Here is a 563,189-nt window from a genome sequence, read left to right on the forward strand (position 1 = left end):
CTGGGGTTGGGCCTGGGGCTGGGGCTAGGGCTGGGGCTCTGGCTGGGGCTGGGGCTAGGGCTGGGGCTGGGGCTGGAGCTAGGGCTGAGGGTAAGGCTAGGGCTGGGTGTGGGTCTGGGGCTAGGGCTGGGGCTCGGGCTGGGGCTAGGTTTAGGGCTAGGCCCTTAGTTAGGAATTGGGTCAAGGCCTTACTTAAGGACAGTGTCAGGGCAAGGCCTAGGAGGAGCATAAAGGCCTCTATAGGATCAGCATCAGGGGCTGGGGCTGCGGCTGGGGCTGGACCTGGGGCCTTAGTTAGAAATAGTGTCAAGGCCTTACTTACCACAATGTCAGGGGAAGGCCTAGGAGGATCATAAGGGCCTCATTAGGATCAGCATCAGGGGCGAGGGCTGGGACTGGGACTGGGGCTGGGGTTGGGGCTAGGGCTGGGACTGCGGCTACGGTGAGGCTAGGGCTGGGGCTGCGGCTGGGGCTGGGGCTTGGGCTTGCGCTAGGGCTGGGGCTGGGGCCTGGGCTTGGGCTGGGGCTGGGGCTGGGGCTGGGGCTTGGGCTAGGGCTAGGGCTCGGCCCTTAGTTAGGAATAGTGTCAAGGCCTTAGTTAAGGTCACTGTCAGGGCCATAGTTAGGGTTAGCATCAGAGCCTTCGTTAGGTATAATGTGGCCCTGAGTTAGAAGTAGTGTCAGGGCCTTAGTGAGGGACAGTGTCAGGCCCTCGATTAGGACGAGCGTCAGAGTCTTCTTTATGTATAATGGCAGGGCCAGAGTTAGGAGGAGAGTCAGACCCTTAGTTAGGCACACTGTCAGGGCCTTAGTTAGGGACAGTACCACGGCCTGAGTTAGTAGTATTGTCAAGGCCTTACTTAAGAACAGTGTCAGGGCAAGGCCTAGGAGTAGCATAAGGGCCTTTCTAGGATAAGCATCAGAGGCTGGGGCTCAGGCTGGGGCTGGGGCTGGGGCTGGGGCTGGGGCTGGGGCTGGGTGTAGACCTGGGGCTGAGGCTGGGGCTACGCCTGGGGCTAGGGCTGGGGCTGGGCCTGGGCCTGGGGCTGCGCCGGGCCTGGGGCCTTAGTTAGAAATAGTGTCAAGGCCTTAGTTAAGGACAGTGTCAGGGAAAGGCCTAGGAGGACCATAAGGGCCTCTGTAGGATCAGGGGTGGGGGCTGGGGCTGGGGCTGGGGCTGTGGCTGGGTCTAGGCCTGGGGCTGCGGCTAGGGCTACACCCTTAGTTAGGAATAGTGTGAAGGCCTTAGTTAGGGTCACCGTCAGGGCCTTAGTTAGGGTTAGCATCAGAGCCTACGTTAGGTATAATGACAGGGCTGAGTTAGAAGTAGTGTCAGGGTCTTAGTGAGGGACAGTGTCAAGCCCTCGATTAGGACTAGTGTCACAGCCTTGTTTATGTATAATGGCAGGGCCAGAGTTAGGAGGAGAGTCAGACCCTTAGTTAGGGACACTGTCAGGGCCTTAGTTAGGGACAGTACCACGGCCTGAGTTAGTAGTATTGTCAAGGCCTTACTTAACGACAGTGTCAGGGCAAGGCCTAGGAGTAGCATAAGGGCCTTTGTAGGATAAGCATCAGAGGCTGGGGCTTGGGCTGGGGCTGGGGCTGGGGATGGGGCTGGGGCTGGGGCTGGGGCTGGGGCTTGGGCTAGGCCTGGGGCTAGGTTTAGGGCTAGGCCCTTAGTTAGGAATAGGGTCAAGGCCTTACTTAAGGACAGTGTCAGGGCCATAGTTAGGGTTAGCATCAGAGCCTTCGTTAGGTATAATGTGGCCCTGAGTTAGAAGTAGTGTCAGGGCCTTAGTGAGGGACAGTGTCAGAGCCTTGTTTATGTATAATGGCAGGGCCAGAGTTAGGAGGAGAGTCAGACCCTTAGTTACAGACAGTGTCAGGGCCTTAGTTAGGGACAGTACCACGGCCTGAGTTAGTAGTATTGTCAAGGCCTTATTTAAGGACAGTGTCAGGGCAAGGCCTAGGAGTAGCATAAAGGCCTTTGTAGGATAAGCATCAGAGGCTGGGCCTCGGGCTGGGGTTGTGGCTGGGGCTCTGGCTGGGGCTAGGGCTAGGGCTGTTGCTGGGGCTGGGGCTAGGGCTGGATCTGGGGCTGGAGCTAGGGCTGAGGGTAAGCCTAGGGCTGGGTCTGGGTCTGGGTCTGGGGCTGGGGCTGGGATGGGACTGTGAATGGGTCAAGGGCTGGGGCTGGGGCTAGGTTTAGGGCCAGGCCCTTAGTTAGGAATAGGGTCAAGGCCTTACTTAAGGACAGTGTCAGGGCAAGGCTTAGGAGGAGCATAAAGGCCTCTATAGGATCAGCATCAGGGGCTGGGGCTGCGGCTGGGGCTGGACCTGGGGCCTTAGTTAGAAATAGTGTCAAGGCCTTAGTTACCACATTGTCAGGGAAGGCCTAGGAGGATCATAAGGACCTCTATAGGATCAGCATCAGGGGCGACGGCTGGGACTGGGGCTGGGGCTGGGGTTGGGGCTAGGGCTCGGACTGCGGCTACGGTGCGGCTAGGGCTTGGGCTGCGGCTGGGGCTGGGGCTTGGGCTTGGGCTAGGGCTGGGGCTGGGGCTTGGGCTGGGGCTGGGACTTGGGCTAGGGCTAGGGCTCGGCCCTTAGTTAGGAATAGTGTCAAGGCCTTAGTTAAGGTCACTGTCAGGGCCATAGTTAGGGTTAGCATCAAAGCCTTCGTTAGGTATAATGTGGCCCTGAGTTAGAAGTAGTGTCAGGGCCTTAGTGAGGGACAGTGTCAGGCCCTCGATTAGGACGAGCGTCAAGAGTCTTCTTTATGTATAATGGCAAGGCCAGAGTTAGGAGGAGAGTCAGACCCTTAGTTAGGGACACTGTCAGGGCCTTAGTTAGGGACAGTACCACGGCCTGAGTTAGTAGTATTGTCAAGGCCTTATTTAAGGACAGTGTCAGGGCAAGGCCTTGGAGTAGCATAAGGGCCTTTGTAGGATAAGCATCAGAGGCTGGGGCTCGGGCTGGGGTTGGGGCTGGGACTGGGGCTGGGGCTGGGGCTAGGGCTAGGCCCTTAGTTAGGAATAGTGTCAAGGCCTTAGTTAGGGTCACTGTCAGGGCCTTAGTTAGGGTTAACATCAGAGCTTTCGTTAGGTATAATGACAGGGCCTGAGTTAGAAGTAGTGTCAGGGCCTTAGTGACGGACAGGGTCGGGGACTCGGTGAGGACGAGTGTCAAGTTTTTTTATGTATAATGGCAGGGCCAGAGTTAGGAGGACATTCAGTCCCTTAGGCAGGGACACTGTCAGGGCCTTAGTTAGGGACAGTATCACGGCCTGAGTTACTAGTAGTGTCAAGGCCTGAGTTAAGGACAGTGTCAGGGCAAGGCCTAGGAGCAGCATAAGGGTCTCTGTAGGATCAGCATCAGTGGCTGGGGTTGGGCCTGGGGCTGGGGCTTGGGTTGGGGCTCTGGCTGGGGCTAGGGCTAGGGCTGGGGCTGGGGCTGGGGATAGGGCTGGGGCTGGGGCTGGAGATAGGACTGAGGGTAAGGCTAGGGCTGGGTGTGGGTCTGGGGCTAGGGCTGGGGCTAGGGCTGGGGCTCGGGCTTGGGCTAGGTTTAGGGCTAGGCCCTTAGTTAGGAATAGGGTCAAGGCCTTACTTAAGGACAGTGTCAGGGCAAGGCCTAGGAGGAGCATAAAGGCCTCTATAGGATCAGCATCAGGGGCTGGGGCTGCGGCTGGGGCTGGACCTGGGGCCTTAGTTAGAAATAGTGTCAAGGCCTTACTTACCACAATGTCAGGGGAAGGCCTAGGAGGATCATAAGGGCCTCATTAGGATCAGCATCAGGGGCGAGGGCTGGGACTGGGACTGGGGCTGGGGTTGGGGCTAGGGCTGGGACTGCGGCTACGGTGAGGCTAGGGCTGGGGCTGCGGCTGGGGCTGGGGCTTGGGCTTGCGCTAGGGCTGGGGCTGGGGCCTGGGCTTGGGCTGGGGCTGGGGCTGGGGCTGGGGCTTGGGCTAGGGCTAGGGCTCGGCCCTTAGTTAGGAATAGTGTCAAGGCCTTAGTTAAGGTCACTGTCAGGGCCATAGTTAGGGTTAGCATCAGAGCCTTCGTTAGGTATAATGTGGCCCTGAGTTAGAAGTAGTGTCAGGGCCTTAGTGAGGGACAGTGTCAGGCCCTCGATTAGGACGAGCGTCAGAGTCTTCTTTATGTATAATGGCAGGGCCAGAGTTAGGAGGAGAGTCAGACCCTTAGTTAGGCACACTGTCAGGGCCTTAGTTAGGGACAGTACCACGGCCTGAGTTAGTAGTATTGTCAAGGCCTTACTTAAGAACAGTGTCAGGGCAAGTCCTAGGAGTAGCATAAGGGCCTTTCTAGGATAAGCATCAGAGGCTGCGGCTCAGGCTGGGGCTGGGGCTGGGGCTGGGGCTGGGGCTGGGGCTGGGTGTAGACCTGGGGCTGAGGCTGGGGCTACGCCTGGGGCTAGGGCTGGGGCTGGGCCTGGGCCTGGGGCTGCGCCGGGCCTGGGGCCTTAGTTAGAAATAGTGTCAAGGCCTTAGTTAAGGACAGTGTCAGGGAAAGGCCTAGGAGGACCATAAGGGCCTCTGTAGGATCAGGGGTGGGGGCTGGGGCTGGGGCTGGGGCTGTGGCTGGGTCTAGGCCTGGGGCTGCGGCTAGGGCTACACCCTTAGTTAGGAATAGTGTGAAGGCCTTAGTTAGGGTCACCGTCAGGGCCTTAGTTAGGGTTAGCATCAGAGCCTACGTTAGGTATAATGACAGGGCTGAGTTAGAAGTAGTGTCAGGGTCTTAGTGAGGGACAGTGTCAAGCCCTCGATTAGGACTAGTGTCACAGCCTTGTTTATGTATAATGGCAGGGCCAGAGTTAGGAGGAGAGTCAGACCCTTAGTTAGGGACACTGTCAGGGCCTTAGTTAGGGACAGTACCACGGCCTGAGTTAGTAGTATTGTCAAGGCCTTACTTAACGACAGTGTCAGGGCAAGGCCTAGGAGTAGCATAAGGGCCTTTGTAGGATAAGCATCAGAGGCTGGGGCTTGGGCTGGGGCTGGGGCTGGGGATGGGGCTGGGGCTGGGGCTGGGGCTGGGGCTTGGGCTAGGCCTGGGGCTAGGTTTAGGGCTAGGCCCTTAGTTAGGAATAGGGTCAAGGCCTTACTTAAGGACAGTGTCAGGGCCATAGTTAGGGTTAGCATCAGAGCCTTCGTTAGGTATAATGTGGCCCTGAGTTAGAAGTAGTGTCAGGGCCTTAGTGAGGGACAGTGTCAGGCCCTCGATTAGGACGAGCGTCAGAGTCTTCTTTATGTATAATGGCAGGGCCAGAGTTAGGAGGAGAGTCAGACCCTTAGTTAGGGACACTGTCAGGGCCTTAGTTAGGGACAGTACCATGGCCTGAGTTAGTAGTATTGTCGATGCCTTATTTAAGGACAGTGTCAGGGCAAGGCCAAGGAGTAGCATAAAGGCCTTTGTAGGATAAGCATCAGAGGCTGGGCCTCGGGCTGGGGTTGTGGCTGGGGCTCTGGCTGGGGCTAGGGCAAGGGCTGTTGCTGGGGCTGGGGCTAGGGCTGGATCTGGGGCTGGAGCTAGGGCTGAGGGTAAGCCTAGGGGTGGGTCTGGGGCTGGGGCTGGTGCTGGGGCTGGGGCTAGGTTTAGGGCCAGGCCCTTACTTAGGAATAGGGTCAAGGCCTTACTTAAGGACAGTGTCACGGCAAGGCTTAGGAGGAGCATAAAGGCCTCTATAGGATCAGCATCAGGGGCTGGGGCTGCGGCTAGGGCTGGACCTGGTGCCTTAGTTAGAAATAGTGTCAACGCCTTAGTTACCACATTGTCCAGGGAAGGTCTAGGAGGTCATAAGTTCCTCTATAAGATCAGCATCAGGGGCTGGGGCTAGGGCTGGGACTGGGACTGGGGCTGGGCCTGGGGTTTGGGCTAGGGCTTGGACTGCGGCTACGGTGCGGCTAGGGCTGGGGCTGCGGCTGGGGCTGGGGCTTGGGCTAGGGCTAGGGCTGGGGCTGGGGCCTGGGCTTGGGCTAGGGCTGGGGCTGGGTCTTGGGCTAGGGCTAGGGCTACGCCCTTAGTTAGGAATAGTGTCAAGGCCTAAGTTAAGGTCACTGTCAGGGCCATAGTTAGGGTTAGCATCAGAGCCTTTGTTAGGTATAATGTGGCCCTGAGTTAGAAGTAGTGTCAGGGCCTTAGTGAGGGACAGTGGCAGGCCCTCGATTAGGACGAGCGTCAGAGTCTTCTTTATGTATAATGGCAGGGCCAGAGATAGGAGGAGAGTCAGACCCTTAGTTAGGCACACTGTCAGGGCCTTAGTTAGGGACAGTACCACGGCCTGAGTTAGTAGTATTGTCAAGGCCTTACTTAAGGACAGTGTCAGGGCAAGGCCTAGGAGTAGCATAAGGGCCTTTCTAGGATAAGCATCAGAGGCTGGGGCTCAGGGTGGTGTTGGGGCTGGGGCTGGGGCTGGGGCTAGGCCTGGGGCTAGAGCTGGGGCTGGGCCTGGGCCTGGGGCTGTGCTGGGGCTCGGGCCTTAGTTAGAAATAGTGTCAAGGCCTTAGTTAAGGACAGTGTCAGGGAAAGGCCTAGGAGGACCATAAGGGCCTCTGTAGGATCAGGGGTGGGGGCTGGGGCTGGGGCGGCGGCTAGGGCTAGGGCTAGGGCTCGGCCCTTAGTTAGGAATAGTGTGAAGGCCTTAGTTAGGGTCACCGTCAGGGCCTTTTTTAGGGTTAGCATCAGAGCCTTCGTTAGGTATAATGTGGCCCTGAGTTAGAAGTAGTGTCAGGGCCTTAGTGAGGGACAGTGTCGGGGCCTCGGTTAGGACGAGCGTCAGAGCTTTTTTTATGTATAATGGCAGGGCCAGAGTTAGGAGGACATTCAGTCCCTTAGACAGGGACACTGTCAGGGCCTTAGTTAGGGACAGTATCACGGCCTGAGTTACTAGTAGTGTCAAGGCCTGAGTTAAGGACAGTGTCAGGGCAAGGCCTAGGAGTAGCATAAAGGCCTTTGTAGGGTAAGCATCACAGGCTGGGGCTCGGGCTGGGGTTGGGTCTGGGGCTCTGGCTGGGACTGGGGCTGGAGCTAGGGCTGAGGGTAAGCCTAGGGCTGGGGCTCGGGCTGGAGCTGGGGCTGGGGCTGGGATGGGACTGGGAATGGGTCTAGGCCTGGGGCTGGGGCTGGGGCTAGATTTAGGGATAGGCCCTTATTTAGGAATAGGGTCAAGGCCTTACTTAAGGACAGTGTCAGGGCAAGGCCTAGGAGGAGCAGAAAGGCCTCTATAGGATCAGCATCAGGGGCTGGGGCTGCAGCTGGGGCTGGACCTGGTGCTTTAGTTAGAAATAGTGTCAACGCCTTAGTTACCATATTGTCCAGGGAAGGCCTAGGAGGATCATAAGGGCCTCTATAAGGTCAGCATCAGGGGCTAGGGCTGGGACTGAGGCTGGGGCTGGGGTTAGGGCTAGGGCTGGGACTGCGGCTGCTGCTGGGGCTAGGGCTGGGGCTGCGGCTGGGGCTAGCGCTGGGGCTTGGGCTTGGGCTGGGCCTGGGGCTAGGACTAGGGCTCGGCCCTTAGTTAGGAATAGTGTCAAGGCCTTAGTTAGGGTCACCGTCAGGGCCTTAGTTAGGATTAGCATCAGAGCTTTCGTTAGGTATAATGACAGGGCCTGAGTTAGAAGTAGTGTCACGGCCTTAGTGAGGGACAGGGTCGGGGCCTCGGTTAGGACGAGCGTCAAGCTTTTTTTATGTATAATGGCAGGGCCAGAGTTAGGAGGACATTCAGTCCCTTAGGCAGGGACACTGTCAGGGCCTTAGTTAGGGACAGTATCACGGCCTGAGTTACTAGTAGTGTCAAGGCCTGAGTTAAGGACAGTGTCAGGGCAAGGCCTAGGAGCAGCATAAGGGCCTCTGTAGGATCAGCATCAGTGGCTGGGGTTGGGCCTGGGGCTGGGGCTAGGGCTGGGGCTCTGGCTGGGGCTGGGGCTAGGGCTGGGGCTGGGGCTGGAGCTAGGGCTGAGGGTAAGGCTAGGGCTGGGTGTGGGTCTGGGGCTAGGGCTGGGGCTCGGGCTGGGGCTAGGTTTAGGGCTAGGCCCTTAGTTAGGAATTGGGTCAAGGCCTTACTTAAGGACAGTGTCAGGGCAAGGCCTAGGAGGAGCATAAAGGCCTCTATAGGATCAGCATCAGGGGCTGGGGCTGCGGCTGGGGCTGGACCTGGGGCCTTAGTTAGAAATAGTGTCAAGGCCTTAGTTACCACATTGTCAGGGGAAGGCCTAGGAGGATCATAAGGGCCTCTATAGGATCAACATCAGGGGCGAGGGCTGGGACTGGGGCTGGGGCTGGGGTTCGGGCTAGGGCTGGGACAGCGGCTACGGTGAGGCTAGGGCTGGGGCTGCGGCTGGGGCTGGGGCTTTGGCTAGGGCTAGGGCTGGGGCTGGGGCCTGGGCTTGGGCTAGGGCTGGGGCTGGGGCTTGGGCTAGGGCTAGGGCTCCGCCCTTAGTTAGGAATAGTGTCAAGTCCTTAGTTAAGGTCACTGTCAGGGCCATAGTTAGGGTTAGCATCAGAGCCTTCGTTAAGTATAATGTGGCCCTGAGTTAGAAGTAGTTTCAGGGCCTTAGTGAGGGACAGTGGCAGGCCCTCGATTAGGACGAGCGTCAGAGTCTTCTTTATGTATAATGGCAGGGCCAGAGTTAGGAGGAGAGTCAGACCCTTAGTTAGGCACACTGTCAGGGCCTTAGTTAGGGACAGTACCACGGCCTGAGTTAGTAGTATTGTCAAGGCCTTACTTAAGGACAGTGTCAGGGCAAGGCCTAGGAGTAGCATAAGGGCATTGTAGGATAAGCATCAGAGGGTGGGGCTGGGGCTGGGGCTGGGGCTGGGGCTGGGGCTGGGGCTAGGCCTGGGGCTAGGGCTGGGGCTGGGCCTGGGCCTGGGGCTGTGCTGGGGCTGGGGCCTTAGTTAGAAATAGTGTCAAGGCCTTAGTTAAGGACAGTGTCAGGAAAAGGCCTAGGAGGACCATAAGAGCCTCTGTAGGATCAGGGGTGGGGGCTGGGGCTGGGGCTGGGGCTGGGGCTGCGGCTAGGGCTAGGGCTAGGGCTAGGGCTACGCCCTTAGTTAGGAATAGTGTGAAGGCCTTAGTTAAGGTCACTGTCAGGGCCATAGTTAGGGTTAGCATCAGAGCCTTCGTTAGGTATAACGTGGCCCTGAGTTAGAAGTACTGTCAGGGCCTTACTGAGGGACAGTGTCAGTCCCTCGATTAGGACGAGCGTCAGAGTCTTCTTTATGTATAATGGCAGGGCCAGAGTTAGGAGGAGAGTCAGACCCTTAGTTAGGGACAGTACCACGGCCTGAGTTAGTAGTATTGTCAAGACCTTACTTAAGGACAGTGTCAGGGCAAGGCCTAGGAGTAGCATAAGGGCCTTTGTAGGATAAGCATCAGAGGCTGGGGCTCGGGATGGGGCTGGGGATGGGGCTGGGGATGGGGCTGGGGCTAGGCCTGGGGATAGGTTTAGGGCTAGGCCCTTAGTTAGGAATAGGGTCAAGGCCTTACTTAAGGACAGTGTCAGGGCAAGGCCTAGGAGGAGCATAAAGGCCTCTATAGGATCAGCATCAGGGGCTGGGGCTGCGGCTGGGGCTGGACCTGGGGCCTTAAGTTAGAAATAGTGTCAAGGCCTTAGTTACCACATTATCAGGGGAAGGCCTAGGAGGACCATAAGGGCCTCTATAGGATCAGCATCAGGGGCGGGGGCGAGGGCGAGGGCTGGGACTGGGGCTGGGGCTGGGGTTGGGGCTAGGGCTGGGACTGCGGCTACGGTGCGGCTAGGGCTGGGGCTGCGGCTGGGGCTGGGGCTTGGGCTTGGGCTTGGGCTAGGGCTGGGGCTGGGGCTGGGGCCTGGGCTTGGGCTGGGGCTGGGGCTGGAGCTTGGGCTAGGGCTAGGGCTCGGCCGTTAGTTAGGAATAGTGTCAAGGCCTTAGTTAAGGTCACTGTCAGGGCCATAGTTAGGGTTAGCATCAGAGCCTTCGTTAGGTATAATGTGGCCCTGAGTTAGAAGTAGTGTCAGGGCCTTAGTGAGGGACAGTGTCAGGCCCTCGATTAGGACGAGCGTCAGAATCTTCTTTATGTATAATGGCAGGGCCAGAGTTAGGAGGAGAGTCAGACCCTTAGTTAGGCACACTGTCAGGGCCTTAGTTAGGGACAGTACCACGGCCTGAGTTAGTAGTATTGTCAAGGCCTTACTTAAGGACAGTGTCAGGGCAAGGCCTAGGAATAGCATAAAGGCCTTTGTAGGGTAAGCATCAGAGGCTGGGGCTCGGGCTGGGGTTGGGGCTGGGGCTCTGGCTGGGGCTGGGGCTCTGGCTGGGGCTAGGGCTAGGGCTGTTGCTGGGGCTGGGGCTAGGGCTGGGACTGGGGCTGGAGCTAGGGCTGAGGGTAAGCCTAGGGCTGGGGCTGGGGCTGGGGCTGGGGCTGGGATGGGACTGGGAATGGGTCTAGGCCTGGGGCGGGGGCTAGATTTAGGGCTAGGCCGTTAGTTAGGAATAGGGTCAAGGCCTTACTTAAGGACAGTGTCAGGGCAAGGCCTAGGAGGAGCAGAAAGGCCTCTATAGGATCAGCATCAGGGGCTGGGGCTGCGGCTGGGGCTGGACCTGGGGCCTTAGTGAGAAATAGTGTCAACGCCTTAGTTACCATATTGTCCAGGGAAGGCCTAGGAGGATCATAAGGCCCTCTATAAGATCAGCATCAGGGGCTAGGGCTGGGACTGAGGCTGGGGCTGGGGTTAGGGCTAGGGCTGGGACTGCGGCTGCTGCTGGGGCAAGGGCTGGGGCTGCGGCTGGGGCTAGGGCTGGGGCTGCGGCTAGGGCTGGGGCTTGGGCTTGGGCCGGGCCTGGGGCTAGGACTAGGGCTCGGCCCTTAGTTAGGAATAGTGTCAAGGCCTTAGTTAGGGTCACCGTCAGGGCCTTACTTAGGGTTAGCATCAGAGCCTTCGTTAGGTATAACGACAGGGCCTGAGTTAGAAGTAGTGTCAGGGCCTTAGTGAGGGACAGGGTCGGGGCCTCGGTTAGGACGAGCGTCAAGCTTTTTTTATGTATAATGGCAGGGCCAGAGTTAGGAGGACATTCAGTCCCTTAGGCAGGGACACTGTCAGGGCCTTAGTTAGGGACAGTATCACGGCCTGAGTTACTAGTAGTGTCAAGGCCTGAGTTAAGGACAGTGTCAGGGCAAGGCCTAGGAGCAGCATAAGGGCCTCTGTAGGATCAGCATCAGTGGCTGGGGTTGGGCCTGGGGCTGGGGCTACGGCTGGGGCTCTGGCTGGGGCTTGGGCTAGGGCGGGGGCTGGGGCTGGAGCTAGGGCTGAGGGTAAGGCTAGGGCTGGGTGTGGGTCTGGGGCTAGGGCTGGGGCTTGGGCTGGGGCTAGGTTTAGGGCTAGGCCCTTAGTTAGGAATAGGGTCAAGGCCTTACTTAAGGACAGTGTCAGGGCAAGGCCTTGGAGTAGCATAAGGGCCTTTGTAGGATAAGCATCAGAGGCTGGGGCTGGGGCTGGGGCTGGGGCTAGGCCTGGGGCTAGAGCTGGGCCTGGCCTGGGCCTGGGGCTGCGCTGGGGCTGGGGCCTTAGTTAGAAATAGTGTCAAGGCCTTAGTTAAGGACAGTGTCAGGGAAAAGCCTAGGAGGACCATAAGGGCCTCTGTAGGATCAGGGGTGGGGGCTGGGGCTGGGGCTGCGGCTAGGGCTAGGGCTAGGGCTACGCCCTTAGTTAGGAATAGTGTGAAGGCCTTAGTTAGGGTCACCGTCAGGGCCTTTGTTAGGGTTAGCACCAGAGCCTTCTTTCGGTATAATGTGGCCCTGAGTTAGAAGTAGTGTCAGGGCCTTAGTGAGGGACAGTGTTGGGGCCTCGGTTAGGACGAGCATCAGAGCTTTTTTTATGTATAATGGCAGGGCCAGAGTTAGGAGGACATTCAGTCCCTTAGACAGGGACACTGTCAGGGCCTTAGTTAGGGACAGTATCACGGCCTGAGTTACTAGTAGTGTCAAGGCCTGAGTTAAGGACAGTGTCAGGGCAAGGCCTAGGAGTAGCATAAAGGCCTTTGTAGGGTAAGCATCAGAGGCTGGGGCTCGGGCTGGGGTTGGGGCTGGGGCTCTGGCTGGGGCTCTGGCTGGGGCTAGGGCTAGGGCTGTTGCTGGGGCTGGGGCTAGGGCTGGGACTGGGGCTGGAGCTAGGGCTGAGGGTAAGCCTAGGGCTGGGTCTGGGTCTGGGGCTGGGGCTGGGATGGGACTGGGAATGGGTCTAGGCCTGGGGCTGGGGCTGGGGCTAGATTTTGGGCTAGGCCGTTAGTTAGGAATAGGGTCAAGGCCTTACTTAAGGACAGTGTCAGGGCAAGGCCTAGGAGGAGCAGAAAGGCCTCTATAGGATCAGCATCAGGGGCTGGGGCTGCAGCTGGGGCTGGACCTGGTGCCTTATTTAGAAATAGTGTCAACGCCTTAGTTACCATATTGTCCAGGGAAGGCCTAGGAGGATCATAAGGGCCTCTATAAGACCAGCAACAGGGGCTAGGGCTGGGACTGAGGCTGGGGCTGGGGTTAGGGCTAGGGCTGGGACTGCGGCTGCTGCTGGAGCTAGGGCTGGGGCTGCGGCTGGGGCTAGGGCTGGGGCTGCGGCTGGGGCTAGGGCTGGGGCTTGGGCTTGGGCTGGGCCTGGGGCTCGGACTAGGGCTCGACCCTTAGTTAGGAATAGTGTCAAGGCCTTAGTTAGGGTCACCGTCAGGGCCTTAGTTAGGATTAGCATCAGAGCTTTCGTTAGGTATAATGACAGGGCCTGAGTTAGAAGTAGTGTCAGGGCCTTAGTGAGGGACAGGGTCGGGGCCTCGGTTAGGACGAGCGTCAAGCTTTTTTTATGTATAATGGCAGGGCCAGAGTTAGGAGGACATTCAGTCCCTTAGGCAGGGACACTGTCAGGGCCTTAGTTAGGGACAGTATCACGGCCTGAGTTACTAGTAATGTCAAGGCCTGAGTTAAGGACAGTGTCAGGGCAAGGCCTAAGAGTAGCATAAAGGCCTTTGTAGGATAAGCATCAGAGGCTGGGCCTCGGGCTGGGCTTGGGGCTGGGGCTCTGGCTGGGGCTAGGGCTAGGGCTGTTGCTGGGGCTGGGGCTAGGGCTGGATCTGGGGTTGGAGCTAGGGCTGAGGGTAAGCCTAGGGCTGGGGCTGGGTCTGGTTCTGGGGCTGGGGCTGGGATGGGACTGGGAATGGGTCTAGGGCTGGTGCTGGGGCTGGGGCTAGGTTTAGGGCCAGGCCCTTAGTTAGGAATAGGGTCAAGGCCTTACTTAAGGACAGTGTCAGGGCAAGGCCTAGGAGTAGCATAAGGGCCTTTCTAGGATAAGCATCAGAGGCTGGGGCTCAGGCTGGGGTTGGGGCTGGGACTGGGACTGGGGCTGGGGCTGGGGCTAGGGCTGGGGCTGGGGCTGGGGCTAGGGCTGGGGCTGGGGCTGGGGCTAGGCCTGGGGCTAGGGCTGGGGCTGGGCCTGGGCCTGGGGCTGTGCTGGGGCTGGGGCCTTAGTTAGAAATAGTGTCAAGCCTTAGTTAAGGACAGTGTCAGGGAAAGGCCTAGGAGGACCATAAAGGCCTCTGTAGGATCAGGGGTGGGGGCTGGGACTGGGGCTGCGGCTAGGGCTAGGGCTACGCCCTTTGTTAGGAATAGTGTGAAGGCCTTAGTTAGGGTCACCGTCAGGGCCTTAGTTAGGGTTAGCATCAGAGCCTACGTTAGGTATAATGACAGGGCCTGAGTTAGAAGTAGTGTCAGGGTCTTAGTGAGGGACAGTGTCAGAGCCTTGTTTATGTATAATGGCAGGGCCAGAGTTAGGAGGAGAGTCAGACCCTTAGTTACAGACAGTGTCAGGGCCTTAGTTAGGGACAGTACCACGGCCTGAGTTAGTAGTATTGTCAAGGCCTTATTTAAGGACAGTGTCAGGGCAAGGCCTAGGAGTAGCATAAAGGCCTTTGTAGGATAAGCATCAGAGGCTGGGCCTCGGGCTGGGGTTGTGGCTGGGGCTCTGGCTGGGGCTAGGGCTAGGGCTGTTGCTGGGGCTGGGGCTAGGGCTGGATCTGGGGCTGGAGCTAGGGCTGAGGGTAAGCCTAGGGCTGGGTCTGGGTCTGGGTCTGGGTCTGGGGCTGGGATGGGACTGTGAATGGGTCAAGGGCTGGGGCTGGGGCTAGGTTTAGGGCCAGGCCCTTAGTTAGGAATAGGGTCAAGGCCTTACTTAAGGACAGTGTCAGGGCAAGGCTTAGGAGGAGCATAAAGGCCTCTATAGGATCAGCATCAGGGGCTGGGGCTGCGGCTGGGGCTGGACCTGGGGCCTTAGTTAGAAATAGTGTCAAGGCCTTAGTTACCACATTGTCAGGGAAGGCCTAGGAGGATCATAAGGACCTCTATAGGATCAGCATCAGGGGCGACGGCTGGGACTGGGGCTGGGGCTGGGGTTGGGGCTAGGGCTCGGACTGCGGCTACGGTGCGGCTAGGGCTTGGGCTGCGGCTGGGGCTGGGGCTTGGGCTTGGGCTAGGGCTGGGGCTGGGGCTTGGGCTGGGGCTGGGACTTGGGCTAGGGCTAGGGCTCGGCCCTTAGTTAGGAATAGTGTCAAGGCCTTAGTTAAGGTCACTGTCAGGGCCATAGTTAGGGTTAGCATCAAAGCCTTCGTTAGGTATAATGTGGCCCTGAGTTAGAAGTAGTGTCAGGGCCTTAGTGAGGGACAGTGTCAGGCCCTCGATTAGGACGAGCGTCAAGAGTCTTCTTTATGTATAATGGCAAGGCCAGAGTTAGGAGGAGAGTCAGACCCTTAGTTAGGGACACTGTCAGGGCCTTAGTTAGGGACAGTACCACGGCCTGAGTTAGTAGTATTGTCAAGGCCTTATTTAAGGACAGTGTCAGGGCAAGGCCTTGGAGTAGCATAAGGGCCTTTGTAGGATAAGCATCAGAGGCTGGGGCTCGGGCTGGGGTTGGGGCTGGGACTGGGGCTGGGGCTGGGGCTAGGGCTAGGCCCTTAGTTAGGAATAGTGTCAAGGCCTTAGTTAGGGTCACTGTCAGGGCCTTAGTTAGGGTTAACATCAGAGCTTTCGTTAGGTATAATGACAGGGCCTGAGTTAGAAGTAGTGTCAGGGCCTTAGTGACGGACAGGGTCGGGGACTCGGTGAGGACGAGTGTCAAGTTTTTTTATGTATAATGGCAGGGCCAGAGTTAGGAAGACATTCAGTCCCTTAGGCAGGGACACTGTCAGGGCCTTAGTTAGGGACAGTATCACGGCCTGAGTTACTAGTAGTGTCAAGGCCTGAGTTAAGGACAGTGTCAGGGCAAGGCCTAGGAGCAGCATAAGGGTCTCTGTAGGATCAGCATCAGTGGCTGGGGTTGGGCCTGGGGCTGGGGCTTGGGTTGGGGCTCTGGCTGGGGCTAGGGCTAGGGCTGGGGCTGGGGCTGGGGATAGGGCTGGGGCTGGGGCTGGAGATAGGACTGAGGGTAAGGCTAGGGCTGGGTGTGGGTCTGGGGCTAGGGCTGGGGCTAGGGCTGGGGCTCGGGCTTGGGCTAGGTTTAGGGCTAGGCCCTTAGTTAGGAATAGGGTCAAGGCCTTACTTAAGGACAGTGTCAGGGCAAGGCCTAGGAGGAGCATAAAGGCCTCTATAGGATCAGCATCAGGGGCTGGGGCTGCGGCTGGGGCTGGACCTGGGGCCTTAGTTAGAAATAGTGTCAAGGCCTTACTTACCACAATGTCAGGGGAAGGCCTAGGAGGATCATAAGGGCCTCATTAGGATCAGCATCAGGGGCGAGGGCTGGGACTGGGACTGGGGCTGGGGTTGGGGCTAGGGCTGGGACTGCGGCTACGGTGAGGCTAGGGCTGGGGCTGCGGCTGGGGCTGGGGCTTGGGCTTGCGCTAGGGCTGGGGCTGGGGCCTGGGCTTGGGCTGGGGCTGGGGCTGGGGCTGGGGCTTGGGCTAGGGCTAGGGCTCGGCCCTTAGTTAGGAATAGTGTCAAGGCCTTAGTTAAGGTCACTGTCAGGGCCATAGTTAGGGTTAGCATCAGAGCCTTCGTTAGGTATAATGTGGCCCTGAGTTAGAAGTAGTGTCAGGGCCTTAGTGAGGGACAGTGTCAGGCCCTCGATTAGGACGAGCGTCAGAGTCTTCTTTATGTATAATGGCAGGGCCAGAGTTAGGAGGAGAGTCAGACCCTTAGTTAGGCACACTGTCAGGGCCTTAGTTAGGGACAGTACCACGGCCTGAGTTAGTAGTATTGTCAAGGCCTTACTTAAGAACAGTGTCAGGGCAAGGCCTAGGAGTAGCATAAGGGCCTTTCTAGGATAAGCATCAGAGGCTGCGGCTCAGGCTGGGGCTGGGGCTGGGGCTGGGGATGGGGCTGGGGATGGGTGTAGACCTGGGGCTGAGGCTGGGGCTACGCCTGGGGCTAGGGCTGGGGCTGGGCCTGGGCCTGGGGCTGCGCCGGGCCTGGGGCCTTAGTTAGAAATAGTGTCAAGGCCTTAGTTAAGGACAGTGTCAGGGAAAGGCCTAGGAGGACCATAAGGGCCTCTGTAGGATCAGGGGTGGGGGCTGGGGCTGGGGCTGGGGCTGTGGCTGGGTCTAGGCCTGGGGCTGCGGCTAGGGCTACACCCTTAGTTAGGAATAGTGTGAAGGCCTTAGTTAGGGTCACCGTCAGGGCCTTAGTTAGGGTTAGCATCAGAGCCTACGTTAGGTATAATGACAGGGCTGAGTTAGAAGTAGTGTCAGGGTCTTAGTGAGGGACAGTGTCAAGCCCTCGATTAGGACTAGTGTCACAGCCTTGTTTATGTATAATGGCAGGGCCAGAGTTAGGAGGAGAGTCAGACCCTTAGTTAGGGACACTGTCAGGGCCTTAGTTAGGGACAGTACCACGGCCTGAGTTAGTAGTATTGTCAAGGCCTTACTTAACGACAGTGTCAGGGCAAGGCCTAGGAGTAGCATAAGGGCCTTTGTAGGATAAGCATCAGAGGCTGGGGCTTGGGCTGGGGCTGGGGCTGGGGATGGGGCTGGGGCTGGGGCTGGGGCTTGGGCTAGGCCTGGGGCTAGGTTTAGGGCTAGGCCCTTAGTTAGGAATAGGGTCAAGGCCTTACTTAAGGACAGTGTCAGGGCCATAGTTAGGGTTAGCATCAGAGCCTTCGTTAGGTATAATGTGGCCCTGAGTTAGAAGTAGTGTCAGGGCCTTAGTGAGGGACAGTGTCAGAGCCTTGTTTATGTATAATGGCAGGGCCAGAGTTAGGAGGAGAGTCAGACCCTTAGTTACAGACAGTGTCAGGGCCTTAGTTAGGGACAGTACCACGGCCTGAGTTAGTAGTATTGTCAAGGCCTTATTTAAGGACAGTGTCAGGGCAAGGCCTAGGAGTAGCATAAAGGCCTTTGTAGGATAAGCATCAGAGGCTGGGCCTCGGGCTGGGGTTGTGGCTGGGGCTCTGGCTGGGGCTAGGGCTAGGGCTGTTGCTGGGGCTGGGGCTAGGGCTGGATCTGGGGCTGGAGCTAGGGCTGAGGGTAAGCCTAGGGCTGGGTCTGGGTCTGGGTCTGGGTCTGGGGCTGGGATGGGACTGTGAATGGGTCAAGGGCTGGGGCTGGGGCTAGGTTTAGGGCCAGGCCCTTAGTTAGGAATAGGGTCAAGGCCTTACTTAAGGACAGTGTCAGGGCAAGGCTTAGGAGGAGCATAAAGGCCTCTATAGGATCAGCATCAGGGGCTGGGGCTGCGGCTGGGGCTGGACCTGGGGCCTTAGTTAGAAATAGTGTCAAGGCCTTAGTTACCACATTGTCAGGGAAGGCCTAGGAGGATCATAAGGACCTCTATAGGATCAGCATCAGGGGCGACGGCTGGGACTGGGGCTGGGGCTGGGGTTGGGGCTAGGGCTCGGACTGCGGCTACGGTGCGGCTAGGGCTTGGGCTGCGGCTGGGGCTGGGGCTTGGGCTTGGGCTAGGGCTGGGGCTGGGGCTTGGGCTGGGGCTGGGACTTGGGCTAGGGCTAGGGCTCGGCCCTTAGTTAGGAATAGTGTCAAGGCCTTAGTTAAGGTCACTGTCAGGGCCATAGTTAGGGTTAGCATCAAAGCCTTCGTTAGGTATAATGTGGCCCTGAGTTAGAAGTAGTGTCAGGGCCTTAGTGAGGGACAGTGTCAGGCCCTCGATTAGGACGAGCGTCAAGAGTCTTCTTTATGTATAATGGCAAGGCCAGAGTTAGGAGGAGAGTCAGACCCTTAGTTAGGGACACTGTCAGGGCCTTAGTTAGGGACAGTACCACGGCCTGAGTTAGTAGTATTGTCAAGGCCTTATTTAAGGACAGTGTCAGGGCAAGGCCTTGGAGTAGCATAAGGGCCTTTGTAGGATAAGCATCAGAGGCTGGGGCTCGGGCTGGGGTTGGGGCTGGGACTGGGGCTGGGGCTGGGGCTAGGGCTAGGCCCTTAGTTAGGAATAGTGTCAAGGCCTTAGTTAGGGTCACTGTCAGGGCCTTAGTTAGGGTTAACATCAGAGCTTTCGTTAGGTATAATGACAGGGCCTGAGTTAGAAGTAGTGTCAGGGCCTTAGTGACGGACAGGGTCGGGGACTCGGTGAGGACGAGTGTCAAGTTTTTTTATGTATAATGGCAGGGCCAGAGTTAGGAAGACATTCAGTCCCTTAGGCAGGGACACTGTCAGGGCCTTAGTTAGGGACAGTATCACGGCCTGAGTTACTAGTAGTGTCAAGGCCTGAGTTAAGGACAGTGTCAGGGCAAGGCCTAGGAGCAGCATAAGGGTCTCTGTAGGATCAGCATCAGTGGCTGGGGTTGGGCCTGGGGCTGGGGCTTGGGTTGGGGCTCTGGCTGGGGCTAGGGCTAGGGCTGGGGCTGGGGCTGGGGATAGGGCTGGGGCTGGGGCTGGAGATAGGACTGAGGGTAAGGCTAGGGCTGGGTGTGGGTCTGGGGCTAGGGCTGGGGCTAGGGCTGGGGCTCGGGCTTGGGCTAGGTTTAGGGCTAGGCCCTTAGTTAGGAATAGGGTCAAGGCCTTACTTAAGGACAGTGTCAGGGCAAGGCCTAGGAGGAGCATAAAGGCCTCTATAGGATCAGCATCAGGGGCTGGGGCTGCGGCTGGGGCTGGACCTGGGGCCTTAGTTAGAAATAGTGTCAAGGCCTTACTTACCACAATGTCAGGGGAAGGCCTAGGAGGATCATAAGGGCCTCATTAGGATCAGCATCAGGGGCGAGGGCTGGGACTGGGACTGGGGCTGGGGTTGGGGCTAGGGCTGGGACTGCGGCTACGGTGAGGCTAGGGCTGGGGCTGCGGCTGGGGCTGGGGCTTGGGCTTGCGCTAGGGCTGGGGCTGGGGCCTGGGCTTGGGCTGGGGCTGGGGCTGGGGCTGGGGCTTGGGCTAGGGCTAGGGCTCGGCCCTTAGTTAGGAATAGTGTCAAGGCCTTAGTTAAGGTCACTGTCAGGGCCATAGTTAGGGTTAGCATCAGAGCCTTCGTTAGGTATAATGTGGCCCTGAGTTAGAAGTAGTGTCAGGGCCTTAGTGAGGGACAGTGTCAGGCCCTCGATTAGGACGAGCGTCAGAGTCTTCTTTATGTATAATGGCAGGGCCAGAGTTAGGAGGAGAGTCAGACCCTTAGTTAGGCACACTGTCAGGGCCTTAGTTAGGGACAGTACCACGGCCTGAGTTAGTAGTATTGTCAAGGCCTTACTTAAGAACAGTGTCAGGGCAAGGCCTAGGAGTAGCATAAGGGCCTTTCTAGGATAAGCATCAGAGGCTGCGGCTCAGGCTGGGGCTGGGGCTGGGGCTGGGGATGGGGCTGGGGATGGGTGTAGACCTGGGGCTGAGGCTGGGGCTACGCCTGGGGCTAGGGCTGGGGCTGGGCCTGGGCCTGGGGCTGCGCCGGGCCTGGGGCCTTAGTTAGAAATAGTGTCAAGGCCTTAGTTAAGGACAGTGTCAGGGAAAGGCCTAGGAGGACCATAAGGGCCTCTGTAGGATCAGGGGTGGGGGCTGGGGCTGGGGCTGGGGCTGTGGCTGGGTCTAGGCCTGGGGCTGCGGCTAGGGCTACACCCTTAGTTAGGAATAGTGTGAAGGCCTTAGTTAGGGTCACCGTCAGGGCCTTAGTTAGGGTTAGCATCAGAGCCTACGTTAGGTATAATGACAGGGCTGAGTTAGAAGTAGTGTCAGGGTCTTAGTGAGGGACAGTGTCAAGCCCTCGATTAGGACTAGTGTCACAGCCTTGTTTATGTATAATGGCAGGGCCAGAGTTAGGAGGAGAGTCAGACCCTTAGTTAGGGACACTGTCAGGGCCTTAGTTAGGGACAGTACCACGGCCTGAGTTAGTAGTATTGTCAAGGCCTTACTTAACGACAGTGTCAGGGCAAGGCCTAGGAGTAGCATAAGGGCCTTTGTAGGATAAGCATCAGAGGCTGGGGCTTGGGCTGGGGCTGGGGCTGGGGATGGGGCTGGGGCTGGGGCTGGGGCTTGGGCTAGGCCTGGGGCTAGGTTTAGGGCTAGGCCCTTAGTTAGGAATAGGGTCAAGGCCTTACTTAAGGACAGTGTCAGGGCCATAGTTAGGGTTAGCATCAGAGCCTTCGTTAGGTATAATGTGGCCCTGAGTTAGAAGTAGTGTCAGGGCCTTAGTGAGGGACAGTGTCAGAGCCTTGTTTATGTATAATGGCAGGGCCAGAGTTAGGAGGAGAGTCAGACCCTTAGTTACAGACAGTGTCAGGGCCTTAGTTAGGGACAGTACCACGGCCTGAGTTAGTAGTATTGTCAAGGCCTTATTTAAGGACAGTGTCAGGGCAAGGCCTAGGAGTAGCATAAAGGCCTTTGTAGGATAAGCATCAGAGGCTGGGCCTCGGGCTGGGGTTGTGGCTGGGGCTCTGGCTGGGGCTAGGGCTAGGGCTGTTGCTGGGGCTGGGGCTAGGGCTGGATCTGGGGCTGGAGCTAGGGCTGAGGGTAAGCCTAGGGCTGGGTCTGGGTCTGGGTCTGGGGCTGGGGCTGGGATGGGACTGTGAATGGGTCAAGGGCTGGGGCTGGGGCTAGGTTTAGGGCCAGGCCCTTAGTTAGGAATAGGGTCAAGGCCTTACTTAAGGACAGTGTCAGGGCAAGGCTTAGGAGGAGCATAAAGGCCTCTATAGGATCAGCATCAGGGGCTGGGGCTGCGGCTGGGGCTGGACCTGGGGCCTTAGTTAGAAATAGTGTCAAGGCCTTAGTTACCACATTGTCAGGGAAGGCCTAGGAGGATCATAAGGACCTCTATAGGATCAGCATCAGGGGCGACGGCTGGGACTGGGGCTGGGGCTGGGGTTGGGGCTAGGGCTCGGACTGCGGCTACGGTGCGGCTAGGGCTTGGGCTGCGGCTGGGGCTGGGGCTTGGGCTTGGGCTAGGGCTGGGGCTGGGGCTTGGGCTGGGGCTGGGACTTGGGCTAGGGCTAGGGCTCGGCCCTTAGTTAGGAATAGTGTCAAGGCCTTAGTTAAGGTCACTGTCAGGGCCATAGTTAGGGTTAGCATCAAAGCCTTCGTTAGGTATAATGTGGCCCTGAGTTAGAAGTAGTGTCAGGGCCTTAGTGAGGGACAGTGTCAGGCCCTCGATTAGGACGAGCGTCAAGAGTCTTCTTTATGTATAATGGCAAGGCCAGAGTTAGGAGGAGAGTCAGACCCTTAGTTAGGGACACTGTCAGGGCCTTAGTTAGGGACAGTACCACGGCCTGAGTTAGTAGTATTGTCAAGGCCTTATTTAAGGACAGTGTCAGGGCAAGGCCTTGGAGTAGCATAAGGGCCTTTGTAGGATAAGCATCAGAGGCTGGGGCTCGGGCTGGGGTTGGGGCTGGGACTGGGGCTGGGGCTGGGGCTAGGGCTAGGCCCTTAGTTAGGAATAGTGTCAAGGCCTTAGTTAGGGTCACTGTCAGGGCCTTAGTTAGGGTTAACATCAGAGCTTTCGTTAGGTATAATGACAGGGCCTGAGTTAGAAGTAGTGTCAGGGCCTTAGTGACGGACAGGGTCGGGGACTCGGTGAGGACGAGTGTCAAGTTTTTTTATGTATAATGGCAGGGCCAGAGTTAGGAGGACATTCAGTCCCTTAGGCAGGGACACTGTCAGGGCCTTAGTTAGGGACAGTATCACGGCCTGAGTTACTAGTAGTGTCAAGGCCTGAGTTAAGGACAGTGTCAGGGCAAGGCCTAGGAGCAGCATAAGGGTCTCTGTAGGATCAGCATCAGTGGCTGGGGTTGGGCCTGGGGCTGGGGCTTGGGTTGGGGCTCTGGCTGGGGCTAGGGCTAGGGCTGGGGCTGGGGCTGGGGATAGGGCTGGGGCTGGGGCTGGAGATAGGACTGAGGGTAAGGCTAGGGCTGGGTGTGGGTCTGGGGCTAGGGCTGGGGCTAGGGCTGGGGCTCGGGCTTGGGCTAGGTTTAGGGCTAGGCCCTTAGTTAGGAATAGGGTCAAGGCCTTACTTAAGGACAGTGTCAGGGCAAGGCCTAGGAGGAGCATAAAGGCCTCTATAGGATCAGCATCAGGGGCTGGGGCTGCGGCTGGGGCTGGACCTGGGGCCTTAGTTAGAAATAGTGTCAAGGCCTTACTTACCACAATGTCAGGGGAAGGCCTAGGAGGATCATAAGGGCCTCATTAGGATCAGCATCAGGGGCGAGGGCTGGGACTGGGACTGGGGCTGGGGTTGGGGCTAGGGCTGGGACTGTGGCTACGGAGAGGCTAGGGCTGGGGCTGCGGCTGGGGCTGGGGCTTTGGCTAGGGCTAGGGCTGGGGCTGGGGCCTGGGCTTGGGCTGGGGCTGGGGCTGGGGCTGGGGCTTGGGCTAGGGCTAGGGCTCGGCCCTTAGTTAGGAATAGTGTCAAGGCCTTAGTTAAGGTCACTGTCAGGGCCATAGTTAGGGTTAGCATCAGAGCCTTCGTTAGGTATAATGTGGCCCTGAGTTAGAAGTAGTGTCAGGGCCTTAGTGAGGGACAGTGTCAGGCCCTCGATTAGGACGAGCGTCAGAGTCTTCTTTATGTATAATGGCAGGGCCAGAGTTAGGAGGAGAGTCAGACCCTTAGTTAGGCACACTGTCAGGGCCTTAGTTAGGGACAGTACCACGGCCTGAGTTAGTAGTATTGTCAAGGCCTTACTTAAGAACAGTGTCAGGGCAAGGCCTAGGAGTAGCATAAGGGCCTTTCTAGGATAAGCATCAGAGGCTGCGGCTCAGGCTGGGGCTGGGGCTGGGGCTGGGGCTGGGGCTGGGGATGGGTGTAGACCTGGGGCTGAGGCTGGGGCTACGCCTGGGGCTAGGGCTGGGGCTGGGCCTGGGCCTGGGGCTGCGCCGGGCCTGGGGCCTTAGTTAGAAATAGTGTCAAGGCCTTAGTTAAGGACAGTGTCAGGGAAAGGCCTAGGAGGACCATAAGGGCCTCTGTAGGATCAGGGGTGGGGGCTGGGGCTGGGGCTGGGGCTGTGGCTGGGTCTAGGCCTGGGGCTGCGGCTAGGGCTACACCCTTAGTTAGGAATAGTGTGAAGGCCTTAGTTAGGGTCACCGTCAGGGCCTTAGTTAGGGTTAGCATCAGAGCCTACGTTAGGTATAATGACAGGGCTGAGTTAGAAGTAGTGTCAGGGTCTTAGTGAGGGACAGTGTCAAGCCCTCGATTAGGACTAGTGTCACAGCCTTGTTTATGTATAATGGCAGGGCCAGAGTTAGGAGGAGAGTCAGACCCTTAGTTAGGGACACTGTCAGGGCCTTAGTTAGGGACAGTACCACGGCCTGAGTTAGTAGTATTGTCAAGGCCTTACTTAACGACAGTGTCAGGGCAAGGCCTAGGAGTAGCATAAGGGCCTTTGTAGGATAAGCATCAGAGGCTGGGGCTTGGGCTGGGGCTGGGGCTGGGGATGGGGCTGGGGCTGGGGCTGGGGCTTGGGCTAGGCCTGGGGCTAGGTTTAGGGCTAGGCCCTTAGTTAGGAATAGGGTCAAGGCCTTACTTAAGGACAGTGTCAGGGCCATAGTTAGGGTTAGCATCAGAGCCTTCGTTAGGTATAATGTGGCCCTGAGTTAGAAGTAGTGTCAGGGCCTTAGTGAGGGACAGTGTCAGAGCCTTGTTTATGTATAATGGCAGGGCCAGAGTTAGGAGGAGAGTCAGACCCTTAGTTACAGACAGTGTCAGGGCCTTAGTTAGGGACAGTACCACGGCCTGAGTTAGTAGTATTGTCAAGGCCTTATTTAAGGACAGTGTCAGGGCAAGGCCTAGGAGTAGCATAAAGGCCTTTGTAGGATAAGCATCAGAGGCTGGGCCTCGGGCTGGGGTTGTGGCTGGGGCTCTGGCTGGGGCTAGGGCTAGGGCTGTTGCTGGGGCTGGGGCTAGGGCTGGATCTGGGGCTGGAGCTAGGGCTGAGGGTAAGCCTAGGGCTGGGTCTGGGTCTGGGTCTGGGGCTGGGGCTGGGATGGGACTGTGAATGGGTCAAGGGCTGGGGCTGGGGCTAGGTTTAGGGCCAGGCCCTTAGTTAGGAATAGGGTCAAGGCCTTACTTAAGGACAGTGTCAGGGCAAGGCTTAGGAGGAGCATAAAGGCCTCTATAGGATCAGCATCAGGGGCTGGGGCTGCGGCTGGGGCTGGACCTGGGGCCTTAGTTAGAAATAGTGTCAAGGCCTTAGTTACCACATTGTCAGGGAAGGCCTAGGAGGATCATAAGGACCTCTATAGGATCAGCATCAGGGGCGACGGCTGGGACTGGGGCTGGGGCTGGGGTTGGGGCTAGGGCTCGGACTGCGGCTACGGTGCGGCTAGGGCTTGGGCTGCGGCTGGGGCTGGGGCTTGGGCTTGGGCTAGGGCTGGGGCTGGGGCTTGGGCTGGGGCTGGGACTTGGGCTAGGGCCAGGGCTCGGCCCTTAGTTAGGAATAGTGTCAAGGCCTTAGTTAAGGTCACTGTCAGGGCCATAGTTAGGGTTAGCATCAAAGCCTTCGTTAGGTATAATGTGGCCCTGAGTTAGAAGTAGTGTCAGGGCCTTAGTGAGGGACAGTGTCAGGCCCTCGATTAGGACGAGCGTCAAGAGTCTTCTTTATGTATAATGGCAAGGCCAGAGTTAGGAGGAGAGTCAGACCCTTAGTTAGGGACACTGTCAGGGCCTTAGTTAGGGACAGTACCACGGCCTGAGTTAGTAGTATTGTCAAGGCCTTATTTAAGGACAGTGTCAGGGCAAGGCCTTGGAGTAACATAAGGGCCTTTGTAGGATAAGCATCAGAGGCTGGGGCTCGGGCTGGGGTTGGGGCTGGGACTGGGGCTGGGGCTGGGGCTAGGGCTAGGCCCTTAGTTAGGAATAGTGTCAAGGCCTTAGTTAGGGTCACTGTCAGGGCCTTAGTTAGGGTTAACATCAGAGCTTTCGTTAGGTATAATGACAGGGCCTGAGTTAGAAGTAGTGTCAGGGCCTTAGTGACGGACAGGGTCGGGGACTCGGTGAGGACGAGTGTCAAGTTTTTTTATGTATAATGGCAGGGCCAGAGTTAGGAGGACATTCAGTCCCTTAGGCAGGGACACTGTCAGGGCCTTAGTTAGGGACAGTATCACGGCCTGAGTTACTAGTAGTGTCAAGGCCTGAGTTAAGGACAGTGTCAGGGCAAGGCCTAGGAGCAGCATAAGGGTCTCTGTAGGATCAGCATCAGTGGCTGGGGTTGGGCCTGGGGCTGGGGCTTGGGTTGGGGCTCTGGCTGGGGCTAGGGCTAGGGCTGGGGCTGGGGCTGGGGATAGGGCTGGGGCTGGGGCTGGAGATAGGACTGAGGGTAAGGCTAGGGCTGGGTGTGGGTCTGGGGCTAGGGCTGGGGCTAGGGCTGGGGCTCGGGCTTGGGCTAGGTTTAGGGCTAGGCCCTTAGTTAGGAATAGGGTCAAGGCCTTACTTAAGGACAGTGTCAGGGCAAGGCCTAGGAGGAGCATAAAGGCCTCTATAGGATCAGCATCAGGGGCTGGGGCTGCGGCTGGGGCTGGACCTGGGGCCTTAGTTAGAAATAGTGTCAAGGCCTTACTTACCACAATGTCAGGGGAAGGCCTAGGAGGATCATAAGGGCCTCATTAGGATCAGCATCAGGGGCGAGGGCTGGGACTGGGACTGGGGCTGGGGTTGGGGCTAGGGCTGGGACTGCGGCTACGGTGAGGCTAGGGCTGGGGCTGCGGCTGGGGCTGGGGCTTGGGCTTGCGCTAGGGCTGGGGCTGGGGCCTGGGCTTGGGCTGGGGCTGGGGCTGGGGCTGGGGCTTGGGCTAGGGCTAGGGCTCGGCCCTTAGTTAGGAATAGTGTCAAGGCCTTAGTTAAGGTCACTGTCAGGGCCATAGTTAGGGTTAGCATCAGAGCCTTCGTTAGGTATAATGTGGCCCTGAGTTAGAAGTAGTGTCAGGGCCTTAGTGAGGGACAGTGTCAGGCCCTCGATTAGGCGAGCGTCAGAGTCTTCTTTATGTATAATGGCAGGGCCAGAGTTAGGAGGAGAGTCAGACCCTTAGTTAGGCACACTGTCAGGGCCTTAGTTAGGGACAGTACCACGGCCTGAGTTAGTAGTATTGTCAAGGCCTTACTTAAGAACAGTGTCAGGGCAAGGCCTAGGAGTAGCATAAGGGCCTTTCTAGGATAAGCATCAGAGGCTGCGGCTCAGGCTGGGGCTGGGGCTGGGGCTGGGGCTGGGGCTGGGGATGGGTGTAGACCTGGGGCTGAGGCTGGGGCTACGCCTGGGGCTAGGGCTGGGGCTGGGCCTGGGCCTGGGGCTGCGCCGGGCCTGGGGCCTTAGTTAGAAATAGTGTCAAGGCCTTAGTTAAGGACAGTGTCAGGGAAAGGCCTAGGAGGACCATAAGGGCCTCTGTAGGATCAGGGGTGGGGGCTGGGGCTGGGGCTGGGGCTGTGGCTGGGTCTAGGCCTGGGGCTGCGGCTAGGGCTACACCCTTAGTTAGGAATAGTGTGAAGGCCTTAGTTAGGGTCACCGTCAGGGCCTTAGTTAGGGTTAGCATCAGAGCCTACGTTAGGTATAATGACAGGGCTGAGTTAGAAGTAGTGTCAGGGTCTTAGTGAGGGACAGTGTCAAGCCCTCGATTAGGACTAGTGTCACAGCCTTGTTTATGTATAATGGCAGGGCCAGAGTTAGGAGGAGAGTCAGACCCTTAGTTAGGGACACTGTCAGGGCCTTAGTTAGGGACAGTACCACGGCCTGAGTTAGTAGTATTGTCAAGGCCTTACTTAACGACAGTGTCAGGGCAAGGCCTAGGAGTAGCATAAGGGCCTTTGTAGGATAAGCATCAGAGGCTGGGGCTTGGGCTGGGGCTGGGGCTGGGGATGGGGCTGGGGCTGGGGCTGGGGCTTGGGCTAGGCCTGGGGCTAGGTTTAGGGCTAGGCCCTTAGTTAGGAATAGGGTCAAGGCCTTACTTAAGGACAGTGTCAGGGCCATAGTTAGGGTTAGCATCAGAGCCTTCGTTAGGTATAATGTGGCCCTGAGTTAGAAGTAGTGTCAGGGCCTTAGTGAGGGACAGTGTCAGAGCCTTGTTTATGTATAATGGCAGGGCCAGAGTTAGGAGGAGAGTCAGACCCTTAGTTACAGACAGTGTCAGGGCCTTAGTTAGGGACAGTACCACGGCCTGAGTTAGTAGTATTGTCAAGGCCTTATTTAAGGACAGTGTCAGGGCAAGGCCTAGGAGTAGCATAAAGGCCTTTGTAGGATAAGCATCAGAGGCTGGGCCTCGGGCTGGGGTTGTGGCTGGGGCTCTGGCTGGGGCTAGGGCTAGGGCTGTTGCTGGGGCTGGGGCTAGGGCTGGATCTGGGGCTGGAGCTAGGGCTGAGGGTAAGCCTAGGGCTGGGTCTGGGTCTGGGTCTGGGGCTGGGGCTGGGATGGGACTGTGAATGGGTCAAGGGCTGGGGCTGGGGCTAGGTTTAGGGCCAGGCCCTTAGTTAGGAATAGGGTCAAGGCCTTACTTAAGGACAGTGTCAGGGCAAGGCTTAGGAGGAGCATAAAGGCCTCTATAGGATCAGCATCAGGGGCTGGGGCTGCGGCTGGGGCTGGACCTGGGGCCTTAGTTAGAAATAGTGTCAAGGCCTTAGTTACCACATTGTCAGGGAAGGCCTAGGAGGATCATAAGGACCTCTATAGGATCAGCATCAGGGGCGACGGCTGGGACTGGGGCTGGGGCTGGGGTTGGGGCTAGGGCTCGGACTGCGGCTACGGTGCGGCTAGGGCTTGGGCTGCGGCTGGGGCTGGGGCTTGGGCTTGGGCTAGGGCTGGGGCTGGGGCTTGGGCTGGGGCTGGGACTTGGGCTAGGGCCAGGGCTCGGCCCTTAGTTAGGAATAGTGTCAAGGCCTTAGTTAAGGTCACTGTCAGGGCCATAGTTAGGGTTAGCATCAAAGCCTTCGTTAGGTATAATGTGGCCCTGAGTTAGAAGTAGTGTCAGGGCCTTAGTGAGGGACAGTGTCAGGCCCTCGATTAGGACGAGCGTCAAGAGTCTTCTTTATGTATAATGGCAAGGCCAGAGTTAGGAGGAGAGTCAGACCCTTAGTTAGGGACACTGTCAGGGCCTTAGTTAGGGACAGTACCACGGCCTGAGTTAGTAGTATTGTCAAGGCCTTATTTAAGGACAGTGTCAGGGCAAGGCCTTGGAGTAGCATAAGGGCCTTTGTAGGATAAGCATCAGAGGCTGGGGCTCGGGCTGGGGTTGGGGCTGGGACTGGGGCTGGGGCTGGGGCTAGGGCTAGGCCCTTAGTTAGGAATAGTGTCAAGGCCTTAGTTAGGGTCACTGTCAGGGCCTTAGTTAGGGTTAACATCAGAGCTTTCGTTAGGTATAATGACAGGGCCTGAGTTAGAAGTAGTGTCAGGGCCTTAGTGACGGACAGGGTCGGGGACTCGGTGAGGACGAGTGTCAAGTTTTTTTATGTATAATGGCAGGGCCAGAGTTAGGAGGACATTCAGTCCCTTAGGCAGGGACACTGTCAGGGCCTTAGTTAGGGACAGTATCACGGCCTGAGTTACTAGTAGTGTCAAGGCCTGAGTTAAGGACAGTGTCAGGGCAAGGCCTAGGAGCAGCATAAGGGTCTCTGTAGGATCAGCATCAGTGGCTGGGGTTGGGCCTGGGGCTGGGGCTTGGGTTGGGGCTCTGGCTGGGGCTAGGGCTAGGGCTGGGGCTGGGGCTGGAGATAGGACTGAGGGTAAGGCTAGGGCTGGGTGTGGGTCTGGGGCTAGGGCTGGGGCTAGGGCTGGGGCTCGGGCTTGGGCTAGGTTTAGGGCTAGGCCCTTAGTTAGGAATAGGGTCAAGGCCTTACTTAAGGACAGTGTCAGGGCAAGGCCTAGGAGGAGCATAAAGGCCTCTATAGGATCAGCATCAGGGGCTGGGGCTGCGGCTGGGGCTGGACCTGGGGCCTTAGTTAGAAATAGTGTCAAGGCCTTACTTACCACAATGTCAGGGGAAGGCCTAGGAGGATCATAAGGGCCTCATTAGGATCAGCATCAGGGGCGAGGGCTGGGACTGGGACTGGGGCTGGGGTTGGGGCTAGGGCTGGGACTGTGGCTACGGAGAGGCTAGGGCTGGGGCTGCGGCTGGGGCTGGGGCTTTGGCTAGGGCTAGGGCTGGGGCTGGGGCCTGGGCTTGGGCTGGGGCTGGGGCTGGGGCTGGGGCTTGGGCTAGGGCTAGGGCTCGGCCCTTAGTTAGGAATAGTGTCAAGGCCTTAGTTAAGGTCACTGTCAGGGCCATAGTTAGGGTTAGCATCAGAGCCTTCGTTAGGTATAATGTGGCCCTGAGTTAGAAGTAGTGTCAGGGCCTTAGTGAGGGACAGTGTCAGGCCCTCGATTAGGACGAGCGTCAGAGTCTTCTTTATGTATAATGGCAGGGCCAGAGTTAGGAGGAGAGTCAGACCCTTAGTTAGGCACACTGTCAGGGCCTTAGTTAGGGACAGTACCACGGCCTGAGTTAGTAGTATTGTCAAGGCCTTACTTAAGAACAGTGTCAGGGCAAGGCCTAGGAGTAGCATAAGGGCCTTTCTAGGATAAGCATCAGAGGCTGCGGCTCAGGCTGGGGCTGGGGCTGGGGCTGGGGCTGGGGCTGGGGATGGGTGTAGACCTGGGGCTGAGGCTGGGGCTACGCCTGGGGCTAGGGCTGGGGCTGGGCCTGGGCCTGGGGCTGCGCCGGGCCTGGGGCCTTAGTTAGAAATAGTGTCAAGGCCTTAGTTAAGGACAGTGTCAGGGAAAGGCCTAGGAGGACCATAAGGGCCTCTGTAGGATCAGGGGTGGGGGCTGGGGCTGGGGCTGGGGCTGTGGCTGGGTCTAGGCCTGGGGCTGCGGCTAGGGCTACACCCTTAGTTAGGAATAGTGTGAAGGCCTTAGTTAGGGTCACCGTCAGGGCCTTAGTTAGGGTTAGCATCAGAGCCTACGTTAGGTATAATGACAGGGCTGAGTTAGAAGTAGTGTCAGGGTCTTAGTGAGGGACAGTGTCAAGCCCTCGATTAGGACTAGTGTCACAGCCTTGTTTATGTATAATGGCAGGGCCAGAGTTAGGAGGAGAGTCAGACCCTTAGTTAGGGACACTGTCAGGGCCTTAGTTAGGGACAGTACCACGGCCTGAGTTAGTAGTATTGTCAAGGCCTTACTTAACGACAGTGTCAGGGCAAGGCCTAGGAGTAGCATAAGGGCCTTTGTAGGATAAGCATCAGAGGCTGGGGCTTGGGCTGGGGCTGGGGCTGGGGATGGGGCTGGGGCTGGGGCTGGGGCTTGGGCTAGGCCTGGGGCTAGGTTTAGGGCTAGGCCCTTAGTTAGGAATAGGGTCAAGGCCTTACTTAAGGACAGTGTCAGGGCCATAGTTAGGGTTAGCATCAGAGCCTTCGTTAGGTATAATGTGGCCCTGAGTTAGAAGTAGTGTCAGGGCCTTAGTGAGGGACAGTGTCAGAGCCTTGTTTATGTATAATGGCAGGGCCAGAGTTAGGAGGAGAGTCAGACCCTTAGTTACAGACAGTGTCAGGGCCTTAGTTAGGGACAGTACCACGGCCTGAGTTAGTAGTATTGTCAAGGCCTTATTTAAGGACAGTGTCAGGGCAAGGCCTAGGAGTAGCATAAAGGCCTTTGTAGGATAAGCATCAGAGGCTGGGCCTCGGGCTGGGGTTGTGGCTGGGGCTCTGGCTGGGGCTAGGGCTAGGGCTGTTGCTGGGGCTGGGGCTAGGGCTGGATCTGGGGCTGGAGCTAGGGCTGAGGGTAAGCCTAGGGCTGGGTCTGGGTCTGGGTCTGGGGCTGGGGCTGGGATGGGACTGTGAATGGGTCAAGGGCTGGGGCTGGGGCTAGGTTTAGGGCCAGGCCCTTAGTTAGGAATAGGGTCAAGGCCTTACTTAAGGACAGTGTCAGGGCAAGGCTTAGGAGGAGCATAAAGGCCTCTATAGGATCAGCATCAGGGGCTGGGGCTGCGGCTGGGGCTGGACCTGGGGCCTTAGTTAGAAATAGTGTCAAGGCCTTAGTTACCACATTGTCAGGGAAGGCCTAGGAGGATCATAAGGACCTCTATAGGATCAGCATCAGGGGCGACGGCTGGGACTGGGGCTGGGGCTGGGGTTGGGGCTAGGGCTCGGACTGCGGCTACGGTGCGGCTAGGGCTTGGGCTGCGGCTGGGGCTGGGGCTTGGGCTTGGGCTAGGGCTGGGGCTGGGGCTTGGGCTGGGGCTGGGACTTGGGCTAGGGCCAGGGCTCGGCCCTTAGTTAGGAATAGTGTCAAGGCCTTAGTTAAGGTCACTGTCAGGGCCATAGTTAGGGTTAGCATCAAAGCCTTCGTTAGGTATAATGTGGCCCTGAGTTAGAAGTAGTGTCAGGGCCTTAGTGAGGGACAGTGTCAGGCCCTCGATTAGGACGAGCGTCAAGAGTCTTCTTTATGTATAATGGCAAGGCCAGAGTTAGGAGGAGAGTCAGACCCTTAGTTAGGGACACTGTCAGGGCCTTAGTTAGGGACAGTACCACGGCCTGAGTTAGTAGTATTGTCAAGGCCTTATTTAAGGACAGTGTCAGGGCAAGGCCTTGGAGTAGCATAAGGGCCTTTGTAGGATAAGCATCAGAGGCTGGGGCTCGGGCTGGGGTTGGGGCTGGGACTGGGGCTGGGGCTGGGGCTAGGGCTAGGCCCTTAGTTAGGAATAGTGTCAAGGCCTTAGTTAGGGTCACTGTCAGGGCCTTAGTTAGGGTTAACATCAGAGCTTTCGTTAGGTATAATGACAGGGCCTGAGTTAGAAGTAGTGTCAGGGCCTTAGTGACGGACAGGGTCGGGGACTCGGTGAGGACGAGTGTCAAGTTTTTTTATGTATAATGGCAGGGCCAGAGTTAGGAGGACATTCAGTCCCTTAGGCAGGGACACTGTCAGGGCCTTAGTTAGGGACAGTATCACGGCCTGAGTTACTAGTAGTGTCAAGGCCTGAGTTAAGGACAGTGTCAGGGCAAGGCCTAGGAGCAGCATAAGGGTCTCTGTAGGATCAGCATCAGTGGCTGGGGTTGGGCCTGGGGCTGGGGCTTGGGTTGGGGCTCTGGCTGGGGCTAGGGCTAGGGCTGGGGCTGGGGCTGGGGATAGGGCTGGGGCTGGGGCTGGAGATAGGACTGAGGGTAAGGCTAGGGCTGGGTGTGGGTCTGGGGCTAGGGCTGGGGCTAGGGCTGGGGCTCGGGCTTGGGCTAGGTTTAGGGCTAGGCCCTTAGTTAGGAATAGGGTCAAGGCCTTACTTAAGGACAGTGTCAGGGCAAGGCCTAGGAGGAGCATAAAGGCCTCTATAGGATCAGCATCAGGGGCTGGGGCTGCGGCTGGGGCTGGACCTGGGGCCTTAGTTAGAAATAGTGTCAAGGCCTTACTTACCACAATGTCAGGGGAAGGCCTAGGAGGATCATAAGGGCCTCATTAGGATCAGCATCAGGGGCGAGGGCTGGGACTGGGACTGGGGCTGGGGTTGGGGCTAGGGCTGGGACTGCGGCTACGGTGAGGCTAGGGCTGGGGCTGCGGCTGGGGCTGGGGCTTGGGCTTGCACTAGGGCTGGGGCTGGGGCCTGGGCTTGGGCTGGGGCTGGGGCTGGGGCTGGGGCTTGGGCTAGGGCTAGGGCTCGGCCCTTAGTTAGGAATAGTGTCAAGGCCTTAGTTAAGGTCACTGTCAGGGCCATAGTTAGGGTTAGCATCAGAGCCTTCGTTAGGTATAATGTGGCCCTGAGTTAGAAGTAGTGTCAGGGCCTTAGTGAGGGACAGTGTCAGGCCCTCGATTAGGACGAGCGTCAGAGTCTTCTTTATGTATAATGGGAGGGCCAGAGTTAGGAGGAGAGTCAGACCCTTAGTTAGGCACACTGTCAGGGCCTTAGTTAGGGACAGTACCACGGCCTGAGTTAGTAGTATTGTCAAGGCCTTACTTAAGAACAGTGTCAGGGCAAGGCCTAGGAGTAGCATAAGGGCCTTTCTAGGATAAGCATCAGAGGCTGGGGCTCAGGCTGGGGCTGGGGCTGGGGCTGGGGCTGGGGCTGGGGCTGGGGCTGGGTGTAGACCTGGGGCTGAGGCTGGGGCTACGCCTGGGGCTAGGGCTGGGGCTGGGCCTGGGCCTGGGGCTGCGCCGGGCCTGGGGCCTTAGTTAGAAATAGTGTCAAGGCCTTAGTTAAGGACAGTGTCAGGGAAAGGCCTAGGAGGACCATAAGGGCCTCTGTAGGATCAGGGGTGGGGGCTGGGGCTGGGGCTGGGGCTGTGGCTGGGTCTAGGCCTGGGGCTGCGGCTAGGGCTACACCCTTAGTTAGGAATAGTGTGAAGGCCTTAGTTAGGGTCACCGTCAGGGCCTTAGTTAGGGTTAGCATCAGAGCCTACGTTAGGTATAATGACAGGGCTGAGTTAGAAGTAGTGTCAGGGTCTTAGTGAGGGACAGTGTCAAGCCCTCGATTAGGACTAGTGTCACAGCCTTGTTTATGTATAATGGCAGGGCCAGAGTTAGGAGGAGAGTCAGACCCTTAGTTAGGGACACTGTCAGGGCCTTAGTTAGGGACAGTACCACGGCCTGAGTTAGTAGTATTGTCAAGGCCTTACTTAACGACAGTGTCAGGGCAAGGCCTAGGAGTAGCATAAGGGCCTTTGTAGGATAAGCATCAGAGGCTGGGGCTTGGGCTGGGGCTGGGGCTGGGGATGGGGCTGGGGCTGGGGCTGGGGCTTGGGCTAGGCCTGGGGCTAGGTTTAGGGCTAGGCCCTTAGTTAGGAATAGGGTCAAGGCCTTACTTAAGGACAGTGTCAGGGCCATAGTTAGGGTTAGCATCAGAGCCTTCGTTAGGTATAATGTGGCCCTGAGTTAGAAGTAGTGTCAGGGCCTTAGTGAGGGACAGTGTCAGAGCCTTGTTTATGTATAATGGCAGGGCCAGAGTTAGGAGGAGAGTCAGACCCTTAGTTACAGACAGTGTCAGGGCCTTAGTTAGGGACAGTACCACGGCCTGAGTTAGTAGTATTGTCAAGGCCTTATTTAAGGACAGTGTCAGGGCAAGGCCTAGGAGTAGCATAAAGGCCTTTGTAGGATAAGCATCAGAGGCTGGGCCTCGGGCTGGGGTTGTGGCTGGGGCTCTGGCTGGGGCTAGGGCTAGGGCTGTTGCTGGGGCTGGGGCTAGGGCTGGATCTGGGGCTGGAGCTAGGGCTGAGGGTAAGCCTAGGGCTGGGTCTGGGTCTGGGTCTGGGGCTGGGGCTGGGATGGGACTGTGAATGGGTCAAGGGCTGGGGCTGGGGCTAGGTTTAGGGCCAGGCCCTTAGTTAGGAATAGGGTCAAGGCCTTACTTAAGGACAGTGTCAGGGCAAGGCTTAGGAGGAGCATAAAGGCCTCTATAGGATCAGCATCAGGGGCTGGGGCTGCGGCTGGGGCTGGACCTGGGGCCTTAGTTAGAAATAGTGTCAAGGCCTTAGTTACCACATTGTCAGGGAAGGCCTAGGAGGATCATAAGGACCTCTATAGGATCAGCATCAGGGGCGACGGCTGGGACTGGGGCTGGGGCTGGGGTTGGGGCTAGGGCTCGGACTGCGGCTACGGTGCGGCTAGGGCTTGGGCTGCGGCTGGGGCTGGGGCTTGGGCTTGGGCTAGGGCTGGGGCTGGGGCTTGGGCTGGGGCTGGGACTTGGGCTAGGGCCAGGGCTCGGCCCTTAGTTAGGAATAGTGTCAAGGCCTTAGTTAAGGTCACTGTCAGGGCCATAGTTAGGGTTAGCATCAAAGCCTTCGTTAGGTATAATGTGGCCCTGAGTTAGAAGTAGTGTCAGGGCCTTAGTGAGGGACAGTGTCAGGCCCTCGATTAGGACGAGCGTCAAGAGTCTTCTTTATGTATAATGGCAAGGCCAGAGTTAGGAGGAGAGTCAGACCCTTAGTTAGGGACACTGTCAGGGCCTTAGTTAGGGACAGTACCACGGCCTGAGTTAGTAGTATTGTCAAGGCCTTATTTAAGGACAGTGTCAGGGCAAGGCCTTGGAGTAGCATAAGGGCCTTTGTAGGATAAGCATCAGAGGCTGGGGCTCGGGCTGGGGTTGGGGCTGGGACTGGGGCTGGGGCTGGGGCTAGGGCTAGGCCCTTAGTTAGGAATAGTGTCAAGGCCTTAGTTAGGGTCACTGTCAGGGCCTTAGTTAGGGTTAACATCAGAGCTTTCGTTAGGTATAATGACAGGGCCTGAGTTAGAAGTAGTGTCAGGGCCTTAGTGACGGACAGGGTCGGGGACTCGGTGAGGACGAGTGTCAAGTTTTTTTATGTATAATGGCAGGGCCAGAGTTAGGAGGACATTCAGTCCCTTAGGCAGGGACACTGTCAGGGCCTTAGTTAGGGACAGTATCACGGCCTGAGTTACTAGTAGTGTCAAGGCCTGAGTTAAGGACAGTGTCAGGGCAAGGCCTAGGAGCAGCATAAGGGTCTCTGTAGGATCAGCATCAGTGGCTGGGGTTGGGCCTGGGGCTGGGGCTTGGGTTGGGGCTCTGGCTGGGGCTAGGGCTAGGGCTGGGGCTGGGGCTGGGGATAGGGCTGGGGCTGGGGCTGGAGATAGGACTGAGGGTAAGGCTAGGGCTGGGTGTGGGTCTGGGGCTAGGGCTGGGGCTAGGGCTGGGGCTCGGGCTTGGGCTAGGTTTAGGGCTAGGCCCTTAGTTAGGAATAGGGTCAAGGCCTTACTTAAGGACAGTGTCAGGGCAAGGCCTAGGAGGAGCATAAAGGCCTCTATAGGATCAGCATCAGGGGCTGGGGCTGCGGCTGGGGCTGGACCTGGGGCCTTAGTTAGAAATAGTGTCAAGGCCTTACTTACCACAATGTCAGGGGAAGGCCTAGGAGGATCATAAGGGCCTCATTAGGATCAGCATCAGGGGCGAGGGCTGGGACTGGGACTGGGGCTGGGGTTGGGGCTAGGGCTGGGACTGCGGCTACGGTGAGGCTAGGGCTGGGGCTGCGGCTGGGGCTGGGGCTTGGGCTTGCACTAGGGCTGGGGCTGGGGCCTGGGCTTGGGCTGGGGCTGGGGCTGGGGCTGGGGCTTGGGCTAGGGCTAGGGCTCGGCCCTTAGTTAGGAATAGTGTCAAGGCCTTAGTTAAGGTCACTGTCAGGGCCATAGTTAGGGTTAGCATCAGAGCCTTCGTTAGGTATAATGTGGCCCTGAGTTAGAAGTAGTGTCAGGGCCTTAGTGAGGGACAGTGTCAGGCCCTCGATTAGGACGAGCGTCAGAGTCTTCTTTATGTATAATGGGAGGGCCAGAGTTAGGAGGAGAGTCAGACCCTTAGTTAGGCACACTGTCAGGGCCTTAGTTAGGGACAGTACCACGGCCTGAGTTAGTAGTATTGTCAAGGCCTTACTTAAGAACAGTGTCAGGGCAAGGCCTAGGAGTAGCATAAGGGCCTTTCTAGGATAAGCATCAGAGGCTGGGGCTCAGGCTGGGGCTGGGGCTGGGGCTGGGGCTGGGGCTGGGGCTGGGGCTGGGTGTAGACCTGGGGCTGAGGCTGGGGCTACGCCTGGGGCTAGGGCTGGGGCTGGGCCTGGGCCTGGGGCTGCGCCGGGCCTGGGGCCTTAGTTAGAAATAGTGTCAAGGCCTTAGTTAAGGACAGTGTCAGGGAAAGGCCTAGGAGGACCATAAGGGCCTCTGTAGGATCAGGGGTGGGGGCTGGGGCTGGGGCTGGGGCTGTGGCTGGGTCTAGGCCTGGGGCTGCGGCTAGGGCTACACCCTTAGTTAGGAATAGTGTGAAGGCCTTAGTTAGGGTCACCGTCAGGGCCTTAGTTAGGGTTAGCATCAGAGCCTACGTTAGGTATAATGACAGGGCTGAGTTAGAAGTAGTGTCAGGGTCTTAGTGAGGGACAGTGTCAAGCCCTCGATTAGGACTAGTGTCACAGCCTTGTTTATGTATAATGGCAGGGCCAGAGTTAGGAGGAGAGTCAGACCCTTAGTTAGGGACACTGTCAGGGCCTTAGTTAGGGACAGTACCACGGCCTGAGTTAGTAGTATTGTCAAGGCCTTACTTAACGACAGTGTCAGGGCAAGGCCTAGGAGTAGCATAAGGGCCTTTGTAGGATAAGCATCAGAGGCTGGGGCTTGGGCTGGGGCTGGGGCTGGGGATGGGGCTGGGGCTGGGGCTGGGGCTTGGGCTAGGCCTGGGGCTAGGTTTAGGGCTAGGCCCTTAGTTAGGAATAGGGTCAAGGCCTTACTTAAGGACAGTGTCAGGGCCATAGTTAGGGTTAGCATCAGAGCCTTCGTTAGGTATAATGTGGCCCTGAGTTAGAAGTAGTGTCAGGGCCTTAGTGAGGGACAGTGTCAGAGCCTTGTTTATGTATAATGGCAGGGCCAGAGTTAGGAGGAGAGTCAGACCCTTAGTTACAGACAGTGTCAGGGCCTTAGTTAGGGACAGTACCACGGCCTGAGTTAGTAGTATTGTCAAGGCCTTATTTAAGGACAGTGTCAGGGCAAGGCCTAGGAGTAGCATAAAGGCCTTTGTAGGATAAGCATCAGAGGCTGGGCCTCGGGCTGGGGTTGTGGCTGGGGCTCTGGCTGGGGCTAGGGCTAGGGCTGTTGCTGGGGCTGGGGCTAGGGCTGGATCTGGGGCTGGAGCTAGGGCTGAGGGTAAGCCTAGGGCTGGGTCTGGGTCTGGGTCTGGGGCTGGGGCTGGGATGGGACTGTGAATGGGTCAAGGGCTGGGGCTGGGGCTAGGTTTAGGGCCAGGCCCTTAGTTAGGAATAGGGTCAAGGCCTTACTTAAGGACAGTGTCAGGGCAAGGCTTAGGAGGAGCATAAAGGCCTCTATAGGATCAGCATCAGGGGCTGGGGCTGCGGCTGGGGCTGGACCTGGGGCCTTAGTTAGAAATAGTGTCAAGGCCTTAGTTACCACATTGTCAGGGAAGGCCTAGGAGGATCATAAGGACCTCTATAGGATCAGCATCAGGGGCGACGGCTGGGACTGGGGCTGGGGCTGGGGTTGGGGCTAGGGCTCGGACTGCGGCTACGGTGCGGCTAGGGCTTGGGCTGCGGCTGGGGCTGGGGCTTGGGCTTGGGCTAGGGCTGGGGCTGGGGCTTGGGCTGGGGCTGGGACTTGGGCTAGGGCTAGGGCTCGGCCCTTAGTTAGGAATAGTGTCAAGGCCTTAGTTAAGGTCACTGTCAGGGCCATAGTTAGGGTTAGCATCAAAGCCTTCGTTAGGTATAATGTGGCCCTGAGTTAGAAGTAGTGTCAGGGCCTTAGTGAGGGACAGTGTCAGGCCCTCGATTAGGACGAGCGTCAAGAGTCTTCTTTATGTATAATGGCAAGGCCAGAGTTAGGAGGAGAGTCAGACCCTTAGTTAGGGACACTGTCAGGGCCTTAGTTAGGGACAGTACCACGGCCTGAGTTAGTAGTATTGTCAAGGCCTTATTTAAGGACAGTGTCAGGGCAAGGCCTTGGAGTAGCATAAGGGCCTTTGTAGGATAAGCATCAGAGGCTGGGGCTCGGGCTGGGGTTGGGGCTGGGACTGGGGCTGGGGCTGGGGCTAGGGCTAGGCCCTTAGTTAGGAATAGTGTCAAGGCCTTAGTTAGGGTCACTGTCAGGGCCTTAGTTAGGGTTAACATCAGAGCTTTCGTTAGGTATAATGACAGGGCCTGAGTTAGAAGTAGTGTCAGGGCCTTAGTGACGGACAGGGTCGGGGACTCGGTGAGGACGAGTGTCAAGTTTTTTTATGTATAATGGCAGGGCCAGAGTTAGGAGGACATTCAGTCCCTTAGGCAGGGACACTGTCAGGGCCTTAGTTAGGGACAGTATCACGGCCTGAGTTACTAGTAGTGTCAAGGCCTGAGTTAAGGACAGTGTCAGGGCAAGGCCTAGGAGCAGCATAAGGGTCTCTGTAGGATCAGCATCAGTGGCTGGGGTTGGGCCTGGGGCTGGGGCTTGGGTTGGGGCTCTGGCTGGGGCTAGGGCTAGGGCTGGGGCTGGGGCTGGGGATAGGGCTGGGGCTGGGGCTGGAGATAGGACTGAGGGTAAGGCTAGGGCTGGGTGTGGGTCTGGGGCTAGGGCTGGGGCTAGGGCTGGGGCTCGGGCTTGGGCTAGGTTTAGGGCTAGGCCCTTAGTTAGGAATAGGGTCAAGGCCTTACTTAAGGACAGTGTCAGGGCAAGGCCTAGGAGGAGCATAAAGGCCTCTATAGGATCAGCATCAGGGGCTGGGGCTGCGGCTGGGGCTGGACCTGGGGCCTTAGTTAGAAATAGTGTCAAGGCCTTACTTACCACAATGTCAGGGGAAGGCCTAGGAGGATCATAAGGGCCTCATTAGGATCAGCATCAGGGGCGAGGGCTGGGACTGGGACTGGGGCTGGGGTTGGGGCTAGGGCTGGGACTGCGGCTACGGTGAGGCTAGGGCTGGGGCTGCGGCTGGGGCTGGGGCTTGGGCTTGCACTAGGGCTGGGGCTGGGGCCTGGGCTTGGGCTGGGGCTGGGGCTGGGGCTGGGGCTTGGGCTAGGGCTAGGGCTCGGCCCTTAGTTAGGAATAGTGTCAAGGCCTTAGTTAAGGTCACTGTCAGGGCCATAGTTAGGGTTAGCATCAGAGCCTTCGTTAGGTATAATGTGGCCCTGAGTTAGAAGTAGTGTCAGGGCCTTAGTGAGGGACAGTGTCAGGCCCTCGATTAGGACGAGCGTCAGAGTCTTCTTTATGTATAATGGGAGGGCCAGAGTTAGGAGGAGAGTCAGACCCTTAGTTAGGCACACTGTCAGGGCCTTAGTTAGGGACAGTACCACGGCCTGAGTTAGTAGTATTGTCAAGGCCTTACTTAAGAACAGTGTCAGGGCAAGGCCTAGGAGTAGCATAAGGGCCTTTCTAGGATAAGCATCAGAGGCTGGGGCTCAGGCTGGGGCTGGGGCTGGGGCTGGGGCTGGGGCTGGGGCTGGGGCTGGGTGTAGACCTGGGGCTGAGGCTGGGGCTACGCCTGGGGCTAGGGCTGGGGCTGGGCCTGGGCCTGGGGCTGCGCCGGGCCTGGGGCCTTAGTTAGAAATAGTGTCAAGGCCTTAGTTAAGGACAGTGTCAGGGAAAGGCCTAGGAGGACCATAAGGGCCTCTGTAGGATCAGGGGTGGGGGCTGGGGCTGGGGCTGGGGCTGTGGCTGGGTCTAGGCCTGGGGCTGCGGCTAGGGCTACACCCTTAGTTAGGAATAGTGTGAAGGCCTTAGTTAGGGTCACCGTCAGGGCCTTAGTTAGGGTTAGCATCAGAGCCTACGTTAGGTATAATGACAGGGCTGAGTTAGAAGTAGTGTCAGGGTCTTAGTGAGGGACAGTGTCAAGCCCTCGATTAGGACTAGTGTCACAGCCTTGTTTATGTATAATGGCAGGGCCAGAGTTAGGAGGAGAGTCAGACCCTTAGTTAGGGACACTGTCAGGGCCTTAGTTAGGGACAGTACCACGGCCTGAGTTAGTAGTATTGTCAAGGCCTTACTTAACGACAGTGTCAGGGCAAGGCCTAGGAGTAGCATAAGGGCCTTTGTAGGATAAGCATCAGAGGCTGGGGCTTGGGCTGGGGCTGGGGCTGGGGATGGGGCTGGGGCTGGGGCTGGGGCTTGGGCTAGGCCTGGGGCTAGGTTTAGGGCTAGGCCCTTAGTTAGGAATAGGGTCAAGGCCTTACTTAAGGACAGTGTCAGGGCCATAGTTAGGGTTAGCATCAGAGCCTTCGTTAGGTATAATGTGGCCCTGAGTTAGAAGTAGTGTCAGGGCCTTAGTGAGGGACAGTGTCAGAGCCTTGTTTATGTATAATGGCAGGGCCAGAGTTAGGAGGAGAGTCAGACCCTTAGTTACAGACAGTGTCAGGGCCTTAGTTAGGGACAGTACCACGGCCTGAGTTAGTAGTATTGTCAAGGCCTTATTTAAGGACAGTGTCAGGGCAAGGCCTAGGAGTAGCATAAAGGCCTTTGTAGGATAAGCATCAGAGGCTGGGCCTCGGGCTGGGGTTGTGGCTGGGGCTCTGGCTGGGGCTAGGGCTAGGGCTGTTGCTGGGGCTGGGGCTAGGGCTGGATCTGGGGCTGGAGCTAGGGCTGAGGGTAAGCCTAGGGCTGGGTCTGGGTCTGGGTCTGGGGCTGGGGCTGGGATGGGACTGTGAATGGGTCAAGGGCTGGGGCTGGGGCTAGGTTTAGGGCCAGGCCCTTAGTTAGGAATAGGGTCAAGGCCTTACTTAAGGACAGTGTCAGGGCAAGGCTTAGGAGGAGCATAAAGGCCTCTATAGGATCAGCATCAGGGGCTGGGGCTGCGGCTGGGGCTGGACCTGGGGCCTTAGTTAGAAATAGTGTCAAGGCCTTAGTTACCACATTGTCAGGGAAGGCCTAGGAGGATCATAAGGACCTCTATAGGATCAGCATCAGGGGCGACGGCTGGGACTGGGGCTGGGGCTGGGGTTGGGGCTAGGGCTCGGACTGCGGCTACGGTGCGGCTAGGGCTTGGGCTGCGGCTGGGGCTGGGGCTTGGGCTTGGGCTAGGGCTGGGGCTGGGGCTTGGGCTGGGGCTGGGACTTGGGCTAGGGCTAGGGCTCGGCCCTTAGTTAGGAATAGTGTCAAGGCCTTAGTTAAGGTCACTGTCAGGGCCATAGTTAGGGTTAGCATCAAAGCCTTCGTTAGGTATAATGTGGCCCTGAGTTAGAAGTAGTGTCAGGGCCTTAGTGAGGGACAGTGTCAGGCCCTCGATTAGGACGAGCGTCAAGAGTCTTCTTTATGTATAATGGCAAGGCCAGAGTTAGGAGGAGAGTCAGACCCTTAGTTAGGGACACTGTCAGGGCCTTAGTTAGGGACAGTACCACGGCCTGAGTTAGTAGTATTGTCAAGGCCTTATTTAAGGACAGTGTCAGGGCAAGGCCTTGGAGTAGCATAAGGGCCTTTGTAGGATAAGCATCAGAGGCTGGGGCTCGGGCTGGGGTTGGGGCTGGGACTGGGGCTGGGGCTGGGGCTAGGGCTAGGCCCTTAGTTAGGAATAGTGTCAAGGCCTTAGTTAGGGTCACTGTCAGGGCCTTAGTTAGGGTTAACATCAGAGCTTTCGTTAGGTATAATGACAGGGCCTGAGTTAGAAGTAGTGTCAGGGCCTTAGTGACGGACAGGGTCGGGGACTCGGTGAGGACGAGTGTCAAGTTTTTTTATGTATAATGGCAGGGCCAGAGTTAGGAGGACATTCAGTCCCTTAGGCAGGGACACTGTCAGGGCCTTAGTTAGGGACAGTATCACGGCCTGAGTTACTAGTAGTGTCAAGGCCTGAGTTAAGGACAGTGTCAGGGCAAGGCCTAGGAGCAGCATAAGGGTCTCTGTAGGATCAGCATCAGTGGCTGGGGTTGGGCCTGGGGCTGGGGCTTGGGTTGGGGCTCTGGCTGGGGCTAGGGCTAGGGCTGGGGCTGGGGCTGGGGATAGGGCTGGGGCTGGGGCTGGAGATAGGACTGAGGGTAAGGCTAGGGCTGGGTGTGGGTCTGGGGCTAGGGCTGGGGCTAGGGCTGGGGCTCGGGCTTGGGCTAGGTTTAGGGCTAGGCCCTTAGTTAGGAATAGGGTCAAGGCCTTACTTAAGGACAGTGTCAGGGCAAGGCCTAGGAGGAGCATAAAGGCCTCTATAGGATCAGCATCAGGGGCTGGGGCTGCGGCTGGGGCTGGACCTGGGGCCTTAGTTAGAAATAGTGTCAAGGCCTTACTTACCACAATGTCAGGGGAAGGCCTAGGAGGATCATAAGGGCCTCATTAGGATCAGCATCAGGGGCGAGGGCTGGGACTGGGACTGGGGCTGGGGTTGGGGCTAGGGCTGGGACTGTGGCTACGGAGAGGCTAGGGCTGGGGCTGCGGCTGGGGCTGGGGCTTTGGCTAGGGCTAGGGCTGGGGCTGGGGCCTGGGCTTGGGCTGGGGCTGGGGCTGGGGCTGGGGCTTGGGCTAGGGCTAGGGCTCGGCCCTTAGTTAGGAATAGTGTCAAGGCCTTAGTTAAGGTCACTGTCAGGGCCATAGTTAGGGTTAGCATCAGAGCCTTCGTTAGGTATAATGTGGCCCTGAGTTAGAAGTAGTGTCAGGGCCTTAGTGAGGGACAGTGTCAGGCCCTCGATTAGGACGAGCGTCAGAGTCTTCTTTATGTATAATGGCAGGGCCAGAGTTAGGAGGAGAGTCAGACCCTTAGTTAGGCACACTGTCAGGGCCTTAGTTAGGGACAGTACCACGGCCTGAGTTAGTAGTATTGTCAAGGCCTTACTTAAGAACAGTGTCAGGGCAAGGCCTAGGAGTAGCATAAGGGCCTTTCTAGGATAAGCATCAGAGGCTGCGGCTCAGGCTGGGGCTGGGGCTGGGGCTGGGGCTGGGGCTGGGGATGGGTGTAGACCTGGGGCTGAGGCTGGGGCTACGCCTGGGGCTAGGGCTGGGGCTGGGCCTGGGCCTGGGGCTGCGCCGGGCCTGGGGCCTTAGTTAGAAATAGTGTCAAGGCCTTAGTTAAGGACAGTGTCAGGGAAAGGCCTAGGAGGACCATAAGGGCCTCTGTAGGATCAGGGGTGGGGGCTGGGGCTGGGGCTGGGGCTGTGGCTGGGTCTAGGCCTGGGGCTGCGGCTAGGGCTACACCCTTAGTTAGGAATAGTGTGAAGGCCTTAGTTAGGGTCACCGTCAGGGCCTTAGTTAGGGTTAGCATCAGAGCCTACGTTAGGTATAATGACAGGGCTGAGTTAGAAGTAGTGTCAGGGTCTTAGTGAGGGACAGTGTCAAGCCCTCGATTAGGACTAGTGTCACAGCCTTGTTTATGTATAATGGCAGGGCCAGAGTTAGGAGGAGAGTCAGACCCTTAGTTAGGGACACTGTCAGGGCCTTAGTTAGGGACAGTACCACGGCCTGAGTTAGTAGTATTGTCAAGGCCTTACTTAACGACAGTGTCAGGGCAAGGCCTAGGAGTAGCATAAGGGCCTTTGTAGGATAAGCATCAGAGGCTGGGGCTTGGGCTGGGGCTGGGGCTGGGGATGGGGCTGGGGCTGGGGCTGGGGCTTGGGCTAGGCCTGGGGCTAGGTTTAGGGCTAGGCCCTTAGTTAGGAATAGGGTCAAGGCCTTACTTAAGGACAGTGTCAGGGCCATAGTTAGGGTTAGCATCAGAGCCTTCGTTAGGTATAATGTGGCCCTGAGTTAGAAGTAGTGTCAGGGCCTTAGTGAGGGACAGTGTCAGAGCCTTGTTTATGTATAATGGCAGGGCCAGAGTTAGGAGGAGAGTCAGACCCTTAGTTACAGACAGTGTCAGGGCCTTAGTTAGGGACAGTACCACGGCCTGAGTTAGTAGTATTGTCAAGGCCTTATTTAAGGACAGTGTCAGGGCAAGGCCTAGGAGTAGCATAAAGGCCTTTGTAGGATAAGCATCAGAGGCTGGGCCTCGGGCTGGGGTTGTGGCTGGGGCTCTGGCTGGGGCTAGGGCTAGGGCTGTTGCTGGGGCTGGGGCTAGGGCTGGATCTGGGGCTGGAGCTAGGGCTGAGGGTAAGCCTAGGGCTGGGTCTGGGTCTGGGTCTGGGGCTGGGGCTGGGATGGGACTGTGAATGGGTCAAGGGCTGGGGCTGGGGCTAGGTTTAGGGCCAGGCCCTTAGTTAGGAATAGGGTCAAGGCCTTACTTAAGGACAGTGTCAGGGCAAGGCTTAGGAGGAGCATAAAGGCCTCTATAGGATCAGCATCAGGGGCTGGGGCTGCGGCTGGGGCTGGACCTGGGGCCTTAGTTAGAAATAGTGTCAAGGCCTTAGTTACCACATTGTCAGGGAAGGCCTAGGAGGATCATAAGGACCTCTATAGGATCAGCATCAGGGGCGACGGCTGGGACTGGGGCTGGGGCTGGGGTTGGGGCTAGGGCTCGGACTGCGGCTACGGTGCGGCTAGGGCTTGGGCTGCGGCTGGGGCTGGGGCTTGGGCTTGGGCTAGGGCTGGGGCTGGGGCTTGGGCTGGGGCTGGGACTTGGGCTAGGGCCAGGGCTCGGCCCTTAGTTAGGAATAGTGTCAAGGCCTTAGTTAAGGTCACTGTCAGGGCCATAGTTAGGGTTAGCATCAAAGCCTTCGTTAGGTATAATGTGGCCCTGAGTTAGAAGTAGTGTCAGGGCCTTAGTGAGGGACAGTGTCAGGCCCTCGATTAGGACGAGCGTCAAGAGTCTTCTTTATGTATAATGGCAAGGCCAGAGTTAGGAGGAGAGTCAGACCCTTAGTTAGGGACACTGTCAGGGCCTTAGTTAGGGACAGTACCACGGCCTGAGTTAGTAGTATTGTCAAGGCCTTATTTAAGGACAGTGTCAGGGCAAGGCCTTGGAGTAACATAAGGGCCTTTGTAGGATAAGCATCAGAGGCTGGGGCTCGGGCTGGGGTTGGGGCTGGGACTGGGGCTGGGGCTGGGGCTAGGGCTAGGGCCTTAGTTAGGAATAGTGTCAAGGCCTTAGTTAGGGTCACTGTCAGGGCCTTAGTTAGGGTTAACATCAGAGCTTTCGTTAGGTATAATGACAGGGCCTGAGTTAGAAGTAGTGTCAGGGCCTTAGTGACGGACAGGGTCGGGGACTCGGTGAGGACGAGTGTCAAGTTTTTTTATGTATAATGGCAGGGCCAGAGTTAGGAGGACATTCAGTCCCTTAGGCAGGGACACTGTCAGGGCCTTAGTTAGGGACAGTATCACGGCCTGAGTTACTAGTAGTGTCAAGGCCTGAGTTAAGGACAGTGTCAGGGCAAGGCCTAGGAGCAGCATAAGGGTCTCTGTAGGATCAGCATCAGTGGCTGGGGTTGGGCCTGGGGCTGGGGCTTGGGTTGGGGCTCTGGCTGGGGCTAGGGCTAGGGCTGGGGCTGGGGCTGGGGATAGGGCTGGGGCTGGGGCTGGAGATAGGACTGAGGGTAAGGCTAGGGCTGGGTGTGGGTCTGGGGCTAGGGCTGGGGCTAGGGCTGGGGCTCGGGCTTGGGCTAGGTTTAGGGCTAGGCCCTTAGTTAGGAATAGGGTCAAGGCCTTACTTAAGGACAGTGTCAGGGCAAGGCCTAGGAGGAGCATAAAGGCCTCTATAGGATCAGCATCAGGGGCTGGGGCTGCGGCTGGGGCTGGACCTGGGGCCTTAGTTAGAAATAGTGTCAAGGCCTTACTTACCACAATGTCAGGGGAAGGCCTAGGAGGATCATAAGGGCCTCATTAGGATCAGCATCAGGGGCGAGGGCTGGGACTGGGACTGGGGCTGGGGTTGGGGCTAGGGCTGGGACTGCGGCTACGGTGAGGCTAGGGCTGGGGCTGCGGCTGGGGCTGGGGCTTGGGCTTGCGCTAGGGCTGGGGCTGGGGCCTGGGCTTGGGCTGGGGCTGGGGCTGGGGCTGGGGCTTGGGCTAGGGCTAGGGCTCGGCCCTTAGTTAGGAATAGTGTCAAGGCCTTAGTTAAGGTCACTGTCAGGGCCATAGTTAGGGTTAGCATCAGAGCCTTCGTTAGGTATAATGTGGCCCTGAGTTAGAAGTAGTGTCAGGGCCTTAGTGAGGGACAGTGTCAGGCCCTCGATTAGGCGAGCGTCAGAGTCTTCTTTATGTATAATGGCAGGGCCAGAGTTAGGAGGAGAGTCAGACCCTTAGTTAGGCACACTGTCAGGGCCTTAGTTAGGGACAGTACCACGGCCTGAGTTAGTAGTATTGTCAAGGCCTTACTTAAGAACAGTGTCAGGGCAAGGCCTAGGAGTAGCATAAGGGCCTTTCTAGGATAAGCATCAGAGGCTGCGGCTCAGGCTGGGGCTGGGGCTGGGGCTGGGGCTGGGGCTGGGGATGGGTGTAGACCTGGGGCTGAGGCTGGGGCTACGCCTGGGGCTAGGGCTGGGGCTGGGCCTGGGCCTGGGGCTGCGCCGGGCCTGGGGCCTTAGTTAGAAATAGTGTCAAGGCCTTAGTTAAGGACAGTGTCAGGGAAAGGCCTAGGAGGACCATAAGGGCCTCTGTAGGATCAGGGGTGGGGGCTGGGGCTGGGGCTGGGGCTGTGGCTGGGTCTAGGCCTGGGGCTGCGGCTAGGGCTACACCCTTAGTTAGGAATAGTGTGAAGGCCTTAGTTAGGGTCACCGTCAGGGCCTTAGTTAGGGTTAGCATCAGAGCCTACGTTAGGTATAATGACAGGGCTGAGTTAGAAGTAGTGTCAGGGTCTTAGTGAGGGACAGTGTCAAGCCCTCGATTAGGACTAGTGTCACAGCCTTGTTTATGTATAATGGCAGGGCCAGAGTTAGGAGGAGAGTCAGACCCTTAGTTAGGGACACTGTCAGGGCCTTAGTTAGGGACAGTACCACGGCCTGAGTTAGTAGTATTGTCAAGGCCTTACTTAACGACAGTGTCAGGGCAAGGCCTAGGAGTAGCATAAGGGCCTTTGTAGGATAAGCATCAGAGGCTGGGGCTTGGGCTGGGGCTGGGGCTGGGGATGGGGCTGGGGCTGGGGCTGGGGCTTGGGCTAGGCCTGGGGCTAGGTTTAGGGCTAGGCCCTTAGTTAGGAATAGGGTCAAGGCCTTACTTAAGGACAGTGTCAGGGCCATAGTTAGGGTTAGCATCAGAGCCTTCGTTAGGTATAATGTGGCCCTGAGTTAGAAGTAGTGTCAGGGCCTTAGTGAGGGACAGTGTCAGAGCCTTGTTTATGTATAATGGCAGGGCCAGAGTTAGGAGGAGAGTCAGACCCTTAGTTACAGACAGTGTCAGGGCCTTAGTTAGGGACAGTACCACGGCCTGAGTTAGTAGTATTGTCAAGGCCTTATTTAAGGACAGTGTCAGGGCAAGGCCTAGGAGTAGCATAAAGGCCTTTGTAGGATAAGCATCAGAGGCTGGGCCTCGGGCTGGGGTTGTGGCTGGGGCTCTGGCTGGGGCTAGGGCTAGGGCTGTTGCTGGGGCTGGGGCTAGGGCTGGATCTGGGGCTGGAGCTAGGGCTGAGGGTAAGCCTAGGGCTGGGTCTGGGTCTGGGTCTGGGGCTGGGGCTGGGATGGGACTGTGAATGGGTCAAGGGCTGGGGCTGGGGCTAGGTTTAGGGCCAGGCCCTTAGTTAGGAATAGGGTCAAGGCCTTACTTAAGGACAGTGTCAGGGCAAGGCTTAGGAGGAGCATAAAGGCCTCTATAGGATCAGCATCAGGGGCTGGGGCTGCGGCTGGGGCTGGACCTGGGGCCTTAGTTAGAAATAGTGTCAAGGCCTTAGTTACCACATTGTCAGGGAAGGCCTAGGAGGATCATAAGGACCTCTATAGGATCAGCATCAGGGGCGACGGCTGGGACTGGGGCTGGGGCTGGGGTTGGGGCTAGGGCTCGGACTGCGGCTACGGTGCGGCTAGGGCTTGGGCTGCGGCTGGGGCTGGGGCTTGGGCTTGGGCTAGGGCTGGGGCTGGGGCTTGGGCTGGGGCTGGGACTTGGGCTAGGGCCAGGGCTCGGCCCTTAGTTAGGAATAGTGTCAAGGCCTTAGTTAAGGTCACTGTCAGGGCCATAGTTAGGGTTAGCATCAAAGCCTTCGTTAGGTATAATGTGGCCCTGAGTTAGAAGTAGTGTCAGGGCCTTAGTGAGGGACAGTGTCAGGCCCTCGATTAGGACGAGCGTCAAGAGTCTTCTTTATGTATAATGGCAAGGCCAGAGTTAGGAGGAGAGTCAGACCCTTAGTTAGGGACACTGTCAGGGCCTTAGTTAGGGACAGTACCACGGCCTGAGTTAGTAGTATTGTCAAGGCCTTATTTAAGGACAGTGTCAGGGCAAGGCCTTGGAGTAGCATAAGGGCCTTTGTAGGATAAGCATCAGAGGCTGGGGCTCGGGCTGGGGTTGGGGCTGGGACTGGGGCTGGGGCTGGGGCTAGGGCTAGGCCCTTAGTTAGGAATAGTGTCAAGGCCTTAGTTAGGGTCACTGTCAGGGCCTTAGTTAGGGTTAACATCAGAGCTTTCGTTAGGTATAATGACAGGGCCTGAGTTAGAAGTAGTGTCAGGGCCTTAGTGACGGACAGGGTCGGGGACTCGGTGAGGACGAGTGTCAAGTTTTTTTATGTATAATGGCAGGGCCAGAGTTAGGAGGACATTCAGTCCCTTAGGCAGGGACACTGTCAGGGCCTTAGTTAGGGACAGTATCACGGCCTGAGTTACTAGTAGTGTCAAGGCCTGAGTTAAGGACAGTGTCAGGGCAAGGCCTAGGAGCAGCATAAGGGTCTCTGTAGGATCAGCATCAGTGGCTGGGGTTGGGCCTGGGGCTGGGGCTTGGGTTGGGGCTCTGGCTGGGGCTAGGGCTAGGGCTGGGGCTGGGGCTGGAGATAGGACTGAGGGTAAGGCTAGGGCTGGGTGTGGGTCTGGGGCTAGGGCTGGGGCTAGGGCTGGGGCTCGGGCTTGGGCTAGGTTTAGGGCTAGGCCCTTAGTTAGGAATAGGGTCAAGGCCTTACTTAAGGACAGTGTCAGGGCAAGGCCTAGGAGGAGCATAAAGGCCTCTATAGGATCAGCATCAGGGGCTGGGGCTGCGGCTGGGGCTGGACCTGGGGCCTTAGTTAGAAATAGTGTCAAGGCCTTACTTACCACAATGTCAGGGGAAGGCCTAGGAGGATCATAAGGGCCTCATTAGGATCAGCATCAGGGGCGAGGGCTGGGACTGGGACTGGGGCTGGGGTTGGGGCTAGGGCTGGGACTGTGGCTACGGAGAGGCTAGGGCTGGGGCTGCGGCTGGGGCTGGGGCTTTGGCTAGGGCTAGGGCTGGGGCTGGGGCCTGGGCTTGGGCTGGGGCTGGGGCTGGGGCTGGGGCTTGGGCTAGGGCTAGGGCTCGGCCCTTAGTTAGGAATAGTGTCAAGGCCTTAGTTAAGGTCACTGTCAGGGCCATAGTTAGGGTTAGCATCAGAGCCTTCGTTAGGTATAATGTGGCCCTGAGTTAGAAGTAGTGTCAGGGCCTTAGTGAGGGACAGTGTCAGGCCCTCGATTAGGACGAGCGTCAGAGTCTTCTTTATGTATAATGGCAGGGCCAGAGTTAGGAGGAGAGTCAGACCCTTAGTTAGGCACACTGTCAGGGCCTTAGTTAGGGACAGTACCACGGCCTGAGTTAGTAGTATTGTCAAGGCCTTACTTAAGAACAGTGTCAGGGCAAGGCCTAGGAGTAGCATAAGGGCCTTTCTAGGATAAGCATCAGAGGCTGCGGCTCAGGCTGGGGCTGGGGCTGGGGCTGGGGCTGGGGCTGGGGATGGGTGTAGACCTGGGGCTGAGGCTGGGGCTACGCCTGGGGCTAGGGCTGGGGCTGGGCCTGGGCCTGGGGCTGCGCCGGGCCTGGGGCCTTAGTTAGAAATAGTGTCAAGGCCTTAGTTAAGGACAGTGTCAGGGAAAGGCCTAGGAGGACCATAAGGGCCTCTGTAGGATCAGGGGTGGGGGCTGGGGCTGGGGCTGGGGCTGTGGCTGGGTCTAGGCCTGGGGCTGCGGCTAGGGCTACACCCTTAGTTAGGAATAGTGTGAAGGCCTTAGTTAGGGTCACCGTCAGGGCCTTAGTTAGGGTTAGCATCAGAGCCTACGTTAGGTATAATGACAGGGCTGAGTTAGAAGTAGTGTCAGGGTCTTAGTGAGGGACAGTGTCAAGCCCTCGATTAGGACTAGTGTCACAGCCTTGTTTATGTATAATGGCAGGGCCAGAGTTAGGAGGAGAGTCAGACCCTTAGTTAGGGACACTGTCAGGGCCTTAGTTAGGGACAGTACCACGGCCTGAGTTAGTAGTATTGTCAAGGCCTTACTTAACGACAGTGTCAGGGCAAGGCCTAGGAGTAGCATAAGGGCCTTTGTAGGATAAGCATCAGAGGCTGGGGCTTGGGCTGGGGCTGGGGCTGGGGATGGGGCTGGGGCTGGGGCTGGGGCTTGGGCTAGGCCTGGGGCTAGGTTTAGGGCTAGGCCCTTAGTTAGGAATAGGGTCAAGGCCTTACTTAAGGACAGTGTCAGGGCCATAGTTAGGGTTAGCATCAGAGCCTTCGTTAGGTATAATGTGGCCCTGAGTTAGAAGTAGTGTCAGGGCCTTAGTGAGGGACAGTGTCAGAGCCTTGTTTATGTATAATGGCAGGGCCAGAGTTAGGAGGAGAGTCAGACCCTTAGTTACAGACAGTGTCAGGGCCTTAGTTAGGGACAGTACCACGGCCTGAGTTAGTAGTATTGTCAAGGCCTTATTTAAGGACAGTGTCAGGGCAAGGCCTAGGAGTAGCATAAAGGCCTTTGTAGGATAAGCATCAGAGGCTGGGCCTCGGGCTGGGGTTGTGGCTGGGGCTCTGGCTGGGGCTAGGGCTAGGGCTGTTGCTGGGGCTGGGGCTAGGGCTGGATCTGGGGCTGGAGCTAGGGCTGAGGGTAAGCCTAGGGCTGGGTCTGGGTCTGGGGCTGGGGCTGGGGCTGGGATGGGACTGTGAATGGGTCAAGGGCTGGGGCTGGGGCTAGGTTTAGGGCCAGGCCCTTAGTTAGGAATAGGGTCAAGGCCTTACTTAAGGACAGTGTCAGGGCAAGGCTTAGGAGGAGCATAAAGGCCTCTATAGGATCAGCATCAGGGGCTGGGGCTGCGGCTGGGGCTGGACCTGGGGCCTTAGTTAGAAATAGTGTCAAGGCCTTAGTTACCACATTGTCAGGGAAGGCCTAGGAGGATCATAAGGACCTCTATAGGATCAGCATCAGGGGCGACGGCTGGGACTGGGGCTGGGGCTGGGGTTGGGGCTAGGGCTCGGACTGCGGCTACGGTGCGGCTAGGGCTTGGGCTGCGGCTGGGGCTGGGGCTTGGGCTTGGGCTAGGGCTGGGGCTGGGGCTTGGGCTGGGGCTGGGACTTGGGCTAGGGCTAGGGCTCGGCCCTTAGTTAGGAATAGTGTCAAGGCCTTAGTTAAGGTCACTGTCAGGGCCATAGTTAGGGTTAGCATCAAAGCCTTCGTTAGGTATAATGTGGCCCTGAGTTAGAAGTAGTGTCAGGGCCTTAGTGAGGGACAGTGTCAGGCCCTCGATTAGGACGAGCGTCAAGAGTCTTCTTTATGTATAATGGCAAGGCCAGAGTTAGGAGGAGAGTCAGACCCTTAGTTAGGGACACTGTCAGGGCCTTAGTTAGGGACAGTACCACGGCCTGAGTTAGTAGTATTGTCAAGGCCTTATTTAAGGACAGTGTCAGGGCAAGGCCTTGGAGTAGCATAAGGGCCTTTGTAGGATAAGCATCAGAGGCTGGGGCTCGGGCTGGGGTTGGGGCTGGGACTGGGGCTGGGGCTGGGGCTAGGGCTAGGCCCTTAGTTAGGAATAGTGTCAAGGCCTTAGTTAGGGTCACTGTCAGGGCCTTAGTTAGGGTTAACATCAGAGCTTTCGTTAGGTATAATGACAGGGCCTGAGTTAGAAGTAGTGTCAGGGCCTTAGTGACGGACAGGGTCGGGGACTCGGTGAGGACGAGTGTCAAGTTTTTTTATGTATAATGGCAGGGCCAGAGTTAGGAGGACATTCAGTCCCTTAGGCAGGGACACTGTCAGGGCCTTAGTTAGGGACAGTATCACGGCCTGAGTTACTAGTAGTGTCAAGGCCTGAGTTAAGGACAGTGTCAGGGCAAGGGCTAGGAGCAGCATAAGGGTCTCTGTAGGATCAGCATCAGTGGCTGGGGTTGGGCCTGGGGCTGGGGCTTGGGTTGGGGCTCTGGCTGGGGCTAGGGCTAGGGCTGGGGCTGGGGCTGGGGATAGGGCTGGGGCTGGGGCTGGAGATAGGACTGAGGGTAAGGCTAGGGCTGGGTGTGGGTCTGGGGCTAGGGCTGGGGCTAGGGCTGGGGCTCGGGCTTGGGCTAGGTTTAGGGCTAGGCCCTTAGTTAGGAATAGGGTCAAGGCCTTACTTAAGGACAGTGTCAGGGCAAGGCCTAGGAGGAGCAGAAAGGCCTCTATAGGATCAGCATCAGGGGCTGGGGCTGCGGCTGGGGCTGGACCTGGGGCCTTAGTTAGAAATAGTGTCAAGGCCTTACTTACCACAATGTCAGGGGAAGGCCTAGGAGGATCATAAGGGCCTCATTAGGATCAGCATCAGGGGCGAGGGCTGGGACTGGGACTGGGGCTGGGGTTGGGGCTAGGGCTGGGACTGCGGCTACGGTGAGGCTAGGGCTGGGGCTGCGGCTGGGGCTGGGGCTTGGGCTTGCGCTAGGGCTGGGGCTGGGGCCTGGGCTTGGGCTGGGGCTGGGGCTGGGGCTGGGGCTTGGGCTAGGGCTAGGGCTCGGCCCTTAGTTAGGAATAGTGTCAAGGCCTTAGTTAAGGTCACTGTCAGGGCCATAGTTAGGGTTAGCATCAGAGCCTTCGTTAGGTATAATGTGGCCCTGAGTTAGAAGTAGTGTCAGGGCCTTAGTGAGGGACAGTGTCAGGCCCTCGATTAGGACGAGCGTCAGAGTCTTCTTTATGTATAATGGGAGGGCCAGAGTTAGGAGGAGAGTCAGACCCTTAGTTAGGCACACTGTCAGGGCCTTAGTTAGGGACAGTACCACGGCCTGAGTTAGTAGTATTGTCAAGGCCTTACTTAAGAACAGTGTCAGGGCAAGGCCTAGGAGTAGCATAAGGGCCTTTCTAGGATAAGCATCAGAGGCTGGGGCTCAGGCTGGGGCTGGGGCTGGGGCTGGGGCTGGGGCTGGGGCTGGGGCTGGGTGTAGACCTGGGGCTGAGGCTGGGGCTACGCCTGGGGCTAGGGCTGGGGCTGGGCCTGGGCCTGGGGCTGCGCCGGGCCTGGGGCCTTAGTTAGAAATAGTGTCAAGGCCTTAGTTAAGGACAGTGTCAGGGAAAGGCCTAGGAGGACCATAAGGGCCTCTGTAGGATCAGGGGTGGGGGCTGGGGCTGGGGCTGGGGCTGTGGCTGGGTCTAGGCCTGGGGCTGCGGCTAGGGCTACACCCTTAGTTAGGAATAGTGTGAAGGCCTTAGTTAGGGTCACCGTCAGGGCCTTAGTTAGGGTTAGCATCAGAGCCTACGTTAGGTATAATGACAGGGCTGAGTTAGAAGTAGTGTCAGGGTCTTAGTGAGGGACAGTGTCAAGCCCTCGATTAGGACTAGTGTCACAGCCTTGTTTATGTATAATGGCAGGGCCAGAGTTAGGAGGAGAGTCAGACCCTTAGTTAGGGACACTGTCAGGGCCTTAGTTAGGGACAGTACCACGGCCTGAGTTAGTAGTATTGTCAAGGCCTTACTTAACGACAGTGTCAGGGCAAGGCCTAGGAGTAGCATAAGGGCCTTTGTAGGATAAGCATCAGAGGCTGGGGCTTGGGCTGGGGCTGGGGCTGGGGATGGGGCTGGGGCTGGGGCTGGGGCTTGGGCTAGGCCTGGGGCTAGGTTTAGGGCTAGGCCCTTAGTTAGGAATAGGGTCAAGGCCTTACTTAAGGACAGTGTCAGGGCCATAGTTAGGGTTAGCATCAGAGCCTTCGTTAGGTATAATGTGGCCCTGAGTTAGAAGTAGTGTCAGGGCCTTAGTGAGGGACAGTGTCAGAGCCTTGTTTATGTATAATGGCAGGGCCAGAGTTAGGAGGAGAGTCAGACCCTTAGTTACAGACAGTGTCAGGGCCTTAGTTAGGGACAGTACCACGGCCTGAGTTAGTAGTATTGTCAAGGCCTTATTTAAGGACAGTGTCAGGGCAAGGCCTAGGAGTAGCATAAAGGCCTTTGTAGGATAAGCATCAGAGGCTGGGCCTCGGGCTGGGGTTGTGGCTGGGGCTCTGGCTGGGGCTAGGGCTAGGGCTGTTGCTGGGGCTGGGGCTAGGGCTGGATCTGGGGCTGGAGCTAGGGCTGAGGGTAAGCCTAGGGCTGGGTCTGGGTCTGGGTCTGGGGCTGGGGCTGGGATGGGACTGTGAATGGGTCAAGGGCTGGGGCTGGGGCTAGGTTTAGGGCCAGGCCCTTAGTTAGGAATAGGGTCAAGGCCTTACTTAAGGACAGTGTCAGGGCAAGGCTTAGGAGGAGCATAAAGGCCTCTATAGGATCAGCATCAGGGGCTGGGGCTGCGGCTGGGGCTGGACCTGGGGCCTTAGTTAGAAATAGTGTCAAGGCCTTAGTTACCACATTGTCAGGGAAGGCCTAGGAGGATCATAAGGACCTCTATAGGATCAGCATCAGGGGCGACGGCTGGGACTGGGGCTGGGGCTGGGGTTGGGGCTAGGGCTCGGACTGCGGCTACGGTGCGGCTAGGGCTTGGGCTGCGGCTGGGGCTGGGGCTTGGGCTTGGGCTAGGGCTGGGGCTGGGGCTTGGGCTGGGGCTGGGACTTGGGCTAGGGCTAGGGCTCGGCCCTTAGTTAGGAATAGTGTCAAGGCCTTAGTTAAGGTCACTGTCAGGGCCATAGTTAGGGTTAGCATCAAAGCCTTCGTTAGGTATAATGTGGCCCTGAGTTAGAAGTAGTGTCAGGGCCTTAGTGAGGGACAGTGTCAGGCCCTCGATTAGGACGAGCGTCAAGAGTCTTCTTTATGTATAATGGCAAGGCCAGAGTTAGGAGGAGAGTCAGACCCTTAGTTAGGGACACTGTCAGGGCCTTAGTTAGGGACAGTACCACGGCCTGAGTTAGTAGTATTGTCAAGGCCTTATTTAAGGACAGTGTCAGGGCAAGGCCTTGGAGTAGCATAAGGGCCTTTGTAGGATAAGCATCAGAGGCTGGGGCTCGGGCTGGGGTTGGGGCTGGGACTGGGGCTGGGGCTGGGGCTAGGGCTAGGCCCTTAGTTAGGAATAGTGTCAAGGCCTTAGTTAGGGTCACTGTCAGGGCCTTAGTTAGGGTTAACATCAGAGCTTTCGTTAGGTATAATGACAGGGCCTGAGTTAGAAGTAGTGTCAGGGCCTTAGTGACGGACAGGGTCGGGGACTCGGTGAGGACGAGTGTCAAGTTTTTTTATGTATAATGGCAGGGCCAGAGTTAGGAGGACATTCAGTCCCTTAGGCAGGGACACTGTCAGGGCCTTAGTTAGGGACAGTATCACGGCCTGAGTTACTAGTAGTGTCAAGGCCTGAGTTAAGGACAGTGTCAGGGCAAGGCCTAGGAGCAGCATAAGGGTCTCTGTAGGATCAGCATCAGTGGCTGGGGTTGGGCCTGGGGCTGGGGCTTGGGTTGGGGCTCTGGCTGGGGCTAGGGCTAGGGCTGGGGCTGGGGCTGGGGATAGGGCTGGGGCTGGGGCTGGAGATAGGACTGAGGGTAAGGCTAGGGCTGGGTGTGGGTCTGGGGCTAGGGCTGGGGCTAGGGCTGGGGCTCGGGCTTGGGCTAGGTTTAGGGCTAGGCCCTTAGTTAGGAATAGGGTCAAGGCCTTACTTAAGGACAGTGTCAGGGCAAGGCCTAGGAGGAGCATAAAGGCCTCTATAGGATCAGCATCAGGGGCTGGGGCTGCGGCTGGGGCTGGACCTGGGGCCTTAGTTAGAAATAGTGTCAAGGCCTTACTTACCACAATGTCAGGGGAAGGCCTAGGAGGATCATAAGGGCCTCATTAGGATCAGCATCAGGGGCGAGGGCTGGGACTGGGACTGGGGCTGGGGTTGGGGCTAGGGCTGGGACTGCGGCTACGGTGAGGCTAGGGCTGGGGCTGCGGCTGGGGCTGGGGCTTGGGCTTGCACTAGGGCTGGGGCTGGGGCCTGGGCTTGGGCTGGGGCTGGGGCTGGGGCTGGGGCTTGGGCTAGGGCTAGGGCTCGGCCCTTAGTTAGGAATAGTGTCAAGGCCTTAGTTAAGGTCACTGTCAGGGCCATAGTTAGGGTTAGCATCAGAGCCTTCGTTAGGTATAATGTGGCCCTGAGTTAGAAGTAGTGTCAGGGCCTTAGTGAGGGACAGTGTCAGGCCCTCGATTAGGACGAGCGTCAGAGTCTTCTTTATGTATAATGGGAGGGCCAGAGTTAGGAGGAGAGTCAGACCCTTAGTTAGGCACACTGTCAGGGCCTTAGTTAGGGACAGTACCACGGCCTGAGTTAGTAGTATTGTCAAGGCCTTACTTAAGAACAGTGTCAGGGCAAGGCCTAGGAGTAGCATAAGGGCCTTTCTAGGATAAGCATCAGAGGCTGCGGCTCAGGCTGGGGCTGGGGCTGGGGCTGGGGCTGGGGCTGGGGCTGGGGCTGGGTGTAGACCTGGGGCTGAGGCTGGGGCTACGCCTGGGGCTAGGGCTGGGGCTGGGCCTGGGCCTGGGGCTGCGCCGGGCCTGGGGCCTTAGTTAGAAATAGTGTCAAGGCCTTAGTTAAGGACAGTGTCAGGGAAAGGCCTAGGAGGACCATAAGGGCCTCTGTAGGATCAGGGGTGGGGGCTGGGGCTGGGGCTGGGGCTGTGGCTGGGTCTAGGCCTGGGGCTGCGGCTAGGGCTACACCCTTAGTTAGGAATAGTGTGAAGGCCTTAGTTAGGGTCACCGTCAGGGCCTTAGTTAGGGTTAGCATCAGAGCCTACGTTAGGTATAATGACAGGGCTGAGTTAGAAGTAGTGTCAGGGTCTTAGTGAGGGACAGTGTCAAGCCCTCGATTAGGACTAGTGTCACAGCCTTGTTTATGTATAATGGCAGGGCCAGAGTTAGGAGGAGAGTCAGACCCTTAGTTAGGGACACTGTCAGGGCCTTAGTTAGGGACAGTACCACGGCCTGAGTTAGTAGTATTGTCAAGGCCTTACTTAACGACAGTGTCAGGGCAAGGCCTAGGAGTAGCATAAGGGCCTTTGTAGGATAAGCATCAGAGGCTGGGGCTTGGGCTGGGGCTGGGGCTGGGGATGGGGCTGGGGCTGGGGCTGGGGCTTGGGCTAGGCCTGGGGCTAGGTTTAGGGCTAGGCCCTTAGTTAGGAATAGGGTCAAGGCCTTACTTAAGGACAGTGTCAGGGCCATAGTTAGGGTTAGCATCAGAGCCTTCGTTAGGTATAATGTGGCCCTGAGTTAGAAGTAGTGTCAGGGCCTTAGTGAGGGACAGTGTCAGAGCCTTGTTTATGTATAATGGCAGGGCCAGAGTTAGGAGGAGAGTCAGACCCTTAGTTACAGACAGTGTCAGGGCCTTAGTTAGGGACAGTACCACGGCCTGAGTTAGTAGTATTGTCAAGGCCTTATTTAAGGACAGTGTCAGGGCAAGGCCTAGGAGTAGCATAAAGGCCTTTGTAGGATAAGCATCAGAGGCTGGGCCTCGGGCTGGGGTTGTGGCTGGGGCTCTGGCTGGGGCTAGGGCTAGGGCTGTTGCTGGGGCTGGGGCTAGGGCTGGATCTGGGGCTGGAGCTAGGGCTGAGGGTAAGCCTAGGGCTGGGTCTGGGTCTGGGTCTGGGGCTGGGGCTGGGATGGGACTGTGAATGGGTCAAGGGCTGGGGCTGGGGCTAGGTTTAGGGCCAGGCCCTTAGTTAGGAATAGGGTCAAGGCCTTACTTAAGGACAGTGTCAGGGCAAGGCTTAGGAGGAGCATAAAGGCCTCTATAGGATCAGCATCAGGGGCTGGGGCTGCGGCTGGGGCTGGACCTGGGGCCTTAGTTAGAAATAGTGTCAAGGCCTTAGTTACCACATTGTCAGGGAAGGCCTAGGAGGATCATAAGGACCTCTATAGGATCAGCATCAGGGGCGACGGCTGGGACTGGGGCTGGGGCTGGGGTTGGGGCTAGGGCTCGGACTGCGGCTACGGTGCGGCTAGGGCTTGGGCTGCGGCTGGGGCTGGGGCTTGGGCTTGGGCTAGGGCTGGGGCTGGGGCTTGGGCTGGGGCTGGGACTTGGGCTAGGGCTAGGGCTCGGCCCTTAGTTAGGAATAGTGTCAAGGCCTTAGTTAAGGTCACTGTCAGGGCCATAGTTAGGGTTAGCATCAAAGCCTTCGTTAGGTATAATGTGGCCCTGAGTTAGAAGTAGTGTCAGGGCCTTAGTGAGGGACAGTGTCAGGCCCTCGATTAGGACGAGCGTCAAGAGTCTTCTTTATGTATAATGGCAAGGCCAGAGTTAGGAGGAGAGTCAGACCCTTAGTTAGGGACACTGTCAGGGCCTTAGTTAGGGACAGTACCACGGCCTGAGTTAGTAGTATTGTCAAGGCCTTATTTAAGGACAGTGTCAGGGCAAGGCCTTGGAGTAGCATAAGGGCCTTTGTAGGATAAGCATCAGAGGCTGGGGCTCGGGCTGGGGTTGGGGCTGGGACTGGGGCTGGGGCTGGGGCTAGGGCTAGGCCCTTAGTTAGGAATAGTGTCAAGGCCTTAGTTAGGGTCACTGTCAGGGCCTTAGTTAGGGTTAACATCAGAGCTTTCGTTAGGTATAATGACAGGGCCTGAGTTAGAAGTAGTGTCAGGGCCTTAGTGACGGACAGGGTCGGGGACTCGGTGAGGACGAGTGTCAAGTTTTTTTATGTATAATGGCAGGGCCAGAGTTAGGAGGACATTCAGTCCCTTAGGCAGGGACACTGTCAGGGCCTTAGTTAGGGACAGTATCACGGCCTGAGTTACTAGTAGTGTCAAGGCCTGAGTTAAGGACAGTGTCAGGGCAAGGCCTAGGAGCAGCATAAGGGTCTCTGTAGGATCAGCATCAGTGGCTGGGGTTGGGCCTGGGGCTGGGGCTTGGGTTGGGGCTCTGGCTGGGGCTAGGGCTAGGGCTGGGGCTGGGGCTGGGGATAGGGCTGGGGCTGGGGCTGGAGATAGGACTGAGGGTAAGGCTAGGGCTGGGTGTGGGTCTGGGGCTAGGGCTGGGGCTAGGGCTGGGGCTCGGGCTTGGGCTAGGTTTAGGGCTAGGCCCTTAGTTAGGAATAGGGTCAAGGCCTTACTTAAGGACAGTGTCAGGGCAAGGCCTAGGAGGAGCATAAAGGCCTCTATAGGATCAGCATCAGGGGCTGGGGCTGCGGCTGGGGCTGGACCTGGGGCCTTAGTTAGAAATAGTGTCAAGGCCTTACTTACCACAATGTCAGGGGAAGGCCTAGGAGGATCATAAGGGCCTCATTAGGATCAGCATCAGGGGCGAGGGCTGGGACTGGGACTGGGGCTGGGGTTGGGGCTAGGGCTGGGACTGCGGCTACGGTGAGGCTAGGGCTGGGGCTGCAGCTGGGGCTGGGGCTTGGGCTTGCGCTAGGGCTGGGGCTGGGGCCTGGGCTTGGGCTGGGGCTGGGGCTGGGGCTGGGGCTTGGGCTAGGGCTAGGGCTCGGCCCTTAGTTAGGAATAGTGTCAAGGCCTTAGTTAAGGTCACTGTCAGGGCCATAGTTAGGGTTAGCATCAGAGCCTTCGTTAGGTATAATGTGGCCCTCAGTTAGAAGTAGTGTCAGGGCCTTAGTGAGGGACAGTGTCAGGCCCTCGATTAGGACGAGCGTCAGAGTCTTCTTTATGTATAATGGCAGGGCCAGAGTTAGGAGGAGAGTCAGACCCTTAGTTAGGGACACTGTCAGGGCCTTAGTTAGGGACAGTACCACGGCCTGAGTTAGTAGTATTGTCGATGCCTTATTTAAGGACAGTGTCAGGGCAAGGCCAAGGAGTAGCATAAAGGCCTTTGTAGGATAAGCATCAGAGGCTGGGCCTCGGGCTGGGGTTGTGGCTGGGGCTCTGGCTGGGGCTAGGGCAAGGGCTGTTGCTGGGGCTGGGGCTAGGGCTGGATCTGGGGCTGGAGCTAGGGCTGAGGGTAAGCCTAGGGGTGGGTCTGGGGCTGGGGCTGGTGCTGGGGCTGGGGCTAGGTTTAGGGCCAGGCCCTTACTTAGGAATAGGGTCAAGGCCTTACTTAAGGACAGTGTCACGGCAAGGCTTAGGAGGAGCATAAAGGCCTCTATAGGATCAGCATCAGGGGCTGGGGCTGCGGCTAGGGCTGGACCTGGTGCCTTAGTTAGAAATAGTGTCAACGCCTTAGTTACCACATTGTCCAGGGAAGGTCTAGGAGGTCATAAGTTCCTCTATAAGATCAGCATCAGGGGCTGGGGCTAGGGCTGGGACTGGGACTGGGGCTGGGCCTGGGGTTTGGGCTTGGGCTTGGACTGCGGCTACGGTGCGGCTAGGGCTGGGGCTGCGGCTGGGGCTGGGGCTTGGGCTAGGGCTAGGGCTGGGGCTGGGGCCTGGGCTTGGGCTAGGGCTGGGTCTGGGTCTTGGGCTAGGGCTAGGGCTACGCCCTTAGTTAGGAATAGTGTCAAGGCCTAAGTTAAGGCCACTGTCAGGGCCATAGTTAGGGTTAGCATCAGAGCCTTTGTTAGGTATAATGTGGCCCTGAGTTAGAAGTAGTGTCAGGGCCTTAGTGAGGGACAGTGGCAGGCCCTCGATTAGGACGAGCGTCAGAGTCTTCTTTATGTATAATGGCAGGGCCAGAGATAGGAGGAGAGTCAGACCCTTAGTTAGGCACACTGTCAGGGCCTTAGTTAGGGACAGTACCACGGCCTGAGTTAGTAGTATTGTCAAGGCCTTACTTAAGGACAGTGTCAGGGCAAGGCCTAGGAGTAGCATAAGGGCCTTTCTAGGATAAGCATCAGAGGCTGGGGCTCAGGGTGGTGTTGGGGCTGGGGCTGGGGCTGGGGCTAGGCCTGGGGCTAGAGCTGGGGCTGGGCCTGGGCCTGGGGCTGTGCTGGGGCTCGGGCCTTAGTTAGAAATAGTGTCAAGGCCTTAGTTAAGGACAGTGTCAGGGAAAGGCCTAGGAGGACCATAAGGGCCTCTGTAGGATCAGGGGTGGGGGCTGGGGCTGGGGCGGCGGCTAGGGCTAGGGCTAGGGCTCGGCCCTTAGTTAGGAATAGTGTGAAGGCCTTAGTTAGGGTCACCGTCAGGGCCTTTTTTAGGGTTAGCATCAGAGCCTTCGTTAGGTATAATGTGGCCCTGAGTTAGAAGTAGTGTCAGGGCCTTAGTGAGGGACAGTGTCGGGGCCTCGGTTAGGACGAGCGTCAGAGCTTTTTTTATGTATAATGGCAGGGCCAGAGTTAGGAGGACATTCAGTCCCTTAGACAGGGACACTGTCAGGGCCTTAGTTAGGGACAGTATCACGGCCTGAGTTACTAGTAGTGTCAAGGCCTGAGTTAAGGACAGTGTCAGGGCAAGGCCTAGGAGTAGCATAAAGGCCTTTGTAGGGTAAGCATCACAGGCTGGGGCTCGGGCTGGGGTTGGGTCTGGGGCTCTGGCTGGGACTGGGGCTGGAGCTAGGGCTGAGGGTAAGCCTAGGGCTGGGGCTCGGGCTGGAGCTGGGGCTTGGGCTGGGATGGGACTGGGAATGGGTCTAGGCCTGGGGCTGGGGCTGGGGCTAGATTTAGGGATAGGCCCTTATTTAGGAATAGGGTCAAGGCCTTACTTAAGGACAGTGTCAGGGCAAGGCCTAGGAGGAGCAGAAAGGCCTCTATAGGATCAGCATCAGGGGCTGGGGCTGCAGCTGGGGCTGGACCTGGTGCTTTAGTTAGAAATAGTGTCAACGCCTTAGTTACCATATTGTCCAGGGAAGGCCTAGGAGGATCATAAGGGCCTCTATAAGATCAGCATCAGGGGCTAGGGCTGGGACTGAGGCTGGGGCTGGGGTTAGGGCTAGGGCTGGGACTGCGGCTGCTGCTGGGGCTAGGGCTGGGGCTGCGGCTGGGGCTAGGGCTGGGGCTTGGGCTTGGGCTGGGCCTGGGGCTAGGACTAGGGCTCGGCCCTTAGTTAGGAATAGTGTCAAGGCCTTAGTTAGGGTCACCGTCAGGGCCTTAGTTAGGATTAGCATCAGAGCTTTCGTTAGGTATAATGACAGGGCCTGAGTTAGAAGTAGTGTCACGGCCTTAGTGAGGGACAGGGTCGGGGCCTCGGTTAGGACGAGCGTCAAGCTTTTTTTATGTATAATGGCAGGGCCAGAGTTAGGAGGACATTCAGTCCCTTAGGCAGGGACACTGTCAGGGCCTTAGTTAGGGACAGTATCACGGCCTGAGTTACTAGTAGTGTCAAGGCCTGAGTTAAGGACAGTGTCAGGGCAAGGCCTAGGAGCAGCATAAGGGCCTCTGTAGGATCAGCATCAGTGGCTGGGGTTGGGCCTGGGGCTGGGGCTAGGGCTGGGGCTCTGGCTGGGGCTGGGGCTAGGGCTGGGGCTGGGGCTGGAGCTAGGGCTGAGGGTAAGGCTAGGGCTGGGTGTGGGTCTGGGGCTAGGGCTGGGGCTCGGGCTGGGGCTAGGTTTAGGGCTAGGCCCTTAGTTAGGAATTGGGTCAAGGCCTTACTTAAGGACAGTGTCAGGGCAAGGCCTAGGAGGAGCATAAAGGCCTCTATAGGATCAGCATCAGGGGCTGGGGCTGCGGCTGGGGCTGGACCTGGGGCCTTAAGTTAGAAATAGTGTCAAGGCCTTAGTTACCACATTATCAGGGGAAGGCCTAGGAGGACCATAAGGGCCTCTATAGGATCAGCATCAGGGGCGGGGGCGAGGGCGAGGGCTGGGACTGGGGCTGGGGCTGGGGTTGGGGCTAGGGCTGGGACTGCGGCTACGGTGCGGCTAGGGCTGGGGCTGCGGCTGGGGCTGGGGCTTGGGCTTGGGCTTGGGCTAGGGCTGGGGCTGGGGCTGGGGCCTGGGCTTGGGCTGGGGCTGGGGCTGGAGCTTGGGCTAGGGCTAGGGCTCGGCCCTTAGTTAGGAATAGTGTCAAGGCCTTAGTTAAGGTCACTGTCAGGGCCATAGTTAGGGTTAGCATCAGAGCCTTCGTTAGGTATAATGTGGCCCTGAGTTAGAAGTAGTGTCAGGGCCTTAGTGAGGGACAGTGTCAGGCCCTCGATTAGGACGAGCGTCAGAATCTTCTTTATGTATAATGGCAGGGCCAGAGTTAGGAGGAGAGTCAGACCCTTAGTTAGGCACACTGTCAGGGCCTTAGTTAGGGACAGTACCACGGCCTGAGTTAGTAGTATTGTCAAGGCCTTACTTAAGAACAGTGTCAGGGCAACGCCTAGGAGTAGCATAAGGGCCTTTCTAGGATAAGCATCAGAGGCTGGGGCTCAGGCTGGGGCTGGGGCTGGGGCTGGGGCTGGGGCTGGGGATGGCTGTAGACCTGGGGCTGAGGCTGGGGCTACGCCTGGGGCTAGGGCTGGGGCTGGGCCTGGGCCTGGGGCTGCGCCGGGCCTGGGGCCTTAGTTAGAAATAGTGTCAAGGCCTTAGTTAAGGACAGTGTCAGGGAAAGGCCTAGGAGGACCATAAGGGCCTCTGTAGAATCAGGGGTGGGGGCTGGGGCTGGGGCTGGGGCTGTGGCTGGGTCTAGGCCTGGGGCTGCGGCTAGGGCTACACCCTTAGTTAGGAATAGTGTGAAGGCCTTAGTTAGGGTCACCGTCAGGGCCTTAGTTAGGGTTAGCATCAGAGCCTACGTTAGGTATAATGACAGGGCCTGAGTTAGAAGTAGTGTCAGGGTCTTAGTGAGGGACAGTGTCAAGCCCTCGATTAGGACTAGTGTCACAGCCTTGTTTATGTATAATGGCAGGGCCAGAGTTAGGAGGAGAGTCAGACCCTTACTTAGGGACACAGTCAGGGCCTTAGTTAGGGACAGTACCACGGCCTGAGTTAGTAGTATTGTCAAGGCCTTACTTAAGGACAGTGTCAGGGCAAGGCCTAGGAGTAGCATAAGGGCCTTTGTAGGATAAGCATCAGAGGCTGGGGCTAGGCCTGGATCTGGGGCTGGAGCTAGGGCTGAGGGTAAGCCTAGGGGTGGTTCTGGGTCTGGGTCTGGGTCTGGGGCTGGGATGGGACGGGGAAAGGGTCTAGGGCTGGTGCTGGGGCTGGGGCTAGGTTTAGGGCCAGGCCCTTACTTAGGAATAGGGTCGAGGCCTTACTTAAGGACAGTGTCACGGCAAAGCTTAGGAGGAGCATAAAGGCCTCTATAGGATCAGCATCAGGGGCTGGGGCTGCAGCTGGGGCTGGACCTGGGGCCTTAGTTAGAAATAGTGTCAAGGCCTTAGTGAGGGACAGTGGCAGGCCCTCGATTAGGACGAGCGTCAGAGTCTTCTTTATGTATAATGGCAGGGCCAGAGATAGGAGGAGAGTCAGACCCTTAGTTAGGCACACTGTCAGGGCCTTAGTTAGGGACAGTACCACGGCCTGAGTTAGTAGTATTGTCAAGGCCTTACTTAAGGACAGTGTCAGGGCAAGGCCTAGGAGTAGCATAAGGGCCTTTCTAGGATAAGCATCAGAGGCTGGGGCTCAGGGTGGTGTTGGGGCTGGGGCTGGGGCTGGGGCTAGGCCTGGGGCTAGGGCAGGGGCTGGGCCTGGGCCTGGGGCTGTGCTGGGGCTGGGGCCTTAGTTAGAAATAGTGTCAAGGCCTTAGTTAAGGACAGTGTCAGGGAAAGGCCTAGGAGGACCATAAGGGCCTCTGTAGGATCAGGGGTGGGGGCTGGGGCTGGGGCGGCGGCTAGGGCTCGGGCTAGGGCTCGGCCCTTAGTTAGGAATAGTGTGAAGGCCTTAGTTAGGGTCACCGTCAGGGCCTTTGTTAGGGTTAGCATCAGAGCCTTCGTTAGGTATAATGTGGCCCTGAGTTAGAAGTAGTGTCAGGGCCTTAGTGAGGGACAGTGTCGGGGCCTCGGTTAGGACGAGCGTCAGAGCTTTTTTTATGTATAATGGCAGGGCCAGAGTTAGGAGGACATTCAGTCCCTTAGACAGGGACACTGTCAGGGCCTTAGTTAGGGACAGTATCACGGCCTGAGTTACTAGTAGTGTCAAGGCCTGAGTTAAGGACAGTGTCAGGGCAAGGCCTAGGAGTAGCATAAAGGCCTTTGTAGGATAAGCATCACAGGCTGGGGCTCGGGCTGGGGCTCTGGCTGGGGCTCTGGCTGGGGCTAGGGCTAGGGCTGTTGCTGGGGCTGGGGCTAGGGTTGGGACTGGGGCTGGAGCTAGGGCTGAGGGTAAGCCTAGGGCTGGGGCTGGGGCTGGGGCTGGGGCTGGGGCTGGGATGGGACTGGGAATGGGTCTAGGCCTGGGGCTGGGGCTGGGGCTAGATTTAGGGCTAGGCCGTTAGTTAGGAATAGGGTCAAGGCCTTACTTAAGGACAGTGTCAGGGCAAGGCCTAGGAGGAGCAGAAAGGCCTCTATAGGATCAGCATCAGGGGCTGGGGCTGCAGCTGGGGCTGGACCTGGTGCTTTAGTTAGAAATACTGTCAACGCCTTAGTTACCATATTGTCCAAGGAAGGCCTAGGAGAATCATAAGGGCCTCTATAAGATCAGCATCAGGGGCTAGGGCTGGGACTGAGGCTGGGGCTGGGGTTAGGGCTAGGGCTGGGACTGCGGCTGCTGCTGGGGCTAGGGCTGGGGCTGCGGCTGCAGCTAGGGCTGGGGCTTGGGCTTGGGCTGGGCCTGGGGCTAGGACTAGGGCTCGGCCCTTAGTTAGGAATAGTGTCAAGACCTTAGTTAGGGTCACCGTCAGGGCCTTAGTTAGGATTAGCATCAGAGCTTTCGTTAGGTATAATGACAGGGCCTGAGTTAGAAGTAGTGTCACGGCCTTAGTGAGGGACAGGGTCGGGGCCTCGGTTAGGACGAGCGTCAAGCTTTTTTTATGTATAATGGCAGGGCCAGAGTTAGGAGGACATTCAGTCCCTTAGGCAGGGACACTGTCAGGGTCTTAGTTAGGGACAGTATCACGGCCTGAGTTACTAGTAGTGTCAAGGCCTGAGTTAAGGACAGTGTCAGGGCAAGGCCTAGGAGCAGCATAAGGGCCTCTGTAGGATCAGCATCAGTGGCTGGGGTTGGGCCTGTGGCTGGGGCTAGGGCTGGGGCTCTGGCTGGGGCTGGGGCTGAGGGTAAGGCTAGGGCTGGGTGTGGGTCTGGGGCTAGGGCTGGGGCTCGGGCTGGGGCTAGGTTTAGGGCTAGGCCCTTAGTTAGGAATAGGGTCAAGGCCTTACTTAAGGACAGTGTCAGGGCAAGGCCTAGGAGGAGCATAAACGCCTCTATAGGATCAGCATCAGGGGCTGGGGCTGCGGCTGGGGCTGGACCTGGGGCCTTAGTTAGAAAGAGTGTCAAGGCCTTAGTTAACACATTGTCAGGGGAAGGCCTAGGAGGATCATAAGGGCCTGTATAGGATCAACATCAGGGGCGAGGGCTGGGACTGGGGCTGGGGCTGGGGTTCGGGCTAGGGCTGGGACAGCGGCTACGGTGAGGCTAGGGCTGGGGCTGCGGCTGGGGCTGGGGCTTGGGCTAGGGCTAGGGCTGGGGCTGGGCCTGGGCTTGGGCTAGGGCTGGGGCTGGGGCTTGGGCTAGGGCTAGGGCTCGGCCCTTAGTTAGGAATAGTGTCAAGGCCTTAGTTAAGGTCACTGTCAGGGCCATAGTTAGGGTTAGCATCAGAGCCTTCGTTAAGTATAATGTGGCCCTGAGTTAGAAGTAGTGTCAGGGCCTTAGTGAGGGACAGTGTCAGGCCCTCGATTAGGACGAGCGTCAGAGTCTTCTTTATGTATAATGGCAGGGCCAGAGTTAGGAGGAGAGTCAGACCCTTAGTTAGGCACACTGTCAGGGCCTTAGTTAGGGACAGTACCACGGCCTGAGTTAGTAGTATTGTCAAGGCCTTACTTAAGGACAGTGTCAGGGCAAGGCCTAGGAGTAGCATAAGGGCATTGTAGGATAAGCATCAGAGGCTGGGGCTGGGGCTGGGGCTGGGGCTGGGGCTAGGCCTGGGGCTAGGGCTGGGGCTGGGCCTGGGCCTGGGGCTGTGCTGGGGCTGGGGCCTTAGTTAGAAATAGTGTCAAGGCCTTAGTTAAGGACAGTGTCAGGAAAAGGCCTAGGAGGACCGTAAGAGCCTCTGTAGGATCAGGGGTGGGGGCTGGGGCTGGGGATGGGGCTGCGGCTAGGGCTAGGGCTAGGGCTAGGGCTACGCCCTTAGTTAGGAATAGTGTGAAGGCCTTAGTTAGGGTTACCGTCAGGGCCTTAGTTAGGGTTAGCATCAGAGCCTACGTTAGGTATAATGACAGGGCCTGAGTTAGAAGTAGTGTCAGGGTCTTAGTGAGGGACAGTGTCAAGCCCTCGATTAGGACGAGTGTCAGAGCCTTGTTTATGTATAATGCCAGGGCCAGAGTTAGGAGGACATTCAGTCCCTTAGACAGGGACACTGTCAGGGCCTTAGTTAGGGACAGAATCACGGCCTGAGTTACTAGTAGTGTCAAGGCCTGAGTTAAGGACAGTGTCAGGGCAAGGCCTAGGAGGACCATAAGGGCCTCTGTAGGATCAGGGGTGGGGGCTGGGGCTGGGGCTGGGACTGGGACTGGGGCTGGGGCTGGGGCTGGGGCTAGGGCTAGGCCCTTAGTTAGGAATAGTGTCAAGGCCTTAGTTAGGGTCACTGTCAGGGCCTTACTTAGGGTTAGCATCAGAGCTTTCGTTAGGTATAATGACAGCGCCTGAGTTAGAAGTAGTGTCAGGGCCTTAGTGAGGGACAGTGTCGGGGCCTCGGTTAGGACGAGCATCAGAGCTTTTTTTATGTATAATGGCAGGGCCAGAGTTAGGAGGACATTCAGTCCCTTAGACAGGGACACTGTCAGGGCCTTAGTTAGGGACAGTATCACGGCCTGAGTTACTAGTAGTGTCAAGGCCTGAGTTAAGGACAGTGTCAGGGCAAGGCCTAGGAATAGCATAAAGGCCTTTGTAGGGTAAGCATCAGAGGCTGGGGTTGGGCCTGGGGCTGGGCCTAGGGCTGGGGCTCTGGCTGGGGCTGGGGCTAGGGCTGGGGCTGGGGCTGGAGCTAGGGCTGAGGGTAAGGCTAGGGCTGGGTGTGGGTCTGGGGCTAGGGCTGGGGCTCGGGCTGGGGCTAGGTTTAGGGCTAGGCCCTTAGTTAGGAATTGGGTCAAGGCCTTACTTAAGGACAGTGTCAGGGCAAGGCCTAGGAGGAGCATAAAGGCCTCTATAGGATCAGCATCAGGGGCTGGGGCTGCGGCTGGGGCTGGACCTGGGGCCTTAGTTACAAATAGTGTCAAGGCCTTAGTTACCACATTGTCAGGGGAAGGCCTAGGAGGATCATAAGGGCCTCTATAGGATCAACATCAGGGGCGAGGGCTGGGACTGGGGCTGGGGCTGGGGTTCGGGCTAGGGCTGGGACAGCGGCTACGGTGAGGCTAGGGCTGGGGCTGCGGCTGGGGCTGGGGCTTTGGCTAGGGCTAGCGCTGGGGCTGGGGCCTGGGCTTGGGCTAGGGCTGGGGCTGGGGCTGGGGCTTGGGCTAGGGCTAGGGCTCCGCCCTTAGTTAGGAATAGTGTCAAGTCCTTAGTTAAGGTCACTGTCAGGTCCATAGTTAGGGTTAGCATCAGAGCCTTCGTTAAGTATAATGTGGCCCTGAGTTAGAAGTAGTTTCAGGGCCTTAGTGAGGGACAGTGGCAGGCCCTCGATTAGGACGAGGGTCAGAGTCTTCTTTATGTATAATGGCAGGGCCAGAGTTAGGAGGAGAGTCAGACCCTTAGTTAGGCACACTGTCAGGGCCTTAGTTAGGGACAGTACCACGGCCTGAGTTAGTAGTATTGTCAAGGCCTTACTTAAGGACAGTGTCAGGGCAAGGCCTAGGAGTAGCATAAGGGCATTGTAGGATAAGCATCAGAGGCTGGGGCTGGGGCTGGGGCTGGGGCTGGGGCTGGGGCTAGGCCTGGGGCTAGGGCTGGGGCTGGGCCTGGGCCTGGGGCTGTGCTGGGGCTGGGGCCTTAGTTAGAAATAGTGTCAAGGCCTTAGTTAAGGACAGTGTCAGGAAAAGGCCTAGGAGGACCATAAGAGCCTCTGTAGGATCAGGGGTGGGGGCTGGGGCTGGGGCTGGGGCTGGGGCTGCGGCTAGGGCTAGGGCTAGGGCTAGGGCTACGCCCTTAGTTAGGAATAGTGTGAAGGCCTTAGTTAAGGTCACTGTCAGGGCCATAGTTAGGGTTAGCATCAGAGCCTTCGTTAGGTATAATGTGGCCCTGAGTTAGAAGTAGTGTCAGGGCCTTACTGAGGGACAGTGTCAGGCCCTCGATTAGGACGAGCGTCAGAGTCTTCTTTATGTATAATGGCAGGGCCAGAGTTAGGAGGAGAGTCAGACCCTTAGTTAGGGACACTGTCAGGGCCTTAGTTAGGGACAGTACCACGGCCTGAGTTAGTAGTATTGTCAAGGCCTTACTTAAGAACAGTGTCAGGGCAAGGCTTAGGAGTAGCATAAGGGCCTTTCTAGGATAAGCATCAGAGGCTGGGGCTCAGGCTGGGGCTGGGGCTGGGGCTGGGGCTGGGGCTGGGGCTGGGGCTGGGTGTAGACCTGGGGCTGAGGCTGGGGCTACGCCTGGGGCTAGGGCTGGGGCTGGGCCTGGGCCTGGGGCTGCGCCGGGCCTGGGGCCTTAGTTAGAAATAGTGTCAAGGCCTTAGTTAAGGACAGTGTCAGGGAAAGGCCTAGGAGGACCATAAGGGCCTCTGTAGGATCAGGGGTGGGGGCTGGGGCTGGGGCTGGGGCTGTGGCTGGGTCTAGGCCTGGGGCTGCGGCTAGGGCTACACCCTTAGTTAGGAATAGTGTGAAGGCCTTAGTTAGGGTCACCGTCAGGGCCTTAGTTAGGGTTAGCATCAGAGCCTACGTTAGGTATAATGACAGGGCTGAGTTAGAAGTAGTGTCAGGGTCTTAGTGAGGGACAGTGTCAAGCCCTCGATTAGGACTAGTGTCACAGCCTTGTTTATGTATAATGGCAGGGCCAGAGTTAGGAGGAGAGTCAGACCCTTAGTTAGGGACACTGTCAGGGCCTTAGTTAGGGACAGTACCACGGCCTGAGTTAGTAGTATTGTCAAGGCCTTACTTAACGACAGTGTCAGGGCAAGGCCTAGGAGTAGCATAAGGGCCTTTGTAGGATAAGCATCAGAGGCTGGGGCTTGGGCTGGGGCTGGGGCTGGGGATGGGGCTGGGGCTGGGGCTGGGGCTTGGGCTAGGCCTGGGGCTAGGTTTAGGGCTAGGCCCTTAGTTAGGAATAGGGTCAAGGCCTTACTTAAGGACAGTGTCAGGGCCATAGTTAGGGTTAGCATCAGAGCCTTCGTTAGGTATAATGTGGCCCTGAGTTAGAAGTAGTGTCAGGGCCTTAGTGAGGGACAGTGTCAGAGCCTTGTTTATGTATAATGGCAGGGCCAGAGTTAGGAGGAGAGTCAGACCCTTAGTTACAGACAGTGTCAGGGCCTTAGTTAGGGACAGTACCACGGCCTGAGTTAGTAGTATTGTCAAGGCCTTATTTAAGGACAGTGTCAGGGCAAGGCCTAGGAGTAGCATAAAGGCCTTTGTAGGATAAGCATCAGAGGCTGGGCCTCGGGCTGGGGTTGTGGCTGGGGCTCTGGCTGGGGCTAGGGCTAGGGCTGTTGCTGGGGCTGGGGCTAGGGCTGGATCTGGGGCTGGAGCTAGGGCTGAGGGTAAGCCTAGGGCTGGGTCTGGGTCTGGGGCTGGGGCTGGGGCTGGGATGGGACTGTGAATGGGTCAAGGGCTGGGGCTGGGGCTAGGTTTAGGGCCAGGCCCTTAGTTAGGAATAGGGTCAAGGCCTTACTTAAGGACAGTGTCAGGGCAAGGCTTAGGAGGAGCATAAAGGCCTCTATAGGATCAGCATCAGGGGCTGGGGCTGCGGCTGGGGCTGGACCTGGGGCCTTAGTTAGAAATAGTGTCAAGGCCTTAGTTACCACATTGTCAGGGAAGGCCTAGGAGGATCATAAGGACCTCTATAGGATCAGCATCAGGGGCGACGGCTGGGACTGGGGCTGGGGCTGGGGTTGGGGCTAGGGCTCGGACTGCGGCTACGGTGCGGCTAGGGCTTGGGCTGCGGCTGGGGCTGGGGCTTGGGCTTGGGCTAGGGCTGGGGCTGGGGCTTGGGCTGGGGCTGGGACTTGGGCTAGGGCTAGGGCTCGGCCCTTAGTTAGGAATAGTGTCAAGGCCTTAGTTAAGGTCACTGTCAGGGCCATAGTTAGGGTTAGCATCAAAGCCTTCGTTAGGTATAATGTGGCCCTGAGTTAGAAGTAGTGTCAGGGCCTTAGTGAGGGACAGTGTCAGGCCCTCGATTAGGACGAGCGTCAAGAGTCTTCTTTATGTATAATGGCAAGGCCAGAGTTAGGAGGAGAGTCAGACCCTTAGTTAGGGACACTGTCAGGGCCTTAGTTAGGGACAGTACCACGGCCTGAGTTAGTAGTATTGTCAAGGCCTTATTTAAGGACAGTGTCAGGGCAAGGCCTTGGAGTAGCATAAGGGCCTTTGTAGGATAAGCATCAGAGGCTGGGGCTCGGGCTGGGGTTGGGGCTGGGACTGGGGCTGGGGCTGGGGCTAGGGCTAGGCCCTTAGTTAGGAATAGTGTCAAGGCCTTAGTTAGGGTCACTGTCAGGGCCTTAGTTAGGGTTAACATCAGAGCTTTCGTTAGGTATAATGACAGGGCCTGAGTTAGAAGTAGTGTCAGGGCCTTAGTGACGGACAGGGTCGGGGACTCGGTGAGGACGAGTGTCAAGTTTTTTTATGTATAATGGCAGGGCCAGAGTTAGGAGGACATTCAGTCCCTTAGGCAGGGACACTGTCAGGGCCTTAGTTAGGGACAGTATCACGGCCTGAGTTACTAGTAATGTCAAGGCCTGAGTTAAGGACAGTGTCAGGGCAAGGCCTAAGAGTAGCATAAAGGCCTTTGTAGGATAAGCATCAGAGGCTGGGCCTCGGGCTGGGCTTGGGGCTGGGGCTCTGGCTGGGGCTAGGGCTAGGGCTGTTGCTGGGGCTGGGGCTAGGGCTGGATCTGGGGTTGGAGCTAGGGCTGAGGGTAAGCCTAGGGCTGGGGCTGGGTCTGGTTCTGGGGCTGGGGCTGGGATGGGACTGGGAATGGGTCTAGGGCTGGTGCTGGGGCTGGGGCTAGGTTTAGGGCCAGGCCCTTATTTAGGAATAGGGTCAAGGCCTTACTTAAGGACAGTGTCAGGGCAAGGCCTAGGAGTAGCATAAGGGCCTTTCTAGGATAAGCATCAGAAGCTGGGGCTCAGGCTGGGGTTGGGGCTGGGACTGGGACTGGGGCTGGGGCTGGGGCTAGGGCTGGGGCTGGGGCTGGGGCTAGGGCTGGGGCTGGGGCTGGGGCTAGGCCTGGGGCTAGGGCTGGGGCTGGGCCTGGGCCTGGGGCTGTGCTGGGGCTGGGGCCTTAGTTAGAAATAGTGTCAAGCCTTAGTTAAGGACAGTGTCAGGGAAAGGCCTAGGAGGACCATAAAGGCCTCTGTAGGATCAGGGGTGGGGGCTGGGACTGGGGCTGCGGCTAGGGCTAGGGCTACGCCCTTTGTTAGGAATAGTGTGAAGGCCTTAGTTAGGGTCACCGTCAGGGCCTTAGTTAGGGTTAGCATCAGAGCCTACGTTAGGTATAATGACAGGGCCTGAGTTAGAAGTAGTGTCAGGGTCTTAGTGAGGGACAGTGTCAGGCCCTCGATTAGGACGAGCGTCAGAGTCTTCTTTATGTATAATGGGAGGGCCAGAGTTAGGAGGAGAGTCAGACCCTTAGTTAGGCACACTGTCAGGGCCTTAGTTAGGGACAGTACCACGGCCTGAGTTAGTAGTATTGTCAAGGCCTTACTTAAGAACAGTGTCAGGGCAAGGCCTAGGAGTAGCATAAGGGCCTTTCTAGGATAAGCATCAGAGGCTGGGGCTCAGGCTGGGGCTGGGGCTGGGGCTGGGGCTGGGGCTGGGGCTGGGGCTGGGTGTAGACCTGGGGCTGAGGCTGGGGCTACGCCTGGGGCTAGGGCTGGGGCTGGGCCTGGGCCTGGGGCTGCGCCGGGCCTGGGGCCTTAGTTAGAAATAGTGTCAAGGCCTTAGTTAAGGACAGTGTCAGGGAAAGGCCTAGGAGGACCATAAGGGCCTCTGTAGGATCAGGGGTGGGGGCTGGGGCTGGGGCTGGGGCTGTGGCTGGGTCTAGGCCTGGGGCTGCGGCTAGGGCTACACCCTTAGTTAGGAATAGTGTGAAGGCCTTAGTTAGGGTCACCGTCAGGGCCTTAGTTAGGGTTAGCATCAGAGCCTACGTTAGGTATAATGACAGGGCTGAGTTAGAAGTAGTGTCAGGGTCTTAGTGAGGGACAGTGTCAAGCCCTCGATTAGGACTAGTGTCACAGCCTTGTTTATGTATAATGGCAGGGCCAGAGTTAGGAGGAGAGTCAGACCCTTAGTTAGGGACACTGTCAGGGCCTTAGTTAGGGACAGTACCACGGCCTGAGTTAGTAGTATTGTCAAGGCCTTACTTAACGACAGTGTCAGGGCAAGGCCTAGGAGTAGCATAAGGGCCTTTGTAGGATAAGCATCAGAGGCTGGGGCTTGGGCTGGGGCTGGGGCTGGGGATGGGGCTGGGGCTGGGGCTGGGGCTTGGGCTAGGCCTGGGGCTAGGTTTAGGGCTAGGCCCTTAGTTAGGAATAGGGTCAAGGCCTTACTTAAGGACAGTGTCAGGGCCATAGTTAGGGTTAGCATCAGAGCCTTCGTTAGGTATAATGTGGCCCTGAGTTAGAAGTAGTGTCAGGGCCTTAGTGAGGGACAGTGTCAGAGCCTTGTTTATGTATAATGGCAGGGCCAGAGTTAGGAGGAGAGTCAGACCCTTAGTTACAGACAGTGTCAGGGCCTTAGTTAGGGACAGTACCACGGCCTGAGTTAGTAGTATTGTCAAGGCCTTATTTAAGGACAGTGTCAGGGCAAGGCCTAGGAGTAGCATAAAGGCCTTTGTAGGATAAGCATCAGAGGCTGGGCCTCGGGCTGGGGTTGTGGCTGGGGCTCTGGCTGGGGCTAGGGCTAGGGCTGTTGCTGGGGCTGGGGCTAGGGCTGGATCTGGGGCTGGAGCTAGGGCTGAGGGTAAGCCTAGGGCTGGGTCTGGGTCTGGGTCTGGGGCTGGGGCTGGGATGGGACTGTGAATGGGTCAAGGGCTGGGGCTGGGGCTAGGTTTAGGGCCAGGCCCTTAGTTAGGAATAGGGTCAAGGCCTTACTTAAGGACAGTGTCAGGGCAAGGCCTAGGAGGAGCATAAAGGCCTCTATAGGATCAGCATCAGGGGCTGGGGCTGCGGCTGGGGCTGGACCTGGGGCCTTAGTTAGAAATAGTGTCAAGGCCTTAGTTACCACATTGTTAGGGAAGGCCTAGGAGGATCATAAGGACCTCTATAGGATCAGCATCAGGGGCGACGGCTGGGACTGGGGCTGGGGCTGGGGTTGGGGCTAGGGCTCGGACTGCGGCTACGGTGCGGCTAGGGCTTGGGCTGCGGCTGGGGCTGGGGCTTGGGCTTGGGCTAGGGCTGGGGCTGGGGCTTGGGCTGGGGCTGGGACTTGGGCTAGGGCTAGGGCTCGGCCCTTAGTTAGGAATAGTGTCAAGGCCTTAGTTAAGGTCACTGTCAGGGCCATAGTTAGGGTTAGCATCAAAGCCTTCGTTAGGTATAATGTGGCCCTGAGTTAGAAGTAGTGTCAGGGCCTTAGTGAGGGACAGTGTCAGGCCCTCGATTAGGACGAGCGTCAAGAGTCTTCTTTATGTATAATGGCAAGGCCAGAGTTAGGAGGAGAGTCAGACCCTTAGTTAGGGACACTGTCAGGGCCTTAGTTAGGGACAGTACCACGGCCTGAGTTAGTAGTATTGTCAAGGCCTTATTTAAGGACAGTGTCAGGGCAAGGCCTTGGAGTAGCATAAGGGCCTTTGTAGGATAAGCATCAGAGGCTGGGGCTCGGGCTGGGGTTGGGGCTGGGACTGGGGCTGGGGCTGGGGCTAGGGCTAGGCCCTTAGTTAGGAATAGTGTCAAGGCCTTAGTTAGGGTCACTGTCAGGGCCTTAGTTAGGGTTAACATCAGAGCTTTCGTTAGGTATAATGACAGGGCCTGAGTTAGAAGTAGTGTCAGGGCCTTAGTGACGGACAGGGTCGGGGACTCGGTGAGGACGAGTGTCAAGTTTTTTTATGTATAATGGCAGGGCCAGAGTTAGGAGGACATTCAGTCCCTTAGGCAGGGACACTGTCAGGGCCTTAGTTAGGGACAGTATCACGGCCTGAGTTACTAGTAGTGTCAAGGCCTGAGTTAAGGACAGTGTCAGGGCAAGGCCTAGGAGCAGCATAAGGGTCTCTGTAGGATCAGCATCAGTGGCTGGGGTTGGGCCTGGGGCTGGGGCTTGGGTTGGGGCTCTGGCTGGGGCTAGGGCTAGGGCTGGGGCTGGGGCTGGGGATAGGGCTGGGGCTGGGGCTGGAGATAGGACTGAGGGTAAGGCTAGGGCTGGGTGTGGGTCTGGGGCTAGGGCTGGGGCTAGGGCTGGGGCTCGGGCTTGGGCTAGGTTTAGGGCTAGGCCCTTAGTTAGGAATAGGGTCAAGGCCTTACTTAAGGACAGTGTCAGGGCAAGGCCTAGGAGGAGCATAAAGGCCTCTATAGGATCAGCATCAGGGGCTGGGGCTGCGGCTGGGGCTGGACCTGGGGCCTTAGTTAGAAATAGTGTCAAGGCCTTACTTACCACAATGTCAGGGGAAGGCCTAGGAGGATCATAAGGGCCTCATTAGGATCAGCATCAGGGGCGAGGGCTGGGACGGGGACTGGGGCTGGGGTTGGGGCTAGGGCTGGGACTGCGGCTACGGTGAGGCTAGGGCTGGGGCTGCGGCTGGGGCTGGGGCTTGGGCTTGCGCTAGGGCTGGGGCTGGGGCTGGGGCCTGGGCTGGGGCTGGGGCTGGGGCTGGGGCTTGGGCTAGGGCTAGGGCTCGGCCCTTAGTTAGGAATAGTGTCAAGGCCTTAGTTAAGGTCACTGTCAGGGCCATAGTTAGGGTTAGCATCAGAGCCTTCGTTAGGTATAATGTGGCCCTGAGTTAGAAGTAGTGTCAGGGCCTTAGTGAGGGACAGTGTCAGGCCCTCGATTAGGACGAGCGTCAGAGTCTTCTTTATGTATAATGGGAGGGCCAGAGTTAGGAGGAGAGTCAGACCCTTAGTTAGGCACACTGTCAGGGCCTTAGTTAGGGACAGTACCACGGCCTGAGTTAGTAGTATTGTCAAGGCCTTACTTAAGAACAGTGTCAGGGCAAGGCCTAGGAGTAGCATAAGGGCCTTTCTAGGATAAGCATCAGAGGCTGGGGCTCAGGCTGGGGCTGGGGCTGGGGCTGGGGCTGGGGCTGGGGCTGGGGCTGGGTGTAGACCTGGGGCTGAGGCTGGGGCTACGCCTGGGGCTAGGGCTGGGGCTGGGCCTGGGCCTGGGGCTGCGCCGGGCCTGGGGCCTTAGTTAGAAATAGTGTCAAGGCCTTAGTTAAGGACAGTGTCAGGGAAAGGCCTAGGAGCAGCATAAGGGTCTCTGTAGGATCAGCATCAGTGGCTGGGGTTGGGCCTGGGGCTGGGGCTTGGGTTGGGGCTCTGGCTGGGGCTAGGGCTAGGGCTGGGGCTGGGGCTGGGGATAGGGCTGGGGCTGGGGCTGGAGATAGGACTGAGGGTAAGGCTAGGGCTGGGTGTGGGTCTGGGGCTAGGGCTGGGGCTAGGGCTGGGGCTCGGGCTTGGGCTAGGTTTAGGGCTAGGCCCTTAGTTAGGAATAGGGTCAAGGCCTTACTTAAGGACAGTGTCAGGGCAAGGCCTAGGAGGAGCATAAAGGCCTCTATAGGATCAGCATCAGGGGCTGGGGCTGCGGCTGGGGCTGGACCTGGGGCCTTAGTTAGAAATAGTGTCAAGGCCTTACTTACCACAATGTCAGGGGAAGGCCTAGGAGGATCATAAGGGCCTCATTAGGATCAGCATCAGGGGCGAGGGCTGGGACTGGGACTGGGGCTGGGGTTGGGGCTAGGGCTGGGACTGCGGCTACGGTGAGGCTAGGGCTGGGGCTGCGGCTGGGGCTGGGGCTTGGGCTTGCACTAGGGCTGGGGCTGGGGCCTGGGCTTGGGCTGGGGCTGGGGCTGGGGCTGGGGCTTGGGCTAGGGCTAGGGCTCGGCCCTTAGTTAGGAATAGTGTCAAGGCCTTAGTTAAGGTCACTGTCAGGGCCATAGTTAGGGTTAGCATCAGAGCCTTCGTTAGGTATAATGTGGCCCTGAGTTAGAAGTAGTGTCAGGGCCTTAGTGAGGGACAGTGTCAGGCCCTCGATTAGGCGAGCGTCAGAGTCTTCTTTATGTATAATGGCAGGGCCAGAGTTAGGAGGAGAGTCAGACCCTTAGTTAGGCACACTGTCAGGGCCTTAGTTAGGGACAGTACCACGGCCTGAGTTAGTAGTATTGTCAAGGCCTTACTTAAGAACAGTGTCAGGGCAAGGCCTAGGAGTAGCATAAGGGCCTTTCTAGGATAAGCATCAGAGGCTGCGGCTCAGGCTGGGGCTGGGGCTGGGGCTGGGGCTGGGGCTGGGGCTGGGGATGGGTGTAGACCTGGGGCTGAGGCTGGGGCTACGCCTGGGGCTAGGGCTGGGGCTGGGCCTGGGCCTGGGGCTGCGCCGGGCCTGGGGCCTTAGTTAGAAATAGTGTCAAGGCCTTAGTTAAGGACAGTGTCAGGGAAAGGCCTAGGAGGACCATAAGGGCCTCTGTAGGATCAGGGGTGGGGGCTGGGGCTGGGGCTGGGGCTGTGGCTGGGTCTAGGCCTGGGGCTGCGGCTAGGGCTACACCCTTAGTTAGGAATAGTGTGAAGGCCTTAGTTAGGGTCACCGTCAGGGCCTTAGTTAGGGTTAGCATCAGAGCCTACGTTAGGTATAATGACAGGGCTGAGTTAGAAGTAGTGTCAGGGTCTTAGTGAGGGACAGTGTCAAGCCCTCGATTAGGACTAGTGTCACAGCCTTGTTTATGTATAATGGCAGGGCCAGAGTTAGGAGGAGAGTCAGACCCTTAGTTAGGGACACTGTCAGGGCCTTAGTTAGGGACAGTACCACGGCCTGAGTTAGTAGTATTGTCAAGGCCTTACTTAACGACAGTGTCAGGGCAAGGCCTAGGAGTAGCATAAGGGCCTTTGTAGGATAAGCATCAGAGGCTGGGGCTTGGGCTGGGGCTGGGGCTGGGGATGGGGCTGGGGCTGGGGCTGGGGCTTGGGCTAGGCCTGGGGCTAGGTTTAGGGCTAGGCCCTTAGTTAGGAATAGGGTCAAGGCCTTACTTAAGGACAGTGTCAGGGCCATAGTTAGGGTTAGCATCAGAGCCTTCGTTAGGTATAATGTGGCCCTGAGTTAGAAGTAGTGTCAGGGCCTTAGTGAGGGACAGTGTCAGAGCCTTGTTTATGTATAATGGCAGGGCCAGAGTTAGGAGGAGAGTCAGACCCTTAGTTACAGACAGTGTCAGGGCCTTAGTTAGGGACAGTACCACGGCCTGAGTTAGTAGTATTGTCAAGGCCTTATTTAAGGACAGTGTCAGGGCAAGGCCTAGGAGTAGCATAAAGGCCTTTGTAGGATAAGCATCAGAGGCTGGGCCTCGGGCTGGGGTTGTGGCTGGGGCTCTGGCTGGGGCTAGGGCTAGGGCTGTTGCTGGGGCTGGGGCTAGGGCTGGATCTGGGGCTGGAGCTAGGGCTGAGGGTAAGCCTAGGGCTGGGTCTGGGTCTGGGTCTGGGGCTGGGGCTGGGATGGGACTGTGAATGGGTCAAGGGCTGGGGCTGGGGCTAGGTTTAGGGCCAGGCCCTTAGTTAGGAATAGGGTCAAGGCCTTACTTAAGGACAGTGTCAGGGCAAGGCTTAGGAGGAGCATAAAGGCCTCTATAGGATCAGCATCAGGGGCTGGGGCTGCGGCTGGGGCTGGACCTGGGGCCTTAGTTAGAAATAGTGTCAAGGCCTTAGTTACCACATTGTCAGGGAAGGCCTAGGAGGATCATAAGGACCTCTATAGGATCAGCATCAGGGGCGACGGCTGGGACTGGGGCTGGGGCTGGGGTTGGGGCTAGGGCTCGGACTGCGGCTACGGTGCGGCTAGGGCTTGGGCTGCGGCTGGGGCTGGGGCTTGGGCTTGGGCTAGGGCTGGGGCTGGGGCTTGGGCTGGGGCTGGGACTTGGGCTAGGGCCAGGGCTCGCCCTTAGTTAGGAATAGTGTCAAGGCCTTAGTTAAGGTCACTGTCAGGGCCATAGTTAGGGTTAGCATCAAAGCCTTCGTTAGGTATAATGTGGCCCTGAGTTAGAAGTAGTGTCAGGGCCTTAGTGAGGGACAGTGTCAGGCCCTCGATTAGGACGAGCGTCAAGAGTCTTCTTTATGTATAATGGCAAGGCCAGAGTTAGGAGGAGAGTCAGACCCTTAGTTAGGGACACTGTCAGGGCCTTAGTTAGGGACAGTACCACGGCCTGAGTTAGTAGTATTGTCAAGGCCTTATTTAAGGACAGTGTCAGGGCAAGGCCTTGGAGTAGCATAAGGGCCTTTGTAGGATAAGCATCAGAGGCTGGGGCTCGGGCTGGGGTTGGGGCTGGGACTGGGGCTGGGGCTGGGGCTAGGGCTAGGCCCTTAGTTAGGAATAGTGTCAAGGCCTTAGTTAGGGTCACTGTCAGGGCCTTAGTTAGGGTTAACATCAGAGCTTTCGTTAGGTATAATGACAGGGCCTGAGTTAGAAGTAGTGTCAGGGCCTTAGTGACGGACAGGGTCGGGGACTCGGTGAGGACGAGTGTTTTTTTATGTATAATGGCAGGGCCAGAGTTAGGAGGACATTCAGTCCCTTAGGCAGGGACACTGTCAGGGCCTTAGTTAGGGACAGTATCACGGCCTGAGTTACTAGTAGTGTCAAGGCCTGAGTTAAGGACAGTGTCAGGGCAAGGCCTAGGAGCAGCATAAGGGTCTCTGTAGGATCAGCATCAGTGGCTGGGGTTGGGCCTGGGGCTGGGGCTTGGGTTGGGGCTCTGGCTGGGGCTAGGGCTAGGGCTGGGGCTGGGGCTGGGGATAGGGCTGGGGCTGGGGCTGGAGATACGACTGAGGGTAAGGCTAGGGCTGGGTGTGGGTCTGGGGCTAGGGCTGGGGCTAGGGCTGGGGCTCGGGCTTGGGCTAGGTTTAGGGCTAGGCCCTTAGTTAGGAATAGGGTCAAGGCCTTACTTAAGGACAGTGTCAGGGCAAGGCCTAGGAGGAGCATAAAGGCCTCTATAGGATCAGCATCAGGGGCTGGGGCTGCGGCTGGGGCTGGACCTGGGGCCTTAGTTAGAAATAGTGTCAAGGCCTTACTTACCACAATGTCAGGGGAAGGCCTAGGAGGATCATAAGGGCCTCATTAGGATCAGCATCAGGGGCGAGGGCTGGGACTGGGACTGGGGCTGGGGTTGGGGCTAGGGCTGGGACTGTGGCTACGGAGAGGCTAGGGCTGGGGCTGCGGCTGGGGCTGGGGCTTTGGCTAGGGCTAGGGCTGGGGCTGGGGCCTGGGCTTGGGCTGGGGCTGGGGCTGGGGCTGGGGCTTGGGCTAGGGCTAGGGCTCGGCCCTTAGTTAGGAATAGTGTCAAGGCCTTAGTTAAGGTCACTGTCAGGGCCATAGTTAGGGTTAGCATCAGAGCCTTCGTTAGGTATAATGTGGCCCTGAGTTAGAAGTAGTGTCAGGGCCTTAGTGAGGGACAGTGTCAGGCCCTCGATTAGGACGAGCGTCAGAGTCTTCTTTATGTATAATGGCAGGGCCAGAGTTAGGAGGAGAGTCAGACCCTTAGTTAGGCACACTGTCAGGGCCTTAGTTAGGGACAGTACCACGGCCTGAGTTAGTAGTATTGTCAAGGCCTTACTTAAGAACAGTGTCAGGGCAAGGCCTAGGAGTAGCATAAGGGCCTTTCTAGGATAAGCATCAGAGGCTGCGGCTCAGGCTGGGGCTGGGGCTGGGGCTGGGGCTGGGGCTGGGGATGGGTGTAGACCTGGGGCTGAGGCTGGGGCTACGCCTGGGGCTAGGGCTGGGGCTGGGCCTGGGCCTGGGGCTGCGCCGGGCCTGGGGCCTTAGTTAGAAATAGTGTCAAGGCCTTAGTTAAGGACAGTGTCAGGGAAAGGCCTAGGAGGACCATAAGGGCCTCTGTAGGATCAGGGGTGGGGGCTGGGGCTGGGGCTGGGGCTGTGGCTGGGTCTAGGCCTGGGGCTGCGGCTAGGGCTACACCCTTAGTTAGGAATAGTGTGAAGGCCTTAGTTAGGGTCACCGTCAGGGCCTTAGTTAGGGTTAGCATCAGAGCCTACGTTAGGTATAATGACAGGGCTGAGTTAGAAGTAGTGTCAGGGTCTTAGTGAGGGACAGTGTCAAGCCCTCGATTAGGACTAGTGTCACAGCCTTGTTTATGTATAATGGCAGGGCCAGAGTTAGGAGGAGAGTCAGACCCTTAGTTAGGGACACTGTCAGGGCCTTAGTTAGGGACAGTACCACGGCCTGAGTTAGTAGTATTGTCAAGGCCTTACTTAACGACAGTGTCAGGGCAAGGCCTAGGAGTAGCATAAGGGCCTTTGTAGGATAAGCATCAGAGGCTGGGGCTTGGGCTGGGGCTGGGGCTGGGGATGGGGCTGGGGCTGGGGCTGGGGCTTGGGCTAGGCCTGGGGCTAGGTTTAGGGCTAGGCCCTTAGTTAGGAATAGGGTCAAGGCCTTACTTAAGGACAGTGTCAGGGCCATAGTTAGGGTTAGCATCAGAGCCTTCGTTAGGTATAATGTGGCCCTGAGTTAGAAGTAGTGTCAGGGCCTTAGTGAGGGACAGTGTCAGAGCCTTGTTTATGTATAATGGCAGGGCCAGAGTTAGGAGGAGAGTCAGACCCTTAGTTACAGACAGTGTCAGGGCCTTAGTTAGGGACAGTACCACGGCCTGAGTTAGTAGTATTGTCAAGGCCTTATTTAAGGACAGTGTCAGGGCAAGGCCTAGGAGTAGCATAAAGGCCTTTGTAGGATAAGCATCAGAGGCTGGGCCTCGGGCTGGGGTTGTGGCTGGGGCTCTGGCTGGGGCTAGGGCTAGGGCTGTTGCTGGGGCTGGGGCTAGGGCTGGATCTGGGGCTGGAGCTAGGGCTGAGGGTAAGCCTAGGGCTGGGTCTGGGTCTGGGTCTGGGGCTGGGGCTGGGATGGGACTGTGAATGGGTCAAGGGCTGGGGCTGGGGCTAGGTTTAGGGCCAGGCCCTTAGTTAGGAATAGGGTCAAGGCCTTACTTAAGGACAGTGTCAGGGCAAGGCCTAGGAGGAGCATAAAGGCCTCTATAGGATCAGCATCAGGGGCTGGGGCTGCGGCTGGGGCTGGACCTGGGGCCTTAGTTAGAAATAGTGTCAAGGCCTTAGTTACCACATTGTCAGGGAAGGCCTAGGAGGATCATAAGGACCTCTATAGGATCAGCATCAGGGGCGACGGCTGGGACTGGGGCTGGGGCTGGGGTTGGGGCTAGGGCTCGGACTGCGGCTACGGTGCGGCTAGGGCTTGGGCTGCGGCTGGGGCTGGGGCTTGGGCTTGGGCTAGGGCTGGGGCTGGGGCTTGGGCTGGGGCTGGGACTTGGGCTAGGGCTAGGGCTCGGCCCTTAGTTAGGAATAGTGTCAAGGCCTTAGTTAAGGTCACTGTCAGGGCCATAGTTAGGGTTAGCATCAAAGCCTTCGTTAGGTATAATGTGGCCCTGAGTTAGAAGTAGTGTCAGGGCCTTAGTGAGGGACAGTGTCAGGCCCTCGATTAGGACGAGCGTCAAGAGTCTTCTTTATGTATAATGGCAAGGCCAGAGTTAGGAGGAGAGTCAGACCCTTAGTTAGGGACACTGTCAGGGCCTTAGTTAGGGACAGTACCACGGCCTGAGTTAGTAGTATTGTCAAGGCCTTATTTAAGGACAGTGTCAGGGCAAGGCCTTGGAGTAGCATAAGGGCCTTTGTAGGATAAGCATCAGAGGCTGGGGCTCGGGCTGGGGTTGGGGCTGGGACTGGGGCTGGGGCTGGGGCTAGGGCTAGGCCCTTAGTTAGGAATAGTGTCAAGGCCTTAGTTAGGGTCACTGTCAGGGCCTTAGTTAGGGTTAACATCAGAGCTTTCGTTAGGTATAATGACAGGGCCTGAGTTAGAAGTAGTGTCAGGGCCTTAGTGACGGACAGGGTCGGGGACTCGGTGAGGACGAGTGTCAAGTTTTTTTATGTATAATGGCAGGGCCAGAGTTAGGAGGACATTCAGTCCCTTAGGCAGGGACACTGTCAGGGCCTTAGTTAGGGACAGTATCACGGCCTGAGTTACTAGTAGTGTCAAGGCCTGAGTTAAGGACAGTGTCAGGGCAAGGCCTAGGAGCAGCATAAGGGTCTCTGTAGGATCAGCATCAGTGGCTGGGGTTGGGCCTGGGGCTGGGGCTTGGGTTGGGGCTCTGGCTGGGGCTAGGGCTAGGGCTGGGGCTGGGGCTGGGGATAGGGCTGGGGCTGGGGCTGGAGATAGGACTGAGGGTAAGGCTAGGGCTGGGTGTGGGTCTGGGGCTAGGGCTGGGGCTAGGGCTGGGGCTCGGGCTTGGGCTAGGTTTAGGGCTAGGCCCTTAGTTAGGAATAGGGTCAAGGCCTTACTTAAGGACAGTGTCAGGGCAAGGCCTAGGAGGAGCATAAAGGCCTCTATAGGATCAGCATCAGGGGCTGGGGCTGCGGCTGGGGCTGGACCTGGGGCCTTAGTTAGAAATAGTGTCAAGGCCTTACTTACCACAATGTCAGGGGAAGGCCTAGGAGGATCATAAGGGCCTCATTAGGATCAGCATCAGGGGCGAGGGCTGGGACGGGGACTGGGGCTGGGGTTGGGGCTAGGGCTGGGACTGCGGCTACGGTGAGGCTAGGGCTGGGGCTGCGGCTGGGGCTGGGGCTTGGGCTTGCGCTAGGGCTGGGGCTGGGGCTGGGGCCTGGGCTGGGGCTGGGGCTGGGGCTGGGGCTTGGGCTAGGGCTAGGGCTCGGCCCTTAGTTAGGAATAGTGTCAAGGCCTTAGTTAAGGTCACTGTCAGGGCCATAGTTAGGGTTAGCATCAGAGCCTTCGTTAGGTATAATGTGGCCCTGAGTTAGAAGTAGTGTCAGGGCCTTAGTGAGGGACAGTGTCAGGCCCTCGATTAGGACGAGCGTCAGAGTCTTCTTTATGTATAATGGCAGGGCCAGAGTTAGGAGGAGAGTCAGACCCTTAGTTAGGCACACTGTCAGGGCCTTAGTTAGGGACAGTACCACGGCCTGAGTTAGTAGTATTGTCAAGGCCTTACTTAAGAACAGTGTCAGGGCAAGGCCTAGGAGTAGCATAAGGGCCTTTCTAGGATAAGCATCAGAGGCTGCGGCTCAGGCTGGGGCTGGGGCTGGGGCTGGGGCTGGGGCTGGGGCTGGGGCTGGGTGTAGACCTGGGGCTGAGGCTGGGGCTACGCCTGGGGCTAGGGCTGGGGCTGGGCCTGGGCCTGGGGCTGCGCCGGGCCTGGGGCCTTAGTTAGAAATAGTGTCAAGGCCTTAGTTAAGGACAGTGTCAGGGAAAGGCCTAGGAGCAGCATAAGGGTCTCTGTAGGATCAGCATCAGTGGCTGGGGTTGGGCCTGGGGCTGGGGCTTGGGTTGGGGCTCTGGCTGGGGCTAGGGCTAGGGCTGGGGCTGGGGCTGGGGATAGGGCTGGGGCTGGGGCTGGAGATAGGACTGAGGGTAAGGCTAGGGCTGGGTGTGGGTCTGGGGCTAGGGCTGGGGCTAGGGCTGGGGCTCGGGCTTGGGCTAGGTTTAGGGCTAGGCCCTTAGTTAGGAATAGGGTCAAGGCCTTACTTAAGGACAGTGTCAGGGCAAGGCCTAGGAGGAGCATAAAGGCCTCTATAGGATCAGCATCAGGGGCTGGGGCTGCGGCTGGGGCTGGACCTGGGGCCTTAGTTAGAAATAGTGTCAAGGCCTTACTTACCACAATGTCAGGGGAAGGCCTAGGAGGATCATAAGGGCCTCATTAGGATCAGCATCAGGGGCGAGGGCTGGGACTGGGACTGGGGCTGGGGTTGGGGCTAGGGCTGGGACTGCGGCTACGGTGAGGCTAGGGCTGGGGCTGCGGCTGGGGCTGGGGCTTGGGCTTGCGCTAGGGCTGGGGCTGGGGCCTGGGCTTGGGCTGGGGCTGGGGCTGGGGCTGGGGCTTGGGCTAGGGCTAGGGCTCGGCCCTTAGTTAGGAATAGTGTCAAGGCCTTAGTTAAGGTCACTGTCAGGGCCATAGTTAGGGTTAGCATCAGAGCCTTCGTTAGGTATAATGTGGCCCTGAGTTAGAAGTAGTGTCAGGGCCTTAGTGAGGGACAGTGTCAGGCCCTCGATTAGGCGAGCGTCAGAGTCTTCTTTATGTATAATGGCAGGGCCAGAGTTAGGAGGAGAGTCAGACCCTTAGTTAGGCACACTGTCAGGGCCTTAGTTAGGGACAGTACCACGGCCTGAGTTAGTAGTATTGTCAAGGCCTTACTTAAGAACAGTGTCAGGGCAAGGCCTAGGAGTAGCATAAGGGCCTTTCTAGGATAAGCATCAGAGGCTGCGGCTCAGGCTGGGGCTGGGGCTGGGGCTGGGGCTGGGGCTGGGGATGGGTGTAGACCTGGGGCTGAGGCTGGGGCTACGCCTGGGGCTAGGGCTGGGGCTGGGCCTGGGCCTGGGGCTGCGCCGGGCCTGGGGCCTTAGTTAGAAATAGTGTCAAGGCCTTAGTTAAGGACAGTGTCAGGGAAAGGCCTAGGAGGACCATAAGGGCCTCTGTAGGATCAGGGGTGGGGGCTGGGGCTGGGGCTGGGGCTGTGGCTGGGTCTAGGCCTGGGGCTGCGGCTAGGGCTACACCCTTAGTTAGGAATAGTGTGAAGGCCTTAGTTAGGGTCACCGTCAGGGCCTTAGTTAGGGTTAGCATCAGAGCCTACGTTAGGTATAATGACAGGGCTGAGTTAGAAGTAGTGTCAGGGTCTTAGTGAGGGACAGTGTCAAGCCCTCGATTAGGACTAGTGTCACAGCCTTGTTTATGTATAATGGCAGGGCCAGAGTTAGGAGGAGAGTCAGACCCTTAGTTAGGGACACTGTCAGGGCCTTAGTTAGGGACAGTACCACGGCCTGAGTTAGTAGTATTGTCAAGGCCTTACTTAACGACAGTGTCAGGGCAAGGCCTAGGAGTAGCATAAGGGCCTTTGTAGGATAAGCATCAGAGGCTGGGGCTTGGGCTGGGGCTGGGGCTGGGGCTTGGGCTAGGCCTGGGGCTAGGTTTAGGGCTAGGCCCTTAGTTAGGAATAGGGTCAAGGCCTTACTTAAGGACAGTGTCAGGGCCATAGTTAGGGTTAGCATCAGAGCCTTCGTTAGGTATAATGTGGCCCTGAGTTAGAAGTAGTGTCAGGGCCTTAGTGAGGGACAGTGTCAGAGCCTTGTTTATGTATAATGGCAGGGCCAGAGTTAGGAGGAGAGTCAGACCCTTAGTTACAGACAGTGTCAGGGCCTTAGTTAGGGACAGTACCACGGCCTGAGTTAGTAGTATTGTCAAGGCCTTATTTAAGGACAGTGTCAGGGCAAGGCCTAGGAGTAGCATAAAGGCCTTTGTAGGATAAGCATCAGAGGCTGGGCCTCGGGCTGGGGTTGTGGCTGGGGCTCTGGCTGGGGCTAGGGCTAGGGCTGTTGCTGGGGCTGGGGCTAGGGCTGGATCTGGGGCTGGAGCTAGGGCTGAGGGTAAGCCTAGGGCTGGGTCTGGGTCTGGGTCTGGGGCTGGGGCTGGGATGGGACTGTGAATGGGTCAAGGGCTGGGGCTGGGGCTAGGTTTAGGGCCAGGCCCTTAGTTAGGAATAGGGTCAAGGCCTTACTTAAGGACAGTGTCAGGGCAAGGCTTAGGAGGAGCATAAAGGCCTCTATAGGATCAGCATCAGGGGCTGGGGCTGCGGCTGGGGCTGGACCTGGGGCCTTAGTTAGAAATAGTGTCAAGGCCTTAGTTACCACATTGTCAGGGAAGGCCTAGGAGGATCATAAGGACCTCTATAGGATCAGCATCAGGGGCGACGGCTGGGACTGGGGCTGGGGCTGGGGTTGGGGCTAGGGCTCGGACTGCGGCTACGGTGCGGCTAGGGCTTGGGCTGCGGCTGGGGCTGGGGCTTGGGCTTGGGCTAGGGCTGGGGCTGGGGCTTGGGCTGGGGCTGGGACTTGGGCTAGGGCCAGGGCTCGGCCCTTAGTTAGGAATAGTGTCAAGGCCTTAGTTAAGGTCACTGTCAGGGCCATAGTTAGGGTTAGCATCAAAGCCTTCGTTAGGTATAATGTGGCCCTGAGTTAGAAGTAGTGTCAGGGCCTTAGTGAGGGACAGTGTCAGGCCCTCGATTAGGACGAGCGTCAAGAGTCTTCTTTATGTATAATGGCAAGGCCAGAGTTAGGAGGAGAGTCAGACCCTTAGTTAGGGACACTGTCAGGGCCTTAGTTAGGGACAGTACCACGGCCTGAGTTAGTAGTATTGTCAAGGCCTTATTTAAGGACAGTGTCAGGGCAAGGCCTTGGAGTAGCATAAGGGCCTTTGTAGGATAAGCATCAGAGGCTGGGGCTCGGGCTGGGGTTGGGGCTGGGACTGGGGCTGGGGCTGGGGCTAGGGCTAGGCCCTTAGTTAGGAATAGTGTCAAGGCCTTAGTTAGGGTCACTGTCAGGGCCTTAGTTAGGGTTAACATCAGAGCTTTCGTTAGGTATAATGACAGGGCCTGAGTTAGAAGTAGTGTCAGGGCCTTAGTGACGGACAGGGTCGGGGACTCGGTGAGGACGAGTGTCAAGTTTTTTTATGTATAATGGCAGGGCCAGAGTTAGGAGGACATTCAGTCCCTTAGGCAGGGACACTGTCAGGGCCTTAGTTAGGGACAGTATCACGGCCTGAGTTACTAGTAGTGTCAAGGCCTGAGTTAAGGACAGTGTCAGGGCAAGGCCTAGGAGCAGCATAAGGGTCTCTGTAGGATCAGCATCAGTGGCTGGGGTTGGGCCTGGGGCTGGGGCTTGGGTTGGGGCTCTGGCTGGGGCTAGGGCTAGGGCTGGGGCTGGGGCTGGGGATAGGGCTGGGGCTGGGGCTGGAGATACGACTGAGGGTAAGGCTAGGGCTGGGTGTGGGTCTGGGGCTAGGGCTGGGGCTAGGGCTGGGGCTCGGGCTTGGGCTAGGTTTAGGGCTAGGCCCTTAGTTAGGAATAGGGTCAAGGCCTTACTTAAGGACAGTGTCAGGGCAAGGCCTAGGAGGAGCATAAAGGCCTCTATAGGATCAGCATCAGGGGCTGGGGCTGCGGCTGGGGCTGGACCTGGGGCCTTAGTTAGAAATAGTGTCAAGGCCTTACTTACCACAATGTCAGGGGAAGGCCTAGGAGGATCATAAGGGCCTCATTAGGATCAGCATCAGGGGCGAGGGCTGGGACTGGGACTGGGGCTGGGGTTGGGGCTAGGGCTGGGACTGTGGCTACGGAGAGGCTAGGGCTGGGGCTGCGGCTGGGGCTGGGGCTTTGGCTAGGGCTAGGGCTGGGGCTGGGGCCTGGGCTTGGGCTGGGGCTGGGGCTGGGGCTGGGGCTTGGGCTAGGGCTAGGGCTCGGCCCTTAGTTAGGAATAGTGTCAAGGCCTTAGTTAAGGTCACTGTCAGGGCCATAGTTAGGGTTAGCATCAGAGCCTTCGTTAGGTATAATGTGGCCCTGAGTTAGAAGTAGTGTCAGGGCCTTAGTGAGGGACAGTGTCAGGCCCTCGATTAGGACGAGCGTCAGAGTCTTCTTTATGTATAATGGCAGGGCCAGAGTTAGGAGGAGAGTCAGACCCTTAGTTAGGCACACTGTCAGGGCCTTAGTTAGGGACAGTACCACGGCCTGAGTTAGTAGTATTGTCAAGGCCTTACTTAAGAACAGTGTCAGGGCAAGGCCTAGGAGTAGCATAAGGGCCTTTCTAGGATAAGCATCAGAGGCTGCGGCTCAGGCTGGGGCTGGGGCTGGGGCTGGGGCTGGGGCTGGGGATGGGTGTAGACCTGGGGCTGAGGCTGGGGCTACGCCTGGGGCTAGGGCTGGGGCTGGGCCTGGGCCTGGGGCTGCGCCGGGCCTGGGGCCTTAGTTAGAAATAGTGTCAAGGCCTTAGTTAAGGACAGTGTCAGGGAAAGGCCTAGGAGGACCATAAGGGCCTCTGTAGGATCAGGGGTGGGGGCTGGGGCTGGGGCTGGGGCTGTGGCTGGGTCTAGGCCTGGGGCTGCGGCTAGGGCTACACCCTTAGTTAGGAATAGTGTGAAGGCCTTAGTTAGGGTCACCGTCAGGGCCTTAGTTAGGGTTAGCATCAGAGCCTACGTTAGGTATAATGACAGGGCTGAGTTAGAAGTAGTGTCAGGGTCTTAGTGAGGGACAGTGTCAAGCCCTCGATTAGGACTAGTGTCACAGCCTTGTTTATGTATAATGGCAGGGCCAGAGTTAGGAGGAGAGTCAGACCCTTAGTTAGGGACACTGTCAGGGCCTTAGTTAGGGACAGTACCACGGCCTGAGTTAGTAGTATTGTCAAGGCCTTACTTAACGACAGTGTCAGGGCAAGGCCTAGGAGTAGCATAAGGGCCTTTGTAGGATAAGCATCAGAGGCTGGGGCTTGGGCTGGGGCTGGGGCTGGGGATGGGGCTGGGGCTGGGGCTGGGGCTTGGGCTAGGCCTGGGGCTAGGTTTAGGGCTAGGCCCTTAGTTAGGAATAGGGTCAAGGCCTTACTTAAGGACAGTGTCAGGGCCATAGTTAGGGTTAGCATCAGAGCCTTCGTTAGGTATAATGTGGCCCTGAGTTAGAAGTAGTGTCAGGGCCTTAGTGAGGGACAGTGTCAGAGCCTTGTTTATGTATAATGGCAGGGCCAGAGTTAGGAGGAGAGTCAGACCCTTAGTTACAGACAGTGTCAGGGCCTTAGTTAGGGACAGTACCACGGCCTGAGTTAGTAGTATTGTCAAGGCCTTATTTAAGGACAGTGTCAGGGCAAGGCCTAGGAGTAGCATAAAGGCCTTTGTAGGATAAGCATCAGAGGCTGGGCCTCGGGCTGGGGTTGTGGCTGGGGCTCTGGCTGGGGCTAGGGCTAGGGCTGTTGCTGGGGCTGGGGCTAGGGCTGGATCTGGGGCTGGAGCTAGGGCTGAGGGTAAGCCTAGGGCTGGGTCTGGGTCTGGGTCTGGGTCTGGGGCTGGGATGGGACTGTGAATGGGTCAAGGGCTGGGGCTGGGGCTAGGTTTAGGGCCAGGCCCTTAGTTAGGAATAGGGTCAAGGCCTTACTTAAGGACAGTGTCAGGGCAAGGCTTAGGAGGAGCATAAAGGCCTCTATAGGATCAGCATCAGGGGCTGGGGCTGCGGCTGGGGCTGGACCTGGGGCCTTAGTTAGAAATAGTGTCAAGGCCTTAGTTACCACATTGTCAGGGAAGGCCTAGGAGGATCATAAGGACCTCTATAGGATCAGCATCAGGGGCGACGGCTGGGACTGGGGCTGGGGCTGGGGTTGGGGCTAGGGCTCGGACTGCGGCTACGGTGCGGCTAGGGCTTGGGCTGCGGCTGGGGCTGGGGCTTGGGCTTGGGCTAGGGCTGGGGCTGGGGCTTGGGCTGGGGCTGGGACTTGGGCTAGGGCTAGGGCTCGGCCCTTAGTTAGGAATAGTGTCAAGGCCTTAGTTAAGGTCACTGTCAGGGCCATAGTTAGGGTTAGCATCAAAGCCTTCGTTAGGTATAATGTGGCCCTGAGTTAGAAGTAGTGTCAGGGCCTTAGTGAGGGACAGTGTCAGGCCCTCGATTAGGACGAGCGTCAAGAGTCTTCTTTATGTATAATGGCAAGGCCAGAGTTAGGAGGAGAGTCAGACCCTTAGTTAGGGACACTGTCAGGGCCTTAGTTAGGGACAGTACCACGGCCTGAGTTAGTAGTATTGTCAAGGCCTTATTTAAGGACAGTGTCAGGGCAAGGCCTTGGAGTAGCATAAGGGCCTTTGTAGGATAAGCATCAGAGGCTGGGGCTCGGGCTGGGGTTGGGGCTGGGACTGGGGCTGGGGCTGGGGCTAGGGCTAGGCCCTTAGTTAGGAATAGTGTCAAGGCCTTAGTTAGGGTCACTGTCAGGGCCTTAGTTAGGGTTAACATCAGAGCTTTCGTTAGGTATAATGACAGGGCCTGAGTTAGAAGTAGTGTCAGGGCCTTAGTGACGGACAGGGTCGGGGACTCGGTGAGGACGAGTGTCAAGTTTTTTTATGTATAATGGCAGGGCCAGAGTTAGGAGGACATTCAGTCCCTTAGGCAGGGACACTGTCAGGGCCTTAGTTAGGGACAGTATCACGGCCTGAGTTACTAGTAGTGTCAAGGCCTGAGTTAAGGACAGTGTCAGGGCAAGGCCTAGGAGCAGCATAAGGGTCTCTGTAGGATCAGCATCAGTGGCTGGGGTTGGGCCTGGGGCTGGGGCTTGGGTTGGGGCTCTGGCTGGGGCTAGGGCTAGGGCTGGGGCTGGGGCTGGGGATAGGGCTGGGGCTGGGGCTGGAGATAGGACTGAGGGTAAGGCTAGGGCTGGGTGTGGGTCTGGGGCTAGGGCTGGGGCTAGGGCTGGGGCTCGGGCTTGGGCTAGGTTTAGGGCTAGGCCCTTAGTTAGGAATAGGGTCAAGGCCTTACTTAAGGACAGTGTCAGGGCAAGGCCTAGGAGGAGCATAAAGGCCTCTATAGGATCAGCATCAGGGGCTGGGGCTGCGGCTGGGGCTGGACCTGGGGCCTTAGTTAGAAATAGTGTCAAGGCCTTACTTACCACAATGTCAGGGGAAGGCCTAGGAGGATCATAAGGGCCTCATTAGGATCAGCATCAGGGGCGAGGGCTGGGACTGGGACTGGGGCTGGGGTTGGGGCTAGGGCTGGGACTGCGGCTACGGTGAGGCTAGGGCTGGGGCTGCGGCTGGGGCTGGGGCTTGGGCTTGCACTAGGGCTGGGGCTGGGGCCTGGGCTTGGGCTGGGGCTGGGGCTGGGGCTGGGGCTTGGGCTAGGGCTAGGGCTCGGCCCTTAGTTAGGAATAGTGTCAAGGCCTTAGTTAAGGTCACTGTCAGGGCCATAGTTAGGGTTAGCATCAGAGCCTTCGTTAGGTATAATGTGGCCCTGAGTTAGAAGTAGTGTCAGGGCCTTAGTGAGGGACAGTGTCAGGCCCTCGATTAGGACGAGCGTCAGAGTCTTCTTTATGTATAATGGCAGGGCCAGAGTTAGGAGGAGAGTCAGACCCTTAGTTAGGCACACTGTCAGGGCCTTAGTTAGGGACAGTACCACGGCCTGAGTTAGTAGTATTGTCAAGGCCTTACTTAAGAACAGTGTCAGGGCAAGGCCTAGGAGTAGCATAAGGGCCTTTCTAGGATAAGCATCAGAGGCTGCGGCTCAGGCTGGGGCTGGGGCTGGGGCTGGGGCTGGGGCTGGGGATGGGTGTAGACCTGGGGCTGAGGCTGGGGCTACGCCTGGGGCTAGGGCTGGGGCTGGGCCTGGGCCTGGGGCTGCGCCGGGCCTGGGGCCTTAGTTAGAAATAGTGTCAAGGCCTTAGTTAAGGACAGTGTCAGGGAAAGGCCTAGGAGGACCATAAGGGCCTCTGTAGGATCAGGGGTGGGGGCTGGGGCTGGGGCTGGGGCTGTGGCTGGGTCTAGGCCTGGGGCTGCGGCTAGGGCTACACCCTTAGTTAGGAATAGTGTGAAGGCCTTAGTTAGGGTCACCGTCAGGGCCTTAGTTAGGGTTAGCATCAGAGCCTACGTTAGGTATAATGACAGGGCTGAGTTAGAAGTAGTGTCAGGGTCTTAGTGAGGGACAGTGTCAAGCCCTCGATTAGGACTAGTGTCACAGCCTTGTTTATGTATAATGGCAGGGCCAGAGTTAGGAGGAGAGTCAGACCCTTAGTTAGGGACACTGTCAGGGCCTTAGTTAGGGACAGTACCACGGCCTGAGTTAGTAGTATTGTCAAGGCCTTACTTAACGACAGTGTCAGGGCAAGGCCTAGGAGTAGCATAAGGGCCTTTGTAGGATAAGCATCAGAGGCTGGGGCTTGGGCTGGGGCTGGGGCTGGGGATGGGGCTGGGGCTGGGGCTGGGGCTTGGGCTAGGCCTGGGGCTAGGTTTAGGGCTAGGCCCTTAGTTAGGAATAGGGTCAAGGCCTTACTTAAGGACAGTGTCAGGGCCATAGTTAGGGTTAGCATCAGAGCCTTCGTTAGGTATAATGTGGCCCTGAGTTAGAAGTAGTGTCAGGGCCTTAGTGAGGGACAGTGTCAGAGCCTTGTTTATGTATAATGGCAGGGCCAGAGTTAGGAGGAGAGTCAGACCCTTAGTTACAGACAGTGTCAGGGCCTTAGTTAGGGACAGTACCACGGCCTGAGTTAGTAGTATTGTCAAGGCCTTATTTAAGGACAGTGTCAGGGCAAGGCCTAGGAGTAGCATAAAGGCCTTTGTAGGATAAGCATCAGAGGCTGGGCCTCGGGCTGGGGTTGTGGCTGGGGCTCTGGCTGGGGCTAGGGCTAGGGCTGTTGCTGGGGCTGGGGCTAGGGCTGGATCTGGGGCTGGAGCTAGGGCTGAGGGTAAGCCTAGGGCTGGGTCTGGGTCTGGGTCTGGGGCTGGGGCTGGGATGGGACTGTGAATGGGTCAAGGGCTGGGGCTGGGGCTAGGTTTAGGGCCAGGCCCTTAGTTAGGAATAGGGTCAAGGCCTTACTTAAGGACAGTGTCAGGGCAAGGCTTAGGAGGAGCATAAACGCCTCTATAGGATCAGCATCAGGGGCTGGGGCTGCGGCTGGGGCTGGACCTGGGGCCTTAGTTAGAAAGAGTGTCAAGGCCTTAGTTAACACATTGTCAGGGGAAGGCCTAGGAGGATCATAAGGGCCTCTATAGGATCAACATCAGGGGCGAGGGCTGGGACTGGGGCTGGGGCTGGGGTTCGGGCTAGGGCTGGGACAGCGGCTACGGTGAGGCTAGGGCTGGGGCTGCGGCTGGGGCTGGGGCTTGGGCTAGGGCTAGGGCTGGGGCTGGGCCTGGGCTTGGGCTAGGGCTGGGGCTGGGGCTTGGGCTAGGGCTAGGGCTCGGCCCTTAGTTAGGAATAGTGTCAAGGCCTTAGTTAAGGTCACTGTCAGGGCCATAGTTAGGGTTAGCATCAGAGCCTTCGTTAAGTATAATGTGGCCCTGAGTTAGAAGTAGTGTCAGGGCCTTAGTGAGGGACAGTGTCAGGCCCTCGATTAGGACGAGCGTCAGAGTCTTCTTTATGTATAATGGCAGGGCCAGAGTTAGGAGGAGAGTCAGACCCTTAGTTAGGCACACTGTCAGGGCCTTAGTTAGGGACAGTACCACGGCCTGAGTTAGTAGTATTGTCAAGGCCTTACTTAAGGACAGTGTCAGGGCAAGGCCTAGGAGTAGCATAAGGGCATTGTAGGATAAGCATCAGAGGCTGGGGCTCAGGCTGGGGCTGGGGCTGGGGCTAGGCCTGGGGCTAGGGCTGGGGCTGGGCCTGGGCCTGGGGCTGTGCTGGGGCTGGGGCCTTAGTTAGAAATAGTGTCAAGGCCTTAGTTAAGGACAGTGTCAGGAAAAGGCCTAGGAGGACCGTAAGAGCCTCTGTAGGATCAGGGGTGGGGGCTGGGGCTGGGGATGGGGCTGCGGCTAGGGCTAGGGCTAGGGCTAGGGCTACGCCCTTAGTTAGGAATAGTGTGAAGGCCTTAGTTAGGGTTACCGTCAGGGCCTTAGTTAGGGTTAGCATCAGAGCCTACGTTAGGTATAATGACAGGGCCTGAGTTAGAAGTAGTGTCAGGGTCTTAGTGAGGGACAGTGTCAAGCCCTCGATTAGGACGAGTGTCAGAGCCTTGTTTATGTATAATGCCAGGGCCAGAGTTAGGAGGAGAGTCAGACCCTTAGTTAGGGACACTGTCAGGGCCTTAGTTAGGGACAGTACCACGGCCTGAGTTAGTAGTATTGTCAAGGCCTTATTTAAGGACAGTGTCAGGGCAAGGCCTTGGAGTAGCATAAGGGCCTTTGTAGGATAAGCATCAGAGGCTGGGGCTCGGGCTGGGGTTGGGGCTGGGACTGGGGCTGGGGCTGGGGCTAGGGCTAGGCCCTTAGTTCGGAATAGTGTCAAGGCCTTAGTTAGGGTCACCGTCAGGGCCTTAGTTAGGGTTAGCATCAGAGCTTTCGTTAGGTATAATGACAGAGCCTGAGTTACAAGTAGTGTCAGGGCCTTAGTGAGGGACAGGGTCGGGGCCTCGGTTAGGACGAGCGTCAGAGCTTTTTTTATGTATAATGACAGGGCCAGAGTTAGGAGGACATTCAGTCCCTTAGACAGGGACACTGTCAGGGCCTTAGTTAGGGACAGAATCACGGCCTGAGTTACTAGTAGTGTCAAGGCCTGAGTTAAGGACAGTGTCAGGGCAAGGCCTAGGAGGACCATAAGGGCCTCTGTAGGATCAGGGGTGGGGGCTGGGGCTGGGGCTGGGACTGGGACTGGGGCTGGGGCTGGGGCTGGGGCTAGGGCTAGGCCCTTAGTTAGGAATAGTGTCAAGGCCTTAGTTAGGGTCACTGTCAGGGCCTTACTTAGGGTTAGCATCAGAGCTTTCGTTAGGTATAATGACAGCGCCTGAGTTAGAAGTAGTGTCAGGGCCTTAGTGAGGGACAGTGTCGGGGCCTCGGTTAGGACGAGCATCAGAGCTTTTTTTATGTATAATGGCAGGGCCAGAGTTAGGAGGACATTCAGTCCCTTAGACAGGGACACTGTCAGGGCCTTAGTTAGGGACAGTATCACGGCCTGAGTTACTAGTAGTGTCAAGGCCTGAGTTAAGGACAGTGTCAGGGCAAGGCCTAGGAATAGCATAAAGGCCTTTGTAGGGTAAGCATCAGAGGCTGGGGTTGGGCCTGGGGCTGGGCCTAGGGCTGGGGCTCTGGCTGGGGCTGGGGCTAGGGCTGGGGCTGGGGCTGGAGCTAGGGCTGAGGGTAAGGCTAGGGCTGGGTGTGGGTCTGGGGCTAGGGCTGGGGCTCGGGCTGGGGCTAGGTTTAGGGCTAGGCCCTTAGTTAGGAATTGGGTCAAGGCCTTACTTAAGGACAGTGTCAGGGCAAGGCCTAGGAGGAGCATAAAGGCCTCTATAGGATCAGCATCAGGGGCTGGGGCTGCGGCTGGGGCTGGACCTGGGGCCTTAGTTACAAATAGTGTCAAGGCCTTAGTTACCACATTGTCAGGGGAAGGCCTAGGAGGATCATAAGGGCCTCTATAGGATCAACATCAGGGGCGAGGGCTGGGACTGGGGCTGGGGCTGGGGTTCGGGCTAGGGCTGGGACAGCGGCTACGGTGAGGCTAGGGCTGGGGCTGCGGCTGGGGCTGGGGCTTTGGCTAGGGCTAGCGCTGGGGCTGGGGCCTGGGCTTGGGCTAGGGCTGGGGCTGGGGCTGGGGCTTGGGCTAGGGCTAGGGCTCCGCCCTTAGTTAGGAATAGTGTCAAGTCCTTAGTTAAGGTCACTGTCAGGTCCATAGTTAGGGTTAGCATCAGAGCCTTCGTTAAGTATAATGTGGCCCTGAGTTAGAAGTAGTTTCAGGGCCTTAGTGAGGGACAGTGGCAGGCCCTCGATTAGGACGAGCGTCAGAGTCTTCTTTATGTATAATGGCAGGGCCAGAGTTAGGAGGAGAGTCAGACCCTTAGTTAGGCACACTGTCAGGGCCTTAGTTAGGGACAGTACCACGGCCTGAGTTAGTAGTATTGTCAAGGCCTTACTTAAGGACAGTGTCAGGGCAAGGCCTAGGAGTAGCATAAGGGCATTGTAGGATAAGCATCAGAGGCTGGGGCTGGGGCTGGGGCTGGGGCTGGGGCTGGGGCTGGGGCTAGGCCTGGGGCTAGGGCTGGGGCTGGGCCTGGGCCTGGGGCTGTGCTGGGGCTGGGGCCTTAGTTAGAAATAGTGTCAAGGCCTTAGTTAAGGACAGTGTCAGGAAAAGGCCTAGGAGGACCATAAGAGCCTCTGTAGGATCAGGGGTGGGGGCTGGGGCTGGGGCTGGGGCTGGGGCTGCGGCTAGGGCTAGGGCTAGGGCTAGGGCTACGCCCTTAGTTAGGAATAGTGTGAAGGCCTTAGTTAAGGTCACTGTCAGGGCCATAGTTAGGGTTAGCATCAGAGCCTTCGTTAGGTATAATGTGGCCCTGAGTTAGAAGTAGTGTCAGGGCCTTACTGAGGGACAGTGTCAGGCCCTCGATTAGGACGAGCGTCAGAGTCTTCTTTATGTATAATGGCAGGGCCAGAGTTAGGAGGAGAGTCAGACCCTTAGTTAGGGACACTGTCAGGGCCTTAGTTAGGGACAGTACCACGGCCTGAGTTAGTAGTATTGTCAAGGCCTTACTTAAGAACAGTGTCAGGGCAAGGCCTAGGAGTAGCATAAGGGCCTTTCTAGGATAAGCATCAGAGGCTGGGGCTCAGGCTGGGGCTGGGGCTGGGGCTGGGGCTGGGGCTGGGGCTGGGTGTAGACCTGGGGCTGAGGCTGGGGCTACGCCTGGGGCTAGGGCTGGGGCTGGGCCTGGGCCTGGGGCTGCGCCGGGCCTGGGGCCTTAGTTAGAAATAGTGTCAAGGCCTTAGTTAAGGACAGTGTCAGGGAAAGGCCTAGGAGGACCATAAGGGCCTCTGTAGGATCAGGGGTGGGGGCTGGGGCTGGGGCTGGGGCTGTGGCTGGGTCTAGGCCTGGGGCTGCGGCTAGGGCTACACCCTTAGTTAGGAATAGTGTGAAGGCCTTAGTTAGGGTCACCGTCAGGGCCTTAGTTAGGGTTAGCATCAGAGCCTACGTTAGGTATAATGACAGGGCTGAGTTAGAAGTAGTGTCAGGGTCTTAGTGAGGGACAGTGTCAAGCCCTCGATTAGGACTAGTGTCACAGCCTTGTTTATGTATAATGGCAGGGCCAGAGTTAGGAGGAGAGTCAGACCCTTAGTTAGGGACACTGTCAGGGCCTTAGTTAGGGACAGTACCACGGCCTGAGTTAGTAGTATTGTCAAGGCCTTACTTAACGACAGTGTCAGGGCAAGGCCTAGGAGTAGCATAAGGGCCTTTGTAGGATAAGCATCAGAGGCTGGGGCTTGGGCTGGGGCTGGGGCTGGGGATGGGGCTGGGGCTGGGGCTGGGGCTTGGGCTAGGCCTGGGGCTAGGTTTAGGGCTAGGCCCTTAGTTAGGAATAGGGTCAAGGCCTTACTTAAGGACAGTGTCAGGGCCATAGTTAGGGTTAGCATCAGAGCCTTCGTTAGGTATAATGTGGCCCTGAGTTAGAAGTAGTGTCAGGGCCTTAGTGAGGGACAGTGTCAGAGCCTTGTTTATGTATAATGGCAGGGCCAGAGTTAGGAGGAGAGTCAGACCCTTAGTTACAGACAGTGTCAGGGCCTTAGTTAGGGACAGTACCACGGCCTGAGTTAGTAGTATTGTCAAGGCCTTATTTAAGGACAGTGTCAGGGCAAGGCCTAGGAGTAGCATAAAGGCCTTTGTAGGATAAGCATCAGAGGCTGGGCCTCGGGCTGGGGTTGTGGCTGGGGCTCTGGCTGGGGCTAGGGCTAGGGCTGTTGCTGGGGCTGGGGCTAGGGCTGGATCTGGGGCTGGAGCTAGGGCTGAGGGTAAGCCTAGGGCTGGGTCTGGGTCTGGGTCTGGGGCTGGGGCTGGGATGGGACTGTGAATGGGTCAAGGGCTGGGGCTGGGGCTAGGTTTAGGGCCAGGCCCTTAGTTAGGAATAGGGTCAAGGCCTTACTTAAGGACAGTGTCAGGGCAAGGCTTAGGAGGAGCATAAAGGCCTCTATAGGATCAGCATCAGGGGCTGGGGCTGCGGCTGGGGCTGGACCTGGGGCCTTAGTTAGAAATAGTGTCAAGGCCTTAGTTACCACATTGTCAGGGAAGGCCTAGGAGGATCATAAGGACCTCTATAGGATCAGCATCAGGGGCGACGGCTGGGACTGGGGCTGGGGCTGGGGTTGGGGCTAGGGCTCGGACTGCGGCTACGGTGCGGCTAGGGCTTGGGCTGCGGCTGGGGCTGGGGCTTGGGCTTGGGCTAGGGCTGGGGCTGGGGCTTGGGCTGGGGCTGGGACTTGGGCTAGGGCTAGGGCTCGGCCCTTAGTTAGGAATAGTGTCAAGGCCTTAGTTAAGGTCACTGTCAGGGCCATAGTTAGGGTTAGCATCAAAGCCTTCGTTAGGTATAATGTGGCCCTGAGTTAGAAGTAGTGTCAGGGCCTTAGTGAGGGACAGTGTCAGGCCCTCGATTAGGACGAGCGTCAAGAGTCTTCTTTATGTATAATGGCAAGGCCAGAGTTAGGAGGAGAGTCAGACCCTTAGTTAGGGATACTGTCAGGGCCTTAGTTAGGGACAGTACCACGGCCTGAGTTAGTAGTATTGTCAAGGCCTTATTTAAGGACAGTGTCAGGGCAAGGCCTTGGAGTAGCATAAGGGCCTTTGTAGGATAAGCATCAGAGGCTGGGGCTCGGGCTGGGGTTGGGGCTGGGACTGGGGCTGGGGCTGGGGCTAGGGCTAGGCCCTTAGTTAGGAATAGTGTCAAGGCCTTAGTTAGGGTCACTGTCAGGGCCTTAGTTAGGGTTAACATCAGAGCTTTCGTTAGGTATAATGACAGGGCCTGAGTTAGAAGTAGTGTCAGGGCCTTAGTGACGGACAGGGTCGGGGACTCGGTGAGGACGAGTGTCAAGTTTTTTTATGTATAATGGCAGGGCCAGAGTTAGGAGGACATTCAGTCCCTTAGGCAGGGACACTGTCAGGGCCTTAGTTAGGGACAGTATCACGGCCTGAGTTACTAGTAATGTCAAGGCCTGAGTTAAGGACAGTGTCAGGGCAAGGCCTAAGAGTAGCATAAAGGCCTTTGTAGGATAAGCATCAGAGGCTGGGCCTCGGGCTGGGCTTGGGGCTGGGGCTCTGGCTGGGGCTAGGGCTAGGGCTGTTGCTGGGGCTGGGGCTAGGGCTGGATCTGGGGTTGGAGCTAGGGCTGAGGGTAAGCCTAGGGCTGGGGCTGGGTCTGGTTCTGGGGCTGGGGCTGGGATGGGACTGGGAATGGGTCTAGGGCTGGTGCTGGGGCTGGGGCTAGGTTTAGGGCCAGGCCCTTATTTAGGAATAGGGTCAAGGCCTTACTTAAGGACAGTGTCAGGGCAAGGCCTAGGAGTAGCATAAGGGCCTTTCTAGGATAAGCATCAGAAGCTGGGGCTCAGGCTGGGGTTGGGGCTGGGACTGGGACTGGGGCTGGGGCTGGGGCTAGGGCTGGGGCTGGGGCTGGGGCTAGGGCTGGGGCTGGGGCTGGGGCTAGGCCTGGGGCTAGGGCTGGGGCTGGGCCTGGGCCTGGGGCTGTGCTGGGGCTGGGGCCTTAGTTAGAAATAGTGTCAAGCCTTAGTTAAGGACAGTGTCAGGGAAAGGCCTAGGAGGACCATAAAGGCCTCTGTAGGATCAGGGGTGGGGGCTGGGACTGGGGCTGCGGCTAGGGCTAGGGCTACGCCCTTTGTTAGGAATAGTGTGAAGGCCTTAGTTAGGGTCACCGTCAGGGCCTTAGTTAGGGTTAGCATCAGAGCCTACGTTAGGTATAATGACAGGGCCTGAGTTAGAAGTAGTGTCAGGGTCTTAGTGAGGGACAGTGTCAGGCCCTCGATTAGGACGAGCGTCAGAGTCTTCTTTATGTATAATGGGAGGGCCAGAGTTAGGAGGAGAGTCAGACCCTTAGTTAGGCACACTGTCAGGGCCTTAGTTAGGGACAGTACCACGGCCTGAGTTAGTAGTATTGTCAAGGCCTTACTTAAGAACAGTGTCAGGGCAAGGCCTAGGAGTAGCATAAGGGCCTTTCTAGGATAAGCATCAGAGGCTGGGGCTCAGGCTGGGGCTGGGGCTGGGGCTGGGGCTGGGGCTGGGGCTGGGGCTGGGTGTAGACCTGGGGCTGAGGCTGGGGCTACGCCTGGGGCTAGGGCTGGGGCTGGGCCTGGGCCTGGGGCTGCGCCGGGCCTGGGGCCTTAGTTAGAAATAGTGTCAAGGCCTTAGTTAAGGACAGTGTCAGGGAAAGGCCTAGGAGGACCATAAGGGCCTCTGTAGGATCAGGGGTGGGGGCTGGGGCTGGGGCTGGGGCTGTGGCTGGGTCTAGGCCTGGGGCTGCGGCTAGGGCTACACCCTTAGTTAGGAATAGTGTGAAGGCCTTAGTTAGGGTCACCGTCAGGGCCTTAGTTAGGGTTAGCATCAGAGCCTACGTTAGGTATAATGACAGGGCTGAGTTAGAAGTAGTGTCAGGGTCTTAGTGAGGGACAGTGTCAAGCCCTCGATTAGGACTAGTGTCACAGCCTTGTTTATGTATAATGGCAGGGCCAGAGTTAGGAGGAGAGTCAGACCCTTAGTTAGGGACACTGTCAGGGCCTTAGTTAGGGACAGTACCACGGCCTGAGTTAGTAGTATTGTCAAGGCCTTACTTAACGACAGTGTCAGGGCAAGGCCTAGGAGTAGCATAAGGGCCTTTGTAGGATAAGCATCAGAGGCTGGGGCTTGGGCTGGGGCTGGGGCTGGGGATGGGGCTGGGGCTGGGGCTGGGGCTTGGGCTAGGCCTGGGGCTAGGTTTAGGGCTAGGCCCTTAGTTAGGAATAGGGTCAAGGCCTTACTTAAGGACAGTGTCAGGGCCATAGTTAGGGTTAGCATCAGAGCCTTCGTTAGGTATAATGTGGCCCTGAGTTAGAAGTAGTGTCAGGGCCTTAGTGAGGGACAGTGTCAGAGCCTTGTTTATGTATAATGGCAGGGCCAGAGTTAGGAGGAGAGTCAGACCCTTAGTTACAGACAGTGTCAGGGCCTTAGTTAGGGACAGTACCACGGCCTGAGTTAGTAGTATTGTCAAGGCCTTATTTAAGGACAGTGTCAGGGCAAGGCCTAGGAGTAGCATAAAGGCCTTTGTAGGATAAGCATCAGAGGCTGGGCCTCGGGCTGGGGTTGTGGCTGGGGCTCTGGCTGGGGCTAGGGCTAGGGCTGTTGCTGGGGCTGGGGCTAGGGCTGGATCTGGGGCTGGAGCTAGGGCTGAGGGTAAGCCTAGGGCTGGGTCTGGGTCTGGGTCTGGGGCTGGGGCTGGGATGGGACTGTGAATGGGTCAAGGGCTGGGGCTGGGGCTAGGTTTAGGGCCAGGCCCTTAGTTAGGAATAGGGTCAAGGCCTTACTTAAGGACAGTGTCAGGGCAAGGCTTAGGAGGAGCATAAAGGCCTCTATAGGATCAGCATCAGGGGCTGGGGCTGCGGCTGGGGCTGGACCTGGGGCCTTAGTTAGAAATAGTGTCAAGGCCTTAGTTACCACATTGTCAGGGAAGGCCTAGGAGGATCATAAGGACCTCTATAGGATCAGCATCAGGGGCGACGGCTGGGACTGGGGCTGGGGCTGGGGTTGGGGCTAGGGCTCGGACTGCGGCTACGGTGCGGCTAGGGCTTGGGCTGCGGCTGGGGCTGGGGCTTGGGCTTGGGCTAGGGCTGGGGCTGGGGCTTGGGCTGGGGCTGGGACTTGGGCTAGGGCTAGGGCTCGGCCCTTAGTTAGGAATAGTGTCAAGGCCTTAGTTAAGGTCACTGTCAGGGCCATAGTTAGGGTTAGCATCAAAGCCTTCGTTAGGTATAATGTGGCCCTGAGTTAGAAGTAGTGTCAGGGCCTTAGTGAGGGACAGTGTCAGGCCCTCGATTAGGACGAGCGTCAAGAGTCTTCTTTATGTATAATGGCAAGGCCAGAGTTAGGAGGAGAGTCAGACCCTTAGTTAGGGACACTGTCAGGGCCTTAGTTAGGGACAGTACCACGGCCTGAGTTAGTAGTATTGTCAAGGCCTTATTTAAGGACAGTGTCAGGGCAAGGCCTTGGAGTAGCATAAGGGCCTTTGTAGGATAAGCATCAGAGGCTGGGGCTCGGGCTGGGGTTGGGGCTGGGACTGGGGCTGGGGCTGGGGCTAGGGCTAGGCCCTTAGTTAGGAATAGTGTCAAGGCCTTAGTTAGGGTCACTGTCAGGGCCTTAGTTAGGGTTAACATCAGAGCTTTCGTTAGGTATAATGACAGGGCCTGAGTTAGAAGTAGTGTCAGGGCCTTAGTGACGGACAGGGTCGGGGACTCGGTGAGGACGAGTGTCAAGTTTTTTTATGTATAATGGCAGGGCCAGAGTTAGGAGGACATTCAGTCCCTTAGGCAGGGACACTGTCAGGGCCTTAGTTAGGGACAGTATCACGGCCTGAGTTACTAGTAGTGTCAAGGCCTGAGTTAAGGACAGTGTCAGGGCAAGGCCTAGGAGCAGCATAAGGGTCTCTGTAGGATCAGCATCAGTGGCTGGGGTTGGGCCTGGGGCTGGGGCTTGGGTTGGGGCTCTGGCTGGGGCTAGGGCTAGGGCTGGGGCTGGGGCTGGGGATAGGGCTGGGGCTGGGGCTGGAGATAGGACTGAGGGTAAGGCTAGGGCTGGGTGTGGGTCTGGGGCTAGGGCTGGGGCTAGGGCTGGGGCTCGGGCTTGGGCTAGGTTTAGGGCTAGGCCCTTAGTTAGGAATAGGGTCAAGGCCTTACTTAAGGACAGTGTCAGGGCAAGGCCTAGGAGGAGCATAAAGGCCTCTATAGGATCAGCATCAGGGGCTGGGGCTGCGGCTGGGGCTGGACCTGGGGCCTTAGTTAGAAATAGTGTCAAGGCCTTACTTACCACAATGTCAGGGGAAGGCCTAGGAGGATCATAAGGGCCTCATTAGGATCAGCATCAGGGGCGAGGGCTGGGACTGGGACTGGGGCTGGGGTTGGGGCTAGGGCTGGGACTGCGGCTACGGTGAGGCTAGGGCTGGGGCTGCGGCTGGGGCTGGGGCTTGGGCTTGCGCTAGGGCTGGGGCTGGGGCTGGGGCCTGGGCTGGGGCTGGGGCTGGGGCTGGGGCTTGGGCTAGGGCTAGGGCTCGGCCCTTAGTTAGGAATAGTGTCAAGGCCTTAGTTAAGGTCACTGTCAGGGCCATAGTTAGGGTTAGCATCAGAGCCTTCGTTAGGTATAATGTGGCCCTGAGTTAGAAGTAGTGTCAGGGCCTTAGTGAGGGACAGTGTCAGGCCCTCGATTAGGACGAGCGTCAGAGTCTTCTTTATGTATAATGGGAGGGCCAGAGTTAGGAGGAGAGTCAGACCCTTAGTTAGGCACACTGTCAGGGCCTTAGTTAGGGACAGTACCACGGCCTGAGTTAGTAGTATTGTCAAGGCCTTACTTAAGAACAGTGTCAGGGCAAGGCCTAGGAGTAGCATAAGGGCCTTTCTAGGATAAGCATCAGAGGCTGGGGCTCAGGCTGGGGCTGGGGCTGGGGCTGGGGCTGGGGCTGGGGCTGGGGCTGGGTGTAGACCTGGGGCTGAGGCTGGGGCTACGCCTGGGGCTAGGGCTGGGGCTGGGCCTGGGCCTGGGGCTGCGCCGGGCCTGGGGCCTTAGTTAGAAATAGTGTCAAGGCCTTAGTTAAGGACAGTGTCAGGGAAAGGCCTAGGAGCAGCATAAGGGTCTCTGTAGGATCAGCATCAGTGGCTGGGGTTGGGCCTGGGGCTGGGGCTTGGGTTGGGGCTCTGGCTGGGGCTAGGGCTAGGGCTGGGGCTGGGGCTGGGGATAGGGCTGGGGCTGGGGCTGGAGATAGGACTGAGGGTAAGGCTAGGGCTGGGTGTGGGTCTGGGGCTAGGGCTGGGGCTAGGGCTGGGGCTCGGGCTTGGGCTAGGTTTAGGGCTAGGCCCTTAGTTAGGAATAGGGTCAAGGCCTTACTTAAGGACAGTGTCAGGGCAAGGCCTAGGAGGAGCATAAAGGCCTCTATAGGATCAGCATCAGGGGCTGGGGCTGCGGCTGGGGCTGGACCTGGGGCCTTAGTTAGAAATAGTGTCAAGGCCTTACTTACCACAATGTCAGGGGAAGGCCTAGGAGGATCATAAGGGCCTCATTAGGATCAGCATCAGGGGCGAGGGCTGGGACTGGGACTGGGGCTGGGGTTGGGGCTAGGGCTGGGACTGCGGCTACGGTGAGGCTAGGGCTGGGGCTGCGGCTGGGGCTGGGGCTTGGGCTTGCGCTAGGGGTGGGGCTGGGGCCTGGGCTTGGGCTGGGGCTGGGGCTGGGGCTGGGGCTTGGGCTAGGGCTAGGGCTCGGCCCTTAGTTAGGAATAGTGTCAAGGCCTTAGTTAAGGTCACTGTCAGGGCCATAGTTAGGGTTAGCATCAGAGCCTTCGTTAGGTATAATGTGGCCCTGAGTTAGAAGTAGTGTCAGGGCCTTAGTGAGGGACAGTGTCAGGCCCTCGATTAGGCGAGCGTCAGAGTCTTCTTTATGTATAATGGCAGGGCCAGAGTTAGGAGGAGAGTCAGACCCTTAGTTAGGCACACTGTCAGGGCCTTAGTTAGGGACAGTACCACGGCCTGAGTTAGTAGTATTGTCAAGGCCTTACTTAAGAACAGTGTCAGGGCAAGGCCTAGGAGTAGCATAAGGGCCTTTCTAGGATAAGCATCAGAGGCTGCGGCTCAGGCTGGGGCTGGGGCTGGGGCTGGGGCTGGGGCTGGGGATGGGTGTAGACCTGGGGCTGAGGCTGGGGCTACGCCTGGGGCTAGGGCTGGGGCTGGGCCTGGGCCTGGGGCTGCGCCGGGCCTGGGGCCTTAGTTAGAAATAGTGTCAAGGCCTTAGTTAAGGACAGTGTCAGGGAAAGGCCTAGGAGGACCATAAGGGCCTCTGTAGGATCAGGGGTGGGGGCTGGGGCTGGGGCTGGGGCTGTGGCTGGGTCTAGGCCTGGGGCTGCGGCTAGGGCTACACCCTTAGTTAGGAATAGTGTGAAGGCCTTAGTTAGGGTCACCGTCAGGGCCTTAGTTAGGGTTAGCATCAGAGCCTACGTTAGGTATAATGACAGGGCTGAGTTAGAAGTAGTGTCAGGGTCTTAGTGAGGGACAGTGTCAAGCCCTCGATTAGGACTAGTGTCACAGCCTTGTTTATGTATAATGGCAGGGCCAGAGTTAGGAGGAGAGTCAGACCCTTAGTTAGGGACACTGTCAGGGCCTTAGTTAGGGACAGTACCACGGCCTGAGTTAGTAGTATTGTCAAGGCCTTACTTAACGACAGTGTCAGGGCAAGGCCTAGGAGTAGCATAAGGGCCTTTGTAGGATAAGCATCAGAGGCTGGGGCTTGGGCTGGGGCTGGGGCTGGGGATGGGGCTGGGGCTGGGGCTGGGGCTTGGGCTAGGCCTGGGGCTAGGTTTAGGGCTAGGCCCTTAGTTAGGAATAGGGTCAAGGCCTTACTTAAGGACAGTGTCAGGGCCATAGTTAGGGTTAGCATCAGAGCCTTCGTTAGGTATAATGTGGCCCTGAGTTAGAAGTAGTGTCAGGGCCTTAGTGAGGGACAGTGTCAGAGCCTTGTTTATGTATAATGGCAGGGCCAGAGTTAGGAGGAGAGTCAGACCCTTAGTTACAGACAGTGTCAGGGCCTTAGTTAGGGACAGTACCACGGCCTGAGTTAGTAGTATTGTCAAGGCCTTATTTAAGGACAGTGTCAGGGCAAGGCCTAGGAGTAGCATAAAGGCCTTTGTAGGATAAGCATCAGAGGCTGGGCCTCGGGCTGGGGTTGTGGCTGGGGCTCTGGCTGGGGCTAGGGCTAGGGCTGTTGCTGGGGCTGGGGCTAGGGCTGGATCTGGGGCTGGAGCTAGGGCTGAGGGTAAGCCTAGGGCTGGGTCTGGGTCTGGGTCTGGGGCTGGGGCTGGGATGGGACTGTGAATGGGTCAAGGGCTGGGGCTGGGGCTAGGTTTAGGGCCAGGCCCTTAGTTAGGAATAGGGTCAAGGCCTTACTTAAGGACAGTGTCAGGGCAAGGCTTAGGAGGAGCATAAAGGCCTCTATAGGATCAGCATCAGGGGCTGGGGCTGCGGCTGGGGCTGGACCTGGGGCCTTAGTTAGAAATAGTGTCAAGGCCTTAGTTACCACATTGTCAGGGAAGGCCTAGGAGGATCATAAGGACCTCTATAGGATCAGCATCAGGGGCGACGGCTGGGACTGGGGCTGGGGCTGGGGTTGGGGCTAGGGCTCGGACTGCGGCTACGGTGCGGCTAGGGCTTGGGCTGCGGCTGGGGCTGGGGCTTGGGCTTGGGCTAGGGCTGGGGCTGGGGCTTGGGCTGGGGCTGGGACTTGGGCTAGGGCTAGGGCTCGGCCCTTAGTTAGGAATAGTGTCAAGGCCTTAGTTAAGGTCACTGTCAGGGCCATAGTTAGGGTTAGCATCAAAGCCTTCGTTAGGTATAATGTGGCCCTGAGTTAGAAGTAGTGTCAGGGCCTTAGTGAGGGACAGTGTCAGGCCCTCGATTAGGACGAGCGTCAAGAGTCTTCTTTATGTATAATGGCAAGGCCAGAGTTAGGAGGAGAGTCAGACCCTTAGTTAGGGACACTGTCAGGGCCTTAGTTAGGGACAGTACCACGGCCTGAGTTAGTAGTATTGTCAAGGCCTTATTTAAGGACAGTGTCAGGGCAAGGCCTTGGAGTAGCATAAGGGCCTTTGTAGGATAAGCATCAGAGGCTGGGGCTCGGGCTGGGGTTGGGGCTGGGACTGGGGCTGGGGCTGGGGCTAGGGCTAGGCCCTTAGTTAGGAATAGTGTCAAGGCCTTAGTTAGGGTCACTGTCAGGGCCTTAGTTAGGGTTAACATCAGAGCTTTCGTTAGGTATAATGACAGGGCCTGAGTTAGAAGTAGTGTCAGGGCCTTAGTGACGGACAGGGTCGGGGACTCGGTGAGGACGAGTGTCAAGTTTTTTTATGTATAATGGCAGGGCCAGAGTTAGGAGGACATTCAGTCCCTTAGGCAGGGACACTGTCAGGGCCTTAGTTAGGGACAGTATCACGGCCTGAGTTACTAGTAGTGTCAAGGCCTGAGTTAAGGACAGTGTCAGGGCAAGGCCTAGGAGCAGCATAAGGGTCTCTGTAGGATCAGCATCAGTGGCTGGGGTTGGGCCTGGGGCTGGGGCTTGGGTTGGGGCTCTGGCTGGGGCTAGGGCTAGGGCTGGGGCTGGGGCTGGGGATAGGGCTGGGGCTGGGGCTGGAGATAGGACTGAGGGTAAGGCTAGGGCTGGGTGTGGGTCTGGGGCTAGGGCTGGGGCTAGGGCTGGGGCTCGGGCTTGGGCTAGGTTTAGGGCTAGGCCCTTAGTTAGGAATAGGGTCAAGGCCTTACTTAAGGACAGTGTCAGGGCAAGGCCTAGGAGGAGCATAAAGGCCTCTATAGGATCAGCATCAGGGGCTGGGGCTGCGGCTGGGGCTGGACCTGGGGCCTTAGTTAGAAATAGTGTCAAGGCCTTACTTACCACAATGTCAGGGGAAGGCCTAGGAGGATCATAAGGGCCTCATTAGGATCAGCATCAGGGGCGAGGGCTGGGACTGGGACTGGGGCTGGGGTTGGGGCTAGGGCTGGGACTGCGGCTACGGTGAGGCTAGGGCTGGGGCTGCGGCTGGGGCTGGGGCTTGGGCTTGCACTAGGGCTGGGGCTGGGGCCTGGGCTTGGGCTGGGGCTGGGGCTGGGGCTGGGGCTTGGGCTAGGGCTAGGGCTCGGCCCTTAGTTAGGAATAGTGTCAAGGCCTTAGTTAAGGTCACTGTCAGGGCCATAGTTAGGGTTAGCATCAGAGCCTTCGTTAGGTATAATGTGGCCCTCAGTTAGAAGTAGTGTCAGGGCCTTAGTGAGGGACAGTGTCAGGCCCTCGATTAGGACGAGCGTCAGAGTCTTCTTTATGTATAATGGCAGGGCCAGAGTTAGGAGGAGAGTCAGACCCTTAGTTAGGCACACTGTCAGGGCCTTAGTTAGGGACAGTACCACGGCCTGAGTTAGTAGTATTGTCAAGGCCTTACTTAAGAACAGTGTCAGGGCAAGGCCTAGGAGTAGCATAAGGGCCTTTCTAGGATAAGCATCAGAGGCTGCGGCTCAGGCTGGGGCTGGGGCTGGGGCTGGGGCTGGGGCTGGGGATGGGTGTAGACCTGGGGCTGAGGCTGGGGCTACGCCTGGGGCTAGGGCTGGGGCTGGGCCTGGGCCTGGGGCTGCGCCGGGCCTGGGGCCTTAGTTAGAAATAGTGTCAAGGCCTTAGTTAAGGACAGTGTCAGGGAAAGGCCTAGGAGGACCATAAGGGCCTCTGTAGGATCAGGGGTGGGGGCTGGGGCTGGGGCTGGGGCTGTGGCTGGGTCTAGGCCTGGGGCTGCGGCTAGGGCTACACCCTTAGTTAGGAATAGTGTGAAGGCCTTAGTTAGGGTCACCGTCAGGGCCTTAGTTAGGGTTAGCATCAGAGCCTACGTTAGGTATAATGACAGGGCTGAGTTAGAAGTAGTGTCAGGGTCTTAGTGAGGGACAGTGTCAAGCCCTCGATTAGGACTAGTGTCACAGCCTTGTTTATGTATAATGGCAGGGCCAGAGTTAGGAGGAGAGTCAGACCCTTAGTTAGGGACACTGTCAGGGCCTTAGTTAGGGACAGTACCACGGCCTGAGTTAGTAGTATTGTCAAGGCCTTACTTAACGACAGTGTCAGGGCAAGGCCTAGGAGTAGCATAAGGGCCTTTGTAGGATAAGCATCAGAGGCTGGGGCTTGGGCTGGGGCTGGGGCTGGGGATGGGGCTGGGGCTGGGGCTGGGGCTTGGGCTAGGCCTGGGGCTAGGTTTAGGGCTAGGCCCTTAGTTAGGAATAGGGTCAAGGCCTTACTTAAGGACAGTGTCAGGGCCATAGTTAGGGTTAGCATCAGAGCCTTCGTTAGGTATAATGTGGCCCTCAGTTAGAAGTAGTGTCAGGGCCTTAGTGAGGGACAGTGTCAGGCCCTCGATTAGGACGAGCGTCAGAGTCTTCTTTATGTATAATGGCAGGGCCAGAGTTAGGAGGAGAGTCAGACCCTTAGTTAGGGACACTGTCAGGGCCTTAGTTAGGGACAGTACCATGGCCTGAGTTAGTAGTATTGTCGATGCCTTATTTAAGGACAGTGTCAGGGCAAGGCCAAGGAGTAGCATAAAGGCCTTTGTAGGATAAGCATCAGAGGCTGGGCCTCGGGCTGGGGTTGTGGCTGGGGCTCTGGCTGGGGCTAGGGCAAGGGCTGTTGCTGGGGCTGGGGCTAGGGCTGGATCTGGGGCTGGAGCTAGGGCTGAGGGTAAGCCTAGGGGTGGGTCTGGGGCTGGGGCTGGTGCTGGGGCTGGGGCTAGGTTTAGGGCCAGGCCCTTACTTAGGAATAGGGTCAAGGCCTTACTTAAGGACAGTGTCACGGCAAGGCTTAGGAGGAGCATAAAGGCCTCTATAGGATCAGCATCAGGGGCTGGGGCTGCGGCTAGGGCTGGACCTGGTGCCTTAGTTAGAAATAGTGTCAACGCCTTAGTTACCACATTGTCCAGGGAAGGTCTAGGAGGTCATAAGTTCCTCTATAAGATCAGCATCAGGGGCTGGGGCTAGGGCTGGGACTGGGACTGGGGCTGGGCCTGGGGTTTGGGCTTGGGCTTGGACTGCGGCTACGGTGCGGCTAGGGCTGGGGCTGCGGCTGGGGCTGGGGCTTGGGCTAGGGCTAGGGCTGGGGCTGGGGCCTGGGCTTGGGCTAGGGCTGGGGCTGGGTCTTGGGCTAGGGCTAGGGCTACGCCCTTAGTTAGGAATAGTGTCAAGGCCTAAGTTAAGGCCACTGTCAGGGCCATAGTTAGGGTTAGCATCAGAGCCTTTGTTAGGTATAATGTGGCCCTGAGTTAGAAGTAGTGTCAGGGCCTTAGTGAGGGACAGTGGCAGGCCCTCGATTAGGACGAGCGTCAGAGTCTTCTTTATGTATAATGGCAGGGCCAGAGATAGGAGGAGAGTCAGACCCTTAGTTAGGCACACTGTCAGGGCCTTAGTTAGGGACAGTACCACGGCCTGAGTTAGTAGTATTGTCAAGGCCTTACTTAAGGACAGTGTCAGGGCAAGGCCTAGGAGTAGCATAAGGGCCTTTCTAGGATAAGCATCAGAGGCTGGGGCTCAGGGTGGTGTTGGGGCTGGGGCTGGGGCTGGGGCTAGGCCTGGGGCTAGAGCTGGGGCTGGGCCTGGGCCTGGGGCTGTGCTGGGGCTCGGGCCTTAGTTAGAAATAGTGTCAAGGCCTTAGTTAAGGACAGTGTCAGGGAAAGGCCTAGGAGGACCATAAGGGCCTCTGTAGGATCAGGGGTGGGGGCTGGGGCTGGGGCGGCGGCTAGGGCTAGGGCTAGGGCTCGGCCCTTAGTTAGGAATAGTGTGAAGGCCTTAGTTAGGGTCACCGTCAGGGCCTTTTTTAGGGTTAGCATCAGAGCCTTCGTTAGGTATAATGTGGCCCTGAGTTAGAAGTAGTGTCAGGGCCTTAGTGAGGGACAGTGTCGGGGCCTCGGTTAGGACGAGCGTCAGAGCTTTTTTTATGTATAATGGCAGGGCCAGAGTTAGGAGGACATTCAGTCCCTTAGACAGGGACACTGTCAGGGCCTTAGTTAGGGACAGTATCACGGCCTGAGTTACTAGTAGTGTCAAGGCCTGAGTTAAGGACAGTGTCAGGGCAAGGCCTAGGAGTAGCATAAAGGCCTTTGTAGGGTAAGCATCACAGGCTGGGGCTCGGGCTGGGGTTGGGTCTGGGGCTCTGGCTGGGACTGGGGCTGGAGCTAGGGCTGAGGGTAAGCCTAGGGCTGGGGCTCGGGCTGGAGCTGGGGCTGGGGCTGGGATGGGACTGGGAATGGGTCTAGGCCTGGGGCTGGGGCTGGGGCTAGATTTAGGGATAGGCCCTTATTTAGGAATAGGGTCAAGGCCTTACTTAAGGACAGTGTCAGGGCAAGGCCTAGGAGGAGCAGAAAGGCCTCTATAGGATCAGCATCAGGGGCTGGGGCTGCAGCTGGGGCTGGACCTGGTGCTTTAGTTAGAAATAGTGTCAACGCCTTAGTTACCATATTGTCCAGGGAAGGCCTAGGAGGATCATAAGGGCCTCTATAAGATCAGCATCAGGGGCTAGGGCTGGGACTGAGGCTGGGGCTGGGGTTAGGGCTAGGGCTGGGACTGCGGCTGCTGCTGGGGCTAGGGCTGGGGCTGCGGCTGGGGCTAGGGCTGGGGCTTGGGCTTGGGCTGGGCCTGGGGCTAGGACTAGGGCTCGGCCCTTAGTTAGGAATAGTGTCAAGGCCTTAGTTAGGGTCACCGTCAGGGCCTTAGTTAGGATTAGCATCAGAGCTTTCGTTAGGTATAATGACAGGGCCTGAGTTAGAAGTAGTGTCACGGCCTTAGTGAGGGACAGGGTCGGGGCCTCGGTTAGGACGAGCGTCAAGCTTTTTTTATGTATAATGGCAGGGCCAGAGTTAGGAGGACATTCAGTCCCTTAGGCAGGGACACTGTCAGGGCCTTAGTTAGGGACAGTATCACGGCCTGAGTTACTAGTAGTGTCAAGGCCTGAGTTAAGGACAGTGTCAGGGCAAGGCCTAGGAGCAGCATAAGGGCCTCTGTAGGATCAGCATCAGTGGCTGGGGTTGGGCCTGGGGCTGGGGCTAGGGCTGGGGCTCTGGCTGGGGCTGGGGCTAGGGCTGGGGCTGGGGCTGGAGCTAGGGCTGAGGGTAAGGCTAGGGCTGGGTGTGGGTCTGGGGCTAGGGCTGGGGCTCGGGCTGGGGCTAGGTTTAGGGCTAGGCCCTTAGTTAGGAATTGGGTCAAGGCCTTACTTAAGGACAGTGTCAGGGCAAGGCCTAGGAGGAGCATAAAGGCCTCTATAGGATCAGCATCAGGGGCGGGGGCTGCGGCTGGGGCTGGACCTGGGGCCTTAAGTTAGAAATAGTGTCAAGGCCTTAGTTACCACATTATCAGGGGAAGGCCTAGGAGGACCATAAGGGCCTCTATAGGATCAGCATCAGGGGCGGGGGCGAGGGCGAGGGCTGGGACTGGGGCTGGGGCTGGGGTTGGGGCTAGGGCTGGGACTGCGGCTACGGTGCGGCTAGGGCTGGGGCTGCGGCTGGGGCTGGGGCTTGGGCTTGGGCTTGGGCTAGGGCTGGGGCTGGGGCTGGGGCCTGGGCTTGGGCTGGGGCTGGGGCTGGAGCTTGGGCTAGGGCTAGGGCTCGGCCCTTAGTTAGGAATAGTGTCAAGGCCTTAGTTAAGGTCACTGTCAGGGCCATAGTTAGGGTTAGCATCAGAGCCTTCGTTAGGTATAATGTGGCCCTGAGTTAGAAGTAGTGTCAGGGCCTTAGTGAGGGACAGTGTCAGGCCCTCGATTAGGACGAGCGTCAGAATCTTCTTTATGTATAATGGCAGGGCCAGAGTTAGGAGGAGAGTCAGACCCTTAGTTAGGCACACTGTCAGGGCCTTAGTTAGGGACAGTACCACGGCCTGAGTTAGTAGTATTGTCAAGGCCTTACTTAAGAACAGTGTCAGGGCAACGCCTAGGAGTAGCATAAGGGCCTTTCTAGGATAAGCATCAGAGGCTGGGGCTCAGGCTGGGGCTGGGGCTGGGGCTGGGGCTGGGGCTGGGGATGGCTGTAGACCTGGGGCTGAGGCTGGGGCTACGCCTGGGGCTAGGGCTGGGGCTGGGCCTGGGCCTGGGGCTGCGCCGGGCCTGGGGCCTTAGTTAGAAATAGTGTCAAGGCCTTAGTTAAGGACAGTGTCAGGGAAAGGCCTAGGAGGACCATAAGGGCCTCTGTAGAATCAGGGGTGGGGGCTGGGGCTGGGGCTGGGGCTGTGGCTGGGTCTAGGCCTGGGGCTGCGGCTAGGGCTACACCCTTAGTTAGGAATAGTGTGAAGGCCTTAGTTAGGGTCACCGTCAGGGCCTTAGTTAGGGTTAGCATCAGAGCCTACGTTAGGTATAATGACAGGGCCTGAGTTAGAAGTAGTGTCAGGGTCTTAGTGAGGGACAGTGTCAAGCCCTCGATTAGGACTAGTGTCACAGCCTTGTTTATGTATAATGGCAGGGCCAGAGTTAGGAGGAGAGTCAGACCCTTACTTAGGGACACAGTCAGGGCCTTAGTTAGGGACAGTACCACGGCCTGAGTTAGTAGTATTGTCAAGGCCTTACTTAAGGACAGTGTCAGGGCAAGGCCTAGGAGTAGCATAAGGGCCTTTGTAGGATAAGCATCAGAGGCTGGGGCTAGGCCTGGATCTGGGGCTGGAGCTAGGGCTGAGGGTAAGCCTAGGGGTGGTTCTGGGTCTGGGTCTGGGTCTGGGGCTGGGATGGGACGGGGAAAGGGTCTAGGGCTGGTGCTGGGGCTGGGGCTAGGTTTAGGGCCAGGCCCTTACTTAGGAATAGGGTCGAGGCCTTACTTAAGGACAGTGTCACGGCAAGGCTTAGGAGGAGCATAAAGGCCTCTATAGGATCAGCATCAGGGGCTGGGGCTGCAGCTGGGGCTGGACCTGGGGCCTTAGTTAGAAATAGTGTCAAGGCCTTAGTGAGGGACAGTGGCAGGCCCTCGATTAGGACGAGCGTCAGAGTCTTCTTTATGTATAATGGCAGGGCCAGAGATAGGAGGAGAGTCAGACCCTTAGTTAGGCACACTGTCAGGGCCTTAGTTAGGGACAGTACCACGGCCTGAGTTAGTAGTATTGTCAAGGCCTTACTTAAGGACAGTGTCAGGGCAAGGCCTAGGAGTAGCATAAGGGCCTTTCTAGGATAAGCATCAGAGGCTGGGGCTCAGGGTGGTGTTGGGGCTGGGGCTGGGGCTGGGGCTAGGCCTGGGGCTAGGGCAGGGGCTGGGCCTGGGCCTGGGGCTGTGCTGGGGCTGGGGCCTTAGTTAGAAATAGTGTCAAGGCCTTAGTTAAGGACAGTGTCAGGGAAAGGCCTAGGAGGACCATAAGGGCCTCTGTAGGATCAGGGGTGGGGGCTGGGGCTGGGGCGGCGGCTAGGGCTCGGGCTAGGGCTCGGCCCTTAGTTAGGAATAGTGTGAAGGCCTTAGTTAGGGTCACCGTCAGGGCCTTTGTTAGGGTTAGCATCAGAGCCTTCGTTAGGTATAATGTGGCCCTGAGTTAGAAGTAGTGTCAGGGCCTTAGTGAGGGACAGTGTCGGGGCCTCGGTTAGGACGAGCGTCAGAGCTTTTTTTATGTATAATGGCAGGGCCAGAGTTAGGAGGACATTCAGTCCCTTAGACAGGGACACTGTCAGGGCCTTAGTTAGGGACAGTATCACGGCCTGAGTTACTAGTAGTGTCAAGGCCTGAGTTAAGGACAGTGTCAGGGCAAGGCCTAGGAGTAGCATAAAGGCCTTTGTAGGATAAGCATCACAGGCTGGGGCTCGGGCTGGGGCTCTGGCTGGGGCTCTGGCTGGGGCTAGGGCTAGGGCTGTTGCTGGGGCTGGGGCTAGGGTTGGGACTGGGGCTGGAGCTAGGGCTGAGGGTAAGCCTAGGGCTGGGGCTGGGGCTGGGGCTGGGGCTGGGGCTGGGATGGGACTGGGAATGGGTCTAGGCCTGGGGCTGGGGCTGGGGCTAGATTTAGGGCTAGGCCGTTAGTTAGGAATAGGGTCAAGGCCTTACTTAAGGACAGTGTCAGGGCAAGGCCTAGGAGGAGCAGAAAGGCCTCTATAGGATCAGCATCAGGGGCTGGGGCTGCAGCTGGGGCTGGACCTGGTGCTTTAGTTAGAAATACTGTCAACGCCTTAGTTACCATATTGTCCAAGGAAGGCCTAGGAGAATCATAAGGGCCTCTATAAGATCAGCATCAGGGGCTAGGGCTGGGACTGAGGCTGGGGCTGGGGTTAGGGCTAGGGCTGGGACTGCGGCTGCTGCTGGGGCTAGGGCTGGGGCTGCGGCTGCAGCTAGGGCTGGGGCTTGGGCTTGGGCTGGGCCTGGGGCTAGGACTAGGGCTCGGCCCTTAGTTAGGAATAGTGTCAAGACCTTAGTTAGGGTCACCGTCAGGGCCTTAGTTAGGATTAGCATCAGAGCTTTCGTTAGGTATAATGACAGGGCCTGAGTTAGAAGTAGTGTCACGGCCTTAGTGAGGGACAGGGTCGGGGCCTCGGTTAGGACGAGCGTCAAGCTTTTTTTATGTATAATGGCAGGGCCAGAGTTAGGAGGACATTCAGTCCCTTAGGCAGGGACACTGTCAGGGTCTTAGTTAGGGACAGTATCACGGCCTGAGTTACTAGTAGTGTCAAGGCCTGAGTTAAGGACAGTGTCAGGGCAAGGCCTAGGAGCAGCATAAGGGCCTCTGTAGGATCAGCATCAGTGGCTGGGGTTGGGCCTGTGGCTGGGGCTAGGGCTGGGGCTCTGGCTGGGGCTGGGGCTGAGGGTAAGGCTAGGGCTGGGTGTGGGTCTGGGGCTAGGGCTGGGGCTCGGGCTGGGGCTAGGTTTAGGGCTAGGCCCTTAGTTAGGAATAGGGTCAAGGCCTTACTTAAGGACAGTGTCAGGGCAAGGCCTAGGAGGAGCATAAACGCCTCTATAGGATCAGCATCAGGGGCTGGGGCTGCGGCTGGGGCTGGACCTGGGGCCTTAGTTAGAAAGAGTGTCAAGGCCTTAGTTAACACATTGTCAGGGGAAGGCCTAGGAGGATCATAAGGGCCTCTATAGGATCAACATCAGGGGCGAGGGCTGGGACTGGGGCTGGGGCTGGGGTTCGGGCTAGGGCTGGGACAGCGGCTACGGTGAGGCTAGGGCTGGGGCTGCGGCTGGGGCTGGGGCTTGGGCTAGGGCTAGGGCTGGGGCTGGGCCTGGGCTTGGGCTAGGGCTGGGGCTGGGGCTTGGGCTAGGGCTAGGGCTCGGCCCTTAGTTAGGAATAGTGTCAAGGCCTTAGTTAAGGTCACTGTCAGGGCCATAGTTAGGGTTAGCATCAGAGCCTTCGTTAAGTATAATGTGGCCCTGAGTTAGAAGTAGTGTCAGGGCCTTAGTGAGGGACAGTGTCAGGCCCTCGATTAGGACGAGCGTCAGAGTCTTCTTTATGTATAATGGCAGGGCCAGAGTTAGGAGGAGAGTCAGACCCTTAGTTAGGCACACTGTCAGGGCCTTAGTTAGGGACAGTACCACGGCCTGAGTTAGTAGTATTGTCAAGGCCTTACTTAAGGACAGTGTCAGGGCAAGGCCTAGGAGTAGCATAAGGGCATTGTAGGATAAGCATCAGAGGCTGGGGCTCAGGCTGGGGCTGGGGCTGGGGCTAGGCCTGGGGCTAGGGCTGGGGCTGGGCCTGGGCCTGGGGCTGTGCTGGGGCTGGGGCCTTAGTTAGAAATAGTGTCAAGGCCTTAGTTAAGGACAGTGTCAGGAAAAGGCCTAGGAGGACCGTAAGAGCCTCTGTAGGATCAGGGGTGGGGGCTGGGGCTGGGGATGGGGCTGCGGCTAGGGCTAGGGCTAGGGCTAGGGCTACGCCCTTAGTTAGGAATAGTGTGAAGGCCTTAGTTAGGGTTACCGTCAGGGCCTTAGTTAGGGTTAGCATCAGAGCCTACGTTAGGTATAATGACAGGGCCTGAGTTAGAAGTAGTGTCAGGGTCTTAGTGAGGGACAGTGTCAAGCCCTCGATTAGGACGAGTGTCAGAGCCTTGTTTATGTATAATGCCAGGGCCAGAGTTAGGAGGAGAGTCAGACCCTTAGTTAGGGACACTGTCAGGGCCTTAGTTAGGGACAGTACCACGGCCTGAGTTAGTAGTATTGTCAAGGCCTTATTTAAGGACAGTGTCAGGGCAAGGCCTTGGAGTAGCATAAGGGCCTTTGTAGGATAAGCATCAGAGGCTGGGGCTCGGGCTGGGGTTGGGGCTGGGACTGGGGCTGGGGCTGGGGCTAGGGCTAGGCCCTTAGTTCGGAATAGTGTCAAGGCCTTAGTTAGGGTCACCGTCAGGGCCTTAGTTAGGGTTAGCATCAGAGCTTTCGTTAGGTATAATGACAGAGCCTGAGTTACAAGTAGTGTCAGGGCCTTAGTGAGGGACAGGGTCGGGGCCTCGGTTAGGACGAGCGTCAGAGCTTTTTTTATGTATAATGACAGGGCCAGAGTTAGGAGGACATTCAGTCCCTTAGACAGGGACACTGTCAGGGCCTTAGTTAGGGACAGAATCACGGCCTGAGTTACTAGTAGTGTCAAGGCCTGAGTTAAGGACAGTGTCAGGGCAAGGCCTAGGAGGACCATAAGGGCCTCTGTAGGATCAGGGGTGGGGGCTGGGGCTGGGGCTGGGACTGGGACTGGGGCTGGGGCTGGGGCTGGGGCTAGGGCTAGGCCCTTAGTTAGGAATAGTGTCAAGGCCTTAGTTAGGGTCACTGTCAGGGCCTTACTTAGGGTTAGCATCAGAGCTTTCGTTAGGTATAATGACAGCGCCTGAGTTAGAAGTAGTGTCAGGGCCTTAGTGAGGGACAGTGTCGGGGCCTCGGTTAGGACGAGCATCAGAGCTTTTTTTATGTATAATGGCAGGGCCAGAGTTAGGAGGACATTCAGTCCCTTAGACAGGGACACTGTCAGGGCCTTAGTTAGGGACAGTATCACGGCCTGAGTTACTAGTAGTGTCAAGGCCTGAGTTAAGGACAGTGTCAGGGCAAGGCCTAGGAATAGCATAAAGGCCTTTGTAGGGTAAGCATCAGAGGCTGGGGTTGGGCCTGGGGCTGGGCCTAGGGCTGGGGCTCTGGCTGGGGCTGGGGCTAGGGCTGGGGCTGGGGCTGGAGCTAGGGCTGAGGGTAAGGCTAGGGCTGGGTGTGGGTCTGGGGCTAGGGCTGGGGCTCGGGCTGGGGCTAGGTTTAGGGCTAGGCCCTTAGTTAGGAATTGGGTCAAGGCCTTACTTAAGGACAGTGTCAGGGCAAGGCCTAGGAGGAGCATAAAGGCCTCTATAGGATCAGCATCAGGGGCTGGGGCTGCGGCTGGGGCTGGACCTGGGGCCTTAGTTACAAATAGTGTCAAGGCCTTAGTTACCACATTGTCAGGGGAAGGCCTAGGAGGATCATAAGGGCCTCTATAGGATCAACATCAGGGGCGAGGGCTGGGACTGGGGCTGGGGCTGGGGTTCGGGCTAGGGCTGGGACAGCGGCTACGGTGAGGCTAGGGCTGGGGCTGCGGCTGGGGCTGGGGCTTTGGCTAGGGCTAGCGCTGGGGCTGGGGCCTGGGCTTGGGCTAGGGCTGGGGCTGGGGCTGGGGCTTGGGCTAGGGCTAGGGCTCCGCCCTTAGTTAGGAATAGTGTCAAGTCCTTAGTTAAGGTCACTGTCAGGTCCATAGTTAGGGTTAGCATCAGAGCCTTCGTTAAGTATAATGTGGCCCTGAGTTAGAAGTAGTTTCAGGGCCTTAGTGAGGGACAGTGGCAGGCCCTCGATTAGGACGAGCGTCAGAGTCTTCTTTATGTATAATGGCAGGGCCAGAGTTAGGAGGAGAGTCAGACCCTTAGTTAGGCACACTGTCAGGGCCTTAGTTAGGGACAGTACCACGGCCTGAGTTAGTAGTATTGTCAAGGCCTTACTTAAGGACAGTGTCAGGGCAAGGCCTAGGAGTAGCATAAGGGCATTGTAGGATAAGCATCAGAGGCTGGGGCTGGGGCTGGGGCTGGGGCTGGGGCTGGGGCTGGGGCTAGGCCTGGGGCTAGGGCTGGGGCTGGGCCTGGGCCTGGGGCTGTGCTGGGGCTGGGGCCTTAGTTAGAAATAGTGTCAAGGCCTTAGTTAAGGACAGTGTCAGGAAAAGGCCTAGGAGGACCATAAGAGCCTCTGTAGGATCAGGGGTGGGGGCTGGGGCTGGGGCTGGGGCTGGGGCTGCGGCTAGGGCTAGGGCTAGGGCTAGGGCTACGCCCTTAGTTAGGAATAGTGTGAAGGCCTTAGTTAAGGTCACTGTCAGGGCCATAGTTAGGGTTAGCATCAGAGCCTTCGTTAGGTATAATGTGGCCCTGAGTTAGAAGTAGTGTCAGGGCCTTACTGAGGGACAGTGTCAGGCCCTCGATTAGGACGAGCGTCAGAGTCTTCTTTATGTATAATGGCAGGGCCAGAGTTAGGAGGAGAGTCAGACCCTTAGTTAGGGACACTGTCAGGGCCTTAGTTAGGGACAGTACCACGGCCTGAGTTAGTAGTATTGTCAAGGCCTTAGTTACGGACAGTGTCAGGGCCTTACTTTCAACGAGCATCACAGCCTTTCTTCGTTATTGTGTCGGGGCCTGATTTAGGAGTAGTGTCAAGGCCTTCGTTACTGTCAGTTTCAGTGGCTTAATTAGGAGTAATGTCAAGGCCTTACTTAGGATTAATGTCAGAGACTTAGTTAGGATTAGCATCAGAGCCTTGGTTAGGTATCGTGTCACGGCCTGAGTTAGCCATAGTCTCAGGCCCTACTTAGGGACAGTGTCAGGGCGTTGGTTAGCACTACCATCAGAGCCTTTGCTAGGCACAGTGTCAGGATCATGGTTAAGACCGGCATCAGGGCCTTCTGTTATGTACACTTTCAGGGCCTGATTCAGAAATAGTGTTAGGGCCTTTGTTATGGACAGTATCAGGCCCGATGCCGTCCCTTATACTCTAAGCTGTCACTAAATAACGCCCTGATCCTGTCCATAATTAAGGCCCTGAATAAGTCCCTGAGTGCATCTCTGACGATGTCCTTAACAGCCTGAACTCTCTTCAAGTTATCTCTGAGGCTCTGACACTGGCCCTTCCTAACGTCTCACCCCGGGGTTGTCCCAGGCTGCTGGGCAGTTTTCTCTTTTCCGCATCTCTAGCCAGCTGCCTGCCATTGGTCACTCTAAGATTCTGCGATGCAGTGGTCCCACGTGGGATGTGCCTGTGTAGACTCACCTGTGAGAGGAGATTCATGGCCATTCCGCCCTCCAAGGGACTGCGGCTCAGGGTAGGAATCTCTCAGCCAGTGTCTGGAGAAAGGGTTCTGTGTCCTTGTTTGTTGTAAATTCCTTGGAGTTACCGCTAACATTTTTTAAATGGGTATCCCCCTCAGCATGTTTATAATTTAAATTATTTACCACATAAAAATTCAGGAATGACATTATTAGAATGAGCAGGAAAACACTGGATGCCCCCCACCCCCAATGATCTATTACTTGCAGGATTTAAAATTCTAATGAGAAAACACTCACTCTCCTCACCCTCTTGGGCGTCAGCACAAGGCGGGAAGCAGCTGCATCCTTTATTTATCCCTCTGATTTTCCAGAACCTTTCCTTCAAGGAGAAATCTCTGGGCTCTGCGGGAGCTGTGCGTGGTGACCATCAGGTAAATCTGACACTGAAAAGCAAGAGGAAAAGAGATAGAGGAGGAGATGAGAATCGGTGATGGGGAGAAGCAGGGGCATCCCCGTTCAATTGCAGGCCGAGAGTCTGGGTTAATCTCCAACGAAGCTAAGGACCACCAGGATCTGGCCCCACTGGCCTTGTCACCTGGTGTGGGGACTGGGGACAGCCAAACCACCATGGCCACTCTCAGAGAAATAAAGAAGGTGGGAGGGCACCCCGAGAGCCAGACTGAAAATGGTCATGCTGTGAGATAGTAAGATGCCCTTTTCAGAAAAGTGAAGACTGTTCTCTTGGTTCTCAAACACTTGCAAATACCCTGTGTCCTTCTGGAGGCATGCTGAAGGCTTCAGCCTTTGAGGGCAGTAATGGGAGTGCATCTGGGCTCAAAACCATCCAGCACTCACTCACTCCTTGAGGGTGCCGAGCATGACCAGTGACCACCCCTCGGGTGCCGTGGGGCCTGAAATTCCCTGATCACCGAGGATGGGAGGGGCCGCACAGACACTCCACTGGACCACCGGGGGCTTGGCCGGTGGGCTACATACAGTCCTTTATCAGATACATGGTTTGCAAACATCCTGTGCCATTTTGGATGGTGGATTATCTTATTCCTTGCTCCTTTTATACACAACTCTTTCTCATTTTGAGGAAGTCTAATTCATCTATTTTGTCTTTTGCTGCTTGTGCTTTTGGTAGATCTAAGATATCATGACCAAATCCAAGGTCATGAAGATTTACTCTCATGTTTTCTTCTACGAGTTTTATAATTTTGGCTCTTGCACCTAGGCCTTTGGTCCATTTTGTGTTGATTTTGTATGTGGGGTGGGGGGAGGTAAGGGTCCAACTTTACTCTTCTGCATGTGGGTATCCAGTTGTTCCACCACCTGTGCTAACTGTTTGAGAGAAAATACCTGCAAATGATGCGACCAACAAGGTCTTAATTCTAAAATATACAAACGGCTCATACAGCTCAAAAAAGAAAAAAAAATCAAAAAATAAGCAGAAGGTCTAAACAGACGTTTCTCCAAAGACATACAGATAGCCAACAGGCACATGAAAAGATGCTCCACATCGCTAATTATTAGAGAACGCAAATCAAAACTACAGCGAGTTATCACCTCATAGTGGTCAGAATGGCCATCATTAAAATGTCTAGAAAGAAATGCTGGAAGGGGTGTGGAGAAAAGGGAACCCTACTACATACACTACTGGTGGGAATGTAAATTGATGCAGCCACTATGGAAAACAGTCTGGAGGTTCCTCAAAAACTAAAACTAGAATTACCATATGACCCAGCAATCCCACTCCTGGGCACATACCCAGACAGAACTATAATTCGAAAAGATACACGCACCCCAGCATTCACAGCAGCACTATTCACAATAGCCAAGACGTGGAAGCAACCTGAATGTCCCTCAGCAGATGAACGGATATAGAAGATGTGGAACATATATACAACGGAACATTACTCAGCCATTAAACAGAATGAAATAATGCCATTTGCAGCTACATGGATGGACCTAGAGATTATCATACAAAGTGAAGTCAGTCAGACAGAGAACAACAAATACCATATGACATCACTTGTATGTGGATTATAAAATGAGACCCAGATGAACCTATCTACAGAACAAAAACAGACTCACAAATATAGAAAACAGACTTGTGGTTGTCAAGGGGAAGACAGGGGAGAGGGATGGATTGGGAGTTTGGTATTAGTAGATGCAAATTATTAGATACAGGATGGATACATAAGGTCTTCCTGTACAGCACAGGGAACTGTATTCAATACCCTGTAATGAACCATAATGGAAAAGAATATGAAAAATATGCATACATGTATGTACGTATGTATGAATCACTTTGCTGTGCAGCAGATATTAACACAACATTGTAGGTTAACTATACTTCAGTATCAATTAGTTTGAAGGCACTTTTATAAATTAGGTCTTCGTTCTCTTGTCCTTTCATCCTGGGACAAATGTATAACAGCAACTAACCTGGATTACTCCAGGATGAACTCGTATCACACAGAACTTTAACTGTTGAACAAACCATGAATACCAGTTACACCATGGGATGTCCTGATCCAATATGAAGTTTGTAAACCTTGTAACAAGCCTGCAGAATCCACTAAATTTGGAAATTCAAACTGAAATGAAGCCACCTATCCCATGACTTCTCCACAACTAGTTATACAACATCCATTGGAAACCATATACAATCAAATGAATGTAGACAGAAACAACTATAGCCTTCCTTTTTTTCCCTTTTAGATGAATACGGTATTTAAGGTGATGTCTTGAGCCGTTTCAGGGTGTTACTCCATTTCCTGGGTATCTGCCATGCACACAGGAGGTACACATGTTAGTTAACTTGTTTGTGCAACTAAATGAAGGTAGTTAATACCACAAAACTGTATGCATAAAGTGAATTAAATGCTAAAGTCGTGTTTTGTATTTTTAATGACAATGAAAAAAAAAGTGTAGCGCTGGTACTTGTTACAAAAATGAACGTTAAAAACATTCTTAGTGAAAAAAGCCATACAGAAAAGGCCCCCTAGATCCCATACTCATCTTGTCTGCTTCAAATCCATCAAGGTTGTCCAAATGAGGGAGAAACTCAGTCATGGTTCCAGAAAAAGAAAACTGGATCCGGATGGAAAAAGACATTTTCATACCGTTCGGACAGTAGGTGAAGGTTGAAGTGGGGCTCAGTATTAAGTTATAATGTGGACATCAGGATTTCTTCATTTAGGGGTTATGTGCTGGTGCCTTGGGCAAAACACACTGAGCATTTTGTGTCAAGTGGCAAATGTGAGTACTTTTTGACATTATTGCAACTTTTCTGTACATTTTAAATTACTGGAAAGTAAATTACTTTTCTAGACAACCATGTCAGGATCATGCCAGAAAATCAGAGAAGACAGACATCAAATTTTTCTTACAGAGGCCAAGACTTACCCAGACCACGTTCAACCAAAGTTGTGATACTTATTTCCCTTGTAGGAGTCCGCATGGGATTAAGAGGCACCGTGGGAAGAGCGTATTAGTACCTACCATGTCGTGGGTCCTGTGGATCACATGGCGGGCAGTAGAAAAGGTGAGATTTTAGTCTTGCAATTTTTCACATTACTTCAAAAAATATGTTAAAAAATAAATGCAGTAAAGTTGCAAACTATGCACTCAATATACACACATCAGTTTCGTTTCTATACACTAATAATGAACCACCAGCAAGAAACATTAAGAAAACAATCCCATTTACTATTCCATCCAAAAGAACGAACTATTTAGCAATGAACTTAACCAAGGACACGAAAGACCTATACTCAGAAAACTATAAAGCACTGGTAAAGAAACTGAAGACACAATAGGAAACAATATTCATTGCTCATGCGTCAGAAAAATTACTATTATTAAAATGTTTGGGAGAGGGGGAAGATGGCGGAAGAGTACGACACGCAGATCACCTTCCTCTCCACACAGGTACATCAGAAATACAGCTACACGGGGAACCACCCCTACAGAACACCTACTGAACGCTGGCAGAAGACCTCAGACCTCCCAAAAGGCAAGAAACTCCCCACGGGGCTTCCCTGGTGGCGCAGTGGTTGAGAGTCCGCCTGCCGATGCAGGGGACACGGGTTCGTGCCCCGGGCCGGGAAGATCCCACATGCCGCGGAGCGGCTAGGCCCGTGAGCCATGGCCGCTGAGCCTGCGCGTCCGGAGCCTGTGCTCCGCCACGGGAGAGGCCACAACAGTGAGAGGCCCGCGTACCGAAGGAAAAAAAAAAAAAAAGAAAGAAAGAAAGAAACTCCCCACGTACCTGGGTAGGGCAAAAGAAAACAGAATAAACGGAGACAAAAGGATAGGGCCGGGACCTGCACCAGTGGGAAGGAGCCGTGAAGGAGAAACGGTTTCCACACACTAGGAGCCCCTTCGCGGGCGGAGACTGCGGGTGGCGGAGGGGGAAAGCTTCGGAGCCGCGGAGGAGACCGCAGCCACAGGGGTACGGAGGGCCAAGCAGAGAGATTCCCGCACAGAGGACCGGTGCCGACCGCCACTCACCAGCCCGAGAGGCTTGTCTCCTCACCCGCCGGGGCGGGCGGGGCTGGGAGCTGAGGCTCGGGCTTCAGTCAGGGCGCGCTGGCGGCGTGAACACAGCCTGAAGGGAGTTAGTGCGCCACGGCCGGCCGGGAGGGAGTCCGGGGAAAAGTCTGATGCTGCCGAAGAGGCAAGAGACTTTTCCTTCCCTCTTTGTTTCCTGGTGCGTGAGGAGAGGGGATTCAGAGCGCTGCTGAAAGGAGCTCCAGAGACGGGCGCGAGGCGCGCCTCAAAGCGCGGACCCCAGAGACGGGCGTGGGACGCTGGGGCTGCTGCTGCCGCCACCAAGAAGCCCGTGTGCGAGCGCCGGTCACTCTCCACACCTCCCCTCCCGGGAGCCTGTGCTGCCCGCCACCGCCACGGTCCCGGGCTCCACGGACAACATCCCCGGGAGAACGCACGGGCGCGCCTCGTGCTGACGCAACGTCACGCCGGCCTCCGCCGACGCACGCTCGCCCCGCCTCCGTGCCCCTCCCTCCCCCGCGGCCTGAGGGAGCCAGAGCCCCCGAATCAGCGGCTCCTTTAACCCCGTCCTGTCTGAGCGAAGAACAGACGTCCTCCGGCGACCTACACGCAGAGGCGGGGCCGAATCCAAAGCTGAGCCCCGGGAGCTGTGCGAACGAAGAAGGCAAAGGGGAATCTCTCCCCGCAGCCTCAGAAGCAGCGGATTAAAGCTCCGCAATCAACTTGATGTACCCTGCGTCTGTGGAATACCTGAATAGACAACGAATCATCCCAAATTGAGGAGGTGGACTTTGAGAGCAAGATTTATGATTTTTTTCCCCTTTCCCTCTTCTTGTGAGTGTGTACGTGTATGCTTCTGTGTGAGATTTTGTCTGTATACCTTTGCTTTCACCATTTGTCCTAGGGTTCTATCCGTCCGTTTTTCGGGGGTTTTTGTTTTTTTTACTTAAAAAATTTTTTTCTTAATAATTCTTTATTTTAATAACTTTATTTTATTTGACCTTACTTTATTTTATTTTATCCTCTTTCTTTCTTCCATTCTTTCTTTCTTTCTCCTTTTTCTCCCTTTTATTCTGAGCCGTGTGGATGAAAGGCTCTTGGTGCTGCAGCCAGGAGTCAGTGCTGTGCCTCTGAGGTGGGAGAGCCAACTTCAGGACACGGGTCCACAAGAGACCTCCGAGCTCCACGCAATATCCAACGGCGAAAATCTCCCAGAGATCTCCATCTCAACACCAACACCCAGCTTATCTCAATGACCAGCAAGCTACAGTGCTGGACTCCCTATGCCAAACAACTAGCAAGACAGGAACACAACCCCACCCATCAGCAGAGAGGCTGCCTAAAATCATAATAAGTCCAAGACACCCCAAAACACACCACCAGACGTGGACCTGCCCACCAGAAAGACAAGATCCAGCCTCATCCACCGGAACACAGGCACCCTCCTCCAGGAAGCCTACACAACCCACTGAACCAACTTTAGCCACTGGGGACAGACACCAAAAACGACGGGAACTACGAACCTGCAGCCTGCAAAAAGGAGAACCCCCCCCAAACACAGTAAGAGAAGCAAAATGAGAAGACAGAAAAACACACAGCAGATGAAGGAGCAAGATGAAAACCCACCAGACCTAACAAATGAAGAGGAAATAGGCAGTCTCCCTGAAAAAGAATTCAGAATAATGATAGTAAAGATGATCCAACATCTTGGAAATAGAATAGAGAAAATGCAAGAAACATTTAACAAGGACCTAGAAGAACTAAAGATGAAACAAGCAACGATGAACACCACAATAAATGAAATTAAAAATACTCTAGAAGGGATCAATAGCAGAATAACTGAGGCAGAAGAACGGATAAGTGACCTGGAAGATAAAATAGTGGAAATAACTACTTCAGAGCAGAATAGAGAAAAAAGAATGAAAAGAACTGAGGACAGTCTCAGAGACCTCTGGGACAACATTAAACGCACCAACATTCGAATTATAGGTGTTCCAGAAGAAGAAGAGAAAAAGAAAGGGACTGAGAAAATATTTGAAGAGATTATAGTTGAAAACTTCCCTAATATGGGAAAGGAAATAGTTAATCAAGTCCAGGAAGCACAGAGAGTACCATACAGGATAAATCCAAGGAGAAACATGCCAAGACACATATTAATCAAACTGTCAAAAATTAAATGCAAAGAAAACATATTAAAAGCAGCAAGGGAAAAACAACAAATAACACACAAGGGGATCCCCATAAGGTTAACAGCTGATCTTTCAGCAGAAACTCTGCAAGCCAGAAGGGACTGGCAGGACATATTTAAAGTGATGAAGGAGAACAACCTACAGCCAAGATTACTCTACCCAGCAAGGATCTCATTCAGATTGGATGGAGAAATTAAAACCTTCACAGACAAGCAAAAGCTGAGAGAGTTCAGCACCACCAAACCAGCTTTACAACAAATGCTAAAGGATCTTCTCTAGGCAAGAAACACAAGAGAAGGAAAAGACCTATAATAACCAACCCACGCACATATGGTCACCTCATCTTTGATAAAGTGGCAGGAATGTACAGTGGAGAAAGGACAGCCTCTTCAATAAGTGGTGCTGGGAAAACTGGACAGGTACATGTAAAAGTAGGAGATTAGATCACTCCCTAACACCATACACAAAAATAAGCTCAAAATGGACTAAAGACCTAAATGTAAGGCCAGACACTATCAAAGTCTTAGGGGAAAAACATAGGCAGAACACTCTATGACATAAATCACATCAAGATCCTTTCTGACCCACCGCCTAGAGAAATGGAAATAAAAACAAAAACAAACAAATGGGACCTGATGAAACTTCAAAGCTTTTGAACAGCAAAGGAAACCATGAACAAGATGAAAAGACAACCCTCAGAATGGGAGAAAATATTTGCAAATGAAGCAACTGACAAAGGATTAATCTCCAAAATTTACAAGCAGCTCATGCAGCTCAGTAACAAAAGAACAAAAAAAAACCCAATCCAAAAATGGGCAGAAGACCTAGACATTTCACCAAAGAAGATATACAGACTGCCAACAAACACATGAAAGAATGCTCAACATCATTAATCATTAGAGAAATGCAAATCAAAACTAGAATGAGGTATCACCTCACGCCAGTCAGAATGGCCATCATCAAAAAATCTAGAAACAATAAATGTTGGAGAGGATGTGGAGAAAAATGAACACTCTCGCACTGCTGGTGGGAATGTGAATTGGTACAGCCACTATGGCGAGCAGTATGGAGGTTCCTTAAATAACTACAAATAGAACTACCATATGACCCAGCAATCCAACTACTGGGCATATACCCTGAGAAAACCATAATTCAAAAAGAGTCATGTACCAAAATGTTCACTGCAGCTCTATTTACAATAGCCCGGAGATGGAAACAACCTAAGTGTCCATCATCGGATGAATGGATAAAGAAGACGTGGCACATATATACAATGGAATATTACTCAGCCACAAAAAGAAACGAAATTGAGCTATTTGTAATGAGGTGGATGGAGCTAGAGTCTGTCATACAGAGTGAAGTCAGTCAGAAAGAGAAAGACAAATACCGTATGCTGACACATATATATGGAATTTAAGAAAAAAAATGTCATGAAGAACCTAGGGTTAAGACAGGAATAAAGACACAGACCTACTAGAGAATGGACTTGAGGATATGGGGAGGGGGAAGGGTAAGCTGTGACAAAGTGAGAGAGTGGCTTGGACATATATACACTACCAAACGTAAGATAGATAGCTAGTGGGAAGCAGCCGCGTAGCACAGGGAGATCAGCTTGCTGCTTTGTGACCACCTAGAGGGGTGGGATAGGGAGAGTGGGACGGAGGGAGACACAAGAGGGAAGAGATATGGGGACATATGTATATGTATAACTGATTCACTTTGTTATAAAGCAGAAACTAACACACCATTGTAAAGCAATTAGACTCCAATAAAGATGTTAAAAAAAATGATTCTTTGGCAAAATCCTGCACCTTGTTGCTACTTGTTCATTCCTCATTGCTTTCAATTCCTAGAAAGTATCTTTGCAAGGCAACATGGACATTCACACCTGGATGACGCTGTTTCTACAGAAGGCCCTGACACTGCCCCTAAGTAACGGCCTGACACTGGTCCCAAGTATGGACCTGGTCCTGTCCATAACTAAGGCCCTGAAGATGTCCCTCATGAAGTCTCTGACACTGCCCTTAATAAGCCCCTGACACTGTCCCTAGCTAATGGCCTAAGCTATAACTTACAAAGTCCCTAACACTATCCCCAGGACGCTGACACCCTCCCTGAGGCTTTGATGCTGTCCTTTAGTGCCTAAGCGGTGACAAAATAACACCCTGATTCTATTACTAAGGCCCTGAATATACCCCCAAGAAAGTCTCTGAAGTGTCCCTAACTAACGGCCTGAACTGTCTCTTACCAAGGCCCTCAAGTGATCTCTGAGGGCCTGACAACACTGTCCCTAACTAAGGCCCCATTGCTGGCCCTAACGAACGTCCTGATGCTGAACCTAACTGAGGCCCTGATGCCCATTCTACCTGAGGCCCTAAAACTGGCTGTAACTAATGACCTGACTCTTTTCCTAACTAACACCCTCATTTTGTCCCTCATTAATGCCCTGACACTGGTCGACACCACAGCCCTGATGCTGGCCCAGTCTAAGGCCTTGACGATGTCCCTAATAGTCTTAGATGTCCCTCACCGTTGTCCTGACCCTGTCCCTCACCAAGGCCCTGACCCTCTTCCTAACTAAGGCCCGGATGCCGTCTCTACCTCAGAATCTGAAATTCTCATGTCCCGACTCTCCCTAACATCCTGACGCTGCCCCTAAGTGAGGCCCTGACACTCTTCTTAACTAAGGACTTGCCGCTGTCCCTACCTAAAACCCTGACGCTGTAACTAATGACCTCTTTCCCTAACTAACACCGCAGTTTTGGCCCTACCTAACGCCCCCACACTGGTTCTAATTATGGCCACGATGCTGGCTCTAAGGCCCTGAAGATATCCCTAAGTAACAGCCCGAACTGTGTCTAGCTAAGGCTCTCACGTTATCTCTAACTGAAGCACTGACACTGTCCCTAACTTAGGCCCTGATGCTCTCCCCTATAGTCTCAGCTGTCACTAAATAATGCCCTGATCCTGTCCACAACTAAGGCCCTGAATATGTCCCTAAGTGCATCTCTGACGATGTCCTTAACAGCCTGAACTCTCTTCAAGGTATCTCTGAGGCTCTGACACTGGCCCTTCCTAAGGCCTCACCCCGGGGTTGTCCCAGGCTGCTGGGCAGTTTTCTCTTGTCCGCATCTCCGGCCAGCGGCCTGCCATTGGCCACTCTAAGATTCTGCGATGCAGTGGTCCCACGTGGGATGTGCCTGTGTAGGCTCACCTGTGGGAGGAGAGTCATGGCCACTCCGCCCTCCAGGGGACTGCGGCTCAGGGTAGGAATCTCTCAGCCAGTGTCTGGAGAACGGGTTCTGTGTCCTTGTTTGTTGTAAATCCCTTGGAGTTACCTCTAACATTTTTTAAATGGATATCCCCCTCAGGATAATTTGATGAAAATTTGATTATATCAATAATCAAATTACTGATAAATAATATAAATTACTTACCACATAAAAATTCAGGAATGACATTATGAGAATGAGCAGGAAAACACTGGATGCCCCCCACCCCCAATGATCTATTACTTGGAGGAGTTAAAATTCTAATGAGAAAACACTCACTCTCCTCACCCCCTTGGGTGTCAGCACAAGGCGGAAATCAGCTGCATCCTTTATTTATCCCTCTGATTTTCCAGAACCTTTCCTTCAAGGAGAAATCTCTGGGCTCTGCGGGAGCTGTGAGTGGCGACCATCAGGTAAATCTGACACTGAAAAGCAAGAGGAAAAGAGATAGAGGAGGAGATGAGAATCGGTGATGGGGAGAAGCAGGGGCATCCCCGTTCAATCGCAGGCCGAGGGTCTGGGTTAATCTCCAACGAAGCTAAGGACCACCAGGATCTGGCCCCACTGGCCTTGTCACCTGGTGTGGGGACTGGGGACAGCCAAACCACCATGGCCACTCTCAGAGAAATAAAGAAGGTGGGAGGGCACCCCGAGAGCCAGATTGAAAATGGTCATGCTGTGAGATAGTAAGATGCCCTTTTCAGAAAAGTGAATACTGTTCTCTTGGCTCTCAAAGACTTGCAAATACTCTGTGTCCTTCTGGAGGCATGCTGAAGGCTTCAGCCTTTGAGGGCAGTAATGGGAGTGCATCGGGGCTCAACACCATCCAGCACTCACTCACTCCTTGAGGGTGCCGAGGATGACCAGTGACCACCCCTCGGGTGCCGTGGGGCCTGAAATTCCCTGATCACCGAGGACGGGAGGGGCCGCACAGACACTCCACTGGACCACCGGGGGCTTGGCCGGTGGGCTACATACAGTCCTTTATCAGATACATGGTTTGCGCCATTTTGGATGGTGGATTATCTTATTCCTTGCTCCTTTTACACACAACTCCTTTTCATTTTGAGGAAGTCTAATTCATCTATTTTGTCCCTTGTTGCTTGTGCTCTCGGTAGATCTAAGATATCATGACCAAATCCAAGGTCGTGAAGATTTACTCTCATGTTTTCTTCTACGAGTTTTATAATTTTGGCTCTTGCACCTAGGCCTTTGGTCCATTTTGTGTTGATTTTGTATGTGGGGTGGGGGGAGGTAAGGGTCCAACTTTACTCTTCTGCATGTGGGTATCCAGTTGTTCCACTACCTGTGCTAACTGTTCGGGAGAAAATACCTGCAAATGATGCGACCAACAAGGTCTTAATTCTGAAATATACAAACGGCTCATACAGCTCAAAAAAGAAAAAAAAATCAAAAAATAAGCAGAAGGTCTAAACAGACATTTCTCCAAAGACATACAGATAGCCAACAGGCACATGAAAAGATGCTCCACATCGCTAATTATTAGAGAACGCAAATCAAAACTACAGCGAGTTATCACCTCATAGTGGTCAGAATGGCCATCATTAAAATGTCTAGAAAGAAATGCTGGAAGGGGTGTGGAGAAAAGGGAACCCTACTACACACACTACTGGTGGGAATGTAAATTGATGCAGCCACTATGGAAAACAGTATGGAGGTTCCTCAAAAACTAAAACTAGAATTACCATATGACCCAGCAATCCCACTCCTGGGCACATATCCAGACAAAACTATAATTCGAAAAGATACACGCACCCCAGCATTCACAGCAGCACTATTCACAATAGCCAAGACGTAGAAGCAACCTGAATGTCCCTCAGCAGATGAATGGATATAGAAGATGTGGTACATATATACAACGGAACATCACTCAGCCATAAAACAGAATGAAATAATGCCATTTGCAGCTACATGGATGGACCTAGAGATTATCATACAAAGTGAAGTCAGTCAGACAGAGAACAACAAATACCATATGATATCACTTATATGTGGATTATAAAATGAGACCCAAATGAACCTATCTACAGAACAAACACAGACTCACAAATATAGAAAACAGACTTGTGGTTGTCAAGGGGAAGACAGGGGAGAGGGATGGATTGGGAGTTTGGTATTAGTAGATGCAAATTATTAGATATAGGATGGATACGTAAGGTCTTCCTGTACAGCACAGGGAACTGTATTCAATACCCTGTAATGAACCATAATGGAAAAGAATATGAAAAATATGTATATATGTATGTACGTATATATGAATCACTTTGCTGTGCAGCAGAAATTAACACAACATTGTAGGTTAACTATACTTCAGTATCAATTAGTTTGAAGGCACTTTTATAAATTAGGTCTTCGTTCTCTTGTCCTTTCATCCTGGGACAAATGTATCACAGAAACTAACCTGGATTACTCCCGGATCAACTCATATCACACAGAACTTTAACTGTTGAACAAACTGTGAATACCAGTTACACCAGGGGATGTCCTGATCCAATATGAAGTTTGTAAACCTTGTAACAAGCCTGCAGAATCCACTAAATTTGGAAATTCAAACTGAAATGAAGCCACCTATCCCATGACTTCTCCACAACTAGTTATACAACATCAATTGGAAACCATATACAATCAAATGAATGTAGACAGAAACAACTATAGCCTTCCTTTTTTTCCCTTTTAGATGAAGACGGTACTTAAGGTGATGTCTTGGGCCGTTTCAGGGTGTTACTCCATTTCCTGGGTATCTGCCATGCACACAGGAGGTACACATGTTAGTTAACTTGTTTGTGCAACTAAATGAAGGTAGTTAATACCACAAAACTGTATACATAAAGTGAATTAAATGCTAAAGTCGTGTTTTGTATTTTTAATGACAATGAAAAAAAAAACTGTAGCGCTGATATTTGTTACAAAAATGAACGTTAAAAACATTCTTAGTGAAAAAAGCCATACAGAAAAGGCCCCCTAGATCCCATACTCATCTTGTCTGCTTCAAATCCATCAAGGTTGTCCAAATGAGGGAGAAACTCAGTCATGGTTCCAGAAAAAGAAAACTGGATCAGGATGGAAAAAGACATTTTCATACCGTTCGGACAGTAGGTGAAGGTTGAAGTGGGGCTGAGTATTAAATTATAACGTGGACATCAGGATTTCTTCATTTAGGGGTTATGTGCTGGTGCCTTGGGCAAAACACACTGAGCATTTTGTGTCAAGTGGCAAATGTGAGTACTTTTTGACATTATTGCAACTTTTCTGTACATTTTAAATTGCTGGAAAGTAAATTACTTTTCTAGACAACCATGTCAGGATCATGCCAGAAAATCAGAGAAGACAGACATCAAATTTTTCTTACAGAGGCCAAGACTTACCCAGACCACGTTCAACCAAAGTTGTGATACTTATTTCCCTTGTAGGAGTCCGCACGGGATTAAGAGGCACCGTGGGAAGAGTGTATTAGTAGCTACCATGTCGTGGGTCCTGTGGATCACCTGGGGGGCAGTAGAAACGGTGAGATTTTAGTATTGCAATTTTTCACATTACTTCAAAAAATATGTTAAAAAATAAATGCAGTAAAGTTGCAAACTATGCACTCAATATACACACATCAGTTTCGTTTCTATACACTAATAATGAACCACCAGCAAGAAACATTAAGAAAACAATCCCATTTACTATTCCATCCAAAAGAACGAACTATTTAGCAATGAACTTAACCAAGGACACGAAAGACCTATACTCAGAAAACTATAAAGCACTGGTAAAGAAACTGAAGACACAATAGGAAACAATATTCATTGCTCATGCGTCAGAAAAATTACTATTATTAAAATGTTTGGGAGAGGGGGAAGATGGCGGAAGAGTACGACACGCAGATCACCTTCCTCTCCACACAGGTACATCAGAAATACAGCTACACGGGGAACCACCCCTACAGAACACCTACTGAACGCTGGCAGAAGACCTCAGACCTCCCAAAAGGCAAGAAACTCCCCACGGGGCTTCCCTGGTGGCGCAGTGGTTGAGAGTCCGCCTGCCGATGCAGGGGACACGGGTTCGTGCCCCGGGCCGGGAAGATCCCACATGCCGCGGAGCGGCTAGGCCCGTGAGCCATGGCCGCTGAGCCTGCGCGTCCGGAGCCTGTGCTCCGCCACGGGAGAGGCCACAACAGTGAGAGGCCCGCGTACCGAAGGAAAAAAAAAAAAAAAAAAGAAAGAAAGAAACTCCCCACGTACCTGGGTAGGGCAAAAGAAAACAGAATAAACGGAGACAAAAGGATAGGGCCGGGACCTGCACCAGTGGGAGGGAGCCGTGAAGGAGAAACGGTTTCCACACACTAGGAGCCCCTTCGCGGGCGGAGACTGCGGGTGGCGGAGGGGGAAAGCTTCGGAGCCGCGGAGGAGACCGCAGCCACAGGGGTACGGAGGGCCAAGCAGAGAGATTCCCGCACAGAGGACCGGTGCCGACCGCCACTCACCAGCCCGAGAGGCTTGTCTCCTCACCCGCCGGGGCGGGCGGGGCTGGGAGCTGAGGCTCGGGCTTCAGTCAGGGCGCGCTGGCGGCGTGAACACAGCCTGAAGGGAGTTAGTGCGCCACGGCCGGCCGGGAGGGAGTCCGGGGAAAAGTCTGGAGCTGCCGAAGAGGCAAGAGACTTTTCCTTCCCTCTTTGTTTCCTGGTGCGTGAGGAGAGGGGATTCAGAGCGCTGCTGAAAGGAGCTCCAGAGACGGGCGCGAGGCGCGCCTCAAAGCGCGGAACCCAGAGACGGGCGTGGGACGCTGGGGCTGCTGCTGCCGCCACCAAGAAGCCCGTGTGCGAGCGCAGGTCACTCTCCACACCTCCCCTCCCGGGAGCCTGTGCTGCCCGCCACCGCCACGGTCCCGGGCTCCACAGACCACATCCCCGGGAGAACGCACGGGCGCGCCTCGTGCTGACGCAACGTCACGCCGGCCTCCGCCGACGCACGCTCGCCCCGCCTCCGTGCCCCTCCCTCCCCCGCGGCCTGAGGGAGCCAGAGCGCCCGAATCAGCGGCTCCTTTAACCCCGTCCTGTCTGAGCGAAGAACAGACGTCCTCCGGCGACCTACACGCAGAGGCGGGGCCGAATCCAAAGCTGAGCCCCGGGAGCTGTGCGAACGAAGAAGACAAAGGGGAATCTCTCCCAGCAGCCTCAGAAGCAGCGGATTAAAGCTCCGCAATCAACTTGATGTACCCTGCATCTCTGGAATACCTGAATAGACAACGAATCATCCCAAATTGAGGAGGTGGACTTTGAGAGCAAGATTTATGATTTTTTTCCCCTTTCCCTCTTCTTGTGAGTGTGTACGTGTATGCTTCTGTGTGAGATTTTGTCTGTATACCTTTGCTTTCACCATTTGTCCTAGGGTTCTATCCGTCCGTTTTTCGGGGGTTTTTGTTTTTTTTACTTAAAAAATTTTTTTCTTAATAATTCTTTATTTTAATAACTTTATTTTATTTGACCTTACTTTATTTTATTTTATCCTCTTTCTTTCTTCCATTCTTTCTTTCTTTCTCCTTTTTCTCCCTTTTATTCTGAGCCGTGTGGATGAAAGGCTCTTGGTGCTGCAGCCAGGAGTCAGTGCTGTGCCTCTGAGGTGGGAGAGCCAACTTCAGGACACGGGTCCACAAGAGACCTCCGAGCTCCACGCAATATCCAACGGCGAAAATCTCCCAGAGATCTCCATCTCAACACCAACACCCAGCTTATCTCAATGACCAGCAAGCTACAGTGCTGGACTCCCTATGCCAAACAACTAGCAAGACAGGAACACAACCCCACCCATCAGCAGAGAGGCTGCCTAAAATCATAATAAGTCCAAGACACCCCAAAACACACCACCAGACGTGGACCTGCCCACCAGAAAGACAAGATCCAGCCTCATCCACCGGAACACAGGCACCCTCCTCCAGGAAGCCTACACAACCCACTGAACCAACTTTAGCCACTGGGGACAGACACCAAAAACGACGGGAACTACGAACCTGCAGCCTGCAAAAAGGAGAACCCCCCCCAAACACAGTAAGAGAAGCAAAATGAGAAGACAGAAAAACACACAGCAGATGAAGGAGCAAGATGAAAACCCACCAGACCTAACAAATGAAGAGGAAATAGGCAGTCTCCCTGAAAAAGAATTCAGAATAATGATAGTAAAGATGATCCAACATCTTGGAAATAGAATAGAGAAAATGCAAGAAACATTTAACAAGGACCTAGAAGAACTAAAGATGAAACAAGCAACAATGAACACCACAATAAATGAAATTAAAAATACTCTAGAAGGGATCAATAGCAGAATAACTGAGGCAGAAGAACGGATAAGTGACCTGGAAGATAAAATAGTGGAAATAACTACTTCAGAGCAGAATAGAGAAAAAAGAATGAAAAGAACTGAGGACAGTCTCAGAGACCTCTGGGACAACATTAAACGCACCAACATTCGAATTATAGGTGTTCCAGAAGAAGAAGAGAAAAAGAAAGGGACTGAGAAAATATTTGAAGAGATTATAGTTGAAAACTTCCCTAATATGGGAAAGGAAATAGTTAATCAAGTCCAGGAAGCACAGAGAGTACCATACAGGATAAATCCAAGGAGAAACATGCCAAGACACATATTAATCAAACTGTCAAAAATTAAATGCAAAGAAAACATATTAAAAGCAGCAAGAGAAAAACAACAAATAACACACAAGGGGATCCCCATAAGGTTAACAGCTGATCTTTCAGCAGAAACTCTGCAAGCCAGAAGGGACTGGCAGGACATATTTAAAGTGATGAAGGAGAACAACCTACAGCCAAGATTACTCTACCCAGCAAGGATCTCATTCAGATTGGATGGAGAAATTAAAACCTTCACAGACAAGCAAAAGCTGAGAGAGTTCAGCACCACCAAACCAGCTTTACAACAAATGCTAAAGGATCTTCTCTAGGCAAGAAACACAAGAGAAGGAAAAGACCTATAATAACCAACCCACGCACATATGGTCACCTCATCTTTGATAAAGTGGCAGGAATGTACAGTGGAGAAAGGACAGCCTCTTCAATAAGTGGTGCTGGGAAAACTGGACAGGTACATGTAAAAGTAGGAGATTAGATCACTCCCTAACACCATACACAAAAATAAGCTCAAAATGGACTAAAGACCTAAATGTAAGGCCAGACACTATCAAAGTCTTAGGGGAAAAACATAGGCAGAACACTCTATGACATAAATCACATCAAGATCCTTTCTGACCCACCGCCTAGAGAAATGGAAATAAAAACAAACAAATGGGACCTAATGAAACTTCAAAGCTTTTGAACAGCAAAGGAAACCATGAACAAGATGAAAAGACAACCCTCAGAATGGGAGAAAATATTTGCAAATGAAGCAACTGACAAAGGATTAATCTCCAAAATTTACAAGCAGCTCATGCAGCTCAATAACAAAAAAACAAACAGCCCAATCCAATAATGGGCAGAAGACCTAGACATTTCACCAAAGAAGATATACAGACTGCCAACAAACACATGAAAGAATGCTCAACATCATTAATCATTAGAGAAATGCAAATCAAAACTAGAATGAGATATCACCTCACGCCAGTCAGAATGGCCATCATCAAAAAATCTAGAAACAATAAATGTTGGAGAGGATGTGGAGAAAAGGGAACACTCTTGCACTGCTGGTGGGAATGTGAATTGGCACAGCCACTATGGCGAACAGTATGGAGGTTCCTTAAAAAACTACAAATAGAACTACCATATGACCCAGCAGTCCAACTACTGGGCATATACCCTGAGAAAACCGTAATTCAAAAAGAGTCATGTACCAAAATGTTCACTGCAGCTCTATTTACAATAGCCCGGAGATGGAAACAACCTAAGTGTCCATCATCGGATGAATGGATAAAGAAGACGTGGCACATATATACAATGGAATATTACTCAGCCACAAAAAGAAACGAAATTGAGCTATTTGTAAGGAGGTGGATGGAGCTAGAGTCTGTCATACAGAGTGAAGTAAGTCAGAAAGAGAAAGACAAATACCATATGCTGACACATATATATGGAATTTAAGAAAAAAAATGTCATGAAGAACCTAGGGTTAAGACAGGAATAAAGACACAGACCTACTAGAGAATGGACTTGAGGATATGGGGAGGGGGAAGGGTAAGCTGTGACAAAGTGAGAGAGTGGCTTGGACATATATACACTACCAAACGTAAGATAGATAGCTAGTGGGAAGCAGCCGCGTAGCACAGGGAGATCAGCTTGCTGCTTTGTGACCACCTAGAGGGGTGGGATAGGGAGAGTGGGACGGAGGGAGACACAAGAGGGAAGAGATATGGGGACATATGTATATGTATAACTGATTCACTTTGTTATAAAGCAGAAACTAACACACCATTGTAAAGCAATTAGACTCCAATAAAGATGTTAAAAAAATGATTCTTTGGCAAAATCCTGCACCTTGTTGCTACTTGTTCATTCCTCATTGCTTTCAATCCCTAGAAAGCATCTTTGCAAGGCAACATGGACATTCACACCTGGATGACGCTGTTGCTACAGAAGGCCCTGACGCTGCCCCTAAATAACGGCCTGACACTGGTCCCAAGTATGGACCTGGTCCTGTCCATAACTAAGGCCCTGAAGATGTCCCTCATGAAGTCTCTGACACTGCCCTTAATAAGCCCCTGACACTGTCCCTAGCTAATGGCCTAAGCTATAACTTACAAAGTCCCTAACACTATCCCCAGGACGCTGACACCCTCCCTGAGGCTTTGATGCTGTCCCTTAGTGCCTAAGCGGTGACAAAATAACACCCTGATTCTATTACTAAGGCCCTGAATATATCCCCAAGAAAGTCTGTGAAGTGTCCCTAACTAACGGCCTGAACTGTCTCTTACGAAGGCCCTCAAGTGATCTCTGAGGGCCTGACAACACTGTCCCTAACTAAGGCCCCGTTGCTGGCCCTAACGAACGTCCTGATGCTGAACCTAACTGAGGCCCTGATGCTCTTCCTAACTGAGGCCTTGATGCCCATTCTACCTGAGGCCCTAAAACTGTCTGTAACTAATGACCTGACTCTTTTCCTAACTAACACCCTCATTTTGTCCCTCATTAATGCCCTGACACTGGTCGACACCACAGCCCTGATGCTGGCCCAATCTAAGGCCTTGACGATGTCCCTAATAGTCTTAGATGTCCCTCACCGTTGTCCTGACCCTGTCCCTCACCAAGGCCCTGACCCTCTTCCTAACTAAGGCCCGGATGCTGTCTCTACCTCAGAATCTGAAATTCTCATGTCCCGACTCTCCCTAACATCCTGACGCTGCCCCTAAGTGAGGCCCTGACACTCTTCTTAACTAAGGACTTGCCGCCGTCCCCACCTAAAACCCTGACACTGTCTGTAACTAATGACCTCTTTCCCTAACTAACACCGCAGTTTTGGCCCTACCTAACGCCCTCACACTGGTTCTAATTATGGCCATGATGCTGGCTCTAAGGCCCTGAAGATACCCCTAAGTAACAGCCCGAACTGTGTCTAGCTAAGGCTCTCACGTTATCTCTAACTGAAGCACTGACACTGTCCCTAACTTAGGCCCTGATGCTGTCCCCTATAGTCTAAGCTGTCACTAAATAATGCCCTGATCCTGTCCATAACTAAGGCCCTGAATATGCCCCTAAGTGCATCTCTGACGATGTCCTTAACAGCCTGAACTCTCTTCAAGTTATCTCTGAGGCTCTGACACTGGCCCTTCCTAAGGCCTCACCCCGGGGTTGTCCCAGGCTGCTGGGCAGTTTTCTCTTGTCCACATCTCTGGCCAGCGGCCTGCCATTGGCCACTCTAAGATTCTGCGATGCAGTGGTCCCACGTGGGATGTGCCTGTGTAGACTCACCTGTGGGAGGAGAGTCATGGCCGCTCCGCCCTCCAGGGGACTGCGGCTCAGGGTAGGAATCTCTCCGCCAGTGTCTGGAGAACGGGTTCTGTGTCCTTGTTTGTTGTAAATCCCTTGGAGTTACCTCTAACATTTTTTAAATGGATATCCCCCTCAGGATAATTTGATGAAAATTTGATTATATCAATAATCAAATTACTGATAAATAATATAAATTATTTACCACATAAAAATTCAGGAATGACATTATTAGAATGAGCAGGAAAACACTGGATGCCCCCCACCCCCAATGATCTATTACTTGCAGGATTTAAAATTCTAATGAGAAAACACTCACTCTCCTCACCCTCTTGGGCGTCAGCACAAGGCGGGAAGCAGCTGCATCCTTTATTTATCCCTCTGATTTTCCAGAACCTTTCCTTCAAGGAGAAATCTCTGGGCTCTGCGGGAGCTGTGCGTGGTGACCATCAGGTAAATCTGACACTGAAAAGCAAGAGGAAAAGAGATAGAGGAGGAGATGAGAATCGGTGATGGGGAGAAGCAGGGGCATCCCCGTTCAATTGCAGGCCGAGAGTCTGGGTTAATCTCCAACGAAGCTAAGGACCACCAGGATCTGGCCCCACTGGCCTTGTCACCTGGTGTGGGGACTGGGGACAGCCAAACCACCATGGCCACTCTCAGAGAAATAAAGAAGGTGGGAGGGCACCCCGAGAGCCAGACTGAAAATGGTCATGCTGTGAGATAGTAAGATGCCCTTTTCAGAAAAGTGAAGACTGTTCTCTTGGTTCTCAAACACTTGCAAATACCCTGTGTCCTTCTGGAGGCATGCTGAAAGCTTCAGCCTTTGAGGGCAGTAATGGGAGTGCATCTGGGCTCAAAACCATCCAGCACTCACTCACTCCTTGAGGGTGCCGAGCATGACCAGTGACCACCCCTCGGGTGCCGTGGGGCCTGAAATTCCCTGATCACCGAGGATGGGAGGGGCCGCACAGACACTCCACTGGACCACCGGGGGCTTGGCCGGTGGGCTACATACAGTCCTTTATCAGATACATGGTTTGCAAACATCCTGTGCCATTTTGGATGGTGGATTATCTTATTCCTTGCTCCTTTTATACACAACTCTTTCTCATTTTGAGGAAGTCTAATTCATCTATTTTGTCTTTTGCTGCTTGTGCTTTTGGTAGATCTAAGATATCATGACCAAATCCAAGGTCATGAAGATTTACTCTCATGTTTTCTTCTACGAGTTTTATAATTTTGGCTCTTGCACCTAGGCCTTTGGTCCATTTTGTGTTGATTTTGTATGTGGGGTGGGGGGAGGTAAGGGTCCAACTTTACTCTTCTGCATGTGGGTATCCAGTTGTTCCACCACCTGTGCTAACTGTTCGGGAGAAAATACCTGCAAATGATGCGACCAACAAGGTCTTAATTCTGAAATATACAAACGGCTCATACAGCTCAAAAAAGAAAAAAAAATCAAAAAATAAGCAGAAGGTCTAAACAGACATTTCTCCAAAGACATACAGAGAGCCAACAGGCACATGAAAAGATGCTCCACATCGCTAATTATTAGAGAACGCAAATCAAAACTACAGCGAGTTATCACCTCATAGTGGTCAGAATGGCCATCATTAAAATGTCTAGAAAGAAATGCTGGAAGGGGTGTGGAGAAAAGGGAACCCTACTACATACACTACTGGTGGGAATGTAAATTGATGCAGCCACTATGGAAAACAGTCTGGAGGTTCCTCAAAAACTAAAACTAGAATTACCATATGACCCAGCAATCCCACTCCTGGGCACATACCCAGACAGAACTATAATTCGAAAAGATACACGCACCCCAGCATTCACAGCAGCACTATTCACAATAGCCAAGACGTGGAAGCAACCTGAATGTCCCTCAGCAGATGAATGGATATAGAAGATGTGGTACATATATACAACGGAACATTACTCAGCCATTAAACAGAATGAAATAATGCCATTTGCAGCTACATGGATGGACCTAGAGATTATCATACAAAGTGAAGTCAGTCAGACAGAGAACAACAAATACCATATGACATCACTTGTATGTGGATTATAAAATGAGACCCAGATGAACCTATCTACAGAACAAAAACAGACTCACAAATATAGAAAACAGACTTGTGGTTGTCAAGGGGAAGACAGGGGAGAGGGATGGATTGGGAGTTTGGTATTAGTAGATGCAAATTATTAGATACAGGATGGATACATAAGGTCTTCCTGTACAGCACAGGGAACTGTATTCAATACCCTGTAATGAACCATAATGGAAAAGAATATGAAAAATATGTATACATGTATGTACGTATGTATGAATCACTTTGCTGTGCAGCAGAAATTAACACAACATTGTAGGTTAACTATACTTCAGTATCAAGTCGTTTGAAGGCACTTTTATAAATTAGGTCTTAGTTCTCTTGTCCTTTCATCCTGGGACAAATGTGTAACAGAAACTAACCTGGATTACTCCCGGATGAACTCGTATCACACAGAACTTTAATTGTTGAACAAACCATGAATACCAGTTACACCATGGGATGTCCTGATCCAATATGAAGTTTGTAAACCTTGTAACAAGCCTGCAGAATCCACTAAATTTGGAAATTCAAACTGAAATGAAGCCACCTATCCCATGACTTCTCCACAACTAGCTATACAACATCCATTGGAAACCATATACAATCAAATGAATGTAGACAGAAACAACAATAGCCTTCCTTTTTTTCCCTTTTAGATGAATACGGTATTTAAGGTGATGTCTTGGGCCGTTTCAGGGTGTTACTCCATTTCCTGGGTATCTGCCATGCACACAGGAGATACACATGTTAACTTGTTTGTGCAACTAAATGAAGGTAGTTAATACCACAAAACTGTATACGTAAAGTGAATTAAATGCTAAAGTCGTGTTTTGTATTTTTAATGACAATGAAAAAAAAAGTGTAGCGCTGATATCTGTTACAAAAATGAACGTTAAAGACATTCTTAGTGAAAAAAGCCATACAGAAAAGGCCCCCTAGATCCCATACTCATCTTGTCTGCTTCAAATCCATCAAGGTTGTCCAAATGAGGGAGAAACTCAGTCATGGTTCCAGAAAAAGAAAACTGGATCAGGATGGAAAAAGACATTTTCATACCGTTCGGACAGTAGGTGAAGGTTGAAGTGGGGCTGAGTATTAAATTATAACGTGGACATCAGGATTTCTTCATTTAGGGGTTATGTGCTGGTGCCTTGGGCAAAAAAAAAACTGAGCATTTTGTGTCAAGTGGCAAATGTGAGTACTTTTTGCCATTATTGCAACTTTTCTGTACATTTTAAATTACTGGAAAGTAAATTACTTTTCTAGACAACCATGTCAGGATCATGCCAGAAAATGAGAGAAGACAGACATCAAATTTTTCTTATAGAGGCCAAGACTTACCCAGACCACGTTCAACCAAAGTTGTGATACTTATTTCCCTTGTAGGAGTCCGCACGGGATTAAGAGGCACCGTGGGAAGAGTGTATTAGTAGCTACCATGTCGTGGGTCCTGTGGATCACCTGGGGGGCAGTAGAAACGGTGAGATTTTAGTATTGCAATTTTTCACATTACTTCAAAAAATATGTTAAAAAATAAATTCAGTAAAGTTGCCAAATATGCACTCAATATACACAAATCAGTTTCGTTTCTATACACTAATAATGAACCACCAGCAAGAAACATTAAGAAAACAATCCCATTTACAATTCCATCCAAAAGAACGAACTATTTAGCAATAAATTTAACCAAGGACACGAAAGACCTATACTCAGAAAACTATAAAGCCCTGGTAAAGAAACTGAAGGTACAATAGGAAACAATATTCCATGCTCATGCGTCAGAAAAATTACTATTATTAAAATGTTTGGGAGAGGGGGAAGATGGCGGAAGAGTACGACACGCAGATCACCTTCCTCTCCACACAGGTACATCAGAAATACAGCTACACGGGGAACCACCCCTACAGAACACCTACTGAACGCTGGCAGAAGACCTCAGACCTCCCAAAAGGCAAGAAACTCCCCACGGGGCTTCCCTGGTGGCGCAGTGGTTCAGAGTCCGCCTGCCGATGCAGGGGACACGGGTTCGTGCCCCGGGCCGGGAAGATCCCACATGCCGCGGAGCGGCTAGGCCCGTGAGCCATGGCCACTGAGCCTGCGCGTCCGGAGCCTGTGCTCCGCCACGGGAGAGGCCACAACAGTGAGAGGCCCGCGTACCGAAGGAAAAAAAAAAAAAAAAAAGAAAGAAAGAAACTCCCCACGTACCTGGGTAGGGCAAAAGAAAACAGAATAAACGGAGACAAAAGGATAGGGCCGGGACCTGCACCAGTGGGAGGGAGCCGTGAAGGAGAAACGGTTTCCACACACTAGGAGCCCCTTCGCGGGCGGAGACTGCGGGTGGAGGAGGGGGAAAGCTTCGGAGCCGCGGAGGAGACCGCAGCCACAGGGGTACGGAGGGCCAAGCAGAGAGATTCCCGCACAGAGGACCGGTGCCGACCGCCACTCACCAGCCCGAGAGGCTTGTCTCCTCACCTGCCGGGCGGGCGGGGCTGGGAGCTGAGGCTCGAGCTTCAGTCAGAGCGCGCTGGCGGCGTGAACACAGCCTGAAGGGGGTTAGTGCGCCACGGCTGGCCGGGAGGGAGTCCGGGGCAAAGTCTGGAGCTGCCGAAGAGGCAAGAGACTTTTCCTTCCCTCTTTGTTTCCTGGTGCGTGAGGAGAGGGGATTCAGAGCGCTGCTTCAAGGAGCTCCAGAGCCGGGCGCGAGGCGCGCCTCAAAGCGCGGAACCCAGAGACGGGCGTGGGACGCTGGGGCTGCTGCTGCCGCCACCAAGAAGCCTGTGTGCGAGCGCAGGTCACTCTCCACACCTCCCCTCCCGGGAGCCTGTGCTGCCCGCCACTGCCACAGTCCCCGGCTCCATAGACAAGGTCCCCGGGAGAACGCACGGGCGCGCCTCGTGCTGACGCAACGTCACGCCGGCCTCCTCCGACGCACGCTCGCCCCGCCCCCGTGCCCCTCCCTCCCCCGCGGCCTGAGGGAGCCAGAGCCCCCGAATCAGCGGCTCCTTTAACCCCGTCTTGTCTGAGCGAAGAACAGACGTCCTCCGGCGACCTACACGCAGAGGCGGGGCCGAATCCAAAGCTGACCCCGGGAGCTGTGCGAACGAAGAAGAGAAAGGGGAATCTCTCCCAGCAGCCTCAGAAGCAGCGGATTAAAGCTCCGCAATCAACTTGATGTACCCTGCGTCTGTGGAATACCTGAATAGACAACCAATCATCCCAAATTGAGGAGGTGGACTTTGAGAGCAAGATTTATGATTTTTTTCCCCTTTCCCTCTTCTTGTGAGTGTGTACGTGTATGCTTCTGTGTGAGATTTTGTCTGTATACCTTTGCTTTCACCATTTGTCCTAGGGTTCTATCCGTCCGTTTTTTTTGTTTGTTTTTTTTTTTTTTTGGTTTTGGTTTTTTTTACTTAAAAAATTTTTTTAATGACTTTATTTTATTTGACCTTACTTTATTTTCTTTTATCCTCTTTCCTTCTTTCTTTCCTTCTTTCTACTTTTTCTCCCTTTTATTCTGAGCCGTGTGGATGAAAGGCTCTTGGTGCTGCAGCCAGGAGTCAGTGCTGTGCCTCTGACGTGGGAGAGTCAACTTCAGGACACTGGTCCAAAAGAGACCTCCGAGCTCCACGTAATATCCAACGGCGAAAATCTCCCAGAGATCTCCATCTCAACACCAACACCCAGCTTATCTCAATGACCAGCAAGCTACAGTGCTGGACTCTGTATGCCAAACAACTAGCAAGACAGGAACACAACCCCACCCATGAGCAGAGAGGCTGCCTAAAATCATAATAAGTCCACAGACACCCCAAAACACACCACCAGACGTGGACCTGCCCACCAGAAAGACAAGATCCAGCCTCATCCACCAGAACACAGGTACCCTCCACCAGGAAGCCTACACAACCCACTGAACCAACTTTAGCCACTGGGGACAGACACCAAAAACGACGGGAACTACGAACCTGCAGCCTGCAAAAAGGAGACCCCCAAACACAGTAAGAGAAGCAAAATGAAAAGACAGAAAAACACACAGCAGATGAAGGAGCAAGATGAAAACCCACCAGACCTAACAAATGAAGAGGAAATAGGCAGTCTCCCTGAAAAAGAATTCAGAATAATGATAGTAAAGATGGTCCAAAATCTTGGAAATAGAATAGAGAAAATGCAAGAAACATTGAACAAGGACCTAGAAGAACTAAAGATGAAACAAGCAACGATGAACAACACAATAAGTGAAATTAAAAATACTCTAGAAGGGATCAATAGCAGAATAACTGAGGCAGAAGAACGGATAAGTGACCTGGAAGATAAAATAGTGGAAATAACTACTTCAGAGCAGAATAGAGAAAAAAGAATGAAAAGAACTGAGGACAGTCTCAGAGACCTCTGGGACAACATTAAACGCACCAACATTCGAACTATACGGGTTCCAGAAGAAGAAGAGAAAAAGAAAGGGACTGAGAAAATATTTGAAGAGATTAGAGTTGAAAACTTCCCCAATATGGGAAAGGAAATAGTTAATCAAGTCCAGGAAGCACAGAGAGTACCATACAGGATAAATCCAAGGAGAAACATGCCAAGACACATATTAATCAAACTGTCAAAAATTAAATGCAAAGAAAACATATTAAAAGCAGCAAGGGAAAAACAACAAATAACACACAAGGGAATCCCCATAAGGTTAACAGCTGATCTTTCAGCAGAAACTCTGCAAGCCAGAAGGGACTGGCAGGACATATTTAAAGTGATGAAGGAGAACAACCTACAACCAAGATTACTCTACCCAGCAAGGAATCTCATTCAGATTGGATGGAGAAATTAAAACCTTCACAGACAAGCAAAAGCTGAGAGAGTTCAGCACCACCAAACCAGCTTTACAACAAATGCTAAAGGATCTTCTCTAGGCAAGAAACACAAGAGAAGGAAAAGACCTATAATAACAAACCCACGCACATATGGTCACCTTATCTTTGATAAAGTGGCAGGAATGTACAGTGGAGAAAGGACAGCCTCTTCAGTAAGTGGTGCTGGGAAAACTGGACAGGTACGTGTAAAAGTAGGAGATTAGATCACTCTCTAACACCATACACAAAAATAAGCTCAAAATGGACTAAAGACCTAAAGGTAAGGCCAGAAACTATCAAACTCTTAGGGGAAAAACAGGCAGAACACTCTATGACATAAATCACATCAAGATCCTGTCTGACCCACCGCCTAGAGAAATGGAAATAAAAACAAAAACAAACAAATGGGACCTAATGAAACTTCAAAGCTTTTGAACAGCAAAGGAAACCACAAACAAGATGAAAAGACAACCCTCAAAATGGGAGAAAATATTTGCAAATGAAGCAACTGACAAAGGATTAATCTCCAAAATTTACAAGCAGCTCATGCAGCTCAGTAACAAAAAAACAAACAACCCAATCCAAAAATGGGCAGAAGACCTAAATAGACATTTCTTCAAAGAAGATATACAGACTGCCAACAAACACATGAAAGAATGCTCAACATCATTAATCATTAGAGAAATGCAAATCAAAACTACAATGAGATATCATCTCACACCAGTCAGAATGGCCATCATGAAAAAATTTAAAAACAATAAATGCTGCAGAGGATGTGGAGAAAAGTGAACACTCTTGCACTGCTGGTGGGAATGTGAATTGGTACAGCGACTATGGAGAACAGTATGGAGGTTCCTTAAAAAACTACAAATAGAACTACCATATGACCCAGCAATCTAACTACTGGGCATATACCCGGAGAAAGCCATAATTCAAAAAGAGTCATGTACCAAGATGTTCATTGCATCTCTATTTACAATAGCCCGCAGATGAAAACAACCTACGTGTCCATCATCAGATGAATGGATAGAGAAGATGTGGCATATATATACAATGGAATATTGCTCAGGCCCAAAAGAGACGAAATTGAGCTATTTGTAATGAGGTGGATGGACCTAGAGTCTGTCATAGAGAGTGAAGTAAGTCAGAAAGAGAAAGACAAATACCGTATGCTGACACATATGTATGGAATTTAAGAAAAATGTCATGAAGAACCTAGGGGTAAGACAGGAATAAAGGCACAGACCTACTAGAGAATGGACTTGAGGATATGGGGAGGGGGAAGGGGAAGCTGTGACAAAGTGAGAGAGTGGCTTGGACATATATACACTACCAAACGTAAAAGAGATAGCTAGTGGGAAGCAGCCGCATAGCACAGGGAGATCACCTCGGTGCTTTGTGACCACCTAGAGGGGTGGGATAGGGAGGGTGGGAGGGAGGGAGACGCCGGAGGGAAGGTATATGGGAACATATGTATATGTTTTACCGATTCACTTTGTTATAAAGCAGAAACTAACACACCATTGTAAAGCAATTATACTCCAATAAAGATGTAAAAAAAAATGTTTATTCTACCTAAAGCCATCAACAAACAGTGCCAGGAAAAGTAGACACCAGACTCCAAAGGACGACAGTGGTCACCATCTACACTGCATATAAAGCTAACTAAAAGCACACAGCATTCCACATTAAACTCTTGCTCTCCTGAGTCCCCTGACAATGCACCCCACCCAGCCAGCAGTCAGTTGCACAGGAACATTCTCCACACTTGCTCATTTTTTCTTCTTGCGGAGTCTCCTCACCAGTGGTTCCTGAGAAAACCCAGCTCCTGTCAGTGTGGACAATGCCTCATGGTCCAGAAACCTAAGCCCTGACAGGAGACAAAGCTCCTGTCTGCTTGTCACATTGCAAAGTCTGTGGGCAGGGTGCACCTGTGCCCTCAGGGTCAGACAAGTGGGTTTGGCGCCCACTGTGGGACGTGAGAAAAGTGCCGGGAGTGCCGCACTCACAAACCCAGAGGCCTCATCCGGAAGGCAGTTCTGCTATATATACTAAGTTTGGAAATCCAAACTGAAATGGAGCCAAGTGTCTCACTGTATCTTCTCCAAAATTGGTTAAGGAGCAATTAATTACAAACCATATGTAATGAAATGAATGTAGACACAAACTTTACAACTTAAACCAAAATTCACTCAAAATTGCCCATAGACAAATTTAAATTACCAAACTATAAAAATCCTAGACAAAAAAGATAATCTACATGGCTTTGGGTCTGGTGACCTTATTCAGAAAACTGGAAGACAAACCACAAACTGCAAGAAACTATTTCCAAAACACATATCTGATAAAGGATTTGTACTCAAATTTTGCCAACAACACCATTAAAATTTAGTAAAGATTGAAACACATACCTGGCCCAAGAAGATAAACAGGCAGTAAATAAGCATACAAGAATATACTCAAGATGCTGGTGGAATGCATATACAACCAACTTTGGAAGACAGTTTGGCAGTTTTTTCCAAATCTAAAAAGTCTCACCTTAGGATCCAAGAACTGTACCTCTTGTATTTAGACAACTGCTTTGAAAAACTGTGTTCAAACCAAAACTAGCATCAAGTAATGCACAGCAGCTCTATTCATAATGGCTAAAAACTTAAGATATCAGGATGTCCTTCTGTAGATGAATTCATAAGCAAATTAGGGCACATACATGTCAAGGGGAGCAGAATACACCACCCCAAAATATGCCCATTTGACAAAAGGATTATTTTGGACTGATTAATGTAAGAAACAGCAGACCCAGGAGAATCTTTCAAAACCAGGTAGAGGACTTCCCAGGTGGCACAGTGGTTGAGTGTCTGCCTGCCGATGCAGGGGACACGGGCTCGTGCCCTAGTCCGGGAAGATCCCACATGCCGCGGAGCGGCTGGGCCCATGAGCCATGGCCGCTGAGCCTGCGCGTCCGGAGCCTGTGCTCCGCAACGGGAGAGGCCACAACAGTGAGAGGCCCGCGTACCGCAAATAAATAAATAAATAAATAAAGTAGAAAATGCCCTTTTAGGAGGTAAGTTTACATTTATTAAGGATATCTCCATTTGTAAGGGTATGTCCCTCTTTGGACCAGGAATTGAATGATGACTAAATATCAAGAAAAGCTTGTTGGGACTTCCCTGCTGGTCCAGTGGTTAAGACTCAACACTCCCAATGCAGGGGACCAGGGTTCAATCCCTGGTCAGGGAACTAGATCCCACATGCTGCAATTAAGGGCCTGCATGTCGCCACTAAAGATTACACAGGCCGCAACTAAGACCCGGTGCAGCCAAATAAATAAATGTTTAAAAAAAAAAAAAAAACAAAGCTTGTCAATGATATAGGCCTGGAGGTAAATCTGTGTAACAACCATACCCTTGTTTACTGGGCTTTGACTAATAACATCCCTTAAATGGCTTCCTCCATTCCCTAACATCTTTCTTTTGTTCTCAGCAGAAGATAGCATTTAAGGTAATGGCTTGGGCCATTTCAGGGAGTGACTCAGTTTTCCTGGGTATCTTTCAAGTATACAGGAGGTACGCATGGTATATATTAAACTTCTGATTGTTTTCTCCAGTTCGTCTCTTTTTCATTACAAGGGAGATCTCAATAAAGAACATAGAAGTGTAGAGGGAAAATTATTTTTCCTCTCATATACATGCAGTGCAATAGTATTCAGAGATATAAAGGAATGGATCATCAACCCATGCAAATATATATAGATAGATATAGATGCAACTAACACTTACATTGCTAAGTGAAAGAATCCAGTCTGAAGTGCTACACACTGTATGACCTCATTTATATGACATTCTAGAAAAGTTATAACTGACAATAGTAAACAGTTTAAGGAATATGTGGTTGAAATAGTCCATATGATACTTTAGTGGTGAATACCTGTCACTATGCATTTGGCTACACACACAGATTTTTACAACCCAACAAGTAATTTACAGTCTATTCAAACTTAGCTACTTAGGATATGGGAGTGTCAAAGACTGGAATACAGAATGTAACAAAGAATCTAACTGTTTCAGAAATGTATGGAAAAACTCACTGTTGGTAGTGGGACAAATGGGCTGACCTAAGTTAACTTTGGAAATGTACAGAATCTGTAGGCCAAAGACAAAATGTGCCATACATACACAGTGGACTCTAAGTTCTTTCCCATGAGGGGTAGTAGCTAACAGTACTGAAACTACTATATCAGTAATCGAATGCAACAAGCACTGAATTTAATAAATGACAAATGGTGGAAGCCAGGTTTCTTACCACTGGAGTGGGATGTTACAGTCAAACAAAGGGAGAAGGTTACGATATCCATGTCATAACAGATCCGGTTGGAGACATCGGTATAAACTATCTTTAGCCTACACATAGTTCCATATGGATATCTTTATAATTATGTGTATGTGCATAGGCTGGGATACATGCATGTATTTCTATGTACAGTCAGCTGAGCATATTTAGCTCCCACACGTAAGTTTTTAATACCATTCTTTAATAAAAGGAACAAGGGCTCTTTGAAGAAAGGGCTGATGCTAGGACTGAGACAGTAAATATATGAAGCAGCATAATCTTAAAATATCAGAAATTAAAGAAGTACCCAAAATTTTAAAAACCCACAAAAGGAAAATTATGTAAAATGAAAACAGGAGCAAATGGAAAAAGCTCTCAACAGCCAAAGCAAGAATGAACTAAGCAGTCTAATAATGTAGTGCTGGATTATAATCAAAAGTTTACAATAATCATTCACGTGTCCAAACTGGTAAAAATAAATTACATAGTTTTCGATGAATGGTGTTAAATAGAAATCTCCTACGCACAAAGCTTCTAAACAATTCATATAGACACTCAGCTGTCCATCAAGGATGTGAAGCTAACCCCTCTCTCCTCAAGTGTGGCTTCTGCATTATGACTTCCTCCTAAATAAGACACACAGGATGGACATGGGAAAAAAATTAACCTGTGGGAAAACTTGACAAACACTACTTCAGCTAGGTGACCAAAGTTAAGAATATAAGTGAGAAGTTTCCTTAAGAGCCTGTCCTCTTGATATATAGTGAAGAGGAAGCACTTCACCTCTGTGATCTGCTTTTTCAAAGCCAAGTCTAACCACGACAAAAACACCAAGCAAATCCCAGTGCCCGGCAGTCTATAAAATACCCGACCAGTCCTCCTCCACACTGTCAAGGTCATGGAAACAAGGAGAGTCTGAGCAACTGTCAAAGCCCAGAAGAGACTAAACAGACATGATGACCCCATGTCTTTTGAGACCCTGGAACAAGGAAAGGTATAACAAAGGGAACGTGAATAGGAACTTCAGTTAATAGTGAAGTATCAGTATTTGTTCATTATTTGTCATGATTCTGTAGAAAATTAGACAGGAAAAAGTAAACGTCAAATAAGAGAAACCTACTGTAACAAACTGGAAACCTAGAGGAAAAGGGGGATTTCTTTGTAAAAACACATTACCAAAATGGACCCTAAATTAAGGAAAACACAAAAAGGCCAATTAATCACTGAGGAACCTCTTCCTCTACTGGTTATCCTATCACTCTTCCAGGGTTTCCCTCCCCTGCGACAGGGAAGGAGCAGGGACAGAGATGTCTGGCAGCTCCCCTAGTATATGACCCCACCCAGTGTCTTCACCTCCCCCAGCCACGCCTACCCAGTGAGGACACCTGAGGAAGGATCAGGGATTATTGACTCAGATGTACCAACCAGGACTTTTTCTTTTCCCAGCGACTGGACACATTTATGGAAGTAAAATAAATTAGTATTTATTGTAAGGGTAGAAATACATTAATACTTGCAAGTGGCAAGTTGAAGAATGGGTTTGGACCTGGCAGGTCCAGCGGCTCACACTGTCTCAGTGTGACCTTGCTTCTCTCCAAACCTTTGTCCTGCTCAGTGCCTTTGGGGGACCCCATTCACAGGCACAGGCTCTCTCACTGCCCTTGGGCCAACAGCAGTTCTAGGCTGACAACCACTCACCATCCATTTTCCGAGAAACAGTTTCTCCTTTTCTTGGATTCCAAAAAGTCATGGTTTTAAATGCCTTTGATCTGGCTTGGGTTGCATTCTCATCCTTGACCCAACACCAGAAGATGGAAAATGGGACTGGCTAGATGTGGGTTGTAAACCCTTCTTCGAGCGGGGTGGAACATGGGGTCATCCTTCTGCAACTGTTTGGACTGGAAGCAGGTGAGATGTAATTCCCAAAGGAAAACTGAGGCACTTGGGCCTGAGAACAGATGCTGGCTGGCAGAAAGCAACAGATTCTAAGTCAATGACAGCTCACTGCACAGCACAGAATCTGACACAAAAGGAAGAAAGGGGTTCACTTAGGGTCAGGGGCTGCAGCTACTCATCCAGTGCTCTTACTGTCCCTCCGAAGACTGAAAGAAGTTCTCTCACTTGCTGAAAAGTCAGGATCATTGGTGGTGGTAAACTCAAGTCTCTCTCCTTGGGCATCAGGTCCTCACATCTCAGAGGCTGGCCCAGAACAGCCCATGTGCCCTCAGAACACACACAGACCTTATTCCTGCCCCTGAGAGGTGGGAGCCCTTGAGTTATGCCACCTCCCTGGCCATATTAATTGCCCATCCCTGAAAAACAATACTGCTCCTTTTCCAGTTCCTTCTCTCTCCTTTTCTAAGGGAAGAAACCAAAGGCTAGGGTGGTAAGGAAACTCTTGTGCAATGAAGTAACGGGAGGCTCAAGAATTATTCCATGCCATGGAACCCATAATTGGCAAGCTTCCAGAGGCCACATGGATGCATATGGCTCTCCAAGACAATAGCAGTGTCAGTGTAAACCTCCCACTGGGAGGTCAGTTGCTCCCATATCTTTGATTCTTAATGAATATGCATGTCAAAAGTTTGTAACGACTACTGGGGCTTCCCTGGTGGCGCAGTGGTTGAGAGTCTGCCTGCCGATGCAAGGGATATGGGTTCGTGCCCCGGTCCGGGAAGATCCCACATGCCGTGGAGCAGCTAGGCCCGTGAGCCATGGCTGCTGAGCCTGCGCATCTGGAGCCTGTGCTCCGCAACGGGAGAGTCCACAACAGTGAGAGGCTGTGTACCGCAAAAAAAAAAAAAAAAAAAAAAAAAGTTTCTAACGACTGAAAGGACAAAGGATTGCAGGGCCATGGTCTGCTGTATGGGTGTTGTGTCGGGGACACACTCCAATGTTTAGAGGATTATTACTTCTCTTGGCAGCCTATGAGGCTGTGAGCGGGAGGCCTTTTTCTCAGCCACATGCATGTTGGTAGTTGAAACTTCTCAAAGGAATGTCTACACTGCCCAGGTAGTTCTTGAATTGCCCAGCATCATGGTCAGCTCCATAACTGTACATGAGGGCCTGACAATGCCCAGGCTGGACTGAGCTAGAGGACCACAGATGCCTGCCTGGATAGTCAGAGGTCAAAGGCTGTCCTGCCTGAGACTTGATCATCTATTCATGCCCACTCAGATGGGACAAAGGATGCCTCCAGGGCCAGGAGGGCCCCACCAGCCCTTAAGAAGGCAGCAACTGGGGGCTGGCAGGTCACTGCACCCAGTCCTGTATAAATCCACACGTGTCCGCTGAGTTCCCTCCTGTCTTGGCTGTGCTGGAACCTGGGGCTGCCCAGGCAGAGTAGGGCCAGCATCACCCTTCCCAGGTAGGAGGGCAGAAGGAAACCATGCATGACTTCTGACACCCTCCCCAATCCTTGACAGAGGTTGAGTTGGATAAGAAACAGTCCGAGACAAGAACAGACATTTCATTCTTCTCTCAGAGCCCAGGACTGGGGGAAGGGAGGCCAGAAAAGCAGTTATTGACCTCAGCTCCCTGACTCCTGTTTGACCCTGGGCAAGTCCTATCCATTCTGGAGGCTTCAGAGAGAAGGAGAGGGGAGGGCAATGAGGGCCAATTGTGCTTAAACCTAACTCTAACCTTCACCCTAAGAACCCTAACCTCTAACCGTAACCCCCTAACGACCCTTGCCCAAGACCCCTAGACCCTTGCCCCTGACCCCTAAACTCTAACCCCCGCCCCTTTAACCACAACCCTCTACCAGGACGCTCCAACAATGACCCATAACCCTAAACCATGACCCCTGAACCCTCACACTGACTCAAACCTAGGCCTAAAGCCTGGCCTAGTGGGTACCGAGGGATGACTGTATGAACTCTCAAATAAACCAAGGAATTAAATCTTCCTGACCATGAATTTAGCAATGGTTTCTTAGATTTGACAGTAAAGCATAAGAAATGAAAGAAAAAAATAGATAAATTGGATTTCCTCAAAATTACAAACCTTTGTGCCTCAAAAGAGGCTATCCAGAAAGTAAAAAGACAGCCCACAGAATGGAAGGCAATATTGGCACATTCTATATCTGATAAGACTCTTTACCTAGAGTATACACAGGACTTTTACAACTCATCAACAAAAAGACAAACAATAACATTTTTGAAACAGACAAATGGCTGCATGGACTGCTCTCCAGGCAAGACATACAAACGGCCAACAAGGACATGGAAAGATGTCAAACGTCAGTCGTCATGATGAAAATGCAGATGAAAGCCACAGTGTGATGCCCCTTCACACACACTAGAACAAAAATAAACTTTAAAATCAAGTTTAAAATATATAAATAAAAATAACAAAGGTTGGCAACAATGCAGAGAAATTGGAACCCTTAAAAGTTACTTGTGGAGATGCACAATGGTGCAGTCTATGTGTACAAACCTTTACCATTTACTCAAAGATATTAAATATAATTACCATGTGGTTCAACAACTCCACTCCTAGATATATACCAAAAAAATGGAAAACAGGCGTTCAAACAAAAACTTGTACACCAATTATTCCTAGCAGCACTGTTCACAAGAGCCCAGGGTAGAAAAGATTTAAATGTCCATCAGCAGGTAAACGGATAAGCAAAATAAGGTGTATCCATAAGCTGCATTATTCTGTCATATAAAGGAATAAAGTAAAATTATACAGCCGCTGTGGAAAACTGTATGGTGGCTCCTAAAAAACATGGATGTGATCCCTTGATTCCACTCCAGGGTGTACACCCAGAATATTAGAAAGCAAGGACTGGAACAGACATCTGTACCCCATATTCATAGCAACATTATTCACAATAGACAAAAGGTGGAAGCAACACAACACATCCTTCAACAGATGAATGGATAAGTACAGTGTAGTATATACACAATGGAATATGATTCAACATTTAAAACTAAGGTAATTCTCACACATGCTACAATGTGGATGAACCTTGAAGTCATTATGCTAAGTGAAACCAGCCAGACACAAAAAGGACAAACGTTCTATGATTCCACTAGTATGAGGTATCCAGATAAGTCAAAGACAAAGTAGAATAAGGGTGCCAGGGGTTGAGGTGAGTTCGTATTTAATGGCTACAGTTTCACATGGGGAAAATAAAGTTCTGGAGGTGGATGGTGAGGATATTTTTACAACAATGTGAATGTAGTTAATGCCACAGAACTGTGTACTTACAAATGGTTTAAATGGGGCTTCCCTCGTGGCACAGTGGTTAAGAATCCACCTGCCAATGCAGGGGACACGGTTCAAGCGCTGGTCCTGGAAGATCCCGCATGCCGCAGAGCAACTAAGCCCGCGAGCCACAACTACTGAGCCCTCGTGCCACAACCACTGAAACCCGTGAGCCTAGAGCCCATGCTCCGCAACGAGAAGTCACCGCAATGAGAAGCCTGCACACGGCAATGAAGAGTAGTCCCGCTCGCCGCAACTAGAGAAAGCCTGCGTGCAGCAACAAAGACCTGACACAGCCAAAAAATAAAAAATAAAATAAAATAATTTTTTAAAAAGCTTTTAAAAAACGGTTTAAATGGTAAATGTTATGTGTTTTTAATCACAATGGAAAAAATGAATGAAATAATGATCAATGTTACAATGTGGATAAACACTGAAAACATCCTAAGTGAAAGAAGCCATACAGAAAAACCACCCAGATCATGCTCATCTTGTACACTTTAAACCCAGCAAGGTTTTTTAAGTGAGGAAAAGCCCCAGTGATGGTTCCAAGAAAAGAAAACTGGATTCGAATAGAAAAATACATTTCCACAAAGCTGGGGCAGCTGGCGAAAGTTGAAGCAGGTCTGTGGATAGGATTATAATGTGGAAACCATAATTATTCCTCATTATGGGGTTATGTGCTGGTTCCCTGGGAGAGTGGCCCTCCCACTCTCCCAGGGTAAAACAAACTGGAGTATTTTGTGAATGTGGAAAACTTTATACTGCTATTTAAAGTTTTTTATACACTTGAAATTTACTAGAAAATAAAGTACTTATCAAAACAACCATGTCATACCACGCCAGAAATACAGACATCAAACTCTGTTATAGAGGCCAAGCCCTACCCAGATCCAGTTCACCCACAGTGGTGATGCTAATCACCCTTGTAGGAGTCCACATACTACAAGAAGCACCGTAGGAAGATTATATTGGGAGCCACTATGTCTTGGGTGCTGTGGATGACCTAGATGTAGATGAAACAGTGGGATTTCTAAATTCTAGTTTTCCACATTCAACCACCAAAAAACTGTTACAACTAAAAAATGAATTCAGTAAAGCTGCAGGATAAAAAAAAAGAAAATCAATGCACAAAAATCATTTGTGATTCTATACACTGATAATGAACCATCAGAAAAAGGATTTTAAAAAATCCCACTTACAATTGCATCCAAAAAGATAACTAGGAGTAAATTTAACCAAGGACGTGAAGGACCTGCAGACTGAAAACTTGGAAGACACTGATAAAGGAAACTGAATGGACAAAAATAAATGGAAAGATACCCCGTGCTCATGGGTAAAAACAATATTGTAAAAATATGCATTCTAAGGTGGAACTTTGCTGGCCGTCCAGGGGTTGGGACTCTGCGCTCCCACTGCAGGGGGCGCGGGTTTGATCCCTGGTTGGGGAACTAGGATCGTGCATCCTGCATGCCACATGGTGTGGCCCACAATTTTTTTTAATTAAAAAAATATGCAGGGCTTCCCTGGTGGCGCAGTGGTTGAGAGTCCGCCTGCCGATGCAGGGGTCACAGGTTCGTGCCCCGGTCTGGGAGGATCCCACATGCCGCGGAGCGGCTGGGCCCGTGAGCCATGGCCGTTGAGCCTGGGCGTCCAGAGCCTGTGCTCCGCAACGGGAGAGGCCACAACAGCACGAGGCCCACATACCGCAAAAAAAAAAAAAAAAAAAAAATGCATTCTAGCCAAATTAATGTACACATTCGACGCAATCCCTACCAAACGTCCAATGACATTTTCCATAGAAACAGAACAAACAATCTTAAGTTGTGTGTGGAACCACAAAGGACCCAGAAGAGCCAAAGTGACCCTGAGGAAGGAGAAATGGCTGGAGGCATCTCGCTCCCTGACTTCACACTTCATTACGAAGCTACAGTCCCAAAAAAGTGTGGAATTGGCACAAAAACAGGCACACAGACCAGAGGAACGGAGCAGAGAACCCAGGAATCAACCTACAGATATGTGGTTGGTGGTTGAATGTGGAAAACTAGAATTCAGAAATCCCACTGTTTCAACTACATCCAGGTCATCCACAGCACCCAAGACATAGTGGCTCCCAATATAATCTTCCCATGGTGCCTCTTGTAGTATGTGGACTCCTACAAGGGTGATTAGCATCACCACTGTGGGTGAACCAACAGATGTGCATAGCCCAAGGGGCCAATCATAATCTATTCAAATTTAGTTATTTAGGATGTAGGAGTGTTGCAGGATGGAATACATAATGTCACAGAGTCTGTGTTAGAAATATATGGAAACAACTCGCTGTAGGGGATGGAGTAAAAGGTGCTGACCTAAGTTACCTTTGGAAATGAATGGACACTGCAGACTAAAGGCAAAATGGCCCATATATAAACAGTGGGCTTTATTTTACGAAGTTCTTTCCAGGGTGTAGTAGCTAACAATTCTGAAACCTCTGCACGTGTAACCTGGAAAGGAGCAATGCACAGATAAATGGCAGATGGTGGGAGCCAGGCTCCTTGCTGTGGGCGTGGGAAGTTACAGGTAAGCAAGGGGAGAGCCTCTGCCCTCGTAATCCTGGATCTGGGCTTCCTGGGAGGATGCTGACTGGCTGGGGGAAACACACACATCTTCATGCTGGGAAGACCCTGCAGACATAGGAACTTCACACCCCATCTTTCCACCCATACCTGCTGGAAACACTCAGCCCTCCATAATCAGGCAATTGCAGCGTTTAAGACATTCTCACCCCCAGGCAGATAAAGGAGCATGAGGGTCTTGCTTACCCCTAAGCTGTCCCAGAATCCAGGCCCTGGGGGTGGAGCCAGGTTGGGGGTTCCTGGGCCTCTGACCAGCAGGTGAGAGGAAGGAGGAAGACGGGTCCTGAGGACAGAGGTTCCTTCAAGTCTGTGAGCCCAGGAGCCCCGATGGGGTTCATTCCCAGTGAGGACATGGGCGAAGCCTGCAGTGGTCCTGTGTTCCCCTGGGCCCCTTTGATGAAGCCATGGCAGCACTGGGCCCAGATGTCTCCTGGTGGTGTCTCAAACTCTGACACAGCGGTTTTACAAAGGAACAAGAGAATGGAGCTGAGCCCCTGACAGCCACTCCTTTCTGGCTCTGAGTTGCTTCCAACAGGAGTGCAGTCACCTGCACGTAGTCTGCTGTGACCCATCTGCCCCCATTAGCCTTTCCTCTCCCTCCCTGCAATGATTCCAGTTACATTTCCAGCCTGGACCCCTCCCCCAGGCCAGATGCCTCTGTCCAGCCACTGCATAGTCTCCCTTGGGGGCTAACAGGCCCCTCAGAGGACTGGGATCCCGCAGCTCCCCACACCCAGGAGCAGCCCCACCTTCCCAGGTTGCTAAGCCCAGGCACCGGGTGTAACCGAGCAGGACCCTACGGGGCCTTCCCAGGACAGAGCCCTCCCCCACGTCCTGTGCTGTAGGTCCTCTCTGAAGTACCCGGATAACTGTGTCTGACACACGCTTCCTCCACCACCAAGTGGAAGAAATTAACCACTTGATGATCATGAACAGTTAGCCCCGGAGCTTCTGGGGCCTAAGAATTTACAATGTTTACCGCCTGTTACCTCACCATCAGCCAGAGAATTGTGCACCAGCTGATCACATACCCTGCGACCCTCCTCCTTCACCTGGCCTTTGAAATTGCTTTGCTGAAATCCTTCAGGGAGTTCAGGGTTTTAGAGCACAAGCCACCTGGCCTCCTTGTATTGGCACTTGTACAATTAGAGCTGCACTTTCCTTTACCACACCCGGTGTCAGTAGACTGGCTTTACTGCACTCGGGCAAGTGGACCCACGTTTTGCTCGGTAACACTGGGGTCTCCCAGGCTCCCACCTTCCTTGTGCCCCACTGACTGTCATCTGTTCCTCCAGAGTCTTGTTGCAGCAAAAATAGAAATGAAGTTTTCCCTCCCCTGAGAACAAGGAAAACAAAGGGAACAGCGGACAGGCTAGAGAAGAAACACAACCTGGCCTCAAGGAGTTCATCACTCCTTGTTTTACTTTGTCACTCATTTGTAGTAACTAGATTTGTACTTTACAAAGCTAACCTCACTCCCTGATGCTATGTAATTTACATTCGGCCCCCATCACCCCAACTCTGTGTGAGTTACATCCCCTGCCTCTCTCTCCCTAACCTTATTATGTCCAGCACTTACATTCTATACACCCCTCATAACAAATCACCCCCTATAGTTTTTCATTTCAGAAATGAGGTCACCGGCCGATAAACCAGAGACAAACATACACAATTACCAGACTGCTGGACACCAATTACCGGGCAGCCTGACGCCAACTATGACTGTTTTGAAACAATGCAAAGGAAAGGAGGAATGCAAGACCTTCACTACTTTGATCCTCATCCTATACCCCAGACTGCGAGAGCCCCACATATAAAATCTTCCCTGAATCTCAAGGAGGGGTGCCCAGTCCTTGAGGCGCTAGCCGGCTGTGTCTTCCCTGCTGCCTGGCAGAAAAATAAAGCCATCTCTCTCTTCCTCCAAAATCGCTGTCTCCTTATTTCTGTTCAGCCTCGGTGCACAGGGAAGCCGATATTTCGACAACAACCTGTGGCCAGTTCCCACACTAATTCCCCTCTACACCCACAGCCCTGGCCCAAGCCCGATCTTGTGCCTGGTTCCTCCATCAGGCCTGACAAAGCTCCCTGCCCCCACAGTGCGTCTCACATCCCACCCCAACGTGGTCTTTCTGAAGCATAAACAAACTGACTCTCTCCCACCTGTAATCCCCCAAATGTTTCCCCACTTTCGCTAGGGTATCTGCCGGGAGAGACATCTGCCAAGGCCCTGAGAGTCCCCGGCACCCCCACTAGGCTGCTGACTCCTGAGTTCCCTGACAATGAGCACCTCAGCAGGCCAGGAGACACGGCAGGAAACCCCAGAACTGCTCACCTCCGGAGGAGACTGGCACTGCCACGGCCTGATCAAAGAGAGCAGAGAAGGGTTCCCCAGCTGGGACACAAACTCTGCATGAGTGGCCTCTCCTTGAGCCATTACATCACCTCGTGTGACTTGAGGGAAGGAAAGACCGAGGCACCCTTTGTTCCTAAGGAGGATGGTACAGGCTCAGCCACGTCCCCCCAAATCCACATGCTGAACCCCTAACCCCCAGGACCTCAGGATGTGGCTGTATTTGGAGATGGGATTTTTAAAGAGGTGATCAAGGTAAAAATGAGGTCACTAGGCTGGATCCTAATCCAATAGGATTGATGTCCTACAAGAAGAGATTAGGACACAGATAGGCACAGGGGGAGACCATGTGAGGACCTGGGGAGAAGACGGCTGTCTAAGCACCAAGGAGAGAGGCCTCAGGAGAAGTCAGTCTGCACACACCTTGATCTCAGCATCCAGGACTGGGAGATAGGTCTGTTATTCAAGCTGCCCTGTCTGTGCTATTTGTTACGGCGGCCCCGAGCAGACTCACACGCAGGGTAAATCAGGGCTCAGACTGGACAGAGCCCACTCTCCATCCCCCTGTATGTGAGTTACAGGAGCCCCAGGAACTGAGGAGGGGGTCCCTGCAGGGAGGCACGAGATAGAAGATGCTAGGCATTAACATGACTGCATTCACGTTAAACGTGCCTGAAGTCCTTTCACACGAGATGGTTTTGCCCTGTATGTACATCGGCACCTTCAGTCTGAACTGCAGATCTTTGGCTTCACCACCTCCACTGAGGGCATTACCTTCACCTGCTGTAGACCATCTCCTATAGGATTTCCAGAACCACAAAGCATCGAAGCTTCACAGGCCCCAGAGTCTGTGCGCTACCGTCCAGGTGACCCTCACAGCAGAGCCGCGCAGCTGCCCATCAGAACCCATTTCCCTTTTTCCTGTTCACGGCTACCCTGCACCTCCCAGCCTTCCCACCCCTTACAGCTGGGACGCAGTGTCTCGTGTTACCAAGGGGAAGGGGTGGAGGTGGTGAGGGCCCTGGCCAGCCTGCATCCTAGGACGGAGGGCATGATGCCCACCTGGTCACCCCACCCTGCTTGTTGGAGCCCTCACCTGGAAGCAGGGAGGAGAAACAAGGGGAACAGAGCCTGGGACCTGACACCCACCTGCCCTGGACTCTCACAAGAAGGGGACAGAGACATCTTGAGCTTCAGCCCAGTTTTGGGAGACACTTTGTTCCAGCAACAAACTTTGCCTTAAAAGCCAAGGTGCTTTACAAACCCCTCCCCAGCTGTCACAGAAAGTCAGGCTTAATCTCTTCACACTCTGCAAACCCCAGCTCACGCTGAGACCACCTCTCAGGTGATGGTGCTTCAGAGCAGCCCCTTTAAAAGATCCCTGGAGTTCAGCTCTCCCAGCCCTGCCTTCAGTTTAAGGGAGAAGTTTCCTTGACAAACCTTCTCAGTTTCCTTGACAACCAAGCAATCTCCCAAACTCTCCTCCTTCAGACGTTCCTATTCGAGGCTGGATGAGCCTAAAGTGCCAGTGCTGTCATCATGTGCCAGAGAGCGGCTCCTCCAAGCCCGTAGTTATTGGTTACATGATGCTACTGATGATGAAACCCCAGAAGAGCCAGCTTTGCAACATAACCACTTCTGGACTCGGCACTGGGTCCCTTTCCACGGACAGAGTGGAGTGGCTGTTTCCACGGGCCCCGTGGTGGAAGAGCTCACCTAATGCAGCCAGGACTTCATCCTTTCCAGGTGATTCCAGGGTCCTCACTCTGCCCAGACCCCACCCACATGGCTGCTGTCTGTGCCAGTCTATACGGGACCTTGGTAACCTCCTAAAAGGAGGGTTATTTTATACACAGGTAATGGGTTCAATGCTGGCCCCAAAAGATGTGCCCCCCAGAACACGTGAACAGGACCATATCTGGGAAAAGCGTCTTTGCATATGTAGTGAAGGATCTCGAGGTGAGGTCATCTTGGGTTAGGGTGGCCCTCAATCCAATTGAGAGAGTCCTTATGAGAGACAAGAGAGGAGAAACACAGACACAGAGGAGAAGCCACGTGAACACAGAGGCAGAGATGGGAGGGATACAGCCGCAAGCCTGGGGATGCCTGGAGCCCCCAGAAGCTGGCAAAGGCAGGAAGAACCCTATCCTGGAGCCTTTGGAGAGACTTCCGTCCTGCATCACCTTGATCTCAGATGTCTGGTCTCCAGGACTGGGGGAGGATGAATTCCTGTTGTTTTAAACCACCCAGCTTGTGGTCATTTGTTACAGAAGCCACAGAATGGTCACACAGACCCTGCTCTCTAGGATCCTGGAAGTGCGGGTCTCATTAAAGGCAGACAGAGGCTGGATTACAGAACCCTTAGAGTCAGCATTGGGCCCCAGAAATCCTAAAGCAGTGGCTGGACCCCAGAATGTTGAAGGGTCAGTCGGAAGCCCATCCCTAAGGGTGCCAGCTGCACACGGCCTCCCCAGGTTTTTACGCCTGTACCTGTTGGGGATAAGTATGTCCATCCTGATTCAGGACCTATGATGTCACCGTTCACGTTGCTAATTAAGAAACCCACTAGTTGGGGCTTCCCTGGTGGCGCAGTGGTTGAGAGTCCACCTGCCGATTCAGGGGACATGAGTTCGTGCCCCGGTCCGGGAGGATCCCACATGCCGCGGAGCAGCTGGGCCCGTGAGCCATGGCTGCTGAGCCTGCGCGTCCGGAGCCTGTGCTCCGCAACGGGAGAGGCCACAACAGTGAGAGGCCCGCGTAACCGCAAAAAAAAAAAAAAAAAACCCACTAGTTACACAGATGAAAACCCTATCAGGACACTTGCTCCAGTGGTAAAAAATTCTTGGGGCTTCCCTGGTGGCGCAGTGGTTGAGAGTCCGCCTGCCGATGCAGGGGACGCGGGTTCGTGCCCCGGTCTGGGAGGATCCCGCGTGCCGCGGAGCGGCTGGGCCCGTGAGCCATGGCTGTTGAGCCTGTGCGTCCGGAGCCTGTGCTCCGCAACGGGAGAGGCCACAACAGTGAGAGGCCCATGTAACGCAAAAAAAAAAAAAAAAAAAAAAAAAAAAAAAAAAAATTCTTAAGTTGGTCAGAGGTGGGAAATCGTCTCCCATACAGCCAGCAGCCCCCCCACCCGGCCCGGCAAGGAGCGTCCTCATTGCAAACCTGGGGGACAGTACCGAGGCGTCTCTGACTAAACGTGAGCTGAGCCCCAGGCCAGCTGCTGCTGAACTGTTCCCACCCTTCCCAGGTAAAACACCTGAATGTGTGCAAGGACTTGAAAGCCTAGAGGAAGGGCCGTGGAGCCACACCGGCGACAGCACGCAGGCTGACTTGGTGCCTGCAGGCCAGCCAGGATGGTCCTGGCCCCGGGCGCTCTTATGGAAGCTTTCCATTTCCCTGCCTGTGATACCCCTCCTGTCCCGGCCCCCACTGCTTGTTTCCTTCCTCACCTCTGCCCGGGAAGATATTCCAGTGGAAGGTATGGGTGACACATCCTCTTCTTTAGCAGGTGGCAGCCTGGCAACTCCTGCAGAAAGTCCAGCAGAGCCCCACTCACACCGGGCCACCCACAAAGCCGTGGCCCCTCACTCCCTCCCACCAGCTCAGCCCCGAGACTGCTGACGGGGCAGAGAATATGGTGTCAGGCACAGCTGCGGGGGCTCTTGCTGCCTGGAGCGGTGTTTATATTGACCTCAACTCAAGCACACCTGGGGAGGCCTGGCCAGCAGGGTCAGGCTGCCAGGTCAGCCAATCCTCACCCCTCAGGAGCTCACAGTTGCAGAAAATGGACCTTGCTGAACCAGCCAGGTCCAAGGAACAGGTGTGGGCTCCTGAGAGTCAGGATAGACACGGGGCTGCAGCTCTGCTTGTTTTCTAATCATTTTGTCTGGTCCATGAGTGGGAGACAACTTCCAGACACTCTCCTAATGAAAGGAACCAAGGAGTCAGGGAGAGGAGGGGTGGCGGGTGAAGACAGAGGCCTGGTGCCCTGGCTGCAGTGGAAACCTCTGGAAGACCTGGTGGAAGGAGGCCACACAGAGTGAAGCCCAGGGTCACAGACCTGTCCAGGAGCTGCTGTTTGTTAGTTCAGGTCCTGCTCTGAGGTGCTCAGGGTCAGCTCTGACCAACAGGTGGGCTGGAGGTGTTCTGCAATGAGGGCTACGTGCACGGTTCCTGTGTGCCCAGCCTTGCTGGGTGCCGGCCCAGGTGAGCTCCATACCTGGGGAGGGGCCTGACCACGAGGGCCCCGGGGGCTGCTGGGTACCTTCTCAGGTGAGCTCCATACCTGGGGAGAGGCCTGACCACGAGGGCCCCAGGGGCTGCTGGGTACCTTCTCAAGTAAGCTCCATATCCTGGGAGGGGCCTGGACATAAGAGCCCCGTGGGCTGTGAGGGGGGCGTGTGTATGAGCGCCCTCTCTGTGCAGCCGGCACAGAGTTGCTTAGCAACTTCCCTGTGGGCAGTGCTGGGATGAAATGAGAACCGGGAGATGCCACGGACCCCCTGAACCACCGCCCCCTTACAGACTGTTCCCAAGTGACGTCACGTGGACCCTGCTCGGGCCCCAGCCTGGCGAGGCACCCTGCCTCAGCGGGGAGGTTTCCCTTGTCCACGTGGAGTCAAGTAGGCAAATAACAAAACCAAAGCCCAGACCACCACACACAGGCTCTATCCAGTGGCCTAAGAATGGAGACGCGGGAACTAAGTTCACAGATCAACTTCTCGCCCTCCTGGAGAGAGTGGCTTAATGTTAAAGAGTGAAGACAAAGGGAGGAGGAGCGAGGCTAGTGATGGGATGAAGAGGCCTTCCGGGGGAAGGGGCGGGGCTTTTCCCAAGGGGGCGGGGCTTTTCCCAAGTGGGTGGGGTTCCACCTCCTTTTACCCGTTTCTGGTCCTTCATGTCCAGTCATGGCCGCCGGTGGGTGTGTCACTTACTATGCTGATATAGTAAATTCAACCTGTGATGAGATTCAGGGTCGGTTGGAGGTCACATTTGTTGCCATCTTGGTCCCATCTGGTTCCATCTGTTTGTTTGTTTCTGGCTTCCTTTCTTACCTCTGGACCCCTTCACTTAAATACTTAGGTGAACTCCTGCTGAAGATGGGGGTGGAGGACAGCCCTGTGAAAGGTGGGTCCATGGGCTTTGAGCAGGGCCTGGAGCAGCTCTGACAACAAGAGGAGGCTGAGACGGGCGGTCAGTCTGACGCCCGCACTGGAGCCTGTGGTCGGCATGCGGAGGTGGTCAGCTGGGGGCACATGTCAGGGAAGGTTCTCGGTGTTTACACAGAAGATGTGAACGTGGGCCCAGATGCAGAGCTGCCTGAGGACGCTGCTACAGGAACCCCTGATTCTTTCCTGAGAAAACTGGTGGGGGGCATTCAGGCAACAGGGCAAACTGCTTGTTCTGGAGGCTCTTGTGGGGAAGTGGGGACTTAGCAACAGGGGCTCAGCCTGCATAACCCCAGAAGCCCTCCCAGGACAGCCCCAGAACCGCTTCTGGAATGGCAAGCAGAAGTGGGTCTTCCACCTACTAGACGTGGAGGAGAGGGCTGGGGTCTGCAGGGCCGCCCTCACCTTCAGGGACTGGCTGGGAGGCTCACAGGACCCAGCACATGCTCGTGGCTTGTGTCCTCACAGCTGAGATGGGTCACAGCACGCAGTAGGGATGCCCGGGAGGGAGGGCCCCTGCTCTGGTCACCTCATGACCCTCATGCCCCCTCCTTCCCTCGAGGGTCTCTAGGGTGTCTCTTCCCCCAGCGACGCAGGGCAGAACCACGACAGTTACCCGCACCCCCGTGCCCCCAGGGAAGCTCACTAGAGGCTTGGCACCGGCTGGGGGCTGGTCACATGGTGTGCTCTGCCCTCACCCTCCAAAATGCTGGTGCCCAGAAGGGGAGCCGGGGTCCAGCATGAGCCACATGGTTTGTGCAACAGCACAGGCGCAGGGGGCTGCCCCTAACGGGAGGCGGGAGGGTTTAGATCAGGCCCGGGAGCTGCTCACCAGCTGCATTAGCTTCCCGGGGCAGCTGTGACGAACGACCACAAACGGAGGCTCAGAGCAACAGAAACCTGTCCTCTCTCAGTCCTGGAGACCAGACGTCTGAGATCAAGGTGTCCCAGGGCTGCACTCCCTCCGGAGGCTCCAGGGGAGGGTCCTGCCTGCCTCTTCCAGCTTCTGGGGGCTCCAGGCGTCCCTGGGCTTGTGGCCGCATCCCTCCTGTCTCTACCTCCGTCTTCACGTGGTGTCTCCTGTGTGTCTGTGTCTCTCCGCTTGTCTCTTAGAAGGACACTGTCACTGATTCAGGGCCACCCGGATCCAGGATGATGTCATCTCCAGATCCGCAACTAATTATACCTGCAGAGACCGTACTTCCAAATACGGTTCCATTCTCAGATTCTGGGGGGCATGACGTGGATATAACTTCTGGGGGCCCCCATTCAACCCAGTATAGCAGCCAGTTCCCAGATGCCAGCCGACCTTCCTCAGGACAGCATCAGGCTGGGGATGTTCTGTGTTTCCTCACGGAGTTGTCTCTTGTTTCCTGTGGTAACAGTGAGGTTGGGTGGGGGGTGCTGCCAGCTGACCTCCCGGTCATTCCAGGGACCATGCTGACGTGTCCTTCCCGGGAGGGTGCGAGCACGGCCAGGGCTCCCTGGGAATACTCCACACTGACTGCTCGGTGGTCAGACACCTGCATGGCTGGACCGGTCCCTGCACCTCTGCAGCTTCTACCACATCCACAGCCTGGTGGACTCTGCGGGCCTATGACCAGGAGGTGTGGACCGGCAGGCTCGGTGGGAGCCCTCCTGCCTGCCACGTGGCCTCCAGCCCACCACAGGCCCTCCAGTCCTGCCATGGACACCTCCATTCCATGAACCCCCAAGAGGCCTTCTGGGAGGAGTGAGAACTTGGCCATGAAGAAGGCAGGGCAGGCCCTGACTGCAGCAGGTGAAGGCAAGGACTGGGGGTGCTTGGCTATTTGTCCCCCAAAGACCCCGAATGTGGGCTCTGACTTGAGGGGTCCACCTCCACCTGAGTTCACCTTGGGGGTCGCTGCAGGGAGAGCGTGTCCTTGGGTGACTTTCCAACTCTCCCCACACCCAGCTTTACCCTCTGGGCCCCCCTGGCCCCATTAATAGTCTTTAAATAGTGTCTCTCACCCATCAGGCCTGCGTGGGAGATTTTAATATCGTGTGGGAGTCCAGCGACCAGCGCCCATGTGTCCTGTGTGTCTTGGGAGGGGAGGGGGCCTCGCTCTCACGTTCCTGCCCCAGTGCACCTGGGGGCGGGGGCAGCAGACCCAGGCTCTGTTCCGGCAGAAGCTCCCTTTCTGTGAACAAGTCTTCCCCCACTCCCGTTATCCTCACTGGAGGCTCAGGAGGCCATAGCATCGGGGCACCTCCAGCACCAGGACCCCACCCTAGGGAATTTCTCAAGAGCAGGGAGCAGGCCTGGAGGCGGAGGGGAGGAGGGAGCCGGCCTCTTCGGGATCCTGGGGGCTAGGATGCCTCCTACGCAGGAGGGTCTTGGACTCAGCTTAACTACCACCCGGGGTCTCCTACCCCTCCCCTGGTAGAGGGGCCCTTCAGATTCCAGGGCCCCAAGATCCTCCCCACCGACTTCTGACCCCAACTGCAGAGTCGGGGATCCAGAGACCCCTCTCGGGCTTCTTTTCTCTTGGAGGCTCCCAGAATTCCCTGAAGCTGTTATACCCAGGGTTTATTATGGTGAAGGTTGCAAGTTAAAATCAGCGAGGACAGGGGGGATGAGCAGGGTCCAGCCTCCTCGGCTGTGGCAGCCCAGGGAAGCCCACCTGAGTCCCGAAGTGCAGGGTTTACTGGGGTCTGTCACGTCAATGTGGGGACCGCCGTGTGCCTGACCTTGGCCTCCAGCCCCCGGAGGACTCAGGAAGCCCCACCGTGTATCACGCCGTCAGCACAGACCAGCCTGGAGCGAGGCCCACGGAGCACGGACACTCCCGTCAGACTCAAGGTGACGTCTGGAGCCAGGACAGAGGCCCGGCCTCTCTGTGGGCAGGTGAACCCACACCGCACGGGCCCTGGTGCAGTGCCCGTTCCGCGTGGTAAGCGTGGGTGCACGCGGGTCAGCCAGTGTCTGTGTGTCTCAGCCTGTGACCACAGACCACACTGTCCTGCTCTGCTCACAAGAGCGAGGCCAATGCAGGGACGACGGTGGTGGGAACAAAGCCGGGTCATGGTCCGGCTGGGTGAGAAAGGGTCCAAGGAGTGAGAACCCGGCTGCCCTTGCCTGGTGAGCCGAGAGCGGACGTCCGCCCTGTGGTCAGTCCATCTCCCCACGTCCCGAGGTAAGGCTGCCTTTCCTGCACCCTGGGGCAGGGTCATGCCTGTGTATACAGCAGGACGCACAGCAGTGCACGCAGCAGGCCTGATGCCTGCCCCTGCCATGTACTTGGGGGCTTGGTGAAGGTGGAACATCCCAACAGGACGTGGGCCGACCCCGGGGAGGAGGTAGGGGTGAAGCGTTTGGGAGCCTCTGGAGGGGATCCTCACCTGTCTGCACAGGTGGACTGAGGACACCGACCAAGGGTGGGCAGGCGGAGAGCCCAGGAAGGGTCCTGGGTCATCCCTGAGGCTGGACAAGGGGTGTGGAGCTGGGCGTGATGGCGGTGGGGACGAGGGGCTGCTCACAGGACAGTGCGGAGATGGACCATCCGAGGCAGCGGGGAAGGTGAAGACTGTGCCCAACGGGAGGACAGAGAGACCAGCAGGCGGCGCTGCAGGTGCGGGGCGCCAGAGCCCCGCACCGCTGGAAACCCCACGGTGTCCGGACAGAACCCAAGAGGATGGGGGGCCGGATGGGCGGGAAGGGTTCGGAAAAATCACCCCATCTCCACATGTCCTGGGGGAGGGGTTCCCGCTCCAGCCTCGTTCTTTAGAGTCTCCCCACCTGGGGAGTCAGCACCCTCAACAGCCGGTCGTGCACGGCTTGGAATTTGTCCGGAGGATGAAGGGGAAGGGGGGAAAGGAATGAAAAACAAGCTCTGCGTGCTTGGACAGCACATGCCACTCTAATTTCCCATCAGGAAGAGGAATTTCCCAAAGGCTCAGGCCGCCCCTGTAACCAGAATGGGGCTTGAAGCAATCCTGCCACCTTGTGGCCGGTTTCAGAAACAAGTTGAAGACAGTTGCTCAGGGGCACTGCAATCCACCACGCCTGCAGGGTTGTAAATGACAACTATGGTGGGAAAATGTCTTGGGGTAAGTAACTGAAAAGGACTTGAAAACAAAGCAGAATTGCAGGAACCGGATTGCAAGAGGTAGATTGGACTCGCCGTTAAAGTACATGAAAGCTGCTCAACATTGCCTATGATTCAGTTGGCCAAAAAGGGCGTACAGGTGTAAATCCATACGCCCTTGTGCCAACCAAACATGCGGGAAATACAAATCAACACTACAAAGATGTATCATTTTGCCCCAGTCAGAATGGCCACCCTCACAAAGTGTAAAAACAAGAAATGGAGGAGAGGACGTGGAGGAAAGGGAGCCCTGCTACGCTGATGGCGGGAATGTCAATTGCTAACAGCCACGCTGGAGAAGGGTATGATGTTTCCTAAAATTTCTATAAAAATAGAGCTATAGGGACTTCTCTGGTGGCTCAGTGGCTAAGAATCCAACTGCCAATGCAGAGGACACGGGTTCAAGCCCTGGTGCGGAAAGAAAACACATGCCGCGGAGCAACTAAGCCCGTGCGCCACAACTACTGAGCCTGTGCTCTAGAGCCCGTGAGCAACAACTACTGAGCCCGTGTGCCACAACTACTGAAGCCCAACGCCTAGAGCCTGTGCTCCACAAGAAGAGAAGCCACTGCAATGAGAAGCCCACACACTTCAACGAAGAGTAGCCCCAACTTGCTGCAACTAGGGAAACCCCGTGCGCAATAACAAAGACCCAACACAGGCAAAAAAGATTAATTAATTTTAAAAAAACAGAGCTACAGAGCATACAGCACTTCCACTCCTGGGTATATATCTCGGGATAACCATAAATCCATAGAACACAGGCACTTCAACTATTAGTGCAGCCCTTTTACAGGAGCCTTGACTTGGAAACAATATAAATGTCCTTGGAAGGAAAAAATTGATAAAGAAGGTATGGTACTTCTGTACAATGGAATATTACTCAGCCATGAAATCAATGAAATAAGGCCAGTTGCAGCAACTCAGATGGATGTAGGTACGATCATTCTAAGTGACATAAGTTAGACACAAAAAGACACAGCATATAACTTATAGGTGGAATCTAAAAATGGCTACACATGAACTAAATGACAAAACAGAAACAGAGTCACACATTTAGAAAACAAACTTATGGCTGCTAAAGGGGAAAGGTGGGGCGGGGTGAGGCATAAACCAGAGGGTTGAAAATAGCACAGATGCCTTCCAAAGACCAAATAGGTAATCTACAAGACCTACTCTATAGCTCAAAGAACTGGACTGGGCACACTCTAGTCACCAGAAAAGAATATATACGACTGCTAAGAATCTGAAAAAGAATTTATGGATGTCTCTCTGTAAGTGAATCAAGTGGATGTGCAGCAGCAAGAAAGACAGCATTGAAAATCAGCTATACCCCATTATAAAAATAAATTACAAAAAAAAAAAAACAAGGAGAAACTGTTACAAAATTCGTTCAGGGGCTGTGATGCACCCTGGATTGACCCCATCTAGACCCACAGCTGGATGGGCCCTAAGGCTGGACACTCGTGGGGCTGAGAGGCTTGGTGAGGATGAGTCAGCAAATGCAGCCCCTTTAGAGTAATACTGCCTGGTCCCCAATCCATGGGTCACAAATCTCCAGGTGCAGGGGAATCTTCCTACAGTTAAAACATGCATGGGACACGCAGAGGATGGTACACCGTCGGATCGGGAAGAGTTTGGGAAAGGCACCTCATCTCATCTCCTGGGGTTCGGGTTCCCCCCTCCAGCCTCTTTCCTAACAATCTCCCCACTAGGGGAAGTCAGCACCTTCAACATCCTGTTTCTCACAGTTTTGAATTTGTCCGGAGGCTGAAGCGGAAGTGGGGGAAACAATGAGAGACAAGCTCTAGGTGTTTGGACAGGTAAATGCCACTCTAAATTCCAATTAGGAAGAGGAATTGACCAAAGGCTACCTTGCCCCTGGAACCAGAATAGGGCTTGAAGCAATCCTGCTGTTTTGTGGCCAGTTACCAAAAAAGCAAGTTGAAAAATGGAGCTCAGGGGCACTGCAATTCACAAACCTGCAGGATTGTAAAAGATTCCTAACATCGAAAAATGCCTTGAGCTAAGTCATGAAAAAGGACTTGAAAGCAAGGCAGAAGTGCAGGAACGGGATTTCAAGAGGTAGATGGGACTCGCCACTAAAGCACATGGAAAGGGTCAGAACTTCTCCAACGATGCCGTTGGCCAAAAAGGGCGTATGCATTTTTCCTGAATATATTCAGGAAAAACGCATATGCCCTTTTAAGCCAACCAACCAGTCGCACAGTGCAAATCAACACTACAAAGAGGTATCACTTCACAGCACTCAGAAGGGCCATCCTCACTAAGTGTGAAAACAAGAAATGCAGGATAGTCCGTGGAGAGAAGGGAGCCCTGTTACGTGGACTGTGGGAATACAAATTGCCAAGGGCACTCTGGAGAAGTGTATTGTGTTTCCTAAAAATCGAAGAAACAGAGCTACAGAGCATAAGGCACTTCCACTCATGGGCATATATCTTGGGAAAACCAAAATTCAACATGACATAGACAACCCAACGTTTAGTGCTGCTCTGTTTACAAGAGCCTCGACTTAGATACAACTTAAATGTCCCTGGAAGGAAAAGATGGATAAAGAAGATATGGTATTTATGTACAATGGAATATTACTTAACCATGAAATCAATGAAATAAGGCCAGTTGCAGCAACTCAGGTGGACTTAGGTACGATCATTCTAAGTGACCTAAGTCGGGCAGAAAAAGTGACTTATTATAAGATATCACTTATAGTTGGAACCTAAAAATGGCTACACATGAACTAAATGACAAAACAGAAACAGAGTCACACATCTAGAAAACACACTTAGACTGCGAAAGTGGAAAGGTCGGGTAGGGTGAGGCATAAACCAGGAGGTTGAAATGAGCACAGATACCATTCCATACACCAAAGAGGTAATCGACAAGACCTACTCTATAGCTCAAAGAACTGAACTCAGCACACTCTAGTCACCGGAAAAGAATATATACGACTGGTAAGAACCTGTAAAAGAATTTATAGATGTCTTTCTGTAGGTGAATTAACTGGATGTACAGCAGCAAGAAAAATAGCATTGAAAATCACCTATACCCCATTATAACAATGCATTCCAAAAACAAACACAAAAACAGAGAGAGAGAGAGGGAAATTCTTACAAATTCGTTCAGAGGCTGTGATGAAACCTGCATTGACCCCATCTAGACCCACAGCTAGACGGGACATAAGGCTGGACACTCGTGAGGCTGAGAGTTTTGGTGAGGATGGGACAGCAAATGCAGCCCCTTTAGAGTAATACTGCCTGGTCCCCAGTCCATGGGTTGCAAATCTCCAGGTGCAGGGGAATCTTCCTACAGCTAAAACATGCATGGGACACGCAGAGGATGGTACACTGTGTGATCGGGAAGAGTTTGGGAAAGGCACCTCATCTCCTGGGGCTCGGGTTCCCCCCTGCAGCCTCCTTCCTAACAATCTCCCCACTTGGGGAGGTCAGCACCTTCAACAACCTGGTTTTTTTGTTTTTTGTTTTTAACATCGTTATTGGAGTCTAATTGCTTAACAATGGTGTGTTAGTTTCTGCTTTATAACAAAGTGAATCAGTTATACCTATACACATGTTCCCATATCTCTTCCCTCTTGCGTCTCCCTCCCTCCCACCCTCCCTATCCCACCCCTCTAGGCGGTAACAAACCACCGAGTTGATCTCCCTGTGCTACACGGCTGCTTCCCACTAGCTCTCCACTTTACGTTTGGTAGTGTATATATGTCCAAGCCACTCTCTCACCTCGTCACAGCCTCCCCCTTCCCCTCCGCATATCCTCAAGTCCATGCTCTAGTAAGTCTGTGTCTTTATTCCCTTCTTACCCCTAGGTTCTTCATGAACTTTTTTTTTCTTTCTTAGATTCCATATATATGTGTTAGCATACAGTATTTGCTTTTCTCTTTCTGACTTACTTCGCTCTGTATGACAGACTCTAGGTCCATCCACCTCACCACAAATAACTCAATTTCGTTTCTTTTTATGGCTGAGTAATATTCCATTATATATATGTGCCACATCTTCTTTATCCATTCATCTGTTGATGGATACTTAGGTTGCTTCCATGTCCTGGCTATTGTAAATAGAGATGCAATGAACATTTTGGTACATGACTCTTTTTGAATTATGGTTTTCTCAGGGTATATGCCCAGTAGTGGGACTGCTGGGTCATATGGTAGTTCTATTTGTAGTTTTTTAAGGAACCTCCATACTGTTCTCCATAGTGGCTGTATCAATTTACATTCCCACCAACAGTGCAAGAGTGTTCCCTTTTCTCTACACCCTCTCCAGCATTTATTGTTTCTAGATTTTTTGATGATGGCCATTCTGACTGGTGTGAGATGATATCTCATTGTAGTTTTGATTTGCATTTCTCTAATGATTAACGATGTTGAGCATTCTTTCATGTGTTTGTTGGCAATCTGTATATCTTCTTTGGAGAAATGTCTATTTAGGTCTTCTTCGCACAGTTTGGAATTTGTCCGGAGGATGAAGTGGAAGGGGGGGAAACAATGAGAGACAAGCCCGAGGTGTTTGGACAGGCACATGCCACTCTAATTTCCAATTAGGAAGAGGAATTGACCAAATACTCACCTTGCCCCCGGAACCAGAATAGGGATTGAAGCAATCCTGCTGTTTTGTGGATAGATCCCAAAGAAACAAGTTGAAAAATGGAGCTCAGTGGCACTGCAATTCACAAACCTGCAGGGTTGTAAATGATACCTATCATCGAAAAATATCTTGCGGTAAGTCAAGGAAAAGGATTTGAAAGCAAGGCAGAATTGCAGGAAAGGGATTTCAACAGGTAGATTGGACTCACCCTTAAAGCACATGAAAATCGGCTGAACTTCACCAAGGATGCAGTTGGACAAAAAGGGCGTATGCATTTTTCCTGAATATATTCAGGAAAAACACATACGCCCTTTTTGGCCAAACAAAAAAGCAGACAAGGCAACTCAACACTACAGAGAGGTATCACTTCACAGCAGCCGTGAGAAGGGCCATCCTCACAAAGGGTAAAACCCACCAGTGCAGGACAGGGCGTGGAGAAAACGGAGCCCTGTTACGCTGATGGGGGGAATGTAAATTGCCAACGGCACTCTGGAGAAGTGTACTGTGTTTCCTGAAACATCTAAAAAACAGAGCTACAGAGCATACGGCACTTCCACTCATGGGCGTATATCTTGGAAAAACCAAAACTCCACAGCACGCAGGCACCCCAACGTTTACTGCTACTATGTTTACAAAAGCTTCAACTTGGGTACAACTTAAATGTCCTTGGAAGGAAAAAATGAATAAAGAATATTTGGTACTTATGTACAGGGGAATATTACTCAGCCATGTAAACAGACCAGTTGAAGCAACTCGGGGGACTTAGGTACAGTCCTTGATAGTGAAATAAGTCAGACACAAAAAGAAACTTATCATGAGATATCACTTATAGGGGCAATCTAAAAATCACTACACATGAACTGAATTACAAAACAGAACAGAGTCACACATTTAGAAAACACACTTATGGCTGCTTAAGGGGAAAGGTGTGGAGTGGTGATGCATAAACCAGGAGGTTGATATTGGCACAGATACCGTTCCATAAACCAATAATGTAATCGCCAAGACCAACTCACTGCTCAAGGAACTGGACTCAGCACACTCTATTCACAGGAAAAGAATATATCTGACTAGTAGAAACTGGAAAAGAGTTTATTGATGTCTCTCTGTAAGTGAATCAAGTGGATGTGCAGCAGCAAGAAAGACAGCACTGAAAATCAGCTATACCCCATTATAAAAATAAATTAAAAAAAAAACAAAGACAGTGAGATAGAGAGGAATTCTAACAAAATTCGAACGGGGGCTGTGATGCAACCTGGATTGACCACATCTAGACCCACAACTGGATGGGACCTAAGCTGGACACTCGTGGGGTTAAGAGGATTGGTGAGGATGGGTCAGCAAATGCAGCACCTATAGAGTAAGGCTGCCTGGCCCCCATTCCATGGGTCCCAAATCTCCAGGTGCAGGGGAATCTTCCTACAGCTAAAACGTGCATGGGACACCCAGAGAACGGTACACCGTCTGATCGGGAAGAGTTTGGAAAAGGCAGTTCATCTCCTCATCTCCTGGTGCTCGGATTCCCCCAGCAGCCTCTTTCCTAACAATCTCCCCACTTGGGGAATCAGCGCCTTCAACATCCTGTTTCGAATAGTATGGAATTTGTCCAGAGGATGAAGATGAAGCGGGGGAACCAATGAGAGACCAGCCCTAGGTGTTTTCACAGGCACATGTCACCCTAATTTCCAATCAGGAAGGTGAATTGCCCAAAGGCTCAGCCTGCCCCTGGAACCAGAATATGGTTTGAAGCAATCCAGCTGTTTTGTGGCCAGTTCCCAAGAAGGCAAGTTGAAAAATGGAGCTCAGGGGCACTGCAATTCACAAACCAGCAGGGTTGTAAATGATACCTATCGTAGAAAACTATGTTGAGGTAAGTCAACGAAAAGGATCTGAACGCAAGGCAGAACGGCAGGAAAGGGATTTCAACATGTAGATTGGACTTGCCCTCAAAGCACATGAAGAGCGGCTGAACCTCGCCAAGGATGCAGTTGGCCTAAAAGGGCATATGCGTTTTTCCTGAATATATTCAGGAAAAATGCACATGCCCTTTTAGGCCAACCAAACAAGCAGGCGATGCAAATCAACACTACAAAGAGGTATCACTTCGAATCAGAAAAAGGGGCCATCCTCACAAAGGGTAAAAACCAGATATGCAGGACAGGGCGTGGAGAAAAGGGAGCCCTATTATGCTGACGGGGGCAATGTGAATTGCCAACAGCCACTCTGGAGAAGTGTATTGTGTTCCCTAAAACAACTAAAAAACAGAGCTACAAAGCATACGGGACTTCCACTCGTTGGTGTATATCTTGGACAAACCAAAAATACACAGGACGCAGGCACCCCAACGTTTATTGTTGCTATGTTTACAAAAGCCTCGACTTGGGTACAACTTAAAAGTCCTTGGAAGGAAAAAATGGATAAAGATCTGGTACTTATGCACAAAGGAATATTACTCAGCCCTGAAAATCAATGAAATAAGGCCAGTTGCAGCAACTCGGGGGGGACTTATGTATGGTCACTGAGAGTGAAATAAGTTAGACAGCAAAAGAAACTTATCATAAGATATCACTTATAGGGGGAATCTAAAAATCGCCACACATGAACTGAATTACAAACAGAACACAGTCACACATTTACAAAACACACTTATGGCTGCTAAGGGGAAAGGTGTGGTGTGGTGATGCATAAACCAGGGGGTTGAAATTGGCACAGATACCGGTCCATAAACCAAAATTATAATTGACAAGACCTACTCATTGCTCAAGAAACTGGACTCAGCACACTCTATTCACAGAAAAAAAATATATCTGACTACTAGAAACTGGAAAAGACTTTATTGATGTCTCTCTGTAAGTGAATCAAGTGGTTGTACAGCAGCAAGAAACACAGCATTGAAAATCAGCTACACCCCATTATAAAAATAAATTACAAAAAAAAAGACAGTGAGAGAGGAGAATTCTTTTTTTTTTGAGAGAGGAATACTTACAAAATTCGATCAGGGGCTATGATGCAAAGGACTGACCACATCTAGACCCACAGCTGGATGGGGCGTAAGGCTGGACACCCTAACCCTAAACCCTAAACCCTAAACCTAACCCTAACCCAACCCTAACCCTAAACCTAACCCCTAACCCTAACCCCTAACCCCTAACCACTAACCCTAAACCCTAACCTTAAACCCTAACCCTAACCCTAAACCCTAAACCCTAACCCCTAAACCCTAAACCCTAACCTTAAACCCTAACCCTAACCCCTAACCCCTAACCCTAACCCCTAACTTTAACCCTAACCCTAAAACGCTAACCCTAACCCTAACCGCCCCACCGGGTCTCCCCCATCGCGGCTGGACCCCTAACCATGGGTAGGTCCTGCTCGGTTTAGGAACTCCTCCCCTCCCCCAGCTGCCCCTCAGGGGTGCCGGTCCCTGAGTCTGGCCTTTACTTTTGCTCCCCTGTCCCTCCCTCCCACTCCCTCAGGATCCTCCCGGCTGGGGGGGCCTGGTGGACAAGAGGATCAGGCCCGGGATCTCAGCAGGCTCCTGCGGGCCCACGTGGGCAGGGGAAACCTGGCCATACTCTCTTTTGATCCTCTGCCCTCCCAAAGGTCCCCCAATTTCCCCCTTCCCGCGAGGGATCCCTTCCCCTCCCCCAGCCACCCCTCAGGGGCACCAGTCCCGTCCCGCCTCCACTTCTCCTCCCCCCTCACTCCCCCCATGCCCCACGTCCTACCCGGTCGCTGGGGTTTCCTCCATCCCCTTAGGTGTCCGTGGTCCCCCACTGGGGCCTGGCAGGTGCCCTACGTGTGCAGAGATGCTAATTCCGCGTCCTCCTGGTCCCCCATCTTGACTCCGCCTTCATTGATTTTTTAAGGGTTCTTTGTTATTCTATATTAAAGTCCCTTGTAAGAAAAATGATTTGCAAATATTCTCTCCCAGTCTCTGGTTTGTCTTTCCATTTCCATGACACCAGCTTTCACAGAGCAAAATATTTTAATTTTGATAAAGTCCATTTCTCAATTTTAATTTTTAAAGTGGGTTTTGCTTTTGATGTCATGTTTAAAGTCTCATTGCCCAAACTAAAGTGCACAAATATTTTAAAATTTTTCTCTGGAACTTGTGTAATTTTAGCTTTCACAGTTAAGTTAATGATCCATTTTCAGTTAATTTTTGTATAGGGTATGAGGTATGTGTTGAGGTTCATTTTTTATCTCTATGGATGTGCAACCATTTGTTGAAAAGATTATCCTTTCTCCATTGAACTGCTTTTGTGTCTTTGTTAAAAAAAAAGAAAAAGAAAAATTTGAGACAGTGTTTATGTGGGTTCATTTCTAGGCTGTCTTTTCTGTTCCATTGATTTTTGTGTATTACCTTTCGCCAGTATCATGCTACCTTGATTTTATAGGAAGTCTTAAAGTGGGCTAGTGGGAGTGCTTAAACTTTGTTCTTCAGAATTGTTTTGGCTGTTCTAGTTTTTTGCTTTTCCATATTAATTATGGAAGAGCTTGTGAATAGCTACAAAAAAGCTTGTTAGGGCTTCAGTTGGAATTACAGTGAATCTATGAATCAAATTAGGGAGAATTTACATCTTAACAATACTGAGCTTTCCAATCCATGAACACCCTGTATCTTTCCATTTTTTTAGATCCTTGATTTTTTAAAGCACTGTTTTTATTTTGGAGCATACTTATTTCTGAACACATATTTTCTTTTATCATCTTAACCATTTTAAGTGACAATTCAGTGGTATTAAATACTTTCATAACATTGGCAGTCATAACCACCATCCATCTCCACAACACTCTTCCTCTTGAAAAACTGAAGCTCTATACCATTAAACATTAATGCCCAATTCCCCCCTCCCCATAACCCCTGGCAAGCACCATTCTACTTTCTGTCTCTATGATTTTGACTATGCTAGTTACCTCATATAAGTGGAATCATACAGTAATTGTCTTTTTGTGACTGGCTTATCTCCCTTGACATAAGGTTCATCTTTGTTATAGCATACTGCAGAACTTTCTTCCTTTTAAGGCTGAATAATAATTTGTATGTATATATCACATTTTGCTTCTCCATTCATACATCCACGGACACTTGGATTGCTTTCATGTTTTAGCTACTGTGAATATTAATGCTGCTGTGAACATGGATGCACAGCAGAGAAGATCAAACACAACCAAAAATTTAAAAAAAATTTTAAAGACAAAAACTTCATAAATGTGTCACAAATGGAAAGGGTTTGAAATATAATATAGATTTTAATAATAATTATGTTGGAAAGAATCCTAATGGGTTTCATGCACATAGGGAATCATCCTTCCATTCTAAACATGAGCAAGCTCTTACTGGAATAAAATCCTGTGAAAGTAATGAATCTGGAAAAACTGCCAACAGAAAGTCACAGCTCATATGCCAACAAATACGTATGGGAGGAAAACCCTTTGAATGCGGTTACTGTGGGAAGGCCTTCAGCAGCAAGTCATACCCTGTGGTGCTTCAGCAAACTCATTCAGAAGAAAAACCCTACAAATGTAATGGATGCGGGAAAGACTTCAGCAGCAAGTCCTACCTCATTGTTCATCAAAGACCTCACACAGGAGAGGAACTACATGAATGCAGTGTTTGCCAGAAAACGTTCAGTTTCAATTCACAACGTGTTATACATCAGAGAATTCACACGCGGGAGAATCCCTATGAATGCTGTGAATGTGGGAAAGTCTTCAGTAGGAAACACCAGCTTGTTTCACACCAGAGAACTCATTCAGGTCAGAAACCCTATTGGTGTCATGAACGTGGGAAAGCTTTCGGTTTGAAATCACAACTAATTATACATCAAAGAATTCATACAGGAGAGAAACCTATGAATGCAGTGATTGTCAAAAAGCCTTTAATACAAACTCAGACCTCATAGTACATCAGAGAACCCACATGGGAGAGAAACCTTATGGTTATAGTGAGTGTGGGAAAGCCTTTACTTTCAAGTCACAGCTCATTGTACATCAGGGAGCACACACTGGGGTAAAACCCTATGGCTGTAATCAGTGTGGAAAAGTGTTCAATTTGAAGTCACAGCTCATTGTACATCAGATAAGTCACACAGGAGGGAAACACTATGGATGCAATGAATGTGGGAAAGCTTTTAGGATAAATTCCTACCTCATTATACATCAGAGGACTCACACAGGAGAGAAGCTCCATGAATGCAGTGAATGTCGGAGAGCCTTCAGTTTTAATTCACAACTTGTTATACATCAGAGAGTTCACACAGGGGAGAACCCTTATGAATGCAGTGAATGTGAGAAAGCCTTCAGTCGGAAATACCAGCTCATTTCACAGCAGAGAACTCTTGTAGGGGAGAAGCCCTATGAATACAGTGACTGTGGGAAAACTTTTGGCTTGAAGTCACAGCTCCTGATACATCAGAAAACTCATACAGGAGAGAAACACTTTGAATGCAGTGAATGTTGGAAAGTGTTTAATACAAAGTCAAACCTTATTGTACATCAGAGAACCCACACAGGAGAGAATCCCTATGAATGCAGTGAATGTGAGAAAGCCTTTAATAGAAAAGATCAGCTCATCTCACATCAGCGAACTCATGCTGGGGAAAAACCTTATAGGTGCAGTGAGTGTAAGAAAGTCTTTAGTAGCAAGTCATACCTCATTATACACATGAGAACTCATTCAGGAGACAAACCATACGAATGTCACAAATGCGGGAAAGCCTTCATTTGGAAGTCACTTCTCATTGTACATGAGTGAACTCATGCAGGAGAAAACCCTTATAAATGCAGTCAATGTCAGAAATCCTTCAGTGAAAAATTACGGCTCATTATACATCAGAATGCACACAAGAGAGAAGCCCTCTCAATGCAATGAGTATGAAAAAGCCTTCATTAGGAAATCTCAGCTCATTGTACATCAGAGGACTCATTAGGGGAGAAATCCTGTGGGTGCAGTGAATGTGGAAAAACCTCTCAGAAATCAATTCTCAGTGCACATCAGAGGACTCATACAGGAGAGAAACCCTGTAAGTGCAGCAAATGTGGGAAAGCCTTTTTTTGCAAGTCACAGCTCATTATGCATCAGAGAACTCATACAGATGAGAAACATATTGGTGATGTAAATAAATTTAAGAAACTTTCTCTCAAAAGTCAATTCAGGGCTTTCCTGGTGGTACAGTGGTTAAGAATCCGCCTGCTAATGCAGGGGATATGGGTTCGAGCCCTGGTCCAGGAAGATCACACATGCCGTGGAGCAACTAAGCCCATGCGCCACAACTACTGAGCCTGTGCTCTAGAGCCCGTGAGCCACAACTATTGAGCTCACGTGCCACAACTACTGAAGTCCGCGTGCCTAGATCCTATGCTCTGCAACATGAGAAGCCACTGCAATGAGAAGCCCGCACACCGCAATGAAGAGCAGCCCCCGCTTGATGCAACTAGAGAAAGCCCGCGCATAGCAATGAAGACCCAATGCAGCCAAAAATAAATAAATAAATATATTTTTTTTTTAAGTCAATTCACAGGAATTCCCAGAAAATTCATACAGGAGAGAAACTCTATAAACGGAATAATCTCATGGTACACCGTGTATGTATAGCATGTGGAGGGGCATCCAAAGAACGTTGTTTTTTATATACACCAAAAAATATCAGTAAATGTACACAGGAACCCTATCAATTCAGTGAACCCTATGAAAGTTCTCAGCAAGAAGTCATACCATTTCTTTAAGTTTGTGCAGGTGAGGAACCCTATGAATGAAATAAATGTCAGGAAGTCATTTTTTAATATGCTAACATCCACAAACAGGAATCCCATAATGCAAATGAATATAGAATGCAATCCTTTGAAATTCATAATTTATTAAGAATTAGGATTTTAATGAGAGAAAGTATAAAACGAATGAATTGCAGGTATTGGAAGCTCATACCTTGGAGAAACCAAGCCAGAAAAAAAAATACCAGAAAAGAAGATTTTATGAATGTTTCAAATGGGATACAGCCTCAGCAGAAAAGTTTACTTCACTATTATTTTGGTTCACTTAGAAAAAATAATTTCCTTTACAAATTACTTAAAAGTTGTAAAGATGTTCCAAACTTTTAGGAAAAGATGGAAAAAATGTTTAAATGTCAATGATATGTATGTTCATAATAAAACATAAAGATTTTTTAAAGTGTGTAAGTAAATGTAATAACCAGGAAAACAATAAAGATTATATCATAAGACCTAGGATGTTTAGGTGTTATCTTTCTCTGTACTGTAAAATATGCTTTGTGTAGTCTGCTGCCATTATTAATTAGTTCCTTCTACAGAGATTACCCAGAATAGCTTTAGTTATTGCCACTTTTTACTCAAATTATCAAATTAAAGAATTCTCATCATTTTAATTATGGCAGTGTAATGGCAACTCTAGCCAATGTGTGAGAAGAAAAAGTTGTAAGGAATTGGGGGTTGGGGCTGAAACAAAAATCCTTTTGTTTGGAGATGTGATTGTCTATTTAGAAAAACCAAAATAAACTACAGGCTGTAAGGCAAGGAGATGTTTTGCACAGCTCTGAGAGCTGGCAGCTTGGCTGTTAGCACAAGCAAATCTCTACAACGTCTCCACATTCAGATTCCAGGCCCTGCCGAGGGAAACATTCTGATTTGCCCTCAAAATATCTGAAGGCAGTTTTGCACTAAATCAACCAAAAGCTCCAACAAAGCTCAGACAGCTGAAATACAGATCAGATTGATTCAGCCCCCCCTATCTCCCAGCCTGAGAGCTGACATTAGAAAATATGTGCCCTTTTATGGAAGAAAATATATATTCAGAGCAAAGAAAATTATCAGGAATGTATAGGTACCTTATATAATGAAAACCATCATTTTACCAAAAAGACAATTCTAAATGTACATGTATTTAACAAGAAAGCTTCAAAATCATGCAAAAACAGAGCTGAAAGGAGAAATATACTCTACCATTGTAGTTGGACACTTCAACAGTTATATCACAGTAACATAACTTGGAGACTAAAAATCAGCAAGGCTATAGAAGCACTGAATAATGCCATCAATAAGCTGGACCTGGTAGACATGTCTAGAACATCCAACAGCAGAATACACATTCTTTTCAATTACATGTAAAGCATTCACCATTACAGATCATGTCCTAAGTCATTAATCCTAAAATTTTTTAAATAATTGAAACCATGCAAAATTTCTCCCATCTATAGTGCAGTTAACAAGAAACCAATTGCAGCAAGAACAGAAAAGTCTCCAAACACTTGGAAGTTAAGCAACACAATTCTAAATAATTCATGGGTCCAAGAAATTTCAAGCATAATATGGAAAATATTTTGAATTATTATTATATACAATGTGTACAAATTAAAATACAACATATATCAAAAATTTTGAGATGCAGAAACAGCAGTGTGTAGAGGGAAATTAATAGCATGAAATGCTTATGTTAGAAAAGAATAAGGGTCTCACATCAATAATATAAAGTCCTACCTTAAGGAACTAGGAAAAGAAGAGTAAAGCCCAATGTAAACAGGAATGAAATAGTAAGGATAAGACCAGAAACCAGTGAAACAAAAACAGTGGAAGGGGTAAACAACACAAAACACAGATTTGACAACTTTGATGGACTAAATTCTTGAAAGACACAAACTACCAAAGCTTACTCAAGAAAGGGTAACCTATTACATTTCTTAAAGAAATTAAATTTAGTTAAAAATCTCCCAACAAAGAAAAATCCAGGCTCAGATAATTTCACTTATGCTTTCTAGCAATATTTAAGAAAGAAGTAATACCGATTCTATACAAACTCTTCCAGAAAATAGATGACAAATTCTTAACTCATGAAGTCAGTATTACCCTGATTAAAAAAAAAGGATTACAAATTGTTTAAAAAACTACAAATGTTCCTCATGAACATAGATGTAAAAGTCCTCAAAACTAGTTAATTTAATCCAGCAATATATAAAAGGGTAATACATGAAGGCAAATTGGAGTTTATCTTGGGAATACAAAGCTGAGGCTGATTCGATATTCAAAATCCAATCACTAATTCATACCTGACCAACTAAAAGATAAAAATCATATGGTCACATCAGCAGGCATAGTAAAAGCATTTGTTCAAATTCCATAACATTCATGATTAAAAACCTCAGCAAACTAGGAATAGGAAGTAGCTTCCTCAAACTAATAAAGCACATCTGAAAAATGTCTACAGTTAATGTCGTAACGGTCAAAGAGAGAATAGATTCCCCTAAGATTGAGAACAAGTGAAATATATCCACTCTCACCTCTCTCTTTCAACATTGTACTGGAAGATTTAGCTGACTGCATAAGGCAAGAAAAAGAAATTAAAAAGATACAGATTGGTGGGAATTCCGTGGCAGTCCAGTGGTTAGGACTCCGTGCTGTCACTGCTGAGGGTGAGGGTTCAGCCCCTGGTCAGGGAACTAAGATCCAGCAAGCCACGTGGCGTGGCCAAAAAAAAAAAGGATACAGATTGGAAAGGAAGAATGACAACTTTATTCAGAAACAGCATGATTGCCTTCACTGAAACTCCTTTTAAAACTTTACCCCAAAAAAAGGCACCTTGGGGAGGGCGGGTGGATGAAAAATTGGGAGATTGGGATTGACATATATACCATACTATGTATAAAATAGGTAACTAATAAGGACCTACTGTATAGCGCAGGGAACTCTACTCAATACTGTGTAATGACCTATATGGCAAAAGACTCTAAAAAAGAGTGGATATGTGTATAACTGATTCACTTTGCTGTACAGCAGAAACTAACACAACACTGTAAATCAACTGTGCTCCAATAAAGAGAATTTTTAAAGGCACTGTAACAAGTCAAGTTAGCAAGATAGCAAAATACAATTTTTAACTAATAGTGTTACTTTTTAAAAATATTTATTTATTTGGCTGCACTAGGTCTTAGTTGCAGCATGCAGGATCTAGTTCCCTGACCAGGGATCAAACCTGGGCCCCCGGCATTGGGAGCGTGGAGTCTTAACCACTGGACCACCAGGGAAGTCCCAACTATTACCTCTTTAATTCAACACTGAATATTGGTGGTCCTAACCAGTGCAATAAGTTTTTTTAAAGTGTGAAGATTAGAAAGAATGAAAGAAAACTTGTCATTCCTACACAATATGTTTATGTACCTAGAAAACCCAAAAGAATCTACAGAACCTGTTAGAATTATGTGAATTTAGCAGAGTTGCTAGATATTGATAGAATGTTAATATACAAAAGTCAATGGTATTTCCATATATTACAAAACAATTAGATAATGGAATTAAAGTATCACTGACAATAGCATCATAAATATCAGAAATAAGACTAAAGAAAAGTCTCTATACAGAAAACTACAAAATACTGCTTGAAATTAAATAAATGAGATCTATTTTATATTTGAGAATTGGGAGACTCAATATTGTTCTCAAAAGTTTCCCAAGTTGATGTATAAATTCAGTGCCATCTCAGAGCCCTAGTAGATGCACTTTTGTCAAAATTAACCAGCTGATTCTGAAATTCATGTAAAAATGCAAAGGGTGAAGCATACCAAAGACAAAGAGGAGGAAAACTGAAGGATACACACTGAATATCAACTTATCCCATGATTAAAATAGTATGGTTTTGTGTAAAGTTGGACAAACAGACCAATGGAACAACAGATCAGAGAGCCCAGAAGCAGACCCACACATGTACCATCATCTGATTTAAGACAAAAAGTGCCACTGCAGTGCAATGGTAAAGATTCTTCAATAAATCAGGTAACTTGGATGTCCTACAGGGGTGGGGGGGAGTTGACACACCCATACCTCGTACCATAAGTTAAAATTATTTCCAGATTAATTGTACACCTAAATGTAAAGAGGGAAAAAATAGACCTAGGGTTACATGGGGGAAATTCTGTAGCATTTGAGAAGGCAGATCAAGTGCAAAAACAGGCAAAGCTAACATTTGGTGACGAGTCCAGGGTGGTCACCGTGGACGGATAGTGACTGGAAACCACCATGAGAGAGCCTTGAAGGCTGCTGGAAATGGTGAGGACACAGTGTCTGCATGTGTGGTAAAACCAGAGGTAAACCCTAAAGATCTGTGCACTTTATGTAACTTACAAGGATAGAAAATCAAAATCATCAAGAACTTTCACAATGTGCTTTCATTTTCTTGGACTTGTATGCCTGTTCAAGTTTTCACGTGTAATATTATGTTAATTTTAAATGCTTTTGGTTAAATATCTATTTAGTTTTTTTTCAATGACAAAAATAAATAAATAGATTGAGTTTTTTCCTGCTCTGCACAGAGTAGGCAATCAACAGGTCCTGAGAGGATGGATTCCTCAAACGCAGGGACACTCACTCATCTGTGATGTCAGTGTCCAGCCTGGGCCTGGAGTGTAACAAGCATGGTTACTGAGTAACAATAACGTAGTGCGCAGCGAAATCTCCCTCCTTCTCTCCCACCCTCCGAGTCAGTGTGCTGCTGGGTGACGTGAAAACCAGCACTTGGGGGCCAGATGGGAGTGGGCTAACCTCAAACCCACCCTCTACCAGTTCTGTGACTAGACCAGTGACTTAACCTCTCTGATGGGCATCTTGTCCTATGGGAATCATGGCAAAATACCCACCTCACAGAGTCCCGTGTGCTCAGTAAATAGACCCTGGGCTCTGAGTCCCTGTCCCCACCCTGCACCTGACCTACCACCAGAGGGAAAGAAGGTTTGTAGCAGGTGAAGTGGCCCTTGTTTGGGCACAGCACCACTGCCCAGCCACCTCTGAGCCTGAAGCAGAAGGAAAAATCGGTAATACTCATCTCATCTTTAAAATATTTTCTTAAATATTTTGTTCATCATGGATTTTCTAGGCAAAAAAAAAAAAAAAGCATTCCTAGTGCCTCTGGGTCAGCATGTTGGGAGGGTCTTCCTGTTCCCTGCCCCACCTGCACCTGCCATCCTCCATGAAAGGAAGGACAGTGAGTCACTCTTTCAAGCTCTGGTTTACATTCCCTCTGTCCTCATCACTCTACCCAGACATCACACATCCCCTCCCCTCTTGTTCTGTCAGGCATCGGTTTCCCAAGGGTGTTCCCCAGACGGCCCGCTCCCCGTAGTTCTGTGAACCCACGAACGGCCCAAAGGACTGGTCTCCAATGGCTACAAGCACCCCAATATACAGACAGACTAGACAAATCTGACAAATCTGCCAGGGGGTACTTACCCTGGGGCTTCGAAAAGGCTTCCTGGGGCAGTGTGGGTGGGCGAGCAACTCCCTCAGGCGGACCTCTGGGAACGAAGGTAATCCCCTGGAGCGAAGAGGGGTTCAGGGTGAAGTAGAGGTTCTTAGGAGGCTGTATCTAGATGGGCTTGCAGCCTTCCGTGGATCAGGGATTTTAAGAAATGTGCTCAGCTACTCATGATGGGGGAAAGTACATGAATGGCCAGGACATTTCTGAAAAGGAGAAGTCCTAAGGGGGATGTTCCCTTACCAGATTTTGAATGAGTTAAAAGTGAGCAGTGCCGGTAAGAAACTGGTAAAGAAGATAGCGCGTGTAGAGTACTGACTCATCTAATGATCTCAAACCAAAGAGGAAAGAGGGCCTGTTATTATCGCAAATCATAAACTTTACCAAGAGGAGAGAAGGTACAGGATCAGTACCTTGTCCAAAGTCACACAGCTATTAAGCAATTAAACTGGGAGTCCACCCCAGGTAGCCTGGGTCCAGAAGAGAATAGAAAATCTGGAAATAGCAGGTAAGTATGCCTGAGGTTGCGTTATGTGGTAATGATTGCATTTCAGATTAGTGAGCATGGAAGAGAAAGGCGGCCTCTATTTACAGCGGGTGTTGGATAATTACCTTTTGGCCTACCTTTTGTTGGAAGATCAGACCTCTATTAAAAATGAAGCTTATGGGGCTTCCCTGGTGGCGCAGTGGTTGGGAATCCGCTTGCCAATGCAAGGGACACGGGTTCGTGCCGCGGTCTGGGAAGATCCCACATGCTGCGAAGCGGCTGGGCCCGTGAGCCATGACTGCTGAGCCTGCGCGTCCGGAGCCTGTGCTCCGCAACAGGAGAGGCCACAGCAGTGAGAGGCCCGCGCACCGCAAAAAAAAAAAAAAAAAGAAAAAAATGAAGCTTATGAAGAGTTTGCCCTGATTTAGAATACTTGAAATTATTATGTGCTTAAGTTAAGAATGTATGCTTTTGAGTCTGACAGTTAAAGGAGGCCACTTATTGGTTGGAAGTGTTTTAAATGCACTGGGACCTATTTCCTTTTTAGTAACAAGAGAACATAACTCGCTCAGAGGGGGCTCGGGAGGCTCAAATAAGACAATGTTTGTAAACAATAACTTCTCACCTGGCAGCCAAAAAAAGTAACTGATTTTATAACAATGAACTAGAATCATAAAATTTGTTGAATTACATTTAAATTTAATAACGTAGGTACCTGGACATTTTGGTTTCCATTGAGGTTTTAACTTCATTGATGCTTCACTGGTGGAGTGCAACCAGGAATATGCTCACTGAGCACCAGCTGGTCCTGGAGAAAGGGCCTGTGATCGCATTCCCACAACAGGAGGGTTTCCTGCAGCAAATCTCCAGTTTCCTCTCTGTTCACCCATGTCCGCCTCAGTGTACTTGGACGGTGGGGATTGCTTCCCCCAACCCTGTGGTCTACGTTTTTTCTCTCACTTCTTAAAAAGAACCTTAAAACGAGAAAAAGAGATTATCTTTTTATAAAAATTAAAAAACATGGATAAGCAAAAGAAGAAACTTTAAAAGCCAAATTAAAGTAATAAAACAATAATTTTGTCACCCGGTGGCAACCAGGGTTTAAAAACGTGGCATACATCATTTTGTGTCTGCAGTTTTCAAACGGGCTTGTCTCACTCACATTGCTTTGTAACAGCCGTTTTTATTGTACGATGTATCACTAGTCGGGTCAGGAAGCAATCTTTCTCCGCGCAACTACTAATTACCCTCCAGGAGCCCATCCTGTTTCTGAAGTGTGATGTGTTTAGCAACATTCCACCAGACTCTTGGGTCGTTTCCAGATTTTCAAGTGAACAAACGCTGAAATGTTTCTCTTTCTGCCTAAGTCTTTTGCGTAAATTCAGGCATGAGCTTTGACGTCAGAGAATTTTTGCCCTGACCACCCTTTCAAAAGCAACTCGAAACCCTCCTGGTCTCCTCTCTAGAGCGCCTTCCGGCTCACTGTGTGCAGCATCTCCCCAAACTAAACTGCACAGGGGCGAGGCCAGACCGTGTCCGAGCCAGGATGGCGGCACTTCAGAGGCTTCCCCTGCGTGGCTGACCAGGGTCACCGAGAACTCGAGCCCCCAGGCCCCCACCGTCGCGAAGGCCTCTCCGCCCCGCGCAGCTGTGCCCCAGGGTCAGGCGGGGGTGGGATCCCCGAGGGCCTCCGGCTGGGGGTGCAGGGGCACGGGAGGGGCGGGGGTGTCTGTCCCCGGCCCCGGGCTGCGACCCCAGCCGGGCTTTGTCTCCGCAGAGCTCCAGGGCGGTGGCCTGGGGTTAATCCAGGGTCACAGCTTCCTCCTGCTGCGGGGGGGCGGGGGTCGTGACGCCCTCTCCTCCACCCCAGCCCAGGACTCCCAGGACCCCGGCTCCGCCCCTTCTGGGGCCTGAGGACGCGCAGAACCAGGCTGGATGGCGCCTCCGACGCCCCCCCTCGCCCCCCAACATGTCAGCTCCCGTGCAGCCCCCCGAATGCCACGGACCCCCGAGAACCTCTCGGCTCCCCAAGAACCACCCGAACGCCCCGAACCCAGGCGGGCGGACCCGCAGGCCCCCGGGACTTAGGGGGTGCAGGGCACGGGCGGGGGTCATCGGGCGGGGCCCATCGGGCGGGGCCATTGCAGGAATTGGCGGAGGCCTCGATACTCTGTATCAACCTCGCTTTCGCGCCGCCTACCCGGACGTGCGGGCACGCCCAGATGATTACCAAAGAAAGGGCAGAAAAGGAGATTTCAGTTTTCAAATCCAGAGTCCTAGCTTCTGAAAAAAAATCAGAAAACAGCGGCACTGGGCCCGTCGCCACACGGCAACAATGCAAGGGTGCTGCATAGCACGTCTGCTCCGCCATCCACTCTGTACACCCAGGCCACCTCCCTCACTCCACACCACAAGTCCAGCCCCGCAGGCCCCTGGGGCCGCTGACGCTTGAGGACATGAGTTTTGATGCCACAAAGAACAAAAGTGGTCCTATAGAGGGTGGGACTGGGAACCAAACAGGTGTGGGGACCGAGAGTAAGGGAGAAATTGTAGATAAGATCTGGATTTCTGCCTTAATCAAGTGGGCAGGTGAGCTGCTGCTGAGACAGTGGATACTGACACAGGGCAAGTTTCAGATGAAGAGCTTAAGTGCCATTTTGGTTCCATTAGGTTTTAGGTACCCATTAAGGATCCTCACAGCACTGAGAATTCTGCTCTGAAAAGAGTCAATTAGACAGGGATTTTTCTGGGGCCAAGAGAGGATTTTAACTCTCCCCATGCTGAGGAAACCCCATTGTGCACTGATGCAACCTCTGTCCAGCTACACCCAGACTGGGCACATCTATGCTTGGGTGAAAAACTCACTGCCCAAGTGTCCCATAGTGTTCTGGATTTCCAGGATCAGAGCCTCCTGGGGGCACACAATACTCCAGATGCAGAAGAGGCCTTTGCTGGCTACAGCCTGGCCTGGAGGTTGAAGTGCAATGGTGAGGAGTAGCCTAAGTGCTGCGGAAAAATGCCCCGGAGGAAGCGCCTATCTATGTAAGCCAAGATGGCCCTTCCCAGGGCGCAGAAGCATGACGTTTAGTCGAGGGCACTGGATCCCAAGCAAGTCAAAGGAAGCAGATGCCACCAAGCCTCTGAGGTGGGGTAGTCCTGCCCAATGGGACCCTCAACCCCCGTTCAAGATCTCCCTGGACCAGGACATCGAGAACTTCTCAGAGCACCACAAAGTTTGTACAAAGAGAAGACATTGCCCCACCCAGAATCTGAGCAGCAACCTCTACGTGTGATGTAGGGAAGCTCAGAGAACTGGGACCACAAGATTTCTGCCTAAGAGAGGGGTGCCACCTCCAGGAGAGCGGTCACAAGGGAGTGTGTGTCTGACTCCAGTCTGGGACCCACGCAGCCTGAATGCTTGGCAGACATGTGAGTGGAGGGTCTAGTGATGATGGGGAAGATGGGCAGAGAGTCCAAGCCAGTGGTGTGGATCGGGAGATGTGCACAGAGGTTCTCACTGAGGCTGGGTTCCGAGCAAGACCATCCAGAGAGAGGGTGCCGGGAGAGAAGAGGGTAGAGCACAGGACACAGACATTGGCGGGAAGAGAGAGAAGGGCCTCAGAGGAGCGGCAGCCAGGCAGCCAGAGGGAGCCAGAGGCCAAGGGCAGAGGACATTTCAGGAAGGAATTGGTGGTCCCGTAAGCAAAGACAAATCTAAATGACTGGTAGAAAACCACACAACTTATCTCATTAAAAAATAGGGGGCTGGGCTTCCCTTGTGGCGCAGTGGTTGAGAGTCCACCTGCCAATGCAGGGGACACGGGTTCGAGCCCTGGTCCGGGAAGATCCCACATGCCTTGGAGCAACTAGGCCCGTGCGCCACAACTACTGAGCCTGCGCTCTAGAACCCATGAGCCACAACTGCTGAAGCCCATGTGCCTAGAGCCCGTGTTCTGCAACAAGAGAAGGCACCGCAATGAGAAGCCCGCGCACTGCAATGAAAAGTAGCCTCAGCTTGCAGTGACTAGAGAAAGCCCGTGCACAGCAACGAAGACCCCAAAATAAAATAAATTAAAAAGAAAATTTGCAAATATTCTATCATTTTTTAAAAGGGGCAGCTAATACTCCTAATACATAAAGAGCTTTTAAAAATCGAAAGGAAAAAAACTTAAAGCCCTTTAAAAAAAATAGGCAAAATACACAGACAGTCTGTTCACAGAAAAGACAGTACAAACAGCCCTTGAACATATAAAAAGATGCTTGATTTCACTAATAATAAGAGAAATGCAAATTACATTACACTGACTTATCATGAATTATTTCTCATCTATCGAGGTGACAAAAATCCAGAATTATGACAAAATGCTCTGCTGGAGAAGCTGTGGAAGAATGGGCAAAGAGTGTGTTACCAGCCTCAGTGGCAGGGCCCAGGGAATGGGCAGCAGGTGCCACATCTGGTGGCAAAGGTGAAAAGAAGCAGCCCCTGGAGCAGCCCAGGAAGCCGGCCAAGGGGGTGGTGAGGAAGGTGAGGCATTCCCGCAGAAACAGGAGGACGGGCAGAGGGAGCGCGAGGAGCTAAAGGGAAGCCGCGGGGAAGGGCCCCTGCCCACGGGGTGGATTCAGAAATCTGGCCAAAAATAAGCTGTTCCTTCCGCCCGAGGCAATGATGATCCTTAGCCCCACTCTTGTGTAAACATCTGGATTCCCTGCCGTAACATCTGTTGGCACCTACAGCTAGAATGAAGTGTTGTCTCAAAACCTATTGTACGTTTAAGAAACGTACAGTGGCTCATCTTTTCTTTAGTTCTTCTCAGCCATTTCTACCTCATCTGTGAGATCAGAGTAAACCCAGCCCAGAACGTGTGTTCTTCGGGTTCTGTTCTATCCTGAATTCTGTTCCACCTGGAATTAAACCAACTCATTTCAAATGGCCAAAAAAGAAAAGAGTATGTTATCAATGAGAAGAATTTGATTCCATCTAACAAAGTTATGGGTACATTGCCCTTTGACCTGGCAATCCCACTTCTAGGAATCTATCCTGAAGACACACCTCTACAAGTCAAAATGTTATATGCCTGAGGTCTTCACTTAAAGCAATATTTGTAAAAGCAAAATATTAGAAACAACCCAAATGTCTTTCCGCAGGGAACTGGCTGAATAAACTGCAGTGCATCCGCATATGCAGAACTATGCACATAAAAAGCAAGAGGAGGGACTTCCCTGGTGGCGCAGTGGATAAGACTCCGTAGTCCCAATGCAGGGGGCCCGGGTTCGATCCCTGAAGAGGGAACTAGATCCCACATGCATGCTGCAACTAAGAGTTTGCATGCCACAATTAAGGAACCCACGTGCCACAACTAAGGAGCCCTGCAGCCGCAACTAAAGACCCGGCACAACCAAATAAATAAATAATTTTTTTTTTTTTTGGTTAAAAAGGCAAGAGGAGGGTCCCCATGTGGAAGAGTGGAGGGCTCCCCAAGACACAAGCAGGGTGCTGGGCAGCCCACACAGTGTCTATCGTCTGTGAAAAAAGAAAGTGAATGAGAAGGTCCGTGTGGGCATTTGCATAGTTTGCTTCCAAAATAAGGGTTCACCAGAAACTCACAAAACGTGTTGGGTTTGGGGAGGAGGTGGGTAGGGAACCAGGATTTCCAGGTCCTGCTGTTGGTCTGAGTTGTGAACCATGGAAGCAACCAGAAAACTGAACAAGACAGCAATAGCTGCTTAGAGACTTTGGAAAATGGGCAAGGCAGGGCTGTAATCCCCAAGAGAAGGGAAATAAAACTGTGAGCCCTAAAACCACCGCAGCTCCCTCCCTGGCCCTTATCTCTGCTTGGGCCTCCCTTGCCATGACCACCCAGACCTGCGGGGCATAAACAGGGCTCGTAGAAATAAGACTTTTCTACGTCAGAAAAGAGAAAATAGCCAAGATAATGCAACCTTGTCCTGATGACAGTCATCTATAACTATGAGATTCCCTCTGATGAACAGAAGAGTCAACATAACCCTGCCAAGTGCAGCCAGCAAGCAATAATCCCTCCTGAGAGGTCTGACAGCTTAAGGGGCGAGAACATTCCCTGCATCTTTACCAAGAAATCTGAGCGTCTGGCAAATTTAACTTTAAAAAAAAAAAAAAAAGGTGTCTCTCAAATTTAATTGAGAGGCCAGGATACAATGCATCAAATCAAGATAACCAGAAATACACACATGCCAAAGCAAAGCCAGTTTAAAGAGCATAGCAATTTAATCAAAACTATAGACATCTGTCTGCCTGGGAAAATAATATGTCAGCAAAAGGGGCAAAAACCAACGGTTTTATCTAAGAGAAACCTCACAGCGAAGAGCTGACTCCTGTCACTAGTCAGCAGGCCCTGGACAACGAACCTCTTGTGGAAAAGTGTGGCCCTGGGGGGTCACTCACAGGTCAGATCTCTGAACTGAGCTCCCACCATAGAACACTTCGGTCCTGTTTTTCTAGTCAGGAGGCGCTATGATCTTAAAGTGCCTTATCTTAACAAGGAGATACTAGATCAAAGAGGCTGAGCCGAGAGGCTCCATCCTGCAGCCCCGCCTTCAGGGCGCCCCACAGATTTCACTGTCGTCAGGAATCCAGGGGAAAGGTCTCTTTGGAACCAAGGTTTCCAGAGTAGAAACAATCAAGATGCTCAAGAGGGGCCATTTTGGAAAGAATCAATGAGAGTTATCTCCAGAGCACTGCTTGCAATTACTGAACAGTATGGTTTTAATGGAATTCATTAACTCATCTTCCATGAATAAAATGGTCAGATTGTAGGAAATCTCAAAACGTCGCGCATAGTTGGCTTTCACACTGTATTTTAGTTCAAAGCAGCAGACTGACTTGTCAAGGTAGGTTTCATAAATAACTTCATGGAAATTCTTTCCTTTCTGACACGTTGACAGGGCCAGGTGTCAGTATGTTCGGGGGGGATCCTGGAGGCTGGCAGCGGGAGGGACCTGGCGGAGGGCAAGGCCAGGCTAGGAAGGCAGGGCAGACGGTCCGCACGGCCTCAGTGCCCAGCCGGGCATCAGGATCCCAGGTGGGACACCTGGCCCTCAATGGAGCAAGAGGCAAGAACAGATCAGGTGGATGTGGCCTGGGGGCCCCTCTGTGGCTGCAGGCTGATGGCAATGGGCAACCTGAAAGCCCGCTGTGTCCAGGGCAGGAGGCACGGCCACATGTGGCAGTTGAACACTTGAACTGTGGCTCCTTCAAACCGAGAGCCTGTGAATGTGTAATAGGGAAGAACAAATCTGACTCCATATTGGATCTGTTTCTTTTATTTTAACCTTTGTATTTCTATTGCTTTTGCTGCAAGTTAATCACTAAAGGCATGTTGCCTATAACCTTAAAGCATACATAATGGCCCCTTTCGGGAAACCCTGTTTCCCATGCCCGAGCATTAAGCTAAAATACCTTCATTTAGCTCACAGGAACATCTTGACCAGGCCCACATCTGAATGCTGCAAGAGCAAAGAATTTAACACACCCCCTCCGGGGTCTGGCTGGCACCAGGACATGTGCAAGGACCATACCTCCTCCCACCCCTCCCCTCTTCGTAGCATAAAAGAAACTAACATCCAATTCTAGGCAAGACGTTTCTTTAGGATGTTACTGCACTCTCTCCTCGGTCTGCTTGCTTTCCAAACAAAGTCGCTGTTCCTTGTCCCAACACCTGTCTCTCGATTGATTGGCCTGCCACGTGGTGAGCAGTATGAGCTCGGACTCGGAGGGACTGAGGAACACATGGATTTATAAGCCCAGTGCAGAAAAAAACGCAAAATATCTCAGTAATTTCAACCCTGATCAGTAAGGAGTTATAGTACAGTATTTTATCCATATTGAGTTACATGAAAATATATTATTAAAATATATTTCATCTGTTTATGTTTACCTCTGTTTACCTTTTTATATGCAGCTAGCAGAAGCTTTCAGATGCCAGCCTGCTTCCTATTCCCTTCTAGACCCTCGCCCAGGGAAGGGGGCCTGGCTCCCCTTGCAGGAGTTCAGCACAGTTGCCGGCTTGGAGCTGGGTTGGGATCTTGCGCACCAAAGGCAGTGTACAGCCCAGTATCGATCATTCTGGTGGACAAGAGAAACGGACTACGGGCACCGACCAGAAGCTGCTGGACGCAACAGGAGTGAGGCCCTAACAGCTTGCTTCCATCACACCCCTGCAGTGAGGACACTGGGGGGACACAGGACACCCCCCACCATCCTGTAGTGAGGACAGTTGGGGGGGTGCCTCTTGGGCTTCTCAGCTCCATGGGCCTGCAGTGTCTCTCTGGCAGCTTTTTCCATTCCCATGGCCATGTTCCCGCAGCACCTGCTTTGCTTGGTATGGAACTCACGATACTATTTTCATACTAGAAGAATCGCACTGCGCGTCGTCCTAGGTTTAAGGCCAGGTTCCCGTGGACTCCAGCATCCAGCTTGGGCCCCTCTGCAGCCCTGCAGTCAGACCGTGTTGAGCGCATCACTGGCAGGTCTTCTCCAGTGCGCTCCTGACACCACTCTGCAGCCGGCCCTTCCTCTCGCCAGGACCGACTGCTCTTGCTTTAGTCCCTCACTCAGAAGATGGTGCCGGCTGGCTTCCCTGGGCTGAGCTCAGCCGACTTACTGGAGGGGCTGCTTGAAGTCCCTCTTTCCACCGTACTTCCCTCCTCTGTAGGCTCTTGGGATACGGGGACGGGGATGGGGACAGGTGCTGCCCTCCCGGAGCGAAGCCCTAGTGGGGAAGGCGGACAACTGAGGAATGACATGCAAAGTTACACTGCGAACAGCAGCAGCTGCAGAGAGAGCCTTCGGGAGGGACCCAGCGATTTGCAAAAGGAGGGCTGAAGCTGCTATCTGCAGATGAACAGGACTTGGGTGGGGGATGGTGGGGAGAGAGCCGTCCCGATGGTGGGAACAGCATGGGGAACAGCACGTGCGGAGTCCCTATGGGCACAGCTGGCCTGCCGGCCATCACTGTCCTCATTGCAGGACGGGGTGGGGTGTCCTGCTGGCTCTGTGAGCCCCTCCCCCTCACACTCCACCCAAGGCATCTCAGACCGACCTCCGTGGCAGTCAGCAAGCTTCTGTAGCAGCAAGAGGCAGGCTGCGACGCCTCCCGCAGCACCTCAGAGCCCTGCCACGTTCTTGAAGCCCAGACCTGGTTGGCACTCGGTGGCTGGGCCTGCAGCTTCTGAGCCCACGCCATGCTTTGCGTGCACGTGGGTCCTCCCTGTCCTCTCATGTGGCCCTGCTCTGAAAAAACTCCCACTCCAGGGAGGGGGCAACATGTCCATTTGTGCTCTGGGGCATCAGTAGAACTGGTGTGAGCACACCGCTCCCTGCATCTCCCACTGAGCGCCCTGGAGACGGGTGAGCAGGTTTACAGCAGGTGGATTTCACACTATTTGGTTTTGACTGTTTCTGAAATGAAAATAATTTTAATTTATATGCTCCAAGATGCACTGCTAATGACCGAGGGGGGAGCTACTATTTTTTTCTTGGAAGAATCAGCAAATTAATGTGTTAGAAACTTTTAACAGTTAAAAATGCTTTATCTCAGTGGTCTTAGAATTTTAATCATTATTGAAATTTCAAATGCCAATAGTTTGAGGAAAAAACATGTAAACACGGCAGCAAAACTTTTAAACAAATGCAGCTCTTTTCTTGTTGTACTTTAGTAAAACTTTCAGCTGCTTCACACAGGCACTTGTTAATCATCCTTGTTTTCCTGCTTTGTCCACAGCGAGCAATTGTTTAAGTGTTTCTGGAAAAGAAGAATCAGGTTCTCAGGACACGGGGATTTCCCCTCAGGGCTGTGGGGACAGGGCTGCCGGGGAGCCTCACCTCACAGCCAGCGGCCAGCGTGCTTGGCGACCCGCGAACAGGGTCGGCAGCCGGCCCCTTGTCGAGGGCACATGGGCTCAAAAGGAAAGTCCTGTCCTGGGTCCAAGAAGAGTCCATCTTTGTGCTGCTGTGTCCCTGAGTGGCCGTCACATCCGTTTGGCAGAGCTGCTCTCTGATGTCTGGTGACTGCAGACATATTTCCCGTTATCATATTCTTTGCTATAACCTATTGAAACAACAAGGGATTGAAACAAAATGAAATAAATTTTCCACTTTTTAAATGTAAGTGAGGTCTGTAAAACAAAAACTATGAAAAGTTTAAATGTCCTACAAACAAGCTATTGAAGAGTTCACAACAAATCTGGGTCACTGAACAGGTTCAAATGTCTCTCTATCTAAGACTTCTAAATGGACAAACAACCTAAAAGCTCAGACACCAAAAGCTAACGGCAGCTGTGGCCACAGCCCGCCAGGGCTGGAGTCCTGTCACCCATCCCACACCCGGACACTTCCTATTTCCTGCTGTGGACAGCCAGCAGATAGCCGCGGGTCTCCCCCCGGGGCCGCCCAAGGCCACATTGGCCGGGTCCCCAGCCCCTCTCCGACTCTCTTCTGGGTCACACTGGCTCTTGGCAGGTGCTGCGCTCATCCTGCCTCGGGGATGCCCTGCCAGCTGCTCCCTCTGCGAGGTGGGCCTGGCCTCTGACCTCTGGGCAGGGAGCCTCTCTCTCCCTTCAGCCTGACGTGTCTACAGCTGGAGCCTAGCCCACTGCCTCCTGTCTCCTCCTGGCGCTCTCACAACTTGTTTAGCCTTTTCTTTGGTTGGGGCCTCTCTCCCACTGGGACTGGAGGCCTCCGAGGGCAGGGCTTGCATCTGCCTGTGACCAGCTCAGAACCCAAAGAACAGCAAGTGCACAGGAGAGGTGACTGGGTCCACAAGTGCTTCCCTCATCTCCTTGCTGCTTCCCTGGAAGGCACACCTCATGGCCACCCTGGTGGGGGGTTAACAAGTGAGCAGCCCCCACACCCACTCCCCAAGCACACTTCCCCTCTGTTTACCGCTCTCTGCATTCCCTTTATCTTGGGAAATAAGGGGTGAAAAATCCACAGCACAGATGGGGCAAGCCAGTCTGATGCTGAGGAGCCCTGGGGGCAGGAAGGAAGGGAGGGTGGGAAGAAGCCAGGTGGGTGTGAGGGAGCCTGCAGGGGACAGGAGGTCAGTGTGGGAAGGCACAAAGAACTGAACCAGGATGGCGCTGGCATCACCACGGTTTGCTGAGGTCTGCATTGCCCTGGCCAGTGCACACAGCTGCTCCAAGGAGTGCACCCAAGCTGGCCACACAGGGCTTCCTCTGGCCTGAGAGTGGAGCTGTCATTGCAAGGAACTTCCACCACACCCCATACGTGTGCAACCTCCCTCAGGGGGCTCCCTGGGCAGGAGCCCTGCACCGATGAGGGTGGCATGGGCTGCTCCTTTATGGAAGTCTCGTGTGATACACTCCACCCATCCTCTGCCTTCCCAAGACACACACCTGTTTCACATAAAATTGGTGTCCGTGGCCAGTATATTTCCCAAGATAATTTCTGATTACAGCTTAAAATGAAAGCCATAGCAAATGCAGACTAGAATAGAATTTTAAAGTTGAGAAGCAATTTGAATCATAGCCCAGCCCTTGGCAGCTCCCATAGCAGAAACCCCAGACAGTGCAGCTCTCAGTGAGCCTGGTGGTTCCTCATGCAACATCCCACACAGAGAAAAAGCAGATCTGGGCAGACACTAGCACAGGGTGCTCCTGGAACAAAACCTTGGTGTGTCACTCCACGCACAATTTTATGCTTAAACCGCATGAGCGTGTGTTGGTAGCAGTCCCAGAGCATTGCAGGTATTTCTAGGGTTACCTAAATGACACCATACTGTTCTGATCCTTTTGTAATTTGGTGTCTGTTTTACTCAACATTGCTTTTGAGGCTTCTCTGTGTTCATTCACTGTACATGCTGTATTCCTTTGCACACAGGTCACAATTCGCTTTTCCATTCTCACGTTGGTGTGCTTAGGATGCCTCCGACCCTGAGCCCTTGTGGTGCTGGGTGAGGACTTGTGACTCCACTGCCCTCGCAGGTGTGAGCCTTGAGGCGATTTGCGGACGTGAATTCACTGCCACATCTGCCAACACTGAACAAACAAAACACCTGGGATTTTTAAATCTCAGTATTAAAAAATATTAAATATTTTAGCTTTATATTACATGTTAGAAAAAATATTTTTAACTTTAAATATTTTTAGGCCTTAAGTATTTTGCCAAATGACAGGTATGAAATGAAAGCTTGTTTACACTTGCATTTTCCTAATTACTAGAGTGAACATTTTTTGTTTATTGAGCATTAGTTTAATGCCAATTTCAAGACTGACATTTTGAAATACGAATTCATAATTTGCCTGATTTCCCATTATAAGTTTTCAGGGGCTCTTTATATATTTTGGACTCCGATCACTAGTTGGCTACAACAGTTTCAAACACCTCCCATTTTATGGCTCACCTTTTAAATGTATCACCCAGCAGTATGAAATTTTAATGTAGTCAAATATATCAATCATTTTATTCATTGTCTGAGCTTTGTGCATCATCATTTATTAAATACTTCCCTATCCCAACTTTATAATGTTCTTCTTTTCTTTTTTAAGCTTTTGCTTCTCATATTTAGTTCTCCAATTTATTTGCAATTTATTTTTACTGAGGTAAAATGCACATAACATAAAATTCACCATTTTAACCATTTTAAAGTGTACAATTTGGGCTTCCCTGGTGGCGCAGTGGTTGAGAGTCCGCCTGCCGATGCAGGGGACATGGGTTCGTGACCCGGTCCGAGAAGATCCTACATGCCGTGGAGTGGCTAGGCCCGTGAGCCATGGCCGCTTAGCCTGTGCGTCCGGAGCCTGTGCTCTGCAACGGGAGAGGCCACAACAGTGACAGGCCCACATACCACCCCCCCCCCCAAAAAAGTGTACAATTCAGTGGCATTTAGTACATTCAGAATGTCATGCAACCATCACCACGCTCCAGCTCCAGAACGTTTTCATCTCCCAAAAAGGAAACCTCATACCCATTTAGCAATCACTACCCATCAGGCCCTCTCACCAGCCCCTGGCAAACAATCATTTGCTTTGGATTTATCTACTCTTCATATTTCACATAAATAGAATCATACAATGTATGGCCTTTTGTGTCTGCTTCTTTGAGTTAGCAAAATGTTTTTAAGGCTCATCCATGTTGTAGGGTGCATTAGAACTTCATTCCTTTCTACGGCTGAATAATAGTCCATTGTATGAATGGACCACATTTTGTTTACCATTCATCTATGAACGGACTTTGGATTTTTTCCACCTTCTGGCTATTGTGAACAGGGCTGCTAATAACATTTGTGTACAAATTTTTGTGTGATCTTATATTTCCATTTCTCTTGGGCATATACTTAGGAATGGAATTGCCGTGTTACATAGTGAATCTGTGTTTAACTTTTTGAGGAAATACCAGACTGCTTTCCATGCAGGCTGAACCACTTCACATTTCAAGAGCAATGTACACTGATTTGAATTTCTCCACATCCTCACCTACACTTATTATTCCCCTCTTTTTTATAGTCACCCCAGTGGGTGTGAAGTGGTATCTCAATATGGTTTTGATCTACATTTCCCTAATGACTGATGATGCGAACATCTTATCATGTACTTGTTGACCATCTGTATATCTTCTTTGGAGAAATGTCTATTTAAGTCCTTTGCACATTGTAAATGGGTCATTTGTCCCTGTTGTTTTTAGGAGCTCCTTATATATTCTGGATATTAATAACTTATAGAATACATAATTCACAAATATTTTCTCCCATTCTCTGAGTTGTCTTTTCACTTTCTTGACAATGTCCTTTGATGGACAAAAGTTCTTAATTTTGATGAAGTCCGATTTATATATTTTTTTCTTCTGTTGCTTGTGTTTTTGGTGTCAATTTAAGAAACCACCACCAAATCCAAGGCCATTCAGATTTATCCCTGTTTTTTTCTAAGAATTTTATACCTTTAGTTCTTACATTTAGGTTTTTTGACCCATTTTTTTTCTTTTTTTCTTTTTTTTGGCCTCTTGGCTTATAGGATCTTAGTTCCCCGACCAGGGATTGAATCCGGGCCACACCAGTAAATGTGCCAAGTCCTAACCACTGGACCGCCAGGGGATTCCCCCTTGACCCATTCTTAGTTAATTTTTGTATATGGTATGAGATAAGGGCCCAACTTTATTATTTGGCTTGTGTACATCCAATCTTCCCAGCATCACTTGTTGAAAAGACTGTCCTTACCCCACTAAATGTTCTTGGCACACTTGTTGAAAATTATTAGACCATATATGTAAGAGTTTCTTTCTAGGCTCTCTATTCTGTTCCATTGGTTTATATGTCTGTCCTTATGCCAAACATAGTAGTAAGTTTCAATAGTAAGTTTGTAGTAAGTTTCAAATTCAGGTTCTGTGAGTCTTCCAACTTTTTCTATTTTTCAAGATTGTTTTTGCTATTAGTAGCCACTTGCATTTCCATGTGGATTTGAGGATCAGATTTCACATTTTGGTGAAAAAGTCTGCTGGCATTTTGATAGGAATTGTCTTGAATCTGTAGATCATTTTTGGGTAGAATTGACATCTTGACGATGTTAACTCTTCCTATCCATGAACATGTCTTTCCATTTATTTAGGTCATCATTAATTTCTTTCAGCAATGTTTTGTGGTTTTCAGCATACAAGTCTTTCATCTCCTTGATTAGATATATTCCTAAGTATTTAATTCTTTTAGATGTTATATTAATGGAATTATTTTTTAAATTTCTCTTTTGGATTTTTCATTGACGGTGTATAGAAACACAACTGATTTGTGTGTGTTGATTTTGTACCCTGCAACTTTGCTGAATTATCTATTAGTTGTGGATTCTTTAGCATTTTCTATATATATAGGATCATGTCACTGTGAAAACAGACATTTTACCTCTTCCTTTCCAGTCTGAATGCCTTTTCTTTCTTTTTGTTCCCTGTAACAGCTCTTTTTGTTCTCTGGACTGGCTAGAAGTTCCAGTACAATGTTGAATAGAAGTACTAAAAGCATGCATCCTTGTCTGAGTCCTGATCTTATTAAGGAGAGAGTTTTCAGTCTTTCACCATTGTGTGGGATGTTAACTGTGGGTTTTCCATAAATACTGCTTAATCTGTTGAAGAATTTTCTCTCTAATCCTAGTTTTCTGAGAGCTTTTATGGCGAAAAGATGTTGGAATTTTTAAAATGCCTTTTCTGCTTCAATCGAAATGATCGGTTTTTTCCCTTTGTTCTGTGAATGTGATGTGTTTCATTGATTGATTTTCTTATGTTGAATCACCCTTGTATTCCTGGGATAAATTTCATTTGTTCACGGAGAATAATGTTTCTAATATACTATTGGATTCTGTTTGCTAAAATTTTATTGATATTTTTGCATTTTTATTCATCATAGATATTGGTCTGCAGTTTTCTTTTCTCGTTATGCTTTGGCTGCAGAGAATGAGCTGGGAAATGTCCCCTCCTCTTCAATTTTTTGGAAGAGTTTGAGAAGGAGGATCATCTACTCTTGTGACCTCATGTTGCTCAGCTCAGCCCTGGTCCCTCTTCCCTCTGTCTGCACATTTAGTTCCCTCATCTCTAAACATGCCCGTGTGTGGATCTTCCAGATCTGATTTCAGGCCTGACCTCCCCTCTCGGTGCCACAAGCTCACACAGCAATCCGTCCACTCAACAGGTCTAACAGCACCTCAGTGTTAATGTGTCTTCTCCTCCCAAATCTGCTTCTCCCCCAGTCTCTCCCATCTCAGTAAATGGTATCAACTTCCACCTGCTGATCAGGCCCCAAATCCCTAAATTGCTGTCTTGGTGCTGATTCTTAACTGCAGACCGCAGAATCCACTGTAGCTCATTTAAGCAGTACGGAAGGTATCAGGGGGGATAAACAAGGTCCTACTGTACAGCACAGGGAATGTTCAATATCCTGTGATAAACCATCATGGAAAAGAAAATGAAAAAGAATCACTTTGCTGTACAGCAGAAATTAACACATTGTAAATGAACGATACTTCAGTTAAAAAAAAGAACATATCAGGTGGACTATACCGTCTCTGAGAGGGTCAGGTAACCAGGAATAGCCAGAAACATCAGCAACCTGGAGGAACTACCAACAATGCTATAGGATTGTGTTAGGAAAATCCCCACTGCCCTGTTCCCCTCTACTCGACAACAGTGCTGCCAGGGACAAGACGTGAACTGCCCCAGAGGAACCAGTCACCTCCACTGCCAATCTGCTGAGACAGCCACTACTCCTGTGGCTCCCCCCATGTCTTATGTGGTGCGTGGAAAAGCAAAACCAGGCACATCTGTAATCTCTGGGGCATGTAGTTTTGCGGTCTCCAGGGGAGCATGTGAAGTGTTTCGCAGAGGCCATGACCAGCTAATTCACTGCCTGCCACCTTCCTCCTCAGCTTCTTTCTCCCTCACTCCCCAGAGCCAGACATGGGTCACCCCTCTCAGCTCTCTCTGCCTTTACATAGATCCTGCTTTGACCATTTTTCACAGCCTCTGGCATTCCTACCTTAAGCCAGCTCCCATCGCTCTCACCAAGATGCTGGCAGTGGCTTCCTGACTGTTCTTCCCGCCTCAGGCAGCTGTGGTGTCCACACCGCAGCCAGGTGAGATGTTTGGAATGTATCTGATAATGTTGCTTCCTCTCCAAACTCTCTCCACGGTGGTTTCCCACAATACTCAGAATAAAACAAAACTCATCACTAGGACTTACTTATCCCTTCAGCCTTTCCAGCCTCGTCTCCTCCGCACGTGCGTGCCCTCGTTCACCGTGCTCCTGGGTACACCGGCTTTCCTGCTGTCCCTCAAGCGCACCAGATCTATTCCCGCCTCAGGGCCTTTACACAGGTGGCTCCTTCTGCCTGGAAGTCACAAGCAGCTCCCTCCCTCCCTTTCTTCTGGTCCCTGAACAGTCTTCTCTGGCTTGACCATCTGCCTTATTCAGAGGTATTTCTCTGTTCATTGGTTTATTGTCTATCTCCATTGGAATGTCAGATCCCCAAGGGGCCTGACAGGTGCCATGCAGTGACTGGCCAAAAGTAGGTGACCAATAAATACCTTCTGAATAAACTGAGCCATTTCAATAGTCCAAGTTTTGGGGAAAACTTCTTAAAGGACATCCCTGACTCTATGGATACATAGCAAAGAAAGAATCAGATCCTTAGCAACTGTGGCTAGAGACAGCACATGAGGACTCCTGGGCTTTCCCAGTGCAGGCTTTGCCTAGGTACAACAGAGGTACAACCCCTGTGGGCCCCCAAATCTCCATAAGAGTGAGATTCCAGAGCTGCTCCCTAACCAGGCATCCAGGTCACTGTCGTCCTCCCCGACGTCAGCTCCTGGATCCTGGAGGAGCTGAACAGGGACAATGTCACCTGTTCTGGAAGCATGCCAACATACCCCAGTTCTGGCCTGGCAGGTGCTTTGGGACCACAGAGATTTATGCAGCGCCTGTTTATGCAGAGGTTTATGTGCCTCCTGTTTCTGGAGCGTCATGGGCAGGTAAGGGGTGAGAAGAGGATGAGGCAGGGGCCCTCAGGGAGGCGCAGACAACGAGTCACACCCCAGCACTGAGACGGGGCCGAGTCTGCTCAGGCCCAGTGGGAGGGGCTGGAGGTTCCAGGAAGCAGAACAGAGGAGCCGCAGAGGAATCCAAAGAACCGGTGCTGGGTGAGGGCGCAGAACTCATCCTGCCGCCCTCAGCTTCTTTCACTCTGTACCTGAAGCCATGCAGCTCCAGCACAACTGAACTTTATCTCTAAATGAGGGCGTTTGTCCGCAGTGGGGGGACTGAGTCAGTGTCCTGTTTCTAGTCGGGACACAGTACAGGACGAGACACGCCCCCCCCCCAGGGGACGGGTTCCTCTGAGAAGCCGGCTGCATCCCCAGCACACAGCAAGTGCTCCCCGAGCCAGAGCCCTACAGTCGCCTAGCTACAGGGAAGGCGTCTGTCTCCCCGGGCTGGGGCTGGAGGTGGGGGCACTTTGTTTCTGTAGGTTCTCCACAAACCCAGGCATTGCAGTTGCAAAGCCAGTGAGAGCCTGTTCATCTGTCCGCGCGCCCGACTCCCCAAGGAGGGGAAGGTGGCCGCCCGCTGAGGCCCAGAGGCTCACGAGTTCTGTTTACCCGGCAGAGAGCGTCCCATAGGCCAGGGAGCTCGCTTGGCGGGAAGAGAAGGCCGGTCCTTCCACACCGGCGGAAATCGGTCCGCTCCACCTACACCAATGGAAATCAGGGTCCGGTTATCTTCACTAGTCTGTCTACACCGTTGCACGTCAGGTGTGAATCTATCTACACTGGGGGAAATCAAAATCCGATAGCGTTCACCAGCAGAAATCAGAGTCCAGTCTGTCTACACCCACGGAAATCGGGTGCAGCGCCACTGCCACTGGTCTGCGAACAACATAACATGGTAGGTCCCCAAGCTCTGCGAGAACAAAAGTCACAAAGAATTCCGCCCCCGCCCCTGCTCGGGGAGGGAGGAGCTCGCCCCCAGCCTTCCGCCCCCGCGGGGTCTTCTCCCAGGTGAGGGTGCGGCCCGAGGCACCTACAAGGCCGCCCACACCCCGGGGCTGAGACGCCCCCAACCTGCCTCGCCCAGCAGCCTCCGGGGATGAGACCCCCTCCAACACCCAGTCCCGGAGCCCCCAGGGGAGAGACGCCCCCTCCTACCTCGGGGTCCCGCTCCAGCCTTCGCCCCGGAGCCCCTGGGGGTGAAAGGCCCCTTCCCACGCCCCCAACCTGCCGCGGTCCCAGGCCCCGCCCCTCCTCCCCACCTGTGAGGCGGGCTGGGGGCGCGACCCGAGAGGGTCCGCCTGTTCCCGCCCCGGAGCCCCCGGGGTGAGACCCCCCTCCCACTTTCGCCCCGGAGCCCCCAGGGGAGAGGCGCCCCTCCCCGTCCCCCGAGGCCCCAGGCCCCGCCCCCGCCCCACCTGTGAGGCGGGCAGGGGGCGCGGCCGGGAGGGTCCGCCCCTAGCCCGCCGCCCTTCCCACGCCCCGCGGGCGGGCCTTCCGAGCGCTATCCTCCCCGCGGACGGGACAAAGGCGGCGCCACCATGGCTCTCAGCGCGGCGCTCGGCCGGGGCGACCGGGGCTCGGGCAACAAGGTAGGGGACGGCCGGCGGCTGTGGGGAGGGTCCTGAGGCCGCGGCTGCGGCAGCGCGAGGGAGCTTTCACTTTTTCCGGTCACTTAAACGAAGGGTTAGCAAACTTTTCCCTTAACCTCCTGAATATTTATGAGAGAAGTATGCGTTACAAGACAGATTTGCATTCCTGGGGTGTGAAGGGAGTGCAGGGGAGGGGACTAGGACAAAAAGACGCTTGTCAATGAGAATGTTCCTGAGTTATTCATTACCTCAAAACTGGTAGGACAAACCAATGAACTTTGTGCACGAAGACAAAGAACTTTTACTTTAAAAATACCAGGATAGACTTTTATATTGGAAAGGCAGTCGATTTAAATAATGAACATTGGGCCTCCCTGGTGGCGCAGTGGTTGAGAGTCCGCCTGCCGATGCAGGGGATACGGGTTCGTGCCCCGGTCTGGGAGGATCCCATATGCCGCGGAGTGGCTGGGCCCGTGAGCCATGGCCGCTGGGCCTGCGCATCCGGAGCCTGTGCTCCGCAACGGGAGAGGCCACAACAGTGAGAGGCCCGCATACCGCAAAAAGAAAAAAAAAAAATAAAAAAAAAATAAATAAATAAATAATGAACATTGCCTAGTAAACAAGACAGTGATTTCAGGTCTAGAAGAGTGTGGTGGAAGCTGTCTTGTATTTCTTCCTGTGAACTGCAAAACGTGCGTCGGGTCTGTCTTTCCCTTTTTCCTGTGAACTAGATTACAGAGCGTTTGGGTACCGTAATTACACTCTACTCCTGTTACCCAACAGCATTTTCACTTTAAAAGTTTAGCTGGTACTTTCAGGTGTCTAATTAAGGCTTAAAACACATAATTTAAAAATTAAGTTGAAGGTAGCTGAAACTGTGCATAACTAACAACTGAGCATCAAGTCGGCTTCAGCGTCCGGAAAAGAGATTTCAAAGTGGACAGAAGTGAGGTTTGGCTTCCTGACCCTAACCCTCCAACTCCCAGGCTCTCTGCATCAGGAGGAACCTCAGAGGCCACCGTTTGCTCTCAGTGGACACCTTGAGACTCTAAGATGTTTGCATTCCTGGTGGAGCCACATCCCTGTAGGAGGGCTGGGCATCCCCCACAGAGATAATGCACCCACTTCTGCTTCTGAGGAGACGCCCTGTTTTGATCTCACAGTTTGGCATCCAGTCTGCAAACAGGAACAGTGGTCTGGGTTGGGATCACAACTGGACTTGCCCAAGTGGGCCACAGAGAACAGAGCCCTGACCTTTCCAGTGGACTGGGGGCCTCGGTGCAGGTGACCTGTGGTTTTATCCCGTTAGAGGGGCCCCTGTGTAGGTCTAGTCTGAAATCGCGTTTGTGAAATGTGGACCTTTGTGTCTGTAGTTCATGAGCCTGGTGGTGGTGTCACCAGAATACTTTATTACTCGTAAAGCATCCCCAAAATGCTGGGCTAAGGAAATAAAGTCGGCCTGAATTTGCCCCGAGACTCTCTGAGATGTGTGTTCACAGGTTGTATCATCCAGGCAAACACAGGAGAACCCAGGCTCCCAGATCACGGCATTTTTTTAATGAGAATCATTCAAGCCCAGTTCCCATGCCTCCCTCCTTCCAAACAGAACTAATGTGTCCTCTCTTTTTGCTTGAACAAAAATCAAGTCACTTAGAGCCATCCGGCCCTAACAGCCATCCTCCAGGACAGGGTACCCATTCTCCAAATGGTGGAAAGCCAGGCTTCCGCACTTGACCTGTGGCTCCCAGCCAAGAAGCAGCCTGGAAGCGGTGGCTTTCCTCTCCACACGGCTGTGCCCAGGGGCAGTGGTGCCTCTGCTCTGTATTTATCCTCCTGCCCTGTCAGAACAGGGCTTCTGTGCTCTGCTCTCCATGGGAGGTTCCCTCGGGATTGCAGCTTCTTTACCTGCATCCCTCTGGCCCTTACAGGGCCTGGTACTCAGCAGGTGTGCACAGGCCAGTGCTCACTGGCCCAGTCAAGAAAAATGATCCCAGAGAGACAGTTGGTCTGACCTAAGAGCCCAGCACACTTCCGAAGGGGTCAGGAGGGTGGTGGGACCGAGGGGCGGGCTGCAAGGTGGCAAGTCCTGCCCTGAACCTGTTGGTCCTGAGAAGCCTTGGGAATCTGGGATCCTGTGAGCAGAAGGCATCCCACAGTTGCCATTTACCCTACAAGGGAGTCAAGGAGGGCAGGTGCCTGGGGAGTGGAGAAGAGGCTCTGGACCTCCACCTGGTGCCCAGGGAACAGGCCTGGGGTCTTGGATTGGATGTGCACCCACATCCACCCCCTGTTATCTGTCAGCCTTTGGGCCGGTGGTTCGGACTCTTGGAGTTTCAGTCTGTTCACTTACAGGATAACCTGTGGCCACCCACCTCTCGGAGCACCATAGCGTCTAATTTTAAAGTGGATGAGTTGATGCTTCTTGAAAGGAAACCCAGGTCATCACCGAGCTGAATGTTCCTGAGTTGAAGGCTGTCTCTGTCCTGATATCTGGGACAACTTTCCAGGTGTCTCAGTTCACACCTGGGCCCAAATTCTCAAAGACAGAGCCTTCAGATACTTTTAGACAAGTGTCCAACCTTACAGAACTTTCCCCAAAAGTGAGAAAATCAGGTTGTGCAAAACTCACTTTGTGGGGAGTTTATTTTATATGACTTTAAAACTACTTATGTTTCTGAGACCTAGGATAAGGATTAAATCTAATGCCAACAACAGTTTGGGACAGCAATTAATTTGAAGTTCTGCACTAAGACTGTGCAAGTCTGCCAGGTACTGAGTATGTGCACCTCCCCTGGCGAAGTCTCTCCTGCCTGCAGCCCCCCAGCGTGGGACCCCCAACCCTGGTACGCATTAGCCTCAGAAAGCTCCCCTGGGTCGTCCTGCCTGCAGCCCCCTCCGCAGCCCCTGCCCCACAATGATTTGGACTGACATCACCTTATCCTGACTACCCTTAGTAGCCTGTTTCCCCAGGCAGCACCGGCTTTATTTCATTCCCCGTATTTCCCTGGTGCCTGGAATGGTGCCTGGCACACAGTAGGTGCTCAACAAGTATTTGTCACAAGGTGGCAACTGTATCCCCTCCTCTGAAGCTCACTGTCACTCCCCCGCCCAGTCCCAACCTCACGGGGCTACGCAGATGCAGGGCTTGCCCCGTGACCTGAGCTAACACGATTCCTGAGATTTTTAAGAATAAAATAACGGCCTCAGAGAGAGCAGCCAGGTTACAGATGATTCTGGGAAACTTTCCTTGCCTAAGTGCAATATAGTAAAGCAGGTTCAAGGCAATTACAGAGAACAGCTTGGCGATACCTGGTGTGACATAATGAATGAACTTTGCATGTGGTTTTTGAGGTGCAGATGATAGTGCACGGTGCAGAAGAGACGTGCCTGAATGAATTTTCAGTGAATGGAAAAGGTTGACCCTTCCCTTCCTTGTCAAGTGGTTTAGAATTAGCTGCGGGCCATCAGGTGGCCTCGCCCGGAGAGTGAAGAGGTTGGAATGAGTTTCTGAGAGCTCTTGGGCTCTGTCTCTGGCTAGAATGAGACACAGGGCAGTGTGGATGGAAGCAGTGGGCTTGGTGGTTAGGGAGGCCATAGTGGCTTGGGTTCAGTTCTGGTTCCCTCACTGAGTGGGTGGGCAGGTAAGCCCCTCAACCTCACCAGCTTTAGAATGGGGAAGATAATAGTATTTCGACGTTTTTAGAATAGTGTCTGGCATACAGTAAGTGCTCAGTAAATGTTGGCTATTATTCTGTGACTGTGATAGAGAAGAAGAGAGATTTTCATACAAATAAGAGAGAAAAATGATTGAGTTATAATTTTTCCTGGAATCACTTAATGAAAAATATTCATTGAAGTTATCTTCAAAGTATGTTGATGCTCAAAGATATCACCAGGGAAGAGGAATTACAACTACAATTATGTGCTATTTTAACAATGTATTCGTTAATTTTTTAAAGAAATGCTTTGTGAAAGTGCCCAAATCAGTAGGTCATGAGCTCCACTTAAGTTCAAGGGTCCCAGAGCTTTCCCTATGGATTATTCAAAAAGACTAAAGAAAAGGTAACTGGAAGAAGCATTTAGTCAGCCCAGAGTACCACGCTGGGTAAAGGGTGAGCGTTTGGTTCTCAAACTGATTCTTGCCCGTCCAGAGATGGCAACCCAGAGAATCACGGCGATGTGAACCGAGCAGACGAGCCTCAAAGCCCCGTATAAGCTCCCCCGAAAGCACATGTTTAAATAGGAGGAGCATGTGGAAGGGTTGTTGGCGACACAGAGCAACAAAAGCCACACATGAGGAGGAAACTACCATCACAATTTCTGGAAGGTACCAGAACTAACTCTTTAAAACACAGCTAACTGAGGTGAAATTCACATGACACAAATTTAGCCATTTTAAATCAAACAATCTGGTGGCATTTAGTACATTCACAATGGTGTGCAACCACCACCTCTGTCTAGTTCCAGAACATTCCTACAGCCCAAAGCAGAACCCCACACCCCTTAGGCAGCTTCTCCCATTCCACCCTCTGCTCAGCCCCTGGAACCACTAATGTGCTCTGTGTCTCTATGGATTTGTCTACTCTGAATATTCCGTATAAGTGGAATCATAAAATATGTGACTTTTTATTGTGTTAAAATACATATAGCATGAAATTTACCATTTTAACCATCTTTTAGTTCAGTGGTATTACATGCATTCACCTTGTTGTGCGCCATCACCACCATCCATTCCCAGGACTCCCTGGTCTTGTAAATCTGAAACTCTACGCCTACTGAACAGTAACTCCTGACTCCGCCCTGCCCCCAGAGCCTGGCAACCACCATTCTAATTTCTGTCCTTATGACTGTGCCTACACTAAGTACCACTGCGTGTAAGTGGAATCATACAGTATCTGTCTTTTTATGATTGGTTTACTGCACTGAACATAATGTTCTCAAGTTTCAGCCATGCTGTAGCATTATCAGAACTTCATTCCTTTTATGGCTGAATAATATTCCATTGTAGGGGACTGCCCTGGTGGCACAGTGGGTAAGACCCCACACTCCCAATACAGGAGCCCCAGGTTTGATCCCTGGTCGGGGAACTAGATCCCACATGGATGCGGCAACTAAGAGTTCGCATGCCACAATGAAGACCCGGCGCGGCCAAAATAAATAAATATTTTTTTAAGTTAAAAAAAAATTAATATTCCATTGTATGGATGGACCATAAATTTGGTTTATCCATTTATCTGTTGATGGACTTTGGACTGTTTCCAGCGTTTAGGTTTTGTGAATAATGCTGCTATGATTATGTCCTTACAAGTTTTTGTGTGTACATATATTTTCATTTATTTCATTTATTGGGTATATACCTTCAGGGTCACATGGTAATTCTGTGTTTAACTTTTTTTTTGGCCTTGCCACGTGGCATGTGGGACCTTAGTTCCCCGACCAGGATCAAACCCATGCCCTCTGCAGTGGAAGCTCAGAGTCCTAACCACTGGACCACCAGGGAAGTCCCCAGCTATGTTTAACTTTTTGATGAACCATCAGATTTTTTTTTCACAGCAGCCTAATCATTTTACATTTTCCCAGCAATGTATGCGGGTTCCAATTTCTCCACAGCTTCACCAAGACTTTTTATTTTCCAGTTTTGTAGTCACCCTAGTGGGTATGAAGTGATATTGTAGTTCTGGTTTGCATTTCCCTAATGACTACTGATGTTGAACTTATTTTCATGTGCTTGTTGACCATCTGTATATCTTCTTTGGAGAAATGTCTATTCAAGTTCTTTGCCTATTTTAAATTGAGTTGTTTGTCTTTTTATTGTTGAGTTCTAAGCGTTCTTTATATACTCTGGACACTAGACTCTTCACAGATATATGATTTGCAAATATTTTCTCCCATCTGTTGGCTATCCTTTTACTTTCTTGATAGTATCTTTTGATGCACAAAAGTTTTAAATTTGGATAAAATTTAATTTATATATTTTTTCTTTCGTTGTTTATGCTTGTGGTGTCGTATCTAAGAAAACATACAAGGTCATGCCACATACAAGGTCATGAAGATTTATCCCTATGTTTTCTTCTAAGAATTTTGTAGCTTTAGTGCTTACATTTGGGTCGTTGACTCATTTTTAGTTGATTTTTGTGTGTGGTGTGAGATAGGGGTCCAACTTAATTATTTTGTATATGGATATCCACTTTTCCCATCACCATTTTTTGAAGAACTTATTTTTTCCCAATTGAATAGTCTTGGAACCCTGGTTGAAAGTCAGTTGGCTGTAGTTTGGGGGGTTTATTTCTGAACCCTCAGTTCTATTCCATTGGTCTGTGTGTCTGTCTTTATGCCAAAACCATACTGTTTTGATTACTGTAGCTTCGTAGCAAGTTTTAAAAGCAGGAAGTGTGAGTCCTCCAAATTTGTCCTTCTTTTTCAAGATTCCTTTAGCTACTCAGGACCCCTTGAAATTCCATATTAATTTGAAGATTTTTTTCCCATTTCTAGAAAAAAAGCTATTGAAAGTTTGATAGAAATGGCATTGAATTTGTAGATCGCTTTGAATGGTATTGACATTTTAACAATGTTAAGCCTTCCAATCCATGAACCAGGAATGTTTTTCTATTTAATTATGTTTCTTTAATTTCTCCCAGTAATGTTTTGTAGTTTTCAGTGCACAAGTCTTTCATCTGTTGGGTTAAATGTATTCTTCAGTATTTTATTCTTTTTAGGTGATATTATAGAATGGAATTGTTTTCTTAATTTCCTTTTTGGATTCTACATCGCTGGTGTAGAGAAGCACAACTGATTTTTGCATGTTGATTTTGTATCTCATACCCTGCAACTTTGCTGAATCCACTTATTAGCTCTAGTAGCTTTATTTGTAGATTCTTTGTGATTTTCTATATTTAAGATCATGTCATCTGCAAATAGAGATAGTTTTACTTCTTCATTTCTAAATTAATTTGCCATTAATTTTTTCTTGCCTAATTGCTCTGACTAGAACTTTCAGGGCAGTGTTGCATAGCAGTGGAGAAAGTGGGCATCCTTGCCTAGTTCCTGTTGCTAGAGGAAAACCTTTTGGTCTTTCACTGTTGAGTGTGAAATTAGCTGTGGTCACTGATAAGTGCCTTTTTATCATGTTGAGGAAGAGCCTCCCTATTCCTAGTTTTCTGGGTGTTTTTATCATGAAAGTGTTAGAGTTTGTCAAATGCTTTTTCAGCATCATTAGAGATGATCATAGGGGTTTTTTCTTCATTCTATTAATGTGGAGTATTACATTGATTGATTGTTGAACCACCCTTGCATTTCCTGGAATAAATCCCACTTGGTCCTGGTCAATAATCCTTGTAATATGCTGTTAGATATGGTTTCCTAGTATTTCGTTGAGAATTTGGAACAAATTTTATAACTCTGCTTTAAAATTTCATTATATTGTACAAGAATACATCTTAAGAATGTACGTTTTGAAATAAGAAGTAACCTCTTTAAGAAACAAGTTCGTGTCAAAGGCCAAAATATAAAATTACTAGGAAATCTGCAGAAGTTTAAGACTTCAAAATGTAGCTACTGGGTAAAAAGCCATTTGGGCAAGGACTGTGATGAGGTTAATCCGTATAAAATGCTTAAGCAGTGTCTGACACATACCAGAGTTCACACGTTTCCATCATGTTGTCTTTGGGGTACAGTCAAGCATCCAAGAGGTGCTTGCGTCCTCTCCTGTGATAATAGCCGCCTCAGTACTATAGTTTTCACTTTCTTGTGATACACCCCCTACTAGGCTATCAGCCCAGGACATTGATCTTTGTATCCTTCAGGGTGCTTAGCGCACAGTAGGTACTCCGTAAAGGCACTTTGGTGTTGAGAGTGGAAAATATTTAGTGATCCAGGAGAGTGGTGCCTCTGTGACCAGTGTATCATGAGAAAGACCACAGGTAAGGAGTGAGGAAAGAGCAGAAACACAGGGTTGGCGCATCGGGACCGGGCCTGGGAGGAAGTGTCCCCTGACGCTGTGCTTCCCGTGGGATTTCTGCTCAAACCACAAGGGGAGAGGAAGCAGAGCGCCTGGTCCAGGCTGGACCGACAGTTGGAGAGAGGCACCTGGGCCCTGCAGTGGGTTTCGGCAGCCCCTTCAATGGTGCTTAGGCAAACGAGGACCCACCTCTCAAATCCTGAAACACCAGCACTCGTAGACGCTTTCATTGGCCAACTTCATGCTGCCGAGAAGTACAGATTTTATTCCAACATTCCCATAAGCTTTGTCTTCCGTGTTTTTACATCAGTTAATATTTTGTCCCTCCTGTCACCCCATCTAGATCCATCACGCTCTTCCCAGCTAGAGGAAACAGATGCCTTCCAACCACACTCCAAGTGGCTCACAACCACCATGAGTGTGGGGGTCTCGGGCAGGCTGCAGGGGGCGCTGGCAGGGCCCAAGCCCTCCCCTGGTCTCCTTCCCCTCGCCTTACAGGGGCGGCACTCTTAGTTCTTCCCCGGGCCCTAGATCCGCAGGACGCCTGAGCTCTGTGCAGTTTGAGCACCCACTGGCCTCTGGCCCACTTACCTCTGTGCACGGGAATTATACTAGGACAGCAGCCTCTTCACTGCTGGCCTAGATCTCCTAGGTGCCCACAGCCTTCGAGCGCTGCCCAGATGGCGTTGTTGCACGCGCCTTTTCCCTTTGCGGTCCTGGAGGGGTGCTTGTTAGGAACAAACCTGGTAAAGGCCTCCTGAGTCTTGCACCTCCCATTCCGAGTGGCGGCACGACTTCCTCTCTGGACCCGGCTCCGGCTGGTCTAGGACAGACCTGGGTGTCACCGCTCTGTGACGGAATCAGGGGTCTTCTGTTAACCCCCAACCTCATACACTTACAGCAAGCTGCTGGGTGGAGATGACACCACTCACTCTTCCTGCCAACGTGCGTCATCCCTGCCAGGCCCAGCACTGCATGAGTAGGGTTCCCTTGATCTCCGTTCTCCCTTTTCCTTCCCCCTCTTGGTTCACAGAGGGACATATTTCAGGGCCCATTTGTTTTGCCTCTTGAATTCAAACACGGTCAGTAAAATGTAGCAAGTGAGGGGCGAGAACAGTGGTGCCCACTCTGGGAGGAGAGGGGCTTCTGCACAGCACTGATCAGAGACCCGGGTGCGCGCCCCAACCTCACACGCTGTTTCTCCGGTTTCCTTGCACGCAAGGGTGTTATTTTTACACCCCTGCGACTTGCTCCGAGTACACACAACCCTGTGCTATATTCCCACCCTCACTCTGGACTTACTGCCATTATGTGCAGAATTCCCGCCAATTCTTGTGAGGATTCAGTAACCCGGGTCAGGCCTTCTGCTACTGAAACACTGTCCTCTGAGGGCACAGATGTCAAATATTTATTAGTGTCTCATCAAATTCCTGAGCCATTGAACAGATGGGCGGACCCAGCACAGTCTTCATAAAGTGAGGTTCAACATATCCTGAATTGGTTTAAAACAGAATTATAATTGGAAACTAAAAAAAAAAAAAAAACTACTCCTCACTCACCTCCACCCTCCCTCACCTCCACCCTCACCTCCACCCTCACCTCCACACTCACCTCCACACTCACCTACACCCTCCCTCACCTCCAGCCTCACCTACACCCTCACCTCCACACTCACCTCCACCCTCCCTCACCTCCACACTCACCTCCACACTCACCTCCACCCTCACTCACCTCCACCCTCACTCACCTCCACACTCACCTCCACCCTCCCTCACCTTCACACTCACCTCCACCCTCACTCACCTCCACCCTCCCTCACCTCCACACTCACCTCCACCCTCCCTCACCTTCACACTCACCTCCACCCTCACTCACCTCCACCCTCACTCACCTCCACACTCACCTCCACCCTCCCTCACCTCCACACTCACCTCCACCCTCACTCACCTCCACCCTCCCTCACCTCCACACTCACCTCCACCCTCACTCACCTTCACACTCACCTCCACCCTCACTCACCTCCACCCTCACTCACCTCCACACTCACCTCCACCCTCCCTCACCTCCACACTCACCTCCACACTCACCTCCACCCTCACTCACCTCCACCCGCACTCACCTCCACACTCACCTCCACCCTCCCTCACCTTCACACTCACCTCCACCCTCACTCACCTCCACCCTCCCTCACCTCCACACTCACCTCCACCCTCACTCACCTTCACACTCACCTCCACCCTCACCTCCACACTCACCTCTACACTCACCTCCACCCTCACTCACCTCCACCCTCCCTCACCTCCACACTCACCTCCACACTCACCTCCACCCTCACTCACCTCCACCCTCCCTCACCTCCACACTCACCTCCACCCTCACCTCCACCCTCACCTCCACCCTCCCTCACCTCCACCCTCCCTCACCTTCACACTCACCTCCACCCTCACCTCCACACTCACCTCTACACTCACCTCCACCCTCACTCACCTCCACCCTCACTCACCTCCACCCTCACCTCCACACTCACCTCCACCCTCACTCACCTCCACACTCACTCACCTCCACCCTCACTCACCTCCACCCTCACCTCCACACTCACCTCCACCCTCACTCACCTCCACACTCACTCACCTCCACCCTCACCTCCACCCTCACCTCCACACTTACTCACCTCCACCCTCACCTCCACACTCACCTTCACCCTCACCTCCACCCTCACTCACCTCCGCCCTCACCTCCACACTCACCTCCACACTCACCTCCACCCTCACCTCCACCCTCACTCACCTCCACACTCACCTCCACCCTCACCCCCACACTCACTCACCTCCACACTCACTCACCCCCTCCTTTTGTTCAGTGTGATATACCCATTTATAGTACCAATCAAACTGAAAATTCAGGGTTAAACTTTGGTACTTGAGCTGAGAGCTATCCCCTTATGGGCTCAAGGAAACCCGCATGTTATAAGCAGACTAGCCATATCATTTATTGTCCAAATTCGAGCACTTTGAGGAGAAAGAGAGAGCTATTGCCTTGACCACAGGTGAAAACCCAAACTGTGTGGGAAACCCTGCCCTGGTGGCCAGTCTGTGACTAGGGGTATCTCTACCTCCTGGGGTCGTTCTTCTCCGTGGGTGAGGAACGCTCATGCACAGGTGTTTGCCCACCTCCCTCCTGGACCAGGTGTGTGACTCCCAGTGTGAGCGCCCGAGAGCCAGGCTGTGCAGACGCGCTGCCCACACGGCCCCCAGCAGAGCCCCCAGCCTGCACTCGTCCAGCTCTGCCTGTCAGGCTGCTCGCACTCTGAGCCCGGCCGCCACTGGGTGCTTGTAGTTTGCAGCAGCACCACCCCCTCTATACTGTGTTTGCCCCCAGGCCTCCCCCTGTTGTGTAATTCCAGGAGTTGTAAGCGCCTGCCAGGCCCTTTCAGAGTGTGGTTTGGGGCTCCAGGGTTAGCTTCAGCTTCAGAGTTGACATCCCTCCCAGTTTTGTTTGGCAAGTCCTTCTCTGTCCCTCTCAGGTCCCTTTCTCAGGAAACCCAGGGCCCGTTCACATGGCAGGAGCCACACATGCCCTGCCTGTCTGTGCCTGGGACCATTATGCTTTGTGGTCACTTTCTTAGGGCAGTTCGGTGGCAGGGAGGGTGCATGAAAAGCACCGTTTAGCATTGCAAGCACACACAGTACAGGTTTCTTATTAGAATATCTGTTTTGTTCTTCTAATCATGCATATAGAGTTTGCATTTCCCTTAAAATACCTTAAATTTTGCTTAAATATGCTGCCACTTGCCTCTGCCTTCCTGCACTCCAATATGGCCTCACGAGGTGTCCCTGTAGCGCTTTCCCTGCTAGAATGTCTGCAGACTTGAAGCTTTCAGCCCACCTTCCTTCTGGAAAAAACAAAGGTGCTCCAGCCCAGGCCCAGGCCCAGCCCCGATTCCCAAACAACCTCAGCCCAGTGTCAGCAGTCTTCACCTGTCCCACCAAAACTAAAGATTAAGGCTAAATCATGAGCTCCTTTAAGAAAGCCCAGGCGTTGTGGGTTTCTTACCTTAATGGTTCATACCAAATTAGGGTGTGGTAGCAGCTACCTTCAGGGCGCCATCAGGCAAGGAGCAGTGCCAGCCTGAGGGGCGCTCTTCCAGGGTTCCTGCACCCTTGTTTGAAGAACCCCAGCAGCACCTTTCCTCGCAGCTGCTGTGTCACAGCTGTGGTGGGGGATCCCCACTCAGAGGGTGCTTGGAAAGACGTTAGGTAACATTTTAAACCTAGTCGTGCAAACATACAATATCACACTCCCACTTACCATCTCTGTACTTGCTGCCTCTTTATTTATGTAGGAATGTAATCCAAAAGTGTAAAAAGAAAAGCAAGCAAAGAAAAAGAAAACATGTAATTGGTGATTTAGGTGAAATCGGCTCTCAGATCTACAATTTAGAAAAATTAATTTCAGTCGTCCATTGAGTGTCGTCTAGAATTAGTGTTTTCTCTGCTGGAATCATGCGAAAGGCTTAGGGAGGCCAGGTGTGCTGGCTGAAGACAGGATGCCCAGCAGACAGACGCCCGCGCAGCAGCTGGACTCAGGCAAAAGAGAACTTGCTTTTGAAGGTGTTCTGTTCTGGCTCAGTTTAACAGTGATGTGAACAAAAAAGGACAATGAAACCTCGGAGGGATGAAAATGAGCTTTTACCTTTATACGTGAGAAGCCACACGTCTGACCGAGCTGACAAATCTCAAGAGCACTTTTCTTTCCTGACAAAGGGTTTTCCAGATAAATTAAGCAGGAAGGAATGGCTCCTATCAACTTTTCTCCAGAAGAACTGTAAATATGGCTGCAGAGGCAAATGGTGTCCATTGGCCGAGCAGCCCAAACTCGTCTGCAGGCCTCGAAGCCCGCGCACACTCTGCTGGGACCCCGGGTCTCCACGGAGGACCCGGGGTAGAAAAGTTAGGTTTGCTGCAATGAAGACTACGGGAGATTTTTCTAAGTTGACGTGATCTTTTCCGGTTTAGAATGAACAAAACTCTTACTTCCAACTGAAATCATATTTCATCACGAGGACACCAGACTGGACTGACGGTGGTTAATGGCAGTTTTGCACACTTTTTATCGAACACCTTCAAAGAACTAAATGAACTAAAGACCTAAATTCAGCCCAAATGCCTTAAAAGCCAACATTTCATTGTCAGTTTGCATTTTGTACTAAAAAATAAAAAGCTTTGAAGTCCTTTCAAGATGAAATACATTGCTACCTTGTGGAATAATTGGTGAATTAGATTCATAGTAACCTTTCCATTTTACAAATGGAGAAACCAGAAGTGCAGAAATCTCGGGGACTTTGTGCTGAGCCACAGCTGATGTAGAACCAGGGTTGACATTTACACGCCCTCGCCTCGGCTAGGGGACGCCCTCCACCACCTGGCCAGCCCCTTCTTCCTGGGCCCCTCCACACTAGCCCCCTCTGGCCCTTCCTTCCTTGGCTTCCCCGGTAGGTCCGTTTCTCCTCTGTGCTGAGGGCAGGACCATGTCTGTTTGACTGACCACCGTGGGGTCAGCAGGTGAACAGTAAACAGGACGTCACTCCCTGGTCACTGCTGGTGCCATGGGCTCCTGAGCCCAGGGCAGGCTTTGGTCTGGGACTTTGTGTTTGCAGCTGCTTCTGTCCTGGGTAAAGACCAAGTGAACATGTGATCGGGCTTCCACGTACCTCCATCGTTGTCGAAAGGATGCTGCGTGAAAGACCCCTCCCAAGACTTTCACAGCTCCTGAGTTTGGGAGCTTCTCGATGGCTTATGAGGCTCTTCTCCCGGCCCCGCCTCTCGGGGCCCGGTCACCCAGGAAGCTCCAGCTCAGGACTCTGGAGACAACTCTGTCCCTGCAGGTGCCCTGCAGAACACCTGTCCAGGGGACCCCTCGGTGGAGATGTGTGCCCTGCCCGCCCTCGTGGGAGGTGTCCCCCGGACGCTGTAGTCACCAGTGGCCCTGAGTCCCAGGAATCATCACATCAGCTTTATCTGTGATCGGGTAAATCATGGAATGGCCCCTCTCTGGTGCTGCATGGCTCATGGAAGGTTTGTCAAGGTGGAGCGCGAGCCTGCTTGCAAAGCTTCTGCCAGAACTGGCATCCATGCGGCCACCACATTTCCTTGTCACGCAGCCACACCTGATGTGGGTGGGCAGGACGCACCATCCTCCCCGGGGAAGCAGGGATCCCTGAACAACTGCCCCACAGAGGGTTTGCCCTGTTTTCTGCCAGCTCAGCACCTTAGTGGAACACATTTCCTCTGCCCAGCATCCTGGAGACTGACTGCCCCCCAGAGGGATCTTTCCATGTAAGTTAAGCTCCTTTAGAGTTCGAGCTTCTTTGTCATAAATATTTGGTCCAACATTCCTCTGCCTTTCTCTTCTGAAGATGCTGTGGCTGTAACTCAGCTCCGTCAGCAGGCAGGGTGGGCCACACGGTGCACTGGCTGAAAGCAGACCCTGGTTTTGGAGACATGGGACGAGAAGATAGTTAAGTGCTAAGTGAGCAATCTGAGCTCGCCTGCATTAGGGAGACCGAGAAGCATTTGTGGAGGGTGTGAGGTGAGCTACAATGGCCCAAGGCTCAGGGCCCAAGGAGCACTGGCCGGGAGAGGAGCCTCACCTACAGGTGGCAGATGCTGCCGCCTCGGCCCAGGAAAGGCCCAAAGGTGGTGGCTGGATGGAGAGGTCCAGCTCCTGCTTCCCCAGCCAGGGACAGGCAGGTCACACCACTGTTGCTCTTGTAAACCTTCCTTCCCCCAGGCCCTCCGCTTAGAGGCAGCTTCAGCAAGGCCGTCCTAACCCTCCAGTCCCCCGTGGATGGACGCCTCCCCCACCCCACCTCGGGATCGGCACATGAAGGGCCTCACTAGAGCTGGTTCCCATGTGCATCTCTGACTCTGGGACCCACCGGCACCTGAGAGCCGACCAGGTGGCAGGAGCTGCTGAGGCTGCTTCCCGCGGGCCGAGCAGTATTCCTGCCCCTTGTTATGAAACCCCTGCTCTGGCTTCATAGTTCATCGAACGCTTAGAACCCAACTCCTGGACATCAGCTCAGAGGAGCCAGAATTTCACTGGAAACAACTGCCTTTTGCATGTGTCTTGACACCTGCAAGGGGTTTAACTAGAGACCCACATCTCTGTTAGGCCCGCTGCTTCCTCTGCAGCCGGTAGCCTTAGCATCGTTGGGGCACCACGAACAGATAGCTGTGGACGGGCCAGTTCAGGAAGGAAACCGCAGGTGTAGGAACCCCGGTTTACGCTCACTCCAGACTCTAAACCGGCAAGTCTTTAATATCAGAAAAGACAGGGAGGGCTGGAGAGCCAACCGCAGCTCCGAGAACAGGCTCCCTTAGAGGCTCTGCTGACTGCTGTGAAATTTAAGGAGCCTTGTTTGAATATGGAAGAGCCAGGAATAGCATAAGGTGGTTCCCTCCTTAATTATTTTCAGTGACCTGAGGAAACACAGGCTGCTCTGTGGAGACACTGGGGCAGGTCCACGTCCAGCCCCCTCATTTCATCAGATGAAGGTCCTGGTCCTTAGACTGAAATTTTCCTTTTGGGATTTTAAAAACACTTTAGGCCTAAATACAAAGAGTTGTTGTTTTTAAATACTAGCATATTTATTTATTTTAATACCTTTGTTGTTAGTTTGATAGAAAAATCTGTAAGCAGTATTTAATGTTTAATGTAATGAATATTTAGCACTACGTTTTTTAAAGTTTCAAATTAGAGAGTGTTTTCTCATGCTTCTTCTCTGCCAGCTGCACGCGCTGCTGGAATCCACGCTAATGGTTCCTCCTGCAGGGCGGCCAGAGCAGATCTTGATGGAAAACAAGGCTGCAGAAGTGAGACACGGAGTCCAGGGAGGTGCATGGCAGGAGCGGGGCGAGGGTGGGTGTGCATGGGTGTGTGCATGTGTGTGCATTGTGCATGAGGAGGAGATGAAGGTGCAGGGCACAGTTCTCATGGGTGTGGGCGTGTATGCATGTGTGTGTGTGCACGTGGGAGTGTGTGCGTGTGGGCGTGTATGCATGTGTGTGTGTGCACGTGGGAGTGTGTGCGTGTGAGCGTGTATGCATGTGTGTGTGTGCATGTGGGAAGGCCGAGGTATGGGGCGGAGTCCTGCCCACTTGGCTTCCTCTGAGGTTTGCTCAGTGCAGACTGGGCAGCAGGCTGGAATACGCGGCTCCCTGGGGCCTGCGCACTGGGACGTGCTGGCACAGACCTGCCTCCCTCAGGCTGTAGGAGTTAAACACAACGGGCTCATTATCAATCTCAGCAGCTGTAAAGTCACCTCCAGCCCCTGCCTCTCCCACTGCTGGAGGAGGGCGTGTGCCCATGAGGACAGCCCCTGGTGTCCACAGGACACTTCCTCCTGGGAACCTAGCCCACGCACTGGACTCTGCTGAACCCCCCCTCTCAGCTGCCCATGTCCCATCCCAGGCACTCAGGCCCTGGCCGTATCCTGTCCTCCTGTTGTGGGTTCCTGGATAGCACCTGGCTATTGCAGGAACAGAGAAGGAATCCCTGGAATACCCCTTGCCCACAGCTGCCCCCGGCTTCCGTGGCAAGGCCAGCCTGGACCCCGGGCTTGCCTGTCTGCTTGCCCTGTGCTCCGCCTGCACGTCCTGCCCCCGGATCTGGCCTCGTTCTCTGGGGTCAGGTTTTGGGGATCCCCTCCCCTGCAGACTGTGAGTTACCCCAGCTACCCTGGGCAGGGGCTTGCTGGCTGTGTAGGTGTGGACAGAGGGAAGGAGCTGGGCCAGCCATGGGCATCCTGAGGGCACAGCCTGGCATGGGAAGGGGGCCTCTGGCCAGATCACAGTGGTGTCTGTCACCAGCATGAGATGTCACCACGAGGCCCAGTGCTCAGCCAGGCCACCCCCAGGTCCTGAGAATTCTGGGTGGGACTGTAGCATCAGACCTGGGTCCCAGGTGGGCCGGTGTCCCTGGGCTTCAGGGAGGACAGGCACTGCAGTGACAGCAGTGAAGCCGTGCCCCTCCTGCGGTCACCACTCTGGGCTCAGTTATAACCGAGGTTTAAAAGGTGGCTGTTGGATGGGCTGTGGAATTCAGAGAGAAAGGGTCTCAGCAGTCGAGGGCTCCCTGGAGCCCCCTCCCCAGCTGCCGGCATCCAGAGTCTCCTGGAGGCTTCCTGGGCCAATTTCGTTAGAACGCGGGTCAGGAGAGCTAGACGTGTGCCAGAGGTGGCTGCTCACCAAGGCCCGGGGTCTCTAAAGCTAGGCCAGTGGGATTTGGGGCACATGATGCTTTCGGTGACCTCCGAACTCTTCTAGGAGCCTAGAGCGCGGACCTCAAGAGGCCCAGGCACTTCCCCTTCCCAACGCTTCCCTCCCTGTACAGCTTTGGGCTTAGACGTGTCTTCAGCCTCCACAGCCGGGAGGGCCAGGAAGCCCTAACATGCAGCAGCTGGCCAGTGGAGATCAGGGCCGGGTGTAGACTGGACAGGTGTGGACAGGCTGGATGCAGCCAGATCTGGTATAGACAGGCTAGCACACCAGCCCGGCCAAGGGGACCAGGCTTCCTAGACAGGTTTCCTTTGACTCAAAGGTGGTTTCTGGGTCTCTGCACACAAGAAGTCAGTGATGGCCATCGGGGCCCTGGACAGGACACCGGGGGCCATCACTGGGCCCTTGCAGGAAGGAGGCCTCTGTTAAAGAGTACCTGAGTGGCTGTAACCAGGTCGGTTGCCCAGAGCAGCCCTCCTGGGGAGTGTGGGTTTCCTGCCAGCCTCTTCATTCAGGCCGATGGGGCTGAGAAAGTGGCCATTGATGGAAAGTGGGCCACAGGGAGGCCCACTGTGGGCACCCCTCCCATCCCCGGGGCCCCTGCTCGGACAGACTGCCGGAAGGGTTCCAGTGTCCCATGATGGGTACCTGCTGCCGCCCTTACAGCCTGATCTTTATTTATAAAATCTGGCCAAGGCAAAGGCCACAGTGGTGAATTTCTGGGGTGGAAGTGCCTGGCTGACAGGCACCCCAGCTCGGATGGTCCCATCCTAGGCTGTGCGCCATCTGGGGTTTGGCTGGGGGCTGGTCATGGGGATGCAGGAGGGCCCGACTCCCAGACGAGAAGGGGGCCCTTTGTGACCACTGCCCTCCCCCTCCACCCACCCAGGGATGGTGCCTCTGGGATGGTGCCCCAGGCCACTTTCTGTTTGCTCTCTGCGCCCTGACATCAGCACATTGTGGATTTTCAGAGCAAGGTGACATGACTGTGTCCTGGAGAAGCCCCCCAGCCTGGCTGAGGGGGGTGGACAGGACTGGCTGCCCGGTCTTCCCCTTACCCCATCTAAGACCCCATCCTGTGTCCTAGACGTGCCCTACTGTCCCTGGGCGTGATGACCCAGATGTCAAGGGGTCACCCACAGGATTGGGCATCTGGGCTCCTTGGTCGTCACGGTGGCCGCAGGGCAGGCGTCCCCAAGGTGGCTGTGCCGATGCCTCTGACTTCCTTGCACTCTCTGTCCCCATCACGATGTGAGGGGCTGCACTGGGTCAGAGGCCAGCCCATGTCTGTTCAGGGTAGTGGGGGATGGTCTTGGAACCTGGTCTGTGCGCCGCCTGCTGGGGACCCTCTCTATCCAGCACTCTGTCATCTTGGGTGCCTTCCCTGGGGTGGCCCCTGCAGACCCTCTCCTGATGTGTGGGCTGCCTTGCCATGGGTGCAGACAGCCTGCAGCTCCATCCTGGGTTCACACCCTCACTCATCCTCAGGGATGCTGCACCTGAATTAAAATGTGAGCACTGCACAGCGGGCCAGCCTCGGTTGCATCTCTTCAGCCAGCCGGCCCCTGGACGGGCACCCTGCTGGTCCTTCGCCCCGTTCAGCTGGCATCCTTTAGTCAGCACAAGCCTCCAAGTGAGAAGAAACTCCGTTTGCTGTGACATTTGGCTGTTGCTTGCCCCCAGGAGGGAGAAGCAGGTTGTTTCCAGCGGGCATCTTTCCCGAGTCTCTGCGACCGGCCCCCACTAGGCCCCAGCCTCTGTCTCCTCATCTCCAGCACACGCGAGGTTAGAGGGTCACGGGGCGGGCCTGTGCACCGAGACTGGGTCCTCTCCTGCAGCCGCAGGGCAGGAGGAACTTACTGCCAGGAAGTCACTCTCATGATGTCACCCAAATTTTACTAAACTTAGCGGGGGAAACAAATCCTTCGTCAAGAGTGAAGCTTTACAATGTTTTTCCAGATGTAAATTTTCTGTTGTTAAAAGACAAAAGCAGTTCTGCCGTCGGCCAAATCACACAGGATTCCCAGTGCAGCGGAAAGGTGATCAAATGCCTTCACACCAGTGCTGTCTCAGCCATCCCAGTAATGTGTGTTCACACTTGTCACAGTCTAAGCCAAGGTTAGACTTATGATGAGGTAAACAGGCGCAGTCCTACGTTCTGAAGCCAGCCATGTCCGTATGTGCGTTTGCTTCAAACGGGAATCCTGAGTTGTTTCAGAAGTCAGTCCTTTCCTGTCTACTTGGGATGTTTTGCTGGTTTGCCAGGTTTTGGTGAGTGGGTGAGTTGTACCGTATGGAGAGCGGGGCCAGGTGGAAACAGTTAGAAATGCTCAGCGGACGGCCTCCCTCCCCGTGTCCTCTCCCTCCTCTGCGCCCAGAGGCCTGGGAACTATTTTAAGGATTTGCCCACTTGGCTCCGTACTTATCTAGGTGGACACACACAGACATAAACACACACACACACACACACAGACACCCCACAAAGACACACACAGACACCCCACAAAGGCACACACATAGACGCCCACATGCACAGACACACACACACAAACACCCCACATGCTCACACACAGACACCCACAGCCCAGCAAACATCAGGGAAGACGATGCTAAACAGACAAATGTACCAGATGATGGAACTTCACCCTTTAAGATACTAAAACAACGTTCTCTTTTTAAGCATTCCTTATGGAAATGTTTCTGAAACATACTGTATACTTTCCTGTTTTCTTAAGCAGAATTGAATGTATTCAAGGTAATTTGTTTTGCTGTAATGTAATAGTTCCTGTCTCTCTGCTCTCAGGCTCCTGTATGTCTGCTGTCCCTGCTATAGTTTGTGTGCAAGTAGGAACATCTGCCTATACCAAGCACGCTAGCCTGGGGCACCCTTCAGGCTGCAGGGTGGTTCGTGTCTGTTCTGGGGTGCAGGCCCTGGACGTCCACCTCCGGTCAGGTAACCTGCCTGGTGCATCAGAACTCTCTTTCCAAGGACAGGAGTGAGCCCCATCACCAGGGTGGCAGGGGGCTGCTACGGCAGTTCCCAGAGCGTGGCGACAGCTGGACAGGGCTGCACAGGCAGCGCCCTCGGGCACGTGAGCGCAGGAGAGGCTGCAGGAGCCGCTCCCTTGGCTTTCCCGAGGCTTCCTTGACTGACCTAACCTGGGAAGTGGCCTCTCGGACGGCAGGCAGCTCCCCTTGGGCAGCTCTTGCCAGGACCAGGCTCCGAGTGGGGGGACCGCACAGGGCATGGGGGCTGATGGAGGGGCGTCCCCCAGGCTGAGTCCTAGGGCCTGAGCCTGTCACCACGGGAACCGAGGGGCAGAGAAGGGGTCGGGAAGGCCGTTGCTGCCCCGTGGGTGATCAGGGCTGTGGGGTCTCAAGGAGCAGCCCCTTCCCCCCGACACTGGACAGTTTTCAGAAGGCGAGCTGGTGAGGTGGGGGCCGATATCCTGCTGACCACGGCTGACCGAGGAGTCGGGACCTGCCTCGTGGGTCTTGGGGAGGAATGGGCCTGGGTTTGGGCATCTGAGCGGCGTCTCTCTCCCAGGGAGGGCCTGAAGTTTGCATTTCAATTCAAAGTAGGTCCTTAGGGACCGTGCTCCGGGCTGCACCCCACCTCCTTCCAGCCGATTTGTATCTCTAGTAACTTCCGAGGAGGCTGAGGCCTGGCCCCACTCCAGACCAGCTCCCTTCAGTCCCTGGACTGATGTCTGTTTGTGACTCAGGTGTGATTTGAGTTCTTGGAAGCCAGAGCACGTGGCACTTTGGGGAAGAATCGGTATTTAGAGAATTCCTACTGACAAGGCAGTGCCCTGCCTGGCGGGGGACAGGACGCGCAGCAGGAAGGCCTGTGCGGGCCTGGGAGCCTCCCCAGGCTGACTGACGGGGAGGTGGAGGGCTTCCAGCCTCTGAACTGACCCTGCAGCACATGGCTCTCGGCTCTCGGCTCTCGGGCAGGGCAGATGGCTTCTCTTCTCTTCGAGGCCTCATTTACTGCAGACTTAGAGGACGCACCGCTTTATTTTCAGTTTCCTTGGGAAAGTATCTATGATTAGCCATTCAGAGGAGTCTCAGACAGTTATCATTGTTCCTTTAAAAATCAATTATGCAATTTTAACCTCTTTGGCTTTTAACTGTTATTTGTGGCCTTGCATTTCCTCTCCAAACAAATAAACCTTATGGCATTTCCTCAGGAAATGTTACATCTAAAAATAGAATGAAGTATTTTTTAAACTGAAAGCTTTCTGTCTTTATATAAAAGCATGTTGCACCAAAATTTAAAGGGGAAATCAGATACCAATGACAGCTGTTTCTGGAATGACTGAATGAGCACAATTCTGGGGTTTTGATGCAGGATGCCCTAATGGTTTCTATTTACATTTAAAAAACTCAGCAGTACAAGTAAAATGTATTTCCTAGGATGGACTTCTTTTCTGAGTATAAAGTGGCATATGGACCAGCTCTGTCGTCCCCACAAGGGCCCCGCATTCCCTATACAGAGCCAGGAGTGCTGGGGAGGGGGGGACCAGGGAAGGGGGAAGCCCCTGAGAAATTCCCCATGATCCACGGAAGATCCTAAAAAGCATCATTTAAGGTGCATGTTTCAGAATTTGATGGGATGGAACTTATGTCAGACCAAACTTGGTGGTGCCTCCCGTGATGACAATGACAGCCGTCACTCACAGGCATCAGAGAGGGTTCCCCTCGTGGGCGCAGGTGTCAGGTGTACCTGTTACAGACGTGGGCGTTTCCTCAGATGCTTCTGCTCTGTGACAGCGTGATGACCAGCAGACCCTCCCCAGCAGGAGCTCTTCTGTGTGCTGGGGATTCACCCATACCTCCTGTGTTTCACAAAGATAACTCACATCTCCGGACATACGACGGGTGCCTTCACAGTGGACACCTCAGTGCTGGCCTGTGAAGGTGTCCAGTGCACCTGTCTTATTAGATGTATTAAATTTACCAAACCTCTCTTCCACTTCAGGATCTGGAATCCCTCGACACCTACGTACAGAACACACTCTCTGCCCTCTACCCACCTTTTGAGGCCACGGCAGCCACGGTGCTCTGGCAGCTGTTCAGCGTGGCCGAGAAGCTCTACGGTGGGGACGGGCTGCGCTGCCTCATGGACTTCCTCATCCCGGCTAAGAGGGCCCTGCAGCACCTGCAGCGGGAGGCCTCTGTGAGTACCTCCTCGGGGATGGAGCCCGTGTGAGGCCCGCCCGTTCACTTTTGACTAGGGAGAAGAGACAGGCAGTGTTTTAATCTGGTAGCTGGAAAATATCTAATCTGAGCTGTAGGGATTTTAGATCCAGGGGAATATGCTGGTGAAGGAAGCAAAGGAGGAGGATATGCTTCTGTGCATTTCAGACTAATCCAGAGGTTAAGCGGACGTCATTCAAGTGAGCATTTGTTGTTTTCTTTCTGAAAGAAAGCAGGGTATTATTAAAAAATAAAAATAAATTGTAGTCTCAGCCATTTTTTTGGTAGCATTTAAACACATGACCGGGGAAACCGTCCCATTTTCCTCTATTCCATTGGGTCCTTTGGGCACTGGCTCAGCTTATTCCCTTTGGCTTCTGGCTCCACCTTTTCCTGGTTCCAAATAATTGGTGAAATAAGGCATATGTCCCAGAAACAGGGCTTCTCAACCGGCCGGTGAGCATGGAGCCCACTGTCTGCAGACTTCTCTCTGGTGCCCCAGGGAACTCTCACTCCAGTCTATGTACGAAGGGACTAAGTCCCCCTCCTGAGTAGTCATCTCAGGACGTACGGGAGCAGTTCCAGTAACACAGACAGACTCTGCTGAGTGAATCTCTTATGTGTTTAGTTATTTGGAGGATATTTTTATTGTAGGTTATTTCTGAGGCAGTGTTAAAACTAATGACAGCCACGTTGCAGGTATGTTGCAGTGAACTGCTGCAGAGATTCATGGCTAGATCTTAAAAAGTAAGACCTTTATTAATCATCACCTTTTACTACTCCATTCATATTGAATTAGGGCTTTTTGAAAAACTACCCCTGGGCTACTTTGATTTATTAAACTCTTTGAATGTCTTTTAACTGAGTGTGGTAGAGAAATGACCGTGGATATCCTCGATTTAATTCTTCGTTCGCAGTAGTCTGCCTAGAGGATATTTCCTTCGTGATTATGTACCTCTTGCACATCTAGAGGGTGTTTATTGATAGGGAAGAAGCAGAGAAATTTGCCTGTCAGGAGATAAAAGCAGCGCGAGCCAAGCTGCTTTAAGTTGGATCTGAAAACACTTGCTCCCTTTCAAAGGCAAGTCTTGAAAAGCTTTTCTGAACTGATATTTTGTCGTCTTCCTTCTAATTTTCTTTTTCCTTCCATTTTAACAAGTCATCACCCTTCCCACTTCCAAACTGCTTATCTTCTGAAAAAGCCATATGAATAATATTACTCTTTAATATGATGCATATTTATAAGTATTTAAAAAGCATAAAATGAAATTTAGGGACAGCCTTACTATTTTCATACTTATATTGCTTTTTACTTTTTAATTAAGAAATTAAAACTTGATCATCTATATGACATAAGAGAAAATGAACTTATCTTGACAACTGTGAATATAAAAATATTTTAGTTAATGTAAATTCAATGCAGTTTTTATTCATTTACCAAGTATCATCGCAGTATGTGGCTTGGATATCATTATTAATCATATTAATTTTAAGATAAGTTTCTATGTTAACCTAAGAGTTCGATGACCACCATTTTCCCATCCCTCTGTAGAAACCAGAAATGCTTAAAATCACTCACTGACTTATTTGTAACTTTGTTTCATCACGGTTTGTGTCAGAAAATGCTTGGAGACGTTTAAAGAAAAGTAATCAGAAAGATATAAAATAGAATGTTTCTGCAAGGGGGGAAAGCAGGGGCAAGGGATGAGAACTTAAAAAATGAAATCAAATAGAAATCAGAAAAGGAGAAAGGAATAAACAAGATAAAAACATGGAAATAAAAGGTACAACATATATAATAACAGGTTGAAAATGGTAGGCCAGCAAAATTCTAACCAAGGATAATGGATGTAGCACTGTTCATAACAAATTAATATAGTCAAAGGCAAATGCATTGATAGGGCTAAAGAGGACCATTCAATAATAATACTGCTAACAACCGGGAAGGTGTAACAATCCGTAAACTCCTAACAACATAGCCTGAAAATGCTTGAAGCATAAATTGAGGGAATTACAAGTGGGAGATTTCACCTCCCTCCAAAGCAAACAGGAAAAGCAGGCCACATATTACTTAAGATAAACATCTGAACACGATACCTCTCTCTGCTAATGGGCATGCGCGGAGTGCTGAGCCCAACAATTTTACAATACATATAGTTCCCAAGCACAGATGGAACCTTCTCCAAACATAACCAATATTTGGTAAAATTCTAGCCAAGTTTTACCATTAGAAGATATACACTTATTTCAAGAATGTATACATTGGAGAATATTAAAGAACATACATTCTTATGCATTCATATACATTTACCAAATTTGACCAGAATTGACCATTAGCAATAACATGTTAACAAATACCAAAGAATTGATTTCTTAAGACCACAAAGCAATAAAACTAGAAATCAAGTTTTTAAAAGACACGCTTCTATTTGGAAATTTGTAAATGTACTCCTAACAGAGAACCACAAAGGAAACTGGCAAAACAGTTAGAGCTGATGAACAGGTGAGTCCTATTTCCATTTAGGACGTAGAAGTGTATGAAAGACCTCTACTCTCGCCAAAACAACAAGAAATTCTGATATAAACCAAACAATTACCCCTTCCTTTAAAGCCGTCCAAGAGCTGTGGATACACAAAGAGCTAAAAGAACTTAACCGTGGAGTGGCGGTGCCTTCCTAAGTGAGCAGAGAGCAGAAGACACTTTCACCCCTGGGGCCAGTCACTGGGGTTTCAGGGAGGACGATGAGGAGCTGCCAGAGAAAGACCATCTGTGCTTAGACCAGGAGGAGCCGGACTTCAGAGACCTCGGGGCTGGAATATCAGGTTGGAATCCAGAGGAGCCTTAATGTAACGATAATCCTCTCTACTAACCCTAGAAATTCTCTAACAGAATAAGTGGAGACTGAGGGGTGGGACCAGAAAGCAAAATATATCAAAATCTTAAAATCACACAGTTTCAAAGTGTCGTGATTTCCAGCTCTCATGGTCTCACGGTTTCACAGTCTTAAAATTTTCGTCTCACAGTTTTAACATGTCCCAGTTCAGAAGTCCAGGTACCAGGCCTCCCTGGATGGAGATTTGTGAACCCAACCACTGGAGCACTTGAAACAGTTGGTAAACCGAAATTTATGAAAGTTGAACCAAGCCTCAAGCAATGTAAATTTTATAATTTGGTGGCCAAGAGAGTCGGGGGCTGAGCTGAAAAGTGAAGAGATACCTCACTGGAATCCTGGGAAGTTTAAAGCCACTATCCACCCCAAACTTGCTGTTTCTAAGTGCTTTAAACTGATAAACCCTTCATCCTAGCTAACAGAGTAAAGCTTTCCTCTTTTTAAAAAATTATCTCAGGCATAAAATTTAAAAATTACAAAATGTGCAAAGGCACCAGATTATCAACCCATAAAAAGGAGAAAAAATTGTCAACAGAAAGAGACTCACAGACTACCCAGGTTTGGAATTATAAGGCCGATTTTTTAAAAACTATGACAAACATATTAAATAATCTACAAGTAAATATGGATGAAGTGGATCAAGAATTTCAGGAACGATTTGGAAACTGTAAAATGAGAACAAAATGGAAACCTTAGAACTAAAAATACTGTATCTGCAATAAAAAAAAAAAACTTACTGGATGGGACTAATGCAGACTGGATGCAGCAAAAGATAGGATACATGATTTGAAGACATGCCTGAAGAAATGAAGCAGATGGAAGCACAGAGAGGAGAGAGAGGAGGGAAAAGGTGAGCGAGCTTCAGTAACTTCTGGGAATATCAAGTCAGACACATGTGCAATCGGATTCCCAGAGGGGAGGAGGGAGAAAATAGGGCCGAAAAAAACACTTAAAGAAATATTGTTGGATAATTTGACAATTTGTTAAAAAACACAGATCTAACACATAGATCCAGGAAGCTCATCAAACCCGGAGCAGGATAAATACCAACAGAACAACACTTAGACACATTGTAATTAAATGCTGAAAACCCATCATAAAGGGGAAATCTTAACACACAGGGGCAGCAACAAGAGTGATGTTGGCTTTTTATCGGAAGCACTGGACTTCAGAAGATGATGGAAAATACCTTCAAAAAGTTAAAGGAAGAAAAGTCAACCTGAAATTCTATATACAGCAAAAAATATCTTTCAACAGAACAGGAAGATAAAATAATGACATTTTCAGATAAATAAAAGAGTAGACTAGCACAGACGCTATGCAAGAAATGCTAAAGGGAGGTCTAGAGTCTGAAGGGATATGGTACCAGGCAGAAGCTCAGATCTACAGAAAAATGAAGAGCACAAAGAAAGGCTAAATTTGTAAGTGTGAATTTCTTTTAAAAATTAGTGCCCACACACACACACACAAAATTACTGACCACTTAAAGCAATATATTGTGGGATTTATAACAAATGTAGTAATAAGACATATGACAACAAAAGCACAAACTGCGGAAGGGAGTAAATCGAATTATAACATTTAGCATTATAGCTTTATAATGCTAAAATTATAAATTTGAAATTATAGCTTTAGCATTTCTAGCATAGCATCTGTGCTAGTCTACTCTTTTATTTATCTGGAAATGTCATTATTTTACCTTACTGCTGTAAGGTTCTTACATTGTTTTAAAATAATAAACTACTGCTTTAAGATAGACTGTGATAAGTTAAAGATGCATATCGTAATATTGAGAGCAACCACTAAAAATAACACAGATAGGTATAACTAAAAATTCAATAGAGGAAATAAATGGAATCTAAAAAATAGAAGAGGAGATAAAAGGAAGAACAACGGTACAAAGATAGGGCAAATAGAAATTTTATGCCAAGATGATAGATTTAATCCAGCCATGTCAAAAATTATATTAAATGTCATTAAGTGAATTTAACATTCCAAGTAAAATACAGAGATTGTCAGACTGGAAAAAAGGCAAGACCAACTAAATGCTGGTTATAAGAATTGCCCTTTAAATGCAAAGACAATCCAAAGACTGAAAGTAAAAGAATCAAAACAGATATACCATGTGGTCTGAGAAATGCAAAGCAAATGACAAGACAAGTTTTTGCTTACTAATGAGCAGACAAATAGTTTAGTATTCAGAGCAGAGACAGTTCAGTACCATAGACAAGGTGATGCTTTTCTCATTGTGGTGAAAATTGGGATGACCTCTCTGGAAAGCAGTTGTTGTAATGTATGCAGAATCTTTAAATTGTCATGCACAGTTTGACTCAGAAAGTTTAGCCACAGCAAGTGATCTAAAATGCAGGTCCAGATTCATTCCCAATAATATGTGTTGCAATGTTACTTATAATAGTAAAAAACAGGTATACATATTAGGAGAAAGGTTAAATCAATAATATATAAATATGATGGATTAGTATACACAGACTGTGATATAATATTCAGCCAAAAAGAGGTTGTAAGTTTGGTTTTTGTTGTTTTTGTTTTTGTTTTTTCTGTATGCGGGCCTCTCACTGTTGTGGCCTCTCCCGTTGCGGAGCACAGGCTCCGGACGTGCAGGCTCAGCGGCCATGGCTTACGGGCCTAGCCGCTCCACGGCATGTGGAATCTTCCCGGACCGGGGCACGAACCCGCGTCCCCTGCATCAGCAGGCAGACTCCCAACCACTGCACCAGCAGGGAAGCCCTGTAAGTTTGTTTTATATCTGTGTTTTTTAACGTACATTTTAAAAACAAGCACAAGGGACTTCCCTGGTGGCGCAGTGGTTAAGAATCCAACTGCCAATGCAGGGGACACGGGTTCGAGCCCCGGTCCGGGAAGATCCCACGTGCTGCGGAGCAACTAAGCCTGTGCGCCGCAACTACTGAGTCTGCTTTCTAGAGCCTGCGAGCCACAACTACTGAGCCCATGTGCCACAACTACTGAAGCCCACATGCCTAGAGCCCGTGCTCCGCAACAAGAGAAGCCACCGCAATGAGAAGTCTGCTGGCCGCAACTAGAGAAAGCTCACACGCAGCAAGAAAGACCCAACGCAGCCAAAAATAAATAAGTAAATAAAACAAGCACAAGAGGACATGCAGTGACCTTAGCATGTTGTGCTGTTGAAGGCCTGTGAGTGTGGATACAGAGCAGTTCTGCTTGTTCTACTTTCTTCACTTTGGAAACATCCCCTAATTAGCAAAATAGAAAGGAAACCTTAAAAAGTTGGAGATAAAAGGTGATGTTGTAGTCTATGGCAGCTTTTACTGACTGCTCAGGACCTCGGTGTGTAATTCTCAGCCCTGGATGAAACATACAGACACTGATGAGGCAGCAAGTTGCATGTGGCAGCCAGACTCCATGCACAGAGCTCAGGCCAAGGGCACATTGAAGAACACCTAGTCACCATCTGGGAAGCTGGTCAGTCTTCCTGAAATCTGAGCAAATATGTTCAGGTGCTTCTGGTGCCTGGTAATATGTTGTGGAGTGGACCACCTGGGCACCACCCTCTGCCACAGGTTCAGGGAGCCAGGACCCCAACAGGCAGGTAGTTGGGACAGTGTTCCACGGACACACACAGAGGGAAGCTTGTCCTTCTGTGCCCAGTCAGGCCCAGGAAGGTCGCCTGTCCCCTTGCCCAAGACAGCCTGGACAGTGGATGGTCTGCACGGAGCAACAGTATGTGAAGTTGTCAAGGACCCAGGGAAGCTCAGCTGTAGTTTTCACATTTAATCCACAGCCAAGTCCCTGTTCTGGCTTTTCCAAGGGACCAGAAAAGTTTTGTTTTGGTTTGTTTTTAGTCACCCAAGCGGGAAAGGAATGCTGAGATTCTTTGAATATTGTAATAACTAATGTGATGCATCTATGATGATTGAAAACCTGCTATGATCTTGTGACATGCAGGCTCCTGAACCGCTTTGTGAACGCCCCTTATAAAGAAAGACTCTGCACTTGTTTTTAGCAGCTGAACTGTAGCCCTTAAACAGTGACGCCCACCCGCCTCCTTTTGAATAAAGAAGGTTTGGTTCTAACACCTCTTCCTTGAAACACCTCAAACAGCCTTTTTTAAAAATTTGTTTTGGGGGTTTTTTTGGCTGCACCGCCCGGCTTGTGGGATCTTAGTTCCCTGATCAGGGACTGAACCCGGGCCCTCAGCTGTGAGAACGTGGAGCCCTAACCACTGGACCGCCAGGGAATTCCCTCAAACAACCATTTAGAGAAGGTGTTGAAATGAGAGAAAGAAAGCTCCTTTCCAACCTGGAGTTTTCTCAGAACTGGAACTATTCAGAACATGACTATATTTATAGCATCTGTTGAATTTGGATTCCAGAGGAGTAGAAAGGTTTACAATCAAAACTGTATAGAGTTTGCCTTTCAGAACTGTGGTGGATACGTGTCCGCTAATGGTGAGCGCAAAAAAATGACTGTCTGTTAAATGTTTTTTTAAAATCTTGCAGTAACTAAGGCAAAAATAGGACCACAGTTCATAGAAAGAGCAAAAGTACATGAGAATTCACAGAAAACAAGCATCAGAAAACCGTTGGCTTCACAATCACGTGATGTGAATTAAAACAACAATATTCCACAGCATACGTGTTAACTTAGGAAAGAGTTTCTTGATGTAGAGCCTTACGCTGCTAATGAGCGGGCACGGGAATACCTTACGGTGATACCCTACTGTTGACAGTGTGTCTCTTGGTGACAAATTGGTCATACTGTCAAGAATCATAAGACGTTCATAGCCTTTGATCCTGTAATCCTAATCCCAGAAAATGATAATTTAAAAGAAGAAGAATATCATGAACATACGTTCCTTGCATTTTTAAGTTACAGTAGAAATCCACAGAAGCATTGTCGATTCTGACAACAGAGCATCGTTAAGTAGCCATCAGGATGGTAACTGAGCAACAGAAGTGCTTGCTTAGGGTGACTGCTAACAAGAATACCAAATTCTGTCTACATTACTATTGCAGTTTAAATAACTAATAATAATAAACAGTGGATAAGGGCACAGAAAAGTTAAAAGTCTCTATAGATGTATATTAGGATGAGATTCTTTCTTTTCATTTTCTGTATTATTTAATTAGGGTTTGTGCAGTAAGTCAGTGCTGGAGTAGGGAAAGCTGCAAAAAAAAAATGCTGGAACTAAACCCAAACAGTAGAATGGGATCCCGTTTCAGAACCTGTATCTGCAGCGCTTGCAGGTGGGTGTCCCACCGCTGTTCCCTAATGGCCTGACACCCTCCTGCCCCACGGAGACACTGGCTCATCCATCCTGAAGTCGAAACCTTTTTTCTAGAGCAAGCTCTTCTCAGAGAGGTGGTTAAGGACTCACCCCATCATCGACAGCTTGGTTGCAGACTCCAGTGACCCCTTCAGATAAGCAGAAAGGACGGCTACTGTGGGCGGGAGCTGGCGCGATGTGGGGGCCCTAGATCAGTGCCCTCTCACCGTGGTCCCCACCCTGCAGTTCCAGAGGCCGGGCTCTGGCTGGGGGCTGCCCGTGGGTGCCGCGAGCTTAGACCAAGGGCTGCAGGGGCGAGAGGGTGAAAGCCCAGCCCCTGCCCAGGTGGGGCTGGCCCCTGGGAGCGGCTCGCCCCACAGCCCCTGGGGTTGAGACTGTGCCTGCGGTGTCTCCCCGTCCCCAGCTGCCCACCTCCCCCAGCCGCCCAGGAAGAGAGGTACAAATGCGTTTCTAACCGCCCTGTCTTCAGTCCTGATCCCTTTGGTGTTCTGGGGTGCTGGGAGGCCCAGTCGCCCAACCTCCTGCTGGACAGAGACCAGGGGCTCTGACAGGTTCCATGTCAACCGCTAATCTCCCTGCATCCCTCTCTTGTCCTAGGCCAGGTACGCAGGCCTCCTCTTCCTGCACGAAGGGTGGCCGCTGTGCATCCACGAGAAGGTGGTGGTGCAGCTGGCGCCCCTGCGCGGAGTCAGGCTCAGGCCTGGGGACTTCTACCTGCAGATCACTGTGGCGGCCGGGAGGCAGCCCGCCAGACTGGTCTTGAAACGCCTCTCCCGGCTTGGACAAGGCTCGGAGGAAGTCACTGTCCCTGAGACCATGTATGGCTGTGTCTTCACGGGAGAGTTCCTGGAACTGGTGAACGGGGAGCAGAACAGTGTCCCCTTGCAAAACTGCTTGCTGACCTCGGGCTCGGCGGTCTACCGCACCCCCTGGAACAACGTCACAGACCCTGTCTTTGTCCCCACCACCGGAACCAACCTGCCCAGCTGCCCCAGCGGTCCCGGGCCTCAGCAGCCACCACCCGGCAGCGCCTCGGAGGCTCTAGCCCCGGCACCAACCGTGGCCAGCCCCGCTCCCCAGGGAGGCATGCCTTCCAAGCACACCCCAACCCTGCCCCACTGCGGTAGGCATCCCAGCAGTGACCAGCCCCGCCGTCTTCCTTCCCCGAGAAGGGCTGAGTGCGAAAGCCGCAGGACCCTGTCCGGGAGTCCCAGTGGAGGCCTCACGGGGGTTGGCCCCTCAGAGCAGGGCCCCTGGGAGTGTCCTGAGAGCCCTGAAGGACCAGGAGGGAGGCTGGACCCCATGGACAAGGAGGACGGCTCCAAGGCCCTCGCCTTCCACGCAGAGCGGGGCAGCCCAAGCTCCAGGAGGCGGCCGCCCAGGGCCCCAGACAGTGTGGAGGCCAGACGCTGGTTCAGGAAGTCCTACATGGAGGCCCTGCAGAACCCTATGCCCCTGGGCTCCAGCTCTGAGGAATCCATCGGGGACGAGGCCTGTGGCTCCCAGACCCACGGCCGCAGGGCCAGGGGGGCTAGGGCAGCGGCCAGTCTTACCCAGAAAGAGATCCCTGGCCCTGCGGGAGACCTCCAGGAGATCCCGAGACAAGAGAGTGGTCCAGGAGCTGCAGGGAGGACCCTTCCCAGGAGGTCTCGGTCCTGGGATAGGTCCCTCAGAAGCTCCCGAGGTGACACCCGGCGGGCCTCCCAGCACTTAGCCAGCACCAGGCCCGGGGGTCTCCTGGGAGGACAAGCTGTGGGGACCAGAACCACAGGCTCCAGCTGTCCAGGCACAGTGGAGAGTCCCAGCTGCACAGGAGAGGAAGGTAAATGTCCACCCCGGCTCCCCCCACCCTCCCCTCCCCCCACACTCCCCTCCTCCTCCTCCCCTCTCCCACCTGTGACAATTGGTCTGGTCACTTGATTCAGTAGAAGCCTGTCTCCATGTCCGTATCAACTGTTGAAAATGTTTACATGTATTCATTTCCGGGGCTGCCACAGCAAGGTACCACGGACTTCGTGGCTCCGAACAACAGAAAATTATCCTCACAGTTCTGGTCCTGAAGTCCAAGATCAAGGTGTCCCAGGGTCCCACTCCCTCCAGAGGCTCCAGGGGAGGGTGCTTCCTGCCTCTTCTGGCTACTGGAGCCCCAGGCGTCCCTTGGCCAAGTTCATTGCCCTTCACCCTGTGTCTCACTGTGTCTCCAACCTCCCTCTCCTTTCTCTTGTAAAGACACCTATCATTCAATTTAGGGCCCACCCTAAACTTCACTAGTTCACTTCTGCAAAGAGCCTTTTCCAAATAAGGTCACATCTGTGTGAGAGTGAAGCCCGCTTCTCTGAGGAGATGCATGAGGGTGAGGACCCATCTCTGAGGAGATGTGTGAGGCTGAGGCCCCACTTTCTCTGAGGTGATGTGTGAGGGCCAGGAACCCACTCTCTGAGTGATGCTGGTGGACGTGGCCCCTCCTCCCTGAGGTGATGCTCAAAAAGGAGTCGAGATGATGCATGAGGACAAGGCCCCCCTCTCTGAGATGACAAGTGACAGCGAGGACCCTGTGTCTTAGCAGATGTGTGAGGTGAGAACTCCCTTCTCTGAGGTGTTGTGTGAGGGTGAAACCCCCCCTCTCTGAGGTGATTCTTTTTTTAAATTTTTTTTTATTTTTTGTTGGGGGGTACGCGGGCCTCTCACCGTTGTGGCCTCTCCCGTTGCGGAGCACAGGCTCCGGACGCGCAGGCTCAGCGGCCATGGCTCACGGGCCTAGCCGCTCCGCGGCATGTGGGATCTTCCCGGACCGGGGCACGAACCCGTGTCCCCTGCATCGGCAGGCGGACTCTCAACCACTGCGCCACCAGGGAAGCCCCCCCTGAGGTGATTCTTGAGGTCCAGGCACCCCTCTACGAGGTGACACTGGAGGGCAAGGCCCCATTCTCTTTTGTGACAAGTGACTCGAGGACCCACTCTGAGGAGATGTGTGAGGGTGAAAAGAAACCTTTCTCATTGAAGTGGTGTGTTTGGACGAGGACCCCCTCCCAGAGTTGATGCTGGAGGATGAGGCCATCCTCTCAGAGGTGATATGTGCATGAAGATCCCCTTTCTCAAGAGGTGTGTGAGGCGAGGAAGCTCTCTCTGAGGCATGTATATGGCCAGACCCGCACGCTGAGGAGACGCACGAGGGTGACGCCTCCCTTTGTGGAGAGGTGTGTGAGGCAGCGACCACCTGTCTGAGGTGATTCTTGAGGTCGAGGCTCCTCTCACTGAGGGGATGTGTGAGGGTGAAGTCCCCTCTCTGGGTTGATGTATGAAGCAAGGACTCTTTCTCTGAGGGGACGAGTGAAAGTGAGGCCCCCTTCTGACATGATGGCCGAGGGAGAATCCCTTCTTTTACACAGCGTGGAGGGTGAGGACTCCCTCTCTGAGGTTATGTGTGAGATGGAGGTCTCAGTCTCTGGGGTGATGCAGGAGGCTGAGGTCACGATCCATGACATTATTGAGTATAAAGTGTTTCTCCCTTGGGTGTTTTCTGGTTGTCAGGATCTGAGAACCCGTTTATTTATGTGATTTATTCATTACTCCTCAGGAAAAGCCTGACCTGCAGATGTGCTCACTGACCTTTCCCACCAGAAATGGGACAAGTTCACAGGTCTCCTGTTTTCTCCTTGCATTTGTAGCTGCCTTCAAACCAGAGAAATGCGGTATCTTTGAGCAGGTCTCTTTGCTTTGTGCAGCTGACGTCTATGCAGAGGGCAGCAGCTTCCAAGGAAGCAGCCCCACCCGGTGTTCAGACCTGCTTGCTGAGCCGCCGTGCCCCGAGGGTGAAGGGTGGATGCCTGGCACAGGAGACCTGCCCAGCCAGGCGCCCAGGCAGGAGCTGGAAATCAACCAGGAGCTACTGCAGTCTGGGGCGGTCACCCTCCCAGGTGAGCATGGCTGTCTCGCTGACCGCACACCACAGGCCAGCGGCTTCTTAACAACAGAGCTTCACTTCTCACAGTCCTGGAGGCTGGATGTCCACAATCAAGGTGCAGCATGGTGGGTGCCGGTGAGGGCCCCTCCCTGGTTCACAGTCAGCGCCTTTCCACCGTGTCCTCACGTGGCAGGTGGGCAAGGGGTCTCTCTTTTATAAGGGCATTAATCCTATTCATGTGGGCTCCACCCTCAGGACCAAAGCCCCTCCCACAGATCTCACTTCCAAATTCCATCAAATCAGGCATCAAGATTTCAGCATATGAAGTTGGGTGGTTACACACGGTCAGAGCATGGCGGCGGCCCCACCCTCCCAGGTGAGCTTGGCTGTCATCTGCCCAGGTGAACGCCAGGCTCACCCCTCCCAGCAGGTCTCGCATCTAAGCCAATAACTCAAATAGTGTTTGCAGACCCTGGCCCCATGCTCCTCCAGCTGGAGGCCGCAGGTGTCCTTATGGGGGCCCTTTCACAGTGGCCCCTTGTTAGTTCGCAGCCTCCTGGGACCTTCCTGGTGGAATCTGAAATTGCCCACATGCTCACAGAGGGCAGAGAGAGACCGAAGCAAGAGGCCACGCTCCACAGTGGCAGGTGGCAGGTAACTTATAGACCAGGCTTGTATTGGGCGGCCTCAAGGTTTCCACCCCGCCCGCCGGAATCTTAAAGTTTCCCCGGAGGGAGGCCTGAAGTCACGTTACTCTCCAGTCGGTCTCGATGCCACACCACTACCTCCAAGGTGCGTCTTTAGGCGGCTTCTGGGAACGCGGAGGGCACAGGAGCACAGGGGCCTGGGTCCAGCTCGGGGGTCAGCTAGCGGTCGCGTCCTCTCAGTGGCCTCCTCCAGCACCTCTGTTTCTGCAGGAACCCGAGACCGTCAGGGAAGAGCGGTGGTGCAGGTCTGTACAAGGGGCCCACTCTGGTCCAGCGAACATGTGTCCAGTGCCGAGCTAACCCGTCTGCTGAAGTACCTCCACACCATCCCCAGGTGGGACTGAGCCAGCCTCCAGTTTTCAGACGCTTTGAGGATAAACCCAACTGAGGTGTAATCTCGGGTGGCTCCTGGGCTCTGCTGTCTGGCGCGTCACTGCCGCAGGTCCCGTCTCCCTCCTCCCCCTCTTCCGGGCCCTCGTGCCCGGGCTCTCACGTGCCATCCCCCACGCACCCCTTCCCTCCCATGCACCTGGACCCCTCCCCTCCGAATGCAGGCCTGAATTCTGCATTGCTCTTCATTGTTCAATACTTGCTTTAAGCATTATTTATCTACATGTTTTATGCTCCACCTCCTTCTAAAAAAGATTTGAAGTGTCCTTGATTAAAGACACGAGCTGATGCAAACGGAATATTTAGTATAACCAGGTGAAGAAATCATACAAATAGGAGGTACCTGGTACCAGAAAGCAGAAAAGACTGACTGCTAACTAGGCCTTGGGTCATCGCTGGGCCTCCGGGCAGCCAGCAGCATACGTGCCAGGAAGAAAGTGCACCAGCCCCTCCAGAGCCGCATCTTCCTGGTGTGGAATTCCAGGGGACCTTGCCTCCTGCACCCTACACAAGGAAGCAGACATGCTTGGGTGACCCTCTCCAGGGCTCTCCATGGACCAAGGACAGAGATGGGGGCGGACGGAGAACCGGAGCCACGCTCATTGCTTGGGGCCCCTCACCCCCATCAGGTGCAGACGGGCTTCGGGCTCCCTCATGGCCATCAGACCAAGAGCCTCCACGGTGCTGGGTGGACGTAGCCCCAGGGCTCAGTCCTAAGGTCAACGGCCCAGGTTTGAATCCCAGCCCCGAATCCCAGCCCTGCCCTTGGCTGGAGTCAGTAGTGTGCCACGATGAAGGGCTGTCTCATGGGTGTGCTAGAGGGGCTAGAAATAATCTCTGTGCAGTCCCTAGAGTGAAGTCACATGACCTCGTGTGAGAGCGTGCTGGGTGACTCACCGCCACGTGTGAGCACGTGTGGGAACACGCTACCTGGTGTGCCCTCGCGTGACATGGGAGGTTCCTGGTACAGGGTCACCCGTGACCTCATGCTCATTTGTGGGGTATTGACTTTCTGTTGAAATTTTTTCTGAAATAGCACGGGTACAGTCAGTGTGGGAACACACAGGCAGGAAAGGACTTAAAATACTGCATCCCCCAGGCTCCTTCACAGAGCGAGGCTCCCAGTTATCTGCAGGGTCTGCTTTTACTGCCCTGAGCCTAGGATTTCAAACTTATCTTTCAGCAGAGATTTCAAAATATAATGAAACGACTCTGAAAAAAATTAGTTTCATCCTTGCACTAGTTCATACTCTATAAGCCTCAGGTAAACACCTTCAAAGCCCTAGAATAATGACATTTTCTATTGACCAGAAGCTTTCCTTTGACCACTGCATGGAGGTCCTGACTGACCAGGGCCCCCCGAGAGAAAGGAGTGAGACTGCTGTGGAACCTGTGGGACCGGGGCTGAGCTGTACGTCCAGACCCCTGCTTTCTCCGCTTCGCCACAGCCGGTGCACACAGCCCGCCGCTGCTCACCTGCTCGTGAAGACCTGGGAGAAAAATGTTTCTGAAGACTTGGGGGGCTTGTTCTGGAGCCCGAAGGTTTGGCTGGTTATTCCCCCACAAGGGCTGTAACTGTGAACGTCCTGATAGAGGGCGGCACCGGGAGAAGCCACATGCCCCCAGCTCTTGGGAAGAGGTACCCGAGATGCCGCATCTTTGGAAGGAGCACCCGGGAGGGTCTCATCATTGGTTCCCGCAGGTGTGTTACAAGGAGCCCTGCATTCCTATGAGTTTGCTTCGTGAAAGGACTGCCATCAAACTCAGATACACAGAACCTTAAGCTCGGAAAGGATCTTGGCTGTTATCCACGCACCCTCCTGCGCCATGCAGGAAGCCACCCATCCATCCTGCCCTCCACACTTACCTGGGAATACAAAAGGGAACAGCAGAAGTTCCTGCCCTGATGGAGACACACACGTGAACCCGAATTGTCACAGCTCCCAGTGTGAGACGCCCACAGTGCCGAGAGGGACTTCCCAGACATACTGTGTTCTGGTGGAGGGAGAGGGTTTGCAGACGAGAGGGGAAGCAAGAACACACACAAGGCCTGGAGCAGTCGGGCACTTTCTGAGGACAGAAGACGCTGCGAAGACAGCAGGCCCCCCCTGGGCCGAAGACCATGGCGTGTGGCCGGCCGAGCGGCCTGCAGCTTCAGGAAGACAGTTGGGAGGCTTCCGCAGAAATGCAGACCCAGACATCCAGGCAGGTCTGCACAGCGGCCTGGGGTGGACCAGGGACCCCAAGGGGCCAGACTGGGGGCCTGGAGGCTGCCTGCCGGTGGGAGTGAGGGCGAAGCAGAGGCATCGGGATCCAGAGCAGGGGCAGGTAGAAGAGGAGCGGATCTGCTCTGGGGTTCCAGTTGGCACCAATGTGGATGCAGGAATGAGCAAAGGGATCCGTCTCAGCCACACAGGACCAGGGTCTAGCAGCTGTCTGGCCCCAGGAACAGCCCCCAGGAAGGGCGGGGCTGTCCTGCCAGCTGCCAAGTGGGTGACGTCCTAGAGGATAGCCTGTGAGTCACTGAGCATGACCGCCCCTGTGGTCCTGGTGAGGCCACTTGCTGGGCTCTGGGGCCACGATTGACTTGGCAGATGATGGGAAACCCCAGAGCCGGGGGCACCAGGGAAGGGAGGCCCACGACAACAGAGCGAGATCCAGCCGTCCCTGTGGAGGCCGCCGGCCTGACCGGCAGGGCGGACACGAGACCCTCCAAGGAAATGGAGCATCTTGGCCAGCTCCTGGCAGCACTGACCAGGACCCGTGTGGCCAAGCAGGTGGGCACCGAGGAGTCCCTGGGCAGAGACATAGCATCCAGCTGCCTGCCCCGACCTGGGCCTCGCGGAGCGGCAGCACCAGACGCATCAGCTTGGGCTCCACAGCCCCACGTCTGTCCTTGTACCTGGCCTCCCCCAAGAAACACCCTTTACAATGTTCTTGAGCAGTTTTACCCCAAATTGAACACACCTGACTGGGGGGCGATCAGGAACATGGCACTAAAACTGTGCAGCTCTGCCAGCTTTGTGTAAGCAGGCATCAGGTCCCCAGCTCAGTGCTGCGGCGTGTGCATCTAGAGATCAGACAGGCAGCTGAGTTAGAATACTCTCTGGCACTGGAAGCTACAGTGGAAGGCAGTTCCCAGGGACACTGAAAGTTCTGAAGAATGAATATACCAACTTGTCCCGGCCTATTATTCTTTCCTACTGAATCTGGAACTGAAGCTTCTGATCACACAATACAGACAACAGGGTTTTCAAAAGCACATGGCGAGATTTTTAGTTTCAGGGGATGCTCTGCAGTCCTGCGTCAACCCAAACACACAAACGAGTACAAAGACTCCCAGGAACCTCTGGCTCCTGGATGAAGGCCCTGCTTAGCTCACCCAGAGCTGCACCTGCGTGGATGGCGGTGGGCAGGAGAGAGAAAGCAGGCATCCCCACCACTGGCCCACCACCGTGAGTCCCGGTTGCCCTACCTGCAGCTGAGAAGCAGCTGATTCCTCAGGAAGCGGAAGGTGGATGTGTGTCAAGTCAAGAGTCCCGAGCTCGTAGAGCCAAGAGCATCTGGGCGGAGACGTGTCTCATGGACAGACAGGGAAACTCGTTCTGGATGAGACTTAACACGTCCTGTCTTTCTTTCTCCAGGAAGGAGGTGCGGGAGCTGGGGCTGGTCATCCTGGTGGACGCACGCAAGAGCCTGGCCACGCCCGCCCTCTCCCAGGCCCTGGCAGCCCTGCAGGTGAGCAGGTGGGTCCCGTCCTGGGGCGCTGAGCTTCTCCAGGCGCAGGGGGTCAGCAGCCGCCACCTCCCTTGTGTGAACCTGGAGACGTGGGGAGGGGCCTGCGCTGAGAAGTGGGAGGAACAAAGCAGGTTCCTGCTTCCGCCCCTCCCGGTCTCGCTGCAGACCTTCAAGTCCAGCTGGCCAGGGTTGCAGACGTTGTGGTTTGTGCTCTGACTCAGCAGGAACGGGGATGACGTCCCTTCACACCGTATCCGTGTCTACTGTCTACCGACTAAATCCGGGTGCAGGGTAGTTAGTCACCCTCCCAGACAGGAACGGAGGCCTGCAGGGGCGGCCACCACTCACCGTGGGGTGTGGGCCCTGGACATTGGGCGGCCAGGAGTCCCGGAGCCCTCTGGGACGGGGTCAAGGCTGGTGGTCTAGCGGTGGCCTCAGGAAGCCCCAAGCCTGGATTCCAGGTCATGAGTAGAATCCAGGGAGTCCCTGGAACAGGTAGAGAGGCACCACTGGATGTTTCAGGGACCCAGGGCCAGATGGGAGCCTGAGAACATTCAGTCTCCCTCAGATGTGTGTACACAGGGCTCCTGTGTGCCAAGCACTGTGCTGGGGTCCAGGCTGTCAGAGGCACCTGGAAGCCTCTGCAGCTGCTCCAGCGGCTCCTGAGCTAAAACCGTTTCCTCTGTTCCATCTCTAACGGTGCAGCACTGGTCACTGTTCTCACCCAGGCTCCTACATTTTAGGACGCCGAACAGAAGTTCTTTCAATGAAAGATTTAGTGACTGAGGTTGGAGCAAGTCTGATCAGCTGGAGAGCAGAGTCTGGGGAAAGGAAAGAGGGGCCCGGCAGACAGGCTCTGCGCGGGGCGGGGGCGGGGGGAGGCCAGGCCGGAGAGGCCTGGGGAGAGGATCCAAACCTCCAGGCGAGAGGAGAGGCGGGCACAGCGTGCTGTGTGCCGTGCTGCGTGCTGCACCGCGTGTGTGTTGTGTGTGGGACCGAGCAGAGCAGGGCCAGACGGCCAGGAAGACGCAGGTGCGCGTCTGCACGCTCTGCGGGCATTTCCGGAAGCGGGAGGACCGTGGCAGCTCTGCTCGTGCGGCATCCGATGGGAACGTGAGTATCAGCGACCATGAAGAACCCATGGAAAATCAGGCGTCCAGCCTCAGGCAGAGATGAGTGAGCCCTTCGCAGCAAGTCTGCCGCGCTTCCCCACCCTAGCTGTTGACCTGAGTTCTAGGCAGATCGGACCTGGCCACGTACCATTTCCCCAGCATTTCGTTTTGTTCAGACTTCCCTTATATCCTGGGCCACTCGGGTCCCATGGGGGAAACAGGCCTGAGAGAGGTGGTCCCTGACCACCCACGCAACTCCCAGAGCAGAAGCTGGGAGCTGGGGAAACGTCAGCTACGTCTGGGACTTTTTATCACACGCGAATAGTCTAAGGAGCTTCATGATGGGGTTACGAGAGGAAATCCAATTCTTTTCCATGTCTGGACATAACTATTCCACAAAGCTGGCTTTCAGACAGCCCTGAGGGCCTTGCAGAGAAAGCTGGCCTGCAGACCCCTGCCCTGTTTTTGGCTCAGCTGACAGCAGGATTTCTGATCCAAATGAGAAGAATGGAAATGAGCTGGAATTTAAGGATCATGTGTCCATTTTCAATTTAAGTTTTGAGGAATGTATAAAAGTACTTAAATATTTTTACAAAGGGCAAAAAATTTCAGCTGTTCTTCATATCTACCTCAAGTAAGTATACTTCAAATTTGTTAAATTATTAAAGTTCAGATACCATAAAAAGCTTTCCATTTTGAAAAGGGAATAGTGATTTTTTTCCCTGGTGGAAGAAATTCCTGAGACTTTGCACATCCGTACCCCACTCACAGCAGGTAACTATTACCTTATTAACATGGTAATTGTCATAAATCATTAACTGTTCTCTCTTATCTGAGAATTAACATTAATTCTCTTTGGCATGGTAACAAATCCTAGAAGTAAAAATTCACTCAAATAGGAATATATAAGAAATATAAAACACTTTTCCAAACTGTTTGTAGTTTTCATGCATGATAACTCAAAATTTTAGCTAAACTGAGTAAGAGAAATAGAATATGGCTTTAAAATAGGAAAACAAGATTGTTCTTTTCTGTGGCTTTTCTATGGCTTATTCATTCAACAAATATTTACAAAGTGTCATCCACAAGAAGCCACTTAACAAAAATGTAAGTATATAGGATGAACTTAAAACAGATAAGATATCAGTTAGTCCTGAGGCCCATCCAGTAAATTCATTTCAAAATAGGGGATTACAAAAAGGCCTAAAATTTGTTTATCACTATAAGAAAGTATTAAAAAGTAAAGCTTTAGGGAATATGAATGAAGAAACACTGGGTAAATAAAAGCATTTTATTGCTGAATGATCTGGCCTCGATATAATCTAGCAAACAGAAACAGGAGTTTGATTAAAATCATAAACACTTTTTAAAAATAAGATTTTTTTCAACCAATAGAGTTGGAACAATTGGACATCTGTATGCAAAAGAAAAGAAAAAAAGAAATCTTCAACACATACTTCATATAATATATAAAAATTAACTGAAAATGGATCTTAAACCTACATGTAAAATCTAAAACTGTAAAACCACCAGAAGAAAACATAGAAAATCTCCATGACCTTGGTCTAGTCAACTATTTCTTAGCTCTGACCCCAACAGCATAATCCATAAAAGAAAAAAATGATAAATTGAACTTCATCCAAATTTAAAACTTCTCCTCAAAAGACATTGTTACTAAAATGAAAATACAAAGCCAAGACTGTGATAAAATGTTTGCAAAACATATCTGATAAAAGACTTGTATCCAGAATATATAAAGTCTCAGAACTCAATAATAAGAAAAAAAAAGTCCAGTAAAATATGGGCAAAATATTTGAACAGAGTTTACCAAAAAAATTTATGAACGATGGGCTTCCCTGGTGGCGCAGTGGTTGGGAGTCCGCCTGCCGGTGCGGGGGACGCGGGTTCGTGCCCCGGTCCGGGGGGATCCCGCGTGCCGCGGAGCGGCTGGGCCCGTGGGCCATGGCCGCTGGGCCTGCGTGTCTGGAGCCTGTGCTCCGCAACGGGGGAGGCCGCGGCAGTGAGAGGCCCACGTACCACAAAAAAAAAAAAAAAAAAAAAAAAAAAAAAAAAATTTATGAACGGGAAATAGGCACATAAAAATATGTTCAACGCCTTTAGTCACTGGAGAAATGCAACTTAAAACCAAAATGAGATCACACATACAACTACAACCACAAACTTGACAAGAACAAGACCGTGGTGTTGCTGGTGGGATGCAGGACAGTGTAGCCACTCGGGAAGACTATTTGGCTGTCTCTCACAAGCTAAACCTACACTTAACCATAGCACCCGGCAAACCAATGGCTGGATATTTACACAAAAGAAATGAAAACACAGTGTTTACAGGCTTTGTTTATGATTGCCAGAAACTGGAAACAACACACATGTCCTTCATCTGCTGAGTGAATGACAAGACTGGTGCCTGCAGTCGAGGTAACATGATGAGCAGTGAGAGGCGTGAGCTACTGACCTCCCAGCACTGGGGATGTGTCTCAGGGCAGTGTGCTGAGTGAGAGAAGCCGACACTGCACTGCATGAGTCCGCTCATACTATATGTGGAAAGGCAATTTACTGAGACAGAAAACAGATGGGTGATTGCCAGGGACTGCGGAGCTGGACTACAAAGGCACATGAAGGAATGTGCGGGATGCTAAACTGTCTTATGTCTTCATTGTGGTGGTGGTTACATGACTATAAGTTATGTCAAAACTTAGAGAACTGTACACTAAAAAGGGTGAATTTATCCTATGTTAATTATAATCAATAAACCTGATTACCTTAAAATTCATAAGGGCAAATAATTTATATTCACAGCAAAGGCAACTACATTTTATGCATTTTAGGAACTTTTGGAACATATCAAAGTAGAGCCAATAAAAATTGGACAATTTTATTAACTCAATGAAGTTAAAAATTAGAAAGCTAATCAGTATTTCTTATTTCAGAACACATCTCCTCCCTTAATTCATAGTATTTTGCTGCTGGTGGATAAAGAATCAGCATTTAGGCCTGACAAGGATGCAACAATTCAGGTAATGGTTCTAGACCGTAAGCACCAGACTGACTGATGACTCTGACAGATAGACCCTGAGTGATGCATAAAATTAAATATTAGGGCACCTAGATGAGATAACGCATGAAAGAATTTCTGTAAGATCTAGTTGCTTCCATACAGGAGCCTGGAAACCTGTCTCCAATGCCTTGAATTCTTGCAGGACCCCTGCAGAGCATAACATTAGAAAACTTTTAAAAATCTGGTTTTTCTTCTCCACCTCATTTGTTTTCTTTCCTTCTCTTCTTGCTTCTTTCTCTTTTATCTGAAAATGTCTTTACTTTGCCTTCATTCATTTTTTAAAAATGTTCTCTCTTCCCCTCAGATTTCTTTTCTGTTTTTCTTTATTTTTACTTACTTTTGGCCATGCCACGTGGCTTGTGGGATCTTAGTACCTGACCAGGAATTGAACCTGTGCCCCGTGCAGTGGAAGCACAGAGTCCTAACCACTGGACCGCCAGGGAATTCCCAGCCTTCATTCTTTGTTGTTGTTGTTGTTGTTGTTTTGTTTGTTTGTTTTTAATTTTATTTATTTATTTATTTATTTTTGGCTGTGTTGGGTCTTCGTTTCTGTGCGTGGGCTTTCTCTAGTTGTGGCAAGCGGGGGCCACTCTTCATCGCGGTGCGCGGGCCTTTCACTGTTGCGGCCTCTCTTGTTGCGGAGCACAGGCTCAGTAGTTGTGGCTCACGGGCCTAGTTGCTCCGTGGCATGTGAGGTCTTCCCAGACCAGGGCTCGAACCCATGTCCCCTGCATGGGCAGGCAGACTGTCAACCACTGTGCCACGAGGGAAGCCCCAGCCTTCATTCTTGAAGGATATTTTCACTAGATATAGAATTCTGGCTAGACAGTAGTTTTTTTGTTTGTTTGTTTTTTCCGCACTTTAAAGATGTTGTTCTGGTGTCTTCTGGCCTTCCTAGTTTCTGATGAAAAGTTCATAGTAAGAAAGTTCATCTATAGGAAATGTGTCATTTTTCTCTGGCCCCTTCTAAGATGTTCCCCTTCTTTTTTAGCAAATTGACTGTAACGTGACTCGGCATGGTTTTCTTCTTATTTATCCTGTTAAGTTTGGCTGAACTTCTTGAACATTTACGTTTATGTTTATCACCAAATTTAGGAAGTTTTCAATCATTATTAAGAGTCTTTTCTGCTCATTCTCTCCTCTCTTTCTTGATTTCAATTACACATACAGTAGTGATATTGTCCCATAAGTCTTTGAGAATCTGGGTTTTTTTTTCACTTTTTTTCTTCTCTTTTCTTCAGATCAGATTGTTTCTATTGACCTATCTTCAAGGTCACTGACTCCATTCAGCTATTAAGCCCATCCAGTGACTTTTTTAGTTCAGATATTGTGTTTTTCAGCTATAAAATTTTCAGTGGGTTTTTAAATAGATTTTCTATATTTCTGCTGAGATTTCCTATTCTCTCATTAATTGCAAGCATCTTTTCCTTTACATCATTGACATAGTTATAATAGCTGTTTGTTTGTTTGTTTGTTTGTTTTGTGGTACACGGGCCTCTCACTGTTGTGGCCTCTCCTGTTGCGGAGCACAGCCTCCGGACGCGCAGGCTCAGCAGCCATGGCTCACGGGCCCAGCCGCTCCGCAGCATGTGGGATCTTCCCGGACCGGGGCACGAACCCTGCATCGGCAGGCGGACTCTCAACCACTGCGCCACCAGGGAAGCCCACAATAGCTGTTTTAAAGTCCTGTCTAATTACAACATCTGTGGTCTTTTCTGGCTTGATCTCTGTTGATTGTCTTTTCCTGAAGCTTCAGAATGAGTCACATTTTCCTGATTCTTTGTGTGTCAAGTAATTTTGGATTATATTTTGAACATTGGGAATATTCTGTTGTAGAGACTCTGGATTCTCTTATAAACCTTCACAGAATGCTGTTTTAGCCTGCATTTAACTTGATTAGACTGAGTAGGTCCAGTCCCTTTCCCCAGCTTTCTCCATGGGGTGGATATTGACCGTCACTTTCTGCCCCAGCTCTATCCTCTGGCTGTTAGGCCAGAAAGATGCCCATTTTCTATCAGAGCTTCAGCCACTCCAGCCTCACCATATTGGCAGCCTGCCTTCAGGCCAAAGCCACAAAAACAGGGAGCGACCCCATGCCAGTCCTTTTACACAGTTTCAGTTGCCTCCATGGTGGCTTTGTCCACCCTCCAGAGCTTTCAGATGGATGTCGTTATACTTTATCCAGAGTCTGGTTTTGTCTGGGGAGGGTCAACACTGCCAAAGCAGAAGTGGCTCATCCTTGGTTCATCCTCTCACTTTCCCTTCCTCCTCCTGCCTTTTCCCTTTTCCTGTTAACACCTTGCTGTCTCTTCTTCCCCAACTTTTCCATTCTTTTGGTCTTTCCTCTCTTTCTCTTTGCTGTCTCTCCTTTCACGTCTCAGTTAGATTCCTGTGTCCAACCACATATACTCCAGTAATGCCACCAGCAGGCAGGATAGCTGAACCCTAAAGTTGCTTCTCAATCCTCTCAACCAAGTAACCCAGCAGTTTTCCCAGGAGTGAGCCATTCTAGTGGTTTTTCCTGAGAGCTGCATCCATGGCCATGACCAGTGAACGCCTTCCTTGGCAGTGTGAGCTGGTGGGTTCCCTGAAGGCCCTGCACAAATTTGTCGACAGCTCCCAGCTGACTGCAGACCTCGAGGGATCCTTTCCCTACAGCCACAGTGCCTGGATCTGCTTCCGTCGGGTAAGGTGCAACTCACAGCTGCTGCACATGCCAGTCTCCTGGGCTTCTCCTTAGATGGATTTTTTTACTTAAATCAGAAAAGGGCACCCCCCCCACCAAGTGCCACACCTGTCATAGTCACCATCAACAGTCTGTTTCTGGACAACCACACCATGGCACACTTGAGAATGCCACTGAAACCCCTGGGCAGGGGAGGATCTTCTTCTGTAGATGTGCAGAGGTCACCGGGCGGCCGCATGGCATGCTCTGCAGCCTGAGATGGGTTGAAATGTGGGAACCCACAGCTGCTCGTTTCAGCATCTAACAGAGCCTGTTTTTATGTTTCCTGGCTCTCAAACCTCCATAGAAGCTGGAGCCCTTCACCTCAGACTGCGAGGAAGCCATTGTTTTCCTACAAAATTCAGTCCACTCCCTGAACTCCCCCAGGACCCCAAGCACAGCACAGGTAGGTTCTCGTGTATTTTATTTTATTTGACAGATAGGTGGGAACATAACAGTTTGGTCAAAACCATCATCCTCAGCAAAAATTTTCAAGCCCTTTTTCATTCATGGATCCTTTTCAATTAGCAAAAAACTTCCAAAAGACCACTTCCTCCCCCTTGTGACCAAAAAAATCCCACTCTGCCCAGAAAAGAAACATCACCACTACCTTTGCTGACATGCCACCGAGGCACAAGTGATTGCTGTCAGGAGTGAGTAATTCAGAGGAGACACAGAGGTGGACTGGCTGGAGGGACCTCGGCGGCCGAGGGACCAGGGGCCTGGAGCTGCCTCCCGATGCCCAGGGCGCACGGTGAAATCCTGGCCTCGTCTAAATGCCGGGATCTCCTCCTGCTGCCGCCTTTAAGCTTCCCTCTTCCTTTCTGCCCTCAGACCTCCCTTCCCTTGGGCAAGGGCATCTGGAGCTGTGCTACGTTCCTGCGGGGACTGGGCGGCATGTGGGGTGCGCCGAGCCCACCTGCTTTTAACTCGGTCGGCAGAGCAAGGACATGGGTCACACTGACGTGTCCACTAGTGCTAGGCTTGGGCGGACTGGAGGAGGGCTTCCAAGCGCGTTTCTCCCACCCGGGCAGGAGGTCGCAGAGTTGATCGGCAAGCACAGGGCGATGATGAAGCATGTCCTGGAAGACGCGCGGCTGGTGGCCCTCCGGCTGGAAGGCAGCACCGTGCTGGCACGGCTGAGGAGGGAGGAGCACGGCGCCGGCCAAGACTACCAGTGAGTGTCCCGCTGGGGCAGCGCTGGACCGCAGCCCAGCCGGGGCGACTCCCCGTGCTCTGCCCAGTCACGGGAAGCCCGTCTTCATCACCTGCAGTGTCTCCAAGGAGTTCAAACCTCCATTCCTCTGACGGACACACTGACTGATCAGAGATTAATTCCCTTTGTAACTAAAGGAAGCCTAGCAGATTCCTTGGGAGGCTCAAGTGGAGAAAGATCACTTCCTGGGATTCAGCATCGGTCCTAACCAAATGCTTCCTTGCCTATTGCCTCCCAGGCACCGGGTCCACCCACCCACATTTCCCTGCCACCTCCCAGGTGCCTGCACCTGTGGCTGGCAGGGTGTCACAGCTCACAGGCATGTTTATGCTCTGCTCAGGCTGTGGGCCTCCTCAGGGGCTTCCGTTTTTGTCAGATGTACAGAATGCAGTTGGTGTTTGTAACCAGGCGTCACCGAGTCGGGGCTTGCTGTGAACAAACACCCCGACAGCTGCCTTCTCTTTCCAGGGACACCATCGAGGCTGCCTGCAGGCTGTACGACCAAGTGGACGAAGAGGTCCACAGGCTGGTCCTCGCCTCCAACAGGTGTCTGCAGGCACTGGAGAAGCTCCAGGAGCGAGGACACCAGTCAGGGCTCCAGGGGGGAGGTGACCAGGTCAGTGTCCTGGGACTGGTGACCAGTCAAGGCTCCAGGGGGAGGTGACCAGTCAGGGAGCCAGGGGGAGGTTACCAGTCAGGGCTCCAGGGGGAGGTGACCAGTCAGGGCTCCAGGGGGAGGTGACCAGTCAGGGAGCCAGGAGGTATGGAATCGGGTTACCTGAAATAACCAGTGTAACACTCACTATTTTAATCCAGATCTTCTTTATATTCATACGCATATAACGATTTCCAAAAGCTTATGTTTTTCAAGTAAAATCCTTATTATTTTATCAGCCACCGTTTCCTGGTTAGTGAATGTGAAGCCAGGATCCCCTGCCCAGCCAGCAGCATAGGGGCAGTGAAGAGTGGCAGGAGACTCTCTGGACCCTCAGCTGGCCCTGCATCCTCCAGTGTCTGGTCACCATGGGGCAGTCAGGGTGGGAGGGGCGCCACTCCCAGGGCACCCCAGGCTGGTCCCCAGGACAGCCAGCAGTCATGGTGGGGTTGCACACTGTGTATTTTCCCTCCCTGGTCTCCCCACAAACGGCCCTAGCGCCCAGCCATGGGCCAGTGGGGGGCCTGGGTGGTGGGAGATGGTGACCCAGCTGATCCAGGCTGCAGGCAAGCACAGACAAGAGGCTGACCAGCTCACCTCGTCCCGGTGGTGGCAGCCTGGAGCATGGCTGACTCGGGACATCCCAACCTGGAGGCAGGCCCTGCCTGGGGCTCCTCCACCCCCTCCTCAATCCCGTGGGGTCCCCTGTCTACCCTGTAGGGTCGATTCCCTGTCCTCTGGGGCCTCCTCCATCCTATGGGGTCTACTGTTTCTAATCTATTATGTATTTTAGTATAAACTGCCCCCCAGGACTTCCCAGAGGAAGGACGGAAACTAAGACCTGCACATCCAGTACTGTCTCTTCTCCTTCACAGTTCTCAGTAGGTTATTTTCCCTCCGGAACGGAGGCACCGTGCCGGTCAGCTGGCCTCACGGCTTGCAGTGGAGAGTCTGCTGTGCTCCACTCTCGGCCTCAGGCTGGGCCCTGCTCTCTCCCTGGAATCTCGTCCACCTCTGGTCCTCAGGCCACCTCAGCTTGGTGAGCAGAGGCTCCTCCTTCGCCTCCCTAGGCTCTGGGGATTCTGGGGTTCCTTGATGAGCACCCCCGTTTCCCAAATTCCACACTTCCTGCTGGTCCGCTCGTTCTCTTCCTTTTCCATTTTCCATGTCGCTGGCCTTTTCCTCTACTTTCAGAGTAGATTGTATCGACTTTATCTTCTAACCCCACTTGTGTGTTTTTGCTTCTGCTCTAACGTTTTTAACTTCCATGGGGGTTTTGTTTGTTTATTCCTCTCAATGGCCCTTCTTTACAGCACCTGACTTGCTCTTGGCTGAAATACTGGTCGTGGTGTCTGCCCAGCCTCTCTCCCCTCCAAGGGGGCTTCTGCAGGCCTGTCCTGGCTTCTCTTTTTCATGCCGGAGGCTCTCCTGGTGATCCTAGGTTGCCTGCCCAGCTCACGAGTGGGGTGGGGCCACTGGAGGCCCCCTGCTGGGCCCACCTCCTAGGCGCGTCTGCTCCTCAGAGATGCCGCCTCCGACCCCCGAGGGGAGGGCCTGGCTGCACGTCAGGGAGGAGGTGAGACTCAGTGTTCCTGTGGCCCCCTGCCTGCCTCCCGCTCTGCAGAGAGCAGCCCGGGCCCTGCGGGGTGGACGGGGCGTGTACTGGGGCCCCTGCCTCTCCACAGCTCCCGGTCTCCCTCACCTCCTCCTCAGCTTCGCCACCTGCTCAGGACGCCCAGGGCCCCCAGTGTCCCTCCTTCCCAGCCTGTCTGTTGTCCCCATCCTTCATACCTTGAAAGGTTACTGAAGCTTTAGCAGCGTTCCAGGAGGGATCAAAGTTAGATATGTTTTAGCCTGCCATCTTCACCCCAAACTAAATACACTTTAACCTAAAAATGGGGTCATCCTATATAGTGTGTTAAGTTGTCTTTTTTTCCTAAGCAATCGCACGCACACTATGGAAGAATTAGAGAGGACCTAGGTTTTAACCACCCTGACATCCTGCCACACACGCTCCTCTGGTGGGCCCTGAGGTGGGGCCGCGTGGGCACCACACCGGGGGAGTCTCCGGGGCTCTGCCCTTCTGTTCGCTGTTACAGACATCACCACCTGCACATCCTTCACACTTCGTGATTGTTTGCAAATTCCTAGGCTGGGTTGGAGGGTCAGGGCGCACATCTTCTGAGGTTTTCAGACATCTGCCAGCGGCCTTCCAGACAGCTGGCCCAGCCTGGGCTCTCGGCAGCCTTTGGAGGCCCGCTTTCTCGTTTGCCAGTCTGACAGGTGACGATGAAGTGTCTCATCATTGTCTGCATTCGGATCTTTTATGCTGCAGTTGAACCTTTCCTTCCTGCATTTATTGGTTATTTTTATTTCCCTAATAAATTGCTTTTTCATGTACTTGGCCAATTTCTCTACAGTTTGTAATAGTTTCATTATGTCACTTCTAATCCTTTGATTGTGTTGCAGATATTTGTAATTTGTCCTTTAACTTTGCTTATGATTTATGTGGCCTTTCCTATCTTTCGGTTACAGAACAACTAATGTATTCCATTATAAGACTTTCATGGTTTGAATTTCTCCATTTAATTTTTCAAACCGACTGGAATTTATTTTTTCTCGAGGTCGGAAGTGGGACTCCACCTCTGAGGCACCTCTGCTCTGCTGACCATTTCCTCTCCTCTACCTGACGGTTCTAGGACTGCAGGTGCTTCCTTGCAAAAATCTAGGTTTGATGTTTTTTTCCATGACTCTCTCCGCAAAGAGCATGTACTCTGGTCTCTCCTCTGCTCGCACATCTGAGTTCATTAAATACAATTATTGTCCTGATAGATCCAGCCAAATCGCTCCATTTTTTAATAGCAAACCTCTTGCTGGGTGTCTAACGACCGGATGTCCCTGCATTGCCCTGTGAGGGTTTGCCTCTGATGTGCCCGCGGTGAGCGTAGTGCTGTTGCCATGGGAACTGCATTTCTAAAGTGATGACCGTGACCTCATTGGACTGCTTAGGTGCAGGCAGGGCTGCCATCGCCCCTCCGTCCCAGGTGCCACCAGCCTGAGGAATGTTTCTGGAGTTTGTGTAGCATAGTAACAAATTTCAAAACTGAAACTTCTGGATCCATTTTTCAATGATCTTAATTTCCATTTCCAAACAATTAAAAGTTATAAACTTGAGCCCTGGAGATCTGTGGTCATCCCACTCCCTCTCCAACCCAAGCTCATTCACTCCCATTCACAGATTGAAAAATCACGAGTGAGAACCGTGGTTCAAACTGAGGCCGAGTAGCCTTCAGATGCGCTCAGGAGACGCCATTCGGACGAGGCGTGTGGCTGTAGGAACCAGATGCACTGGCCCCCGAGGCGGCATCTGACACCTCCTTTGTCCTCCAAAGTCTTAGGGCCGGACTCCTTAGCACATTTAAAAGTAAAACCTTCTTTTCCAACATAGATCACATCGTGGTTTGAAAAAGAAAGAAATTCCTTGGGCCTTTGGAGCCACTCTCTCTGGGGAACGCAAAGCAGTGGCAGGCGTCCCAGGCTCTCCCAGACAGGCTGATGGTGGGTGCCCACCAGGACACACGCAGGGACACCCAGGGCACTGCTGGGGCTTGTTCTGATTGTTTGCTCCTTGGGCCGCAACAATATCGTCCAAAAGGGCTGTGGCTGATGGAAGAGGACTTGCAAGGCGCAGAGGAAGGGACCCAGGACTTCAGAAGGAGTCTGAGCACCAAGGCCGGCCTGGCTGAGCGGAGGGAGGGCGAGCTGGCCAGGCAGGCCCTCGGGTCCGAGTTCTGCGAGACGGTAAGAGCCCCAGCCCAGTGCCTCCCAGGGTGTGCATGCGTTGCCCGGTCCTTGCTGTGGACATTCGCTGCAAGGTGGGCGCCCCCCCACCAGGCTCTCCGTAGACCTCTGAGGGGTTTATTTATTGTACCAGATGGGCCACGAGGACACGTGACCTGTCCTGTTTACCGGCTCAGTTACAAAAGTCCACTTACTGTCCAAGATCCCAGAACGATTGCTGCAGCACAGCCGCACCTGCACTCTCACTAGCGCCCTAGAATTCCTGCCGTTAGGGCGCCAGGGCTAGACTCCTCAGGAGCACAGAACCCAAGAGGCCAGGGCAGGCCGGGAACTCTCGGCCCGAGGTCCCTGGCCCATGGGTCCCACACCAGGCGGACCGTCTCATGGCCTCTCCAGCCCTGATGCCCACGGTTGAGTCCGGCCCGCAGTTGCCACCGCGAGCACAGGGTCTTCCTCTCACTCTGGCCTCTGGCTCACCCTGGTCCTCGCTTTGGGCGACCGGTCAGCAGGCAGAGCGTGACCTGAGTTTACTCAGGGTGCTGGCTCAGGCCGCCCAGGCCACCTTGGCCATGACCATCCCTCACTGCACTGACTGGTGCCCTCCTGTGCCGGGCAGGTGAGCAGGCAGACGCTGCGGTACAGTCAGTGCCTAGAGCACCTGGACCCAGAGCTGGTCACCAAGGATCTGAAGCGCTGTCGCCGGGAGGCCGTGCAGAGCTTCCCCAGGGCGAGTGTGGTGGTGGTGAGCTCCGGCGGCCAGTGGGCGCTGCCACGGGGCCAAACCTTGTGGCTGCAGAGCCGGCAGACCCGACGCCACTGGCAAGAGGCCCTTGGAGAGGCAGCCCCGGGCCCCGGCACCCTGCCTCTGAGCTGGAGCCCCCTAAAGCACGAGCTTGCCCAGGGACCTGAGGGGCAGCCCCTTGAGCCTTCCTGGACCCCTCCCGCTGACCCCGAGGGCCGAGCTGGGGAGTGGGCCCGACTGCTGCCCAGCCTCACCGGACAAGCTGCTGTGTGTGGGCAGGAGGGTGAGCACCTGCGCCCAGGTGTGCATGCACAGGACAGCAGCTGCACCTGCTCCCCGCCCACCCCAGGAAGCACCCCCTGAAGAAAATTAGGAAGAAAGCACAAAGCTTCACGATTCCTCAGCTTGACAGTGGCCCCAGCGACTCCCTCTGGCTGGGCCACACTGGGGTCTTTATCAAAGGCCTGGAGGTGACCGGCACCACCGTGGCCTCAGAGAAGCAGCCCCCGCTGAGGCCACGTGCCGAGAGCCCTCGGCTCCCTCGGAACCGGAGTCTGTCCTCTCCCTCCAAGATCCACCCCTCCGAGGAGGATGGGAAGGGGCGAGCTGGAAGGTGAGGCAGATGCCCTCAACCTGTGGGCCTAGGGGTCAGTGGGATCTAGAAACCCAAAGCCGTGAAGTGCCTTTCCACAATGTGGGAAACCCACGGACGCCCCTCCGGGCCTTCCCCGTCAGGTCCAGGCTGAAGCACTCACATCTGATTTTTTTTTTTTTTTTTTTTTTGCGGTACGCGGGCCTCTCACTGTTGTGGCCTCTCCCGTTGCGGAGCACAGGTTCAGGACGCGCAGGCTCCGCGGCCATGGCTCACGGGCCCAGCCACTCCGCGGCATGTGGGATCCTCCCGGACTGGGGCACGAACCCGTGTCCCCTGCATCGGCAGGCGGACTCTCAACCACTGTGCCACCAGGGAAGCCCTCACATCTGATTTTAAACAAGACATTAGTGATCTCCCTGTGCTCAGAACAGAATCTCTGAAAGCCGCCTCCTTTTTCAGGGTGTGTAGTGACCTAGCACAACCGCTCTGATGGTTAAACAACCAACTCTAGTTGTTTAGAGCTCATTTCTAGAAAATTACAATAAGCAAATCAAGCCCACAACGTGAAGAAATTACTTTAAATTTTTCTTTTAAAAAAAAGTCTCTAAGTATTGAGGTAAGAGGTGTGTGCCCGTTTATCTGTTGCCCAAATGAAGATGTCCGTTTAGTTTGTTAAATCTTTAGGAAGATGTTTGCAAAAAGAAACTTCTTGTTAACTGTCTGGATAAAAAGTGGTCAAGGACCCCGCCCACCCCAGTGACAGTCCGTGACGCCAGCCTGGCCTCACAGCCTCTGGGTTGTTTGTCCCTGTTTGCAGTGAGCCCTGGCTGGAGGGGGCGTCCCCTGGTTTCCTTTGCTCGTTGGATGGGTCCACGTGTGCTTCCTCCAGAGAGCGGCTCGAATCTGAACTGAGACGGTTACAAAATGCTCTTCTGAACCAACCTTCAACCGCCTTGTTAAAGGTGGACCTTGTGGGGTGCGGGCAGGCCGCAGGGAGAGCTGCAGGTCTGTGGACGGCCTTCCAGCTCATTTTGAAGGTGTCGGGGCAGCAGAAGGCAGGGGTAGGCGTGGTCCACTCACCGGGAGCCGCCTGGCTACCCAGAGTGCACGTCCTGGGTCCGGGAGGGAGCAGGTTGGCGAAGTTGTCCTGCCTTTGCTGCTGGGGATGGGTCCCCGTCCCGCCATTCACGGGCCTCAGACCCACCAAGCCCAGGCCTGGTGATGGGGACCCCGCACACAACCTCAAGGGAGCGAGTCCTCCCAGATGCCGGGGCCAGGGCGGGAGTTTTGCACAGACCGGCCCGTCTTCCCGGAAACCCAGCTGTCTGGAGGGAGCTCCTGCCGCTTGGCCAGCAGTCATTTCCCCAGAAGTTTCCATCCTTTATGAGTCAATTTCCATTTACTTGGTCCAGATGCCCAGACCATGCTAGCGTGTATTTTTTTTCTGGATGTTGAAGAACACTTGTTTTCGGTGAGTGTCTACAGGAGGTGACTCAGCGGCCGTGCGTGGGTGTGACAAAGGCACCTCGCATGACAGCAACTGTGTTTGTCAGCACTGCCGTGGCCGAGGGCTCCAGGCCCCTGACCAGCAGAAGGCGCCGTCTTCCCAGAAACAAGAAGCACCTGTAAAATCCGTGCTGCAGGCGTGAGAGGGGCCGTCCAGGGTCTGCTGCAAACAGGATGAACTCAACAGCATTCTGACCATGGTGTATTTCCTATCGTTAGCTGCTTTTCTTCCAATTAAAAAAAAAAAAGTAAAGACAGATAATGGCAGGAAAAACTCTACCAACCCCCACTGGTGTCATTAGGATGGAGTAGTTTCAGAAGGTGGCTGGTGGGATGCTCTCAAATAGGGAAGAAACGCGTAGTGTGCGTGGGGACCTCCAGCCCAGACAGGGCCCTCCGCCCACTGTCCATCTCCGCACCATGCTGGCCCCCAGGCCTACTCTCCGTCCTCTGCTGCAGCGGCTTCTCTGCGTCTGGGTCAGAGGTCACTGAGTAAAGCTGACTTTTCAGGAACACCTAGTGGTAGGTTAGCAGCCCGTGTGCGTCAGAAACCGGTTTTCCCGCAAATCCCCAGCACAGCCTTCCTGGCAGAGGGCTCCCTGCTGCGGGCGTGCGAATCTTCTTCCTGCCAGAGCTGCCCCCTAGAGACGGTGCTAGAATCAAACCGTCTGGATTCAGGGTTGAAGTTAGGGAGCCTGCGAATCTCTCCTTTTCAGTTTCCCAAGGGATCTCTCTTCTGAAAAGGCCGTGATCGGCAGCGTGGAAACGTCGATGCAACAGCTTTCCTTCTGCTGTGACCTCCCTGCGCTCCCCTCCATCAGAGGGGTGACTCCAGTACCGGTGAGAGGACAGCTCAGGTGGGAAGCGTCTCGAACTTACTCGTCCCCACAGACGGGAAACCACGGGAGACAGTGCTTTTGTGCGTCTCCCATCTGTGTATACCGCGTTCATTACTCTGGAGTTTCAGTCTCTTGTTTCTTCCGAGGCAGGACTAACGCTGACGAAGTGCCTCCTGAGGCTGGCGGCCGCGAGGCCTGAGCAACCCCTCGGCTCTCTGTCTTTCAGCAGCACGTGACGGCCGAGATGATCTCCACGGAGAGGCAGGATGTTAGGTCCTTAGCCTATGTCATCGACAACTATTTTCCAGAAATGGAGAGGACGGACCTGCCCCAGGACCTCCGGGGGAAGCGCAGCGTCATTTTCGGGAACTGGGAGATGCTCTATGCCTTCCACCGCGGGCACCTCCTCCGGGGGCTGGAGCGATGCCGGCAGCGCCCCTGGGCCGTGGGCCACGTGTTCCTGAGATATGTGAGTCCCCAGCCCACTGTGTGGACGAGGTGAGGCCAGCCCCACTCGTGCTGGGAGCGGCCCACGTTTCAGGCGAGTGGGTCCCTTGTGTCCGGGTCAGGAGATACGTCCCTGCCAGTTATGACCTGGCTCTGGACACTTGGGCCTCGGGGTCAGCAGACGGCACCCTGGTCGAGAGCCCCTTGGCACTGGGGTTGCACCTGTGTCATCACACCTAATCTGTCCACAACCCACCCCTCACAGCTAGCCGGCCCACAGCAGCTTCCAAAACCGGTGTGCTCCCTGCACATAGGAAGCCCACCTGGTCCCCGTCACGGTCCTCCTGCGAGCCTGCCCAGCTCGACTTCCAGAGGGGCGCCAGGCCCTCCTGACCAGCTCTGAGAGCCGCATGGACGTACAGATCATTCCGAGGAGACCTGAGGTTCTGATAAGTCTCTTCTCAACCGTGAATATTGAGTCTTTATAAAATTCTTAATTTACTCTGAAAAGAAAGTTCTTTCAACAAGTAGTTAGTTACCAAACACAGTTTTGGGCACTGGGGCAGCGTCCGTGCTGGAGACAGGTGACACTTCTGCTTCAGCATTGTTAAATATGAATTACTGTGACAAAACACCGGTGCTGAAGCACATCCCACATGTTGTGTCTTTTCAACTATTTCTTAAAAATTGCTTTTAGCCATCATGTGCAACTTCCATGTTGTTTTATGTTGACAGTAATCTTGAGAATTTTAAATGTTTAGACAAACTTGGTTCTTGACTGTTAATGAATATTTCAAACCCTCCCTCGGGCCCACCCTCTGAGCACCCGCTCTTGCCTCTTCCCCGAAAACTGGTATTTTGAGACTGAGTCTAGGGCTCCCACCACATCCGGGGAGCTGAGTGCCCACTCCCAACTGCGGCGAGACCTTGCGGAGCTGGGTGGCTTCTGACCCCAGCCCTCCCTTCGCAGGAGGAGCAGCTTGGCAGGCACCTGCTCTACAGTAAGAACAAGCCCCGGGCGGACACCCTGCTCTGCAGCCACAGCAACGCCTTCTTCAAGGTCGTCCCCCCGCCCTCGAGCCTTGCCGCCCGGCCTGGCCCGGGCTGACCCTCTAGCCCGGCCTTGCAGGACGAGCAGCGGGAGCTGGGCGACAAGACGTACCTGGCCTCCTACCTGCTGAAGCCCGTGCAGCGCGTGGGCAAGTACGCACTGCTGCTCCGGCCCCAGTCCAGGAGGCTGGCGGCTGCCCCGCCCGTGAGCAGGCGCTGGGCGAGCTGAGGGCCGCCAAGGACGTGGTGCGCTTCCAGCTGCGCCACGGCAACGACCTGCTGGCCCTGGACGCCGTCCGCGGCTGCGACGTGAGCGCCTCGGACCCTGGTGGGTAGGACAGGCCTCCGGGAAGGCGCCCACACCTGGGAGGACCCCCCAGACCCCCGCCCAGAGGGAAGGGAACGCCCGGGAGAGGCTGCTGGGGCGGGAGCCACGGGAGGAGAGGCAGGCGGGCTCTCAATGCTAAACGTCGGTGTTTGGGGCTACTCCGAAATAACTGGATATGGGAAAAGCTGAGCTTGGCCTTGGGCTGTGGGCCTGAGCCTACCGATTCGCCCCCGCTGGGGGCCGCGGTGGGGCCAGCGCCCAGGGCCAGGAGGAAGAGCGGACCTCCCGGTCAGGCAGGACCGCCCCGAATTCCCTGTCCCAAGTGAAGACGCGGGCGCCTTGTTAGAGCAGCGTTAGTAAGAGTTCCAAGATGACAGATCCGCCCCAGGCGGCCATGCGCAGACCCGAAGGCCCCCGAGCCCTCTGGCCAGTGAGCTCAGTCCAGCGATTTGGGACAGCCCAGGCGTCACCCAGGACAGGGCCGTCCACGGGAGGGAGGGGGGCGCCTCCCATGAAGGGGCGGCCTGGCTGGGCACAGTTGACCCTCACGCAGCCGTCGCCCTGGCTCGTGGAGGCTTCGTTACAGGGGCACGAGGTCAGGGCTAGGATCAGGTCATGCCCCGTCCCCCTGAGAGAGGCCGGCCTGCCTGCAGGTGGATCTGAAGGAACAGGGGCGGCTGAGATGCCAGGACGAGTTCCTCATTTGCTGCAGAGGGAAGAAGCACCTGAGGTGTGTGTTCCTGTTTGAAGACCTCATCCTGTTCAGCAAGACCCAGAAGGTGGACGGAGGCCACGATGTGTACGCGTCAAGGAGTCCTTCAAGGTATCGCGTCAGACAGGGCGCTGGGGGCCGGAGGGAACGCCCGGTTATTTGTTAGTGCGGCTCTTCGGCTGAATTTTGGAGCCTGGGGCCTCCAGAAGCCGCAAGGAGCCATGTGTCCTTCGTGTTCCACGTGCCAGTCCAGGGGCTAGAAAACAAATGTCTCCTCGTCGGTGACTCCATTTCAGGTTTGGGTGAAGGTGGGCAGAGCACAGAGGTGGCCTTCCCCTGGGTGGTCTCAGGGCCTAACCCCTCCCCCTAGACAGGCCCTGGGGGTGAAGTCTCCCGGGAGAGGCCCCACCGCAACCCCTTCCCTGCCAGCGAGCTCATCGGAGGGGTCCTGTGATGACGTGCCAGGGAGCCCTTCTGGGGGGGACACTGAGCCCTCACAAGGGAGCCAGTGTGGATGGCGGGGGTGGGGGCGAGGGGGAACGGGGATGCAGGGGCGACGGGCCCCCGGCCCAGCCTCGTCCATACCACTCGGCGTCTGGGTGAGAGAACCCCCAGCACGGAGGCGCTGGGGTCAAGCATCAGCCAGAGAGGTCAGTTGTCCAAAGGGCAGGATCTGAGGTCCCTCGCGGTGCTTGTGGCTGCAGATGGCACAGATCGGGATGACGGTGAACGTCAGGGACAGTGGCTTGAGGTTTGAGATCTGGTTCCGCAGGCGGCGGAAATTCCAGGACACCTACGTTCTCCAGGCGAGCTTCGCGGAGATCAAGACCGCCTGGACGGACGTGACAGGGAAGATCCTGTGGCGGCGGGCTCTGCGGACTGAGGTGGGCAGAGCGGCTGGAGGGCGCTCGGTGTGCAGGGCCAGCTCGGGCTGGGCTTGGGCTGGGCTCAGGGCTCGTGGTCGGTCCGAGGGGCCCCTTAGCACCATCCATCAGCACACGAACACTTACTTCTCCTTAAAACAACAAGCAAGACCCCGGCCCCCACGCTCCAAGAGAGGTCTCAGCTCCAGCTCCCAGATGCCCTCAGACCCGTGGCGTCAGCTTTCTGCCCCGCCCTGTGGTCAAGGCCCCTGGCCTCCTGGCCGCTGCGCCGATGGCCAGCCTGTGGTCTCCCCACAGGTAAGACCCCCCACCTCGTTCCCTCCTCCTTCATGTCTGCCCCCAGTCCCTCCTCTCCCCTGAGTTCGTCATTGGTACACCTCTGTCTACTTCAGAGTGGTAGTTCATCCAGCTGGCTGCCACACATGCCATCTTCATCGCAACCCCTCCAAGCTGGCCGTCCTTCCATCCCGGGCTCTGACCATCCCGCTAGGCCTGAGAAACCCTAATATGCTAACACCCTGACATCCAAACACGACCACTTGGCACTCGGAGGCTACCACCCTGGCCAGGGCCCTGACCTGTCACCAGAGATGCCCCACGGCCTCTTCATTGCCACGTCCTTCTTAGTGTGGACCCCCCATGCACACAGACACAGGCACACAGGCATGCACAGACATGCACACAGACACACAGACACACATGTACACACGTGTGCAGAAACACGCACAGACACACGTGCACACGCACGCAGCAGCCTTGCTCGGGGCGCCCGGTGGCTCTTCATTCTCCTTGGAGTCAGTCCGCCCTCATGAGGAGCAGCAAGTCCCCAAGGCCTGGTGTCCCCTCCCTCTGGGCCCCCCAGCTGTAATCGCCATTCTCTCTTCGCTTGGTTTACCGAGCATTCATTCGTGCTCAGGCTCTCACCCTGTGCTTGGATCCCCTCTCAGTTTCAAGCGTGGCAGATACCCGTCAGTTTGTCTTTCCTGGAGCCATGCCCTGCCTGGAGGCCTCTGTCCCACTCCAAGGTGGATGTCCCTTCATCCGCAGACGGAGACCCGCCCCTCCCCGGCTGCACACCCAGTTTCTATGGTCCCACGTCTTCCTTTTTCCTGGTTCACCCCCTTGGGCTCCCTGAGAGAGGCCGGAACGGGCACCTCAGCATGTCCAGTCCCCCAGAGACACTTAGGGTGGAATTAAACCCAGGGAGCTGCTTAGAAAACTCCCCCACACGCTCCTATTTTAGAATTCAGGACACAGGAGATGGTGTCCACGGGGACAGGCAGCAAGCCGTTCATGGACATCAAGCCCAGCAACGCGGCCATAAGCGAGCGGGCCGTCAGTTACACCGGGAAGGGAACAGGTTAGCGGCCACAGCCCCGGCTCCCGCTCGGCCCCGCCAACTCAGACCCAGGCGCTGCAGTGCGCCGGGCCCCATGGGCCAACACGTCGGGCTGGACGGGTGGCAGCCCCATGAGGCCCGATGTGACCGCGGGGGAAGGAACCTAGTAGTTTTCTGGCTGGCCATCTTGCTCTTGAATCTAGGCTGCACCTCTACAGCAGAGACCAAAAGCCTTGTTTTCTGTCCCCGTCCAGAGGCACAGACCCGAGCGTCCAGAGCTGTGCCCTCCTGTGACCACACCGCCCCCCTCAAGAGACCGCATTCCACCCTCTCAGACAGCAGCACATCCTCCTCCAGCAGCCGGTCCTCCTCCCCCGGGGGCCGCTGCCCCGCACGCGCCCACAAGCCCCGCCTGCTCCCCCTGTCCGTGCGGTGTGCACACCTGCATGAAGGATCTCGAGCTGAACCAGGAGGCGGGGCCGGCCTTCCCTGCGTGAGTGCGTGAGTGCGTGAGTGCGTGAGTGCGTGAGTGCGTGAGTGCGTGAGTGCGTGAGTGCGTGAGTGCGTGAGTGCGTGAGTGCGTGAGTGCGTGGTGAGTGCGTGGTGCGTGGTGAGTGCGTGGTGCGTGGTGAGTGCGTGGTGCGTGGTGAGTGCGTGGTGCGTGAGTGCGTGGTGCGTGAGTGCGTAGTGCGTGAGTGCGTGCTTGGGGCGGCGCACGTGCTCATCGTTTCCCCAATTTCGTAGCCTGCCAAAGGTTTCCAAACAGATTAGAAATTTTCATTTACCTAAAAAAAAAATTTCCGCTTCCACTCAAGACAAGGGGACAGGGAACAAGTTTAAAACAAACAAGCAAAAAGAGAAACCAAGATGCATGAGGGAAGGGATGTGGGAACAGATGTATATGTATGACTGATTCACTTTGTTATAAAGCAGAAACTAATTAAAAAAAAAAAATCATGATGATCAAAAAAAAAAAAAAAGAGAAACCAGACAAAACAAGTGCCTTCCGAAGCCCAAAATGCGCCACTGTCACCATGAAGTCACCACTGAGGTGGTCCCCACCCACCGCAGAGGTGCCTCTGCGCGAAGTGCTGGGTGTGAGCTGCTCAGAACAGGCAGCGGCCATGGGGAGCACGCACCGTCGCCTGCCCAGAGCGACCGCGCTCTCCTGGACACGTCCCTCAGGCTCCAGGACCGCGGGTGGCTCCCATCTGGGCTGCGGCAGCCTCTGGTCAGCCCCGGATCTGGAGGTGGGACTTCTCCCGGCAGGAAGACCAGGCAGAAGGGTCTGTGTCGGAGGGCTCAGGTCTGCCATCCCCAGCACGGCCCGGAGAAGCCACCCGCCAGCCACATTCGAGGTTGTGGCTGCACCCTGGCAGGGGCCCCACCCTGAGGAGTGACCCCATGGGCCTAGACTCTGCGGCCGCGACTCTGGGGTGGCACAGGACAGGCCCCTGGGAGCGCGCCTCCCGTGCCGTCCTGTCCCGCTTTCTGTCAAAGCCGCGTGGCCCTTATTGCCGCATTTTGTGCTGTCCCCCGCTTGGGCTCACTCTTACCGCCCAGGGTGAGGCTTCCTGCTGGGGGAGGGGTCGACCTCCCTCCCGGCCTTCCCCTTGCGGCTGCACTGGGCCTCCCGATTTCAGAAAAGCAAAGTCACAGGCCTCTTGTTCATGAGCATAAGTGGTGTCTGACCTCCAGCAGTGCCGTCCTCCTGCTTTAGCCCGGCATCACGGGTCATCTGGTTATAAATCTGTACCTTGTAAATCATTCTCGTTGTGCAAGCCTCAGGGCCAGAGTGCCTGGCACAGTAGGCCTGAGGGGCAGCCGGCCAGGCCGGAGGACTGTCCTCACTGGCTTCTCTTTGCAGACCGGGAATTCCGCATCTTCCCACCGCCCGTCAGGGGACAGCGGCCCCAGCCTTGCGGGCCATCCCTGATGCTCGCGGAGCTGTCCTCTGACGAGGACTGTCAGGGTGTCTCCCTGGCCCCTCCCGGGAGGGCTCACAGCAGCAGCCTGACAGGGACCAGTTCATCACGACTGTGAGTACCCTTCCTCTAAGCCCCCACGAGAGAGGCCCAGGTGCTGGGTGGGGGGCTCAGTACCCTCCCAAGAGGTGCTGGGCCGCCGGTGACCACACAGAGCCCTCTTTTGGGCCATCCTGTGTGTGAATCAACCCTCCACGCACACTCCGGCACCCAGCGGGATGCCTGTGAAACCAGAGGCCTGGCTCCGTCTCCAGCGATTCTGAGTCACTTAGAGAGATTTGCAGGCCTCCTGAAGCATCACCTGGACTTTGCCTGCCATGCGGAGGCTGCACCTGTGCCATCCAGCATGTGCTGGTTCCAGGCTCGGCAGAGCCCCGACTCCAGGCGGGCCTTGTTAGAGCCCCTGCAGTCCTGGGTGAAGGAGGGCTACTGGTTCGCCAAGGAGGTTTCTGAACCCAGCCCCAGATGGACCAGGGTCAGGGGCTCTGCCCTCCCTGGGACGCTTGCTCGGCCCCCAGTCCCGCCTTCTGACGGGATCGCGTCCTGGGCAAGACGCAGTATTTCCCTGCATTGATGCAGACGTGTGTTTCTACCTTCAGGGGTGTCAGGAGAGCCATGACACCTAACCCCGCAAGTAGGGAGCACAGGAGACCCCAGAAACCCTGGACGCACACACAGAGACATGATCCCCTGAAAAGGAGAAACTGGGGACCAATCCGACAGGAAGCCACTCGTCACCAGCCGGTTCAGTGCATTCACCCACACGGGGTTGTAAAGGTCTCCTCTCTGCAAGCATGTCCCAGGTTCTGGGGCGATACCGCCGGCCCCCTCCTGGGCAGCACCAGAAGGGGAGGTCCGATTTTAAGTGTGTGCTGAGCCAGAGTCCTTGGTGCTCACGCCCTGGGTCACTCACAGTGACCTGATCCCTTTGCCAGGACAAAACCCCTCACGTCTTGGGCGTCTGGACGGTGGTTTGACTGGCAGGCCACACACTCCACCGTGATCCCTGAGGCGCTGGGCACGCTGCCACCACCCAGGCTGCCCGACCGTGTCTCCACCTTGTCCCGATGCCTCCAGAGCGCGGGTGCACCGCGGACGTTAACGGCACGCCGGGAGGGGGCGGCGGGCCAGGCCTGGCTGCTCCCCCATCCCCCGACTCCCCCCCAGGAGGCTGCCTGCAGCGAGAAGACCCTCCCGCCCTGCTCGCCAGAGGGCGCAGCTGGCACTGTCACTCCTCCCCACGCCCGACTCAGCAGGGGAGTTCCCTGCGTGCGCCACAGCCCGCACGCGCCCCACACACCCCGCGCGCCGTGCGCGGCTCCGCCCTGGGTGGGAGCCGCAGGACACACGCCGTCTCTAGGAAGAGGCCCTGCAGCGTCCTCATCTGTGAGGCCACTTCCTCCACTGAGGTCTCAGAGCCTGGGCGTCTTGGGGGGCTGTGAAGGGCGCCAGGAGATGGTCCCAGGCAGGGGCCCGCCTGTCCCACAGCCCCTCCCTCCGCTCCCGCCGCTGGGCTGCACTGAGGGCCTGCAGCTGCGAACGTGCGCCCAGATCTGACTCAAGGTCTGCCGGTAAAGGTGGATTCCTTGTGCCTGTCAGGTAGACTGTTTTCCACAAACCACACGCGAAGTTGTCCAAGTGCTCCCATTCACGCCGTCCGCTGCTTGCGGGACACGTGGGCAGACAGGTACACTCAGACTCCCGTGCCGGGTCAGAACGGCAAACACTGAACTGACACATTTCAGGGCCCAAACCCTCTCACCCCGGGACTCGGACGCCCAGGGATGCCGGCTAAGGCTGCAGCCGCCACGCTGCGCACTCACCCGCCCAGACCTGTGGGTGTCAGCCTTAGAGGACGCGCTCGTTTCTGGGGCCCGGTCCCTGGCCTTGCCGGGCCCCAAGTGCTTCTTCAGAAGATGCACGTCCCGAGTCCGAGAGCACCTTGGGGGAGGAGGGGACCTGAGCAAGAGAGGTCCTTTTGGCAGCTGTGATGCATCTGGGTGAGATGTGGCCCCTCAGGGAGAACCCCCTTCAGAGCAGGGGAGCCTCGCCCCTGACGTGTGCACAGCACACAGGTCACGAGGTCCGGGAAGGAGACACTCAAGCCAAGGCTCCTGACCACCTCCTCTGCCAGGCGTGGGGCCACCAGTCAGCACACCCCTCGGGGCCTGGGCATCACGTCACGGGCCCCCCGCTGTCCTGCCTACAAAGACGCCCCGTGATGCCCTGGACGCTCCCACACTCCTAGGCTGCAAGAGGCCCGGGTAGGAGCACGTGGACCCCCGAGCAGAGTCCCACAATGGACGTGGGGCGTCTCAGAGCAGGGGCCCCTCTGGGAGCGTGTTCCCCTGCCTTCCAGGCGATGCAGGCTATGGACGGCAGTCTCCAGGTGCAGCCCCTACGGGGTGCGTCCTGGACACAGGGGGAGCTTTCCTGAGTTTAGCTGGAATCTCGGTTTCGTTTTTTTTTTCAACAAGCTGTGTGTGGCCAGCGGCACTCGAGTTGGGCTCCACCTGTGAGTCTGGGACAAGGGTCCCTGCGTCCCAGGTGGACCCCAGGTGGCGGGGGCACAGCAGCTGGGCCAGAAGCTCTGATCCAGCCTGTGCTGGGAGGTCCTGTCGTGTGGATGGGGCCCTGAGAGGGCCCCCCTCACCCAAGAGAGGAGAGCCTGGGTAGATGCAGAACTCAGCGCACTTCCTACCACAGGTGCTCCCCCCAGACCCCATCCTGGGGCAGCGGCGACCTCAGGTGCCATCCACCCAGAACAGGAGCAGGTGGCTGGGGCACGGCCCTTGCCTTTGTGATCTGCCGGCTGCTGTAAACTCTCTTCCTTGTTACTCTGTTTCAGGGCTGACTGTTGCAGACTTTAGGAACATAAATAAATGGGACATTTTTTTCTACCACATGGTCGTGCTTCTTCTACGGGGTTCCGCTGTGTCAGGGACATCACCAACAAGCCTCCCCTAGGGAGCGCAGCCCCTGCGACTTTGAGGGGGCAGGGCGTGGGCAGCAGAGCGCCCTCTGGGGTCTGCCTGGTGCACGTCCTTGCCTCCCATGGGGGTGAGGGCAGGGAGAGGTCCCCGCCGTCTCCGCTCACACCTGGCCTGCCTGACAACGCTGGGGCCCCCGGAGCACGATGCCGCCCCCTCCCTAGGGGAGGCACTGCTGAGGCTCTGAGGGAACAGCAAGCAGGACTGTCCCTGACGGAGGGTCCCACCTGAGTGTACGGTTGGGGGGTCCAGCCCGTGTGGGTCCCCATGAGCGGCACCTGCACCCCCTGCACCCACGTCCATATCCACAGCCCTACACACAGCCCAGCATGTCCACTGGCCCCTGACTCTTTCTCCCTCCTAGTGCCTTTGTCTGCCTCTCCCCTCCTCCCTCTCTTGATCTCTGTCTTTGTGGGTCTCTGTCTCTCTGTCTTTCCCTATCTTACTGTCTCGGTCTCTCTCTCTGTCCCACTGAGGTCCCTCCCAGACCAGCACTTGTCCGGGTAGCCTGTCAAGCTAAGTGCTCCAGCCCTGCCCGAGATGATGGTGATATGGGGGTGGGGGGGGTCAAGTGATGATCTAACACCCGTCAGAGCTGGAGCTGGAGCTGGAGGGAGGAAGAGTTTTTCTCTGTCCGTCTTGGGTTCTCTTCTGGGGCTTTGTAACAAAGAACAGAGTCATGAGAGAAAAGCACGCAGATTTACTGAATATAAGCTTTTGATGACATGGGAGCCCTCATAAGGAAACGAAGACCCCAGTGGCCTAAGTGTTTCTGGACTAAGTTGAGCGAGGAGGTGACTGCTTGTGGGAAAGTAACTGCAACACACAGGACAGTAACTTTGACAATGAACTATCCTGACCTCTCCGGTGAAGAGAATGTCTCCCCTCCCAGTTCAGGGAGGGGGGTTTGTCCGGAGTTCCATCTCTGTTCAGGAAGAAAGGGGGGCGGGTCCAAGAGTCCTTAGCTCAAAATACTCCTTCTGCCAAAGCGGCGTGGTCTGGGGCACATCTCTGCCACCCTCCAGAGCAAGGAACCAGACACCACGTCACCTGCAGCCCCGCCCGCTGCGTGGGTCCTGGGGCTCAGCCCAGGGAGGCCTGCAGCTGGAGGGCGCCAAGCTCCCTCCCATGGACGGTGGGGAAGCCTCGGCCGCGGTCCTCAGTGACAATAAAGGAAGGGGGGTGCCAAGCAGCGTGCCGGTGCCTCATGGGGCCTTTATTTATCTTCTCTTAAAGTCAGGAAACAGTTATCAGAGGTGCCACCCCATGCCCACTGCCGCGTCCCTAACTCTGGATGCGGGGCAAAGGGAGGGACTTGGCTCTCAGGGGTCCAAGAAAAGTTTTGTTAGTTCCTTGGACTGTGGGATGGCCCAGGGTTGGGGCAGACCCACGCCATGGAGGGGGTGAGGTACCCCCAGGACAGGCCACTCCTGCAGTGGACACGGCGGTAATTCCAGGGGCCCAGCCCCCTCCCCCTAGCCAAGCAGTCAGGCAGCTCTGCTTTCCCCAGCTGAGCGCCAGCAGGACAAGCCAGCCACCACCAGACGCCTCCACGGCCAAAGCCAAACAGGCACCCAGGACGAAAATAGCCGTCAGATGACCAGAGGGCTGGCTCACCACAGTCCAGGGCAAGCTGCTCACAGCAGCTGCAACTAAAAATAGGCGAGAAGGGGCCGTGTCTTTGGGAGAAGCACAGGGGAGAGCTCTGTCCCGGCTCCAGCCGCTGCAGGTGGGCATGATGCAGTCACTACGCTTCATTTCTGCTGAGGCCTTGGCGTCCCACCCCCAGGTGGCCCGGCAGAGCCTGGACGGGGTGGCCCACAACCTCTACCCGCTGCTCTTCAAAGCCAGCTACTTGCTGGAGCAGGCGGAGGTGATCCGCGCTCTGCTGGAGCGCTGGCCGCTGGAGGAGTTCCGGCTGGGCGCTCTGCTGGGCCCCAGCGCAGACCACCCCGGGGACCTGCGGGACCGGGCCTGCAGGGCCTGCCTGGAGGCCTGCGTGCGCGGCCTCGCGGACCACACGCTCTGGGGCGGGGGCCGGCGGCGTCTGCGGGTGGCCGACCTCACGGGCATCCGAGACGTGCAGGTGCAGGGCTGTCCCTGTGGGAGGGCGCTGGGCAGGTGGGGCCGCACCAAGCTGCTGGCCAGGACCTGCTGCGAGCTGCAGGCGGAGCCCCGTGAGGCCCGGCGCCCCGTAGAGGTCCTCGCTGATATCTTCGTCACTGGGGGCAACTTCGACTTGGTGGTGCGGGCCCTGGGGCCGGAGGGTCCCGCCCCACTGCGCGTGCACTGCCTCTCCTTCCGGGCCGACAGCCTGGGCCCCGGGCAGCTGCTGCACGTGCTGCGTCTGGCGGGGCCGGGCGAGCTGCGCCGGCTCGAGGTGGTGCACAACGTGCGTCTGCACGCCGGCCACGTGCAGCAGCTGCTGGCCCAGCTGGGCTTCCCCCGGCTGGTGTCGCTCACCCTGCCCGCCAAGGCCTTCGACGCGCCCCCTACCAGCACCCCCGCCCCTGACGGCGAGGACGCCCTGCTCACCTCCATCGCCCGGGAGCTCAGCCGGATGACGCACCTCACCGAGTTGAGCGTGGCTTTCTCCACGCTGACCGGGAAGCTCCAGAAACTGCTCGGGTGAGTCTAGGGTGACCAGAAGGAGGGCGGCGGGGGGAGGGCATCTGCCCACAGCCCCTCAGCCCAGGTCAGGGCGACTCGGGGCCCTGGCTGAGGACGCACTAGCGGACTGTAAAACAGACCTGGTTACTTACAAGGCCACAAGCCCCCGCCCCCGTCCCCTTGCTTTTTGCCCAGCCCAGAGCAGCTGGAGGGGACAGACGGAGGGGGAGGTGGCCCGGCTGGGGCTGGTGTCGCGTGCAACCTGGGAGCACCAGAACCCAAAGGAGACTGCCTCCAGTTCATAAGAAAAAGAGAAGAGTCCTCATTAGCAAGCAAACAACATAGAAGTAACTCCATTACATTGTATTAATTACCTGTCATTGTAACAAATTACCCCAGTGCTGGGGCTTACGAGGGCAAGACAGGAGCCCGGTGGGGGCAACTGTGGTCTCCCCTGAAGGCTTGTCGGGGCGGGAAAGCGGAGTGACCCACTTGCACGCTCATTCTCATGGCTGTCGGCAGGCGGCCTCGGCTGCTCAGCCCGTGGGCCCCTCCACAGGCTGCGGATCAGAGGGCCAGAGTCCCTCCGGAGGGATGCCCACCTCCCGTAACCTTCCCTGGAGAGCACTGCGCTGATGCTTCGGCACACTGCGTGGTGAGGGCCCGCCACTGGGCCAGGGGAGGCACCAATGAGGGTCGCAATACCCAAGGGCCATTGGGCCACCTTGGCGGCCACCAGCTGTGAATATACTCATGAAAGTTTATGGAAAATCAGACTTCTCATTCCTTCTCATTTCTCAGTGAGTGGGTGTAAGGGTGTCTTTTCTGGCTTAGGGAGTCCGTGGCTTACAGGAATTTCTCTTCTATACAGAGGAAACCCAGAAGTAGCTGGCTGCAGCTGGCCAGGGCCCACACTGCCTCTCCTCCCCTGGGGGGCCCCGGGGATCCCGTCGCCGTCCCCCATCCCTGCTCCCCACGCCCCCCCAGGAACCCAGTCGCCCAATTCGGGAAGGGGTGGTCCTCGAGCCCACACACAAATACGACCCTGCCATGTGGTGGCCCCCTGGGACCCTCAGGACAGGACTGCGTTTGGCTGGCCTGGGTCCTCAGCCGGAGGTGCCTGTGCTCTGGGGAAACGTGTTCCACAAGCCAGACGACACGTCACAAGCCTGCAGGGCTATCTTGTTAGCTCGGCCCTGACATCGCCTGTCACACTCTGACCTGTTCTGCACGCTTGGTCTTCAGTCAGCTGGTTGCTGAGAGCCTGTCCAAGGCCCCAGAAGGTCCAGGCGTGGAGTGTGTCAGGCCTAAGTGGGAGGGAGATGGGTGAGTGGTCAGGGAAGGCTAGGTCCCAAGGTGGCCTTTGAGCGGAGACCAGGCACAGTGAGCCAGCGGAGGGCCCGGAGAGAGTGTGCGAGGCAGGAACCCCGCAGGTGAAGGGCCGGAGCTGGGGGTGTGGCAGGGCCGTAGGCAGGGGTGGGGCGGGGCGGGGCTGCCCGGAGCTGGGGGTGTGGCCGGGCCGTAGGCAGGGATGGGGCGGGGAGGGGCGGGGCTGCCCGGAGCTGGGGGTGTGGCAGGGCCGTAGGCAGGGGTGGAGCGGGACTGGGCAGGGCGGGGCTGCCCGGAGCTGGGGGTGTGGCAGGGCCGTAGGCAGGGGTGGGGCGGGGCGGGGCTGGGGCAGTGGGGACGGGGGCTGTCGTCCTGGGCAGGTGAAGAAGGGAGCAGGGAGAGGAGGAGAAGGACGGAAGAGTCAGGCTAAGCCCTGGAGGCTCTGAGCAGGGCAGTGGGTGATCAGCTTCATATTACAGGGCTCACTCTGACTTCCCTGGCCCACACAGCAGACCCAGATGGAGGGGCAGGGAGAGTGGCAGACAGAGCAGACACGCCAAGACCACCCAGGTTTGGTGATTCCCTGGGAGGACTCACTGCTAAGATTTATTACAGCAGACGGACACGGGGCAGAATCTGCCAAGGGAAAGGGCTTGTGGGGAGGGGTTTGGGGAGACGGGGCACGAGTCCAGGGTCCTGTCGCAGTGGAGCCAGCGCGGACTGTGATGGCACATGGGAGGTGCCGCCCACTGGGGAGTGCATGAGAGACCCAGGCCAGGGGTTTTCCTGGGGGCTGGTTGGGTGGGCGCCTCAGCCTGGCATGTGCCGAGATTCCAGACCCCAGAGGAGGCAGGTGTCAGCAGGGACCACGTTGCTTATGCAGACAGCTCAGGCCAGGGACCCCTTATGAGCTGAGTGAGGGACCCTCCCCAAATCCAAGCTCCCAGACGTGGTTCGCAGTCCTCTGACCCTTGTCCACACAGGAGGCCCCCCAAGGGGTTGCGAGCAGTGCAGGTGGGGAGAGGGTCCCTCATGGATGGATGCGGGCGTGAGAGATGGAGGTGGAAACACGCCCCACAGCTCAGGGCCCGAGCCACAGCCTCCTCAGAGCCGGGGGAGGAGGCACAGAGCCCGCTGCGGGGTGGACTGTGCAGGCGGCGGGTGGGCCCGCGACGCTCACCGCCCAAAGTACAGGTGCAGGAGGTGGTGGGAGCAGCAGCCTCAGCAGGCGAATAGAGAGCGGAGCCCCCCCACACCGGCACTCAGTGCCCAGCCAGGTGACCCCAGACCCAGGCCCAGGATCCCGGAGGGCTGCTGTGGGTCTGTTCCTGACTCCGAGAACTGCTGGGCAGGGAGCCACCGACTGTGCGTTTCCGCATGGCCGCCGCCTACACACCTACAGGAGAGCACGAAGGGTCTCTGAGGTCCCAGGCAGTGCTGAGGGTGGACTGGACGCTCCAGGGGCCCTTCCGGCCCTGAAATCCTGTGGGCTCAGGCTCTTCTTGCACAGCCAAGCCAGTGTTTCATTTCCTGCCAATTCACAGGCAATTCACTGCCCCCTCAGCAAGCTGTGAACACACAGCGCCTTGTTGACAAAACAGATTGATCACTTTAATTGCTGAGGACAAAGGCCAGGCCTGTCTTTGGGTGAAGTTAAGTCTTCACGGCTTGTGGAAGTAAATGAAGGTCGCGCTGTTCTGATTACGCTTTACTTACCTGCACTGAAACCTGAATTTCATATAATTCTCACGTATCACACAATATTCTTCTTCTTTTGACTTGTTCGACTACTTAAAAAGGTAAGACCCATTTCAGCTCTCAGGCTGAATGCAATCAAGGGAGGGTGTGTGGCCCCCAGAGCGCCTGCCGGGCCTGCTCTCACCGCGCTGTTTCCTGCCCTGCCCGCAGCCCCCTCCGGACTCCGCTGAGAGTGCTGGACCTGGGCAACTGCGCCCTGAACCACGCGGACATGGCCTTCTTGGCGAACTGCACCCACGCCGCCCACCTGGAGGTGCTGGACCTCAGCGGGCACTGCCTGGTGGACCTGTTCCCCTCGACCTTCTTCCGGCTGCTGGGCCAGGCCGCCCCGACGCTGAAGGCCCTGACCCTGGAGGAGTGCGGCCTCGCGGACCGGCACGTGGGCGCGCTGAGCCTGGCCCTGGGCCCCTGCCGCCGGCTGCGGGAGCTCCGCTTCCTGGGGAACCCAATGTCGGCCCGCGCGCTCCGGCGCCTCTTCGTGGCACTCTGTGGGCTCCCCCGGCTGCAGAGCGTGGAGTTCCCGGTGCCCAGGGACTGCTACCCCGAGGGCAGCGCCTACCCCCAGGACGAGCTGGCCATGTCCAAATTCGACCAGCAGAAATACAGCGCGATCGCAGAGGACCTGCGCGCGGTGCTGCTGCGGGCCGGCCGCGACGACATCCGGGTCTCCACGCCCCTCTTCGGAAGCTTCGACCCGGACATTGAAGAAACGAGCAATGAACTCGGCACGCTCTTGCTGCAAGCTTTCAAAACTGCTCTGGAAAACTTCTCCAGAGCGCTGAGGCAGATGGAGTAGGCCCTGGACTGTACGAGGCGGGTCCCGGCGGCGGCGGCGGCCGGGATTGAGCCTCCGCCCCCGCCACCACCGAGGCATCTCCGAGTGGCAGCTGCACGCGCATCCCTTAGGCGCTCCGGGAGCGACGACCCTGCCTCCCAGGAGCTGTGACGGAGCACAGCGCCCAGCACGGCGGTGGCGCCAGAGAAGCAGCCCGCGGCGGGCGGCCGTCCTGGTCCGCAGGGAGCAGGGCGGGGGGCGGGGCGGCTGGACGACCGGCCGGCGTGAGCGGGGGAGGAAGTGGGAGGACACCTACCGGGGCACAGCGATGAAAGCGACCAGCTGAGGAGAGAGTAAAACCGAGGGCAGGCCGCATCCCTTGCCGCAGCGGCTGGGTCCGGGCGTGCAGGGAGCCGGCCCGGCGCCCTCCCGTCGCGGGTGTGCGGCGCGGCCCTGTCTGGATGTTTACAAACTCCCGTCCAGCGAGGACATGGGCTTTGGTAGTTGACGGCTCTGCCCCTGCCCTCGGGCCACTGGGCGGCAGGCGTGCGCTCTGCTGGCGCCAGGCTGAGCCCCGGGCTCCGGCAGCCTCTGGCTCTGAGGGCAAGACCGCGGTGCCCCGCCCACCGCCGCCCCCACTCCCACCTCCACCGACTCTAGGCCTGGCGGGCGGGGGGCTCCTGCTGCGGGGAGGGCGGGAAGGCTCCTCCGGGAAGCTGAGTCCTGGTGCTTGAGGAGCGGCTAATGCCAACGTCTGGACTTGGTTTCTGCTGAGATCTGATTTGCGCAGTGCTGAGTATTAGGGTAATTAAATATGAATAAAGTGTGGCTTATTCAGATGTGGTTTTCTTTCTTTTTAAATCTAATGGACGAAAAAAATGTCTTGCATTATTTTGTTTCCCAGATGTTCATGAAACTGAGTATGCCTTTTATATATATATATATATATACATCTGTTTATTTATTTGGCTGCGTTGGGTCTTCGTCCCTGCGCGCGGGCTTTCTCTAGTTGCGGCGAGTGGGGGCTACTGTTCATTGCAGTGCGCGGGCTTCTCATCGCGGCGCTTCTTGCGGAGCACGGGCTCTAGGCGCGCGGGGTTCAGTAGTTGTGGGACGTGGGCTCAGTAGTTGTGGCGCACAGGCTATAGAGCGCAGGCTCAGTAGTTGCGGCGCACAGGCTTAGTTGCTCTGTGGCATGTGGGATCTTCCCGGACCAGGGCTCGAACCCGTGTCCCCTGCATTGGCAGGAGGATTCTTAACCACTGCACCACCAGGGAAGTCCCTGGGCATGTCTTCATATGCTTGTTGCCCACTTGTATTACTTTTTAAAAATAATTTCATTTATTTACAAAAACAAAAACAGCTCACCCACTTCTCCCTTCCCCCCACAGACAGCCCCCCCGCCCCACCTCTGGTTCTAATCTGTTCTCTGCATCTATTAACTTGGAGATATATATTTCACATATGAGTGAGATCATAGGGTATTTGTCTGTCTCTGACTTAATTTCACTTAGCATAATGCTCTCCAGGTCCATCCATGTTGTCACAAATGGCAGAATTTCATTCTTTTTATGGCTGAATAGTATTCCATTGTATACATATACCACATCTTCTTTATCCATTCATCTACTGATGGGCACTTAGGTTGCCCATATCTTGGCTATTGTAAATAATGCTGCAATAAACATGGGAGGGCAGATATCTTTTTGAATTAGTGTTTTCATTTTTTTCAGATAAACACCCAGAATTGCTGAACCATATGGTAGTTCTAATTTTGATTTTTGAGGAACCTCCATACTGATTTCCACAGTGGCTGCACCAATTTACATTCCCACCAACAGTGTACAAAGTTTCCCTTTTCTTCACTTCCTTGCCAACACTTATCTCTTGTCTTTTTGATAATAGCCATTCTGACAGGTGTGAAGTGATATCTCATTGTGGATTTGATTTGCAGTTCTGACGATTAATGATGTTGAGCATCTTTTCATGTCTCTTCAGAGATTCTGCCCACTTCCTAATTGAATTTTTTATTTTTTTGCAGTTGAGTTGTATGAGTTCTTTATATATTTTGGATACTAGCCCCTTATCAGATATATGATTTGCAAGTATTTTCTCTCATTCTGTAATTTGCCTTTTTTTTTGTTTTATGACTTTGTTTGCCATGCAGAATCTTTTCAGTTTGATGTAGTCCCACTTGTTTATTTTTGCTTTTGTTGCTTTTGCTTTTGGTGTCAGATTTTAAAAAAATCATTGCCAAGACTGACATCAGGGAGTTTACCACCTATGTTTTCTTCTAGGCCTTAATGTTCAAGTCTTTAATCCATTTTGAGTTTTTTTTTTTTTTTTTTTTTTTTTTTTTTGCGGTACGCGGGCCTCTCACTGTTGTGGCCTCTCCTGTTGCAGAGCACAGGCTCTGGAGGCGCAGGCTCAGTGGCCATGGCTCACGGGCCCAGCCACTCCGTGGCACGTGGGATCCTCCCAGACCAGGGCATGAACCCGTGTCCCCTGCATCGGCAGGCGGACTCTCAACCACTGCGCCACCAGGGAAGCCCCATTTTTGAGTTAATTTTTTATGTGTGTTGTAAGATAGTGGTCCGGTTCCATCCTTTTGCACGTGGCTGTCCAGTTTTTCTAGTACCATTTATAGACGAGAGGGTCCTTTCCCCATGGTATATTCTTGGCTCCTTTGCCGTAAATTAATTAACCATCTATGCATGGATTTATTTCTGGGTTCTCTATTCTGTTCCATTGATCTATGTGTCTGTTTTTATGCCAGTACCATAATGTTTTAATGACTACTGCTTTGTAATATAGTTTGAAATCAGGGAATGGGATGCCGCCAGCTTTGTTCTTCTTTCTCAAGATTGCTTTGGCCATTCAGGGTCTTTTATGGTTCCATACACATTTTAGGATTTTTTTGTTCTATTTTTGTGAAATATGCCATTAGAATTCTGATAGGGATTGCATTGACTCTGTATATTGCTTTGGGTAGGATGGACATTTTCACAATATTAATTCTGACAATCCATGAGCATGGAATGTCTTTCCATTTATTTGTCTTCTTCAGTTTGTTTCATTAACGTCTTGTACTTTTCAACATACAGGTCTTTCACCTCCTTGGTTAAATTTATTCAGAATTTTTGATGCAGTTGTAAATGGGATTGTTTTCTTAATTTCTCTTTCTGATATTTCATTATTAGTGTATAGAAATGCAACAGATTTTTGTGTATTCATTTTGTATCCTGCAACTTTACTAAATTTATTAGTTCTAACAGTTTTTTGATGGAGTCCTTAAAGTTTTCTGTATATAGTATTGTGTCATCTGCAAATAGTGACAGTTTTACTTCTTCCTTTCCAATTTGGATTCCTTTTATTTCTTTTTCTTTTCTGATTGCTGTGGCTAGGAATTCCAATGCTGTTGAATAAAAGTGGTGAGAGTGGGCATTCTTGTCTTATTCCTGATCTTAAGAGGAAATGCTTTCCACTTTTCACCGTTGAGTGTGATGTTAGCTCAGGGCTTGTCATATATGGCCTTTATTATGTTGAGGTATGTTCCCTCTATACCCACTTTGTCAAGTTTTTATTATAAATGGATGTTGAATTTTGCCAAATGACTTTTCTGCATTCATTGAAGCAATCATATGATTTTCAAATTCTTCAATTTGTTAATGTGGTATATCACATTGACTGATTTGTGGTATTGAGCCATCCTTGCATTTCTGGGATAAATCTCACTTGCTCATGGTATATGATGCTTTTAATATATTGTTGAATTTGGTTTGCTAATATTTTGTTGAGGATTTTTGCATCTGTGTTCATCAGGGATATTGGCTTGTAATTGTCTTTTCTTTTGGCATCTTTATCTGGTTTTGGTATCAGGGTAATGCTGACCTCGTAAAATAAGTTTGGAAAACTCCCTCTTCTCTCTTTTGGAAGTTTGAGAAGGATTGGTATTAATTCTTCTTTGAATGTTTGATAGAATTCACCAGTGATGCCATCTGGTCCTGGACTTTTGTTTGTTGGAAGGTTTTTGATTACTCAAATGACATTTTAATGCAATTCAGAATTTTAAAAAGGACATAAGTGTCTGAAAAGAGACCATCTTCTCAAGAGAGTGGCTACTGCCTGATGTGGCCAAATGCTCCTCACACTAGAACCACCCAAGTGGTCAGTGGGGGTTTGAATCACCCTGTGAGTGGGCTTTGCCCTCAGGTCCAACTCCATGCTGCCATCTCCACAGGTACATCCCTGTTGCAGGTGCTCCTGTGCCACCCCCTCCCCCAGGGATGGCCCATGCCTTTCCCCCCACAATGAAGTGAGAGTCCTCTCAGGATCTGCCTGCTGAGGAAGGCAGTAACCTTCCTACTGGGCCTTCAGGAGAGGAGAGACGACACCAGGTGGGCAGGAGCAAGGAGGGATGTGGTGGCTTCTAACTCCCTGTGCTCTTGGCTCTGCCTTCTTTGCTCACCCCTGCATATGTCCTTAGCTGTGTTATGCTGGAACCCTGTTTCAGCCCCATGGACTTTGCTATTGCAAGAAGCTCTTGGAAAGAGAGTAGGCACAGGGCAAAATTTTGAAATGTTTGATTTTAACTCTAAAGAGTAGAGTAGCTTCTGCTGTTTGTGTCTGTGGAATTTTCTTGATGAGACCCAGCCTCTGGGTGGTCAGCAGGTAGGACTCAGCACGGGCATGGCTGGGCCCAGCAGCTGTGGTGAAGAGCCCAGGGGTGCCGCGGTGACCCAGGACCTGAAATTTGGGGCAGGGGTGGGCACACAGGTGTCTACTAGTGGAGAATGTCCCTGACAGCCCCCACCCCACGCTGAGGAATAACCCATTCTTGTGAAACTGGAGAGGCTGGGAGGCTCGTCCGGAGCAATTCTGAGGCACGTGGAGCAGCCCAAGTGGGACCCACGCCTCCCACTCACCCCAGTGCATGTAGTTCACTTGTTCCTGTGGACCCGCTCAGCCCCAACACTGAATGTGCCACTTGCAGCCACGATGGGTTTTACCTGTACCTGCCCAGCCCGAGACTGGTGGCCCTGAGGATGCCCAAGGTGACGTTGGCTGCGAATGTGGTCGTGGGTATCTGTCAGGGCCCAGGAGCATTCCTGTGCTTCTCGTGCTGCAGACGGCGCGGCTCCCACACAAACGCAAACTGTGGGAAAAGGAAACACGCTCAGCAGGTGAAGAGCAAGACAGAGTGCCAAGGGCCAGGAGGGCGTGAATGTGCCACACGGCAACTCGACTGGGCTCCTCCCGGTGAGCCTGGGCGGGCTATCATCTGCACAAACCCACCTGGTCTGCCCAGGGGCCGGACAGTCGCATTGAATGGGGACATGATGGGGACCATGATGGACACTCTGGGACCACCGTCTTCGCCTCCCCTCGTCCCCTGTGGTGGACTCATCATTGCACTTCCTCCAGGAATTCATCAGTGCTTCCTGTTGACCATCCTGGCAAGGAGCGGATGCAGATTCAGGGACTTCCACTTCTCTTTCCTACCTTAGCAACTCTTGTTCCAGACGGTTCTTTCCAATTATATACTCAGAGACTAGGAGACACCTGCAGGCCCAGCAGACCCTCTGTGCGGTGGCTGTGTCCAGAAACCTGGAGACGTCAGCCTGCAGCTCCGTCTCTCATCAGCTGCCACCCGCTAGATCCCAGGAGTCCCCTTCTCTCTCCACCACCCGCTGGCAATCCCACGGGTGAGCGCAAATCCTTGATCTGCTGGAGGGCCCGCCACCTCCTTCAGAGCTGCCCGAGCCAGTGGCTGGCGTTTGACCCCGCTTTCTTGGTTCTCTCTGCTCCCACTCCGCTCACAAGCCATGGCACTGCACAACCCAGTGGTTCCCAGGCTTTGCCACACACGGGAGTAGAACGAGGCAGCTGTTCTCACCATGGGGCCCGGGGAGAGAAAGCTGGTTTGCAGGGAGAGAAGATTAAACAGACACGCAGAGATCTGAGGCCAAAAGGTCATTACTGCGAGGTTCCCAGTGTTGTTTACTAGCCATTTCTGGCTCTCCTCTGAGGTCTGGCCATCACTCTCCATCCTTGCCGAGGTTCCACAAGGTAGCCTTAAAACAAATGCCCCCTTGTCTAAGCTAGCAGAACTGACCCCTGTTGTTTGCTCCCAAAGCCCTCATGTCTAGGGAAGCAGGACAGCTATTTTTGAGCACTTTTGGCATCAGCCCACACCACCGGCTCAGTCATTCGAAAAGGATCTGGATTCACACGGATCAGGGCAGTTCTGAAGCCAAGCTGCCTGGGTTCACACTAGCTCCAGGACCACCTGTGCGACCTCGGGCAGGTTGACTTCCCACCCCTCACCTGTAGAACGAGGGCTGCAGAGAAGGGCTCACACCATAGGCCTGAGACTGTGGGCCTCTGAGAGGCCTGCTGACAGGTTGGCCCTCGGCTGGCATCTGGGACCTGGATTTGGGAGGGTTCCCTCCACCATCAACTGCTAAGAGTGGATCACTGCGACCAAACCCTGCCAACAGCTCGGACACCTGCTTTCCTCTGGGAGTTTGGAATTTGGGTCTGTGCCAGGCACAGGGCGCCTGTGTGACCGGCCCTCCACAGAAACCCCGGACGCTGTTTCTGAAGAGCCGTGTGACCCCTGGGAGGCGACTGGAAGCTGCACCTGGTCTCCCCACGTTGCCCATGTGCCTGTCCCTTTACTAACCTTGCCTTGTATCCTTTCTATACGACAAGTCTCAGCTGTGAGTACAACCATGTGCTGAGTCCTGAGCAAGTGTGGGGTGGCCTAGAGGACCTGGAGCCCAAGGGCAAGAACAGTGCTCAGCGCACAGCACTAGGGTCAAGATGACGTGAGTGATGTGCGTAAAGCCGATTCATATTAACTTTATGGAAAATGGGTCTAAGTTTGCAGTAAAAATTGAGATAATCTGTTTAAAAATGTAAAGAGTAAGGAATTACACACATAAAAAGCGGCACTGTTGCTTTTAAATTGAGGTGTTTTAATTATATGTCATTGCTTATAAACACACACAAGGGTACCAACTGGAAATAAGAAACACTTTTTCTCCTTTGGTGGGAAAGAGCTTCAAAACACCACAAAACCTTGACGGTATCACTACCTTCCTTTCTTATCTATTAGGCAGTCCTATCCACTACCTGACAACTTCTAACTGTAATTTTAGGAGAGAGGAAAAATAATTTGAGGAGAAAAAAGAACTTATTTAGGGAGTGATAAAAACAGACAAAACAATGACTTATAGTAAGGATGAATATTATATTTCACATTCTTAGAAACAATGTTTCCCTAAAGCTATGAGATTATACTGTTCCGCTGAATAAAATATTGACAGCTTTAAAAATGCTTCTGAGAAACTGTGTCCTTAGCCGCTGAGGGGGAAGGAGAGTCTCCTGAGGCCTCGCTGTCCTGCTCGGAGGGTGGCGGGAGTGGAAGGCCACTGCTGAGAGGTGGCTGTGTGCATGCGTGGCCACAACACAGGGAGCGCTGGCAGAAGGAAAACATCGGATAACCCAGAACACACAACAGTCTGACGCTGAGCCATGAGCCCCTGTCTTACTTCTCCAGTATGGCTCTCTCTACACTCTTAAACTTTTTCAGTTCGACCATTAACTCCCAATATCTGAGATACAGCCACATGAGCCTCCCATTCTGGCGCTTGTTGGTGTTCCAGACGTCACCACAGTAAGTGTCGTGCTTGAATATGTCAGTCAGGCCGGCTGCCATCTCTAGGTCAGCAGCCACTGGGTCAGTGGACGCTCGGCCCAGCAAGCTCTTCTCGATCTGCAGCCGCTTGTGGCGAGGGAGAAGCAGACTGCAGTAGATGCTCTGTCTTTCTGTGAGAGCGTCCTCAAAGTCCCTCAGCAGAAGCCTGGCTCTCCGCTGCCAGTCCTCCTCCTTGCCCAGGCAGCTCAGGTATGCACTCCGCAAGGGCTGCCTCTTCTCCTGCAGGACCTGAGCCCGCTCCTGTTCCAGAAGCTTCTTCTCTTCTACCATCTTGCGCCCCTGAGAGATGAGGGCTTCTCGGTAGCTAGTCGTTCTGTTTTGTTCCTTTTCAAGTTCCAGGGACAACTGTGCCACGGCCCGCCGACTTTCTGAGATTGTGGCATGGTACTTGGCTTCGAGGTCCCGCTGGAAGGCAGCCGTTCTCTGATGGTATGCTTCCCTCTCTTTTTCTATCTCTTTTCGGGACTCCCTAGACCAAATCCAACCTGACACAAAGAAAGTGGAGGAGGAAAACACACATGATGAAAAGTCAAAGCTCAAATTCTATAATCTTTATTTACAGAAAACATAAAGCAGCTAAGGACAGCACTTTAATAAAATCTTAAGTCCCAAGAGGTACAAAAAAGACAACATTTTGAATGAAGCTATACAACTGCAAAGTTCTTATCTTAAAATCAGATAAGGGCTCCCCAAAGACAAGCACAAGAAGGCTGCAGAGACCCCTTTCAGCCTCCTCCTAATGTCTGATGGCTGAGAAAGGCCACCGCTGCCTTCCTTTGTTCCCAAGCCTACCACCCTGTGCCTACTCTGGCTACGGTGCCCCAGCATACTATCGGCAAGGGTTAGAAATGAATATGGGTGAGTGTGCTTCACACAGTGCTGGCTAGGTTATTAAGAACTGAGCAAAGTTCAAAGTGTGTTCAGCTTTGCCTGGTCATCACTAGTAAACAGCTGAAGCCCAACGTGTTTGCTTATGTTCTGATGGGGGTCATGTAAATAAGGAGTCGGAAGTTCAGCCTTAAGACGAGGTTCCACCGTAATCTAAAAAACACAGGACAGAAGGGTGCAGGCAACTGGGCGGGTCATGCCCCGCTCGCCCCACAAAGTGAAAAGCCACCAGGCCTCTGGCCTCTGCTGCACGGAGAAGTCCAAGGACAGAGAAAGGGAGTCTGATGACCACAAAGCCTGTGGCCAGCAGGTGCCTGGGTCTGGGTGTTGTCACCAACCCTTCCCCGTCCCACCAGTAAGAGTCTAGTGTGTTCCGATAATAAGATAAACGTCAGCGCGCTGCTTTCACCGGTACAGGATCTCCACCGCGTTCCGAACCGGCGCTCCTGCTCAATAACTTAATAAGTGTTGGGGCAGCTATGCTGAGTCCTAGTTTCTCACAGTGGTAACCTGTCCAACCTGTACAGATCTGAGTCCTCTGGAAAACAGAAGGACTGCCCAACAAGTCTAACTAGCAAAGTTACCAAGAGCAGCAGCTTAAAGCAACACTTAGGCCCAGCTCTCCAAACACAGCCAAGGCGGCTCACGCGTTTCTCTCCTACTTTCTCTAACTCCCTACGGTGTCCATCCCCTTTCCGGTTCTCTTGCTGCTCTTCTGGTCCCTTCCCATCAACACCCGAGGTGCTGTCCTTGCTTGCTGTGTGGCCTTTCCCCAGGTCCCTGGGAATCGCATCTAGTCCACAACGTCAGCCGTCACCTTGCGAGGACAGCGTTTCCGTGCACCTGAGAGCCTCTTCACTGGCAGTGCTGCCGCCCCTATTCTACAATCAGGAGACCAAACTCGTCCTCCCGCAACTAAAGCAGCCCCTAATCCTATGCCAGCTGACAACTCCAACTCCAACGCACATGCCATCTTTGTCTCCTCCTTGGGGCTGACCAGGAAAGAAGGGGTCACAGTATGACTCAACACGCCCTGGAGGCAGGCAAAACGTATGTGTGGAGAAGAGAGGAGAGAAGGACTAATTCAGCTTTGGGTGAACGTGGACAAAGTCTGGAAGACCAGTAGGAGTTGGCAGGAAAGGTCCCTCTAGGTAGAATGAACAGGTACAGGAGAGCTTCCAGGAGCTGCTGTCCAGGGGCGCAGGGCTCATGCCAAGGAAACGCCGGAGCAGACGCTGGAAAAGTCAGACTCCGCTCAGGAAGTGGACTGACCTGATCTGACCGCACCCTGGCTGTGATGAGGAAGATGAGGGGGCATGGGCGGAGGGGGCAGAAAGGAGGCCAGAAGCAGCGCACCAGTCCTGCTAGAATAACCCAAAGTGCCATGCTGCTCGCACAGAGCCAGGGAGGCTGACACACACCCAGGCACACACCGGCCCTCAGACCACAGAGCACCACTCATCAGGAAGGCCTCCTGGAAGAGGTGGCACAGGGACGTGGAGACAGGCTGGGCGAGGAGGTGGCCAGGGAGGTACGGAGCCCAGAGTGCAGGCTGGTGGCCCGGAAGTCTGGACCCCCAGCTCTGGTCCGTCCGGGGGGGGTCCCGCCTCGTGACTCTGCACAGACACAACTTTTTCGAGCCTCAGTCTCAGAGGCTGGTAAAAGCGCTGGGGCTCCTGCTTTTGGGAAAATGGAATAGAAGTACTCTCTCCTATTCCCCCTGCTAAGAACAACAAAAAACCTGGACATCGTATGTAAAACTAACACAAGACGACCCTGAAAGGTGGAGAGCGGCAGGCAGACTGTTGAGGGACCTTGGCACCCAAGGAAGACCATGCTGGTGAGTCCCATGGGGCTTCATTTTGCCTTGCAGATCCCAGACTTAAAGCTGAAATGCCAATGATGCAGATTTCCTTTAAAAGCCCCAACAAGAGTCTGCTCTCTCTGGCCAAACAACTAGCAAAGGGGCTTAGCAAGACTGAAAACTTTTAAACAATAACCATTCTGCCCCTGCTACATAGCACAGAAGACACTGTGCCCCCACCTCCATCCATGTGGGCAAAGCCTGAGGGGCGGTGATGGTGGCAGAGGAAGCCATGTGGGGATTCTCCCTTGTGGGAGCATCAGCAGAGTCGCAGGGGAGCTGGACCTCCCACTCTTGCCCAGCAATAACAAGGGGACCCTTCCTTGGTGTCAATGGGCTGGAGGATGAGTGGGGAGCCTGGACGTCCACTCCCACCTGGGAGTAAGGAGGCGGTGCTACCTCTCCGTGTCCAAAAACCCAGCCTAAGAAGATATGAATAAAAAACAGCCTCATAATACCCCAAATGCCCAGGTTTCAGTTGAGAATCACTCTTCATAACAAGAATCAGGAAGATCTCAAGTTGACTTAAAAGGTAATCAGTTGATGCCAATACCAAGATGATAGACATGTTAGTGTCATCTGACAGTTTAAGGCAGCCATTGTAATGTAAAGTCTAAGCAAAGATACAGAAAGTCTCAGCAGAGAAATAGAAAATATTTTAAAAAGCAAACGGAACTTTTGAAACTGAAAAAGGCAGGAACTGAAATAAAAAAACATAATGCTGAAACAGGTGTGGAGAAGAGAGGATCCCACCAAGATACTCAATACAGCTCCTGTGAACACAGACATGAAGATCCGAGCAAAATACTAGTAAATACAATTCTGCAATATATAAAAAGAATTACATGGCATGACCAAGTGGGGATTATTTCAAAAATGTAACACTGGTCCAACATTCAAAAACCCATCGCTATAATCCAACAAATTAGCAGCCTCAAGAAGAAAAACTACATGATCATATTGACTAATACAGAAACACAACATCCATTCATGATAGCAACTCAGAAAAATAGGAACAGAGGGAAACTTCCTTGTCTTGATACTGTGTGAAAGCCACAGCTAACATTTACTTAGTGGTGAAAAGACTGAATGCTTTTCCTCCAAGATCAGGAACTATCCAACAAAGTCCTAGAATTCCTGGCCAGTGAAAGAAAGCAAGAAAAGGAAATAGAGGCCAACAGACTGGAAAGGAAGAGATAAAACCTGTCTCGTACCTCATAGAAAAATTAACTCACAATGGATCATGGGCTGTCATGTAAAATGTAGAATTAAAGCTGTAGGAAAAAACACAGGAGAGAATCTTTAGGATCAAGGGCCAGGCAAAGAGTTTTCAGATGTGGTATGAAAGCATGACCCATAAAAGGAGAAACTGATAAGACGGACTTCATCAAAATTAAAACTTTTGCTCCATGAAAGACTCCAGTAAGAGTCTACAGACTGGGAGAAGATATTTGCAAACGAGACAGCCAACAAAGTACTAGAATCCAGAACACAGTAAAAACTCTCAAAACTCGGGAATTCCCTGGTGGTCCAGTGGTTAGGACTCCGCGTTTTCACTGCCAGGGCGAGGGTTCAATCCCTGGTCAAGGAATGATCCCACAAGCTGCGTGGTGACAAAAAAACAAAACAAAGCCCAAAACAAAACAAAGAACAAACAAAACAAAACAAAAACCTCTCAAAACTCAACATTAAAAAAAAATCCAATTAGAAAATGGATTGAATCTGAAAGACAGGATTCAAGAAAGTGGATACACCGATGGCAGATAAGTATGTGAAAAGATGCCCAACATCATTAGCCCTTACAGAAATGCAAATTAAAACCAAAATGGGGTTATCACTATACACCTGCAAGAACAAGCAAAATAAAAATAATGGTGATCACACCAAATGCTGTTGAGGACGCCAAGAACCTGGATCCCTCATACACTGCTGGCGAGAAAGCAAAATGGTACAGCCACTTGTTTACTTTCTTCGAAAACTGAACATCAACTCCTAAGGAGGCTGACAAGAGTAGGTAGTTTTTATGATTCAATGATCTGCATTGTCTGCGTCTTAGTGAAAGACCCAATTGCAGCCCTAAGGGCTGCTATTTAGAAACTCACTAACCTGCCATCTTGAAAAACCCTACTGAACGCTTGGAAAGGCTGCCTGCTGCCTATGGCTAGGCAATGAACTTGCAGAGTGAAGTGGAAGGCTTAAAATTACACTGACTAAGCCAAAGCAATCTTGAGGGAAAAAAAACGGAGCTGGAGGAATCAGACTCTCTGTTCAGGCTATACTACAAAGCTACAGTAATCAAGACAATATAGTACTGGCACAAAAACAGAAATATAGACCAATGGAACAGGATAGAAAGCCCAAAGATAAACCCACGCACCTATGGTCAACTAATCAATGATAAAGGAGGCAAGGATATACAGTGGAGAAAAGACAGTCTCTTCAATAAGTGGTGCTGGGAAAACTGGACAGCTACATGTAAAACAATGAAATTAGAACACTCCCTAACACCATACACAAAAATAAACTCAAAATAACTTAAAGACCTAAATGTAAGACCGGACACTATAAAACTCTTAGAGGAAAACATAGGAAGAACACTCTTTGACATAAATCACAGCAAGATCGTTTTTGACCCACCTCCTAGAGAAATGGAAATAAAAACAAAAATAAACAAATGGGACCTAATGAAACTTAAAAGCTTTTGCACAGCAAAGGAAACTATAAACAAGACGAAAAGACAACCCTCAGAATGGGAGAAAATATTTGCAAATTAGTCAACGGACAAAGGACTAATCTCCAAAATTTATAAACAGCTCACGCAGCTCAATATTAAAAAAACAAACAACCCAATCAAAAAATGGGCAGGGGGCTTCCCTGGTGGCGCAGTGGCTGAGAGTCCGCCTGCCGATGCAGGGGACACGGTTCGTGCCCCAGTCCAGGAGGATCCCACGTGCCGCGGAGCAGCTGGGCCCGTGAGCCATGGCCGCTGAGCCTGCGCGTCCGGAGCCTGTGCTCCGCAACGGGAGAGGCCACAACAGTGAGAGGCTCGCGTACCGCAAAAAAACAAACAAACAAACAAACAAAAAAAAGGGCAGAAGACCTAAATAGACATTTTTCCAAAGAAGATATACAGATGGCCAAGAGGCACATGAAAAGCTGCTCAACATCACTAATTATTAGAGAAATGCAAATCAAAATTACAATGAGGTATCACCTCACACCAGTTAGAATGGGCATCATCTGAAAATCTACAAACAACAAATGCTGGAGAGGGTATGGAGAAAAGGGAACACTCCTCCACTGCTGGTGGGAATGTAAATTGATACAGCCACTATGAAGAACAGTATGGAGGTTCCTTGAAAAACTAAAAACAGAATTACCATATGACCCAGCAATCCCACTACTGGGCATATACCCAGAGAAAACCATAATTCAAAAAGACACATGCATCCCAATGTTCACTGCAGCACTATTTACAATAGCCAGGTCATGGAAGCAACCTAAATGTCCACCAACAGACAAATGGATAAAGAAGAAGTGGCACATATATACAATGGAATATTACTCGCCATAAAAAGGAATGAAACTGGGTCATTTGTAGAGACGTGGATGGACCTAGAGACTGTCATACAAAGTAAAGTAAGTCAGAAAAACAAATATCATATATTAACACATATATGTGGAATCTAGAAAAATGGTACAGATGAACTGGTTTGCAGGGCAGAAATAGAGACACAGATGAAGAGAACAAACGTATGGACCAAGGGGGGACAGCAGGGGTGGGGGAATGAACTGGGAGATTGGGATGGACATGTATACACTAATACATATAAAATAGACAGCTAATAAGAACCTGCTGTATAAAAAAATAAAATAAAATTCAAAAAAAATACACTGACTGACGTAGTAATTAATAAGTTTTGAGGCTGGGAGAGGCCCTGAGGTGACTTTCATTTTCTGTTTGTTTTTTCAGACTCATCTCTGGCTTCTATAGCTTTTCATAGTAATTTTTATTCTTGAAGTTCCTGCTTTCTTATACTTTCGAAATGATGCTTTTTGTCCCTGAGAAGGGTTGAGGAATATTGTATTTTCTTCTTTTTGGTTATCTTGCTTAGGTAATGCGATCAGAGAAAACTTTTAACTTTGCATTCTCGTAAGGATGTGTTATTACAGGATTGTAGTAACACATGTTATTACAAAATGTGTTATTACAAGATTAAGAAATCATGTCGAACATATGGGTGTTAAGTAGCCCCCTAGCATAGCCTAAAAGTAAAGGCAGACAAATGAAGTTGATAAATGCTACTCTTGTCAGCCTCCACTTTCTCTACTCAAACCTGCTAACCTAAGAAATCCAGGCACATAAAGCCACTACATAAAAAGTATCACTGCCTGCTCACTTTGGCAGCACATATACTTAAAAAAATAAAGAAAAAAAAATTGGAAAAACACAGAGAAGACTAGCACAGCCCCTGCTGGAGGATGACACACAAATTCGATGAAGTGTTCCATATAATTTAAAAATAAAAGCATCTCTGCAACAGAGGGCAGCTTTTCTTCCATTTCTCATATTCTTAAGTGCCAACCCAGAACCATGGGATATGATGTAGGGAAGCACAACATGCCACCCTTAAATAGGTCCCTTGGGTCTTGCTAAGTTTCTCGAGGGGCAAGGGACCCACCCTCATCACCAAATGATTCTAACCAAAAGCGGAAAGTAACAGATTAAATCTGGAGCTGCAATAGAAGCCTTAGTAGGAGTGTGGAATATCAAGGTTCTAGGCTTGGCCAAAAATATCCAACTGGTGACTATTAACTTAAGACCTGGATGGTAATATCCCTGTAAGTAGCAGTAACCAAAATGGGAGGCCACTGGTCTGACTAACCACAGCTGACATTTGGAGCCTGATAGGAATCTGGCGGGGAGGCCTTCTCCTCTCCTAAGCTAAATGAGGGAAGGTACAACCTTGCCACATAGGTGAATGGGTGTGTCAGTCATTTGATATCATTGAGGTGGCCACTCAGTTCTCAGAGGGAAAAAGACTTGTTTCTTCAGGCCTTAAGAGAACAAAGTCATCCTAGGAGGCACTTGCCTACGCCTTTAAGATGCAAATGTCTACCTGACCTTCTCCAGGAACCCTCATCTCCAGCATCCTTTTAAAATGCAAATTTGGGGGTTCCCAGGTGGCGCAGTGGTTAAGAATCCACCTGCCAATGCAGAGGACCCGTGCTGCAACTACTGAAGCCCGCGCTCCACAAGAGAAGCCACCACAATGAGAAGCCGGCACACCACAACGAAGAGTAGCCCCCGCTCGCCGCAACTAGAAAGCCCGCACGCAGCAACGAAGACCCCATGCAGCCAAAAATAAGTAAATAAAATTAAATTAAAAAAAAAAGAATTTGGGTTAAAAATATAAAAAATAAAATGAAATGCAAATTTCAAAAACGGGGTAGGTAATTTGGAACTTGACTTGTCAAGGACGAAAAGAAATCCCAAGTGTCTTTTCTGTAAATATTAGAAAAAAGGGTTTGGCCATCTAGACAGGTGACCCTGATTTGCTGCATCTGCCAGAAGCCCAATTTGAATCCACCCCCTTGTAACTGATGGGTCTTACCTTGCTGTACCTGACTCAGGGCTGAAATTTTCAAATGAGAACTATAAGGTCTCTGTGTTTGTTTGTGTGTTTGTATGTATCTATGTGTGTTGTAGATGTATAGTATTACCAAAATTAATTTGTAAAGAAGCTCTACTTAATTGACTTAAAAAAATTAAGTGCTTATATAAATACTCAGGAATATAAAACTGGCCAGAATGAATTTCAGGTTCACGCGATCCAGGAAATATTAACATTAAATTAATATCTGGTATTGAAGGAGGCTTCAACTTGTTGATTTGATTAATACAGATATGTCTTTAGAGTCATCAATGTTAAGTATAGTACTTCTGCTGTACCTAGGTTTACTAGAGGTCAAATAAGACCTTATATGTTGCAAATCTGTCAGCAAGAAAAGTAACTTGAACTGAAAAAAAAAAAACTTTTAAGGAAAGTAAGATGTATGTTTTCAGTAACAGAAGGTGTAAAGAGTGAGAAAAAAAATACTGGAAAAAAGAGTTGTACATGATCTTGGGACTTCCCTGGTGTTCCATTGGTTAGGACTCCGAGCTCCCAATGCAAGGGGCCTGGGTTCGATCCCTGGTCGGGAAACTAGGATCCCACATACTGCAACTAAGCCCACATGCTGCAACTAAGCCTGCACGCCTCAACTACTGAGCCCAGGCTCTAGAGCCCGCGTGCCACAACAAGGACCCAGTGCAGCCAAAATAAATAAATAAATAATAAATAAAAGAGTTGTACACGATCAAGATTTTCTAAGATTGGATTAAACTTGGTTGGGTAAATGGATTTTGTTGGGAGTGGGCTGTGGCAAGACTGGATCTGGTTTCTTCCACCAAAGTTTTCTTGAATTACTGCTTTTAATAACATGAGTTACTTCGCCTTAAAGGGATCTGTATTTGCTTTCAAGATCTGTTTTAACTTTGGTTAAGAAATAAGTATTGTCTCAGTGACCTATGATCTTACTTGACCAAGTCTTTTAAAACTTTTTGACAAACTTCCCAATATCAAATTTTAATTAAAAGTTCTTTGGATTTCCAGCTAACTTTGGGATACTTTAGAGGGTCCCTGAGGTATCTCAAAGAAAAATATTTAACTAGGATTATTTCGTATGTTAAATTAAATGTAATCAGATGGTTAACCACGCCTTTTAAGTCTTTTGTCATTTATAGATAGTTTTTTTGTTTTTTGGGGTTGCGGTTTGCGGGCCTCTCACTGTTGTGGCCTCTCCCGTTGCGGAGCACAGGCTTCGGACGCGCAGGCTCAGCGGCCATGGCTCACGGGCCCAGTCGCTCTGCGGCATGTGGGATCTTCCCGGCCGGGGCACGAACCTGCGTCCCCTGCATCGGCAGGCGGACTCTGAACCACTGCGCCACCAGGGAAGCCCTAGATAGTTATTTTTGTACTTTGATGCTGTTACAAAAAAGTGCTTCATCATCAAGAAGATTCATGGGAAGGCTAAGGAAACAGTTCAACACTTCCACATCAAGACAGTGGCTATGCAAGGATTCCAGCCCATACGGACTTAAAACAAGAAGCTGTCCTGATCCTGGGGCCCCTAGATCAGGAATCCTAGAGATTTTTACTCCCTGACAGGCAGGGTCGATGCCCCTACTCAGCCTCGAAGCAACTTCCGAAGATGGACCATCGCCCCTCTGCTTCCCATAAAAATATGGGAGTAAAATCTCCGACGGGGGAATGAAACAGGAGGGAAGGGGGCAGGGCACAACCTTTAAAAGAATGACACAGCCATAGGACATGACAAAAACTGGTTAGAACCAGACATACTCACCAGTGCTAGGACAGTTGAGGCCAACCATAAAAGGTCAAAAAGTAGGCTGTGGCCCAGTTCCTGGAAATCCCCACCCCTTCCCCAAAATAATTGGAATAACCCTCCCCCTCATTAGCCTATGAAATTACCCAGCCCCATATTTCGGGGCCTCTCGCCTTCTGAGATGGCCCATAATCTGTCTGTGGAGTGTGTTTCTCTCTAAATAAATCCACTTCCTACCTATCCAAAAAAAAAATAATAATAACACGTCTCTTTGGCATAGGGATTATTTTCAACTGGTTATTTTCTACGGAACAGCAGACATGGGAGAAACTTTGAAAACCAAGTAGGAGTTATCCTTTTGTAAGAAACACTTACATTTATAAGGGAGTTCTGCATTTGTAAGGGTGTCTCCCTGGCTGTACTAGGAAGAGGTTGACCAAATTTCTGGAAACTCTTATCATAGGAAAAGGCTAGAGCTTAAATCTGCATAACAACCTTACTTGATTATTGCGCTTTTCCTAGTCTCCTCTGGTAACTAACTCTCCCCAACCTCAACATCCTCTTTTGTCTTACGCTTGGGATGGTATTTAAGGTGAGGGATTATGCCATTCTGGTAAGTTACTCAATTTTCCTGAGTCTCTCCTATGGATACATGTTAAAAACTTTTGTTTGATTTTCTCCTGTTAACCTGTCTCATATCAATGTAATTCTTAGACCAGCCAGAAGAACTTAAAAGGGTAGAGGACAGCTTCTTCCTCTGTGACAGTGACAAAACATAAAACCAACCCCTAAACATCAGGAAATTCATCATGTAGTCGGGATATAAGCTAAGAGCTGGAATAATTACAATTGACTGGTAATTTCCCCAAAGTGGTACAAAGTCGATTCAAAGTAGAGAATTTCTGGCCAGCATGAGCAGAGGTTTCATGGATGAAGTCTCCCAAAGACTGATTTCCTAAACATTACACAGACATACAAAACCAGTTTTCTTTTATGCCTGTTTTATTCTTCCTCATCAGTGTTTATGAGGGCAACTGAAGCAAGGGAACCCCCCTCAGAGCAGTACAGCCCTGAAGGGAGCTAACAGTTACTCAACTCACTCCAGACAAAATGCCTCTAAATATCTTGTCTTATTTAACCCTCACTTGCATTAAGGCAGTTATGATGGTCAGAGAAAATGAGGCTCAGAGGGTAAATAATCTGCACAAAATGTACCATATGCAAAAAATCTAGGGTGTACACATGCATCTCTGTAAACAAAGACTGCTGCCAGCCATTTATGATTAAGTCATTAGCCACAGTCACTGACCTACAAGTTCACCCGGAAAGGGATTCAGGGTGAATGCACTCTGTGTTTTGGATACATGGGACCCTACAGCGTTAAGATACATGACTAAGAAAGAATTTCAGTGACCCTAAATTCCTGCATCTTCCCATACGTAGGTAAGCACTAAAGTCACTAACTTGACACACCTGGGTTTCTGTGACAAGTATTCATCTTTTACCAAGATGTATGCTGGACCACATGTATTTCCTGGCGCCTCCCCTGCCTCTTCAGAGTGGTTCCTAACAGCTATCGGAGAGACTGTATCCTGGGCTACAGTCTTCATAGCTCTCACATTGTACATTTTTTTTACAGTCAACATCTGTCAGTTTCAAAAGCCCAAGATCTTAGAGCACCCACTTTCAGCCCAGAAAACACACATTAGGAAAACCATGACTTACGAAAAGCAGCCAATCCCAGCATTGGAACCAACAGGGCATAATTCCATCTGCTTCCATCACCCCCATCAGCCCTGGAACTGGGCCGGATATTCCAATTTGGGGGGTCATTTAAGTTATTCATGGAGATACACCTTGAAGTAAATAATAAAACCATTAACCACACAAAAAGAACAAAATACATTGGTCACAATTATATCACCTACGTGGCTCATGTGAGATTTTTTTTTCCTTCAAAAAATTTTGTTCAGATCTAGGTATGCGCTGCACAGCACTGAGCCTTATGGGATTAAAAGAAAAAAACAAGACCTCAGACAAAAGCAACTCACAAGTCGTGGGGGAGAAGATGTGTCTCAAATAACTGAAATACAAATAGGACGAAGCAAATATAGTCAAAAGAAACTTAATTCAACTTCAAAGACTCTTAACAGGCTTTTCAATAAATACTTGTTCAACACCTAAAGATATAAAATTCTAACTGGCAATAAAGCAATGACATACACGCAAAAAGCCTCAGTACTTAAGGAGCTTGTGGCGAGCACAGAATAAAAAGAGATCTGAAGTAGTGAAGCTCGTAACCCTCATAGGGGAGGTCTGGGAGCAGCATTCCCTTCCCCCCAACCCGGTAAACCAGGGAGCACCAATCCCCGGGCCGTGGACCGATACTGGTCCGCGGCTTGTTAGGAACCGGGCCGCACAGGAGGAGGTGAGCGGCGGGGAAGTGAACGAAGCTTCACCTGCCGCTCCTCATCCCCCCACCCCATCGCTCGCATTACTGCCTGAACCATCCCCTCCCCCCACCCCGTGGAAAAATAATCTTCCACGAAACCGGTCCCTGGTGCCAAAAAGGCTGGGGACCGCTGCCGTAAACGACAGGGTCCGCGCGCCCCCAGCCCCACCCCACAGGGTTCGTGCTCTCCCGGTCCCATAAATTACAAGGTCTGCGCCCCCCACCCCGACACCGTAAACTATATTATGGAGTTCGCGCCCCCAAGACCTCATGAACTGGAGGGTCCGCGCCCCCACCCCCCGGTAACCTACAGGGCCCGCCTCCCGGAACGCGCAGTCCTAATAAAGCAGCGGAACCCGGAACGGACCCGCGGGACCCCTAAACGTCGGGAACTCCCTCTCTGTCCCGGAGAGAAAGCGAGGCGAACACCACGTTACCTGCGAGCACCGGTTCATCTCACAAAACTGCCGTAAACTCGAGAAAAACAGAACACCGTCTGGACGGGAAGAGAAATCAGGCGAGCCCGTGAAGACCCCCGACCCCAGACCACAACCTACCTCCGGCCGGGAGGTCACGGCCCCTGTGCTCTGAGCACCGCCGTCCGCTCGTCCCTCTGCGCAGGCGCCGCGTTGCGCCGTCGACCCCGGCGCTGCGATGTGCGCAGGCGCGGCGTCCCGCCCCACCACCGTCGGCCCCGGGCGCGGCGACGTGCGCAGGCGCAGTCTGCGCGAGGGGACTGGCGGGACGGTGGCGGAGGGTAGACATGTCGGGGATCGGAGTTGTGTCGCGGCTGTTGCGCGCCCGGCGCCTAGCGCTGACCTGGGCGGTGAGTTGGCGCTGCTTGTGGGGCAGGGCGGACGCTGGGTCCCGCGCCCCCGACCCCGAGGTGGGACGGGCTGGGGAGGGCCCGCCGGACTCTGTCCCAGCCGGGCGGGTTGCGGCGCGGTGAAGGTCACTATGCTGCGGGCCGCTCGGGACCCCTCCCCTCTCAGGACCCGGTCAGGAGCCCGGGGCGACGGCCGAGGCAGCCCGCTCAGCTCCGGGCGCGCGCTCCAGGACGCGGCTGCCCAAGGTCACACGGCGGGACGGGCCCGGGGCGGCCTGATCGCGGTGGACCCGGGCGGGTGGGATCCGAGCGGAGCCCCGGCACTAGGCTCGGCCTTGCTTCTGGGGGTTGTGCGGTGACCTCTAAGCACTGACCGCAAAGCCACTGGGGCGGACGCGGGGCGGGTGTCCTCCTGGGCGTTCCCTGCGGAGTCCCGCTAGCCCCACTCAGGTCGGTCCGGGATGTGCTTTCCCGAGGCCTGGCTGCTGGACCGTGTCCCCTGCACTCCTGACGGTGAGGCCTTCAGAGTCGATTTTTGGGGGTTTTATTGGAAGCACTGAATTTGGAGGGTTTAGTTATTTGGTTCTTTTACATGAACTTCTCGAGCCTCCTAGTTAGTAATTTAATTACAAAGTAAAGGTCCCCGTGGGAACCAAGGCTTTCAACAATGTTGAAACATTGTTGACTTGATTTATGCCTGTAATTATACCCACTTTTTTTTGTTTTTAAAATACAGGAATTAAAAGTTAATGTTCAATGTGAGGCGGTTTAGTCGGACAACCTACCAACACCAGAAAGCGTTTTAAATGCTTTCATGTGTTGCTGGTTCTTACTGAGCAGAGGTTCCCCCAGCCCCCACATCTTGGGCTCTAAGACGCAGCTGTAGCAGGGGGTCCACAAGCAGGAAGTGAAGTCCATGGTCAGTGCGGTAGTTTTAGTCAACGAAGCTTGAGCACACTTCTGAGCGGGCCCCTATCGTCAGGTGAGATGACAGATGTGGTTGTGCTGCTGACGGGGGAAGGGCTGCGCGTCTGTCTTCAGAGCAGACTGCAGCCGGGAGTTCCTTGCTCCATCCTGCAGACACCCTTCACCTTCCACTCGCCCTTCGCCATTTTATGAAAATATTGCTGTCCTTTACACAAGCTGGGCTGGAAGGAATTCAGCTGTGAGCTTTTAGCCGAAAGTAAGGGTAAAGTTCGGCGCACCACAAGTTGGAGCATAAACCTCTCCTCCTTTCCTATTGGCTTGATTGGAAGTGATCTCAGTTGAACCCGCTGTTGGCTGCCAGCACTGTGCTCCACTGTCTCCTTGAATCTTCACCACGGTCCCATTTTCAGCTGGTTGTGAACATGATGGCAAGGTCCAGTTAGCAAAGTTGAACCACAGGTTAGGTCTGCCGAAGATGGTCTTGGGTTTCTAAAGGTTTTTATTCTGATGTAGATAGCTTTGGAAATTATTTCCGTCTACGGAAGTTAATCTGTCCACAAGCCGTGTATTGGAGTTTCAGATCGGCAAGAACAAAAGCGTCAAATTAGCAGAAGAAAGAAAGAAAGGGATTCATGATCTGCAGCCAAGGAGTGTCCCTAAAGCGTCCTGGATGAGGATAACTGGAATAAAGGCCACAAAATGTTTCTTTATCTCGTTTTGTTCAATTCTGTGGTGTTTCCAAGTCATATTTACAGCTGCTTTCAAGTTACAAAATTATCAGACCTATTTTGCCTTTGTTTCCTTTTCCGTTGTCCCAGTGCACTGACAGAACTTACAAACTGTTCCGAAGTATTGATAGTTAAATCCAAAGGGAAAGTAAAACCAAGAACTTTAAATAGTTGCTTCACTTCTCACTTCAGATGAGATTTTCCAATTTTCAACAAGATATTGTTCTAGAATAAGTCAACTTCTTCTCTTTGAATGTATCATTCTGAGTATGTTTTAATGGTGTATCTAGGTTTACATTATTTAGGCCACTGTCGTAATGTTTTGTTTCTTGGGATAATTATAATGCCACTGGTTTTCAGTTCTGCATTCTGTGCCATGTTTTTCCTGGTTCACTTGAAAAGTTGTGGCTCAGTTTCGGCATACAACCTGGATATTCATCTTAGTTTGGAATCCCAGAGATTTTTCCCAAGGGTCCCTAGATGGTGGGGACAGTACAGAATTTGGAGCCAGCCAGCCAGACCCAGTCCAGAGCTCCTGCATCCTGGAGAGACTTGGTTTCTCTGTGGGGTTAATGAGGATTCAGTGAGGTAACCTGTGAAAGCTTTGTGTGGCGCTCCTCCGTGCCAGGCCCACAGCTCACAGCCTGCCCTTGGTAATCATGTGAATGGTATTTTAAACATCCCTGTTTTAAAAACCTTTAAATTTTTAGTGAAAATAATTACACATAGTTGGAAAAAAAAATGTCAGGACAGAAGCCCTTATAAGTGAAAAGGAATAAGACCACCTCCTTCCCCAGGCCTTTTCCCCAGTGGAATCAATTTTGAATTGTTTTTGGTATTGGCCCCTGCTGTTTACCTCCATTTCTCTAGCTGGTATGCAGGTGCATTTTTGTCCAGTTTAGACATTGATTTTTGCCGGTAAATGAGGATTTAGTTCACTTAAACCATCTTACTACCCACATCCTCAGTTCTCCCAATATAATTATGCAACCACTTCAGATCCTTTATTGTCTACTTTTGTAATTGTGTAGCTTGTGCTTACAAATTGGTTTCTTGTTCATGATTCACAGGTGTATTTTGTTAGTGAGGACAGCCCCCGGCACCACTGTGCTGGATGGAGGGTATCAGCATCTCTACCCTTCTCACTTTTTCTCTCCTTTGCCTCCTAATTCAGTCACCTGTACTTTTATGCTGTTAAGAGCTCTGTGTTCTTTTAATTCTACCTTGGGTAGATTTCTGCATTCTTTTTCGTTACCCTCATGGGAAATGTTTGGTAATTTCTCTTCAAAAAACGTTAGATTAATAAGTGACATAATACAAATTTTATCTAAAGACAGAAATCGGATTAAAATTGGGGTCTCCAAATTCTAAAATCACTCCCCAGATTGGATTTAGACACAAAAAATAATGTTACTCTTTCCCACAGAGAGATAATAGGATAATTTGTTAAGGATTTCATTACGGCAGCTACTGCTTTTTAAGCTAACCAACCGTGTGTGTGAGGGGTGTGTGTGGGTGTGTGAACATCCTAGAAAGAAGAAACAAATATTTAGGGAATCTCACGGTTTCTATTTTAACTTTAATTTGGCATCAGAAAATGTACTGTTCTTATTGGTACTATTAGCTGTATTTATATTATTCTTTATGAAATTTTCAAGAACGTTTGTATTAGAATTGTTTCAATTCTTAGTTTTTTGTTAAAATATGATTTTACCATTTAAAAATTATAATACAGCTGAAAAATATTTGTTTTTTTAGTTCATATCTGAAAGAGTGGTTTTGTCAATAAAAACAAACATACTTAACATTGCAAATGGAGAATTCAAGAGTATGACTCTTACCAGTTCAGATCTACTTAAAACCCAGGAAACTGCTTTTTAATTGGAGCTATTAAAGTACACTCAGCGTTTGTGTCAGCTACCACTCAGCCTCAGGGTTAGAGGGAGCCATCTCTGACGCGCCTCGCAAGTAGTCTGTCAGGCCATCCAGCTCCGGCCTGAGTCCCTCACTTATAGCGAAGTCTGTCCAGTTTCAAACAGCTCAGTTGGAGTTCATTTTGTATTTGGCAATTCTCCTCCCTGTAATCCCCACTCGTTTGTCCCATAGCGTAATTTCTTTTCCCCACAGAATTGAAACATCTCTTCCAATTGCAGAATACTTGAAGGCATCCCTTTTGTCATCGTTGAATGTACTTATTTCCCAAAACTGTTCTTTAAAATATTTCTGAGACTGTTTTATCAGTGGTCTAGTAAAATGCAGTCAGCAGAATGGAAAAACTTATTCCCTAAATTGCTGACCGTTGCTAGCCTATGGAGAAGGTTGCCTCTCATGCTGGGCTGTGATTTCATTAATACCATTTTCTTGGGTAAATGGTTGTAGGAAGGGACATTTGAGCCGAGGCTTGTAGTTGTAGAGGTTGGCCAGGGACAGGTGTCCTAGCAGAGGGAACGGCACGTGGAGTGTGACAGGTAAAGGGGTGTGGCTGAACCTAGCGCAGGTGTGGAGAGTGATGAGGCAGGACCCGGAGCATCTCTGGGCCCGAATCTTCTCGTCGTCAGGGAAGGGATGTCACCACACCCAGTGACAGCCTGCTCTGGAGCACCTGCTCCCAACGCGCTGCCTGTGACCCGCACAGCCTCATAGGGGAGCTCCAGTCTGAAGAGGGCTGGGGTGGATCCTGGAAACTGCCACCTAGGCAACACAGATGTCTTCTCCATTCTCCACGAAGTACCATGAATTAAGAAATTAATGTGAAAGTGTGCCTTTTGTCATTTCCTGAGTCAGTGTCCTGTCTGGAGACAAACTTCACCTAGAAGGGCCTTTGCTGGAGTGCCAATCCTCGCCTCCTGGGCCTGCCCTGGGTCCTTAGCCCTTGTCTTATCCTTCAAGGTTAAGTGGAGGGTTCCAGGTAAGCCTTCTGGGTGAAAGGGAGCACCAGCGGGCTTCCCTGATGGCACAGTGGTTAAGAATCCGCCTGCCAAAACAGGGGACACGGGTTCGATCCCTGGTCTGGGAAGAGCCCACGTGCCGTGGAACAACTAAGCCTGTGCACCTCAACTACTGAGCCTGCACCCTAGAGCCCGCGAACCACAACTGCTGAAGCCTGCACGCTTAGAGCCCGTGCTCCGCAACAAGAGAAGCCACCACAGTGAGAAGCCCGCGCGCCGCAACGAAGAGCAGCCCCTGCTCGCCACAACTAGAGGAAGCCCGCGCGCAGCAGCGCAGCCAAAAATAAATAAATTAATTTAAAAAGGGGAGCACCTGGGTACATAAGAAGGTTGTCGACTTAGAAGGGAAGTTTTAATTACAAGTGCCCTGTTCCGTGAGGACACTGAGTGCTCCGTCTGTGTTTCCGCAGCGGCCAGCAGCGTTGCAGACAGCAGCCCGCGGTTTTCACTTCACCGTTGATGGCAGTAAGAGGTCGTCCGCTAAAGTTTCAGATGCAGTAAGTTCATGACCTTATTATAAGTGATTTTTTTGACTTAACGGAGTAGGGTTCTATACCAGGTTTTAATGTATTTGAGTGACACAGGTTTTACCTAAAAAATGTTCATTCATGCTCATTATTTGTAGTGTAATAATAATTATAGTACAAATATAAGCACAGATATTAACATTGTTTTGTTTGTAGCTCTTACATATCTATAAGCCAGATTAAACTTTAAGTAAAAAAATAATGAAATACAAATGTCAGATGAACACTTATTTACTGGAATGGATGGTGACAGACACACTCCTCAGCTGAGGACCGTGTAGCAACTTGGGCTCTTTTGTGTTTACGGGGCCCTTCTGCTCTCTGTTGAAGAAACTGAAATTTGCTTCTAAGTTTCTATCTCAGGCTCACAATAGTTACTGAATGCTTGTTGGCGCTTTCTCAGTCGTAAGTACAATATGGACCTGGAATAGACTTGTGTCCTTGGTTCCTGGATGGTCACTCAGGCGAGTGGACTGTCCTTATCTAAATGAAGCAACATTGCAGTGTTTTCATGAGAAGCTTCAAATCATGATCTATACTACATTGTAAGCTTAGATTTGTATATGTATATGGGTATAAGTGTAAAAAGAGAAGATAAGTAAAAATGACAATTGCAAAGAAACACCGTAGTTAGAACTGGTATTTGGATTTGTGATGTTGCTTTCCTCTGCATCTGTGGTCCCCTACTTTGAGTTTTCGACCTTTCAACTAATGGTGGTGCCCCAGCTCCGTGGGGTAGGTGCCCTGCTGTTGATGCGAGCTGTTGGCCGTCCCCTTTCAGTTCGAGGGTGAGCCCACCACGTGGGCTGTGACTGCTGCATTGTACCCGGTGTGCAGCCCCAGCGCAGGACAGAGGCCCTCTGGGCGCGGCGATCACTCTCTCTCACCATAACCACAGCCTCAGTGTCTGGCCTAGTTGAACCAGTGATGGACGGGGATTTTTCTTTTCCAGATTTCTGTGCAGTACCCAGTAGTGGATCATGAATTCGATGCAGTGGTGGTCGGCGCCGGAGGGGCAGGCCTGCGAGCTGCATTTGGCCTTTCTGAAGCAGGGTTTAACACGGCCTGCGTCACAAAGCTCTTTCCCACCAGGTCACACACTGTCGCAGCCCAGGTATGAGAAGGGGCTCTCTGCGTCCCTTTGGTGCTTGCGAGGCACCGCACAGCCCGGCGCTCCACCACAGCAGCCTCCTGCCGTGGGCCGCCCTCCATTGGGCCTCCTCTGCTCTTGGCACTCCCTCGCCAGGAGGTCTCTGCCCACCCTGCCCCCGCCCCACTGCCTGGAGCCTTGTTGTCACTCCTGTTTCTGCTCCGGTCATGCCCCCTCATGCCCGCCTCCATCATGGTGTGAGCTCCTTCACTGCACTTACCCGATGTGAACAAGTTTGTTGTGGGCTCGCTCTGTATCTGCCGGAACCTCAGGGCAGACCGAGTGGTGGTGACGAGCTCTGATGATGGTGTGAAGCTGCCGCACAGAAAACAATGGCCTTTAATGCTCTGAATTTAGGGAAGAAGAAAAAGTAAGGTGGAAAATTATGTGACTTTATTATTTTGTTTTTTCACTCTAGGCACACTGTAGGTAGTGCCCAGCTGGTTTGCAGGTAGTATTCTACAATCACATTTGACCGTCTTTTCTGGTATTTGAACGCATTTCCCCATTGAGACAGCAGAGGATGTGGTGACTTTCTACGAAGCAATAAGAGCTCCCATCACCGTTACATCTGGAACAGCTGTATTCAGGGTCCAGCCACATTCTTTACACACTAAACTGCCTAGACACTTCGTTCGAAAACTGTGCTTTTTAAACTGAAGAATAAGTAATAAATATCCTTGGATAATTCATTGCCTAAAAGCAAGAATAGATATAAGCAGATCATTTTGAACGGTATTGCAAAAAACACAGTTTTCAGGTAGTGCAATAGTAATACAATAAAAAGAATGAGAAAAGGGTAGCTTAACTTGAATGCTGGTTCTCGAGAAAAGAAGGTTTAATTGGGGGAAGGATAACAGCATTTTTGCCTGCACTGGGCCACGTGGTTTTGTATTATTTGTTTATTTATTGAGATACTATTTTTTACTTACTGGATTAGCAAAACTCCAAGTTTGACAAAACTGTTGGCAAGGCTATGGGGAAACACATCTTTTTACATTGCTGGTGAGGATATACATTTCTATAACCCCTTTGGAAGGCATTTCGTTTTTGCATTATTTTAAACCAGCTTTCTACGTTCTGCTGCCCTGGTACTTAACATTTTTTATCAGGATTGTGTTCGGGTTTACGACTGGAGGGGATGGAGGAGGGAGGGAGGGAGGAAGGAAGGAGTGTGGGGACGCGTGCGTGTCTGTCCAGGGTTCCTGGCTCTGCTAGTGACTCGTTTAGTGGTAGCCAAACATAACATGGGAAACTGAGGCACAGCGGCAACAACTGGAGAAGAAATTCCAGTGAGAGTGCTGACTCAGAAGTTACGACTGAGTAACAATTGGGAGAAAGGGAAGTTAGGAGCGTGCCTTGTGAGAAAGATTATCTGAAGAGACGTGCAGTTGTAATTTGGGGGGGTGGACAGGTGTTAATGTTTGTCCCTGTACTGCGATTTCTGTGACTGAGAGGCAGACTCGGGGGGTGGGGGTGGGGGTGGGGGCTGGAGTTCTGAGCCCTCGGCAGGAAGCGCTTCTGCCTTTAACGCCTGCATTCCAGTACCGTTGGGAACGTTTGTCATGAAGCTATTAGATTTGAATCCCTTTTACATGCCGGGCTTGGTAAGGAAGAAACCTCGTCTGAGGAACCTCGCCGACCCTCCAGATAACGCCCCAAGGGGTTGGGCTCTGTGCCCCTCTCATGGGTGCCGCGCCTGAGGCTGGGGGGTTCCATAACTGGGCCCTGTGTCTAGGTCGCAGGGGGAGGAGATGCACTTCGGAGGCTGCCGGACGGTGAGATCCCTCACTGACCCTCTCCCACGAGTAGCTGGCTTTCTCCGAGTCTGGTTCCGGGCAGGAGGCGGTGGGGAGGTGAGCCTGCTGCAGCTCACGGGGCCGCTGGTGTTTCAGGGAGGGATCAACGCCGCCCTGGGGAACATGGAGGAGGACAACTGGAGGTGGCACTTCTACGACACTGTGAAGGGCTCCGACTGGCTGGGGGACCAGGATGCCATCCACTACATGACGGAGCACGCCCCGGCCTCCGTGGTGGAGGTAACGCCCCGCCGGCTGGCCGAGGTGGGAGGGCTTGTGGTGGGCGTGGTCAGCCGGCAGGTCGGCGGCGAGCTGCCCTAGCGGGAACGCGCCCCTCTTCTGCTGCTGAGCTCTCCGTAGAATGTGTTCGTTCTGGGCTTGCCGATTTGTGTTGAGGTTCTAGTGTGAGTTAGCCGTGAGCATCTTGAACCCGTTACGGTCCAGGTGTTTTTCTGTTTCTCAGCTGGAGAATTACGGCATGCCGTTTAGCAGAACGGAAGATGGGAAGATCTACCAGCGTGCCTTTGGCGGCCAGAGCCTCAAGTTTGGGAAAGGCGGGCAGGCCCATCGGTGCTGCTGCGTGGCCGACCGCACTGGCCACTCGCTGCTGCACACTTTGTATGGAAGGGTGAGGTGCCCTGGGTGCACAGGGTGGTGGGACGCGGCTGGGCCACCCTGGGGACAGGTCAGCGTGTCAGCCTGTCCGCCCAGGGATCGCTTTTTGAGCAGCAGAGTAACTTGATAGTTGTTAATTTGAAACTATCTGTTCTAAAAAATTAAATTGATAATCATTACAAATGTGCGGAGCGTTTCGTTTTACTTGGACTAAGTGGCCATATGGCAGCAGACGCCACGCAGTACACCCTGGTCTGAGTCGGGACCCCGTGGTCCACGGGCGCAGCTCTCACAGCAGCTCTGAGGGGAGGTTAGTGTTGCCTCTCTGGCGCCTCTCGGGGTTGTGTACAGCCGAGAGATGTGTCCCACGTACGGCATCCTCTTCTGGGGTGCGTTGTTTGTACAGCTGAGTTGTCACACGATGCATCAGCACTGCCATCCATGGGTCGAAGTCTGTGGCCCCTTTTCCAACCCAGTGTTCCGCTCGGGTCCGCCTGACCCCAGTGCCCCACACCAGATCAAGGTCTCTAATCTGTTAGCTTTAACAGTGCAATTGCAAATGCAGGATCCCTTTATTTGGTTGTTTTTCTTTCCTTTTCAGTCTCTGCGATATGATACCAGCTATTTTGTGGAGTATTTTGCCTTGGATCTCCTGATGGAGAACGGGGAGTGCCGAGGCGTTATTGCTCTGTGCATAGAAGACGGGTCCATCCACCGCATCAGAGCAAAGAACACTGTTGTAGCTACTGGGTAAGAGTCTGGCTTAGTTGTGTTCACCTTCTCCGCAGGCAAGCTGAACTTATTTATTCTAATGAGAATAGGGGTGTCGTGGGGTAATGGCTGAGGCGCAGGCTGTGACTTCACCCGGCAAGGGGTAGCTTTGTGGGCCTGAGGGGCGACACCAGCACCTGCCTCACGGTGGCAAGAAAGTGTCAGCGGTTCATAGCTGGGAGGACCCTTGAGGAGACTGAGGCCTGGAGAGTCTGATGCTGTCTGGAGTAGCGTCTCCTTTGCTTTGAGGGATGCTGTGTTTATGCTGATTTCTGGGGTAGAAGAGTGCTGTTTGTTCACATGAGGAAAATAAGTAAATTCCATCTTATATACTGTTATTTTAACCGTATTAAGAAGTGCGTCCATAAATGTTTTTAGATTTTATTATTTTATACATTTTTATCAGGGAAACCAGTTACATAGCACAGAAGTGCCCTAAGGTACAAGCGAGAGCGCCTTCTCTGCCCCCCAGGCTACCGTCCCGGTTGCCCAGGGCAGCGTGTGGACGTGCATCCACAGAGGTGCTGCCTGGGCTGCTTGGTCCACTGCAGTCCCTTAGAAAGGAGGTCCTGAGGGGACGCTCGTGCAGTCACCCCTCTGCCGGCCTGTCTGTTTTCCAGAGGCTACGGGCGCACCTACTTCAGCTGCACGTCCGCCCACACCAGCACCGGGGACGGCACTGCCATGATCACCAGGGCAGGCCTTCCCTGCCAGGACCTGGAGTTTGTTCAGTTCCACCCCACAGGTAGGATGGCATCAGGCTCTTTGTGCCTTTCAGGTGCTCGGGACCTGTGGGAAGGCTCCTCTGCAGTTGTGTGCACCTGCTTTCTCATATCTCACATCCTAACTCGTGACTTTCCCAGAAGATTCTTCCCTATGTCCCCCAAGGCAGTGGAGGCCAGCGTCTTACTTCCACGCCTTGTCTCGGTGCACTTAGCCAGACGTGAAGCAGTGATTGTTCGGTGTCCCTCTCCTCAACTAGGGTGTCGGCTCCCCCCGGGAGGCGGGGGCAGGCCTGTCTCATTTACCGCTGTCTTCACAGCGCCCAGCACATGGTAGGGCCTCAGTCAGTAGAGCCAGAGGGAATGCATTTGAGTGCAGAAGTGGCACAGACACGTGGCAGGCTGCCATAGTGACAGAGCACGGCAGGCGGGGCCCTGAGATGTCCACAAGTGAGGGTGATGAGTGCGCGCACGTGGGAGGGGGCCTGGGAGGGGAGTTGGTGAATCCCATCCTGAACTTTGTTTCTGGGTTGTTTACTGATCTGTCAGCTGAGGAGCTGCACTGTACTAAAGGACAGGGCCTGTTTTTTTCTCTTTGCTCTGTCAGTATGTTCTTTCTGACCCTGGCAGGGATGAGTAGTAAAAAAAAGTATCAGGTCGTAGTCTTATTACTATTTTTAACCAATAAAATGTCTGAGACTTCTGAATTCCCTTTATAGTTAGAGCTCCATTTCTTTTGCTTCCTTTTCAACGTATGAGAAATAAACCACCAGAAGACATGGCCACTGAAACTAGGAAAACTGAAAGATGAGATACAGGAATTTGCATCTTGTTTTACAGGCAAGGTAACCCTTTGGTGCACTAATAAAAGTGATAGCGTTCAGACTACGCTGATGGACATGTAACACCCAGTGCTGGGCATCCTTGTCCTCATTACGTAGGGGGACAGTTGAGATCAGGGTGCAGCTCCCCTCTCCCCGCCAGATTTGGATTTGGGCTCTGCGTCTCCCAGCATCATATTGGTGGGCTTGTCTCGGAAGAGGGGGACCATCCCACAGGGTTGTGGTGAGACTTAGAGTTGTACACAGCGGGTGCAACCTAAGCATCGGCTGTAGTGATCATTGCCGTTTTGTTTGGTTACTTGATATGCCAAATTTCCAAGCTGGTTTCTGTACCTACAGGAGCCAACACAGTTTCATGGTGCAAAAGGGCATTCAGCAATTAACACCGGATAAGGTTTTAGTAACAATTAAAACCGAGATATTTAACATAAACTTGGTCATGTTGAGAGTTTAAAGCACAGTTGTAATCGGAGTATTGAGCAGAGCTGCGTCGTCCACGCAGCCGACCTTTCTCCTCTGCAGCTTGGTCATTGCTTTTTTTCATACCGCGCCGTTGTGCCGTGCCTTAACTTTTCCTCTCTTACGCTCGTGAGTGCGGTGCTCTTTGCACACCCTTTCTGTCTCCTCCCAAAGTGTCTTGGGAAAAACATTTGCATTTGAGATGTAGGCCCAGCGGTCCTTAGGTTATACGTGTTTAATCAGTTCGTTGTTTGCAGGCATATACGGCGCTGGCTGTCTCATCACGGAGGGGTGCCGTGGAGAGGGAGGCATCCTTGTCAACAGCCAAGGCGAGAGGTTCATGGAGCGCTACGCTCCTGTCGCGAAGGACCTGGCGTCCAGGGACGTCGTATCCCGCTCCATGACCCTGGAGATCCGTGAAGGAAGGTCTGTGTGCGTGTCCCCGGAGGGGTCCGAGCATGTCTGCACGCCCCGCCCCTCTGGTGGCTGTGATTTGTGTCTGCATTTCAGCGCGGGCTGGGGGGCTCCTGTGTGAGTGTCAGCACCCCGCCCGTCCCGGAGGCCCGTGCGCGGTCACCTCTGACTGCTGTCTGTCGGTTTGGGGTCTCCATTGGAGGTGCTTAGCCAGGTAGCTGCCAGTCCATCTCAGGTGGTTTGCGTGTGCGCGTGAGTGTGTGACAGAAGCAGACAGTATGGGGGAGGAGACGCATCCCTGTCCTGAGTTCAGCGTGCGAGCTTCAGCTGGTATGCTGCCTGAACTCCCGGGTGCTTGGGGCCCTCAAGGTGGGCGGGTTGTTGGTTCCTCAGTGAAGCAGCGTGAGGCCTCGGTGCCTGACTTCGTGCCGCTGTGGTGACACTGGTTAAGTATCTGGGGGCGAGGCGTCACGTTTGCACACAAGAAAGGAGACGTCAGGTGGTTCTTTGGAGCATGTGGCGTGGAAGACCCCTGTAATGCGTCGCCAAGGAGAGTGTGGCAAATTGTCACCTCCCGACCCTCAGATGGGAGCCCGGTGAGGGCAGGGCTTCCGTCGTGTTCGTGGCTGCATCCCAGCACCTGGTGTCTACCCTGGCACGTGGTGGGTGCTGAGAAGAGACGCCATGAAAAGGTGGCCTTAATGAAGGGAACATTTTCTCCAGGATCAAAGCATGTGGAACCGGAACCTCATGTGCTGCAAGGATTTTGTGACCTCACGGTTTCTGGATTGCTGTTCTCGACCTTACAGCGTGATGTCCTTTTTCACCAGAGGCTGTGGCCCTGAGAAGGATCACGTGTACCTGCAGCTGCACCACCTCCCCCCTGAACAGCTGGCTATGCGCCTGCCTGGCATCTCGGAGACAGCCATGATCTTCGCGGGTGTGGACGTCACCAAGGAGCCGATCCCCGTGCTTCCCACCGTGCACTACAACATGGGTGGCATCCCCACCAACTACAAAGGGCAGGTGATGGTGCCGAGCCCGTGCCACAGCAGGCCCCTTGCACAGGGCCTCCCTCAGAAGTCCTGGGCAGGCTGGTAGGCAGGGCAGGGGCCTTGGCTTGACTGCGCTGTCTGCGTTCACGCCTCAAGTAACCGTTGATAATTGATTCATCCCTTCTTAGTAAACAGTCACGGACATGAGGTCATTTGCAGTTTTTCCTACGTGGGTGTATGTTACCAAGTGTAACTTGTGTGTTCTTTACAGTTAAAACCTTTGGATGGTTTGTGGCTCACAAAGACCTTTTTAGTCGCCTGGTTTTAGCCCTCCCTAGGCAGTGGCTGGAACTGCTGGAAGAGTGACTTAGACTCCAGTCCCCCACCTCCCCGTTTAAGGCCCTCCACCCGCTGTGCTCCGCTGCTGTGAGCCCGCTGTTGGAGCGGGTGTGCAGGGGCACGTCGGGAGGTGCGTGAGGTGCAGCTGGGTGTGAGGAGTGGGACTGGGGTCCTTTGACCTCGGCACGGGGGCCAGGGACGGGGGCTGCGCAGTGTCTGCGGGGGTTCCCTGTAGGTGGTGTAGGCCCAGTTTTGACCTTTTCTCCTTTTTCCGACCCCCTGCTGTAGGGAAGGGGGGCTGAGCAGACCGCCCTCTGTAATCTCAGTCTTCTTCCCCAGGTTCTGAAGCACGTGGACGGCCAGGACCAGGTCGTGCCCGGCCTGTACGCGTGTGGGGAGGCTGCCTGCGCCTCGGTGCACGGCGCCAACCGGCTGGGGGCGAACTCGCTCCTGGACCTGGTTGTCTTCGGCCGGGCGTGCGCGCGGAGCATCGCGGAGTCCTGCAGGCCCGGTGCGTGCTCCTTCCGGTGGTCTGGCTGTTTCAGGCCGCTTTGCGTCGTGGTCATGTAGCGGGGGTCCGGTTTTCTCTCCCTGGAAGCGAGGAAACAAAGTCAGAGATTTTTATGGTGAGAGACCGGAGGCTAGACACAGGATGGGGGGGGGCAGTTAGAAGAGTAACTTCAGTCAGTTTTTTTTGCAGTCGTTATGTTCTCAGAAAAATCACTGTTGGGAAAGTGTTATTTAATAGGGGTTTGTCACATACTACTTGTCTGGTATGAATTATCTCCAAGGAAATGTTTTAAATGGCAGGTATAAATGAATGTATAATTTTTTGGTACTTAGAGAAAATTAATAAAATACTAAAAACAAACTATAACTAAATCTGTTAAGGGAGAAAGGGAGAAGTTAATGCAAACAAAATAGAAGATGGGTCACGGCTGTCTCCCCTCAGTGAGAGAATGGATTTCCATCAGTGATTTTCTTTTGTGGTGACTTAAAATCACTTGCCAAGGAAAAGATACATGTGCTAGTCTCACAACGACTCTAGTGCTCGTTTTGCTGTAACCAGAGCCCAGGAGCAACCTCTCAGAGCAAAGCAGAAAATTTGAGGTTCCCATTCTTCGACAGCGAGAAAAAGGGCGTTTTTTGAGAATACTTTTCTATCTGAAGGATCAGTGCGCGCGTTTAAAACCTTTGGAACTCAGCATTAAGAAGGAACAGACTGCCCACACATGCGCAGCACGGGTGGGTCTTTGTCAGGCTGTGTGATCCAGATGCAGGGGACCACATATGTGCGATTTTTTTGTGTGGCATCTGGAGAATGGAAGCTGGGGCAGGAGACGGTGGGTGGTCACCAGGGCCTGGGTCCACTTGCGGCGGGGCTGACGCAGCTCTGCTTGTCAAAACCAGCAAACTGCACTAAAAGTGGTATCACACCTTCATTACGCTTTAGTTTTTAAAGACAAAAGGAGAGGAAAAGTGTTTGCCCCACTACTTTCCCCAAAGTAGGACTATTTTAAATGTTAAAATGCTTAAATTCTATAGTCTGATCATGATAGTTACAGGAGTCTATGCGTGTGTTAAAATTTGTAGAACGGTGCACCTAAGGATAAAACTCCGTTTTACGGAATGATCGTTTTTTAAAGCATTAAAAACAAAAGCTAGCAAAATCGCCTGCCTAGTAGAGCTTGGGCAAGTCTCGCCTTGGAGAGAGTGGCTGCAGACCTTTGTCTTCTGTATTTCACACCTGCGTGTGTTACCTTCTACAGAAAATATATTTAAAAACATGTCATCCCCAAACAGCTTAAAAACCCTCAAAGCGTTTATCTTTTTAGAAAGGCAAGAACAGAAGGTCTTGAGGTTTATGTAAGAGGGTGCAGGGCCAGGGTCAGCAGGAGGCTATTAAATACCTCCAGCCAGGCACCCCCCACCCCCACCAGGTCTGAGAACCAGAACGGGGTTGGGCCGAGTGAGAACGGCTATGGAGGATGGAGTTTTTTTCCTTCATAGAGTAGCAGTGCAAGGTTTGTTTGCATAAATCTAATTTTTGACCTTAAGAGAGGGTTTCTGTTTTGTTCATTCAAAGATTACTTATTGGACACCAACTTTTTGCCAGAAATTTTGTCTTTTTGTTTTTACTCTTTGGCCCCCAAGTCAATAGATGCTTCCTCAGGGGTAGAGTGGTCCAGGTGGAATATTAGCTCAGGTTATGCGTGCATTTTCCAAACTCCCTGAAAGGGTATAATACACATTTGGTGGGGTTTTTTGTTTTTTTTTTGTCTTTTTTAAAGGAGATAAAGTTCCCATGATTAAACCAAATGCTGGGGAAGAATCTGTCATGAATCTTGACAAATTGAGATTTGCCAATGGAAGCATAAGAACATCGGAACTACGGCTGAACATGCAGAAGGTAGGAGCCTGGACACACTCTGGATGAGCAGGCCAGCTGCGTTGGTAGCCCTGCACTGGGGTTGCTGAGTCACGGAGGCGTGCTCAGGCCTGAGTAAGATAAGAGGGTGTGCTTTCCACACTGAAGGCTGGAGAGGGCAGCCCAGGGCAGACACAGCAGCTCTGCAGCATCAGGACTCGGCCTTCTCGCAAACGTGCTGGGTGTTTGGTGTGGCTTCCCTCCTCAGACCGTCTCTGGCCCTGGTCTTCCGTCCCAGCCTGAAGGAGGAGGGACAGTGGAAGGTCCGAGAAGCTCGGTTCCCAGCTGGGAGCTTCCCAAGCCCAGCAAGTCTCCTTGCTGAGGAATAATCCCATCATCACACCTACTTACGGCAGCTCTGGGAAATGTCTTTAAACTGGGCCCCTTGATGCCCCTGAATGAGATCAGGAGGGGGAGTGTGGATGGCGTGCAGAAGCCGTCGTCACCTGAATCAGCACGTCCGATGGAACGGTCTGTACTTCTGACGTGATGGTGGAGCATGGGAAATGAGGCCGGTCTAGGTTAATTTTGTTTACTTTCAGTTTAAGTGTAGGTACACACGGTTAGTGGCTACTGCGTGAGGTAACACAGGTTTAGGTCAATTAAAAATACTAGTTGGGCTTCCCCGGTGGCGCAGTGGTTGAGAGTCCTCCTGCCGATGCAGGGGACACGGGTTCGTGCCCCGGTCCGGGAGGATCCCACATGCCGCGGAGCGGCTGGGCCCGTGAGCCATGGCCGCTGAGCCTGCGCGTCCGGAGCCTGTGCTCCGCAACGGGAGAGGCCACAACAGTGAGAGGCCCGCGTACCGCAAAAAAAAAATATATATATATATACTAGTTGACTACTCTAGATAAATAAAATAAAGAAGTAAATAAAACAGCTAGGAATCAATCAAATTGTTTTAATGCCGGGATTCCTGGTCCATGAATGAGACCTTTATCCACTTGAAATTATTTGTGAGAATTTCTGTGTGGGCGCATTTTCTGGAAAGAAGCCGCTTGCTTTAGTTGCATCCTGAAAGGGTTCCACTGGGCCATCCACACAGACACCACCAAAAGGGAAAAGGTGAATATGGCCATTCTCATAGGACTGTGGTTCTGTGGTTCTATCTTCAAACGAGACTGGGCTTCGGGGAGGCCTCATGGGATGGTAAGGAAAGGCGCAGGAGGGAAGGAACAGAAGCATGGAGAAGAAAGGGCATCTAACGGTACACGTCTCCAGATGAAAACAAGCCCTGGGGATGGAACGTACCGCATAGCGACTATAGTGAACGTTGCTGTATGGTACATTGGGAAGTTGCTTAAAGAGTAGGTTTTTAAAGTTCTCACAAACAAACAAACTTCGTTTTAAAATTCAGAGTAATAAACTCACAGTCTGAATTTCCTGGTTTTTCTATTTACATAAATATTTTACAAAAAATGAAATGCATAAGGAGAAAAACCTGAAGGTTTAACAGTTCTTGGCGTGGCTTTTCCACATGGATTAAAAGCTTACAAATATTTTGTATTACAGTCGATGCAAAGTCATGCCGCAGTGTTCCGTGTGGGAAGCGTGTTACAGGAAGGCTGTGAGAAGATCAGCAAGCTCTATGGCGATCTAAAGCATCTGAAGACGTTTGACAGGGGTGAGTGGTTCCTCGGGCCCCTGCGTACGGTTGTTGCTGGATGTCTGCAGGGAGGGCTGCTTCTGGGCGCAGCCCGACCCGTTTAGCGCTGACGTAACTCGTCCTTGCTGAGTGGACACTGGCTGGATCCTGTTGTCTTTGACGGCTGCCTTGTGTGCCCAGGAATGGTCTGGAACACTGACCTGGTGGAGACCCTGGAGCTGCAGAACCTGATGCTTTGTGCCCTGCAGACCATTTACGGAGCAGAGGCCCGGAAGGAGTCTCGCGGCGCTCATGCCAGGGAGGATTTCAAGGTGCACCTTCATGTCCAACCCCCGCCCCCCCCCCCACCACCGCGCGCACTGCTGTCCTCCCCGCTGCCCTCCCCGCTGCGTTGCTCAACCCTGACCCTGCACTCTCTGCATTCACTTCTCTGCGCTTTCTCTGCATTTCCCACAAGTCAGTTGAGAAGAATGCTTTTTCTCTTCTGATAACCTTCGTACCTTTGTTCTCACCATGTTCAGTACTAGTTTGACCTTTTTCTGGCTTTGGATCAGTATCTGCTGCTGCATCTCTCAGCCTCATTAGGGCAAAGGTTAGCGTGCAGCGGGTTCTGTTGCCTGGAAGTGCTCGCTTACTGACTTGAAATGATGAGTAACTCATTGTTTCAGACCCACCTCTGGTTTGGGAAAGGGTTATAGAGCCTCATCTTGGATCACCGTTGTTTTCATGAACTGGGTTTTATGCAGAGCTCACTTATCAGATTCTGCAGAAAAGAGTACCCGGCACGTGGTAGTTGAGATTTTCACGGAAGGGGTTGTTTGGGGGGCGGTCAAGTTAAGGATGGAGCACATTAGCAGGAGCTGAGCTGCTTTCCCGTGGTGGACACAGAGGCTTTGGTCCGGGACAGTGTTTGGGTGGCTCAGCTAGCGGCTGAGCAAGAAGAACTGGATTTCGATCCACCACGAGACACTGATTGGAGCTGGATTCCAGTTGCTGAGTGCTTGGTTAGAGGAGGAGGTTGGTGAGCACACTCGTCCTGTGCACCAAGGACAGAAGCCTCTCCCAGAGCCCGTGGTTGGTTCTGCGGCTGAGACGTCACTGCACATGTGCAGGCAGAGCCGGAGGCACGTGAGGGAGTGTTCCCTGCCCCATTGCCCCAGGCAAGAGGCCTGGCCTCACTCAGCAGAAACTGCCAAGTAGTTGGATGTTTTGGGTTTTATTTGAAGAGGCTTTTGTGTGTCTTATCTGTTACCACGTGCAAGATATTCCTTAGCAGCATTCAGCTTCTCTTTAAAAATTTTTGAAAAATTAATATAATTGCTAAAATTAGAACATTTAAATAAAAAAGGCTGAAAGAAAAAGTCAAACTCTGCAAGAGTACAGAGCAAAAAGACAGGAAAAGTATTTGATAAATTTTTAAGTGCATAAAAGATCAGTTTAATTCCAACACCCATCTGCTAGTTGTAGAGAGAAAATGCAGAAGTGGAGCTCTGGGTCCCACTGTGCTGCAGCCTGCTGCCCAGCTGTGCTGCTCGGGGCCTGACCTTGTCAGACTGCTGTGGTGGAGATGGGATGAATAAAGGGGAGGGGGCCCTAGGCTGGGCCAGCGCAGAGTGAGGGGCTCATCTCTACGTCCAGAGGGACTGACAGCTCATCAGTGAGGGCCCATGGGTGCGTCTAGAGGACTGGCCACTGGCCGAGGGATCCCGAGTCTCGTGGCCCTCCTTTGCGCGTGGTGCTCAGTGGCGCGTGTTCTTGGCCGTGCGCTCTTCCAGGTCAGATCTGCCCACGTGGTTTCAGTGGGGATTGTAGAGGAGACGTGCTTGGACCGGGAAGGTCCTGGCTCTGCACGAGGTGCGCTTTGCCGGTGGAGACCTCCTTGTTGAGTGGGATCCGGGGAATTAATGTCAGACTAGTCTCGTGTATCTTTTTAATGAGTTTGCTGTGTTTTGCCACGTTTTCTGGTTTTGCTGTGTAGAATGTTTGTTGACGGCACTGTCCGAAATAAACTTCCTTTCTGTGGCCTCAGGAGCGGGTTGACGAGTACGATTACTCCAAGCCCATCCAGGGGCAGCACAGGAAGCCATTTGAGGAGCACTGGAGGAAGCACACGCTCTCCTCCGTGGACATCAGGACTGGGAAGGTACGTGGGGAGCGGGGTCTGCTCATGTTTGCGATGGCGCGTGGGCTGTCGCTCGTGTTACGCCGGTCAGCATTTGGTGAACTGGGAGAAGCAGCATGGGTTTAAATGGACTGTGGACAGATTTGAGACACCACTGAAAAGACGCAGTCAGGCTTCTGCCTGGAAGCAGAACCCCGCATGGGCGGGTGGTCCATAAGGGCCGCCCCCACTGCGCTGGTGCTGGGCAGGGGCGGGCCAGCGCCAGAGTCCTGCTGTAGGGGGGAGATGGAGATTCTGAGCCCACAGAGAGCTGCAGGCAAGGATGGGGGTGGGGCGGGAAGACACCCCTCCCCTCCCCTCCCCTCCCGTCCCTTTGACTGGACCACCTGGACGCAGCCTCAGGGAAGCCCAGGGGATGCTGTTCAGCCCTTAGCTTCCCCGGGCAGGGAACAAGTTGGGAGGGGCAGGGGGCTGGCAGGGTCCTGGAAACCACCAGCTGAGAGAGCAGTGGGGCCCCGTCGGTCTTACCCCAGCAAAGCATAACTCACCCATTTGGCCTTTCTGCTCGGCATTAAGACTCAGAAATAATTAAGATGTAAAATGTAAGCTTTTCAGAGCTCCCTAAGGAATAGTCTTAATTGTCTATCTGGATTTACAGAAGTTATGCTGTGTCCTCATACTTCTAGAATGCCTAGTGGGATTGTTTACTACAGGCAGACAGCAATTTTCATAGTTCTTCATGTAGGCTCTTTTCTGACAGTGTATAGTCAGACGATCCTCATAATACAAGCCTAATTTTGTAGTGTTTGGGTTTTTTTATGCTTGTAAAAGAAATACATGCTCATTTTAGAAAGTGTAGAAAGTACAAGAAGAATGAAGAAAGTTAACATTTATAAGCTCACCAATCAGAGAGATCTTTTATTATCATTTTGAAATATTTCAAGTTTCGTATGTATATAAAATCGTTCACTTAGAACTAGGAAAAACTGCAAATACAAACATAATTTACGGATAAAGGATAACAGTACATACAAGGGTTCACCTACTTTTTGAGCATTTTCAGTTTAAGTTTTAAAGCATTGAGAATTTGGTACAGTGTTATTTTAATTGCTGTATTCCATACATGGATTTACATAGTCAGTCCCGAGTTTGTTATTGAAAAATGTTCCCGTGAATACCTTTGTTTTTAAGTTCCTGTTTGTCTGCAAATCTGCTTTTATGGTTAATTTTCCAAAAACATACAAGAGGGTTGTTTGTACGTTTTTGTGCACTAACTCATCACCGACTCTTCTTTTTTAGGTCTCCCTGGAATACAGACCCGTAATCGACAGAACTTTGAACGAGGCTGACTGCGCCACTGTCCCCCCAGCCATCCGCTCCTACTGAGGAGACCGGAGTTTACCAGCTCTTGTAATTATGTACAGTAACTCATGCACGTGTTCATATTGTAACTGCCTTCTTAAACTGTCCTCGAGTGACTGAGGATGCCACTTGACAGAGATTCCTACCAGAGGCCAGCAGCTTGCCAGTAATCAACAGCCAGGAAGCGTTCAGCTTGCCTTTGTCCCTGCTTCATTCTTGAGAAATAATAAAACGGCGCAATTCTTAGATGAAACATAAGTTATAAACTTGCGTTTATTTCCAAGTTCCTTTAAAATCATACTGTTTGACCTGAGGCATATTTGTTGACCTGAAATATAAAACGTGACTATCTTTTTATTCTGTTGCATCAAAATCCAGAAATTTTGCTGCAATGTATGTTTAAGTGAAAATGCATTTTGGTGCCTGACAGCAAGTGAAGAAAACAAACGTTTCCTCCTAGTTCTTAGGAAGCAAATGGTTTAATATGTGAACGTGTGTCCTGAAGTATTTAAATGACCGAATACTAAATGAAACTGATGTGGGTGCAAATGGGTTTCTTCCTTTTCCACCTCCATGCAGATGCTGCTTGGGGCCACCTTCCAAGTTCTTGTCTCAGGGTCGGCTTCTGTAGAATCCAGTCCGAAGCAATTGAGTTCATTCATTTCAGATTCTATTTTTCTAGTTTAGGGATTGCCTTTAAAAATTTAAAGTTTGTAACTATGTAAAGCATTGACATGATTTCGAAGCCTGTTGTGTTCAGAGCTCAGCTCCGTAACTGTCCCTCATGCTCCCCTCTCTCTCCTCTGTAGGACCCACTGTTTTTCTTTCTAGTCGGTGTCCTAAGAAAACAGAAAGCAAGTATGTATTTCTGTTGTGTTAGACAGACGGCCCTGCCCCTTGCCTGCATATCCTGGAGGTCCTTCCTAATCACTCGTCCTACGGCCGAGTCCTCCTCCACTGCATGAGCGTACCTTGTCCCCTGGCAGGACATTTGTGTTGATGCCACAGTGAGTAACTGTGAAGTCATTTTCTTAGCCAGTTTCTTAGAAGTGGATTTCTAGAAGTAGGGTTGCTGGGTCAGAGGGCAAATGCACTTGTCGTTTTGTTAGATGCTGGTAAGTTCTCTTCAAAAGGGCTGTGACATTCTGCATTCCCACCACAGTGTCTCAGTCCCTGTTTCCCACAGCTTTGCAGAGGAAGTATGATGGTAAGCTTTTGGATGTTTACCAATCCAAACAACAATGGCCATATCTGATTGAAACAGATGGAATATATTAAAAACTGAATTCGGGGCTTCCCTGGTGGCGCAGTGGTTGAGAGTCTGCCTGCCGATGCAGGGGACGCGGGTTCGTGTCCCGGTTCGGGAAGATCCCACATGCCGCGGAGCGGCTGGGCCCGTGAGCCATGGCCGCTGAGCCTGCGTGTCTGGAGCCTGTGCTCCACAACGGGAGAGGCCACAACAGTGAGAGGTCCATGTACCGCAAAAAAAAAAAAAAAAAAAAAAAAAAAAAAAAAAACTGAATTCATAATGATAGTTTTAGAAAGCCAAAATAACCGAACAAGAAATACAATTGGTCACTCTTGAAAGTAACTAGGGCACTAACCCTGACACTGAAAATGGACAATTAAAGGAAAATGATGAAATGATTATTCTGCCTTTTTTCTACAAATTGCAATTCATGATAACCTAGTTGATCAGGGAACTTTACAGAGGAATTCCGCAGATGAATAAGGAATGATAGAATTTCAAGATCACCATTTTGCAATCCTAATGTAGTGGTTCTCAGACTTCAGTGCATCAACATCACCTCGTTAAAGAATTCCCGGCCCTGCCCCAGAACTTGTGACTCAGTAGGTTCTGGGATTGGGCCTGAGAATTTGCATTCCTAACATGTCCAGGGACCACACGTTGAAAACCACCTGCATGGAATCATGTGGTCTAACAAATATGAAGGAGGTAGTTTTCAGGAGCAAATAACTGGCGGAAAGACTGCTGACAGCCTCAGACCGCTTCATCCCAGCCAGTGGGTATAATGAGGAAGTAGATGCCAGGGCATTTAGTAAACTAGGTGGGAGTGTTAACCTGGGCATTTGAGCAGCATTGAAGTGTTAGGACAGGGAATTCAGAGCTAGCACAGGTACCCCTGAAGCAAGGGAGGGTAACAGGAGGGCTGATCGTTGCAAAGGAATAATGGATGGGGGTGGTTTCCTTATGTCTGCGACTTCTGAGCCAAAAACAAACCTTCAAACTATTTTCATGAACATTCTGAGACTAAGAAAACCACTGGGGAGTGGGTAGTGTGGAAATGTAAGTTCCTGTGGAATTCCGCTAGGTATGGAACCACCGGGCAGAATATTTCATACTGGAAATGTTTTATAAAATGTGTGTTCAGGGTTTCTCAATGAACCCACGTGTGTTAGGGGAATTGATGAACCAGAGAAGTGAAAAAAAATGTGAGTCAAGATTAAAAGAAAACAGAGGGACTTCCCTGGCGGTCCAGTGGTTAAAACTTCGCCTTCCATTGCAGGGGTTGTGGGTTCGATCCCTGGTCAGGGAGATAGGATCCCACGTGGCCTGCAGCCAAAAAACCAAAACATAAAACAGAAGCAACATTGTAACAAATTCAATAAAGACTTTAAAAATGGTCCACATCAAAAAATCTTAAAAAAATAAAATAACATAAAATAGAATACTGCCCAGAGAGATATAGATAATTTCTAATATGTATCAAAAGAAGCAGAAAGGTAAGATACACAGTAAAATATTGAGACCTGCACTGTCCATAGCAACAGCCATAGCAACATGGCTGTTTACATTTAAGTTCATTAAAATTACTTACAATTTAAAATTCCGGGGCTTCCCTGGTGGTGCAGTGGTTGGGAGTCTGCCTGCCAATGCAGGGGACAGGGGTTCGAGCCCTGGTCTGGGAGGATCCCACATGCCGCGGAGCAGCTGGCCCCGTGAGCCACAATTACTGAGCCTGCGCGTCTGGAGCCTGTGCTCCGCAACAAGAGAGGCCGCGATAATGAGAGGCCCGCGCACCGCGATGGGGAGTGGCCCCACTTGCCGCAACTAGAGAAAGCCCTCGCGCAGAAACGAGGACCCAACACAGCCATAAATAAATAAAAAATTAAAAAAAAAATTTAAAATTCCGTTCCCCAGTCCCCTTGATCCATTTCAGGTGCTTAGTAGCCACATTTGGTTGGCTGATAAAGAACAATTCCTTCATTGGAAGTTCTATGGGCCAACGCTAGTGTAGGTGTTTGGTAGTTTATTATACTAAACATCCTATGTTCAGGAAATTTGACAGCTACTCAGTAAGAAGCCAGAGTGAAAAACAAAACTGGAAGGTCATTCGCTTTCATCTGAATTCTGGCAAGAGTATTGGTTGGAAAGGAAGGGGAGAGCAGGGCTCCGTCAGCCTGTGCCTGGAATTCCACGCCAGGCTGTCAGGGGGAAAGTGACTGAAAAAGGAAGAGTCTCCAGTACAAATCCCAGAGTGGTCCTAATAAGAAAAGAAACACACGTTACGAGCCAAAGTGTCTTCCGAGGGGAAGCTGGTACGGTAGATAACACAAGATTGTGTGTGTGCACATGCGCACAAGTGTACAAAGGACAGAACAAGGGCACATAACCTACTGGGTCATCCATTCATTTAACATGTTTATTGAGGGCCTACTATGTGCCAAAGACAGATGAACAAGAGGGTGGACTGAAAAGTGTTAGGAGTGTTAGCACCTATGTTTAGAGCCAACGTTTAGAAAAATTCTAAGGATAATAAGAGGCATTTTCCAATTAGCTCAGAGAAATGAGTTCAAAGGAAAGGCTGGCCCAATATTAGGGAAGTGTTGTCTTTCAGTTCATTTCTCCTCTCCTCCACCCAGAAGCACTATATAAATGGAAAGCTTAGAACAGACCTGGTTAGGAGGGAATTGAATCCCAAGATAGGCGAGGAGATAGTGGCATGCACATCAATACTTTAAATGACTGGGTCAGCAGTACCAGGGGCAGGAAACAATCTGCCTTTTTCTCTTGTCAGAAGGTGGTCGCCAGTGTTGCTGTACGTCTTTGTAAGGTGGTGTCAGGACTCCAGGTAACACCCCCGCCCCAAAATAGATGGCAACTGTCTGTGGCCAGGACTGCAGGCTAAATAAGCCCTGCCCTAGAGCACAGCACAGGTGCCATGGCCCATGTGTGCACTCCCACTAGCCTCTCAGAGTCTCAGTTTCTTAGCCATCAGGGCTGAGGTGACTGAGGCTGCCTAGTTGCAAAAGCACCAGGCCAGTCTCTGATGAATCCTAGACTCATTTGTACATATATAGGGGTATACATTAGGGGGGATGATTTTTTTGTTTCAATCTTCGTTTCCTAAATTAATCTCCCTTTTAAGAGTCAGCCTTGCCACCGCTGAGATGATGCAGGAAAAGTACAGACAGACCTGGGCTACAATCTCTTCTCGCCTCTTTGACCTTAGACCAGCATAGTTTTCTCATCAGTAAAATGTGGACCTTGATACCTTGCCACGAGGTGCTGGTGTGAGGATTACACATAGTAATATTTAAACACTAGGGTAGATTCAGTAAATGCTTCTTCCCTTGAATGAATCATTTCCTACCCCTGGAACTAAACAGAAAGCAGAACGGAGCACTTCTGGGCCCCACAGATGGTGTTGGCTGTGGCAATCGAGGCTGGACTCCATCAAGGGTTGGTGGAACCCGTGACACTGTCAGGAGAGGGAAGCCGAGGCCAGCTGGAGTCGCTGAGAAGTTTCTTGCTGAAGTTTCCCTGTACACTCTGTACTGGAAAACTTATAAATTGGGTCGCAAAATCATAGTTACTAATTTTGTAGCTTTCTAGAGAACAAAAAAGAGGCAGAGATGGGAGATAGAAAAAAATGGGTTTCAGAAACTAGAGATCAAAAAGCTGTGGAAAATTGTAGAAAGAATTAGTCAACGAGTGATGTGAATGCTTCATGAGGATAAAACTAGAAAACACTTGAATTCATGAAGTCATGAAAAAAACCACATTGTTGAGGTTTGTAGAAGAATAATCTGTGTGAGTGTCAAGTCAGAGTATCTTAATCTCTTTGAAGAGTTTAAAGAACTCTCCAGCATATACTCTGGTGGTTAGAAGAGAAAAGGGACTGAGGACAATACAGCTGGAGAATAACAGCGGGTCAGATACAGAGCCAAAGCGCTGAATAATGGATTCGTGTCCAAGGAAGGAAGTGTCAGGCGCTTCCTTGGTGCTCGGCCCTTCCACAAACCAAGTAGGGGAGGAGGATGAAACGAGTCAGCGTGATTGGATCAGGAGCTCAAAATCCTGAGAGGCTGGAAGGCGGCGGGAGCGCCCTGAATAAAGCTGGGCTTCCCTGCGCGGGGTGCGCTGCGGCTCAGTCGGTGTCCAGACGGAAGCGGTGGCGTCAACTGGCCGAGAGGGACACGCTAGCCGCCCACCATGGAGAGCAGGGGCCATTTGGGCTTGGCCACGCACCTGCAGGCCGAGCCGGGAAGCAGCGGGCGCTGTCAGGTGGCGGAGCGAGGGCTTCGTGTGCTCCTGGGAAGCGGGGCGCAGGGATGCTGAGATGCGCGAGCGGGGGCGGGCGATAAGTCCAGAAAACAAGAATGTCGGGCGCGTTCTTCCCCTCCATCACAGTCCTTCCATGACCTTCTTCGTGCAAGAATGGATCATGCTCGAGGGAACCGCCTCCGCCCTTCATGTCCACTCTGCGCTGCGGGAAGCGGCTCCCAACGCGCGTCCGCGACCCTAACGGTAGCCTGGCCTAGGCCACCTGCTGCGCGGTGTCCACGGGACCCAGACACGCTGGCCGGACGCAGGGAGTCGCCCGGCAACAGAGCCGCGACTGGATTGGCTGCGCTCGTTCCCGTGACCGCCCCGGAAGTGGCGTGAGCTTCGGGCCCCGCCCCGGTCTAGGCGTAGGCGGAAGTGGAGCCGCCCGGAGCCATCAGTGTCCCAGGAGCCCGTCAGCCCAGTCGCGCCTCGGCCCATGGCCGCCTACCCGTACCGCCCGGGCCCCGGGGCTGGCCCTTCCGCGGGCGCCGCGCTACCGGACCAGAGCTTCCTGTGGAACGTCTTCCAGAGGTGCGGCCGGCCGCGCAGGCGCTTGCGGGCCTCCACTGCGTTCTTCTTGGTCTCAGCCCCGGGCCTTCCCCCGCCCCGTGACTCCGGCCTCCAGTCCGGCCTCCTTCCTGGTGCCCCCAGGCCCCTGTCCCTTGCTCCGTCCCCCCACCCTCCATCCTTGGCGCCCTGTCCGGCCCCCTTCCTAGTCCCCCTCGGCCTCTCCCACGCCGGCCCCTGCTCCGTCCCTCCCCACCCTTGGCCTTCTCTCCGCCCCCCGCCTTGTCTCCCGCCGTCCCCAGGCCCCTCCCAAGGTGCAGAGCCGCCAGCCGGGGGTCGCAACCCGCTCGCCCTGGGGCTTGGCTTCCATCCCTCTCCCCTCACAGACGGTGCCTGAAGTTGCTCCGGGGCGGAGGGTCTCCCAGGGATGCTTGTTTAGGGGAGCAGAAACGCAGACTCTTCCCCGGCTGCTGAAATGCCAGCAACCAGGAAAGAAGCCGGGCCGCGGCTGTTGGGCAGGTGACCATCACCGCAGTGCCTTCCGTCCCTGGTCGACCTTCCAGCGAACGAATGACCCAAAGTGGAGTGACTCATGATCAGGGAATGACTTAGTTATCTGAGAGAATCTTTTCCTGCTTGTGAAAAGGAGAAAACCTGGTGCAGGTGGAATTCATCCAGGCCGAGGGAGGGAGACCTGAGAAAGTGGAGAAGCAGCTTGGGTTTCGGCAGGGAGCGTGCCTGGACAGCGAAGGAGGCAGGCTTCCTTGTTCCCCAGCGGGTCATGGGACTGAGAGGACGAGCAGCCAAAGGGAAGGGCCCAGGGAAGGAAGAGCCAGAGTTAATTTAGGGTTGACTGCAGAGTCAAACCTTTGTTTTTGCCCTCTTTTGCTTTTCCTGCACTTTGAATCACTAACTTAACTGATCTTAATTTTGTAGGGTTGACAAAGACAGGAGCGGTGTGATATCTGACAACGAGCTCCAACAGGCGCTGTCCAACGGTGAGTGGCACCTTGCCATCTGGACTTGTCAACTGCAAGTCTGACCACCCGTAGTAAATAACTCTCTTCTTAAATTATTTTCCAAATCATTAAGCCTTAGTTATCATCTCTGGCTCGTGGTGGAGGAGCTTCTGGCTTGTTTTGTCGGGTGGTTTCCTGGTTGTTGTGTCGGTGCCGCTCTGAGTCCTTGCCGAGCTGGTGGGGCAGCTGCATGGAGGACACGGGGAAAGCCTGAGAAATGGAGCCTGGGGTGTCGGCTTCAGGAGCGCAGGGAGCCTGGCTTTGTACAGCAGACATCCTTCAGGTTTGTCGAGGGCTGTTGAATTTCGCAGGTGACTGCGTCTTGTGACTCCTCTGGAGAGGGGCATCAAGGCCCCAGAGACACCGATAGGGAAGCGACTGAGGATACTGGAGGCTCTGACAGCTGGATCGCGGGGAGGTGGGCTTCTCAGTGGGGGATGCTAGTCATTCAGACATGGGTGAGAGGGGGTTACAGCTCTTGGTGCTGGTGCTGGGAGCTCACCGTGGAGTCGCCTTGTTGCTGGCTTCAGCATGACTGATGCGTGGAGGTACTGCTGGAGACCTTCATTCCATAAATACCTGGCTGTGCGGCCCTTTTTTCAACCCCTCACTTGCCATTGTCTTTTCTGATTCTTACATTTGTGGTGCCGTCCAGAGGTGTGCCATTTAAGCCCGAAGGGGGTTGACTTTAAGAGGTAACGAAGGGCTTCCCCGGTGGCGCAGTGGTTGAGAGTCCGCCTGCCGATGCAGGGGACACGGGTTCGTGCCCCGATCCGGGAGGATCCCACATGCGGCGGAGTGGCTGGGCCCGTGAGCCTGCGCGTCCGGAGCCTGTACTCCGCAACGGGAGAGGCCACAACAGTGAGAGGCCCGCGTACTGCAAAAAAAAAAAAAAAAAAAAGAGGTAACGAAGATGTTGTAAGGCTCACCTTGCCTAGTGGGGGCAGCTGGCAGTGTAGCAGGCGGACGTGGCCTCACAGCCCTGCGCGTGGCGCACACCACGATGTTCCCTTTTTTACTGCTGGTGGATTGGTGTTTACAGGTTAACACAGGTAATATTTTCCCTAGAGGGAGTCAGTACTGCTTCCAGTTCATCTGGTTGTTAAAGCAGATGGTTCTTTGCCCTGTCAGAACATAATCTTGAATCAGGAGCCTGCTGGAGAGAGAATTTTGACAGAATTGCCCACAGGCTGTTCAGCCCACCATTCCAAAGATGCTTTGAAATCGATACCTGGTTTAAGCTCACTGAAAAGTGTGTATCAGGACCGTCTCACAGCGGCCCTGTAGAGTCACTTCTCTTGATTTGCCCTGAGGGATTCCCTCAGCTTCTGTTGGGGCGACGTAAGGACTTGCCCCATGAAGCGGGTGGTAGCCCAGCCCTACGCGGGACGGGCGTGGCAGCCCCCATTCCCGCCACGTGGCCACCTCACTCCTCCCCAGGGCTGTGGTGCTTCTTGTGTGGAGCAGCTGTGATGGCTGTTCTGTCTTGTTTTGTTTGTCTTAACCTGAATCTTGTAACCAGTCACATTTTCTCTTCAAATTAGCTGCTAAAAATTTTAAATTAAATTTCTGGCTCTCCAGTCCCATGAGCTTAGAATTTTAAAGAGGTGAATTTTACTGGTAGTCTGAGACCCCTAACTTTCGTATGCTTTTCTCCTCCCATCCAACATGACCAGAGTTTGCTTTCTTTTGCTGTGCCGTGAATATCTTGTACATTCCCTTAGGCCCTTTCTGCAGGAAGGCAGGTTATGAATGGGTACAGATCTCTCGTCCTTCCACAGCCTCAGAATGCACGGTGAGCTCTCAGGCTGAGAGCAGGACCAGAATCCGGGTGTGTGCCTGCACAGCTAGGCTCTCACCCACCCTGTGCTGCCCCACCTGTGTCCTCCCGTTGGCGCCTCCGGAGGCGTAGGTGCCCCGTGGTGCCCACCGCTTGCCGGGCGCTGCTCCTCCCACCCAGGATACCTGCCTTTCCTCGAGGCACCGCGGCACCTTCCTTTCTTGGATGCTGCACTCTGCCTTCTCCTGGCTCCTCTGGAGTCGTTTGGCAGCAGTCTCTGGCTACCGGGCACCAGCTTTTGGAGGAAGCTGGTCGAGCTGGCCTCTTGTTTGCAGTTGTACTGTGTCACCTCTGTCACCAAGGATGGGCACAAGTCAGTTCTCTTCACTGTCCTCGAATTCCCATAGCTGATATGATTGGAGTTATTTTGACTTTTGATTTCTCCCCCAGGATTGGGCTTCTTTTTTCATATTAGGACTAGAATATTAAGCTATTTCAGGAAATCAGTTTAATTAGCTTATTACTGGTGGGAAAACTAGAGGTTCAAAGTAGCACGGTTTGTCTCTGTGGTGAGATCTGTGCCTCTGATGCACTCTGTTAAAATCCAGCTGAAACCGCCCTGAAGGAGTACTCGTGGGCCCTGTATGTACACTGAGTCCTTTATGCAACTTGTTTCCCCGGGAGCGCGTCTGAGAATGACTGCTCAGTTAAGAGGTGTGAATAGAGACAGGACTGTCTTGCCTTCTGTTTGAAATAACATGTCACAAACTGTCTTCAGTTAGGTACTTTTTTAATATTTACTTTCGCATTGTTCCTTGGAATTAGAGGAAATTAATGTTGCTCAAGCCTCTTTTTTTGTGCTTCTGTAGGTTTACGTTGACATGACATATTGATGTGTTTTGAGGAGGCATTTTTCAGCTGGACTTTAAATAATAGTAAGTCATATATTCTTTTAGAGGTATTTTTAGCAAAACAGATTTCAGCTCTTCTGGAGATCCCATATTGACTAGTAGTGAGAGAGACCAGACCACGTAGGCCGACAGTTCCCTGGCGACCGACCATCAGGTCACCTCACTGCCACTCTGTCAGAGGCCCGGCTTATGAGGCAGCGGAGGGTCTGGGGTTTACCTTCTTCACCCGGCACCTGCTGTGCTCAGAGCCTGCACGTCCCCAAGGAGGGCCTGCCTGTGTGGCTGCTGGCCGCCTCCTGGAACTTGCTGCCCCTTTGCCTGGGCGGCTCACGCCCACACTGCGGCTGCGGCAGGCACGTGCTCCCCCGGTGCCTGGAGCTTCCCTGGTTGACAACACATGCGAGTGTGGTCTCAGCTTCCGGTGGAGGATTAGGGGCGCCCTGTGCAACTCCCCGGGAAGCGGGTGCCTGGTCCCCCTAGATTTTTCCCCATGCCTTTTCCCTCTGCTGATTTTACTCTGTGTCTCTTGCTGTAATAAACTGACTGAGTTTTGTGAGTCTTAGCGAGTCATCAAGCCTGGGGGTGGTCTTGGAGGCCCCCAACACAGCCTGTTGTATCTGCTCCTCCCAGAAACTTGTGCAGCAGAAGGTTCAGGTGGAAGCAGAGGAAGACAGGGTTGGCTTTATTCCAAGGCCTCGGCCTTGGGCAGATCACACTCTGGGACAACTGGAGGCTTAGCCCCTCCCCCTCGGGCCCAGCCCATGTCCACCAGGTCCCACATCGTCTGGTACAGAACCGGAGACATCACTCATCTATCAGAACTGAGTGTACAGAGTTTCACTGTGAGACACTTAGGTTGTTTCTCATTTTCTTCAATGTAAATACTGTAGTGATTTCATAGAACAAGTTTCTAGAAGTGGCATTTATCAGATCAAAGGCTGTAGGTGTTGTTATGGCTATTGCTGGTGTTCAGATTGCCTTTAGAAAGACCGTATTTCCAGTCGTGGCTCTTTGAGGCCGTAGTTGAAGGCGACTGGTGGGATACAGAGTTCGTGACCCTGAAGAGGCACCAGTGTCCTGACCGATTCCGTGCGAGCCCGTAGAACCACTCTCACCCCTTCCTACTTGGCTTCGCCTGCGGGAAGAAATGCCCAGAAGGGCTGGGAGTCCCAGATCTGATACAGTAAAGTGGAAGGAGATCGCCAGTGGTGCTGTAAAAAAAAGTCCGTTTTTTCCCCCGAAGATTCCAGGTAAGCAGGTATCTCAGTGCATTTGCTGGGTGCCGTGACGACTCAGCCCGTTATTTCTCACTGAAGTCCAAGTTTGTGATAACAGGATGCAATTTTAAGAAAGAAAACTCTCTGGAGAGCAAAAAGACAGAATATACTATCACAGAGCAGAGCTGGGTTTTTTTCTCATTTGAGAAGGGATCAGATATAAATTCTTTAAATCATCTGTGTGCTTGAGAGTTACAGGGGAAAATGCTAAGTGTCCTGGTGTTGACCCACCCCCTCAATGGAGCTGTGACCCACTGGTACCCAAATTATGGGTGAAAAAAGTTATGTGTACTCAGTTTACATGGAAAGTACTGTGTATGTTTCTGTTTTCTTTGGTCTTTTCAGATGAAATTGAGGCAAGACTTACAGGAACAGGGAGCATATATTGTATTTCCTGACAGGAAATCTTTTGCAAGCTGGTGGTCGTGACATTCCTAGACATGTTGTTTACTGGGAATGTTTGAAATTGGGGCTGGCCCAGAAAATCCGGGTGAGGGTCACTGGCGCTCAGTGTATCCTGTGTTTCCAGTAGGCTCTGTTAGACATGCTTCTCCACATTGCAGTGCATTTTCTTACAGAAAACTGCAGATTTTCAGGCTGACGCTCCAGTGGGTTTAACACTTAGTATAACTGGAATACTAAATGTTGCCCTCGCTAGGGGCTGTGAAGCTTTGATGTTTAGTCTGAGAACCAGGCCACAGGGCTCGGCATGAGCTAAACAGTCAATTAACTGTTGGCTGTTGTGATTACCCCTCGGTTTCCGTGGAGAGTCAGGCCCTGTTTGGGTAACAAGCATGGGCCGGGGGAGGCACCAGGAGCCTGTCTCCGCCTCCCAAGCTGGACAGCCTGCGGGTCTCCTCTCCACCCCTGACTCAGCCCAGGGCGACCTGCCGCTCTGCTGAGCCTCACGGCCCTCCAGCTCGGCTGCCAGTTCCTCTGGTCCACACCTCCCTCCGCCTGGCCCTCACCACGAAAAGTGCCTGTGTTTGCATCATCATTTGACTGTTCTACTTGTGTCACTTCTGTTGAAAACGCGTTCGGCCGAGTCAGTTGCCAGCGTGGCCAGGGACGCAGCCCCGCTCACAGCCGGGATGGGCAGTGGGCGCAGGCCGTTCAGTGGGAAGATTGTTGACTCTCAGGTCACAACCTGCGTCAGAGGTGGAGGGAAGGTGGGAAGGAGTCCAGTGGCTGCGTTTGGCTTCTCGGGCTCCTGGTCCTGGTGGGTTATCTCCTGTGGAAACACCAGCCAGGGCGTGAGCAGCTAGAAAGTCAGGAATGGTGAAGAAGCAACACTCTTCTGTGCATGGAGTCCTCCTCTCTCTCTTGGCTTCTCTGTAGCACAGTTTCTTTGTACACTGGTTTTCGACGATGCTGACCTTTTCTAACACCTTTATATACATCCTCCTGCCTGCCCTCCCCCAAACACCTGTAAAGTCTGCAGAGATGCGCACCCAGTGCCCAGGGGTCCCCGCTGCGGGCCAGGCTCAGGGTGCCGGGGGAGCAGATGCAGTGACCGAGGGGCCTGGGTGCGGGGCGCTCAGGAGGGATCCTCTGAGAAAGCCGCGTATAAACAGAGGCGTAAGGAGAGGCAGGGGCTGAGGTGAAGGTGTGCGTGTGTTTGGGGGGCCGTGCTGGGCGTCGGGAGAAGCGCGTGTGGGCCAGGTCGGGGACGTGCTCGGAGCCCAGTGGTCGCGGCCAGGCAGGAAGGGTGCTGCCCTCGTGTGTGGCCAGGGGATGGAACTCTGCCACCCAGAGCTGAAACCGTCCGTAGAGAGGGAAAAATGGGGGGATGGGGAGAGACGCTGCTCTCCCGCCCCATAAAAATGTTTTTACGTTGTTTCTGGTGAGTATAAAAATTGGTAAAGGTGCAAACCACCCTGAAGACAGATCCTTGGGCGTAAAGGTACCTGGTGAGCATTCTGTCATCACAGTGGATACATGGTTCTCAATCGCCAAATCCATCAGTGCCAACAGGCTCCTTTATAATAGGTATTCGGTAACATCCCCATTACTGCTCTGAAGTGAACTGTGGAACAGTGTGTCCTGCCTTTTCACAATTTCAGAGAAAATAGTATGCTGCCCAGACTGTCACTTTAGGAGAAAAATGTAAAGCGTGGTCTCATGGTGTGCTTTCCAGCAGGGTCGCTGCACGATGTGTGCGGCTGCCCCGGTCCTGGGAGCGGTGGTGCCCTTGGGGTGGGATTTTCTGAAGTGGTAGCTGGTGATGTTCTTAGCACAGCTGAGTGCCATCTTCTCAGCTTACCTGGTGCTGTGGCCCCGGGAAGTTCAGTGAGTATTAAAATAGCATCTCTTGGTTATAAAGTGAACAAGGGTGAGCTTCCAGGTGCGGGTCTTCCTGAGCAGCTTTGAATGTCTGGCTGGACCTGAGCGATTCCCTGGGCAGTGTGGATGGGACCTTACTGACCCATCGTCCTGGGGGCGGCGTCCCCTGCGGAGAACCGTGGCTCTAGGGTCTTGATGTTGAAAGCTAATTACTTATTTTCTCTGGCTTCTGGGGTTATAACTGGGGACCCAGAGTTTCTTCTTTCTTAATTTCTGCTATTTGTTTCAGGCACCTGGACTCCGTTTAATCCAGTGACTGTCCGGTCAATCATATGTAAGTAGGGGCAACGCATCCTGCCTGTGCTTCTGAGCTGATTTCTCTTCCGGAGCTGCCACCCGCCCTGGCCCCTCCCGGAGTCTTTACTTTGACTTGACTGGCCAACCCGTCCTTTCTTTCTCAGTCTAATGGTCTCACACTTACGTTTCACACACAGTCACATCTTGCATGCCTGTTGACTAGAGGAGGTGTGTGAGTTCTCATGTGAAATGTCTCTGTAGTGGAATGTGCTTGTGGCCAAACCAGGAACACTCAGATGACCTGAAAAGAGACCAAATGGTGTATTACTTTCTCTGTAGCAGTGTTTCAGACTCAGTTTTTATCCATTGTGCCTGCAGTTGTATGTAAATGTAGTTATAAGTTCTTTCTTATTTGGACCTGGAATTAGGCTGATTTTTTTTCTGTGAAAGGCAGGCCTTACTAAAAAAGGAATCTAAAGCCAATAGTCTTGTTCTCATCAGAGTAGAGGCCTCCCTCACCCGAGGACTCTTCTGAGCCCCCACTCGGGACTCGGGTCCGCTGGGGGACAGGGGGCAGCTCCAGGAATGGGACCCGGAGCTGGGAGGGTTGGGGTGGGCCCCTCGACGGCTCTGCACTGCGGCTCCGGTTCCCTCCTGAGCACGGGTGCGCCCTGCCACCGTCATGCTTTTGAGGAACCTCCTTCAGTGTAAAGCGTTTTTATTGTGGCTCCACCAGGGTGTTTGGCTCGCACGCCTCATGCCCACCTAGCACGATTTAGGGCTGTGGCAGGGTCACCGCCAGCACCTGGGGACCTGCTGGCCGAACACCAGGCTGGGTCCCGGAGGAGCCAGGCCCGCCGGGGGTGTGGGCGTGCCTCTGCTCTAGGTTCTTGCTGATTCATGCCCTTCCGTCTCAGCCATGTTTGACAGAGAGAACAAGGCCGGCGTGAACTTCAGCGAGTTCACTGGCGTCTGGAAGTACATCACGGACTGGCAGAACGTCTTCCGCACCTACGACAGGGACAACTCGGGCATGATCGACAAGAACGAGCTCAAGCAAGCCCTCTCAGGTTTTGGTAAAACACTTGTCTTAACTGCGTAGCTGTTTCATTTTGGAGCCAGGGCCATAAAGTTTATCTTGTTACCTTGTTTAACTTAATGATTTTTAAAGCAGTCTGTGTGAAATTTTTGTTTACATCACACGGTTTTATATTTTCATGTTGCTTATATCGTGAAGGCTTATATTTGACTTGGAGGCTTCTATATGGTTTTTCATCCAAAATGAGATAAGGGCTATGCAGTAGTTTGTCTTTTGTGAAGTGGAGTGATGTCACAGGCACATTGAGAATGTGGCTTTTGAAACAATTTAAAGTGAACAAGTCAAAATAAAACAGTGTAGGGCTATTTATATTTCCTGACGTGAAAATACACAGAAAGAAGGTAAAATGCCCACAGGGGATGAGCCCGTGAGTTGCGCGGAGCGTAGGCCTGAGTGTGGAAGCTCCCATTCTCAAGTGCATGTCAGCACGTGTGCCACACGTGTGCCAGCCTGAGTGTGTGCCGTGCTGTGAGCAGTGTTCACGTGGTGCCTTCCAGAGCGCGCCAGCGGGCCTTCTGGTCCAGCGCCCATGTGGGCCTGAGGGGAACTTGGGATTTGTTATTTATGGAGGGAAGGCTGTAGTCGTTACACCAAGGTTCTGGTTGGTTTGACATTCGCTGGGCCCTCTGTTCGCAGGGCCCTTCTCTCAGGTTACAATGCACTTTATTCCGACTAGTTCAGGGTTTAATAGTATAAAGTACATTCTGGTTCTTGTGGTTATTAATGTGCTTCTCCCCTCCCCCTCTCTTTCTCTGGGCGTGTCCTTTATGGCTTTCCTCTCCGGTGTCTCCTTCTTGCTTTAGAGGCTCTGGGACCCCACAGGAAGTTTGTGTTGTGAGCCTGCCACGCGTGGGTCAGGCTTTGGGCGGGACATTGACCTCAGGTTCTCTGAATTGAAACTTGGAATGCAGCTGACCTTGCTGTGCCTTAGGTGGGGGGCTGGGAGGGAGGTGGCCCCCGCAGAGCAGTCCGGGCAGGAGGGAGCTGGAGGCCTGGCCGGCTGGAACCTGGACCCTGTGAGTTAACTTCCACACACCTCAGGTGTCACACCTCAGGTGTCTTTGACACACCTCAAGTGTCACCGAGCACAGCGTTTCTAACGTTGTCAGGCCCCGGAGCCCTCTTTTGACTTAGTGCCAGGGACCATCACGTCCTGGGAGCTCACGTTGGAGACGCTGAGGTCCACAAGCCCCGGTCAGACCTGGGACGTTTGTGGCTGTGGTAGGTCAGCGGTGGTCCCTCAGGGTCACGAGCCCACAGGCCCCGTCGAGCTGGGCACAGCCGAGATCCTTCCTGACTTCCAGCTTTTCCTGGAAAAAGTAAATATCCGGTTGCAGCATTTTTTCAGCTATTCCCAAAAGTTTCTGCCTATGATTGGTCCGCCGTTTCCTAGGGCCTTCTCTGGAGCCTCCTCTTCCACACAAGGAGCATTGCCACCCTTTCACAGGTTACATGTTAGTAACGGTTAGGAAATGTGCCCCATGAGTGAAATTTCCTGTTTTGATTTCACTCCTAAGAACAAGCATGTGTCAGCCAAGCTGGGGGCTGTGTTGTAGCTCAGCAGATGCGTGAGGGAGTCGGGGGTGCAGGGGGAGGTCAAGCCCTAAGGTGTCCTCTGACCTGTGTTAGTGCCACACAGGGTCTCAGGCCTGCCCTGGCGGGGCTGTGTGACTGAGCAGCGCGCCCGCTGGATTTGATGGTCCACCCGTTCCTTTCTTAGGCTCTTATTCCTAGTGTGTGCTACATGCCAGGTGCAGAGACCTGGAAATAAGAAGGTGCATGAGGCCTGGGCCTCACACTCTGCTGGTGGGGGGGCTCTGACAGCCCCATTCCCAGCAAACGACCCCGTCCCGCACGCAGCCCCTGGCAGCTCAAGGCCAGTGTGGTTTTCATCAGGAATTTCACAAGAGTGTAGTGAACCTTCACTTCCTCCTTGCTCGCTTTCAACCACTTTCCATCTTCCTGCTGCATTCGCTCCGCCCCCCTTTTCACACTGAGGAGTCCAAGCCGGCACCCTGTGACTTCATCCCTGGAGCCCGAGCCTTTGGCTCCCCTGACCGCGTCAGCGGTGTGTTTACAGCCGGGTCGGCTGAGTTAGGCCCCAGCAGGTCTGCAGCAGCCTCCGCCCCTTTCTTGGTGCCATTGGCTCCGTGTAGACACGGGTGGTGCCCTGATCCGGATCTGTCCTTTGCCATGGTTACTGACTGGCGTCCGGCTTTTCTCCCGGGGCTGAGAGCAGGCGCTGGATGCCCAGTGGAGATTACTGGTTCCCAGGAAAGAAGGGCTTGTTCCCTCCACCGGGCATCTGTGCCCTGGAAGTGCAGCAGCGGGGCCGGGGGACACACAGTGAGGGGCTACCTCGCTGACCCTAAAATGGTCTGCTGAGGGGGGTTCACGTCTTGGGCCCAGAGGCCCAGGAGTCCCGGCAGCCAGCAGAGCCCTGGCTGCTTCTGGAGCTCTGCTCTCCCTGCTGCTTTGTCTTTGTCACCATCTCTTGTGTCCTTTCCCATCCTGGGCAGGAAACCATTGCACAGCGATGGCTTGGGCGGGCACTGCCCTGTCACCGTGTCCCAAGCTCACCCTCACCAGCCGGGCCTCTGTCTCTCTGGGCCACAGGCACCGGTACCGGGCATGAGGGGGCGCCCATCTAGCACCCGCCTGTCGCTCTTTTCTAAGTCGGGGTCCTGTCTTCTACTCAGCTGCAGGGCAAGGGGCCCTGGATTTAAGTCACAGGATGCATAGAGCGTGCTGACCCCTCTGGAAAGTACTGCCACGTGTTTGCATGTGCGACTCTTTTTCAGTAGAGTGGTGAAGTGTTTGTACAGGTAATTAACTGTGGCGTTCACTCAGACAGTAGGTGTACATATCCTTGCAAAGATTCCAGCGAGACTGAAAACCAGTAAAAATATGTTGGCACCTGGATCTTGTCTCCTGAATAAGTAAGGAAACCACGGTCACACAGGTGGTGAGGTTAGGAGGGACGGAAGGGGAAGGGCTTAGAGCCGCCCCGGGGCGTCCCTGCTGGAGGCCTTCCAGGACGCCCCGCAAGCTGAAGGTGGGGTCACCTGGGTGGCGCTTGGAGGGCTTCAGTCTGTGAGAGGCCGCCTTACTCCTCACGGCCTCCCGTCCTGACCTCGTGTCCTGACGTCAGGGAGCTGATTGAGGCGGGTCAGTCGACCTCCGCCCGAGGTCTTAGCTTGCGAAGCCTCCTCCAGCAATGAGTAACCCAGGGCAGCCCAGTTATTCACAGCTCCACCATTAATACCATAGTAAAATTCAACAATAAAGGGCTGTTAAGGAGGCTAACTCCACAGCGGTCCAGAAGACCCCTCGGGGCGAGGGGCGCGGCACTGGGGTTGGTGTGAACTGGTGACTGGGTTACTTGGACCCTCCAGGAAGGGGCTGCTGGTCTCGTCCCTCCTCGGGGTGGGGCTGGCACTGCACGGTGGCCGCCAGGCTCTCAGTGTGTTGCAGTGCGCTTGCAGCCGGGGATCCCTGGGGCCCACGTCCCCTGGGGCCCATGCCGTGATCTCTCGGGAGGGAGAGGCTGGGGTCTGGGGGGGGAGCGTGGGTGCTGACTCCCCTCTCCTCCGCCAGGCTACCGGCTCTCTGACCAGTTTCACGACACCCTCATTCGGAAGTTCGACAGACAAGGACGGGGGCAGATCGCCTTTGATGACTTCATCCAGGGCTGCATCGTCTTGCAGGTACCGGCTGCGCGGGGCCCGCAGGCGCCGACTGCGAGAAGGGATGGGCCGACGAAACCGGCGAGCAGGAGTCAGACACAGGAACTGGTTCCGGAGCTTAGAGAAGTTAGCGTGCTGTTCGGAGGAGTAGCTGGTGGTTCTGTTCGACGGAGGTGCAGACAGCAGGGCCCCTCCTGCCCTGGCAGCGCCGGGAGCTGTCCTTTTGGAGGGGATCCGGTGGGCTCTGCCCGTGCACACCCTGGTATCTTGGCGTCTCTTATCCTGAGGGTTGGGTCGGCTCTGCCGTGTGCGCTGCTGGCTCCTACGCTAGGAGCTGTGCCCTGAGCACGGGGGCCCTGTTTGGGTGTTGGAAGCAGTGTCTGGCCGGGCTGGCGAGCACAGTGGCCGCCGCCTCACGGTTCCCTGCAGTGCTTCTGCGGTTCCTCGTGCCACCTCACTGCCTTACCCAGGAGAGAACTAAGAGCCGGCCTGGCCAGCGCCCAGAGGAGCCCTCCTAGGACGGAGGGCGGGAGCACTCGAACCCACCCTGGCTGTTCCCACACAGGCCCTGCTCCTGTTTCTAGGTAGGGAGCTAAGTTCCATAGATTTAAGCTTTAGAAATGCAGTGAATTGGTATAAACCCTCATGTCTTTCAAAACTTTTTTTTTTTTTTATAAATTAATTTATTTATTGGCTGTGTTGCGTTTTCGTTTCTCTGCGAGGGCTTTCTCTAGTTGTGGTGAGCGGGGGCCACTCTTCATCGCGGTGCGCGGGCCTTTCACTGTCACGGCCTCTCTCGTTGCGGAGCACAGGCTCCAGACGCACAGGCTCAGCGGCCATGGCTCACGGGCCTAGTTGCTCTGCGGCATGTGGGATCTTCCCAGACCAGGGCTCAAACCCATGTCCCCTGCATTGGCAGGTAGATTCTCAACCACTGCGCCACCAGGGAAGCCCCCAAAACTTTTTTTTTTGACGAATCTCAAAAAAAAAAAAAAAATAGCAGAGACAACAGTGTGATGAACCCATGTGCCCATTATTTAGATTCAGCAGTTGTCAAGTCATGGCCAAGTCCACATAAGACTGTGTGACACCCTCCCTCTTAATTCTGTCACAATTCCATTGATGGGAAGCGAATGTGTTTTCCGTAAGTATTTCAGTAGAACCCATCCCTGAAAGATACCCTTGCAGTTCGCATTCAAATCGAGGTTACATCTTGTTGGTTTTAGAATCCACAGAGGGGTGTGCTAGGCATGAGGTTATCAGTATAATTTGGAATTTGGGAAAGCATTCTCAGGTTTTTTCCCCGTTAAAGTGAAAGTTCAGTAAGTGAGGTTGCTCTGCCTGGTCTGCTCTCCTGATTTCTTTCCCGGGGAATCTGGGCCCATCAGTCCCTGCCCCTCAGTGACTTGGAGAGCCAGGTCTGTTAGCATTGAAGCCTCACGTCTCTGAGGAGCGGGGAGCCTCGCCCTGTCGCTCCCTCTCAGGGTCTGGTGGGGCAGGAGCACGTTTGCAGTGTTGTCGGCACACGTTGGGAACAGGTGTAGCGTGAACGTTTCTCACTGGGATCTGCGTCTGGGTTGCTGTGGGCTTAGGATTTTCCGCTGAGGTTACGTCCCATAAGTGCCCACCTGCTCCTCTCATCTCTGCGTAAGCAAGGGTCATCGCATGTCAGCTTTCAGCCCCCAGAGCAGCAGGATCTGAGTCCCCTGAGAAGCTCACGCGGCGCCTCTGCTCGCCTGTGAGCTGAGCACAGGCCAGCCGGCAGGCTGCCCGCAGCTGGCCATGGCCTCTGGGCCATGCTGGAAGCCTGCTGCTGGCCCTGCTCGCTCCCAGCCTTGGAGAAGGAGCCTAAACACTGGACAGAGGTGGGGAATCGAAAAGGAAGGGAAGGCTAAGCTGCAGGCCACATGTGAAGAATCCTCAAAAGCATTTTCTTTCATCTGCCTCTTTCCAAAAAGAAAAAGGCTTTTTGAAAATCGCAACATGGAAACTTGTAGAAATCTTGGGAAAAGACAGTTAAGTGTAAAGAAAGGGAAATCACCCATCGGACTCCTGGCGGGAGGTTACTGCCGCTGGTGGTTTCTGTGGTTTGTGTCAGGCCAGCGTTTCACACACAGGAAGCTCCTGGCTGACGCCTGTGTGGACTGTCACCTGTGTCAGCCCGTATGCTGTTGGCCGTCAGCCTGCCCAGCACAGGAGAGGGGTGGAACTGGGGAGACTGAGGTACAGGGGACACGGCTCACGGGCCAGGCTGCAGCCTTGCTCTCGGCCCCTGGGCAGGTGGACAGGCGACCACCAAGGTCACGATGAGCCTGGGGCACTGTCTTCTGTCAGGAGGATTCTTCAGAGCCTGCCATGGGTGCCCAGCATCTGTCATTTGGGGTGGCACTTACCTAACCGTCCCTGCTCTCGGGCGGCCAGGCTTGTGAACAGACAGAGGTGGCGCCCTGGGGGTGTGGTCAGACAGGAGGAGGGCGGGCAGCAGAGAGGAGGGGGGTGCCTGTAGCAGGGCTGGGGGTGTCGGGCAGGAGGTGGGCGAGCCCTGAGTGGGGAGGGGGGCTGGGCATCAGCCAGGGTCCTGGGCTGGCACGAGCTCATCCTGCCCTTCTGGCCCTGCGCTGGGCTTCGCCTGTTGGGCGGCAGGCTCTACAGGAGGAGCCCAGTGGGCGCTGGCTTCCCTTTGTCCTGAGCAGAGGTGAGCCTGCAGGGAGGCCCCCCAGGAGGACGGCCTTAGAGTGGGAAGGGAGGACCCAGGCTCACCACCGGGGACTTGGGAAGCCAGCTTCTGGGGCCAGAGGGCTCCGCCAGAACCCAGGGCCGCGGTGTGTAGTGGAGCTGGGCTGGCGGCGCACCCGCCTACCCACAGCTGTCCTGCATCTCCAGGGTGGACCGGCCTGGCTTTTGAGGGTGGTCGAGGGCACCTCGCCTGTGCCCCTCTGTGGGCAGAGACGTGAATGCTTCTGAAATTGGGTTCCTGAATGCCCTTTTACCAGTACAGTTGGTTCCTTCTGTTTGATAAGTATTAGATCTAAACACCTGTTGTTTTTTCCTCAGAGGTTGACAGATATATTCAGACGCTACGATACGGATCAGGACGGCTGGATTCAGGTGTCATATGAGCAGTATCTTTCCATGGTCTTCAGCATCGTATGACACTGGTCTCCTGCAGATACCAGCGGGACTTACGGAAAAAAAGACTGAAAACGCCAAATCTCTTACCTGTAACGAAATGGTACACAGATGAGTTAGATACTGTTCTTCCTTCAGATTTTGTATGATTACTACTTGGGGACCCAACTGTACATATGTGGATAAGCTGGTTAATGTTTTGCGATTGTAACAGTAGTTATATCATTACTTAGATACACACATTTGATTTGAGGCTGTTTAATTGTGCCATGACGTAAGATATAATAATGTTACAGGTACTCTGCTTGCAAAAAACTCATCATGTGCTTTTCTACATAGCTCCAGTTCTAGAGTAGAAATACTTTATTAGCCAATAGGAATTTTAAATAATACGGAACTTGCACAGAAGGCTGCTCACGTGCCTTACTTTTTAAAGGGGTTTATTGTATTCATTTGAATATGCAGCATAAACAATAAAGCACATGTGCCCTTGTCCCCATCCGTCTCAGCTCTGCTCACCTGGAGCTCCAAGGGGTCCGGCACCTTCTGGGGTGCACGCTGGCTCTGCTTGTGGAAATCCCGAGATTCATCCATCCTCTATGACAGGAGGTGGTTTGCATTTCGTGAAACTTCTTTGGAAATACAAACCCAAATTTGATTCAGAAGGGAATGGGTTTTCTTTCACTTACTAATGATGCACCTCTGTGCCCTCTGATCGACTGTTAATTACGGTTTTTCACACATGAAAGCGGAAGGAGGGATGCAGTCAGCCCCCCACGTGGTGCCCACACAGCCAGTCCCAGGGTGGCCCTGTGCCTGCCCACACGGAATTGCTTTAGGCTCTTTCTGTCCCCTCACCCTTTACGTGTGCTTCCCCAAACCAGGACTTGGGGTGGGGGCTTTGAGGATGTTGGGATTCTGGGTGGGTGTCAGTGATCTATAAATAGGTCTGGGGCATCAGAAATTGGGTATCCGTGGGGTCTGTTTTGGGGGACCTGTGCTGCTTGGGGATGGAGCCTCGGGGCTGTGGGGTTTTTTTGTTTTTTTTTTGCGGTACGCGGGCCTCTCACTGCTGTGGCCTCTCCCGTTGCGGAGCACAGGCTCTGGACGCGCAGGCCCAGCGGCCATGGCTCACAGGCCCAGCCACTCTGTGGCATGTGGGATCTTCCCGGACCGGGGCACGAACCCGTGTCCCCTGCATCGGCAGGCGGACTCCCAACCACTGCGCCACCAGGGAAGCCCGGGGCTGTGGGTTTCTTATCTGTGGTGTCTGATTACAAGGAATGTCACTGACCACACTACGTGGGGTTGAGGTAAAGAATCTGTGTGGCTCAGACTGGCCTTGTGAGCTCATGGAGGAGGGTCCGAGGGGGTCTCTGAGGGTCTCCACGCCTTTCCATTCGGGTGCCTCTCTGTACTTCAGCACACTGCTGAGGACGCCAGCCCACGATCCCCAGTTGTACTCCAGTGAGGTCAGTCCCCACGTTCCTGACTCTGAGGCCTGGGACCTCCAGGTGCTCAGGTGGACTCTTGCAGCTGGTGCCTCACTGCCTCAGCCCAAACCGCCCCTTAGCCTGTCTCCCTGTCCCCCGTTAGACAGAGGTGTGCGTAGTGGGGGCCCCTTCTCCCCCACAGGTTCCCCTTCAGAGGGAGGCATGGACGGCGGGGCCCCTCCTCCCCCTGGGAGGCACTGTGCTCACCTGTCCCTTGAGCTCTGGCCTGCAAACACCCCAAGCTCAGAGTGAGGGCAGCAGGCGTCCAGCCTCTGTGGACTCTGTCCCCCTGTGACGTGGGAACCCCGCCCTCCACATGCTGGCTTTGCTGTCCACCTCTTCCCCCATCCTGCACCTGTGGCACCTTGGGCTCTGGGTTCATCCCGGATTCCCAGGAAGCTGGAACCCCTCAAGCTGGTCTCAGGCAACGGCAATTCATGGCTTCAGTGAGGAACCTGCCCAGTACACAGTTTAATTTCCGAGGATCACTGGGGGCCTGACAGAGCAGAGCCTGCGAGGCCTGCTCTCACGCTGCATGTCAGCCTTGGGCAGGGAATGGTGCATGTGTGATTAGGTGCCTTCCTTGATTCAGGGAAGTGAGGGGAAGGGGAGATGCAGAATGTAGAGAAAGTCTGATTGTGTGGGGTACAAATATACTTGGGTGGGTGGTACAGACGTACTCGGGTCAGAGGCACGGACGTACTCGGGTGTGTGGTACAGATAGAGGTGGGTGGTACACGGGTACAGTCAGGTGTGTGGTGGAGATACAGATGTGTGGTACAAATACAGTTGTGCAGATACACACTGTGCACAGACCCTCAGTGGCGTCTGTGGCCTGAGCCAGTGGACGCACGTTGAGGAGTGGGTGGGGACGTGGCTGCGTCCCTGGAAGGCATGAGCAGCAGACGGGCTTAAGGTTTGGGGGTTCCGTCCCGAGCCCCAAGCCCCTGCCCAGGCGGGCGTGCAGCAAGATGACTCCTTTCCGCCAAGGCTGCACCTGATTGGTCTGGCGCCAGTCGGCCACACGGGGGCAGTGCTGCCCCGCCTGCAGGGATGCCTGACCCTGGTGCTTCATCTGGATCCAGAGGGGTGACCTCGAGGGACAGCCAGCGTGGAACTTACAGAAGCAACAGAGAAACCAGAGGGAGTGGGGGTCAAGTGAGGGTGGCGACACATCTGTGGCTTTTCCTTCAGCAGGGTGCTCCATTCTTAGACCGTGCCCCGCCCCCTGGGAGTCGGGGCTCGGGGATGGGGCAGGGGAAGTACTGCCCGGGAAGCCGGCCTGGGCTCGGGGAGGCTCACAGGGAGGCTGCTGCCCGTGGTGCCCGTTCGTCTGCACCCGGCGCTCCGCCCTGGCCGCCTGCTCTCACGCTCCGTCCCTCCACGTGCGCCGTGTGCTGATGACCCAGCTCCCCGTTTGACTTCTGGGGACATGAAGCATGTGCTTGAGACACCGGAATTCTGGCCCAGGTTCAAAGTCGGTGCTTCATGAAGAGGGAGATAGTCCAGGACAGGTAGGATGGACTACCTGTGGTCACCACTAGCCACCTCAGCCAGCTGGGAGAGTCACCTTCCCAGTCCAGGTGAGCCTGGTCAAGGGAGGACCAGGTGGGAGGTCCAGGGCGTAGGTGGGGGCTGTCACCCCTCACCTGTGGAGGGTCGGGGGCTGCAGCCAGAGCTGATACAGATGCACACTCTCTGCAGTGTGGCTGAGTCAGTCCCCGTGGAGTCCCCACTGGGTCCTCTTCCTGTCCCTGAATTCGTCTGACCACGGCCCCCAACCCACAGGGGCCGCCCTGCTGCCCTGGAACTCGAGGACCAGAGGGGCTGGGGCACCGTGTGCCCTCCTCGCCTCACACCACCTGACGGAAGTGGGCCCAGGCCAGCTCGGAGTTCACCGTGTGGCTCCATTTGAGAGCACGTGAGTGTGCGAGGATGCATGTGAGTGATCGGTGTCCAGACTAGAGGCTCCAGGAAGCCAGCCTATGACTCCAGGTCTGCCCCTGAGATTGGGAGTGTACGTGCCTGGTGGGAAAATGGGTAAAGGTGGAGATTCTTACCTGTTGTACATGTGTTAAAATATACGTAACATAAAATTTAACATTTTAACCAGTTTTAAGTGTACAGTTCACTGGTATTAAGTGCACTGACAATGTTAGCAACGATCACCACCGTCCATCTCTGTAGCTCTTCATCCTGTAAAACTGAAACTGTCCCCATAAACACCCCTCCCCCTCCCCCTCCCCCGGGCCCGGCCCCACCGTCCTCCTCTGTCTCCAGGAATCTGGCTCCTCTGGGTCCCTCACGTGAGTGGGATCCTACAGGATCTGTCCTTCTGTGACCGGTGTATCTCACTGAGCGTCACGTCCTCAAGGTCCGTCCATGCTGGAAGCCTGGGTCGGGATTTCCTTCCTTTCTAAGGCTGGATAATGCTCCGCTGTGTGAATGGACCGCCTCGTGTTTACCCTTCATCTGCTGATGGACACTCGGGCGCCTCCACCTCTTGGCTATTGTGAATGTGCCGCTGTGAACACGGGTGGACGCACATCTCCTCGAGACCCTGCCTTCAGTTCTTTCAGTTCTATCCCCAGAAGTAGTGGATTATATGGTAGCTCTATGCCTAATTTTTTGAGGAACTTGCATACCGTTTTCCACAGTGGCTGCACCATTTTACATTCCCACCAACCGTGTGTAAGGAAGGATCCCTATTTTTCCACATCCTTGCCAACATTTGTTATGTTTTGACAGTAGCCATCCTAACAGGTGTGAGGTGGTACCTCATGGTTTTTATTTGCATTTCCTTAATGATCAGTGATGTTGAGCATCTTTTCATGTGTTTATTGGCCATTCCTGTGTCTTTGGAGAAATGTCTATTTGCATCCTTTGCCCATTTTTAAATTGGTTGTTCGTCTTTAATTGTTGAGTTGTAGGATCTGTATATATGTTTTGGATATTAATCCCATATCAGATACATGATTTGTAATACTTTCTCCTATGATAGGTTGCCTTTTCACTTTATTGATAGTGTCCTTTGATGCACAAAGGTTTTAAATTTTGATGTACTTTAATTTATCTTATTTTCTTTTCTTGCCTGTGCTTTTGGTGTTATATGCAAGAAAGCTTTGCCAGATTCAGCCATGAAGCTTTTCCCCTATGTTTTCTTCTAAGAGTTTTATCTCTACTTTAGGTCTTGATCCCTTTCGAGGTAACTTTTGTATATGGTGTTAGGTACGGGTCCAACTTCATTCTTTTCCAAGTGGATGTCCATTTCCCCACCATTTGTTGGAAAGACTGTCCTTTCCCCATTGAACGATCTTGGCACCTTGTCAAACATCACTGACCGTATGTGTGCGGGTTTATTTCTGTGCTCTCTGTTCTGCTCCATTGGCCTATACTTACCCGGTTTATAGATAAAACAGTGAAGGCTCAGAGGGGCCCATAAGTTGGCCGAGGTTACATGGTAAGTGGTGGTTAGGCTGGGATTCGGACAAAGGGTGCCCTGGTCCTCGCCCTATTCATGCAGAGGTGGGGAGATCAGGGGCCGCATCTGACCCACCCACTCTTCCCACCAGATGACACTCCACACCAGCTGCGCTGGGCCTCACCTTGTTCATATAGGTTCAAACTAGCTGCCAACAATTCAGGGAAGTTTTAAGATGGCAAAGGTCCCACTGAAATTGCCTTCAAACAGTGCAAAGAACCAGAGAGGGAAATACCTGCCCCCAAGACCCAGAAAGGGCAAATTCCAGGGCAAAGCTGACAGTCCCCTAAGAGCCAGGGAAGGCTCAGGAGAGCAGTGGCAGCAAAAGAGGTTGGGGAGGACCCTACACGGGGGGGGGGGACCCTACACGGGGAGGGGGGGGACCCTACATGGGGGGGAGGACCCTACACGGGGGGGGGAGGACCCTACACGGGGGTCGGGGAGGACCCTACACGGGAGGGGGAGGACCCTACACGGCGGGGAGGACCCTACACGGGGGGGTGGAGGAGAGCTGAGGGCCCCTGCATGGCAAGCCGCCTCACCCCAGAGCAGGAGGTCAGGGAAACCCACCACCTGAGATCGTGCCCACAGGTACCCACTGCCCAACAAGCCCACCACTCTGTCAATTTAGGGCAGTGCCTCCCTCTTGTATGAAGCCCAGGAAAGTTCACCTGACATTTGTAAAAGGGGCAAAGCAGAGACTAGAAGGAACATCTCAGAAGCCCTGTCATCTACAGCCAGTATCTCAGAGGTGACCAAAGACAAGGCGTCCATTAAAAAAGAACCAACTCTATAAAAAAGAAATAATACAGAATGGAAATAACTCAGAAATTAAAGATAGAATATCTGGAAGGGAAAAAGTTAAAGAATAAAAACTGTAAGGAATAAAAATTCAAAACTGAAAAGGACCTTTTCCAGAGCTAACGTTGGTGAGGTGAGGTTTGGAGGACAGGGTGCATGAAGGACCACCGGAGCCTAGGACAAGGAGGAAGCACAGGTGAGCTGGGGTGGACCTCAGACGCAGCAGGCAAAGTGGGTTCCACCCGCAAGTCCTTGGTGGAGCTGTGGTCAGCTGAACAGGAGACAGTTTCTGAGAAGCGTTCCTCCCATGTTCCGTTAACTGGGAAGTTCTTGGAGAAAGTGCGCCAGCAACACAGAGGGAGTCACCCTAGAGGAGGCCAGGGTGCTGAGTGGGCAGTGCCTGGACGGGCCATGCAGGTGGGGTGGGGGACTGAGACAGACTGACTCATAGAGCCTGCGGAAGGCCCATTCCACGGGGCCACCAAAGGATGTGGAGGACAAGGCAGGTTCAAAGAAAACCGGGCAAGTGAGTCATTGTTCAGTGGGGGCCGTGGTTGTGCAACAAAGGAAATAACTGTAGTAAGTTGGCCTCCTCCCTCCCCTCCCCTCCCCCTCCCGTCCCCTCCTCCTCCCTCCCCTCCTCCCCTCCCCCTTCCCCTCCCTTCCCCTCCCTTCCCCCTCCCTCCCTCCCCCTCCCCCTCTCCTCCCCTCCCTCTCCTCCCCTCCCCCCTCTCCTCCCCTCCCCCTCCCTTCCCCTCCCCCTCCCCCTCTCCTCCCCTCCCTCTCCTCCCCTCCCCTCCCTCTCCTCCCCTCCCCTCCCCCTCCCTCCCCTCCCCCCTCCTCTCCCCTCCCCCTCCCCCTCTCCCTCCCCTCCCTCCCCTCCCCCTCCCTCCCTCTCTCCTCCCCTCCCCCTCTCCTCCCCTCCCCTCCCCCTCCCCTCCCCTCCTTCCCCTCCCCTCCCCCTCCCCCTCTTTCTCCTTCCTCCCTTCTGCCCCCACAATGGCTGGTTCTGGGCTGTGAGGCTGTAGCAGGTTAGGGTTAGAGATGAAAGTTCCTGCATCCCCCCCCTCCCCAATAAACCCAAATGTCAGATAGCCAGGGACGGTAGGGGTGGCCTCTGCCTTAAGCTGAAGGAAATGACAAGACAGATATTCAGGGAAGAGTGTTCCAGTCAGAAGGACAGCACCTGCGAAGCCCCAGGAGCAGGCAGAGGAGAGGGCGGAGCCTGGAGGGTCTTCGCTGCACCCGCTTCACAAGCACGGGGTCCTGTGGATCCTGACCCTGAAGGTAGCTCAGCTTCAGCACATGGGTGCCCCCAGGCCATGCCAAGCTCCCCTGCCAGGCCACAGCTCCCAGGGCCAGCTGCTTCCCTGGAAGGAGGGCACTGTCCTTCCCGTGCTCTGTGCCGCATGAGCAGTGAATGTGCAGGCCGCTGGTTTCCCACTGGACCCTCGAGTTGGCTGAGACCCTAAGGGTCTGCTGAGGGGTGGGACCTGCCCACCGCTCCTTGTTTTCTGCTGACAGGAGCCCCAGAGGAGGGGATGTCGGGAGCAGGGGGCCGTGTGGCCGGCCTGGGGTCTGCAGGGGCCTCAGGGTGACTGCTGGCACCAGGCAAGGGTGCTGGGAGGTGGAGGTGAGGGTGGGCTCAGACCGGGTGGGGACCCTGGCTCTGCCCATCCCCTGAGGCACCTCACCTTCTCCCACTTCATCTACAACCGTTGCCAGCCACCACAAGCAACGTCTCTGGTGTTCGGGAACAACCCCTGAATCGCATTCATTGACTCAAATGTCCCTGTGCCAGCAGAGCTCCTGGTTCACTCTCTGCCCGCGTCCCAGGCACCACCTGGCTCTAAGGCAGTTCTGGACCCCCAGCCACATCTGGGCCTTCTGGACAGGTATCCACTGGGTGGCCCCTGCCCTTTCCTGGGGCCTCTGTCCTGGGGTGTCCTGGGAGTGAGCCTCTGGGGAGGCACCCGGAGCCCCTGCTACTGGGCCCCTCTCCACCTGCAGTCAGGAACCCTGGGCCTCCCACGGACACTCCTGCAGATTCAAGGGTGCAGGTACATGTCGGCCACCCTCACCTGGCGGCCTCGTCCTGCACCTCCCTGCCGCCACCCTGCTGCAGGCCAGGCGGGCTCCCCAAGCTGACAGACCTTGTATGATGGCAGCCTTCCCAGGAGTGGGAAGCCCTGCCTGGCTGTGCACACACGGGAGGGGCCCTCAAGGGACGGCCCACAGAGACAAGGGCAGCGGCGGCTCTTGACAAAATGCTCCAGATCTTTCTCTGCCCTCCAGGCGAAGTGCGGTGGGGGAGAGAAAGCACAGACCTGAACAAGGACTGCCCGAGCAACACAGCTGTCCCCCCGGGGACCGTGCGGCCTGACACCTGCGCTAGGCACCTGCAGGGTGACAGCACAGCCCTCGGCTGGCGTGTCCTGGGGGGGACGGTGTGGAGGAGGACGGAGGGGACAGGCGGGCAGAGCCAGATGGCAGTCAAGCTCATGCAGCGGGCACATCCCTGAGCTCCCAGGATGGCCACATCTGAGACACAGACGTGGAGACACAGGGTGGGCAGTGAGGGCCGGGGGCACCTTGGGCGTTGCCTCTTTTCCAAGCTCTCTTTCCTGCCAGGTGTCGGCCACCCTCCCACCCTGGGAGGACAAATGATCCAGGAAAGAGGAATTTGTCCCCAGCTGGTCAGAAGTTTGGGCGGTGTGGCAGGACGCAGCAACACGGAGCCTACTTGCAGTTGGAGGTCCCGAGTGCAGAGAGGAGGGGAGTTCTGAGAAGGCCTCCCGAGCTGCAGCCCCAGAGGGGAAACACTGCGGTGCGGGGCTGGGTCAGAGTGGTCACGGTGGAGAAGAAAATAGGGGACGCCCAGACGTACTCTGCAAACTGTTGTGTGTCTGCAGGACCTGTGTGAACAGGAAGTTCAGAGGGAAGTTGTGTCCGGCTGACCTTGTGGGAATGCTGCCTGGGGGGCCTGGCGTCACCCGCGTTCTGGTGGGAACAACGCCCAAGGTCTCCCACAAAGGGGGCTCACCCTGAATTCCTGGGACTTCACAGGTGGCACCTCCCTGGCAAGGGTCATCCTTTTCGTGTCCAATCCCAGTGACTGCCCCCGGGTCTACAGAGACTACAGGCTTTGGGGACAGGCACAGCCAAGGTGGGTTGGAGGGGAGGAGAGGGAGTGGACACTGGTTGCTCCTGCACCTCAGGCTGCGCAGCCTCACCTGCCCTTGTCCTGCCCCGGGAAGTGGCAGCAAGAAGCAAAGAGGCATCTTGCTCAGGCTGTTCCCGAGGGGATTGGGTGGGTGGAGGTGACTGATGCCTAGACAACAGGCTAGAAGGGGTTCCCTGAGACACGTAGGCTCTGTCTTCCCATGCAGGGGATGCAGGCTCTGACTACAAAGCTGCAAATCCTCGGGGCACCCACCCAGGTGTCTCTGCCCATATTCCTGGGTCTGAGGGTTCCCTTACAGGCCTGGACTTGACAGGGTGGACCCACCTTACCTCTGCCACTCCAAGATATGCCCTCCCAACGTCATACACATGCTCACTTATTCTTTTTAGCAAAAAGAAAAAAAAACTACAAAAATGGTACAAAAGCACTCCATGTTTCTTGCAAAATGGTCAGGAATGGTGGAAATTTTTAAAAAGTAAAAAATTAAAGTTCACCTATAACCTGAGTTATTCACTCAGATTTTTTTCTGTGCATAATGCACTTTACAAAAATTGGATCAAGGTGCAACTGCTGATTTTAACTACTTAAAAAATACAGCAATACAGCTGCATGTTGTTCCAGGTCAAAAAATAGTATAAGACCATTCACTCAGCTGACACTTTTGAGCCCCTGTTCTGCAGTAGATGCCCTGCTCTTCCTCGGATAGAGGTGAACAGACCTGGTGAGTTTACCTGTTAGACACAGGAGCAAAGAAACACCTGCTGTAATTTCAGGCAGGAATATGCCCAACAAAAGGCAGAGCAGGGAGAGATGGACAGCGGTGGCCTTTGACTGAGGTGGATATCCTCTCTGAGGACACAGGATCAGAGAGCTAGCCCTGCGAGTATCTGGAAAAGAGCCTTCTCAGAGTGGGAGCAAGTGCAAAGGTCCTGAGGCATACACGCTGGTCTGTGAGGCTGGGGAAGGTAGCTGGGGCTTGGATGGGGGCAGGATTTTGCTCAGAGCCGGGCAGGTGCCAGGAATGACTCCCTTGGCTGTGACTGACCGTGGGGTGCGAGCGAGCGCTGGAGACCCCACGGGGCTGGCAGCGGCGGCAGAGGTCGGTGGGGCTTGGGTGGGGACATGGTTGGTGCTGAGGGGTTGCCTGGGGACCGCAAAGGGACTGGACATGAGGGGGCAACACAAGCCCCCCCCCCGGGGCAAGGATGGTGGCAGCATTTGGGCGAGGTTTCCGGGGGCGCCCCTCGGGCCTCGGGGCAGAAAGCCCAGGACGTGAGGCCAGGCTCAGGGCGTGTCCCGGGGCGCTCCGGGACCAGACGCACAGTCCGAGCCCAGCGGGGGAAGGGGAGCTTTCAAAGTCTGGACGTGTCCTCCTGGACGGAGGAGGGGAGGGGCCGGATGGTCCGCGTGGAGGAGGGGGAAGGAGCAGCCAGAGGGGTGGAAAAAGCCCCACTGGAGGCCTGGCTCCTTCGAACCAGAAATGTCGGGAAGAGACTTCCACGAGCTGCCCTGCGGCTCCAGGAAGGTGCAGGGTTAAAAGTATTACATTAATATTTTTAAACTGTAAAACCCTTTGATTTTAGCAACAACCTAATTGGAGCAGGCGGAGCAGGACACGCTACGCTCACATTACACATTTGGATCCGGGCGCCGGGACCCAGCTGCTAGGGGAGTCTGGGCCCCGCACATCCGCCCCGCGGGCAGGTGCGCGCTCGGCCTCCGCGGGCGCAGGTGGAAGGGGGCGCGCGACTGTGGGCGAGGAACAGAGGGTCTGGGGGCTCCCGCGGGGAGCACGGGGGCCTCGAGGGGCACAGGCACCCTGGAGCCGACAGACCCTTGGGTAGACCACGAGGACACGAGAGGCGCAGAGCGCGACCCCACCGTGGCGCACACAGATCCGGAGGACCACGGGGACGGGGGGGGCGCAGGGCGGGACCCCACCGTGGCGCACAGAGATCCCGGGGACCACGGGGACGCGAGGGGCGCAGGGCAGGACCCCACGGTGGTGCACACAGACCCGGGGACCATTGGCCGGGCGGAGATGCGCGCGCGCGCCCCCTGCCGCCTCCCGGGCTCGGTCGTCTCCGGGGCGGGGCGGCTCGCGTGCCGGGGTGGGGCTGTCCTTCCGCGGCCACAGCCGCCGCCTGGTCCCCGAGATGCGAGCGCCGGCAGCCGCGCAGCCACAGCTCCCTGTCCCCGCGGACACCTCCCGCGGGCGCGCTTGAGCCTCCGCGCCCCGCCGGCCGGGTAAGTGCGCTGGACGTGCTCCGCAGGTCCAACTCCGCGAGGGAGACCCTAGCGCAGGGCCATCTTCCCAAGGCCCCCGCACCCTCGGCCCCCCCATCCCCCTCTCCCCTCCAACCCCACTCACCCCATCCTCACGTCGCCAGCCCCTGGGGTCCAACGGGCAGCTTCTCACCTAAAACTAAAAACAGGGCTTTTGAGGAAAGCCAGTCCACTTTCACTGCTTGCGGTCCCTCAGTTTCCCAGCCTGGGAGCGTCCGACCCCCGCGCTGGGGGAGCTGGCCTAATTGCCCTTTGCTCTTGGCCCAGTTTCCTTCGGAACTGTTTGGGGCAGATGCTGGGGGGCGTGGGGGGGACTTTGAATTGGACTCCCGAGCCCTCTCCAGGGCAGCTGGTGAGGGGAGGCCCCCAGCCGGGGGGTCCCGGAGCTGGGGGTCACAGCTCAGCCCCCTCCTTCGGGGCTAGGAGCGCCAGCCTTGGTTCACACACTCTGGAAGGGCGGAAGGCGCGTGTTCCAGGAATTCACTGGGTTTCAGTTAGTGGCACCAAGAAAGTTTTTTTCCCTAAAGCCTTATTTTGAGAGGCGGAAAATCCCAGATTGTGGATACTTTGTGAGAGGCACAGGCCCTCAACACTTCAGGGACCCGGTGTTGCTGCTGTGACAACCCCCCTTGGGGAGGGGGCTGCCCACAGGGTAGGTGACTAGCCAGGGTCAGAGGTCAGAGGCCTTGGGCAGTTTGCCCTTGGGTTCCTCGTCTGCTTCCTGGTTGGTCTGAAGGGCTGGGGCCGGAGGCGTCAGCCCCCCTTGGAAGCATCCAGTGGGTCTCCAGCTGTGGCCGCCCTGTGACTCACGCGGGGCCTCTGTGTGACCAGCCACAGGCTCCGGTCCTCGAGGGGCCGGGCGCAGAGGGCCTGCGCGAGTGTGTGCCCTGGGCATCTGCCCCCTTGCTCTGGGCACTCAACAGTGGTGAACTGGACTTCTCCCGGCCTGGTCAGCAGCCCAGCCCACCCAGGACACTCTCCAGGGGCCCTCTGGCAGAGGCGGGCTTCTGACCGGCTGGCCTACACCCAGCGTCCGCCATCAGGGCCTAGAGCCTGCCTTCTGCAGCCTCCTGGGCCCACGCCCAATCCCAGTGGAGGCCTCAGGACCCGCTCGTGGGCAGCTGAGCAGCCGGTGGGCAGTGTGGCCCTGACGGGGGCTGTGCTACCTCCAGCAGCCGTGGCTGCAGGCTGCCTGTTTACGGATGATGACTTCCAGGTGGACACCGGGCAGTCTGGACTCCGACCGCGTGCGTTGTTTCCCTCTCGGTTCAGTCCCAGAGCCGTGCGGCCCTGTGGACGGGGCACACATGCCGGGCGGGAGCCGAGGGCACCACTACATGGCATGGGACGATTTTATTTTTTGCTTACGTGTATTTTCTGAAATGGTCAGCTATGACTGTTACCATAAAAGGTTCTTATGAAAGTTCAGATTCCTCTGAGAAACCCAGTCAGCTCAGAGCTGCTGGGGGGCTGGCCCTCGTGCTGCCCCAGTGGCGCATCTCTGTGGGGAGTTTGGTCCAGTCCGATGAGGGCTTCATCTTTTTGAGGAAAGTGCACAGTATTTAGTAAAATGGAGCCCATATTTAGGATTCCTAGGGCAGGAATTGGCAGGAACTGGACCCCAAGCCACGGCTATTCCAGGGGACAACGGCTGGCCCCCTTGATTTCTCCCCCACCCCCGAAGGGGTACCTGGAGAGTGTTTATCTGCCCTGGTGCTTTTCGCCATAGCCCGTGTTTTTAGGCCCCTTCCACCAAGGGAGGACGGGCCTTGTGGGCCAGCTGGCAGGCCACGTGCGCGGCTGGGGAGGGCCCGCATCCGGGAGCCTGGACCCAGTCTCGGCTCCTGCTGTGGGGAGGGGGTTTTGGCTGGAGGAGAGTGAGGGGCCAGCTCTGCCCTCCGGCCCCTGCTCATCTTCCCTGTCGCCTCCAGCCCGCACCACCCCTGCTCTGAGCTCGGACTCACTCAGGGAATGGTGGTGCTGGGGATGGGCCTCCTGGGGCGGAGGCACAGGTCAGCCAGCCCCCTCACCTGTGATCTTGAGGGGCGTCCGGCCCCTCTTGTGTGTGGGGAAGCATCCCTGACCGGTTTCCCCCCAGGCTGGGGCCAGGCCTGGGTCCGGCTTCGGCCTCTCCTGCTTGAGTTGAAAGCCCTTGCAGCTCAGATGGGATGCCCTGCCTGCCGGGTTCCAGCTTCCCAGAGCAGTGCAGGCCTGGTGGCCGTGGCTCAGGGAGAGCCGAGAAGGCTGGACCCTTCCGAAGCCTCCGTCCACCCGTTCCTGCTCCAGCCTGCGGCCACCGGGGCCCTATCCGTGCTCACCCTCCCCAGCCCATCTCTCCAGAGCTCTCCTGTCTCCTCTGCCACGTCCTCCCCAGCAGCTTAAAAACCAGCTTTTGACCCCCAGGGCCCCGCAGCTGCCACCCATGCCTGCCTCTCCTCTCCCAATGCCCCACAGGCGCTCCTAGCCCGCTGCACGGTTCTCTCCTGCCACTCCAGACGTTTAATTTATATTTACATACAAATTTGTGTTCTTTGTGTTTAGTGAGGTACAATTCACACTGCATAGAATTAACCATGTAACCACGTAAGGTTCAGTGGTATTTGTTGGGTGTATTGCCACAGTTGTGCACCAACCACCTCTAATTCCAAAACATTTTCTTCATCCCAAACGGAAACTCTATACCCTTTAAGCAGTCACTCCCCATTCTTTTTTCCTCCAGCCCCTGGCAACCATTCACCTACTTTCTGTCTCTGTGGGTTTGCCTGTTCTGGACATTCCATATAAATGCAATCAATATGTGTCCTTCTGTGTCTGCCTTCTTTTTCCCATAGCATGATGTTTTCAAGCTTCATCTGTGTTGTAGGGTGCATCAGAGCTTCGTTCCTTCTTATGGCTGAGTAATAGTCCACTGTATGGATGGACCACATTTTGTTTATCCATTCATCAGTCGATGGGCATTTAGGTTGTTTCTGCTTTTTGGCTCTTGTGAATAATGATGCTCTGAGTATTTGTGTGCCAGATTTTGTTTGAACATATGTTTTCAGTTCTCTCGGGCATATACGTAGGAGTGGAATTGCTGGGTCGTGTAGTGACCCTATGTTTAACTTTTTGAGGAAATACTAAACTGTTTTCTACAGGAGCTGTGCCATTTTTCATCCCCACCAGCACAGCACAAGGGTCCCAGTTTCTCCACAATTTCACCAACACTTGATATTTTCCTTTTTTTTTCTTTTTTTTTAAAAAATATTATGGCCATTGTCGTGGGTATGAAGTGGTGTCTCGTTATGGGTTTGATTTACATTTCCTTAGTGACTATTGATGTTGAGCATCTTTTCATGTGCTTGTTAACCATTTGTACGTTTTTGGGGGGAGAAAGGTCTATTCAAGTCCTTTGCTCATTTTTAATTAGGTTGTTTGTCTTTTTGTTGTTGAGTTTTAAGAGTTCTTTATGTAGTTTGTATACCAGACCTTTATCCGATATATGATTTGCAAATATTTTCTCCCATCTGTGAGTTGTCTCTTCACTTTCTTGATAGTGTCCTTTGAAGCCCAAGTTTTAAATTTTGATGGGGTTCAATTTATCTCATTTTTCTTTTCTTACCTGTGCTTTTGGTGACATATCTAAGAATCCATTGCCAAATGTAAGGTCATGAAGATATAGCCCTATGTTTTCTTTTAGCTCCTACACTTAGGTCTTTAACTAACTTCGGTTAATTTTTGTAAAGGGTGTGAGGTAGGGGTCCAGCTTCACTCTTTGGTATTGGATGTCCATTTGTGCCAGCACCTTTTGGTGAAGAGACTGTTCTTTCCCCATTGAATGGCTTTGTTGAAAATCAGTTGACCACATTATGTTTATTCTTGTGCCACATTTCTCTTTATTCAATGCTTTAAAAAAAAATTATTTATTTAATTTATTTAGACGCGTTGCGTCTTCATTGCTGCACGCGGGCTTTCTCTAGTTGCAGTGAGCTGGGGCTACTCTTCATTGCGTTGCGTGGACTTCTCATTCGCGTGGCTTCTCTCATTGCAGAGCATGGGCTCTAGGTGCATGGGCTTCAGTAGTTGTGGCACGTGAGCTCAGTAGCTGTGCCTCATGGGTCCTAGAGCACAGGCTCAGTGGTTGTGGCGCACGGGCTTAGTTGCTCTGCGGCACGTGGGATCTTCCCAGACCAGGGCTCTAACCCGTGTCCCCTGCATTAGCAGGCGGATTCTTAACCACTGTGCCACCAGGGGAGCCCTCAATGCTTTTTAAAAACCTTTTTATTATGAAAAATTTCAAGTCTTTTACAAAAGTGGAGAGAAGTTTATAATGAGTCCAACTTATTCATCGAGTATCATAGATGGTCAGCTGTCAATATTGGCTGATTCAGTGTCACGTAAACCCCACCCTGCTCCACAGATTACACAGAAACAATCGCTGACGTGTCATCCTTTCACAGGTGTTAGCATGTTTCTCTAAAACGTGTGAACTTTAAAAATCAGCTTTTTATGTTTTTTACTTAATTTTTTGTTTGAATGGAGAGACTTTAATTCATATAAAGAAGTATTAACAACAGCAGAAGGAGAGCTCGGAAGGGTACTCAGGGCTGAGGGGGTGCCGAGAGGGCTTGCCTGTATGTAGGGGTTCAGGCTCTGGGCTGGCGGAGATGTTTCGCTGAGCTTCCCAGCCTCCGTAAGAGGTGAGCAGGAAGAAGAAGACACGGGAGATGCACGGGAACCAGAAGCCCCTCACTCTGCGCTCGCTACAGAAGAGAAATGCTCGAAGGGTCCAGCCCCGCTTCCCAGTGGGGTGCCACCGCCTCCCACTACTGGCCTTCGTGCTGTGGTTGCCAAACCTTGACATCTGCGTAGGTTATAAACCCCACAACATATTGTTGTCATTGTTGTTTAAACAGTCAATTATTTTTCAGAGATAGTTCGATAGTAAGAAGGACTTGCATTCTTACCCATGCAGTTACCACTTCCTGTGCTTTCTGTTCCATTTTGTGGATCCACGTTACCATCTGGTATCATTTTCCTTTGGCCTGAAGACACTCTTTCACATTTCTTATAGTGTGGGTCAGTTGGCAATGAATTCTTTCAGCTTTTTTATGTCTGAAAAAGTCTTCATTTAGCCTTACTTTTTGAAAGATATTTTCACAGGGTTCAGAATCCTCGTCTCAGGTTTTTCTTTCAGTGCTTTAAAGATGCTGCTCCGCTGTCCCCTCGTCTCCATGTTCCTCAGGAGGCACCTGCTGTCATACTTATCTTTGTTTCTTTGTACCCAATGCTGTTTTCTCTGGTGGCTTTTAAGATTATTCTATTTATCTCTGGTTATGAGTCATTTGATTATGATGTGCCTGGTGTAGTTTTCTTCCTGTTTCTTGTGCTTGGGGTTCATTGATGTCTTGAATCTGTAGGTTTATAGTTTTCATTGTTTGGACAAATTTCTGCTATTATTACTTAAATTTTTTCTGTCACCTCTATTACCCTCCTATTCTTTAGGGCCCCAGTTACACATATTAAACCTATTGAAATACCTAAATATTTAATTTTTATTTTGGTGCTGTTGTAAACAGTATGGTTTTTGAAAAATGTGTATTCCAGTTGTTCATTGCTAGTGTATATAAACAATTGACTTTTTTTTTTTTTTTTTTTTTTTTTTTTTTTGCTGTACGCGGGCCTCTCACTGCTGTGGCCTCTCCCGTTGCGGAGCACAGGCTCCGGACACACAGGCTCCGCGGCCATGGCTCGCGGGCCCAGCCGCTGCGCGGCATGTGGGATCTTCCGGGATAGGGGCACGAACCCGTGTCCCCTGCATCGGCAGGCGGACTCTCAACCACTGCGCCACCAGGGAAGCCCAATTGACTTTTTATATTGTCCTTTTTCCCTGTGACCTTACTGGACTCAATTATTATAAGTTATAAAAGATTTGTCTTAGCCAAATTTTGGAATTTTCTGTATGTACCATCCTGTTGTCTGTGAACATTAAGGGGAATGGTGATAGAGGACATCTTTGTCTTATTCATGATCTCTGGGGATGTATACAGTCTTTCACTGTTAGGTGTGATGTCAGCTAACATCACAGGATTTTTTGGTAGATGTCCTTTATCAGGTTAATTAAGTTCCTTTCTATTCCTAGTTTGATGAGAGGTTTTTTTATTATTATGCATGGATTTGGATTTTGTCAAATGCATTTTATGTATGTTGAGGTGACCATATATTTTTTTTCTTTTATTTATTAATAAAGTGAATTATACTGGTCAATTTCTGGATGTCGAATCAGGCTTGAATTCCTTGAGCAAACCCCATTTGTGATGTGTTGTGCTCTTTACATATTGTTGGATCCCATTTGCTAATATCTAATTGAAGATTTTTGTGCCTATGTTCACGAGGGATTTTTGTCCATCATTTTCTCAAAATGTCTTTGGTTTTGGTATCAGGGTAATGCTGAGCTTGTAAATGAGTTGGCAGTTTTTAATTTTATTTTTAGTTTTCTGCAAACAATTGGTATTATTTCTTCCTTAAATTGGTAGAATTTACCAGTGAATCCATCTGGGCTTTTGCTTTTGTTTGTTGTTGTTGGAATAAATACAGGGCTAAACAGGTTATCTGTTTTTTCTTGAGTGAGCTTGGTAGTTTATGTCACTCAAGAAATTGGTCCATTTCATCTAAATTGTTGAATTTGTGGGGATAGTATTTGTTTTAGTCTGCTTGGGCTGCCGTAACAAACTACCACAGTCTGGGTGGCTTAACCAACACCTAAGAACGATGAAAACCTATTTCTCACAGTTCTGGAGGCTGGGAAGTCCAAGATCAAGGTGCCTGCTGATTTGGTTTCGGATGAGAGCGCTCTTCTTGGCTTGCACACGGTGAAGACACAGCTCTCCTCTCTCTTCCTCTTCTTATAAGGGCAACATTTCTATCAGATCAGGGCTCCACCTATATGACCTCATTTCTCCTTAATCACCTCCTTAAAGGTCCATCTGCAATACAGTCAAATGGGGGATTAGGGCTTTAACATATGAATTTGGTGGGCACACAGCTCAGTTCATGGCAGTGTTCTCTTATTTTCCTTCTAATGTCTGTGGGATCTGTAGTGATGTCCTTCTTTTATTCATGATATTAGTAATTCATATCTTCTCTATTTCTTGATCAGTCTGGCAAGAGGTTTATCAATTTTGTTGATCTTTTCAAAGAACCAACTCTTGGTTTCGTTGATTTTTCTGTATTTCCATTTTAAGTTTCATTGATTTTTCCTCTTTACTATTTCCACCTTTCTGCTTGATTTGGATTTGTTTTCTCTTCTTCTAATTACTTAAAGTGGAAGCTTAGATTACTTATTTGAAACGTTTAATTTTTTTCTAATATAAACATTTAATGTTATCAGTGTCCATCAAAGTACTGCTCAGCTGTATCCCACAGAGTTTGATATGCTGTATTTTCATTTTCATTCAGTTCAAAATATGTCTAAATTTCTTTGAGACTTTCTCTTTGACCCATGGTTATTTAGAAATGGGTTGCTTACCAAATAGTTGGGAATTTTCCATATATCTTTCTAGTTTAATTCCATTATTGTTAGAGAACATACTTTGTATTTTTATTCTTTTAAGTTTGCTAAGGATCGTTCTAAGTTCAAGAATATGGTCTATCTTGATGAATGTTCCATGTACAAAGAATGTGTATTCTGCTGTTGTTGGCTGGAGTAGTCTATATATTTCAATTAGTCTACATCTGTTGTTGTTTGGATATTCTATATCCTTTGTGATTTTCTGTTTGTTTGCTCTATTGATTACTCAGAGAGGGATGTTGAAGTTACTAATGAATTATCTTTTCAGTTTTATTAGTTTTTGCTTCCTGTATTTTGAAGCTGTGGGTGATGCATTCTCATTTAGGATTGCTATGTCTTCTTGGACAATTAGCCCCTTTATTCTTTTATAATATCCCTCTTTGTCCCTGGTAATATTCCTTTGTCTGAAGTCTGCTTTGTCTGATACTCACACAGCTACTCCAGCTGTACTTTTGATTAGTGTATCTTTTTGATCCATTTACTTTACCTACTGATGTCAATAGTCAAAGTGTGTTTCTTATACTTCAAGTGGATCCATGACATGTTTCCAGTATTTTCACTGCACTTTCTGGACAGGGTGGAAATCGAGTGTTTGACTCTGCTTCCTCTTGCAGGTAGTACCCACTTGAGGCCAGGGGAGGGCTCCTAACCTCCTCTCTGGGTCAGCTGGCCCAGAGCCTGGTGTTGAGGGGTCACCGGTCTGCAGGATGTTTGTGAGGGCTCAGACATCCTCACTGCACGGGAAAATTAAGATTCTGATGCACTCCCTGAGGTGATGGGCGAGCTGACCAGCCTCAGGGCACAGACACCGACTGCAGTGTCCCTGTCCACACTGCTGGTGGAGGCCAGCAGGCATGGTCAGCTGGGCTCAGTGCAGCTGTGAGTTAGTGGCCAAAGTGGAAGCCCAGCATTGTGGAGTGGAGAGAGATTTTAGTAGAAAAGAGGAAGCCTGTGTGCCTAGAAATACAGGCCGTAGGGGAGGAGTGGGAGGGGCAGCGTGGCCGCAGACGGCACTGGGATGGCTTGCCTGCCCGGGACCCTGACCCAGCACACGGTCCTCGGTGCCCACGGCCACGCATCCTGCTCTCAGACACCCTGCAGAGTGGCTCCTGTTTTCTGGCGCCTCAGGGTGTTTACCTGCCAGAAGCTTTCCCAGCAGAGGGCTGTTCGTCTCAGGAGTGTGGTGACAGGACTGTGTTCTTTGGCTAGGCTGGCGGCCGCAAGGCCGCCCATCGAAGGGGAGAGGTCATGAGCCGGCTTCAACCTTGGGCTGAGGAGGGGATGGTTCACACACACACACACACCCAACCCCCACCGCCCATCCCCCACTCCGCCCCCCACCCCCGCCGGGCCGGTCATGCCCTCGGGCATCTGGCTCAGCCAGCGCTGTCGGGCCTCCGCTGCTGGTCCCCCCGCCTTGGTGGTTTGGGGGGGTATGGGGGCACTGGGGTCTCTTCAGTGTGACCAACTTGATACCCCTTTTTTCCTTAGGGCCCAAGACGATGATTCCGCCGGGGGAGTGCCTGTATGCCGGGAGGAAAAGAAGGAAGCCCATTCAGAAACAGTAAAGTATCCGTCTTCTGGTTTTGCTGACTGTTACTGGTGGAGGGGAGGCATTTGTGTTTTCATTGAAAAAAGTGAATTTTAGAAACAAAGTGAGTGAGGCGAGGTTTCGGTCAAGCCTTCCTGAGAGTGTGGGGACCCGCAGGGCCAGCGGGGGCCGGGCCGGGCAGGGGACACTCTTGGTGATCGGGAGCACAGGTGGGACTCTGGGCCGCCTTCCCAGCCCTGATTGGACGCTGAGGTCTGGCCCAGGGCGCCCCTCCCCCGCCCTGGTAAGACCCCGTCCTCATCCTTGGCTGCAGCACCACAGTGCCTCTGGGCTTCACCCCAAGCGAAAGGAGACCAGGGCTCGTCCTCTCGGCTTGGGGCGTCTGGGAGACGGAGTGGGGTGGGGACAGGGAACCCCAGGTATGGCACCCGCCAGCCCCGGGGCACAGCACCACGCTCACATCCCCCACCTGCCCGTGGCTGGCCAGTGGGGCTCGGGGCCATGAAGCGGGTGGCCTGCAGTCACGGAACTGGTCTGCAGAGAGCGGCTCCCAGAGCCCAGGGCTGCGTCTGTCCTGGGACAGGTCCTGCGGTGTGTCCACCGTGGCTGGGGCTGTGTGTGTGTGTGTGTGTGTATGTGTGTGTGAGCCTCTGTGTGTGTGTAATACAGATGTGTGAATGTGTGATGTAGCTTCATGTGTGTAACACAGCCCTGTCTGGGTGTGGGCGTGTGTGTGTGTGTGTGCACCTGCTGTAGTGTCTATGTGGGGATCTGGGTTTCTGGGACCCAGGCCACCCTCCGGGCCCCCAGGGGCTGCAGGACCCCATGAGAAGTCGACAGGAATGCGGGCACCTCCAGTCCCAAGGATGGGTGTCAAAGGCTGGTGAGGCTGGACTTTGGAAACTGGTTGTCACCTGAGTCACTTGTGTGGCCACTGTGGGCCTTGAGATGGAGCCAGGGTGCTGAGGGAAGTATTCAGCCTGGTCTGCAGGTGAGAGGGGGCAGATGCGGGGGGCAGAGCTATGCACCAGGAGGAGGTGGTGCGGGGGGCCTATGTCCTGAGCTCATTTGTTCTGCTGAGAACATTTGTCACCTTAAATAAGAAAAGAAGTACCTGGAGAGGCAGCTGTGTACACCGGGATCTGGGGGGCTGTGTACACCGGGCTCTGGGGGGCTGTGTACACCGGGCTCTGGGGGGCTGTCTACACCGGGCTCTGGGGGGCTGTGTACACCGGGCTCTGGGGGGCTGTGTACACCGGGATCTGGGGGGCTGTGTACACCGGGATCTGGGGGGCTGTCTACACCGGGATCTGGGGGACTGTGTACACCGGGATCTGGGGGGCTGTGTACACCGGGCTCTGGGGGGCTGTGTACACCGGGATCTGGGGGGCTGTGTACACCGGGCTCTGGGGGGCTGTGTACACCGGGATCTGGGGGACTGTGTACACCGGGATCTGGGGGGCTGTCTACACCGGGATCTGGGGGATTGTGTACACCGGGATCTGGGGGGCTGTGTACACCGGGATCTGAGGGGCTGTGTACACCGGGATCTGGGGGGCTGTGTACACTGGGATCTGAGGGGCTGTGTACACCGGGATCTGGGGGGCTGTCTACACCGGGCTCTGGGGGGCTGTGTACACCGGGCTCTGGGGGGCTGTGTACACCGGGATCTGGGGGGCTGTGTACACCGGGATCTGGGGGGCTGTCTACACCGGGATCTGGGGGGCTGTCTACACCGGGATCTGGGGGGCTGTGTACACCGGGATCTGGGGGGCTGTGTACACCGGGATCTGAGGGGCTGTGTACACCGGGATCTGGGGGGCTGTGTACACCGGGATCTGGGGGGCTGTCTACACCGGGATCTGGGGGGCTGTGTACACCGGGATCTGGGGGGCTGTCTACACCGGGATCTGGGGGGCTGTCTACACCGGGATCTGGGGGGCTGTGTACACCGGGATCTGGGGGCTGTGTACACCGGGATCTGGGGGGCTGTGTACACCGGGATCTGGGGGGCTGTGTACACCTGGATCTGGGGGCTGTGTACACTGGGATCTGGGGGCCTGAGAGCATTAACGCACAAATCAGCAAACACGGTGTGCAGCACAGGAGCTCCCTGCCTCTGTGCACAAGGGGCCACGTCCGCACACACGGCCGTGCACCTTCGACATTGCTCCTCATGGATTCCTTGTCCAGCTGTGCGGGGCATGCCGTGATTTGTTGTCACTAGCTCTCCGCCAGCGTCCGTTCCGACTGGCTTACAGGCGCCGCTGTGCTGAGTGACTTCGGGCCTGGTGTTGGACTCGTGCTCGTCGTTGGAGAGGCCACCGCCATGGCTGTGAGCTGGCCGTTCCCTCGCGGGCCCGAGCAGGCTTGTTAACTGTTTACTGTGAAAGTGGTGGATTCCTCGGCTTTGACACAAACCCTGTGCCCGCAGCCCCTGCCTGGCCCCTTCTGTACCCTCACAGACTTGGGGTCAGTGATGCATATAGAGGTTTGCGCTGCCTGCCATGCTGTGAGCAGTAAGTTTCCTGTCTTTGACCGTGGAGGCTCACGCCTTCTGCCAAGATCCGTGAACAGCAGCAGGTTACTAGCTTGCAAGCAGGTAAATCAAGGCCAGACCCAACAGGCATATGCATTCTTGCAAGTGGGATTGCTCAGGCCAAGAGTGTGGCATTTGTGATTTCGTAGGTGTTGCCAAACTGGCCGGAACTGGGGGCATGCCCTGCCGGGCACACGGTGTGCCTCAGACTTTGGTGAATTTGCATGTTCTCCTCATACATGAGGCTTAGCAGCCACTGTATTTCCTTTTCTGTGAACTGTCTGTGTTGACCACTTTTGATAATTTTTCTATTGTATTGTTTATGTTTTTGCTTCTTGATTTGTAAGAGCTTGTTGTACATAGGGGAGACTAATTCTTAAATGTATTTCACACACCTTTCCCCAGTTTTTATTTTACTTGTGGTGTTCTTTGCAGTGCAGAAAGCATTTAATTTTTATGAAGTTGAATTTATTCATCTTTTACTTTCTGTGGCTAATTAATTTTATGTCACAATTGGAAAGATCTTCCCTGCTTCAAGTTTATGAGAATTTCCCCAGGATTTCTTCTAAATTTTTTGGATTCCTTAATATATGTATTTAAATTTTGAGCACTTGGAATGTTTCCTGGTGTGAAGTGTGGGTCTGAAGCTCTCTCTTTTCCCCTGTGGCCACTGGTTTTTCCTAATACTTCTATTCGATAATCAGTGTTTTCCTCACCGATTTGTAATGGCATTGGGCATTTAGACGTGATTTGAGGGGCAGTGAAAGACAGTGGATTAACTTGAACACACTCCCCTGGCTGTGCCTGCGGACCCTCTGGGGCACGTGGCCATGCCGGCTTGTCTGAGTGTATCACAAAGGCCAGAGGAGCTGCCGTCAGTGTGCACATGTGCAGGTGCCCGGGCCCACGGCCCCTCCTGGGGTGTGAGCCCTACGGGCCAGCTGCAGTACTGCCCCCTCGCCTCGCCGAGGGCTGTGGACTGTGGTCTGGCCCCATCCTCCGTGGACGGGCCGTGAAAGCCGCGAGCCTGTGATGCATGAACCGGGAGGTGGAACCTGCTAGAACCCCAGGGTAGAACCTGCCCCCTGCCAGGCCCTCAGGGCTGGGGCGTGACCGCAGCGGTGGGTCCCTGCACTGCGGATGGGCACCTTGAGCTCGGAGGTGTGTGAGCAGTGGGGCTCCCCCCTCGTCTGCATTTTTGGTCTCGATTGGGCTGTGACCGAAGCATGCAGAGCTGCGCGTACTTACGGTGCACAGTCTGATTGGTTCTGAGATGTGTAATCACCCGAGAAGCATGGCCGAAGCCAAGGTCACAGACACTCCGGTCACATCCGAAGGTTCCTTGTGCCCTTGTCACTCCTCCAGTAGCCTCGTCCCAGGCAACCTTGCCTGCGCTCCTGTCCAGTAGGCTGGTTTGCATTTCCTGGAATTTTCTATAAATGGGCCCCTACACCGTGTGGGGTTTCTCTCCCTTGTCAGGATGATGTCGGTCCTCCGTGGTGTGTGTGCCGAGTATGTCCTTCTCACGCTGAGTGGTGCCCGTTGTGTGGATGAGCCACGTGTGTTTATTCATCTCAGGTGGACATTTGGGGGGTTCCCAGGTTGGGGTATCACAAATAAGGCTGCTGTGAATGTTTACATACGGGTCTTTGGATGTAATGTTTTCATTTCTCTTGGGTAAACACCTAGGAGTGGGATTGTGGGTCACACATACAGCAGAGGAGGGTTTGACTTTTTAAGAAACCACCAGACCATTTTCCAAAGCAGCTGCACCGTTTACATTCCTGGCAGCTGAGCGTGTGATTCCTCTACTTTCTCAGCGTTGCCTGGGGTGTCAGTCTTGGTTTCAGCCACTCTGATGGGTTGTGGTGGTAGCTCACCATGGTTTTAATTTGTGTTTCTCTAGTGACTAATGGTGTTGATATCCTTTCAGGTGCTTATTTGCCGTCCATACAGCTTCTTTGGTGAAGAGTTTTCTAAATAATTTGCCTATCTTCTTATTGGGCTGTTTGTCTTCTTGTTGAATTGTAAAACTTCTTTACATATTCTGGATACAGGCTCTTGTTGTGAATATTTTAAACCAATCTATGCCTCCCCTTTTCATTTTCTTAATGGTGATTTTCAAAGACAACTAAAAAATTTTGAAAAAGATCAATATATCATTTTTTTCTTTCACAAGTTTTTTTTTTTTTTAGTGTGTGTCCTAAGAGTCCCAGGACTACTCTGAAGTCTCAAAGATTTTCTCGCGTATTTTCTTGTAAACTTTCATGGTACATTTTAGACTTAGGTCTATGATCTATTTTGAGCTAATTTCAGGTATTGTGTGAGGTAAGGGCTGATGTTTACTTGTTTTCATGGATGTCCAGTTGATTAGCACCATTGATTGAAAAGACTTTCTTTCCCTATTGAATTGCCTCATTATCTGGGTCAAATGAATTGACCAAAAATATGTGAGTCTGTTTCTCGGCTCTCTATTCTGTTCCCTTGATCTGTGTTTCCATCGTTTCTCTAATACCAAAGCATTCGGAACATTGCAGCTTCAGAGAGGCCTATAGTCAGTCAGGCAAGGCCTCCAGCTTTGCCCTCGGATTGGCTATTCTCTGTCCTCTGCATGTCCACGTAAAGTCTAGACTCCTTGTCATTTCTGTAAAAAGTCCTGTTGGAATTTCAGTTGAGGCTCCATTGAGTCCATGGATCAGCGTGGGGGAGCAACACAATCCTAACAATATTGAGTCTTACAGTCTATGTATGTGGCGTGTCTTTCTGTTTGTTTATGTCTCTTTAAGTTTTTCTCAGCACTATTTTATAGTCTCCATTTAGGCGTCTGGAATGTCTTCTGTTGGACTTGTCCCAGGTGTTTTATGTTTTGGGCTTCCTTTGTAAATCTCCTGTCAGCGAGTGGCCAGGCGCCTCCCGTGCTGGTGGTCCTTGTCCCCTCACCTCCTGCCGAGTCTCCACCCTGGGGAGTCGGAGCTTCCTCCCTGTGGCCCTGGGCTTGAGCCAGAGGCCAGCTCAGGAGAGCATTTCCCTCCACGTGGCTCCTCTCACCCACCTGGCGGGGGCGGGGAGGTTCCTGCTCTGGCGCCCAGAACTGGAGGGGGGCTGCGTGGAGGGGCAGCCAGGTGGTCTGAGAAAGCTGGAAGGACTAGAGCTTTTCCAGCACCTGTTTCTTCAGTTGCGAGTGTCCCCCCCAGGTGCCCCTCAGGGGTGCGGGCTGGGGACAGTCACGGCTCGTCCTATCCCAGGCACACGTGGGCTGGGAGGGGCGACTGCTCCCCACAGGTCTACCCAGAGGTGAGATTTGAGCCGGGCCGCCCTCTCCCCTTCTCTGGCCCCCACGCCTGCCCTCAGTGCTACCTTGTTTTCTGGGGCGGCTTCGAGTGTCTTTCACTCCTGGGTGGGCCTCTCCTCTGGCTGTCAAGTGCCAGTCCACACGGGGTCTGCTCAGTCTCCCCAGGCCTCCTGACCCTTTAAATTTTGGCTAGCAGCATGAGTAATGTTGGCGTAGGAGCCTCAATGAGGGGAAAAAAATAAAAAAGAAACAGTAGAAAGCGGCAAGATAACCAGAGAATGGGAGAAAATAGTTGCAAATTGTATGTCTATTAAGGATCTAGTATCCTGAATATATAAAGATTTCCTACAACTCAAGAACAGAAAAACAAACACCCCAATTCAAAAATGGGCAAAGGACTTGAGTAGACATTTCTCCAAAGAAGATAAAGAGATAGCCGACAAACACGTGAAAAGATGCTCGACTTTACTGGTCATTAAGGAAATGCCAATCAAACCACAATGAGATACTGCTTTACACCTATGAGAATGGGTCTTATTTTAAAAAAGGAAAATAGCAAGTGCTGGCGAGGCTGCGGAGTGTGGCTGGGGGCGTGACGTGGCGCAGCCGCTGTGGAGGACAGTCTGGCAGCCCCTCTTGAAGTTAAACCTAGAACCACCAGGTTAAGCCATTGTCCCGCTCTTAGGCTTATACCCAAGAGAACCGGAAGCACGTGTTCAAGCAGAAGTGTGGACTTGAAGTTCACGGCTGCAGGGTTTACAATACCCATAAAGTGGGAGCAAGGCAAGCGCCCGTGGACTGGTGAACAGATGAGCAGGTGCGTCCATCCAGGCCGTGGAACACAGCCGGGAAAAGGAGTGAAGCTCCACCCGGGCTGTGCTGTGGATGAACCCTGACGCCTGATGGCCCGTGAAGGAGGCCAGGCACGCAAAGTCTGATTCCATTGACACAAAGTGTCTAGAACGGGCAAACCTGGGGAGACAGAAAGCGATTGTGGCCGTCAGGGGCTGAGAGGAGGGGAAGATGAGAGAAACTGCTTAGTGGGGCGGGTGGGGGGTGACTTGGGGGTGAAGAAAATATTTTGGAGCTTGATAGAGGTTGACAGCGCTGTGAATGTGGTAAATGCCAAAACTTTACAACAGCTTTATGTTATGTGAATTACATTTCCATTAAAAGAAAGAAGCCGCTTCTGGGATTGGAGCTGCAGCTCTTGTGTGGTTTTGTGTGGCCTTGGCGCCGACAGCGTGGGTGGGGGGTGAGCCCCGGGGCTTCTGACAGAAAGGATGGCGTAAGGCAGCTTTCCACGTTCGTAGGAGTGAACACACGGTAGAGAAATAGGAACTTCCGGACAAAAGAGTACCGAGCCCCTAAGAGCAGCAGGAAGCCTCCGGCCTGGCAGCCCGACCCAGGGAGGGGCAGGCCTGGGGCAGCGGCCCCTCCCCAGCCGTCCTGGCTTTGCTTTCTAGGAAGGTGGGGGCGGGGCGGGGGAGGGCACCGTCGTCCCGGGGTTGAGAGGGCCCAGGAGCGGGGTCGTGGTGGGTGGGGAAGCCGGGGCAGGGACCGCTCCCTCTGTGGGGAGAGCAGGCCTGTGGCGGGGCCCTGGCCACCGCACTTTGGGGCCTCGGAGGGGCGGGTAGGACAGCGCCGCGGTACCTGGGCCGCCTCCATCATCTTCGCCTCAGAACCTTTCAGCCCTGCTGTGTAGTGGGAAACTGAGGCCCAGAGGGGCCGCTTACACCTGCACTGAGGGCCCTAGAGGAACGCCGAGAGAGGTGAGCGGTGCGGCCAGAGCCAGTGTCCTTCCGCCGCGTCGGGGGAGTTAGCACAGAGAGGCCAGGAAGCGTGCTGGGGTCACACAGCTCTCCTGCTGCCCGTTCCCTGTCTCTCTGTGCTCCCTCCCACTACTGCGGTCCAGTGGCTGGCACGTTTGGCGTGACCGATGGTTTAGTTCGGGGATGGGCACGTTTTCGTCTGGCGGCTGCATTGTGAAGCTGATTGCTCCTCCTGAGGTCACCGCCTGGGACGGCTTTCAGCCTGGGAGCCCCAGTCTGACGGTCATCTTTCCCCACAGGAGGCCCGCCATGGGCGCCGAGAAGTCGAACCCTTCCAAGAGACACCGGGATCGCCTCAACGCCGAGCTGGACCGCCTCGCCAGCCTGCTGCCATTGCCCCCCGACATCACCTCTAAGCTGGACAAGCTTTCGGTCCTGCGCCTCAGCGTCAGTTACCTCCGGGTGAAGAGCTTCTTCCAAGGTAGGACTCTCACCTGTGCCCACCTGGACCTCACCTGGGTCCCACCCGGCTCTGCTGGGATCAGCCGGTTGGCGCCTCTCGTCCTGGGGAACCATTTAGAGGCGGAGCGCTGAATGCAGACCAACACGAGTGGCTCTGGGGGACGGGGCTGGGGCCAGACCTCGCCCTGCTTGGCCTCCCCTGCCCCAGGGCCCTGGGGATGCTGGGAGCTCCGGCCAGGCACCGGCCCCTCTCTGCACGGGGGTGCCTGGTGTGTCGGACCCTTGCAGTAGCTCTGGGTACTTGCCCACATCCGGTGCCCCAGGCCAAGCCTTACTCTGCATGTGGCCTGGCTGAGCCCCTGAGGAAGAAACGTGGCTGTCACTACTCTGCTTCAGACCTGGGACCGCTGCCGTCACTCCTCAGTTACGTCTGAGCTTCTTCCAAAATCACGAGTTTGTTGTATGTCTTTGGGAGCAGGTGGCATACGTGTTGGGGGGGGCAGGCGTGGACCGTGGCCGGTGGTAGGGGCTGCGGCAGACTGCTGAGTTCTTGCTGTGTCTCAAGGCGTTGGGACAGCCTCCCGCGGCCGAAGCCCCCCTTGGGGTGTGGTGAGCATGGCCAGCTGGGGGGGCTGCAGCCCTGCGACCACGGGGACCCAGGCCTGCGCCGCTGCCCGGCCCTGCTGCTGGGCCCGGGAAGCCACGTGACTCCGACGTGTCTGAGGCGGGACAGCCCCTGCGCCTTGCTGGCTTTCTCGGCCCCGGAGAGGGAGGGCAGTTTTCCTAAGGACTCAGCCTGCCTTCCACCCTGACCCTCCAGGGACCGCCAGCAGCTCCACCCGCTGTGCCCTCCAGCTGGGCCAGCGCCGACCGGCCCCTCCAAAGGGCCCACCTTGGCCTTCACTTCCTCTCATGGAGCAGGAAGCCCAGCCCCTCCTGCCGCTGCTGGCCTCTGAGAGCACCCTTTGAGTGCACCCTCTGCACAGGGGTCTGGGCTCCCTGCGGCCTCTGTCTGACTCCGCAGGACCCCGGGCCCCTCACCTGTGTCCTGCTCTGCGCTGGGGCCTGGGCCCTTGTTGGTAGTGCAGACCTGAGTGTGTCATGCTGTCCCTCGTGGAAAGCCGTTCTGCCTCCTGGGGAAGGCCCAGTTCACAGGGATCTGTGTCTGCACAGCCGGGCTTGGTCCTGGGGGTGGGCGGTGTCCCTGCTCCCTGTGACACCTGCCTGTGTCCATCCCCCCACAGGTTCGTGGGCTGAGCTTTGACAGCCTGGCCTGGGGTTCACCCAGTGCTCAGCCCAGGTCTGTCCCTCTAGTAAATTGTGCTCTTTTACTGGGTGTCCATCACCCAGACCCCCTATGGCTGGAGGCCCAAGCTCATGAAACATTTCTGGAAAAGTAGGTTTGGAGACGGCAGAGAATGGTGGGTGCCACGGGGGGAGGAATGCGGGGGGTCACCAGGAGGGTTGTGCAGGCTGGTGGGCTTCCAGGAGGAGGCGAAGGGGCAGGTGTGGTCTGCAGGCCACACACACAGAGGCAGCCCCCTCAAGGAGCCGTCTAAGGGACCCTTGCTGCTGCATTCCTGCATCTGGGGTGGGGCCTCCTCGGCACCCCAGCCTCCCCAGCTGTGGTCTGGGCCCCCTTCCCGGGGCAGAGGGGTTTTCTCTTCCTCCCTCAGTGGCACCAGGACCTCATCAGGCCCTCGGTGCTGGGGCTTGGCGCCCTCCCCCTGCCAGCCCCCTTTTCCCTGTGGGCAGCTGCGATGCCCCTGCAGACCCCGTCTCCCGACCTCTGCAGCCTCCAGGGGTTCTGCATATCCCACTGGCCCACATTCAGGACTGGGCCTGAATTTTGTCTGAGTCCTTCTCGTTCCCACGGTGTCCTGTTCCTCCCCGAAAGCGCCTGTATTTCCCTGGATTTCGGGTTACTGTTGCCCCGGGACTTGGCTCTCCGATGGGCTCAGGAAAACGGGGAAGTTCATGGGTTGTGCGGTGCTTTGTGCGAGGTGGGCAGCCGCTCTTCCCAGCTCGTCTGTTCCTAGTGGAAGTTGAAAGCGACAGCCCCTAGAGTGGCTTTGAATTATACTACTTTAAAATTAAAAGTCAATACCACCGGCCAGTGGCACCTCCCGAGTGGGGTCCAGGGCACGTAATTCCAGGTCAGCAGTGGGCTCACTGCCGGACGCCGTGTCCTCAGGGGCTTCAAGGAGACCAGGGGCTGTGACCAGCTTTCTGACTTGGGATCAGGCCTTCAGGCCTCTCAGGCCCTCCTTGTGTCCCTCTGGGGGAGGGTCTCTGTCCTACAGGGGACCTGCTGTGGGGACAATGGGGAGGGCCCTGCGCCTTGCCGAAGGAAGCCCTGCAGTGGGGACATCCGCAGACCCTGCCCGAGCCCCCACTGGAGCTGACACACAGAATCGTTAGCAGCATTTATCTCTGAGACGCGGTTACAGGAGTTTTGTTTTACTTTCCAGGTTTCCAAAGTCTTACTGAAATGCATCCATTTTTTAGGTAGGAAAAACTCAAGTGTGTAAAACAGCAAAGACAATCATTTCAGCACTGCTGTGGTCTTGGTGTGGAGTCCAGGGTCCTCATCCTGGAACCCAGGCCCTGGCGGTGCTGCCAGGTTGCTGGTGCAGGTTGCTCAGGTGACTGCTGAAGCATCGCTGGCTTCCAAATAAGTGCAGGACATGCAAACACACACAGTCTGAAACGTGTGGTCGGCATGGAGCAGCCTGTGGGGCCCAGGGAGCCGGCTTTGGAAAACGTTGAAGGAGCAGCGGGAATTCCATCTCTTCAGGAGCCAACACCTCTGAAATCGGAAAAGTAGAGATTGCAGCGCCCAGGTTGGGGTACTGAGGGCTGTGCTCATGAAGCGGGGAGGGGGATGACAGGAGGTCTCTGGGACCCCGGGAAGTGCTGGGGACTCACAGCCCAGCCTGTGGAAACTGTCAGACCCTGGCTCCTGATGCCAGGCCTCCCCATGCTGGGGTCTCCATCTCCTATACTGAGGGCCCCATTCCTATTCTGGGGTCCCCATCACTGTGCCTCGGTCTCCATCTCCTTACTGGGGTCTCCATCTCCATACTGGGGTCTCCATTCCCATGCTGGGACCTCCATCTCTATACTGGGGTCTCCATCCCCATGCTGGGATCTCCATCTCCATACTGGGGTCTCCATCCCCATGCTGGGACCTCCATCTCCATACTGGGGTCTCCATCCCCATGCTGGGATCTCCATCTCCATACTGGGGTCTCCATCCCCATGCTGGGATCTCCATCTCCATACTGGGGTCTCCATCTCCTATACTGGGTCTCTATCTCCATACTGGGGTCTCTATCTCCCATACTGGGGTCTCCATCTCCCATACTGGGGTCTCCGTCTCCCATATTGGGGTCTCCATCTCCCATGCTGGGGTCTCCATCTCCATACGGGGTCTCCATTTCCATGCTGGGGTCTCCATCCTTGTGCCTGGGGTTCCCCATGCCCTGGGCTTTCACAGTGACCTGTTGGACAGCTTAGGCCAGCTCTGGAGCTGCCCAGGTGGGGTTTCCGTTCACCTTCCTTCCCCAGAAGCATCCAGCTGCATGTGGGACGTTAGTAGGGACTGGTCTCTTCCTCTCTGGTCACTTCCTCAGGTCCAGCTGTGCCCAGCCACGCCAGGGTTGGTGGTCTTGGAAAGGCTTCAGTTTTGCTGTTTCCAGGAGTTCAGGCATCTGTCCAGGTGTCCACCTGAACCCATGGTTCTTCTTGACCAGGAGCAGAGTGCTTTTCCCAGATTACGGCCGATCCCACCCCCTCCCCTGAGGCAGGGGGATGCCTGTCAGGTCTGCTGAGCCCTCGAGCTGCAGGTGGGCAGCCCTGCCGGTCACAGTGGGGTGAGCTCCTGAACTTGGTTTCTCCATCACACCTTTCTCCCAAGGATTCCAAAGTTTGTAATCCCCCTCAAGCTGTACATTTTAGGGGAAATTCTAAATATTTTCCTGAATTCATTTCCTCTGCATAGTTAGAAAAAAGTCAAGCTATAAAAATTGGATCTTAATCTGTGCTTCCTGACTCAGAAACGGATAAACTAATTTCATTAAAGCTTCCATAAAAAGTCACCTTCAGGAAGGACATGAACTGGAAAGTTCCAACCTCCAAGGGCAATAATGGCCTGAAAATTTGCTTGTAATGTTTGTGTTGGTGTTGACTTTCATGAATTTTTAAAAGGCAGTGGGCTTATTTAATTAATTTATTTGGTTTTTGCATGCACTGAGGGCTGACGCTTCTAAGTTACAAACGGTCTGCTTGTGCCAAAGAGAGGGATTTTCCATTCTTGCAAATTTCACTGTTGGAAAGAGGGGAAATTGGGGGTCGATAAAAGAAAAGGGAGGGAGGGTGGGTGAGTGGAGAACATGAAGGACACTGAGGGGGACCAGACATGGGTTCCTTCCATGACATGTGGCCCAGGATGTGAGGTCCCAACAGCGGTCTGCACCGCGGCGTCGGCCCAGCTGGGAGACAGAGTGGGGACCAGCTTGGAGATGACCAAGGGCCTGCGGTTCACCCAGGCCTGACGCGTGGCCTGCAGGCAGGATTGTCGGGGGCATCAACAGAGGGAGGGGACAGTCTCAGCAGGCAAGAAGGGAAGGGAGAGCACGATTCCAGCTTCCCGTGAAAATCTGGAGATTTCCACGCTGAAAGGCTGCTGCCCCCCTTCACTGTGCACCCTGGCCTGGATCTGGGCCTCTGTCCACTTGCACCCTCTGTGATGGGGTCGATCCTGGCCCCTGGCTCACCTGGGCTGGGCGGGTCTGCTTTACCCCCACCCAGTGGGGAGGTCCAGAAGCCCTCACGTCATGAGATGTGTCCGGGACCCCACACAGGATGCAGTGCTCCTTAGCAGGTCAGAGGTGAAATGCTCCTTGAGACTTAGCGATCCTGTAACCCCGGAGTGAAGTGTATGCAATTATTAAGCTAAATTGTACCGGTTTTCAGCTTTCACTGAAGAGTTATCCTCCCCTGGTGAGCCCTGTCATGGACAGAATGTCTGCGTCCCCCACAAAGGCGTATGTTGAGCCCTACCCCCAGTGTGGCCGTGTTGGAGATGGGGCCTCAGAGGAGGTAATTAGGGTAGGAAGTGGTCACGAGGTGGGGCCCTGATCCCGGAGGGTTAGCGTCCGCATAAGAGGAGGCACCAGAGGGCCCTCTCCTCTCCTGTCCCCTGCGGCCAAGGCCTCAGGGGACAGAGTGAGGAGGTGGCCAACTGTAAGCAGAAGAGCCCTCGCTGGAAGCTGAGCTTGGGCTCCTGGCCTCAGAGCTGTGAGGAAGTAAGGCTCTGCTGAGTGTGGGGTTTTGTCAAAGCGGCCGAGGCCCCTGTGATGATGTGATGGGGAGGGAGGTTTGGGACTGGACTTTTCTCTCTTCACGTGGAGTGTTTGGTGGATTCCTTCCCGCCGGGGATTGGATTTGGGTCGTTGCTGCGTTTACTTTCCAGCCCTTCAGCTGCCAGAGCCCCCTTCCCTCTATCACTGGCACTTTCTGGAAGACAGCCTCCCCGGGGCATTTCCAGCAAAGATACACTTGTCTTGGGTTGTGTCCGGGCCTTCAGCGGAGGGAGCCGGCCCTGCTGTGTGCACACCTGCCTCTTACCCCAGACCCCAGGCAGGCCCCTGCACAGCCATCCTGCAGAAAGATCACCCTGGATCGTTTTGTGCTGCTTTTATTTCCCCCATCATCTCTTAATTGCCTCTGAAAGGTGAGTCTGGCCCAGGGGAGGGGCAGGCTCTTGGTTCATTCACTCATTCGTTCACTTTCTCCTGGTACCTGCATCCTCCTCAGGACATGTGCCCCCCCCGCCCCAGGACACAGAAAACAACTTTGATTTTTCTCTCGCTGCCCCTGGATGGACTGGGGGTGGCCCCAGACTTTCCGGGTCCCTTCTGGGTCATTTAGTGCCTTTCGGTCAAAACAGTTAAATCTCTAAAAGTATTTCAAGTGCGAGCCTTCTCCCCGCCTGCACAGAGGCTGCAGCAGGCGGGGGTGGGGGGCGCCTGGCGGTGAGCTCGGCTGCGCCTCCCTGAGGTCCTGCCTCACTGGGAGCCATGGTTCCCAGCCCTTCCAGGTTGGAGTAGCAGCAGGCAGAAGAGGTGAAGATTGGGAGAGCTCCTGCCTGACTGGCACTGCCCTGAGCTGGCACACAAGGCTGGGTGGTCTTGGTGTTTTCCTGGCTTCTGAGGACCATGTACCTGAGGGTCTGTTTGCCTCGGTGGCCAACATGGGCGACCCATCCTCTCCAGCTGGTTCTTTGTGTTTCCTTCCTTAGCCTGGGTGTCAGATGGTCTGAAGTCTCTTCTCATGTCTCCAGGCACCCTCCTGGGAGGAGCTGAGACACCCTAGGCCAGTGCTTGGATGTTGTGGCCCCACCTGCTCCCCAGGAAACATACATCTTTGACCTGCTGGTGGGCACGTGGTACTTCTCACTTTCAGTCCAACCTCCTTTGGATTTCTTGAGTGTAGACAGACCCCAGGCCCGCTAGCCCCTGGAGGCACGTGGCAGGCCCTCACAGGGCCATCATGAAGCCCCTCTCACTGGGCATCAGGTGAGGACAGAGCCCCCACCCATCTCCTGGTGCAGGTGGGGGTGTGGGATGAACAGCACAGCCCTCCAAGGAGGCCCTTCTCCCAGCTTCAAACATCTCTCACCTCTGACATCTTTGCAGCCTTGCCGAGGCCACCTGGGATCTCACTTTGGGACCCAGGTATAGTTGGCACATGTGTAGTTGTGGGGCCTTGGCCCAAATTCAGACTGAAAAGTTCCACTTTAAAAACCAGTTTTAATGCAAGTAAACAGAACAGCTGCCATGGTCCCCGCCTCCTAGAATTTAGAGTCGAGTGGAGAAGATCTGCCACCAGACATACAGCCTCTTCCATTTTCAGCAGATACAGCGGCAAGTAACTAATCAGCTGTCCTGTAGATAACATCCAAAATTTAAGATAAAATATCTGAAACCTTTAAAAATATATTGATCAGCCGGCAGGAAATTAAGGAATACTCAGAGATCAAAAACTAAGTGCAGCTGAGAACCCAAAGAGAACATATTAAAAAAAAATTTAAAGGATGCACTTCATGCAGAAGGAAAGGAAGGTTTGGGCTTCGAGAAGGAATGGATAAGAAGGTGGTGACTATATGTATCAATCAAAGCAAACACCGATGTAATAAAATAGTAGTAATGGTGTATTGTAAGAACAAAAATAGAGAGAAATAAATCCCTAGCCGTGATAGCATATAAATTTGGAGCGGGAGATTTGAGTTAAAGATTTCAACAGTTCTAGTATTAATTAACTTTGGAGGTTGATTAACTAATTCATAATAAAATTTCCAGGATAACCATCAAGATGACGGAAAGGTATAATTTTCAAACTAATGGAGAGAAAAGTGGAATGAGAAAATATAAACAGTCAAAAGAAAAAAGACAAGAAGGGAGAAAAAAGAAATGTGAAAGAATGGAACAAATAGAAAGCATAAAATTCCAAATGTGTCACTAGTTACAATAAATGTAAATGGACTAAACATGCCAACTAACAGATAAGGATTATTAAAGTGATTTACTATATCTGTTTACAAAAGGCACAGAAAGGATGAAAGTAAAAGGATGGAAAAAGATATACTGGAAACTGAAATGAACTGAAATAAATCTGATGAAGTTATATTAATATCAAAAAATTGATTTGGGGATGAAAAACACTACTGGAGATCATGAGAGAGTATAATTTAATAATCATTTAGTAATGATTAAACATTTTATTTCATTAAGCAAATAAAATTATTTTAAATTTGTGTGCCTTTAATAACATAATCTCAAAAATATAAAACAGATATTGATAGAACTACAAGGAAAAATACATGAATTCATCATCAGAGAGAAAGATTTTAGATAGTTCTCTCAGTACTTATCAGAGCAAATAAACAAAAATCAGTAATGATTATAGAAGATTTGAACAATGCCAAAAAGGGTTAATCTCATGGACATTACATAACACTATACTCTGAAACTCAGAACTCACATTTTTTCAAACCTACATGGAACTTGTAAATATATTGAAAACATATTGGTCAATAAAGCAAGTCACAATAAATTTCATAAGACAAAAACCATGAAGAATGCATGATGAGCCCTTAAGGCAGTTAAGCTGGAAATCCATAAAAAAGATGACTTGAAAACCCTGATATATTTGGAAATAAACATATTTATAAATAAAATAGATCAAAGAAGAAAGCATGATGGAACTGAGAAAATATAAATCAAAATGTGTGGGATGCAGCTAATGTAATTCTTAGAAATAAATACATTTGAGTGTTTATATGTAAAAGAAGGAGGGCTGCAATTAATGAGCTAAGCATTCAGTTTTGTAGTTTTGATAAAGGAGAGTAAAACAAAAGGAGAGTCAAAGAAAGGAAATAATAAAGGGGAAGATATCAGTGAAATAGAAAGGAAACATACAATAGAGTTCCTTTAAAATGAAAAAAACCACAAAGATCTGGTGAGACTGATCAGGAAAAATAGCAAACAGTATTAGGAATGTAAAAGGAACACAATTATAGATGCTGCACATATTTAAAAGATGGGTTAAGGTTATCATGAACAAATTTATGCCAATAAATTTGAAAACATAATAAATGCCTAGAAATATAGCTTATTAAAATTGACTCAAGAAGAAATAGAAAACCCGAATAGTCACATGACCATTTGAATCAGTGGTTAAAATCTTCCCACAGAGAAAATCTAGGCCCAGAGAGAATTAAAGCAATTTCTATCAAATATTAAAGGAAAAATAAGTCCACTCTGTACTGAATCCTGTGGTGTAGAATTGGAACTGGAGGTATCGTGTGAACTCACATTATGCACACACGCATATAAGTGTGTGTGTGTGTGTGTGTGTGTGTGTGTGTGTGTGTGTTCTAGCTCTGTCTGCTGAAAGGGCCACACCAGTAGCAGGGAGCACAGCTTACATTCAGATCTCGGTTTCCAGACATGGTTCACCATTAAAAGGAGGCTTTCTGGCCTCCGTCTAGAGTTGGAGCAGAGAAAGGACAAGATGAGCTTAGAATGTCCGTGCTGGACAGCAGGCCGTGCTCAGAGCGTGAGGAGACCTGCCCTGGGACACAAGCCACCCTGAAGGGGCTCCCTGGCCAGGTCTGGGACAGTTTCAGCGTTAAGACGAATAAGGATGGTGATGGATTATAATCCAGCGAATAAAATGGGATTCCATAAATCCACACTGATATAAATAAGTGAATGAATAAATAAATACCAAGAGAAAGTTCTTCCTAACAATACATCCATTCTAGATGGATGACTGTAGAGAATAGGTGAATTATAAAATCCCCAGTTGGTAACCATTGCAGGAATAATTCAGGCCAGAAAAGTCAATGGATGCTAAGATTAGTGGGTGAGCAGGTGGGGAGCAGCCTGTGCAGACAAGTGTCTCAAGGGCGGGGAGGGGCTCCCGGGGGCTGCTGACCCAGCTCCCCTGCGGCCCCCTCACAGCCCGGCCCGCTGGTCTCTCTCCTCTAGGCCTTGCTCAGAGTCACCCCCTCTGGAGGCGTCCTCCAGCCACACTGGGACCCTCAGTGCTTGCCTGTGTCCCCAGGCGGGGGCTGGAGAAATGAATGACTGTGGGCAGGCGAATGACCCGCCACAGGGAAGTCCACAAGCGGATGCGGTATAATCCTGGGCTGGACTCTTCTGTTTTCTAAATACGGCTCTGCGTGAAATGAGCACGTTTATTCACACTCCTGATGTTTCTTCTCGCCCGGGTGAACTTGGGGCTTTGACGGGCAGTTTGAATCCCTCCTCTCCCTCAGCCTAACCGTGGGGTTAGGAAGGACGGGCACCCCTGCCCGTAGCGCCTGCTGGTGCCCCCTCCCCAGCTCGCCTTCCTCCATGGTTAGATAAGAGCTCCTCTGGCGCCTGCTGTTTTATTCCCACGTGCTTCCTGTCACCTTCCCCGTGCTGGGTGGGCGGACAGCTGGACACGAGGGCACAGAACTCGGCAAGCAAGTCCATTCTTGGAAGCCCAGGTGCAGAAGACAGCCTGTCCAGAAGGAGACTGAGAGTCAGCAGTGTCCTCTGCTGCAGCACTTTCTTCCAGCCTGTGTGATGCATGTGCATCTTCCAAAGGCAAAACAAGGAGTTTATCGTTTAGTTCTTGAAAAGCGAAGGGAGGAGAGTTTGAATGTCTGAAAACTGAAGTGGTCCATTAGTTTGAGGCCAGGATTGCAGCGGGGTCTGAAGGCACAGTGGGGTGGGGAGCTCCACGCCCTTCAACTGGCCCCGTCCCGGACATCAGGCCTGGTCACTGGTCTCCCCCGGCAGGTGCACTGCACTGCACGGGAGCCCCACGCGCGCCCGCTCATCACAGAGAAGAGCGGGTGTCGGGAGAGGTGAGCTGGGGCTCTTCGGGGTTCCTTCAACCCCTGGACTCACGTGGCCTCTGGGCCCCAAGAGTTGTCGCCAGGGTCACCCAGAGTGGGGCCTGGCGGTGGGGGCAGTGGTGAGTGGAGCCGGTTAGCAGCCCGGCCTGTGAAGGCGGCTGGTCCCCCACGTCCTGGACCTCTGTCTCACAGGAGGGCATGCCGGCCCTGCAGGAGGTGACAGGGGAGTCCGCCAGAAGGTCCTGCTCACCCAGCCCCCGCGCCTGGCCTCAGCCGCATGAAGGGGATGGTCACCAGGGAATTGCCTCGCCGGTTACCCGGCTCGGCTGCTGTGACAAATACACAGAACTTTACCTCTCACAGTCCTGGAGGCTGGAGGTCCGAGGTCAGGTGCCCCATGGTCGGGCTCTGGTGAAGACCGCTTCTGGGCTGTCCCCACATGGCGGAAGGGGTGAGGGAGCTCCCTGGGGTCTCTTATGAGGACACTAATCCCATTCGTGGGGCTCCACCCTTGTGACCCAAAGGCCCCTCTGAACACCACCACCCTGGGGGGCCAGGAATCTGGGGACACAGGCATCCATCCACAGGCCTCGTGGAGGTTGGCGCTGAGTTGGCAGCAACAAGATGTGGACGCAGAACATCAGGACGTTTACGGGGCACCTGCTGCCCCCCCCCCTCGGAGCTCCCCAGGTGTGTGTGTCCTTGCTGGATCCTCACGACAGCCCACGCCCGTCTTATGGCAGCGCTGAGGCTCCCAGGACCCCTGCTCTGAGCTCAAGCTCCTCTGCTAAGCAGGCCTTTGAAGGGGTCTGGGCTGAAAGTGGGCAGAAGTGGGAGGCATGCCTGCTCCTTGGGGTCCCGGGAGCTCCAAGCTCACTGTTTCCCTCCACCCTGCCCTTTGGGCACAGCATGGGGGAGAGCAGGGCAGAGCCGTGTCATGCCAGCTGCCTCCAGAGGGACACGCAGACAAGCGTGGATGTCAGCCCTGAACTCGAGGGCCTGGGCCCAGCGCACTGCTGGACCAGGGCTGGAGGGGAAACGACCCAGGTGCCAAGGCCATGTGTGCTGTGCAGAGCACAGTGTAGAGCCTAGGGCGCTCCCTCGATGCTGAGATGATGCCAGGTTTTACCAGGCATGTGTTCATTCAAAGCAGGGGCTGGGCTGTGGACGTGGACCTATCCACCCCAGGAGCTCCAGCTGGTCAGAATCGGGGGTTCAGCCCAGCTTCCCGTGGTGTCCCCAGCTTCTCTCTCAATCACCCCGGGTGGCAGAAGTCCTGTACCCCAATCCCCGGACAGCCCTACAAGTCCCAGATTCAGCGTGCCCCACGATCTGGGCTCACCTGTCCTGTCCCCTGAGGAGCTGGCTGGGAGCAAAGTGGCTTCTGGGTCACACACCATCTAGGGGCAGAGATGGGGCGTCTTCTGGTTCCTCCTCCACCGGCAGCACTTGGCACCCCTCAGGGGCCAGACCCAGGCACAGGACCCCTGAGAAGCTGCTGGTGGGGGCGGGGTGTCCATGGCCCAGGGCTCGGCCCAGGGTGGTAACTGCCCTGAGTCTCCTCTGTGGGAAGGACGTGGAAGGAAGCGGGGTACCGGGTGGGGCTGGCGGGGTGCAGTCAGCCCCAGTCCGAGCCGCAAAGGGCAGTGGCCTTTCCATTGTCACCCTCCCCCTACGGCTGTGTGTGCAGCATGTTCACAGGGATGCCCACTGTTTCCACCACGATTCCTCACGTTCTCTCTGTTCCAAACGAGCCTTTTCAGGTATGCAAGAAATCAAGGAAGTGAGAGGAAGGCTGGTTCCGGTTGATTCTACAGCCAGTTGGTGGACAGCCTGGACCGGGCAGTGAGAACCTCAAGTGCGGCTGAGCCCGGGCCTGAGTGGGGGAGGGAGCCAGGGCTCCAGGTGGAGCACCGGGTCCAGGCTGGTCTCAGGGTCCAGGCTGGGCTGCGCGAGCCCCTGGGAGCCCGTTCATCTCCGGGAGGGGCGGTCCTGGCTGGGCCTCCTCTTCTGCCTCGAGACCCTGAGCTCTGTCTACAGACCAGAGGCGGCCCGGGCTCTGTCCTGCGGGAGGACGGCTTCCGTGGGACCAGGGCTCTTGGCCGCTCCCACCTGCCACTGCCCCTCAGGCTAGGCTGGGCAGGAGGAGGGCCAGCTGCCCGCAGGCTGGGGCTGAAGGGTGCCACCGGGGTCCCGTCTCATGTGGCTTGGCCCCCTTTCTGGGGACAGCGGCTCACCAGGGGCACGAAGCCCTTCGACGTGACAGGCCTCTCCGCCCCTGGCTGGACCGCAGGGGACGCCTCGAGCTCCGGGCCTCGGGGCACTGCTCCCCACACCCCGTCCCCAAACGTCCCTCCTCGCGGGGCCTAGGGGGCCACAGCGACTCCTTCTCTGCACACGTTCACCAACTCCCCGTGGACCCTCGCCCCACACACCTGCTCCCTGCCAGCGTTTCTCCCCGGCCTGTTGCCAGGGGCGACCAGGAGCAGGCGGGGCGGGGCGAGCCATGGCGGCGGGCTTGCCGCTTGTCACGAAGGAGACCGGGCAGAGAGGGCGCCGGCGATGGCGGGGGGGGGGGGGGAGGGTCCGCCTGCAGAGGCCCCTGCCCAGAGTCCTGCCTCCCCTCCAGCGCCCCGCTCAGACCCGCGGGTGAGACGTGTGGTAGCCGGGAGAGGAGAGGAAGCGGCACCCTGGAGAGAGACGCTGGGATGAATACCAGGCCCAGGTGACGGCGGGGCTCTTCCCCCAGCTGCTCCCTCTCCCACCGCCGCGGGCGCTCCCCTCTCGGGGCTGCTCCCCCCTCCGGACTGTCCCCCACCCGGAAGAGGGCCCGCAGCCTGGGGGCCTGCCCGCGGCCCCCACGCGCACTGGCGTTTGCTGCCCTTGAGTTAACTTCCGGGCGCTCCTGACCTGGGGGCCGGGGCTGTCGGCTCAGATGAGTTTTCGGGAAGGCGCCCCCCACCCTGGCTGGGCCTCCGGGACAGCCTCGGAATCACATTCGGTTTCTTCTAGTCTCACCACAGGCCTGGGGGTGGGGCGCGCTGGCGGCCCTGCTCGCACGCGAGGCCCTGGCCGGGGTCCAGGCGGCTGTCACTGCGGCGCTGACGCTCCATCGCGTGACAGGAGCCCGAGGAGGCCCCGCCGGGCGTGCCCCGCGGAATGTGGCTGCGGAGGAGGGAAGTGCGGGTGCCCGGCGGGGGCGCACGCGAGGCTGGGGAGCCACGTGGGGGGGAGGGGAGGGCGGTTAGGAGGGGACCCCCGCCCAGCTGCCCCTGTGCGGGCCGCGACCCCTGCACGTCTGGGGGCGACTGAGCGCATCTGTCTGCGCGCCGCGGAGTGGGGCTGGGTCCCGGCGGGGGTCGGCGAACCGCGTCCGCCGCGGTGACGTCACCGCCTGGGGCTCCCCAGCCTCCGGCCGTGGGCGGCAGCACAGCCCGCTCGGCGTCCGCAGGCCCGGCGAGCAGGGAAGCCCCGTCCCAGCGTCGCCTTCCCCTCAGCCCAGCGCGCACGGGGGTGGGGAGCTGGCTGGAGCCCGGGCGGCCCCTGCAGCGGCGTGTGTGGCGGGCAGGCCCTGGCGGTCTGGGCTGTGGCCGTCCCCCTGGGCGCACCGAGGCGGGGTCCTGCCCCCCAGCCCCGCCGCTGTGACCCCACGTCCGCCCAGGTCCAATGGGCTCTGCCCGCCCAGCTGGGAGACGTGGCCTTGTGCTGTCAGGGGGCTGTGGGGAGGGGTGGGGTGGGAGTGGGACCCGGGCCCCCGCCGGTCGGCGTTTCCCTCCTTTAGCTTTCTCAGCCCCTGAGAGCAGAGCACGGGGCCTGTGGGACCCTCTGCCAGAGGCTCGGAGCATTCTGAGGCCAGAAGGTTCCCTCGCGGACATGGCGCCTCTTGGTGGGCTCCTGGGTCTGACGAATCCGAGCTCTATGAGTTTCACGCATTCACCTCTCAGCTTTCTGAGCAGAGTGGAGCACAAAATGGATTAAACGTTAGTTAACGCCTCTGGCTTCTCTGCTCAGAGCTGTCTCGCTGCCTTGAGAACCAGCAGCCTCGAGGGGAGCTTGGCTGCTGGCGGGTTTCGGTTGGGAAGGGAGGCCTGGGCGTCTGCGGCACACACGGCGGCGTCGGCATCTCTGCCCAGGGACCCAGGTGTGCCTGTCGTGTTTCCCAGAACACACCTGCTTTCCCTCGAGAAAATGGGTTCGTTTCTTGTTCTACCTAGTGCAGGAGAGGAAGGCGATGAAGGGAAGCTTCTGAGAGAGGGAGGGACGGAGAGGCCGGCGGAGACTGAAGGCCATGGCAGGGCCACCAAGGGGCACAGTCCAGGGGCCTCTCTGAGGGCCTCTGCATCGTGCACTTTGCCCCTGTGGATGCCCTGAGCCTGGCGTCAGAGGTGTAAATGAAGGGCCACCTTGACCACTGCCTGTGTGTGTGTGTGTCTGTGTGTGTGTGAGGGGTCTCGGTCCACAGTGGTCCTGGCCCAACCTGGAGAGCACGTCGGGGGCCTGCTGTCCTGGGGCCTGGGATCCTGCATTTCTGACCAGCGCCTGGGGAGCGGTTGCGCCCTGGAGGGAAAGTTCAGCACAGCTTGCTGGTTTTGAAAGAGAAATGCTAGAGAGTCCCATGCTGTGGTTATGTTTTACCCCAAAACCAGACGAGGCAGGGACCGCCTGCAGGGCCCTTGGTGGCATTGACATTTCCCCTAAATGAGGGAAACGGTAGGCACAGCCATCCCGGCCTCCACAGAGGCATCAGCGCCAGGCCCACTCCTGGCCAGGACCCCCTTTAATGCCTGTGCCCTCAGCAGCTCCCAGCAGCCCCCATAATTCCCAGGTGCCGATGATGCTGAGCGCAGAGTTGGGGGTCCCCCACCAAGCGCCAGGGGCTGGGATGTGTATGACATCTGTCTGTCTGACCTGCACATCTGTCTGTCTGAGCTTCTCACCCCAAGTGGACGTGAGGCCGGGGGTTGGGAGAGGCAGCGTGAGCCTGCAGGGGACGCCCGCCCACCGGGGGCATTGGCTGCTCCACTCTGGGTGAGGGGCAGGGGCTCCAGGAGGGAGGGATGGGTGAGGGGCACGTGGGGGTCCCGGCCGGTGATTGGTTACCCAGACCAGTGGTGTCCAGTTTGGGGACCTGCCCACGCTTGGGTCTAGAGAGAGGAGCTTTGGGGACCCCTGGGGGGTCCCTGAGGTGGGGAGGGGGGTTAAGGGGTTTGCAGGAGGGGAGGGGGAGTGCAGTTTCTGGGGAGCAGAGTGGGGCGGGGTCCTCAGGTGCGGCCTAGCCGTGAAGTCCCGATCCCCTGAATGTCACCCGACTCCCACCCAGCTGCCCTGCCCGCCGCCCTGGGTGTCTGGGCAGCGAGGACACCACAGGTCAGCGTGCCTGCGGAGGGTGGGTGGAAGTTGGAGAAACGTCAGAGAACCGTCACTAACTGTGCTCTCCTCCCACAGCCCTGCAGCAGCCGGCGGCCGGTGCCCCCTCACCAGGAGACAGGGATCCGCGTGGAGGGTCTGCTGTGCTGGAGGGAAGGCTGCTGCTGGAGGTGAGCCCTCGCCCGTGTCACGTGTCCCCGTGGGCCTCAGTTGTGACCGCTTACAGCCACTGGGAAGTTAAGCCTCAGGAAGGGTTGCAAGGTGTGGCTCCAGGAGCCCCTGGGGGCAGCACAGGCGGTGACCTCGAGGCCCATGAGCTTCAAATCTGAAAATCGTTTTCCGTTCTGCATTTTCTGGTTTTACTTGTCAACGGGAGAACCTAATGAAAAGTTGAGCGGGCTTTTTACCCCTCAAAGTGAGGACAGAAGACTGTGTGTTGTGCGTCCCAGGTCTAGCGGGTGAGCCAGCTGCCCTGTTGTCGGCACTACACGCTGGGCATCACGCCCGAGCTGGGCTTCTCACCTGAGACAGACCCCGCCAGCTGGTTCTGAACTGCTTTTCCTGACCCCGTTGCTCATGGGTCAGTTTCTTAAACAAGAAAAGAGGAGGTGGAGCTTCCAGGGTTGGATCAAATCACAGAGCGAGGGTGCCGAGGCCTCCGCTAGAGAGACTCAGGCCCTGGTCTGCCCCTCCTCCAAGGGGCTGGGGGGATGCAGGCCGTCCCTGCACAGGACAGTGTGGGCGCTGAGGGAGAGGAACCCGTGGTAGGCTTCCCCTCAGCCGGCGGCCGAGGTGACCCTGGAGCCGTGCCTCCCTGGCCGTGCCCACGTGTCTCCCTGCCTGTCCACCTCGGGCCCTAGAGCCCCGCTGGGTGGGCAGCTCTGCCCTCACGGGAAGCCAGCGGCGTCCTCCATGCCCTCCGCTCCCCGACGTTCGGTGAGTCTGTTAGGTTGACCCGATGAGGGCAGACATGGCTCAGGATTGGTGCCGCTTACACTGGGAGAAGTTCTGCCGGGCAGGAGCCCATCGGCTTCCTCCAGGCGCTGCCCTGCAGCCCAGGCTGCTCCATCGGCCAGAGCCCCTCCCGCACCTGTCGCTCTGGACTCGCCGCCCTCGCCAGCACGACGGGAGTGATCACGGCGGTCAGCTCCCGTTCACGTCCCCGGCCCCCCGGGGCCAGCGCCTCTCACAGGGGACACATTGTGCTCCGCCCACGGAGACACACGGCTGAGCATGGCAGCAGCCGCAGCACCCACTTCCCCCGCGGCCCCGACAGCGCCTCCCGCCCAGCAGCCCCCGCCGTGAGGAAGGGAGCCCACGAGACGCCCTTTCTGTCCCACCTCAGCCAAGCCCCTCGGAGGCTGGCAGCCTCTCTCCACGCTACTCTAGCTTTTTACTAGAAGCATCAGACGCTGACCAGGAGGAGAGGATGGACTGACAGGTGGCGGGACTGGTGGCCGGGCGCCGGCTGTGGTCAGCAGTGGCCAGCCGGCTCCTCCAGTTCGGCCCGTGTCTCCTCGGACCCCCTCGCCCCGGTGCCCCTTCTCACCGTGCGGGCACTGCATCCAGCCCTCTGCTCTCCCACCTGCCCGGCCATGGCGCCCCCTCCGGCCCCGCCCCGCGGCCCCCCAAGCTCGCGGCCCCTGCTGAGGGGTCTGGATGTGCTTTGAGGATCTATGCGCTTAGGGACCTTTTGCTTTCTAAAGAGATAAGAGCAGGTGAGGACTGACGTTCTTGCGGGCCGTGCGGTTCACGTTTGAGTCTCCTGGGTGGGGAGCCCAGGGCCTCCCACCCCTGGAGCCCGTGGGAGCGGAGTGTGGGCCTACGAGCAGCGTGCTTTTGGAGATGTCGTGCTTTCGGCAGAGGAAGTGTTCCCATATTCATTATTCATCCGGTTTTTAGGAAGCAAATCTTAAATATTGTTATTTTTCCTTTGCAACTGTTTTTTTTCTGTCAGTGCTAGTAAACATGGAGCTGAAAAATGTCCTGCCAGTTTGAAGTTTATTCTTGGCAAAAGATAGCTGACATTGCTCTTTTTCTTATTCATGTTCAAAATTAAAATGACATCTTAGCCATAAAATCTTTTTTAAACTTTTGTTCTGAGCTATAAATACAGAAGCCAATGCACACAGCCTGATCTCCCGGTTAGTGCTCAGGGCACTGTCCTCACCTCTGTGCCCAGGGCCACACTCTTCCTGCTTCTCCAGCGGGTGCAGAGCTGCGGCACCGCAAGGCTGTCCTGCCTTCAGGGGTTGGGGGGCGGGGGGCGGGCCGGGGGCACCTCGGGCCTTTCTGCTCATGGGTGTGCCTCGAAGCCTGGACTATTAAGTCTTCCCTGGGGCCTCAGGACGTGGACGGCCGCCCTGCATCCTGGCTGAGGCTGAAGCCCAAGATGTGATGACCAGGCCTGACTCCCAGGTCCCCACAAGCTCCTGGGGGCCTGGGGCCAGGGGAGGCGGTGCGTCCTGTGTCTGACCTGGGGACATCTGGGGAGCTACCCGCCGGGTGGACTTTCTCAAGAAGAGGTCCTGAGGCTGAGGGGTCTGGGTCTGCTGCCCGTCTGCTCTGGGCACCACAGCCTGCCCTGGTGCACACCCTGCCCACTGGGCTCCCTGGCCAGGCCAGAAGGGTGCCCACCCACCTGCTCCATTTTGGAGAATGAGGTCCAGCAGTTCCTGAAGTGGCCGCCTTCATATCCAACGTTCTCTATAGCCACAGGATGTTTCTGGAAGCTCCCTTTGATTGGTATCAGGGTTGGTTATATGACGAGGGCCCTTCACAGCACTGCCAGAGCAGTGATTCTCAAACTTTGGGATTAGAGACTAATTTTCAAGTTAAAAATATTCCCAAACAGGGCAAAATAAGCAAACCAAGCAACAATAACAAGAAAATCCTAGGTTTTATTTCCAATCTTCAGTCTCTTGAAACAACCAAGAATTAGAGCTGTTAGGGGCTTGTCCAGGGTCCCCGTTGGGGTGGGACTGGACGCCCAGTCTCTTGGTCCATGTTTGGAGGCTTCCCCGGGGAAGCCAGGACCCAGCAGAGCTGCCGCCAGTGAGCACCTTGGTACAGGCACTGGGAGTGGGGGATGAGGGCAGACATGGTTCTGGAAGCACCGACCTTGGGTGTGTGGTCAGTGCCACGCCTGGGTCTCATCCTCTGTCCAAGCTGGGCTGCAGGGCTGTCTAGTTCAGTGGGGACGGGACAACGTGCCCGCAGGAGCCATGAGTTCAGGCCTGTCCGGCCGGAAGACATTCTGATCACTTGAGCCTGGCTGGAGTTCGGGTGTCCTGTGCTGCACGGGACATTTCCTGATTGAGTTCTTTTGGGGAGTGTAGGGTGAGCAACACTGAGCAATTCCTCCACCCCCAAGTTTCCCTCCTGCTGTCCATTTCAGTCACACCCACCCCCAGGCTCCGCTGCTACGTCCTCCACCTGAGTGTCCATCACCCATGTTGTGGGTGTCTCACAGCGCTTGCCCACCCAACAGCTGAGGTCGTCGGGGTTGTTTCCAGGATGTGCTGACTATGACTAAAGCTGTGATAAACATTCACACACAGGTTTTTCTCTGAACATAGGTTTTCCTTTTGTTTGGATGATACCTGCATATGTGTGTGTTTAACTTTGTAAGAAATTGCCACTCTGCTTTCCAAGGTAGCTGTGCTGATGCGTCCCCGCCAGCAGGGAACGGGAGTTCCAGCTGCTTCAAGTCCGTGGTTTGCACGGTATTACAAAGCAGTTTTAATAGCTGGACTCTCACTATGGTTTTAGTTTGCATTTCCCTCATGACTAATGATGCTGAGCATCTTTTCATGTGTCTATTTGCCATCCATAGATCCTCCTTGTAAACTGTCTGTTCGAGTCTTTGTCCACTAAAAAAAAAAAAGAAAGAAAGAAAGAAAAAAAAATCAGGTTGTTTGCTTTCTTACTGTTGAGTTTAGAGCTCATATAAATGTTCTGGACAAGTGTCCTCGTTGTATGTAGGTTCTGTTGTATGTAGGTTCTGTAGTATTTGCTCCCAACCTGGCTTGTCTTTTCATTCCCTTGACAAGGCCTTGCAGAGAGTGAAAGTATTTAACTTTGACAAAGTCCGATCTATCCATTTTTTTAAATAGGTGATGATTTTGGTGTCACATGCAGTAACTCTTTACCTACTCTTAAGGTTACGAAGATTTTTCTTTTATGTTTGAGTCCAGTGTTTTATACTCTTACATTCAGTTTTAAGTTTTACACTGAAGTCTGTGATCCATTTTTAGTTAACTTGGTGTAAGGTGGGAGGCATAGGTCCAGATTTATTTTTTTTGCATATGAATTCCAGTTATTTAAGAACCATTTATTTGAAAGTTTATCCTTTCTCTGCTGAATTGCCTTTACACCTTCGTAAAAAATCAGTTGGCCACATTTCTGTGTCTGTTTCTGGACTCTCTGTCCTGGTGCATAGATTGTGTGTCTGACCTTTCACAAATAAGTCGCTCACTGTCTTAGTTAATATAGCTTTATAATAAGTCCTGAAATCAGACAGTGTGAATTGGCCCCTGTTTTTTGTTGTCCTTTTTCAGAATTGTTTTGGCTATTCTGGTTTCTCTGTCTTTCCACATAAATTTTATTTCATTTTTTTGAGAGTTCAAGTATTATTTCTTTTATTTTTTTATTTTTCATTTTTTAAATTAATTTTTATTGGAGTATAGTTGCTTTACAATGTTGTGTTAGTTTCTGCTGTACAGCAAAGTGAATGAGTCATATGTATACAAATATCCACTCTTTTTTAGATTTCCTTCCCATTTAGGCCACCACAGATCATTGAGTAGAGTTCCCTGTGCTATACAGTAGGTTCTCATTAGTTATCTATTCTATACATAGTAGTGTATGTATGTCAATCCTAATCTCCCAATTCTCCGCATAAATTTTACTTATTCTATTTTATTATTATTTTAATTAATTAATTTATTTTTGGCTACATTGGGTCTTTGTTGCTGCACGCAGGCTTTCTCTAGTTGTGGCGAGCAGGGGCTACTCTTTGTTGTGGTGCGCGGGCTTCTCATTGCGATGGCTTCTCTTGTTGTGGAGCATAGGCTCTAGGTGCACGGGCTTCAGTAGTTGTGGCATGCAGGCTCAGTAGTTGTGGCTCACGGGCTCTAGAGCACAGGCTCAGTAGTTGTGGCGCACGGGCTTAGTTGCTCCGCGCGGCATGTGGGATCTTCCCGGACCAGGGCTCGAACCCATGTCCCCTGCATTGGCAGGTGGATTCTTAACCACAGTGCCACCAGGGAAGCCCTATTTTATTTTTTTAAATATTTATTTAATTTATTTTTTTGGCTGTTCTGGGTCTTAGTTGCGGCACTCGGGATCTTCGTTGCCACGTGCGGATCTTCATTGTGGCAGGTGAACTCTTAGTTGCAGCATGTGGGATCTAGTTCCCTGACCAGGGATCAAACCTGGGCCCCCTGCATTGGGAGCGTGGAGTCTTAGTCACTGGACCACCAGGGAAGCCCCTCCACATAAATTTTAGAATTAGCTTGTTGACAGCTGTAGAAATTCTGGCTGGAGTTGTGACTGGGATTGTGTTATAGCAGCAGGTTGGTTTGGGGAGAATTGACAACCTCACAGCACTATCCTCCCAATTCGTGGACAGTGTCTCCCACTAATTTAGGTCTTTTATTACTTTCATCAGTGTTTTCATACCTTTCAGCCTAAAGAGCCTGTGTATATTGTTAGATTTATACCTTAGTATTTTCTGTTAATATTTGTATTGCTATTGTACGTGGAGCTGTTGTTTAATTTCTATTTCCATTACTAGTATACAGAAATACAATTTATTTTTCTAGGTTGACTTTTTGTCTGTGACCCTTCTGAATTCATCAGTAATTCTTGGAGCTTTTTTGTAGATTCTGTGGGAATTTTTGCATAGATCATCACGTTTTCTGAGAATAGAGACAGCTATTATCTACTTTTCAAGCTCCATGCTTTATTTTCCCTGCCTTATTGCACTCCTAGGCCTTCTAGTGCAACATAGAGTAGAAGAGGTGAGAGAGAACACCTCTGCCTTTCCCTAACCTTAGGGAGAAAACTTCAGTCTTTTGCTTTTCATAGATGCCTTATATCAGATTAAGAAATTTCCCTCTCTTCCTTGTTTTCTGAGAGTTCTTATTATGAATGGACTCGTTTTGTCAGATGCTTTTTCTGCGTCTATTGAGATAATCATGATTTTTCTTCCTAAGTCTGTTCATATTGTGAATTACATTAATCGATTTTCAAATGCTGACCCAACCTTGCATGCCCAGGATAGATCTTATTTATATATTGCTGGATTAAATTTGGTAATATTTGTGGGGGGGTTTGTGTTTATGTTCATGAGAAACATTTTTGTTTTTTTCTTGTCTGGTTGTGGTGTCATGCTAGTGGAGGCTTCATAAAACTATTTGAGCGTGTTCCCCTCTCTTTTCTTTTCTGAAGGAGATTGTGTAGAATTGGTATTATTTCCTCCTGAAATGCTTATTGGAATTCCAGAGAAAACAACTGGTCTGGGCATTTTCTTTAGAAGTTTAATTAAACTATGAATTCAGTTTTGTTAATTGATAAAGGACTATTCAGGTTATCTATTCTAATGTGAACTTTAGTAGTTTGTGTCTTTCAAAGAGTTGGTCTATTTCATTTATGTTATTGATTTTATGGGTACAAAATTGTCCATGGTTTTCCCAAGTTGCCCTTTTTTTTGCTTTTTTTTTTTTTTTTTTTTTTTTTTTGCGGTACGCAGGCCTCTCACTGTTGTGGCCTCTCCCATTGCGGAGCACAGGCTCCGGATGTGCAGGCTCAGCGGCCATGGCTCACAGGCCCAGCCGCTCCGCGGCATGTGGGATCTTCCCGGACCAGGGCACGAACCCGTGTCCCCTGCATCGGCAGGCGGACTCTCAACAACTGCGCCACCAGGGAGGCCCTTTTTTGCTTTTTTTAAACCTCTTTCTTCTTTTATTATTTCGATGTGATTTCAGACTTATGAAACAGTTGACAGAGCGGTACAAAGAATTTTTCGGATTCCCAGATGTTTCCGTGTTAGCACTTGCCCTCTCTCCATACTCATTTTCTCTTCTGACCCAATTTAGGGTGTGTGGCAGGCGTGATGTCCTTTACTCCTAGAGGCCTCGGTGCATTTGCTAAACCAGGATGCCCCCCACGGCCTGGGCACGGATGCCGGACCAAGGGCTCTGAGGCCATGTTGTGACTGTGTCCGTAGCCGACTCAGTTCCCACATGGTCCCAGTGCCCCATTTGTGCCAACAGGAAACCCGTCACGTGTTTAGCTGTCCTGCCTCTCTCATCACCTTTAATCTAGAACGTTCCTTGGCCTGCCCTGGGGCTCTGGGACACTGACTTCCCAAAGAGCACTGGCCTGTCGTCTTGCAGAGAACCCCTCAGTTTGGGTGTGACTGGTCTTCCGAGAGTGTGACGTTCCGGGGGTCCTTTCCTATCTTTGTTGATTTCACTTACTATCCTTTTGTGAGAATATGACACACAAACTTGGTTCCAAAAGTCATAAGGAGAAGGAAAAGTCAGAGGAGGGCCCCCGCCGTGCCCCCCGCCTCAGGATGGTGAGCTCTTTCCTCTATCTCTCCAGCTCACATGTACCCAGCAGGGGCCGCTAGCACGCAGGCAGCCCCTCAGGGCCCCGCCGGGCCCACCACCAGCCGGCCTACTCATCCTACCAGCCCACTCCCACACAGGGCTGTGGGGTAGGCCGGGAGGCCGCCCCCTCCCCCTACAAGGCCTCTGGGGCACCTGGGCCCAGTCTTCTCCCACTGCCCCCTCCCCTCCACAGAATGTGGCTTCCCAGACCCTGCAGTGCCTCCCAGCCGTCTCCCAGCCTCCGCAGTCCAGCACCACGGGCTCCATGTTGCCTTCTTAATGTCTGTGGCTTCTGTGACTATGTCTCCTTTCTCATTTCATTGGTAATTTGCATCTTCTCTTATTTTTTCTTAGTCAGTTGGGCTAGAGGTGTATTCATTTTATTGATTTTTTTCAAAGACACAGCTGTTGGTTTCATTGATTGTTGCTGTGGACCAAATACTTGTATCCCCCCCAAATTAATATATAATCCAAATTCATACTAGATTGGAGACCTGACCCCCAGTCCAATGGTGTTTGGTGGTGGGGTCTTTGGGAGGTGATTTGGTCATGAGGGTGGAGCCCTCATGAATGGGATCTGTGTTCTTATAAAAGGGGCCCCCGAGAGGCCCCCGCCCCTTCTACCACGTGGGACGCGGCTCTCTGTGAGCCAGGAAGGGGCCCCCAGATTGCTGTCCTGGGCTGAGGTGTTCTATGAACATCAGTCACATCAAGTTGGTTGATAATGTTGATGGCTTTTATATCCTTGTTGAGTTTCTGTCTAGTCTTAACCTGAAAGACATCTTCTAGTATAATTGTGGTATTTTGTAGTTCTCCTTTAAGTTCTACCAGTTGTTGCTCTGTGTGTTTTGGAGTTCTGTTGTATGTTGCAAACGCACTTAGGGTTATTATGTGTTCTTCATGAATTGACCTTTCTGTCATTATCATTATATAAAATGCCTCTTTATTCCCGGTAATTGTCCTCGCTCTGAAGTCTGCTTTGTCTAACGCTAACATTACCACTCCAGCTTTCTTTTAGTTAATGTTTCCTTGGCATGTCTTGCTTCATCTTTTTACATTTAGTCCATTTGTATTATTATATTTAATGTATATCTTTCTTTTGTTGGCAGTACATATTTGGACCTTTTTTGTTTTTTGTTTTTCTAAGTCCAGTCTGACAGTATTTATTTTTAATTGGTGTGTGAGGCCATTTATATTAGGGTAATCATTGGTATTATTGGATTTCAGTCTACCATTTCATAATTTTTCTATTTTTTGTTTCCATCTTTTCTGCCTTCTTTTTGATTTTAGTAATATTTATTAGTATTCCATTTCAGTATCTCTGTTGACTTTTGATGCTTAATTTTGATGTGCTTGGGAGTGGGTTTATTAGATTGTCCTGTTTAGCATTCGCTGAGCTTTCTGAATCTATAAATTTATGTCTTTCACCAAATTTGGAAAGTTTTCAGCCATACTCTTCAAATATTTTTATTTCCCCAACGTCTTTCTCTTTTATTTCAGAAACTCCACTGGCCCAGGTGTTAGGCCTTTTCACACTGTCCCGCAGGTCCTTGAGGCTCTCTTCACTTTTTTCCAATATTTTCTCTCTCAGGCTGGATACTTCCTATTATCTGTCTTTACTGACCCTTTTCTCTGTCACCTCCATTCTGCCATTAAGCCCATCCAGTGAAAATTTTACTTCATATATTTTATTTCTCAGTTCTAAAATTCTCATTTGGTTCTTTTTTTTTTTATAGTGTCTGTTTCTCTTCTGAGACTTTTCTTCTTTTTTGTTGTTTTCATTTCAAAGTGCTACCTTTATCTCATGGAGGAGGGTCGTATTAGCTGGTTTGCATCCCTTACCTGATCACTCCGCTGTTTGTGTCAGCTCAGAGGTGGCATCTGTTTCTTGCCTTCCCCTTGAGCGTGACTCTAACATTCTGGTTCTGAGCATATGCAGTAATTGGGGTTGGGCGCTCAGCAGAGGACGGGCCTCCAGTGCTCCCGTCTCAGTTCTCAGAACCTGTGAATTTGCTACTTTATATGGATAAGGGACTAAAAGTGCAGACGTCTGGGCTCCCCCTGCAGGACATGTGGCACCGAGACCGCACGGGCTTGTGGTGACGGGCCTCCTGTTGGCCGTCCTGAGCCCACTCCTCAAATCCAGCACACACAAGGACCCTGGACCCTCCGGGAAAGAGGCTGATGGAGCAAAACACAGGATCCAGGAGGAAAGTCAGCTTGGAGGAGACAGACGTGCAAAGTGGGGATGACCAGACAGGCAGACCATACGGCCCTCGAGCCCCTCGGACACAGGGGACACAGGTAGCTGTAAAAGCGACCATTCAGAGATCTTAAAAGAACTCAAACATTAAAAGCATGAGAGCAACACCTAGAAATCCATAGAAGGGTCTGGAGTTAGAGTCCTCCCACACGTAAGTGAAGAATAAGCGGAGAATAACAGAGGGAAGTCAGGGAAACTGCCAGGCCCCATGGGACCTGCATAATTGGAGCTCCAGAAAGACCACAGGGGAGGAAATCATCAAGGAAGCAACCCAGAAGGTTTCCCAGAGCCCAGGACTGAGCTTCCAGCCTGAAAGGGCCCGCTGGGTGACCAGCACAGAGGATGAGAAGGACCAGGCGTTCGCCTCTGTGAAGTTCTGCACCCAGGACAGGGGAGTCCGGGCTTGGAGACAAGAAGGTGGAGGCTGGAAGGCCACAAGGAGGTGCCTCAGGGGAGGGGCTTCCAGCCGGGGATCCACATGTACCTGCCTGTCCTTGATGTGGCGGTGGGGAGTGAGGACAGCCCCGGCAACCTGGCCCTCCCCAGTTCCACTTCCTCCGCATGGACCAGGCTGTGACCAAGTGGCAGGTGGGGACCTGGAGCCTAAGGCCCCTCCAGAAGGGGTGGAGGGAGAAGGCGGTGGACCAGACACTGTCGGGGGAGGCTTGTCCCCCAGGGAGATAAGGCCCAGGCCTGCGGTCACTGAGGACAGTGCATTCCCTGCCCCCACCGCCCCCCCCCCCACCGCCAGAAGAGTCTGCAAGCACAGACGCCGGGCGGATTCCAGCAGAACCATGACGCAGCTCAATCCCCCGGCAGAGCGGAAGCGAGGGCTGCAGTGGCGGCGGGGACACGCGGACGCCTGAAAAGTGGGGAAACCCGGGGGCAGCAGCTCTGTGAGCCGTCAGCTGGCAGCTCACGCCACCCCGGCTCCAGGCGGCCGCTGTAGCAGGAAGCCCAGCCGGGGCTCCGGGGCTTTGTGGTTCTCACATCCTGCACGTTTGACTCCAACCCTCGTCCCGCTAGAGTCCAGACGTTGAAGCTGCGCAGCTTTCTGGTGTCCTTGCAGCTGGGACCGCTCCTCATACTTTCATCGTCAGCTTTCCTTTCTTGTGAAGTGGCTCTCTTGCAGTGTTTGTGGGGGATCCTATAGTTGGCGAGTCTAGCCCATTTCTTCTTCTTGTAATTACTCTTGTTTGGGGGCTAATTTCTGCCCTCATATTTTGTATTTTCTATTGACTGCACTTTCCTTGGTTTCTCTCTCTAGCTCCCCATTCTGACTGAGCTTTCTCATGCTAGTTTAAGTCACACACTCTGCTTTTGTTCTCGGGGGATCACCTTCAGAGCAGGTCTTTCCAAGCAGGTTTCTCTTTGACCCCCTAGATTTAGCAGGGCTGGTGTCTCCCCAACAGTCCCGCATCCGTCCAGGCCCCCAGACCCCGCACGGACTGTGACTTTGCCCAGAAGTGGAATCCTGGACAGCACAGGTCTGGTCTGTGTTCCTGGCTTCTTAAGGCACCCCTGAGGTTCAGGATGTGGGTCACCCTCCTCGCAGCCCCCAGATGTGCTTCTTGTTTTGAGGGCCTCCCCTCGGTGCTTTCACTGAGGGTCTTGATGTGAAATCTTCCTGCATCTCACCCCGTGCCTTCATGCTTGGATAACAGTTTGGTGGGATATAGAATTTTAGGTTCAAAGTTTTCCCTTCAACCTTCAAACATACTGTCCCATTGTTTGCAGCACGGGTGCCGCAGATGGGGTCCGAGGCTGGTTCTCCGCAGTGGCTCCGCTCTGGCTCCCTCCTGAGCTTTTGTGAGCCTGATATTCCTTGATATTCCTGAGTTTCACTGTAATGCGTCTTTCGTCCTGTTTTGCCTGTTGGTGCTCCAGGTTCTTTCCACCTGAGGTCTTTCTTCTTTAATCCGGATTGTTTTTTTCCATCACTGCATCCAACACTGTCCCTCTCCGGTACTGGTTCTGCCTCTGGAGCCACCTTTACCCAGCTCTTCCTGGGCAGTATCTCCCATCTGCTCTCGCTTCTGTGTTCTGTGTGGTTTCCCTTCTCTCCTGTCTTCAGGACTGATCTTCCGGGTTTGTACCCTTCACAGCACACCCCCAAATGTTTTCTTTCTTCCTTACATTCTCACACCTAATAAATAGTTCCCCTTGATTTGCTTGTACTATTTCTTCTTATTATTGCATTTTGCTAATCTATTTTCTTATGTCCTTAAACATATTGATTTAAATTCATGCTTGTCTCATCCTTGGTCTCCTTTCTGTGCCTCCCCACCTGCCGGGCATCTCCCAGGCTGTCTCCTGGTCCCTGTGTGTTCTGTCCCTGAGCAGCTGTGTGCTGGGGGCAGGAGGGAGGGTCAGAGGGCAGGGGTTGGGGGAGAGGCTGGGCCGGTGGTTTTGCCTCCTTGGTGAGGACTCCCCTTTAGAAAGGGTCACCTCGGAAGGAGCCCTGGCCTGGGGTTTGCATGAGGCTGTGGGGGGGGGGCAGGGAGGGGTGAGTGCCCGATGCGCCCTTGCCTCCGTCATCCCACCAGGCAGACTGTCCCCAGGCGGCTGGGGGAGGGGCCGCGGCAGACCATAGAGAGGCTGTCTTCTACCTGTTCTCTGCTCCCCCGGAGCCCCCGCCCCAGGCTGCAGACCGCAGCTCCTCCTCATCGTGACCCAGACAGCCCTGCGCGTCCTGGGGTCCCCGTGGCCTTTCTGGGGCTCGCTCCCGTTTGGATGACGTGGGCTGACTTTGGGGAGGGGATAGAGCCTGTGCTGGCTCGCGCTGTGCCCACACGGAAGCCTCGCAGCCGTGCCTCACCTGGACGCCAAAAGGAGTTAAAAGGAGCCGGAGGGGAGGCTCAGGCTCACTGGATTGTGCTTGGTCTCTGAGTTCGAGGCTGGAGCAGGACCCTAAGGTTAAAACAGTAAAACTCCTCAGGGGAGGGGGTGGCCAACGGGCAGATGTGCTGACTCGCCGAGGTGAAGGGGTTTCACCCATTCCTGCCGCCAGCCTCGGGCCTGTGAAGGTGACTCACGCAGCCTGGACCCGGTGGCACCCACGGACCCCGCGGAAATGGCGTGAGAGCGGCCTTGCGCGTCTGGGAGCCCCGCAGACACTCAGCAGGCCATTGACCCGTGCCAACCCGTGCTGGCGTGGTTTCTGGAAAAGCCAGCACAATTGCCGGGAACTTCTCAGGAACCACAGGGGACCCACTGGGAGCAAGAGCGGAGACTTTCTCACCTTCAGGCCGTCGCTCTTCTAAAGAAAGACCTAGAAAAGCCTTCCCCGGTTGGGAGGAGTCACCGGGGGGCCCGAGGGTGTCGGCTCCCGGCAGATCGTGGACGGGGGCTCCCTGCTGCGGTTTCTGCCCCTTGGTGCCGGGCGCGCAGGTGAGGGCCCACGCGTCCTCCAGAAACGCAGGTGTGAAACCCCAGAGCACGTGTGGCCGAATCACGGAGTCGCCCAGCGCAGAAGGTGGGGCACAGTAGGAGTCAGCCGGAAGGGCAGAGCAGAGCCGTCAGGGGAGGGAGGGCCAGGTGGCCCAGCAGCAAGGGTCTCGGGGTGGCTGTAAGGGATGGCGGGCCGCACAATCCCCTGGGTCCCCGGCTGTTGAAGAATGGCACTGGCGAGGCTGACGGGCGTATGTCTGGGGATCCGGGGTGGGATGCCCAGCTCGACCGCTCTGGGGAGAATTCCTTGATGTCCTCACACCTGCACCCACACTTTTCTGGGGCCTCCGCTGAGCAGGCTGCGGCCGGGCTGCTCCGTCTCCCACTTTGGTCTTGGTGCTCAGAGAAATCACACTTTCTCACCTTCTGTTGTGACCGCTGACCCTGTTGTTCCCAAACTTCTTTGACGGGGCTTTTCTTTCAGGGGTTCGACAGACATAAATAAAAGTGTAAGAGGTTTCATGGGAGCTGGCCCGCAGGTGGACGCAGCCGGGAAGGACAGCCTGCTCCCCACTCCCCGGTGGCCGCCAGCCCACACCCTGCCTCATTCCCGCTGGCCCACAGTCCCCGCCAGCCTGACCATACACCAAGCAGCCCGAGGGCAGTGCCACGCCCAGGCTGTGTCCCACCGTGGCCCGCAAGGTTGTGCTTTCTGTCCACTCAGTGGTCTCCCTGTAGGTCAGAAGCCCCCAGCTCCTGGCTCCACCCCTGAAGGCAGTTCAGCTGCCTGAGGCCTGGCTGGGCATGGCCTCTCCGTGGCTTTTAGACCCCCAGAACTCTCCACTGTGAAACCCCTGACTGTCCACCACAGCCCCCCAGCCGTCCACCAGGAGCCCCTGACTGTCCAGGGTCACTGTGCAGGGCTCACTGGTCAGCGATCGCTGTGGTCACTCAGGTCCTGCTCTGCCCCTTGGCTTGTCCAAGGTCACACAGCTGAAAAGGCAGCACTTGGTTGAGGTGCTTTTGGAATAGCTGCGTCCCCCCAGGGAAGGAAGAGAGATGTCTGCAGTGGCCATGTTCTGTGTCCGGGTCTGGGCTCCACTCCCACCAGCCACAGGGAGGCTGGGAGGGCCCAGGGCCAAGCTCACTGTCCAGGCACCTCCACCGTCCAGGTGTCTGTGCCACAGCCAAGTCACTCACCTGGAGAGAAAGACCTGGAGGGCCCTGGGCAGTGGATGGCCAGAGCAGGGGCCGTGCTAGCACGAGGGTCTGGCTCTCAGGGCCTGGGGGTCCGCACCTGCCTCCACCCTTGCGGTCCTGCCCCTGTCAGCCAACTGCATCTTTCGAGAACTGCTTTCAAGTGCCGTAGCCGCTCCGTGGCAGGAGCCCAAGGCCAAGTTTACTGTTTGTGGGATCTATAAACAGCCAGCGATCCGCTCCCAGCAGGAGCGCCTCGCACGCACTCAGGCCCCACTGCGAGGCCTGGCGAGTGATCTGGCTCCAGCAGGGCCGAGCGGCTGCCCGGTGCCCCTCACTCGCTCGCGTGACTGGCGGCCCTGGCCTTGCGGTGTTGCTCTGTAACCGTGGCAACGGCTCTCAGGGGAGGGCACAGCTCCCAACTTCCCTTCATTCCAGGGAGGGGCGGTGAGAGGGGCCGTTGGAATTGTTCCTTTTTCCCTCTTCTTTTTCCTCTGCCGTGACCTTGACGAGCAATCTTTGAAGTACATGCTGGCTATTTTTTCTGCCTGGGCTGGAAGAGATCAGGATATTTCAGGGTTGGCAAAAGGAAGTTCCGCTTTCTCACCCGTTTGCCCTGATGCCTGAAGAGGGGCTGGGGCAGCGGCGCGGGGGGCCGAGCGAGTTGCAGGCCCTGCAGTGGCAGGTGCAGGTCCTGTGACTGCGGGTGATTGAATGTGGATGTGGTTGTTTCTCCCCTTAAAAAAGTGCAGCCTTCCGCTTGGGGCCAAATTCTTTTTTCCACTTGGAAAAGTGATCTCATTTTCCATGTACCATGTTTAAAAAAACACAAAAGTCTTGTAGGATTAAAAAGAGAGAAAACAAACAAATGTTTGCGACGCATATTTGAAAGACGGTCCCACATGTGCAAAAGTATTTGGCGTGATGGTTCTGGACCAGAACGTCAATCTGATATTGAATCCATATGACTCGGCAAACAGCATTTTATGGTCTTTTTTCTTTTTAAAATTTCTGCCTTAGGAGTTAAAATTAAGGTTGTTTTTGGTCGTGACTAATCTCGTAAAATCTTTTTTGAGACGGCATTTTATATACTCAAACCCTGAACATTTCTTTGGTCTTTGGACTATTATTAGTAGGATGTCATGAGTCTGTGCAGCCTCTGAAATGGGAAATGCTGCGCGAGGGCTGGTGGCACAGCCAGCACCCACCTCGCCCCCTCCCGCTGCCGGGGGGCGGGGGGCGAATGCGCCGACTCTGCAGCTTGCCCGGGGGAGGGCGCAAGGCCCTCGCGGCCACCACTGCCCAGCCCCATGAGGTGTCTGGGCTCAGTCACCTGGGCCGCATGGCCACTGGTGACGTCACCTCTCCCTGGTCAGCGCTGAACTGAGGCTGTAAGAAGGGTGGATGCCGTGTCCTGACGGTCCCGAGGTGGACCCAGCGCCACCCACCCTCTTCTGCCCAGACCCCCGGCGGAGGGGCACTGCAGAGCCCTGAGGGAGGGTGTTGGACCGACAGCCTGCAGGGCCCCCTCCTGGGGCGCTGCGCCGGCTCCTGATCAGACGCGAGGCCTGCGGAGGCCAGAGCTGGCTTCCCTTGTCTGAGGGTCACAGTCACGGCCGCAGTGGGCGGCACCAGCCCCCGGGGTCTCGGCTATCCGACCCCGCTGGGCATGGGCACGGGGCAGGGAGGGAGGCAGCTGCCCATTCAGATCAAATCCCAGCAGCACAGGAACCCCAGGTTTCCCAGGTGAGGCGCTTGAAGCCAGCGCAGGAGGGCCAGTGAGAACACAGGCACCATCCTCATTCTGGAAAGACTCCCAGCTCTGAGCGGGCGGCAGGTCCGCCCCATCACATGCCTCCTTCCTCCCAGGAAGTGTTGCAGGGAGAGAAGGCTGTGGACTTTCCTCCTTGCTTTAGACACCTTCCTTCCCGAAAGCGCGCTCACGTCTTGCTGGAGGCCCTGTTCACAGCAGCATCGTCCTCGAGAGCCAGGAGCTGGAAGCAGCCCAGATGCCCATCAAGCGATGACGGGTGAGCAAAGGTGGCCTCTGTACACGCAGTGGAGTATTAGTCAGCCTTAAAGAGGAAGGAGATTCTGACACGCTCTTCAGCACGGATGCCCAGATGCCCATCAAGCGATGACGGATGTGAGCAAAGGTGGCCTGTACACGCAGTGGAGTATTAGTCAGCCTTAAAGAGGAAGGAGATTCTGACACGCTCTTCAGCACGGATGCACCTGAGGGTGTGGTGCTACATAAGCAAGCCCGTCACAGAAGGACCACTCCCGCCTGAGTCCACTTAGGAGGTCCCTGGAGGAGGGAGTAGATGGCGGGGCTGGGCTGGGGGGGCAGAGTGTCAGTTTGGGAAGGTGTGAAAGTTCTGGAGATGGTGGTGACGGCCATACAACAACGCGAATGTGCCACAGAAGTGGCTAAAATGGTGTTTTCTGTTACACAGATTTTACCGCAATATAAGAAAACTTGGCATTACAAAGTGCAGTGTCTCGGTTGGGTCAGTGTCTGAGGGGCACAGGAATCTGAGCCTCAGTGGCCCAGCCTCATCTTAGATTCTGAGACTGACAGCGCTTCAGAAAATCCTCCAGACCGGTGGAAGTGGATGCGCAGGTTTTCTGTTTTTAGGCAAAGCATCTCTGAAGTGGCGCAGAAACTGTGAGAAGTGCTGTCCAGACTTGCCTTCTCCGGGCTGGCACCCAGTCTGGGTGGGAAGGACTCACAGACGAGGCTCTTCACACCCTGCCTTCAGGGTCGGCTTCGTGTCCTAGTGATTGAGCCAAACACTGGGAGGGGAAGAGCCAGTCAACATACAGGAAAACTGGGCCTTTTGTTAGCCATAGAACATCCCGAACATTTCATAGGTCCCCCCCACCAAGAAACACTGGGTGTCGGCATATTCACAGACTCGTGACTAGCCCACTGGGATGAGATCCGGGCAAACACTGGACTTTCCATCTGCGGCTCAAAGACGTGAGGACAGTGGGACCAGACACTTCTCCCAGGAGCCGCACAGGAATTACAGTGACAAATGACGCAGTCTGTCTGGTTCTGTTCCAGTGGACATGGGTGTCACCCAGGGTCGATTTTCAGTTCACTGGGGTTTCGGTGGGTGAGTGATAACGGGCTTTGCGATGAGATGTGGCCACCAGTGCCACACTGTTTAGGGCAGAGGTGCAGCTGGGAGCTATGTGAGGCTTGGCTTTGTTTCTCGCTCAGAAAACTCAGCACAAAGTCTAAATCCTATTGCAAAGTCACCACCCTGGTGTTTGAACCTCTGTGTCAGAAAGTTGTCCAGAATTTTGAAATAAAGTGAAAAGTTGGGTGGCACCTCCTTGTCAAGCCATGTGGGCACAGGGCTGCTCAGGGATCATCCAGGGGGGTTTTCATTTTGCATCTAACGCAGCACTCTTATCCCAGCTGCCTGTGAGCACCTAGTGTCTCAGACACGCCCTAGGCTGGTTTAATATCTCAGTGCTTCCCTCTTGAATAATATCTTTGTCGAGTGTTTATTGTATGTTTTCCTGAGTGCTGCAACGTTTCTTCTCTGAGTTATACTTTAATGGCTAAGTTGTGGCTTTGTCTTGTTTGAGGCTGCAAGGCTGCGTCCCTTTCCAGGGGGTTTCCTCGTGAATTGTGTGTGGTGTGATGTCACTTTGGGCAGAACACACGACCTCCGTTTAAGCCGGACGCCAGTCAGCAGCTCAGTGTCCCCCCTGCACCTGACACCCAACGACAGAGAAACACACACATCTGAAACAAAAGTGCCATCCTGATGTGAAACGAAGAAGGCAGAAAATCTGCAACAAAATTAACTGAAAGAATGTAGGGAGAAAACAAGAAAGACAAGGCAGAAGCCTGAGCACACAGCAGCCTCCGAAGCTGCGGGTTGGCTGGGGCAGGGCTGGACGGTGGAGTCTCCAGCCTTCCGGCTGCAGGAGCTGAGGGGACACTGACCAGGGTGGCTGCTGCTCAGACTGTTGCCTCTCTGGTATCTGGTCCACTTGTTTTAAAAGCAAATTTTAGGTAAACCTCTAAGGGACAGAAAATACCATTCCAGAGTCATTCCAGAGCACAGAAAAGGAGGGAAGGGGCAGCTAATTCTGTGCAGTCAGGAACCCTGTACAAAACCAGGCAGAGACGGCGCTTGGGAGAAATTCAGCCCGTTTTACTTGTGAGACTAGATGAAACCATCCTGAACGCAGCACGGCACACCAAGTCCATCATCACCTTGAAGGAATGAGGCGTGGTGGCTGAGTGCAGATCTGGAATGGGTGATGCTCCACGACAAGAAATACTGGTCAACTGTAGATGATCATTCAGCCTATTAAACAGGCAGACAAAAGCTCAGGGGAGAACCATTCATTGAAAAGCCTGTCTTTGTCTAGTAGTTTGGATGACACCACATTTCCACCTGTACTTGCACCTGCTCTGGGCTTCCTATCCCAGGCTATGGACGCACTTGTCTATTCACGCGCCAGCACCCAACTCCTTTAGTTGTGGAGGCCTGATGGTATGTTTTGACAATAAATAACAGTCTTCCCTAACTTTCTTTTTCAGTGTTTTTGTAACAGTTAGTGCATGTTTACTTTCCATATTTAGTATCAACTTGCTGGCTCCATAAAAATTTGATATACACTCCACTATATATAAAATAGATAAACCATAAGGGCCTACTGCATAGCACAGGGAACTATACTCAGTATCTTGTAATAACCTATAATGGGAAAGAATCCGAAAAAGAGTATATAAAAATATACATAGTGATTCAAATATATATATATATATGTACACCTGTACTAACACAGTATTGTAAATCAACTATAGTTCAATAAAAAACTTTGATATAGACAGCACTGCACTCTGTTGATAAATTCACTTAGGAAGAATGGGCATCTTTATGATGGTGAGTCACCCAGTCCAAGAACAAAGGATATCTTTCCATTTGTTTACATATAATTTTGTGTCTGTTGAGATGTTTTGACGTTTTCTTTGCATCGATTTTGCACATCCCTTGTTGAGTTTACAAGTCCTGGGTCTTCTCTGTAAATGGGGTTTTAACCACCATGATGTCCTCTAATATGGTCATTTTTCTCATATGTAAAGGTTATTGAATATATATATTTAATTTTATATCCTTGCTGCTTACTGAATTCTTTCATCTGAGTTATTTTATCATTGATTCTCTAGGGTTTTCTGAGTAAACCATGGTATCATCGGCAAATAGCTATCATTTTACTTTCTCAATTCTTATTCCTCCCATTGATTTCTCTCTTCTAGTTGCAACAGTTAACACCCCCAGATACTACAAGACAGGAGTCAGCAAACTTTTTCTTTAAATGGCCAGATGGTGGAATATTTCAGGCTTTGTGGGCCATATCAGCGGTCCCCAGCTTTTTTGGCACCAGCGACCAGTTTCATGAAAGACAGTTTTTCCACGGATGGGGTTGGGGGGATGGTTCAGGCGGTAATGCTAGTGCTGGGCAGCGACGGGCATCGGCAGATGAAGCTTCCCTCACTTGCCCACTGCGCTCACCTCCTGCTGCGCCTGCCGCCTGGGCACTGGGGACCCCTGGGCCACATTGTCTCTGTCATAACTACTCAGCCTTGCTGTTGTAGTGCAAAAGTGGCTCGAGACAATACGTAAATGAGCAGGTGTGGCCGTGTCCTAGTAAAATTTCATTTATAAAACCAGTGGCAGGCTATATGTCGGGGGGTGTAGTTTACACACCCCAGTATGGGATGTCATAGGCATCATTGCCTTGCTTCCTAATCATACTGGAAACACCTAGAATTTTCCCCCATTAAGTTGCTACCTTAAGAATAACATGGACAGACACACACACACACATACAACATTCACACACACACGTTACCATGTTCAGATGTATCCACGATTCCTATTTTCTTGTGTGTTTTTATCAGGAACGAGTGTTGAATTTTGTTGAAAGCTTTTTGCCATCTATAAAGATAATCATAGGGACTTCCCTGGTGGTCCAGTGGTTAAGAATCCGCCTGCCAATGCAGGGGACACGGGTTCAAGCCCTGGTCCGGGAAGATCCCACATGCCACGGAACAGCTAAGCCCATGCGCCACAACTACTGAGCCTGCGCTCTAGAGCCCGCAAGCCACAACTACTGAGCCCGTGTGCTGCAACTACTGAAACCCGCACGCCTAGAGCCCGTGCTCTGCAGCAAGAGAAACCACCGCAATGAGAAGCCCGCGCACAGCAATGAAAAGTTGTCCCCGCTCACCACACTAGAGTAAGCCCACGCAGCAAAAAAGACCCAACACAGCCAAAAAAAAAAAAAAAAAAAGATAATCATAGATTTTTCTCCTTAGATCTATAAATGTGGTGTATTATATTAATGAATTTCTTAATATTTCCTGATATCCAACTTTGCATTCCTGGAATAAATTCACTTGGTCATGATGTATTCTTTTCTTAATGTGAAATTGAAGTCAGTTTGCTAATATTTTATTTAGCATATTTGCACCAATAGTCAAAGTAAGCAATTTTATTTTTATTGTATTTTCCTTATCAGAATCAAGTGTCAGTGTTACACTTCTTAAAAAGAATGAGAAACTTTCCTTCACTTTCTATTTCTGAGACAATTTATGGGGCATTGGTGTTATCTGATTTTTAAAGATTTGGTAGAATTCCTTTTTAAAACCATCTGGGCTTGGTGCATTATCCTGGGTTAGTTCCTTGATAACTTTATTTCTTCTACAGAAACTGCTCTTCTAAGGTTTGTGTCTCTAATGGGTCAATTCTGGTAAATTAATTCCTTGAGTATCATTTTTATTATTTCCTCACTATCTTTTTAATGTCTGTAGGATCTGTAATGATGTATTCTTTAAAATTCCTGGTGTCCGTAATTTGTATTTTTCTTGATCAATCTTGCTAAGAGTTTATCAATTTTATTAATCTTTTTAAAGAAGCAATTTTTCACTTTGTTGACAATCTTTATCATTTAACTGTTTAAACAATTTTCATTGTTTTTTCTCTTATTTAAAATTTTTCTTTCCCTCTCCTTACATTGTATTTAATTGTCTCTGCTTTCTCTAGTTTCTTGAGGAGGGATTACACACTTTGTTCCTTTGAAACAGTCATCATAAGCTTACTGGGACTTTATGTTGCCTTTTCTGCTTATATGTAACTTGAAGTTCATCACCCCTCTGTGTTCTCATTATGATGGGGGTGAAGATTTGTGTAGTTTTGCCTATTCTTGTTGTTCTCCATCATTTTTTAGAAGTGTGGGGATTGGAATTTAGGTGGCTGCCTAGAAATCTTCAGTATCAGTCATTTAAAAGCTCTTGGATATTGATATGTATAAACCCTAATAGAAAAATCAGCACACGACATGCACAGGCAGTTTACCAAAGAAGAAATACAAGTTACCAATGAATGTATGAAATTTTTTCAATCTCATTAATAATCAAGGAAATGAAAATTATAATGATGGTAAGATAATGTATCACTTATAAAATTGGCAAAGATTAGAAAAAAAAGAAAAAGGTATCCAGCATGGTCAAGAATTAAGGGAAATGGGTATTATAATACACTGCTGATAGCTACAAACTTCATAGAAGTTAAAGTCTCCATATGTCTGGGGACTTCCCTGGCGGTCCAGTGGTTAGGACTCCTCGCTTCCACTGCAGGGGGCACAGGTTCGATCCCTGGTCAGGGAACTAAGATCCTGCATGCCGCGTGGCCAAAAATTAAAAACAAAAAAAAAGAGTCTCTAAATGTCTGTATGTTAAAGATTCAGATTGAAATATTTTGAACACCACTATCCAGTTGCCTGAAGCTCCCTTACCTCCAGCTCCTGTATTGCCCCAGTAGAATCAGACTGTTCCTACCTCACCGAGGTGATGCAGAACTGAATGAGCTATTCCACATACGGCGCCTGACACTCACCAGGACCTACACAGAGTGTGCTGCCATTTTCTTTATCAAAGTGATGATGATGATGCCAGATGATAGATAGATATAGATAGGAAGGTAGAATGTGCGTTGATCACGCGCTCTAGTGACCGTGGTCCCTCGTGCATCCTCATTAGTGATGGAGGGCCTGCTTTTCGAACAAAGAGAGACTTTAAGTCGAGCCCAGCACAGCACATGCCTCAATAATTACAGATATAACTGAAATTTAATAATCATACAAATATTGTGAATAACATACATGAGTAAATTTAAAATCAAGGTGCAGTGAGTGCATTACTAAAAAATATTTTTAAATGCCATAATTGATATAAGAAAAAAAATCCTGAATACACTAACAACCATTAAATAAACTGACATGGTACTAAAATCCACCCCCTTTCACTCACCATCTCTCCCAAAATGCGCCCAAACTGGAGGATCTTAGAGGTGAGGTGAACCAGACTTTCAAGGAATACATCATTCTCATCATAAATAAGTGGGTCCAGAGAATGAAAAAAGAGGGAAGATTAGGTATACTTGACACCAAAATAAAGAGAGAAGCTTATAGGCTGGATTTCCTTAAATATAAAGGAATATTTCGTAAGTGAAATGAATCAATTCCAAGAGCATATTAAAAATTATGATCAGATAAGGTTCACCCCACGTAGGCACGGATGATTTCACCACCAGAAAATCTGTCACGTAACTCACCACGTTAATAGGTTAAAGAAAATCCATGTGATGATTTCAGTAGATATAGAAATAGCACTTGATGGAGCTCAACAGTTTTTCATGATAAAAATTCTTAGAAAAATCAGAACACGGTATAGAGGAGGGTGCATGAATGGGGAAATCCACAAGGTGGCATAAAGGTTCCTGTTCTGTTTCAGGTACTGGTGTGTCATCTCATAGTGATGGTGTATATTTTATAAAACATAAATTTGATAATCATTAGAAAAAGAAGAACCCTAGTCTTGAGCCTTATAAACTGTGACCCAGTTCCCGTGTCACCTGCTAGCTTGGGACCTTTTGCAAAATGGTCATAAATAAATTAAAAGCGGACCTTTCTGGAGGTTATGAATACAGACCACAAAACGGGGGAGAAATGTTGAAAAGCCGAACAGAATCAATGCTTGACTTTTTCATTTTGAATGATTTCACAAATGTATCTTGGAGCCAACTCGATTTTTTGTTTTTTCTAGTCCCTCCACGGCTTTGCTCTGGTGGTAAGCGCAGAAGGGATGATATTCTACGCATCAGCAACGATTGTGGACTATCTGGGCTTCCACCAGGTAAACACAGCTGCTCTATCTGCTGCGGTTCGGTTCTGTTACCTTGAAAGCACGTGTTGTCTTCAAGATTTAAAATGTCTCTAAAATCAATCTTCTTCTTTTTTTCTTTCTAAATCATGGAGCTTTTGTCAGATGAGGATTTGCACACCTAGCTTTGTCTGGGGCCCAGGGTCACAGCAAGAGGCATGACAGTGTCCTGGGCGTCCCCCGTCTAAAGGGCAGCGACTTGTGCTGACTGAGGCCTGGCCTCCCGGGCTCCTCGCTGTGAGAGGCTGGTCAGGGCCAGGGCAGTGGACCTGTCCTCGTCTGTGCATTGGTGTCTCAAAGCCCAGACACGAGGTACAGTCAGGACGTAGTGTGTTCTGGAAACGCCCTTGTTGGTGTACAGATAATTCATCTGGAACGTTGCCCCAGGCCAGCCTAGCTTGGATGATTCCAGACGTTGGGGCAGAGCTGGATGGAGTCCCATCCAACACTGGGTCCTGGAAGGGTGGCTCAGTGAAAAGTCCCAGGAAAGGAAGAAGGACCTGGCTTGGCCTCCGGGAAGGAAAAGGAGTCTCTCGTGAGAATCCCAACCCAAAGTCACCAGCCTGAGGGTGCAGCCTCCCGGCTCTGGAACTTCGACGGCTGAGGTCTGAGGACAAGCCGGGCACAACAGTGGCCGCAGCCGCTCTGCCAGGGGCCACCCCCCAGACGCAGCCCTCTGCAGGGAGCTCACGGTGCAGAGTTGTCAACTCGAGGAAGCCGCAGACCAGCAGCCCTGGCACCCTCCCTGAGGAATTCAAGACAAAAACGGGTGGATTTGAGAGAGAACAAAACAGAACCTGGAAGAACGGAGAAGAGTGTGTCTGTCCTCAGGGCCGCATCCGGAGGCGGAGCCTGTGCAGCGATTCGCACGGCTTAATGTACAGAATCTACAAACTTACACTAATGTAAGTTGAGTGTAAAGAATCATCGCCTAGTGACACAGGGCGAGCGAGAAAGGGGTGCAGACACAGTGGGCGCAGGGGGAGCAGCGCCCGCAGGGCTGAGCCCCGCGCCCAGGAGGAGCACATTTCGGAGACCACGCCCCCGCCCCACCCCCAGCCCCACCCCCTGTTGGCTGGGGCGAGGCGGCGGCCCCTGGGGGGTGGAGAGTCCCCCGAGGCGCCCACCCGCTGGGACGCTGGCGAGACTGGAGCAGGGGTGCTCGCCTGGAGGTCGTGGACAGCCCCGCGGGGCCGGGGTACCTCTGCCGGCAGAGGGGAGATATCTGCAGAGCCGGCATCAGAGCCAAGCGAGGAAGCGGGGAGAGGCGAGACTGGCGTTAACAACGAAAACCTCCCTGGATGGGCCGAGCACCAAGGGGGTGCCCGAAGCTGAGGGCAGCGGAAGCCAAGGTCGGAGAGCCCGGTCCCCGATAGGCTGAAAACTGAGGTCCGCCTGAGCCCCTGAGGCCGATGGGGCCCGTGATCTAATTTCCATGAAAATCCTCATTTGAATCGTTTTCGATTCCTCCCACGCTCGTTTCCAGGTTGACTTTCCCGCCACCCGGACCCGCACAGAGTGACCGCCAGGCCCTGTCCTGGCCCCGGGACCGTCTGGGCGGCCTCGCGGGCAGCGATCGCGCGGTCACCGCCTGTGGCCCAGCAGCAGGGCGGAGGCGCGGCCCCCGCGGGGGGGCTCGGGGGCGTAGCCTCGGGGAACCGGCTCCGCCCCTTCGTGTCGGGGTCGCCCGACTTCCTCCTCCGCGCGGTGGGGCTGCGAGGCCGGGGCCGGGACCCCCAGGGGGCTGGGGGCGCTCCTGACGCGGGAGTTGGGCCACCTGGTCCGCCTCTGCAGTCGCTGTGCGGAGGCCGCGCTCGCACGAGGTCGGGGGCCGTGGCCGGGGTGCAGGCTCGGGCTCAGGGTCCCCTGGAGCAGCGCCCCCTCCAGGGCGGCTGGTGACTCCGCGAGGCCGTGGGCACGAGGGATTCCAGCCCCAAATAGCGAAGTCTTCCACGTGCTCCCCTGGAGGTTCTGTGCAGGATCTGGATCTAGAAAAACGTGGTTTGGTCTGCCTTTTGCGTGCTCAGAATTTCTTTTCGTTCCAATCACTGTCGCCCGAGTTGCTCTGTGAATTCTCCAGACACCCAGAGCCACCTGCCTTTGGCTGTAATTCGAAGGTCTTACCACCCGGTAGGACTTTCGTGGGAAAAGCCCTACAGAGGAGACCTGATTCCAGGTCTGAACTTGCTAATTGGCTCTTTTGTTTTCTTGGAACTTGGTTATTTCCGCTGAAGCGTTAGAAGTGAAAACAAAAAAAATTTTGCCTTTTTTTGTAAAGAAATTGTTTCAAAATGCCATTAAATCAGGCCGTGCCTCTAGTTTATGCAAAATATTTCATGAACAAGTTATAATAGCTTTGTGCTATTGTAAGTTTCTTGTGCAAAACGCCTTACAAAAAGTCAGGAACCAGGTATTTCCTGTCACAACCTGAGTGCAGCGTTTCAGTATCTTGCACTTCAGCACCCTTTGAGATGAATGATAGGCTTTAGATGTATATTTTAGTTGCTGTTGTCGTTTGCTGCTTCAAGATGTTGTCTGTTCTCTCGGAGGTCTGCGGTAGGGGCAGCTTGTCCCCATGTGAACCGGGGCAGATGTGAGGGCCTGTGGAAGGAATCCACGGGCATAGAGAGTGAATATGCGCCCTCTCTGCACAGACAGTAGAGATGGTTACTGCTGGAACGAGCCGTTTGTGAAAACGGTTCTATCAATACTTTTATCCTCAACTCCGCAAAGGGTGGTTTAGAGGCAGGATGAGGACCGCCTGAGCCAACCAAAGCAGGGCCTGTTTTGTGCGGTTTGAATCCTTGTTACCTGCCCTCTCCCCTCCTTCTCACGTTTCCCACCATTTATTTTTCTTGACCTCATTTGTAGGAATCAGACCCTAGGGGATTAGGGAAGACCAAGGACAGCCACGCTAATTGCTGCCTTCCTGGTTTCCTCACCCCAGATAACTGGTCTTCAAGTTCACCTTGGTCAGCCACGTCTCCGCCAAGTCAACCTGCCTCCTGTGCCCGTTAAGCCACAGACCCACACCTTGCGTCCCATTCGTGAATCATCTGAGGTGTGTGGAGATGGCAAATGGGGCGGCAGGGAGGCCCTGGGGTTCTGCGAAGCTTGGGGTCACCGGCTAAAACTCACCAGAGAATAACGTGGATCACAGGGCCTGTATATCAGCTTATGGTGAGAAGTATCCAACGCTCAGAGGTCAGCACAATTTTTTTCCTTTAATCAAAACCATGGAGGGGAAAATGCCATCCATCAAAGCTGGATGGAAAAACACCAAATTCCTAGTAATGAGTCAAGCAAATGATATGCAGTATCTCCGCACAGAAAATATAAAACATTATTTAAAGAAATTAAAGAAGATCCAGATAAATGGAAGGATATGCCATATCATGGACTGGAGGACTCGCTATTATTATCATAAAGACATCAGATCAAGTTATAGAATAACATTAATTAATAACACTGCCGTAAAAACTGAGCAGCTTCTCTGGGAGGAAACTGACAAGCTAATTGGGAATGCAGAGGGCTGAGCAATCCCATGGGCAGGGCGGTGGGGGGTGTGATTTTCCCTGGAACGTACAATCCCGGAGACAAGACTGCCCGTCGAGCTCAGTGGCTGGGACGCGTGGGGTTGGTGGAAGATGGACAGGTGGACCCATAGGACAGAGCGGGGGTTCAGAGCAGCTGCAGGTTTACAGTGAAGCTGGTGCTGCTGAGAGGTAGGCGGGTGCTGGTCTCGTCAGTAAATGGTGCTTCGTGAACTGGATCCACATGAAAAAAGTGAGTCTCGACTCCTACCTCACACCATGCACAGTCAATGTCGGGTGGGTGGTGGAAGCTTCTAGAAGACAACAGGGCAGAGTTAGGAGGTATATGAGGACAGAGTACATAGACAGGACAAAAACTCTAAAACCCTGTCCATGAGGAGAGATTGATGAATCAGGCTGTGTCAGACCCACTAAGAGAGCAGCAGGGGAGACCGGGGAGTGGAGAAGAGTTTTGCAAAGGAATCCACCCAAGAAAGGACTCCTGCCCAGAAGGATAAAAAGCACTGACAAACCAGCAAGACAGCTCGACGGAAATTCACGAGAAAGACAGAAGCGAGCAATACGCACACACACACACTCACATCTAAAAACCAATAACCATGTGAGAAGATGTTCAATTTCATTAGTCTTCATGACGTGCTAATTAAAACCATCAAAAGAAACCATGATGCATCCACCACCGCAGCTCAAAAAAAAAAAAAAAAAGGGTTGAAAATACCAAAGGTTGGCCAGGACATAAAGCAACTGGAGTTTCACACACTGCCACAACGGAAGTGTGTATTCGTATGCTCACTTTGGACGGCTGTTTGGCCTTTTCCACTAAGGCTGAGGCTCTGCTCACTCCGTGACACAGTCATTCCACTCCTGGGTGTGCATCCAACAGAAACGCCCTCGAAGACACAGCAGCAGCCTCTGTAACAGGCTCAGATGGGAAATAACTCAGAGGGCCCAGCAGTGAGTGGATTAATCAGTTGTGGTATGTTCTTATAGTGGAGTACCACACGATGGTGGGGCTGAAACACTGCCGTCACACGCACCAGGGGACGTGTCACAACTGTGATGTGACACAGAGGTCACAGCACTCCATTTACATCCAGTATCAGCCGGCAGTGCGGGGTTCTGCGCCACGACCACCTCTGGGGAGGGTAGAGGGAAGGGGTTCTGAGATGCTCTAGGGGTCCTGATTCCTGACTTGGTGGTGAAGCTGCATATTTATGATTTGGGCACTTTTCAGACTATGCGTTATGCCTGAATCACAAAAGTGTATTAGGAAAGCATGGCTATGGGATGTGCCCTTGTAACCATAGAGCTGCCAGGTGAGGTGGGAGCCTCTGGTGAGAGGGAGCCTCCAGGTGAGGCTGCCAGCTGCCAGGTGGGTGAGAACCAGAAAGTGCGGCAGGTGCCACCAGGTCTCAGCAGGAGGGAAGGTCAGGTGTGCCCGCGTCCACCATGAGTTGGTCCCCAGTCACGCCAGACTCCCTGACCCTGGACAGCACTGACCAAGGACCACAATCACTTCTGACGTCAGGGTCCTCTTCTTTCTGTGAAAACAGTGTCTCGGGCTGGGCGTGCACAGGTGATAGAGTCCAGCCTTCGAGTTACGATCATACTCATTTTCTACCTTCCTGAGGCTGCCCGTTGGATGTCCAGGGGCCACAGTTACAGGCAGAGCCTGTGGAGAGGTGCTACGCCTCATCCACTCTGGGTGGGGTTACCTGTTACCTGCTGAGGAGGTAACGTCATTTGTGAAGTCTCGATCCTTCAGGAACTTTTCCTCCATCTAGTTGTTACAGTGATCCAGTTGAGAAATGATCAAAACTCAGAAATGGGCCAGTTGAAGAGGTCACAGATAGCACCTGGCGGGCTGGGGTCCCAGGCGGGTAATGAGTGATGTCCTTCAGTTAGGAGAGGGTAGTGGGGAGACGTGCTCCAGGCTCGTCATCTGTCGACACTCTGCGGACGTTTGTGCCGACAACAGCAACCGTCGAGTCTAATGAAGCCAGTCTTCGTACCCCGTGGCAGTGGCCTTTGTGCCCCAGACCGCAGTTTCCCAGCATGGACCTGTGAGTTGGCCTCTGCGTTCGGGGCCCGAGCAGGTGGGAGGATCCAGCACCAGAGAGAGGGCTGTGGACTGGTGGGTCCTTACGGCATCCTACCGGGGGTGGTGGTCAGGCCTGGAGGTGCCGGCCTGGCCCCCATCTCACCTGGTGGCCCCCAGCTCACTTCACAGGGATGCTTTCTTAATGAACTTTTGTGATTCAAGTATAGCAGACAGGCTGGAAAGTGGCCAAACAAACGCACAGCTTGATGAGGTTGGAGTCAACTTGGAAAAGTGGGTATCTTGACCCCAAGTGACATTTGGTCTCTGAGTCCCTGACCTGCCCCTGAAGGCACCGCCTGGCCTGGGGGGCACCTGCAGTGTGCCCGGCTCTGCGCCTCGTGAGCCGGATGCCTAGTGTCCAGGCCATGTGGTCATGTCCTCCGGGGAGGGACTTTCTTTTCACAGGTGTGACTTGCCTTTGACAGATGGAGGAGACATTTTCGCAGTTATTAACACTGGAATAAAGTGTGGAAATTCACTCAGGGTAAGGCTAAAATGACTGTTGCCATGTTCCAGACGGACGTGATGCACCAAAATATTTACGACTACATCCACGTGGACGACCGCCAGGACTTCTGCCGGCAGCTGCACTGGGCCATGGACCCTCCCCAGGCTGGGTGTGGGCAGAACCTGCTCTCGGAGACAGGTGGGGCTTGGGGGGGCCCTGGTCTAACTCAGACACGGATCACCCCCTTTCCTTCCCGTCCAGTGGGTGCGGGGTCGCCGCCCCCTCCTCGGAGGCCTCCTCCCGCGCCCCGCCCCAGCCTCCTCCAGCCCCGCCCCACCCTCCTCCAGCCCCAGGTGGCTCCCTGGCTCCCCAGTGCGCCTGCGTCTTGGGCGGCTGCTCTGTGCCCCCCAGGGCGTGGGCATGAGGCTGCGAAGCCACGGTACTTGTCTCTGGTTTTGCAAACTCTCCCTCAGACGCACGTCTTCCAGGAAATTCCTTTCACCCACTTTAGATTTACCAGAAAAAATCCCCCAGAGACTGTTGTCTGTTCAGGGACGTTGCCCCCTGTGAGCAAGACCCCCCACAAAGTCCCGGACCCGTGGCCCCCGCCCACTGGACACACCGGGCAGGCATCCAGGCGCCCAAGAGACTGCAGAGCCGACGGGAGCTCGAGGGGCAGGGCGGCGTCCACCTGGGGTCCAGTGCCGGGGAGGAGGGAGTTCTGGTTCTCCCACACGTCTCCCCACAAGCGGTCCGTAATTCAGGAGGACTTTGCAGCACACCTTCACACAGCAGCACGAGTCACCCTGTAAAGTTAGAGAGAAACGCAACCCCCAGGTGCCGACACAGTTTCATAGAGCTCAGAACAAAACACCCTGAACTGGTCAACAGGCCCACGTGTGGTTGTCACACACGTGGTTGTACCAAAACGCCGTTTTCGAGGGCAAAGACCTGACTTTGTCAGGGCGGCTGTCCCTGCGGGGGTGGGGGCGGGAGGGATGCTCAGGGACAGATGTCAGTTTGGGGCAGGCGTGTGTGTTACGTGCTGATAGCTCGCTGTTACATTACGAACTTGCTTATCAGAATGTGTTTCCGGTTTCTCCCTGACCACCACCGCCTGTGCCAACGCGGCCAGGAGAGGACGCCGTCCTGGGGAGGCTGCTCCGGGCCCAGGAGGGGGCCGCGGGCTGGCCCACCGAGTACTCGGCCTTCCTGACGCGATGCTTCATTTGCCGCGTGCGCTGCCTGCTGGACAGCACCTCGGGCTTCCTGGTGAGTGAGCAGCTGCCGGGCGGGAGAAGCCAGGGCCCGGAGTGCTGGCGGCACGCGGGGTCCAGCCTCGATGCTGCAAGGCTGAGTGACGGCCGATGAGTGAGAATGAAGTGGGACGTCCGCTGGGGCGGATGAAGTACTGGCGACCCCCTGCACCCCGCTGCTCATCTCCTATGCAGGCAGTCAGCGGTTGTCCAGCAAGTCTTTTGTTCTGATCATATTTTGTTCTCAGTTCTGTGGGAAACTAAGATAGTTTTCCCTCTACGTGAATGTAGGTAGATTTTACTGTACAGTGAGGCAGAGATCAAAACGTAAGCTGAAGTGAAGCTGTGTCAGAAGCACCGAGTAGAGGAAACAAGCAAAAGAAATCAGTTTGAAAAGTGTCTCATCATATTTTACTGTGAGGTGGGTCACTGCACGTGCACGTGCAGGAAAGGGGTCCGGCACGGACAGCGGGAGCGCCGAGGACAGGGGGTGGGTAGCGGCATCACACGGCCTCCGGGCTCACCACAGCTGCTCCTGCGCCTGTGCAGAGCCTGTCCACGCCTGGCAGGTGGGGCTGCCCACGGAGCCCGTTGTCGAAACTTCAGGAATATAGAGATCCAGCTGATATTAGGTTGGCAGCTCGAAATCAGCCATGGTGGAAATTTTTACACCGAAGAAATTGTCAAAAGCTACACATCAGGGCTTTTTCCCTCTGGAGAGCTGGATGTTCCAGATGTCCCAGCACCACTGCCCTGACGGCTCCACCAAGCATGTGACCGTCACACAGTAGGTGCTCTGCAAGCCTTTGTTCACCCAGTAAAGTCACAGACAAATGGAGGGATGGACAGATGGATGGGTAGATGAAGGGATGTTGGATGGAGGGAGAGATGGACAGATGGAAGGATGGAGGGAGGGGCGAATAGGGAAAGAGTGCAGCCCCCCTGTGGGCTTACTCCTCCATCCAGGGCTGGGGCACCCTGAAGTCACCTGTGAACTAACTCAGTTATAGATCAACCCTTCCATAACAGGGAGATCTTTTATTTTCTTTGATCACAAACTCCAGAGGTACTTTCTGGCTTTTTAACTCACACCATGTGCTCCAGATCAACAAATCAAGTTGTCCCTAAGCTTTATCACCATGCATGACAGTTGTCAATGAATGACAATTTGGAAGTGGAGGGTTCACGTAGGACAGTCCTCAGGGATGGGCTGCTCCAGCAAGTCCTCCTGGGGGCTGCCCGGGGGCTCCGGCCAAGTCCATGCACATTCACGCCCCCAAGTGAGGGCTCGCTCACCCACACACCCATGAGTGCACACATGAGAACACACTGGAAGGTTAGAGGATGTTACGGGGATGCCAGAGAAACCCCGAGTCATTGAAAGGCGGTAGGGAGCGCCTGTCCCAAGGGCCAGCGTGGAAGACGCGTTGGTTCATGGCTCCTTAGAGACTCGGGATCAGAGCTCTCTGGCTTTCTGTCCCCGGGAATGTGAGCTCCACGGCCTTTGACCACGTTGATGATTCACTCTGTGAACATGCCTTTGCTTCTGTCTTTGAAACACCAGACGATGCAGTTTCAAGGGAAACTAAAATTCCTGTTCGGGCAGAAGAGGAGGGCCCCGTCGGGAGCCGCCCTGCCCCCTCGGCTCTCCCTGTTCTGCGTCGTGGCGCCCCTGCCTACTGCGCTGAAGATGCAGAGTGCGTGTCTGAGGGCGAAGCACAGGGCGGACGTCTCGGCCACGCCGGACACAAAGTGAGTGAGAGCCCCCAGCAGCCGCAGTCCCATGCTGGTGGTCCAAACACAGCGTCTCCACACTTAGTATTTTCTCTCTATTCCTCCTTCATTTCCAGCAAGGAATATAATGAGAGGCTTGTTGTTTTTAAAGTGACCGCATCACGTAGGAAGCAACTATTAGAAAACAGCAACCCTCTCACTGATACTTGTGGACTGTGGCACCACACACTGCTGCCTGTCTTCAGGCCTAAGCCCTCCACGTACCTGGGCCCGTGTCCCCCGTGGGGGACGGGAGGCCGGACCGCAGCCTCCCCGCCTCTTCTCTGCGTGCCCTCCCTCAACACCAGGCTCACCGCTGGGGCACATGCTGCACACAGGCGTCCCGCACACATCACGCCACCCCTGCGTCTTCTTGGCTCTTCAGAGTTAGTTAGGTTTTCTGGGAGATTCCTGTCTGTAATTTCTCGGAATGGGTTAGGCCTGTGTTGCATGGGTCAGGTTCTGGGAGAGATTAAGATGCTGTGCGCGTGCAAACCGTGTTTCCCGTGGTGTGAGGGAGACCCCGGGGGAGAGGAGAGGCGTCTGAGGTCTGCCTTTCTTCTTCCTCGATACCCTCCCCTGTGCTGCGACCAGGGGCAGAATGTCAGGAGACCTGAGTCTCCAACCCGCTTCTTTGTCCTTGCTCAGTACCCAGGTTCCCCTTTGACCTCAGCGCCCGTTCAGATGACCGGGCTCTGAGCCCCCTGCGTCCCCATTCCTGCCCCGGGTTTGCAGATGGAGCCATGTCTTCACGGCCTCTGGGTCTCACACGTGCCGGCTCGTTAAGGCAGCAGCTTTCTGGAGGATTTAAAAATTAAATACATATGGCTTCTTTTTTCAAAGGTAGAAAATGTTGTAAAATAGGAGGGAGGAAAAACAGAATGCCCGCGGGGAAAAACTCTAAAAATAACTGATGAAGCAACTAAAACGTGAGGTGCCACAAAGCACGTAGATTACGCTCGACCACCTACGCGTGTCTTGCCGGCGAGACGGCTCTGCCGCACCTGCTTTCTCCCCACCACCTGGGCTAACGCTGGGGAGAAATACCCTCCACCTGCCTTTGCCGTCTCAGAGTTCTCTGCTTTCGAGCTCTCTGGCTTGACGATGGTAACTGAGCCCCGCACGAGGAGCTCCCCCCTTCTGTAGGTTTCCCCAGCCCTGCAAACGAGATGGAGGGAAAATCGTCCCCTCCTATCGCTTTTCCTAGAGGCCCTGCTGCCCCCCGGCGGCCACGCGGGGAAGCGCGGGTGTGCGGACGGCACCCCAAGCCAGGGCCGCGTAGGAGCCCTGAGCCTGGGGCGGTGGGTGCGGGCTCCCCGGCTCACCTGCCACTGCCCCGGGCGGCGTGGACACCGGGACGTCCCTCGGAGGTCTGGCGAGGGTCTGTGCGGTGAGGGCTAGGATGCTGCCCACAGGGCGACCGTGCAACGAATACTAGACACACATTGTACAGGACATCATTAAAACTCGAAGAGAGGAAGAGCCGGCCAGCATTTTAGGAAAGAAGCAAATAGCTTCTCTTGACTTCGGGTTTTCTGCAGCTGAACTCGGCTCTGAACTGAGTTCCTAACCGGCCTCGGCGCCTGCGTCCTGCTCGTTCCCTTCTGAGCTCAGAGGCTGTGAGGAACTGACCCGGGAACCCGAGGCCCAGGAGGGTTGCTCGGAAGGGACGTCGTGGTCGCTGGAAGGCATTTCAGGTCCTTCACAACTTCTCCTGAACGGGACTTTGTGATACACCCCCACTCCTAAATGTTCACAGGTTCTGTGTGTGTGATCTGCCTCCTGCCTGGTCCATCATGGACGTGAACCGTGTAGAAGATATTTGAGTCGCCTGATGGTGCCTTACCCGCTAAGGGTGACGCTCCAACCTCATGTCTCTGTCTCCATCTCTGTCTCCACCTCCGTCTCCACCTCTGTCTCTGGCTCCTACAGAGACGCCCAGAAGATGGAGAGGTAGGGCCAACTGCAGTGCAGGAAGCTCTGGCTGTGGTGCCAGTGGGACAGGGTTTGAATCCCATTCTCGTACCTGCTATAGAGGCAGCTTTAGGCAAGTCACTTAGCACTTCTGAGCCTTGTTTTTTCTTTTGAAATATGAAGAAAATATGATCTCCCAGAATAAGTTGCACATTGCCTTAGGATCTAAGATTATAAGGTCTGTGAGACATGTGTGTCTGTGTGTGTGTCTCTGTGTGTGTGTGTGTGTCTGTGTACACACTCCCCTGGGGCGATGGCTCAGTATCACTCATTTAGTGCTCATGATGACTTTGTAAGCTACCGCAAATAACTACCGCAACGCAGAGGAATCTGTATTTCCATTCTGACCATCCAGAAGAAAACAAATGCACTGAAAGTCATCTTAGGCGTATGTCTGCTTTCTGAGGGAAATTCATTAGTGCTTCATCAGCCTGAAAGGTGATGAGAACTGGAATTTTCAGCAAACCTGTAACTGGGAAAAGGCTTTACAATCTTTACAGGCTTAGAAAGTGTGAGTCATTGTATCTTCCGCTCCTGGGTGTGACAACAACGGGGGTCGTGTTGTAGTTTCTGCCCTCACACACGTTTAATCTGCATGTTGTTTTGCTGTTTTCTGTCCTGTGCAGAGCAAAAGCTGCCGCAAGTCTCTGTGAACCAGAATTGCACGGAAAACCCAGTTACTTAGCAGGTACTTGTTAAATTCTCCATCTCGTCTTTTTGAAATGGGTAAAATGACCGTGCCCCTGGAGACTGCTGCGTTCTGTGGCGATGCTGCCTGGAGGGCTGGGCGGGCGGACGGGTGTGTCGATGGTGCTGAGGATGGCGGCCGCCCAGCCCAGGCGCTGCTCATGCCCCCTTTTCCGAATCCTGGCAGGGAGGGGCAGCGGAGGAAACGGCCTGTCCGTGTTCAGGAGGCCCGCAGACGCCTGCCACTGGGGCCGGCTGGCAACCCGGGGCCCCTGCCTGTGCCTGCGGGGCGGCCACGATCTCCTCCACCCCCACCCCGAGGGGGCCACAGGGTAAGTGGCTGAGGCATAGCGTCGGCGGCCTTGACCACGTGGCCGAACCTCTCTCAGTGGGATGTGGGGACGCACAGAGGGTGCCCACACCCACCCCTCACCCTGGAGGCTGTCATCACTCACGTGGGGACCACAGCCGTGGCTCTGCCCGTGGTCTGGACCCCCGGGTGATGCCCGAACTCCATGCTCACCTTTGCTCAGAAACCCTCTCCCCTTCAGGCCCCACCTGCCCCCACCTCTGGGTCCTGGGGAGGCCACGGGAAGGCCCGTTCAGGAGGGGCGGGGGCTGGCCCAGTGTCACAGGGGCACAGGCAGTGCAGAGCAGCCCCGGCAGGTGGCTGGCACCATCGTGATGCAGGGCCTCCCCTTGGGCCCCCGCTGCCCCTGCTCTGTCTGACGGGCGTCTCTTCCCGCAGGGATGGGCGAGGAGAGGAACTGGGGGGGGTGCCGAGGGGCCCCTCCTGCCCAAGGGAGCGGAGGGACGTCCCACCATACAGCTGCCACCTCGAGACACAGGGACCCTCGAAGCACCTGAACTGGACGCCTGGGAGACACGGTCAGGACGGCGGCACCAAACTGAAGCTGGAACCCGGCAAGGGTGACCCGTTCCCCGCCGCGCCGGCCCGTGGCGTCTGCCTGCCCTACCCGGGCACACAGGGCACTGTCCACTCCGTCAGGAGTTCACCTGGCTCTCACCAGCCCAAGCCTCCCCCCGGGCCCTGCGCCGGCCGGACCAGCAGGGCCTTGCGGGATGGCCTCCAGGGCCAGGCGCCCCTTCCCACCAGCTGCCCCTTCCTGCAGGGGAGCCTGGAGGACGGGCTTCCTCGGCCGGGAGCGCAGCATCTCCCCGCGGGGTGCTATCCCACCGAGAACAAGCTCCGAGGCGTCCCAATGCCCCCGGGAGCCCCGTGTAACCCCATATTGTCACTCGATGTGCCCATCAAGATGGAGAGTGAATCCGGGTCCGAGGATGTGGTGGATGGCTACTCTGTGTCCCCGAGCCAGGCGTGGCTGGGGGCCAGTGACGTGGCCAAGAGACAGCTGGTCACTTTCCCTACCAGGATGCACCTGAAGATGGAGCCAAACTCCAGGCACCCCCTCTACAGCCCACCCCTGGGGCCCGGCCTGCTGGGGGCCCACCCCAGGCCCAGCAGGGAGCTGGCCCCGTTGCACCCCGCACACTGCGCCTGCCTGGAGCCTCCGCCCCGCCTCTGTGCTGGGGGCCACCAACCCCCCAGCCTGGGCTGTGACTGCCAGGCTCCCGGGCCTGCACCTGTAGTCAAGCTTGAGCCCCTGGACACGCCCCCGTGGGCCGCTCACAGCCAGGGTGGGGTGCCCGGGATGCTCCCCAGGAGTGCCTTGGCGACACGGATGCCACCCAGAGACCCCGAGTGCACGTTCCTGCCATAGAGCAGGCTTCTGTCAAGGCTGACGTCCGTCCCTCAGCCGGCCGGGATGGCAGTGCAGGGGCAGAGACTTTCCTGAGGGAGGCGCGTGCAATAGCAAATCCTGTATCTCGTCCAACGCCACTGAAGTTCTTAAATGCAGAGTGGTCTTAAGTCTGCTCAAGTGTGACAGTATTGCCCTCTAAGGGGACACGGTTTCTCAGAAAGAGGCCGGAGTGAGCCGGGCCGCCTGGCCGGGCAGCACTCGGCGCTCCGAGAGGTGCGGCAAGCGAGGGCAGGCGACCGGCGACCTGGCCCGACTGCAGCGTCCAGCGCCCCCCCTTCCCGGCTTCCCCGACGCCGCCTCCGGTGAGTGGACCTCGGGGAGCAGCCTCACCCAGGGGGTCCCACTGCCGAGACAGCAAGTTGGGAATCAAGCTTACTGAGCGGCAGGTGACCGCTTGCCCGATCCTGGGCGGAGTCCAGAAGTTCCAGGCAGCAGAGGCTGTCAGCACCGGGCCGGCACCTCATGACGTGCCTGAGGTGCTGGCACAGGCTGAGGGCGGCCCGGGGGAGGAGTGGCCGCTGTTCCTCCTTCCGCGAGCGTCTCTGGTGTTGTCAGGGGGCCCCCGAAGGCGGTTCTTGCTCATTTGCCTCTCACCGCATCACACAACCTAGTTTACAGGGTCTGGATCTGGAAGTCTAGAGAAGTACAAGACGTAGGGAAAGGAACGAGTTACTCCAGTTGTCCAGCTGTCTTGCTGACTCTGTACATGTTTTTAAATGAGACGCCAATCATCATCCCAGGAGGAGCTATTAGAGACAAGACAGACAGGTAATGCTTTATAAAAACCAAAAAATTGTGGGGACTCCCCTGGCGGTCCAGTGGTTACGACTCCGTGCTTCAAATGCAGGGGCGCAGGTTCAGTCCCTGGTCGGGGAACTGAGATCCTACGTGCTGTGCGGTGCGGCCAAAAAAAAAAAAAGAAAGAAAAAATTGTGAAGGTAACACATTCCGAACGCAGGAAATTAGGATGCAAGAGAATAAATCTGAAAGTGCAGGTCACCTGCAATCACCAGGGGTGGCTCGTGGCTCAGGGCGAAGGTCACTGCGCCTTCCGGGTGACTCCACGCCACGGGTGCAGTTAGCGCAGGACACGACACCGGGGGACAAAATCACCACCGAGCAGGGGGAAGCTGGTTGGAGACTCCCCTGTGCTGGGGCTGGAGACCCTCCTTACGGGTGCGATCATGCGTCCCAGGAGGCTCGGGAGGCGCAGGGGCCCCTTGCAGCCCCGCTGCGTTCAGCGGGGGGTCTTTCTGTCCAGCATCTGTGGCTTTGGGGTGTCAGTGTTCAGCTCCTGAGTTAATGCTGAAGCTGTTTGCTAAATGCATCGTCACCCTGTCAGACTCAGGGCTGGGCTGGCGGGACTGGGTCTTCTGGACCCTTAGGCAGCTGCCTGCTTCGTGGAGGGGCTTCCCCTGGGGGGCGTGGTGGGAGCTGAAGGTCTCTCCATGGGCTGACAGAGGTTACTCGTTGGAGCCCAGGGTTGGGAGTCATCAATCTGTGGCTTCCTGGGATCCCCGTGCCCTGCCCAGCAGCCTGCTCATCTCGGCCCAGCCCCCGGGGGCCTTGCAAAAGTGACATCGGTGCTGTGCTGTCCCCCTCTCCCTCGCCAGAGTCTCCCCCTCCCTGTCACGATGGCAGCCAGGCCACCCATCAGGACCACCTGCTTCCCACCCTCGCCCCCCACTGGCTCAGCATCCCTCTCTACTTAGTTCTCACGCTGAGCCCAGCACACCTGATAGATTTAATCCCTAAGACAAGGGGTGGAATTTCGGAAACTTCCTCCTTCCTTTCTATTCAAGGCAAGTGCCCAGCTCCTCGCAGGCAGCCCTGCACCGTCTTTCAAAAGTAACTGTCAGCCTCTCTGGAGCTCCCTCTGTGCAATGTCACCCTCGGCACAGGGGTGGGTCCTGGGATGCACCGGGGCACCCCTCAGCGTGACGCTTGCCCCTCCCGTCTCAGGGTACAGCAGACAGGTGCGCTGCATGCGCATAACACAAAAGCGGGAAAACCCTGGACCGAAAAGATGGACTTGAGAGACACCATTGCATGTTTGCACACTGTAGCCGGATCCCAGTGTAACCAAAGAAGAGCTGCAGGCTGAAGGACATTCAGCTGTCCCCGCCCATGAGGGCCACGGTGCCCAAACGTTTCAGATGGCACCCACTCTCCCGGGACCAAGTGCACCAAATTGGTCACGGTTGGTGGGTAGACAAGTCGTGCGTTGCTGATGCAGAATTCAGCATCTGGACATCAGCACTGCAGGTCTTGCATTCTGGAGAGGCCATCATGCTTGGGGCCCAGGTCCTGACATGCTAGGTCCGTGGGAACAAAACGTCCCTCAGGGCTTCCCTGGTGGCGCAGTGGTTGAGAGTCTGCCTGCCAATGCAGGGGACACAGGTTCGTGCCCTGGTCTGGGAGGACCCCACATGCCGTGGAGCAGCTGGGCCTGTGAGCCACGGCCGCTGGGCCTGCGCGTCCGGAGCCTGTGCTCCGCAACAGGAGAGGCCACAACAGTGAGAGGCCTGTGTACCGCAAAAAAACACAAAAAAACAAAAAACTCCCTCAGTCAGCACCTTTGTTATTTTCCAGCCATGCCCCTGCTGAAAAATCGTGTGGGGAAGGTGAGGATGGAATGTAGAAGGTCAGGTGTGGCCAGTCCTGCTTTAAAATGTCATTACCAGTGCTAATTACGGGCTTGTATTTTCTGTTGTCTGTAGCTTTTGTCTATATAGCTGAAAAATATTAAAATCAAATATGATGTAGGAATGGGGTGGAAGGGAGGAGATAAACACAAATTATATTTTATATTTTTGCAGTTTCTACTGGATGAAAAAAGTTTTCAATATCTAGACTGACTTGTTGAATTTTTAAAAATGGATCCACTATAATATAACTATTTGTACTGTTTTCTCAGTGCCTTTAGAAAGCTTTCAAATACATTTCTGATACTGTGGTTTGTAATAAATTTGCAATATTGATGTAAAATAAATCATACGTGTTAGTACATGTTTACTGTAAATGGAAACGTCTACCTGATTTTCCAAATTTATTTCCTTTAAAGCGTGTGTAGGCTAATTTATATTGTAAGACTGTCCTTCACCACCAGATACGAGGCGGTAATAAAAGCACAAGTGGACCCGGGGCCAAAGAGGAGCTCCGGCGGCCGCTTTCTCAGCGCTCCCTCCCTTTCCCGCCCGTCACTGAGGGTTGGGGGGGACCATCCCAGGTGTCTTTAGGACACCCCAGACTCAAGCTCTCCTGCGAGGAGCAGACGCCTGGCCCCATGTCATGTGTGCGGTGGGGTCGGCCTCGCCCTGCCCAGGACCTGGTGACAGGTGTGTGTGGGCAGGGCCGGGAGGTCACCAGGGCCCAGGCGGAGACTCCTCCCAAGGCCCAGGGAGCCGTGTTTTCATTTCTTTGTCTGGTCAAGGAGCACCCCCAAACTGCACAAGCGTCAAGTGCCCCGTACAGAGCTTGGGTCTGCCCCTGCTGCAGCAGTCGCGCCCTGGCCAGGCCCCCTTCTTGCGTCCAGCAGGCCACCACCCCCGTCTCTACTCTGTGACTCCCTGTCCCTCCTGGGGAGACCAGGCCAACCTGCCCCCGCCAGCTGGGTCTAAGCCGTCCCTGGAGGCCACCTGCCCGGCTTGCCATCCCCCACGCCCTCCCCCCTATCTGTGATCTTCAGACTCACGGTGTTGAGACCTGGGGCTGGACAACACTCATGTTCACGCTGTCACGTGACTCTCCCACCACCTAGCCTACTGCTGCGATGGATCTGCGGGTTGTTCCCAGACTTCTACGTGCCCAGTGGCTGGCCCCCGCCCCTGCCCAGTGCGCCTCTGCGGGACGGAGGACACACCTGAGGGTGCTCATGGCTCACACCTCACCAGGGGCTGCCCAGGCGTCCTCCAAAGGTGTCCTGACGCGGGCAGCTGTCACAGCCCGTTCGGGCCGCTGGAACGAAGATACCAGAGGCTGGGTGGCTTATCAACAACAGACACGTATTTCTCACGTCTCTGGAGGCTGGAGGCTGAGGCCTGGCTGCGGGGCAGTGGGGTCTGGCGCAGGCCAGCTTCCAGGCTGCTGACTGCTCACCGTGTCCTCACCAGTGGGAGGGGCGCGGGAGTTTTGTGAGGTCTCTCTGAAGGGAACTGGTCCCATTCTTGTGGCCTAGTCACCCTCACCAAGGCCCACCTCCTAACACCATCACCTTGGGGGTTGGTTTAGCATGTGAGATCTGGGGGGACACAGCATTCAGTCCGTAGTAGCATCCCACCGGCGCCCGCTGGGGTCTTACCTCCCCACCGATTTGGTAACATCAGACGTTTTAGCTCCGTCTCTCTGAGGGGTGAGGTGGCAGCGAGTTGTTTTATGTGCTTTTCCTTCCCTCCTTCAATCAGCTGGTTGTTGAGCCCTTGCTGAAGGCCAGGCCCTGTGACAGTGCCAGGGACACATTAGGGAAGAAAAGATGCAGAAATCATGCTGCTGAAGCTGACATCCCTGCGCATGTGGACAGGGGACAGGGTGCAGACAAGTGACCAAAGAACCGTGTAAGTTCTGTGATGCATTGGGCGGCGGCGGGTGCTGCGCAGATGGATCAACTGGCATCCTGTAGCCCAGGTGGCAGTCTTGTGGTCCAGGCAGACTTCGAGCCAAGACTTGACAGGAACAGTGTCCAGGGTAGGGGTGGAGGAGCCTTACGGGCTGGAGCGAGAGGGTGGATGAGGTCAGGCAGGGGCAGCGGGTCACAGGCAGGTCTGAGGGAGGGGAGCATGGCAGGGCTTCCGGTGAAAGCCACCCTGGGCCGTGGTTTGGAGGCCGCGTCAGCTGCAGGGCAGGAGAGGGGCCCCACGGCCCCCCTAAGGACCATGGCAGTGCCAGGAGGCAGACCCGCCCTGGTTTCTTCCCCGGCACGCTGGCTGCTCCTCTACTGTCTGTCCTGCACTTGTTTGCCGTTTTTGGTGAATTGTGGGCGTCATTTTAAAATTCAAGATAGTAGTGCTTCGTCAAAGATTTTCTCTCAGTCTATGGCTTTGTCTTTTAAGAATTAAAAAAAAAATACAAGGCTTTAAAATCTTAGCACGGCAAACTATCTTTTTCTTTATGGTTTATGTGTTTTGTATCTTAAGAAAATGACTCTCTCTGACCGTGCCTTTGATATAAAACTCATTTTGTCTGGTATCAATATTGCCACACCAGCTTTCTCGGGCCCGGACTAGCCGGCGTGTAAACCTCCTCCACACCTAACCATTCTGTTCCTTTATGTTCTAGATATTTTTCTCATAAATAACTGGTTGGTTTAAAATCCATTTACTCGTGTTCTTTTTTCCTTTTTCCTGGCTGCCCTGTGGGGTCTTCGTTGCTGAGTGCGGGCTTTCTCTAGTTGCAGCGAGCAGGGGCTACTCTTCATTGCGGTGCGCGGGCTTCTCGTTGCGGTGGCTTCTAGGCCCGCGGGCTTCAGTAGTTGTGGCTCACGTGCTCTAGAGCGCAGGCTCAGTAGCTGTGGTGCACAGGCTTAGTTGCCCCCTGTTGGATCTTCCTGGACCAGGGCTTGAACCCGTGTCCCCTGCACTGGCAGGCAGATTCTTAACCGCTGCGCCACCAGTGAAGCCCCACTTGCTTCTGTTCTGATAACTGATATATCTGAACATATCTGTACTCCTTACTTTGTGTTTCTAGTTACATATGATCCTTTGGCTTTTCTCTTCCTAGTGCCCCTGTGGGATTGCTTGCACTTTCTCTTCATATTTAACAATGTCTAAGCTAGAGCTTATCAAGACCTCCGTTCTCTCAGGACGCTTTAGAAGCAAACCACCTGGCTCCCTTCTTTACTCCTGCCAAGGCTGGAAAGCCTCTCTAAAAACGCTCCTGCTTTGCTTCTGCTGAGCAGTGAGTTTCAGTGAAAGCTTCTAAGCTGAGGAGGACACCAAACCCAAGCGAAGCGCAGGCCCCTGGCTATGTGTTCTTGGGGGGGCCTCTCCTGACCCAGGGATCCTAGTACCTGGGCAGTATGGCTTTTTGGGGTTTTGTCGTTTGTTTTCCCTGGTCCACTCTTGCACTGGGGATGATCAAACTGCCTTTACAGTTAGAGTTTCAAACATAACTTTAACTTTGGTTACATTCTTCATTTCTCAGCTTGGCGCTATATTTTCACAAATTACTAGGTGCAGATGACATAATAGAGGGATGAGCCATCAGAGTCAGTGCGGTGCTGAAGTCCTGGCCCTTGGAACGCGATCCGCTGATCAGCTGACTGGTCACTGTTGGTGTACGTGGCCACAGCAATGGGGGGCTCACACAGCTCCACCTTCCTGCCCCCGTGTGTGTGTGCTCACGTGGGTGTGGTGTGTGTGTGTACGTTTATGGCGTGTGTCCGTGGCGTGTGCGTATGTGTGTGGCATGTCTGTATGTGGTATGTGTCTGTGCGGTGTGTGTCTGCTCTGTGTGCTGTGTCTATACGGGTGGTGCGTGTCTTTGGGTGTGGTGTGCATGTGTCTGGTGTGTCTACACGTGCGTGTCTGTGTCTGTCTGTGGCGTGTGCCTGTGGTGTGTGTTTACGTGCGTGCGGTGTGTGTGCGCGCTCGCGCCCTCCCGCGCCGCGCCGCGCCGCAGCCCCGCTCTGCTCCCTCCTGGTCGCGCTGTCTCGACCACTCTGGGCGGCGTCCGTCGGCAGCCGGCTCGCCCGGTCACTCACCCCGCGCCCCGGGCACGCAGCGATGGGACCGCCCAGACCCCACCCTTCCAGTCCCGAGGCCGGAAGCGGAAGTGCCCGCCGGCCGCTCACTTCCGGGCGGCGGCGGCGCGCACGGTGAGGCTGCCGCGGGAGGGCCGTCTCCGGGTGGTGGTCGCGGTCGCCGCCCGGTGTCCCTTCCCCGGGCTCCGGCGGGTGTGGGCGCGGCCGGGAGGCGGTGCGGGTGGCAGTGGGGTCCCGGGGGGCGGCCGAGTCGAGCTGCGAGGCTCGCGTCCGCGAAGGGGCCGACGACGCGCCGCGCGAGGAGGGAGGAAGCAGGTGCAGAGCTGCGCGCGCGGGGAGACGCGCGGCCGTCCCGGGTGTCCGGCCCTGTGCGCGGGCCTGTGATCAGGAAAGGGGGCGAGGAGGGACGGCGCCGCAGCCCCGCTCCGTGGGCGGGCACGAAAGGCACTCGTGTCCAGGGCCCTCGGGGGTCTGCGCGGACTTGGGTGGTGCTCTGAAAGCGTGTGGGGAGGGGTGAGAAATGTCTTTGAGAATTTTGCACAGAAAACACGCATGGAGACGGGCGGCTAATAGCCGAAGTCAGTCTTCCTCCGCCAGACGCTCACCAGGTGTCCCTAGCTCCGTGGCTGGCATGTTGGTGGAGCTGGCGCTGAAGGCAGGTGTGCTTGGTGTCCAAGCACCTGTGCCCTGTGCACTGCACCTGAGCAGAGTGCCTTCTGCCCTCTCACCTTTGTTGACTACGGCTGTTAAGCAGTAGGACATGGAATTTGGGATACTGCAGACAGTGAGTTTTGAGGGAAATGGTAGGACGGGTGCTGGAACCTCAGCTAGGGAGGGTAAGGTGCGTGCTGTCCCTGTGCCTCCACGTGTTCACGAGGTGTCCTGGCGTGGCCGCCCCCCCGTCCCCGGGTGTGTAAAGGGGTGGTGTGAGGGTTCTGGAGATGAGAAATTGGCCCTCTCTGGGGCAGAGAAGTGCCTTGGAGACTGACATCGGATATGATGAGTAGTCTGGGGCCCACATAGAGGCATCATCTGTATGTCAATATCTTACACCTGTAATCGCCCCTGCTCCGCTTAAAGGTAAAACTGTGTTTTGAGAGTTTGTATTGCTTATCGAGGAGTTCATGATCCTAGTTCAGCTTTCGTTCAGGTTTACTGGGTTAACGATCTCGAATGCTCTCTTTAGAGCCCCGCTGTGAACAGCACTGTTGGTGGAGGGGGGTAAGTTCTGTTGCTAACATTTCTACCTCCCTAACACATCTTCGCCCTCCTGTTCCCTCTCCGCCTGTGGACACAGGATGCCTCTAGCATGACAGGCGCAGAGATTCTGCCAGCTTTGTAGCCATGAAGGAGACGGACCGGGAGGCTGTTGCGACAGCCGTCCAGAGGGTTGCTGGGATGCTTCAGCGCCCAGACCAGCTGGACAAAGTGGAGCAGTATCGCCGAAGAGAGGCCCGGAAGAAGGCCTCTGTGGAGGCCAGATTGAAGGTATGAGGCCAGAGTGGCCGTGGGCACCTGCTTCACTCCCAGGCGGGACAGAGGCTTTTATCTCAAGTTTCAGGTTCCTGCTTAACAACCGGACTTCGTGATGATGTGGAAGGGGGCAGCCTTGAACGTTACCTTGACTTAGCACGTTCCTTCCCACAATATCCTGCCATCAGTAGACTGACAAACAAGACTGGGGCGATGTTGAAAACACCAAAGGAACAGCCTTTTTGAGCACCCAGAAATGTCCATTTAGCTTTTTAAAAAACACTAGAAGAATAACAGCTTCTCTTCTTTATTAAAAGCTCTTCTACGGAGTGCATCCAGAGAGCATTTTGTTTGGCTCCTCTGGCGCATGCTGTAGTCGGCTGACTGCGTACCAGGCGTGCTGCTGGCCCTGGTGCAGGAAGGAGGAGAGCTCAACACATTTATTAGAGTGTGTGAGAGTGAGGTATGAAAGAAAATCGATCTTGTGTGATTTGGATTGGCTTTCAACCTAATTCACACGGAGAGAGGACGTTTTTTTAAAATTACACACACTTGATGTGGTTATAAAAATGTTGAGACCGTGGCCTGCTGTCATTGACTGGCAGCACAGCGGTCTTGAGGACTCCAGGCGCATCTGAGGAAGGTTACTTCTCATGCTGACAGGGCAGTGAGGTCACCTCTCCAGTCGAAAACATTAGCGTCTGGGTAAGTGCAGGTTTGTTGAGACAGGATGAGGCTCGTTCATTTATTTGCACCAGCGAAGCAGCCAAAGGCCTGTTGGACTAATTTGAAACAGTTTCATGTCAATTTAAAAAATGGTTTAGGGCTTCCCTGGTGGCACAGTGGTTAAGAATCTGCCTGTCAACGCAGGGGACACGGGTTCGAGCCCCGGTCTGGGAAGATCCCACGTGCCGCAGAGCAACTAAGCCCGTGCGCCACAACTACTGAACCTGCGCTCCTGAGCCCACGAGCCACAACTACTGAAGCCTGTGCGCCTAGAGCCTGTGGTCCACAAGAGAAGACACCGCAGTGAGAAGCCCGCGCACCGCAACGAAGAGTAGCCCCTGCTCGCCGCAACTAGAAGAAAGCCCACGTGCAGCAACGAAGACCCAACGCAGCCAAAAAAAAAAAACAAAGGAAAAAAGAATAGTTTAGAGCTGCTACATTTTCATTCAGAATTTAATTTTATTTATTTATTTGTATTTTATTTTATTTTTTTTGCGGTACGCTGGCCTCTCCCGTTGCGGAGCACAGGCTCCGGACGTGCAGGCCCAGCGGCCACGGCCCACGGGCCCAGCCGCTCCGTGGCATGTGGGACCCTCCTGGACCGGGGCACGAACCCGCGTCCCCTGCATTGGCAAGCGGACTCCCAACCACTGTGCCACCAGGGAAGCCCTATTTTATTTTATTTTATTTTTAATTTATTTTTGGTTGCGTTGGGTCTTCGTTGCTGCACGCGGGCTTTCTCTAGTTGCAGCGAGTGGGGTCTACTCTTGTGGTGCGTGGGCTTCTCATTGCGGTGGCTTCTGTTATTGCGGAGCAATGTCCCCTGCATTGGCAGGCAGATTCTTAACTACTGCGCCACCAGGGAAGCCCTTATTTAGAATTTTAATCTGTTCTAGGAACTTGTGGGATTAGCTAAAGTTGTTGTGTTTTGTTGAAATCAATAACTATTTCTAAACGCTACTTAGTGTTTCATGGGTGAAAGGTATTCCTGACCACCGTTGTGCTCCTTGGCCTTTCCCTTCCTTTTCCCGTCCGCCTGCTGCTCCTTCACACCCTCTCCATTCTGACTGTACGGCTCACTGGGTGGCGTTGCCACGGGCTCTCAGTCTGAATCTCAGATGTACTAGCTCTGCGTCGTGGGGCCGGCCGTCCTGGAGCGGAGTCTGGTCCTGGCCGAATGGCAGGAAAACCCTCTCCGCTCAGGCTGATGAGCAAGTCCTGACAGTTTCTCCATCTAGTGAAGGCCTGTTGGGAAGCTGAGGGATGCCTGAGAGGTGGTGTGTACAGTCCTTCTAAGGGCACCACTTAAGGGGCAGCCCTGGGACTCGGGGTATTCCCACGGTGGAGTCTGGCGTTTTCAGGTCAAGGGCCTGGATGAGGGGTGTTGTGAGGTTTTCTCAACAGAGCTTTAAAAACGTTGTTTTGGGCTTCCCTGGTGGCGCAGTGGTTGAGAATCCGCCTGCCGATGCAGGGGACATGGGTTCGTGCCCCGGTCCAGGAAGATCCCACATGCAGTGGAGCGGCTAGGCCCGTGAGCCGTGGCCACTGAGCCTGCGCGTCCGGAGCCTGTGCTCCGCAACGGGAGAGGCCACAACAGTGAGAGGCCCGTGTACCGCAAAAAAAAAACCAAAAAAAAAAACCACGTTGTTTTGTTCTAAGGCAGCAATGGAAAAAAGGAAAAGCTACCTTATGAATCAGTGGAATCCTTGTTGCGTTTTGTCATCTTGTCTGTGGCACTGACTGGTCTCTACTATTGAAACGCCTCTTTTCTGACCCCTGGGCCTCCCGGGGAGGGCCTGCTCCTGGCCGTCCCAGCTCTGCTCACCCACCCGGCGTCTTCCCTAGGCCGCGATCCAGTCGCAGTTGGACGGGGTGCGCACGGGCCTCAGCCAGCTGCACAGCGCGCTGAGCGACGTCAAGGACATCCAGCGGTCGCTGGCCGACGTCAGCAAGGACTGGAGGCGGAGCATCAACACCGTCGAGAGCCTCAAGGCCGTGAAGGACGCCGTCGTGCGGCACAGCCAGCTCGCCGCCGCTGTGGAGAACCTCAAGAACATCTTCTCAGGTAGCCGGGCCGCGGCCGCGGCCTCTCCCACGGCTCACGTGTGTGTCTCCTTGCCCTGTGGGTGCTGCAGGGCAGTTGCAGCTGTCGTCCGCCTGCTCAGAGGTGTGATTTCTGCCTGCACGGTTGGGTTCTTATTTTGAACACTGGCGGATGATCAGTTGAGCAAATAAAGGCTGGTAGAACATTCGTGGTTCAGAAATGGTCAGGACAGGCACAGAAACGGGGTCACTGAGCAAGCGCTGCGTGAGCGTTGTTCCCTCGGCTGCAGTGTGGCTCAGCGGGACTCGGCCAGGTGCCGGAGGATGAAGAAGCGCCGCCCGCGTGCGAGCGGGACGAGAGGGCGCAGTTCCCAGACAGGAAGAGTGTGCACAGGCCGCAGGCTGGGGGCAGGGCAGGGGGCGGATAGGGCACCCCCTGGAGTCTCGGTCCCCATGGGAGCCGGGCCTGGGGGAGTCCTTGGGGCTGGTGGGGAAGGTGGGGGCGCGGGAGGGGCCCTTTCAGAAGCCTGTCCCGGTACCTCGCTGGTGGCAGGAAGAGTGGGCTGAGCGTCAGCCGTCAGCAGCCCAGGGTGCCCTGTTGTGTTCGGTACAGCCTCCTGCCTCGTGCTCCACCCCGTGGAGCTAGTCCGCCCCCTCGCCCCCTCGCCGCTGTCAGGGTCCTCAGCATCCCAGCCGGAAGCGTTGGGATGGTCCGATCCCTCCCCTGCCTTTATCCGGTGTCTGGTCGCAGCGAGTTCTGTCTGAACTTCCTTCCGAACTCGACCCCGGAGTGTAACCTGGTGCAGTTCTTCCCCTCCGCCCACCAGCCCACCACGTGTGAACCCGTGGCGTGGCTGGCCTCCTCCTGCGTGTCTGAGGGAAGCGTTATTGAGTACTTGGCCCGCCCCTCTGTGCATGCTCAGCTTCCCGGGGCCTTCTCCGTCCCCCCATGGATGACGCAGCCGACCGCGGCGGGTGCTCTGGAAGCAGCTTCTCTTGCTGGCTGTTGAGACCTGGAACTGGTCCAGTCTGCCTGCCAGAATCTCCTTCATGACAGCCAACCAGCCTTCTTAGTTAATTTCCCTCGTATAATTTCCTGTTGACCCACATTTTCTTCCAGTCTTGTAAGCTGATGCCAAATGACCAAAACGTTACCTTTTCATCCACAGAGGTTGAAAATAATTTTCTTCCTTTGATGAACAATGAGGCTGTGATGTAGATGTGGTTTTTGTTCGGAGGATGTTGTGCTCGTTTGGCTCCCTTCAGACTTTTCTCATTGCCTGTAACTCAGTACTGTTGTGCACACAACCTGTTTTTTCTCCACACTTTTAAAACTTATAAACTAAACTTTACCCTCTTGACCATTTTAATCACACAGTCCTGTAGTCTGAAGTCCTTTCATATCGTTGTGAAACCATCACTGTCCATCTCCGGAACTCTTTTCACCGTGCAAAATTGAAACTTCATTATATAGTACTCTGTGTCAACTCTATCTCAGTAAAACTGAAAGAAAAAAAATCTGCAGCAGTTAAATGATAGTTCCCCATGCCCCCTCCCCCAAGTCCCTTACTAGTTATAGGTCTGTCTAGATTTTCTGTTTGTTTGTGGTTTAGGGTTTGTGTTTCTGGGAATCTGCACTTCATCTGGGTTGTCCAGTTTGCTGGTGTACAGTTGTTCATGGTACTCTCACAATCCTTTTTATTTCTGTAGAGTTGGTAGTAATGTCCTCACTTTTATTTCTGATTTTAGTTTTTGAGTCTTCTTATTTTCTTAGTCCATGTAGGTAAGATTTGTCAGTTGTTAATCTTTTCAAAGAACTACCTTTGGTTTTGTTGATTTTCTGTTTTGTTTTTCGATTCTCTGTTTATCCCTGCTCTAATCTTTATTATTTCCTTCCTTTTGGTAGCTTTGGGTTTAGCTTTTTTTTTTTTTTAAGAACTTAAAAAAAAATTAGTATAGTTGACTTATGTTGTGTTAGTTTCTGGTATACAGCAAAGTGGTTTAGTTATACACATATGTATACACATATATGTAGGTATATTCTTTTCCATATTCTTTTCCATTGTACTTGAGGGTTTAGTTTATTCTTTTTCTAGTTCCTTAAGTTGTAAAGTTAAGTTGTTGATTTGAAATCGTTCATTTTTTTTTTTTTTTTTTTTTTTTTTTTTTTTTTTGCGGTAGGCGGGCCTCTCACTGTTGTGGCCTCTCCCCTTGCAGAGCACAGGCTCCGGATGCGCAGGCTCAGCAGCCATGGCTCACGGGCCCAGCCGCTCTGCGGCATGTGGGATCTTCCCAGACCGGGGCACGAACCCGTGTCCCCTGCATCGGCAGGCGGACTCTCAACCACTGCGCCACCAGGGAAGCCCTGAAATCGTTCATTTTTAACTGAAGTGTTTATAGCTGTACTTCGCCCTTAACACTGCTTTGCTTGCATTCTGGAAGTTCTGGTATGTTGTGTTTTCATTTTCATTTGTCTCTAAGTATTTTCTAATTTCCCTTGTAATTTCTTCTTTGGCCCATTGCTTTAGAGTGTGCTGCTTAATTTTAACTTTATCCATTTGTAGTCAGAGAAGATATTTTGTATGATATTTATCTTTTAAAATCTATTGAGATTTAATTCATGGTTTAAATGAATTCATGCCTAATGATTTAATTTAATTCATGCCTAAGGGTATGGTCTGCCCTAGAAAATGTCCCGTGTGCACTTAAGAGGACTGACTGTGTGTGCTGTTGTGTCGGGTGAAGTGTTCTGTATACGTCTGTTAGATCTAGTTAGTTTGTCGTGAGGTTCAAGTCCCATTTCCCTACTGATCTTCTGTCTGGTTGTTGTGTTCATTATTGTGAGTGGCGTATTGAAGTCTCCAGCCATTATTGTAGAATGGTCCGTTTTTCCAGTTCTGTCAATTTTTGTTTCGCATATTTTGATGGTCATTAGGTGTGTAAATGTTTATAACTGTATCTTCTTACTGGGTTGAACATCTTATTTATATAAAATTCCTTCTTTGTCTCTTACAACCTTTTTTGACTTTGAATCTGTTTTGTCTGATGTTAGTACCGCCACCCCTGCTCTCTTTTGGTTACTGTTTGCATGGAATAACTTTTCCCATCCTTTCACTTTCAGTCTATTTGTGTCTTTGGATCTCAAGTGAGTCTTGTAGGCAGCGTAAAGTTGGATCATGTGTTTTTTTGTTTTGTTTTTGCGGTACGCGGGCCTCTCACTGTTGTGGCCTCTCCCGTTGCGGAGCACAGGCTCCGGACGCGCAGGCTCAGCAGCCATGGCTCACGGGCCTAGCCGCTCCGCGGCATGTGGGATCTTCCCGGACCGGGGCACGAACCCGTGTCCCCTGCATCGGCAGGCGGACTCTCAACCACTGCGCCACCAGGGAAGCCCGGATCATGTGTTTTTATCCATTCTGCCGGTCTCTGTCTTTTGATTGGAGAGTTTAATCTACTTACATTTGAAGTAATTACTGGTACGGAGGGACTTAATTCTGTCATTTCCCAGCTGTTTTCTGTATGCCCTTATTTTGTCATTTTCTGCATTATAGCCTTTTGTTTAGTTGATTTTTTTTGTAGTAAAGTGTTTTAATTCCTTTCTCAGTCCTTTTTTTTTGTATATTCTATAGCTATTATCGTTTTTTGTTCCCGTGGGGATTACATTTAACATCCTGAAGTTATACCACTAATTTGAATTTACACCAGCGTAACTTCAATAATGCACAGGAACTCTGCCCCTATACAACACTTCCCATCTCCTTTCAGTTATTGATGTCACAGAACTACACCTTTATACATTGTGTATCCAAAAACATAGACTAGTTGCTATTTTTTAAAAAATGCGTTAGTCTTTCAAATTATGTAGAAAGTAAAATGTGGAATTACAAACCAGAGTTACAGCAATTCTAGCTTTCTATTAGTACTAGCTTTGGACTAATATTTTTTTTTCTCTAAATGTATTAGTCTCTTGAATTATGTAGAACAAAAAGAGTTAGAAAGCAAAGTTACAATAATACTGGCTTTACAGTTGCCCATGTATTTACCTTTACTGAGACCTTCATTTCTTCCCACAGCTTCAAGTTGCTGTCTGGTGTCATTTCACCTGCAGGACTTCTTTAGCATTTCTCACAGCGTAGGTCCAGTGGTCACAAACTCCTTCAGTTATTGTTTGCGAATGTCTTAATTTCTCCTTCACTTTTGGGGGACAGTTTTACCAGATATAGGATTCTTGAGTTACAGGTTTTTTTCCTTTTAGCGTTTTGAATATTACCAGCAGGCTGCTTTTTGTCCTTCAAAGTCTCTGAAGAGAAATCTGCTGATATTCCATTGAGGATCCCTTGTCTGTGATCAGCTGCTTCTCCCATGCAGCTTTCAAGATTTCTTTGTCTCTGTTTGGCTTTCCATGGTTTGATTATAATGTGTCTCGGTGGTGGGTTGAGTTTTTCTGTTTGGAGTTTGTTGAGTTCTTGAATGTTTATATTAATGTCTTTCATCAAATTTAGTAAGTTTTTGACCATTATTTAAAATACAGGCACACCTTGGAGATAACGCAGGTTCGTTTTTAGACTACCTCAGTAAAGTAAATTATCTCAGCAAAGCGAGTCACGTGAATTTTTTGGTTTCCCAGTGAATGTAAGTTATGTTTACATTGTGTTGTAGTTTATTAAGTGTGCAATACTAGTATGTCTAAAAATAACAACGTACATACCTAAAATAAGAAATACTTTATTGCTGAAAAACGCTAACTGTCATCCAAACCTTCAGTGAGTGATGATCTTTTTGCTGGTGGAGGGTCTTGCGTTAATGTTGATGGTTGCTGACTGATCAGGGCAGTGGTTGCTGAAGGCTGGAGTGGCTGCGGCCGTTTCTTAAATAAGACAGCAGTGACGTTGGCTGTGTTGACTGACTCTTCAGCAGTGATTTCTCTGTAGCAGCAATGTTGTTTAATAGCATTTTACCACAGGAGAACTTCTTCTAAAATTGGAGTCAATCCTCTTAAACCCTGCTGCTGCTTTGTCCACTAAGTTTATGTAAGATTCTAAATCCTTTGTTATTTCAACAATTTTCACAGCATCTTCACACTTCAGGAGTAGTTTCTATCTTAAGAACTTTCTTTGTTCATCCATAAGAAGCAGCTCTGCATGTGTTAAAGTTTTCTCATGAGATCACAGCAGTGCGGTCCCATCTCCAGGCTCCACTTCTGATTCTGGTTCTCCGGCTGTTTCCACCACATCTGCCATCACTACCTCCACTGAAGTCGTGAACCCCTCAAAGTCATCCCCGAGGGTTGGAGTCCGCTTCTTCCAAACTCCTGTTAATGTTGGTATTTGGACCTCTTCTCGTGAATCACGGGTGTTCTTAATGGCATCCAGAACGGTAAATCCTTTCCAGAAGGTTTTCAGTTGACTCTGCCCTGATCTGTGAGAGGAATCACCATCTATGGCAGCTGTAGCCTTTCGAAATGTATTTCTGAAATACTAAGATTTGCAAGTCGATGTTATTCCTCTATCTGTGGGCAGCAGAATAGTCGTTGTGTTAGCAGGTGTGAAAACAACGGGGATCTTGCTGCACGTCTCTGCCAGAGCTCTTGAGTGGCCACGTGCATTATCAATGAGCAGGAAGGTTTTGAAAGAAATCTTTTTTTCTGAGCAGTAGGTCTCAACAGTGGGCTTAAAATATTCAGTAAATGATGTTGTAAAGAGATGTGCTGTCATCCAGGTTTTGCTGTTCCATTTATAGAGCGCAGGTGGAATAGATTGAATATCGTTCTTAAGGGCCCTAGGATTTTCGGAATGATAAATGAAGATTGGTTTCACCTTAGGGTCACCACCTACATTAGCCCCTAACTAGAGAGTCAGCTTGTCCTCTGAAGCTTTGAAGCCAGACACTGACTTCTCCTCTCTAGCTATGGAAGTCTTAGATGTCATCTTCTAGTAGAGGGATGTTTTGTCTGCATTGAAAATCTGTTGTTTAGTACAGCCACCTTCATGAGTTATCTCAGCTAGATTCTCTGGAGAACTTGCTGCAGGTCCTACACTGGCACTTGCTGCTTCACCTTGTGCTTCTGTGTTATAGAGACGGCTTCTTTCCTTCAACCTCATGAACCAGACTCTGCCAGCTTCAAACTTTCCTTCTGCAGCTTCCTCACCGCCCTCAGCCTTCACAGAATTAAAGAGTTAGGGCTTTGCTCTGATTAGGCTTTGGCTTCAGGGAGTGTTGTGGCTGGTTTGACCTTCTCTCCAGACCACTCAGACTTTCCATATCAGCATAAGGCTGTATTCCTTTCCTGCCATTCATGTGTTCACTGAAGTAGCACTTTCAGTTTCCTTCCAGAACTTTCCTTTGCCTTCAGAGCTTGGCTAACTGTTTGGCACAAGAGGCCCAGCTTTCAGCTTATCTTGGCTCTCGACAGGCCTTCCTCACTCAGCTTAATCATTTCTAGCTTTTGATTTAAAGTGAGAGATGTGCGACTCTCCCTTTCACTTGACCACTTAGAAGCCATTGTAGGGTTATTAATTGGCCTAATTTCAGTATTCTTGTGTCTCGGAATAGGGAGGCCTGAGGAGAGGAAGAGAGCAGGGGGAGCAGTGAGAACACACACCACACTTGTCAGTTATGTTTTTGCCATGTTATACGAGCACGGTTCTCGGTGCCCCAAAACAATCACAGTAGTAACGTCAAAGCTCACTGAGCACGGATCACCGTAACACTTATAATCATAGTGAAAAGTTTGAAATATTGAAAGAATAACTGGAATGTGACACAGACATGAAGTGAGCAAATGATGTTGGAAAAATGGTGCCGATGGACTTGCTTGATGCAGGGTTGCTCCAGCCCTTCGGTTTGTAAAACACGCAGTGTCTGTGAAGCCCAGTAAAGCGAAGCACGGTAAAACACAGCGTGCCTGTAGTGCTCCGCCCGTCTTTCTCTCTTTCTCTGGGACTCCCACAGTGTGCACCCCACAGACCCCTTAGGCTCTGTTCACTCTTCTCTAGTCTGTTTTTCCTTTGATCCTCATGCTTGATAATTTCCTTTGTCCTGTCTTCAAGTTTGCTGTTTCTTTCTTCTGCTTGATCAAATCTGCTTTGAAAATCTGAAGTAAAATTTTCATTTAGTTATTATACTTTCCTCCACGTTTTCTTTTAGTTCTTTGAGCATGTTTAAGAGTTTACTTTAGGGCTTCCCTGGTGGCGCAGTGGTTGAGAGTCCGCCTGACGATGCAGGGGACACGGGTTCGTGCCCCGGTCCGGGAAGATCCCACATGCCGCTGAGCGGCTAGGCCCGTGAGCCATGGCTGCTGAGCCTGCGCGTCCGGAGCCTGTGCTCTGCACTGGGAGAGGCCACAGCGGTGAGAGGCCCGTGTACCGCAAAAAAAAAAAAAAAAAAAAAATTTACTTTAGAGTCTTTGTCTAGTCCACCATCTAGTCCTTCTCAGAGATGGTTCCTGTTGGTTTATCTCTTCCTTGAGTCTCCGTTCTCTCCTGCACCTTCGTATGCCTTGTGATGTTGTTGCTGAACGTTGGACATTAGAATCTAATAACGTGTAACTCTGGAAATCAGGTTTTCCTCTTTGCCAGGGTATGCTGATTCTGTTTATTGTTTTTGTTGTTTTGATTGTCATAGGCTGTGTCTGTGCTGAGGGTCAGGCTGAGATGTAAACTCAAGGTCTTCTTAGGTCTTTCTGAGCCTGTGCCTCTCCTGGTCATTTGCAGTCAGTTTCTACTTCTCTACTGGTGCTTAGAGCTGAAATGCACCAGTATTAACCACACCTTACTTTCACACCTTTCCCTGGAAGTTGTATGCCTGCAGTAGACTCCAGAGTTCCGAAATAGGTACTCAGATGGAGTCTGTCAGTGCAGCAGTTGTCCACGTGGGAGACAGATTGCTGGTCACCCTTGTCCCCATCTGCCCAGAGTCCCGCATGGCCCTTTGTGTGGTTTTTCACAGTGCCATCTTGTGCCTTTCCCCCCAGTGCCCGAGATCGTGAGGGAGACCCAGGACCTCATAGAGCAAGGGGCACTGCTGCAGGCCCACCGGAAGCTGATGGACCTGGAGTGTTCCCGGGACGGGCTGATGTACGAGCAGTACCGCATGGACAGCGGGAACACACGTGACATGACCCTCATCCACAGCTACTTCGGGAGCACGCAGGGGCTGTCCGACGAGCTGGCCAAGCAGCTGTGGATGGTGCTGCAGAGGTCTCTGGTCACTGTACGCCGTGACCCCACCTTGCTGGTCTCAGTTGTCAGGATCATCGAAAGGGAAGAAAAAATTGACAGGCGCATACTTGACCGAAAAAAGCAAACTGGCTTTGTTCCTCCTGGAAGGCCCAAGAACTGGAAGGAGAAGATGTTTGCCATCCTGGACAGAACCGTGACCACCAGGATTGAGGGCACACAGGCGGACACCAGGGAGTCTGACAGGATGTGGCTCGTCCGCCACCTGGAGATCATAAGGAGGTGCGTCCTGGACGACCTCATCGTCACCAGGAACCTGATGGTGCAGTGTTTTCCTCCTCGTTACCAGATTTTCAGGAACCTCCTGAACGTGTACCACCAGGCTCTAAGCACACGGATGCAGGAGCTCGCATCAGAGGACCTGGAAGCAAACGAGATCGTGAGCCTGCTGACCTGGGTCTTAAACACTTACACCAGGTAACTCCACCTGTATACCTGGCGTTTCCTGTTTCATAGACACTGTGGGTGAAGCATACTGACAGTTTTTAAACGTCTGCTGCGTCCTCTTGCTCAGGGCGGGTGCTCAGCACCCACGGACGTTGCCTTCTGGCTGATGCGTCTCCTTTTGGTCTGTCTGTGCCCCGAGGTCGGGCCCGGCCTGTGGTTGTGTGGACGCTCTTGCATCTGGGTGGTGCCTGTGCTCTGGCCGGTCAGTCCGTAGTGAGCAGTTTGGCATAGCGTTTCCTGCGCTCGTGATCCGCCTTCTCACGGTGACACTGAGGGCAGGTGGTGTCACCTGTTGGACAGGTGAGGACACGTGGGCCCAGGAGGTCCTGAGACCTGCACAGAGTCACGTGCTGCTGAGGAGGCACCAGCTTGCCCCTGCTGGCTTCTGACCACCGAGTCTGGTTTTTTCTCACCAGCATGAGAGGAAAATCAGCTACCCTTTGGCACTTCAGCCTTGAGGTTTTGTCACTTCATAAAAGGGGTGTGAGCCACTTTGTGCAGGCATTACTTTGAGGTCGGGTTTGAAAAACCAGCCAGTGGGGGGGTATCCTGAAATTCTTTTAGGGGCGAGAGGAAAGCCCTTTTTATTCTAGCCTGTCTTGTTGCTGGTGTGTAGAAACTTAATTAAACCTCCTTTTAGCAATAAGGTTTTATGATTTTTTGGGTCTGTGTGTGTTTGTTTTTTGGTAGCTGCTTGTAGTAGAGGATATGTACATTTCAAGACGGACACATATAAAGAGAAAGAAAACATTGTATCCATTGTGGCTGGTGCTCTCTCTGCTCTCCTGTGCTGGGCCTGGGCCTCGGCGCCTCCTGTGTGCCGCCCTCCATTGCCATCGCCTGATCCTGTCGTCAGGTCACCCTCGAGGAAGACCTCTCACCATCCTCTTGGTTTTGAGGCACAGGGAGGGACACGCGGCCCTCAGGGTCAGACGGCCCTCGGGTGGGGGCGGGACTTGAACTGGGGTCGGGCCCTCATGTGCTCCAGCCACCAGACCTCGGGGTGCGCGTTTGTGTGACCTGCGTGGTTCTAGGCCTTGATTCTGGTTTTCACTCGCCACGTTGTACGCATTTCTCTGTCCTTGGCAGTTCTTGACGGTTTCGTGTTGGTCACCACGTCCTATCGTATTGGAGTTTCTTATGGGAAACGTTGGACCGCTTTCACACTAGACACATTTTCATGCAGAGTTAAGGTTCTTGGGGCAGAAATAATCTAAGTGGTAGATGGTCTCTTAATATTTGCAGAATCTCATGAAGTGCTTTTTCACTCAGGAAGACCTTGGATGTCTTAGGAGTGGTGGACAAGCTGTTAATGCTCAGGATTGTCATTCTGAATCCATACTTAGGGAATCAGCCGAGCAATCAGCCTTGGACATTTAGGAACCCAGCCACATACCTAGCTTTTATCTGTTTTTTATGAAAACTGTTTTCTGAAGCTTGGTTCACATCCCTCCCTTCTTCAGTACCATAGGCTGCGAGTGCGGACACTTCGCTTGCTGACTCGCGTTTGGTTGCAGGCGTCAGGTGTTCTCCGCTCTGGTCCTTGTCCTACTGGACCAGCGGCGTTAGCGCCTGTGCCCTGCGTTTCTAAATTCAGTGCTTGTCTGTTGTTCTCCAACTCATGGGACCTCCTACCTGCCAGGCCCTGGTCTTCCTCAGGGGGCACCGTGGGTGGAGCAAGCAAACCTTGCCCTGCAGGCCCCTGGGACAGGGAACAGCACCACTCAGCTGAGGGTCTCCTGTGTCCCCTTCCTGCTGTGCCCGCAGTGCAGAGATGATGGGGAACGCAGAGCTGGCCCCGGAGGTGGACGTCAGCGTTCTGGAGCCTCTGCTTTCTCCAGACGTGGTCGCCGAGCTGCTCGACACCTACATGTCGACCCTGACAGTGAGTGGAGTGATGTGGGCCCACGTGGGTCGAGTTGGGCTGCAGCCAGGACCCATCTGGCTGTCGGGCTTCCAGAGGACGCGCGGCTATTTCTGAGAAGTCGGGTCTGGAGGTTTCCTGGATGTGCCGTGGCGCCTGCCCGCCTCACAGCGCCGAGCCCGGGAGTGGGAGGGCGGCAGGTGGCGGGGGGGAGGGGGTACCGCCCAGTGCCCTTGGGGGTCTGAGGGTGTGATGACGTGGTCAGGTCTGCTCCTGGGACGTGGGGAGCCTGACATCAGGCAGCCTCTGGCAGAGGCGCCGAGGCCGTGCTGGGACGCAGGGGCGGCTTGGGTAGCGGCCGTGGGGTCTGGTCTCCGTGAATGGCCTGCCAGAGGCATGTAGGTCTCGTGCTTCCCTGTCCTGACTGACCTGGCCTGTCCTCCAGCATGACCGTCGTCGAGAAGGTTAAGTCGAGGGAGGCTGGTGGGGTCCCGCCCGTGGAGGTGGCTTGTCCCCTCGTGTGGGGACTGGGATCCCCAGGGGGCCGTGTTTGCTTCTGCAGCTGCTCCACTGAAGAGCGGCCTGTTGACTCCAAGCCTGGTTCTGTTCTTCCCTCCTGCTTAGTCGAACATCATTGCCTGGCTGCGGAAAGCCCTAGAAACAGACAAGAAGGACTGGGTGAAAGAGACTGAACCTGAGGCCGACCAGGACGGCTACTACCAGACGACACTGCCCGCCATTGTCTTCCAGGTACCGGGCCTCGGGCTTCACAGATGCATGCAGTTGCGTGCTGCCGGCGGAGAGAACCTGCTTCTCTCTGGAGCTGCGGAACCAAGGGTCAGACTTGCCAAGTAGTTTTGCCCACGGTCGCAAAACCTAATGTTTTTTGCTCTCCTAATGGGTTTTTTTTTTTAAATTAATTAATTAATTAATTTTTGTCTGTGTTGGGTCTTTGTTTCTGTGCGAGGGCTTTCTCTAGTTTTGGCGAGCGGGGGCCGCCCTTCATCGCGGTCCGCGGGCCTCTCACTATCGTGGCCTCTCGTTGCGGAGCACAGGCTCCAGACACACAGGCTCAGTAGTTGTGGCTCACGGGCCCAGTTGCTCCGCGGCGTGTGGGATCCTCCTCGACCAGGGCTCGAACCCATGTCCCCTTCATTGTCAGGCGGGCTCTCAACCACTGCGCCACCAGGGAAGCCCTCCTAATGGTTTTTGATCTCAAACCAGTAGCTAATTATATGTTACGTGTGTCTGATGCTCAAATTTGAGTTTGCTTACTTCCTGACGTAATGGCCAAAGTTTGTCTTCGTAAATGCTACACAGTCGAGTCTAATCCGACGTACTTTGGGAGGAGTCTCTTCGGGTTTTAGTGTCATCGTGTGTTCTTACAGGTCGTCTGCTCTCTTTGTCTGGCCTGTCCAGTTCCCTTCCTTTGAGAAACATTGCTGATGGTAGGAGGCCGAGCCGCGTTAGAGGTTCTCCTGCTGCTGACACGGAGCTTGGGCTCTAGCCGGGCTCTGGGTGATCCCAGTAGTCCATGACATGTTGGGCTTCACCCTTTCCTTTATTTTGGGAGCTGACATCCGGTGACCACGTGGGGTGAGCTCTGCCTTCTGGCGCTTCTCCACCTTCCCACGTCCGGCCCCCCGGCTCCAGCGTGTGTCCTCCTAGCGCTTCTTAAGGAACCCACATCTCAAACCACAGCCCAGCCCCTGGTACCCGTGTGACCCCAGCCACACCCGCCCTCCCCGGACCCCTCGTCTCCCTGTCTCCCCGTGAGAACATACGTGTCCCCCCTGTGGCGACCGGCCTGTTTGCAGGTAATTAGGAAATGATTCCCTGGGTTTTTTTTTTTTTACCTGGTAAGAAAGTTTTGTGTGTTTGTTTAAGTAACTTTGTTATTTTTCACCTGGCTTCATTTTTTCCTCTGAATTTGGACTGTCCTGACTACCAGTTAACAGGTGGGGGGTTTATATAATGGGAAATCTGCACCCTCGTGAGTTTATATCAGAATTCATAAGTTCTCCAATTTTTAGATGTTCGAACAGAACCTTCAGGTCGCTGCTCAGATAAGTGAAGATTTGAAAACAAAGGTACTCGTTTTGTGTCTTCAGCAGATGAATTCTTTTTTAAGTAGGTATGTATTCTTGCCAGTGTGCTGATTTATAAAGTTTTTTTTTTTTTTTTTTTTTTTTAAATGGAGAGGAAAGCTGTGTTGATCCTAATCTGGCTAGTAGTAAAACAGAATTCAAGCCTGGATTCACTGTAGTCACCTTTTTCCGTTAGTCAGAACTCAAGCCCTTTCTTGTTATCTGCCTTTTGAATGGGTTGCATTCCCCCGGGGTCCCGGGTGTGATGGTGTGGGGTTCTCAGCAGTGGGCTGGTGCTACTGCAGGCTTGGAGCTGGGGACCTCCTTCAGTCAGCCTTCCTGTTGTCCCGTTTCCCGGGGTGCCCTCCACAAGTTGTACACAAAGAAGATTTTCAGACGTATACGGAAGTAGAAAGAATGGCCCACAAAGCTGTTCAGCCCACCATCCAGGTTCAAAAGCTGCCCTTTAAAGCCGCCCCTCGCCGCATCTGGCTCCCCTCCCCCTCGCTCTGCTGAAGTACACTTGACCCTTGAACAACGTGGGGGTTGGAGGGGACGACCCCCTGGTGCGGCTGAAAATCCACGTGTAAGCTTGCAGTCGGCGCTCCTGCCGTGGTTGCGCGTCCACAGATGAGCCAGCCTCGGCTCGTGTAGTGCTGCAGTGCGTGTTGGCTGAAAAGATTCACGTGTAAGTGAACCTGCACACTTCATACCCACGTTGTTCAGGGGTCAGCTGTGCTTTACAGCAAATCCCAGACGTTGCGGCATTTCATCTCCTGCATTCCCTACCCTAACTGCAGTGCCATCAACCCACCGAATCTGTCAGGAGCGTTCCGTGGGGCCGCCTGACACCAGGTTTGTGTTTGGGTTTTCCCACTGGTCTCAGACCCACCTGTTTATAGCTGTGTGTTCAGACCGGGTTGGCAGAAGGCCTGCACTGTGTGACGCTGGAGGACAGCCCCTCCTGCTCTGAGCCACTGGCTTGTGGAGACGCGCAGACCCTCCTGTCCAGTGTCCTCCAGCCTGGCCTCAAGCTGCCATCTGCCCATGAACCACAGGTTGGCTCTGAAGGCCGTGGGGCTCTTCCGTGTTTCCTTACTGTTGGCCAATAGCCTGGCACGGGCTGTGTGCTCCACGCCCCTGCTCCTGTGGCTCGGGTGCCACAGCTGGGCCCCTGCTTAGGATCCCCGTCAGCTGTCCACCATGGGTCATGGCCTGAGTTAGTCATCCCGTTGGTATTGTTCTGTAAAGTAGATGTTTTCCTCAGCAGCCTCAGCTGTGTGCTTACCTGCATCATGCTTTGGACAGAAGGATGGGATAAATGCTTGATTACTTCCCTTTAATTTTACCAGTTTTCGGTTTACTTCTTCCTTAACATCTATTGAAAACGCATACAGATTTATACAGTGTGTTGTGCTTTTCTTGTACTCCCATATATGTTTGAGAATCTCCATGGTAGATTCAAAAATGAAGTATGTAGCCATCTCAGTTGTTTTCTTGACATCTTAAAGAGTCTAATTTATTTTTAGTTTGATTTTTTCGGGGAAAGTCTCAGAAAAGGACATTTTATCTAGCATTTGATCATGTTCCGCACACTGTTGTATGAGTTTCTAGGTGAGTCATACGTCAGACGAAATACTCCTTTCCCGGTTACAAATGTTTCAGAATATTTGTAAAACCAGAACACTGAGCCATATTTCAAAGCCTGATAATGAAATTAATTTTTAATAATCATTTTTCGATGATCAACTTCCATTAGCATAGGTCACCCCCCCCACACACAATCCTTTATTTTTGAAGACTCGTCCAGCCCGATGCTGGCGATATGATGCAGAATGTGATGTTAGGCTGCGCATTGGCGCCGTGCGGCGCGGCCGCTCTGACGGGGCCGTGTGTCCGCAGGTACAGAGAGGAGGCGCAGCTCTACAAGGAGGAGCACCTGCGGCAGCGGCGGCACCCGCACTGCTACGTGCAGTACATGATCGCGCTCATCAACAACTGCCAGACCCTCAAGTGAGCGGGGGCCCCGGGGCCGCGGGGCGGGGCGGGCGCGCTCGGCCGCCTCACCGGGCCCTCGGTCTCCTCCTCTGTCTCCTCGCAGAGAATCCATAGTCAGTTTGAAAAGAAAGTATTTGCAACATGACGCGGAAGAAGGTGTGTCTCTGAGCCAGCCGAGCATGGATGGGCTTCTGGATGCCATTGCCGAGGAGGGCTGCGGCAGCCTGCTTGAGGAAGTCTTCCTGGACCTGGAGGTGGGCGCCGCGGGCCGGGTCCCCTGGGGTGGCGTCAAGGAGAGACCCTTCCAAGAAGTGTTAGACCAGAGCACTCAACAGGTTACAGGGTGGAAGCTGGTGTTGGAGAGGAGACTGGTTATGGTCATTAGCAGATTCCTGCGTGAGGGCACGAGCAGGCCTGCATGCCCATCACACGGCCGGGCTCGGGTCTGAGCAAAGGCCCAGAGCACAGCCATAAACAGAGCGCATTCAGATCCCATCCAAGGCGTGGTGTGTGATGAGCAGGCACGTTTATTTCAGAAGGCGTGAAAATGACTCAGCGTCCTATGGGACGGGCAGAAACCGGAATGTATTTAAAAAATAGAGTCACGATCATCTTGGGTCCTGCAGGGAAGGAGCTCCTGGGGTGATGGGTGGTATCGTTTCATGATATCTGTAATTTTCTCAGAAATGGTTTAGAAAACAAATAAAGTGTACTTAAAAAGACAACATAATAGAGAAATAGACAAAGGACATGAATATCTGTTTCACAGAAAAAGGAGTCATGTGTCCTAAGTAGGAAACAGAGTGCCCAGTCTTAACTGCTCTTCAAAGAAAAGCAAATTAAAACTGAATATTTTTGTTGCTTACCAGGACGGTAAGAATTAAGAACATTGCTACCACGTGATGTTGAGGGCATGAGACTCCCGTATCCCGTGTAGAACTGTGAATCGGCACAGTTCTGGGAGGGCGGCTGGCACAAGTGTCGAGGGCAGCAGTCGTCAGGGTTGTACTTTGCCTACTTTCTGACTAGTAACTTTTAGTCTTAGGAATTTCACCTGCAAAAATGCACAGATTCACTGCAGTGTTCTTGATAATTGCAAAATGAGACATTTTAAATGTTCATCAGAACTGAGTACACAAATTACAGAGCATCCACACAATAAACAGGTTCAGTCAATTAAGGTAAGATGTGTACGCACAGATGCGTCTGGTATAAGTCTTTACAGTTAAAGTACATATTTGCAGAGTTTCTGCATGAGCATCGCTGTTGTGATCAGAACATTGGGCGGGCGTAGGACGGTGGCTCCAAGTGCCTCTCTCCCGATGACAGGCCGTCATGAGGGTGTTTTCTGTGGTCTGTGCTTTCAGCAACATCTCAATGAGCTGATGACAAAGAAGTGGCTGTTAGGATCAAACGCTGTAGACATCATCTGTGTCACCGTGGAAGACTATTTTAATGATTTTGCCAAAATTAAAAAGCCATATAGAAAGGTAAGAGTGTGGGGCACACATGTGGCCTGAGTCCCCTGGCATCTTGTGTAGAATTTGGTGTCATCAGTTCTTGGGTGGAAGTTCACGGGTGGTTTTGTGAACCCAAGCAGGTCGGAGACGTTGCTGTCTGAAGGTGGCAGAGGTGGAGGTGATGGGGCATGCACCTTGCTGTCCAAGGCCACGCTGACACGGCTGCAGACCCAGAACCCCGTGGGTAGTGGGGACTTCCTCAGCAGGGACCCCTCAAAGGGCGGGTGGGGCTGTGGCCATGGCTCTGATGAGAGTCTGGACAGGAACCGCAGTTCCCTCTTCAAGTCTACGCTCCGGGGCAGCGGGCGGCTCTCAGCACAGGGCCCACGGGAGACTCCAGGGTCCCCAGCCGTCAGGGTCCCCTCCAGGCCCCGTGAAATGCCCCTGTTCCCATCTGGGGCTCAGGCAGCTTTCCGCGGGGGAATTCTCAGGGCCTTGGGTGATTTTTGCTGTTGTTGCTTTAAAATCAGCCTTTCTGTTTCTGGTTTATGGAAGCATGAGTGGTTTGACACACAGAGCTTGGGTGCAGACACTTCAGGACGTGTCTCCAGGTCCTCCGGGCATCCCTGTAGATACTTGTCTCATTTGTGAGCAGCGTCACTGTGTCATTTCATTTCTGGTTCTTGTACCTTCCTGTCTTCTCTTTGTCTCGCTGCCCTGGCTGGGACCCCCCAGCACGGGGGCATCTTTGTCTCATTCGGAAGTTTAAATTCTCCTATCTGTGCCATTAAAAGTGATGCTTGCAGGGGGACCCAGGTGTTTTAAATCCCCGTGGTTGGTCGCTTCACAGCTGTCAGGAGCCTCTGGGGGTTAGAGGTCGGTGGGACCAGCTCTGTTCAATCTTGAATTTCTTGTTGCTTGTACAGTTTTGGTTCCACCTTTTATGTTTCTCAGCATTCTGTCCTTTGGTCTAATAGCGGATGTGTGAAGTCCTTGGGGCTTGTGTCTCAGCCACTTCTGGTCCAGGTGGCTCGCCTCCTGGAGCGGCCGGGAACCTGCAGTCTCACTTGCTCTGCCAAGAGCCTGGCCTCCGCCCGGGTCCCTGCAGCTGCCGGGTGTCGCCTCGCTTTGTCTTGTTTGGGGCCCTTGGGGTCCCCCTCACTGCCCGGCCTCCCTGGTACACAGAGCTTCTGATGTCTGTTCTTGGGACTCTGAGGCTGCGCCTTGTGTCAGCAGAGTCGTGCTCACGTATTCGTGGGTGACGGCCAAGTGTCCCATCTACCTGTGGGTGGGCTCCGGAGAAAACCACGGCCTTCTCCAAAACTTCCCCAAATGTGTGGACTTGGGGCTCCTCTTTTCCCAGAAACTCGTCACACCATCTCCAGAGACTGGCCGTTGACTACCCTCTGTGCACGAGGTGTGATGTGTGTGGAGCCCTTCAGCCTGTGAGGGCAGAGCGGGGCCTGGCCCAGGGTCCCCAGCCCCCCACTGAACCCACACCCCACACTCCTGGGTTGAGAAGCTGAGGGACGTGTGCAGGATGGGCAGGGCGAGGAAAATAGACGCGGATCCCCCGGGGGGGCCCGTGAGCCACCGGACGGGTCTCAGTAAAGCAGGTGCCGCCCTGGCACTTGCCCCTTCGCCCCCGACGGGAAGCTGCTCTGCAGCAGGTCCGCGCCCAGAACGACGTGTCTGGCGGGGCTGCAGGCAGGCGTCCCCGTGGCGTACTTTATTCTGTGGGCTTTCTAGAGTGGACGTGAGCATCCGAGGTGTCCAGGCAGTACCGACTTCCGGCTGCTGCCGTGTGGCCGGTGCGTCTGCCCGTGTCCCAGATGTGAAACACGGTGACCCTGCTACAATTTTCTAAAATAGAATTTGTAATAAAGACTCAGGTGTGCTTACTTGGTTGACTCTAAAATTTGTATCGATGAGAAACGGGAAGGAGCGCGCTGGCCCGTGCACAGTGGGCCTGGACTCGCCTTGGGGCCCGCGTGCCAGGCTGACCCCGTTCTCCGTGTGCCCCGTAGCGGATGATCGCCGAGGCGCACCGGCGCGTGGTGCAGGAGTACCTGCGGGCCGTCCTGCAGAAGCGCATCTCGTTCCGGAATGCCGAGGAGCGCAAGGAGGGCGCCGAGCGGATGGGGCGGGAGGCCGAGCAGCTGCGCTTTCTCTTCCGCAAGCTGGCTTCCGTGAGTGCGCCTGGCCGGGCCAGGTCCCCGGGACCAGTCGTGTCGGGAGCCGAGTGCCCCGCTGGTTGTCTCCTTCCGTGAGCCGGTCTGTGTGTAGACCCGCCTGGCCTTGGGGTTGGGGGCCGGGCACTTGGGGGGCAGCAGCAGCTCTAGCCCCAGCGCTTGGTGTTCCTGTCCCTCGGAGAGGGGCCGGGCTGCCGGCAGGCTTGGCTGCTCCCCACCGGGAGTGAGTCCTGAGGGGTTTGCCGGCCTGGTGGCCTCCGCCGGAGAGGGTGTGACGGAGACCCCGTTGAGCGGTCCGCTCAGCATCTGTGCTCTGTCCTGCAGGGGTTTGGTGAGGAGATGGACGGGCACTGTGACACCATCGTCGCCGTTGCCGAAGTCATTAAGCTCACGGACCCTTCTCTGCTCTACCTGGAGGTCTCGACTCTGGTCAGCAAGTACCCAGACATCAGGTAGCGGCAGGGTCATTCCTGAGGTCGCTGGGGAGAGGGAGGGTCCCGGGCATTAGGTGAGTGTGGCAGGTCTGGGCTCCTGCGAGGACCCCAGATGCCGGGCGGACGGCGATGCGGGCAGAGTGCGTTTCAGAGATGACAGCGGTGCCCGCCAGCCCCACCGCGGGTCACGGTTCCCAGACGTCACCAGGCCACATACTTGGTGTTTGGGGCGCCGATGGGAAGGTGGCCGAGCAGACTGGTTTCTGGAGGCTGATCCTATGCCGTGTGGAGGTGGAACCAGGGAACGGAGCCGGGCCCCTCCTGCGTGGGGGGGAAGGGGTGGGGGGAGCGGCTCCCCGCCAGCCTTTGTGACTCTCCAGGAGCCCTGCTGCCCGGTCGGGGGTCGGGGGGGCTTGAGTCGGCTTTGGAGGCTGAGTGGCCGCAGCTGCACCCTGACGCCCCCTCCCCGCCCAGGGACGACCACATTGGTGCGCTGCTGGCCATGCGGGGGGACGCCAGCCGGGACATGAAGCAGACCATCATCGAGACGCTGGAGCAGGGCCCGGCCCAGGCGAGCCCAGACTACGTGCCCATCTTCAAGGATATCGCGGTTCCCAGCCTGAACGTGGCCAAGCTCCTCAAGTAGCCGGCGGGCCCCCCCCCAACCCCGGGCATCAGCTGCGTGTCTGGGGGCTGCCTTGTCTCGGGAGAGCTCTCCCTCGCCTCTGCGCTGTGTACACACTTCTGAAACTGCTCCTCGGTAGAGTCTGGACTTCTGATGGGACATGAGGGCTTCCCGCCGTGAGGGTCTCTTCCTGGTGATGACCAGCCCGCTGGGGTCAGGTGGGCACACTGCTCCCTCCCCCCCCCTCCCATGGGGTCACACCTGCCACCGGGTGGGTGTGGCGCGTGAATCCCCACCGCCTGCAAATCCATCTTACTTTTCTACCAAGTGAATTGCAGAGTCGCACCCTGAGTAAACGGTGAGCCCCGTGTGGTCCCTACCCTCGCCGCCGCCCCGCTGGACAGGTTTCTTGGCAGCCGAGCTCCGAGGGAACCACGGGGATGGCTCCAGCGTTTGCCCCGTTCCTCCTCCCATGCAGGACGTGGCGTGTGCGGCGCTGGGCTGCTCTGAGGGTCCAGTTCCTTCCTCACAGGCTTTCAGGACGGAAGTGTGGGTGCTGTGCTCTTACTTCCTCCTCACGAGGGGTGAGAAGTTCACAGGTGGGACTTTTTTCTTGGAAGAATCAAAACCTAAATGGAGACCTGAGGGCGTTCTTACAAGTGTTGCTCGGAAGAGACGTGGTCTTCCTCAAGGTTTCTCGCCTGTGTGCTGTCTATCAATATACACTTTACTCCAGTTCCCTGTGTGACGAGACCTAGTGTCTAGTAGGTAGCGCTGCTCAGTACACAGTTCTTGAATTAATAAAGTCGAGTGTTAACAATCGTTAGTCATTGCCCCTTATGATGATGAAGATAACATCTTTCCACTGGCTGAGAGAAGTTTCACTCTGAGTTACTTCTGGAATAAATACCCGGGTGACTCTTCACAACAGCAGACCCAAGTGACCTGTGCTGTCCTTGCTCTGACTACACAGTGGTCACCACAGGGCAGGCAGGGCCCTCGGTCGCTGGGGACACCTGTGCGATGGTGGGCCCCAAGCTGAATGCCAGATGCCACCATGTTCCAGCGGGGCCAGGATGTGCTGGGAGGTGTGGTGAGGGCCACAGGGGAGGGCCACGTCCCGGTGGGTGGGCAGTGGCCTCCACACCGGCACCCAGGGGAGGGTCACCTCCAGGTCACTGGGCGAAAGGCTAGCAGGCACCCACACCGAAGGCCAGTGCCTGCCTCTTGATCAGGCTGCCACGTGCCCGGTGGGGGAAGTGGGTATACCAGGACAGACAGCCTGCGGCCCACGCCGGAAGGCAGCTTCACCTTGTCAGGCCGTGGCCGACTCACCGAGTCTTGGGGCGGTTCTCCCTATAAACTGCCATTCAGTCGAAAAGCGTCTTTCAAGTCAGGAAGTTTCCAACTCTCAGTTTTACTCAGCGGGTTTCCAAAAAGCAGGGGAGAGGGGCGCCTGACCCTGCGTGTCTTTCACACTGCCTGGTGTGCTCTCCCCCTGCACCTGCCCACATACAGTCCACGCTGCCGTAACAAGGACACCTCACGACAGGTCCCGGAAGCAGGGGGTTTCTTCCTTTCCCAAGGAAGTCAGTCGGGGCTGGGGGCCTACACGGGGGCTTCCAGCTGCCCCGTGCACCCTCCTGCGTGGGCAGCCAATGTGGAAGAGTGGAGGTGGAGGCCCTAAGCAGACGTGACTGTCCCGATGAGGCGACGCCACGTGGAGATGGGGTTGTGGTGAAGCTGCTACCCGCCTAGGAGCACCGGAGGCTAAAGCGGCCCGAGGTGGCGTGGCCCTGCCCTCACCTGATGCCGATTCCCTGCAGTAAGTGTTGTTTGAAGCCACCTGCTTTGTGACACTTTCTTATCCCAGGGAGCAAGGGGAGCCCCCTCCTTGCTGGAGTCTGTGCTTTCCACCAACATGGAAAGGGCTGTAAATTCACGGGGTAGGCTCCTCTTGGAAACAGTGTCTGCGGACTCCACTTGGACTTGCCGTTTTCTTTTTGTAGTAAAATAAAAAATTTTAACTATTAAAGGCTGTCTCTGGCAGGGAGGCCCCGAGGATGACCTGCAGGAGATGACCCACAGCTGCAGGCGGCTCCACCTGGGGGACGGGGTCCGCCCACTTTGCTGCCTCCCCCACCAGCCTCCTCTCAAGCCTGCAGAGCTGCCTCCTTGCCCCCCCAGGCTCTGGAGCCCGCTGTCCCCACCCACCTCTTTTCAGCCCCAGGCCCACGCCTGGGACAGGTGGTTGGTCCTCCCACTGGCCGGGTGGGCTGCCCCTGCCCCAGAAGCCAGAGAGTGGTGCATGTCCAGTCTCCGCTGAGGAGGGACTGGCTCCCAGGGCCCAGGCCGTGCCGCAGCCTCTGCACTACCCCTGACCCTAACGCCCACGCGGGCGCACACGCACGCACACAGGCACGCACAGGCGCGTACGCTTTAATTGCAGGGCCAGAATACAGTCTGCTTGCCGAAGACGGCTCCTTAAAGCCGCCTTGATATGAACTCTCACTTGTCAACAAAGTTTTCTCCCAAACGCCTTGAAACATTTTTAATGGACTTGATCAAGCAGGTGGTGTAGGGTCTGTGGTGGGCGCTGCCCAGACGCTGCCGACAGCACATGGGGCAGGACTTTGATAAGGCACGTGGATTGTGATTCGGGTCACACAAAGCTTGACTAGACTACATTCACAAAATTAGCATTCACAATATTCACCACTCATAGCTTAAAATACATTCCAATTCCAGTTTCAGTGAAATTTCTCCGTTAAATCTCCTTTAACGATAGAGATCAATAGTACACAGTATGTGAGCACTGTAACAAAATTATTCTGAAGAAAATACAGAAGTGAGAGTGACCCCTAAATTTGTGAACTTTATGGTCTACCACAAAGTAGGCCAAAGTTCGGTATGAAATAAATAAGAATTCTTTCCTAATAAAAAATTTTTACAAGTTTTCCTAAGGAAATACATTCATAAGACTGTTTACATTCTGTTTTACAATGACAGGAACAGCTAGGGTTCTCTTTTATGAAATGTATCCACAGTACTAGAGTTTATAACACCGTGTCACAGACCACACACAGTCTTTCAGGTTGAAATGTCCAGCCTGGAACCTTCACTCCACAATGCTGTGCTCAGCTTGTGCCAGTCACAGAGAGCTTGCCTCCCAATCCCAGAAAACACCGGCTGCGGAGCCGGCCCAGGAGAGGTTGGCCACCTGCAGGTTTACTGTCTACCGTGTCGAGTGGCTGTCCAGAGCTGCTGTCCCCGGCTCAGCCTCTGGCCCTGCAGCCGGGAATCAGATCTGGGTCCAGCGGTCCAGGGGAGTTGTTAAGGCAGCTGGAGATGCCAGGCTGGCTGGGCTGTGGAGTCTGGACCAGCCAGCCTGCTCTGGATGAACCACTCCTGCAGCTACTGGACGGAGCATGTGCCTTGGTCTCTGGGTCAGACAATGGCTGGCTTTTGTGCTCACAGAGTGGGTCAAAGTGGCTGCGAGTGTGGGGACAAGTACTGCAAACCGTGTGTCACTCCTGGTGACGGCTGAGCGAGGGGCTCACGTGGTGAGCAGATCCACACATCAGCCTGCAGACCCAGAAGCCACTGTACTGAGACTGTGGGTCTGCGGGGTGAGGGCTGGGCTCTGGGAATCTCAGCACAAAAAGGATGAACAAACGAAGAATGTTTCTGCAGTTGTACCTACAGTCCCTAAGGTGACAGGTGGTTCAAAGACCTGGTGAGTGGACACGAAGATATCCCACATCCCACCCTGGAGTCGGGGCTGTGTCCCAAGGTGAGAAGCCTGGGGGCTTTGGGAGAGGCCAGCCTGGCCTGGAGTCCCTGGGTGGGTATCACAGTGGGCAAATCTCATCTGGTTTGGGTCTCAGTTTCCCCAGCAGTGATGAGAATGGACACCGGTGGCAAGAACTCAAGCACAGACTGTCCCTGAGTCAGGGGTGACTGTGGAAACAGTAACACACAAGTGCCGGCTCAGTTCAAATCCAGGACAGGGGACAGAGGGCCCACAGTGGAGTCTCCCGGCAAGGGCACCTGCCCAGGCCTCCCAGAAGGTGGAGGAGGCTCACGGCCCACTTCCTGGCCCGCAGGGGCCTCTCCGCGGGAACCCCATGCAATGCCGAGGTTCAGGCCTTGCTGCACATCCGGTCCCCGGGGAGTCCAGCTCCTGTCCACCCCAGCACCCAAGTGGATAGGTGAGTGTCCAGGGCTACTCCAGGCGACCGGAAGACCCCTTGGGAGTGAGGCCATGGAGGGCACGACCCCAGGCCACACGGCCATGGGAGCAGACCCCCGGATGGGCGGCTATGGCGGGGTAGAGACCCCTGGAAGGCGAGGTCGTGAGGGTCGAGGTTATCACCTGGGGCGAGGTAATGGGTGCAGATCCCGGGAAAGCCGCCGCGATGAGGGCGGAGACCCCAGGGGGGCGCGGCCATGGGGGGGGTGGAGACCCCAGGGGGGCGCGGCCGTGGGGCACACCCCGGGGGCAAGGTCGTGCGTGCAGACCCCTGGTGGGCGGCCATCACAGCGGCGTTTCCTCCTGCTCCAGCGCGTGCGGCGGCGCGTGGCACGACGGCTGCAGCGAAGACAGCTTGAGCAACGCGGGGCGGCGGCGCGCGCGGGGCCGCTGGAAAGAGCGCCGGCTATGCACGCGGCGCGCCGCCGCCGACCGCGCGTGCGCGCCAGGTAGCCCGCGGCGCTCTGGCCCCCACCCCGGAGCAGGTCCGGCTCCCGTATCGGGGTCGGGCGGTGCAGTGGGCGGGGCGTTCGCGGGGCTGGGCGGGGCCGGGCTCGGGGCGCGCACGCGCGGGGGCTTCTCGGCAGCGGGCTGGGCCTCGCGCGGGGACGAGCGTCCGGTCAGCGGCGCGTCGGAGCCGGTGTCACCTGCGGGAGAAGCGGCGTGAGCGCGCGGCAGCGCGGCGCCCCCAGCCCAGGCGGGACCGGGGGCCACACCCCAGGCCCGAGGAGAGTGCGAGGCCCGGAGGCGAAGCCGCGGGAAGAAGACTGCCGCAGAGGCGCCGGCCCTCGGGGAGCCCCCCGGCACTGCCCTCGGTGTGAGGGTCTCTCCTGGACTCACTTCGGTCAGTGGGCTTTCCAGGGCCGCGGGCCTTCAGGGAGAAAAGCACCTTCCCCTTCCCTGTGCCCCGCCCCCTCTGAGCTCACATTCTGCTAACCGACAGCCTAAAACAGTCACATCCTTCGACAGCAGTGATCCCCCACCCCGCTCGGTTGGAGAAGCAGGAAGTCAGATGGGTCTTTTAAGAAACGTGCGCTGGAACAAGAGGCTTGTGAGAACAGGCTTAGAAGGAGGCAGGCAGCTGCCGGAGAGAGTGTGCAGAAGCTCAGGTCCAGGCGGGAGGAGGCGGGCGCTGCGAGAGGAGCAGAGGAGAGAGGCGGGGTTAGAGGGACCCGTTACATGAGTGTGGACTTGGGCGGGGCGTGGGGCTGCTCCTCGGGGCCGTCGGCCAGCAGGAAGGAGTCCACGGACTTGCCGCTGAGGCGGAAGGGTGCCAGGCGGTGGAAGTTCCCAGGAGAGTGGGGGATCTGCACGCGGGCCCTCTGGGAGGGCACCACCGTCTCCCCAGGAGACAGCCAGGGTGGCACCGCCGAGAGGATGCCAGGGTCCTCGTCCGGGGAAAACACGGGGTTGTCAATTCCTAGGAGAAAGGGCAGCGGCTCATCAGCTCCCCAGGCACACCCAAGGGCAGAGAGGGAGGGAGCTGCCCTGGCGTCAGACACCAGCTCATCCGCGGGCGGCCACAACCTGGAAAGTCACCTGGAAGGTCAGGGTCACGGGCCTTTGGGGTCTCAGGCCCTCCACCGGCTCTCGCTCTCCCTTATTTCAGAGCAGAGGCCTCGGCCTGCTGCCCACAACCGTGCAGCCACGTGGACCCAGCGCTCGACTGCCCGGTCCTCCCACCAGTGATCGTTTCTGGGGTGGCAGAGGGCCGTCCCCCTCACCTGAGGGGGAGTCTGTCGCTGTGTCCTGCGTGATGTTCGCCAGGAACTCGATCCCCCTACTCATCTCCTCAGCATCATAGCTGGGGGCTTCCTCGGGGTCTGAAAGTTCCAAATCTGGTGGCATGGAAGGGGCAGCATGAGGGGAACAGGCTGGAGGCGCAGACGACCTCGTCCCACGCTCTTGACCAGCGACCTGGACCAGCCTGCCGTGCCCGAGTGCTGTCGTTGCCTCCACCTCACCCAGCAGCCTCTGGGCAGCTCACGGACGGCGGTGCCCTCATGGTCGCACCAGCACGGGGCTGGGCAAAGAGAACCACACTGGGGGTTCCCGTTGCTCCCCCTCCGCAGCCACACTTGGCCTTTCTGAGGAGGGGGGCGAGCTGGAAGGGAGGGGCTGGGACCACGTGGCCACAGGGGAAGGGGATGCGGAGCCCAGCTCCAGGGCACTGCCCGCCTGAGCGGCTGCAGCGGGAAAAGCAGGGCAGCAGCCTGTGCAGGAGGGTCCTGGGTGCCGAGGGGAAGGGTCTCCCTGGAAGGACAGCCGTCTGCCCCCGCCTGCCCCTCGCGCGTTCCTGAGTTCCCGCTGACCAGCGTTTCTGCCGCGGCCCAGCCGTACCTTTCTCCTTAATGGTGAAATCGTGCAGGGGGCTCACCATCGGCAGTTTCCCGTTGGGAATGCTGCTGTTTCTCTGAGAAACAGAAGGAAACTGCTCACAGCTCTGGGTCGTGCCCGATCCGCCTGTCCACTCCCCGGGAGACCCCCAGCCATGTCTCCAGGGCATCCCCCTCGGTGAGGCTCAGTCCGAGCGTGGCGCCCTCACCCGCTTCTGGACACGCTCCCTCTTGAGCAGCTTCGAGGCCTTCTTGTGCGGGTTGACGCCCAGCTTGGCTGACTTGAAGGACTCCAGGCGTCTCCGCATGGTCCGGTGGAAGATCTCCTTGTCCTGCGTCTCGTCCTCGTCCGCAGTTAGCTCGTGTCGACTGTAGAGATGTTTGTACTGGGGGAGGAGGGGGGCCGGACAGTAACAGCTGGTGGTGTCCGCAGAGCCAGGGCTGCCCCGGACGTGAGCCTGGGGACCGAGCCCCGACCCTCCCCTGCCCCCTCCCGGCCTGCTGGAGCCGTCCTGCTCTAAGTAAGGACCCGCCTTGTCCGGGGCGGGGCGGGGGGCGGGGCGAGAATGCTGCCCCGCCCTAGGCTCTGGCGGGAGGGGTCCGGGCATGCCCACCTCCTGCCGGGGCTTGTACAGGTACTGCTGCAGCGTGTGGTGAGTGATCATGTCCTCCGTGTCGCGGATGCTTTGTCGCCTCTGCTCCAGGGACTGCATGTCCAGGCGCACGGCGCTGGCGCTCTCCCTCCTGTGCGGGGCCTCGGTGAGCACACGCTGCGACGCACCCTGGGGCCTGGGGGCCGTCCCCCCAGGGGCTCCTCGGCCTCCTAGCAGTGCACCCGCCCCTCCAAAGCCCCGGGCTTCTCTCCGGCACATGGCTGTCGGCGGGTGATGTCCAGAATAGCCCTGAGCTGGCCGCACGCCCCAGTCAAGCCACCTGGCCGAGCAGAGGCCGGAGGCCTGAAATCAAGGACCAGCGGCCCTGTCTTTCGTGGCGGGTGCAGGGGGCACTCCCAGTGAGGCCTCCGGCCTTAAATCTGCCGCCCGGCCCTGCCTTGCTGCCTCTGCATCAGTGCCAACACCAGCACCGACTGACACTATGGGGGAATCTGGTGCGGGGGCTCTGACCCCCTTCCCACGCCCCCTCCGCTCCGTGCCGGGAGCCCCAGCGTGCCCACTGCTGGCGCCTGCGGCTTGGTCGGGGGGCCCGGGGAGAGCCTGGCCCGTGGCAGCCCTGGGGCACGTACAGCAGGTAGGAGACGGAGGCCTCCACGGTCGAGGGGCGCGGGGTGCTGAAATCCACGTTGACCATGTTGTCCGTGCTCGGGGAGCGGATGAAGGCCAGGGACCCGCGGCGCTCTCCCTGCAGGAGGTGGCAGCCTCATCAGCACCCTCGGCCTGGCTGCAGAGAGCCAGGTGGGGCCAGAGGGCCCCAGCCGCCGTGAGGTGCTGTGCGCTGGCCCCCAGGCACCTTGCAGCCACGGGAGAGCCGAGACCCTGGAAGCCATGGTGGAGGCCGTGCTGGAGCTGGACGGCTCGCAGACGATTGTGTGAAGGACACGGCACCTTGGTGCACCTCGGGGAGTGTCGGGAAGACACTACGAATCCCCCCGAGATTGGGAAGGTGGCCCTGTCCCCACTGGGGGCTCCAGGCCAGCTGCCCTCGTTTACCCCAGAAGGGAAGCCCCAGGTCTCCAGAATCAGATTAAAAACACACGGAGCAGAGCCCTGGGGGAACAGAAGTTACACTGCCGAGCGGGGTGCAGCACCGTGTGCTGGGGTGCCCTAGGAGAGGGGGGTGGAGCTGGGAAGGGTGGCCGGGCGGGGGCCAACCCGCCACGGCAGAGCGGATGCCGCGGGCGGGCCTGCCAGAGGCCGCCGCGCACAGGCACAGCCCGGGGGGACATGCCACCCCGTCTGGTCTGAGCAGGGAGGCGCCCACAGACCTGGGTCACGGGCACCGACGTGGCAGCAGCCGGTGGAGGGGAGGCTGGCACCCTGCTGGTAGCCTGTGTTACCTCCTGGGGACTGGGGGCCACGGAGGGTCCCCAGGAGAGAGGGTGCGGCCAGGAGGCGGGGACACCACCAGGAGAACACCTCCCACCTTCCCAGCCCCGATCAGGCTGCGAGGCCTTGGAGGCATCGCAGTCACAGGGGCTGGGATTCGTGCACTGCACTTTCTCAGCCCGGGTCGGAGGTGCAGACGACAGCCCTTCCGGTAGCTTCCATCCCCTGGCCTCGCCCCTGCTGGATCCTGGAGCTCGTGCACGTCGGGGTTTGCGATCTCGCCAGCACCCCAGACCGGGGGCTGTGACGTACGTAACCCACCCTCGGGAGCGCCTGGGGACCTGGGAGCTCAGGTGAACTCGCGGCTAAGGCACCGAGAAGGCCGTGTGTCGCCCGCCAGCTGCCCCCAGCCCCACCCCGGGGCCTCGGGGTGCAGGACCCTGAGGCCCACTGTGCGGACCCCAGCAGCTGTCCACATCTGTGTGTGTCTTGCTTCCACCCCAACTCCAACAAAAAGAGTGGGCGAGACATCTGGTACCTCGGCCACGTAGCTGATGGCATCCTTCAAGTTGAGCTCGTGGAAAACGTTCAGGATCCGGTCTCGTGACCTTTGAGCTGACCTCCTCATGAGGATTTTGCTGAGGAATTTCCTATCAAAATTGGACCACCTGTGGGGGTCAAACCAATAGCTGTCAGCGCTCGGCAGGGCCTGGGCGAGGCCCCAGGACAGAGGAGCGCTGGTGGCGTTTGTGGGGAGCAGGGTCCCCCTCCCACCATCCAGACTCGGGACGGACACAGTGTTTGGCTGCTGGGGCAGGACACCTTGATTTCCATTTCCTGTGACAACCATGCTGCCACCTGACCCCCGTCTCCCAGTCCTGTGCGTCGCTCCTACCTTGCTGTCGCGGCAGCGGTCATTGTCATTAGCGTGCTGTGCGTAAAAGTGGGATTACACCTTCTCCTCTAATGCGATGTTGCAAGCAGTTTTCCCGTGACTGCCTAACCCTCCAGAAGGATGGGTGGAGGGCGGGGTGGGCCAGCAGGGGAGGGGCCCGGGGCTCTGGCTACAGTGCCGGGGCGCATTTTACCTGCACCAGTGGTTGGCTGGGAGGAGCCCCGTGAGCTCTCACACTTAGAGAACTAGCCTGCCCAGAAGGAGGCTTTAACTCCAACACAAATAGAATATTTGGGTTATTTGGGTCAGAAAAGGAGGTGGCTGGGCCAGACTTGAGTGGGCACAGTGGACATGGGGGGACAGGGGTGGACAGGGGGGACAGGGGTGCCCAGGGGGAGGAGGGGATCTAAAGCAGGGAAGGGGGTTCCCAGGAAAAGAAGGAGAGGGATTCTAGGAGGAGAAGTGGGCTTTGGGGGAGGAGGGAGCTCCAGCGGCCGAAGGGGCGGGGTGGGGGGGACCCAGACAAGTGGGCAAGTGGCTTCTGGCTCCTTTGAGGGCAGTATTCTTAGGTCACTAGGGCTTTGTGGGGTTAGGGTTATGGTGATGCCAGAGATTCCTTCTATAGCCTGGGGGTCCCGCAGTCATCAGTTAAAGGACGAGACAAACGTGCCTCTGAACTTTCCTGTTGCAGTTGGGTCAGGGGCCACTCCAGCCACTTACTTATCTCTGAGATAATTGTGTCCAATTTGCCCTGATATGTCCTCGATGGCTGAGAGGATGTGGTCAAAAGCCTTTGGGAGGAAAGGCAAGTGGGTCAGCATCACCTGGACAGGCCCGTCCCTCCCCCCCTCCCCCTCCCCCTCCCTCCTCCTCTCCTCTCCTCACCCCACTCCCCCTACCCGGCCGTGCAGCTTCTCGTTGAGCTTGGGGTCTCGCTGTTCACTTCTCTTCACCTTCAGCCACTGCACCAGGGGCTTGATGGTCAGGCCCTAGAAGACAGGGCACCCGGACCCTGGAGCTGGGGCAGGCCCCACTGTGGCCCACCAAGCCAGCACCCACCCACACCTGCATGGGCAGGAAGGAGCCACCCCTTAGCCAGGCTCCAGGTGGTCTGTGCCCACCTCCTGGCGGGAAGGAGCCCCTGCCACCTGCGGGTCACTGGACACCCTCGGAGGCCCCTGGCCGGCTCCTTAGATTAGCCAAAAGCAAGGCGAAGTGGGGCCCTTCCCAGGCGTGTCTGGTCAATGAAATATTAACTGGGGTTTCGTTAACCAGCAAGGACCGAGGGAGGGCGTTTTTAGGCCACGTTGCGCTGCGTCCCCAGTGGGGCCACGTGCAAACCTACAAAACTGCTCCTACTTACTAAAATTATCCAACCCAACTGGGCCTGGAGCCTGTGAGGGTGGGTCCCGCCCGCTACAGCATGGGAGGGCACAGTACCTGGAAGATGACGGTGAAAAAGATGACGATGATGGTGGTGCTGACGAACAGGTTCTTCTCCTTGACCTTGTTCTCGTCCAGAAGGACCACCAGGGCATAAGCCACGGCCCCGCGAAGGCCGCCGTAGGACATGACCACCTGGTCTATGATCTCCAGCTGCACCATCCGGTACCGGTTCAGAACCCAGGTCTGCAGGACGACACCTGCAGGGGCCAGTGCGCGCTCAGCACTTCTGGGAGGGGGACGCAGCCCTTCCATCCCTGCCGAGGCCCTCCTTGCAGCCGCAGTGCGGGAGGGGTCACGGGGGGAAACCCCTCCTCCAACAGCCACGCTCTGCACGTGGAGCCAGGAAACTCCACCCGTAGCCCCCTCCCCGCAAGTCCCTTTGTCCACTTTGGACGCAGGCCCCTGCCTTCTGGGCCACCAGCCAACCTCGCACGCCCCGCAGCTCTGGAGGCTCTCAGGTCCCACCGTGGCCACAGGTGTACCTGCCCAGCAGCTCCAGGACCAGACGCCACCTGCCCGCGGGGCATGTGCTCCCTGGAGCCCGCAGTTCAGTGACTGTGGGCAGAGCGGGTGGGGGCCACCTGGACCGCCTCTCGTCTCCTCCCCTCCCTGGCCCTGGGTCAGCGTGGCACACCAGGGACCAGGGACCTGAGCTGGGTGTGGGCGGCAAAGGTCCTGCCTCTCACGTGCCATGGTGACTGATGCTGTCCCCGAGTGGCCACACCTGAGTGAGTCAGTGGGAAGCCACGTGGGTTCCCCTGGGTTCTGGAACCTTCCACTCTGACCTCTAGGTTGTCCTGTTTCAGTCGTGAGGCTACAAGGTTGTGAGAAGGCCTGCCGCTTCACTGAGGAGGACCAGTGGCCAGGCCAGCCTGAGGCTCCCCAGGGTCTCTTGAACCTGCCATTCACGGGGCTGTGGGGCTGGGGGCTGGGGGCAAATGCAGGTCCCTGGTTCCACAGACTCCCTGCATCCAATCCCTGCTGTTGCCCGACTGTGTCCCCTCATCCTGCCATCATCCTGCCATCCTCCCCACCATCCCCCATCATTGCCCCATCCCCGAGATCCCCATCCCCCCATCTCCCCCTCCTCCCTCCATCCCCCATCCTCCTCCCCTCCCCCCATCATCCCCATCTTCCCTCCACTGCCCCCCATGCCCCCCACACCCTCACCAATGGCCCGGTACACAGAGATGAAGACCAGTGTCAGAAGCACGAAGGCTGTGTTCCACTTCCAGATGAGAGGGTTCACGGCCGAGATGCCCAGGAACATGAAGATGATGGTCTCGGCCCCGCTGGCCAGCATCTTCATGGTGTAGCGCACTGTGGTGGCGGACTGCTCCGAGATGTTGGCCTTCACGTACTTCTGACAGCAGATGCCGCAGAAGGTGATGCTGAGGGACGGGTCGGCCCACCGTGAGGTCTCGGGCCGAGGCTCAGCTCCCACTGGACCCCCGTGGGGCTAAGGGCCGGTCTCTGGACAGGCGGCACCTCAGGGCCTCTGCGTCCCAGGTAAACGTCCGCCCCACGGGTCAGCCCTCCTCTTCGTGAGCACAGGGCTCCTCCTAAGGACTTGGTGCCCTGCGCTGGGCGTGTGGGCCCCCGCGCCCCGACACTGTTTATGGACCCCTGGAGGCCTGGGCCCCGCACTGTGGGGGAGGGGGCTGCCTTGGTTTCTGTCTACACCCCAAAGCGGGGCAGCTCTGAGACTCAGAGCCCCCGGGAGGGGCTGCGTGTGGGCCCTTCCTCTGCTCAGAGCAGGCGCGGCAGCCCCTGACAGTTCTGCGAAAACACCAACTCCTTATTGGAAAGACTAAATAGATCAAATTCTTTGCGCCCACAGTGAGCTCCCACTCAGCGTGGGGAAGTGGGCCAGGCAGAGCAGGCGAGGGACGGGCCACCCCTCCCCTGGGCGGGTCCGCCTGGAGTGGGGGGGCGGTCACCCCACCCCCCAGGGCCCGGGACCCCGAGGCTGTGGCCCACCAGCAAGGGAGCACTCACGCCAGGATGGCCGACAGGGACAGCATCTCTGACGTGAGGTAGGACAGGTAGGAGAGGACGAACACGAAGCCGGGCTCGATGATGCGCACGTGCTTGGTGAAGCGCGTCACCAGCGACAGCAGGAAGGCGAAGACGACCCCCACCAGCGTGCCCCCCAGGCTCACCACGAAGAAGGACACTGCAAGGGCAAGGACGCCGGCGCTGGCCCCTGAATGGCCCTTTGTGGCCGCGGCGTAGGCGAGCTGGCCGCCAGCCTTCGGGACCGCTCCTCGTTGAGGTCTCCCGCTGACCCCCCGAGGCACCGGCAGCTCAGCGAACAAGAGGCCGATTCTCTCAGAGGACACAGACAGGCTGGGTGTCGGCTCCAGCCTCCACAGGGACAGCTGGGGAGGGGACAGCCCTGCGCCCGAGGGAGGCCCGGCTGCCCCCCCGTGGAGGCAGCACTGCGACCAGCAGCCCTTGGGCGGAGCGCTGGCAGCCAGGACTGGGTCCTGGGCCCCCAGGGACAGCCAGCTGTCACTGTCCCTGCCCAGAGAAATGCCCGGGACCCCCAGGATACGGGATCCACGTCCTCCTTGTGGGCCTGATGGGGTGATGACCCTTGCCGCCCGGGGTGCCTGGGGCCTGATCAAATCGTGCCAGTGAAACACGTGGGGGAGGGAGGGACCTGTGGCCAAGACTTGGAAGTGGAAACACCGTTTCATCCCCGGGCTGTGGGTCCCAGGCCGTCACAGACACCGCCCTGAGGGGCCCATGTTCTGGAGAAGAGACCGGCCCCGGCTCTCCCCTGATGCACGGCCCCGCCAGTCACCCACCTATTCCTTTCGCGCAGTCCACACCAGTCACCTTGTCACCACCCAGCGTCACAAAAGATTCAAACACGTTGTACAGGACCTGGGGGGACAGAGGTAGACAGGACACGATCAGCCCTCCGTCGGCGCTGACCCCTCCCTGCCTCGGGCCCCCCGCCCTGTGGAACTTGAGCTGAGTCAGGAGACTGTGGCAGCCGTGTGAACGGAAACTGAAAACCCCCGTGAGGAAATCATCCCGGCAGCAGTGTGGGGTCTGGGGGCAGGAGAGCAGCCTGGAATGAGCGAGAACCTTCAGAGAAAATCTGGCCTTTCCCACCGTCGGCTAAGCAGGGCGACCATGAAGCCAGTCCACAGTGACAATCCTTGACTTCATTTACCAGGACAAACCCAGAGTTTCATCTTCAGCGACTTTGCTGCTATGTGGGGCCCTGACTGTGGGGTGGCACCCCGGGGCATCTTTGCCTGTTGACATTTAAACCTTATCCTGCCAAGACATTGAGATGAACGCCCAACGCCTCATCCTAGGCCTTGGGAGTGGGCGCTGCTGTGCCCTCGGAGCTCCTAAATGATGCAGAGGCTCCACGTCCGGGTCAGGGGCCCAAGGGGCAGCCCGGGGTGGGCTTCAGGCCCCTAGGGAAGAAACCTGTCTCTGTGCTCCCAAGTCTGTGCTCTCCAGCGGGCGAGAGGGCCCTCAAGGGGCAGGTTGCAAAGCTGTGCTAACAGAAGGAAACGCACGCAGCGCCGACGCACAGGGACTGGGGGGCGCGGTGCAGCCGTGAAGGTCACAGGACCAGACCACAGCCGCCCCCCTTCTTTATGGGGACGGGGCTCCTGGGGAGATGAACCTCACGGAGGGGTCAAGTGAAGAGCTCCCTGGCGCAGGCAGCAGTTCCTGCTTCTACGAGACACGAAAGCATTGGGGCTGTAAGAGCAAAGAGGAAGCTGCACGTCTGCTGTGTCTGCGAATCCGCGGGCCAGGTGCCAGCGGGCACGCGCTCAGACGCACCGCCGGCTGATGCGGGGAAGGCAGGCGGCTCTGCGCTGCCCCCGCCCGGGTCCCCGCTGCCCCGGAGCCCGCGGCCCGGTGTCGCGGAGGACGCCGACGTCCAGTCACAGCCGCCTCCCGTTTCCCGCACCTTCTGTCCACCCCGCAAGGAGCTGACGCGGGCCCCTGCCGGCCGCCAGGGTCACGGGCACCCAGCAGCGCAACTGATTCCCCTCCGTGGTTCCCATGAGACTGTGATCGTCCCACAGTGCTCGTGGGATTTCAGCAGTGAAGTTGCTGTAACTGCGAAGGTGTGAAGCGGACTCTAAGAACCGTGACAATCTGACTAAAGCCGCTGGCCATTCTGAGTTAGGAGGCCCTGGAGCAGGACAGCCCGGCAGAGGCGCTGGCGGGGTGCACAGAGGGCCCCGAGAGGCAGGTGCCTCCTTCCCCCTTGCGCTCACCACGGTGACGGCGTCGTTGAGAAGCGACTCTCCGAAGACGATGATGAACAGCACCTCGTTGACGTGCACCTCCTCAAACACCGCCAGGACAGCCACGGGGTCCACGGCGGCGATCAGGCTGCCGAACAGGAGGAAGTCCAGCAGCCCGATGTTCAGGTCTCCTGGAAGATGAGTGGGCCATGGGAGAGAGCCTGGCAGGCAGCCTCCCAGGCAGGAGAGCCCGGGGGGCCAGCCTCCCAGGCAGGAGAGCCCAGGGGCGGGGGGTGGGCAGCCTCCCAGGCAGGAGAGCCTGGGTGGGGGAAGCCTGCCCTCCTCCCTGGCGTGTCGGTCCACCACCCACCAGCTCTGCCAGGAAGGTCCCGGGACCGCGCTGTGGGCTCACGGCCGCCAGGCTGTGTGTCCCAGTACCCCATTTCTGCCACGGCCTTGTCTACCTGCAGGGCCTCTCTATGGCCCAGAGCTTCTGGGTGCTGGGCCGCTGTGCCCGGATGCCCCCCAGGTGACCCTTCCTCGGAGGCACACCCTGGCCTTGGGCTGCACCTCGGAGCCTGGAGCCCGGCCGCCGGTCAGCAGAGAGCCACCGCGGTCCTCCCGGCTGCAGGGCCGCGGCTCTGGGTGTCCCCTGGGCGCTGCTCTGCTTCGTGACCATGTCTGACACCCCGCCTGGACCAGCTACGTCCCAAGGGCTGAGCACAGGCCTCAGACAGCTGTGGCCCCTCGAGGAGCAGGAGTGCCTGTTCCAAACCCCAAGACCTGCCCTTGGGCCCAGGAGCTGGAGGTGGCCCGATGGCCTTAGATTGTCCCAACTGCCTAAAGTCACCGCTGATGAAAGCAGTCTGATCGCACCCACACGGCCCCTGCGTCTCAGGCATCTGGGAGGCCTGGCCAGGCACGTGCGGCCTCATGCCAGCCTTCGTGGGCTTCCTGGCCGGGCCTGGGGTTGGTGCCGGATGGCAGCGGGGGCTCGCGGAAGTGCACGCTCCCCACAGGGTGAGGACAAAGTCCCGAGATGACTCCTCCAGATACGGGACCTTTGGCCCCTGTGTCTTAATAGTCTTGTCACTGCGATTTCAAGGTAGATCGTGAGCCCCATTGTGGGGCTCGGGGGTGCCATGCCCTTCCTTCAGTCAGAGGGCCTGGCCCTGGGTCTGGTTCAGCTGGTGGAAGTGTCTGAGGCCAAGGCTGAGCGTGGACTGGCGCCCGGGGTGCCGACACCCACCTCCAGTGGTCTCCGATGCCAGGAGCTCAACCTGCAGACCCCGGAGGCAAATAGGGGCAGCCGTAGCCACCCCGGGACGGGCTGTGTTTAGGGCTGTGCAATCGGGCACATCTGTGCGAGGCCTCAGGTGAGCCCAGGCCCCACCTGCTCCGGTTTCCCCGGTGGGTAATGGCCAGCTCCCAGGTGGGTGGGGTGCACCTCGGAGGTATGCCAGGGCCGAGGTTAGTAACCAGCCGGCAGGAAACGCCAGTGGGGGAGGGAGCAGCAGACGCAGACGCGACGGTGACAGAGAAGCTGGCGGGGCTCTTCCCTGCCGGTTTGCGGTTTGCAAGTGACACCCAAATCTGCTCAGGTGCAGGTTTACCTGGGCTCCACGATCGTGGGACTCGGATGCCGGCCTCTGACAGAGGGGCCTCCTCCTCTTTCCCTGGTCTCTTGGAGATGAGGGACTGAGGCTGGACCCCATCTCCCTGCCAAGGGGGAGGGACGGCAGCTGGGTCGTTCCCACTGCGCCACCCACTGCCTGACCTGGTCGGACCAGACTTTACTCCCAAGCAGGACACGTGTCTCGGCCTGGGGCCAGGCGTGGATTGGCTATTGATGACTTACAGGCCAGAAGGGGTACGTGGCCACTGGTGACATCTCTTGATGACCCCTAAGCTCGCCCCGCCTTTAAAGTCTGTGTTCTTCGTCCTGAGCTTTCTTAAACGAGGCTGCCTGGAGCCCGCCCTGAGGACCCCCCGGGACCCTCCCTGAGCCCCCTGGCTGGGGGGTGGTGCCCACTCACCCATCAGGCCGCTGCGGAAGATGCCGTAGAGGGACAGGCCGGTGGTGGCTGCGTTCCACACGGTGCCGATGACGGCGTACAGCAGGATGGTGCCCAGGTTGCCGAAGAAGAGCCGGTTGGGCATGAAGTAGCCGGCGTCCAGCACGATGGGCGGCAGCAGGTAGAAGAAGAAGACGGTGGGCGTGAGCGAGAAGGAGGCGATGTGGTTGGCCGCCAGGACGATGCCGCCCAGCACCAGGCCCAGCACGATGAGCAGCGCGCTCTCGGGGACGACGCTGGTGACCTTGTGGGACAGGTGAAAGCCTGCGGGGTGGGGGAGGGGTCAGGGGGGCCGGGCTGGCACCACAGGACAGACATGAACTCGGGAAACAAGGCCCAACATCGGGGTCTGTGGCCACAGAGGAGGCCCTGCCAGTTCCCCTGGCCCCAAGGACACCCTCCTCAGATGTCCCCTTGCCTCCTGCTCAGAGAAGGGCCCCCCTCCACAGGGAGCCCCCTGTGATAGGCCAGAGGGGCTGCCCGGTGGCTTGGGGATGGAGGCCCAGGTTGGTGGGCAGAGTGCAGGGCCCGCAGGCCCCCAGGCCCCGCTGACCCCCTCCGGCATCATCCCTTGTCCCGGACCTGGTGACCGGGACCCTCACCCTGCTTGAAGCCCGGCTGTGTTCTGATTTTCCGTGGAGGAACGCCATGCCGGCCGTCCCCTCTACCTGGCTCTCCTGGGGTCAGAGTGCCCAGAACGAGAGCCTTGTAAGGCCAGGGCCTCAGGGCTCCCCAGCAGCAATCAGCCTCACCGCCACAGTCACGCGCTTGGGGGACAGCGGGGCCGCAGAGGTCTCCCCAGCGACGGCCCCCTCACCTGTCAACCCTGCCAGGACCTCGAGGGAGGCGTGCACTCCAACAGTTGGGGCCATTTCTCCTTTGTTCTATTTTAAGACTCAGGGAAAAAAGTGATAAGAATCCTGTGTTAAGTCTGATTTCTAAATAGTTGGAATGTTGACAGAAGAGGTGGACTCTTCAGCTTAAGCAGAGTTTGAGATAGCTCTCTCTTCACTCACGCAAGTTCTGTTTATTGAGAGGTCTTCTTTTGTATTCTAAGGAGAGTTGTCTCCTTAGATGCAAGGACCCCAGAGCAGCAGGGGGCGGGGCGTCCAGTGGGAGAGGCTGACCCGTGCTGGCCCATCCCAGCTGTCTCAGGGAAGACTTCTTGCGCTGGGTCCCGCGGAGCCCTGCACCCTGATCCAGGAGCCCTGCACCCTGTCCCTGGCCTGTGTCCTCGCCTGTAACCAAGGGACATCTGGGGGTTAGATGCTGGCTCTCAAGGGGGCTCCCCGAGGAAGGAGGGCCCGTGTCACTGCGCCTCGTCCCCCGGGACGGTCCTTTCCGAGTCTGGTAGAGATGCAGCGTGACAGGCGCGGGCCCTGATCTGTGGCCCGGGGAGGGTCAGGTTTCAGCCGGTGGAGGTAGAACGGGCACTGCTTCCAGGACCCGAGGACCCGCTGGCACCCCGGCACCAGCTGCACATTTTGATTTGGGAGCGAGCTTCTTCCTCTGAAAGTTTTCACACGTGGCAGGTGGGGGGTGAGGGCAGCTTCTTCCCCAAGTATAGGCGCCCAGGAGCCAGCAGAGGGGTCCCGCCTTCGTGGGGAGACTCAAAGGCGGGGAGGCTGATGCCTCAACGTTTCCACGTGACACAGTTACCAGGCCTCGGTGGCCGCCGCGGGTACTGCAGGGGAGTCCGTGTCTGAGCACGAGCCCCAGCTGCCTGGAAGTCCTCCAGCCCTGCCCTCCCCATGAGCGCGGGGCATCGGGGTTTGGCAGGCTCACGTCCCCCAGGAGGGGCTCTCTGAGCCCAGCGTCGTCGGAGGGGCCCTGACGTGGGGAAGATGGGCCGGCGCCCCAGAGCCCCATTCTGGCGGCACCTGCTCCCCACCGGCCGCCCGGCAAGCACACGGAGAGACGCGTCTTCCCTTGACGGCACACTCCCGCACCCTGGGCTGAGTGACGGTTGGTCGGGGCCGCCCTAGGCTTTGGGAGGAGACCTGGGAGGCCGTGCCCACGCCCCCTCCGCCCCGTGGCTCCTGGCCCCGACGGCCAAGCGCACAGGGCAGCGCAAGAACCCCTGCAGGTCCCTGGCCCCCCCCCGCCGGATGCCAGGATCAGCAGGCCCTGGGCCCAGGAGTCTGCACTGGGCTCTGACGGCCGCTCGGGAATTGTGCTGGCGTAGAAAGGCCTGCGGCTCTCGCCCGTCCTCTGCACCTCCCGGGGTTCCCTGAAGTCCATAGATGGCGGGCTCGTCCTCTCGTCTCCTTCCCGATGGGCTCGGCGGTCGGGAGCCGAGTTTAGAAAAGCCGCCAGAGCCTCAGGCGTGTCCCAAGTTGCCTACCTGCTGGGCAGTTGTGAGGCTGCGCCTTTCTCTGGGGCGCGGGCGGCATCCGCTCCTGACCCCCTAACTCCCAGCGAGCCCTGAGCAAACTGCACGGAGGGCCGCCCCCCGGACCCCACCCCGTTCACCGGAGCTGCCGTTCCCCATGAAATGTGTGTCTCCTGCTGTCCTCCCGTCCTGGCCAGGCTCCAGCGGAGGTCACGTCTGGGATGGCCTCTCAACTGCTCCTTCACCCCCGCAGTGCCCGCCGGTCTGGGGGCCCCCTGGAGCTGAGGCCAGCACCGCGGGTCATTGTGCCCAGGGCCAGGCGTGGAGCACGAGTGACCGCTGACCCCTAGTGAACCCCCTGCCAAGGCGGCAGAGAGGGGCAGCCCAGGGCTGGCTTCCGGTCTTTAGCCGGACGTCTCCCCAGATTAGACGTTCCAAGAGGACCTCGGACCTCAGTCTCCTCTGACAGCCACGGGGCCAGCGGGGCAGGAAGGTGCCGAGGAGCCTGGTGGCCCTTAGCAACAGCAACAAAACTCGGCCCCCGGGGAGCTCAGAGTCCCAGTCCCCCGCCACATTCCTGTACAGCAGCCGGTTACCAGAACATCTTATTAATTAGGAAGACGGGTGGATGAGACACGGACTGACTCCACACCAGATGCTCTTGCTTGGAAGGAAGCCCTGAAAACCCAGAGAAAAAGTGACTTGAACTTTTTACCCACTGAGAAAGAAATATACACACATGCGGTGTGGACAGACGGGCGTGCCGTTCCAACCTCTGTGTCTGGCGGTGCTGGACACACACCTCTGTGCATGGCGAGGCCTATTGAGTGCTCACCTGTGTCCTGCACAGATGCCCGTCTCACCTGCCCACGGGGGCCTGGGGGCGGTGGTCACCTGTCCCTCATCCCAGGCAGGTGGGAGATGGCATCTCCTGGGAGATTTAACCTGACTTTCTTATCCTGAGTGAGGTTTGAGCGTCTCTTCCCATTTGGGAGACATTTCCTCCTTTTCTGTGAACCATGTATTCGTGGCCTTTGCTGCCACGTCACTGGCTTATCAGCCTTTTCTTACTGACGGGCAGCTCTTCATGCACCGGCGCAGGTGTATTTTCACTTTCAAAGGTATGGTCACTTAGCTTCTTGTTCATGTTTTGCTACGTGCAGATGTCTCCTGTTTAGGTAAATCTGTTGGTCTGCTCCATGGCTTCTGAGTTTTGTGTTATGCTTTAAAAAGCCATCCTTTCTCCTATGTTTTCTACTGAAGGTTTGATGTTCAATTTAACTTTACTTGAACTTCACAAAGAAAATATTTAAAAATAGTCCTGAAACGGAAGGACCTGCCCAACTCCGGAGAGAAAGGCTCCCGAAACCCTGCGAGTGAGCGTGGGCCCTCCAGCCCCTGCGGGTGTCAGGACCCCACCGTTCCCTCCGCCGCAAGGCCCTCGCCCAGACAGTCTCAGCACCCATCTCCCTTGGGGGCCAGAGGTTGGCACCACCTTCTCACGTCTGCGGGTATCTGCCCGGCTGGGCCCCTAGCCTCCCGCAGACCCGGGGGACGGGCCGGACCAGCCCGGTTTTTACTTTACTTCTCCCGTGTGGTCGCCTGTTTGCTTGCTTTTTCTGTCTGGTTGTCAGAAGATGTTTTGTCTTTGAGAGCATCCTTGTAGCAAGGGTATATCTTAGCGCTGATTCTCCTTCTTCCTCTGATATTGGGGACGTGGGCTCAGCCTGCATTTCGAGGAGGCATCCCCGTCCCCCGCAGCGGCCAGGCCGGCTCCTCGAGGGCGTCGCACTAACTACGCGTGTGTCGCACGCTCATCGCTCGCTGTCGGTTCTGGGCAGACTGTGGGGGCCCGTGGGGTCCAGCGAGCGCACCGGGAGGAGGGAGTCAGCGGCTGCCTCCTGCCCGCCTGCCGCCCACAATCTCTCAGACCTTTTGTCCGGCCGGTGGTTTGCCTCCGAGACTTCCGTCTGGCTCCTGCTGTTATTTCTCAGATCTCACTGTGTTAGTTCTTTTCCAGTTTTCTTAGCTAGGAAAATCCTCTTGATATTTTCAGCACCATTTTATTGTCTCAATTTGAGCTCCTGTCTTGCTGAATTTGTATTCTGACCCTTGTCTGTGATGTGAAGCTCCACGGAGACTTTCCTTCTGTTTCTTGGGTGACGTTTTATTCCGGGGGCTTCCTCCTTCCCTCACCCCCTCCCCTCCTGCTTCAGTGTCAGCCCCTCTGCCGCCCCGTGTCACGCGGCTCTGTCCGCATCCTCTGCCTCCCGGGAGTGGGGGGAACGGCCTGACACGCACTTGCTGCCTGTGTGGGTCCACGTGCCTTCCCCTGAGCGAGCGATCCGGGCAGACGGCGCTGTCCCTCCCCTGTGGTCCGAGATCGCTGGCATCAGGTTGGTCCCCGGCTCCTGGTTTGTCTTTCTGGTCTGGGGGGAGGGGGAACAACAGTCTGCAGGGGGGCCCCATTCTCCGTCTTCGCCCAGAGCTCCGGGGTCTCTGCTTGATGGGAATTCTTCACGAGCCGTCCCGCCAGCCGGGCCCGGTCAGGCCTGCGGGCGGCTGTCCCGTGACCACCATCAGACTGCAGTCCGCATTGTAATGAGCTAATTAAACTGAAGACTGGATTGATTTTAAATGGCAATTTGTTAGTGGCTCAGCCATTAAGCCCATAATGGGCATTTTAGGAGTTGGTGGGCCAAGCTCCAGGTGCCCGGGCATTCGCGTCAGCCCGAGGACACCGTCCACCACCTGGGAGGGCGGCTGCTCCCGGTGGGGCAGGTCCCTGCAGGCCGGACCCTTCCTTCGGCGGCAGACGGTGCATGGTTAGGACAGACAGTCACTCACATCGCAGCTTCTGCGAGACAGGGGGGATGACGGGGTGGAGACAGCGGCCAGAGCACGTGCTGTGTCCCGGGGCTGCGCCCCTGGGAAGCGAGTCGGGGGGCAGCCCTCCCCATCGGGCTCGCATTTGCTGGGAAGCCAACCCTTAGGCTGGGAGGGTGGAGGCCACCTGAGGCCTCAAGGGACTCCCGTGCCCTATGTGTAAAGGGCCCATGCAGGGCCCAAGTGCAGGTCCGCCGCGGGGCCAGAGCCAGGCCGAGACCCACAGGCAGCAGCTTCGCGGGCGACTGGGACCCCACAAGTGTTACAGGTGCTGATGCAGGGAGAGCACGTGACACACACCCGGGACCCGGCAGAGCGCTAACGATTGCAGGAGACAGGACACAGTTTCTGTGGAGCACAAATCCAGGGGCGCCGCGTCGGCAGGGCCCCGAGGAGCCGCATGAGGCTGGGCCGGAGCTGCCCGCCCGCCAGGCCTCCCAACAGGGACTTGCGAGCCCATGGGTCTCTGATCGCCAAGGCCTGGGGAGTCACAGCTAATTAAACACAGCTGCAGGATGGTAAGAGCAGAGACACGTGTGTTTACTTCTAATTACAAACCCCCGGACTGACAGTAAAGGTTGGGAGGCCCCGCGACCAGCCAGCCATTCTGGAGGGGGCCCTGGGCAGGGCGGGCACCGGGAAGGTCACAGCCAACGGTCCTCACGCCCCCTCAGAACGCGGCCGGGAGCCCGGGGCCCAGGGTCAGGCCCTCTGTGGCCACTGCCCCCAGGGACCGCTCAGCCGGATTCAGCTGAGTCCACACGATGCAGCGGCGCAGTAAATCCCTTAGTTTTACTTTAACACATACGAGCCTTGGTAAGTCCAGCTCTGCTTCAGAGTAACCAGATGCACAGTGAAACCCTTCCAGCAGAAGGATGGGAAGTCACTGGGATGCACAGGGGACCCCCCCTGCTCCGGAGGACGAGTGGTCCGGGTGGGACCTGAAATGTCACACACTCAGGGGCAAAGACACACAGACACACCCACGCGGTGACACACACAGGGACACAGACACACAGTGACACACAGAGTGACACACAGACACACATAGGGACACACACAGTGACACACAGGGACACACAGACACACAGAGACACACAGAGTGACACAGACACACACAGGGACACAGACACACACGTGGTTCCCAGCGCTGACGCTCCAGCCCTCTCTACGGTCATGCCGTGGGGTCCCCGCAGCCCCTCCCAGGACAGGCACTGGCCCGAGGACCCTCGTCCTGTGCTCAGAGGCGTCCACCCAGATGCCATCCCCTGCAGGGCAGGCAGCAACCACACAGCAGGTGTGACTGGTGATGTCACATATAATTATATACATTAATGATAATAATTAACAAGTGTTGTCAAGTGAAGCCATGAGTGCGTGGCCCCAGCGCCAGCCGGGTCTGCAGCCGCCAGCCCCGCTCCACCCGCAGCGCCTTCTCCCCAAGAGGCTTCTCCGTCCTTCCTCTGTCAGCCTGCTCCTAAGTGCTCCACATACAAAGAAGCACACGTTTTAAGCTTTGCTTTCTTATGATTTCATGATTGGCTCTGACTTAAAGACTTAGGAGAAGAATTCATGACAATCACACCTCATGGATGGGCACCAGTGGAGTAGCTCCCATTGTCCCAGCCATGGACCCACTGTCAATAGTTGTCCAGCCAACTGTCCTCTGGGTAATGACCATGAGCTCTGGAAAAAATACCCACAACAAACACAACACTGAAGAGAGAGTACATGAAGGCAGACACCAGATGGGCTCTACACTTTGAGGAAGGGACCAGTGCCAGCCGATTTCCTTGTTTTTTTTATGGCTTTTTTTCAGAGGGCAGGTCCCAGCCGGGGCCATGCAGAGCAGCTAAAACTCAAATAGAAATCTACAGTCTGACTGGATTGAAAAATCAGAGGCTAGAGATCAGGGCAACCACAGGAGCTGAAAAGAGAGGGGGGACATCCCAGAAAGGAAAGAGCCTGAGAGGCCAACCCCCAAATCTGTGCATGAACTCTTGAAATCTCTGGCTGATCCTCGAATTACACACAAGAGAGGCAGGTCCTGAGCTGCAAGCAGAAGCTAAAACTTCAGAGGTTTCAGCTGCCGTCACCACAGGGGGCACAGTTGGAGTTTCGGTCCAGTCCTGGCAAAACCACAATGCAGCAGCCACACCCCCCACAAAAATCAGTGCTCTCCGGAGGAACGTCACAAAATACAGAGTGTCTACAATGTGTCAGTCATAGTGTCCTGGAAACAAACCAAAATTACTAGACCTATGAAGAAATAGGAAAATGGGATCCACAGATCAGTGGAGACCTCAAGATGATCCAGATGTTGGAATTAGCAGACAAGGACTTAAAAACCGCTATTAGAACCATGCTCAAGAGTGTAAAGGAAAACATGCTTGTAATGAATTCACAATAGTAAATCTCAGCAGTGGAATGCAGCAGGATTTGGCAATTTTCTTCTAAAAGAGCCAGATGGTACATTGTATAGGCCTGTGGGCCACACAGTCTGTTTCTCAGTTACTCAGCTCTGCCACTGTAGCACAAAACAGTCATAACGTACATAAACAGGTGAACACCACTGCGTTCCAATAAAACTTTATTTACAAAAACTGGTCGCCAGCCCACGGGCATAGTCTGCTGGCCCTGGAAATAGAAGATACCTAAAAGAACCAAGTTGGAATTCTAGAATTGAAGAATTCAATAACCGAAATAAAAAAGTCAGTGGATAGGCTTAACAGCAGATAGACATGACAATAGAAATGATCCAATCTGAAGAACAACGAAAAAAGAAAGATAAAAAGTAAACAGAGCCTCAGTGGCCTGTGGGACAATATCAGAAGAAATTGGAGTCCTAGAAGGAGAGGAGAGGGCAATGGAGTAGAAAACTATCTGAAGAAGTAAAGACCAAAAACATCCCCAATTTGATGAAAGGTATCAATTTATAGACTTGAGAACTACTTCAGATTACATGATTTCTATTGCTCTGTCTTCAAGTGAAGCCAAGGGTCCAGGGCAGGTAAGTTTGGGTGCGGGAAGGGCCTAAAAGCTGCAGGTCAGAGGTGAAGTGGGCGCCTGGACTTCGGGGTGAGCTGGGTGGGGTCTGGGGCCAGGCTCTCAGAAGAGGAGGGCGGAGGGGCTGCTCCGCGGCCTGGGCCCAAGCAGGGCACCACGGCAGAGCCAAGGCACAGACGGGTCACGCTGACGGTGTCAGTGTAATGACACACAGGGTGCGATTGCTGAAGGTAGCTGGTAATCAGGTCACTGAGACCTTACTTCACAAAAGAATTCATTGAACTTGAGCTGTGACAGGCACAGCAGCAAAAACAGCAAAGGCAGGTAGAGGTAAGGTTTCCAAATCAGAATCACACAGATCCCAGCGCCGGCACCACACAAACTCCCTTTCTCTGCGTGAGGTGTAAAAGGGCCACAGAATGGCATGTGCCCGGTGACTCTGGTTTTACAGAATGAGGAAGCTGGAGGCTGGTGGCCCTGGAGGCTAAACAAACCCGAAAAGGCATTCTTCAAAGTTCTAAGATTTAAGAACATAAAGTTACATCACAGGGAGCCATCGTGGGGGGAGAAAAGTCTTGACCTCAGTGGAGCTGCTGGTTGGCTGGAGGTTTGGAGACTGACTGCAATGATCAAATTAACTGTGAAGTCCACCGGAGCCAGGATGCAGATGCTCCACTCTGGCATGGCTTCAGGGAATCTGGAAACAGATTTCCTGTAGAGGCGCAACGTTACATCTCGCTGACCTTTATACCTTCGTGTGATAAATTTCAGCAAGGCCATTTTCTCTGAGGATGTCTTTTGTGCAGATAAAGTGTGTGGGCAATGTCCCAAGGTGTCATAAACCACGTCTGCCATCCATGTGGCTGCCGGATCACCGCAGCCCCTGCTATCAGGGCGCTCCCAGCACTGGCCCCAAAGCCAGGACTTTGTCACAGGCCACTGCCCAGACCCAGAGCAGCAGGAAGCGATGGGACTATTGATTTCTGATATGGACACCATGCTGCAGGGGGCAAAGGGCTTCCAAGGCGGGGAGACCATCAGAGGACCCTGCACGGGCACCGGGTATTGAGAAAGCTGGACCAAGCTATGTAAATTGTCCCTGGGGGCGAACGGCACAGCCAACACCCTCACTGGGACTGCTTTGCACCCCCAGGTTCCCATTGTTTGGCCCAAATGCGTGCAGAGGGCTCAGGACCAAGGGCAGGGGCTGCCCTCCACCCCATGCTGGGGCCACCAGAGGAGCAGCACCTGTCAGAGGGGTCAAGAGACAGGGTTTCTGCACATTCGAGGGCTTTCTTTTCTGAGGGACCTGCGTTGCTGGTCACTAGCAAGTTATTATTTTATTCCTTTTAGACTTGGTTTCCTTATCGTAAGATGACAGTCTAGACCTTTCTGGGCTGTTGTAAAGATGAAAATCAGATTTCTGCAAGGAAGGTGGATTAAGTGTTTCCTTCCCAAGCCCGGTGAAAACAAAGGGGCAATGGTATCATTTATTTTCTTTACTTTTAGATTTTTGGCCAGGCCAGCAGGAAGGGGGGTCTGAAGACGCTGGCACCCTGGCCTCCCCACCCCTGCAGCCCCTGCGCTCCCTGCTGGGCACCGTGAGGTCGGCCCCCATATGCGCGGACCCAGCCTGATCAGCCACCCTGGGGGTGGGGCGTGGGAGGTCTTGGGCTTGAAAACCAGTGGCCGAGTCATGTAAAGCACAAGCAGAGCAAGTGAGGAAACACTGCAGGGAGAGGCATGTCCACACTGGGAGAAGGAGCTGCATCCTAGACAGAAGAGTGCACTCAGTGATTTACAAACTCGTTTATATGAGAAAATACGGGAGCAGAAACTAAAAAGTCAACGGAGGGACCTCCCTGGTGGTCCAGTGGTAAAGAACCTCCTTCCAAGGCAGGGGACGCGAGTTCTATCCCTGGTCGGGGAACTGAGATCCCACATGCCACGGGGCAACTAAGCCCGTGTGCCACAACTAATGAGCCTGTGCGCCTCAACTAGAGCCCACGTGCTGCAAACTACGGAGCCCATGCACTCTGGAGCCCGCGCGTCACAACTAGAGAGAAGCCTGCGGGCTGCAACAAAGAGCCTGCATGGCGCAACAAATTCCCACGTGCCGCAATGAAGACCTGACGCAGCCAAGAAAAAAATAAAAAAATAAATATTTTAAAAACCCAACAAAACTCAATGGAGGTGTTGGAAGATGAAGTTAAAGGCTCTCTCAGAAGACAGAGGAAAAAGACTGAGACGCCAATGCAGGAGAGGAAATTCAAGAGTAGAAAGGACGACACAGGTTCTCTCAGAAGGAGCTAGAAGAGGGACAGGGGGAGAGACTCGGACGAAGCAGCCACAGACGTCTCCGGAGGAAAGGCTTGTGCTTCCAGGGACCAAGCTCGACGGATGAAATGAGATCTGCCTCAAAGCACATCATTACTGGGGAGAGGAGAGGGGGAGGAGGGAGGGGAGAGGGGAGGGGGTCCCCAGCATGAATCCAGTAGGTCATCAGTCTGCTCAGGACGGTCGATGTCACCCTCCACTGCACAGCCAGTCCCCAGAGGAAGGGGGGGAAATCACATTTGATGGAGAATGAGTCCACCAAAGAGGGGCTCCCCAAGACAGAAGGCATGGGCTGCCAGGCGGGGTGCCCCATGGAGGGCAGAGTGACGGGAGGGCCGGTGCTGTGTCCGGCAGAGGGAAGCCCAGGGATCTGCTGTCTCGGGACAAAGCAGCAGACACGGGGGCTGGAGTGCTGTGCAGCACAGCAGCCCGCGGGGGTTTTGGGCAGGGAGTTAGTTAAGTACATAGAAAATGGCACCACCGACCCCAGACAATCATTAACTTTAGGTAAAACGAACAGTTGTGCAGGAAATGGAACAGTGATCCGTGCTATTCCAGGCTACGTTTCGTGTCGTCATAACAGCGTATGGCACTGAGACCTTGGTGGGAAGGTCAGAACTCAGGGCGCAGCACGTGGGTGGGGGCAGGTTCCCCACGTCTGGGAAGCTCACATCACAGCTCCTTCCCGCCTCGCCCACTTCATGTCTGGTCCCGGCCAAGATAGCTTGAAACGCCCAACACATGGCAGCAAAGCCAGGAGCCACAGGGCGAGCACATTGGCCTTGCTGGGGGCACAGCTGCAGGGCAGACGCTGTGTTCCCAGGTGACATGATTATCTGAGTAGAAAACCCCAAAGAATCAACAGAAAACTCCTGGAACTAGTAAGTGATGATAGCAAGGCTGAAGGATATAGATTGTCAATTGCTTCCTATAAACTAGCAATGAACATATGGAATTTGAAATTCAATACACAATACCGTTTACATCAGCACCAAAAGAACCCAGGCTTAGGTATAAATCTAACAAAATATGTGCTGGGCCTGTATGAGGAGAACTTCTAAACTTGGATGAAAGAAACTGAAGAAGGTCTAAATAAATGGAGAGAGAGTCTACATTTATGGAGAGGAAGACTCAATATGGTCAAGATGTCAGTTCCCAACATAACCCACAGATACAATGCAACCCCAATAAAAAATCCCAGCAAGTTATTGTAAGTGAATATCAAGAAACTGATTCTCAAATTAACATGGAGAGGAGGTAAAAGACCCAGAACAGCCAAGGCAACATTGAAGGAGAAGAACTGAGTTGGAGGACGGACGTCACCTGACTCCAGGACTTACTGTGAAGCTACAGAAACTGAGACAGTGCGGTGTCGGGGACAGAATAGACATATAGATCAACGGACAGAACAGAGCCCAGAAACAGACCCTATAAATGTGGTCACTGACCTTTGACAAAGGAGCAAAGACAATGGAATGGAGCAGAGACAGTCTCTTCGACAAATGGTGCTGGAACAACTGACATCCACACAGAAGATGAATCGAGACCTCACACCCTTCACAAAAATCAATTCAAAATGGATCAGGGACCTGAAAAACTATGAAACTCCCAGAGGATAAAACAGAGGAAACCTAGATGACCTCAGGTTTGGAGATGAGCTTTTAGACACAACACCAAAAGTATAATCTATGAAAGAAAGAATTGATAAGTTGGGGTTCCTTAAAATTAATGAAGTGTCTGTGAAAGCTAAGAGAATGAAAAAAGTCATAGACAGGCATAAAGTATTTGCAAAACACACATCTGATAAAAGATTTGTATCCAAAATATACAAACAACTCTTAAAACTCAATCAGAAAACAACCCAACTAGCTAATCAATGAATTTGGTAAAGTAGCAGGATACAAAATTAATGCACAGAAATCTCTGGCATTCCTATATACTAATGATGAAAAATCTGAAAGTGAAATCAAGGAAACACTCCCATTTACCATTGCAACAAAAAGAATAAAATATCTAGGAATAAACCTACCTAAGGAGACAGAAGACCTGTATGCAGAAGATTATAAGACACTGATGAAAGAAATTAAAGATGATACAAATAGATGGAGAGATGTACCATGTTCTTGGATTGGAAGAATCAACATTGTGAAAATGACTCTACTACCCAAAGCAATCTACAGATTCAATGCAATCCCTATCAAACTACCACTGGCATTTTTCACAGAACTAGAACAAAAAATTTCACAATTTGTATGGAAACACAAAAGACCCCGAATAGCCAAAGCAATCTTGAGAACGAAAAATGGAGCTGGAGGAATCAGGCTCCCTGACTTCAGACTATACTACAAAGCTATAGTAATCAAGACAGTATGGTACTGGCACCAAAACAGAAAGATAGATCAGTGGAACAGGATAGAAAGCCCAGAGATAAACCCACACACATATGGTCACCTTATCTTTGATAAAGTGGCAGGAATGTACAGTGGAGAAAGAACAGCCTCTTCAATAAGTGGTGCTGGGAAAACTGGACAGGGACATGTAAAAGTATGAGATTAGATCATTCCCTAACACCATACACAAAAATAAGCTCAAAATGGATTAAAGACCTAAATGTAAGGCCAGACACTGTCAAACTCTTAGAGGAAAACATAGGCAGAACACTCTATGACATAAATCACAGCAAGATCCTTTCTGACCCACCTCCTAGAGAAATGGAAATAAAGACAAAAATAAACACATGGGACCTAATGAAACTCAAAAGCTTTTGCACAGCAAAGGAAACCATAAATAAGACCAAAAGACAACTCTTAGAATGGGAAAAAATATTTGCAAATGAAGCAACTGACAAAGGATTAATCTCCAAAATTATAAGCAGTTCATGCAGCTCAATAACAAAAAAACAAGCAACCCAATCCAAAAATGGGCAGAAGACCTAAATAGACATTTCTCCAAAGAAGATATACAGATTGCCAACAAACACATGAAAGAATGCTCAACATCATTAATCATTAGAGAAATGCAAATCAAAACTACAGTGAGATATCATCTCACACCAGTCAGAATGGCCATCATCAAAAAATCTAGAAACAATAAATGCTGGAGAGGGTGTGGAAAAAAGGGAACACTCTTGCACTGCTGGTGGGAATGTGAATTGGTACAGCCACTATGGAGAACAGTATGGAGGTTCCTTAAAAAACTACAAATAGAACTACCATATGACCCAGCAATCCCACTACTGGGCATATACCCTGAGAAAACCATAATTCAAAAAGAGACATGTACCAAAATGTTCATAGCAGCCCTATTTACAATAGCCCGGAGATGGAAACAACCTAAGTGTCCATCATTGGATGAATGGATAAAGAAGATGTGGCACATATATACAATGGAATATTACTCAGCCATAAAAAGAAACGAAATTGAGCTATTTGTAATGAGGTGGATGGACCTAGAGTCTGTCATACAGAGTGAAGTAAGTCAGAAAGAGAAAGACAAATACTGTATGCTGACACATATATATGGAATTTAAGAAAAAAATGTCATAAAGAACCTAGGGGTAAGACAGGAATAAAGACACAGACCTACTAGAGAATGGACTTGAGGATATGCGGAGGGGGAAGGGTAAGCTGTGACAAAGCGAAAGAGAGGCATGGACATATATACACTACCAAATGTAAGGTAGATAGCTAGTGGGAAGCAGCCGCATAGCACAGGGAGATCAGCTCAGTGCTTTGTGACCGCCTGGAGGGGTGGGATAGGGAGGGTGGGAGGGAGACGCAAAAGGGAGGGGATATGGGAACATATGTATAACTGATTAAATTTGTTATAAAGCAGAAACTAACACACACACACACACACAAAGAGAATTCTGAATAAACAACTGTACACTAAAAAAAAAAAAAAGAAAAAAGAAAACAACCCAACTGAAAAATGGGCCCCAAATCTAAACAGATACCTTACCAAAGAAGAAGTGCAGATGGAAGTTAGGACACGAAGGGACACTCCCACCATGCACTGCTGGAAACACAAATGGAAACAGCACCACTGCTCATCCTCCAGAATCATTAAAGTCCAGGCCCTGACCACACGAACTGCTGGTGAGGACGTGGAGCTCCAGGAGCCCCAGTGGGAATGAAGAAGGGTGCCGCCGCTCTGGAGGACAGTCTAATAGTTTCTTACGAACTCAACACACTCTCACCATGTGATCCAGCAATCATGCTCCTTGGTATTTACACAAATGAGTTAAAACCTTATGTCCACACAAAACTCTGCACACACAGGATTATAGTAACTGTATTCATCATTGTCAAAACCTGGAAGCAGCTAAGATGTCCTTCAGCAGGTAAGTGGATAAACTGTGGTCCATCCAGACAGTGGAATATCCTGCACTAAAAAGAAGTGAACCATCAAGCCATGAAACGACGTGGAGGAACCTTAGATGCATGTGACTAAGTGAAGGAAGCCGATCTCAAAGGCTGCATCCTGTAGGATTCCAACTCTAGGACATTCTGGAAAAGGCAAGACCATGGAGACAGTAAAAGCGTCAGTGGTTGGGGCTTCCCTGGCAGTCAGGTGGTTAAGACTCCGCGCTTCCAATGCAAGGGGCACGGGTTTGATCCCTGGCCGGGGAACTAAGGTTCCACCAAAAATAAATAAATAAATAAATAAATAAATAAATAAATAAATAAAGTAGATACGTGTCATTAGACACTTGTCCACACTCACAGACTGTATGACACTGATGGAAATTTAATGTGAACCTTGGACTCCAGTTAATAATAAAGTACTGGTATTGGTTCATCTATTGTAACCGATGATCGGTGCCAGTGCAAAATGTTGACAAAATAGGGAAACTGTGTGTGTGGGGGGGGGGAGGGGTACAGGGAACTCTCTGGACTCTCTGCTCCATGATCCTGTAAATTTACAACTAAAAATATTCAGTCTACTAAGTTTTAAAAGCCAGCATCTCTGCAGCCACGGTGGGTGCTCCTCTGGAGGGTGGGCCTCGCGCTGGGATGTGGCCTCAGGAGGCCAGGCCAGGGACGGAGGTGACACACTGAGTATGAGAGGGTGGGTTGGGCGGGCTGGGCAACACGCCTGCTTGTCACCCAGAGGGAGAACCCGGTGCCGTCAGCCTGCAACTTCCCACCAGCATCAACCATCCGTCCTGATTCTACTGCGCCAACACGACGGGAATGTTCCCCCAGAACTTTTACAAACAAAAGCCCCACTTTTTACTGCAAAGGGTGTTGTTGCCATCAGCAGGGAGGGGTCCCACGGACCAGCAGAGGGAGGTCCGGGGCCCGGGACGCTGGCCGGGAGGGGGCCTGCCCGCTGGGGGTGTGCGGCAGGGCGCCAAGGAGGGCAGACGGAGAGGGAGGCGTGCGCGGGCGTGAGTGTGTGCGAGCAGGGGCAGCACCATCTTCAGACGGCAGCTCTGGAGGCCCCGGCGACAACGGCAAAGCCAGCGACGTGCCAGACCCGCGGTCCAGCTCCGGTCAGGCCCAGGCGCGCGGCCGTCTCAGACCTTCGAGTCTGCGGCGCAAGGCGCTTCGCCCAGATCCGGGAGCTCCGCTCACGCGGGCCTCGGGGCAGGAGGACCTCCCAGGGGAGAATGTCCCGCCCGGGGCGCAGCGGCCTCTCTGCCCGGGCCAGCGTCCACTCCTCACCCCTGCGGGCCTCTCCCTCCTCCGAAGGAGGGGCCCCGACGACCACCCGCCGCAGGGTCCTCGGAGCGGGGGCTCCACGGGAGGCGAGAGCCGAGGCTGCGACCCCTGCGCCCCGCCCCTGCGCACACCCCGTGGGCCCCCGATGGGCGGGCCCGGGCCAGGCTGCCGGGAAGAGGTGCAGACGAGTGCGCGGCTGCGAAGCGGAGGACCTTGCTCCCGGACAGCGGACGATTTGTCTCGTTTAACTTTAACTTCCCACAGTCCGGCCGTGGGGCCTGCGTGGATTAGGCTGAGAACGGCTAAGCATGGCCCCGGGGCTCCTGCAGGCGGGGGGTGCGCAGGGATGCGGTGGTCCCACGCGCTCCCGGCAGCCTGTCCTCAGAGGCGGCCACCGCGGGCGCCGGGTTGGGGCCAGGCCTCCTCTAAGGACAGGCCGTCCGGGCAGCCTGCCTCCTTCCTGCTCCTCTCCTGGCCACCTCAGGCCCCCCTCCCCCAAGATCCCGTGGCCATGGGCCACGAGCACGGCTCCGGACGGCAAGGACTTGCAGCTTGTGGCTTGGGAGGGCGCTCGCTCCAGCTGTCTTCTGACATGTTCAGCTCATTAACACTAAAAGGAATCTCCAGATCGTGAGAAAACCAGGATTGTAAATGGGAAGCCCACCGGAGCTGCTGCTCGCGTGCCAGGTCCCTGGGTGCCCTTGAGGGCCAGGTGGGGGTCTGCGGGGGCTGCAGAGACAAATTCCCCTGGTCTCTGCCCCCCCGCACCAGCTGGAAGAGGCCGGGGGGACGGGCGTGTTGGGAAGAGAGTCCCAGAGCACTGGGCCCCGGGGAGCAGTCGGGTTGGACTGTCTCCCCTGGTCTGGCGAAAGGAGCCTGTCCTCGCCCCTGGACGGCCGGCCACGTGTGCTCACCCTGCATCTGCCAGTGCCTCCCTGGGGTGCCCCGACGGAAGGCAGAGGGGGTGCTGGGCCAAGATGTGCTCCCCTCAGACCCCCGAGGCAGGCCATGCGCAGGGCTTGGGGCTGAGGGCGCCCTTGCCATCGGAACGTTCTTGGTCGGTCCTATCAAGTTAATGAGTAAATGATTTTGACAACAAGACACCGCGTTCTCCACCCAGGGCCTTCTCAGAAGCTTAAAACTGCCCTCCTTTTGTAGTCTGTCCCCAGGAAGGTAGGCTGTATGGCGTTGGGGGGAATGAGGGGGAGAGGGCTGGACCCTCACAGCCTGCACGTGGGTGTGTGCCCACAGGCCCCACCTCACACACTCACCCCTGAGACCTGCCCTGTTCGCTAATTATAATTGCTAAATGGCGGTCACATGATCCCCCCTCCCAAATCCTAGCGACACTGTACTGGAGACCCCAGCACCGAAAGGGTCACCTAACAGCCGGGGTTTGAGGTGCACCTGCCTGGGGCCGACACCAGGTCACAGTGAGGTCACTCCTGGCCGGCTCCATGCAACACCTTCTCCAGCTGGGAACTCACTGGGTAAAAGCCAGCACCTTGCCGAGTCCACAAAATCATTCCCATCCCAGGACAGGTGGGAACTGCAAGGCTGCAGGCAACAGGTGTGTGGGGAGCAGGACTGCCCAGTCCCCTCCTCACCCGGCATTAAAGGACACTGGCCTCTGCCCTTGCTGGTGCCACGAGGTGCTGGCTCCCACCATCCACCTCAGACTTAGTGTCTGTAGTTACTGTGTGACTGTCTTGGCATTTTCGTTTTCATTCCACTATTGTCCGTTGACCTCTTGTTAAGGCCGGGTGCTGTGCCGGGTAACTACAGTGTTCACACAATGTCCACCAGGCATCTTCTAAGCACCTGTCTAAGTCTGCACCTGAGGGAGATGCTGAACCTGGCCGTGTCCCTGCTTAGGAGGCTGAGGTGTCAGAGGGGACAGCAGCTTGCCCACAGCAAGGCCATCACAAGTCCTCTTAGATGCAGTGGCAGACCAGGCAGGTGCCAGGGTGTGGGGGGCCCTGGGGAGTCCTCGAATTCTGTGAGGTCGTAGGAGCCCAGCCGGGTGGTGCCCGCTCAGGACAGCGACCGTCTGCTTCCGCCTGCTGCCCGCCCTGGAGACCCACGAGCTTGGGCCTGGCCCCTGCGTCACCCCAGAAGCTCTGACTTGAGATTTTGGGGCTGACGACCCCCAGGGGACTGAACCGGACTGAGAACCGGGGGTCTCGCCAGGCTTACCAGAAGCTGATGAGAGTCTGAGGCCGGCGACACGCCCACCCCAGGCTACAAGGCAGCTGGTCTCCGTCTGGATTGTCAACTGAAGGAGGAGAATGAAGGTTTTGCTGCCTCAGGATGTGGAAGGGTTAGGTTTAGGGTTAGCAGTCACACGTGGAGGTGCTCTGGCACATTCTGCTCGGTGACTGAGTTACTGCTGGTGTGCATGGGGGTGACACTGCCTTCCGGAGAGCCTGGCCTCCGAACTGGCCTGTGCAAAGTAGCAGGAGGGAGGCTGTACCCCTCCCACCGCCGCCCCCAGGCAGTGCTGAGGAGCAAGCCTGTGCCCAGGCCTGCTCTGGAGCCCTGCCCTGGGGGTGCCTGGTGGCTTCTCCAGCAGAAAGGCCTCTGTGACCCCAGGATACAGCTCTCGGGCCAAGCCTCCTCCCCCACCTTCAGGCTCTTCCCAGCGCACCCCTGGGAGCCCGGCTTCTCCTGCTGGAGTGGGACCCGGGGGTCTCCTCACGGCCCCGTGTGCGCCCGCTGGCTGTGTGGGGTGAGGACGACGTGAGCACGACCAGAGCCCCGGGCGTGTCTCACCCACTCCTCACAGACCCTGCTAGGGAGAGTGTGACCCAGAGGCACACGAGGGGACCTCAGGTCTCCAGCATCCACGGCCACCTGGGGACTAGATCATAGTGCCACAGGTGGAACCCTCAACCCGCGGGCACCAGCACACACGCAGGCGCGAGGGCCTCCGGGCAGCCTGCCTCGAGGGTCCACACCACGCAGCAGGCAGGGGGCCAAGCACAAGCACCCAGCACGTGCGGGCCGTGCTCCACGGAGAGCAGGCTGGGAGGCCGCAGACCCGTGTCCGCTGTGCCCCAACGTCTAGGGCCCGCGAAACCGGAGCAGGAACAGAGCCCCGTGAGTGGGCGGTTTCCACCCTTTGTGTGGTTCCAAGAGATGTGAGAAGCAGCCGTTTCCAGCTTTCACGTTTGGCCTTGCCCAGCTGAGAACTCAAAACCAGCTGGACTTTGGCAAGAGAGCTCCGCAGGTGGTGAACTCATCGGAGGCTTCCTGATATACCCAGGAGGCAACGGAGCCTGGCCCTCGCCCCCCAGCCCGCGGCCTCCTCCGCGAGCACTGGGTGGGCCCTAGAGGACTCTGGTCTGCCCCCGGCCCTGGAGGCTGGAGGTCCAGGCTCACAGGACACCCTCCCGAGCCGACAGCTGGCCACCCCGCCAGGGCCACGTCTGTGCCGGAAGCAGAGGGTTCAACCAGGGGCCTGGGATGCCTCAGCTCAACACCCCCCGAGTCCACAGCCTCCAGCCTGTTCCACCTCTCCACTGTCCGGCCCTGACCACCCCCCACCGCAGCTGCGGCGGCCCTGACACCTTCCCATCCGCCAGCGCTGGGGCCCTGGGGCTGGCGTCTCCGCCTGGCACCGCCTCCCCCAGCCCCTCTTGCTCTGCCGGCCCCTCCCTTTGTGGCCCATCTCGACTGCCCCCCAGAGGGGAGGCCCACACCCTGGCCACCACCTGAGCCCTCAGCCTGGACTCTGAACCCCGGTGTCCAGCAAACCCTGGGGCCTCTCCATTCATTCTAGAACCGATGAGTGAACGCTCAGCTCACAGATGTGGACCTGAGATGCAGCCAGCTCCAAGGAAAGGCCCCATGACCTCAAGGTGCCGCCCGGGGCCTTGCAGTGGGACCTCAGCCCTGGCCCTACAGGTGGGTCAGGCCTGGCAGAGCCGGGGTCCCGGCAGAGGCGAGGCAGCCCCAGGCCCCTCCCTGTCCTGGGACACCGGAGGCTCAGAGGCCAGAGCAGCAGTGCCTGGCTGGGCCCTCAGTGCTCAGACACCTCGTTCGGAGTCTCCGGAAGGCATACCTGCGTCTCCCTTCCGCTCCTCGAGCAGGTACGCACCGTTTTTCCGGCTTGTCTGTTCTGAACACGCTTATGGGAAGAAGCTTACAAAATCAGAGGGATTTTGCAAACATTACACACCACCACGGGGCAGCTCAGCTCAGGGGGTGATGGGTCTGACCCACCCTCATCTCTCCCTTGGGGCCCTGTCCCTCCCGGAGGGGTCAAGGGTGCTCGGCTCAGAAGCCTCCGAGGCCCCACTTCGCTGGGACGCGTGTGGCTGGTGGACCCACTGGCCCCTCACCTGCCACCCCTCTCCTGGGGGGCTTCCTCAGCTGCCCCGCAAACGTGCCCCCATACGGCCACCTCAGGGCCTCTGCAGGGCCGTCTGGACCCTGGAAACGTCCCCCTAACCCTCGGGGCTCGCTCCTCCCCACCCGCGCTATTCCCTTCTTTCCCTGTTCCGCCAGGACTCGAGGCCACGCACCCCGCGGCCGAACTCGCCTGCTCCCAGGGGCGTGACACACCCCGAGGGAGGTCTGGGTCTGGTTCATTGGAAGCCGTGTCCTCGTGGCCTGCAGCAGTGCCAGGCACGTGGCAGCATTAATGTTTGTAAGATGAATGTTAAACTAGAGCTCAGAGCTGTGGCTGCTAAAAATCAAGCATTTTGGCTGCACTAATAGAATAAATCAAACGTTCGAGCCCAGACGTCGTACTGTGCCGGGGATACTGCGCCTCTGGGGCCTGAGTCCAGGCTCCGCCCAGAGGGCGTGCAGGCGTCTGTCTGCGGCCTGCGAGTGGGGACCCGTGGACCTGTTCCGCCCTATCTTGCTCCAGAAGGCAGGACTGGGTGTGAACTGACCGAATCAGCTCATCAGGGAGCCGCTTCAGGCCAGGCCCCACGCAGGCGAGCTCTCCCCACCTCAGACCTACAGCCCATGGTGCTCCAAGCTGATGCGGCCTTGCCCTCGGCCTGGGGTGGTCACCAGGTGTGCTTGTGTGGCAATTCCAGTCGAGAGTCTGGCTAAGGAGCTTAGCATCTCGAGGGTCTGGACGAAGCTCACACCATCGTGGAGTGTTCATTCCTTCACCCACTCACACGCCTGTCCAACCACCCGTCCAGCGGCACATCCGGCCAAGCACACACGTCTGCACACACACCTGCAGGAGCGCTGCTGGGGCAGGCCGGCCTCCAGGCACTGGGGACACACAGGAACGAACAGACGCAGCCCCCGCCTCTGCAGAGCTGACCTGGTTGAACCCAGACCCCACTGTTGAGGGGGCGACCTCAAGACCCCAGTGGGCCGGAGGGTTCTGAGCTCAGAAGAGGAGGGGGGAGAGATGCTGGTGGGTGGGGCTCCTGGCCTGGCCGCAGGGGGGACGGGGGGTAGCGGCTGGGCTTCAGCTAGAACCCAGGGAAGCCAGCAGGGCCCCAGCCTCGCACCCACGGGGCCTTGCTGCTCCCGTGCCCGGCGCTCCTTGGCCCTCTGCCACCCCGCCAGTCCCGTGCCCATCCCCCCCCCCAATAGTGTGCCTCCCCCATCCCCACGCGGCCCACAGGCCCCTGGAGCTCAAGTCCCCCAGCCTGATGGGCTCTGTAGGCAGGGCTGGGTGGGGGGGGCCTCTGCAGGCACCTGGGTCCTGCCAGCACCCCTCTTCTCCCTGCCCTGGGCAGACAGACTTCACGGGATGGAGAAGGGAGAGGAATCACTGAGCAAGGTCAGGAAGGAGGGCGGAGATGGCTGGGAGCAAGGGTGCAGGCGTGGGGTGGGCAGAAAGTCACCCCAGTGAAGCAGACCTCACGCCAGGAAAGCACCCAGGCGCCTCCAAGGTTTCCTGGTGCAGGGGACGGGGCTCCAGCTGTGCCCACCTCAGCCCAGGGAGGTCACCACCCACTCTGGGCTCCAGCGCAGACAGGGCTGCAGGAGTCCCTTCTCAGAGGGAAGGCAGGAGGCGTGGAGGGAGCCCAGGACCACCAGCCCTGACCTGGTCCGCCGCACACTGAGCCCCCTGCCCCACTCGGCCACACGCTCCTGGTAAAACTTGCTGTCAAAAGGAGCTCAGATGCTGGGAAGAAATAAACGTGAGGCTGATCAGGCACCGGATTGGGAGAGCCCAGCGGCAGGTGTCAGGGACCTTTGGGACTTGCAGTCTTGGGAACGCTGCTGTGATTCTCTTGGACCCTCTTGTGGGAGTTGGCTGGATGGAAAAATCCCTGGAGAGTTCCTTCTGCCAAGCGGGCAGCACTTCCCAACCTTTGCCCCTCTTCCTCAGGATACTCCAGAAAGATACCTTAGCTCCAAATGCAGTGGATTGTTTTACAGCCCGTGGCTAATTCTCCCACGGCAATTCCTGACAAATGAAACTTTACGCTTTCAGCACAGAATGTCCCTCCCACAGAGACTCTTGGGAGAGGCCTTGGTTCCAAGACCTTGGATGATGGGTCTTGACTCCATCTGTCCTGCCAGGCTTGGGGTCCACTAGGGCCCACTGATTCGTCTACTCCTGGGAGGATGGAGTCCACCGAAGACTCCTGCTGCTCACGCTGCCTTTTTAGGTCATCCTTGTTCTCCAGATCGTCTCATGCATTCTTTCGAGCGGTGTAAGAGAAATTTGGTGGGAACAGGGAGAAGAGCGTGGTGGAGGGCACCGGGGAGCCCACAGGAAAGAGGGACAGGGGTCGGGTGCAGCGATGGGGGTTCTGGTCTTAGGACCAGAGCACACGGAGCGAAAACCACAAGCTTCTGGTGTCAACGCAAGGAGGTAAATATGGCCCACCACTCCCCGACAGCCTGGGAGCACAACCCAGGGCAGACACCCAGCGCCCGAAGGCTGAACTTCAGAGAAATCCACCGACGCGGCAGGCGCTCTGGACAGAAGCCATGGGTGTCCCAGCACCCGGGAGCTGTGCCCCTCCCCTGGCAAGGGCTGGGGCTGGACCAGAGGAGAAGCCACAGTGAAAGCGCTTTGCAAGTGACGGGAATCGGGGTCTAGGGGCCTGGAGAGCAGAGTCTGACCTGATAAGGCAGCTGCTGACACACCCGGCAGAACAGAGCGTGACCCCAAGGCTGAGCTGCAGCTGGAGCACAGGTGGGAAAAGGGACCTGCGTCTCCAGGAGCCAAGGTGCTGCAGTCTCGGAGGGGCAGAGCGGGTAAAGTGTGCAGACAGGGTCGCACGCGTGACCCTAAAGGCCCTGGCTACTCCTCAGGGTGCCTGGGGCACCGTCTGGCTTCTGCTGGTTAGGAAGGACACCCCCCGCCCCCCGCCAGGGTCTCTTCCTCCAAGACTGGGTGAAGAGGGAGGGGGTGACCAAGCACGGAGCAGAAGCACTTGCAAAACCTCAGGGGCCACGGGGGAGGGGCCGAGGGTCTCAGAGGACCACAGCTGCTGGGCACCCCTGGGCCAGCGCCACCCACCCCAGCTGCTGCTTTCTCTGGATCCGGGGGACCCATGGGCTCCGGGTTCTTCCCTAAGTGTTCCTGCCGGGGTGTGGGGGCAGCCCCCTGCCTCCTTGCAGGTGGGATTTGGGTGGGGGCGCCCTCTTAGAGAGAGAGGAGACGGAGAGGGAGAGGAGAAACAGCAGAGACGGCGAGTTCCGCCTGCCCCTCTGGCTCCGCAGCTCAGAAGCCGAGTCACCACTCCCAGCAGCTCCGGCCAGAAGTCAGCGGTGCCCTCAACCCACCGGCTCGGCGCCAGAGCACGACAAACGGGGTCTCCCTTGCGGCCTCCAGGAGCACCTACCCTGGTCACCCCCCACCTCCAGGCTCTGTCTCCAGAAGCCGCCTGGATCTCCACCCTCAGGTGGGCCCCACCCAGTGCTGCCACAGCTTCGCGATCCCGCACGGCCGAAGTGCGCCCACTGAGTCCACTAGGCGTTGGCCCCAGAGGAGGCCAGCGGAGATGGGACAGGATGAGGGAGAGGGAGCCCAACCTGGTCCAAGGCCCAGACTGATCCTGGTGTGAGTGGCTGCAGACTCGAGGCCCCCTGGCGAGCACACGTCCCACCCGCGGCCCCGGGGCTTTCCCCACACACCCAGGGGCAGACCCCGCCCCAGTGCAGGAGAATCCTCAACCTTGGCCCTGCAGGCCCAGCCGGGAGCTGTGGGCCAGCTCCCTCCCTGGCTTCATCCCCTTCTGCATTTCTTACAGATGCAACAGCAGGTAGGGACCCAGGCAGGCCCAATGCATCCAGCAATAGGGAGCTGGGGCCTCGGGCGTCTGTGGGCTCAGCAGCCACCCCTGCTCCTCATCTCTGTCAGGTGCGGGGAGATGTCTGTGCAGAGACACCTGGTGGGCTAGAGGCGGGGCCCAGGCACCAGACGGGTACTTGCAGGTGCTGGGCTGCGGCAGGGATGCCTAGGGTGGGGCCTTGAGGTGGACGGTGAAGGAGCATCCGGGGGGCAACAGGGACGGGACAGGGCAGAAGGGGATGTGGGGACGCCGGAGGGAAGGGCAAGGAGGCGGGGTCACGTGAAGCCCATGCTGAGCCACCCGAGAGCCTTGGGGACCTGGGCAGGGTCAGTGCAGTGGGTTCCAGAGGACGGGGCGTGGCTGGGAGGGGGCTGGGCCTGGGGAGGGTCCCAGCTTACTTTCTAAGATGGGAGAACGGAGTCCCTCTGCTGTGCAGCCTGTTCACGGGCGAGACCCTCTGCCGTCACAGCAGAAGCCTCCAAATGCAGGACAGCGTGGGCAGCGTCAGGGCCAGGCCTGGCCCAGGGCAGGAGGGCACTCCCAGGCCAGCTAGGCCGGCCCCATGGGTCTCCTCTCTGGGGTCCTCTTCATGTTCCCTTACAGCCCCCCACCGAGCCTCTACCCAAGCTGGCCCCCCCTTCCCCCTCGGATGGGGCCAGCAGCCCCAGGGGAGGCGAGCTACTGAAGTGGCCACAGGCAAACACATTCTGGGCCTGCCCTGCTCACGAGACGCGGAGCTTGTGGGAGCAGGGGGCCCCGCCCCCCCACGGGCCTCCCCCCAGAAGGTCCCCTCTGGAGGAGCTAAGCACTCAGGAGGCCTCGGGACAGGCTCTTCCTGGGTGAATAACAGACACTGGACCTCCAGGTGCGGGACCTGGGGCTGGGCTCGCACAGGAAGGACACGTTCGCTCTACACGACAGGGGGGCTCCAGGTCCCAGGTGGGGACCCCCGGAGTGTCACGGGTCCACCCTGCACATATCCTTACCATGGTTTCACAGAAGAGAGAAGGGGACTGAGGAGGAGACCCCCGCTCTGCCCCAGAAACTGGTCAGCTCCCAGGGGAGCCTCAGGACGGGGTGCTGCTCCTAGAGCCCCAGGGTGAGGCTGGACCTACCCCGTAAGTGACCAGCAGGAAGTGGCCAGTGTCGGCAAGTCCCCTGCGGCAGAGACATCCAGAGGAGACACAGCACATGAGACCCCGTCTCAGTGCCGACATTTCACTCCTGACATCACAATCCCCCACAAAGAAGCCAAGGAGTGGAGGGCAGCTTGGGCACAGGGACCGGGCAGGCAGGGCCAAGGACCTAAACAGACACCGGAGGAAAAAGGGGGAGGCAGAGGGGCCGGAGAGCTTTTAAAGAAACAGAACAAAACGAGAGACTTAAAGGGAGGTGGCTGGCACAGCAGGACACACGGCAGGCAGGGCTGAAGGAGAAACGGGCTGTAACCAGCCGCCAAGGAACACCAGGAACCCCCAAAGCCAGGTCCAAAGTCCTCTGACCGCCTCTCCACCTCAGAACCTGCCCCTCCTGGCCCTGCTGAGGAGGTCAGCACCCCCGGCCCCTCCCCATTCCAAAACCTCCGCGGACCCATCCCCGTCCGGCTGCTCTGTGGTGCGGGGGGAGTCCTCAGACCCCCTCACAGGGTTTCCCCCGCTCCACCTACTAATTACACCTGCCCTCACATCTCCGCCACCTCAAGGAAGACCCTCCCTGGTGTTGATCAACACGTTGAAACTTTGGTCCTCAGAGGCGCTTAAGAAAGCTGACCTTCCTGTCACCTTGCCCGGGAATTACCTGCAATTCCCACTTTGCTGGCTCAGTGGAGCAAGTCAGGAGGAGAGAAATCTGACAGACCAGGATTTTTAAGAGAGAAACGCTGTCAATGGAAAACTTGCTCCTATAAATAGGACTGTACTGGGTTTCATCTTGGTGACACCATTTTTCTTTCTGCACTGGGGACGGAGTGCTCCAGCGCTTGAAGGCAAGGACGTTCCCTCTCTCCTGCACTAACAGCCCCGACAAGCCCGACGGACAGAAAACCTGGCTGCGGGAGCCCCAGCGCGGAGCAGTCCGCGACGTCTGCTGGCCGGGATGGGGCAGAGGGAGTCCCGACCGCGGAGACCCGGGGACGCGGGGACTCGGGAGGCTGCGCCCGCCCGGCCGGGACCGGGTAACCCTCGGTCACGAGCACTGCCACTCCGGGCCCGGCCAGGCTCGCAGTCCCCGAGCCTCGCCCTGAGCGACCCAAGGGCCGAATCCCTGGGGCTGGCCGCGGCGCTCCCCGACGGGACCGCCGGGCAACCGACCTTGGACGCGCCCCTTCCACAGGGAAGACCGCGGACCCGGCGGAGCCCGTGAAGAAGGCGGCGCAGGCAGTCGGCTCTGTCCGCCGGGGGCGCAGGAAGGGACCTGCAGACCCAGCGGGTGGGCGGAGGGGAAGTCGTGGCGCGCCCACGGAGCCCAGGCCGGCTTACCGATCTTGGCCAAGCTGGCCACGAGGATCCAGAGCGCGATGATGTACGGGTCCTGGACGTGGTGCCATTTGAAGGTGACCACCTGGAAGCCCTGGCTCTCTCCGTGCGCGCCGCCAGGCTTCTCCTCGAAGCCCTGCGCCCGCGGCAGCTCGCCCAGCGCCAGCAGCACCAGCAGCAGCCCCCAGCTGGGGCCCGGGGCCCCGCGCCCTGACATCGCCGCCACCGCTCAGCGCCCTGTCCAGATGCTCAGGTCGCCAGAGCCCTGCTGCGCTCTGCGGGACGTGCCGTGCCGGGGCCGCCGGACCAGCGGGGCCGGCGGGACTCGCGTTGGGCGGCGCGGAGCCGAGTGCGCTCTGGGTGAGGGCTGCTGTCCCGGTCCCCGCCCGCCAGGGTGGCCTTTAATCCGGCGCCCCCTCCCTCCCCGGGGCGGAGCCTTCCCGCCCGCGCCGCGCACACGAGAGCGCAGCCGGAGTCGCCTGCTCTCGGCCCGCCCGCCGGCGTGCGGCGCACGCCCGCCAGGCCGCCAGACCTCGCCTCCCACCACCGCGCCCCGGGAGCCTCATCTTCCACCCACGCCGGCCTGCCCCCTCCCCGCCCCGCGCGCTCTGCGTCCCGCCCTCTCTGGCGCCCGGGGCTGGAGGGCGCAGGCCCGGGCGACCGCGTCCCTTGGGGGCGGAGGGCAGCGCCGGGGTCCCTGTGGTCTCAACTGCCGGGTGTGGGCGTCGGTGCCTCGGGCGCCCCTTGGCTCCACTCCTGAGTTGCCTGGGGCCGCTGTGGGCACACTCACCCGGAGGCGCTCCTTGTCCCTAAAGGCGGGGGCCAGGGGCTGCGCCGAACCCACTAGAAGCCTGCGGTCAGAAGGGGCCAGGCCTTAAGGCCCCTGCTGTGTCTCCACCTGGAGCCTGCGTTTCCTGACAGGGTCAACCACTTGTCCGAAACCAGGGCCTCCCCACTGCGCCTTGGCGGGGGAGAATCCAAGTCTCTCTGCCCTCCCCCATCCAGGGCTGCCCCTGTTCCTTTCATGAGGGGCCCCTCCCCGCCGACCTGGGAGCCCAGCACCCCCCACCGCCCAAGACCTCCAGCAGGGGGACCCCGGGCCTTCCTCCCCAGGGCTTGGCCCCGCCTCCACGCCCAGCCCTTCACCTGCTCTTGCTGGCACTGCCAGCTAGGTGGCTCACCTGGGCCCTGGATGAGGCCAGGACAGCCTCGGGACCTACCGGGCATACCCTCTCCCCGTGTTTCTGCCCCAGGCCTAGGAGGCAGGCGCCCTGCTCCGATCCCCCGGCATACCTGTCCGCTGCACCTTCAGAGCCCACATGAAACCTGGCCTCTGCTCAGCACCTGTGCCCACCACGCAGCTGCTCAGAGCCTCCCTCCCGCCCCCTTCACCTGCCCTGTCGGCCGCCTGGGGACCCTCCTACTTAGAGGAAAGGACTCGCTCCCTCCCTGACCTCCTTGGAGACCCCTTCTGGGTCTCCTTCCCTGAGGTGTTGCCTTCTCCCACCACAGCTGATCGCATCTCACAGTTGTGACACGCGGGCTCCCTCCAATCTTCCGGCCAGGCCTGCCCTCCCCGTGGGTAGATCGTTCCATGAATGAGGGGCTCCACAAAGCCCGTGAGGCTCCTGGCTGCTTCTCCAGTTCCTGACACACTGCCTGACCCACAGAGCACCCAGGAGACACTGGTTGGATGGACAGACGACAGATGGCCTGGTGGGCAAGTGGGTGGGGACGTGGGCAGGTGCATCTTCTAGTATCTGAGTCTACGTCGGAGTCCCAGGAGACCTGAGCAGTATGACTGTCCCTCGGGTTTCCTCCCCGGTTTCTTGCTGATGGGATGCGGCTACTAGTGGTGTAGTGGAGAGAGAGCGGGTTCACATCTTGCTCCACTGGGCGGCTTGACTGGGTGGCTGAGCTCTGGGGGTGGGGGGCTGGGAGACCATTTGGGCAGATACTGCCGAGGGGTTCAGTCCTCGCTGGGTGTCCTTCGAGGACTTTCTGCTGTGAGGTGGCCCAGGGGTGCTCAGTAGGGGGAGGAAGGTCAGCCTCGACGGTTGCTGTCAGGGGCTAGACTGAGCTGAGCACAGGGTCTGGCACACGGCGCCCAGCACCAGGGGTGTGGTCCGGTGCAGTGGGCTGTGGTGGGCTCAGCCGTGTCCATGTTTCTGTCCCCAGCTCCATCCTCAGCCCCATCCTCAGCCCACTGTCCTGGAGACAGAGCCATCAGACAAGCTTGGGGTATCTCTGGCCCAGCACACGCCCCTGTCCCTTTGTCAGGGCTCCCGAGCAAAGCCTTTCGGAAGAGTGGCCTCTGGAGACAGCGCCCTCACATCGCACAGGACAGCCACATCCCCTCCAGAACAGTGTGTGCTGTGCTGCCTGCCCAGTGACCCTCCGCTCATGTCACCCTCTGGGGTTTTCACCAAGAGCCTGTCCTAAGAACTCACAGCATTTCTCCTGAGTGGGACTGCTTCTGAGACCCAAGAAGCCGTTCAAAGGGCAGCAGAGCGGAGCGTTACCCTGTGGACTCACGGATTCAGAAGGAATGTGATGCCATCATTGGCTGTTGGATGGGGTGCTGCAGAGGTGACCACAGGATGCCCAAGGACAAGGGGACGGGAAGCCCGAAGCCCCTGCAGAGGCACGGGTGGGCAGCTGGAGCACCTCACACGGGACGCAGAGCTCGGGTGAGAAGCGTGGCTGTTTGGCTGGATTTGTGGGCATCTGTAGGATGAAAGCATCTCCGGGGCAGGTGGTCAAGAACGCTGTGGAGGCCAGCCTGCCCTGTGAGCCTAGTCGGTGTAGGGGTGTGGAGTATGCACTGCTCCTTCCCTTCTGACACCCACGCCCAGCTGCCGGCGCCTCCCCTCGACCACTTCTCCACAGTGTCACCCCATGGACTGGGGCTGTGGGGGGGTGTGCAGCCTCCATGATCTCTTTGCTTCTTACTGGGGTGTGATTTTAGGCAGGGCTGCAGTGACTCCACTCCAAGGCTGCCATCCACACCAGGACATACCTGCAAGGCCAAATGTACCCAGAGGGCAGTTTGCGTTTGGGGAGGGGGGTTGGCAGGGCGTGTTGGGAAGTGTCCTCAGGACCCTGATAACTGCGCTACTCATAGTGGCCATCAGGCAGCCATGGGCCTCCCCTCTCTGCCCCCTGCCCCCACTCCCCTCCTCTCCCCCTTGGCCTGGATCACCTGTGGGTTTGTCTGCACACAGACGCTTGTGCTGCCAGAACACAGCACCACAGACGGGGGAGCTTAAACAGCAGAAATCTATTTTGTCACAGAACTGGAGGCTGGAAGCCCAAGACCAAGGCTTGACAGAGTTCTGGTTCTGGTGAGAGCCTCTTCCTGGCTGTCAGCTGCTGTGTCCTCTGTGGCCTTTCCTCAGAGTGCAGGTGGTAGGTGGGAGGGAGCTCTCTCTCTTTCTCTTCTTATAAGGCCACTGATCCTATTGGATTATGGCCCCACCCTTATGACCTCATTTAACCCTAATTGCCTCCAAATACCATCACAGTGGACGGTCAGGGCTTCAACATAGGAATTTCAGGGGGGACACAGTTCAGTCCATAACACCCATGGAAAAGCCACAACCATACAACATAACCTAAAAAGTTAAAATAATGCAAGTAACCAGTCCAAACCCTGAACTGCAAAATTAAGAAAATAAAAATGGAAAACATCGCATCTTGTCCATCATGATAATTTTGGTTATGAATTTCATTCACGTCGTTGGTGAAAAACATCTTGTGAATAAAGAGGCAGAGGCTTATTGCTTTTGCTGACAACACACAGGGATGAAAGTCACGTTTTTATGTTTTATGTGGGAGGCTGCACACAAGGCTTCATCACTGCTACCCAGTGGTCACTCTGGCTCCTCTGAAGGTTTTGTTACCCAGGAACTCCTGCACTGCCTTATTCTCTCTGCTGAGCACCTACTGTGTGCCAGGGACTGTCCAGGCGACAGCCCCTCTGGGAGCTGTCCAAAATCACCATAATTGAATATTTATGTTCTCTTGTTTGATTGCTGGAATAAAATTGCATTTCTCGAACAAATTGTGAGTCCAGCTCCTCTGTGGTCTGCCTGTCAGGCTTTGAGGCCTCGGGTGAGCCTGGAGCCTTTGGCCTAAGGCCGAGCTTGCAGGGAAGGAGGCTTTGGACATTCAAGCAGGCACTATCCTGTCTCCAGTGCCCCCAGGATGCCCCCCTTAGGGTTGGACTCACACCCCCAGCACTGTCCCACCGCCAGGATGGCCAGGCCAGGGTCCAAGGTGGGGTCGAGGTCCTGGGAACTGTGGGCTGCACCACAGGGTCTCGGCCCCCATGGGCCCCCCAGGGCGATGCACAGTCTGGACTTTGGGGGCTGGGCCGGCTGCAGACCCTGACCCTGACCAGGGGCGATGCCTGTCCTCCCCTCCCCACCCTCGAGGACACTGGAGACCCTCCCTGACTCTAGTGACCTGAAAGACTCCCACCCCCATCTCTCACTGATGCCACTCCCCTCCCAGCTGGTTCTCGCAGCCCTGATGCTGGGGACTCTTGGCGGGACCCCCACTCTCCAGGCCTGACCCCTCCCTGCAGGGTCTCAGCACCCCCTTTTCTGGAAGCAAGACCCCCATTATGGGAGGAACCCCTACCACAGATGCCCCTGACATCCCATGCCCTCTCCCGGCTGGGAGTCCTCAGGGACCAGTCACCTGCTCCCCGAAAATGACCCTGGGACCCCAAACCGCAGACCGTGCTCCTGGTGCTGAGACCCCACGAAAACCCCTCGGGCGGGGGCATGCTTGGACCCCGTGCCTGGTGACTTGCCCTCCCGGCCTCCAGGCCAGCCCAGCGGCCGGGAAACCCTGCCCACAGGACGCAGCTCGACCTTCCTAAGCCCTCGGCCCCCAGAACCAGCCCATGACCATCATTTGACAGACTGGGGAGAAAGTGGGTGACCATTAACAGAGGCAGAAAGGGCCTTTGGTGAAATTGAAAATCCACTCAGGACAGGACAGACAAGAAGGAGAACTCTTAGCAATGCCCAGAAGGACTTGGACAAATTATTAGAATTAAGGAGAAGTGGGCAAGCAAGGCTGCTGGCTACAGAACCAGCTCCAGTTCTACATGCAGCAACAAACTCTCTAGAAAATGAAAGTTACTTTATTATTATTATTTTTAAATTTATTTATTTATTTATTTTTGGCTGCATTGGGTCTTTGTTGCTGCGCGCGGGCTCTTCTCTAGTTGCGGCGAGCGGGGGCTACTCTTCGTTGCGGTGCACGGGCTTCTCATTGCGGTGGCTTCTCTTGTTGTGGCTCACGGACTCTAGAGCACAAGCTCAGTAGTTGTGGCTCTCAGGCTGTAGAGTGCAGGCTCAGCAGTTGCGGCGCACGGGCTTAGTTGCTCCACGGCATGTGGGATCTTCCCGGACCAGGACTCGAACCCTTGTCCCCTGGGTAGGCAGGCAGATTCTTAACCACTGCACCACCAGGGAAGTCCAAAGGTTAATTTAAAAGTACTATTTAGGGGCTTCCCTGGTGGAGCAATGGTTGAGAGTCCGCCTGCCGATGCGGGGGACACGGGTTCGTGCCCTGGTCCGGGAAGATCCCACATGCCGCAGAGCGGCTGGGCCCATGAGCCATGGCTGCTGGGCCTGCGCGTCTGGAGCCTGTGCTCTGCAACGGGAGAGGCCGCAGCAGTGAGAGGCCTGCGTACCGCAAAAAAAAGTACTATTTACACAACATCAAAAATATGAAATACCTAGGAAAAAAAATCTATCACGAGATGTACAAGATGCTGTTGGAGAATTCTCCAGGGAAGCATCCGGGCCTGGACTTTTCTAGGTGGAAAAGCTTTAAATTATAGATTTAATTTCTTTAATAAATCTCATACTGTTGAGACTTTTTGTTTCTGTTTGTGTCCATTTTGGTAAATTGAATTTTCAAGGATTTTGCCCTTTTCATCAAAAATATCATGTTTATTGACACAAAGTTCCTCACAGTGTTTTAAGATCCTTTTTGTGTCTGCGAGACTCTGCTGTGATGTCTCACTTTCCACTCCTCACGTTGGTCGTTCTTGTTTTCCCTCTTGTCAGGGATCCGTCCCACCGGAGGGTTCTCAGCATCGTGAATCTTCTCACGGAACTGGATTCTGGTCCTGCTGACTTTATTGTAGTTCCGTCTTCTGTTTCATAGTCATCATTGTCTCTTTCCTTCTTTCTTTGCTTTCATTTGATATTCTTTTTCTAGCTTTTTGAACTGGAAGCTTAGGTCTTTGATTTTCAGTGTTTCTTCTTTTTTGATATGTGACTTTTTCAACTAAAAAAAAAAAACAACTATAAAGCCCCCTCTGATATTCCGGTGGATTTAATGTGCTGCATTTTCTTATCAGTTCAAAATATTTTCCGATTTCCGTTGTAATTTCTTCTTTGACATAAGTTACTTAGAAGTGTGTCGCTTATGGCAGTTGCTTAATTTCCAAATATTTGGGCGTGTTTCCTGTTATCTTTCTGTAGTTGAGATCTAATAGAATTCCACCATGACCAGAGAACATACACTGTGTGATTTCAACCCTTCTACATTTGTTAAAACTTGCTTTGTGGTTTAGAATCTGGGCTATTTTGGTAAATATTCCATGCACCCTTGATAAGAGTGTACACCCTGCAGTTGAAGGATGTAGGGTTCTATTATTGATATTAGTCTGTTTAGTCAAATCGGTTAATTGTGTTGTTCACATCTATATCATTACTAATTTCAGTAACTGAGAGATACGTTACAACCTTCCTCTCTGGCGGTGGCTTTGTCTGTCATTTTAGTTCTATTAGCTTTCGCTTTCCATGGTTTAAGCTTTGTTTGAGGACTGCTGTGTCTTCAGGTTGAATTGGCTCCGTGTCATCATGGACTATCCTTCTTTCTCTCCTAATACTTCTTGCCTGAAGTCTCCTCTGATACTCGTGTAGCCACGCCAGTTTTCTTTTGGTTAATGTGTGTATGGAGAATCGTTGTCCATTGTTTTGCTTTCCATCTGTCTTTATATTTAAAGTGCATTTTTTGTTTTCTCATCAAGTCTGACAAGGTTCACGCATCTGATCGTAACTAGTAACGTGCGCGTGGTGATCTCCGGGTTCAGGGCCTGGACGTTGCCATGGGCTTCTTGCCGTGTCTGTCTTTCCTGTCACTTACAGTGCCCCGCCAGGGCCACAGCTCCCCTCTGCCCTATCACTTGCTCAGACTTAGCTCAAATGTCTCCATGTGCTCGAATGTTTTCTTCTGCTTTTTGGGCCCAGTTAATTTCCCCAGGAGTTCCTTTTATATTCACTTCCCTTCAGCAGAGATTTGCTTGACCCACTAGTCTCTGCATGTAGCAGCGACGCCCCGGCTGCCCAGCCAAACCATGGGAAGTGGACTCTCGTGCATAAATGTCAGAACAACACGAATGAGCCCTGGAGACACAGAGCAGGGCCGGTCCAAGTGGCAGTGGCCACATGGGGATCCCTTCACCACCACCCCAAGTTCCTGTGGTCCCGTCTTGCTCGCCTCTGCCCTGCGGCGTTCCAAGTCACTGTTCACACAGAATTTGGCTGTTGTTGGAGCTCCCGGGGCTTCTCACAGGTGAGTGGTCATCCGGGCCGTGTCCTCTGGCCTCCTTCCAGGCCCAATGGCCCCCGTGGACTCTGGGGTGTGTCCTGGCCAGAAGCAGTGCGCTTGCTGGGCTGAGCCTTTGGGTCAGCCTCATCGCTGGATTTGTCCTGGGCCCGGCCCAGTCCTACCAGGCCCACCCTCTGGGAGGGCCCGTTCACCCCCAAAGTCAAGGCTGCAGCCCATGCAGCCAGACCCCAAGGCTGCGTGCTGGGTGGGGACTCCCAGTGCCCGCCCAGGAAGGATGGGGCGCTGAGTCCTGGGGCCGCAGGGCTGTACCCACATGAGTGAAGGGGCATTCAGAATGGGCTTGGGGGCCCCGGTCGCCGTCGGGTCTGCCCTCCAGCGCCACGTCGCTCTGGCTGCTGGACGTTACTGAAGAAGAAAGGAATCGACTCGTTGGGCAGCTGCGTCCCAGCTCTGACACTCTCCCCACGCGCGTCCTCCCTCCAGGGGGGCGTTCAGACACTCCTGACGCCTTTACTTTCCGTGCTTCCCCTGAAACCAGAAGGGCCTGGAGCCACTGACACGGGAAGCCGCTGGGCCCACACCCGCACCCAGACGCCCACCTGCTTCGGGCCAGGTCTTCTTTATGTTGACGAGCCCGAGTTCCCCCAGGTGGCCGCCCACCACGGAGCACAGATGTGGACAGCCCGGTGGCCTCATCTGCACCCTGCGATGTGCACCACGGTGGTCCCCTCGGGACTGAAAACCTCTCCCGCCTCACCTGCAGCCCCACCTCACCTGGCGATCGATAGTATCAGGCCAGGCCCAGAGCAAACACTTGCCTAGAAGGCCAGGTGACAATAGCCAGACAGGGAGAGCAGGGCAACTGGGCTTTGTCTGGGGCCAGCACGGTGTGTGCGGAGGGCTTAGGAGGCTCTGGACCGCGGAGCTGGGTGCTGCCCAGGTGAACACTCTGTTCCCGCACGGACCGCCATCCGCCGGGATGAGCCCCATTAGCCGGGGACGTGCCAGCTTTTTTAACACATTCACTCCTGACAGCAGTTATCTAAAAAGAATCCAGAGTGGGAATTCCCTGGCGGTCCAGTGGTTAGGACTTGGCGCTTTCACTGTGGCAGCCTGGGTTCAGTCCCTGGTCGGGGAACTAAGATCCCGCAAGCGGTGCAGCACGGCTCCCCTCGACCACGCACCCCCCCCCACACACACACACAAAAGAATCCAGAGAGATTTCTCCAGGAGTAACTTTAGGACTCCTACTAACATGCTATGAAAATTGGCCATAAGCAGATTCATGCATCTGTCCTTTTACCCTCATTCTGAAGTATGAGCAGTGTCTGGTTGGCTGGCTGCGGATTCATGGAGAGCCAGGAGCCTTCTGTGAGCCCTGGGCTCACACACCCTAGAGGGGCCGGGAGGCCTGGGCAGCTGCAGAGCCTGCAGAGGCGGGGCCCTGGGGTGGCGGGAGGCCGCGGGGCTGGGAGCAGGGCTGGACCCCCAGCTGCCTCTGTCGTGACTCAGGCTGGCGCTCTGGCTGGCTCTGGGGGCCTGTCATTGTCACCAGCGGGACTGTCCCCATTTAGGAAGCACCACGAATGCCACAGGCTCCTGTTTGGGGAGCTTCACACTGGCTCAGACTGGGGTCCCCATGGGGACGCACAGGCGGAATCGACGACCAGAGTCTGAGTCCTGAAACCAACGGATGGCGAGCGTGCCGCCTCCGACCCCTGTCCCCCTGAGCCTCGGAGCAGCTGCCCCCAGCCTCCCTTCAAGCTCTCTGACCAGCTCCGGCGTTGCCTGAAGCTGAAGGCTTCCCGGAGGACAGCGCGTGGCGGGGCCAGCTGACGATGGAAAGTTTTCACGGGAGACATGCGACGGGGACGCACATTCCTAGGCAGGGCTGCGGGCGCAGGACGCTCATTTGCACACATTAGCCTTTCAGATGGCGACGCCACTCATGCAAGACTGCCTGGCACAGGGCGGCTTCTGGGGGACTCGGCGTCCAGGGCACAGCCAAGGTCCGCCCGCCCCAAACGTCCTCTCCCCTCGAGGCCCCCAGGCGAGAGCTGCCTGCCTTCGTCAGAAAGCCCGCAGGCAGGACAAAGGGCTCTGTCTGTGAGGTCGGTCAGGACGGCCCTGCTCCCTGCGGCCTGACGCCTCTGCTGGTGCTTTTGTGAAAGCGGCACCGCTCCCTGCCAGCGAGGTCCCAGACACACTGTTCTTGCACCGTCCCGAGTGACCCTCGTGGAGTCCTCGGCCCTGGCTGCAGGCGGGTCCGGCTCAGCGCAGGGCACCCATCCGTGTCCGGGCAGGAGGCCGACCCCAGCCCAGGCACCCACTGTGCACCCAGGTCATTCCACTGTTGCTCCCTGGGCCTCCCAGCCATGGGAGACCCTCTGCCTGGATGCTACAGGGCATGAGCATGTCATCTGTCCGAGGGTCTGGGGATCCCTTCCGCCTGCCCTGAGGACATGTGCAGCATGCCGTTGAGGGGGCCACCCCTGTTGGCCCAGACTTGCCTGAGCACAGCTGTTGGTTCAGACTCCCCTGAGAGACACCCCCAAACAGAAATAAGAGCTCTGGAGGAACCCATCCCCACTGGAGGAAGAGGACCCAAGGTAGGGTGCCTGGTCCCTGAAGACCCTGGCATTCCCCTGTAGGGCACAGGGGCCACGAGGCCACGGGGCCAGGAGTGGCAGGGGGAGCTGGGGCTGCTGGCCTCCTTGGTAAAGGGGTGGAGCCAGAGGGCAGGGCGACCCCACATGCTTGTCCCCAGGCTCCCAGATGCCCCGGCCTTGGCCCCAGCAGGGACCTGCCCTCTCAGGGTGTGTGCTGGATTCCAGGGGATGCAGAAGCCAAGATGGGAGGCTGTCAGGCCCTGCGGTCAGCCAGGCTCAGCGAAACTGATTTGTCCTCAGCGCATCTCCCACAGGACTGTGCTGAGGGAGGGCCACGGGCGCTGCGTGCGGGGACACTCCGCGTCAGCCGAGCCCTCCCCTGCTCCACCCCTTGGGGCCCGAGATGGCTGAGACCTGCTGACCCTTGCCACTCCCGCAACCCCGCCAGGGCCTCTGCAGCAACGCCTCTCGCCGGCCCCATGGCAGGGGACTCCAGGACTGGGCCTTGAGCCATGCTTTGTTGAGACCAGCTCTTGTCCCCAACGTGGGGAGTCTGTCTCCCAGTTCCCCAGTGGACATCGTCACAGGCCTGTTGGAAGCGTTCTGCAAGTAGCTGCCCCATCCCCGGTGCATCCTGCCTGTGTCCGGCAACCTGCTCGTGCCAGGAGGTTTGCCGGGCACCACTGTACACCACGCTCCCAGGACACTGGCGCTTTCATGGGGATTGTGGAGCACCGTTGGGTATGTGGCCTTTCTGTGCCTCGGTTTCCCCATCTGTAAAATGAGGGTGAAAGCAGATCGAGGGAGGATGAGAGACTGGGAAACCCGCACAGAGAGACACAGCCCCAGGCTGTGCATGAGGGTGGCCTGTCTGCAGGGACCCCGTGGGCAGGAGCCAACACCCCTGGGCTGAGAGTCTCACGGGCCAAGGTCCAGTCCGGGGAGGGAAGGGACACTGAGCCTGTCACCCTGAGGAGTGGCCTGAGTGGGCCCCCCATCTGCAGCTCGGGTGTTGGGCTGTGGAGCTTCTGGCCCCTACTAGCTTCCAGTGGCTCAGACTCAGCCTAGGGGACCCCTCCCGAGTCCAGCTGCATCCCCTCTGGCCTCCGTTCCCACCCCACCGCCGGGGAGGACTTGCACCATCCTGGATGCATCCCATCCTCACTTGCCACTCCTGAGCTGGAGCCTGGCCCGAGCACCGCCCGGGCACCGCCCGGGCAGGCAGTGAAGGCACCGGTGGGGACAGGCTGTCCTGGGCTGGCCCTGGCTGGGCCGAGGTCAATTGGGGGTTGTAAAGGAGATACGGCCGTGTGGGACAGAAACCGGACTGCTTTCCAGAAATAGAGTCACCAGGTTTATTGAGTGTAATTGTGAGGAAGAATTGGGAAAACAGCACCATCTGAGTCACCATTTAGTGGCCTCAGAAAGGGCGTGGAAGGGCCACTCCCCACTCCTCCTGCAGCAGTCACCCCCCAACCCCCACCCCCCACCGCCCCTGGCCAGGCCAGCCGGGTGCAAAGGTCACTGCGGAGATGTGGGGCAAGGCGGGGGAGACAATATGGAAATTCAAGTTTTTCCTCCCCAGTTCAAATGTGCTTCCTTGACCGGCTCCAGCCAATCCCAGGGTGAATGCTGGCATCCCCAATGGGAGATGCCCAAATAGCCAGGCTGCCGGGAAATACCAGCGGCAGGTTTAGATTTCAGGAATAATATTTTCAAAAACCAATCTCTCCTGCTCCTGCGTTTCAGCGTGTGAAAACAAGGGTGTTTTTCTTGGATGCTTGCTCGGGGTCCTCCCGCAGAACAGCCAGGCTGGGCCCCCTCCCGGCTGGCTCGCCTGGCCGCAGTCGGCCGAAACCGACCGAAGAGCAAGAGGCAAGTGGATGCTTGCTCACCACTTCCCTCACGTGAAAATATTTTCTCAGTAATTCTGCGACTCTGACACCTTATCAAATGCATATCATCTGCCCACGACCAGCTCACGGTGCGGACTGTCGCGGGGAATTCCTGAGTCTGCGGCGTTTTCCTTTGGGTTGGGGCCATGGTGTCCTTTATTTAACATGCCTTTGGCATTTAAGAAAACGTACCAGGAAGAATCTGTGGCCCACTCACACGTGTGCGTGTCCGGGAGCCAGCCGCACGGTTCCCCAGCCACACTGCTGTCTGCCCCCTGGGCTCCTGGCTCAGGACACGGATGGGCCTTCGTGCTTGCCCGCAAATGAATATGTTCATCGTCCTGCCTCGGACTTCCCTATTCAGAGACCGGGAGTTACATACACAGAGAAATAAAAGCAGCCGCTAACCCCCACTACGTCCCCGATCTCACTCGATACCCAGGGGAACCCCATGCACAGTGAGCCCCACGAGCCCCGTCCACGCCTCCTAATCCCATCGTAAAGCAAGGAAGCTGAAGGCTTTGGCGAACCACTGCGCCTCATGTGGCCTTGGAGCCAGGCCCCCAGAGCCCCCATGGCTGCCCTGGCCGTGGACGTTCTCCCTGAGGGGCAGCAGTGTGGAGGGTGGGCCTGCGCCGGCCCCAGTGCCTGGGGGAATCCTGCCCCTGCTCTGGCTGGCTGTATTGCCTTTGGAGAGTGACTTAATACCTCATCTGTCAGATGGGGTGATGGCCACAGCGCCCAGCCCAAGACTCCACGTGAGGGTCCAGTGTCTGGGCTCAGTGAGTGAGAGGGCTGGGCGGCTGTCCACCCGGGCAGGAGGAAGGCGCTCTCTGCAGGCACCCAAGGCCCCTTGTGATGGTCCCAGTGAAGCCACTGCCCGGGCGTGGGGCCAGCACAGAGCTTAGCCACAGTGAACGTGCCCCACTGAGCTGGGCTGGCTCTCCTGAAGGAGAGTGATGGTGAAAACAGCAACTGGTTTATGAACTTGCCCAGTCGGCCCTGGGTAACAGGCGCTCTGCTCGTGGGCTGCCTGCAGCCGACTGGGGCGGTTGCCCCTCCCTGGTGCGCGCCCACTCACCTCGGCCTGAAGCCCCTCTCCACTCACCTCCCAGCACTGTCGCCCCAGAGTCCGCAGTGGGAGAAGCATGAGGGCTGAGGGGGAGGCCTGGCGGTGGGGGGCAGTTGGCCTGGGGTGACCGGGAATGCTGATGAGTCCCTGACCAGCAGGTTTTGGGAGACACGCCGAGAGCCTCGGCTGGAACACTGCTCAGCCTTGTCCACCTGTGGACAGTGTGGCCGCCAGCCGCCCCAGAGCGTGTCTGCACACGTGTGCTCAGGCAAGAGGACGGCTTCGCCGGGGGAGATGGCGTTTCCGGCGGGCTGTCCAGGTGACCACCAGACATTTGCTGGCCAACACAGCAGTATTTTCATTAACACCACAAAGCGGCAGAACGTGGACTTGTGTCGCGTGTGTGATGGTCACGGTGCAGGTGGCTGGAGGGGTTTGCACGCTCCCACAGGCTTTCTCAGGGGGGCCCAGCTCTACCAGCCGCGGGCCGGGCCCCATCAGCTGGCGGAGGCGAGGCGGCCAGCGCCGCAGCGGTATCCCGCGCCCGGCCCCATGGCGTCTCCCAGGCAGACACCCTCTACCTGCTGGCAGCATGGGAGACTGAGGGCAGGAAGGCTGTCCTCGACCAGGACCGGACGCCTACAGCAAAGCCGTGTGTGAGCACGTGTGTTCTGAGACCCCGGATGGTGATTCCTGTGAATCCACACCTCTGAGCAGCTTGTGGGGGCGGAGCGGGGGCGGTGTCCTCCCAGTAATAGTCCACGGGAGCTCGTCTCTGACATGCACGGGTGCCCCCCCTTTCCTTCCCAGGTTTGCTCATCTGAGAGGGGGCCGTGCCCAAGGGTGCCCATCACCCCAGGAAGGAGGGTGGAGGTGTGGCCTGCGCACGGGGGCATTGGGCAGGGTCGGAGGTGCCCCAGAGGCTAGCACCCCGCCCTGGCAGAATCATTCTGGGGAGCAGCAGGCACGGGCTCTTAGCCACCAGTCCTACTTCCGCTGGCAGTCGGGCCCATAAACAGGTGGCGCGAGGGCCCTGGGCTCGGGCTGGGTGGGACATGAGCCCAGTTTATGACACACCACATTCTTACTTTAACCCCAAGAGCTTGTGCTCTGCCCGACCTGCCACTGGAATCTGCCAGCAGGAAGGGAGCTGCCTGTGCGCAGGATGGGTGGCCTTATAGCCACTCGCCCCGACCCTGCCTCTCAGGACTGCTGTCTGTGAACCAGGAGGGAAAAGCCCATGGAGACGGAAAGGCCAGGGCTCCCAGGGTGACCTGAGTGACCAGCCCCTCATCAAGGCTGTGGCCCGGGGTAGCCATTAGCACAAAGTAGTGAGAACAGAATAACTCAGAACTTTCAATATAGACCAGTGCGGAGCTGTCACCCCAAAGTCCCCCAAGGGCGGTGCAGACATTGGTGGAGCACCAGGGGTCCCGGACCATCCGGCCCCACCTGGGTGGTGGAGGGGCAGGTCTGTGCCCTCCCCTGGGACCCCCTCCTGACCTTGGTGCGGCTCACAATGGGAGAAGGCTCTTATCAGGTGTTTTCCCTCCTTCTTCTCATTCAATCCTTATCAGACAATAGCCTGATTATGGCGAGATACCCACGGGGCTGCAGAATTACATATTAACTCGTGCTAATTCACGTTGATGGCAGAGGGTGCCCTCAGGACAGCGGCTTCCAAGGAGAGGTGGCCCCTGGTCCAGCCTCAGGCCACAGAACCTCCCCACCCCGTCCCCATCAGAGCCCCCTCCCTACACAGGGAGCTGTCCTGGCCACCCCTGGGCCTCTACAACAACAGGAGCGGCGGGGAGGACGCCCGCTCTGAGCCCCCAAGGCCTGTCTCTTCTGCCTTGTGGCTGGAGAAGCAGCCCCTGCCCATCTCTGAGGCTCCCCCTGGGCTCTGGGTCCTCCCTTGCGCCCCCGAGGCTTCTTTCCTGCCTCGGGCCCTCCCCTCTCGCCTCCAGGCCAGCTGCGGACCCCCTCTCTCAGGCCTCCTCACAGGGATCTCCGGAAGCCAGCCTTGACCTGCACACCGTCCATTTTCTCCTTGTCCTGAGCCGGCTCAGCTCGGGTTACCTCCCCTTGCCCCTCCCACGGCCTGTTGGGAAGCCAGTCCAGACAGGGTTCATCCACAGTGACAACGGCGGTGTCCCCAAGCACGGCTCCCGCACAGGCCTCAGGCCTGGAGAGTCTGCCCAGAGGAGGGTTCTGGCCCCGAGCCTGAGAATGTGCCCCCCGGCGGCAGACAGGAGTGGACCAGCCCCACCTGGGGGTCTGCCCTGGGGCCCGGGGGGGACGGGGCCCCCTGGCAGTGGGGTCAGACGAGGAGGCGGGCTCCAGCCAGCCCGGCAGCGGAGGGAGGGCCAGCTGGGGTGGGGGCAGCGGGAGCTGGGGGAGTGGAGGTGTGGAGGTGGGGCGTCCCTGCCTGAGCATCAGCTGGTCAGCGAGACCCCAGGGTCCGGGCCTGGAGAAGGGGCAGCGGCGGCATGTGGACCAGCCCCGTCACAAGCAGGCCGTCCTCGCAGGCGGGGTGCGTGTCAAGGCCAGGCGAGGGGCTGCAAAGCGCCCTCAGTCTCTGCCGCCCGCGCCGGTGTGAAGGCCGTTTGACCCTCCGTCCCCTCGGCCTTGGGTCTGGCTGCTCTCAGCTCCCTGCTCCCGCGCCCCCTCCCACTTAGAGCCGCAGGAGAGGGCGGGGCCGGGCCTTGGGGGCGGGGCTTGGGGCCGGGGGCCCGGACCGGGGCTGAGCCGAGCTGATACCGGGTCTCCCTGAAGGCCATCCCTCTGGCCTGTAGGCAGACTGAAATTGTGGGTGAGTTGTGGGGACTCATGGTGCGTTGTTACAATTTAACTGCATTGGTGGAGTCGCCGCCACGTCTTACTTGGGGTTCAAGCGAAAAAGCAGTGTGCCGGGCCCATCACACAGCCCTGGCTCCCCACGTCCCAGGAGAGGACCAGGCGCTAGCCCCGTTCCCCACTTTTGGGTTGCAGGGGGTGCCAGCCTTCTAGGAGGAGGCAGTTGTTAGCTCAGGTGGCGCCTGGGAGCTCCAGATCTGCACACCCACTGTGGCCAGGCCAGGTGCTCAGGCCGTGTCTCCAAGGGAGGTGCCACCTGGCCATGCAGCAGGTAAGGCCGACACCCACAATTCTGTGGCTTTCTCACCATGACCCCGAAGCTTTTCTTGAAATGCCCAGCACGAGTCTCACCAAGGACAGTTTTGGGCCCTGCCTCTTGGCGCCCCTGCCCACGTGCTCGGGGAGCCCCCCTGAGAGCAGGCCTCCCCCGAGTCCCGTCGCAGGCGCTCTTGGGGGCGGTGGAATGCCCCGCGGCTGGACCGAGGCCACTGTGGGTTCCAGCCAGGGTCCTGCCGGAGTTCTGAACTGCACCAGGTCACCCAGTTCGTCTTCCCTGGGGAGAATTTCAACAAGGAAATGAGAAACTTTGTTGGACCCTCAGGCCTAAGCTTGGAACATCCCCTAGAGCCCTGAAGTCACATTCATCTCCTCAGACTGATGCTCCAGGACCCAGAGCAGGAGGAGGGAACAGGTAAGCCCAAAAGCACGGCCTGCGATGCTGCTGCAGGGGTGCCTCTGTGGCAGCGGGTGCTTGTCCAGGCAGAGAGCCCCTGGAGCAGGACCTGTGCCCTGTGGCCCCGGGCTCCAGTCCTGAGACCTGCTTCTACACTCGCCCAGCGGCCTCCCCGTCGGGAAACGGGGTCTGGGGCAGCAGACAATCCAACAGTCATATTTGGCTTCAAAGCAAAATTTATATTCATTCCTTAAGAAATCCCTGCCAATCACTGATTTGCTCAAGGAAATATTCACATAGATTAGGTTTTTCCAGCTCGTACTCTGAGGGAGAGTGGCTCCGGGAGGTGGCAGCCTCGGGGGCATTACATCAGCCAGGTGCAGATGGCGCTGGAAACACAGATGTCCACAGAGGAGATGAACTGAGACACGGACCTCACACCCTTCACAAAAATCAGCTCAAAATGGATCAGGGGTCTAAATGGAAAACTCAAAACTATGAAACTCCCAGAAAAGATGGGAGTGACCTAGATGACCTCAGGTTTGGAGATGAGTTTTTAGATGCAACAGCGAGGTATGACCCATGAAAGAAATAATTGATAAGCTGTCCTTTATTAAAATTAAAAACTTCTGCTGTGCAAAAGATAGTTTCAAGAAAATGAGAAGATAAGCCACAGACTGGAGAAAATGCTTGCAAAAGACACATCTGATAGGGCTTCTCTGGTGGCACAGTGGTTAAGGATCCACCTGCCAATGCAGGGGACACAGGTTCGAGCCCTGGTCCTGGATGATCCCACATGCCGCAGAGCCACTAAGCCCGTGCGCCACAACTATGAAGCCTGAGAGCGTAGAGCCCGTGCTTTGCAACAAGAGAAGCCATTGCAACGAGGAGCCCGGGCACCACAACGAAGAGTAGCCCCTGCTCACCCTAACTAGAGAAAAACCCGCGCGCAGCGACGAAGACCCAACGCAGCCAAAAAAAAAAAAAAAAAGACACATCTGATAAAGGACTATTATCCAAATTATACAAAGAGTTCTTAAAAACTCAACATTTAGAAAACAAACAACCCAATTAGAAAATGGACCAAAGACCTTAATAGACCTCTCACTAAAGAAGGTAAACACACTGCACATAAGTATATGTAAAGATGCTCCCGCTCATATGTCATCAGGGAAATGTAAATTAGAACAACGAGAGACCACGACACACCAATCAGAATAGCCACAATCTGGGACACAGGCAATGAGCAACAGGAATTCCCACTCGTTGCTGGTGGGAATGCAAACTGGTGTAGCCACTTTGGAAAACAGTTTGGTGGTTTCTTACAAAACTAAACATTCTCTCAGCATCAGATCCATAATCACACCACTACTCGGTATTTATCCAAAGGAGTAGAAAACTTATGTCCACACAAAACCCTGCACACAGATGTTTATAGCAGCTGTATTCATCATTGCCAAAACTTGGAAGCAACCAAGGTGTTCTTCAGCAGGTGTCCTTCAGACCCTGGAATATTTTTCAGCTCTTAAAATAAACGAGGTATCAAGTCATGAAAGGCCATGGAGGAACCTTAGATGCATGTGACCGAGTGAGAGAAGCTGATCTGAAAAGGCTGCATCCTGTAGGGTTCCAACTCTAGGACATTCTGGAAAAGGCAAGACTGTGGAGACGTTAAAAGGATCAGTGGTTGCCAGGGCTTTGGTGGGAGGGGAGGACAGGTGGAGCACAGGCAGCTTTTAGGGCAGGGAAGCTACTCTGTGTGACACCATAATGGCAGACACACGTATTATACATTTGTCCAAACCCATAGACGGTACAGCACCAAGAGTGCCCCAGTGTAAACTGGACTTGGTGATGGGGATGAGCCCATACAGGTTCATCAGTCGTAACGAACGTACCTCCTGGGGGGGACGTCGATAATGGGGGAGGCTGTGGGGGGCGCAGGGAGGGGGTATGTGGGAACTCTCTGTACCTTCCGTTCCGTTTTGCTCTGAACCTAAAACTGCTCTAGAAAAGTAAAGTCTTAAAAAATAGGAAAAGATAACAGAAAGTGTGTCTGGACAGGACAGTGTGTTTAGTCAATTCCCAAGGATGAGCAGGACGTGGCGATGGTCACAGGCCGTGCGGGGTCGTGACACCTGGCTGGTGACTGGTCCCTGGTCTGGTCCAGGCCCTTGACCTGTAGGAGGTGACGCCATCCTTTTAAAAGGTGGATGGGCCGTCAGCCTCCTGCTGATGCCCCCTGGAGAAATCAAAGCCCACCTGAGACCTGGCCCCTGCGCCCACGCCTCTTCTTGACCTCTTCCCTGCCTCCGGCCTCTGTGAGAGCCGCCCCCCCACCACAAAGCCTGTGCTGCCCGCCCACCTGTAGGCCCATCCTCACACCGCGCTGGGCGGCACCCCCCGCCACCTCCAGCCTTGAAGACAGCGACCCCCAGCGCACCCCTTCTGTTTCTGTAGCGTCTGTCTCCCCTGACGCGGAGCTGGGCGCCAGGGTTTCTCTGCCTGAGTCAGTGCTGGTCCCCTGGTGCCCGCGTGTGGAGGATGAACCCGCGAATGAGAGATGAAGGCGGGGATGGTTGGGAATGGCCCCGCGGGGAAGACGCAGCCCTGCCGGCAGCTGCAGCCCCGTCGGCAGCCCCAGTCTGTGCAAGCTGTGCGAACAGCGTGTGTCAGAAGCAGGCTTTGAAGCAGAACCAGCAGAGCTGCTTCTGTCAGAAGCAGTTGTCTTTTACCTTAAAGTTGTGAACAGAGATCATCTAGGGATGTTTCACGTGTTGTTTATTAGGAAGACACCGGTGCCCAAGCTCAGCCAGCCCAGGTGGTAATGCCTCTGGGGTTTCTGCACACGCACCCTGGATGAGGCACTGGACGGCAGTGGGGTGGCAGGGGCTTTAGGGAGCCACAGCTGGACGCCCACAGGCTCTGGGTCCCGGGGGCCTTTGCTCCGCAGGCCTCAAGGCCTCCTCTGGGGACACTCCCTGGGGCCGCGTCACCACCGGATGCGAGAACGAGTGTGGTCAGGGCCGCGCTCGTGGGTGGAGGCTGTTCCCGAGAATGGGAGCCGGGCCGCACGCCCACTCAGGGGCCCCGGAGTCTCTGCCCTGCCCACGCCCAGCTGTTAGCCTCTCGTGGTTTATGACACCCTCAGCAGCAAAGGAGCAGTGATGAGCTGGGACTGGACGTCGGGTCGCCGGAACAGAGAGCAAGGGCAGCTGGGGCGGGAGCTCAGAGCCGAGGCCTGGCCCCCCCGCCGCCCCGACGGCTCCTGACAGCGGGTGGGGCTCCTGCCTGGAGGATCTGACAATCGTTTTATGATCAAGTCTCCTCTAGCCAAGCTGCTCCTCAGAGGGCAGAGGATCAGCGCCGGGAGTGGACACGCCTCTGGCCACGCGCAGGCTCGAGGCTCAGTGGCTGCGGCGGGCAAGGCCGGTGCCCGGGACGTCTTCACCCCATGTGACTTCGGTGCTTTATAACTGTGCGAGCGGGGGGGGGGGCGGTGGTGGCACCTGCAGCTCAGCCATCAGATACGGGGCTTCCAGAGGCAGAGGCTGGCACGGCCGTGCGCCGGCCGGTCCCCAAGGGAACGCCGCTTATCTTAGCCGATGAAGCGCAGGGCCGGCCCTTCCTCAGGAAGGCGTGGCAGCCCCGGACACCCGAGGGCGCCTCCTTCCTGCCCCCTGGGCCCATGCGGCCCCGCACCTGGTTGGAGGCCCGGGGACGGGGGGCCCTCAGGCTGCTGCGTCCCCACCCCCTCAAGGCCATGAAGACCACCCACCGCAGAGCCCACAGAATCGGCCCTGGACCCCAAGGGGCGCAGGGCGGGGACGTCCTCGCAACCCCACGGTGGATTCCCGGGTTCCCGGCAGGCTCAGCCTCTGCGGCCTCTGGCAGCTTCGGGCAGGTGCCGGGCAGGTGCCGGGAAGGCCGTGCAAGAAAGTGACTTTGTCCCTCCAAGTTTGTAGCGGCTGCCAGGGGCTTATCGGGAAAGGCGGCCCTGCCCGCCATGATGTGACCGTGACCCTGACCCCGGGGAACCCACGTGGGGCTTTTCCACGGCATGTGGCTGCCGGACGTCACGGCAGCAGGCAGGCCAGCCTGGCCAGGCCGAGACCCTGCCCGCGCCCTCCCCTGGGGCCAGCCTGCAGGTCTCTGGGGGCCTCGGACCGTCCTCTGCCCTTCACCTCACTGTGGCCTTGCTCTGCGCTGGGGCACGACGTACCTGGTGCTGTTAGAAGACAGGTGAGTGGGCCTGGGAGACGGCCCCTCCTGCCAGTAAAGTCCCCAGAGTTACAGGCGTGGACCTCGTGATACCCCATTATTCCTGTGCTGGGCCTGCTGCTGGGGGGCCTAGGCAGGAGAGCTGTCTCCACAGCTCAGCCTTGGGGGCCTGGAGCCTCCAGATGGTCAGGGACGTGGGTCCCCCCACTGCTGCCCCCTGCCCGCTCACATCCAGCAGGTGGGCACCCAGGACACCCAGCAGGAGAGGTCCAGCCTGGGGCCAGGAGGTAGAGGGTGTGCTCCGGGGGCTCTGAGGGGCCAGGAGCGCCTCGCCAGACCAGGGTCTCCCTCCTGCCACCCTGACCCCGGCAGAACGAACACCCTCGGGTGGGAGTGGGGGGTCAGGCCCTGGCCCCCTCCGCCTCCAGGGCCCGCCAGACCGGGGAGGGGAAGCTCTACCTCAAGTGTTGTTATCAGCACCCCGGGGCTCGGCCTTCCCAGGCTCACCTCAGTGCCACAGGCGCTGTCCAGCAGCTTTCACAGCCCAGGGGTGTGGTCAGGGGCCCAGGGTCAAGGCTGTTCAAGCCTGGCATCAGCAAAGGGAGTGAGAGACATGGGCTGTTAGGCAGGCAGCAGGGGAGGGGCTGGCGAGGCAGGTGGGGGGCCGTGCCTGGGTCCGGGGCTGGCTGCCCCAGGGGGACTATGTTCCCAGGCACAGGGGCAGGCGGGGCCCTGGTACCCAGCGGGGTGCGGCTTGTCTGGGCGGTGCTGCCTGGTGCTGTGCGGGCCTTCCTGACGTCCCTGTCTGCAGGCCGCTCGGCCCAGGGCAGCCAGGCCCATGGAGCGGTCCGGTCAGGATGGGTTCCGGCCAGTGGCCTGCCCTTGGGACAGCCTGGCGTAGGCGGCGCTGCTGGCTCTGGTGAGCCCAAGGGGCTCTTTGCTTTGCTCACCTGAGGCCCAGGCGCCAGGTGGTGAGAGCCCCCGGCCCTGCCCACACCTGCACTGGGGGCCAAGGCTGCTGGTCTCTCAGCCATTGTGCTGGGGCTGGCGTCCTGCCCCCCAGGAGACCAGAGCCACAGGGACCCCTCCGCCCCAAATACCACGCTGGGCAGCTGCGAAGGACAAGTGAGCCGGTACCTTTGGGGCTGTGCCCTGTGGGTCTCGCCGGCCTCCTAACCTGGTGGCCTTGCCCGTTTCTGCAGGCACCACCTTCCCAGAGTCCTCTAGTAGCAAGTACACAGTGAATAAATACCCATTTCATGCCAGCTTGAATACTGCTCCAGGATAGTCTTGTCTTTGGATTGGGCACAGTTTATAGAGTCCCTTTGTTACCGGAAAGGTGAGGAAACGTGGGATCTGCACTTGGGACTGGGTATGGGGGCGCCGAAGGGTCAGTGTTTGCACACGGACACACACTTGGGTCCATAAAATGCATTTCAGTAAGCAACCTAAACAAGGGACGGATTAAATAAATTATAGTGCATTCATCTGATGATGTTATGCTTCCTTTAAAATTTCAAACAATTTTAATGACATGGGAAAATATTCACTGTGTGATGTTAGGAGAAAAAAGAAAAATCAGGGCCCTCACATGTGCAACGTGACGCTGAGGGCAGAGGAGAGGAGGCCACGCTGGATGCTGACTGCACGGACGCGCATCGAGGTCCTGACCGGCTCCAGGCCACACGACCTGGAGCGGTTTTGTTTCATCAGCTTATACTTCTCTACAGCCCCCAGGGTTTTTACAGTGAACACACGTGGCTACATGCAAATAGAAGAGTTATTTGGACAGTGTCTGCCCAGCATCTGCTCTGCAGACTGAACTGTGGGTACCGGCCAGGCCCGCTCAGAGAGAGCCAGGAATAAGCCACACGAGGAGGGGCAGCCCCTGGTTCTGTTGTTTCCGGTGTTTCCTCCCCAGTTTGGAGTCTCGTACCAGCCACCCAGCACGTGTCTACAGAAGGTCCCAAAGGCAGTGAGGGCCTCAGCAGGCGCCCCGGCCGCCCTATTCGCTGCCAGTCAGGTTTCTGCTCAGTTACCACAGCAGGTTTATGAGGAGGGAAATAAACGAGTCTTTACCTTTCAACAAATCACTCCGGTTGTTTATTTAGGGTGTTCACCCCTATCTCCTTCTCAAAGGAATTTTGGGCCACTTATATAACTATGCTCAACATGGCACAAGGCTCCTATAAATAGGAGCCCCGGAGGTGGTGACACCTGGGATGGTCCCCTGGCAGGGCTCGCGGTCTTCCCGCTCAGGGACCTTGTGAGGGTTGCTTAACTCTTATGAACCTCATGTGCGGCCTCTGTTGCATAGCTGTCCTGTGAATAACCTGCGTGAGCACCGAGCCCCAGCAGGCAGGGCAGCCGCCCAGGTGCCCCCGAAGGGCCACAGCTCCCGCCCCCGCCGGGGAAGGTTGGCGGCCCGCCTCAAGCAGGGCAGTAAGCTGCACCCGACCACGGCCGCTGGGTCAGGCTGCAGGGATGTCCCAGGGGCCCACAGCTGTGGGTCCCAGAGCTTTCCCCATACACCACCAGGGACCCTGCCACACACAGCAAGCCGTGTCCATCCCTGCCCGGGTGCCCACACCCAGCTCCTTTCAGAGAAGAGACCAGCGCGACCACCACAGGGCTAAGTGCTGGGCCCCAGAGCTTCTCGCGAGCACAAAACCCAGACATGCCTCCATTCTGGACCAAAGCAAGGGCGACCCAGCTGTTTCGTGTTCATTGGATATTTACTATTCAAAACATCTGATGTAAAGATAAGACCACAGCCCCAGCATTTGTAGGGAAAGTTAGCCAGAAATGGAAATGAACGGCAGGGAGCTCACTGCCTGACAGGAGGTCAGTGATGCTGGGGCCTCCAGGTGTCCCTGGGATGCACCTTTCCTCCCCAAGGTGCCTGGGCCACCAGGGGCTGCGGCCAAGACGTGGGGTCGGGCCAAAGGAAGCACGGACGCTCAGGGGTCTGACCGGTAGAAGCAGGTGGGGGGCCAGCACAGGTTTTGTTTCCAGATCTCGCGGGCCCACTTCCTGGCTGTGCCACGATGGCAGTGTGCCACGGCCCCGCTGCGCTGGCGGGTGAGGGAATAGGTAAAGACCCTCCGGCCTCTCTACCGTTTCTTACTGAGACACACTTGTTAATCTTCCCCAAGCTGAGGACGTTGAAACATTGAGAAGTGGCGTGTGGGGGGCTTTGATACTGAAAAAGAAGCTACAGTTACTTATCTGTCTTCATGTGGAGTTTGGGAGGATCTCTTCTCTCCGTGACTGACTGGAGAAGCCAGGTGAGGATTCGGGGTTCTGGAGACCAGTGCTACCCCGGGAGCCGACTTCTGTGCTCCGGGATTGTCTCCACGGCGGAGGCCAGCAGGAGGGGGGCAGAGTGCCAGCGTGTGCCCAGGCCCCGCCTCCTGAGTTCTCCCCTTCTCCCCAACACGGGGATGGAAAAGCGGCCCCCGTGCCACCCTGAGGCTCCTGGAGCTTCTGGGAGGGTTCTCAGCTGTGCTGCCTGGATTCTGACCTCCTACCCTCAATTCTGATTAAGTATAAAAACCTTGTGAGAATAAACAAAAGGAGGACGTACATTCCCAAGATACAAGAAAATGTCAGGACAGCACCGTTCCTTCTGTGCGGTGGGTTGAAAAGAGAGAGAAGGAGCGAGCCGCGGGAGGGGACCTCAGGGCTGGCGGCCCCAGCGAGGAGGTGACGGGCCTGCCACCTGCTGGACAGCCGCTGCTTCCCGGTGCAGAGGCTGAGGGCAAGGCCGCCGGGGCAGCAGCAGGTTTCCAGACGACGCCCAGGGTTACGGCCTGGCTGTGATGCCGGAGCGGCGCCCAGACCAGCACTCAAGCCACACTTTAGGAAAGCCCACTGGAGAAAGGGGTACAGCCTGATGTCTCCATGGTTGTCTCTCCTCTGCCCAGACCCCACCCTGCCCGGACCACCCACCCTGCCTGAATCACCCACTCTGCACAGATCACCCACCCTGCCCAGACCACCCATTCTGCATGGATCACCCACCCTGCCTGGACCACCCACTCTGTCTGACCACCCACACTGTTCAGGGTCCCAGTGTACCTGCCCCTTAGGAAAAAAACAAGGAAGCTGACACAGTGGGGCACACAGTGTAAGTAAGCAGTTATATCAGCTCATCTTTATCACAGCCAGTGAGGTAAGAGTTATTACTGTGTTATTTCATAGGCAAGAAACACTGTGTGCCACTCCCTGACCAGGCAATCCTTCCCAAAGGGATAGACATGCTGTGATACTGGGACGGCCTTTTATGTTCCTGTTACGGTTAAGGAGATACAAGGCACCGCTCTCTTGCTGTGTGGACACCCCTCCCCTGGGGCAGAGCTGGACCAGATACTTCTCAGGCAACAGGATGACCTGTCTCAAGATGAGAATGTTATTTTCCACACTTTTGAGATTACTTATTAGCTTATAGCTAACTGACTAAATACTTACAAGTTTGCTAGACAAAAGCTAAATAAGAACCATGCTCTCTTCCAGGTGGAGGGAAAATACCATAAGTGAAATAAAACATCTCAAGAGATAGGTTTATCGTTAAGTTTGTTTCAAATTTTAAAACTCCTCTTCAAGAAAATACACCTTAGAAACGAAAAAAGAAAGAAAGAAAAAAGAAAAAGCTAGTGACTGTGAGAAGATATTTGCAACTCATAGAACAGATATTAGTATCCAGAGAACTAGAATTTCTGGGAATCAGTATGAAAAAGACAAGTAATCCAAATTTTTTGTTTGAAGTAAAAGTCTAATTTTCTTACTTGCATATTCCTGAGCCAATGTAACGTGCTCTTAATAAATGATTTTATTTATTTAAAAAGAAAGTTGAATGATGTCTGAAAGGCAGCGAAGAAAAGAAATCCTGCCAACCTGTGATCTTATACTCACTGAAAGTATCCTCCAAAATGAAGGCAAAATAAAGATGTTTTCGGATAAGCAAAAGCAGATCTGTGCTACAGACACAAACGACACAGCAAGGAGAAGCCTTCAGCTGAAGGAGGACAGTCCACGCGGCAGCACAGACTGCAGGAGAAAATGAGGAAAAGCAGATGGGGAGACACGGGGGCGGGACGCCGTGAGGAGGCAACCGCAGCAACTCGCGGGTGTGGAAGTGGCCTCAGCGCTGGTGGCGGGCGGGGGGTCGGGGACACTCACGGGCGTGTGCAGGACTTGGAGGGACGTTGGCAGATTGCTGGGAGGGTTCATCCAGGTTCCCTCAACCTTAGCATTGTTGGCATTTTACGCCCAAGTCTTTCACTGTGGTAAAGCACACATAACACGATGTTTACCGTCTTCACCATGTCCAAGTGCACCGCTCAGCGGCATCAAGTACATTCACGTTGTTGTGCAGCCATCCCCACCATCCAACTCCAGAACTTTCTCATCTTCCCAAACTGAAACTCTGTCCCCACTAACTCCCCCTCCCCCAGCCCCTGGGAACCGCCGTGCAACTTTCTGTTTCTGTGAAGTTGACTGCTCTAGGGACGTCGTGTAAGTGGGATCACAGGGTATTTGTTTTTTTGTGACTGGCTTATTTTACTCAACATAAAGTCTTCAAGATTTTATCCATATTTTAGCAGGTGTCAGGAGTTCCTTCCTTTTTAAGGCTGAATAATTTTCCATTGTGTGGACATATCACATTTTGCTATCCTTTCATCCACCAATGGACAGTTGGGTTGCTTCCACACTTTAGCTACTGTGACTAATACTGCTGTGAACATGGGTGTCCAGATACCTCTTCCAGAGCCTGCTTTCGATGCTTCTGAGTAGATATCCAGGAGAGAAAATGCTGGATCATATGGTAATTTTATCTTTAATTTCTGAAGAAGCTCCCTGTGGTTCTCCATAGAGGCCACCCCAGTTCACCTTCCCACCAACTGTGCACAAGGGCTTCCATTTCTTCACATCCTTGCCAATACTTACTATTTTCTGGCTTGTTTTTTTTTTTGATAGAAACCATCCTAAGGAGTGTGGAGTGGCATGTCATTGTAGTTTTGAGTTGCAGTTCCCTAATGATTAGTATCTTTTCATGTGCTTATTGGCCATCTGTATATTTTCTTTGAAGAAATGTCTATTCAAGTCCTTTACCCATTTTTGAATTGTTGTTTTGCTGTTGTTGAGTTTCAGGGGTTCTCTATACATTCTGAATATTAAATCCTTATCAGATATATAAATTGCAAATATTTTCTCCCATTCTGTGGTTTGTCTTTTTATTCTGTTGATAGTGTCTTTTGATGTACAAGAATTTAACATTTTCATGAAGTCCGATTTGTCTATTTTTTTCTTTTGTTGTCTGTGCCTTTAGTGTCATATTAAAGAAATCACTGTCAAATCCAATGTTGTGAAAATTTTGCCCTCTGTTTTTTTCTAAGGGTCATACTTTTAGGTTTTACATTTAGGTCTTGTATCCATTTTGGTTAATTTTTTTTATAAGGTGTAAGGTAAGGGTCCAACTTCAATTGTTGACATTTGGGGCCAGGTAATTCTTTGTTGATGGGAACAACCTGTGCATTGTAGGATGTTTAGCAATATCTCTGACTTCTCCCTGCTAGATGCAGGGGCACCTATTCCCTGGTGGGACAACCAAAAATATCTCCAGACAATGCAAATGTCTCCCTGGGCAGCAAATCTCATCCCTGGTTGGAAAGCTGGTGACAAGGTGGTCTTTGGGATGGAGATGGAGCTGTGGATGGACCTCCTGGGACAAGCACAGAGCATTAAGATGTTGGGGTCCCTCCTGAATGCCCACCAGGGGATGCTGACAGCAGAGGGTCCCTCCACGAGCAAATGGACAAAGGACAGTGGCTCAGTGAGCCCAGGGCAAAGTGGCCAAGGTGGCAGAGACAGAGGCTCTGCAGGGGCTTAGCAACTCCCACATCCCCACACCAAGGCTGAGCATCCAGTCTGCCAACAGCAGAGGCCAAAAGCTCACCTCCAGTGTGGTACCGTTGCCTGGGGGAGAACAGAATGCTACCTGGAAACAAGCTGATTAGCCGAGAACCCTCCCTTTATGGAGGGGGCTGCACTTTGTCTTCCAAATTAGGAAATAGGGCATGTTCTTGTATCAGAAGACGCAATTTGCAAAATACTTTTATCTGTGGATTCAATATATTCCCAATAAAAATCCCAGTGAGGATTTTGCTGTACTTGACAAACTCATTCCAAACGTTACACGGACATGCATGAAGCTCTGAATAGCCCAGAACACTTTTTTTTTTTTTTTTTTTTTTTTGCGGTACGTGGGCCTCTTACTGTTGCTGCTTCTCCTGTTGCAGAGCACAGGCTCCGGATGCACAGGCTCAGCGGCCATGGCTCACGGACCCAGCCGCTCCGCGGCATGTGGGATCTTCCCAGACCGGGGCACGAACCTGTGTCCCCTGCATCGGCAGGCGGACTCTCAACCACTGCGCCACGAGGGAAGCCCCCCAGAACACTCTTAAAGATGAATGAGGCAGGTGTTATGGACAGAACTGTACCCCCCCCACCCCGATATCTATGGTGAAGCCCTAACCCTCAATGAGGCTATATTTGGAGATGGGGTCTTTAAGGAAGTAATTAAGGTTAAATGAGGTCATAAGGGTTGCCTCTAATCCAACGTGACTGTGGTCCTTATAAGAAGAGGACATCAGGACACAGATACACACAGAGGGACGACCACGTGAGGACAGGGAGGAGACGGCTGTCTACACACCCAGGAGAGAGGCCTCAGGAGGAGCCCACCCTGTGACACCTGGATCTTGGACATACGGCTTCCGGAACTGAGAGACAATGTGTCTGTGTTTAAGCGGCCCAGTCTGAGCGGACTGTGCGTAGCGGAACAGGCTCTCCTGGGCGTCCCAACTAAGAAACCACAGTGGTTAGGAGAGGCCAGGTCTGGACAGAGGGTGGGAGGGAATAGGGAGCCCAGATAGAGTACGATGGTCACTTGACTTGTGAACAAGGTGCTTCGCAGGCTCATGGGTGAAGGATGGTCTTTGTGAGTCAAGGGCAGTGGGATGAGTAAGTGTCTATATGGAAGAAAACCTAGGTGTCCTTTTGGAAAGATGGCTTACATAGGACAAAAATACACTAACCATAAAACACAGATAAATCTGACTATATTAAAAGAAAACTCCTATGCACTCAGAAGACATGGTTTTAAGGGAGGAAAGGTAAGCTGGAGCTGAGGAGGGTCTGTGACGATACATGGGTGACAAAGCAGCAGTGTCGGGTCACACAGAGTCCTACAAACAAGAACAAGGAAGGTGGACCAAAGGCTCAAACAGTATGTCATCGTCGCGGAAATCCAAGTAGCCAATAAGTAAATATATAAAGAGCCTCAGCAGCAATCAAGCAAATGCAAACAAAACCAAAACGAGATACCACAGAAAGCCTGAAACGCAAAGACTCATCAGCCCGGAGCTGTGAGGACTGTGGGGCGTGGGACTCTCTGAAGCCCTGGCGGGGCTGGTGGAACGGCTCTGTCGGGCACTCGCTATCCTAGTCCAGCGTGCACGTGCATTTCCCCAGCAGAGCTCTTGTCCCTGTACAACAGGGACAGGCCCGCCCACTGGGGCAGGTGTGGCTGTGCCCCTCAGATCCACCCCCATGGCTGCAGGGGCCACCTTTGGCTGATGGAGGGGCTCCCCATGGAAGCCTGGGAGGTGATGCTCCTGCAGCTTTCTGGCCATCACCGTGGGGCCCGAGCACAGTTCACCGCTGAGGATGTTCCTGATGAGAAGCAGCGGCGCAGGTGGAAGGGCGTTTGCGTGAGCCCTCCTGAGTCCATGTTGTCCAAATAGCCATGCTTCTGCACAGACACACGGATGCTTCAGTCCTGCAAAGTGTGCCACCCTTGCAGGCGCGCCCACAAGCTCGGGGATTCCTGGACCGTCCCTCCACGCAACCCCGTCACCAAGGTCAAGAGGAGGGCGGGCCTGGGCTGAGCCTGCACCCACCTCTGTCTCCTGGGGGTGAAGAGGCCATCACGTCCCTTCCGCACCACAGAGCCTCACCTCCTCCCTGCCCTGAGTCCCCGGGACCAACCCCACTCCGTCCCTTCTCTCCATCGGTGCCCCTCGCGAGAAGCCCCGCCTCCCAGACCACCCCTCATTTCACCACTGTGTGCCCACGAGGCTCTGCCTGCCCCTAGAATTCTTCAACTGATTCTGGACCCCTCCCTAAAAACCCAGGTCATCACATATGACCATCTGCTGCCAGGCCATGTCCCCTCATTTCCCCAGCTCATTTCAGTAGCTCCTGGATCAGTGCCACCCTCTCCATTTGCCTGAATCTGTCTTGTGGAAATGCACACTGAGCTCCTTCCCGGACCGCCCCTTCAGGAGTCCTGGCCTCCGCGCCCCTGGCCCCTCACTGCCACGGCCTCACCCCAGGCTTGTCCTCCCAACCCCGACGGCACACCTGCTGCCCCTGCCACCCCCCAGCAGGGGCTCCAGGCCAGCGACCCGGGCCTGCACTTCCCCTACCTCGTGCGCCTGGCCCACGAGTGCAGTCAGCCCTCGAATCTCCCTCCACTTGCTCCCATTTCTCTGCATGGTCACCCTGGGGCCCCCCTGGCAACGGCTCCATGTCTAAAAGGATCCTAGGTCCTCCTGCCGCCTGCTTCCTCCCGCTGATAGGAGGGTCCCTGTCAGCACACAAGCAAGCTGTGTGTCCTCCTACCTTGGAAGACGAGCCTTCCACCAGAACCCCCTCGGCGCCCTCCCCACCGGCCCTCCAAGCCTCTCCTGCCCCAGCACACGGAGGAAAGGGCTGTCAGTGCCCTGGATGCTGGCTCTGCCCACCCAGCATGGCCTCGTCCACGCTTATGGTTGCCCGAGTGCTGTGACCCTGGCTGTCACTTTCCTCCTGAGCTACAGGCCAATGGCCAGCGCCACCTCGGTCTGGTCCACTCCTGCCCTGGGGTAGGCAGCTGCAGCCACGCTTAGACACCTGCCGCCCGGCCCAGGCTCAGGCAGCACCTTGTGGACCCGCGTGGGCTCTGGCCATGCTGTGCCTCCCCATTTCCTACCTTGGAAGGACGCGGCCCCAGCCCCCTGCAGCCGGGGGAAGACCTTGGTTGTTTAGTCCCTTCCTGGCCTCGGGTCATTCTGCAGGTAGATGTGGGCCCCTCACCAGGCCCTTCCAGGCTCTCTCCGGGATCCCAGGGGGCGGGTCCCTTCTGCCACAGCAGCAGAGGGATGCAGGTGCACATGTGTTCTTGCCCAGGGAAATTTCTAGGGCCAGGAAACTGGCCGTCCCGAGAGAGCCCTGCATTTTGTAGGTGTCTCTTCAATTAACAAAGTCTTACCTTCCTTTCCTCGCTGGCCTGTGCACCCGTGGGACATGGCTACCTGAGGGTCAGCACTTCTACCAGCAGGAAGGACATGTGGTCGGCGGCGGCTGGTAGGCTGGAGGGGACCCTCAGCCACCCACAGACATGCTGCTCACGCTCGTGGGTGACCTCCCCACGCAGACAATGGCACCGAGGGGAGTGTTCTGGCCAAGTCAACCCTCCTTGCAAAGAGGTCATTGGACTCAGACATAATAGAATACACTGTCTTGTCTTGATTGATCACATGCTGGATGTCAGTTTTTAATTTAATTTGCTACCATAGCCCCAAAGTTCAACCTATCCTCAGAGCCGAATGATTCTGCACACTCTTACCAAGCGGCTAAGTTCTTATAGGGAATAAACACTCACAAATCCCGACCCCGCCAGTTTAACTTTGTGAAAATATGGGGTGGTTGGCATTCATCATTTCATACTCAGTATAAGAACAGCTAAGTGAACGTGCTAAGAGGAGACCCTGGCCCACGAGGGAGCAGGACCCTCTGTGTGCTGAGCACAGACAGGAAGCTGGCCCCTGGCCTCACCACTTCCTGGGGATCTGCGGCTGTTGCATCAGCCAGGACGGTGCCCATGTGCTCGGATGAGTCATTTCCCCTCAAAGGGGCCCCCAAAGGCCCATCAGCCTCCCTGGCTCAGCCCCCTACGACTCTGGGCAGGTGCGGGACTAAGACCCCAGGCAGGGTGGCCAAGGGGCCTTGGGGGTCCACCTGCTATTCTGGAAGGGAGTACTGACCCGAGATCATCACAGGGCATGAGGAGTCCTGAACCAGAGCGAGAACCCACACACACTCGAGAGGCTAGCCCCATGGACAGGAGTGTACCCGACCTGACGCACGTGCTTACCCAGGACGGACAACAGGGCCACGAGCGTCCACAGGCTGAGCAGGAAGGGGGCCTGCACGGAGAGCCACTGCAGGCTGGCCACCGGGACCCCACTGCTGCTGTTCCAGGGGGCGGCGACCGGCTGCGGGTGCATGGTGTCCAGCAGCCAGGCCAGCAGCGCCAGGGCACGCACGCCAGAGCCCTGCGCCCACACGCTGGACGTGGGGCCCCTGCACGCGCCTCGCCAGGCTCGGAGTGTCCGCTGTGAGTCCATCTCCTTCCCTATCCTGAGTTCTGGCCAGTGGGCTGTCCTAGGACTGGCTCTGTCCCCGCAGGAGTTCAAAGCCTTTGCAGGGAGCATTGCCCACTTCCCTGTGCTGGGAGATAAGGGGCCGGCCCAGCCCCTCATGAGATTAGTCTGCCTGTCACGTCAAAGAGAAGCAGATGAAGAAAGGGGGTTTAATTGGTGCTTTATCAGGTGTTCCAGTCTTTGCCTGGAATACTGCCCGGGGTGGGGGAACCACAGAAAGGGGTCACACCCAGTAACACTTCCCCAGGTCCAGCGCTGGGCAGTGCGGTTCCCACTGTGGGGTCTGCAGCTAGCATGCGCTTCACAAAGCCCCCTCCCACCTCCTTGGGGCTCCTCAGGCTTCAGGGCGGCCCCAGGGTCTTTTCTTCTGCCAAGCCCCCTTCCTCCAAGTCAGGCTCAGGCTCCTGGGGCCCCCATCTCAGCTGGCTCCCTGGCTGCTTCTCCTGCCACTTCCCTGTGCCCAGGTAACCTTGCCCATGGCAGGTGTGGACCCCCGACCAGAGGCCGGGGAGGTGGGGTGGGGTATCCTGCATGGTCAGGCCCAAGCACACCAGGCAGATGGGGGTGGGGACAAAGGTCTGGTCTGGCATGTTGTGTTGGAACCCAAGCAGGTGAGGGGACCCACACGCGTGAGAGGAAGAAGCTGTCCTGGGGGGGTGCGATGGAGATGGGTTCCCTAAAGGGGTGGATCAAACACGAAAGCACATTGAGGACCATGGGACCTGAGTTTCTTACAGTCAGCAAAGGGAGTTACAAATTTCAAGAGAGAAAATGACTGTAAACTCTGACTTGGATTGTAATTGATGGCATCTGTATGAACTTATCATTGTTAAAATATACAGGTGGATATGGACATAATCGTAGATGTAAGAAACCATGTATTCCCCACTTTGGACCAGGGATGTCTGGGGAGCAGCAGCCCAAGGGCAGCAAGCACACCCAGCGCCCAGATCTGGGCTCCTAAATACCATCCTCTACCAAAAGGAACCCGGGATCCACCTCGGTGGATGAACAATTCCAGGGCCGGGGCAAAGCAAGTACAGGTGAGCCAGAAATCTTGTGTCAGAAAGTGAGTTGTTGTTTATAGAAAGGCGGGGCAGGAACACTGGAGCATCAGGAACAGGCTGCCGCTGGCTGAATCTGGGACGATTTGGTCACGAAACTAAAGAATGACAGTAATGAACTATAACCCACTGAATGCGACTGGAATACACGAGTCCAGACTTACATAAATAAAGACACAGTAAATTTGAGGAGGAACATGGGATATGTACTGCCACAGAAAACCTCTCCATAAAATGCTTCCTAACTACACTGGGGGGGAAAGCAACTTTATAGTGAAGATGCCTGAAAACCCTGCCTTAGTTAAAAGTCAAAGTGAACAGGGGAGCCTCTCAGCTGAGGGGCAGGTGGGAGTCCTGCCAGGTGCAGAGCTGGCAGGCAGAGCACCGTGGGGACAGCATCGCCCCCCGTCTGGGGCATTCCTGCCGCAGCCCTGTGACCGGCCTCTGGTCACAAGGAAAATCTGACAGACCCACACTGAGGGGCTTCCTGCAAAATGAATGAACCGTACCCGTCAAGGGTGCTAAAACAATGCTCGATTTTGGGTTGGAGTCTCTGCTAAAGGATTCTGGGGGACAGTTGGAGAAACTGCATGGAACCTGAGGACTAGAGGGTGGTCGCAATTCGAGTTAGCGTCCTGACTCGGTGGTATAGTGGAATGAAGAGACATCTCGTTTGCAATTTACTCTCAAATGGTCAGGAAAAATTTCTACAAATAAAGTTCATATAAAAATACACATTTATTGATAACTTCTGTTTCAATTACAATGTAGAAAGTCACATGAGACTGTCTAGACTCACCCAACAATCATACAAGCTGGTTAAGCTATAAATTTATAGTTTTAAAAACCCATTAAAAGGCTGAGGATACAAGGAAACCTAAAAGAATTAAGCCCCAGGAAGTGGGGAGCCCCTCGTGGTAATGCAGGCGGGGAGGAGGCTTCCACTTTAGTCAGGGACAGTGGACTTACAGGACCCATATGCCGGTGGGAATGACAGAAAAATAGTCAAAAATCTAAAACTCTTGTAAATGTAACCCCAACCCGGGAGAGGAGAGGCAATGGGACAGAAGCAATACTTGAAAAGTTCGGCGCCAAGAATTTCCCCAAATTGATCAGCAACGTCAAGCCCACATTCACGAATCTCAGTGACACCCAAGCAGAACACATTCGTAAAGACCCACACAGCTCGGTACGTCACAGCCAGCTCCTGCAAACCAACGTCAAGAGAGCATCTAAAAGCAACCAAAGGAAAAAGACGTCACCCTCAGGGATCAGCAGTTAGCATGTTAGCTCTCATAGCAGTAGAAACAGTGCAGTCAGAAGACGGTGAAACACATCACCCCTGAGCTGAGCAAAAAAACCAAAACAAACAACCATAAGCAAAGGAATAATCCCTGCATGCCTGGGATTTCATGCAAAGCAAAAATATCCTTCAAACATGGAGGGTAAATAAAAATGTCAGGCCTTGGAATGAATTTGCTGTTAACAAAACTCATGTGATGAAATAATGAAGTTTTTCAGGCTGGGAGAAAAAGGCCCCAGATTGGAAACAGAGAAGAGCGAGGAGGAATAGCCATACGAGAAGGGTAATCATGCAGGTAAACACAGGTGCGATGCCCTCATGCAACATCTGTGTGACACCAAGACAAACGGTGAGGAGGCCAGATGGGCAGGAACGTCTGGTGCTCTTGACTTGTCCAGACACCACTTGCAGCAGTAACACAAAGGGTACAGTCTCCAGGAGGAGCCTTAAGGAGCCAGAGCTACAAAGGAACATGTGAACAAATGAAAAGGCATAGAGTTCTTGGACTGAAAGGTTTGATACCATGAAGAGGAAGATTGTAGGTGAGTAAATCCATAGACTTAATGTGAGCCCAATAAAAATATCGAAAGAATACTTTTAACTATACTGACTCTTTTTAAAGTGTAAATAAACAAAGTAAAGGATTTTCTTTTTTTTTTAATCCCTCCCCCTGCTTACCCTTTGGTAGCCGTAAATTTGTTTTCTATGTTAGTCTGCTTCTGTTTTGTAAATAAGTTCATTTGTATCATTTTTTTAGGTTCCATGTATAAGTGATATCATACCATATTTCTCTTTCTCTGACTTACTTCACTCAGTATGACAATCTCTAAGTCCATCCATGTTGCTGCAAATGGCATCGTTTCATTCTTTTTTATGGCTGAGTAGTATTGCATTTTGTATATGTGCCACATCTTCTTTATCTGTTCCTCTGTGGATGGACATTTAGGTTGCTTCCATGTCCTGACTGTTGTAAATAATGCTGCTATCAACACTGGGGTGCATGTATCTTTTCTAATTATGGTTTTCTCTGGCTATATGCCCAGGAGTGGGATTGCAAGGTCATATGGTAGCTCTGTTTTCACTTTTTTTTTTTACAATCTAAACACTTTATCAACAGCGGGTCACCCTCATGGGCCAAGCGGTCACGAGATGTCCAGGACCCAGTCCCAAGTTCAGCACAGCCTCTGAGCCTCTTGCTGTGACTCTAGTGGGGCTGAGCACGTCGCCCTTGCGCACGGGGCCTTTCGCGTCTCGGATGATGGAGGGCTCGTGTAGCCCATGAATTCTATGCGCACCTGCGTGCACTGTTCCTGTGAAACGGTCCCGCCCAGCACCTTGGTGACCCTGGCAAGCTTGATGGGCTGCACACGGCTTGTGCCCGTGATGGCAGCATGGTGGCGGTTGGGCGGAGAGCCTGTTTTTACTTTTTAAAAGAACCTCCATGTTGTTCTCCACAGTGGCTGCACCCACTTCCATTCCCGCCAACAGTGTAGGAGGGTTCCCTTTTCTCCACACCCTCTCCAGCATTTATTGTTAGTAGACTTTTTTTTTAATGCTTTAAAAAATTTTTTTAATTTAATTTTATTTACTTTTTAATACAGTAGGTTCTTATTAGTTATCTATTTTATACATATTAGTGTGTATATATCAATCCTAATCTCCCAATTCATCCCACCACCACCAGCCACTTTCCCCCCTTCGTGTCCATATGTTTGTTCTATTTGTAGACTTTTTGATGATGGCCATTCTGACGAGTGTGAGGTGATACCTCATTGTAGTTTTGATTTGTATTTCTCTAATAATTAGTGATGTTGAGCATCTTTTCGTGTGCCTGTTGGCCATCTGTATATCTTCTTTGGAGAAATGTCTATTTAGGTCTTTGGCCCATTGTTCTATTGGGCTGTTTGTTTTTTTGTTGTCGAATTGTATGAACTGTTTGTATATTTGGAAATTAAGCCCTTGCTGGTCACATTGTTTGCAAATATTTTCTCCCATTCTGTAGTTTGTTTTTATGTTTTGTTTATGGTTTCCTTTGCTGTGCAAAAGCTTGTAAGTTTGATTAGGTCCCGTTTGTTTATTTTTGCTTTTTTTTTTTTTTTTTTTTTTTTTGCCTTGGGAGACTGACCTAAGAAAGTACTGGTGTGATTTATGTCAGAGAATGCTTTGCCTATGTTCTCTTCTAGGAGTTTTATGGTGTCATGTCTTATGTTTAAGTCTCTAAGCCATTTTAAGTTTATTTTTGTGTGTGGCGTGAGGATGTGTTCTAATTTCATTGATTTACATGCAGCTGTCCAACTTTCCCAACACCACTTGCTGAAGAGACTGTCCTTTTTTGTTGTAGATTCTTGCCTCTGTTGTCAAAGATTAATTGACCATAGGTGTGTGAGTTTATTTCTGGGTTCTCTATTTTGTTCCATTGATCCATATGTCTGTTTTTGAGCCAATACCACACTGTTTTGATTACTGTAGCTTTGTAGTATTGTCTGAAGTCTGGGAGGGTTATGCCTCCTGCTTTGTTCTTTTCCCTCAAGATTGCTTTGGCAATTCTGAGTATTTTATGGTTCCTTATAAATTTTAGGATTTTTTGTTCTAGTTCTGTGAAAAATGTCATGTGTGATTTGATAAGGATCACATTAAATCTGTAGATTGATTGGGTAGTGTGAATAAAGGATTTTCTGGCTAAATAGATAATAGCCAGGAAAATTCTGGGAAGGGAACAGCCATGAGGTGGAGCTAGCTCTATCATATTATGACGTGTTAAAAACCTTGGATAATCAAGACAAGTTCTAAGCCATGAATAGATCAATCTGTGGAGGAGTGAAAATCCGGCAGAAGATGCCCAAACGTGGAGAAAAAGAATGTTGCAGCATGGACAGCTCTGGAAGCATAGGGGCCAAGCCAGTGACCGATTGCTTCTGGGGTGAAAACTAGGTGTCTAGGGAACACGCTCGTCACATAAACCCCCCCTTTTTTTTTGCAGTACGCGGGCCGCTCACTGTTGTGGCCTCTCCCGTTGTGGAGCACAGGCTCCGGATGCACAGGCTCAGCGGCCATGGCTCACGGGCCTAGCCGCTCCGCGGCATGTGGGATCTTCCCAGACTGGGGCACGAACCAGTGTCCCCTGCATCGGCAGGCGGATTCTCAACCACTGCGCCACCAGGGAAGCCCACATAAACCCCTTTTGTCCCCTTTGAATTTCCTACCGTATACATGTGTTTTCTGTTTAAATAAATAAATAAAACATGATTTCAAAAATTAACGTAAGTGCCAGTTGCCCCTCTCTGTGTGTGTGAGCTGGCCTGAGAGGCATGGAGAGGGAGCAGGCCCAGCTCTCTGGGGTGCCACTGACCAGCAGAGCTGGCCAGGGGCTCCCCGTCCCTCACCTGATTCCACGACCCCCCCAGCCACACGTGTTAAGAGGAGACGGTTCACGGGGCACAGTAGGTGCGTCCGGCTGGCTCTTCAGTGCGATCCTCCACAAATCAGGGGTCCACATTCATCACACTGCACTTTCCTCTGAACTGAGCAGGTTGCCCTAACAAAAGTGAGTCATTATTTTGCTACATAACTTCTTTCTGTTTTTTTTTCTTTTTCTTTATTTTTGGCCACATCACGCGGCATGTGGGATCTTAGCTCCCTGACCAGGGATCGAACCAGCGCCCTGCAGTGGAAGCGTGGAGTCCTAACCACTGGGCTGCCAGGAGGTCCCAATTATTTTGTGACAAAATTTCTTTTCTGTTTGCTTTTTGTTTTTTGTAAAACAGCTTTACTGGGGTATAATTCACATACCATGTAATTAATCTGTTTAGGGTGTGTGTTTCAAAGGCTTGTAGTGTATTCCCGGTTGTGCATCCATCACCGAGATCAATTTTAAAACCTTCTTAATCCCCCAAAGAAACCCTGCTCCTCTAGTCATCACCATGCAGCCCCCCTCCCCCCAGCCCCTGGAACCACCAATCTACTTCCTGTCTCTATGTTTTTGCCCATTTGGGGCATTTCATGAAAAGAAATCATAGCTACGTGGCCTTGTGCCTGGTTCTCTCACCTAGCACAATGTCTCTGGGTTCACCCAAGCTGTAGTGGGGGTCAGTGCTTCATTTATTTTTATTGCCAAATAATATTCCATTGTGTGGATGGACACATTTTATGTATCCATTTACCAGTCTATGGTCATTTGGGTTGTTTCCATGCTTTGGCTATTGTAAGAAATATTGGCCTGAATATCCATGTACAAGTTTTTATGTGAATAGATGATTTCATTTTTCGTGGGTATATACTTAGGAGAGGGTATTACACTATCTGTTGGTTACCTCTATTCCTCCAAACTAGACTTATGCTCCTCAACCACTTTTTCTCTCAAATTTTTGATTGTGGTAAAATACATATAACATAAAATTTACCATTTTAACCAGTTTTAAGTGTACAGTTCACTGGTGTGAAGTACACCCTGTGTTGTGCCACCATCAGCACCATCCATCTCTGTAACTCTTCATCCTGTAAAACTGAAACTCTGTCTCCATAAACAACACTCACCTCCCCCTCCCCCAGCCCCTCGCCCCACCACCCTACTTTCCGTCTCTATGATTTTGACCTCTCTCAGTATCTGGTATCGTGAAATCAAACAGCATTTGTCCTTCTGGGACTGGCTTACTTCACGGAGCACAGTGTCCTCAAGGTTGTCGTGTTGTAGCAGGTGTCAGAATGCCCTTCCTTTTTAAGGCTGTATAAGGTTCCATTGTGTGTTGTTTTGGTCTCAGCCTGCTGATAGTGACACCACATCTGGGAATGCCTGGGGCGCTCACCTGAGCTGTACTACCTGCCTGGAGCCCCACAGACATTTCCCAGAGATGGTGTTGTGGCTGGACCGGCCCCTGGGGTTCTCAGTGTGACTGCAGTACGTCCTCGACGACAACCATCAGGGAACTTTGAAAAGACAGGTCTATTACTCACAGGTCCTGGAGGGGTGCTCTGGGTGCAGCGAGGTCACAGGTCACGGGGAGAGAGAGTGGAACACTTAATATGCTCCTGAATTCAGTCTACTAGTGTTTTGTGGAGGATTTTGTATCAGTGTTCATAAGGGACATTGGTCTGTAGTTTTCTTATTGTCTAGGGTCTTTGTCTGGCTTTGTTATCAGGCAATGCTGGTCTTATAGAATAGTAAGGACATGTCTCCTCCTCTTCAGTTTTTTAGAAAAGTGTGAGAAGGATTGGCCTTAGTACTTTAACTATTTGGTAGAATTCACTGGGGTTGCAGTTGTGTCCAGGGCTTTTCTTTGTCAAGAGATTTTTGATTTACGGATTCAATCTCCTTCTTAGTATTAGTTCTATTCAGATTTTCTGTTTCTTTGTGGTTTAGGTTTTGTGTTTCTAGGAAACTGCACTTCTTCTGGGTTATCCAGTTTGCTGGTGTACAGTTGTTCATGGTACTCTTACAATCCTTTTTATTTCTGTAGAATTGGTAGTAATGTCCCCACTTTAATTTCTGATTTTAGTATTTGAGTCTTCTTTTTTTTCTTAGTTAATCTAGCTAATATTTGTCAATTATCTTTGCTTTTGTTGATTTTTCTGTTTTGTTTTTCTATTCGATAATCTGTTTATCTCTGTTCTAATCTTTATTATTTCCTTCCTCTGGTAGCTTTGGGTTTAGCTTGCTTTTTTCCTAGTCCCTTAAATTGTAAAGTTAGGTTGTTGATTTGAAACCTTTCTTCTTCTTCTTCTTCTTTTTTTTTTGCCATGAGGCACAGCTTGGAGGATCTCAGTTCCCCACCCAGGGATCGAACCCATGCTCCCTGCAGTGGAAGTGCAGAGTCCTAACCATTGGACCGCCAGGGAAGTCCTTCTTTCTTCTTTTTTAACATAAGTGTTTATAGCTGTACTTCCCCCTTAGCACCGTGTCAACTAAAAAAAATATTCATAACTTAAAAGGTGAGAGTTATGTTTTACTGAGAGGACATACTGAAGCCCGGGATGCAGAATCTCAAGTAACCCTAAGAAAACTGCTCTGAGGAGGCAAAGCGGGGAGCCAGGATATATAGGAATTTTGCAAGGACAAAAATTGGACAGGTAGTAGGAACAAAAGATTACTGTTAATAAAAGAAGACTAGGGACTTCCCTGGTGGTCCAGTGGTTAAGGCTCCTCACTTCCGCTGCAGGGGACACAGGTTCGATCCCTGGTGGGGAACTAAGATCCCACATGCTGCACAATATCTTGAGTTAAGGAATTTAGCACTTTTCTGTGTATGAGAAGATACAAGAGTCTGGGCTCACTGAGGTCATTCCTTTGATCTGCACCTCAGCTATCTGGGGCCAGTATCCTGTGTTTTCACAGGGCTTACCCTTGGGAGTGGCTGCAGTCTGATGGCTGCTAGATGGCAGGCATTCTTTGTTTCCTTCCTGAGTTCCCTCAGGGCTCACCCGCTCATGTTGCATGGCTGCAGTCACTGATGACTGTGATATCCTTTGTTTACTGATATGGCAGGAAATATTCCATTTTTCAACCACTTTGCATCCTGTAAGTTCTGGTATGTTGTGTTTTCATTTTCACTCGTCTCTAAGTATTTTCTAATTGCTCTTGAAATTTCTTCTTTAACCCTTTGATTAAGAGTGTGCTGCTTAATTTCCACAAATTAGTGATTTTTTCATCAGTTACAGATTTCTAACTTTATCCACTGTACTCAGAGAAGATACTTTTTATGATCTATTGAGATTTAATTCATGGCCTAACCTATAGTCTGTCCTGGAAAATGTCCCATGTGCACTTAAGAAGACTATGTATGCTGTTGTGTTGGGTGAAGTGTTCTGTATATGTCTGTTAGATCTAGTTAGTTTGTTGTGAGGTTCAAGTCCCATTTCCCTACTGATCTTCTGCCTGGTTGTTGTGTTCATTATTGTGAGTGGCATATTGAAGTCTCCAGCCATCATTGCAGAACCGTCTGTTTTTCCAGTTCTGTCAATTTTTGCTTCATATATTTTGATGGTCTGTCATTAGGTGTGTAAAAGTTTGTATTTGTATCTTCTAACTGGGTTGAACCTCTTATTAATATAAAATTCCTTCTCTGTCACTTATAACCTTTTTGATTTCAAGTCTGTTTTGTCTGTTGTTAGTACACCCACCCCTGCTCTCTTTTGGTTACGGTTTACATGGAATAACTTTTCCCGTCCTTTCACGTTCAATCTATTTGTGTCTTTGGATCCAAAGTGAGTCTTTTAGTTTAAGCATTAAAACCAGGAAGGCAAAGAAACCACTCTCACCTGAATGCATTTTCTAGATATGAAAAGTAAACACAAGCCTGGGAGCTTTCAGAAATGAGAGACAATCTCTCATGAATGATATGGGAAGATAGACAGTCTAACATTTGTTGAACACCTACTATGCGGCAAGAATTGCACTACCAGCCTATGAGCCTTACTTTCCCAGAATTTTTATAAAACATTTATTATTTGATGGACATCTGTTAGGAATTTTACATATATCATCTCATTTAATCTCAACTGCAACTCTGAGTAGATTATCTCTATTTTCAGGTGAGGAAAGATGAAGCTCAGAAAGTTAAGTGAACCATAATATCCAGCCAGCCAGTAAATTGGGAATGTTAAGATTTGAATCCGGGGTGGGTGGTGGTGGTGGGATGAACTGGGAGATTGGGATTTACATATATACACTAATATGTATAAAATGGATAACTAATAAGAACCTGTTATGTAAAAAAAAATAATAAAAAAATTAAAAAACTAAAAAAAAAAAAAAAAAAAGTGAGTCTTTTGTAGGCAGAATATCATTGAATCATGAGTTTTTATCCATTCTGCTCATCTCTGCTTTTTGATTGGAGAGTTTAATCCATTTACATTTAAAGTAATTAGTGATAAGGAGGGACTTACTGTGTCATTATGCTATTTGTTTTCTATATGCCTTATAGACTTTAGTCCATCATTTCCTGTCTTCTTTTGTGTTTAGTTAATTTTTTGTAGTGTAACTTTTACATTTCTTTCTCATTTCCTTGTGTGTATATTCTATAGCTATGAAGGAGGGAAAGTACTGGCCCTTTAAATCCCCTGGAAGTCCCTCCAGTCAGAGAGAGGGGGGCTGCCACACTGGCACCCCCTCTGTCTGCAACCCTGTGATCAGGAACAGGAGGTGGCGATGAGCACAGGTCCCTGATGTCTGGGGTCAGGGTCCTTCTCCCACATGCTCTGCATGCAATGTGTGGCTTCTTCAGGAGGCTGGGGGACAGGCCAGTGAGATGTCGTCCAGGTGGGGGGCAGAGTCCTGGGGTTTCCTCCTCCACCATCTCCGAGAATCCTCTCTCAACCATTAAAAGAAACATTTCCTCCTGCCACATCATTTCCTTCATCCTGGAGGCTTGTGGTATTAACCATTCCCAGGTGAGCAGTTGTCCCAGTTTGATTGGGACATGGTGACCAGAAATATTAGGTTGGCTGTACGTTAGATCTGGGTTTGGGGTCTTATGAACAGGTAGGCGTGCCCCTAACAAATGGATCCCTTTGCACACGGCATTGGACAAGGGACAGCAAAGCCTGGGGTCTGTGGGTTTGCAGGGCTGGGAACTGGGAGACCTCCATGATGTGGCCTTGTGGGTCCAGGGAGGCACTTCTCTCCTTGGCTCTGAGACTCCTCCAATAGCACCCTCACCACATATACCTCAAAGGGAAACAAGAAGAGACCCGCGGTTGAGTGTCCCAAATGAAGAAAGAGAGCTCTGTCACAAGGTTCCTAAGGAGGATGCTGAGAGTGGCCGGAGCACCTCCTCCTTCTGGGACAGACGCCCAGGTGTCCCCACCAAGCCTGGCTCCAGACCGTGGGACTCGTCTGTGCCGATCCCCAGCACCACCTCACTCAGGACCTTGAACATCTCGCCTTTGTCAGTGTCAGGAGGATGGGCTCGACATTGTCTTGGAAGAAAGGAAGGGACCGTGAGACCTCTGTTGTCTCTCTCGGTGTCTTGTCTTACTGAAAGGACTCAAGAATAGATCTAATGTAAGTTGGAATGTCATCCGAAACTGTCATGTCCTAAAATGTGCGATCTGTGTATAAGTCTTAGAGTTTCCCAGAAATAAGCACCAAGTATACACTTCCTCAGGTAGGAGTGGGATGAAAAAAGAGAAGGGAAAGACATTGGTAAATCCTATTAGTAAATGTAAACAGTATCAATTATTTTAGAAAGAAAACTTTGCAGTGAATAAAAACAACGTGGGGAGCTAAGCTTCGTAAATGGCAGGTAGCTTGATCAGAGTAACTCTCCCACAGATAATAACTATGCACTCTGGAAAAAATATGAAACACTAGTCGAAGACACTGGAGGGCGACTTAGACACAGACAATCCTTGGAGGAAGGCACTGCAACAGGTGAGATTCACACGTGTACAGCTTTCGGCTAAGGACATACTTGGCTATGTGGTGTGGGGCTGCTGTAACTCAAGAGAAAGCTGCAGCCTTGCTGGATGGAAGAGCCAGATGCCGGGAAATGAAGGCTAGAATCACAAAAAGGAGGGAGCTCAAATCTGTGTGCAAATTCCTTCCAAATCCTCAGCTGGCCCCCGACTGCTTTTGCGGGGAAGCTGCCAAGGGTCCCATGAAGAAAGGCAACAGCTGGAAGAACTGAGCAGGGGCGCTGCCACTCACAGAAGGGGGACAGAGCTGCTGTTTGAGTTCAGTCAGGCAAGCGACCCGCTAGGACAACAGTGAACACTCATCAGATGCAGATCACAGAATTCAGAGTCGTTACAACACACTGGCACAATGACAGGTGTACAACAGTTTGCAATAAAAGTCACTAGACATGCAAAGAAATGGGAAATGTGAACTGTCACTACAAGAAGAAGCAGTCAATAGAAACCTACCTGGTAGGCAGGTAATGACAAATGGTGAAATTAGAAGATAAGAACTTTAATACATTCAGGGAATTCAAGGAAAATATAATCATAATGAATAAACAGGGAGTCACAGCAGAGAAATGGAAGTGATTTTTTAAAAAAACCAAATGGAAATTCTGGAACTTAATAGTACTATAGATCATACGCTGGGTCATAAAATAAGTCTCAATTATTTCCAATATGTGAAATATTAGAGAGTATATTCTCTGACCACAATGGAGATAAGTTAGAAATCAATAATGATTTTAGACAAATATTTGTAAATTAAAGAACACACTTTAAGATAATTCATGGGTCAAAGAAATCACCAGGGAAATTAGAAAATATTTGAGACTGAGTGATAATGAGTATATAACATATCAAATCTGTAAAATGAGCGAAAGATGAGCTTAAAGAGAAAATTATAACCTTAAATGCTCACATTAGAGAAAAAATTTTTTTCAAAGAAAGATCTAAGAATTCACCTTAGGAAGTTCAAAAAGGATGAGTAAATTAAATCCAAAATAAGTAGAAGAAAGAAAATGATGGTCAAAGGAAAAAATGATCATAAATTACCAAGATCAGGAATACAAGAGAGAATATCACTACAAATTCTATGGATTTTAATAGGACAATATCGGAACATTATGAACAATATTATACTGATACATTTGACAATTTATATAATACACAAATTCCGTTAAAAACACAACTTACCAAAATTGACAGCAAGTGAGACAGACAATCAGAACGGCCCTATTTCCTGGGCAAGAACTTTAATGAACTGAATACTATTACAGACAGCACCTTATTTATTCAAGAAATGGAATTTGTTATCAAAAACCTTTTCACAATGAAAACGCCTGGGCCAAATGGCTTCAAATGAATTCTATGAAATAGCTCATGAAGGTATAATGGCAGTATTCCATAGACTCTTCCCAAACCAGGGAGAAGAGGGCACTTCCCGACCTGACTCATGAGACTAGCTATACTGTGATGTCCAGACCAGGTAAAGACAGTATAAGATATGGCAGTTACAGATGAACAGCTTCATGAAAAGAGACGCTAAAAATGTAAACAAAATACTGGCCAATGAATCCAGCAATATATGAAAAAGGTTATACATCATGACAAATTAGGGTTTTTCCCGGAACAAAGGTGAGACTAGGTTAGTATTTGAAAATCAAATCAATGGAATTCTTCATATTGAAAAAATAAAGGAGAAACCCATATAAACATCATAATAGGAGCAGAAAGGGCATTTACCAAAATTCAAAAACTGTACAAGGTAAAAGCTCTCAGCAAGCAAAGGCATCAGCGTAAAACCTACAACTAACATCGTACTTAGTGGCAAAATATTGAATGCTTCTCTGAGACCAGGGACAAGGAAAGGAAGCCTGCTCTAACCATGTCTATTTCGCACTTTACTGTAGGTCTTAGAGCACTAAAGCAAGAAAGAAGTAGAAGGAATAAAGATTGGCCAGGAAAAAGTAAAACTACCTCTAACTATTCACTGATGAGGCAACTATTAACATGGACAATGTCAAGCAATCTTCACAACAATTACGAGAATTAATCAGAGCTTAGCTGTGTCTCAGAATTCAAGGTCAGTTATGTATCTATATAGTAGCCAATAAGTTGGAAACAAAAATATTGACTTCTTCAGTTTTTAATAGCATCAACACTCTACGATACTTGGGACGAAACTTAACAGCAGGAATACCGGGCGTCTCGATCAGAGGCGCGGGAATCTCCTTCGCAGGTTGGAGCATTCGTTACTGATGAGTTGTCAGTTCTACCCCAGTTGACCGTAGGCTCCAGGCAAGCCCGGCTGTAAGCGCAGAGGGTCTGACGAATCTCCGTTGGAGGAAGGGCAGAGACGGGCTGGGTGGGAGGGAACCTCATTCAAAAAGCAGCCCTTCGGTAGCAATGGCTCCGGTGCCCCTGGTGGCTCAGCCTTGGACGCGGGGAGCAGCTGCATCCTCACACTTAGGTAAGGAAACTGAGGCAGAGAGAGGCTGCTAGATCCGGCCAGAATCACACAGCTGGACAGAGGCCGAGCTGGGACTCAAGCTCTGATCCCTCGTGCTCAGCTGTCGTCCACCGTCACACTTTTATTCCCTTATCGCCATCTCGTTCCTCAGTGGAATTCAGGAGCCCCAAAATGTTATCGGCACTTGTAGACAACTATTTGGGGATATCTGTCTGAATTCTCAGGGTCGAGAAAGATGGGCTGACCCTGGCCTGTGCCCTCGCCCTAAAGCACTGGGGTCGGGGGAGTTGGAGGGGGTATCTGAGAGGTGGGCTCCCTGAGGGCCATGGTCTGGGGCACTCGTCGCCTGTCTCTGAGGATGTGGGTTTTGGGGACATCCCGGTGCTGGCTGTGGTGAGGACGTGTGACCCGCGGCCTCTGAGGCTGTCCTGCCCTCAGACTCCTCACTGGACGGCCGCGGTGTGTGCGCGGCCCAGCGGGAGCGCTCGCTTCCTTTCGCGGGGTGAGGACCTTGGAGGAGGGCCCAGGGCCGCCGAGAGGGCCAGCCAGCCGGGGGTTTCTCTGCCGGGCATGAGAGCAACACAGAGGTGATGGGGTATGTGGGCAAACACCGCATCCTTTTGTCCTAATCCTTAAATTTGGGGCAGATTCCTCCTCTGATAAGCTCTGCCTTCTTTTGAAGTTCGCCCGGTCTCTGTATATGTGTGTTTTAAAGATTTCTTTACATCTGCTTTACCCTACTAGGGCATTCACGCGACACCAAGCATAAGGTGTTCCCTTCTCTGCTCTTAATGCTTCAATTTCTGCTGATACTTAATATTTCCAATTCCTGAGCCTTCACATGGATATTATGCTCCTGTTGGCTACAGAATTAAAAGGCAGGAAGAGAATAAACAAAGCAATGCCATTTTCATGGCAAGCTCCAGTGGCCCTCACCCTCAGGGTTCCTGATAGGGTGGCTGCCCTGTGCCCCGGCCACCCGGGCAGGCGTGGAAGGTGTCACACCTGCAGGTCTTTTGAAACCACACTGAAGGAGCTGGGTGGAGGGTAGTTGGGTGGGGTCCGAGGAAAACCAAATGTGCACCATTTATAACTACTTTTAAAGCAGATTTACAACCTAAAGTCACGGTGTGAATTAGTGACGTGTGCTTCCTCTTGGAATGGCATGCCTGTTTTTAAGGTGGTTTCTCACGTTGTGGACAGAACTCATTTTGACCTTTTGTTGTTGAAGCCACAGATGGACTCGTAGGACAGAACTCTGCTGTCTTCAACTTGTACAGAAAGCAAGCTGCGCCACTCGTCAGCACATCTCCGGCAGATGCTCCAGAGAAGCTGTGATGACCTCCTGCCCCAACTCTGGGGCAGCCTCAATTCCTTCAGGCATGGCTGGATCCAGGTGTTTAAGTGATAAGTTCGCAGATCTGCCCCAGTGCATCTCTTAGCCATTCTCCTCTCTGTTCTCGTGTTCTCACGATGCGGTGTTCTCACCGAGAGGTGGGCTCTCCCAAGTAGTGGCAAATCGATCCCAGCTGCAAAATGTGGTACAAACACTGCCTCTTTCCTAAGAGTCAGCAGGCCTTGATTCAGACTCTCACTCAGAAAGCTTGAGGTGGGTGCCCACCCTGGTGCCCTTGGAAACATGTGGACAGAGAGGGGCAGAGGCAGCTCCAGAGGAAAATCAAGGTTTGGAAGTCAGAGAAGGGAAGCCGATGCCGCAGCGGCAGAGGGTGCATGTGTCCGGCGATGGGCGAGGCTGGGGTGAGGAGAGGTGTGCTCCAGTGTGGGACAGGGACAGGGCGGCGCCTTCCGAGGCAGGAGGGGGTGGGGCGGGTCCGCAGTATGAAGTGGGAGAGAAGGGGCGCCTGGCCGGGAGGGGCCGGGGCCTCCTCTGCGGGCAGGCGATGGGAACCCTTGCGGGTTTCACACAGGGTGTGGCCACCCTACGTGTCAGGGAGGTCGCTCTGGCTGCGGGGTTTGTAACGTCAGGGCTGGTCCAGGGAGTGGCACCCATGAGCCCTTGATGGCTAGATGGTTAGACAGAAGGATGGGTGGTGGGTGGTGGACAGACGAGGGGGTGGACAAGAGAAGTCCAGAGGCTCAAGGGCAAGGGTGTGGGCTTTGGGGACAAACAGCTTTGGGCTTGAATCCTGGCTCTGCCCCTATCTAGCTGTGAGCCCTCGGCAGGCCCGAACGCTGTCTCGGCTCCCTCATCTGTAAAATGGGGATAGTCGGGCCACACGGGGTCCCCACGCAGGGGGCGAGGGCGGGGGCACCGTGGTTCCGTGACTGAGTGGGACCCGCTGGGGCTGGCTCGCTCAGACGCCCCGGAACGGCGTCGACCAACTCCCAATTCAAATCCGTCCTGCAGAGCTCCGAGCGCTCTCATCAGGAAAACAACAGGTGGGGAATAGCGGTCTGTGTACCATGCGGCCTTTTGCCTAAAGTGGGGGAGGGTGATGAATGACGTGCTGATACATTTGCTTACATTTGCATAAACTAGCTTTGGAAGGACACGCCGCAAAGTGACAGGCAGACTGCTTGCTGAACACCTGTTTAGCCTTCTGGGTGAGAGCCCAGGTCCGGCGCCTCGGCCTCCAGGGGACAGGATGGCTGCAAAGTGGGGCAGCGGTGTAGGCGTGGAGTCAGGCCCCGCGAGGGGCCCCGTAACACTGGCAGGGCTGCTTCTCTCCAGGGCCCACAGCCCGAGACGCTCCGTTTCACGTGTGCCTCCAAATGTCCTCCCTTGGTGCCTTTTCTGCCCTGGGGGCCCTGCTGGCGCCTGTGCCCCCTCAGCAGCTCTCAGGTGTCCCAGGGCCCTTCCAGTCCCCCCACCCCTGCCTCAGCCCATCCTCTCGCCAGGTGGAGAGCCCCGCCGGCTTCACACGACGGGCAGCTCACGCCTCATACAGGCGGACCTCGCTTTATTGCAATCCATTTCAGTGCATTTCACAGACACTGTGTTTTTTACAGATTGAAGGTTTGTGACAACCCTCTATGGAACAAGCCTATCAGCATCATTTTTCCAATAGCATTTGCTCACTTACTGTCTCTGTTACTTTTTGGTAATTCTCAAAATATTTTAAATCCTTCACCAGCAAAAAGATTATGAGTCACTGAAGGCTCAGAAGATGGTTAGTATGTTTTAGCAACAAACTGCTTTTAGTTAAGGCATACACATTCTTTTTTTAGACATAAAGCTATTGCACACTTAACAGACTACAGTACGATGTAAACATAACTGTCACATGCACTTTCATATGAGAAACCAAGAAGTTTGTGTGACTTTCTTTATCGTGGAGCTGGCTTTAGTGTTTGGTCTGGAACCAAACCCACAGTACCTCCGAGGTTGCCTGTGTTATGAAAGAAGTGGAAGCGTTATCTCACGGCTGTCAGACTGCTTTTGACCTCACGTAACCCCCGCACTGTGGAGAGCGAGGTTAAACGTTATATGTTCAGGTAATTCGCCCAAGTCAGGTTGGGTGTGCATCAAGTTCAAAGCTTGCTGTTAGGTGTTTCCCACTACCTTCTAATGCCTCCTAATTGTAACCATTGTTTTTGTCAACTTTGAGAAATTATTTCTTTCTTATAGAAGTAATAACTCAAACATTCTTCAGACATACCATCAAACAGAAAATCTGTCACAGATACCACACTGTATTTCCTAGGATGTGAAGATAAAGAGATAACAAAGACAGATTTTCCTGCACCTGCTTAATCATTGAGGTGGTGAACGTGTTTAAACCCCACCTGCACGTCCAGATGCAGGACATTCTGCATCAGTTGAGGGCTCCTGGTTACAGATTCAAGGGCTTGAAAAAAAGCAGGATCACTGCATGTGGCACAGGGGATGTGAGTTGGATCCAAGAAATAACTGAGCTGTTGAGATAGCAGTGTGCTTCAGGACAGGTTTTTAGTGCAGCGGGTGGCACTGGGATGATAAAACATGGCATTTTGTATTTTATTTTTGGATACTTTCTATTTTCTTAAATTCACTAAGACTTGTTTTCTGGCCTAGCATGTGATCTACACTGGAGAATGCTCTATGTGCAGTTGAAAAGAACGTGTATTCTGCTGCTTTTGGATGGACTGTTCTGTAAAAATCAGTTAGGTCCATCTGGTCTAATGTGTCATTTAGGGTCAGTGTTTCCTTATTGATTTCCTGTCTGAGTGCAATGTCCATTGATGTCAGTGGGGTGTTCAAGTTCCCCACTGTTATTATACTGCTGTCCAGTGCTCCCTTTATGTCAGCTAATGTTTGCTGTATGTATTTAGGTGGTCCTACATTGGGTGCATATACAATTACAATTGTTACATCTTCTTCTTAGATTGATCTCTTGATCATTATGTAGTGTCCTTCTTTGTCTCTGGTAACAGTCTTTGTTTTAAAGTCTATTTTGTCTGGTATGAGTATTGCTACTCCAGCTTTCTTTTGATTTCCATTTGCATGGAATATCTTTTTTCTATCTCCTCACTTTCAGTCTGTGTGTGTCTTTAGCTCTGAAGTGAGTCTCTTGTAGACAGCATATATATGGGCCTTGTTTTTATATCCATTCAGCTAATCTGTGTCTTTTGATTGGAGCATTTAGTCTATTGACATTTAAAATAGCTATTGATAGGTATGTACTTATTGCCATTTTGTTCATTGTTTTGGGGGCTGTTTTTGTAGGTCTTTTCTGTTCCTTTCATTTTCTTTTTTTCTCTTCCTCTGTGATTGATGACTAGCTTTAGTGTTATGTTTGGATTCCTTTCTCTTTTTTCTGTATATATTACAGATTTTCGGTTTGTGGTTATCCTTAGGTTTTTATATAGCAATCTGTATATATACGTGATTATTTTAAGTTGATGATCTCTTAAGTTCAAATGCATTTTAACAACCCTACAATTTTCTGCCCCCTTCATGATTACTGTTTTGACATTGTATTTTGCATCTTTTTGTTTTGTGGTATCCCTTAACTACTTATTGTGGATATAGATGATTTTACTACTTTTGTCTTTTAACCTTCCTACTAGCTGTATATGTGGTTGATTTACTACCTTTTCTGTATATTTGCCTTTACCAATGAGAGTTTTCCTTTCATAATTTTCATGTTTCTAGTTGTGGCCTTTTCTTTTTCACTTAGAGATGGCTCTTTAACATTTCTTGTAAAGCTGGTTTGATGGTTCTGAATTCTTTTAGCTTTTGCTTGTCTGTAAAACTTTTGATCTCTGCATCAAATCTGAATGAAAGACTTGTCAGGTCGAGTATTCTTAGTTGTAGGTTTTTCCCTTTCATCACTTTAAATATGTCACATCAGTCCTTTCTGGCCTGCAGAGTTTCTGCATATAATTTATTTCCTTGTATATACTTTGTCAATTTTCCCTTGCTGTTTTTTTTTGTGTGTGTGTGGTACGCGGGCCTCTCACTGTTGTGGCCTCTCCCGTTGCGGAGCACAGGCTCCGGACGTGCAGGCCCAGCGGCCATGGCTCATGGGCCCAGCCACTCCGCGGCATGTGGGATCTTCCCAGACCGGGGCACGAAGCTGTGTCCCCTGCATCAGCAGGCGGACTCTCAACCACTGCGCCACCAGGGAAGCCCTCCCTTGCTGCTTTTAATAGTCTCTCTTTAACTTTAACTTTTGTCATTTTTATTACTCTGTGTCTTGGTGTGTTCCTCTTTGGATTAATCCTGTATGGGACTCTCTGCACAGGAATGGACTAGGATATCTGTTTCCGTTCCTGGATTGGGGAAGTTTTCAGTGATTGTGTCTTCAGATATGTTCTCTGGCCCTTTTTCTCTTTCTTCTCCTTCCAGGACCTCTATCATGAGAATATTAGTGTGCTTAATGGTGTGCCAGGGGACTCTTAAGGTGTCCTCATTTCTTTTCATTCGTCTTTCTGTTCAACTCCAGTAATTTCCACTACTCTGTCTTCCAGCTCTCTGATCTGTTCCTCTATTGTTTAGTCTACTCTTGAGTCCTTCTAGTGTATTCTTCATTTCAGTTATTGTATTCTACGTCTCTGTTTGGCTGTTCTTTACACTGTCTAACTTTTTGTTAGACACTTTTAACTTCTCACCCTGTGCATCCATCCTTCTCCCAAGTCATTTACTCGCCCGTATGATGATGATTCCCTTGATCTGCTTCTTGGATGGATCGCTTACCCCCTCTACTTAGTCCCCCGTCTGGGGTTTTATCTTGTTCCTTCCTCTGGAACATGTTCCCCTGTCACCTCATTGTGACTAACTGGCTGTTCTTGTTTCTATGTGTCTGGTAGGTTGCTTATGTTTCCTGACCTTGGAGAAGTGGCCTTTGGTGGGAGATGTCCTAAGTGTCCCAGCAGCATACTCCCCTCTGGTCACCAGACCTATATCCTCTAGGGATGCCTCCAAGTGGCTGCATGGGTCCTGTTGTGATAGGATGACTGTGTGGGTGGTTTGTAGGCTTGGTTGGCCCCCAGTCTTGTTGGTTGCCAGGCTCTGCCTTGTGCAGAGCCGGGCCAGGTCACAAGGTGCAGGACTAGTGCTGCCCACTGGTGGGCAGAGCTGGATTCTGGGAGGGGTGGTTGCAGGCCCAGGGTTCCCAGATCTAGTGTCAGCCTACCAGTGGGTAAGTTCTTGACATGGCTGGCTTCAGGGTCCAGGGCGTCCCAAAGCTGGTCCTGGCCCACTGGTGAGTGGGGCTGGATCCCAGGGTGGCTTGCTGTGGGGTCCAAGGTATCTCAGAGCTGGTGTTGGTCTGCTGGTGGGCAGAGCTGGGCCCTGGGTTCTCTAGCTGCAGGGCCCTGGTGTCCTGGCATTGGTTTGTTGGCCCACTGGTGGGCAGGGTTGGGGTCCCAGGGGTCTCAGGGCTGCTGTTGGGCTGCTAGTGGATGAGGCTGGTCCTGGAACTAGTGCCAGTCCACTGATGAGCCTGTCTGGGTCCCAGGGTCTCTGGCTGTATAGCCCAGGGGTCCCAGAGCATGTTGGCTCATTGGTGAGGGGGGCCAGTTCCTGACACAGCTGGCTGCAGGGTCCAGGGTGTCCTGAAGCTTGTGTTAGCCTGCTGGTGGGCAGCGCGGGGGCCCAGTTGGTCCCAGGGTTGGTGCTGGCCTGCTGGTGGGTGGGCTGTGTCCTGCCATAGAAGGCTGCAGGGCTGCAGGTGTCCTGGGGCTGGGGCCTGTCCACTGGTGGGTGGAGCTGGGTCCTGGGGTCTCTGGCTGCAGGGCCTGGGGTTCCCGGGCCTAGTACCTGTGCACTGGTGTGTGGACAGGTCCTGGGCCCTCTGGTGTGCAGGGCTGTGTCCAGGGGCGGCTGTAGGCTCAGGGGGTCTCAAGGCAGCCTGTCTGCTGGTGGGTGGGGCTCTGTCCACACCCAGTTAGTTGCTTGGCCTGAGGGATCCCAGTACTGGTGCCTACAGGCTGGTGGGCGGGGCGGGCTGGGTCCTGAGGCTAATGAGTTAGAGGATTCCACAATGGAGTTTGCCAGCAGCAGAGTCCATGTGGTAGAAGGAGCTCCCCAAATGGCTGCCTCCAGTGTCTGCGTCCCCAGGGCAAGTGCCAGTGGCCTCCTGCCTATCCAGGAGGCTCTCCAAGTTCAGCAGGTGGGTCTGACCCAGGCTCCTTTCAAATTCTGGCTTCTGCCCTGGGCCCTGTGAGATTTTGTGTGTTTTAAGAGTGAAGTCCCTATATCCCCCAGCCCTCTGGGTCTCCAGAAAGCTCTGGGGCTCATCTTCCCAGCGCAGAACACCCCGGCTAGGGAGCCCGAGGTGGGGCTCAGACCCCTTGCTCCTTTGGGAGAACCTCTGCCATGTAATTATTCTCCTGTTTGTGGGTCGCCCACTTGGGGAGGGTGGCATGCCTGTACCACATCCACACCCTTCCAACCCATCCCGCGTGGCTCCTCCTTTATACCTTTAGCTGTAGAAGATCTTTTCTGCTGGACTCTTGTCTTTCTTAACAACAGTTGCTCTGTAAATGGCGGGAGTCTTGGCGTGCTGGCCAGAGGCAAACGCACGGTCTTCCTGCCCCGCCACCTTGACCCCCCTGGCTGTCTTCTATTTTCAAAGCTCACTTGCCCCCCACACACACGTGAGTGCAAGCACGCATCTGTGTGTATGAACACTCTTGTCCTGCTTATGAGTCTGTTCCCATCTGGGACAGACCTGCTCTGACACCTTTTGTCTTGGTCACCCTCAGCTTGCTTTCTGGAGGTGACCTCAGATTTCCCGGAGCTGCTTTGGCAAGTGCACAGGGAACAGGTGAGAAGGGGGTGACTTCCAAGGGGAGCCAGGGTGCCCGGCCTCAGCCACCCCCTTGGAGTGGGTGCCATCCCACAGGCATGAACTAGAGGTGGCTGAGAGGAGGTGTGCCCGCCGCCCTGCGTGGGGCTCACTAACCTTCGCGGGACCCCAATTTTAGCATGTGTGCTTCAGTGTCGCTTTTGGAAAGAAGGTGCAAATTGAAGCAAAACGAGAAACACACGGAACAGCTCACACACACTTGCTGTGCCTGCGCTGACTCAGCTGCTCCCTGCAAAGCTCTACCGGTACAAACAGGCCACGCGAGACAGGCCACGCGAGACAGGCCACGGGAGACAGGCCACTGTGTGCCACACGGGGCGGCTGGGGCTACGCACTGCCATGACCAGACGCTGCCCTCCTGGCTGGTGCTGCCTGATCTGACCAGCCTGACCTCCCAGCCCCAAAGCCTCGAACCCTGCAGCTCACCCTGGAAGGCAACTGGGGGTTGGAACGTTCCCGGGGTAACCTGAGGTTCCAATGGCCTTGATGTCCTGTGACCCCCTGGAGTAAAGGCTGAAAGAAAAGGCCAGAGTTAAGATGCTGCAGAGCAGAGACTGTCTTCGTCCCATCAGGGCCTGTCCATCCTCCTCTGTCTTTATGTTTTTCCACCCAGGGAAACACTTCAAGTTTCTTCCTCTAACCTGGTTAACTAGGTGTCAGGAAAAAATGGGCACAGAATCGTTTCTATGGCAACCATCCCATGCAGTGGTTATTCTGTTTTCCCCTGGAATGTGTGGTCTCAGGTCCTGGGGTGAGAACCCCGATCAGCGAGGTGGCCCTGAGAGAAGTTAGCAAGCTTCTCCGCCACAGGGCTTCTCGGACGTGCAACTTGCATCGTCCCAGGAGGGACCCCATGCGCAGCCTCAGAGCCCTCCCCACCTGTCTCGGTGTCTTGAAGGTTCCCCATTGTCATCCCTGTCATTCTTGTGGACAAAGAGTGGGAAACATTATCACTGCTCTGTGACCTATTAACTTTAGAAATGCTATGAAACGTTTGTGGATATTAGATTCTTAAATAATGGTGAGGTTTTCCGTCTATATCCCTGGAATAAAAATGATTGAGACACCATCCCGTGCCCATCCTCTTTGAGGGGAGGTGCCGGGGCTCATCTCTCGACAACACCCATGGGAGCAGCTGCAGACCCAGAGCCCTTCCAGGTCGGAAGGCGGAGGCCTGCATTGTTCTGGGTCCACAAGTCAACACGCCACGGGGGTGGAGGCCACCTTGCTGTTCATGGCTCGGAAGGTTCTCACCTTCGGAGAGGTGTCATTCTGTGCCACCTGGTCCTGGGCCTTCAGGAAGCATCTCCAGAACCAGGGCTGAGCCCTGATCCAGGCACTTTGACAGCTACTCCTTAGGACACTATGATCTATATTCTTGTTTTGCAGTCATGCCATTGCTTTGCTAAGTCATAAATAATGCGATTGGGAACACGTCGTTTTTTCTCTGTTGAAAGACAACTCCCAAGTCACCACTCATACTCGAGGGGGAACACTGTCAAGAGTTCAAACCCCTGAGCTCCACGGCTCCACCCAAACCATCTGTGGAGAAGAGTGTCAGTTACCTGTCCCATAACTAATTGCCCCCAAATTTAAGCAGCTGGAAGCAACAAACACTGTGATCCCCCGGCTCCTGGGTGAGGACTTAGGGGCTGGCTGGCTGCTGTGCCTCGTGGGCTCTCAGCGGGGGCTTCGGCCTCACCTGGAGGCTCACTGGGGGGCTGGTGGATCGGCCCCCCAGCTCCCGCACACAGTTTGGCAGGAGGCTCCAGCTCTGCCCCGGAGGCTGTGCGGCACCACCCAGAGCCGAGACCCCAGGGGGGGCGTTCAGGTAGGAACACGGGCTTCCGCAGCCCCGCTCACAGTGACGGCCCTTCACACCTGCTGTTTCCTAGGCCACACGGCCCACCGGTGTGTGAGGGAGGTGACTGTGCAAGGTGAGAAGCTTGGGCGGGGGGATCGCGGGCCGCCGAGGGGGCTGCCACAGCACAGCGAGCACATTTAAGTGCATTTCCTTTATTTTAAGTTAACTTTTATCGGCTGCCTGGTGTGTCTCTAATGTTGTGCTAAGTTTTAGAGCAAAAGATCATACATCTGGCAAGACCTTAACAGTTACACTGTTTAATTTTCGTCTTTTTCTGCAGAAGGAACCCACCTTGCAGAGAAAGGCAGAAACTTGCCCCAGATACAAAGACATAATTATCTGGTGATAGAAATAACTCCCATTTCTGCTTCACTCCACACAATTTCTAAGAAAAAAGCACAAACTTTGCTTTTAAGAAGAATCTAGAAAAATTTCTTGGGAAGATGATAAATGCTTTTTTTAATGAGTGAATGAAGAATCATAGACCTAGTATTTTCCATAAACTATAGATGAAGTTATTGTTCCACGGTGAAAGTAAGAGGAAAGCAGTGGGGATCTTAGTCCGTGAGGGCAAAATTTGGAACAATCAAGAAGGAAGCCAAGTCAGGGTATGAGAGGTGAATAAAGGAGAAAAAGCAGCCAGAGGATCGGAGAAAGGACCACCTCCCATCAGAGTCTCTTGTTCCCAGAAGGAAAGTATTAGGTATAATTAGATGTGTTCCCTTCACATCCTGAAAGAATAATTTTCTTATTAAGAATATTCACTTTTAATGATGGGTTATAATGAAATTTCACTTTATATTTGAAAACATACATTACCTTTTTAGTCAGTGATAACTAGTCACAAACCTCGTGTGTCAGTGAGTGAGGGCACGGTCAGGAAACGGTGACCACAACAATATCTGAACACAGAGAATTGAATATAAAGCATTGTTAACTGGGTATGAAGTTTACCAGGTAACTGAAAGGTATCTTGTAGAAAGAAGCTGCCAGAAGCAGCTACTATGTCCGTGGGTGAGGGAACAAAGGGAAAAGATTGGAATTGTTAAAATTTTAAAGCTCAGACTTTTGAGGAGGGGCACCTGCTGCCAGGGCTGGCATCTTGGGGCTCAGAGGAGAGGCCCTGTGTCAGGTAGGTTTTAGTGTTTTCCATGTAGACATGAAATTGATCCAGCACTATTTATTGAAAACATCATGTTTTCCTGACTGCTTTGCAACACCTTTGTTGTTCTCCCAGGAGTTTTGTTTTCTTTTATCTTTAGTATAAAAATATTTTTATTTAACTTCATTCTTGAATAAGTTTTTTACCGAATACAGTATTCTAGGTTGGGAGTTATTTTTTCATTCTTACAGCATTAAAGACATTATTTCATTGCCCTTGGCTTTCGTTCTTTTTGTCGAGAAGTTAGATGTCTATCAAAGTGCTTTTCCTTTTAAAGTAAGCTTACTTTGTCCTCCAGCTGCCTTTATGATTTTCCTCTTTATTTTCTGCAGCTTTACTATAATGTGCCTAAGCTGTGGATTAAAAAAAATTTATTCATTAATTTATTTTTAAATTTCTTTTGGCCGTGCCACGTGGCTTGTGGGATCTTAGTTCCCTGACCAGGCATCGAACCTGGGCCCTCTGCAGTGGACATGCGGAGTCCTAAATACTGGACCACCAGGGAATTCCTGGATTTGTTTTTAATTCATTTTGTTTGGAGTTCTTTGGAATTCCTGAATTTGTAGATTAGTGTCTTCACCTACTTTTGGAAATATCTCAGATGTTATCTCTTTCCATGTTGATTCTGATCTGTTCCTTCCCTCTTTTCTTGTATAGCTCTAACTATACATATCTTAGACCGTCTCACTGTGACTTACCCTCTCTTCTTTGCATTCCCCCTCTTGGTCTCACCTGACTTCACTCTGGATTACTTCTTCTGAACTATCTTCCAAGTTACTGAATCTCTCTTTCATTGTTGCTCATCTTCTGTTAAACTTATTTTTGGTGTGCTCTTAATTTTTAGTTCTTGTGGTAAAGTTCTAGAAGTTCTGTTTGGTTCTTATTCAAGTCTGCTGTCATTTTTTGATAGTTTCCAGTTCTCTGTTGAAATTTTCAATCTTATATCTGTCTCCTTGACTATAGTAAGCACCACTATCTAAAGGCTTTGCATGATCATTCCAATACCTGGGACCTCTGTGGGGGGTTGATTTCTTACTGTGAGTTGTTTCTGCTTGTTTGTGCTCATTTCAGATGATCTCTTCATGTACTTGCTTAATGTTTATTGTGTGCAGGCACCTTGTCTGAAATTTGCAGAAGTTTTCTTGCTCTAGTGAAGAGTTTTGTTTGCTCTTTCACAGAGCCTGGAGCCACCAACAGTGCGGGATCACTTTGATCCAGTATCAAGGAGAGATTCCCTAGGCCACACAGATGACTCAGAGCTGGGCTGTTTTCTTCAGACCACCTTCCTCCTCAAGAGCTGCCATGCCGGTTCTTAATCCAAGCATAGCTTGTACACCAGAGCCTTCATTCCCTGGTGCCAACATTTGCTCCCTGGTCCCAGAGGGCTTTCAAAAGGATGGCTGTGGCTATTAGCCACTCTTTCTGGACTTGGCATGGCCCCAGAAGTCATGCCCTCAAGTTGCAGGGTCACCTACCCAGATTTATTTTCTCTCAGCTATCAGCTTGTCACCTTTGCACTGTCACGTTAGCCTCCAATGCCTTCAGGCAAATAGGTTGTATTTTGTCTATCTTCTCCAGTTGTCCTTAGCAGCAGGGTTGGTTTAAGTTAACTAGTCTTCCACTCCTGGAAGTTGAATTCCCTTGGTTGATTTTTTCCAGGGCAATTTTTTTTTTTTTTTTTTTTTTTTTTTGCGGTATGCGGGCCTCTCACCGTTGTGGCCTCTCCCGTTGCGGAGCACAGGCTCCGGACGCGCAGGCTCAGCGGCCATGGCTCACGGGCCCAGCCGCTCCGCGGCATGTGCGATCTTCCCGGACCGGGGCACAAACCCGTGTCCCCTGCATCGGCAGGCGGACTCTCAACCACTGCGCCACAAGGGAAACCCCTCCAGGGCAATTTTTAAAGGACGTTGTGCATTTCCCAACTCTTCTGCCTGCACTGGGTATGTGGTCAAAGGTGCAGCTGGCCTGTTGCCATGGTATGTTCTTCCTTGTGAGGTGTCCTAGACCTGTTCCTTGTGACCTTAGGAACGTGGCTTTGCTGGGTTCCCGTGACAGAGAACACTGTCCTCATTAATGTGCCGTCTACGTCACAGGGTCTGGCTGCATCCCTGCGGCCCCTCATCAGAGGCAGCGGACATCACGGGCAGAACACTCATCCATCCAGTTCGGTCCAGTGTTCAGGAGACTCTCTGGCTCCTTGGAGGTGAGTGCCTGCTGACAGGAGAGCCACCCTCCCCAAGGCAGCAATGAGGCCCTGCCAAACAGCAACACAGCCCACACGGGACACTTTCTCTTCGTTACCAAGCAGTGGGGCCCTGCATCTTTGGCCGGAGCAGACCTGGGGGCCTTGAGGGAGGAGAGGCTGCACACACAGAAAAGATGCGTGTGAGTTTCCCAAGGCTGCCGTGACTTATCACCACAAACCCGGTGGCTCGGGCAACAGAAGTCTGTTCTCTCACAGGCTGGAGGCCAGAGTCTCCCCCCAAGGCTCCGGGGGAGGACCCTTCCTGCCTCTCTCAGGCCCAGTGGTGCCAGCGTCCGTGGTGCCCCTGGGCTCGTGGCAGCATAACTCTGATCACGGTCTCTGTCTTCACCTGGTTGTCCTCCTTCTGTGCGGGTCTGGTCCAAGGTTCCCTTTTCTTATCAGGCCACCCGAACGCAGTAGGACCTCATCTTGACTAAGTGACACCTGCAAAGACCCCACTTCCAGATAATGTCACCTTCACGGAGCCGGGGCTCAGGATCTGAACACGTCTTTGTGGGACACGTCAACCCACAATAGTGCGCTTCCTCTTCTGCTTAAACCTGGGATGGTTCTCCTACCTGGACCTGGTGTCCTTGGACCTGACACAGCGCTTTCCTCAAATTTCCACAGGATGAATTGATGGCTCGTATCGATCAGAGTGGGCAACTGATGTTCAATCACCTGTTACACGTTTGCTGTACCCCTAGACCGGGAGCTCTGTCTCCCCCCCGCCCCGTGACAGGTGTTCCATGAAGTGTTTGCTGGGAAAATAGTGTTTATTTAAATTAACTAAGTTAGTGCTGGGAAGCACTCAGAGAGAAATGACACACTCCCCATAGGGGAACATTAATTCCAATGGTTGGGGTTTCTCATCAGACATCATGGAGACCAGAAGATGCTGAAGAACACATTTAAAGTGCCAAACCCTAGACATAGAAAACAAACTTATGGTTACCAAAGGGGAAGGGGGGAGGGATAAATTAGGAGTTGGGGATGAACAGATGCACACGACTGTATATAAAATAGATAATCGACAAGGACCTACTGTACAGCACGGGGAACTCTACTCAATATCTTGTAATAATCTATAAGGGAAAATAATCCGAAAAAGAATATGTGTGTGTGTGGTGTGTGTGTCACTGAATCACTTTGCTGTACACCTGAAACTAACACAACATTGTAAATCAGCTATACTTCAAAAAAAAAACTTTATTTACAAAAAAAAGCCAAACCTGAAAGGTCATCAAGTCAGAGTTGTGTGTCCCACAAAAGCATCATCAAAATGAGGGAAATGAAGACATTCTCTGGTGAAGGAGCACCAAGACAGCCTGTGGCCAGCACACCTGCTTTGACAGGCATACCAAGGAATCCTTCAGGCAGAGGGCATGTCCCCAGAGGGAAACTCGAGCTAAAGGAAGGAAAGATGGGAGGGAGGGAGAGAGGGAGGAAGGGAGGGAGAGCGGGCAGGCGAAGCGGCAGATCCTGGGCAAGCTCGGCGGTTGGTTTCTCCTCGTCACTCCTATGGATGTTCCTAGCCCTGAAGTCAATTTGTCTAACGCTGATAGGGCCATTGGAGGATTTTTATTTAATCGATGTTTGTCTGATATACCTTCTTCCATTCCTGTATTTATAACCTACCTACACCATTATATTTTAAACTGTAGACAGCTTGTAGATGTGTCTTTAAAATATGTATTATGGTTGAAAGCAGCAATTATAACATGAAGTGGTAGAATTTCGGTTAGGGTTAGGGTTAGGGGTTAGGGGTTAGGCTTAGGGGCTAGGGGTTTGGGTTAGGGTTAGGAGTTAGGGGTTAGGGTTAGGGGCTAGGGGTTAGGGTTAGGGTTAGGGTTAAGGTTAGGGTTAGGGGTTAGGGTTAGGGGCTAGGGGTTAGGGTTAGGGCTGGGGGTTAGGGTTAGGGTTAGGGTTAAGGTTAGGGTTAAGGATTAAGTGGATATGGGTGTAGTACACGAGACAACCACCACATAAATTGTAGAGTGGTGATAAGCTTTTCACATCCCACTTTAAATGGTAAAATGTTAATTCTACTAGATTGATAAGTTGAGGGAGAATTTCATGTGGATACAGTAACCCTTAGAGTTACCCCTGAAGAAAGTACACAAATAGATTTAGTTAAACCAGCATGTAAATTACAATGAAATATTAAAAATTATTCCATTAATCCCAAAGAAGACAGGAAACGGGGAAGAAGAAGAGGAGACAAATAGGGTTCATGTAATAGAATGGTGACTCTAAATTCAAACGTGTCAACGATGAAAATAAAGGCAAATGTTCTAAGAATCCAATGAAGACAGAAACGGTCAGCCTGGATAAAAGCAACAAGACCTCTCTACACGCTGTCTATAGAAACCTGCTGCCGATATAAAGATACAGAGACTCTGAAAGTAAAAGAATAGAAACAGACACCAAGCAAACACCAATTTTGAAAAATGAAGTTACAAAATAAACCTTAGAATAAAGA

The 563,189-nt window shown here is 53.4% G+C and overlaps 8 protein-coding genes across 18 annotated transcripts; 6 read left to right on the forward strand and 2 right to left on the reverse strand.

Moving 5' to 3' along the window:
- Positions 1-209,254: 209,254 nt before the first annotated feature.
- Positions 209,255-273,893, forward strand: PLEKHG4B (pleckstrin homology and RhoGEF domain containing G4B; the record flags this gene model as incomplete). The annotated part of the gene is given in 34 exon segments (XM_081231247.1): positions 209,255-209,305; positions 228,224-228,325; positions 231,525-231,722; positions 240,518-241,742; positions 243,646-243,837; positions 244,742-244,865; positions 248,566-248,659; positions 252,720-252,806; positions 255,417-255,533; positions 255,880-255,978; positions 256,607-256,749; positions 257,257-257,448; positions 258,950-259,019; positions 259,068-259,242; positions 261,099-261,244; positions 261,861-262,269; positions 262,302-262,599; positions 264,662-264,753; positions 265,127-265,395; positions 265,639-265,769; positions 266,376-266,433; positions 266,503-266,596; positions 266,599-266,732; positions 267,405-267,552; positions 267,555-267,574; positions 268,168-268,347; positions 268,691-268,718; positions 269,591-269,707; positions 269,941-270,187; positions 270,758-270,936; positions 271,554-271,725; positions 272,607-273,000; positions 273,454-273,671; positions 273,806-273,893. Coding segments are annotated over 34 exon segments (6,291 nt in total).
- A 2,506-nt stretch (positions 273,894-276,399) lies between these two features.
- Positions 276,400-281,154, forward strand: LRRC14B (leucine rich repeat containing 14B; the record flags this gene model as incomplete). The annotated part of the gene is made up of 2 exons (XM_081232339.1): positions 276,400-277,289; positions 280,509-281,154. 2 exons carry the CDS (start codon positions 276,400-276,402, stop codon positions 281,152-281,154), a joined length of 1,536 nt encoding a protein of 511 aa, XP_081088465.1.
- A 7,158-nt stretch (positions 281,155-288,312) lies between these two features.
- On the reverse strand, positions 288,313-302,092 carry CCDC127 (coiled-coil domain containing 127). Of its 2 annotated transcripts, none has more exons than XM_081231945.1 (3): positions 302,007-302,092; positions 300,723-300,853; positions 288,313-289,341 (listed from the first exon to the last, which is right to left on the reverse strand). In XM_081231945.1, the coding sequence occupies exons 2-3, from the start codon at positions 300,841-300,843 to the stop codon at positions 288,686-288,688; spliced, it is 777 nt and encodes a 258-aa protein (XP_081088071.1). In that variant the 5' UTR covers positions 300,844-300,853; positions 302,007-302,092; the 3' UTR covers positions 288,313-288,685. The 2 variants fall into 2 exon arrangements, with proteins under 2 accessions (XP_081088071.1, XP_081088072.1); XM_081231946.1 differs by lacking the exon at positions 302,007-302,092 and adding an exon at positions 301,887-301,993.
- Positions 302,093-302,168: 76 nt separating this feature from the next.
- On the forward strand, positions 302,169-323,287 carry SDHA (succinate dehydrogenase complex flavoprotein subunit A). Its single transcript, XM_081233520.1, has 15 exons — positions 302,169-302,275; positions 307,289-307,375; positions 308,358-308,519; positions 310,451-310,594; positions 310,818-310,982; positions 311,571-311,719; positions 312,361-312,485; positions 314,021-314,189; positions 315,008-315,203; positions 315,851-316,022; positions 317,803-317,921; positions 319,452-319,563; positions 319,726-319,856; positions 321,575-321,688; positions 322,967-323,287. Exons 1-15 carry the CDS (start codon positions 302,213-302,215, stop codon positions 323,051-323,053), a joined length of 1,995 nt encoding a protein of 664 aa, XP_081089646.1. The 5' UTR covers positions 302,169-302,212; the 3' UTR covers positions 323,054-323,287.
- Positions 323,288-328,968: 5,681 nt separating this feature from the next.
- On the forward strand, positions 328,969-345,084 carry PDCD6 (programmed cell death 6). Of its 2 annotated transcripts, none has more exons than XM_081230790.1 (6): positions 328,969-329,132; positions 330,045-330,106; positions 336,668-336,712; positions 337,593-337,751; positions 341,372-341,481; positions 344,515-345,084. In XM_081230790.1, the coding sequence occupies exons 1-6, from the start codon at positions 329,038-329,040 to the stop codon at positions 344,611-344,613; spliced, it is 570 nt and encodes a 189-aa protein (XP_081086916.1). In that variant the 5' UTR covers positions 328,969-329,037; the 3' UTR covers positions 344,614-345,084. The 2 variants fall into 2 exon arrangements, with proteins under 2 accessions (XP_081086916.1, XP_081086917.1); XM_081230791.1 differs by having other exon boundaries at positions 337,593-337,745.
- A 10,585-nt stretch (positions 345,085-355,669) lies between these two features.
- AHRR (aryl hydrocarbon receptor repressor) lies at positions 355,670-429,075 on the forward strand. Of its 5 annotated transcripts, none has more exons than XM_081233192.1 (11): positions 355,670-355,795; positions 364,875-364,947; positions 372,838-373,019; positions 388,863-388,954; positions 412,393-412,482; positions 418,681-418,810; positions 419,748-419,884; positions 421,433-421,620; positions 424,242-424,303; positions 424,490-424,634; positions 425,051-429,074. In XM_081233192.1, the coding sequence occupies exons 2-11, from the start codon at positions 364,886-364,888 to the stop codon at positions 426,042-426,044; spliced, it is 2,082 nt and encodes a 693-aa protein (XP_081089318.1). In that variant the 5' UTR covers positions 355,670-355,795; positions 364,875-364,885; the 3' UTR covers positions 426,045-429,074. The 5 variants fall into 5 exon arrangements, with proteins under 5 accessions (XP_081089318.1, XP_081089319.1, XP_081089321.1 ...); XM_081233193.1 differs by lacking the exon at positions 355,670-355,795 and adding an exon at positions 356,757-357,081 and having other exon boundaries at positions 425,051-429,075; XM_081233195.1 differs by lacking the exons at positions 355,670-355,795; positions 364,875-364,947; positions 388,863-388,954 and having other exon boundaries at positions 372,930-373,019; positions 425,051-429,075.
- Positions 429,076-432,850: 3,775 nt separating this feature from the next.
- Positions 432,851-457,192, forward strand: EXOC3 (exocyst complex component 3). Of its 5 annotated transcripts, none has more exons than XM_081232976.1 (13): positions 432,851-432,897; positions 434,081-434,271; positions 436,828-437,047; positions 444,995-445,676; positions 447,474-447,591; positions 448,195-448,320; positions 449,604-449,704; positions 451,560-451,670; positions 451,759-451,909; positions 453,023-453,145; positions 455,143-455,304; positions 455,632-455,759; positions 456,216-457,192. In XM_081232976.1, exons 2-13 carry the CDS (start codon positions 434,128-434,130, stop codon positions 456,385-456,387), a joined length of 2,238 nt encoding a protein of 745 aa, XP_081089102.1. In that variant the 5' UTR covers positions 432,851-432,897; positions 434,081-434,127; the 3' UTR covers positions 456,388-457,192. The 5 variants fall into 5 exon arrangements, with proteins under 5 accessions (XP_081089102.1, XP_081089105.1, XP_081089104.1 ...); XM_081232975.1 differs by lacking the exon at positions 432,851-432,897 and adding an exon at positions 432,912-433,098; XM_081232977.1 differs by lacking the exon at positions 432,851-432,897 and adding an exon at positions 433,123-433,863.
- Positions 457,193-459,125: 1,933 nt separating this feature from the next.
- On the reverse strand, positions 459,126-474,474 carry SLC9A3 (solute carrier family 9 member A3; the record flags this gene model as incomplete). Its single annotated transcript, XM_081231248.1, has 15 exons — positions 459,126-461,265; positions 462,343-462,456; positions 462,959-463,031; positions 463,164-463,698; positions 464,198-464,313; positions 465,496-465,625; positions 466,573-466,643; positions 466,752-466,841; positions 467,293-467,495; positions 468,469-468,689; positions 469,297-469,474; positions 470,112-470,190; positions 471,558-471,718; positions 473,564-473,866; positions 474,420-474,474. The coding sequence occupies 15 exons, from the start codon at positions 474,472-474,474 to the stop codon at positions 460,904-460,906; spliced, it is 2,691 nt and encodes an 896-aa protein (XP_081087374.1). The 3' UTR covers positions 459,126-460,903.
- Between the last annotated feature and the right edge of the window lie 88,715 nt (positions 474,475-563,189).

This window comes from Mesoplodon bidens (genome assembly GCF_964165515.1).
Source record: "Mesoplodon bidens genome assembly, chromosome: 4".
Lineage (NCBI taxonomy): Eukaryota > Metazoa > Chordata > Mammalia > Artiodactyla > Ziphiidae > Mesoplodon > Mesoplodon bidens.

Excerpts from the sequence above, each read along its gene's own strand:
- PDCD6 (XM_081230790.1), top strand. The coding sequence starts at position 329,038 with ATGGCCGCCTACCCGTACCGCCCGGGCCCCGGGGCTGGCCCTTCCGCG. Across the intron at positions 329,133-330,044 it reads CTGTGGAACGTCTTCCAGAG|GGTTGACAAAGACAGGAGCG; the intron begins GTGCGGCCGGCC and ends TTAATTTTGTAG. Across the intron at positions 336,713-337,592 it reads GACTGTCCGGTCAATCATAT|CCATGTTTGACAGAGAGAAC; the intron begins GTAAGTAGGGGC and ends CTTCCGTCTCAG.
- EXOC3 (XM_081232976.1), top strand. The coding sequence starts at position 434,128 with ATGAAGGAGACGGACCGGGAGGCTGTTGCGACAGCCGTCCAGAGGGTT. Across the intron at positions 437,048-444,994 it reads CCTCAAGAACATCTTCTCAG|TGCCCGAGATCGTGAGGGAG; the intron begins GTAGCCGGGCCG and ends CTTTCCCCCCAG. Across the intron at positions 455,305-455,631 it reads TCTTCCGCAAGCTGGCTTCC|GGGTTTGGTGAGGAGATGGA; the intron begins GTGAGTGCGCCT and ends TCTGTCCTGCAG.
- SDHA (XM_081233520.1), top strand. The coding sequence starts at position 302,213 with ATGTCGGGGATCGGAGTTGTGTCGCGGCTGTTGCGCGCCCGGCGCCTA. Across the intron at positions 302,276-307,288 it reads GCCTAGCGCTGACCTGGGCG|CGGCCAGCAGCGTTGCAGAC; the intron begins GTGAGTTGGCGC and ends GTGTTTCCGCAG. Across the intron at positions 314,190-315,007 it reads CTGGAGATCCGTGAAGGAAG|AGGCTGTGGCCCTGAGAAGG; the intron begins GTCTGTGTGCGT and ends CTTTTTCACCAG.
- CCDC127 (XM_081231945.1), bottom strand. The coding sequence starts at position 300,843 with ATGAATAACTTAAATGACCCCCCAAATTGGAATATCCGGCCCAGTTCC. Across the intron at positions 289,342-300,722 it reads GCTGGGATTGGCTGCTTTTC|GTTGGATTTGGTCTAGGGAG; the intron begins GTAAGTCATGGT and ends TCTTTGTGTCAG.
- AHRR (XM_081233192.1), top strand. The coding sequence starts at position 364,886 with ATGATTCCGCCGGGGGAGTGCCTGTATGCCGGGAGGAAAAGAAGGAAG. Across the intron at positions 421,621-424,241 it reads TCGGCCACGCCGGACACAAA|AGCAAAAGCTGCCGCAAGTC; the intron begins GTGAGTGAGAGC and ends TGTCCTGTGCAG. Across the intron at positions 424,304-424,489 it reads AAAACCCAGTTACTTAGCAG|GGAGGGGCAGCGGAGGAAAC; the intron begins GTACTTGTTAAA and ends GAATCCTGGCAG.